The 576,716-nt window shown below is 42.9% G+C and overlaps 7 protein-coding genes across 11 annotated transcripts in view; 2 read left to right on the plus strand and 5 right to left on the minus strand.

Annotated features, from left to right (window-relative positions):
- Positions 1–14,337, minus strand: part of LOC311112936 (myozenin-2-like) — a gene marked incomplete at both ends in the record, with an annotated part of 15,290 nt that extends 953 nt beyond the window's left edge. Inside the window, 3 exons of the mRNA XM_084156076.1 lie at positions 3,403–3,532; positions 12,672–12,838; positions 14,256–14,337. Of these exons, the coding sequence (XP_084012202.1) occupies positions 3,403–3,532; positions 12,672–12,838; positions 14,256–14,337 (379 nt within the window). The remainder of the gene's footprint in view (positions 1–3,402; positions 3,533–12,671; positions 12,839–14,255) is intronic.
- Positions 14,338–43,134: 28,797 nt separating this feature from the next.
- LOC311112837 (synaptopodin-2-like) lies at positions 43,135–72,991 on the minus strand (the record flags this gene model as incomplete). The annotated part of the gene is made up of 6 exons (XM_084155969.1): positions 43,135–44,811; positions 44,956–45,084; positions 45,253–47,108; positions 48,974–49,746; positions 51,311–51,462; positions 72,884–72,991. 6 exons carry the CDS (start codon positions 72,989–72,991, stop codon positions 43,135–43,137), a joined length of 4,695 nt encoding a protein of 1,564 aa, XP_084012095.1.
- Positions 72,992–74,409: 1,418 nt separating this feature from the next.
- Positions 74,410–105,558, plus strand: LOC311113209 (protein transport protein Sec24D-like). The gene is made up of 23 exons (XM_084156405.1): positions 74,410–74,509; positions 76,396–76,597; positions 76,969–77,068; positions 77,515–77,633; positions 77,936–78,253; positions 78,569–78,714; positions 79,186–79,297; positions 82,515–82,642; positions 85,566–85,704; positions 86,074–86,189; positions 88,689–88,813; positions 91,725–91,916; positions 93,127–93,220; positions 94,043–94,159; positions 94,323–94,493; positions 94,914–95,010; positions 95,267–95,412; positions 96,046–96,184; positions 98,045–98,163; positions 98,575–98,754; positions 103,370–103,561; positions 103,731–103,820; positions 104,236–105,558. Exons 2-23 carry the CDS (start codon positions 76,447–76,449, stop codon positions 104,374–104,376), a joined length of 3,132 nt encoding a protein of 1,043 aa, XP_084012531.1. The 5' UTR covers positions 74,410–74,509; positions 76,396–76,446; the 3' UTR covers positions 104,377–105,558.
- Positions 105,559–114,561: 9,003 nt separating this feature from the next.
- LOC311113217 (Kv channel-interacting protein 4-like) lies at positions 114,562–389,857 on the minus strand (the record flags this gene model as incomplete). Of its 5 annotated transcripts, XM_084156417.1 has the most annotated exons (9): positions 114,562–114,848; positions 115,154–115,216; positions 115,476–115,580; positions 115,912–116,019; positions 116,775–116,845; positions 118,608–118,677; positions 139,587–139,707; positions 142,147–142,252; positions 389,791–389,857. In XM_084156417.1, 9 exons carry the CDS (start codon positions 389,855–389,857, stop codon positions 114,801–114,803), a joined length of 759 nt encoding a protein of 252 aa, XP_084012543.1. In that variant the 3' UTR covers positions 114,562–114,800. The 5 variants fall into 5 exon arrangements, with proteins under 5 accessions (XP_084012543.1, XP_084012544.1, XP_084012547.1 ...); XM_084156418.1 differs by lacking the exons at positions 142,147–142,252; positions 389,791–389,857 and adding an exon at positions 357,963–358,101 and having other exon boundaries at positions 139,587–139,711; XM_084156421.1 differs by lacking the exons at positions 142,147–142,252; positions 389,791–389,857 and adding an exon at positions 316,484–316,571 and having other exon boundaries at positions 139,587–139,711.
- A 9,107-nt stretch (positions 389,858–398,964) lies between these two features.
- Positions 398,965–448,356, minus strand: LOC311112602 (adhesion G protein-coupled receptor A3-like). The gene is given in 23 exon segments (XM_084155748.1): positions 398,965–400,839; positions 402,798–402,893; positions 405,504–405,649; positions 406,470–406,593; positions 407,026–407,150; positions 407,517–407,725; positions 408,141–408,348; positions 409,156–409,359; positions 409,613–409,774; positions 412,174–412,193; positions 412,196–412,255; positions 412,258–412,321; positions 412,666–412,667; positions 412,670–412,745; positions 412,747–412,867; positions 413,813–413,977; positions 414,322–414,535; positions 415,442–415,602; positions 415,772–415,843; positions 416,270–416,341; positions 421,063–421,134; positions 427,584–427,655; positions 447,265–448,356. Coding segments are annotated over 23 exon segments (4,167 nt in total). The 5' UTR covers positions 447,489–448,356; the 3' UTR covers positions 398,965–399,341.
- A 10,931-nt stretch (positions 448,357–459,287) lies between these two features.
- On the plus strand, positions 459,288–464,764 carry gba3 (glucosidase, beta, acid 3). The gene is made up of 5 exons (XM_084155970.1): positions 459,288–459,577; positions 461,547–461,774; positions 462,066–462,868; positions 463,749–463,872; positions 464,301–464,764. The coding sequence occupies exons 1-5, from the start codon at positions 459,499–459,501 to the stop codon at positions 464,507–464,509; spliced, it is 1,443 nt and encodes a 480-aa protein (XP_084012096.1). The 5' UTR covers positions 459,288–459,498; the 3' UTR covers positions 464,510–464,764.
- Positions 464,765–552,107: 87,343 nt separating this feature from the next.
- The window catches only part of LOC311112983 (uncharacterized protein), a gene marked incomplete at its 3' end in the record, with an annotated part of 154,558 nt that continues 129,949 nt past the window's right edge, over positions 552,108–576,716 (minus strand). Inside the window, exon 15 of the mRNA XM_084156109.1 lies at positions 552,108–552,197. Within this exon, the coding sequence (XP_084012235.1) occupies positions 552,108–552,197 (90 nt within the window). The remainder of the gene's footprint in view (positions 552,198–576,716) is intronic.

The raw sequence follows: 576,716 nt of genomic DNA on the forward strand, positions 1-576,716 counted from the left end.
AAAGACTGAGAGAGAGAAATAGTGAGAAACTGCATAACAGCGAGATGGTGTAGTAGACTATGAGAAAGGATTTACAATGACCTTTGAGGAATCCATCAGGCCATCAGGTCATATACTACCAACCTGATTTTTCCCAACACAAAGATCAATATAAACCCTGTGCAGCACCACATTGGTCCTCCCTGTGTGCCTCCAGGGAAAAATATGGTCAAGTTTCAGAGTTAACCAACACAAAGGACTTCTCACTGTGTGGTGTAAGGGTGACAGGGAAGGCCTATCCAAAGAACTATCCTTCAAAACGAGTGTGCTTCGCCGGGGGTGGCTTACATAACATGGGGTGTTGCGCTGACATGTCCAACCCTCTTATAACAAACAATCCCTCTTCCTGAATTGATGGTTGCTTGAGGAGGAAATGGGAAAGACCAAACATTGGCCCCTCAGGGGAGTTCTGCTGTTTTTTGAGGAGCTTCCTTCACAAACGCACACCACGAGATTTACACCGGCCACGTACAGGGCTCACGTGCATGGTTGCGATTTTGGCTGCTCCAATGTGTTGTGAGAAATGTACAGTGACTGCCGCACTGCAGGAAACACTGGGGCTTGGGGAGATAAGAGGGGAATTTGTGTATAAGTGACATGGTTGCCCGAGAGCTTGGTTAGATATAGAGAAGGGCAATTCCACAGTAACGGAATTACGCTTTGACTCAGGTTTTTTTTTTTTTTTACTTTAAAATACAGTCAGGTCCATAAATATTTGGACATTGACCAAGTTGCAATTATTTTAGCTGTCTACCACAGCATATTGGAGTTGAAATTAAATAATAGTGCAGTCTTTCAGCTTGAATTTGAGGGTATTTACATCCAAATCGGGTGAATGGTGTAGGAATTACAGCACTTTATATATGTGGTCCCCCCCTTTTATAAGGGACCAAAAGTAATTGGACAATTGGCTGCTCAGCTTTTCCATGGCCAGGTGTATGTTATTCCCTCATTAGTTCATTTACAAGTAAGCAGAGAAAAGGTCTAGAGTTGATTTAAAGTGTGGCATTTGCATTTGGAATCTGTTGCTGTTAACCCTCAATATGAAGTCCAAAGAGCTGTCACTGCCAGTGAAGCAAGCCATCATTAGGCTGAAAAATCTAAACAAACCCATCAGAGAGATAGCATAAACATTAGGTGTGGCCAAATCAACTATTTGAGCTCAGGAACACCAAAAGGCCCGGAAGACCACGGAAAACGACTGTGGTGGATGAATTCTTGGTCAAATCAGTTGGCCAAATCAAGAACACCCTCCAGGAGGTAGGCATATCTGTGTCAAATTCAACAATCAAGAGAAGACTTCACCAGAGTAAATACAGAGGGTTTACCACAAGATGTAAGCCTCAAAAACAAGAAAAACAGAGTTTGCCAAAAAAAACATTTTTAAAAGCCTGTACAGTTCTTGAACAACATCCTATGGACAGATGAGACAAAGATCAACTTGTACCAAAATGATGGGAAGAGAAGGGAAGGAACTGCTCATGGTCCTAAGCATACCACCTCATCTGTGAAGCATGGTGGAGGTAGTGTTATGGCTTGGGCATGTATGGCTGCCAGTGGAACTGGTTCCCTTGTATTTATTGATGATGTGACTGCTGACAAAAGCAGCAGGATGAATTCTGAAGTGTTTAGGGATATATTATCTGCTCAGATTCAGCTAAATGCTTCAAAACTCATTGGACGGCGCTTCACAGTGCAGATGGACAATGACCCGAAGCATACTGTGAAAGCAACCCAATACTTTTTTAAGGCAAAGAAGTGGAATGTTCTGCAATGTCCTAGTCAATCACCTTAACTGAATCCAATTGAGCATGCATTTCACTTGCTGAAGGCAAAACTGAAGGCAAAACGTCCCAAGAACAAGCAGGAACTGAAGACAGCTGCAGTAAAGGCCTGGCAGAGCATCACCAGGGAAGAAACCCAGCATCTGGTGATGTCTATGGGTTCCAGACTTCAGGCAGTCATTTACTGCAAATGATTTGCAACTAAGTATTAAAACTTACAATTTAATGAATGATTGTTAGTTTGTCCAATTACTTTTGAGCCCCTAAAATTGGGGGGCTATGTATAAAAATGGTTGCAATTCCTATGTAATTTTGACAAAACCCTTAAATTAAAGATGAAAGTCTCACTTAAAGCACATCTTGATTGTTTCTTTTCAAATCCATTGTGGTGGCGTACAGAGCCAAAATGATGCAAATTGTGTCACTGTCTAAATACTTATGGACCTGACTGTATATGCCAAACAGGAACAATTGATTTCAAAGTTTAACAAACCATACAACTCCATGCACAAGGACTACTTTTTAAAAAAATTCCACTGAACATTTTACAAAAACTAATTTAGTGGAAGATGCGAACTTTGGTCATGGAATTACGGTAATATCTCCCTCATGTTTTTATGCAACCACGTTTTCCAAAAACTCCAATCCTTTCTGACCCCATTTCCCGGCTCCTGTAATTGCTGTATCCACTGACTTCTCCTCCGATTCTCCCTCAAGGTGGTGGCGTAGTCGTAAGTTCCCGAAATAGCAACGCATACTGTCTCCATGTGCTCATCGGCTAAACTGGTGTCCATATTATATGGACTGTGCTGGATCGGGAGGGCGAGCATGATCTGAGAACCAGTCTCTTCCTGATGGTATCAGGGGACAGCGAGCAGTGGACACAGGAAATACTCTATGCCTTTCCTGTGGGGAATCTGGACTGTTATCAAACTATGCCCATGGCCGGCAGTAAAAAGAGAGAGGGAGAATGAGGGATAGATACAGAAAGTTAGGGGGGGCAGAGCGTGTGGGGGAGAGATCCACTGAAAGAGGGAGAGGAAGACCGAGGAGGAGAAGGAGAAGGAGAAAGACGTCTCCTGCCCTAGAGCCAGAAGATTTCACCCAAGGATAAAACATTTCATTGAGTTGTTATATCCAGCTGGACCATACATACACTGTATACAGCAGCACCATGTGTGAATAAAGGAGAAAATATTCCTAGTAACAAAAGTCCTACCTAGCCTATCAGAGGGCAAGGTGGAGCTATGACCATATTATTTAATACAAGTAAAATCCTGTCCAGGCAGTAAGGGACTAGGGTTAGTTTCTTGACTGGACATAGTCAAAATTAGGCTTGCTAAGACTTATCAGGCCAGGCCAGGCTGCGTTACTTTTAATTTGGCCCAAGGCTTTTTGTTCTGTGCCCGATTCAGGTGCTACAACACAAGTTTTCAACTGACCAAGGCTGACTCCAATGTCACTGGCCCACTATTATAAATCATGCTAATGACTCCACTGAAATCCAGGCTACTGAGTCATAAGGGGTCATGGGGTCATGAGTTTTGAGCAGAGGTTATGTCACAGTAGCAGCACCCACCTGGTGCAATGTTGTCTGGGTTAGGGGCGGTGCTCGGGTCAGGCATGTTCGGGGGCATTTTAGACGACTGCTCCACTCTTAAGCTGTTTTCTTTCGTTTCTTGACTCTCCGTTTGAAGATTTACACCATTCTAAGGGGAGAGGGAGAAATACAGAAATAGAGCAGAGGTCAAAGAGATGGAGAGAAAGAGTGAGGGAGAGAAAGAGGAGAGGTCAGTAAGTGTCTTATGTAGAGCCAGTAATATAAAGACCATTGTTTTCTCATGGTTGAATATCCTGTGCTGTGGTCCACAGTGGGTAACTTTCATCCTCCCAGTGATATTTGGAATGATTTACGCCAGGACTTCCTCAGGAAATGTTGAGAACTTGAAATAACAGTTCCCCTTTGCTCCAAATGGTAAACAAACTGGGGAGAGATATTCTTTAAAAAATAATTTCATCATATTCAGTGTAAATATATTCCAAACAACCTGTTAAACTCTGACGCCCTCTGGTGGCATTTTCTAAGCAACACATAAATTGTAACCGACTTTCATTAGATACATTTAAAAACTATTTTTAAAAATCAAAATGTCCTACAAACACATGCTTAGTACTGTTAGAAACGTAAGAACCGTGGGATTCTGATACAGGTGTATAGTACAATGCTGAAGTTGGAGTGAGTAGTCATGCTGTACTTCGCTCCGCAGGTAATATGACACACATTACATTACAATGGAACGATTTGATTAGTGTAATGTTAGCTAGCTACATAGTTGTCTTTGTATCAAAGATAAAGATGTGGTATAGAGAAACTATCGAGGTTAGCTAGCCAGCTACATTTGTTCACAGCGACTTTTTCAAACAAAGTCAACACCGCAGCCATTGCTCTCTAGCCAACACTACCAGCTAGCAGTACTGTAGCAACTAAATAGAATATCATTTTAGCCAGCTGCATTCGTTCGCAAAGACGCAGTTTTTCAAACAAAGTCAACACCGCAGCCATTGCTAGCTAGCCAACACTACCAGCTAGCAGTACTGGAGCAACTAAATACAATATCATTTTAGTCAATGAGAATTTTGCAACGTAAAGCTTCACTTTCTGAACATTCGAGATGTGTAGTCCACTTGTGTAGCTAGCATGACTGACTTTGTGCGAGCTAGCCAACATTTAATTATTTCTGCGTTATGAAAGGAACTAGACACGGACACAAATGATCTGTTTAGTGTGTAAACACACTATTGGTAGTTTGTTATAACCAATTATTGGTGATAAACCGTGTGTTATTGGATGCTAGCATGCTAGTTAGCTATGGCGTCATAGGATACGGTGCCCTGGGCGGTTTTCACGGGAAGAATACTGTACCAAGTTAGCGAGCTGAATAAACTAAGTTAGAGTCTATTCCTAGAAAACAATTGAACCGCTGTAGTTTACAACAATTATAATTTATAAAGTGGAGGTTGGGTGAGTTATATTTGAGTGTTTCAGTGAAAGGTAAGTGAGGGAGGCCCCGCTCTCTCGCTTCCCCAGATGTTTAGTTAATTTTATTCCAATCTCTTTTGCATTATTGTAGCCTTTTCTGTAGCCTGTCAACTATGTGTCTGTCTATCCCTGTTCTCTCCTCTCTGCACAGGCCATACAAACGCTTCACACCGCATGGCTGCTGCCACTCTAATCTGGTGGTCCCTGTGCACACGAGCCACGTGGAGTTCCAGGTCTCCGGCAGCCTCTGGAACTGCCGTTCTGCGGCCAACAAGGCAGAGTTCAACTCAGCCTATGCTACCCTCCAGTCCCTCGACTTCTTGGCACTGACGGAAACATGGATTACCACAGAAAACACTGCTACTCCTACTGCTCTTTCCTCGTCTGATCATCTATTCTCGCATACCCCGAGAGCATCTGGTCAGCGCGGCGTTGGCACAGGAATCCTCATCTCTCTCAAGTGGACATTCTCTCTTTTCCCCCTGACCCATCTGTCTATCTCCTCATTTGAATTCCATGCTGTCACAGTCACTAGCCCATTCAAGCTTAACATTCTTATCATGTATTGCCCTCCAGGTTCCCTTGGAGAGTTCATCAATGAGCTTGACGCCTTGATAAGTTCCTTTCCTGAGGATGGCTCACCCCTCACAGTTCTGGGTGACTTTAACCTCCCTACGTCTGCCTTTGACTCATTTCTATCTGCCTCCTTTCCACTCCTTTCCTCTTTTGACCTCACCCTCTCACCACCCCACCCCCCCCTACTCACAAGGCAGGCAAAACGCTTGACCTCATCTTTACTAGATGCTGTTCTTCTACTAATCTCACTGCAACTCCCCTCCAAGTCTCCGACCACTACTTTGTATCCTTTTCTCTCTCGCTCTCTTCCAACACTACTCACTCTGCCCCTACTCAGATGGTAATGTGCCGTCGCAACCTTCACTCTCTCTCTCCCGCTACTCTCTCCTCTTCCATCCTATCATCTCTTCCCTCTGCTAAATCCTTCTACCTCCGATCTCCTGATTCTGCCTCCTCAACCCTCCTCTCCTCTCTTTCTGCATCTTTTGACTCTCTATGTCCCCTATCCTCCCGGCCTGCTCGGTCCTCCCCTCCTGCTCTGTGGCTTGACGACTCATTGCGAGCTCACAGAACAGGGTTCCGGGCAGCCGAGCGGAAATGGAGGAAAACTAGACTCCCTGTGGACATGTCATCTTTTCACTCCCTCCTCTCTACATTTTCTTCCTCTGTTTCTGCTACTAAAGCCACTTTCTACCACTCTAAATTTCAAGCTCTTTGCCACCTTCTCCTCCCTGCTGAATCCTCCCCATCCCTCCTCCCCCTCCCTCCTCCCTTTCTGTGGATGACTTCGTCAACCATTTTGAAAAGAAGGTTGACAACATCCAATCCTCATTTATTAAGTCAAATGACACCGCTGGTCCTGCTCACACTGCCCTACCCTATGCTTTGACTTCTTTCTCCCCTCTCTCTCCAGATGAAATCTTGCGACTTGTGACGGCCGGCCGCCCAACAACCTGCCTGCTTGACCCTATCCCCTCCTCTCTTCTCCAGACCATTTCCGAGGAGACCTTCTCCCTTACCTCACCTCGCTCATCAACTCATCCTTGACCGTTGGCTATGTCCCTTCCGTCTTCAAGAGAGCGAGAGTTGCACCCCTCCTCAAAAAACCTACACTCGATCCCTCCGATGTCAACAACTACAGACCAGTATCCCTTTTTTATTTTCTCTCCAAAACTCTTGAGCGTGCCATCTCTAGCCAACTCTCCTGCTATCTCTCTCAGAATGACCTTCTTGATCCAAACCAGTCAGGTTTCAAGACTGGTATTTCAACTGAGACTGCTCTTCTCTGTGTCACGGAGGCTCCCCGCACTGCTAAAGCTAACTCTCTCTCCTCTGCTCTTATTCTTCTAGACCTATCTGCTGCCTTTGATACTGTGAACCATCAGATCCTCCTCTCCACCCTCTCCGAGTTGGGCATCTCCGGCGCTGCTCACTCTTGGATTGCGTCATACCTGACAGGTCACTCCTACCAAGTGGCGTGGCGAGAATCTGTCTCCGCACCACATGCTCTCACCACTGGTGTCCCCCAGGGATCAGTTCTAGGCCCTCTCCTATTCTCTCTATACACCAAGTCACTTGGCTCTGTCATATCCTCACACGGTCTCTCCTATCATTGCTACACAGACGACACACAATTAATTTTCTCCTTTCCCCCTTCTGATAACCAGGTGGCGAATCACATCTCTGCATGTCTGGCGGACATATCAGTGTGGATGTCGGATCACCACCTCAAGCTGAACCTTCCCGGGGAAGGACTGTCCGCTCCATGATCTCGCCATCACAGTTGACAACTCCATTGTGTCCTCCTCCCAGAGTGCAAGGAACCTTGGCATGACTCTGGACAACACCCTGTCATTCTCCGCTAACATCAAAGCGGTGACCCGATCCTGCAGGTTCATGGTCTACAACTTTCGCAGAGTACGACCCTACCTTACCCAGAAAGCGGCACAGGTCCTAATCCAGGCACTTTTCATCTCCCGTCTGGATTACTGCAACTCGCTGTTGGCTGGGCTCCCTGCCTGTGCCATTAAACCCCTACAACTTATCCAGAACGCTGCAGCCCGTCTGGTGTTCAACCTTCCCAAGTTCTCACCCCGCTCCTCCGCACACTCCACTGGCTTCCAGTTGAAGCTCGCATCTGCTACAAAACCTTGGTGCTTGCCTACGGAGCTGTGAGGGGAATGGCACCTCCTTAACTTCAGCCTCTGATCAGACCCTACACCCAAACGAGGGCACTACGTTCATCCACCTCTGGCCTGCTAGCCCCCCTACCTCTACGGAAGGACAGTTCCCGCTCAGCCCAGTCAAAACTATTCGTTGCTCTGGCACCCCAATGGTGGAACAAGCTCACTCACGAGGCCAGGACAGCGGAGTCACTGACCACCTTCCGGAGACACTTGAAACCCGACCTCTTTAAGGAATACCTGGAATAGTATAAAAGTAATCATTCTATCCCCCTCCCCCTCATAAAAAATAAAATAAAATAAAGATGATTTATATTGGGTGGTTGTCCCACTAGCTATCATAAGTTGAATGCACCAATTTGTAAGTCGCTCTGGATAAGAGCGTCTGCTAAATGACTAAAATGTCAATGTAAATGTATAGCAACAATGTGACTATTACAGAGGCAGAGCAACAGCAGGCAAAGAAAAGTAAAATAAAAAATATATTTTTTTATATTTTTTGGGGGAGGTTGGTTCCCAAATTGTCCCCATGTTGGCGAATAAGAGATTTTAAAGTCTAGGTTTGTAGTAAAATATGTCACCAATTACCATTCAGAAAAACATTGTCACATCTTTTACCTGATGGTGGCGCTCTAAACATGAGCAAATTCCAATAGGAACACAGCCATTTAAAAAAACTGTTGAAACCAGATGTGACTGGTTTGATCTGGTTTGGGTAGTACCTCACTGTGCGAAAATGGCTGAATGGATTTTAAAGCCAGACATCTTAAAATTACCCTAGGGATCAAGTTGTTTTTTAAATAACAGACAGACAGGCGAGGAAACGTCAAACTTTTTTCCCCATTCATTTTTGTCATTGGAAACGAGCGCGATGGATCAACGGCGCATATGGAGGATGCATTCGAGGTAATGTCATATTAAATGTGGATGAAAAATAAATGCATTGCATTACGATGACTACCAAGGTGTACCCTTTCCATACATACATTTTTGCACTTTTGGTGACTTGACCTAAATTGCATACTCTATGAATATGACCATAGCTCATGGGGGCATTCTTATGACATCGCCAGCAGTAAGATTTGAGCTTGATTTCCAAAAAGACAAGTGCTGTATCTTTCGAATGATATGTCACTTTCTTAAGCTCCGCAGGCTGGGCCCTACAACGCTCAGAGTTTAACAGGTATGACTGTGTGTGTACATTCCATAGGCTCAAACAACTATCAGAGGAAGTGTACTGTACATTACTGTTATGTATGGTATGACGTGCTGTACGTCGTGCTGTACGTTATTATGGTTTACGACAGTGTTCTGCTTTACGTATGAATGGGTTGTCAGAATGAGTGGCACATGTCATAAAATGTCAGAGTGATGTACAATGTGAAACCGTGCAGATGTGCGTTCTTCTACAACTTAGCTATATATATAATTGGTGACTAAGATGGCTGAATTCAGCTTACCATCGCCAGCACCATTCCTCGACGTGCCTGGTGAACCTCCAGTCCCATGGAATAACTGCCTTGAAAGTTTTAACACTTATCTCGAAGCTATGGACTTTACTACAATCTCCGACAAGCGGAGCAGCACTGCTCCGTCACTGCCTCGGTACAGAGGGACAGAGGATTTTCAGAGCGCTTGGATCGACTCCTACATTCACCACTGCAGTCATCTTCCTATGGAACCACTTTGCCGAGAAAGAGCAAGTGCTCCTCCGACGCTACGGAAAAGACGCCAACGGCGCTAATCTGAGGGATTTGGCTAGCACTTGTAACTACAGGATACTTCAGGACGAGATCATCAGGGATCAGCTGATAGAGGGGACGTTATGTGAAAAGACAAGGGAGAAACTGCTTTTGGAATCGGATCATTTACAACTTGATGGAGCTATTAAAATAGCACTCCAGGTTGAAGCGGCTTTGGAATGCTCTACTATGAAAACAGGCAACTCTGCAGCATACACTCGGCCACCAGCCATTCTCACACAGCAGCTTCAGCCCGAGCAGACGCACTACAGCGATCACGCGCTGTGCACGCCCTCCCACATTGATAGCTGCATGGACACCGGCATGCCCGTGCAGCAGGCACACAGACAAACAAACAGAAGTAGCTCTGGCAACCGTGGGGCTAGCTCTCACAATTCAAGGGCTTCAAACTGCCCAGCCCATGGAAAGATATGCAAGAACTGTTCAAAATACAATCACTTTGCAAAAGTGTGTCGTTCTGCCCCAGCTACTAGATCCACTCAGAACAGACCCTTATTTTCATCTCACTCTCAACATGAACACACTGAAATCCGAACCGTCTCCACCAATCATGTGTCATTCAAGACATGCACTGTGCAGCTGGGCGAGGTGGGTTTGCCTTTGCTAGTGGATACTGGCGCTGTGGTGTCGTTGCTCAACCTTGCCACTTACTACAAGTTTTTCAGTCACCTACCACTCCAACAGCCCTCCACTGCCCTGTGTCGGTTACGGTAGCGCCAAAATAGACATTGCAGGCACCCTCCAGGTCCCAGTGCACTACGGCGCCAGGGATCTAACATCATTCACATTTCACGTTGCAAAGCGGGGTGCCAACCTCCTGGGTCTCAACCTCTTCACAGGCTTGGGGTTCACACTGAGAGATGACAGTGGGTCAGCTATCCACCAGGGTACCTGCACATGGCAAAAGAACTGGCCAGCTCTGTTTGATGGGCTGCCTCACAGCCTTTATTCACAGGCCCCTTGTGAACCCGGACGTGACCCCAGTCATGCAGCCCCTGCGGCGCATTCCCTTTGCACTGTGTGATGACGTCACAAAAGATCTCCAGTCACAGTTGGAGGCAGACATCGTTGAGCCAGTCAACGCTGCCCCCTGGATTTCAAACTTGGTCATTGCAACCAAAAAGTCAGTTGGAATCCGGACCTGTGTGGATCTCCGTGCTGTGAACAAGGCTGTTGTCCCGGGTAAGTACCCCTTGCCTACAGCTGAGGAGCTGACCACACAATTTCATGACTCCAGGGTTCTCACAAAGCTCCACCTGCGTCAGGGTTATCTTCAGGTGCCCCTCCACCCAGCCAGCAGAGACCTCACGGCCTTCGTCACACACGCTGGCGTGTTCAGATACACACGCATGCCTTTTGGACTTAGCTCCGCCCCCAGCTGCTTCCAGAAGGTGATGAGAACCAGACCGTCGACTCCACAGAGTATTCAATGCCCTACTGCGGAACAACCTGACCCTGAACGGCGAAAAGTGCACCTTTGCAGCTCCAGCCGTCGAGTTTGTGGGGTTCCGCCTGTCGGCCAAAGGCATTGCCCCACTCCTGTCGAACATTGAAGCCGTCCACCGCATCCCGGAACCTACCTCAGCCTCTCAGGTGGCCTCATTCTTGGCCATGACAGCCTACTACCTCCGGTTTCTGCCCCACTACTCTCAGACCACAGCGCCCCTTCGCCAGCTCCTCAAGAAGGATGAGCCATGGGCCTGGACTGCGGCCTACTCAGACACGGTCCGCTCACTGAAGAGCCAGCTCACCACAGCCCCAGTCTTGGCTCACTTTGACCCCATCTGCCACACCATTGTCACCTGTGACGCCTCAGCTGGAGCACTAGGAGCTGTCCTCTCACAGCTGCAGAATGGCATTGAGAGGCCCGTCGCCTTTGCCATTTCGACAAGGCACAAGAAGCTGATCATCCAAGTGTCATACTGGGTCCGAGCCTGACCGCCTCAGCGGTGCAACAAAATGGCCTCATTCTGGTCGGACCCCTTGCAGGTCAGTCTACAACTGGGGCCCACCATCTTCATGCTGAGCAATGGATCTCCCTAGCACGCCAGCCGCCTCAGAAAAGTCCCTGCCCCTCAAGGAATACAAATGCCCACAAAACGGACATACAGGCCAATGACACCACCTGATGGACCTCCTATACTACTACCACCCGAGCGCCAGCCTCTGTGGGCTCCCCAAGGGCCAGAGCCACAAGCGGTCGCGGTTGAAGAACGGCCTATGTGGGCACGAACTTGCCTTGCTCATCTGGAGGACTACTTAAACTCCTTTCAGTCTTAGGCTCCGTTAGGTGTCTTAGCCAACCTCCAGGTTAATGGACTGAACTGGCTAGTTTGGAGAGTCGTTGTTTATCTCTTTAGTTTAAGGGTTATTGTTTATTTCTTACAGGTATCACTCTAGGTTCTTGCCCTATGGACATTTTTATATATGGTACCAGTCCCTGGTTTTGGAAAGGGGGGGGGGGGGGGGGCGTGTTATGTATGGTACGTCGTACTGTACATTGTTATGGTTTAAGACAGTGTGCAGCTTTACGTATGAATGGGTTGTCAGAATGAGTAGCACGTCATAAAACGTCAGAGTGATGCACAATGTGAAACCGTGCAGATGTGCGTTCTTCTACAGCTAAACTAGATATAACAATTACTAAATGGAAAGTAACAGATTATTATACCCTTTTGGATGTTCTGTTTTAAAAGCTATATGGGAAATGTCCCTATGTGTCCTAAGTAGCCTAGAAGGTTACTAGGGCCTAAAGTAGACTCTAGGGCCTAAAGTAGACTAGGGCCTAAAGTAGACTAGGGCCTAAAGTAGACTATAGGGCCTAAAGTAGTATATAGGGCCTAAAGTAGACTAGGGCCTAAAGTAGACTCTAGGGCCTAAAGTAGACTCTAGGGCCTAAAGTAGACTCTAGGGCCTAAAGTAGACTAGGGCCTAAAGTAGACTCTAGGGCCTAAAGTAGACTCTAGGGCCTAAAGTAGACTAGGGCCTAAAGTAGACTCTAGGGCCTAAAGTAGACTCGGGCCTAAAGTAGACTAGGGCCTAAAGTAGACTCTAGGGCCTAAAGTAGACTAGGGGGGCCTAAAGCAGACTCTTATTTGCGTCTCTCATCACAGTCACAAAGTACCAAAACAAATGGTAACTGTCATCTCCCTCATCGCTCATTTTCCCTTAAATGTTCTTGTTGAAACAGCAACTTTGTTCCAGTGTTTTGATTGTCCTTGTAGTATACTATTCTAGTTAGTGTTCACATTCAAGCATGCACATGCAAGTGGTTTGTGTTGCTTACATTGATCTGTGTGTTGGATACATTCTGGATGCTCTCGAAGGTGTATTTCTCTGAGCGCCTCTTGCGCTTTTCAAAGAGGAGGGAGCCCCTGTTGGACACCAGAGACAGCTCCTCCAGCATCACATCCTTAGGGACACTCATCTTCTTCCCCAGGTCCATCTCTGCATCTGGAAAAGACACAACAGCTCTGAGAAAGTGGGGTTCTGGTGTGTGTGTGTGTGTGTGTATTGTGTCATATTGTACCTCACCTGTATATGCCCTTATGTGTAGTTGTGGGTTTATCTGCGTTTGGCTGAGCTAGCGTCCCATCCTCCCTTACTTTTAAATTACCCTATTATGCATATTCTGTCAAAGTAGTTTTTAATTATACTGACAATATGCACATTTGGCTAATTACATTCTACTGATTACCTTTCACTGTAAAACACATTTTACACATTCCCAAAACCCTTCTCGCTGACTTAGTATACACTGAGTATACAAAACATTAGGAACACCTGCTCTTTCCATGACATTGACCAGGTAAATCCAGGTAAAAGCTATGATCCCTTATTGATGTCACTTGTTAAATCCACTTCAATCAGTGTAGATGAAGGGGAGGGAACAGGTTAAAGAAGGATTTTTAAGTATTGAGACAATTGAGACATGGATCGTGTATGTGTGCCATTCAGAGGGTGAATGGACAAGACAAAATATTTAAGTGCTTTAGAACGGGATATGGTAGTAGGTGTCAAGAACTGCAACGCTGCTGGGTTTTTCACACTCAACAGTTTCCTGTGTGTATCAAGAATGGTCCTCCACCCTAAGGACATCCAGCCAACTTGACACAACTGTGGGAAGTATTGGAGTCAACATGGGCCAGCATCCCAGTGGAACGCTTTCGACACCTTGTAGAGTCCATACCCCGACGAATTGAGGTGTTCCTAATGTTTGGTATACTCAGTGTATATTGTCAATATGAGTAATGATGAATCATTTTCTCATGTCAGCCAGCCTCTCATGTTGGCCCCCTTGTTTGCGGTTAATACCTAATGCATGCTGATCATGGAGGTGTCATAGGCCTATCAAATCAGCCAAAAGTAAGCTAGCCTGCCAGAATATGCCTCAGCTGTCAGTGACGCTCAGGCCCTCCCTCCCTACCCCGACGAGCCATGCAGTTGTCCCCTCCTAGAAATAGCTCATTCAAAGGACAACGACAAAGGGATTAGTTACTTTGAGCAATGAAACGTCTTATTTATATACAGGGCTGTAGATGGTGGTGAACTGGATGATACCCCGCTACAAAGTGAGAGTGTTAAGTGTGTGTGTCAGAGGAGGCTGGTGGGGGGAGGAGCTATAGGAGGATGGGCTCATTGTAATGGCCGGAATGGAATTAATGGATCGGTAACAAACATGTGGTTTCCATATGTTTGATGTGTTTGATACCATTCCATTTATTATATTCCAGCCTCCTCTGATGTGTGTGTGTGTGTGTGTGTGTAGTATGCGTTTATGTTTGTTCACAGGTACGCACGTGAGTGTATTTATGTCTGTGCAGTATGTACTGTATGACTGCAGTTGCATTTATTCAGAGAGAGAGAGTACCTTCAGGACCCTGTATCTCCCTACAGATGGCTGCTGCTTGCAGTTTCCTCTCGTTGGTTGTCATGGTAGAGAACTGCGACATTGCTGCCCCTGGGGAAACACAATATCACAAGGGACAGCATGTGACTGCACACCTTGTTCAAAGGCAGCTAGCTTAACAACACCCCAAAGGAGGCAACACTGCGCAGCATGCTATTGATCGCTAACATTACACTCCCCCAGCCACGCACAAACACCCGCCGGAGCCGGTTGAATTTATTGGAGGCGCTAAAAGGGCAAAGTTAGCACATCCCTTTAAATAACCTTGGGCAGTTAAACGCTGAGCACATACTCGTCAGACATGGCAGGAGCGAACCACAGTGGAGCAAGAATCCATACGCTTGGAATTACCCATGACTGTCGAAAAAGGACAGGGGTACGGGGCGACAGGGCACATCAAGCAGATGTGACAGTTGAGAAGATGGGGCAAGCTACAGTCCACAGCAAAATACACATTTTGCCCAAGTCAAGCTATAGCATACTGCAATTTCCCAACTCCGGTCCTCGAGTACCCCAAACAGTACATATTTCTGTTTTGGCCTCAGACAAGCACACCTGATTCTACTTGTCAACTAATCATCAAGCCATTGACAAGTTGAATCAGTCGTTTTTCTCTGGGGCTATAACAGAAATTTGTGCTGTTGGAGGTACTGGAGGACCGGAGTTGGGAAACACTGTATGCACCATCTTGTTTTCATTCAAATCTGAATGAATATATGTACTTGTATGTACAGTATTCCATGAATAGGTACTCATAAGTAAAGTAAAACAAAGGTAACACAACAGTGTAACATATAGAGAAATTAAACTGGTCTTGTCCACTAATTTGGCCTCAAAGCCATTCATAGCTATCTGACCATCTGACCATTAGATTAAAGCATGCTCACATGTTCGTTCATAGCTCTAGTGTCAGCTCCAACAAGTTAATCCACTTCCAAATAACTTCTCAATGTTCATTCATACGCTGTTGTAAATGTAAAAATGTTGAGGGAATAGCACCAGCAAACGATGTATGGAGAACTAAGAAATAATGTGAAATTGCTGCACATTGTCATGCATAATGAAATTAATCAACATATAGTAAGTCATTCCAGCCTGGTCTCATAGACTAGACGTAACATAGTAAATGTAAATCCACACCACAAAATTAGTATGATATGACAAGTTTCGTATGGTTACTTAAGACAGAAGGTTACTTAAGGCTAAAATGAAAGGAGGGTGGTTGGTCGGGCGTATAACACAAATGTTGTTCAAATCTCATCACGGACAACATTAATTAGCTACTTTGCAACTACAGTACTTAGGTTAAAGGGTTAGCTAACCCCTTACCTTAACCCCTAGCCTAGCTAATGTTAGCCACCTAGCTAATGTTAGAGTTGGCCACCTAACTAATTGGAATTCATAACATATTATGCAAATTACAATTGGGAACATATCATACGAATTGTAATTTGTAACATATCATATGAAATGGATGATTGACATCCACAAATTAATATATATGTAACATATACTAAATGGTGGGAGACAGATTTACTTTACTATGTTACGTCTACCCCTGAGTCCAGGATGGTCATTCACATAATGCCAAGCTCCATTACATTTTAGGGGGATCAGATGGACCTTACACCAAGTGTCACATATTAACGAGACATTGGGATGCAAAGAACATGTTAGATTTACAATAATGCAGAGGGCAGCTCTGTCGCACCGGACTATTGAGTGTCCCCAACAAGCTTGACTTGAAACATCAATGTCAACCTGTACAATCACACAGCAAAACATATAGGCACAACACCTAGGAAGTGGCCCTATGTTTATGACACCTTACCTGTGTGTATGTCCCTTTGGGGTTGTGTCAAGATATGCCTGTATCCTTACGGAAGCTAGGAAGGCGTAGGGCGAGGAGGTCAGACTGGGTAGTGCGACCTGCACGGGTCCTTTGCGCTCCCCAGCTCTGAAGCTGTTGCGGGGGTAGGTGGGAAGGAGGGGGAGGGGATGGGGATGGGGGGGTCGGTGGCTGGCTGGGATGGGTGAGTGACTGGGTGGGTGTCAGTGTGTGTCTGTTGTCATTGGTATGTGGTTTGGCCAGCGTGGGAGGTGGCTAAATATAGCAGGCCTTGGCTACCACTTCGCTTCCCGCTCTCTCATGGCCCGGTGTCTGTTCAGTAGCTTAGGCGGAGGTCACTACCAGACTAGCTCAGTCTTAGCCACTACTTCCCCCCCACCCCTTTCTGATGCCATACTCCCCCCCCCCCCCCCCCCCCCTCCCTGTCTGACAAGCAAGGACCTGTGGGAATGCGTGTTACGATTGGGTTGTAAATCCCCCTCCCCCCAGTTGAACCAAGTTTCCAAACCCTTATATTACTGATCCTTCTCCCATGTATTTGTAGTGTAGATCTCAATGGTCTACCCAGGGAGCTGAAACGATTTGATATGTATGAGCTCTACCTAAGCCGCTAAAATGAGCTGTTTTGGTTTGGGCCCTAGGTGGCAGGAGAGGTCATTGAGAGGAGTTTTATATATAAAAATAAATACATTAAATTATGCCTTATGAGCTTAGAACCCGAAATATAAGTTTGTTTTACTCCAATGTTTGTAAACATTGTAAATGTAACCAAACACTGTTTAGCCTCAACATGCTTATAACTATTATTTAAATATATTGGATGGTCAGTCCATGCATTCATGGCTCTGTCTTAAATTTCTCCAGAACCATCACTCAGCGTTTTACCAAAACAGAAGTGGGGTTACCGTTTTCCAATTAAATAACCAAGTTGTTACAAATTTGATGATATACTTGTTCAAACGATTAGGAGACATGATGTGGAAGTAAAACTAAAGGGGCAGTTACTTTCACAGGGTATTACAACTGCCCAAAGATTCAGGATGTTGAAACCCTAGACCCACTCCAATTTGCATACCGCCCCAACAGATCCACAGATGATGCAATCTCTATTGCACTCCACACTGCCCTTTCGCACCTGGACAAGAGGAACACCTACGTGAGAATGCTATTCATTGACTACAGCTCAGCATTCAACACCATAGTGCCCTCAAAGCTCATCACTAAGCTAAGGATCCTGTGACTAAACACCTCCCTCTGCAACTGGATCCTGGACTTCCTGATGGGCCGCCCCCAGGTGGTAAGGGTAGGTAACAACACATCTGCCACACTGATCCTCAACACGGGGGCCCCTCAGGGGTGCGTGCTCAGTCCCCTCCTGTACTCCCTGTTCACCCATGACTGCATGGCCAGGCACGTCTCCAACACCATCATTAAGTTTGCCGATGAAACAACAGTGGTAGGCCTGATCACGACAGCGATGAGACAGCCTATAGGGAGGAGGTCAGAGACCTGGCCGTGTGGTGCAAGGATAACAACCTCTCCCTCAACGTGACCAAGACAAAGGAGATGATTGTGGACTACAGGGAAAAAAAGAGGACTGAGCACGCCCCCATTCTCATCGACGGGGCTGTAGTGGAACAGGTTGAGAGCTTCAAGTTCCTTGGTGTCCACATCACCAACAATCTATCATGTTCCAAACACACCAAGACAGTCGTGAAGAGGGCACGACAAAGCCTATTCCCCCTCAGGAGACTGAAAAGATTTGGCATGGGTCCTCAGATCCTAAAAAAATTCTACAGCTGCACCATCGAGAGCACCCTGACTGGTTGCATCACCGCCTGGTATGGCAACTGCTTGGCCTCCGACCGCAAGGCACTACAGAGGGTAGTGCGTACGGCCCAGTACATCACTGGGGCCAAGCTTCCTGCCATCCAGGACCTCTATACCAGGCAATGTCAGGGGAAGGCCCTCAAAATTGTCAAAGACTCCAGCCACCCTAGTCATAGACTGTTCTCTCTGCTACCGCACGGCAAGCGGTACCGGAGTGCCAAGTCTAGGTCCAAAAGACTTCTCAACAGCTTGTACCCCCAAGCCATAAGACTCCTGAACAGCTAATCATGGCTACCCGGACTATTTGCACTGACCCCCCACCCCCACCCCCACCCCATCTTTTTACGCTGCTGCTACTCTGTTAATTGTTTATGCATAGTCACTTTAACTCTACCCACATGTACATATTACTTCAACTACCTCAACTAGCCGGTGCCCCTGCACATTGACTCTGCACCGGTACTCCCCTGTATATATAGCCTCCCTGTTATTTTATTTTACTTCTGCTCTTTTTTTTCTCAACACTTTTTTGTTGTTGTTTTATTTTACTTTTTTATAAAAAATAAATGCACTGTTGGTTAAGGGCTGTAAGTAAGCATTTCACTGTAATGTCTGCACCTGTTGTATTTGGTGCATGTGGCCAATAAAATTTGATTTGATAATTACATTCACATTTACATTTTAGTCATTTAGCAGACGCTCTTATCCAGAGCGACTTACAGTTAGATTAGGGCCTAATGAATTTATTTAATTTACTGATTTCCTTATATGAACAATAACTCAGTAAAATCTTTGAAATTGTTGCATGTTGCGTTTATATTTTTGTTCAGTATAATTGACAGCTTGAAAATTAGGAAGCATGTACAGAATACAAATATTCCAAAACATGCATCCTGTTTGGCACTAAAGTAAACTGCAAAAAATGTGGCAAAGCAATTAACTTTTGGTCCTGAATACGAAGTGTTATGTTTGGGGCAAATACAATACAACACATTACTGAGTACAACTCTCCATATGTTCAAGCATAGTGGTGGTTGCATCATGTTATGGGTATGCTTGTAATCGGTAAGGACTGGTGAGTTTTTCAGGATAAAAAAGAAACGGAATGGAGCTAAGCAAAGGCAAAATCCTAGAGGAAAACATGGTTCAGTCTGCTTTCCACCAGACACTGGGAGATGAATTCACCTTTCAGCAGGACAATAACCTAAAACTCAAGGCCAAATCTACACTGGCGTTGTTTACCAAGAAGACAGTGAATGTTCCTGAGTGGCCGAGTTACAGTTTTGACTTAAATCTGCTTGAAAATCTATGGCAAGACCTGAAAATTGTTGTCTAGCAATGATCAACAACCAATTTGACAGAGCTTGAAGAATTTTGAAAATAATAATGGGCAAATGTTGCATAATCCAGGTGTGGAAAGCTCTTAGAGACTTACCCAGAAAGACTCACAGCTGTAATCACTGCCAAAGGTGCTTTTACAATGTATTGACTCAGGGGTGTGAATACATACAGTATGTAAATGAAATATTTCAATCCAATCAATTTGAGAATTTCTAAAAACATGTTTTCACTTTGTAGTTATGGGGTATTGTGTGTAGATTGAGATTATTATTATTTTTTAAACCATTTTGAATTCAAGCTGTAAAACAACAAAATGTGGAATAAGTCAAGGGGTATGGATACTTTCTGAAGGCACTGTAGCTGCGTTTAGGCATGTCTTCCTTGTTTTGAGTCTGTTAAGTGTGTTTCTCATTCTGCTGGAGTTGACCTAGTATTTTATATTAAACCTACCTTACACATCCAGTTATTTCTCCATTTGTAACTCACTCACCAAAAATCACAATATGCTGTTTTACATTTTGTGTTATTTATGCTGGTCTAATTCCTAAAATGGAAAAGCGGAAGAATCTGTGGGCTCTTGGATAGTAATAATAGTTAATAGGGTGCTCTTCAATATCCCAGGTTTGTGGCATTGATTAATAAAAAATCAAATCTATACTTAAAGTCTGATGTTTATATGTTATGTATGAAAGGCATATGTATGCATTGTTTACTATTTTGATTTCTTTGAAACAATGTAATTGTTGGAGTTCAGGTGTTTGACGTGATTGATGGGTGACTAGGTGCATTCTTGTCAAATAGATATGCTTATTCATTCATGATTATGGATACATTCTGCAATGAGTTAATCTGGCTTTGAATCTGCAACAGAACATGTCAACAATTTAGTTCTGAATTGATTTAATACAGCAGTGCATTCGGACACCATGAATTGAAATAGATGTAATCTTGTTCATATAGTTGGCAGAAATGTTAAGGGATTAAATACCGGCTGAAGGAGAAGAGGAACTGGTCAAATTAGGGTATGTTGCTAATATCATCTAGGTAGATAGCTAGCTTCTTTGCAAAAAAACTTGTACCTAGTATTCATGGCACATTGTAAATATCTGACTGCTACTAGGATAGTATTCGGTACAAGACCCAATGCATAAATAAGCCAACAAATATTAGTTAAATAAAATATGGAACAGTAAATGAAAATGTTCAATATATATTTAGCTTTGGATCAAAGTAGCTAGTAGCTAGCTAGCTGACAGCAAAGGTGTCAGCTAGAGATGACTTGCAGGAGCTTGCACGGATTTGTAGTCGTGCATGTCTACTTTGTTGCTAATTAGTATTTTCGAATCGGAGAGTAAATAGAGCCGAATATATTGATAAAAGTCATCGTGTCCGAGATTTACACGGTTATTAAAACGTCACGCCAGGGAAAGCTTACATGAAACACAGACCTTGTTTGAAGTGGTTCTAAAATCCCCTATGGGAATAATGAAGGGTTATTGGAACCATTTCCGTGTTTGACCGCTAGGTTTTATGGGTATTATGACTCATCCACTGTGGGGCTCTATGGATATAGAGCGTGTGACTTGAAGTGACTAAACATCAAGCACAGAGCTGCACACACGTTAGCAACACATGTTCTACCAGCAGCACAAAAACAACGATGTAGTGAGTACATTCAAATGTTTGATGATATCTAGATTAGAACTGGACTGAATTTAAATAGAGTTGTTTAGAAACCAACGTTGTCTCGGAACATTTTGTATTATACTGTACGTAAATCTCAGACACTCCATTTAGTATGATATGTAACGTTTCGTATGGTATGTATTACTTTGTGGATGTCCATCGTTCATTTTGTGTAAAATGTTATGAATTACAAGTTGTATGATATGTTTACGAATTGCAATTCATACTATATGTTACGAATTGCAATTTGTTCAATATGTTACGAATTTGCAAGGTACAATATATTATGAATCTGCAAACCGTGTGATAGGTTACGCATTCCAATTTTTTTGGCTAATGTTGGCTAGGTGGCTAGCGCTAATGTTAGCTAGATCTAGGGGTTAGGGTTAGGTGAAGGGTTTGCTAATATACAAAGTAGCTAAAAAGTATTAAGTATTTGCTACTAGCTAAAATGCTAATGTTGTCTGTGATGAGATTCAAACAACACAAACTTTGGGTTGCTAGATGTTAGACACCCACCGCATTATACGCCCACCCATCCACTCCAACCAACCAGCCTCCTTTTGTTTTTGCCTTGTTAAGTAACGTTCTATCTCAGTTGTCACCAACCTTTTCTGAGTCAAGATCACTTTAAGTCAAAATGCAAGCAGAGATCTACCACTCAGATTTAAAAAAAAACATGACTTAAAAAACATAAGCCTATGCAACATTAACCAATTAAAAACAGTTCTGTAGCAATGAGGTTTGTGCAGTAGGCTATAGGCCCAATACATTATCACTGCATATTGTCTATGCTTAAATTGCCCTGCCAATGTTGTTCTTCTCATATCATTTTGAAATTATATTTTAAAAATGTAGGTATACAGTGCATTCGGAAAGTATTCAGACCCCTTGACCTTTTCCACATTTTGTTACGTTACAGCCTTATTATAAAATTGATTAAATATTTTTTCCCCCTCATCAATCTACACACAATACCCCATAATGACGAAGTGAAAACAGGTTTTTAGAAATTGTTGCACATTTACTAAAAATAAAAACAGAAATACCTTATTTCCATAAGTATTCAGACCCTTTGCTATGAGACACGAAATTGAGCTCAGGTGTATCCTGTTTCCATTGATCATCCTTGAGATTTTTCTACAACTTGATTGGAGTCCACCTGTGGTAAATTCAATTGATTGGACATGATTTGGAAAGGCACACACCTGTCTATATAAGGTCCCACAGTTGACAGTGCACGTCAGAGCAAAAACCAAGCCATAAGGTTGAAGGAATTGTCCGTAGACCTCCGAGACAGGATGGTGTCGAGGCACATATCTGGGGAATGGTACCAAAAAAAATTCTGCAGCATTGAAGGTCCCCAAGAACACAGTGGCCTCCATCATTCTTAAATGGAAGAAGTTTGGAACCACCAAGACTCTTCCTAAAGCTGGCAGCCCTGCCAAACTGAGCTATCGGGGGAGAAGGGCCTTGGTCAGGGAGGTGACCAAGAAACCGATGGTCACTCTGACAGAGCTCCAGAGTTCCTCTGTGGAGATGGGAAAACCTTACAGAAGGACAACCATCTCTGCAGCACTCCACCAATCAGGCCTTTATGGTAGAGTGGCCAGACGGAAGCCCCTTCTCAGTAAAATGCACATGACAGCCCGCTTGGAGTTTGCCAAAAGGCACCTAAATGACTCACAGACCATGAAAAACAAGATTCTCTGGTCTGATGAAACCAAGATTGAACTCTTTGGCCTGAATGCCAAGCGTCACATCTGGAGGAAACCTGGCACCATCCCTACGGTGAAGCATGGTGGTGGCAGCATCATGCTGTGGGGATGTTTTTCAGCGGCAGAGACTGGGAGACTAGTCAGGATCGAGGGAAAGACCTAACGGAGCAAAGTACAGAGAAACACTTGATGAAATCCTGCTCCAGAGCGCTCAGGACCTCAGACTGGGGCGAAGGTTCACCTTCCAACAGGACCATGACCATAAGCACACAGCCAAGACAACACAGGACTGGCTTCGGGACAAGTCTCTGAATGTCCTTGAGTGGCCCAGCCAGAGCCCGGACTTGAACCCGATCGAACAGCTCCCCATCCAGCCTAACAGAGCTTGAGAGGATCTGCAGAGAAGAATGGGAGAAACTCCCCAAATACAGGTGTGCCAAGCTTGTAGCGTCATTCCCAAGAAGACTCGAGGCTGTAATCGCTGTCAAATGTGCTTCAACAAAGTACTGAGTAAAGGGTCTGAATACTTATGTAACTGTTATATTTCAGTTTATGTATATTTTTTTGCAGAAATGTCTAAAAACCAGTTTTTGCTTTGTCATTATGGGGTATTGTGTGTAGAGTGATGCTGGGAAAAAACAATTAAATCCATTTTAGAATAAGTCTGTAACGTAACAAAATGTGGATAAGGTAGAGAGGTCTGAATACTTTCTGAATGCACTGTATGATCATCGATAATTTGTAGTATTACTTGTGATGCACAGCTGAGTGAGCATAATAATTTGCTTTATTTTATTTTTTACTGGACTGATGGTCTGCATCTGATGGTCAGTTTGAGGGGAGGGAGGGATCAGCAGTGAGGCTGTGCATTCAAGGCTTATTTTTACAGTCTATGACTCAAGGAAACCGTGCAGCTACATTGATCTGAGCTATCTGATTGGCCAGCGGTAGGCCTATAGGTGCACTTGATTTGCTCTCTGGGCCTGCCGGGTAGGCAGAGTTCTATCTTCAGACACATTAAATAGTATTTCCCGGCACTAGGGCTGCTGAATCAAGTGCACCTACCGCCAGTGCGAAACAAAAAAAGAATAATAGGAATGCAAGGGTTTATCGTTGGATTTTTTACAGAAATGTTTGGCGACCGGTTGGTGACCACTGTTCTATCTTATGTAACCATACCAAAAGTAACATATCATACTAATTTGAGTGTGAGCATTTACTCTGGTAAGTCTAGTGTATGAGACCAGTCTGCAGAAACATGCTAGTCCCACAACAACACAATGATACAAATACTTTGTCAGTAGGTCAATGCTTTTTTATTTTCCAAAATGCCTCATACAGCTCAGAATAGTAGCCTACTGAAATCAAATGATGAAATCAAAATCAATGAAAAGTACACTTTGAACTTCGGAATTATACAGTTCAAACAGACATTAGCTAATTGTTTGGACGGAAAGTGTTTGTGTAAAATAAACAAAAAAGAAAAACCACAAAAACATCACTATCACTCCAACATATCATTGCTGATGCCACAAATACACAACTCTGTCTAAAATCACATGATAGAGAGATAGTAGTGTTCAGTCTGAGACAAGAATTTCAAATCTTGCAATAATAAGAGATGATACATGAACATTCAGAATTTGATCCATCGCAATCACACATAAAATAGGTAGGCCTGCTCTGGATTTATGAAAATTCATGAAAGAATTAAGCAAAACAGACAAACACATACTGTATCTCACAAATTCAAATTCATCCCCACCATACATGTCCATGACCCCATAATTAAAATACAATCATTCATTCTCTACTCTATTCTACATTATCTATTTGCTTGAAGCCTATTTCTCACCAGCCATGGACAACAGTAAATCTCAAAGTCCAAGAACATAATTTCCATCCCTCACTCTCTTCTCTCTAATGTACCTGGTGTCAACACTGTTACATGACTGGAGATCATTTTTCCAGGTGCCCACAGTGTAATCACTGGGAAAAATACCTTGCAAGAGAAAGAATGTCCTGTTAGATAAATTAGAAGCTTGATGCTCTCCCCATTCCCTATATAGTGCACTACTTTTGACCAGAGCCCCTTATCTGCCCTGGTCAAATGTAGTGCACTATATAGGGAATAGGGTGCCATTTGGGACACAACACTTGTTCTCTGCCACATATTCATTTAGTTAAAAAAAGGCAGCCAGCTAAAATAATGAATGAATCTCTCTAATTGGAGAGCTTACGTAATAACCTGTCTGCCCAACGTGCTGTGTTATAGATTTATCCATTCCCCAAGTTTTAAGCCTGCATCAGTAGTATTTCTTCTCACTATGCAGTAAGGGTTGAAATCTTGGCCTTAATATGTTTATGTAAAGTCTTCTAAAGGACTTACCTAAATATTTATGATGTATATGGACGTTTGAGATGTGATTAATATCCCAAATCAGTATTCAGCCCTGTGTTCATAGCTCCTTGCTCTGGTTGTAAAACTGTTTACTTGGCTTTAATTGACTCCCTACACATTTCCCAGCATCATATTGACACATTTCCTTTGACAAGACATGCGAGTGCACGAACACCACAAAAAACAGGATGCTAAGTAAATACATCAACAGTGGAACTTTAACATCGTAAAACCATAAAACCATGAAACGTGACCCTTTCATATCTAACGCCACCAACCACTATCATAGCACCTGTGTTATGCTGTGTGTTTCTCACAGCTTTAGTGCCCTATCAACTAATGCTATCGTACTAGGTTTTAGCTTGTCAACAGACATTATTGTACCGCTCTGCAATTTCACACTGACCTTGTGTTGTGGTCATTGGTGAGAGTGGGTGATCTGTATGATGCACAGCAAACATAGCAGTTATACTTCCCACAGTATTCCAGGTCTTTGACACAAATATATACTGAACAAAAATATAAATGGAACATGCAACAATTTCAAAGATTTTACTGAGTTACAGTTCATATTTGGAAATCAGTCAATTGAAATAAATTCATTACGCCCTAATCTATGGATTCCACATGACTGGGAATGCAAATATACATCTGTTGGTCACAGATACAGTACCTTAAAAAAAAGGTTGGGGCGTGGATCAGAAAACCAGTCAGTATCTGGTGTGACCACCATTTGCCTCATGCAGCGCGACACATCTACTTTGCATAAAGTTGATCAGGCTGTTGATTGTGGCCTGTGGAATGTTGTCCCACTCCTCTTCAATGGCTGTGCGAAGTTGTAGGATATTGGCGGGAACTGGAACACGCTGCCGTACACATCGATCCAGAGCATCCCAAACTTGCTCAATGGGTGACATGTCTGGTGAGTATGTAGGCCGTGGAATAACTAACATCTTCAGCTTCCAGGAATTGTGTACAGATCCTTGCGACATGGGGCCGTGCATTATCATGCTGAAACATGAGGTGATGGCGGCTGATGAATGGCACAACAATGGGCCTCAGGATCTCGTCACGGTATCTCTGTGCATTCAAATTGCCATCAATAAAATGCAATTGTGTTCGTTGTCCGTATTTTATGCCTGCCCATAACATAACCCCACCGCCACTATGAGGCACCGTTCATAGCGTTGACATCAGCAAACCACTCGCACACACGATGCCATACACGTGGTCTGCGGTTGTGAGGCCGGTTGGACGTACTGCCAAATTCTCTATAACGATGTTAGACGCAGCTTATGGTAAAGAAATTAACATTTAATTCTCTGTCAACAGCTCTGGTGGACATTCCTGCAGTCAGCATGCCAATTGCACACTACCTCAAAACTAGAGACATCTGTGGCATTGTGTTGTGTGACAAAACTGCACATTTTCGAGTGGCCTTTTATTGTCCGGTGCACAAGGTGCACCTGTGTAATGATCATGCTGTTTAATCATCTTCTTGATATGCCAAGGCTGTCAAGTGGATGGATTATCTTGGCAAAGGAGAAATGCTAACTAAAATTTGAGAGAAATAAGCTTTTTGTGCATATGGAAAATGTCTAGGATATTTTATTCCAGCTCATGAAACTTGGGACCAACACTTTACATGATGCATTTATATTTCTGTTCAGTGTACATGCCCATTCATTACTCAAATCCTTTCATTTTTATACATGACTATTACACATTCTGCCTTACAACATACTTTATGCCCATTGCATCCTCTAAAGAAATACTATTGATTTCACTTACTTTGAATGCCACTATCGCCTCACAGTGTTGGATGAAATGAAAGCCTCTGAAGCAAAAAGAACGGTGGAATTGCACCGTCAATCACTCATTGATTTCTGTCCAATGAAAGCTTAATGAAGTGAAACTCAATAGTGGCCCATTTGCTAAAATAGAACCATCAATGAGTGTCCCCAATACCAAAAAGTTTACTGGCTTAATCTGTCTCGCATTTATGCGTACTTGAATACAATGCAACAGTCTGGTCTCTCTCAACTAAATTCTGGTGTGGGAATGTCATCATCTGTATATTCCTAGCAGTATTCTCAGTGAAACCGAATAAACATATCTAAAACAGACCTCCCTCTTGAAATCTCTCTCCTGTACACATCACAAACTCAATAACTACCCCCTCACTCTCCTCAATCAATGTGTTATCCCATTGTCCCAAGTTTTATTTAATGGTGATACAGTGGGGAGAACAAGTATTTGATACACTGCCGATTTTGCAGGTTTTCCTACTTACAAAGCATGTAGAGGTCTGTAATTTTTATCATAGGTACACTTCAACTGTGAGAGACGGAATCTAAAACAAAAATCCAGAAAATCACATTGTATGATTTTTAAGTAATTAATTTGCATTTTATTGCATGACATAAGTATTTGATACATCAGAAAAGCAGAACTTAATATTTGGTACAGAAACCTTTGTTTGCAATTACAGAGATCATAAGTTTCCTGTAGGTCTTGACCAGGTTTGCACACACTGCAGCAGGGATTTTGTCCTTCTCCAGATCCTTCAGATTTCGGGGCTGTCGCTGGGCAATACGGACTTTCAGCTCCCTCCAAAGATTTTCTATTGGGTTCAGGTCTGGAGACTGGCTAGGCCACTCCAGGACCTTGAGATGCTTCTTACGGAGCCACTCCTTAGTTGCCCTGGCTGTGTGTTTCGGGTCGTTGTCATGCTGGAAGACCCAGCCACGACCCATCTTCAATGCTCTTACTGAGGGAAGGAGGTTGTTGGCCAAGATCTCGCGAGACATGGCCCCATCCATCCTCCCCTCAATACAGTGCAGTCGTCCTGTCCCCTTTGCAGAAAAGCATCCCCAAAGAATGATGTTTCCACCTCCATGCTTCACGGTTGGGATGGTGTTCTTGGGGTTGTACTCATCCTTCTTCTTCCTCCAAACACAGCGAGTGGAGTTTAGACCAAAAAGCTCTATTTTTGTCTCATCAGACCACATGACCTTCTCCCATTCCTCCTCTGGATCATACAGATGGTAATTGGCAAACTTCAGACGGGCCTGGACATGCGCTGGCTTGAGCAGGGGGACCTTGCGTGTGCTGCAGGATTTTAATCCATGACGGCGTAGTGTGTTACTAATGGTTTTCTTTGAGACTGTGGTCCCAGCTCTCTTCAGGTCATTGACCAGGTCCTGCCGTGTAGTTCTGGGCTGATCCCTCACCTTCCTCATGATCATTGATGCCCCACGAGGTGAGATCTTGCATGGAGCCCCAGACCGAGGGTGATTGACCGTCATCTTGAACTTCTTCCATTTTCTAATAATTGCGCCAACAGTTGTTGCCTTCTCACCAAGCTGCTTGCCTATTGTCCTGTAGCCCATCCCAGCCTTGTGCAGGTCTACAATTTTATCCCTGATGTCCTTACACAGCTCTCTGGTCTTGGCCATTGTGGAGAGGTTGGAGTCTGTTTGATTGAGTGTGTGGACAGGTGTCTTTTATACAGGTAACGAGTTCAAACAGGTGCAGTTAATACAGGTAATGAGTGGAGAACAGGAGGGCTTCTTAAAGAAAAACTAACAGGTCTGTGAGAGCCGGAATTCTTACTGGTTGGTAGGTGATCAAATACTTATGTCATGCAATAAAATGCAAATTAATTACTTAAAAATCATACAATGTGATTTTCTGGATTTTTGTTTTAGATTCCGTTTCTCACAGTTGAAGTGTACCTATGATAAAAATTACAGACCTCTACATGCTTTGTAAGTAGGAAAACCTGCAAAATCGGCAGTGTATCAAATACTTGTTCTCCCCACTGTATATATGGACACAATTACCAGCTTCATCTGAATATCCTGGAGTTACTTTTTGGTCTTGTTATGAAGTAACCATCATGTTTGTCTGCCTCTAGCGTCTCCAGCTCCAGTTAGTGTGGTACACAGATCTGTAGCTCGGCTGCTGCTGGCCTCCCAGAGGCCTTCCGTACCCATGACTAGCCCCAGAGGGCCCGATGTTGGTCTCCGTCAGGGACCTCTGTGGCTGCCACTGTCTGGGCAGGGACCTGTAGCCAGTCGGACCGGCGGGGGCTGAAGCTATGCTCTTGGTCGGGGACAGGAACAGAGGCACAACTCTGCTGTAACTCTGACTCTGACCCTGGTTCTGACCCTGACCCTGACTCTGGCTCTGACCCCGGCTCTGATCCTGGTTCTGACCCTGGCTCTGACCCCAGCTCTGACTCCGGCTCTGCCTCTGGTTCCATCTCTGGTTTGGGTTCCATCCCTCAGTCTTCCTGGGAGGATCGTAGGACACCCTAGCCTTCCACTCGGCAGGGGGCTCAGGGAGGAGCTTGCGCTGGGCAGCCGAGCGCACGTTGAAGGCGATGGCATGCTGGGGGTTCTGGAAGGCGAAGGCCTCGTCAACCAGGCCCATGGGGTGGTGGGCTGCGGCCTCCCAGGGGGAAGGAGGCTTGTGACTCCTGTCCAGCCATGACATCTGCCTCTCCGGGGGTGCCTGAGAAGATGAGGCCTGGGCCGGGGGTTTGTATGAGGGGAAGGGGGACCCAGACGATGACCAGAGGCCCAGCGATGGTGCTCTTACAGCGGGTAGGGACAGAGTGTAGCTCCTGCCAAACTCCTGGAAAAGGGACATTCAGACATGTTTACTTCAGACAGGGGCAGATTTAGACATTCTTGTCTGACTACTAACAAATTGCAGAGTGTAACTTGGAAAATGGCTTAGACAAAGTTTGAGAGCTTCCTTTGAGCATTTAAGACCCACATATAGTCCAGTATGCTCTTAAATCTCTTGCAGCACAGTAATGTGTAACTATAAAACTTAATGTTAGGTCATGTTTTAAGTAATATTTTTGATATGGTATATTATTATTAAATAGAGAATCTAACTAAAGCAATTAGATCATTTGTTTTGAACACCCATCTCAAATTAGTTATGTTATAAATCATCAGTTTGTGTTCTCTTGAGTGAATAGAAATAACCCGGCATTAGTCCTAAATCATGTGAGGATTATTTTGGTAATCAGAATCTTTATATGTTAGACGTTAACATTCACGCTGCGATGTTCTAAAGGAAGAAAACTACCACAATCATATGATACAACTTGATAGAGGACACTTACTCAAGTAGGCTACTTCACCATTTTGTATTGTCACAATTCCAACACTTAGCCGGTCTTTTGATTTCTCAGAACAATTGGCTTTTAAGTGTGTGTTTCCAATGTAAGTCACGTTTAGCTTGTTTAAATTGGATCTGACTGGCATTGTGGATTACAGGCTTCACTTTTAAGGTATCTCAATGAGTCTGCAAATCTCCTCAAGGGCTGTTATCTTGTCCTTCTCACTGTATCAAAGACCAGGGTCATTTTAAGTCCCAATTAGAATGCCTGCACAGGCGGAGGAAATGTGTCGAGTGGGCAATGCTGGCAGCATCTCTTGTATAATCAAAACAGTCTTCCTGTAACTTAAATAGCTCAGAAGGGAGTGTGCTGCCATCTGGTGAATAAGTGTAAGAACAGCCAATAAGATCAGCTACTATAGAAACTTGTCACTCATAGGACAGCAAGAGAGTGATGTCAATTGCAGCAAAATAAAATGGAATTGTATGAGTCATTTTAGGGGGAAATTCAATGAATAACTTGTTTAGTGAGTCAAGATATCTGGTAAGCTGTAAGAGGAAAACAAGATCCAGCTGTCTTTGCAATCCAGCTGTCATTATTTGGACTGGGACACATATGAATGGGCTTAAATAGATTAGAAGACAATGTAAGGACTTGTTTTATTCAAGAATTATGTTAAAGAGGATTTGTACATTTGAATTGATATTGCCTTTATTACATTTAGTCTATTTGTTTGTTGGGATATACAGTAGGGTTGTTGCACCTCCAAAAAGCACAAGAAAGAAGATTGACACCCACCGTCTCAGATTGTTCTAATATCGTTTCTGTTGTTAGAAAAAGATAAGATTAGCATTCCTGCAACACTATTTTGTTGAAATATATTTAGATCTTTGAGAAATTAAGTTAATTGATTGCACCCAAATGGGCCATTTTAATGTATATGATTCATATAATATTCAATAAATATAGTACCTAACATTCGATTTGGACCAAACTTTTTTTCTAACAATGAGTTAGACATGAGGAATCCAAGGAAATGGTCAAAAGCCACCCACGGACCTTCCACACTCCACGCCAATCCAACCCCAACAACAAGTATATAGTAACAGTTCTCCATGTTTGACAAGTGGAATGGAGCTGTGGCTCGGAGTGTTGTTTTTTCATCCTATGTAATGTATTCTCAATTAATTTTGGGATGGTTTCCCCCCCTGTTCAGAGAGGTTAGTCATTGAAGTTGTTGGGTTTATGTCTCATCCTGATATCACTGGGTATTGACCACTAGATGGTGCTGTTCCTGCTATTTGGTGATACTTTTTTTAAGAACCCCCCTCCCCCCTATTGTTAAAGGGATAGTTCACAGAAATGACATATTGGTTTTCTTGTAAGCAGTCAATGGACCAGGTATAACAGCAACCCATGCTTTGGTTTTGTTTACCTGGCCACTGTTTAAAATGCTAACCTTTTAGCATTTGTGTCACAAATCCAATGCAAATCAATGGTACCTATATTTTCACACTTCATGTCCAAATCATCCTAAAGTATCAACACGTGTATTGTGTAACTCACTGATGTTACTTAAAGATGATTTGGAAATGAAGTGCGAAAATGCTAATATACAGTACCAGTCAAAAGTTTGGACACACCTACTCATTCCAGGGTTTTTCTTTATTTGTACTATTTTCTACATTGTAGAATAATAATGAAGACATCAAAACTATGAAATAACACATATGGAATCATGTAGTAACCAAACAATTGTTAAACAAATCAAAATATATTTTATATTTGCGATTCTTCAAAGTAGCCACCCTTTGCCTTGATGACAGCTTGGCATTCTCTCAACCAGCTTCATGAGGTAGTCACCTGGAATACATTTCAATTTACAGGTGTGCCTTGTTAAAAGTTAATTTAAGGAATTTCTTTCCTTCTTAATGCGTTTGAGCCAATCAGTTGTGTTGTGACAAGGTATACAGAAGATAGCCCTATTTGGTAAAAGACCAAGTCCATATTATGGCAAGAACAGCTCAAATAAATAAAAAGAAACAACAGTCCATCATTACTTTAAGACATGAAGGTCAGTCAATCCGGAAAATTTAAAGAACTTTTAACGTTTCGTCAAGTGCAGTCACAAAAGCGCTATGATGAAACTGGCTCTCATGAGGACCGCCACAGGAAAATAAGACCTAGAGTTACCTCTGTTGCAGAGGATAAATTCATTAAAGTTTACTGCACCTCAGATTACAGCCTAAATAAATGCTTCACAGAGTTCAAGTAACAGACACATCTCAACATCAACTGTTCAGAGGAGACTGCGTGAATCAGGCCTTCATGGTCGAATTGCTGCAAAGAAACCACTACTAAAGGACACCAATAAGAATAAGAGACTTGTTTGGGCAAAGAAACACGAGCAATGGACATTAGACCGGTGGAAATCTGTCCTTTGGTCTGATGAGTCCAAATTTGAGATTTTTGGTTCCCACCACCGCGTCTTTGTGAGACGCAGAGTAGGTGAATGGATCATCTCTGCATGTGTGGTTCCCAACGTGAAGCATGGAGGAGGAGGTGTGATGGTGTGGGGTGCTTTGCTGGTGACACTGTCTGTGATTTATTTCGAATTCAAGGCACACTTAACGTTCATTTCATCCCGATCTCCTCTGCATTATTGTAGCCATCTGCTGCAGCCTGTCAACTATGCCTCTGCCTATCCCTGTTCTCTCCTCTCCGCACAGGCTACACAAACGCCTCACACCGCGTGGCTGCTGCCTCTCTAACCTGGTGGTCCCTGCACGCACCACACACCTGGAGTTCCAGGTCTCAGGCAGCCTCTGGAACTGCCGTTCTGCCGCCAACAAGGCTGACTTCATCCCAGCCTATGCCACCATCCAGTCCCTCGACTTCCTGGCACTGACGGAAACATGGATTACCACTGAAAACACTGCTACTCCTACTGCTCTCTCCTCGTCTGACCATGTGTTCTCGCATACCCCGAGAGCATCTGGTCAGAGGGGTGGTGGCACAGGAATCCTCATCTCTCCCAAGTGGTCATTCTCAATTTTTCCCCTAACCCATCTGTCTATCTCCTCATTTGAATTCCACGCTGTCACAGTCACTAGCCCATTTAAGCTTAATATCCTTGTCATCTATCGCCCTCCAGGTTCCCTTGGAGAGTTCATCAAGGAGCTTGACGCCTTGATAAGTTCCTTTCCTGAGGATGGCTCACCCTTCACAGTCTTGGGGGATTTCAACCTCCCCACGTCTACATTTGACTCATTTCTCTCTGCCTCCTTCTTTCCACTCCTCTCCTCTTTTGACCTCACCCTCTCACCATCCCCCCCCACTCACAAGGCAGGCAATACGCTTGACTTCATCTTTACTAGATGTTGCTCTTCTACTAATCTCACTGCAACTCCCCTCCATGTCTCCGACCACTACTTTGTATCCTTTTCTCTCTCGCTCTCCTCCAACACTACTCACTCTGCCCCTACACAGATGGTAACGCGCCGCCGCAACCTTCGCTCTCTCTCTCCCACTACTCTCTCCTCTTCCATCCTATCATCTCTTCCCTCTGCTCAATCCTTCTCCCTCCAATCTCCTGATTCTGCCTCCTCAACCCTCCTCTCCTCCCTTTCTGCATCCTTTGACTCCCTGTGTCCCCTATCCTCCCGGCCGGCTCGGTCCTCCCCTCCAGCTCTGTGGCTTGATGACTCATTGCGAGCTCACAGAACAGAGCTCCGGGCAGCTGAGCGGAAATGGAAGAAAACTAAACTCCCTGCCGACCTGGCATCTTTTCACTCCCTCCTCTCTACATTTTCTTCATCTGTTTCTGCTGCTAAGGCCACTTTCTACCACTCTAAATTCCAAGCATCTGCCTCTAACCCTAGGAAGCTCTTTGCCACATTCTCCTCACTGCTGAATCCAGTGCCACTGCTGAAAACCAACACTCGATCCCACTGATGTCAACAACTACAGACCAGTATCCCTTCTTTCTTTTCTTTCCAAAACTATTGAGCGTGCCGTCTTTAGCCAACTCTCTTGCTATCTCTCTCAGAATGACCTTCTTGATCCAAACCAGTCAGGTTTCAGGACTGGTCATTCAACTGAGACTGCTCTTCTCTGTGTCACGGAGGCTCTCCGCACTGCTAAAGCTAACTCTCTCTCCTCTGCTCTTGTCCTTCTAGACCTGTCTGCTGCCTTTGACACAGTGAACCATCAGATCCTCCTCTCCACCCTCTCCGAGCTGGGCATCTCCGGCGCGGCTCACTCCTGGATTGCGTCCTACCTGACCGGTCGCTCCTACCAAGTGGCGTGGCGAGAAGCTGTCTCCGCACCACGTGCTCTCACCACTGGTGTCCCCCAGGGCTCAGTTCTAGGCCCTCTCCTTTTCTCCCTATACATCAAGTCACTTGGCTCTGTCATATCCTCACATGGCCTCTCCTATCATTGCTACGCTGACGATACACAACTAATCTTCTCCTTTCCCCCTTCTGATAACCAGGTGGCGAATCGCATCTCTGCATGTCTGGCCGACATATCAGTATGGATGACGGATCACCACCTCAAGCTGAACCCTGGCAAGACGGAGCTGCTCTTCCTCCCGGGGAAGGACTGCCCGTTCCATGATCTCGCCATCACGGTTGACAATTCCGTTGTGTCCTCCTCCCAGAGTGCGAAGAGCCTTGGCGTGACCCTGGACAACACCCTGTCGTTCTCCGCCAACATCAAGGCGGTGACCCGATCCTGCAGGTTCATGCTCTACAACATTCGGAGAGTACGACCCTGCCTTACACAGGAAGCGGCACAGGTCCTAATCCAGGCACTTGTCATCTCCCGTCTGGATTACTGCAACTCGCTGTTGGTTGGGCTCCCTGCCTGTGCCATTAAACCCCTACAACTCATCCAGAATGCTGCAGCCCGTCTGGTGTTCAACCTTCCCAAGTTCTCTCACGTCACCCCCCTCCTCCGCACACTCCACTGGCTTCCAGTTGAAGCTCGCATCCGTTACAAGACCATGGTGCTTGCCTATGGAGCAGTGAGGGGAACGGCACCTCCGTACCTTCAGGCTCTGATCAGTCCCTACACCCAGGCGAGGGCATTGCGTTCATCCACCTCTGGCCTGCTGGCTCCCCTTCCTCTGCGGAAGCATAGTTCCCGCTCAGCCCAGTCAAAGCTGTTCGCTGCTCTGGCACCCCAATGGTGGAACAAGCTCCCTCACGACGCCAGGACAGCGGAGTCACTCACCACCTTCCGGAGACATTTGAAACCCCACCTCTTTAAGGAACACCTGGGATAGGATAAAGTAATCCTTCTACCCCCCCCCAAAAAAAAAAAAAAAGTATAATTGTAAAGTGGTTATCCCACTGGCTATAGGGTGAATGCACCAATTTGTAGTCGCTCTGGATAAGAGCGTCTGCTAAATGACGTAAATGTGCCCTTGAGCAAGGCACTTAACCCTAATTGCTCCTGTAAGTCGCTCTGGATAAGAGCGTCTGCTAAATGACTAAAATGTAAAAATGTAAAATGTTAACCAGCATGGCTACCACAGCATTCTACAGCGATACATCATCCCATCTGGTTTGCACTTAGTGGGACTATCATTTGTTTTTCAGAGGACAATGACCCAAAACACATCTCCAGGCTGTGTAAGGGCTATTTGACCAAGAGGGAGAGTGATGGAGTGCTGCATCAGATGACCTGTCCTCCACAATCACCCGACCTCAACCCAATTGAGATGGTTTGTGATGAGTTGGACCGCAGAGTGAAGGAAAAGCAGCCAACAAGTGCTAAGCATATGTGGGAACCACTTCAAGACTGTTGGAAAAGCATTCCTCATGAAGCTGGCTGAGAGAATGCCAAGAGTGTGCAAAGCTGTCATCAAGGCAAAGGGGGGCTACTTTGAAGAATCTAAAATCTAAAATATATTTAGATTTGTTTAACACTTTTTTTGGTTACTACATGATTCATATGTGTTATTTCATAGTTTTGATGTCTTCACTATTATTCTACAATGTAGAAAATAGTAAAAAATAAAGAAAAACCCTTGAATGAGTAGATGTGTCCAAACTTTTGACTGGTACTGTAGGTACCATTGACTTGAGTTGGATTTGTGCCACAAATGCTAAAAGGTTAGCATTTTAAACAGTGGCCAGGTAAACAAAACCAAAGCTTGGGTTGCTGTCATACTTTTTCTATCGACTGGTTAACGGGTAACCAATATGTGTTTTGTGATTTGAGTGAACTAACCCTTTAACAATAGGGGGGGGACATAATGATAATCCCCTAATAGCAGGAACAGCACCATCTACTGGTCAGAACCTGGTCAAATCAGGACGTAGGATGGGACATAAACCCAACAACTTCAATGACTAATTTCTCTGAACAGGGAAAAAAAACATAACCAAATTTACTGAGAATACATTACATAGAAACAATATTCAGAGCCGCAGCTCCATACTACTTGTCAAACGTAGAGAACTGATACTATATACTTGTTGTTGGGGTTGGATTGGTGTGGGGATCTGTGGATGGCTTTTGACCACTTCTTTGGATTCCTCATGTCTTACTCAATAGCTAGGTTTCCATCCAATTGGCAACAGTTTTTAATGTGAATATTCTAAAATCCGCATAAAGAAAATATGAGCATTTTCCCCACTGGTGGTGTATTTCCACACAAACGGACTTGTTGTGGATAAAAATCAGTGCTTGATGACGTAGTGCACACAATGAACTTTTTTGCTTAAGTTTTCATGTACCGAATAAAAACCAAAAGTTCAATGTGTTTCCAAAGCATTTTCAACTCTACCAATAGTTTTGTCAGAAAAACTGTTGCGTTAAATAGCAAATGTGCCTACTCTGGACTTGGCACATGCGCTCTAGACAACAGCTCACATATACAGTGTGGGTAGGCTAGTCTACAGGATGAGATTATTATGATTTCTTATTTGTCAAACAGCAGTCAATCATCGATCATCATGTCACCAGAATCAGACCCTCGATATTTATTGGAAAGGAGCATCAAGATCACTGTGCACTTCACCACACTGTGAAGCTCATCATAAGTTATTTCATCTGTAGCCTAATAAACTGCATGGTTTCGTAGTGGGAGGACCACACACCATTTCATCACATGACTCCAAGTTTACTTCGATATGATGGTTATTATACTGAACAAAAATATGAACGCAACATGCAACAATTTCAAAGATTTGACTGAGTTACAGTTCATATGAGGAAAGCAGTCAATTGAAATAAATTCATTAGGCCCGAATCTATGGATTTCACATGACTGGATTACAGATATGCATCTGTTGGTCACAGATACCTTAAATAAATGAGCCTCACAATTGGCCTCCAAACCTTGTCACAGTGTTTTTGTGCATTGAAATTGCCATAGATAAAATGCAATTGTGTTCGTTGTCCATAGCTTATGCCTGCCATACCATAACCCCACCGCAACCATGGGGCACTCTGTTCACAACGTTGACATCAGCAAACCGCTCGCACACACGACGCCATACACATGCCATGGTCTGCGGTTGTGAAGCCGGTTGGATGTGCTGCCAAATTCTCTAAAACGATGTTGGACATGGCTTATGGTAGAGAAATGAACATTCAATTCTCTGGCAACAGCTCTGGTGGACATTCCTCCAGTCAGCATGCCATTTGCACGCTCCCTCAAAACTTGAGACATCTGTGGCATTATGTTGTGTGACACAACTGCACATTTTAGAGTGGCCTTTTATTGTCCCCAGCACAAGGTACACCTGTGTAATGATCATGCTGTTTAATCAGTTTCTTGATATGCCACACCTGTCAGGTGGATGCATTATCTTGTCAAAGGAGAAATGCTCACTAACAGGGATGTAAAGAAATGTGTGCACAAAATTTGAGATAAGAAAATTTCTGGGATTTTTGTATTTTTGTTTAGTGTATATCAATATTTGCTCATAAAGGCGTTTCCACCACCATTTCTCGCATAATTAATTATACCGACACAAAAAGATCCCACCATATCGAACAAACAAATTATCTGTCCGCATTTATAAAATTGTACCAATACATTCTGTTTCCATCACAGCTGTTGTGATTTCTTTTTATACGGTATGAGTTTACTCGCATAGAAACTGTGGATGGAAACGTGGTTATTGTTAGAAATGTAGTTATTGAATATTATATGAATCCTATCAATTAAAATGGCCAATTTGGATGCAATCAGTTAGCTTAATGTCTCAGAGATCAAATTATATTTCAACAAAATAATGTTTCTGGAATGCTTATCTTATCTGTTTTTAACTACAGAAACAATTTCAGAACAATCCGAGATGGTGGGTGTTATGGCTTACTGAAATGACATGGAACGACCCAGTAGGAGATTGAAAGATTTTGAAAATGATTGGAAAAATGGACAAATAAATATCCCACTGTTGTGGTGTATTCTACTTTACTTTCTCTATCTATTTTCCATTGCTAACCCATAGCTCAAGTTTACTTATTCATAATGTATCGAAAATTCAAATGAACAGCTAGACGGTTGTTAAATGTGGGTGGGATATGAATGTTATCTAATGATCCACGTTTTTTCTCAAGTTTGTCATGTATAAAGTCAACCAAAGCTACTCTTTAAACCACCTCAGAACGGTAAAGGAGGGATGTAAAGGAGGGATGAACTAATCGCTGATTCCCAGCCACAGCCAGGGACACTTGGGTGTCTGCCTGGGGTTGGAGGGGGTGACGGTAGGGGATGGAAGGTCAAACTTCGATGGGCACCATTGAGTCTGGCTCTACCACACCAGTTAGTCCAGTTAGCATTGCGTGTCACCGTTAGCCATTTGATGATGTCATGGCAACTGGGGTTGTTCGAGAGAGAGTCTGCTGGGCTGTCGTGATAGTGCTACGAAGGGATTTGATATTTGCTGTGTTTTCCACTTGGCTCCTACATCACTGGTTTATAAGCAAGCGCAATCTATTACTACCTGTTGACTACCTCAGATGAAAAATACTGAGATGAGGGCATTTGTTGGCAAAGAGATAATGTGTGAACAATGTACACATTTTGGGGTCTTGTCTCATTTAATCTACCAGGAAACACGTTGTGCATCAATAAATGCATTTCTATTCATTCTGCAACTCTCCCATTCCTTAGCTATAAGCCAGCCAGTTTTAGTCTTGATTGCGACTTTCCCATAACTCATACAGAGGTCTATACAGTAATTAAAATGGACAACCAAGTAGAACAGATTTTACATTTATATTTTAGTCACTTAGCAGACACTCTTATCCAGAGCAATTTACAGGAGCAGTTGGGGTTAAGTGCTCAAGGGCATATGAAAAGATTGTTCACCTAGTCGTCTCTGGGATTCGAACCAGAAACCTTTCAACCAACGCTCTAAACCACTAGGCTACCTGCCATCCACCTAAATAAGTCTTCATTAGCATGCATAAAAATACATAAATCTATGTGAGATTAAGAAGCAGGTGTAGCCAATAGGCCAGGACTCTTCTAGTCAGGTCATTCAAGTAGGGATACAATTTCCACCCGATATAGCCTGTGCCTGCAGCCTGCTGTGGGCACCGATTGATATTAAGACTCCCTCTCAACAGATGACATCCCCTTGACAACCCCTCTAACATGGCTCCCAAAACGACGTGATGATGCAAGACTGACGGGTAAACATTTAGGTCAGAGATTGCTCATCCTCCAATCTTATCCAATGAGGTCGCACCAAGCTCCAATTCGATGAGGTCGTCAAAGCTCGAAATACCCATGATGCAGAATCAGTGACCATGCGTTCAGGGATGGGAATGTGCCTTTTGAGCACTTTCCTCGATTCTAGAGATCTCTAGAGTTTGGGTGAGGAACATATCTGATTTCTAAGTAGGGGCAGCTGGCTTGTTACAAGGCTTTTATAGAAGGCGAGCAGTGAGCTATTATTGGAAAGTGGTTGGCTATCCATTGGATTTACAATAATAAAACACAGTGGTAACAGTGGTAGTTACCTCCACTCTGACAGTACAAAATCATGTTGGCTATGCCAATAAACATGTCAGTTGTTTAGAAGGTGACATAGAGTACCTGCACAACTTTCTTCTCCTCTATTCTAGTTGACTCTATGTTCTCAAAGTCCCTTTGGCTGTGATTATTGAAAGTATGATTTGTATTTAGCTATAAATGAAAATAGTATAAGATGTGTTGCATTTTTGTAAATCCAAATCTACAATCCATCGGTGTTCATATTTGAGTAAAGAAGTATCAAAACAATGAATGCATATTTTAATTGTGTGGGTGTTGTAATTTTTCTACAGAAAATATGGTGAAGTGGTGACATGGGTGACAAGGTGGGAACAATGTTGTTCCAAGCATAAAGAAGGTATAGAGGAAAAGTAAAGAGTAACAAACAGAATGGGATCTAAAAATGCATGCAGAAGAGACCAACCAAGGAAATGCAAACAGAAGGATAAAATACATTTTAATTGCATCGATGTGAATCTTTCAGAAAGTGCACTATGAAGAAGAAACACACAAAAGAAAATGAAAAAGAAACAACTTCAAGAACGAAAGGAAGCAATTATAACTTAACATTACAGGGTGATTCATCCTAACTCACCTTTTTTCTGTAACTGTGCTTATTTAAATATCCCTTTTAATAATGTTTGTTTTTGGCGTTATGTAAAATCAAAGCAGGTGGACAGAAACATAGAATAAGGATGCAAAACTGAAATCAGAATACAATAATTTGTAGGCCAAAGCTAGAGAGGTAGTGAGTGACTGCCATTCGTGTAGGTGAAAACCTCAAGCCTACTAACCCTCCCAAACCAACAGCTCTCACTACACACAATCATACAATCTGTGACATTGGACAGTTTAAATGTAGAAACCTAACATGACGCAACAGCTGGTAAAAAGTTTAAAATAAAACCTAACCATTCAAGTAGGGTCTTTGGAAGACGCTGAAGGAAATTGTACACGATCTACATCCTACATTCGTCCAAGTACATTCCACCTCTAAGAGATGGGGCCCTAAAAAACATGCACGCACTCACGCACTCACACACACACACACACACACACACACACACACACACACACACACACACACACACACACACACACACACACACACACACACACACACACACACACACACACACACACACACACCTTTAAACCCCCTATGCACCTTTGAGACCCCTCTTTCAAAGTCACTAAGATCTCTTCTAGCCATGGTAGACAAAATAATGGGCAACTGGGCATTTTTATACATGACCTTATGCAAGATGGGATGTTAATTGCTTAATTAACTCAGGAACCACACCTGTGTGGAAGCACCTGCTTTCAATATACTTTGTATCCCTCATTTACTCGTGTTTCCTTTATTTTGGCAGTTACCTATATACTTCCATATATAAAATACAATTCCTTTTTGCGATGCAATTTATGAATATTTTTGGCAAAATGAAGTCGGCAGGTTTCCTATTCATTATAGCATATGAGCATTATATCCACCAAATCTAAATAATTTCACTATACATAGAAAACATACATATCCTCCTGAGACCCAGCAATACATTTTTGTCCTCTCTAATGGACATTAGTTTTTGGTCCGTATCTCTTAGGCCATACATGACACTGTGTTAAGTCCTGCTGTACCGTTGAGAGGACATTCTGGGCTTTTCAATGATAACATGTGTGGGGGTGTCACCTTGATCATTTTTTCTTTCTGGTTCTTTAAAATGCCTACCATCACAATTAGCACATTTCATAGTAAGTGTGTGTAATTGTATAATTATCATTTTTGTGAGTTTGATATTCAAATGGGTTCTAATAGGTACATATCTCAGGAATAGTTTGGTGAGTTTTTAGAGCAGAGCTAAATAATAGCTTGTTAAATGTCCTCTGTAGTGGACATCAGGATGCGCTAACTATGTTTTTTTACCTACTGTCCCCACTTACTGTAATGTTACATTTTTCATATTTCTTCATATTTACTATCAACCGAGTCCTAATGGCCACTACATTGCACATTCTTTGAAATGTTGTTTTTCACCCCAAAAACATAATAATAATTTTAAAAAATAACCTAAAACTGGGTCACAGGAGAATATGTAAAATAAAGCCAGACAGTTCTTAAACCTGTCTCTAAATATATTTAAACTGACCAGTCCTAGTCTCCCTTACCATGTTTTAACCTCTTTAGTCGCTACTAATCACTTAGTCTTATCTCTTTGTCATCAAGGTCAATTTTGACAAACAATTATTGCACATCTTAACAGCTAACAAATACACTGTTGATATTGCAGAAGAGCTTCTCAGAATTAGCACTCGCTCACGAACCGCCTTAGTCCTCAGTAGATCCAACATTTTCTTAAATTACCTTTCAATCTTCTCTCATTTCCATTTTTTACTTTCTCAGCAATAAACACTCACCTGTTCACATTATGTCAATGCCTGCTCACAGGCTCCAATGCCTGCTCACAGGCTCCAATGAATCAACACTGATTCTCATCATAAGTCCATTGAATGCACTTCATTGCTTTCCTGAAAATCTACATTTTATTCTTTTTGGGCTCGGGTAACTAATAAGATATACCAATATCATATACTTCATTTTCAATGTATTTTGCATTGCAATAATGCTAAGAAACAAACTTTGAGAAGCTTTGCTTAGCTGATGGAAAACTACATCCAAACTTTATGATATTTTACATTCTAAAATGTCTCATATTGTGACATCATTTCTAAAAACATATGTTGGCTATAAAATGTTGAGAAAAGGCATCTTAAAAGCCTTCTATGAATATATTGCATTTGTATGAATGTCTATGTTGTAACTAGATCTTATGTTGTTTCAAGCAAATATTAATTAGTCATCCTATCAAAATCACTCTTTCTCTGCAGCTACTGGCTTCCATACCTGGGCTGAACTCTTTTTGGCCATGAACCTGGGCTTTGGAGCGGTGCTGCCCCCAGAGATGGACTCAGGCTTTGCCGCTATGGGAAAGCTGGGGACCACATAGGTACTGGGAGTTAGTGGCTGGTAGGGGGCTTGGGGTACTGCTTGGTAAGGGGGGCTATGGGCTGGCTGATAAGGACCTTGGGGGGTCGGTTGGTAGGAAGGGTTTGGAGCTTGGGGATGGGGCTGGGGTTGATAAGGAGCTGGAGGGGCTTGTTGGTAAGGGGGATAATATGGTTGTTGGTAAGGGCCTGCAGGAGCTTGCTGGTAGGGATTGTTAGGTGGCTGGTAAGCATTAGATGGGACTTGGTGGTAGGGACTATCGTGCATGTGTGGTTGAGGGGGCATCCCATAGGGCTGCTGAGGGGGCTGGGGCAGCTGTGGATAGGGAGCATTCATTGGTCCAGCCGGCTGGACAGGGGAAAGTTGCTCATATCTGATTGGTTGGTTTTGGTTTGGAGGGACTGGGGCAGGAGCGGGGGCAGGCTTTGGTGCAGCGGCCTTGGCAGCCTCGGCAGCCTCCACTGCTGGGCCATACGTAAAGAGGGAGGCATTGAGCTGATACGGCTGATGTTTCATGACATCTATAACAGCAAGGGGTTTGCAGGCAGGTTTGCCTTTCCCTTTCTTGGCTTTGGCTGCAGGGCTAGATGAAGGGGGTTGCTTAATGGCCCCTGGTGGGTAGGACGGGGACTGTATGGGGTTGTAATTTGATGTAGGGGGAGCTCTGCAATTGGGTGAATATTTCCACGAATGAGGTACAGAGGGAGAAGGCGATGTGGGCCTTGCCTTGTTTTCCTGCGCAGTGGCTGCCTGGGCTTGCTGGGCTGCCTGTGCAGTGGCTGCCAACACAGTGTCCGAATCCACAACATACTTCTCCATACGAGACTGCCTCTTGGCGAACAAATCAGCTCCTTTCCCCGTAACAGCTGGCATCGACAAAGCCGAGCCCATGCCTCGCACTGGTACCAAGACGCTGGCCATTGGATTGATGAGGGGTGATGATGACCTTTCTCCAAGCGTGTAAGAATTCATTCGGTGTGGGCGAGGCGGAGGAGTACAACGGGGAGCATTTTGTGGCGCATTCCCAGGTTTCGGAGAAGGTTGACCCACTCTGTCCATCGGGGTCTGAGTATTCACTGGTGCTTGCTGTGGTTGTGGGGCCCAGGTACTTGTGTGTGTCTGAGGCTGTGCCTGAGCCGGGGCCCATGCATTCATTGGTGGCTGTGGGGGTGCCTGCTGTGGAGGTGGCTGTTCCCAGCTTTGCTGGGGTGGGGATTGGGTTGGAGTTGTTTGGGCCCAAGGTGACTGTGGCTGGGCCTGATTCTGATCTGGGGTCCAGGCATTAATGGGTAGCTGTGCTTGCTCTTGAGGTTGCTGGGCCCAGGGAAGCTGGACCTGAGTCTGAGCAGGTGCTTGGGCCCATGTATTCATATGGGGTTGGGGTTGGGGTTGGGCTGGTTGGGCCCAAGGTGGCTGTGGTGGCTGGGCCTGGCTCTGTGGTGGTGTCCATGCATTCATTGGAGGCTGAGGTGATGACACCCAAGGTGGCTGAGGCTGGGCCTGGGTCTGGGCCTGGGGCCAAGCCTGTTGTGGAGGCTGAGGCTGTTGACCCCATGGTGGCTGGGGCTGTTGCTGTACTTGTTCTTGAGGCAGAACCCAAGGTGGCTGGGGCTGTTGCCGAACTTGTTCTTGAGGCTGAGCCCATGGTGGCTGGGGCTGTTGCTGAACTTGTTCTTGAGGTTGAACCCATGGTGGCTGGGCCTGTGCTTGTTCTTGAGGCTGAGTCCATGGTGGCTGGGGCTGTTGCTGAACTTGTTCTTGAGGCTGAGCCCAAGGTGGCTGGGGCTGTTGCTGTGCTTGTTCTTGAGGCTGAACCCATGGTGGCTGGGCCTGTGCTTGTTCTTGAGGCTGAGTCCATGGTGGCTGGAGCTGTTGCTGAACTTGTTCTTGAGGCTGAGCCCAAGGTGGCTGGGGCTGTTGCTGTACTTGTTCTTGAGGCTGAACCCATGGTGGCTGGGCCTGTGCTTGCTCTTGAGGTTGAGCCCATTGGGGTTGTGACTGGGCAGGTGCTGGAGCCCAATAATTCATCGGTGGCTGAGGCTGAGCTTGAGGCTGAGGAGGTGGAGGTTGGGGAGTCACCCAAGGGAGCTGTGATGGGGACTGACTTGGAGCTGGAGCCTGGGGCTTCATTTCAGCAGGTGTCCAAGTACTCACGGGTGGCTGCTGTGGTGGCTGCTGTTGTGCCTGTGTTTGCAGCGGAGCCTTGGAACTCACTTGAGGCTCGGGTTGCGAATGAGGCTGAGGTGGAGAAGGTCCATTTCCTCCCCAGGCTGGTGCTTGCTGGGGCTGCATCTCCACCTGGGACCCTGGGGGACTCCATGTGTGTTTTTCTGGAGAAGGGGTGTTGGCAGGAACTTCCTGGGGTGCAAGAGGGGGGGAGGGTTCTGGGGCAGGTGCAGGGGTTGGCTCCAGTTCTGGAGCAGGGGCGGATTCCGGCTCGGAGGCTGTAGCAGGTGCAGGGACACTATTTTCAGCATGCAGCAGCAACTCCTGGTTGGCCAGCTCAGGCTGAGGGGACCAAGGCGGAGAGTTGGGGTTAATGATGGGCTTTGGAGCGACTGGTGGAGGCGTCTTATGCTTGACCCTTGGTGACTGGAGAAAGTTGCAAGCCTCAGCCCCCAAACTAAGGTAGTCCTCTTCCGTGACTAACTCGAAATCCAACTTCTTGTCACTCCTGTTGAGGAGATTCATAAGCTCTGGGTTGGGTGGCACTTTGGGAGCCTGTTTGAAATTGAACATTGGCTTGCCCTTGAACCTGTTCCTTGTGTCCTGCAAGATCCCAGACTTAATAGCCGGCGTCGAAATGCGCTCGTCGCGCGAGGCAATCTGCTCCCCCTGACCCAGCGCCTCTTGGTTGTTCCCACTCACTGGGGGAGGAAATGGTGCGGGCACCTGGTTTTGTACCGAGAAGGGTTGGGGGGTTCGATTGCTCATGGAACTCTGCATTTCATTGGTTTGGTGGTTGGCCACGCCATTCATGTTAGACGAGTACTGTTGAATTTGCTGCTGCTGTTTGTACTCTTGCTGCTGGTGATACTGCTGCTGTTGTTGATATTGTTGCTGCTGGTATTGCTGCTGCTGGTTGTAATGCTGCGGCTCGTACTGTTGTTGCTGCTGATATTGCTGCTGCTGCTGGTATTGCTGTTGCTGCTGCTGCTGTTGCTGCTCGTAGTACTGCTGCTCTTGGTACTGCTGATACTGTTGCTGCTGCTTCTGGTGCACGTTCACATCCATGTAGGCCTGGCTCTCTGTGGTGGCCTGCATGTACGAGCGCTCCTCCAACTGCTGGTAGGCTGCATGCTTCTCCACCTCCTGCACTCCCTCCACAGGAATCCCCTGGCGCCTCATCTCCTCATGTTCGGTGGCGATCTCGTCCATGCGCTGGCGGCGCTGGGCAAACATCGTGGCTCCCTTGCCCGTGGTGTTGGGCAGTTGCTCCATCTCCTCTCCGGAATTGAGCTTGCGCTCGATCTCAAGTAGTCCCGTGTCCCAGTCGCAGGTTATCACTCTGCCTCCACCCTGGGCATTAGTAATGAAGTCCTCGTCAAGCTCTGACTCGCTGGTGGTGGCTACGAGGGTGAATTCGATCGCCCTGGTGTTTCTTTCGTCGTAGTCTTCCTCCTCCTCGCTGTCGTCGTCCTCGTACTCTGGTTCGCTCTCACCGGTGCCGTAGCTGACGAGTGTATACTTCTTAGCCCTCTGTCGATGCCTCTTGAACATCAACACCCCCTTGTTGTTGGGGTTGGGAGTGCCAGCGTTCAGAAGAATAGCAATACGCTTACATTTAGATTTGGCCTCCTTCACCTGCTTGTCTGACAGGCTCTCACTGCGCCTGAGCCCTGCGAAATAGAGAGAGGGAGAGAGAGAGAGAGAGAGAGAGAGAGAGAGAGAGAGAGAGAGAGAGAGAGAGAGAGAGAGAGAGAGAGAGAGAGAGAGAGAGAGAGAGAGAGAGAAGGGATATTTCAAATGGTTGCTTCTTGTGGCCTATTTAATTTAATTGCATATAATGTGTATTAATAGCTTGGGTAGAATTGAGACCACCACAAATCATTCCATTTGGATGAACATGCATCGGAAAATGTTTGCCACACCAAGTTACACTGTTTTCAGATACCAGTAGGCCACCACATTTTCTAATGTTTTATGATAATCTTGAATACATCTTAACACTGCATGTCCACCCTAATGACATTGTGAAAACATATCTTAATACATTAAAGCAACCACTCACTAATTACTTTCACTGATATTTCACTTTATATAAACAATCACTCTTTAAATGGCAGACATGAAAAATGGCAGAATTTCTGACAAACTGCAAACTCAAATCAGACCATGCTATTAGCTAGTTCATTAAAAGCATAGTTAAATATCATAGCAGACCATTTGATTCACCCCATTATATTGAAAACCTGAATATGTTTTTAAAGCAAAAACTAATTGTTAAAAATACCCCTCAAATGACATAAATGCAAGCAATAACCTACACATTTCCATAAACATACATAAGAGCTAAATCTAATCCATTCATTCACTCATTCATTCAATATTTTCCTGGTCCTGATCTTATACTTGGCTTTCTATAGCCCAACAAAAAGTAATTTAAAGCCAAATACCTCAGTGCCAATACTTATCACAGATTTGATCATTCAATCTACACAATCTCTATTCAATCAACACAAAAAGCAATTACCTAATTCTATGACCAATTGTCTAATATCCTCCTCGTTTGTGCCCCGATAATACACGATAGTAACACAGCTGTGACAGCCTGTTCAACGGGTGGTCCCCATAGTTTCAGCCAATGGCAGAGCATAGAAGAGATAAAATGGATTAAAAATAGTCTGTGGGACGGAAGTGCATTCACCAGCACCCAAGCACCTTTCCCAGTCCTTATCTGTATATCCACTCTCGGATCTGTCACCTAAACCCGAGCCGACGACAGTCATGTCCACCCACTCTTTAACAGCACCAACCCTACACACACATACACAAAGCGGTGATTTATAAAAGAACCCATCTTTACATTTTTATTTCCCTCAGTATGACTAACCTCAAGGTGGAGGAAGACGGTGCGTAGTGAGTGACACTCGCTTTATGGCGCGGGCTAAGACATACGGTGTAAAAAGGATCGGGTAACAGGCTAGTGCAGCACATGCTGGTGTCCGTCAAAGAGCACTTCTGCAGGCATCATCAACGCGCTGACATTTTATTTATGTCCCCCTGCACGGCTCAATGAAATGCCATATTTATCGCCCTGAAAGACACATCCTCATCAAGCCCCTATTCTAAGCTTAAGGAAAACATTTGATAGGACTTTTTTTTTATATATTTTTTTTAAACTGAGAATTCTCTCTCTCTCCCCCCTATTATATTGCCACAATCCTGCCTTCAGTGATCTTGGATACTACAAACTCGAAATTCAGGCTTGAACTGGACCTCTCTGCTTCAATCCAAACAAAACCCCTCCCAAGTAAGAGAGAGCATCTACTATTTTTGGGGCCACATTTTTGTGTGCAACAGGGCACCGGGCTAAGGAATGCACACATGCCTCCCAGAGTTGAGTTGACAAATGCAGTTCACAGCAATGCTACAGTATGCCAGTCTGCTAATAGTTCGGAGTCGGTGCACCCTATAAGACAACACTAAAAACACACACACAAAGCAGGACTAGTAACAGCGGAAACAGGCATAGAGTACTCACTGGCGTGCCTGGCCCGGTGCTTGTTGGGTTTCCCAAGGTCCTTCTCAGAATCCGAGTCTGGCTCCTCTGCCGGCTCCGCCCCCTCTTCGGGAATTCCAAAGGAGACGGTGAAGGAGGTGGGAGCTCCCTGGCTTTGCCCTGCTCCTTCCTTTCTTGGGGCTCCACCAACACTTCCACTGGCCCCACAGGCACCCACCACCTCTACCAGACGTGGAGAGCCCCTCCCGACAGCGGGGTGCTGCAGGGTGATCTCCACCACTCCATGCTGACTCAGGGGCTCCCTAGCTGGGCCACAGACGTAGAGCGAGTGGGTGGTGGTGTGGAGGAGGGCCTTGTTCTGGAGGGCTTCTCTCGCCTGGATCTCCCCCTCTATTCCAAGAGCACTCCCCAGGGAGGTGCAGACGGGATCCTCCAGGGTGTGTTCAGCGAGGGACAACTGGAGCTCCACCATTGCCCCCGGGGAGAAACTCCCTCCCTGGGGTCCCGCTCGACCTCTGTCCCCTCCCCCTCCGAGTAACTGTGACTCCCCAGGCGCGGGCACGCAGAGCTGGGTGCGGACCAGGTGGGTCCCTCTGGGGGCCTCTGTGTCACTCTCCATCTCCCCATAGTAAGCCTCATCCTGGGACTCGGCGATGTAGAGCTCCCTGGGTGATTGGGACCTGCCAAGGGAAAGGATGCGGAGGTTGGTGCTTTCCAAAGCCTCGCCAGAGGACTCCCTTGTGCCAAAGTAGGTCTCCTCTGAATTAAATTCCTGGGGGGCTAGTGCGCAGCATCTGTATGAGCAGAGGGGGGAATGGAGATTGGGGAGCATAACACATCATACAATAGTTCAATGAAAATCATTTTGAAGTTGCAAGTGGTGAGACTGTGCATAATAAGAGTGTGGTTTGGTATGGTCATTTGGTTTGAAATTGGAGATAGATAGATAGATTATATATCTCCGTTTCCTTTTTCCTTGAAGACACAGGCAAAAGGTTATCTGGTGATCTTTTGATCTCATGATTTGATTGCCTGGATTTCCAATATGAAATATCGTTGAATATTGTGCTGTGCACCAGAGCACGTGCCGTTTGTGTTAACTAAAGCCATCTCATCAACCACTGGCCCCTCAAGTGGTCACCATAATCAAGCAAACTCAATCTCCGTCCCTCATGTTAAATGACTGGAGTGAAGCACTGAAGTGGAAAGTAATCACAAACCCACTTCCTTTCCCCTTTCAGCGTCATAGAGGAATGCAGTATGTCGTTGTGTCACTACAATTATTGCATTGGAGTCAATTAGAACCTAGCAACCAAAAGGGAAGGGGATGAGATATGTGACCAAACATATTTCATTAAGTGATAATGCCCTCGAAGCCAGTGTTTGAAGGATATATTGGCACAGGTGTTGTTAGGCCTGAGACATAGTCGAAGTCCCGACACAAATCTACGGTTGCTACCCATATGCCACACCTCCTCGGGCCTTATTGCTTAATTAATTTATATTGGGCACAATATAATCTGAAACACAACCAAAGCAAACAGTAAATGCATCCAACAAGTTTGTACAGTCACAAGCTTAATGTAGTCATTGCATGCTCGTAATATGGGACCAAATACTTCACTTTTTACTACTTTGATACACAAGTGAATTTGTCCCAATACTTTTGGTCCCCTAAAATGGGGGGACTATGTACAAAAAGTGCAGTAGTTTCTAAACGGTTCACCCGATATGGATGGAAATACCCTCAAATTAAAGCTGATAGTCTGCACTTTAACCTCATAGTCATTGTATAATTTCAAATCCAAAGTGCTGGAGTACAAAGCCAAAAATGGTCACTGTCCCAATACTTTTGGAGCTCACTGTAAGTGTTCCCTTAAATATGGGCATCGGCACCAATATCTGTTGGCACACGAGACGTGCACGGTGTGTGAGGCCCGCTGAGTAACTGTTTAAAAGCTGCTTGTTGAGCGGGCACACAAATCTGCAACAGCTGGTTCGTCAGCAGCCAAGACACTCAAAGGTCAACACACTTGCCTATGAACTACTATCTGTCCGTCCGGCCACCATATTCCAGGCCACTCAACCGTGTACATGTAAATAATACACTAGTGCTTGTTGTGTTGTATTGAACCATGCCTTGTAGTACATGACCCAGTTGATCACACCAATGCGGCAGTAAGTTTTGAGAGCATTGACATAAACCTTGATAAACCTGTAGCACCCTGAGGTTGTAATGTTAACGTGGCAGTAATTTTTCCAAAAAGAAAACTAAGCAAAAGGCATTTTTGGGGGTATAATTCTGGTTTGAGAAGCAATGGTGTAGTTAATAATGAAAAATCCAGCCTTTGTGGTTACCTTTTGACCAGTAATTGCAGGCAGTCGACACAGGCGTCAATGAGAGCAATAGCTTCTGAGAGGGAAAGGTCGCCGCTGGGTTCCCCATTCAGCGACACCACCTCATCCCCCTCGCAGACCCCGGCCAGGGACGCATGACCCCCCTCTTCCACCTACGGGATGACAAACAGTGGTGAGTCCCCATGACATGCCTCAAAATAAAAATAAAAATCACCTACACCTATAACTCAGGTTAGTGTATTTACTGTATGTAACCGAGGTGGTTTTGGTCAACCACGGTTGCGTGATGAGTAACATTGCCTGAGATCTAAAGGCTTGTGTTAGCTCGCCGAGTTAATGCCTAGGACTTTGACTATGAGGGCAGTCATTCAAACAGTTTGAGTATGTTTAACCAAGTGGATATCGGGTCCCTGGTCATTGGCAAGACTTAGGATGATGTTAGTGACGCGTTAAGCCTAGGCATTAGCTCTGGGAGCCAACTTGAGATTTTGTGTCACTGGCCTACACACAATACACACCCCATAATGTTTTTAGAAATGTTTGCAAATTCATTAAAAATGAAAAGCTGAAATGTCTTGGGTCAATAAGTATTCAACCCCTTTGTTATGGCAAGCCTAAATACGTTCAGGAGTTTTTGAATGACTGCATCATCTCTGTACCACACACATACAATTATCTTTAAGGTCCTTCAGTTGAGCTGTGAATTTTAAACACAGATTCAACCACAAAGAAGGGCACATATTGGTAGTAAAAATGGAAAAAGCAGACATTGAATATCTCTTTGAGCATGGTGAAGTTATTGATTACACTTTTGGATGGTGTATCAATACACCCAGTCACTACAAAGATACAGGCGTCCTTCCTAACTCAGTTGCCGGAAAGGAAGCAAACCGCTCAGGGATTTCACCATTAGGCCAATGGTGACTTTAAAACAGTTACAGAGTTTAATGGCTGTGATAGGAGAAAACCGAGGATGGATCAACAACATTGTAGTTACTCCACAATACTAACCTAATTGACAGAGTCAAAAGAAGGAAGCCTGTACAGAACATGCATCCTGTTTGCAACAAGGCACTAAAGTAATACTGCAAAAAATGTGGCAAAGCAATTTACTTTTTGTCCTGAATACGAAGTGTTATGTTTTGGGCAAATCCAATACAACACATTACTGAGTACCACTCTCCATATTTTCAAGCATAGTGGTGGCTGCATCATGTTAAGGGTATCCTTGTAATCATTAAGGACTGGGGAGTTTTTCAGGATAAAAAATAAACTTAATAGATCTAAGCACAGGCAAAATCCTAGAGGGAAACCGGGTTCAGTCTGCTTTCCACCAGACACTGGGAGATGAATTCACCTTTCAGCAGGACAACCTAAAACACAAGGCCAAATCTACGCTGGCGTTGCTTACCAAGAAGACAGTGAATGTTCCTGAGTGGCCGAGTTACAGTTTTGGCTTAAATCTGCTTGACAATCTATGGCAAGACTTGATCAACAACCAATTTCACAGAGCTTGAAGAATGTTTAAAAGAATAATGGGCAAATGTTGCACAATCCATGTGTGGAAAGCTCTTAGAGACTTACCCAGAAAGAATCACAGTTGTATTTGCTGCCAAATGTGTTTCTACAAAGTATTGACTCAGGGGTGTGAATACTTAAGTAAATTAGATATTTCTATATTTCATTTTCAATACATTTGCAAAAATGTTCACTTTGTCATTATAGGTTATTGTGTGTAGATGGGTGAGAGAAAAAAAATATATTTATCCATTTTTAACTCAGGCTGTAAAACCACAAAATGTGGAATAAGTCAAGGGGTGTGAATACTTTATGAAGGCACTGTATTGTTATATATGTTTGTCATATTTCTGCTGTTGGGAAGAGAATAGGATGTTATGCAGAACAATATGTTGGAAGGACAAGGCTATGTATGTTTGTTCACATGGAAGTCAGTGATGTATGTTTACTATAGGTTAATGAGGCAATACGAATGTGATGTGACTCAAATGAAAGGCCATTTAGTTGACTAAAACGGCCAACTGTTTTTGTAATTTTGACAATAACTAGACTAAATCATTATTCAAATGACAAAATGTGACCAAAACTAAATTATATTTTAGTCAAACTGTCTAAGACTATACTAAATCTAAAAAAAGAGTGCCAAAATTAACACTGGCCTTAAGTCAAATGTCTTTATTGATACGAGTCCTAATGGAACCTCTATTAAGATATCATTGACTTAGATGACAGCACAACAATACAACTCCACACCACACATTTTCGGTGCAACTGCTGACAGAAAAGTTGGCATAAGAAATCACCACTATATTCACGTTAACCCAGTGCATATGCCAATGCTAGTGTGACCAGCCAGTGTCAGACAAACCCGATGTCACGATCGTCTAGAACAGATGAGGACCAAGGCACAGCGTTGCAGGCAAACATACTCTTTATTAGAGACACGATCAAAAACACCAAAACGAAAACGTGACAGTTCACGGTCTAACACAACAGACTAGAAACAAGATCCCACAAACTCTGTGGGGAAACAGGCTGCTAAAGTATGGTTCTCAATCAGAGACAACAAGCAACAGCTGAATCACGTTGCCTCTGATTGAGAACCACACTGGCCAACATAGAACACCAATACTAGAAAGTGAAACCTAGAACAAAACACATAGACTTTACACACCCTGGCTCAACATATTAGAGTCCCCAGAGCCAGGGCGTGACAGTACCCCCCCCTAAAGGCGCGGACTCCGACCGCGCCCACCAAATACCACAGGGGAGGGACCGGGTGGGCACTCCGCTTAGGCGGCGGATCCGGCTCCGGGCCGGATCCCCGCTCCCTCTCCAACCCCCCAAAGTACCCCTGGTCCGGTCTGGCCCCGCTGGCCGGAGCTGGACTGCACACTGGTGGAGCGGATTGCTCTAGCTCCGGCGTGAAGCATCTGACCGGTGCCGGACCAGCCACCGGTGGAACAGGCACGGGCCGTGCCGGACTGACGACGCACACCACTGGCTTGGTGTGGGGAGCAGGAGCGGGCTGAGCCGGGCTGACGAAACGCACCACTGACTTGGTGCGGGGAGCAGGAGCGGGCCGGACCGGGCTGACGAAGCGCACCACTGACTTGGTGCGGGGAGCAGGAACGGGCCGTGCCGGGCTGACGAAGCGCACCACTGACTTGGTGCGGGGAGCAGGAACGGGCCGAGCTGGGCTGACGAAACGCACCACTGACTTGGTGCGGGGAGCAGGAATGGGCCGGACCGGGCTGACGACGCGCACCACTGACTTGGTGCGGGGAGCAGGAACGGGCCGGACAGGGCTGACGAAACGCACCACTGACTTGGTGCGGGGAGCAGGAACGGGCCGAGCTGGGCTGACGAAACGCACCACTGACTTGGTGCGGGGAGCAGGAATGGGCCGGACCGGGCTGACGACGCGCACCACTGACTTGGTGCGGGGAGCAGGAACGGGCCGGACAGGGCTGACGAAACGCACCACTGACTTGGTGCGGGGAGCAGGAATGGGCCGGACTGGGCTGGCGACGTGCACCACAGACTTGGTGCGGGGAGCAGGAACAGGCCGGGCCGAGCTGGCGACGCGCACCGTAGACTTGGTGCGAGTGGCAGGAACAGGCCGGACCGTACTGGGAACACACACCACTGGCCCTACGTGGGGATCAGGAACAGGCCGGACCGGACTGGCAACACACGCCAGTACCTCTCGCCGTGCCTCTACATCCTCCTTCCCCCTGGTGACCAGTGACTCCCGTAACCTGGCGGCCTCCTGCTGCCCCGTCGTCCACGGCGTTAGCCCCCCCCTAAAAAATGTATGGGCTTCACTCCTACCCGTGGACCAGGTCTCCATGCTTCTCGCCAGCCTTTCGCCCTTCTGCCTCCACGTCAAGCCCCTCTCTTCCTCACATGGCTTGACCCAGTCGAGGAGGCGAAGGAGATCCGCTAGAGATCTCTCAGGCGCTGGCTCCTGGACTTGCTGCTTGGTCCAGTCTTGGTGGGATCTTCTGTCACGATCGTCTAGAACAGATGAGGACCAAGGCGCAGCGTTGCAGGCAAACATACTCTTTATTAGAGACACGATCAAAAACACCAAAACGAAAACGTGACAGTTCACGGTCTAACACAACAGACTAGAAACAAGATCCCACAAACTCTGTGGGGAAACAGGCTGCTAAAGTATGGTTCTCAATCAGAGACAACAAGCAACAGCTGAATCACGTTGCCTCTGATTGAGAACCACACTGGCCAACATAGAACACCAATACTAGAAAGTGAAACCTAGAACAAAACACATAGACTTTACACACCCTGGCTCAACATATTAGAGTCCCCAGAGCCAGGGCGTGACACCCGACAGGTCATTTCTCCACCGTCAGAGTTCTGTGACATCAGAGTGTACAGTGTCCACCAGTAAACATACCACAACAGGTGCTCGTCGTGTGACACAACAATGCAAATTGCTGCTTCGGTCAGACCCGTAACCCAGACGTTAAGAATAGCCAAGGAGCGGGGGGGTGTTCAGGTGCAGGAGTTACCACTGACCTTCTCTGCCACTTTAGATATGGCAGTGGTACTGTATCTACTGCAAGAACACAAGTCAGCTCCGTAATGCGGTCAGCTCCTAACCACGTCAACTCCATAACTCAATCAATATTAGATGCATGGACATACCTAAAGTAATAGGGACAACATAAGGACTCAGCTGACATTGATACTTATTTTATTTAATATAACTGTGTCACTTATAATATTAGGTTACTGTACTAATTGAAATTACACTCACCTCTAGAAATATATGAGAAATACAATGTGTTGGATACAATTAGAACATGTACTGTAGATTAATAGAACATACTACTGCAATAACTCTTCACATTATAAAGCTACAGTAAATGAACTATAAATAGACTGCAGCTAGTTATGGAGCGATACAATTACCACTGTGCTGTGATAAAACAATATAGAATACAAGACACGCAAAGACTATGTATGTGGTTATTAGTGAAATGAGTAGGATTTGGAAGTTATTCTTTAAAAGGTGCAATCTGTGATTGCTACATCAATTTTTAGACTTTTAAATTAATGATATGCGTATATACATGAATTCTTGAAGAATATACCTTATAAATGCCTCATGAGCTTAGTTTAACTGTCGTACCCCATTAGAACCCAAAGTATAAGCTTGTTTTACTAAATTGTTTGTAAAGAATGTAATTATAAACAAACACTGTAAAGATTTAAAACATGGTTAAAACTATAATTTTGCATCCATAGCTGTATCTATGAGAGTGGTTACATTTCTCCAGTCGCATTCCTCAGCAGTTAATCGAAAGAGTGGCGGGGTGAAGCCTTTGTTATTCTTTGAACTACAGATTGCCCCTTTAAACAATATCCAGCACTGGTGGTTTGTATGAATAACTATGCACACCTTTTGGCCTCCATTCCCCTTGAGAACCCTTTTGGGGAGTGGAGGCCAAAAGGTGTGCATAGTTGTTCATACAAACCGTTTATATGCCAGCAAATCATGCAAATGCAAGCATCACTTTGCATCCGTTTGGTAGTAAATCTGCTTTGTTCTCTATTAAACTCTCCATGAAATCTGATACCACTGTGTCAGTAAATTGTATATTGCACAAATGACCAAAAAAAGTGGTTTGAAGCAAAATGACTTAAAGATACTTGAAAATATATACATTCAAATGGATGATAAAGATCTGTAGTCAACTTTCAACAAAAGAGTAATTGAAACATTGCTTATCATTGAAGCAAGTAACAACCTTTTATGGCATCTATATCCAACAAATTAAATCAGTCAATTGAAATAAATGAATTAGGCCCTAATCTATGGATTTCACATGACTGGGATACAGATATGTATCTGTTGGTCACAGACACCTTTAAAAAAAAATGGGCCTCACTATGGGCCTCAGGTTCTCGTCACGGTATTTTTGTGCATTGAAATTGCTATCAATAAAATGCAGTTGTGTTCGTTGTCCATAGCTTATGCCTGCCCATGCCATAACCCCACCGCCACCATGGCGGCACTCTTTTCACAATGTTGACATCTGCAAACCGCTCGCCCACACGACGCCATACATGCGGTCTGCGGTTGTGAGGCCGGTTGGACGTACTGACAAATTCTCTCAAATGAAATGAATATTGAATTCTCTGGCAACAGCTCTGGTGGACATTCCTGCAGTCAGCATGCCAATTGCACGCTCCCTCAAAACTTAAGACATCTGTCGCATTGTGTTGTGTGACAAAACTGCACATTTTCGAGTCCCCAGCACAAGGGGCACCTGTGTAATGATCATGCTATTTAATCAGCTTCTTGATATGCCACACCTGTCAGGTAGGTGGATTATCTTGGCAAAGGACATATGCTCACCAACAGGGATGTAAACAAATGTGTGCACAAAATGTGCGATAAATAAGCTTTTTGTGTATATGGAAAACTTCTGGGATCTTTTATTTCAGCTCATGAAACATGGGAACAACACTTTATATGTTGCGTTTATATTTTTATTCAGTGTAGATTCCATTTTTTTTTTTTATAGATTTTCAAATATCATGTAGCCATTGCAAACTGCACGTGTCTTTGTATGAAATCCATGTATGGCATCACTGACAGTTGTCTTGTGAACAGCTCTGAGTTCTGACAGTTCTCAGTTCTCTCTGACTGCCATAGGTCATATCTTCAATGCCCCCTAGCTGCCGTGATAGTAATCCATTCTGAGAGGTCCATTTGTATCGTAACACCATTTTCCAAAAAAAACTCTTCCATTTGCTATATTTATAGCCTCGTTACCCAGAGTGACCTCTGGCGACTGCTTTCCACAAAAATCATGTTCAGCTCTCCTTCTAAGCATAATATTTAGGCATTTATATACAGGCAATTACCAGGGACGATCCCCAAGGACTCTCTGACTATTTAAACAACATGGCCCACAGCTGTTTGAGGCTAACTGTAAATAACTCTTTCCCATGCCTCGTAGGATTCTCCCAACAGTCAGTCCAATGAACAATAAAAGGACAAATGAAAGTGTGACATTGGATTCAGTGAATTGAGTGTGATGTTAAATGCTTAGGGGACAATACTGCTGAAGGTTCAACCTTTGTCAGTTTTGCTTTGTTGCTATGTCCCCAACTGCCCGAAAATGACACTCTCTTCACTTATTGCTCTCAGATCACATTTTATTTTGTGTACAATCATTGTGTACATATTGTCTGACACACAGCAGTATTAATACTAGGTTTTTACTTGTTATTTGTCATGGGTTGTTAACCACTGACTCATCTCTTGTGGACAGCTTCGCAAGAGTTTTACTTCTGGGTATCCAAGATTAACCACAGACAACAAACACACCAGTCAATCCTGTTTTAGTTCATTGTTCAACTTTGGGTGGGTCACAACTTCTCATCAGTTACTAAGAGTTGAATAACAAAGTTGATGACAATGGAATTTTTAAAAATGTTTTTCTAGGGACACAAATTCGGACAAAAACATGTATTTCCCATATAGGAGTTCTGCACATAGGCTTACTGGACATAGCCTTATCTAGTCAGTCATAACCTCGTCCCCAGGCTATTGCACATTTGGGCAGAAAGTGTCTGGGAATGATATTAAGTCAGTCACAACACTGATGTTTGTTCCTCTACTCTGGCACTAGAGGGCAGTGTACAGCCAATGTTGGGGAGCACAGGTCATAAACTGCATGAACTTCGATTTTTCTCCCAACAGTGACTAAGCTGGGAAACAACCTAATTGTACTAACGTCCACAGTTCTGGACCCGTATTCATAAAGTGTCTCAGAGTAAGAGCACTGATCTAGAATCAGTTTAGCCTTTTAGATAATAATGAATAAGATGACATGGAGTGGAGGGGACGTGATACTGGATCAGCACTCCTACTTTGAGACACTTTATGAATACTGGCCCAGTTTTATTCCATGAAATTGTCTTTCTCTTACAGTGAAAATTCACAAATGCTTTCACAAATATAGTATGAACTGAATGAAAATATACGTTTTTACATTGGCCCATAAGATTATTTCACACCATCTTGTCTCTACTCCCTTTAGTACAGTATTCAGGCCTTCATAAACAAACATAAAATTGGCCATTGATTAAAGGTCCAATGCAGCTGTTTTTATCTCAATATCAAATCATTTCTGGGTAACAATTAAATGCCTTACTGTGATTGTTTTCAATGAAAATGCTCAATTATTTATTTATTTTTTACAAAAAAGCTTCTTAGAAAATAGCAATTTCCCAAGCAAGAATTTTCCTAGGACTGTCTGGGAGCGGTCTGAGTGGGGAGGGGAAAACTAGCTGTTATTGGCAGAGAGGTTTGGAACTCTTTCTTATTGGTCTATTAACAAATTTACTACCTGGTGATGTCACCAGGCAGACCAAAAATCCATCCCACCAAAACAGGCTGAAATTTCAGGGGGTCTTTTCAAACAGCTCTTACACTAAAAGGGCATAATCATTATGTTCATAATTTCACAGAATTATTCCAACCTTAGTGTGGAAATATATTTAAAACACAGGAAAATCATGTTTTTGACTGCACTGGGCCTTTAAACCCCCACCCCAGTAGAAATCCCATTTTTTGGATGGCCAGAGTTTACCCATGATGTTGCACAACGATGTAAGTCAATAAGTCAACGTTTAAGTCAAAGTATGATATATTTGGGCTTGAAGTGACAAATCCGAATGTGTGACTTTGTATGTTTCTGTGAGTCTTACGTGCCTTTTCCTATGAGATGGCGTGCAAATTCTTTTCAGGCTACGTTTCGTTTCAGGGCTGGGTTTTATTTAAATGTTACCACCCACCAGCATGGCAATGTTTAATAATCAGAAACACCTGCTGCAAAATTATTCCTATTCGCGAGTCGTCTGTCATCCAACAGCTTTTCTCTGTAGCCTACACGTGGGTTTCCACTAGATAAAACAGCCACAAAGTCAAAAATGTGCTATATCATACAAATTCATGAAATCAAAAATTAGATTTTTTGTATTAATTTAAGGTTAGGGTTAAGGTGGGAGATAGGTTTTAAGAAGAACCATTTTTGAAATAGACGGAGGTTATGACGTTGTAGCTGCGTTAAATAGTGACGACCCTATCCTTGTCTGCCTTGCCATGGAGCAAATTCAAATAGGGGGTGCAAACGTTTCTGCACCACCCCTTTTTACCAGCTAATTAACATAAGCCATTGGATAATTGGTCAAGTTTCACTTATTTTTGAGCTAGTCTGTATTAAAAAATATGACAATTTAATATAGCTCCCCCCGTCGCCTCAAGATGAATGGTTTTGACCGCTAACGTTTTAGGCAAATTCGTTTAACATGGCCTGGTGCCCCGGGTGTGCAGGGTTTGCTCATTTTCGAACATTCCATTGATCCTAAAGATAATCTCTACACACCCGGGGCACCGGGCCATGCAAAATGAACCCGCCCATTGCTTTAATACACGTTGCAAACCGTTAAATAGTTAAGACTATCCATATTACCGGAGTTTATATTATTACTATTTATATAGTGGATTTGCGGCCACAATTTATACTGAACAAAAATATAAACACAACATGTAACAATGTCAACGATTTTACTGAGTTACAGTTCATATAAGGAAATCAGTCAATTGAAATAGATTCATTAGGTCCTAATCTATTGATTTCACATGACTGTGCAGGGGCGCAGCCATGGGTTGGCATAGGCCCACCCAATTGGGAGCCAGGCCCAGCCAATCAGAATACGTTTTTCCCCACAAAAGGGTTTTATTACAGACAGAAATACTCCTCAGTTTCATCAGCTGTCCGGGTGACTGGTCTCAGATGATCACGCAGGTGAAGAAGCCGGATGTGGTGGTACTGGGCTGGCGTGTTTACATGTGGTCTGCAGTTGTGAGGCCAAATTCTCTAAAACAACGTTCGAGGCAGCTTATGGTAGAGAAATTAACATTAAACTATCTGGCAACAGCTCTGGTGGATATTCCTGTAGTCAGTACGCCAATTGCACGCTCCCTCAAAACTTGAGACATCTGTGGCATTGTGTTGTGTGACAAAACTGCACATGTTAGAGTGGCCTTTTATTGTCCCCAGCACAAGGTGCACCTGTGTAATGGTCATGCTGTTTAATCAGCTTCTTGATATGCCACACCTCTCAGGTGGAGGGATTATCTGGGCAAAGGAGAAATGCTCACTAACCGGGAAGTAAACACATTTCTGCAAAAAATCTGAGAGAAATAAGCTTTTTGTGCATACAGAAAATGTCTGGGATCTTTTATTTCAGTTCATGAAACATGGGACCAACACTTTACATGTTGCATTTATATTTTTGTTCAGTAATAGATAATGCATTGATATACAGTATAGCTGCGCAATTTAGATAATGCATTGATATATACACTGAACAAATGTATAAACCAGACAGGCAACAATTTCAACCACACCTCTCTATTTCCTTTTACATTACTCATGGGAATAGCCCTGGTTGCATCCCAGCTAGCACATAATGTTCTGAGAACCATGTTTCTTAGAGCTTGGTGAGAGTGTGGTTGTCCTATAGTTATTTTTCATACAACCTTCCCCCTACTTTCTCCAAATGGTGCAGGATAGTTGCTTGGCTTTGGAACATTCTCAGCACATTTAAGAAACTTGATAAAAAAACGTTTTTTTCTTGTTATTTCATTACTTTCCTAAAAGTTCAAACATAGTTACATTTAATTTACATTTTGGCAATGTTCTAGGTACGTTCTCCAACTGGTTTGACGTTGGGAATGTTCTCAAATAGTACAAAGAACGTTAAGAAACAACGTCCTTCTCTGGGAATTTCAGTACTTCAGTATTATGTTTCTTATCGGTTTCCTCATGGTTCTATTTAAAGTAATGTTCTCAAATTGTTCCGAAAATGATGCTGTGTCACAATAAAAAAACAAAATGTGTTTGCATGATTAATGCTTAAGGAAATACATTTCCATGTGTCTTATCTGTGCTTGGAGTTCAAAAAAGTTAACCCCAAATAAGCTAGCTGTGTTATTAAGTCTTATTGAAACATTTAGTGAACGTTTTAAGGAAGTTATTCAAAAACCTCAAAATAGCCTATCATTTCCATTCTCAGAGCGTTAATAAAACCTTCCAGGAAAACTTTAAAGGAACCAGAGTAAAACGTTCTCAGAACCTCCCTACAACCTAACAATAAACGTTCCCAGAATAGGCAACATTTTCACTTCTGTTCTCAGAACATTTAAAAAACATCAGGAAATGTATGGCTTTGTTCCCACAACCAATGTGAAACCAAAAACATACATTCCCACAACTTCCAAGGAACCACATTTGCTAGCTGGGCTGTTTCTCCTTGCTGTCACTCACTCTGCTTACAACTGTAGGCCAGAATTTCATGTGCTGCCTTGCCTACATTATTTTGATCCCCATCCTAGCCACCTGCCTCTGTCAGAGTCAAACCAGAGTTCCCACTCTCTCCAACATAGTATCAACATGATTCACATACGTATACCGTACCATAATAGTAATATACTACTGAAAAGGCCACTACCTGACAACCTGTGATAAAAAACAAGACCTTGCTATATATACAGATAAGTTTTATGGGTTTCTTTTATGAGCTGGTAACCGTCTGATAAAACAGTGTGACTCCAGCCTGGGTTTTAGGAGCAGTCTGTGTGCAAACAGGGCCGTATATGGAGGCCTCCTGTGAGCCTGTGTTTGGACTCTCTGTGGGAGGAAAGTCTGTCTGGACCACCACAGCACCACTCCTCCCTCCCTCCTCCAAAAAAGGAGGGGAAACCTTTCATTTCTTTCCCCTCCTGAGCCATAGTGATAGACACAGATGTCAGACAATGTTCTGGACAGGACTGCTTTGCCACTGTTAAATATCAGCCATAGATTGCTTATAAAATGTTCCTCAGGGTACTGTATATGTTCCGCTTAAATTGTTATTGCTTTTTTTCTCTTGGTATGGAAAGATCAACAAAGGAAACACTCAGACGCTTATTAGTGTTCATAAGAGTGTTCATAAGAGGTTTGAATCTGTCATTCAGATTACAGGGCAGCTTTCAACATAATCTTGTGTAGTTACAATGTGGCATTTACCATACATAAAGATTTTAACAGTAAGACATTTTATATTGCCAGCTGTAGGGCTAAAATGAGACTATTTATGCTCACGGCACGCTTGACTGCTCCTTTCCCAATTTTCCAACATAATTTTTAGTGTCTTAAACACAACACAAAACAGGAAATACAAGACTGTGCATTGAACACATAGCTTCAGGCAGTTCCTTCTCCATGCAGCTTTAAGCAATTATGTTTTTAATTCTCAGGCAAACATTTTCCATCTGTCTTACAGGTAACTATGGAACTGGGTTTTGCTGTATAGATTCATTTAATCAATAAGGCAATGTGTACTGTATAAAAAAACTCTACTTGAAATCAAGGTTTGCATTTTTTTCACAGCAAATGACAAGCACTGATTGACCACCACAGTGAACTCCCGCAGTCACCACAAGTGAATGGACAACGCCATTTGTCTCCTGCTATAACTCTACGACTGCAGGGAATGCGTGAGAAAAGGGTATTTGATAGTACAGCATCTTAATCAAGCTCATGTGGTCCACCATTAGGACTAATGCACAAGTAACAAAAGGCCTCTATACTCTCAGGGCTGGTTTCCTGGACACAGATTAGGACTAGTCCTGGACTAATAGGATATTTCAATAGAGATTCTCTACTGAGCATGCTTTTTAGTCTAGAAAACCGGTCAAAAGAAGGGTAAAACAGCTCTGATCCAGGAGCGATATTCCCCAAAAATGGGGAATGACTTTACTTCCCTCTTTTGAAATTACTTCTGTGCTCCTCCTTGTATTAAAGTGGCAATCAGCAGTTGAAACAATAACAAACTGCAGATTGCCCTTTTAACATTGACATTTACTGAATATAAAGACCTTCTGACTCCCTTTAAGAAAATATTTAATCTGGTCTTTGGACAATGGGGTTTACTTGATACGCAGTGACATACTGTATCTCAGTAATTGGAAGCCCTATTTATTCACTTACTGCCATCTGTGTAGACTACATAGGACGTTAACTCGAGGGTGACTGTCAGGCTTTCTGGATTCAGTATGGACACAAAATCAGGGTAACGTACAGTACTTATCTCATAGGATTTAACCATGTTGGAATAGCATCACTGGCGCTTTCAAAAGAGCTATAGCGCAAACTGAATCCCAACTATATTATTTATATTGTCATAGCAATCCATCTAGCCAAGGCCAGAAATTAGCCTTCATGGATGAATTCCCAGGACATTTTTCATCTCATGCATTTTCCCATGTCTAGCTGTCTGGAATGTGACACCATTTCAAGGGGCTGTAGAAATCAAAGGACTCCGTTTGCCACAACCCCCTGCACTGTGGCAGGAAATGCCACCTGACAGTAATTGATTAATCAACAATGTGTTTCAAGCACAGTGAATGCCACTCTTTAGGACTATGACCATGAGAGATAGGGAAACGGAAATCGCAACATCCATGTGGACTGAAAGTGAGTTTGGTATGGTGCAAGTGTTGTAATGTTTCATTGCATGATCAATTCAGTCCACCGAACCTGAAAGTATTAGTTTGGTCTCTTTACGCTGTTATCAGAGGTAGGCCTTTCCTTTGGAGTTAACAGTCCCCTCCATATGTCTTTGGACAGTGAAGCAAAAATGTTCAATGTATCTCTATACTCCAGCATTTTGGATTTGATATCAAGTGTTTCTTATGAGGCGACAAGACAGAATTTCACCTTTCATTTGAGGGTATTTTCATAAATATCTCAGGTGATGAACAAATAAACCGTGAGAGCCACGCACAGACCTGCGTTTTTAAGTCAGTAATAAATCATATGTAGGTGTTTTTGTCTCTTATTTCCAACAGTATAAGGAAGAACACAGCGGTCAAATGGTAGTAAGTTCAAATTAAGTTTATTCAACATGCTGACTTGTAAAGGGACTGTCTTCATGAATCTTTATGTTAGCGACAAGAGGGGAGAACTCCACACTAGGAAGCCTAGAGGCTAGCACTACGATGTCAAAAGTTGATGTCAGTCAACATCGACGTAACATGTTTCACAAATTCGGTGAGGCAGGATTTGGAGAAACCCAAGTGTTCAGTATAATACCATTTCGAGATGCAAAATACTTCGAAAATCAATTCAGTAATGTGGGATTGTGTTTACACTAAATCAGTTAGAGGAAATGACATGAAAATAGACATGCTGGCTACAACATTTTCCATGAATAAAAACAACAAAGAAATATCCCCTACTTATTGAAATGTGGCTGCATTTCAGTCAGGCCAAAGAGTTTCTGCACCTTTAAAAAATGAAGTGCGTTGAGACTTCACCAACTTTGTTGGTAAAAAGTCAGATTAAAAAACAACTTCCCATATATGGAAAACAGCCTCTTGAGTGTAAAGAGACCCCCTCACACTGTGGGCCTACTGCATGTCAGTACATTCAACAGCCACTTTCTTCTTAGAGAGGGAGCCCTGCTCACACGTAATCCAACAGAAGCTTTGAATAACTCCAATTGATCAGATATGAAAGTGCCCTACCTCTGCCAGTGGAATATTTCTCACAATCTTGGTATGTTAGCTTTTAAAGCTTTTACTGACAGCTCTTCTCCCCCACCCCCTGCTCCAACCCTCCTCAAAAAGTCTCAAGACAAGCTTAAAGTTATGTCTTCCAGATGACTTGCTGTTACCACGAGGTCACTCTTCAGATGTCGTCGATTGAGTCGTAGACTCGCAAGAGACGTCATCTATTGCCATTTCACACCGGCACAGGCAAATATTTGACAGCTAAGCTAAAGAAGACATACACACAGGGCTTAAATACAGTGCATTCGGAAAGTATTCAGACCCCTTTTCCACATTTTGTTACGTTACAGCCTTATTCTAAAATTGATTAAATTGTTTTTTTCCTCAATCTACACACAATACCCCATAATGACTAAATGTAACAAAAAACTGAAATATGACATTTACATAAGTATTTAGACCCTTTACTCAGTAATTTGTTGAAGCACCTTTGGCAGCGATTACAGCCTCGAGTCTTCTTGGGTATGATGCTACAAGCTTGGCACACCTGTATTTGGGGAGTTTCTCCCATTCTTCTTTGCAGATCCGCTCAAGCTCAGTCAGGTTGGATGGGGAGCGTCGCTGAACAGCTATTTTCAGGTTTCTCCAGAGATGTTCGATCGGGTTCAAGTCCGGGCTCTGGCTGGGCCACTCAAGGACATTCAGAGACTTGTCCCGAAGCCACTCCTGTGTTGTCTTGGCTGTGTGCTTAGGGTCGTTGTCCTGTTGGAAGGTGAACCTTCGCCCCAGTCTGAGGTCCTGAGCGCTCTGGAGCAGGTTTTCATCAAGGACCTCTCTGTACTTTCTTCTGTTCATCTTTCCCTCGATCCTGACTAGTCTCCCTGCCGCTAAAAAACATCCCCACAGCGTGATGCTGCCACCACCATGCTTCACCGTAGGGATGGTGCCAGGTTTCCTCCAGGCATTTAGGCCAAAGAGTTCAATCTTGGTTTCATCAGACCAGAGAATCTTGTTTCTCATGCTCCTTTAGGTGCCTTTTGGCAAACTGTGCCTTTTACTGAAGAGTGGCTTCCGTCTGGCCACTCTACCGTAAAGGCCTGATTGGTGGAGTGCTGCAGAGATGGTTGTCCTCCCTGACCAAGGCTCTTCTCCCCCGATTGCTCAGTTTGTCTGGTCGGCCAGCTCTAGCAAGAGTCTTGGTGGTTCCAAACTTTTTCCATTTAAGAATGATGGAGGCCACTGTGTTCTTGGGGACCTTCAATGCTGCAGACAGTTTTTGGTACCCTTCCCTAGATCTGTACATCGACACAATCCTGTCTCGGAGCTCTACGGACAATTCCTTCGACCTCATGGCTTGGTTTTTGCTCTGACATGCACTGTCAACTGTGGGACCTTATATAGACAGGTGTGTGCCTTTCCAAATGATGTCCAATCAATTGAATTTACCACAGATGGACTCCAATCAAGTTGTAGAAACATCTCAAGGATGATCAATGGAAACAGGATGCGCTTGAGCTCAATTTCGAGTTTCATAGCAAAGGGTCTGAATACTTATGGAAATAAGGTATTTCCGTTATTTTATTTGTAATACATTTGCAAACATTTCTAAAAACCTGTTTTCGCTTTGTCATTATGGGGTATTGTGTGTTGATGAGGACTTTTTTATTTGATCCATTTTAGAATAAGGCTGTAACGTAACAAAATGTGGAAAAAGTGAAGGGGTCTGAATACTTTCTGAATGCGCTGTAACAATGTGCTCAGACTTTGGAGAGACCATCTTTTGGAACTTAGCACCCTTAACCCTAAAATACTGCAGTTTAATCAAACTTTATTTGTTTGACAAATCCAACAATGAGTTCAATGAGGATGTCATGTGCAAAACCCTTTTCTTGAGGAGTGGTGGGTGTTTTCATTGCACTTCCCTACAAATTTAATTCAACTTTAATTTAATTCAATTTTCCCCTATTCCTTACGCTACATTAGAAAGGCCTCATTCACAGCTGCCTTGCCTAATAAAGGCCCATTGTTACTGTCTGATGTGAAGTAAATAAGCCAAGTTGCTCTACATTAGTGTTTTTTGGAATGTCAACACATTCCCCAATTCTGAAAAAAACAAGGCCTAGAGCGAGACTATTTGTCTAAAAATGGAAATCCAGTTGTTTGGCTTATTTATAGATGAACATTACTGGAGTGGCTGTGGCCGAGTGAGGCTTATCATGGATGATATGATACAGCAGCATTGTAATTCTGTCTGTGTCAATTAAAAGTTATTACTTGCTCTGCCCTAAATAAATTAACTAAATCAATTGAATGTCAACATCAAGTAATAGAATCAAGGATGACTTCAGTTGAAATTGAATGACACAAAAAGCTAACATTTTCTAAATAGCCACGTCAGTGCAACGTTGCATGTCCAGAAATGTATGTATGTTCAGTTTTAATTTCAAATAGAACAGGACCAAAGTACAAAAACTCAAACTCTGAAACACATATACCCAGAGGTTAACATCCCTTTATAAAAGCAATGCAGTTACGGTAACATAGTAACTGAGTGAGTGTTTGTCCAGAAAAACAAAGATATTCCCTTTGATCGTGCTCCATGACACTGAACAAGTGCCAGGCACTTAAATCTCGGTGATAGGCGATTTCTCCCACTCTCTTTGAATTTCAACCTGACTTTTATGAGATTCTTCTGACTTTCGTGTTAAACACTGCAGTGCTGTTTAGTTGAAAGGCCACTGAGCATAATGGGTAAATCAATAATTTATTAGCTTAGGATTGACCTCAATCAGTAGAACAAATTCAGACAAAGTCAAAAGGTTGAATTCAACTATTATAATATATATATTATATATAGAGGTAACTGCCAAAATAAAGGAAATACTTGAGTAAATTAGGCTTCTGGTGGCTCTGTTATGGTGTGGGGTGCATTTTCCTGAAGGGTATCCTACAAAGCAGGTTTGAGGAGTTAGTGAGGTAACTTTGGTCAACTCTAAATTCAACTCGGAATAAACGGTCATACGGAATTGGCTCACCTTTAAGCCAGGTACATTTCTATGGCAACGAATCCTTCAGAACTAACCTGCTCCAGGCCAGGCTAACTCACGGCTAACTCCACTTACCCAGAATGAAATGACTGAGGACCAATGAAATCCGATTCCCTTCCTCTTGCAAAGATTGCATCATCCACAGGCGGCTGGTGGCATCTTAATTGGGGAGGACGGGCTCATAGTAATGGCTGGAACTTAATAAATGGAATTGTTTCCTACACATGAAACACGTGGTTTCCATGTGTTTGATGCCATTCCATTTGCTCCATTCCAGCCATTATTATGAGCCGTCCTCCCCTCAGCAGCCTCCCGTGGCATCATCATCCCCTTCATTTGAGGAAGACTACTGATTTAAATATTTTATTAATCAAATGTTTTTTTTGTCTTAAAAAAGAAAGTTAAAATATATCACATTACACATATAGTAATGACAGAATGCATTTTAAATTTCACGCAATGTAAAGCTTTTGTATGATAGGAGTGGGGGAAAAAATGTGCTTGTGCATCGATAAGCACCCCAAAGCACACCAAAGATGGCATTAAAGATAAGTAATAAAATAAAGATGGCACTTCTAAAAGCCTATTTCACACCATAGCCTGATGAATTTGCAAAATAAAATTTCATTTTTATTTCGGTGCAAATTAAAATGTGGCACTGACTCCCCCCATGGATTGATGTTTCAGCATTGTCTCAATGAAGAGTCCGGCGTTCGACTAGCCATGAGCGACATGCCTGCTAGAGTTAGCGGCAGGCGGACAAGCAATATCCATCCTCGTAGAATGGATGAAGCCTGAGTTGGAATGTGAAGCTAACTGAAGCTGGTTAGCTTTAGAAAACCCTGAGTAGATCTAGGTTGCTTCGTAGGATACCCCTCTGGTATGGTTTAGGTCCACTCAAGGTAAACACAAATAAATACACAGCCTTTCTGAGTGAATCATTTCTATCCTGATAGGAAAATGCCCCCATCCACAGGGCTCGTGGTGGCCCAATGCCTTATTAAGACTCTGTTGGTGTTTCCTTTATTTTGGCAGTTACCTGTATATTATATGTTATAATATATAAATGTCATAGAGTTCGTAAAATGTTTGATTTTCATGTATTGGGGGGATTTTTTGGTACATGCTTTTGATGTCACAGGAATGTATTTGTGTAAAAGAAATGGGTTTACTCTCTCTATATGGTTGACAAGTTGATGACAGATTTCCTTAAACAAGTCCTGGGGAGTGTAACATTCCAACACCTGGAAGAGCACATGCTGAATTATTATATGAGCATTCTAGCTTCAAAGTCTAACAAGGTAATGGCAGTAGCCTTGTGGTTAGAGAGGCAGGTCAGTTAACGCCCACTGGGTACAGACGTCAATTCAACGTCTATTCCACGTTGGTTCAACGTAATTTCATTGCAATGAGGTGGAAAAACATTGATTCAAACATTGTGTGACCAATGGGCGGAGGGAGGGTTGACAGTTCAAGTGAAGCAGTTTTGGCTATTTCGGTCAGGCTTGAGGTAATGCTTTTCACATGGTATCATATGATTTACAAACAGTCTTTGTACATGTTTTTTTTTTGGATAAGTAAATTACTAAATGTTTCACTTGAGGTTAAATAAATCATATTGGTGCTCAAAGGGAGTATTGTGGATCTATGAAGTGGACAGCTCTTTTAAAATTGGAATTATACCATCTATGAAATGCTGTACAGTGTACACTTCTGTAGATAAATGGAGGCGCTTCAGTAAACTATGCTCTCATGATGAGTAAATTTGCCTGAGACCTGAACACTTGTGTTAGCTCCCTGAATAGTTCAGTGGGCTAACAGTCTTGTGGCACTCTTTGGGCCGGTTTCCAGGACACAGACTAAGCTTAGTCCTTGACTAAAAAGCACGTTCAACGAAGATTCTCCATTGAGCATGCTTTTTAGTCCTGGACTAGGCTTAATATGTGACTGGGAAACCACCCCTTAGTGCTTAGTACTTGGTGACATCATCAATCCTGTTTACTGAATTGCAACGTCTGTCAAAAAAGGACCTTTAAAATAGTTTAATTCTTTAAAAATGTGGTTCATATGTTTGGTCCATATGTTACCAACGTCATTCCCTGGAGTTCCACAAAGCAAAACCAGGCTCTCCCTAAAACAAAGGATGTAATGACTTAAATAGTCCTATAACCAGTAAATGGCTACTAGTGAGGTTTGGGTCAGTGTTGTGGGTCCACTTAAAATTTCAATTAGGAGAGTGTACCCCCACAAAGCTTAGTTATTTGGCCATTTCAGAGTTAGTATTTCATGATGAGGTATTAAAATATTTATTGGTTCAGCCTTTTTTATTGGGCTGCCTATTAGAACTTTTAGTGCAGGGGAGAGCATTGCTTGCGAGTTGTTCTACTGGCCAGAACAAATCAATGCCTCACAGTCCTAGACCCCCTCTAAGCTACACCTTGACCCCTTGCTGGGGGGCTGGCTGTGGTCGATGGGGTACCAATCTACACCATCATTCACAAGCATAATCATTTTGACTTCCTTTACAATGCACTTGACATAGCCTAGTCACACTGATCCATCAGCTGTCTTTGGATGGCATTGCTACATAAAGCACCCATGCGCTTTAAGGATCAGTTTATCACTATGCGATGCTTCCCAGGTAGCTCTATGTGTGGCCAATGAAGGAGAGGATTGCCTTTTGGTAACAGTCTCTCTGTCAGCATGGGTTTACTGTCCATTATCTAATACAGTCGTGCACTGTACCTACATAGTAATGTGTAGCCAAGTGGCCACTGTTCCTAAACACGAGGAGAATAAAAGTTGTTGGCCACAAATGCTCACCAAGAAAGTTATGCCATTTGGAAAGGCAGCATTATTTCAGCTGGATACAATTACTAACATGTAGCAAGTAATAGGCTACAAATTAGGACTGCATGGGATAGGCCTTCTGTATGAATCAACAAGTGGTTGGCTTCGCAATTAGGCCTATAGGCTTCAATGATCATCTTCTTCAATTAAACAAGACTTAACAAATCTACCATTTTCGATTGAGACTTATCTAAATAAAAGTTCCCATCCAACAGCTTTCCATCTTTCCCTCTTTGTTTAGGTTATTATCACTCCGTGACCCCTGAAGGAACGCGAGAGCTCAAGCATGTTTAGATTCTTGCTGAAATCTTCATTAGCGATAACTGATAGATCGCTCTGCACTCCACAGTCCTCGAGCACTGACCATATAAGGGTTCCCAGAAATCATAGGCATACAAGAAAAACATATCCGACACACCAGAAAAAGGGGAATTCTGCCTGTCTCAAACAAACGCTCTCTATACTCAAAACATTTGCCCAAATCAAGCCTTTTCAAAACAATTCATTTACCATATGAAATGTAGGCTACAACGTCAACCCTAAAGAGCAACATCATTAGGATCCCTGTCTCAACATCTTCCCAGCAAATAACCTACATTTCAGCTTAGCTAGTTAACTCACTTCCAAGTGGCCACTGTTCCTAAACATGAGGAGAGAAAAAAACTTGTTGGCCACAAATGCTCACCAAGAAATGTATGCTATTGGGAAAAGCACCGTTAGAATTACTAACTTACATTGTCTGGATGCACTAACATAGGCCTACAGCCAAGTTCAGAATGATAAGATAATAGATGACATCCTCTTTTGAAAATGGAGTTTCAAACAAACAATGTTTGACATAAACATGTTCCTAAAGCCACACTGTATGACATGTAAATGCACGTTTTACATGGTTCAACAGAAAGATTCCAGAAATAAAAGCGAGACAAAACAAACCTGCAATGCGACAGAGCATAATCTTGATGAAGTCTCCGTTGGCCTATGTTAAAACATTCCAACTCCAAAAGCATTAACAATTAACAAAAACATATTTCAAACTAATTATGTTTCTACCTGATAAACCTGCAAAGGTCGATAGGCATCCCCCTCTCCTTCGCAGAGACTGAAGCCCCAGGGCGCGCCTCCGCGCACAGTTACACAGATACAATCCCCAGTGCCCATGCCACACGCAACAGGCGCCCACCAAAACCGCTATCATCAAATTGTCCGGAGTTCGACCAACAGGGCTCTAGGAAACCAAGAGCAACACAGTGCAGTATAATTCCCATCATCTGCAAGTTATCCCGAGTCCAGCCCGCTCTGAAACGTCATTGCACATTGCCCCGCCTGCTCATCAAGTGGTGAGCTCTTGGGAATGTTTTATAGCTGCATTTGTATGGGGCCACCGAAACTTAACTTCTTATACAGTGTAGCTACAATAATAATGGGCCTTATTATTATTGTTTATCCCTATAAATGTGTTGATTAATTGCATTGTAAATGTAAAAAGAATATCTGATGACTAGACAAATAATGGACTATTGGAGCCGAACTTTGCTCCTTATAGTCCAAGGACCTTACATGCTCTTGTTTAGAGGCGAATTGGCTCTGGCAGCCAATACTCTATCTACACACAGGTGTTTGGAGACGAAGATATAGCTAATTAGCCAGGTGCTACCTCTGTCTTCAGTCTATTTTCAGTAAACAAGCCCTGTAACATGGAAATGTGGCTTAACCCTATGTGTAGTAATTTAACCTTTTGTTTTTTGAAAAGTATTTATCGCTGAGAGTTGGGGCTCTTAACAACAGGCAGAAGATAGGCCTACTATTGTCAATAGGCGCTAAATGTAGTTCGGGTCTATGAATGGGTTATCTGATGACGTTCTCAGTAAGTGGTGGCCCGCGGTAAATTTTCTCGAGTTTGAGCATGTGAGGTACCCAGGATATTGAGTGTACTGTTTTGCGTTTGGCAATTGCCTACCTATACAATAGAATAAAAGACAATATAATAGCCTATAATAGAGAGATGTTAGTGGCAATAGAAAATAATAGGAACATTGTACTGATAGGGAACTTGTCTTGTGCACAGGCCTACACAAACACTAGTAAGTGTATAAACACAATACAGTCACATGTCACCTACAAATATGCAGAGATGCAAACCATTGAATTCAAGTGGTGATTGTCTATTGAGACACTTCATGTTTTCACATCAGAAATAATCTGCACAAAATCTGGAGTTGGTAGAACTAGCCTGTTGGGACTTTAATTGTTATGAGCTAATTGGCCTGGTCTCAATTACATAGACATTGTTGATAAGCCTTTTTAGATCACGTTTTTAGATCACCTGATAGTGGATCTATTCAAATTGTTACTGCCTATTGAATGGAGAACGAAATTAAGTTTAGATAGGCCTACTGCCTAGTTTACATTATGAGCAGTTGATGGCCTGGCTGACAGATCAGAAATGCACAATTTTCTAAGCCTTGAGAGTGTTTTATGCTATGCAATCGGCGCAATAATATTTGTCTATGCTGACGTGTAGGGTTTCCCACAGGTTGGTTCATGCGCACTTACCACTGTGAGATTTACAGCGCGTAACATAGGGACCGGTGCTGTGTTGGAGTTTGACGTGGCACTCTACTTTGACTATCAGGAATTCATAGAAAAGAGCCTCGGCAGGTACTCCCCAGAATACAGGTAAATAATAAAATTTTACAGAAAAGCCTAATACGTTTTATAAGAGAGTATTTCACTGTCTGATGTAGGCCAATTAAAATGCATTTTATACCCAAATGCTTTCATAGCTAGCTATGTACTGTTAGCTAACGCGTTAGCAATTTCCGTGTATGAACGACACATCGTATTTATTTGTAAATACACCGCGCACACCCGAAACGCAATTGTTGTGTTGGATAGATGGATATTGTTTCGGGTGGCGTAAACAACCTATATATTTTCACGCAGTTGATAAATATTGATGTCTGTCTGGTTGTAACTGAATGGTAGCTAGGCTACCTAGCCTAGGTCCTAGCTAGGTTGGTGAAGCTCAGCTTTTAAACCATTATAACGGTCTTTGACGTGGCAATTCTGGGTAGTGGCTGAACTACTCGTCGTATAGTAGGCTACGTTTTTACCCATGACTGTTTCTTTTGATATTTCTGTCTTCATCTATGGATTTTTTTTCTCTCCAATTTTAAGTACTTTTGCATTTGATATGAGTCGCAATACGAGGCAGCTGTTTGTGGCCTTAATTGAGCAATATTTGACAGCTGTTGTATAGACTTGTGCAAGTCCAGAAAGTCAAGATCAGGTTGTTCTAAAACTGAAAAAAATGCAGCCTTACCGAGAGATTTAAGGACAAAAAATAGCTTACAAGGGAGACCAATAATTCGTTTTTTCATTATTATTATTTGCCTATTTTGCAGAAGGTGACTAACTTATTTAGGCCTATGTATTTATTTATAACCATTGGACTTACTGAGAAGCCTATTGCTCAATAATTATTTCACCAACACTGCACATGAGCTTGTGAAGCTAGGCCTAAATCAGTAATTCAATAATTTGAACCGCAATTAAGAGATACTGTATCTACCTACAATTTCTGCTCCAAAATGTCATTAAGCAACCATTACACAGGCTATCACCAACCAACAGTTGTAAGACATGATATTATATATAGTAATAATATAAGAGTATAATTACATTGTGTTCTCAAATGTTATCGCATATATTAATCTTGAGAGAATAATCATTCTTATTTTAGGACCATTGTTGCAGGAAACTGACTGGCAACAACAGTATAAATTGAGTCACTTGTAGATTAGCCAATGTTATCAAAGATGGAACTCTCTTATCTCCCAATAGTCCAATGTTCTTGGGTCTTGTTACACGTGAGCGTTGACGTTGTCTTGAGGTCAAATATTGCTTGTTGGTGTTGCCTGGTGGAGAATACATTTACATTTACATTTTAGTCATTTAGCAGACGCTCTTATCCAGAGCGACTTACAGTTAGTGTATACATTATTTTTTTTTCATACCCCCTGTGGGAATCGAACCCACAACTCTATCAACTGAGCTACATCCCTGCCGGCCATTCCCTCCCCTACCCTGGACGACGCTGGGCCAATTGCACGCCGCCCCATGGGTCTCCCGGTCGCGGCCGGCTACGACAGAGCCTGGATTCGAACCAGGATCTCTAGTGGCACAGCTAGCACTGCGATGCAGTGCCTTAGACCACTGCGCCACTCGGGAGACCTGTGAGATGATTTACAGCGCGTAACATAGAGACACTTATTTACTTTGTACTGGAGGAAAATACTGATGTTAGGTGTGAGAAAAGTAGTGACGACCACAAAGCATATTAAGTGTGCAGTCTATGAAAAATCTTCCCAGGTGCAAAGTGACAGTTGTAGCTTGGTTTGTGAAATTCTGTGAATTAGAGTTTTTGTAATCTCATTATTAAATTCAAACAACTTTTTGGGCCCCTCAAGACTACTAGAGAATGCTAGAACAATAGACATTTCCTTAAATTATCTGCCTCATCAGAAAGCAAAATTCCTTACTCGGTGCTTCCATCTTTGCAGGTTGTTGGATCTCCTCCATTTTGTAATGAGAAGACCATAACGGCACATAGGATGAGTCAGCAGGGTTATGTTGCCACACCTCCCTACTCCCAGGCCCAGCCTGGGATGGGGGGCTACCCAGCCGGGTTTGGGAGCGCGCCTGCCCAGCCCCTCTATAGACACTATGGGGGACCACCTCAATCATTCCCCGCCCCACCAACAGGTAAAGCCACGTGCCTTTGGTCTTCCATTCCTCCTGTGAAGTCTTCTGTTTAGTTGATCATTTAACAGGTCTGATCTTGTCAGTTGGGAAGTGTCCAGTAGCAATTGTTCATGAACGAGTCAAGCGATGCAGCTTCAATTGAAATTACCACATTTAAGCCTAGGGATATGTTTTTTTTTCTGTACGGCCATGCTATTGTGTCATTATTTAGGTTTGCCCATGTTTATACTGTACTCTGTATGTAATGTGTGACCGTAAGAGGATGCTTTGTGGACGGACATGCTATTGCCATAGCATTTAGATTAGATGTTTTGCTCAGGTGCATGCTTTGTATATAATGTGTTACCATAAGAGAGTGCTTTACCTTCCAGGGATGATGAAGCCTGTGTCGTCCCCCTCCGGCATGCCTCCAACACAGGTCCCCAGCCATTACGGTTCAAACGGCCAGCAGAACGGCGCGCACCCTCAAAGGTAACAGAGCCTCCTCCACCGAGTCCATTTACTACAGTAACATTGTTATGGTCCAATTCTACCCTTCTCCCTGAAGTATGCACTTGATCTGTCCCCCTCATGGAATTTGATTTAATTTAAAGGGAAAGGACTGGTGCAGTACATGTGCTATAAACGCCCTCTAGCCAATGTTAACACCAATTAATTGCTTTCAAACCCATGAGTGGGAGGGAGAAAGTGCACACTTCAGGTAAAAGGGTAAAGAATTGGAAGGCAACCATCTGCATCCCAATACTCTTAGTGCATTCCTCTTCCATTTTCTTCATGACTAATAGGTGAAAGGACTGAGTTGGTTTTCCTCTGTACTTTCAAATCAGTGGTGATTAAGGAAAATAAGCAAGGCAAGGAAGCTAATTGATACTATTGGAACAGACTAAATATTTAGCTCTTTGTTTACTTTCCTCCAGCTACCCTGCCCCTCCATACGGACAGCCGCCTCAGTCCCCCTACCACAGCACGGCCCACCAGGGCCCGCCCCCAGCACAGCAGCTCACCAATCAGATGGGTGCCATGAACCTTGGATATGGTAATTAATCACTGAACTCAAGACTGTTGTTTTAAGGATGGTTAGGGCATCCCATTTAGCTGGTATACAAGATGCAAACCAACTCCCAAACAAGTTAATAAGTAAACTGCCTTGATGCCCAAACAGTAAAATGGAAGCTTTTAGGTAGATCTACTCTTCTTACTAGTGTTAGTCTATATATTTATGGCGTTGTCAACAGAGGCACCACAACTTAGGTACACTAGCATGCAGTATGTTATTGTTAAGGCTTCATTCATGCAGTGTGTTGAAAGTTGTTCACCCTTCCCTTGCTTTTCCTGCAGGTCCAGGCCCCATGCAGAGCCATCAGGCGCCCCCCACCTCCCCCTTAATCCAGCAGCCATTCCAGACCACCCCTCCCCCAGCCATGGGACACCCACCACTGGGCCCCCCACCTACGGGTCCTCACTCGTCTCAGATGGCTCCCCCACAGTCGCCCCTAGCTGGTCCACCTATGGGAGGGCCCCCATCTATGGGTGGCCCCCCACCCATGGGAGGCATGGGTAGGCCCTTCCCTGGCCCACCCCCTCCAGGTGCTGGGGGATTCCAGCAGCCTGGGCCTGGAGCAGCCGGACCACCAGGATACCCTCAGCAACTACAAGGTACAGATAGCACAGTAACCTGGAGCTCAACAGTGGCCATTTCAAAGCTTTATGGATTTGTAGGGCCAGTTTCCTGGAGCCAGATTAAGCCTATTCCTGGAATGAAAATAGGTTTTCAGTTCAGGGATAGGATTAATCTGGGTCCTTGGATATGGTAACTCACTGTGGAACTCAAGCTTATTGTATTGAATGTGGCCAGGAATGTGCACAAATTGCTTTTGGAGGACTGTACCGCTAATTGTGTTCTTGCCAATAGGATTGCACCAGGTGCAGGTCACCAGAGCCTGACACTGTGGAATTGTTTGTGTGTCACAGGTCAATTAGCGGGGCAGATGGCGGGACCTGGGATGGCGGGACCTGGGATGGCGGGACCTGGGATGGCGGGACCCTTCCAAGGTGGGGCAGCCCAAATGGCCGGGCCACCTCAGAAAAAGCTGGATCCTGACTCCATCCCTAGCACAGTGAGTTCATATTTAATTATCCTGTGACTTGATTTGGCTACTTCACATACAGTATATATGACTTACAAATGACGAAGTCAACCCTGTTTATTTATTTATTTCACCTTTATTTAACCAGGTAAGCCAGTTGAGAACAAGTTCTCATTTACAACTGCGACCTGGCCAAGATAAAGTAAAGCAGTGCGATTTAAAAACAACAACAACACAGAGTTACATATGGGATAAACACAACGTACAGTCAATAACACAATAGAAAATCTATATACAGTGTGGATTGTTGTCAGGCAAACGGCAAAAAAGCAACAGCAGCATGTGAATTTATACCATACCAATCTGTGTCCTTTAACACACACAGCCAGCAAAAACAGACAGAGCGGAACTGATTGAAATCTTTCACCCAGCCTGACTGCTTGTCAAGGAAATGGCTCACCACAGTATAAGCTTTACTGACAATGCACCTCTCTGGTTTAGACACAAGTCATCGAAGACGACCAAGCCAAACGAGGGGGACAGGTGTACACTACGAACGTCAGGGGCCAGGTGCCCCCGCTGGTCACCACTGACTATACAGTACAGGACCAAGGTAAGGCACAGGAATACCAGTGTACAGTACTGCAAACACAAACCTGTCAATATCTGTATTTAGCCTTACTTCAACACACTTCAAATCAAATTTTATTGGCCACATGCGCCAAATACAACAGGTGTAGACATTACAGTGAAATGCTTACTTACAGCCCTTAACCAACAATGCATTTATTTTTTAGTAAAAAAGTAATATATAAAACAACAGCAAAAGTGTTGAGGAAAAAAAGTAAAATAAAATAACAGTAGGTGATCGGGCCTACCACTGTTGTGTCGTCGGCAAACTTAATGATGGTGTTGGAGTCGTGCCTGGCCATGCAGTCATGGGTGAACAGGGAGTACAGGATGGGTCTGAGCACGCACCCCTGAGGGGCCCCCGTGTAGAGGATCAGTGTGGCAGATGTTGTTACCTACCTTTACCACCTGGGGGTGGCCCGTCAGGAAGTCCAGGATCCAGTTGCAGAGGAAGGTGTTTAGTCCCAGGATCCTTAGCTTAGTGATGAGCTTTGAGGGCACTATGGTGTTGAATGCTGAGCTGTAGTCAATGAATAGCATTCTCACGTAGGTGTTCCTCTTGTCCAGGTGGGAAAGGGCAGTGTGGAGCGCAATAGTTGATTGCATCATCTGTGGATCTATTGGGGCGGTATGCAAATTGGAGTGGCTCTAGGGTTTCTGGGATAATGGTGTTGATGTGAGCCATGACCAGCCTTTCAAATCACTTCATGGCTACAGACGTGAGTGCTACGGGTCGGTAGTCATTTAGGCAGGTTATCTTAGTGTCTTTGGGCACGGGGACTATGGTGGTCTGCTTGAAACATGTTGGTATTACAGACTCAGGGACATGTTGAAAATATCAGTGAAGACACTTGCCAGTTGGTCAGCACATGCTCTGAGTACACGTCCTGGTAATCCATCTGGCCCTGCGGCCATGTGAATGTTGACCTGCTTAAAAGTCTTACTCACATTGGCTACGGAGAGCGTGATCACATAGTCATCCGGAACAGCTGGTGCTCTCATGCATGCTTCAGTGTTGCTTGCCTTGACACGAGCATAGAAGTGGTTTAGCTCGTCTGGAAGTCTTGTGTCACTGGGCAGCTCGCGGCTGTGCTTCCCTTTGTAGTCTGTAATAGTTTTCAAGCCCTGCCACATCCGACGAGCGTCAGAGCCGGTGTAGTACGATTCAATCTTAGTTCTTTATTGACTCTTTGCCTATTTGATGGTTCGTCGGAGGGCATAGCGGGATTTCTTATAAGCGTCCGGGTTAGAGTCCCGCTCCTTGAAAGCGGCAGCTCTACCCTTTAGCTCAGTGCGGATGTTGCCTGTAATCCATGGCTTCTGGTTGGGGTATGTACGTACGGTCACTGTGGGGACGACGTCATCGATGCACTTATTGATGAAGCCAGTGACTGATGTGGTGTACTCTTCAATGCTATCTGAAGAATCCCGGAACATGTTCCAGTCTGTGCTAGCAAAACAGTCCTGTAGATTAGCATCTGCGTCATTTGACCACTTTTTTTATTAACTGTGTCATCGGTGCTTCCTGCTTTAGTTTTTGCTTATAAGCAGGAATCAGGAGGATAGAGTTATGGTCAGATTTGCCAAATGGAGGGCGAGGGAGAGCTTTGTATGCGTCTCTGTGTGTGGAGTAAAGGTGGTCTAGAGTTTTTTTTTTCCTCTGGTTGCACATTTAACATGCTGGTAGAAATTAGGTAGAACGGATTTAAGCATTAAAGTCCCCGGCCACTAGGAGTGCTGCCTCTGGATGAGCGTTTTCCTGTTCACTTATGGCCTTATACAGCTCATTCAGTGCAAACTTAATGCCAGCATTGGTTTGTGGTGGTAAATAGACAGCTATGAAAAATATAGATGAAAACTCTATTGGTAAATAGTGTGGTCTACAGCTTATCATAAGATACTCTACCTCAGGCGAGCAAAACCTTGAGACTTCCTTAGTATTTGATTTTGTGCACCAGCTGTTGTTTACAAATATACACAGACCGCCACCCCTTGTCTTACCGGAGTCAGCCGTTCTATCCTGCCGATGTAGCATATAGCCCGCTTAGCTGGATGTTGTCCATGTCGTCGTTCAGCCACGACTCGGTGAAACATAAGATATTACAGTTTTTAATGTCCCGTTGGTAGGATAACCGTAATCTTAGGTCATCTAATTTATTCTCAAATGATTGAACATTGGCTAATAGGATTGATGGAAGAGGCAGTTTACTCGCTCGCCGTCTGATCCTTACAAGGCACCCCGACCTACGTCCACGATATCTCTATCTCTTTCTCCTGCGAATGATGGGGATTTGGGCCTTGTCGGGTGTCTGTAGGATATCCTTTGCGTCCGACTTGTTGAAGGAAAAATATTCGTCCAATACGAGGTGAGTAATCGCTGTCCTGATATCCAGAAGCTATTTTTGGTTATAAGAGACGATGGCAGAAACATTATGTACAGACTAAATTACAAATAACGTGGAAAAACACACATAATAGTACAATTGGTTAGAGGGCTGTAAAATGGCAGCCATCTTCTCCGGCGCAATTCACACTGAAATCCATTAACATTGCTTTATTTCCATTCCATCACTAGCACACCTGACTCAACTAATCAAGGGCTTTGTGATTACTTGACTAGTTGAACCAGGTTTGTTTGTGCTGGATTGAACAAAAATGTGCTGTTGTGGGGTTCCCCAAAGAATGGATTAGTAAAACGTGACACAGATGGCTTTGGACAACACCGTAATAGCCTTAGTTCAATCATACACTTTTGAATTATTTTTTTAATGGCAACATGGGGAACATGATAGGGGTGTATTCATTAGTGCACAACTTAGCAAACTATCTAAATGTTTTCGCAACGACAATGAGAGTTTCTTATTGGACAAGTTCAGGTAGGTCCCTCCCCATTTATTGATTTAAGTAGTAACGTTTGATACTGTACTCAAAAGATATGAATAAGAACACTGAACACTATTTCTTTGTAAAAATACTATGTAAAAGACAGTAAGTTATTTACAACCTGATGAATCTTTAAAGATATGAGGGAAGAACTGAACGATATTGTGAGAGGAAGGCTATATGTGTAAACACAAAATGCAAACCTGTTTAAAATCTATTTATATTTTCTTGAATACGAGTACATTCTTTACTCTCTAACCAACCTAATTAACATATATTTTTGAAACTTTCTGTTTCCATTTCTTCTTCCCCTTTAGGAAACGCCAGTCCAAGGTTCATGCGTTGCACCACCTACTCTTTCCCCAGCACGGCTGACCTGGCCAAGCAGTGCCAAGTTCCCCTGGCCACCATAATCAAACCCTTCGCCACAGTGCCAAAGAATGAGGTAGGCCTTGCCCTCTGTATGTTTTCAGAGATTATCCACATTGTTTTATAAAGTCAGACCACTAAGCCGCTTATGAATTCTGAACCCAATATGTTTAAACCCAAACACTACATAAACGTCAGGTACATACTGTAGAAATGTTAGGGGAGGGAGACACTAGCACTTTTCGTTTTCCTCAGAAGCTCAATGACTCGTATACTTTTTTTATTCCTTATAAAAATATACTTTACGTACAAGTGCTGTAAAAGTTATAGTGTCCTGTGGACAACCTCCATTTGGATCCTGTGTGGTCCCAGGAAACCTGACTTAGATATTCTTCCCCTCGCATTGTCATCGGCACCAAAGGGCCTTTTTAGGCAACGTTAATGTAGCTTTCTCTCTGTCTCATAGAGAGAGCTAATCAGCTAATGTCAAGATATGCGGGGACCACAGAAGATGAAAGCGGTTTAAAAAAGCACTCATGTCAAGCACATTGCCATCTCAGGTTAGCACTCAGTGTCCAGACAGTGCTAGCACGATTCCCATAGTAGGAAGTTAACGTATGCTAAAGAGCTGCATGGATTCCATATCAAACGAGCTAGCATTTTATCAGCACGTTAGCATTGTTGTTTGAAATGAATGACCTAACTGCACAAGCACTCGAGTCTTAACGTTAAACTCTTGTATCGCACTTGAACTTATTATAAACAAATGTATAATAACATCACGTCCTCTTTGGATGAACTGTTCTAATACTATAACTACTTGGCTGCATTGACGTCTGTCTGCAGTTTTATGGCCTTGGAGCGCCTATGGAAACCCTTACTGTAGTACTTGTTTATATACTGTTGTATGTAAAAGCCTCCCTTCAAGAAAGAGGAGAAACCAAGGTTCCCTGAACTGGTTCCTTCCCCTGGTTAAAAGTCTAATTGGAGTTTCTCAGGATAGATTTAGATTAGCTTTACGCCTAGTAGTGACCATATTTTAGACAATGTTTTGGTTGTTAGGCTACAATGTTTTGGATAGTATATCACTTCTGTGGTGCTAATATATTGTCTGAACCCATTGAATGAGGCTTGGCTCTAAGATTTTATGCCCTCAAATAAATATTCTAACTAAGGCTATTTGAACTGGGTGCGCACGTGTGTGTGTGTATATAACATGTGCGCACAGTTAGTTTTTGCTAATAAATGTATGAGTATACAGACTTTGTGCACATGAGCATTTTAGAGGCAATTTTTACCATATGTTCCCATGGGTTGGTTTGTGTGTGTTAGTGCTGAGCGATTAGTGTTTTTTGAGGTCGGTTCGATTATTTAAAAATAATCAGATTTCGATTATGTTTTTAGACATTAAATGCACTATGCATTATGTAGGTTGAATGCTGTAACACAGAATAAAACAATTAATAAAAGTCCCATGATGGTAGTGACTACCCATTACTGCTTATCACTTATTAACCATACTTTATTCACATTATTTAAGTTTAAATTACATTTGTTTTAATTAGATTACTTTATTATTTCATTCAACGTGATCTCTATAGAGCTGCTGCCTTTGCTGTCTGGAAAAAAATATTTGTGTTTTAGTCGTTTTTCAAAGTAATTATGCATACTTTTATGACTGCTAAATACCAACTATCTATCACTTAGATCATGTATTTTCTGGTAGAGATACCTCACGAAGCAAGTGCTCGCTATCCCTCTCGATCGCGCATTCTTCTGTCTCTTCTCTCGGTGTCTGCTCCACACTAACTTTCCGTAGCGGGTGTAAAAGAAACACACAGACTGGACAAGTAGGCGCGCAATGGATTATCGTCGTTGTAGTTAATTACCACGTTTTCTGCGCTAAACTATGTAGAATATTGGCCTGTTGGAAATTACAACTCCCTATTTCAACTTTCAAATGGTACCACCGAGATGGTTGGAGGTCCACACATCAGAGAATGTTGACTTGAATGGGAATGTTTTTTTAAATTATACTGTCAATCCTCCATAGGAAACGTTTTGAAAACATAGAAATATAGAAAATAAATGACAATTGTAAGTTGACATTCGATGGTGGGTGGACCTACGGTCATCTTTGTGGTAGTAATTAGAAGTTTACATTTCAATTTCAGTGGTGTACCAGCTAAATTGCAGTGCTCTGAATGGATAGGTCCATTCTATGAATTATATTTATATGATTGAAATGACTGTGTTTAAGAGCATGTTGGGTCTCAACTGATGGCGTGCAAAACACAAAAACATCAGATAATGTGAAATGGGGTCTAAGCTACAACATACGAATATGAAGAAAAAAATCAGAGTTCACGCGTTTTTTATATAATTGACATTAAAGGTTTTAAAAATGACAATTTGTATTAAAGCAGTTTGACCACTGTTTTGTAAGCTTTTAAATGATATCAAACTCAACCGTTTATCTTTTCCAGTGATGAAGAAATGGATGTCTCATGGTATGGTGGGGTATGCAAAATGGGTCAACTTTGAGCACCTTTATCTCTTGAATGTTTTGGCATTCTACAATGGGAAAATATGTATGGAAGGTTTCGTTCAAAGCAAAAGGGGTGCTGTCAAAAAGTGATTGAATTCAAATAGATACCCACTCTGTTGGACAAGGGTTAAGGGTTTGATAAAAGATACATTTTTGACTGAAACCTTGCATCCTGGTCATGTTTACTGATATATGAATTATACAGTCAATGACTGGATGCTTCTGTTGGTGTATAGCCAGCTGGTGCTACTCTATAAACTGGTGAAGATGAGGGCAATGGAATGCATGGTCATCATCATGGTTAACCTGAAGCCTGTATATTTCACACGAACGACCAAATAAGGAATAATCTATCTGTACAGTTGACTATAGCCTACAGTTGACTCTAAAACAAACAGATGTGTGACAGCTGTCTTATGAGACTGACTATCTCCTCTGTTGTGTGGCCCAGACTCCTATGTATGTCGTGAACCATGGTGAGACCGGCCCAATCCGCTGTAACCGCTGCAAGGCCTACATGTGTCCCTACATGCAGTTCATCGACGGCGGCCGCCGTTACCAGTGCGGCTTCTGCAATTGCGTCAACGAAGGTACGTCCACCCATAACAAGGAGCCGATGCGGGGCCTTATTGGGCCATAATGGTCTGTGGCTAAAAATCAGCTAAGGATCTGACCAACCTTTTTGAAGATCAAAGCTAGAATAGGTTGCTTTAATTTGGGTAACCAAAATCTCAATGATAGTTTTTTGGGTTATTCTTAATATTTCTGACATAAGTTCCAACCAGTGCTGTGCTTTGGGTTAATTTGGAACTTTCTTTTATATAGAACCTAATGCACTCAGGTAGGGGACACTGCCTGAGAAAGACAGTAAAGGGGGGTGGTTGCTAAGCAGAGGCAATATTATGTTTGGGTTTGTTATTGTCACTGCTGCTAAAACACGTTATTTTGTTCTTTCACAGTGCCAGCCTTTTATTTCCAACACCTGGACCACATGGGCAGAAGGGTGGACTTCTACGAGAGGCCAGAGCTGTCGCTGGGGTCCTACGAGTTCGCCGCCACCCTGGATTATTGCAAGGTACGCGATTCCCTACTATTGCAGTTTTTCTGCCTTTCTAGTGAACCGTATGTATGATATTGCTTGGTTTCATTTTATACAAATAGACAGAAATAGGACTTGGTAGAAACTAGTTTGAATGACTTTTGTATGGATGAAAAGTTAATTAAATCAATATTCTAAGTAGTTTATACGTCACCAATAGACCCAATAGCTTACAATGTGAATTGACATGGGGGGGGGGGGGGGGGAAGCTGTGACAATGCATGGATAAAACGTTCAATGCTTGGCAAGAGTCTATCTCCTAAAAACTTATATGGACAGAAAGTGAAAGTTATTAGGATCTCCAGTCCCAGTGGTCTTTCTGAGGGGGGTCTATAAATTGTGTGTGTGTAGGGAGGAGGGGCTCACCTCTTGGCAGACACTGCATTCTTCATTCAGGACCAGATGATTAGAAGGAAGCACAGGCAAAAGCATGTTCAGTTCTGTTCCGTCCAGACCACTGCATTAAAGCCAAAAGAGCTCAATAGGTTCTCCATTTTGTTGTGCTCTGTGGGGTTGTCTTTTCTTGTACATTCTGAGTAGAGGTAGGTGGGGGCTAGCAACTTTACGTTTCGCTACTTAAGCCAACGTGTTACTTCAGTCTGTTTATTAATATTTGGAAATGTAGTCCCGGACGGCTTTTATCGAAAGCCTCAGAGGTAAGCTATGTCACAGACTGTTACCGCGGAAACAAAACAATGGCATGCTCATCCACATTCCTAACATGGAGGGCAGTCGGATGTTACATAGTCCCTCCTAACGGCTCCAAGATCCAAGCAAGCTGTACGTTTAAACACAAATAAAGTACTGGGTGTGGTGGAGGTATGAAGAGTCCATTGACCAATGTAGTTTTGATGAGAGTAGCCTACAATTTCAAAGGTTAAGGGATAAGTGGCTTCAGTGTAAACACTTGGCACTATGGCCAATATACCACGGCTAAGGGCTGTTCTTATGTACGACGCAACGCGGAGTGCCTAGATACAGCCCTTAGCTGTGGTATATTTGCAATATACCACAAACCCCCGAGGTGCCTTATTGCTATTATAAGCTGGTTACCAACATAATTAGAGCAGTAAAAATAAATGATGTTCTGTCATTCCCGTGGTATACGCTCTGATATACCATGGCTTTCAGCCAATCAGCATTCAGGGCTCGAACTTGTGATGAATGAGCCGTCTGATTCAATGAATCAGCATCTGTTTACATTTACATTTTAGTCATTTAGCGACGCTCTTATCCAGAGCGACTTACAGTTAGTGCATTCATCTTAAGATCACAATCGTATCAAGTACATTTTCCCTAAAAGTATTTATCATCAAAGTGAGTGCTAGTGGGAAAAGAGAAGTGTCTGTTTTTTTTGGGGGGTGTCGGGGGCACCGTGATTTATTTAAGATAATCTTCAAAGCGGTAGGGTTTCAGATGTTTTCGAAAGATGGGCAGGGACTCCGCTGTCCTACATTTACATTTGACATTTTAGTCATTTCGCAGACGCTCTTATCCAGAGCGACTTAGTTTAGTGAGTGCATACATTTTTTTATTTTTTTTCATACTGGTCCCCCGTGGGAAACGAACCCACAACCCTGCCGTTGTAAACGCCATGCTCTACCAACTGAGCTACACAGGACTACACTTTAGGGGATGCCGGGACAGAGAAGAGATTTGACTGGGCTGAGCGGGAGCTGCCCTCCCGTAGGGTTGGGATGGCCAAGAGACCAAATGTGGCGGAACTGCGTGCTCGGGTTGGGTTGTAGGGTTTGAGCATAGCCTGAAGGTAAGGAGGGGCAGTTCCCCTTGCTGCTCCGTAGGCAAGTACCAGGGTCTTGAAGATGATGCGAGCTTCAACTGGAAGCCAGTGGAGTGTGCAGAGGAGCGGGGTGACATGGGAGAACTTAAAAAGGTTGAACACTAGGCGGGCTGCGGCATTCTGGATAAGTTGCAGGGGTTTAATGGCATAAGCGGGGAGCCCAGCCAACAGAGAGTTGTAGTCTAGACGGGAGATGACAAGTGCCTGGATTAGGACCTGCGCCGCATCCTGTGTGAGGAAAGGTCATACTCTACGGATGTTGTAGAGCTTGAACCTGCAGGAGCGAGTCACTGCTTTGACGTTTGCAGAGAATGACAGGGTGTTGTCCAGGGTCACGCCAAGGTTCTTTGCACTCTGGGAGGGGAACACCCTGGAGTTGTCAACCGTGATGGAGAGGTCTTGGAGCAGACAGGCCTTCCCCAGGAGAAAGAGCCGACATCCAAGCTGAGATGTTTGGCCATTGGAGGCAAGGTCAATTGTGTTGATTTTATGGTATAATTCAACAATAGTTGTGTTGGTGTTTCAGGGTTTTAAAACTGCATTTAGACAGTCAAATATATTTTAAATACAGCAAAATATGAGCAAATAAAAGAAAAGAAATAAGGTGAAGTAACACAGTAGTTGAATTGAATTTGTAATTCAAAATGTTGTCGCTCTTTCTCTCGGTCTGTCAGAACAACAAGCCAGCCAGTCCTCCAGCGTACATCTTCATGATCGACGTGTCCTATGCCAACATCAAGAGTGGACTGGTCAGACTGGTGTGTGAGGAGCTGAAGACCCTGCTAGACAACCTGCCCAGGTACACACACATAAGCATACGCACACACACACACGCAAGCTATCAAACACTGACCTCTCATAATCAAGGAATAGAGCCTTGAACTGCCTGCATTTGAGCACTTTCTAGAAACTGGCCCAACATCGCTCTGCCTACAGCCTAGCTCCAAGGTCTTTTATATAAAATCTGCCAACTTGGAGTGATAGAGGTCTTTTGAGACCCACTACATAGCCTTGGAGGTCACAGTGAAACTACGTAAGCTGTCTCCAATGTCAGAATCCTTCATACAATGCTGTGCCCTCTAAGGTGTTATGAGTAATGAGATACCATGCTAACTGGTGTCTCAAGGCAGAGAGAAACCACATTTAGATTTATGGAAGTGTTGGTTTTCGACACCCCCATCAGCCATAATGTGTAGCTGGGTGGTTTGTTATTTGGGTGGTGGGCTGCGATACACTGCCAAATAAGGAGGTCCCACAAGTCCAAGGCAAAGAAAAAAGCTTTAAGCCAAGTATTCAAGTATCTCATCGGTTGAAAATTATTGCCTGAAGGTTGTTGGGAGTAGGTTGGTGGGAGGGGGGAGATGCTAGGGGGAGGGAAAGAAGGAGGGTGGCCTAAGACGGAAAATGTTATTGTGCAGATTCCAACCTTGAATCCCGTCCAAAACACAAGAAGTCCGCTGCACAGATGGGTCTGATTTTGGCCGTTTTATGTGGGTCGCCGGCGAGGAAAAAAGGTTTTGATTTATCACTGAGAAAACGATTCTATACTTCACCTGGCCTTTCCTAAAATAACTTATTTGGAAACTTGCTCTCGCCCCTAGCCTGCAGCCTTATGGACATATTTGTACAGAACCCTTACGTCACCCCCGAAACAGCTAGTAGTGTTCTCCCTGTTCTCCGTTGTGAAGCTTTGCTCTCTGCTGCATTTAAACTGATGGAAAACATGTTGGACACCCAACACTTATATGGATGAGCAATGCTGCCGAAATAGTCACATCTTTGCCTCTAGCTTGTTAGGGGGGAAACGGGGCTCGGAGAAAGCAAAAACAGGTGTAGACTAAATCCTGTAGTATTTCTCTCTGTCATCTTAATATTTCATCATTGATACTGGGTATGAAAACAAGCAATAACAAGCCTGCATTGCCGGACTGCTTCTCCTATCAGTTCTTATGAATGATGTTGATAGAAGTCCGCTCTATGGGACTTTACATTGAGTTGAGGTACATGTTCCGTATTGCTCTTGCAGTGCTCAGAAAGAAAGGGAGACAAGCCCCTTGTCAGATGGGGAATGATTTTACATGTCGTTTTTAATAGTGAGGGTTTTAGATACAGGCCCCAGTTCAACAGACCTACTAGTCCCACAGGCTCTGGTCTATGTCACACTTGGTTCTCTCTACTACCTTCCCTCTAGCCTCGTCAAAACAAGTTGGTTTTATCTCGACTGCGTTGAATTCTCTCCAGTCCATGAAAATGAAAGCGAGATCTGTAAAAGGGAGGGAAACAGTCATATATTTCATTGACAGTTTCTTATTAATGTAATTGAACTTCTGTTGAGGTTGGAGAGGAGTGTGTGTGTTTGTGAGAGAAAGAGAAGGAAATTGTTGGTGTAGTTTAATGTGCGAGAAAGTGTGTGTGTGTGCTTAATTGAAAGCATACGTGGCCCCTTGTTTCCTTCACCTATCAGCACTTTGCCCTGAAGAAAAACAACTCTACGCCTCTCTCCTCAGCCCCTCTAAGCCTCAATACCCCACTACCCCTCCTAGAGAAAAAGCAATGTCAGGACCTTCTGAAGTCTAACTCTCCAACACACTCGCTCTCTTCCTCCCGCTCTCCTCTGCCAATAAACGATCCCATATTCTGTTATTCCACTCTTCCGTGGATGTTTGTGTAAGTTCATTAGGCGTGCCTGGGTAATGGGCCTTTTAATTAGCTGAGTGGTGGCTGCTGCAAGAGGTGCCCATCCTCGGAATAAGACTCTCTCCCATTTTGTTTTGGTTTGCCCTAAAAAAGCAATTCTGCCCCCAGGAATGTTTTTAGCGCATTGGTTTGCCTACCCTAAAACTTCACTGTGATTTATAGGGCGGGAAGTTGTTTTGGTAGATCAAATAAATATACAAAGGTCCTCAAACCAAGCATGAAATAGGGCCTCAGCTTTGATGTAGTGATCTCGGAGTGGTCCATGGAGAGTTGTGGGAAAGCCATTAGCTCTCTAATTTATCATTACCTCTTGAAGCATCCATAACCAAATCATGGACCAAAAGGATAGGAGCAATTTCATAAGTCAGCTTTGACTTGGCTGTTATCTATGCTGTAGGACTGTATGTATAGTTAGCTGAAGCTAACATACCTGGGTTCAAATACTATTTGAAATCTTTCAAATATGTTGAGCGTTTTGCTTTAGCCTGCCTGGAGTGCCAGATGGGCAGAGTTTACACATTTGGGACTATTCTATTGTTTCCATTACACCATGAAAGTTCATTCAAAGACAGCTGAAGTATTTTAGTGATTTCAAATAGTGTTTGAAACCAGGTCTGATAGCTACCGCTAAGTGCATACAGTGTGTATCCACATTGATTTGTGATCCGTTCATGTCAGGAACAGTCTTTTAAAATATCATGTTTAGAATAACACTTCAGAATAGGGGACTTATTGCTGCTTATTGGCCATTATGTCAAAGTGGATAAACGACTACAACATTTGATTACTTCATATACGCTGTAACATAGTTCCCTCTAAGGACCAGCATGGTTAGAAAAAAAATAAATTCCCATCTGGTCCCAAATCTGTGTGTTTTAGACATGATTATAATTCATGACTCACACCAGGCTACTCTTTCTCTCTCTCTCTCTCTCTCTCTCTCCCCCTCTATTGACACACACACACACACACACATTCATCTCGCACTTTTTTCCTCTCTTCCTCCCCCACAGAGAGGATGGTGCTGAGAGCTCGATGGTGAAGGTGGGCTTCGTCACCTACAACAAGATCCTACACTTCTACAACGTGAACAGTGCCCTGGCCCAGCCCCAGATGATGGTAGTATCCGACACGGCAGAGATGTTCGTCCCGCTGCTCGACGGCTTCCTTGTCAACTTCCAGGAGTCGTGCGCAGTCATCAACAAGTAAGAGAAAGGGCACATCTCTGACATGAGAGTTGATTTGAGTAGTGATCCTTGATGGCATATTTTCTAATATTTAGATATGTTAATTAGTGTGTATGAAAGGCCATAGGTAATGTGAGGAAGCTGAACCTCTTGAAGAAGGCATTGACACTGTTTAGCTTATATAGCCCAATGGAAGCTCTTTGTTTAGAAAAAATAACAAGATAATCTCTGCACACTGCAATCTATGCTCCAAAGTCGGACAACCTGATGAAGACAAAAGGGTGAAAATCTTGTCTGGATGAATCTTACTTTGGAGCGTAGTGTGTTAGTAGTGGTTGTTTTCTTTTTGCTAAACGTATACTTTGTCTTTATATCTCCAGCTCCTTCTCAAAGCCCATGGATGTGCCTCTATTTCTGTCGAAGCTGATTTCTGAGCTACATATTTCATGTGGTAATAACAAATGTTGAATGACAGCATTTGATTATCTTGCCCATCAGAAGGTTTCCAAAGCCTCATTTTCTCTGCATCTCTAGTTTGTGGTTTTCATCATAAACGCCAAGATGGCGTTGAAAAACAGTTACGTCCAGAGAATGCTTAGGAGGTTAAGTGGTCCCTGGAAAGATTTTATATTAAAAATACTTGTGGATTTATATGGGAAAATAGTCTTATCTATGCAGTTGTGTATGGCACCAAAATGATTTATCACCACTTTATATTTTGGTATGTCTATGCAGTCGTACAGAGTACATGGCGGTAGTCCATGTCAAACAGGGACCTTTGGCTAAATCTCTTACTCCCGATATAATTAAACAAATGTGAGTTGAGGCCTTGGTTTAGATCCAAATATGACTTTAGAAGAATTGAGTTGCTGCTAGAAAGGGGTTTTGTCTACTGTATGACCTGTGAAATGGACTCTTCTGAACTGTTCATGTGCATCATAGTCCCCCAATGATCTGTGGAATTGTAAGGACATTGCCTTTCGATCTAACCACTTGCTGTCCCAGTGATCTAAAATAACTTTCTTATTTCTCTTCCTTAGAAACCACAGAAAGGTGAAAGTACTACGGTCAATGTCCATCCAGTTAACTAATTATCCTTATAGATTAGCTGTCATAAAGGAGGCAATGAAACAGAGCTATTTAACACGATTATCTACCAAGTGTTGAAAACCAATGTACCAGAGGTGAACGATTGTGACACTGTCCCTCTCTCTTAACCCCTTTCCAGTCTCCTGGACCAGATCCCTGACATGTTTGCAGACACCAACGAGAGCGAGACAGTCTTTGCCCCTGTCATCCAGGCTGGGGTAGAGGCACTGAAGGTGAGAGGCTGGATGTCAACTCCCACTCACACACAAGGGAAGGGAAGATGGCAAGCCAACAGTTACTTTGTCCAGGTGGTGATGGACACTAAAGTGCTGATTTCACTTAAATTGTTTATTTACATTAGGATAGATACAAAAACACTGACATATTGAAATGAAAAGACAACAGATTAAAAGACAACATACTCACATAATAAGTTGATCCTACTAGATTATTATCAACCAATCTTAAAACTAAAGGAAGTAGAATAGTCCAAACAAATAACAGCTGTAGAGGCCAACTTAACTTTTTGCAGTCACAGCCTCCTTACCGCCAACTCTCCCCCCAAAACAGGGATTGTTTTCTTTTGTCGACACAGACTGTTATGCTGCGCTTTCTCCAACTCAATGACTTTGCAACTTTCCTTTTCGCTTCCTAATAGAACTGTTTATTTAATCGGCTCCAACTGGATATTTCCCAACGACTTGTCTTCAGTTTGATTGAATGTGTGGTAGAGGTCAAATAGATTTGACATGTGAACAGACAGCCTTGCAGAAAATGCTAGTACTGGCATAATGGTGAGTTAGTAACTCATTTGGGTCGGTAAGACTGTTGACTATTGCCTTAGCAATCTGTTGACCTAGAAACTCCAACCATAGAATCCCCTCACTGAAAATGAACACACAGAGACCCGTCCAGGTCAAATCAATGTTGTTCCCTTCATTGAAACAGTCCCACAAGGAAATACATTTATGTGCACACCTTTTTCTTATATTAGCACTCTCCTTTTATCTCTCTTGTCTCTCTCTAGTGTGATTATTTATTTGCGTCCTCTCCAGGCAGCAGAATGCAGCGGCAAGCTGTTCATCTTCCACTCCTCCATCCCCACCGCTGAGGCCCCTGGGAAACTGAAGAACAGGGACGACAAGAAGCTGATAAACACAGAGAAGGAAAAGGTGAAGCAAAATTGGCAGTCTTTTAACATTTGTATTCAAAATGCGGACTTTAAATGCACCATATCATCGGCTATCACATTTTTTTGACTGGGTGAGATATCCATAGCCTGCTGTCTGTGTGTTTGTGTGTCCTGTCTTGTTTGGGTCCCCTGCGGTGTCCTAGACTCTGTTCCAGCCCCAGAAGGCTGTCTATGAGCAGCTGTCCAAGGACTGTGTGTCTCAGGGCTGCAGCGTGGACCTCTTCCTCTTCCCCAGCCAGTACGTGGACATCGCCACTATGGGAGATGTCCCCACACACACAGGAGGCTCCGTCTTCAAGTACAGCAACTTCCAGGTACATACACATTACATCCACAGCCGAGGACAGACGCCACAACCCAACATATAAATATTTTGTAGTCCACAGTCCATAAAGTCAAATAAACCAATAAATAAATAATGTGATAATGAAATTTGTAAGGAGGGAGGGAGCAACATGGTCACAGCCACGGGAAAACCTTGGGAGCCTAAGTCCGAGTTAGGCACCACCACCAAACATGGCATGGTAGAACGGGATAGTTTGTATTTTGTCCAAACTGCCATTTGAGTCCACCAATTGTTCTGTTATTGAACAAATGTGATGAATCACATTACCTTAAATGCATTAGAGCCTAAATTGCATTCAGATCTTGGCCCTGGTACAATAGTCCATGGAGGGTAATTGTGGAAACTCTGCCACCTTGTGGTTGACTGTAGCACTACCTGTGTATTTCAGGTGGACATGGATGGAGAGCATTTCTTGAGTGACCTGAGGAAGGATGTCGAGAAGGCCATCGGGTTTGATGCCATCATGAGAGTCCGCACCAGCACAGGTAATTCAGCCATCTAATGTATTAAGTGTATGAACTCATTTCATTGCCCTTGTATGTACTCAGAAACCCCAAAATATGTACAGTCTCGATTGTAGGAATTTTTATTTTATTACATTTGTTTCCAACAGTTTTACAAGGTCGCCAGATAATTCCATTGCATTGATTAAAATTTGAGGTAAAATTGATTTTAATACTGCTGGACTGTACTGCCACTCCAAGATACTTACTAATAGGTGTCCCTTGTCTCTCCTTCCAGGCTTCAGGGCTACAGACTTCTTTGGTGCCATCCACATGAACAACACCACAGATGTGGAGATGGCTGCCGTGGACTGTGACAAGGCTGTGACGGTGGAGTTCAAACACGACGACACACTTAGCGAGGAGACGGGCGCTCTCATGCAGGTGTGTCTCGCAACCACTCATAAAACTCAAAACGAACAATGTGAATCTAATTTTAGAATGGTTGCCACTAATAGATATTTAGGTTCACTGCAAAGTGGGTATTTGACTGCAACCAAAACAAAAATATGCATCACATTTAATAACCAGTGGTGTAAAGTACTTTGAAGTACTACTTAAGTTGTTTGAGGGTATCTGTACATTACTCTTTAATTTGACAACTTTTTAACTCCACTACATTCCTAAAGAAAATATGTACTTGTTACTCCCTTACATTTTCCTACACCAAAAAGTATGATACATTTCTAATGCTCAGGCAGGACAGCAATATGGTCCAAATCATGCACCTGTGAATATAATGTGTTGTCATCCCCACTGCCTCTCATCTGGCAGACTCACTAAACATTTTATAAATTGTGTTGGCGTGTGCCCCTGGCTATCCGTAAATAAAAAAACAAGAAAATCAGGCTGTCTGGTTTGCTTAATAAAAGGAATTTGATGTATAACATTTACTTTTACTCAAGTATGACAATTAGGGTTCCACAAAGCCTTAAACATCCTATTCTGATATGTTAGATTAAAACCCTGACAGTCTTTTAACCCACTAATGGCTTCTGTGTGTGTTCCGTTTCCCAGTGTGCATTGCTGTACACGACCATCAGCGGCCAGCGGCGTCTGCGGATCCACAACCTCAGTCTGAACTGCAGCGCACAGCTGTCTGAGCTCTACAAGAGCTGTGAGACGGACGCCCTCATCAACTTCTTCACCAAGTCAGGTGACTACACACAGCAGAGTATTACTGTCTTTAGGCCTGTGTCAGTATGGTCCAAATGAGAGAAATATCCTATAAGTGTATCATAAGACATTATAAATCCACTTTAAAGGCATTATGTATGTTTGCCTCATAGAAGTTACCAAAAGGTTTGATTGAAGAAGAGATACCTCCTGAACTTGTCCATTTGGAATGTTCATGTATATTTCCTGTTTGAATATATTCGCTCCCTCCCATCTAGGCATATTGAATGAGATTCGGGTATAAATAATATCAGTTAAATACCACTTAGTAGTGGAACATAGCTGGCTGATGTGTAATTCTGCATTATATACAGCATACTCATACCCTATATGTACAGTGAGCTCAAAGTATTTGGACAGTGACCATTTTTGTTGTTGTTTTGGCTTTGTACTCCAGCACTTTGGATTTGAAATTACAGTACTTTTTGTACATAGTCCCCCCATTTTAGGGGACCAAAAGTATTTGGACAAATTCACTTATGTGTATTAAAGTAGTCAAAAGTATAGAATTTGGCCCCATATTCCTAGTATGCAATGACTACATCAAACTTGTGACTCTGCAAATGCATCCAACTAGTTTGTAATTTGTTTTGATTGTGTTTCAGATTATTTAGTGCCCAATAGAAATTAATGGTAAATGTATTGTGTCATTTTGGAGTCACTTATATTGTAAATAAGAATAGAATATGTTTCTAAACACTTATACATTAATGTGGATGCTACCATGATTATAGATACACATGAATTAATCGTGAATAATGATGAGTGAGAAAGTTACGGAGGCATAAATATCATACCCCCCAAAAAATGCTAACCTCCCCTATTATTCGGTGATGGTGAGAGCATGTCTTGTGGGTATGATCTTTGTGCCTAACCTTTCACTCATCATTATTCACCATTCATTCATGATTATCTGTAATTTTCTAAACACTTCATGCTTCACTTTAGCTACCTTGTATATGTAAATCACCTTAAGAAAACTAAGAGGTGAAGTAACTTTTAAAAGCAGAACCATATGCCTCCCATAAAGTATTAGTGACAAGCAAACCCCTTGGATGAGACCACTTCAAATCAAATGTATTGGTCACATACACATGGTTAGCAGATGTTATTGCGGGTGTAGCGAAATGCTTTTGCTTCTAGTTCCGACAGTGCAGCAATATCTAGCAAGTAATATCTAACAGTTCCACAACAAAACCTAATACACACAAATCTAAGTAAAATAATGGAATAAGAATATATAAATATATGGATGAGCAATGTCATTATCATTATCAGAGTGGCATAGGCTAAGATGCAATAGATAGTATAGAATACAGTATATACATATGAGATGGGTAATGCAAGATATGTAAACATCATTAAAGTGACTAGTGTTCCATTTATTAAAGTGGCCAGTGATTTTTAAGTCTATGTAGGCAGCAGTCTCTCTGTGCTAGTGATGGCTGTTTAACAGTCTGATGGCCTTGATATAGAAGCTGTTTTTCATTCTCTCGGTCCCAGCTTTGATGCACCTGTACTGACCTCGCCTTCTGGATGATAGTGGGGTGAACAGGCAGTGGCTCGGGTGGTAGTTGTCCTTGATTATCTTTTTGGCCTTCCTGTGACATCGGGTGCTGTGGGTGTCCTGGATGGCAGGAAGTTTGCCCCCGGTGATGCGTTGTGCAGACCGCACCACCCTCTGGAGAGTCCTGCGGTTGTGGGCGGTGCAGTTGCCGTACCAGGCGGTGATACAGCCCGACAGCATGCTCTCAATTGTGCAGACAGGTTTAGCGTGGGAACACAGTTACTGACCTTCAAATGCCCTCTACCTCTCCCTTCCTCCCCCTCTCCCTCCCAGCGTACCGTGCCATGCTGAACCAGCCCCTGAAGACGGTGAGGGAGATCCTGGTCAACCAGATGGCCCACATGCTGGCCTGCTACAGGAAAAACTGTGCCAGTCCCTCCGCTGCCAGCCAGGTCAGTGGCATACAACACAGTTAACTTGAATAGAGAACGTTATTCTCCATTTGTGACAAATTGTCTTTGTGTATGTAGGGTAATATGTGAACGCTTTCTACTAATCCAGCACTGTGAGGTGTGTAAGATTGTGGTGTTATTCACTCATAGGTCAGTGTGTGAATGCTAAAAACTGAACATGGCGCAGCATATGGTCTCTAGGGACATGAAGTATACTAACATCCAGAAACGTACAGGTGCAGAGTACAAAAGTAAACTGATAAAAGACAGATTCCGGCACGCTTGATTCCTACTGCAGTTTTATGCTTGCTTTCGTCTTTTCAAGAATTGCAAACAAACAATATTACTGTGGCATCAGGGAGTCCTGTGTTTATTAGGGGTGTTCTCACTAGCTCGTCTCTCCCCGTGTAGCTGATCCTGCCTGATGCCATGAAGGTGTTCCCGGTCTACTTAAACAGCCTGTTGAAGACTGGTCCCCTGGTGGGCAGCGCTGAGCTCTCTACAGACGACAGGGCTCACCAGAGACTCATCACCACAGCCATGGGGGTGGAGGATACCCAGCTGCTTCTCTACCCACGCCTCGTCCCACTGGTGAGACAACACACCAAGTACTCTCTCCTGCCTTATCCCACTGATGAAAGCATACACACACAAACACACCCACCTCCTGCTTTACCCATGTCCCATCCTATTGATGAGAACTCTCTCTCACACACACACACACACACACACACTCACTCTCGTCCTTTTTACCAACTGCAATTCCTTCTTCATTGAGGCTAATGGACCTCACTCTTAGTAGTTTTATATCACTCTTTCCCAATCCCACTGTCCTCATATCATAGTGCTGAGATCTGACTACAAGTGATACAATAAAGAAACAAATATATTCCGTGTGGATCCCAGGCTAGCCAAAGGATTCTGAGGTTAAAGACCCCTGTTCTACAGATGAACAGCATTTCAGTGTGCGTCTCCTATAAGCAACTACAATTGAGTCGATGCATTTACTAGTTCTTTGGTATTGGCATCCCTAAGGTGTGACATCCTCTTATTTGATATGCCAACTAATTCCATAAATATGATGCCACTGTATGAGGCTGTGTATTGCATGCCAGCAATTACCCAGCACTTTAACAAAACCTGCCATTTTGAGGTGGTAAGAAAAGCTCAATAAATTGTGTCCATGAACAACTTCTGAGAAGCGTGTTTGAGGGTAAATGTAACACTAGGCGCTGGAGGGGATGGCTGCCGCTCCTAACCAACTGTGCTATTGTTTTTTTTCCGCATTGTCAGTAAATCACTGGGGCCAAGCTTCCTGCCATCCAGGACCTATATACTAGGCGGTGTCAGAGGAAGGCCCAAAAAATTGTCAGACTCCAATCACACAAGTCATAGACTGTTCTCTCTGCTACCGCACAGCAATTAATCAAATGTCCACCCGGACTAAACTCAGTAAAAAAAGAAAAGTCCTCTCAAACTTAACATGTGTAAATATTTGTATGAACATAACAAGATTCAACAACTGAGACAAACTGAACAAGTTCCACAGACGTGACTAACAGAAATGGAATAATGTGTCACTGAACAAATGGGGGGGTCAAAATCAAAAGTAACAGTCAGTATCTGGTGTGGCCACCAGCTGCATTAAGTACTGCAGTGCATCTCCTCCTCATGGACTGCACCAGATTTGCCAGTTCTTGCTGTGAGATGTTACCCCACTCTTCCACCAAGGCACCTGCAAGTTCCCGGACATTTCTGGGGGGAATGGCCGTAGCCCTCACCCTCCGATCCAACAGGTCCCAGACGTGCTCAATGGGATTGAGATCCGGGCTCTTCGCTGGCCATGGCAGAACACTGACATTCCTGTCTTGCAGGAAATCATGCACAAAACGTGCAGTATGGCTGGTGGCATTGTCAGGCTGGAGGGTCATGTCAGGATGAGCCTGCAGGAAGGGTACCATATGAGGGAGGAGGATGTCTTCCCTGTAACGCACAGCGTTGATTGCCTGCAATGACAACAAGCTCAGTCCGATGATGCTGTGACACACCGCCCCAGTCCACGACGGACCCTCCACCTCCAAATCGATCCCGCTCCAGAGTACAGGCCTTGGTGTAACGCTCATTCCTTCGACGATAAACGCAAATCTGACCATCACCCCTGGTGAGACAAAACCGCGACTCAGTGAAGAGCACTTTTTGCCAGTCCTGTCTGGTCCAGCGACGGTGGGTTTGTGCCCATAGGCGACGTTGTTGCCGGTGATGTCTGTTGAGAACCTGCCTTACAACAGGCCTACAAGCCCTCAGTCCAGCCTCTATCAGCCTATTGCGGACAGTCTGAGCACTGATGGAGGGATTGTGCGTTCCTGGGCAGTTGTTGCCATCCTGTACCTGTCCCGCAGGTGTGATGTTCGGATCCTGTGCAGGTGTTGTTACACGTGGTCTGCCACTGTGAGGACGATCAGCTGTCCGTCCTGTCTCCCTGTAGCGCTGTCTTAGGCGTCTCACAGTACGGACATTGCAATTTATTGCCCTGGTCACATCTGCAGTCCTCATGCCTCCTTGCAGCATGCCTAAGGCACGTTCATGCAGATGAGCAGGGACCCTGGGCATATTTCTTTAGTTTTTCAGAGTCAGTAGAAAGGCGTCTTTAGTGTCCTACGTTTTCATAACTGTGACCTTAATTGCCTACCATCTAAGCTGTTAGTGTCTTAACGACCGTTCCACAGGTGCATGTTCATTAATTGTTTATGGTTCATTGAACAAGCATGGGAAACAGTGTTTAAACCCTTTACAATGAAGATCTGTGAAGTTATTTGGATATTCACTAATTATCTTTGAAAGACAGGGTCCTGAAAAAGGGACGTTTCTTTTTTTGCTAAGTTTAATTACATTGACACCTCCCCCCTCCCTTTGTTTTTACACTGCTGCTACTTGCTGTTTGTCTATGCATAGTCACTTTACCCCTACCTACATGTACAAGTTACCTCGACTAACTTGTACCCCTGCACATTGACTTGGTACTGGTACCCCCTGTATATAGCCTCGTTATTTTTTTAACTATTTCTTGAACTGAATTGTTGATTAAGGGCTTGTAAGTATTTCACGGTAAGGTCTACTAACATTTAATTTGATGTATAAGTTGCCCTTAGTAGAATAATTACATGCTTCATAATTGTGACCAAATATCTGAGACAATGGCAGTTGTTGTTCTCCTTCACTTCAATTGCAGTGTTTGCTTGGAAGGGGCCAGGCACTTGTGATTAATTTTGTTTTAATTTGTGTGACACTGTCACCAAACACTGCAATTGTTTTAAAGCAACACTTTGTAATATTGCAAAATTATGGGTGGAATGGTCCTCCTAATAATATGCTGCAAACTCTGGATTACTGCTCACTCTGACCTGAATGAAAGTGCAAGATGGATTTAACTTGTCAGGCTAACTTGATGGGTAAAAAAAATATATTTGCAATCTCATCCAATACTATTTGGTTGGGGTACATGTCAATACTCTTTTGGGGGGAAAAAAGTATTTAGTCAGCCACCAATTGTGCAAGTTCTCCCACTTAAAAAGATGAGAGAGGCCTGTAATTTTCATCATAGGTACACGTCAACTATAACAGACAAAATGAGGAAAAAAATCCAGAAAATCACATTGTAGGATTTTTAATGAATTTATTTGCAAATTATGGTGGAAAATTAGTATTTGGTCAATAACAAAAGTTTCTCAATACTTTGTTATATACCCTTTGTTGGCAATGACACAGGTCAAACGTTTTCTGTAAGTCTTCACAAGGTTTTCACACACTGTTGCTGGTATTTTGGCCCATTCCTCCATGCAGATCTCCTCTAGAGCAGTGATGTTTTGGGGCTGTCGCTGGGCAACACGGACTTTCAACTCCCTCCAAAGATTTTCTATGGGGTTGAGATCTGGAGACTGGCTAGGCCACTCCAGGACCTTGAAATGCTTCTTACGAAGCCACTCCTTCGTTGCCCGGGCGTTGTGTTTGGGATCATTGTCATGCTGAAAGACCCAGCCACGTTTCATCTTCAATGCCCTTGCTGATGGAAGGAGGTTTTCACTCAAAATCTCACGATACATGGCCCCATTCATTCTTTCCTTTACATGGATCAGTCGTCCTGGTCCCTTTGCAGAAAAACAGCCCCAAAGCATGATGTTTCCACCCCCATGCTTCACAGTAGGTATGGTGTTCTTTGGATGCAACTCAGCATTCTTTGTCCTCCAAACACGACGAGTTGAGTTTTTACCAAAAAGTTCTATTTTGGTTTCATCTGACCATATGACATTCTCCCAATCCTCTTCTGGATCATCCAAATGCACTCTAGCAAACTTCAGACGGGCCTGGACATGTACTGGCTTAAGCAGGGGGACACGTCTGGCACTGCAGGATTTGAGTCCCTGGCGGCGTAGTGTGTTACTGATGGTAGGCTTTGTTACTTTGGTCCCAGCTCTCTGCAGGTCATTCACTAGGTCCCCCCGTGTGGTTCTGGGATTTTTGCTCACCGTTCTTGTGATCATTTTGACCCCACGGGGTGAGATCTTGCGTGGAGCCCCAGATCGAGGGAGATTATCAGTGGTCTTGTATGTCTTCCATTTCCTAATAATTGCTCCCACAGTTGATTTCTTCAAACCAAGCTGCTTACCTATTGCAGATTCAGTCTTCCCAGCCTGGTGCAGGTCTACAATTTTGTTTCTGGTGTCCTTTGACAGCTCTTTGGTCTTGGCCATAGTGGAGTTTGGAGTGTGACTGTTTGAGGTTGTGGACAGGTGTCTTTTATACTGATAACAAATTCAAACAGGTGCCATTAATACAGGTAATGAGTGGAGGACAGAGGAGCCTCTTAAAGAAGAAGTTACAGGTCTGTGAGAGCCAGAAATCTTGCTTGTTTGTAGGTGACCAAATACTTATTTTCCACCATAATTTGCAAATAAATTCATTAAAAATCCTACAATGTGATTTTCTGGATTTTTTTTCTCTCATTTTGTCTGTCATAGTTGACGTGTACCTATGATAAATTACAGGCCTCTCTCATCAAGTGGGAGAACTTGCACAATTGGTGGCTGACTAAATACCCCCACTGTAAATACTATGGTTCTTGTTATAGTGTGGTCTAACATGACATTCATGTGCCAGCCCCCTAATTTGTTCAATAAAGTAAATGTATTCATTAATCCTCCTCTTCCAGCACAACATGGACGTTGCCAGTGACATGGTGCCAGCTCCGGTGCGCTGTTCTGAAGAGCGCCTGACAGATGCTGGCATGTTCCTGCTGGAGAATGGGTGCTCCCTCTTCCTGTGGCTGGGCCAGGCCTGCCCCCCAGAACTGATCCAGAGCATCTTCAACGTGACCTCCTTTGCCCACTTGCCCATTGACCTGGTGAGGACAGTAACTTCCTTACCCCCAAGCTCTACAGGAGATGGGGTGTTTCGAAACACTGAAGTTAGTCATACCATTAGTTCAGATGGTTGCGATATTTGAAAAGTTAATTCCAGACTGTGTAGAAAGCACAGCATATCACTAATATTCATGTGTGTGTGCTTTCCAGAGGTCCCTACCAGAGCTGGATAACCCCCAGTCTAAGAAGCTGCGCTCCATTGTTGACTCCTTGCTTGACCAGAGGCCCAGCTCCATGAAGGTACAGTATTCAATGTTGGTTACTGTGCATACTTTCCCCAAACTAATTTGATATAATGAAAGAATGGTATCCGTTTTTTGAATTGGGAAACAAACATGTAACCAAATTGACCACAAGTGGGCATAACTGTCTTAAGCCCTGGGCACAATAACAGATCACAAATTCAACAGGCTGCTCAAGCTTACCTGGTTTTGCCTGTAAGCAATTGTCAAAATGTAAGGATTAGTGAAATAAATTATTTGAATAGACAGCTAAAATATATCAATTCAGTTCCAGGGAGAAACAAGCAGCAGGACTGTAGTACTCCAGTGCTCTGGATAGGAGCGTCTGCTAAATTATGTAAATGTAAAATGCACAGTTTTGTTCCTCAAGTTCGGTCGTAAGCTGACTATGTCCCCATGTTATCCCAATATAGCTCCTGATTGTGAAGCAGAAGGACCGGTCGGAGATGCTTTTCCGCCAGCACCTGGTAGAGGACAAGGGGCTCCACGGTGGAGCCTCCTACATGGACTTCCTGTGCTACGTCCACCGCGAGATCAGACAAGTCCTCACTTAACACCCACCACTGGATATCACCTAGCTGGGCTGGGCTAGGACCAAAACAACCAGAGGACCACACCACCTCGGACTCCAGAGCTGCCTTTCCAACACCCCTTTACCCCCCCCTCCCCCCAAACCTACGGGACTACCGCTCGCTCTCTGTCAGAGTACCAGGATCTGTGCTCCAGTCTGCATTGTACATTTTCGTGTACTTGTACGAGTCAATCTGACTGCTTTAAGTCTGTTGAATTTATGTACATTAACAATTAACTGATTTCTATGTAAATGGGCCAATGATGGTAAAAGGAATTGGTGGGGTTCAGAACATCAGGACCACAGCGTTGGCTACATTTTGAAACATTAGACTATGTTCACTCTGTTTCACTATTGACCAAACCAAATTTCAAATAATTTTTTTGGGCAATTTCAATGTCTGTTTTAAGTACATGCATTCCTTCCAAAATTGTAGGTTTGTCACAATTTCTCATTATTAGGGAATAGTTGACAATGCCACAGCACCAAATGGTAATTTAGCCACATGGACTGGAATAAACACATCTGGTTGCAATGACTGAACACTGGTGCCGTGGCTATTCAATTAATGTCTCACTCCACCATTTGTGATTTAGACTCCATTATTTTGCCATTCCCCTTAGGAATGGAGAGGATTTGCTAGCTAGTTAATTCATCCAAAGCTGAATCCAGTGACAACTCACTGCTAAGAATAAGGGAGAAATAACCCAAATCAATTATTTATCCGTAAAGATGCGATTAAAAACATTCCACACTTAATTCATTCGTTATAACTATATGCAGTTTTGTTTTTATCAAGTTATTGCCGTCATTCATTTTAATATAAAGTCAAGTATTGTGTCATGTTTTACATGTGCGCTCTGCAAACCAATGGTTGGTTGTTTGTATGCGATGTGGAGGTTTTGGGGAAACTGTTCCTGTGCCAGTTAACCGTCTGCCTTAATTAAATTGTTTTTATGGTAGCAAATACTAGAGGCCATTATTCTATTCCAGTGTGATATAGATAGATTGAAAACATCTCAGGTAATTTGTGTACCTAACACTTGTGGTGCAGAGCTGGAAAACAGTGGCGTTACTGTTTCACTGAAAAGGTGGATGTGTTTGAGTGAAGGGCCTTGGAGTGGCGTGCCTTGTACATTTTGATTAAATTCCTGACTATATCAAGCTTTTGAAAAGTACTGTGCTTGTTTTTTAAACTTTTAATTCCACTGATATTCTCACTAACAATCTTGAGTTGGTTTAGTCTGGTGTAGAAGTTTAGTAACAGACTGTTGAATTACATTTTAAGTAGTATGGTGTAGAATACTTCAGCTTTAACTATATTTTGACATTAAGTCAACCAAAGAACATTTCAGCACAACATAACTACACACACATTAAATATCTGAACACGGGCCTGTGAACATTCGGAGCCGTTAATTGAATCGCTGTGTAATTAGTTGAGCACATTAAATGCCCAGTGAGCTCACTACTCTTGAAGTCCTTTAAATCTTCCTGCTAGGCCTCTACACAAATTAAACCTACACTATCAATGGTAGCAGTTTCCAAGATTTAGCTAATTGCAGTTAGATTGTTGGGGCGTGAAAGAGGAACATAAATAGTTTATATATAATATATACACACCACATATTTCAAAATAGCATTCAAGTAATCAATTACCTACTTTTTACATAACAGGTTTGTTTCTGAACTCAACACGGTTTCTCAAGATTGGAGCAGCAAATGGACCCCCATTATTTTAATGTGTAGAATTTTCACCTTGGCAGTTTATGCATTTCAAACACTTGATTCTCTGTGGTACCTGTGGGAATGATCACCTGAATTGCCAATATTTCAAAGTACATTATTTATATGAATAAAGTGATAGGCTCAGAGTACAACAAGGTGGCGCTATTGTATTATTTTGTCGCTTCTCTAAGGGTTATATGGAGAAAATCATGCCCCTCCCTTCACCAAAATAAATGTTACCTAAAAGTGACCCTCCCCTATACCCAAAATAATAATTAAAACAAAGTGGATAGAGAACATGTCTACCGTTTACCCTCACTTCTTGGGCAGACCAGAGCCTTAGAAACTATTCTTCGTCCTGTAAGCATTACATGGCAACGCAGGAATTTTGGCTGCGGGCCAGGTTGTGGGTTCGCAGACCACTGTGGACAAGAGAAGGGGCTGAAATATCTCCTTTATAGTAAAAGCATTGCCTGAATCTATCATTGTATTTCCAGGTCCAAGAAAAATAGCCTTTTATAAACATTTCATGCAATTCTACGTCATTTTACATATTAGCAGAATCTTTTTTTAATACCACACAAATTACAGGCTAAGAATTGACAGAGTTGGCCTGTGTTCATCTTATCATATTTTTCCAATACCAAATCAGTGTGCATTGTTTGCAACGAAACTATCCCTGTTTGCAAATAATTATATCTGAGACATATTGAGTGGCACAGCGGTCTAAGGCACTGCATCTCAGTGCTTGAGGCGTCACTACAGACCCCCTGGTTCGATTCCAGGCTGTATCACAACCGGCCGTGATTTGGAGTCCCATAGGGTGGTGCATAATTGGCCCACGTCATCCGGGTTTGGCCGGTGTAGGCAGTCATTGTAAATAAGAATTTGTTCTTAACTGACTTGCCTAGTTAAATAAAGGTTTAATAAAATAACAATTCTGAATCTGAGCATGATACTTTCAAAAGTTAGGCCTACCGTTCCACCCCAGACAGAGTAAGCCTATGTGAAAAATGGAAGCTTTAACTGCTGGCTACTTTTCTTCCGTGGCTTAACCATCGATAGAAGGTCACAAGTGTTTCCCTAAAAGCTGTCTGGGTTTAAACATCTATTGTACAGAAAATTAATAGCTTAATCAATTGATAGTGACAGAATTCAATTACTGATAAATACATCATGGGCAAGAAACATTGATTTTAATAAAATCTATTATAGTAGTAGCAAGCTCACTACATGTCCAAAAGTATGTAAACCTGCTTGTCGAACATCTCATTCCAAAATCATGGGCATTAATATGGATTTACAGTGCATTCGGAAAAAATTCAGAGCCCTTCACTTTTTCCACATATTGTTACGTTACAGACTTATTCTAAAATTGATTAAATAGTTTTTTTCCCTCATCAATCTACACGCAATACCGCATAATGACAAAGCAAAAACAGGTTCATAAATTGTTGCACATTTATGAAAAATAAAAAAAGTATATATCACACACTACCGTTCAAAAGTTTGGGGTCACTTAGAAATGTCCTTGTTTTCGAAAGAAAATCAAATTTTTTGTCCATTAAAATAACATCAAATTGATCAGAAATACAGTGTAGACATTGTTAATGTTGTAAATGGCTATTGTAGCTGGAAACATATGATTTTTAATGGAATATCTACATAGGCGTACAGAGGCCCATTATCAGCAACCATCAGTCCTGTGTTCCAATGGCACTTTGTGTTTGCTAATCCAAGTTTATCATTTTAAAAGGCTAATTGATCATTAGAAAACCCTTTTGCAATTATGTTAGCACAGCTGAAAAGTGTTGTGCTGATTAAAGAAGCAATAAAACTGGCCTTCTTGAGACTAGTTGAGTATCTGGAGCATCAGCAATTGTGGGTTCGATTACAGGCTCATAATGGCCAGAAACAAATAACTTTCTTCTGAAATGCATCAGTCTATTCTTGTTCTGAGAAATGAAGGCTATTCCATGCGAGAAATTGCCAAGAAACTGAAGATCTCGTACAACGCTGTGTACTACTCCCTTCATAGAACAGCGCAAACTGTCTCTAACCAGAATAGAAAGAGGAGTGGGAGGCCCCGGTGCACAACTGAGCAAGAGGACAAATACATTACAGTGTCTAGTTTGAGAAACAGACGCCTCACAGGTCCTCAACTGGCAGCTTCATTAAATAGTACCCGCAAAACACCAGTCTCAACGTCAACAGTGAAGAGGCGACTCCGGGATGCTGACCTTCTAGGCAGAGTTGCAAAGAAAAAGCCAACTCAGACTGGCCAATAAAAATAAAAGATTAAGATGGGCAAAAAAACAGACACTGGACAGAGGAAGATTGGAAAAAAAGTGTTATGGACAGACAAATCGAAGTTTGAGGTGCATGGTGGAGGCAATGTGATGGTCTGGGGGTGCTTTGGTGGTGGTAAAGTGGGAGATTTGTACAGGGTAAAATGGATCTTGAAGAAGGAAGGCTATCACTCCATTTTGCAATGCCATGCCATACCCTGTGGACGGCGCTTGATTGGAGCCAATTTCCTCCTACAACAGGACAATGACCCAAAGCACAGCTCCAAACTATGCAATAACTATTTAGGGAAGAAGCAGTCAGCTGGTATTCTGTCTATAATGGAGTGGCCAGCACAGTCACCGGATCTCAACCCTATTGAGCTGTTGTGGGTGCAGCTTGACCGTATGGTACGTGAGAAGTGCCCATCAAGCCAATCCAACTTGTGGGAGGTGCTTCAGGAAGCATGGGGTGACATCTCTTCAGATTACCTCAACAAATTGACAACTAGAATGCCAAAGGTCTGCAAGGCTGTAATTGCTGCAAATGGAGGATTATTTGACGAAAGCAAAGTTTGAAGGACACTATTATTTCAATTAAAAATCATTATTTCTAACCTTGTCAATGACTAAATTTCCTATTCATTTTGCTATATTTCCTATTCAAACTCATTTCATGTATGTTTTCATGGAAGTCCGGGCTCCGGTTCAAGTCCGGGCTCTGGCTGGGCCACTCAAGGACATTCAGAGACTTGTCCCGAAGCCACTCCTGCGTTGTCTTGGCTGTGTGCTTAGGGTCGTTGCCCTGTTGGAAGGTGAACCGTCACCCCAGTCTGAGGTCCTGAGTGCTCTGGAGCAGGTTTTCATCAAGGATCTCTCTGTACTTTGCTCCGTTCATCTTTCCCTCGATCCTGACTAGTCTCCCAGTCCCTGCCGCTGAAAAACATCCCCACAGCCTGATGCTGCCACCACCATACATCACCGTAGGGAGGGTGCCAGGTTTCCTCCAGACGTGACGCTTGCCATTCAGGCCAAAGACTTCAATCTTGGTTTCATCAGACCAGAAAATCTTGTTTCTCATGGGCTGAGTGTCCTTTAGGTGCTTTTTGGCAAACTCCAAGCGGGCTGTCATGTGCCTTTTACTGAGGAGTGGCTTCCATCTGGCCACTCTACCATAAAGGCCTGATTGGTGGAGTGCTGCAGAGATGGTTGTCCTTCTGGAAGGTTCTCCCAACTCTGGAGCTCTGTCAGAGTGACCATCTGGTTCTTGGTCACCTCCCTGACCAAGGCCCTTCTCCCTCGATTGCTCAGTTTGGCCGGGCAGCCAGCTCTAGGAAGAGTCTTGGTGGTTCCAATCTTCTTCCATTTAAGAATGATGGAGGCCACTGTGTTCTTGGGGACCTTCAATGCAGATAAGAAATGTTGGTACCTTTCCCCAGATGTTATGCCTCGACACAATCCTGTCTCGGAGCTCTACGGACAATTCCTTCGACCTCATGTAGGACCTTATATAGACAGGTGTGTGCCTTTCCAAATCACGTCCAATCAATTGAATTGACCACAGGTGGAAACCAATCAACCTGTAGAAACATATCAAGGATGATCAATGGAAACAGGATGCACCTGAGCTCAATTTCGAGTCTCATAGCAAAGGGTCTGAATACTTATAAAAAATAAGGTATGTTTTTTTATTTAAAAATACATTTGCAAAAATTTCTAAAAACCTGTTTTCGCTTAGTCATTATGGGGTATTTCCACAGAAATAGTTTTATTGAATCCATTTTAGAATAAGGCTGTAACGTATCAAAATGTGGAAAAAGTCAAGGGGTCTGAATATTTTCCGAAGGCAGTGTATATACAAAAGTATGCGGACACCCCTTCAAATGAGTGGATTCAGCTATTTCAGCCACACCCGTTGCTGACAGGTGTATAAAATCGAGCACACAACCATGCAATCTCCATAGACAAACATTGGCAGTAGAATGGCCTTACTGAAGAGCTCAGCGACTTTCAATGTGGCACCGTCATAGGATGCCACCTTTCCAACAAGTCAGTTCATCAAATGTCTGCCCTGCTAGAGCTGCCCCGGTCAACTGTAAGTGCTGTTACCGTGAAGTGGAAACGTCTAGGTGCAACAACGGCTCAGCCGCGAAGTGGTAGGCCACAAAAGCTCACAGAACGGAAGTGCTGAAGCGCGTAGCGCGTAAAAATTGCTTGTCCTCGGTTGCAACATTCACTACCGAGTTCCAAACTGCCCCTGGAAGCAACGTCAGCACAATAACTTTTAATCGGAAGCTTCATGAAATGGGTTTCCATGGCCGAGCAGCCGCACACAAGCCTAAGATCACCATGTGCAATGCCAAGCGTTGGTTGGAGTTGCTCATCTTCGCCCTTTCCTTCTCAAACTGAACCAAACAGACTACAGGCTACTCCGAGTGCAAGATATGCATTTTTTGGACTAGGCCTAATCAAAAAATTGTTTCGGAAGAAGCCTTTGACTCTCCTCCTGAACTGCCACCTTAGGCCTACACAGCACAGCAATTGATTAACCAGCACACAAAAAAGTTTTTTATCAGCAAGAGCAGAGCAGGCCGGGGCTCAGGGTTGGAATATCCATTGCAGTGTGTAATGCAGCCTAGTTTTATTTACACCATCCCAGCAGCTCTCTTAGAAATATAACTTTGCCCTGTGCTTTTCCGAGCATGCACTTCGTAGATTAGAATAGCCTATAGGCGCACTTGATATTGCGCGCCCAGCGGAGAATCAGAGATGAGGGGTGGCATCAGACACACATCGATATATAGCATAATAAGCAACTAATTCTAAAACACTGAGAAATATAGACGTTTCATCAATTACAAATTATATGACCCTCCCCTGGACTAGATTTAAAAAAAATACTAAACCCTCCCCTTGACTGAAATTGAAAAAGCATGACTCTCCCCCACTTTCCTCCAGGTACCCATTCTGTAAATGTCGATCCATCCCTAAGTGTCTGTCACAGTGCTAAGGTTAAAAGTATAATTTGTTAGGCACAAGCAAAATAACATTCAGTACAGAAAAGTGTTTAAAAAAAACATGAGAAATAGTAGTTGATTCATTTTAACAGGCTTCGTTTCGATGCATTCACATTTTCCAATATCAGATTTTGAGTGCATAAAATCAGAAATCATAGAACCCAATTATTACCCTCATGCAATAATGATCTATTTAAATACATTAGGACGTAAGGTTGAATAACAGATTGACAGAAGTCACTTTTTTGCAACACTTCTTTATCATTATGGAACTTGTTTTCAGTAGGGATAATTTTTTTTGAGATGTAGTGAAACAGGTACTACCTGAACTTGCCTAAACATCAGACTTACATGGTTACGCCATGGATAATCAGTCTGAAAGAAGTCGCTGTAAAAAAGATGCAATAGTCTCTACAAACCAGGTTACTTTACCGGATATCCGTGCTGTTGGTCCTTTTGCTGGAAGGTAGGGGAGATCAAATGTTTACCCAACTTTTTGCGGCGCCAGTAGGTTCTGTCGCTTGTATTTTCCATCTCCTGACGCATTTCACGTGATGCACAATATGTAAACAATAGCCAAATGTAACCGAACGTTGTCGACATAAGCCTGTTCCCTGCAATCAGCTGGAAGTGCTTGTGAAATTTGCTTGGGTCAACATTCGGTCTGTGCTTCGGTTAAGCTCGGCCATTGTTGACATATTGTGCAAGTCGCATGCGAATTGCGTCAGCATTGAAAATACAAACCGATACAGACCAGCGTACTGAAAGTCGGGTTAATAACACTACTCTGTGGATATTTTGTCTCAGATTACCTCCTACATAAAGGACACAATCAGTGGACAACAGGTAAAGCACGTTCAAATGAAGTTTATTCAACATTTTGACTTGTGATGGGACTGTTCACAAAAAGTGAGCCTACATGTTTGAGACGAGAGAAGAGTCTATACCTGAACTTATTCCAAAAAGAACTTGTTTTCCATTGCAGGCGTTGCTGTGCCCTACTTACCTCAACCCATGTGTTTAGGAGATACTTAGCCAGCTGAACAAAATCATTGGTCAAATAAGATCAAGTTAGGTACACAAAGTTATTGTCCTAGATTATGCTTAATCATATGGACATCAGAACACATTCCCAAGGGGGCACTTACATGGATAAATAAGTAATTGCCAATTAAGGCAAGAGAAGTGAATTGCACAGAATACTGCAGATACTACCTTGCTCGTGTCCACATTGCTTTTACCAACCTTTCAGATAGAAGAGGACGAAATAGTAGGGTTTTTGGAACCTCCTGTAAGTGAGTGAGTGAGATTGGGGAGGGTGGGGGTGGATCCCCATCTGCTACCCAGCATGCTCTGTGCCTGCCCACATTTGGGACCAATCAGGGCTCTAATCAGAGACAGCAGGGGCCAATCAGTCCTCATTATGCAAAGAAACTGGACACATGCCCCAAACAAGAGGAAAGAAAACACAGGCCCCATCCAGAAACAACCTCTATCCAGAAACAACCTCTAGCCCCTTAATACACTTGTAGGTGGTTTGATTCCTGGCCATGCGACTTGGGTTGAATGGTCAAATCTGATTTGCCCTCAAGTGGTTTTTAGACTTATTTGGCATATCTTGTTGCTTGCTAGCTACTCTGTTAACAGTTTGACAAGAACATGTAGTAGGTAACTAGTTTGTTTAAACACATTAGTGAAAGATAAACAGCTACCTAGCTAGGTAGTTGACTGCTTTGGCTAGCCAAAAAGCACTTGTTTTGAAAGTTAGATCATCTTATCCTTAAAAGTGTTCTTACACTATGATTTTCAGCATTCAAAGCAACTGGGAAACATCCTTGTTGTCACCTTAGCTTGCCACATAACTTCTGAGAAGCACGAGCACCACCACCACCACCACCAATCAGCCTACACCACTGCGCACACACCCTTCATTATTATGACAACTAGCAAATGACTGCGGTCCTCTGTAGCTCAGCTGGTAGAGCATGGCGCTTGTAACGCCAAGGTAGTGGGTTCGATCCCCGGGACCACCTATACACCCAAAAAAATAATGTATGCACGCATGACTGTAAGTCGCTTTGGATAAAAGCGTCTGCTAAATGACATATTATATTATTCCAAAACAGATTTTAAAAACAAAACTGATTTGAGCAGTAAGGCCTGCAGTGTGAACAAGGCCTGAGAGGATTGGATAGATATAAAATAAAATAGATCATAGCTCACCTTGCCTTCTGACAGGCCGAGTGGAATTATTGCCATATTGCTTACACCTGTCCAATCCTCTCAGATCTCTGCAATTGTCTAGAAAGTTGGGGCTAGAGGTTGTTTCTGGACAGGGCAACATATTTACAAAAACAAAAAGGTGACAGAGATTAGATTTGCTTGTATAACTTCATCCCAGTGACCCTCTTTATAAGACAGTGATAAATATACATTACATACCCAATAATACCTTAAATTCACCCCAAGAGTTAGCTTCTGCTTAATACTGAACATCTGACTATCCCTTTGTACACTGACTACCATATTATATAAATAAAATCCAACATACTAGTGTAAACTGCAAAATAGTGCTTCGAAACATGAATGGAAACATGTCGACAGGACACATGATCTCTACACGGGGAAATACACACATTTAGGGTCACATAAAATACATTTACAAGCAGCATAATCTTGTGACAAGATAGTCGTTCCTCCTAATCGTAGACTCAAGGTAAGTAACAGCTACCTGTGTGCTTCTAACGATACTTTTCACCATCCCAACTCATCATCAAACTCAATGTGGAGTGCATCGTCTCATTCTAGTTGGTAAGTAAACATGAACAAAGTTGAACATTGCTCAGATTCTTAACTATAGTATAAACATATTTTTTAAAAATGGTACAATGTTAAGTCTATATTTTATCCAGGTCCCAGGAGAGCAAAGGATGGACCATGGTGGGTGAAAAACCTCAGAATTCGGGGCCTACTTTAGCAACGCTTGTTTGTCACTATTCATCACAAACGCTCACCTTTCAAACTCATTGTGTCCATCTGTTCAAAGGCAGTGGCAAAATCTAACACAGCTGGGTTTCCTGTACTGCAGATAAAAGCTGACTGCAGCACAGCTGTTAAGATCGAGGCATCTTTGTACACAGGAGGTTTGAAGAGTTCAATCTACTCAATCAAACCACAAAACTCAAATTGAAAAGGAAAGATTGGAAAGATCATTGCTTTTTTGCAAAGTTATTCAAAAATGTTTCATACCATTACATCTATACTGTATGTTTTGTGTGGTCCATTGCAATGGACAATATGTTTGCCTGAATAGCGTACAGTTGATAGAATAGCGTCTGTTGATAGTCCGGTCCAGAGCTCTCCAGGTCAGCCACAAGTTAAATGACATTATCAAAGAGCTGCATCGATCTCATGATGTTCTCATCCTGGTGGACAAAGATACATTTTAGAGATATGTGCCTACTTCACTGACAACTCTTATGTGAATACCAGAGGTACTAAATATTGCATTATGCAAAACATACATTTTTGTGTATGGGTGGTCCTCTGTAGCTCAGCTGGTAGAGCACGGCGCTTGTAACGCCAAGGTAGTGGGTTCGATCCCCGGGACCACCCATACACAAAAATGTATGCACGCATGACTGTAAGTCGCTTTGGATAAAAGCGTCTGCTAAATGGCATATTATTATTATATGATGCAATTGCAGAAAAGAAGGCAGAATTAACTCACATTTTGGCAGCAGTCAATAAACTCGTCTATGGTTACAACTCCATCCTTATTTTTATCCATCTTCTGTTGGTCAGGAAGGGCAGAGATGTTGGGAAGGCAACGCAAGATAATGTATAATGTAACAGTATAGACAGAAACAAATTGAAAAGATGGTAAATTGTTCATTTCATTCCACATAACAAATGTCACTGTACTTTAGGGTAATTTGTTTCTAAATATGACAAGCATTGGACTATGGGTACATACAATAATTGCTGCTGATGGTGAATATAATATGCACATTTTGGCAACAATGTATCGAATAAAAAAATAAAAAACATACCTGAAAAAATATCTCCACGTGTTGCCGAGGCGTATCGTCTTTGAGTAGGGGATATGTGCATTTCCCCATCATGTCATAGATGGCCTTCATGATATCAAGCATTTCCTTTAAAACGGAGAGTAAAGATAATGGATACGTTGACAAGTACATTATGCAATACCACACTTTCAGGGTATCATACCAAGAAACATTGACAATAAAGTAGGGGATCGTTCTTTTTTACATATCATTAGACTGGTTGTCCAGTATGTAACGACGTCATGCTCTATATCTACATACAGTAGGTCATCACTCATACATGTTACAATTATTAGAAGGTCAGTATAGTTATCCCTTTTATTCGTATTTAAAGAAATCAATATATGATTCACTCTGTTCAGTCATCTACCATATCAACATCATAGAGACAGCAAGTTGTGACATTAATGGTAAGTACCTCTTTAGTAATACATCCATCCTTATTAATATCATACAGATTAAAGGCCCAGTTGAGCTTCTCCTGGACTGAGCCTCGGAGCAAGATAGAGAGGCCCATTACAAAGTCCTGCAGTAGAAACACAACCCATTAGACCTTTGCACTTACACAATGAATATCTCGCTCATAAAGATGCATTTAAAATTGTACCAAGAATATCTCAAACATCAATGAAACCTGAATGGATTGATATGATACTGGTACATCCAACATACACACATGTATATTAATGTAGAAAGAATGAACTTGAATTGAACTTGGTTTGATTACCATATCTAAGTGAACTAAGTATCAGGTCTAAAATACATACTGCATTCATCGGTGTGATTCTTCCAAACAATATTCTTCCCAAAAAGCAACAAATGAACAAAGAGAACATTATATCCTTGAGGTGCTAAATAATACATATTATTTGATTTGTAGAGATTTTTTAGGATCCCTATGAAATAGACGTGAGGGTTATTCAGTACTATGGGACAGAAGGTCCCAGTGTTTATTAACACCAGATAACTAGGGTGTAGAGCAATGACAACATGTCTGTTGTAATAAGTAAGACTATACTCTTCATTACTGTTAATTATATGTATGCTGGGTGGGATTCCCATGCATATATATAGTTCCAGCATTATCTCGTGTCTTGTGGGTAAAGCTCAAGCTATGGAAAGCTCAAGTTTTATCAACTTCTGTCAAATGCTCCTAGGGCAACGGGGTAGATAAACTGGGAGAGGATTGAGAAGACCAACTGAGTATCTCATCAACGTCATTATACTTTAGAGACTGATGTCAGTCAGTGATGAACGGTCAAGGAGGATACACTAGCTTACCTCGAAACTCACAGATCCGTCTTTATCTGTGTCAAATGCGTTGAACAGAAAATGTGCATACGTCGAAGCGTCTGAAACGAGAGACACAGCCTCAGTCAAACACTGTGATGACAACTCACAACCTTCATTTACACGGACAATACATGCCGACAGTGGTTCCAACTAGACATTTTCAACTGTGATGTTTTTGCTCCTTTGTTCAACATAAAAGCAATCATACGTTTGTTTCCCAAAGCAGAGTAACAATAAGAGATATTAGAGTTGTTTTCATTTGATAGTTTTCACAGTAGCAGGCCTTTAAGCAAGATGTGTTATCGCTCCCTTTCAAAGTCACGTCTTCACATGTTTCGGTTGCAACTCTCAGGTAATCCCCAAATATTTTCAAGCAGCATAAACAGAACTAAGCGTCTGTGTGTGCCTGCGTGCGCACTCAAAGCTCTGCCTGTCTGTGACTGACTGACGGCATGTGTGTGTTTGCTGTAAAGATGAAAGATCCGAAAAAAAGTGTGCTGAGTTTCTTTTGTTGAGCTGTGTAGGCTAATGCAGATGACAGTCCATCAAACACAAGGAACCCAGGGGGACTAGCAGAAAAGGCTGCCCCAGTCAGTGTAACAAATAAACGGAGCACAAAAGAACAAGTGATATAACGACATTACAATGTTACATTGCTTCTTAATAGGAAATCCATCATTGTACAGTGGACAATAAGACACATACTGTAGATCTATTACCTACACTACAGTATGAAGACAATTTTGCTTCATGTACTGGTTGAGCAGAATGTATCTGTGTGAGTTTGGCTGCAATCCAGCACTGTCATGTACAAACAGTTTATATAGAAAAGTTACATTTTTTATAGGTTTCTAATGTACTATAGGCTCCTGTACTGTATCATTGTGAAATAAATGAAGATGTGTGTTTTGCTGAGGTAGACAGGTCAAACCATATCCCCGGCGTTTACACAGTTTGGTCTCGCTGTAATGCAACTGACATCTAGAGCCATATATTTTGAGATATATTTAGCTATGGACACATCATATAAAAGTGACTTGGGGGACACATTGTCCGGTGTCCTTCAATAAACAGCAGTAGTTTGTTTTATTTCTTAATTTCTTTTTGGGTGAGATATAGTGCCTTATAAGGGGCTTTAAAAAACATAAAATCGGTGAATTAGAACTTGGGAGTAGAAGAACATTACTTCACCTTTGGGCATTGCGAGCTGAATTAACTGAATATCGATGTGCCATAGAACGTTCAGGTGCTCAGGCGCTTATTTCCAAGAACCCAAACCCCTCTCTTTCCAGTTATACCAATTCCAATGACCCAATTCCACTGGATAATCAAAAGCAAAAGCACACCTTGGCTGTACACATTTTGTCCGTCCAAATGCAAAAACCCATTATAAAAATTGACTAAGCATTATACACTTGCTTTTTCAAGTCAGCATGAAAAGAAAACCTAAAACTGTCTTCATTTCCACTTTGCCTGTAATGTGATATTCCTTCATTCTTTGTCATAACCTTTATTTTACCATTTTGGTCTACCTATGCCTAAACAGAGGCATTGCTCGAGATAACCAATCAACCTAATGAGTTACAGAGAAACAACGACCAGGGTTGTTTTCAGTAGGCATAAAACAAAAAGCGTTTTGAAACAGAAAACTACCATACTTGTTGGATGAGTTTAAGCACTAAATTATCTGTTTCAAAGTATTTTTGTGCCATTTTGTGCATACTGAACACAACCCAGTGTTAAACATTTCAGCCTAAAGCAGTATGGTTCATAGGAGCCATTCGTCAACCAGAACAATTCTCACCAGATGTGTCAACATACCTCCCTGTGGAAAGAACTGGGAGTAGATGTCTTTGAAGGTGTCTTCATTGACCACACCACTAGGGCACTCCTGCAAAGAAAAGGGAATATCATTCCATAATTCATTAAAGGTTTCTCAATTAAAACATGTTTTCGAAAAAGGCTAATTGATTTGATCACAGGGTCTTTGCTTCAGACCCATAAGGTATTCTCAATTTGCCTCCAGAAAACCTCTGACATGGCCAACCCCATGCTGCAAGACGTGAAACAAGCCATCCTTTCTACTGCTTTGAAAAAGACCCCCGTAGCCTTTCAAGTTTTCAAGTTTATTCGCCACATGCACAGGATACAACCGGTGTAAAACAGTACAGTGAAATTCTTACCTTACCTTGTGATAATAGAAATACAATGCAGTGATAATAGAAAATAGAATAAAACATTTAAGTAAGACTAAAAAACAACGATGAGTGTTAAAGAAACATTAAAATGCAAGTATATACAGGTCAGTGCCAGTACCTTATTCAATGTGCAGGGGTACTGGAGTGGTTGAGTTGGGTTTATATATAAAAAGTGACTGCTAGCAGGATATACAGTTGAAGTCAGAAGTTTACATAGACTTAGGTTGGAGTCATTAAAACTTGTTTTTCAACCCCTCCACAAACCCCTCCACAAAATTACTTGTGCATGACACAAGTAATTTTCCAACAATTGTTTACAGACAGATTATTTCACTTATAATTCACTGTATCACAATTCCAGTGGGTCAGAAGTTTACATACACTAAGTTGACTGTGCCTTTAAACAGCTTGGAAAATTCCAGAAAATGATGTCATGGCTTTAGAAGCTTCTGATAGGCTAATTGACATAATTTGAGTCAATTGGAGGTGTACCTGTGGATGTATTTCAAGGCCTACCTTCAAACTCAGTGCCTCTTTGCTTGACATCATGGAAAATTCAAAAGAAATCAGCCAAGACCTCTGTCTGGTTCATCCTTGGGAGCAATTTCCAAACGCCTGAAGGTACCACGTTCATCTGTACAAACAATAGTACGCAAGTATAAACACAATGGGACTACGCAGCCGTCATACCGCTCAGGAAGGAGATGCGCTCTGTTTCCTAGAGATGAACGTACTTTAGTGCGAAAAGTGCAAATCAATCCCAGAACAACAGCAAAGGCTCTTGTGAAGATGCTGGAGGAAACAGGTACAAAAGTATCTATATCCACAGTAAAACGAGTCCTATATCGACATAACCTGAAAGGCCGCTCATCAAGGAAGAAGCCACTGCTCCAAAACCGCCATAAAAAAGCCAGACTACAGTTTGCAACTGCACATGGGGACAAAGATCGTACTTTTTGGAGAAATGTCCTCTGGTCTGATGAAACAAAAATGGAACTATTTGGCCATAATGACCATTGTTATGTTTGGAGGAAAAAGGGGGATGCTTGCAAGCCGAAGAACACCATCCCAACCGTGAAGCACGGGGGTGGCAGCATCATGCTGTGGGGGTGCTTTGCTGCAGGAGGGGCTGGTGCACTTCACAAAATAGATGGCATCATGAGGAAGGAAAATTATGTGGATATATTGAAGCAATATCTCAAGACATCAGTCAGGAATGTAAAGCTTAGTCGCAAATGGGTCTTCCAAATGGACAATGACTCCAAGCATACTTCCAAAGTTGTTGCAAAATGGCTTAAGGACAACAAAGTCAAGGTATTGGAGTGGCCATCATAAAGCCCTGACCTCAATCCTATAGAAAATGTGTGGGCAGAACTGAAAAAGCGTGTGCGAGCAAGGAGGCCTACAAACCTGACTCCGTTACACCAGCTCTGTCAGGAGGAATGGGCCAAAATTCACCCAACTTATTGTGGGAAGCTTGTGGAAGGCTACCCGTAACGTTTGACCCAAGTTAAACAATTTAAAGGCAATGCTACCAAATACTAATTGAGTGTATGTAAACTTCTGACCCACTGGGAATGTGATGAAATAAAGAAAAGCTGAAATAAATCATTCTCTCTACTATTATTCTAACATGAACACATTCTTAAAATACAGTGGTGATCCTAACTGACCTAAGACAGGGAATGTTTACTAGGATTACATGTCAGGAATTGTGAAAAACTGAGTTTAAATGTATTTGGCTAAGGTGTACATAAACTTCCGACTTCAACTGTACATGTAAACAGGGCTGAAACGTGACTGGTAGTAGGAATATATAAATACTTATGGTAGCATACTAATGGTAATATATACATGTAAACAGGAGTATGTGACCAGTAGCAGGATAAATGCTAATGTTCATGGAAATCAATAGTCAATGGACAGCAGCGTAATGGCATAATAAATCTAATCAATGATCATTTTAGCAGCAGTTTTGGATGGTGGTGTTCAGTCCTAGGGTCCAGAGCTTGGTGACAAACTTGGAGGGCACTATGGTGTTGAACACTAAGCTGTAGTCGAACAGCATTCTCACATAGGTATTGCTCTTATCCAGGTGGGAGAGGGCAGTGTGGAATGCAATTGAGATTGCATCGCCTGTAGATCTGTTGGGGTGGTAGGCAAATTGCAGTGGGTCTAGGGTGTCTGGGATGATCGAGGTGATTTGTTCCATGATCAGCCTTTCAAAGCACTTGAAAGTAGTCATTGTTGCAGGTAGCTTTACAGTTCTTAGGAACAGGAATGATGGTGGTCAGCTTGAGACTGAGGTTTACAGACTGGGACAAGGAGAGGTTGAAAATGACCGTGAAGAGCATGCGCAGCTGGTCTGTGCATGCTCTGAGAACGTGCCCTGGAATACCTTCTGGTTCCATGGCCTTGCCAGTGTTGACCAGATTAAAAACCTTACTCACGTCGGCCTCGGACAGCGAGATCACCCAGTCCTCTGGGCCGACAGTGGGGCCCTTGTGCATGGCTCGGTGTTGTTTCGAAGCGTGCATAAAATGCATTGAGTTCGTCTGGGAGATGGCATAGTTGGATAGATCACGACTAGGTCTACCTTTGTAATCTGTAATGGTCTGTAGCCCCTGCCACATGCATCGGAGCCGGTGTAATAGGATTTCACCTTGTTCCTATGTTGTCCTTTTGCCTGTTTGATGGCTCTGTGGAAGTCGTAGCGGGACTTATTGTACTCAGTCGTGTCCTCAGCCGAAGCCTCTAGGTTGGCTGCGAAAGCCCTGTGCACGGTAACTCTGTTCTTTAGCTTAGCGCGTACCTCTGTGTTAATACAGGGCTTTTGGTTGCGGAGGCAGCGAACCTTCACTGTGGGGACAATGTCGGCGGTGCATTTCCTGATGAAGCCAGAGACGGAGGTGGTTAGCTAATCGATGCTATCCGCAGAGTTCAGAAACATATTCCAGTCAGCGCTAGCAAAGCAGTCCTGCAACACACCCTCCGATTCAGAGGACCATTTCTGTACAGAGTGAGTTGCGGGTACTTCCTGGAAACAGGAGTATAGAGACATGATCTGATTTGCCCAAGGGAGGGCCTTGTATGCTTGCTTGTGGGTTGAGTAACAGTGGTCTAGGACTTTATTGCCCCTAGTGGCGAAAGAGACATTACATTTAAATTTTAGTCATTTAGCAGATGCTCTTATCCAGAGCGACTTACAGTTAGTGAGTGCATACATTATTTTTTTATTTTTCATACTGGCCACCCGTGGGAATTGAACCCACAACCCTGGCGTTGCAAACGCCATGCTCTACCAACTGAGCTACAGACATGTTGATAAAAGTTGGGCCTCACGTGTCTTAGTGATGCAGAAATAAAATCACGGCAACAAGAAAAGTACCCATAGCAAAGTGTTGTTAGGGCATAACTTCTGCATCGAGATGTGTGAGCCTTGTTTTCAATATCAGCTTGTTGCCAGCCAGCATTCACACAGGCCAGATATTGACGTTTGGGAGTGCATTTTTACTACTGGGGAAAATCTCTCAACCGAAAGGTATGAGGGAATTGTCTCCCCACATTTTCAAAACAAGAATCGACCCTTAGCCAAGGCAACATGGGGTTGAACGAATTCATATTAGATTACATATCAAGGGAAGGTAAATGGTTATTTAAAAAACTAACATTGGGGTGATATTTTCTTTTAGCACAATGAATGCCTTTGGGAAGTGGATATATTATCCACATCAAAGGGAATCATCTATACTGAACAAAAATATAAACGCAACATGTAAAGTGTTGATCCCATGTTTCATGAGCTGAAATAAAAGATCCCAGAAATGTTCCATACGCACAAAGCTCATTTCTCTTACATTTTGTGCACAAATTTGTATACATCCCTGTTAGTAAGCATTTCTTCTTTGCCAAGATAATCCATCCACCTGACAGGTGTGGCATATCAAGAAGATGCTTAAACAGCATGATCATTACACAGGTGCACCTTGTGTTGGGGATAATGAAAGTCCACTCTAGAATGTGCAGTTTTGTCACACAACACAATGCCACAGATGTCAAGTTTTGAGGGAGCGTGCAATTGGCATGCTGACTGCAGGAATGTCCACCAGAGCTGTTACAAGAGAATTGAATGTTCATTTCTCTACCATAAGCCGCCTCCAATGTTGTTTTAGAGAATTTAGCAGAAAGTCCAACCGACCTCACAACCGCAAACCATGTGTAACCACGCCAGCCAGGACTTCCACATCCGGCTTCTTCACCTGCGGGATCATCTGAGACCAGCCACCCGGACAGCTAATGAAACTGAGGAGTATTTCTGTCTGTAACAAAGCCCTTTTGTGGATAAAAATTAATTCTGATTGGCTGGGCCTGGCTCCCCAGTGGGTGGGCCTATGCTCTCCCAGGCCCACCCATGGCTGTGCCCCTGCCCAGTCATGTGAAATCCATAGTTTAAGGCCTAATACATTTATTTAAATTGACTGATTCCTTTATATGAACTGTAACTTAGTAAAATCATTGAAATTGTTGCACGTTGTGTTTATATATTTATGTTCAGTATACTTGTAGTGTGGTTTTCTTGATTTACTGATCAAAGGACCTGGGATGCTGTTACTGTACCTTATTATAGAAAAAATATATAAAATAAAAAAACTAGAGGGCTAACAGGATTTATTTCCAAAACCTTCCCATGGAACTGTGAAGAGCTTCAACCAGATAACACTTAGCCAGTCAAAACAGTGAGATGGGTACAATTAAACCATAAAACAGTGGAATCATTAGGAAATGTGTTTCAGGCAAATACACTGGCATTCAGTGGGGAGCGGTTTTCACCTAATAGCACAGAACTACAGTATATCAGATGCATTAGGCTGGCCATTATCATCCTTGAGAGAGTGTGGAGAAAAGTGTGTACAGACCACAATCGCAAAAAGGAAATAGGGATATAAAAAGGGCTTTTAAAATGATGAAGTCCTTTTGAGAAGAAAATAGAGTTTCTGGGGCCTCTTATCAAATGTGCAGAGGGCGTCTTCTTCAAGTCCAGAGATATACATGCATCTGCCCTTGTCTGCGCAATGGAAATCTATACAATTATATTATCATAAAAGCCTCTGGAGCTATTGTCAAGGTCATCTAGCTTTTGTTTCTTACAAGCTAGAAGAACCATTGCTCAATTTCTGTTTAGACATCCACCAAGGATACCTTTTTAAAAAGAGATCAATGCTTGACTTGAATAATTGTTACCTTTTGTTCTCGCCTGTAAACAATGAACAGCAGCATACAATTAAACGTTTATCTTGTCTCTGTACAACAAGACAGAACTAGAATATCCATCTTGCAGTGCATGCTTTTATTTACACATACAGTGGGGAGAACAAGTATTTGATACACTGCCGACTTTGCAGGTTTTCCTACTTACAAAGCATGTAGAGGTCTGTTATTTTTATCATAGGTACACTTCAACTGTGAGAGACGGAATCTAAAACAAAAATCCAGAAAATCACATTGTATGATTTTTAAGTAATTAATTTGCATTTTATTGCATGACATAAGTATTTCATCACCTACCAACCAGTAAGAATTCCGGCTCTCACAGACCTGTTAGTTTTTCTTTAAGAAGCCCTCCTGTTCTCCACTTACCTGTATTAACTGCACCTGTTTGAACTCGTTACCTGTATAAAAGACACCTGTCCACACACTCAATCAAACAGACTCCAACCTCTCCACAATGGCCAAGACCAGAGAGCTGTGTAAGGACATCAGGGATAAAATTGTAGACCTGCACAAGACTGGGATGGGCTACAGGACAATAGGCAAGCAGCTTGGTGAGAAGGCAACAACTGTTGGCGCAATTATTAGAAAATGGAAGAAGTTCAAGATGACGGTCAATCACCCTTGGTCTGGGGCTCCATGCAAGATCTCACCTCGTGGGGCATCAATGACCATGAGGAAGGTGAGGGATCAGCCCAGAACTACACGGCAGGACCTGGTCAATGACCTGAAGAGAGCTGGGACCACAGTCTCAAAGAAAACCATTAGTAACACACTACGCCTCAAGCCAGCGCATGTCCAGGCCCGTCTGAAGTTTTCCAATGACCATCTGGATGATCCAGAGGAGGAATGGGAGAAGGAAATGGGTCTGATGAGACACAAATAGAGCTTTTTGGTCTAAACTCCACTCGCCGTGTTTGGAGGAAGAAGAAGGATAAGTACAACCCCAAGAACACCATCCCAACCGTGAAGCATGGAGTTGGAAACATCATTCTTTGGGGATTCTTTTCTGCAAAGGGGACAGGACGACTGCACCATATTGAGGGGAGGATGGATGGGGCCATGTATCGCGAGATCTTGGCCAACAACCTCCTTCCCTCAGTAAGAGCATTGAAGATGGGTCGTGGCTGGGTCTTCCAGCATGACAACGACCCGAAACACACAGCCAGGGCAACTAAGGAGTGGCTCCGTAAGAAGCATCTCAAGGTCCTGGAGTGGCCTAGCCAGTCTCCAGACCTGAACCCAATAGAAAATCTTTGGAGGGAGTTGAAAGTCCGTATTGCCCAGCGACAGCCCCGAAACCTGAAGGATATGGAGAAGGTCTGTATGGAGGAGTGGGCCAAAATCCCTGCTGCAGTGTGTGCAAACCTGGTCAAGACCTACAGGAAACGTATACATTTTACATTTACATTTACGTCATTTAGCAGACGCTCTTATCCAGAGTGACTTACAAATAGGTGCATTCACCTTATAGCCAGTGGGATTATTTTTTTTTGGGGGGGGGGGGGGGGGGGTAGAAGGATTACTTTATCCTATCCCAGGTATTCCTTAAAGAGGTGGGGTTTCAAATGTCTCCGGAAGGTGGTGAGTGACTCCGCTGTCCTGGGGGAGCTTGTTCCACCATTGGGGTGCCAGAGCAGCGAACAGTTTTGACTGGGCTGAGCGGGAACTATGCTTCCACAGAGGTAGGAGAGCCAGCGGGCCAGAGGTGGATTAACGCAATGCCCTCGTTTGGGTGTAGGGACTGATCAGAGCCTGAAGGTACGGAGGTGCCGTTCCCCTCACAGCTCCGTAGGCAAGCACCATGGTCTTGTAGCAGATGCGAGCTTCAACTGGAAGCCAGTGGAGTGTGCGGAGGAGCGGGGTGACGTGAGAGAACTTGGGAAGGTTGAACACCAGACGGCTGCGGCATTCTGGATGAGTTGTAGGGGTTTAATGGCATAGGCAGGGAGCCCAGCCAACAGCGAGTTGCAGTAATCCAGACGGGAGATGACAAGTGCCTGGATTAGGACCTGTGCCGCTTCCTGTGTAAGGCAGGGTCGTACTCTCCGAATGTTGTAGAGCATGAACCTACAGTATGATCTCTGTAATTGCAAACAAAGGTTTCTGTACCAAATATTAAGTTCTGCTTTTCTGATGTATCAAATACTTATGTCATGCAATCAAATGCAAATTAATTACTTTAAAATCATACAATGTGATTTTCTGGATTTTTGTTTTAGATTCCGTCTCTCACAGTTGAAGTGTACCTACGATAAAAATTACAGACCTCTACATGCTTTGTAAGTAGGAAAACCTGCAAAATCGGCAGTGTATCAAATACTTGTTCTCCCCACTGTACATACACAATGTCATTCTGATATGGCCATCAGACTGTTAAACAGCCATCAATAGCACATTAGAGGCTGCTGCCTATAGACATAGACTAGAAATCACTGGCCACTTTAAGAAATTGAATATATAATATATATACTCATTGACAAAAAACCTTTATTTTTTGACAGAATGTTTAAAAAAGGTATAATCTTCGTAAAGGATATCATCGGTAGGACTGGTGGAGTTATGTCGCACATGCAGCTAACAAAAACATAGAAATGTTTGCTCTACCCAAAATTACAACCAAATAATTGCAGCCTTACCGCAAAAGTGGAAGAGGAAAGTGGAAGGGGGAGAAAGTAAGGAACTTGTCTGTCGGCCTTGCATTAAAGAACATAATTGGTTAAGGAAAACTGTGATAAATAAAAAAGTATATCAGTTTCACTTAAGGACCAAAGGATTGACAGCCGTCCCATATAGATTGCAAAATAGTTGGGAAGATATTTTTGACGTACCGATCCCATGGCATAGTGTTTATGAACTGACACGCAAAACGACACCGGATTCAAAAATTAGAATCTTTCTATTTAAATTATTATATAAAATTCTTGCTACCAATATAATGTTATTTATATGGGGGATACAATCTTCACAGCTCTGCAGATTTTGCTGTGAAGAGACAGAATCATTAGATCACTTGTTTTGGTTCTGTCCATTTGTAGCTTGTTTTTGGACACAGGTCCAGGAATGGCTAAAGGATTGCAATATTTACCTGGAGCTAACCTTGCAGATAGCATTACTGGGTGATCTGAAAAGTCATAGTCAATCGATCAATAATATAATAATACTTTTAGCAAAAATGTTTATTTTTAATTCACAATCTGTAGAAGCAATGAGAATAGAAAGGTTCAGAACTTTTGTAAAACATCACAGTACGGTTGAAATATATATGGCAAATAGAAATCCTATATGGATGGTGTTAAGAGATAGATGGGAGGTATTGAATGGAGTTGAAGGATGGGACTAATAACAAATAACAAATAATAACAAGATAACTAATAATGTAAGCATACTGTGTCCATAATAAGTATATAGGTTGTATGTTGGGAGCTTTTGGGAAAGAGCACAGTTAGAAAGATATGGCATATAGAAGCAAACCGGATGGACATCATGAAAATTATCGGAGGTTGAGAGTAGAAGTAGTTCAGGAGCAAAAACAAATAAAATATAATTATTGTAATATTGACTGTGTCCATAAGGTGTAGATAGTAAGTATAGGCTGGAAGTAGAGGCCTGGGCATTGTTGTTCACTAATTTACCCCAAGTAGGGAAAGGATGGCGGGGTTGAAAAGTAATAAAGGGGAGTATATATATATTAAAAAAAAAATAAATGGAACACTAGCCACTTTAATAATGTTTACATATCTGCATTACTCATCTCATATGTATATACTGTATTCTATACTATTCTACTGCATCTTAGTCCATGCCGCTCTACCATCGCTTGTCCATATATGTATATATTCTTAATTCATTCCTTACTTAGATTTGTGTGTATTGGGTATATGTTGTGAAATTGTTGGATATTAATTGTTAGATATTACTGCACTGTCGGAGCTAGAAGCTCAATCATTTCGCTACACCCGCAATAACATCTGCTAAACACATGTATGTGACCAATAGAATTGGATTTGATTTGATTTGAGCTTCTTCCAAAATCAATCATTCGCTTGGTAAAAGCACAGAATCCCCTCCTGGAACAAGAGCCTTGCAGGCTAATATTTGTTTTGTGCGTGCAACAAACTGTGTAGCGTTTTTGAGTTACTTGTATAGTTTAGGTCAGAAACTGTACCAATTGTTTGGAATGCGCTTGTTAGCATTAAGTTAGTGTTCTCTATGAGGATTCCTTAGTACTTGTTAGCATTCTGGTAAGTGATATTTTTTGGGCTTTGAATATTTGTAATTTTTAAATAAATACCTGCAGTCAGTCAACTTGTGCACAAGGTAATAGATAAAGCAGATCGCGTTCATCATTTCGCCCGTTAGATAACTTTTCATTATGAAGCTTACCGGTACTCGCCACCCCTCATTTCCCAAAACAGTGTTTTGAGCCAGTCACGTGTGTTTGTTTACAAAGAAGCACAACAAGCAAAATGGGAGCTTCGTAAGATAAGTTGCTCTGCAGGAGTGACTCAAGTGAGGTGATCAAGTTACACTTGTATGAAATTCATTACCAATTATTAAGTTAACTATCTAAGATGTGCCAAATAAATTATCTCCAGCTGGGTTTTGCTAACTTGCTAATGTTAGCTAAGTTTGCAAGATCAAGCTTCTTAGTAACAGCAGCAGAGACAATCCTCTCCTGGATTAAGACAAATATTCTGCTTTAACAAAATGTTATGCTGTTTTAAAATGAAACACAATACCTTGCTCGTTCAACCTCTTAGAATTGATTTGTTTGGAAATCCACATAAAGTGTTGGTTGTAGTAGCTTTCCAAAGTGTTATCTTATGGTTATGAATACTGAGGTTGCACCGGTCATTGCTATGGTGGCCATGAGGTGCAATACCCCAAAACAATAAGAAGAAATTGGATAGAAACAAAATAACTTGACAAACTAAATGAACATGTCACAAACTGAATGAACTTGACGTGAACACAACTAAGTTGGCACAAACAAAATGTAAATTGGCACAACAGGTCACTTACAACATTTATAGAACTCACCCATGCATGCAAAACTGTATAAAATCTAAGGGAGACAGCGAAGGGTGGTAATTGTGTGGGCCACAGCTGCTGTTTGTGGGTGTGGGCCACAGCTGCTGTTTGTGGGTGAGGGCCAACTACATAAACAAGGCTGGTAGGTGCCACCCTCAGACTTTTTAAAAGCAGGGCTGCCTCGACTCACAACACCAGCAGGCATTCGATCAGCTGTGTGGCACATGAGTTTATGTTTACATCTTTGATTATGGTTCCCATGTATTATGACACCCTTAATAGGCCATGGGATACTCAAAAAAAGGTGTGATAGATTGAAACAAACATGTTTCTATCAAATGCAAAACCAAACCTTCCCACACATTAAATTATTTTGTTACCACACACAGAGATGTTCAAGAGAAAGAGCACTAGAGAGCTGAATCAACTTCAAACCTATTCCCTTTGTACCTAAACAAAAAGGTTTCTGCTGTACAGACAAAGTTCGACGTATACAATATTTATTTGGAGCCTTTGTTGTTCTGCTAATTAAAACAATGTTTTGTGTTCTGTTCCACCCCCCCCACCCCTTGTTCACGCTGCATGAGGCCATTTCAAGTAATTACACTCAGAAGGGTTACAGTATGTTGAGACATTAAACCGCTTCGCTTAGTTCACCTCTATTGTCTGCTAGTCAAAATATGGTTGAGAGCCTTGCGGTGTCTTGCAGAGTGTAAATACAGTTTGTTCACACTATCCTCAAAACCCCAGGGACTGTTAGGAGATTACAGATGTCAACACTAATTGGACATAGTGACTAAATGTGAAGGAAATTAAGAATGGCTGGGTTCCAAACCAAAAAATTTCCTCCCTCTGCCCTTTATACAGTGCAGTAACTCGCACTAGCACATTTGAGGAGACCATATAGGTGAAAGCATATAGGCAATTCAATAACATTGCTTTAATGTATCCAGTCATTCCAACAAGGGCAGGGAGAATGGAGGAAGTTTTCAGTTTGAAATCAAGCCAATTGACCCAAACTTAAGTACTCGAACAATAACATATTTACTTCAGATAGCACAACATACCACACTTTGCTGCATGTGTTGCTTTTCATGGAGAACATACACTACCGTTCAAAAGGTTGGGGTCACTTAGAAATGTCCTTGTTTTCCATGAAAACATACATGAAATGAGTTTGAATAGGAAATATAGCAAAATGCATAGGAAATGTAGTCATTGACAAAGTTAGAAATAATGATTTTTAATAGAAATAATAATTGTGTCCTTCAAAGAATCCTCCATTTGCAGCAATTACAGCCTTGCAGACCTTTGGCATTCTAGTTGTCAATTTGTTGAGGTAATCTGAAGAGATGTCACCCCATGCTTCCTGAAGCACCTCCCACAAGTTGGATTGGCTTGATGGGCACTTCTCACGTACCATACGGTCAAGCTGATCCCACAACAGCTCATTAGGGTTGAGATCCGGTGACTGTGCTGGCCACTCCATTATAGACAGAATACCAGCTGACTGCTTCTTCTGTAGGAGGAAATTGGCTCCAATCAAGCGCCGTCCACAGGGTATGGCATGGCGTTGCAAAATGGAGTGATAGCCTTCCTTCTTCAAGATCCCGTTTACCCTGTACAAATCTCCCACTTTACCACCACCAAAGCACCCCCAGACCATCACATTGCCTCCACCATGCTTGACAGATGGCATCAAGCACTCCTCCAGCATCTTTTCATTTGGTCTGCGTCTCACAAATGTTCTTCGTTGTGATCCGAACACCTCAAACTTCGATTTGTCTGTCCATAACACTTTTTTCCAATCTTCCTCTGTCCAGTGTCTGTGTTATTTTGCCCATCTTTTATTTTTATTGGCCAGTCTGAGTTGGCTTTTTCTTTGCAACTCTGCCTAGAAGGTCAGCATCCCGGAGTCGCCTCTTCACTGTTGATGTTGAGACTGGTGTTTTGCGGGTACTATTTAATGAAGCTGCCAGTTGAGGACCTGTGAGGCGTCTATTTCTCAAACTAGACACTGTAATGTATTTGTCCTCTTGCTCAGTTGTGCACCGGGGCCTCCCACTCCTCTTTCTTTTCTGGTTAGAGCCAGTTTGCGCTGTTCTGTGAAGGGAGTAGTACACAGCTTTGTACGAGATCTTCAGTTTCTTGGCAATTTCTCGCATGGATTAGCTTTCATTTCTCAGAACAAGAATAGACTGATGAGTTTCAGAAGAAAGTTATTTGTTTCTGGCCATTTTGAGCCTGTAATCGAACCCACAATTGCTGATGCTCCAGATACAAATAGTCTCAAGAAGGCCAGTTTTATTGCTTCTTTAATCAGCACAACAGTTTTCAGCTGTGCTAACATAATTGCAAAAGGGTTTTCTAATGATCAATTAGCCTTTTAAAATGATAAACCTGGATTAGCAAACACAACGTGCCATTGGAACACAGGACTGATGGTTGCTGATAGTGGGCCTCTGTACGCCTATGTAGATATTCCATTAAAAATCTGCCCTTTCCAGCTACAATAGCCATTCACAACATTAACAATGTCTACACTGTATTTCTGATCAATTTGATGATATTTTAATGGACAAAAAAATTGCTTTTCTTTCAAAAACAAGGACATTTCTAAGTGACCCCAAAATTTTGAACGGTAGTGTACATCTAAAATTGTTAAGAGATACATTTAGAGAAGAGGGTTTGGTTAAGGGCAGCGAAGACAGGTCACGTGGGCAAGCCTACTGAAAGACAGCTAAAATGTTTCCTATCGATTCCATCAAAAAGCTAGGCTCAAGAACCTGCAAAAAACAGCCAACTTCACTTTAGGCTCTTCTTCCATCTTTAAGTTTGATCTCAAATCTATAAAGAGAAGCGTTTTGCCACGGACGAGGACATTACCTCGTGCACTTCCCTATTACATTTCAGGAGGTGAGGTCTAGTTCATCTCTCTCCTGGGGACATCTCATGGGGACGCTTTTATTTCAGACTGATGATTCTCAGAGGTGCGCTACACTGTGTCCCTTGCTGCTTGTTCTTTGTTATTTAATAAACCCATTTTAATATCCTGCGAGGAGTAGATTAGGTCAAGAAGTCCCTCGCTTTAACTGGAAAGCAGGCGAGGAAACAACATTTGCACTAAGTCTGTCACAGGTTTTTATTTTGGCTGTTTTGTGACCTGATTCGGTTAAAAGTGAAGTGTAAGGGAGCTGTGAAGGGTGTTGTGGGGTTAACCTCTGACCTCTCTGGATTGTCTTACTTTTGATAGAGAGTACTAAGTAAACATCAATTATACTGTCTATGTAAGCTTGATCTATTCCTGGCTTTGAAAGTACTGTGGTGGGAATTCTAGGTCACATTTTGAGGGTGTCACTGTAATAAATACAGCACATTTTACAAATGCATAATCATGGATATTACAGTAATTCTAATGTACCTCAGATATATGGTAATTTGGAAATGCCATTCAATTAAAGTGCAATTTCAATGAGGGTTTAGGGTATTGCATAGTCATGATACTGTGGACACAGCACAGTGATTACAACCATATTTCTATCAAATGCAAAACCAAACCTTCCCACACATTATATCATTTTGTTACCCCACACTTTGAGAGATGTACAACAGAGAGAGTACTAGAGAGCTGAATCAACTTCAAACCTATTCCCTTCATACCTAAACAAATCAAGGTGTCTGCTGTACGGACACAAAGTTCGACAATATTTATTTGAAGCCTTTGTTGTTCCGCAAAGCTACTGCTAATTAAAACGTTTGTGTTCTTGTCAACCCCCCCCCACTTCTTGTTCACGCTGCATGAGGCAATAGAGTAATTACACTCAGAATGGTTACAGTACATTGAGATATCCGCTTCCCTTATTTCACGTTTATTGTCTGCTAGTCAAAATACTGTATGGTTGTGAGTCTTGCAGAGTGGAAATGCAGTCTGTTCACGCTATCCTTGAAACCCCATGGACTGTTGGGAGATAACAGATGTCAACACTAATAGTACATAGCGACTAAATGTGAAAGTAATGAAGAATGGCTGGGTTCCAAACCAAAAAACGTCCTACCTCTAATTTATACAGTGCAAATATGCCCAGTTCCCCATTATTTTGGCTACCACGGCTAGAAGAGATCTCACTGACCTTGAAAGAAGGGTCTCCAAGGAGCACAGGGGGTTTAAAGAGTGCATGTGTGTCTCAGTCACCAGATCTCAACCCAATTGAACACCAACTAAATATCAACACACACCTGGCCCTAGTAGGGAGAATCTGGAGCATGACATTTCTTGTGGAAGAATGGGGTCGCATCTAGAGTTCCAAGGCGCATTGAAACTGTTCTGGCGGGTCATGGTGACCCAACGCCCTATTAAGACACTTTATGTTGGTGTTTTCTTTATTTTGGCAGTTACCTGTACATAGTCAGCAGCATTCCCAGTCACAGTTTGAATGGGTCCGAGGTCACTCAATGTATCTGTATTCATTTGATAAGCTTGTGAAATGAACTCATCCATGAGAACAAAATCATAACTGTAATTTGTGGAATGCAATAACCAGCCGCACGTGAAATTCCTTCCAATGACTCATCCCGGCAAGGTTGGGAAGAAAACGTATGGGGAAAATAAGGTTATTGACAGAGGTTTGAACAGTGGCATCTCCACTGATGGAATTGAAAGTGTCACAATCTGAGATGGCAATCTTGTGCCCCATGCCGAAGCCCTGGCTCTGAATTCCTGAGCAGCGCCGAAGAGTTGGTCAGACGTGAGGACATCTAGGTTGCAATTACCAGGAGACGATATTGTACCACCCGTGGACGCTCACCCAGGAGCCATTTGATTCGCACCCAATTCTGAGACGTCAAAGACACAGAGCCAAAATACTCGTAATGGAGACTGTGCCAGACTACATTTGTCTGGCTAGTTTTAAATGTTGCCTTTATTCTGCCTTTGTCACTGGGTTAGTGTGAACCATTGATCAGGTATTTGATTAGCCCACAGGCCAGCTGATGGCGATATTGAGTCGTTTCATCTTAACGTCCAAAGGGAATATATGCAGCTGGCTAAACATTCCCAGAGGACCTATTCGTACATAAAACATTATCCATTCAGACTGCAAAGCCGTCTATTTCCTCCTTAACTTGATTTAATGCAGTTAAGAAGTTAAAGAGTTATAGCCTTGTCAATGGACAGAAGAAAATAAACGGCTGTGAGTTTTCCAAGTGTGACATTGTCCTTATTGGAAAGGTGCCCAACTACAGTAACTGCCCGACATTAGAGGAGTGATGGGTCTAGCTTCTGCAGAGAGAGGCCACTATCATTGAACAATCTTCCCAGCTCTGCAGACTTTGCAGCGAAGAGACAGGATCATTAGATCATTTGTTTTGGTACTGTCCATTTGTAGCTTGTTTTTGGACACAGGTCCAGGAATGGCTAAAGGATTGCAATATTTATCTGGAGCTAACCCTGCAGATAGCATTACTGGGTGATCTGAAAAGTCAGTCAAATCGATCAATAATATAATAATACTTTTAGCAAAAATGTTTATTTTCAATTTATAATCTGTAGAAACAATGAGAATAGAAAGGTTCAGAACTTTTGTAAAACATCACAGTACAGCTGAAAAATATATGGCAAATAGAAATCCAATATGGATGGTGTTAAGAGATAGATGGGTGGTGTTGAATGGAGCTGAAGGATGGGACTATGTGTGTATGTACAGTGGGGAGAACAAGTATTTGATACACTGCCGATTTTGCAGGTTTTCCTACTTACAAAGCATGTAGAGGTCTGTAATTTTTATCATAGGTACACTTCAACTGTGAGAGACGGAATCTAAAACAAAAATCCCGAAAATCACATTGTATGATTTTTAAGTAATTAATTTGCATTTGATTGCATGACATAAGTATTTGATACATCAGAAAAGCAGAACTTAATATTTGGTACAGAAACCTTTGTTTGCAATTACAGAGATCATACGTTTCCTGTAGGTCTTGACCAGGTTTGCGCACACTGCAGCAGGGATTTTGGCCCACTCCTCCATACAGACCTTCTCCAGATCCTTCAGGTTTCGGGGCTGTTGCTGGGCAATACGGACTTTCAGCTCCCTCCAAAGATTTTCTATTGGGTTCAGGTCTGGAGACTGGCTAGGCCACTCCAGGACCTTGAGATGCTTCTTACAGAGCCACTCCTTAGTTGCCCTGGCTGTGTGTTTTGGGTCGTTGTCATGCTGGAAGATCCAGCCACGACCCATCTTCAATGCTCTTACTGAGGGAAGGAGGTTGTTGGCCAAGATCTCGCGATACATGGCCCCATCCATCATCCCCTCAATACGGTGCAGTCGTCCTGTCCCCTTTACAGAAAAGCATCCCCAAAGAATGATGTTTCCACCTCCATGCTTCATGGTTGGGATGGTGTTCTTGGGGTTGTACTCATCCTTCTTTTTCCTCCAAACACGGCGAGTGGAGTTTAGACCAAAGAGCTCAATTTTTGTCTCATCAGACCACATGACCTTCTCCCATTCCTCCTCTGGATCATCCAGATGGTCATTGGCAAACTTCAGACGGGCCTGGACATGCGCTGGCTTGAGCAGGGGGACCTTGCGTGTGCTGCAGGATTTTAATCCATGACGGCGTAGTGTGATACTAATGGTTTTCTTTGAGACTGTGGTCCCAGCTCTCTTCAGGTCATTGACCAGGTCCTGCCGTGTAGTTCTGGGCTGATCCCTCACCTTCCTCATGGTCATTGATGCCCCATGAGGTGAGATCTTGCATGGAGCCCCAGACCGAGGGTGATTGACCGTCATCTTGAACTTCTTCCATTTTCTAATAATTGCGCCAACAGTTGTTGCCTTCTCACCAAGCTGCTTGCCTATTGTCCTGTAGCCCATCCCAGCCTTGTGCATGTCTACAATTTTATTCCTGATGTCCTTACACAGCTCTCTGGTCTTGGCCATTGTGGAGAGGTTGGAGTCTGTTTGATTGAGTGTGTGGACAGGTGTCTTTTATACAGGTAACGAGTTCAAACAGGTGCAGTTAATACAGGTAATGAGTGGAGAACAGGAGGGCTTCTTAAAGAAAAACTAACAGGTCTGTGAGAGCCGGAATTCTTACTGGTTGGTATATGATCAAATACTTATGTCATGCAATAAAATGCAAATTAATTACTTAAAAATCATACTACGTGATTTTCTGGATTTCTGTTTTAGATTCCGTCTCTCACAGTTGAAGTGTACCTATGATAAAAATTACAGACCTCTACATGCTTTGTAAGTTTGAAAACCTGCAAAATCGGCAGTGTATCAAATACTTGTTCTCCCCACTGTATGTGTGTATATGTATGTGTGTATATATGTATGTATGTATATATATATATGCATATATATATATTTGGAGGGAAAAAAACATATGGGGGATTGGAAGTGATGCAGACAATTACATTGATGGAAGTTACAATCTATCTGCAATATTAAAGCTGATCTACCCCCTTAAAAAATAATAAAAAAAGAAAAAAGAAAAAAAAGAAACATGCAAGACCAAATGCCACCTTAAAGGTAGACTCAGCGAAATGACGTTGACATGAGCAGCACCGCAGATATTGAAATGAGCGAGATGCAAGACTTCACTCTCACACAGTCACACACAGTATCTGCACATGTGCATGGGTTCCCTTCACGCTGTTACAGAGTGATAGTCACGGTACCAAAACAGCGGAGAAGTGTGAGCCTCGCACTTCAACAGCCTTAGTTGTTGCAGAAATTGACGCACTTTGCCATTTATTTTCTGCATCTACGACATATCGCTGAGCCTACCTTTAAAACCCTGGTCTTGGTTAAAGAGGAGAGAAAACAAAAAGCTCTAGAGGTAGGGAAGCGGAAGGGGTGTAAAAGATCCCATTGGGGCAAGGAGTCAGGGAGACTACAGGGTGCCAATTAACAGCTGCCTCACTCATTAGACCACTTATCAACCCCTATTCCCAGTCTCCTGTGGTGAAGGGCTAATGGGTAGAGTTCACCTCCGTGCCTTCCAGGGTCTCGGGTTAGGGGCCATGGGGGCCAGGGCCACTCGGGATGCAGGTATCATAGGCTGTTGGCTCCCCCTTCTACCCTTCTTCCATTTGTCACCATCCAATTTGGGTCAAATTCATTCTGGGTCATCTCATTACGGTTCACAACAGAAGTGAAGATTTCGATTGTATACGTACCTCCCTAAGGATCTTTGTATGACCCGATTGTACATTAGAATATATTCCATTCTAGCTTATGACTAAGTATGACCTAATTGTTCCTTGAGTACTCTAGAATATTCTCGAGTGAGAAATCTTCCAACTGTGATTACACTTGTGCCATTTGACAGAAGGTCACACTTCTACACGCAGGTGATAAAACAATTATATTTGGCCATTAAACCTATTGAATACTTTCAATGCCCCCTACAATTCCTTAGGCAGAGTTGAAATGCCATGAACCCAAGGTTAGGGGACAATTGAAAAGAAGTTTCCCCCTGCACCAACAAGAGCTCAATAAAGCAGTCGGAATGAAGTTCAATAGATCAGGTTTTCTTTTGAAAGTAAAAACAAGTGTAGCAAGTAGACTAAACATCAACACATCTGGCCATAGTAGAAAAAAAAAGAAAGCTGTCTAAGAATGGAGACACGAATTCGACTGGATGTACAGTACCAGTCAAAAGTTTGGACACACCTACTCATTCAAGGGTTTTTCTTTTTTTTTACTTTTTTTTTTTACATTGTAGAATAATAGTGAAGACATCAAAACTATGAAATAACACATATGGAATCATGTAACCAAAAAAGTGTTAAACAAATCAAAATGTATTTGAGATTCTTCAAATAGCCACCCTTTGCCTTGATGACAGCTTTGCACACTCTTGGCATTCTCTCAACCAGCTTCATGAGGTAGTCACCTGGAATGCATCTCAATTAACAGGTGTGCCTTCTTAAAAGTTAATTTGTGGAATTTCTTCCCTTCTTAATGCGTTTGAGCCAATCAGTTGTGTTGTGACAAGGTAGGTGGGGGTATACCGAAGATAGCCCTATTTGGTAAAAGACCAAGTCCATATTATGGCAAGAACAGCTCAAATAAGCAAAGAGAAACGACAGTCCATCATTACTTGAAGGTCAGTCAATGCGGAACATTTCAAGAGCTTTGAAAGTTTCTTCAAGTGCAGTCACAAAAACCATCAAGTGCTATGATGAAACTGGCTCTCATGAGGCCCGCCACAGGAATGGAAGACCCAGAGTTACCTCTGCTGCAGAGGATAAGTTCATTAGAGTTACCAGCCTCACAAATTCACCCCAAATAAATGCTTCACAGAGTTCAAGTAACAGACACATCTCAACATCAACTGTTCAGAGGGGACTGTGTGAATCAGGCCTTCATGGTCGAATTGCTGCAAAGAAACCACTACTAAAGGACACCAATAAGAATTAGAGACCTGCTTGGGCCAAGAAACACGAGCAATGGACATTAGACATGTGGAAATGTGTCCTTTGGGCTGGAGTCCAAATTGGAGATTTTTGGTTCCAACCACTGTGTCTTTGTGAGACGCGGTGTGTGAGAATGGATGATCTCTGCATGTGTATTTCCCACCGTAAAGCATGGAGGTGGTGGTGTTATGGTATGGGGGTGCTTTTCTGGTGACACTGTCTGTGATTTATTTAGAATTCAAGGCACACTTAACCAGCATGGCTGCCACATCATTCTACAGTGATATGCCATCCCATCTGGTTTGGGCTTAGTGGGACTATCATTTGTTTTTCAACAGGACAATGACCCAACACACCTCCAGGCGATGTGAAGGAGAGTGAGTGCTGCATCAGATGACCTGGCCTCCACAATCCCCCGACCTCAACCCAATTGAGATGGTTTGGGATGAGTCGGACCACAGAGTGTAGGAAAAGCAGCCAACAAGTGCTCAGCATATGCGGGAACTCCTTCAAGACTGTTGGAAAAGCATTCCAGGTGAAGCTGGTTGAGAGAATGCCAAGAGTGTGCAAAGCTGTCATCAAGGCAAAGTGTGGCTATTTGAAGAATCTCAAATATAAAATATATTTTGTTTTGTTTAACACTTTTTTGTTTACTACATGATTCCATATGTGTTATTTCATAGTTTTGATGTCTTCCCTATTATTCTACAATGTAAAAAAATGTAAAAATTAAGAAAAACCCTTGAATGAGTAGGTGTGTCCAAACTTTTGACTGGCAGTGTATATTTGGAGGAGGACCTTAGCGGAGAGACAAAAAAGACAGTGCATGTTCTCTCAATGGCTTTGGATGCGCGGTAAAACTGGGCCACTTACGTTCTTGAAGCCTCGGTAGAGGATCTGCAGCTCCTTGCGGTTAAAGCGGGTCAGGGCCTCCAGTTGCTCCAGGCCCTCGGGGCGATGGCGGACGGCCGACAGCTCCAACTCATCCTCCACGCTGTCTGGAGAGGAGGAAGGAGGAGTCAGACTCATTCAGAAGCTTAACACAATTGGCTGCATTTCACCCATAAAAGAAAAGAGTGTCCTGTCCTATTTCAGTCAGTTGTGCAGAGCCACAGGGCGTTCTGGAGCCCACAAAGACCTCACAGCACTGACTCGTCATCTAAGAACAGAGATTAGCAGTGTGTAATTTACACTAGCCACGTTAAACAAAGGATTTATAAGAAACAATAGTGCTCTACCATACACTAGTTTGTATTATAGCAGCAAGGTTAATTGAGTCAATGATATGAATGTCAAACACTTCTTCTAAACATGCTAATTCTGGATCCTTAAGTAAGCACTGCAGCTATTGTGAAACCAGTTACTTCACAGGCTATTGTTATATAATACTGGGGATAGCATACCATTACCATAGCATAGCAGCTTAAATACAGGGTCTATAAAATGACTGCTCAGAATCAACTCTCCACCATAGTGAGCCAAAGGAGTCTATAGCCACTTCGAAATGTTTGATTGTTATAGGAGGAGGAAATAAGGATACACTAGCCCAGAGGGCTGAGATGAATAAGTATTGGAACCAGCTCACCTGTCGCTGTTATCTAATGTGATAAAAAATTATCACCCATGTTGCTAATGTAATCCCATTGAAATGCCATTCACGCATACCCCACTGTAATGTCTTAAAGGCCTACAGCCAGGTGAATCTCAGACACACAGTATCAGTCTCAGGAGGGGTAGAATATAGGCTAGTAGCGTACAGTCATTGTCAGTTTAGCCATACCCACTTGATGATCCCTACAATTTGATGTTATTTGACATTAGGCTTAAGGGTAAACTTCTAGCACACTTCCAAAGCCAACCAATCATGGAAGATCTTTTCACATCCTCACCTGGTCCCTTCATTACAAAATGTTACATGACAAAACTGAGCAAAACCCCCAAACGCTTGGCGGTGTCCTGATCTCTCCTCATGAAATATCACAGCAGAGGTAATTAGCGTTATCTAGACCCAGGAACAACGGCCCTCTGGCAGGGAGCCTCCTCGAGATAAGGGCCGCTGAACTCGGAGAGGCGCTTTAATGGGTCTGTAATGTTGGCAGCCGCCGTCTCGGGTCTGTCAACGCCAGCGGTTGTCCTCAGAGCCGAGCACTTGAATATTCTCTCTTGCACACACTCACCTGAGGTATGCCAGCGTCTCGCCACCCCTCATTAGCCCTGAGAGGAGTCTTGTGGACGGTGGCCAAAATGCCACATCTCTTCTCAGTATTGGATTAACCTGCTGAAGTGTGTGTGTGTGTGTGTGTGTCTACAAGCATCAATAGGATAGGGAAGACACTTTCATAGCTCATATGCTGCCAATTTCAGAGTTTCCCTTTGATGCTGATGAAAACCCTATGCTCCGACTCCAAAAGACTACAATATCTTGTGATCTGGTTTGTTATGCTAATGACAAAGTGCTCGTCGTCCTCAGATTGCTATAATCAAATCCTGCCATCACGCACACTGTCAAGTCAATTAATCACACACAAAGGCCATGGTGAGTCTGTCCAGTCCACTGCGCATGTTGGCACCACACAGTGAGGTAAGAAACTGCGTGAGGGGTGATTCTTCAACAGAGCTATGGAGTCTGCCTCTACAGTGGGCTTGTTGGATGATGAATGGGACACACACAGGCACACACAGACAGTGACAACCCAGATTAATGATTCACCCATTTCTACTGACTCAGTTATGATATAGTCATAGGGTTTCAATAAATGTTTGTGTTATTTAATAGACAATAAAGGACAATAAACAGGTGGGTTGTATCAGACTTCAAACTTTGTTTAACACCTTGGCTTCAGTGTCTAACCCAGTTCATTGACATCTTCCATATTGGCATTTGCATGTCTTTTCCCATGCACCGTTTTTCTCATGACATTAAGGAGCTCACTCTATGAAGTTTGAAATTGATTTGAAAAGGGAGGGATTAGACTTTGGTATTAGGTCCCACATTCTTTGTAGAATCTGAAGTAAGGATTAGGCCTCTAAAAATGTTTCCTTGGCGGCATCTCTGGCCAGTGGCCAGCCACATAAGATGAGGACACCAGAGAACAGACTGGAGAAGCAGTGACTGCTGGCCTGATGTTCCTTTCAAAAACCTCACTGACTGTATGGTCCTCTGTAGCTCAATTGGTAGCGCATGGTGCTTGTAACGCCAGGGTAGTGGGTTCGATCCCCGGGACCACCCATACGTAAAAATGTATGCACACATGACTGTAAGTCACTTTGGATAAAAGCGTCTGCTAAATAGCATATTATTATATTATTACTGTACTACAGTACCACAGAATAAAGGGTGGGAGGTAGGATAACAGTTAGGGGGAAAGAGAGGTAAAGGGGGGAAAGAAAGAAAATGAGTGAGAGAAAAATGTTATGAGAGAGAGAAAGACACTTGCTTTGGCTACTGGCAGACGACTTTTTGGCGGCAGAGCACGGTAAGAGCTTCATTAGCCGAGCTTTGACGCCGCGCCTGTGGCCGTTCTGAGAGTAGACGTAACCTAGGAGATACAGCATAGTGAGTGTCACGGTTACCATCACAACCGACGGCTGCTGTGCATGCTGGGAGACTGAAAGGGAATGAGGATTGCAAGCAGTGGAGATGAGTTACTGTCACAAACGGTTCTCAAGACAACAACACTGGACAGGAGTGCATTTACGTGCCCTGTGTAAACATTCAGAGTCAGCACATATATTCCTCAAAGTGAAATTAAGCATCTCAAATCTGGGCCCAAATTATCAAAGTGCATGCATCTCATGTCAATGTATTTGTGTGCAGATGCAGCCTATAAGACCTTGTCTAAGCAGCTTGGGTTCACGATAATTCAGTGAAGTATTTAAAAATTACTTTCGATTTGCCTTTCGAATGTAAAAGACTAATTTGCAATGCAGTAACTTTGTTATTACTACACTAGTACATCGAAGAATCTATTCACTTCACTATGGCACTATTGTATATCCTCACTGTAAATCACCTCCAGAGTTATGTTTTATGTTTACTGTATTTAGATTGTATAATCTGTGTATTGACTTGTCTGTATTCTGTTTGTACATTGTCAATTGCTGGCAGCAGCGCCTGCAACGCCTGCTCCATGGAAACCAGTCAGTATGTTACATGACTTATTAATATACTGTAGTATTGTGGCACTAAGTCATCACTGTAAGCAGGGCTTTTAATACAATCTGGAGCACATGACACAAACGCCCAGGGGTCCATGTTGTACCTGCCACTGTGAGCTATATTATACATGACTGCCGAATGGATAATGTTCCACGTAACCCACTTTCGCAACAGCAGCGTGTGTCAACACAATTTCTACCACCTCAAGGGGATACAAATGCTAAATCTTTATGATCGCTATAGCGTGTAATAAAAAAAAACTCTACAAACATTATCTACGTAGTGTTCTAATGGTGCCCTGCACTCAACATGAAAGTCTTTAAATAACACGTTTAAGAGTCCTCTCTTACAAGCGCTAAAGTTGTTTCTACCCTCTTGCCAGAGTCAGTGCTGAAAAATGTAGTCCAAGGCTTTAAGGCGAGCGTGGGCATGAGACAAGCTCTCAAATGATGTCGTTCGTCACTCACTTCCAACACTTGTAATTCCAAGACAGCTTTGATGTCAGGTATAAAGAATAACAGCGGTGATAGACTGTGTTGCGTGTTTGTGAGGAACGCACAGTGAGGAGTCAGACACACTGACAGCCTGTAGATGGGAAATCTAGAGTGGCGAAAGAGGCTTCACTTTACTTGGGACTTGTTCAGTGTGAGGCTACATTTAACAGGTTGTAGATAGAAATATACTACGCAGAGTATGTGTGATGGAAGTCAAAATGATAACACACAGTGTATAGTTAAATTCTAGAATATACAGTGAATTCGGAAAGTATTCAGACCCCTTCCCTTTTTCCACAAAAGGAATAGAAATCTCAATCTACACACAATACACCGTTATGACAAAGCAAAAAACTTTTTTTTTTTTTTTTTTTAGCAAATGTATTAAAAATGAAAAACACAAATACCTTATTTACATAAGTATTCAGACCACTTGCTATGAGACTCGAAATTGAGCTAAGGTGCATCCTGTTTCCATTGATCATCCTTGAGATGTTTCTACAACTTGATTGGAGTCCACCTGTGGTAAATTGAATTGATTGCACATGATTTGGAAAGGCACACACCTGTCTTTATAAGGTCCCACAGTTGATATCAGAGCAAAAACCAAGCCATGAGGTCAAAGGCATTGTTCGTAGAGCCCCGAGACATGATTGTGTCGAGGCAGAGATCTGAGGAAGGGTACCAAAAAATGGCTGCAGCATTGAAGGTCCCCAAGAACACAGTGGCCTCCACCATTCTTAAATGGAAGAAGTTTCAAACCACCAATACTCTTCCTGGAGCTGGCCGCCTGGCCAAACTGAGCAATCGGGGGAGAAGGGCCTTGGTCAGGGAGGTGACTAAGGACCCGATGGTCACTCTGACAGAGCTCCAGAGTTCCTCTGTGGAGACGGGAGAACCTTCCAGAAGGACAACCAACTCAGCAGCACTCCACCAATCAGGCCTTTATGGTAGAGCGGCAAGGTGGAATCCACTCCTCAGTAAAAGGCACACGACAGACCTCTTGGAGAACTCTCAGACCATGAGAAACAAGATTCTCTGCTCTGATGAAACCAAGATTGAACTATTTGGCCTGAATGCCAAGCTTCACGTCTGGAGGAAACCTGGCACCATCCCTACGGTGAAGCATGGTGGTGGCAGCATCATGCTGTGGGGATGTTTTTCCGCGGCAGGGACTGGGAGACTAGTCAGGATCGAGGGAAAGATGAACGGCGCAAAGTACAGAGAGATCCTTGAAGAAAACCTGCTCGAAAGCGGTCAGGACCTCGCAGGAGTGGCTTTGGGACAAGTCTCTGAATGTCCTTGAGTGGCCCAGCCAGAGCCCAATCTTGAACCCGATCAAACTCTCGATCTCTGGAGAGACCTGAAAATAGCTGTGCAGCGACGTGCCCCATCCATCCAACCTGACAGAGCTTGAGAGGATCTGCATAGAAGAATGGGAGAAACTCCCCAAATACAGGTGTGCCAAGCTTGTAGCATCATACCCAAGAAGACTCGAGGCTGTAATCGCTGCCAAAGGTGCTTTACAAAGTACTGAGTAAAGGGTCTGAATACTTATGTAAATGTTATCCGTTTTTTATTTTGAATACATTTGCAAAAATTTCTAAAAACCTGTTTTTGCTTTGTCATTATAGCGTATTGTGTGTAGATTGATGAGGGGAAATAACAATTTGATCCATTTTAGAGTAAGGCTGTAACGTAACAAAATGTGGAAAAAGTCAAGGGGTCTGAATACTTTCCGAATGCACTGTATATATTGAAGCTGATTAATGACAATCTACTTCGTTCTTCGAGACAATATCCATCCAGGCCAATAACCTGTGTGAGCTATGTCGCAGACGATCTCGCAGACACAATCTCCTCCTCCTCTAGCATAACAATCTTATTGACCATATGGTCAGATGTCTTGCTGTTGTCAGCCATTCCTGTTACCACACTGACACACACCCTGTTGCTGAGTGGCAAGGAGAAGTCTGTGCGTCCTCGCAAAAGACAAAGCAAGGGTAAGGGGGTGCATTGCTACTAGCGTTAGCGCAATGACATGCTAGCTGTTCTCATAGACTTCCAGTCATTGAGCCAACGACTATCCATTTAAAAGTGCGTCTCGGCAGAAATATATATATACTGTATATACAAAGTTACATCATCTTTTTTGCAGCGGTGGCAACAAACAAAGCAGTGGGCCACCGCTGCTAAATGAATATAGGGGAAACACTGAGTAGCTCCACTAGGAGCTAAAGGGAATAAGTCAAGTAAGTATTGTGACTACTGTAGCCAGTATTGACGATATTCAAAGATAATGTTTGTCTGAAGTGAATGCCCAAATTATACGAATATATAATTGCATGTTTTGTTATTTTCTAGAGCTGTGCAGTAAGGGACTAAGTGCCTGGCTTGAGAAATGGCAGACAACAGTGGAATTAACGTAGGGCCTGAGTGACGCGGCCCTTAATCAAGGAGGAAAAGAGCATGCAGCCAGTGTGTCTGGATGAATAAATGCCCTTTGTTCCTTTATTGACTAAATGGATGTGATATGTAATATGTAGGGGTCAGCTTTGACTATGAGTTGGCAGGCGTCACAGTGACTGCTTCCTTACCACTGCTCTAGTGAATTGTCGTGCCAAGTTTGTAGTGTGACATACAGTATTAATGATAAGCAAAGGTCGAGTGTTGTTGTCCTAACCAAGACATTGTTGTAATATGGACAAACTGATTTGAAATCACAACGCAGCATAAAATCACAACATGCACACTGCTGTCATTTCATACTTTTGCCTTCTGTGAAAAAGGAAACAACCCTGGCACAGTTAGTTACCGAATAGATTGACACAGTGTCACAGGAATGGTAGGTTGTTAAGTGCAAAGCTCATCAAAATGTTGGCGCATTTTACTTTTTGATTCAGTCTCTCGTCAATAAAGTGGTTGCCTTAAATAGTTTGCCCTACAGGCAAAACGAGGAATGAATTCTGATCTCGTCAAGGGTTATAGGAAGGGCAATAAATGCCCCAGTAAAACAATTACCAGGGGATGCTTTTACTTTTGCGGCCTGGCAAACACACAAAGTATACAGTTATGCTCAACAACAAAAAAGGATGCCAGAATAGCGCTATTCCCTACAGACTGACTTCGGACACATCAAATCAAATCCCAACTGCTCAATTTCATAAAAGTATGACATTCACAAGAGTAATTTTTCCTACAGTAGAGCTAATGGTTACGATTACACTCACTGCAATCAATATGATATATGGCCTGAAAAACATGGTTTAAGTATTTGATAGATTAATAGTATGTATACACTCAATTGCCTTTGTTTCAGAAGACAAATAGTTAGACATAGTTGAATACTTATAATCAATTCATAGTTAAACAGCATTTTTCTGCTGAAACAAACAATTTGATGATTTCTGCTGCTGTGCTTGTGTAGGTTATAAGGTGAAGGGTAGGGGTGGGTTACCCTAGTTCTGAGGGGCCACATGGGCTGACGTTATTCAGTACACATACAATCCATTATTTTGCTGACCGAAAGGTCCCTCACATACAGTAGCTTATCTTATAAAGTATCAGCAGTTTATTTTTGCAGTTAATTTCTTACATTTAAACAGACCATGTATTTTCCTTCAGATGACTTACAAGCTGAGATGCAATATACCAAAGGCATGACAGTCCAGATCAGGGAACCATGATGAACCTTTCCACGATGAAGAGTATTCTGGGTGAATGTCCTATTATCAGAACAGACAATGTATCATGAAGAGGAAACATAATTCCCTTACAGCTTTTCAATCTTAACATCCCTTATGTAAAGCTCTGATCTTCTCATGACTTCCATCAAACCTCATAGGTTACCCTCCCCTAACAACATCCCTTGTACAAATATCCCCCAATATTACTGGATCATGGTCTGAAACAGAGCTAAACTTCAGTTAGGCCTTATAGTGCTCTGTTCAGAAAGCTTTTGTTTCTCATGCCTGTCAAGGTCTAACCCTGGCATGAGTTAGCATCAGATCCCAGACATTATGTTCGCTCTGTGGCGTCAGGAAGCCGGGACAAAAAAAACAGGCCACCACTCAGAGGACCTACAACTTATCATCCGGCGACACACCTGCTAGTGTTACAGGCAATCACACTTGTGTGTCATAAGAGCCTTTTCGTAGGTCTGTGGATCTCTTAACCGTGCCTGGTCATTTCATTACGGTAGATGACAGGTTCCCCGTAATTACCATAACCCGTGTTGACCTGAGGATATCCAGGCCTTGTTTGGTGATAATGCGGTCAGGTCGTTAACCAGAGGAAAGGAAAGGAAACCACTTCACTCGGGTGATGAGAAACCCAGTTGAATAATTGAGGAGAGTCATTAAAAGGTGACCATACTATACCATATAGTGTCCACTCCAATGCCCTAAGCTACCCTCTTAAAAGGTAAAATACTATTGCATTTATTAAAGTGGAACTGACAGTGTTTTAACTACTTTGCAGATATGAAACAAACAGACAATCATAATATCAGTAAAAAATATCAAATCCCCAGTTTATGCTACAAAACCAACTTTATAAGAAGTTTTAAAAATAGGTTCTATTTGACTCAAAATTCCATGACGTACAGTAAGGCATTGTTGGCAGAACAGATGGATGCAGCTCAATGCATGATTCATATAATTCACCAATACATTTCTTGGTAGTCCAACAAATATTACTATAAAGGTTGTAAATCACAGCTGGCCTGGTACATTGTTTTGTGCCTCCAGCCATTAAGGATGCACTGTTTCAGTTTTTAATGACTCAATATTTCGGATAAAAATGTATGAATGTAATGAAGGCTGGGAATGTCAATACAATCAAACTAACAAGGGCAATGATCACAAGTCAGTCATAACGTGGCTAATAGTTTAGCTTATCTATTTACAGTTGAAGTCGGAAGTTTACATACACTTAGGTTGGAGTCATTAAAACTCGTTTTTCAACCACTCCACAAATTTCTTGTTAACAAACTATAGTTTTGGCAAGTCGGTTAGGACATCTACTTTGTGCATGACACAAGTCCTTTTTCCAACAATTGTTTACAGACAGATTATTTCACTTATAATTCACTGTATTACAATTCCAGTGGGTCAGAAATTTACATACACTAAGTTGACGGTGCCTTTAAACAGCTTGGAAAATTCCAGAAAATTATGTCATGGCTTTAGAAGCTTTTGATAGGCTAATTGACATCATTTGAGTCAATTGGAGGTGTACCTCTGGATGTATTTCAAGGTCTACCTTCAAACTCAGTGCCTCTTTGCTTGACATCATGGGAAAATCAAAAGAAATCAGCCAAGACCTCAGAAAAATAAATTGTAGACCTCCACAAGTCTGGTTCATCCTTGGGAGCAATTTCCAAACCCCTGAAGGTACCACGTTCATCTGTACAAACAATAGTACGCAAGTATAAACACCATGGGACCACGTAGCCGTCATAGCGCTCAGGAAGGAGACGCGTTCTGTCTCCTAGAGATGAACGTACTTTGGTGCGAAAAGTGCAAATCAATCCCAGAACAACAGCAAAGGACCTTGTGAAGATGCTGGAGGAAACAGGTACAAAAGTATCTATATCCACAGTAAAACAAGTCCTATATCGACATAACCTGAAAGGCCGCTCAGCAAGGAAGAAGCCACTGCTCCAAAACCACCATAAAAAAGCCACACTACGGTTTGCAACTGCACATGGGGACAACGATTGTACTTTTTGGAGAAATGTCCTCTTGTCTGATGAAACAAAAATAGAACTGTTTGCCCATAATGACCATTGTTATGTTTGGAGGAAAAAGGAGGACGCTTGCAAGCCGAAGAACACCATCCCAACCGTGAAGCACGGGGGTGGCAGCATCATGCTGTGGGGGTGCTTTGCTGCAGGAGGGACTGGCGCACTTCACAAAATAGATGGCATCATGAGGAAGGAAAATTATGTGGATATATTGAAGCAACATCTCAAGACATCAGTCAGGAAGTTAAAGCTTGGTCGCAAATGGGTCTTCCAAATGGACAATGACCCCAAACATACTTCCAAAGTTGTGGCAAAATGGCTTAAGGACAACAAAGTCAAAGTATTGGAGTGGCCATCACAAAGCCCTGACCTCAATCCTATAGAACATTTGTGGGCAGAACTGAAAAAGCATGTGCGAGCAAGGAGGCCTACAAACCTGACTCAGTTACACCAGCTCTTGTCAGGAGGAATGGGCCAAAATTCACCCAATTTATTGTGGGAAGCTTGTGGAAGGCTACCCGAAATGTTTGACAATTTAAAGGCAATGCTACCAAATACTAGTTGAGTGTATGTAAACTTCTGACCCACTGGGAATGTGATGAAATAAATAAAAGCTTAAATAAATCATTCTCTCTACTATTATTCTAACATTTCACATTCTTAAAATAAAGTGGTGATCCTAACTGACCTAAGACAGGGAATTTTTACTAGGATTAAATGTCAGGAATTGTGAAAAACTGAGTTTAAATGTATTTGGCTAAGGTGTATGTAAACTTCCGACTTCAACTGTATGCAGCTATTTATTTACCAAGAAAAACACGGAGCCTAACATTAGCTAGCTGCTGCTGGGAGGATGTCATGTCATTGGACGAGTGGGTAAGTGGACAAATTTTTTGGCTACAGCTAGAGATGCAGTTGTCATTTGGTTAGCTAGCAAGAAATCTGAATCACTTTGCTATGTAGCTATGCTGAACTTGAACGACTTATCCACAGTTAGCATATCTCTTAGTTGTCAATCAAATGTATTTGGCATTGATCAAATGGGTGGGCAGGCAGGCAAGTCCCCACTCAGTTGACAAAATGTGGGTTGGGACAAGCATGCATTGGCAGGCAGGCTACTTTTCCAAATTGTTTATCAGTGCAATTTTGACTGCCAACTACACGCTGAAAAGGTTTGAGGGTTTATCTACTGTTCCCTCGTTAGACTTTAGCTCATCTCGCTCTGGCTAACATTAGTTGTTGATTTTGATGTTGTTGATGTGCATAGGCAACTGAGGGAGAGAGCCTACCTTCCATGGTTCTTTGATAAATAGGACTGTAAAGTTCCCAAAGGTAAGAGGACTCCCGTGGTATTTACATATTTGCAGAAATCCATTCAGGTGTATTTTGTGGCTTTTGGTGAATGCTTTCTAATGATCTAAAGTCACGCTGTTGCTACTGCCTGTTAACACACAGTCCAGTTCAAAGAGAATGATGGCAGGCCCGTGTGGCAAATGGTTTATTTGCATATAGGCCTACTGTAGCTCTGATTGGCGCACCGGTCTGTGTCGAGTACAGTTCTGTACAAGACAGATGTTTTTATTAGGAGTTCCCAAACATGTTTAACTCAGGCCCATCTTCCAGCATTGGGGAACATCCCGCACACGCCACGTCTATTTCTATGGGCACTGTTCATGAAACAAACTGTTCACACAGCTCTTGGTTGAGAGAATATTGTGTCATGGGGTGCAGATACATTTGTGCAGTTTTAAAGATCATTTTCTTGCAATTCTATACATTTTGCCATGTCTAATGTGATTAATGTGATATGAGTGACTCAAACATTACCAAAAAAATAATAATCGATAGGCTAACAAAACCTAGCTAAAAAACGTTAGCTGACATGGGGCTAGTTGATCTAGACAAGTTATAAATAGCTCTCTAAGGTATGCAATAACTGACATGACAAGAGGAAAACTGATGATGTACTAGCCAATTTCGAAATTGCACCTTGTGCATTCTCCTATTACAACTTTCAAGTCCTTGCCGATAACAAGCATCTCCACAACATGATGCAGCCACCACCATGCTTGAAAATATGAAGAGTGGTACTCAGTGATGTGTTTGCCCCAAACATAACGCTTTTTATTCAGAACATAAATGTCATTTCGTTGCCACATTTTTTAAAGTTTTATTTTAGTGCCTTATGCAAATAGGATGCATGTTTTGGAATATTTGTATTCTGTACAGGCTTCCTTTTTTTCACTGTCATTTAGGTTAGTATTGTGGAGTAACTACAATGTTGTTGATCCATCCTCAGTTTTCTCCTATCACAGCTATTAAACTCTGAAACTGTTTTAAAGTCACCATTGGTCTCATGGTGAAATCCCTGAGCGGTTTCCTTCCTCTCCGGCAACGGAGTTAGGAAGGATGCCTGTATCTTTGTAGTGAATGGGTGTATTGATACACCATCCAAAGTGTAATTCATAACTTCACCATGCTCAAAGGGATATTCAATGTCTGCTTTTTTAGGTGCCCTTCTTTGCGAGGCATTGGAAAACGTCCCTGGTCTTTGTGGTCCCTTTGTTATTTTCAAAAACAATGTTAAACACTATTATTGCACACAGAGTGAGTCCATGTAACTTATTTTGTGACTTAAGCACATTATTACTCCTGAACTTATTTAAGCTTGCCATAACAAAGTGGTTGAATACTTGACTCAAGACATTTCAGCTTTTCATTTTTAATTAATTTGTAAAAATTTCCAAAAACTGAATTCTACTTTGACATTATGGGGTATTGTGTGTAGGCCAGTGACACAATCTAAATGTAATCTATTTTAAATTCAGGCTGTAACAACAAAATGTGGAAAAAGTCAAGGGGTGTGAATACTTTCTGAAGGCACTGTACATGAAGAGAACAAACAGGCATAGGGATAACATGATTGGTCAGTGTCAGTTATCTCTCCTTCCTGGTTGCTTGTGCACCAAGAGTGAAACGGAAGCCTGGTCAGAACAAACCATGTGTTGTATAGAAAAGTCACTCCACTGTCAGTGGCGCGACATGTGACAAATGACAATGAGTGTGAAAGTGTTCTGTGGGAATTGAACATGTCAGGATGGCCAACGTCACAACAGAGTCTGGGGAAGGTTATTGCCAGAGAGCGTTATTGGACCGGCAGTCGCAAGGTGTTGATGTCTATCTCCCCTCACTATCGTCAGCATTGTGTAAAAGTAGAGATGAAAGTATGGGCAAGAGCCCATGAAAGACACACTGAAGTCAGATGTCATTGGCTGCCCATAACAGTCATCTTGATCGAGGTATTGCTTTGCCTTTTGTGACACCTTACACATTTTTTCAACTGCAGACTGCTGTGGACTCCGGGATGAAATCTGATAAACAGATTGCTGAATTGCTCTAGGAGTGCATTTTACATTTTATTATTTCTGCTTTAGAGGAATAAAAGGGCTATGATCAGTGAATTGGAAAGTTACCACAGAGGACAGTATAGATAATGGTAATGGCTGGAATATGTTATGTGAATGACACTAAATATGTCACACAGTAAAGGCGCTTTAGAAAGCACACAGACGCGATCCCCTCCACTACAGATTATTTCAATCAATCATTTGTCCTCAACACTAGAACCGCTGGGACTTGACGCATACAAAAAGCAGCAAATGACGCCTTTTAAGATTTTACTTTGTCTTATTTTTTTACAATACAAAACATACACTTACAAAATGACAACATACAGACACACACAACCATCCACAACATCACCCCTGCCCAGACCCCCCTGCTCTCACACGCCCCCATCTCCAGCACCCGTATCACTCTCCACCACATGGGCTCAAACTGCACTACTTTGTTTCCCTCTATCGTACACACACTTTTAACATTTACTGTAGATAATAAAGCATTTGATCTTTCCATTGTGTTAACAATGGAGGATTGGTTGATCTCCAGCTTCCAAGCACAAGTCCCTTCAAGATGATTGACGAGAAAAGCATCGTCCAACCCATCGGGCATCTCACTGCAACCCCACTTGCCATGTCCCGAAATATGCAGTCAGACGGACCAAAAGCAAATTTACATTGCATTACCTTTGACAGCCAACATTCCAACTCCGCCCACAACTCCCGAACTTCATTGCACTCCCAGAAGACATGGATCATTGAGTCATTGTTAGCCTTACACCCAAGACATTACTCTGCCGTTGCACTGTAGAACTTGTGAACCATGTCCCCTTTGCAATAAATTCTACACATTAGTCCATACAGGACCAAGTGCAAACCTCGTCAACTCCAATTTCGTTAGTTATGTTCCAACACTCCCTCCATCCCAACATTAGCTCTCTTCAAGTCCCAGTTCCAGTAGCCTACACTTTTTTCCCAAGAGATTATCAGTTGGATGGGCTCTCTGCAAGGTTCCGTACATCCCACCCATGATATGAACATCCCTCTCTGACCCAAATATGGCTACCTCAAGATGACTCCGATGTCCAAACGATTCCAAATCGAAACCTCCTGATACAGTGAGGGAAAAAAAGTATTTGATCCCCTGCTGATTTTGTACGTTTGCCCACTGACAAATAAATGATCAGTCTATAATTTTAATGGTAGGTTTATTTGAACAGTGAGACAGAATAACAACAAAATAATCCAGAAAAATGCATGTCAAAAATTTTATAAATTGATTTGCATTTTTATGAGGGAAATAAGTCTTTGACCCCCTGTCAATCAGAAAGATTTCTGGCTCCCAGGTGTCTTATATGCAGGTAACGAGCTGAGATTAGGAGCACACTCTTAAAGGGAGTGCTCCTAATCTCAGCTTGTTACCTGTATAAAAGACACCTGTCCACAGAAGCAATCAATCAATCAATCAGATTCCAAACTCTCCACCATGGCCAAGACCAAAGAGCTCTCCAAGGATGTCAGGGACAAGATTGTAGACCTAGACAAGGCTGGAATGGGCTACAAGACCATCGCCAAGCAGCTTGGTGAGAAGGTGACAACAGTTGGTGCAATTATTCGCAAATGGAAGAAACACAAAATAACTGTCAATCTCCCTCGGCCTGGGGCTCCATGCAAGATCTCACCTCGTGGAGTTGCAACGATCATGAGAACGGTGAGGAATCAGCCCAGAACTACACGGGAGGATCTTGTCAATGATCTCAAGGCAGCTGGGACCATAGTCACCAAGAAAACAATTGGTAACACACTACGCCGTGAAGGACTGAAATCTTGCAGCGCCCGCAAGGTCCCCCTGCTCAAGAAAGCACATATACATGCCCGTCTGAAGTTTGCCAATGAACATCTGAATGATTCAGAGGAGAACTGGGTGAAAGTGTTGTGGTCAGATGAGACCAAAATCGAGCTCTTTGGCATCAACTCAACTCGCCGTGTTTGGAGGAGGAGGAATGCTGCCTATGACCCCAAGAACACCATCCCCACCATCAAACATGGAGGTGGAAACATAATGCTTTGGGGGCGTTTTTCTGCTAAGGGGACAGGACAACTTCACCGCATCAAAGGGACGATGGACGGGGCCATGTACCGTCAAATCTTGGGTGAGAACCTCCTTCCCTCAGCCAGGGCATTGAAAATGGGTCGTGGATGGGTATTCCAGCATGACAATGACCCAAAACACACGGCCAAGGCAACAAAGGAGTGGCTCAAGAAGAAGCACATTAAGGTCCTGGAGTGGCCTAGCCAGTCTCCAGACCTTAATCCCATAGAACATCTGTGGAGGGAGCTGAAGGGTCGAGTTGCGAAACGTCAGCCTCGAAACCTTTATGACTTGGAGAAGATCTGCAAAGAGGAGTGGGACAAAATCCCTCCTGAGATGTGTGCAAACCTGGTGGCCAACTACAAGAAACGTCTGACCTCTGTGATTGCCAACAAGGGTTTTGCCACCAAGTACTAAGTCATGTTTTGCAGAGGGGTCAAATACTTATTTCCCTCATTAAAATGCAAATCAATTTATAACATTTTTGACATGCGTTTTTCTGGATTTTTTTGTTGTTATTCTGTCTCTCGCTGTTCAAATAAACCTACCATTAAAATTATAGACTGATCATGTCTTTGTCAGTGGGCAAACGTACAAAATCAGCAGGGGATCAAATACTTTTTTCCCTCACTGTATGGAACCCTCAAATTGCATGTCCAAAATTACCCCTCAATTCTGTCATTGAAATACACCCATTTCCCATTACCAAGTCATATTTGGTTTCTATGCCTTTAGTTTTCCATGTGGACCAATTTATCGGTGAATTCTAAAAAGGTATCCAAGGATTGTTCCATAGGGTTGTGTTTTTAGGGAGTGATATTGGTTCTTCATATTGTTAAAGTGTTCTTAACTATGAAGTTGTTAATGTTTTTAGCTTTATCCTTATAAAATAGACACGTAAAAATATTCTTCCCTTAAAAACTTTGGGCATAGGACAGTCTTTCACATTCAGCCCCAAAATAAACATTTGCCTGTAGTCATGAAAATACATGTATTCATCTCTCAAGTCATGACACATGATTCCAATGTTACTGATGACAGGGGCTACTTCTTATGCAGACTCGTTGGTACCCCTTTCGATTGAGATTAACACCCTGTGATAGACTGAAGGTCAACTCATTACAAAAGTAAATTAATTGTGCAAGGGAGATCAATAAATAAAAAATAAATATGTAAAAAAATGTATCTCCATTGCACACACACTACATGACCAAAAGTATGTGGACACCTGCTCGTCGAACATCTCATTCCAAAATCATGGGCATTAATATGGAGTTGGTCTTCCCTTTGCTGCATTAACAGCCTCCACTCTTCTGGAAGGCTTTCCACTAGATGTTGGAACATTGCTTCCATTCAGCCACAAGAGCATTAGTGAGGTCGGGCACTGATGTTGGGCGATTAGGCCTGGCTCGCAGTGGGCGTTCCAATTCATCCCAAAGGTGTTCGATGGGGTTGAGGTCAGGGCTCTGTGCAGGCCAGTCAAATTCTTCCACATCGATCTCGGCAAACCATTTCTGTAATGGATCTCGCTTTGTGCACAGGGGCATTGTCATGCTGAAACAGGAAAAGGCCTTCCCCAAACTGTTGCCACAAAGTTGGAAGCACAGAATCGTCTAGTGTCATTGTATGCTGTAGCGTTAAGATTTCCCTTCACTAGAACTAGGGGGCTAAGCCCGAACCATGAAAAACAGCCCAAGACTATTATTCCTCCTCCACCAAACGTTACAGTTGGCACCATGCATTGGGGCAGGTAGCGTTCTCCTGGCATCCGCCAAACCCAGACTCTTCTGTCGGACTGCCAAATGGTGAAGCGTGATTCATCACTCCAGAGAACTCATTTCCACTGCTCCAGAGTCCAATGGCCGCGAGCTTTACACCACTCCAGCCAACGCTTAGCATTGCGCATGGTGATGTGTAGATCACATGTACCATTCTCCCTTACCTCTTCAATGAAAATCCCATAGGGATCCCCTCTACATTATGGACATGGTATGTGTATGAAAACCATCATCAAAATAGTTTTTTACATTCACATTTACCACAAGAACCAAGGTATGAATACTGTCGTGTGCATGTTTTGTTAATCATCTGTATAATTACAATTTTTTGGATTCACAGACTTCACCCTCCCTACACCTCTGATGAACATAACAGGAAACCTGTTCGATCACCATGCACTGCAAATCTTTCTGGCTATGGATACGAAGAACATCAGCACATTAACATCAACATTCCAACATCAACATGCCAGAGGATATACCCATTGGACTTGGGGCTCTGCTGGGAGTTCACCTCATATTTTTATATTTTTATCCTGCTTTGCCACTAAAATCCTAATAAAATATTGTGTTATTGTTAAGCGTATTACTACTACTACTAATAATAGTCATAATAATAATAATAATAATAATAATAATAATAGGGGAGGGAGGAGTAGTTCAAAAATTAACCCCACAAGGTTCTTCAAAAGGTTATTTGAGGATCCATTAAATGGGGTTCTTGAAGAACCCTTTTAAAGAGTTCTTCGGCAAATTATAAACCTGTCTGTGTGGCTGATAGTTTTCACTGTTTCATACATCAAGTAATGAAAGTGGTACCCTGAGGCAGTGACATCCCCTTAAATGAAGTGACTTTAGACCAGTCAGCACTTTCACAACTAACTAAAATGGCATAAACTCATTGACAACAACATTATGTGCTGACTTTAATTAGCAAAGTATGGGTTAAAGACTTTCAAAGCCAGACAAAATGCATGAGAACACCTACCTCCTCTGCATAATTATGGAAAACACTGTTGCCTGATTTTTTGGAGGTGATTGTTTTTATTTAGCTAGATAATTATAGTTAAAGTGCTGATTGAGAGTATTCCCCCTGTATTGTCTTGATTGAATAATAAATAATGGATGGGTTACTTCAGGCCTCAGGCAGTCAGCTTCAAAGCTCCTCAATCAAAATTGAATAGTTTCAAGACGAAAACTAAAATAAGAAAATATGTTTGCCCACTGACAAAGAAATGATCAGTCTATACTTGTAATGGTAGGTTTATTTGAACAGTGAGAGACCGAATAAAACCAAAAAAATCCAGAAAAACGCATGTCAAAAATGTTATAAATTGATTTGCAATTTAATGAGGGAAATAAGTATTTGACCCCTCTGCAAAACATGACTTAGTACTTGGTGGCAAAACCCTTGTTGGCAATCACAGAGGTCAGACGTTTCTTGTAGTTGGCCACCAGGTTTGCACACATCTCAGGAGGGATTTTGTCCCACTCCTCTTTGCAGATCTTCTCCAAGTCATTAAGGTTTCGAGCGTGACTTTTGGCAACTCGAACCTTCAGCTCCCTCCACAGATTTTCTATAGGATAAAGGTTTGGAGACTGGCTAGGCCACTCCAGGACCTTAATGTGCTTCTTCTTGAGCCACTCCTTTGTTGCTTTGGCCGTGTGTTTTGGGTCATTGTCATGCTGGAATACCCATCCACGACCCATTTTCAATGCCCTGGCTGAGGGAAGGAGGTTCTCACCCCCCCCCCCCCAAAGTCAATACTTTGTAGAGCCACCTTTTGTAGCAATTAGAGCTGCAAGTCTCTTGGGGTATGTCTCTATAAGCTTGGCACATCTGGCCACTGGGATTTTTGCCCATTCTTCAAGGCCCTACTGCTCCAGCTCCTTCAAGTTGGATGGGTTCCGCTGGTGTACAGCAATCTTTAAGTCATACCACAGATTCTCAATTGGATTGAGGTCTGGGCTTTGACTAGGCCATTCCAAGACATTTAAATGTTTCCCCTTAAACCACTCAAGTGTTGCTTTAGCAATATGCTTAGGGTCATTGTCCTGCTGGAAGGTGAACCTCCGTCCCAGTCTCAAATCTCTGGAAGACTGAAACAGGTTTCCCTCAAGAATTTCCCTGTATTTAGCGCCATCCATCATTCCTTCAATTCTGACCAGTTTCCTAATCCCTGCCGATGAAAAACCTCCCCACAGCATGATGCTGCCACCAGGTGTTCTCGGGGTGATGAGAGGTGTTGGGTTTGCGCCAGACATAGCTTTTTCCTTGATGGCCAAAATGCTACATTCTAGTCTCATCTGACCAGAGTACCTTCTTCCATATGTTTGGGGAGTCTCCCACATGCCTTTTGGCAAACAACAAACGTGGTTGCTTATTTTTTTTCTTTAAGCAATGGCTTTTTTCTGGCCACTCTTCCGTAAAGCCCAGCTCTGTGGAGTGTACGGCTTAAAGTGGTCCTATGGACAGATACTCCAATCTCCGCTGTGGAGCTTTGCAGCTCCTTCAGGGTTATCTTTGGTCTCTTTGTTGCCTCTCTGATCAATGCCCTCCTTGCCTGGTCCGTGAGTTTTGGTGGGTGGCACTCTCTTGGCAGGTTTGTTGTGGTGCCATATTCTTTCAATTTTTTTATAATGGATTTAATGTTGCTCCGTGGGATGTTCTAAGTTTCGGATATTTTTTATAACCCAACCCTGATCTGTACTTCTACACAACTTTGTCCCTGACCTGTTTGGAGAGCTCCTTGGTCTTCATGGTGCCGCTTGCTTGTTGGTGCCCCTTGCTTAGTGGTGTTGCAGACTCTGGGGCCTTTCAGAACATATGTATATATACTGAGATCATGTGACACTTAGATTGCACACAGGTGGACTTTATTTAACTAATTATGTGACTTCTTTAGGTAATTGGTTGCACCAGATCTTATTTAGGGGCTTTATAGCAAATACATGCACCACTTATCCATTATTTTTTTTATTTTTTTATTTTTATTTCACTTCACCAATTTGGACTATTTTGTGTATGTCCATTACATGAAATCCTAATAAAAATGCAGTTAAATTACAGGTTGTAATGCAACAAAAAAGGAAAAACACCAAGGGGGTTGAATACTTTTGCAAGGCACTGTATGTCCCCCCCACTTATAAAACCAAAGTTGCGAACCTGGTAATTATCATGCTGTTTAATCAGCTTATTGATATGCCACACCTGTCAGGTGGATGGATTATCTTGGCAAAGGAGAAATGCTCACTAACAGGGATGTGAACAAATTTGTGCCCACATTTTTTGAGAAATAAGCTTTTTCTGGGATCTTTTTTTCCGCTCATGAAATATGGGACCAACACTTTACATGTTGCGTTTATATTTTGTTCAGTATATATTTCACAGTGATTTACAGTTGAAGTCGGAAGTTTACATATACCTTAGCCAAATATATTTAACTCAGTTAGCATCACCACTTTATTTTAAGAATGTAAAATGTCCGAATAATAGTAGAGAGAATGATTTATTTCAGCTTTTAATTCTTTCATCACATTCCCAGTGGGTCAGAAGTTTACATACACTCAATTAGTATTTGGTAGCATTGCCTTTAAATTGTTTAACTTGGGTCAAACGTTTCGGGTAGCCTTCCACAAGCTTCCCACAATAAGTTGGGTGAATTTTGGCCCATTCCTCCTGACAGAGCTGGTGTAACTGAGTCAGGTTTGTAGGCCTCCTTGCTCGCACACGCTTTTTCAGTTCTGCCAACAAATTCTCTATACGATTGAGGTCAGGGTTTTGTGATTGCCACTCCAATACCTTGACTTTGTTGTCCTTAAGTCATTTTGCCACAACTTTGGAAGTATGCTTGGGGTCATTGTCCATTTGGAAGACCCATTTGCGACCAAGCTTTAACTTCCTGACTGATGTCTTGAGATGTTGCTTCAATATATTCACATAATTTTCCTTCCTCATGATGCCATCTATTTTGTGAAGTGCACCAGTCCCTCCTGCAGCAAAGAACCCCCACAGCATGATGCTGTCACCCCCGTGCTTCACGGTTGGGATGGTGTTCTTCGGCTTGCAAGCGTCCCCCTTTTTCCTCCAAACATAAATGGTCATTATGGCCAAGCAGTTCTATTTTTGTTTCATCAGACCAGAGGACATTTCTCCAAAAAGTATGATCTTTGTCCCCATGTGCAGTTGCAAATCGTAGTCTGGCTTTCTTATGGCGGTTTTGGAGCAGTGGCTTCTTCCTTGCTGAGCGGCCTTTCAGGTTATGTCGATATAGGTCTTGTTTTACTGTGGATATAGATACTTTTGTACATGTTTCCTCCAGAATCTTCACAAGGTTCTTTGCTGTTGTTCTGGGATTGATTTGCACTTTTCGCACCAAAGTACGTGCATCTCTAGGAGACAGAACGCATCTCCTTCCTGAGCGGTATGACGGCTGCGTGGTCCCATGGTGTTTATACTTGCGTACTATTGTTTGTACAGATGAATGTGGTACCTTCAGGCATTTGGAAATTGCTCCCAAGGATGAACCAGACTTGTGGAGGTCTACACATTTTTTGGTGGAGTGGTTGAAAAACAAGTTTTAACTGTAGATGGTACAATGATTCCCTACACTATTCAGTGCTTGTTTTCTCACAGAAACCGTAATTAAGCGAACAATGTAGAATTTTAGCAACCAGAAGATAGCCACAAAGTCAGAACATTTTGACAACAGATGCCACTCCGGTGGGAGAAATCAATAGGCGAATACCACAGCCAGGCACGACACTGGCGGTTAAGTAATACTGTGAAACACTATCATTCCACTACTAGCACCACATATATTATGGCCATTTTCTGAAATTACAAAGCAAAAATCTCAAAAATAATAATAATGTGTAGCGCCTTTAAAGCAAATGATAACAGGGACGTTACTCTGACTAACACCTTCAAGAACACCTTTCAGAAGTCACTCTCAACCAAATTCCCACAGAAACGCTACCGTCAAACTCTGGGTGGGCTTACAACAAATCCTCCAACAAGGACACACAGATTAGTCAAAGGGCGTGTGACATGGTTAACTGTTAATACACTCTCCATGGTCTTCCCTGTAATGGATGACACAGGGTTTTAAATTGAAACTGTTCAGCTCCCCATGTAATAGCACTGTGTGTGGTGCCAGGGCCGAGAAATATTTATCTTACCCTGACACACTGATAAGTATGTACCTGTGAGGCCTCGCTCAGCACTATGCACTAATGGGTCTGAGTGTGTGTGTGTGTGTGTGTGTGTGTGTGTGTGTGTGTGTGTGTGTGTGTGTGTGTGTGCTGCACAGATAGTTCTGTTAGCATGACTGAGTCAGGAATCAAGTGTCAGCAGCTCATCAGGCAGTAGGGTTTTCACATTGACTGATTACAGCTCAGGCTTTCAATTAGAGATCCTAAGACAGTATTGATGAAGGGTTAAAAACTGCAGGGTGCCGTCCTATCGCCTCTGACCACAAAACATTGACTGTCATTTCTGCTCATTTCCGATGATCGCCAACGTTCATCGACACCCAGCAGGTGATCTACTGCACACGACCAGCATTTTTTATGACGTGTCTTGTCCTTTAAGACAATATAGTTTAGCCAACCACAAATTAGAATTATAACTACAAATATAAAAGTATCCACAGTGTTTGGTCCGGTGGGGCAGCCAGTGCCTGATGCAATGTTCCAGAACATTATGTGCAATAGGAGAAATTGTCTACTGCCTGGTGTTGCTCAGAAGTGATCTGAGCATGCTAATAGAAAACTCCCTGGGTCAAATTGTACACAAACCCTGCTGGGCAGGAGGGGCATTTTCAGCTCCAATATAGTCAGCTGTGAATGGTACCGGGTCAGAACCCCTTTTCTAGTACCGGGTCGGAACCCCCTTTGCCTCCAGAACAGCCTGAATTCTTCGGGGCATTCTACAAGGTGTCGGAAATGTTCCACAGGGGTTATGGTCCATGGTGACGAGATGGCATCACGCAGTTACTGCAGATTGGACGGCGGTACATTCATGCTGCGAACAGCTCAATTGGGTTGAGGTCTGGGGACTGCGCAGGCCACTCAAGTAAACTGAAAGCTGTCATGTTCCAGGCAATGTTTTTCTACTCCTCAATTGTCCAGTGCAATGTTTTTCTACTCCTCAATTGTCCAGTGTTGGTGAACTCGTGCCCCCACTGGAGCCACTTCTTCTTGTTTTTAGCTGATAGGAGTGGAACCCTGTGTGGTCGTCTGCTGCAATAGCCCATTCTTTAAAAAAAAATTATTATTATTATTATTTTACCGCTTTTTCTCCCCAATTACGTGGTATCCAATTGGTAGTTACAGTCTTGTCCCATCACTGCCACGCCCGTACGGACTCGGGAGAGGCGAAGGTCGAGAGCCGTGCGTCCTCCGAAACACAACCCAGCCGAGCCGCACTGCTTCTTGACACAATGCCCGCATAACCCGGAAGCCAGCTGCACAAATGTGTCGGAGGAAACACTGTACACCTGGCGACCGTGTCAGCGTGTACTGTGCCTGGCCGGCCACAGGAGTCGCTAGTGCACGATGGGATAAGAATATCCCTGCCGGCCAAACCCTCCCCTAACCTGGACGATGCTGGGCCAATTGTGCGCCGCCCCATGGGTTTCCCAGACAGAGCCTGGACTCAGGATCTCTAGTGGCACAGCTAGCACTATGAAGCAGACCACTGCGCCACTCGGGAGGCCCTGCAATAGCCCATTTTTGACAAGGACTGACAAATAGTGCTTTCCGAGATGCCATTCTGCACACCACTGTTGTACTGTGCAGTTATTTGTCTGTTTGTGGCCCGCCTGTTAGCTTGCACGATTCTTGCCATTCTCCTTTGACCTCTCTAATCAATGAGCTGTTTTTGCCCACAGGACTGCCGCTGACTGGATGTTTTTTGTTTGGTCGCACCATTCTCGGTAAACCCTAGACACTGTCGTTTGTGAAAGACCCAGGAAGGTATCCGTTTCTGAGATACTGGATCAGGCGCGCCTGGCACCGACGATCATACCACGCTCAAAGTTGCTTAGGTCACTCGTTTTCCCATTCTAACGTTCAATCGAACAGTAACTGTCCACCTGCTTTCTATAGCAAGCAACGGCGACATGACTCACTGTCAGTAGGAGTGATACATTTTCATAAACTGGCCAGTGAGTGTATGCTAGAAGGTCTTATATGTGGATGGCAGATATAGGCCTACAGTACTATTAATGGACTGTGGCATAACTGATGTTCCTACGGGGCACTGTACTGGACAGCAATGAGAACTTCAGAGCACACTCCCAGTATGATTCCTATGAGAATCAAGTACATGTTCAGTTTGTTTAATCAATTTCAGGCTATGGTTGAGTCTGTGAGGCAAAGGAGAAAGGACAAGAGTGCATCTGTACATTAAGTATGTATCTTTCACCAAGGAGAGAAAGACATATTGTTGACTGAGGTTAGGCAAGTGTTCTTTGTATAACTGTGCCTTGAACAAGAATTATAAAATTAGCAAACGTTCTGGTGATTTTCTAAAATAAAATTCCAATTTCTATCACTTCTACCCCCAAATACCAGACATGTGCAAGACTGCCTAAACACCATTCCACTACATCTTTTGATGAGGCTAGTTGTGCATGATGATCATCATCATCTTCATCATCATCCAATTCCCTCTAAAACATGACTAGATTGGAGATGCAACATGTCAATGTAGTTATTGACCAACTGTCAGGCGGTCTAAAAGCTTAGCCACCAGACATCCTGTCAAGGTGATTATGCTGGGGTGAACTGATTCATGAGATAGTGACCACACCATCTGATTTTCATAGGTTTATACCACACACTGTGAAGGTTGATACAGTATCTTTATCCAACCACCACGGCAACAGATCGATACAATGACTACTGCTGAAAAGTAGGACAATTGTCTTTCAAAATAAAAGACTAAAGATTTACATCCAGTATATCAACCTAATTTAGTGTCCCTTGTGATGTAATTTTTTTAAAAATTAATTATTAGATACACTTGAATTTGCTTGTAGAACTTCTTAGGAACAATACAAGAGAGAAACAGTCCGATACTGAAAGCATGTTTGTATATGACCACAATTGATATTGATTAAGCAATGGCAATTGAGTGTGTATACAGTGGGGAGAACAAGTATTTGATCCACTGCCGATTTTGCAGGTTTTCCTACTTACAAAGCATGTAGAGGTCTGTAATTTTTATCATAGGTACACTTCAACTGTGAGAGACGGAATCTAAAACAAAAATCCAGAAAATCACATTGTATGATTTTTAAGTAATTAATTTGCATTTTATTGCATGACATAAGTATTTGATACATCAGAAAAGCAGAACTTAATATTTGGTACAGAAACCTTTGTTTGCAATTACAGAGATCATACGTTTCCTGTAGGTCTTGACCAGGTTTGCACACACTGCAGCAGGGATTTTGGCCCACTCCTCCACACAGACCTTCTCCAGATCCTTCAGGTTTCGGGGCTGTTGCTGGGCAATACGGACTTTCAGCTCCCTCCAAATATTTTCTATTGGGTTCAGGTCTGGAGACTGGCTAGGCCACTCCAGGACCTTGAGATGCTTCTTACGGAGCCACTCCTTAGTTGCCTTGGCTGTGTGTTTCGGGTCGTTGTCATGCTGGAAGACCCAGCCACGACCCATCTTCAATGCTCTTACTGAGAGAAGGAGGTTGTTGGCCAAGATCTTGCGATACATGGCCACATCCATCCTCCCCTCAACACGCTGCAGTCGTCCTGTCCCCTTTGCAGAAAAGCATCCCCAAAGAATGATGTTTCCACCTCCATGCTTCATGGTTGGGATGGTGTTCTTGGGGTTGTACTCATCCTTCTTCTTCCTCCAAACACGGCGAGTGGAGTTTAGACTAAAAAGCTCTATTTTTGTCTCATCAGACCACATGACCTTCTCCCATTCCTCCTCTGGATCATCCAGATGGTCATTGGCAAACTTCAGACGGGCCTGGACATGTGCTGGCTTGAGCAGGGGGACCTTGCGTGCGCTGCAGGACTTTAATCCATGACGGCGTAATGTGTTACTAATGGTTTTCTTTGAGACTGTGGTCCCAGCTCTCTTCAGGTCATTGACCAGGTCCTGCCGTGTAGTTCTGGGCTGATCCCTCACCTTCCTCATGATCATTGATGCCCCACGAGGTGAGATCTTGCATGGAGCCCCAGACCGAGGATGATTGACTGTCATCTTGAACATCTTCCATGCAAATTAATTACTTAAAAATCATACAATGTGATTTTCTGGATTTTTGTTTTAGATTCCGTCTCTCACAGTTGAAGTGTACCTATGATCAAAATTACAGACCTCTACATGCTTTGTAAGTAGGAAAACCTGCAAAATCGGCAGTGTATCAAATACTTGTTCTCCCCACTGTATATATATATATTTTTTTTAACAATCAGCGGAAACAGCCATAGCTTTTAATGCATATATGACTATTTCCTATGTGAATGAGAATACTACAAGGACTCACCAACATTTGATTAATAGTCTTAACTACGGTTTAAAGTGTGTTTACCAAACCATAGCCTGATGGATGGTCTTTACCTTAACTAAAAGTGCTTACTAAACTTTTCTACTTGACTTAGACAACTGTTCTGCCAAATTAAACAGTTTATTTAGTCATGCCACGTTCTGTGCTCAGTTCAACTGGAGTCTGCCCTTACTTAGTAACATCTAAGTGTTAATGATGTCCCTTGTGTACACCAAACGAGATGTGTACTGAGCTTATAATAGTAATTCACACCTTCTATGATTAGCCAACACACTACAGCACAGAGGAGAAAGGCACTGTCTGGCGTATGTAAGCACACACAGCGCAATACAGCGATGATTACACAGGCACCAAGAAAAATAACCCCTCCCACAAACTTCTTCCTTGAAAATATCAAAAGATTTTAAGAAATCTAAAACACAGAATGACTTAAATTCAAGAGGCACAAATCTCTCTTGACCTGTAGGCCAATATAAACCACAACCGGAGATGTATTACAGTCTGAGTTGACTAAGCCTCCAGCACCCGTATCTTCCTCAGCTAATTCTGTATTTCTTAATGCTCCCTTTATTCAGCCCCCATCTCATCGCTCAGTCAGTTTACTCTACTCCTCCCTAAGGGCCTCTTCACACTACACAACTTTGACTACACATGCTAGTCCCAGGAAATATACTTTTGTTGTGTAAAGAGATGGATCTAGATTAAAATCTCTTTGAGAGATGTCTCCCACACAACCTCCGGAGCAGGGTTTCTGTTAGCCGGTAATCCTAAATAAAATTGTTGCCGGCCAAATTGACCAGAGAACCCACGGTGCTCAGAATGCAGAAATCACATTTAGATTATGGTAATTAATCTTAACAGAACATGCAACTCCTGTAATGAAGCAGCCAATAAAACAATTTTCAAACATTTGCCAAAACGCAATTTGCAGGAAAACTCTATTCTAAACAGCGCACCTGATGAGAGCAGTTCCATACGTGATGGATGAAAATCTCTGTTAGAAACTTAAAAAGAGGGGGAATCTAAAGATGCAACAACTAGGATGGGTTGCTAATATGACTAGGATTGTGCCTTTGGCTTCTGGACAATGAAAGAAAGTTAATATGAAAACCAATACAACAGGAGAGAAATGCATGGTTTCAATGGCATATGAGGAAGTCTTTATAAAAGAATTGCCCTCATGTTTCTATGGTCAGATTTTGCCTAGGCTTCTTTGAAGTAAGGTAAGACATGCCTCATAATATGAAGTAAAACGTTCAGGTTTCAAACAATTAAGTACATCTTTTCAAAATACATACTGCCTCCAGGTCACAATACAAAGTGGTGGGTGATGCGCTGATAGAGTACCGTTGCCTATGCACTCAAATGGCGAATGGGAGGCGCGCTTCAATTACCAGTTGAGAAATAAAAATAGTCGCTCTTTTTAAATCGTGGTCATCAGAACTGTTTAACACGCGATTGCATTTAGAATTGTTGCGCAATTATAAAAGCACATTTCACTCCAGCAGAGCAGAGGAGCTGCAGCAGCGCTAACGCCGTCTGACAAGTGATATTCTGCTAAAAATAGGCTCTGTATGCTGTGATCAATAAAATACATGACGACTAAAGAAAATACACACGCCCCAATTTAATTCCCCCAAATTTTGCTAATTAACCTATAGACCGATAAGCATGACAATCAAATGTATATCCATCAACTGATATTTACATAAATGAATAAAAAGCATTCTGCAATGGGATTGTTTTTTCTCCAAGTCAATTTGGCCGGCAACTATTTTATTTGGGCCAAAATCCGGCAATTACCGGCTAACGGAAACCGTGCTCCAGAGGTAGTGTGGGTGACATCTAAACCACATACTCCTCTTAGTGGTATAGTGTAAAGAAACTACACCTCTCCCACACCACATCCCTGCAAAAATTACCTTCATACCAGAACACAGCATTTTTGCTCTGTTAGCATAATTGAAATTAAAAGCTTTTAAAATATCCACACATTTGTGAATCGTTGTATTAATCAAGTGTCCAACATTATGTGCAATATGGTTTAGATGAGAAGCTCCTGTATAGTTTGAAATTATATCCTTATTTTGTTTGTCTATATACTCTGATATTTACGGTACGCTAATAGCTGGCCACACCACATCCAAGACTAAAGTAAGGATAGTGAAAACAGAAAAGTTGCAAATGATGTTGAACAGGGATAGATCTCACTACACATACATTACTAATGTAAATTCACCCTTACACAGTAGTTGACCACCCCAGTTTCGCAAACTGCTCTCAGACACTCAACTACAAAATCAAAAGAAGCTTCATTGGCAAGAAAGGAGCTCCACAATGTTGCAAAGCAATATAATACAAAACATTTCACATATCAAAATAACATCTGCAAGCAAATTAAAACACAGTATAATTAAGTAAGGAGAGCCACCAATGGACAGATCGCTTATACTACAATTCAAAGCCCCTCGCTCTCTTTGTTTTCCATCGCTCTGTCTCGCTCCTTTCTATCTCTGTATCTCCATCTCTCTCTCTCTTACCCTCGGAGAAGTTGATGAGCCCCAGCAGGTGCAGCAGTTTGAGCGAGGCACAGACCAGCACCACGATGCCCACCGTCTGCAGCCCCTCAGTCTCCCACACAGTGTTCAGCATGCCACCACCATGCCCAGACCCTGCAGCCCCGGCTTCGGACCCCGACCCGGCCTCCTCGCCCTCAGGAGCCCTGGCCACGCCTTCGGCGCTCCAGTTCCCCCGCGCCCACTCCACCTCCGTTGCGCCCACACGCACGGGACGGATGCCGCGAGGCACCCGCCTACCGCCCGCTCACTCCCCAAATCCAGATGGGTGGATGAGGAGTCTACCTTAGAGTCCCAGAAAGTCTGCTAGAAGCATACAGGAAATGTTACAGTTTCGCTAAGAAGTAAGAGAGTAGTGGAAGAGTGACAAAGACAATAACGTGGCTCCTGAAGTCCTTTTAAAGAGTGCCTCTTTCTCTTTGACTCTCTTTCTGTCTATGTATCTCTCTCTCTGTCAAGGGAGAATAGTCTAAGAGCTACGGATGAGGAGAGAATTAACTCCTATGTTCCCTCTGACAGTTAGTAGCACTCTCTCACTGTGGCTCAGATGTAGAGAGGGGAGGGAGGCAGAGGGGAGGGAGGGAGGCAGAGGAGAGGGAGGGAGGGAGGCAGAGGAGAGGGAGGGAGGCAGAGGAGAGAGAGGCAGAGGGAGGGACGGAGTACATGTACGAGAGGGAGGGACGGAGTACATGTACGAGAGAGAGAGCGAGAGAGAGAGAGAGAGAGAGAGAGAGAGAGAGAGAGAGAGAGAGAGAGAGAGAGAGAGAGAGAGAGAGAGAGAGAGAGAGAGAGAGAGAGAGAGAGAGAGAGGGTATAAAAGAGAGAGGTAGAGAGAGGGAGGTAGAGTGGGAATGTATACAAGAGATAGAGAGAGGGAGGTAGAGAGAGGGAGGTAGAGTGGGAATGTATACAAGAGATGAAATGTATGCACTCACTACTGTAAGTCGCTCTGGGTAAGAGTGTCTGCTAAATTGTAAAAAAAATGTAAAATGTAGAAATGTAAATGTAAGATAGAGAGGGGGCGGTAGAGAGAGGTAAACATATGCACATACAATACAGTTCTCTAATATTATGAAGAGAAGTCGGCTAAACCCGGTAAATACTGGTCTAAACTTGGTTAGAGTACAACTATTGGATACTGGGACAGTTGTTTATTTACATAAATACATATTTCTCCATCAGAGCACGAATCGATCACAGCACATGGCAATAATGAGAAACAGTCCATTTGAAGGGACTACGGACAGCACCATAGATTAATAATAATAATAATAATAATAATAATAATAATAATAATGCCATTTAGCAGACGCTTTTATCCAAAGCGACTTACAGTCATGTGCGCATACATTTTTACGCATGTGTGGTCCCGGGGATCGAACCCACTACCCTGGCATTACAAGCGCCATGCTCTACCAATTGAGCTACAGAGGACCATACACTCAGTAACAGCCAATAGTCAATTAGGAAAGTGGAAACTTCAATCTACTAATAGCAGCTTTCATTTCAGTGACTAATTGTAACATATGAATAGTTGTTTAAGCCTCTGTCTAACTGAACTGTAGATTGCGAGGGGACATCATTTGAATCAGGAACCTTTGCCAATAAGAGCAAAAAGCTAATTGATTACTCTAGCTCATTAACTGTGACTGATTACATTTAGGATCCATTTGATTCAACAGAAATATATTGAAGTAGGTAGGAGGTAGCGAGGGGAAAAGCAATATAGCTTTTCATATCCTAACTACTCTCTAGCGCTATGTGTGTGTACTTGCTCCAGGAAAAAAAGCCAGTGATCATACCCCCACCAACTGGGCTGCTATAGAACTGTTCACAATACCACCGACTTTATTATGGTTTATGAATTCTTCCGAGCTGTTCTCCATCTACCCACTGAACCATCCTTTCAACTAACAGTTCAGTCACATGAAGGCAAAAAATAAGTGTATAAGTTGTGACCAACAGCACCTTAATTACATCTAATAAGTAAGTCCCCTATGAAGACAAATATATACCCATTTTCATTTACATTTTGCTCAAATTTACACAGCTCTTATACGGAATGCAAATTCAAGAACAAATGAAAACAATATGTTCATCTTCTCCTCGTATGAATAATTTAGCATATTGCCTTTTTTTTATCCACCAAACATAGGCTACTGTATTTCATGAAAATGGTACTGTGAGTGCTCATTGGTAGTATGTGTGTCTCATTCACAGTGCTAAGATGTCCTCAGCGACAATATTACTCTAAAAGGCACCTGGGAGTAAGGGAACTCAAATGTCAGATTTGTGTTATTGCAGGAAAGGCACTAAGGACATATCAAGAGGAACCTAATAAAATACCCATCATATCTGGCCCTGTGCCCTCTCTGAATCGTGGCATTGAACGCTTTAGCAGGATTCCTTCTCTTCACAACTGACTACGTGATTATTGGAGCTCAATGGGTGTAACTTTTGTTGACAATTTCGATACCTTTTGGAAACAAAACACGTTTTATAAGGAGGATGGGATCCACCCAAATCATTTGGGTTCCTGGATCCTTTGACAGCATTATAAGGCTGCATTGAGACAATGACTTATCAATGACCCAAGCCCAGCTCAGTTAATCCCAACCATTGTGACGCTGAGTTGTCATAATGCTTCAGCAAATGTACATGATACCAGGGGCGTTGGTAGACACAATGTAAGTAACCTAATGTATGTCCCTCCAACTGCCCTGAATGCCTCTGCTGATCCTACAGCAATTGTATGCAGTAATCATGTGCCTATGAACTAGATTTATACTGTTAGCACTGAGGCGGTGTGCCCTAGTAGGAAGTCCACTGTGTGCAGCTCACCCTGCACTAACATAAATAACATGAGAATATCTACTTCTGCTAAGCTTCCCAGTAAAGCAATGAAAACAAGTAAGCATCGCAGAAGAAAAGTATGTAGTTTAAGAAACAAGGTTAATGAAATCAATAATTTGCTAGTAACAGATGACTAAATACATATTCATATTCTGACTATCTCTGAAACTCACTTAGATAATACCTTTGCTGATATTGTGGTAGCAATACAAGGTTCTAACATTTACAGAAAATACATAAATGCCAATGGTGGAGGTGTTGCTGTTTATATTCAGAACCACATTCCTGTAAAGCTTAGAGAGGATCTCATGTTAAATACTGTTGAAGTAATATGGCTACAGGTTAATCTGCCTCACCTAAAGCCCATTCTTGTGGGAAGCTGCTATAGAACACCAAGTGCTAACAGTCAGTATCTGGATAACATGTGTGAAATGCTTGATAATGCATGTGATATTAACAGAGAGGTATATTTCTGGATGATTTAAATATTTACTGGCTTTCATCAAGCTGCTCACTCAAGAAAAAGCTTCAAACTGTAACCAGTGCCTGCAACCTGGTTCAGGTTATCAGTCAACTTACCAGGGTAGTTAAAAAACAGCACAGGAATTAACTCATCAACATGTATTGATCACATCTTTACTAATGCTGCAGAAATTATCTTGAAAGCAGTATCCAGATCCATCGGCTGTAGTGATCACAATATAGTAGCCATATCTAGGAAAACCAAAGTTCCAAAGGCTGGGCCTAATATAGTTTATAAGAGGTCATACAATAATGTTTGTAGTGATTCCTATGTTGTTGATGTAAAGAATATTTGTTGGTCCATGGTGTGTAATGAGGAGCAAACATTTGTGGGCAGAACTGAAAAAGCGTGTGCGAGCAAGGAGGCCTACAAATCTGACTCAGTTACACCAGCTCTGTCAGGAAGAATGGGCCAAAATTCACCCAACGTATTGTGGGAAGCTTGTGGAAGGCTACCCGAAACGTTTGACCCAAGTTAAACAATTTAAAGACAATGCTACCAAATACTAATTGAGTGTATGTAAACTTCTGACCCACTGGGAATGCGATGAAAGAAATAAAAGCTGAAATAAATCATTCTCTCTACTATTATTCTGACATTTCACATTCTTAAAATAAAGTGGTGATCCTAACTGACCTAAGACAGGGCATTTTTACTAGGATTAAATGTCAGGAATTGTGAAAAACTGAGTTTAAATGTATTTGGCAAAGATGTATGTAAACTTCCGACTTCAACATTTGTTGCTGGCATGTCATGCCTAAATTTGCTAATCTTGCCAATGAAAAAAACATTAAAGTAGTTGGCAATATTAGTCGATTTTGTGATGAATGAGCCGTCTGATTCAATGAATCAGCATTTGTTTACATTTACATTTTAGTCATTTAGCAGACGCTCTTATCCAGAGCGACTTACAGGAGCAATTAGGGTTAAGTGCCTTGCTTAAGGGCACATCGACAGATTTTTCACCTAGTCGGCTCGGGGATTAGAACCAGCGACCTTTCGGTTACTGGCACAACGCTCTTAAGCTACCTGCCGCCCCGAGCCGACTAGGTGAAAAATCTGTCGATGTGCCCTCATCGCATTCCCAGTGGGTCAGAAGTTTACATACACTCAATTAGTATTTGGTAGCATTGCCTTTAAATTGTTTAACTTGGGTCAAACGTTTCGGGTAGCCTTCCACAAGCTTCCCACAATACATTAGGTGAATTTTGGCCCATTCCTCCTGACAGAGCTGGTGTAACGGAGTCAGATTTGTAGGCCTCCTTGCTCGCACACGCTTTTTCAGTTCTGCCCACAAATGTTCTATAGGATTGAGGTCAGGGCTTTGTGATGGCCACTCCAATACCTTGCCTTTGTTGTCCTTAAGCCATTTTGCCACAACTTTGGAAGTATGCTTGGGGTCATTGTCCATTTGGAAGACCCATTTGCAACCAAGCTTTAACTTCCTGACTGATGTCTTGAGGTGGTTGCTTCAATATATCCACGTAATTTTCCTTCCTCATGATGCCATCTATTTTGTGAAGTGCGCCAGTCCCTCCTGCAGCAAAGCACCCCCACAGCATGATGCTACCACCCCCGTGCTTCATGGTTGGGATGGTGTTCTTCGGCTTGCAAGCGTTCCCCTTTTTCCCTCCAAACATAACGATGGACATTATGGCCAAATAGTTATATTTTTGTTTCATTAGACCAGAGGACATTTCTCCAAAAAGTACGATCTTTGTCCCCATGTGCAGTTGCAAACCGTAGTCTTTTTTATGGTGGATTTGGAGCAGTGGCCTCTTCCTTGCTGAGCGGCCTTTCAGGTTATGTCGATATAGGACTCGTTTTACTGTAATCGTGATACAGGTGTAAAATACAATACATTGCACAGAGAAATGGCTTGTTATCAAAAGTCAATTCAGCTGGGTTCTCACTGGAGATGGGAATGTATTATTATTGATGTCAAAATTTCAAGCTAACAGTTTCAATGAGAACAGAATGAAGGCAATATTACACCTCGACTGCAATTTAAAAGTAGAGTATAAGCCTACATAAATATGCACATCTTATTTTTTTGTTGTTGTTTTTAACCCTTTTTTGTGATATCCAATTGGTAGTTACAGTTTTGTCTCATCGCTGCAACTCCCCTATGGACTCGGGAGAGGCGAAGGTCGAGAGCCATGCTTCTTCCGAAACACGACCCTGCCAAGCCGCAATGCTGCTTGACACACTGCATTCGGAAAGTATTCAGACCACTTCCCTTTTTCCACATTTTGTTACGTTACAGCCTTAATCTAAAATTGATTGAATTACATTTTCCCTCAATCTACACACAATACCCCATAATGACAAAGCGAACAGGTTTTTAGATATTTTTGCACATTTATAAAAAAACAAAAACAGAAATACCTTATTTACATAAGTATTCAGACCCTTTGCTGTGAGACTTGCTATTGAGCTCAGGTGCATCCTGTTTCCATTGATCATCCTTGAGATGTTTCTACAACTTGATTGGAGTCCACCTGAGGTAAATTCAATTGATTAGACATTATTTGGAAAGGCACACACCTGTCTATATAAGGTCCCACAGTTGACAGTGCATGTCAGAGCAAAAACCAAGCCATGAGTTCGAAGGTATTGTCCATAGAGCTCCTAGACAGGATTGTGTCGAGGCACAGATCTGGGGAAGGATACCAAAAAATTTTTGCAGCATTGAAGGTCCCCAAGAACACAGTGGCCTCCATCATTCTTAAATTGAAAAAGTTTGGAATCACCAAGACTCTGCCTAGATCTGGCCGCCTGACCAAACTGAGCAATCGTGGGAGAAGGGCCTTGGTCAGAGAGCTGACCAAGAAGCCGATGGTCACCCTGACAGAGTTTCAGATGGGAGAACCATCCAGCAGGACAACCATCTATGCAGCACTCCACCAATCAGGCCTTTATGGTAGAGTGGCCAGACGGAAGCCACTCCTCAGTAAAAGGCACATGACAACCAGCTTGGAGTTTGCCAAAAGGCACCTAAAGGACTCTCAGACCATGAAAACAATATTCTCTGGACTGATGAAACCAAGTTTGAACTCTTTGGCCTTAATGCCAAGCATCACATCTGGAGGAAACCAGGCACCGCTCATCCCCTGGCCAATACCATCCCTACGGTGAAGCATGGTGGTGGTAGCATCAGGTTGTGAGGATGTTTTTCAGCGGCAGAGACTAGGAGACTAGTCAGGATCGAGGGAAAGATTAACGGAGCAAAGTACAGAGAGATCCTTGATGAAAACCTGCTCCAGAACGTTCAGGACTTCAGACTGGGGCGAAGGTTCACCTTCCAACAGGACAATGACCCTAAGCACACAGCCAAGACAACGCAGGAATGGCTTCATGACATGTCTCTGAATGTCCTTGAGTGGCCCAGCCAGAGCCCGGACTTGAACTCGATCGAACTCTCAATATCTGGAGAGACCTGAAAATAGCTGTGCAGCAACGTGCCCCATCCATCCAACCTGACAGAGCTTGAGAGGATCTGCAGAGAAGAATGGGAGAAACTCCCCAAATACAGGTGTGCCAAGCTTATAGCGTCATACCCAAGAAGACTCTAGGCTGTAATCGCTGCCAAAGGGGCTTCAACAAAGTACTGAGTAAAGGGTCTGAATACTTATAGAATGTTATTATTATTTGTATTTTGTTTTATTGCAAAAATGTCTGAAAACCAGTTTTTGCTTAGTCATTATGGGGTTTTGTGTGTAGATTGATGAGGGAAAAAAACAATTTAATCCATTTTAGAATAAGGCTGTAACGTAACAAAATGTGGAAAAAGTGAAGGGGTCTGAATACTTTCTGAATGCACCGTATGTACAGTACCAGTCAAAAGTTTGGACACACCTACTCATTCAAGGGTTTTTCTTTATTTTTACGTTGTAGAATAATAGTGAAGACATCAAAATTATGAAATGACACATATGGAATCATGTAGTAACCAAAAATTGTTACACAAATCAAAATATATTTTATATTTGATATTCTTCAAAATAGCCACCCTTTGCCTTGATAACAGCTTTGCACACTCTTGGCATTCTCTCAACCAGCTTCATGAGGTAGTCACCTGGAATGCATTTCAATTAACAGATGTGCCTTCTTAAAAGTTAATTTGTGGAATTTATTTCCTTCTTAATGTGTTTGAGCCAATTGCGGTTGATTAACCTGGTGGTAGCCGACTAGTGACAGTGACTAAGTTCAGGGCAGGGTACTGGGTGGAGGCCGGCTAGTGATGGCTATTTAACAGTCTGATGGCCTTGAGATAGAAGCTGTTTTTCAGTCTCTCGGTCCCAGCTTTGATGCACCTGTACTGACCTCGCCTTCTGGATGGTAGAGGGCAGAATAGGCTGTGGCTCAGGTGGTAGTTGTCCTTCGTGATCTTTTTGGTCTTCCTGTGACATCGGGTGCTGTAGGTGTCCTGGGGGCAGGTATTGTGCCCCCAGTAATGCGTTGGGCAGACCGCACCACCCTCTTCAGAGCCCTGCGGTTGCAGGCTGTGCAGTTGCCTACCAGGCGGTGGGTGATACAGCCCGACAGGATGATCTCAATGGTGCATCAGTAAAAGTTTGTGAGGGTCTTAGGGGGCCAAGAACATTTATTCAGCCACCTGAGGTTGAAAAGGTGCTTTTGCGCCTTCTTCATCTCACTGTCTGTGTGGGTGGACAATTTCATTTTGTCAGTGATGTGTACTCCAATGCGGTCCCGTCGATGTGGATCGGGGCGTGCGCCCTCTGCCGTCTCCTGAAGTCCATGATCAGCTCCTTTGTTTTGTTGACGTTGAGGGAGAGGTTATTTTCCTGGTACTACTCCACCAGGGCCCTCACCTCCTCCCTGTAGGCTGTCTCGTCATTGTTGGTAATCCGGCCTACTACTGTTGTGTCGTCTGCAAACTTGATGATTGAGTTGGAGGCGTGTGTGGCCATGCAGTCATGGGTGAACAGGGAGTACAGGAGGGGGCTGAGCACACAAACTTGTGGGGCCCCTGTTTTGAGGATCACCACCTACGGGCGGCCCGTCAGGAATTCCAGGACCCAGTTACACAGGGCGGGGTTCAGACCCAGGGCCCCGACCTTAATGATGAGCTTGAAGGGTACTATGGTGTTGAAGGCTGAGCAGTAGTCAATGAACAGCATTCTTACATAAGTATTCCTCTTGTCCAGATGGGATAGGGCAGTGGGCAGTGCGATGGCGATTGCATCGTCTGTGGATCCTTTGGGGCGATATGCAAATTGAAATGGGTCTAGGGTGTCAGGTAAGGTAGAGGTGATATGATCCTTAACTAGCCTCTCAAAGCACTTCATGACGTCAGAAGTGAGTGCTACGAGGCGATGGTCATTTGGTTGTTACCTTTGTAATCCGTGATTGTCTGGAGTCACTGCCACATACGTTGTAATTGACCCGTTGAATTGCGACTCCACTTTGTCTCTGTACAGTTTTGCCTGTTTGCATTACGGAGGGCATAACTGCACTGTTTGTATTCAACCACATTCCCAGTCCCCTTGCCGTGGTTAAAGGCGGTGGCACTTTCTGTTTTGCGCGAATGCAGAGATCAATCCACGGTTTTTGGTTTTGGTAGGTTGTAATAGTCATAGTGGGAACAACATCCCCTACACACTTCCTGATGAACTCCATCACCGTGTATACGTCAATGTTATTCTCAGAGGCAACCCGGAACATATCCCAATCTGCGTGATCAAAACAATCTTGAAGCATGGATCCCGATTGGTCAGACCAGCGTTGAATAGAGCTTCTTTTTTGAGTTTCTGCCTATAGGATGGGAGGAGCAGAATGGAGTCGTGATCTTATTTGCCGAAAAGAGGGCGGGGGAGGGCCTAGTAGCCATCCCGGAAGGGAGAGTAACAATGGTCGAGAGTTTTTGAAGCGCGTGTACTACAGACAATGTTTTTATTTTTTTACCTTTATTTAACCAGGTAGGCCAGTTGAGAACAAGTTCTCATTTACAACTGCGACCTGGCCAAGATAAAGCAAAGCAGTGCGATAAAAACAACAACACAGAGTTACACAAAACATACAGTCAATAACACAATAGAACATCTATATAAAGTGTGTGCAAATGTTGTAAGTTATGGAGGTAAGGCAATAAATAGTCCATAGTGCAAAATAATTACAATTTAGTATTAAAACTGGAGTGATAGATGTGCAGAAGTTGTGCAAAAAGAGATACTTGGGTGCAAATGAGCAAAATAAATAACAATATGGGGATGAGGTAGTTGGGTGGGCTAATTACAGATGGGCTGTGTACAGGTGCAGTGATCGGTAAGCTGCTCTGACAACTGATGCTTAAAGTTAGTGAGGGAGATAAGAGTCTCCAGCTTCAGAGATTTTTGCAGTTTGTTCCAGTCATTAGCAGCAGAGAACTGGAAGGAATGGCGGCCAATGGAGGTGTTTGCTTTAGGGATGACCAGAGAGATATACCTGCTGGAGCGCATACTACGGGTGGGTGTTGCTATGGTGACCAATGAGCTAAGATAAGGCAGGGATTTGCCTAGCAGTGATTTATAGATGACCTGGAGCCAGTGGGTTTGGAGACGAATATGTAGTGAGGGCCAGCCAACGACTGAGTACAGGTCACAATGGTGGGTAGTATATGGGGCTTTGGTGACAAAATGGATGGCACTGTCATAGACTACATCCAATTTGCTGAGTAGAGTGTTGGAAGCTATTTTGTAAATGACATCGCTGAAGTCAAGGATCGGTAGGATAGTCAGCTTTACGAGGGCATGTTTGGCAGCATGAGTGAAGGAGGCTTTGTTGCGAAATAGGAAGCCGATTCTAGATTTAACTTTGGATTGGAGATGCTTAATGTGAGTCTGGAAGGAGAGTTTACGGTCTAACCAGACACCTAGGTATTTGTAGTTGTCCACATATTCTAAGTCAGACCCGCCAAGAGCAGTGATTCTAGTCAGGCGGGCGGGTGCAAGCAGCGTTCGATTGAAGAGCATGCATTTAGTTTTACTAACGTTTAAGAGCAGTTGGAGGCTACGGAAGGAGTGATGTGGTTTGTTAACACAGTGTCCAATGAAGGGCCAGATGTATACAGAATGGTGTCGTCTGCGTAGATGTGGATCTGAGAGTCACCAGCAGCAAGAGCGACATCATTGATATACACAGAGAATAGAGTCGGCCAGAGAATTGAACCCTGTGGCACCCCCATAGAGACTGCCAGAGGTCCAGACAACAGGCCCTTCGATTTGACACATTGAACTCTATCTGAGAAGTAGTTGGTGAACCAGGCGAGGCAGTCATTTGAGAAACCAAGGCTATTTAGTCTGCCGATAAGAATTCGGTGATTGACAGAGTCGAAAGCCTTGGCCAGGTCGATGAAGACGGCTGCACAGTACTGTCTTTTATCGATCGCGGTTATAATATCGTTTAGGACCTTGAGCGTGGCTGAGGTGCACCCATGACCAGCTCGGAAACCAGATTGCATAGTGGAGAAGGTACGGTGGGATTCGAAATGGTCGGTGATCTGTTTGTTAACTTGGCTTTCAAATACTTTCGAAAGGCAGGGCAGGATGGATATAGGTCTGTAACAGTTTGGATCTAGAGTGTCACCCCCTTTGAAGAGGGGGATGACCGCGGCAGCTTTCCAATCTCTGGGGATCTCAGACGATACGAAAGAGAGGTTGCACAGGCTAGTAATAGGGGTTGCTACAATTTCGGCGGCTAATTTTAGAAAGATAGGGTCCAGATTGTCTAGCCCAGCTGATTTGTAGGGATCCAGATTTTGCAGCACTTTCAGAACATCAGCTGTCTGAATATGTGTGAAAGAGAAGCGGGGGTGGCATGGGCAAGTTGCAGCGGAGGGTGCAGAGCTGGTGGCCGGGGTAGGGGTAGCCAGGTGGAAAGCATGGCCAGCCATAGCAAAATGCTTATTGAAAATCTCGATTATCGTAGATTTATCGGTGGTGACAGTGTTTCCTAGCCTCAGTGCAGTGGGCAGCTGGGAGGAGGTGCTCTTATTCTCCATGGACTTTACAGTGTCCCAAAACTTTTTGGAGTTAGTGCTACAGGATGCACATTTCTGTTTGAAAAAGCTAGCCTTTGCTTTCCTAACTGATTGTGTATATTGGTTTCTGACTTCCCTGAAAAGTTGCATATCGTGGGATCTGTTTGATGCTAATGCAGTACACCACAGGATGTTTTGTGCTGGTCAAGGGCAGTCAAGTCTGGGGTGAACCAGGGGCTATATCTGTTCTTAGTTCTGCATTTTTTGAATGGGGCATGTTTATTTAAGATGGAGAGGAAAGCACTTTTGAAGAACATCCAGGCATCCTCTACTGACGGAATGAGGTCAATATCCATCCAGGATACCCGGGCCAGGTCAATTAGAAAGGCCTGCTCGCTGAAGTGTTTTAGGGAGCGTTTGACAGTGATGATGGGTGGTCGTTTGACAGCGGACCCATTATGGACGCAGGCAATGAGGGAGTGATCGCTGAGATCCTGGTTGAAGACAGCGGAGGTGTATTTAGAGGGTAAATTAGTCAGGATGATATCTATGAGGGTGCCCATGTTTACGGATTTAGGGTTGTACCTGGTAGGTTCCTTGATAATTTGCGTGAGATTGAGGGCATCTAGTTTAGATTGTAGGACGGCCGGGGTGTTAAGCATATCCCAGTTTAGGTCACCAAGCAGTACGAACTCTGAGGATAGATGGGGGGCAAGCAATTCACATATGGTGTCCAGGGCACAGCTGGGGGCTGAGGGGGGTCTGTAGCAAGTAGCAACAGTGATAGACTTATTTCTGGAAAGGTGGATTTTTACTGTTTGGGCACAGACCTGAATAGTATGATAGAGCTCTGAAGGCTCTCTCTACAGTAGATTGCAACTCCGCCCCCTTTGGCAGTTCTATCTAGACGGAAAATGTTGTAGTTGGGGATGGACATTTCAGAGTTTTTGGTGGCCTTCCTAAGCCAGGATTCAGACACTGCTAGAACGTCAGGGTTGGCCGAGTGTGCTAACGCAGTGAATAACTCAAACTTAGGAAGGAGGCTTCTGATGTTAACATGCAAGAAACCAAGGCTTTTACAGTTACAGAAGTCAGCAAATGATAGCGCCTGGGGAGTAGGAGTGATACTGGGGGCTACAGGGCCTGGGTTAACCTCTACAACACCATAGGAATAGAGGAGGAGTAGAATAATACGGCTAAAGGCTTTAAGAACTGGTCTTCTAGTGCGTTGGGTACAGAGAATAAAAGGACCAGATTTCCGGGCGTTGTAGAATAGATTCAGGGCATTATGTACAGACAAGGATATGGAAGGATATGAGTATAGTGGAGGTAAACCTAAGCATTGGGTAACGATGAAAGACATAGCATCACTGGAGTTTCCGCGTGTATGGGGGGTGGGACAAAGGAGCTATCTGAGGCAGGTTGAGCGGGACTGGGGGCTCTACAATGACATTTTATAATAAGAACTAACCGAAACAGCAATAGGCAAGGCATATTGACATGGGAGAGAGGCATAAAGCAATTGATTGCGTGTGCTAGCGGGCAGGGGCTAGCAGATGGATCTTCGTGGTCGTCGCAATGGCAAGCCTGTTGAAACCACATCAGACGATCACGTCGGCAGACCAGTCGTGATGGATCGGTGGGGCTCCTTGTCGACATCCGGTTGACAGAGAGGTAGATAGCCCTGAGATGGGCTTGGCTTCGGTAGCGTTTTCCTCAGATTTGCTTTGTTAAAGTCCCCATCTACAATAAATAAGGCCTCAGGATATGTGGTTTCCAGTTTGCACAAAGTCTAGTGTAGTTCCTTGAGGGCCTTCGTGGTATCGGCTTGAGGGGGAATATACATGGCTGTGACTATAACCGAAGAGAATTCTCTTGGGAGGTATTAAGGTCAGCATTTGATTGTGAGGTATTCTAGGTGAACAAAAGGACTTGAGTTCCTATACGTTATCACAATCACAACATGAATAGTTAATCATGAAACATACACCTCCGCCTTTCTTCCCGGAGAGTTCTTTATTCCTGTCTGCGTGATGTACTGAGAACCCAGCCGGCTGTATGCACGGGACAGTATATACGGAGAGAGCCATGATTCCTTAAAACTGTATGTTTCAGTCCCTGATGTCTCTCTGGAAGGAGATCCTCGCCCTGAGCTTGTCTACTTTATTGTCCAGAGACTGAACATTAGCGAGTAATATACTCGGAAGCGGTGGATGGTGTGCACGCCTCCTCAGTCGGACTAGAAGTCCACTCCAAATACCTCAGTTGGACTAGAAGTCCACTCCAAATACCTCTTCGCCGCCGGTGGCGTCTTGGAGCAGCCTCTGGGATAAGTTCAATGGCCTTTTTGGGGTACGAACAAAGGATCCAATTTGAGAAAGTTGTATTTCTGGTCAGAATGCTGGTGAGTTACCGCCGCTCTAATATCCAAAAGTTATCCAAAAGCTCAGCCCAGTCAAAACTGTTCGCTGCTCTGGCACCCCAATGGTGGAACAAGCTCCCTCACGATGCCAGGACAGCGGAGTCACTGACCACCTTCCGGAGACACTTGAAACCCTACCTCTTTAAGGAATACCTGGGATAGTATAAAAGTAATCCTTCTACCCCCCCCCCCCCCCCCCACAAAAAAAAAATATATATATATATATACATGTATAAAATAAAATAAAAGTGGTTGTCCCACTGGCTATCATAAGGTGAATGCACCAATTTGTAAGTAGCTCTGGATAAGAGCGTCTGCTAAATGACGTAAATGTAAATGTAATTTCCAGCTGTATATCATCACACAAAAAACATTATGGGCTAATAATGTAAGAAATAACAACAAGAAAATAAAATACTGCAAAGTTGCTTAGGAGCTAGAAACAGAGCTGCCATTCATATCCTACAGTACAATAGAGCAGTGAGTCATTCAGTCACCAACACGCATCTCTAGTTGCCCAATGGTGTCAATTCACGGAGCCATAGCCAAAATGATAAACACTTGGGAGAGACAGATGGTTTCAGACCCAAATAGAGGCTAACAGAGCGTGAGAGAGAAAGAGAGGAAGAGAGAGAGGAAGAGAACGAGAGTGGTCTCCATCCATCAATGTTACAGATTAACCTTCAATTAGATAGCTCGTTACATTTTTGTTCCAATGGAGGACATGGGTCAACTGACATAACAGGTCATTTGTGTGAACCTTGTGAAACTTTTTTTGTTGGAATACAATCAAGTCCCCATATTCCAGCAACATCTGTCTTCCGGTGCGTCCAGAGTAGCCAGTGTCTGAAAATGTCACTCGGCCTCGTCGATGAATAGTGCCTCTCCATTCCGAGACTGATTCCTTATCATGGAGCACATGTGCCACTGAAAAACCTGAGGCCTTTGTTCCTCTGTCTCTGCAGGCGAAGATATTGATTTTGTGGACAGATTACATATTTTCTCTCTCCTGGCTGTCTCTCGCTGCCCTCCAGCCTGCCTCGCCCTGTCATATTCGCATGGGGGGGGGGGGGATCTTATAACCAGGAGTCTGGACTGACCGGGCCCTGCAGGAAGAGGTAAAAGACTGAGTCCTCTACATCGACAGTGTGTGTCTGTCTGGAAGCTAGAGCTGCGTTTGCACAGGTAATGGCAAAGACAGAATGAAATCATGAAATTGCATCACGAATAGCCAACAATCGATGAATAAGCGCCGTACCGCAGTTGGATGGTGTTTGTCAATGGGAAAATTCAGAAGTTTAGAATAACCGAGGTTTTTATGCCTTTTCATCCCAAAACCCATGACTATGATGATTCCAGATTGACAAATCATAAATGGAAATATAAACACCACGTGGGAGAAAGTAATTACATTTGCTATCGTTGAAAAAGTAACTTCATTCCTTGTTTATTAGCACCCCCCATGTATACCTAGCCACTAGTCAAGCTTTAAAAAACAACCCCAAACTAATTTCCATTCAACTTTCGACAGCTGTTATCTTTCCCCAGGCGCCCAGGGTGGAATTTAAGCTGGCGTGAAACTACAGGACCAAGAGGAGACACAGCTGTAATCAATCAAAACGCTGACAATCGTTGGACATGCAAAGAGGCAAAGACTAGATCTTCTGCGCTTTTTCAGATCAGGAGCGTGCTAGCATTGTAATCAGGCGACACTTGAAGCGGTCTGCTCAGGCATGCAGAGCAGCTTTGGTGTTTGGGTTGCTGTTGTATTTTGGGAGCGCGTTGAAATGAGTCCATCATACTTACAGAAGCATCGCCTGTGAAGGGGATGGCAATTAGAAGCTATGATCCAAGGAAACCCGTAGAGGAGCTGCATACACAATGAACGGTGGAGGGACTCTTACAATGCAGAGATATTTATTAAAGGCGCCGCATGGTCAATCCGAGGTCTGCAGTGGCCGTACAGCGTTTACTGCGATGCGGCCTCCGCAGAAGTCAGATCAAACATAATTTTTGCGGTTCGCAGAGCAGAACTGTTGTGAAGGAAGTTGTCAAGGAAGTGAGTCTGTGTTTATACAGGACCTCCCGCCCCCACCTACATTCAACCAATCGTGTCAATGCGGAGCGACACAGAGCCCTCCACATTGTTACAAAATTTGAGAGGTGCACAGTGATGTGGTACGGAGCTTGATTTGGCATCTACACGCATCCGGAGTCTCCGCAATTGCGTCACACCCTCCATACAAAGCATCGGACCACATTTTCGGATCAAGCATAAATTGGCTTTTAGTGGCCTCTTTGGATCTTGCAGACACCCACAAAGGAGAATGTCACACACAAAAGTACACATCTACAGATGCCGCGTGCTTACATCAAAAGCACCAGACCCCTTGGGTCTGACAATAGGCTTATCGCTCACTCCAAGGTGCTACATATGCCTCCTTCATTTTTATACACTTCAAGCCCCAGGGCTCCTTGTGAGAACTGTTAATCTCAAACAGGTGACAAGGGATTTTTTTTCACAACACTCAAGTTGCCAGTGTGCACTGTGGCTGTTTTTGCTGTCAAACGGCTTGCTCCGCACCATCACACACAATAATAAAAAAATCGTCTGACTTCAGGAGACACAGAGGGCCAAAACCCCTCACTCGTATGATATTGATTGATCCATTTAAACAATTGTCTGGAGTCCCTGCCACATACGTGGTGTCTGAGCCGTTGAATTGCGACTCCACTTTGTCTCTGTACTGTGTTGCCTGTTTGCATTACGGAGGGCATAACTGCCCTCCATAATTGGTTTTCAATGCTCATGGCTCTATTGACAGAGAGAGGAGGTCAATGGGTCCAATCAGTTGTACACCAAATTGCTGCCGGCTGGACAGTCACACAAAACCCAGAGGTTTGAACTCAGTGTGCTGCTGCTGATAACATTGACTCGCTGTTCCATCTTAGGTCTTAGCCTGGTCGCTAACATGGTCTAAAAGCCTTACTATGGACGTACTGCATGGAAGACAGAGGGCAAGAAGCCTTTTTGAAGGACTAGCTTTGTACTTCTGATTTACAGTATAGGCTAGGCTACCATCCTTCAGTGACAAGGTACAACAAAAAACAACAGTTGAGTAAAGGTCGCTGAAGAATATGAGGTGGCTGAAAAACTGTGGGGAAAGACATGGGGCGCATACAAAGGAAGTGGACATGGGGCTGGGCAATATGGCCATATAGAATTTTTTCAAACATTTGGTTGATTCACGACACAGTACATCTTGATTTTTTGTATGTTTCCTCCAAATAAGCTTTGTTGTACAATTAAAGGTAAAATACTTCACATTTTAAACAGTCAGCAATAATATAATGAATTCAGGGCTTGTGAAATTATACGTAGGCTAAATATAAGCCTTCCACAACCATAAGACCCACTAATAAGCTTTTTTGCAATAATCACTGATCTGGCTGTCAAGACTGTCTATGAAAATGCTATTTTCATTAGAAATTTAACCAGAACCATGCATAATGCACAATCACTAATAATGACTAACTTCATGTACAGTGGCTTGCGAAAGTATTCACCCCCCTTGGCATTTTTCCTATTTTGTTGCCTTACAACCTGGAATTTAAATTGTTTTTTGGGAGGTTTGTATCATTTGATTTACACAACATGCCTACCACTTTGAAGATGCAAAATATTTTTTGGGGTGATACAAACAAGACATAAAACAAAAAAACTTGAGCGTGCAATAACTATTTACCCCCCCCCCCCCCCCCCCAAAGTCAATAGTTTGTAGAGCCAACTTTTGCAGCAATTACAGCTGCAAGTCTCTATAAGCTTGGCACATCTAGCCACTGGGATTTTTGCCCATTCTTCAAGGCAAAACTGCTCCAGCTCCTTCAAGTTGGATGGGTTCCGCTGGTGTACAGCAATCTTTAAGTCATACCACAGATTCTCAATTGGATTGACGTCTGGGCTTTGACTAGGCCATTCCAAGACATTTAAATGTTTCCCCTTCAGGGTTATCTTTGGTCTCCTTGTTGCCTCTCTGATTAATACCCTCCTTGCCTGGTCCGTGAGTTTTCGTGGGCGGCCCTCTCTTTGCAGGTTTGTTGTGGCGCCATTTTCTATTTAATGGTGCTCCGTGGGATGTTCAACGTTTGGGATATTTTTTATAACCCAACGCTGATCTATACTTGTCCACAACTTTGTCCTTGACCTGTTTGGAGAGCTCCTTGGTCTTCATGGTGCCGCTTGCTTGGTGGTGCCCCTTGCTTAATGGTGTTGCAGACTCTGGAGCCTTTCAGAACAGGTGTATATATACTGAGATCATGTGACTAATCATGTGACACTTAAATAAAGTCCACCTGTGTGCAATCTAACTAATAATGTGGCTTCTGACAGTTATTGGTTTCACCAGATCTTATTTAGGGGCTTCATAGCAAAGGGCGTGAATACATATGCACGCACCACTTTTCCGTTATGTATTTTTTAGAAACAAGTTATTTTTTTCATTTCACTTCACCAATTTGGACTATTTTGTGTATGTCCATTACATGAAATCCAAATAAAAATACATTTAAATTACAGGTTGCAATTCAACAAAATAGGAAAAATGCCAATGGGGATGAATACTTTTGCAAGGCACTGTAGCAGGCATTATAGAACATTAATACAGGTCTCATAAACAATCTCTCAAGCACAAGCCCACGTGCTAGTGAGTAGCCAGCTAATCTTCATATTTAAAGTTTAGGTAACTTGAATCTATTTGCGAGCTAATAAGGTAGAACAATTTAATTGTTATGGACACACTCTTCTGTCAGTCTCCAACTGTTTGAACAGCATGCTTGCGCCCGCAACCGTCTGTCCAAACACGAGATATGGTGAGAAAATCGTGGTTGATGAGAGGAAATCAATTCAGGCAGTTATCTCTTGATGGGATCATGAAAATAGTGGAAGAAATAGGGAAGGTAGAATGTGTGTCATCAGTGTTCAATCTAAGTGTCCTCGGTTCAAGTAAGGAGTCGGTAGCAAAGAAAGGCAGTCAATGTTCATGGCTTGTCCTATTGACAAACTGTCATTGCTGTCTAGTCTCCAAAAACGTCAAAGCCGTATGGCAATTTCCTGATGATGACACAAGTACACTGAACAAAAATATAAACGCAACAATTTCAAAGATTTTACTGAGTTACAGTTCATATAAAGATATCCGTCAATTGAAATAAATTCATTAGGCCCTAATATATGGATTTCACATGACTGGGAATACAGATATGCACCTTTTTTTTTTAAAGTAGGGGAGAGGATCATAAAACCAGTCAGTATATGGTGTGACCACCATTTCCTTAATGCAACACGACACATCTCCTTCGCATAGAGTTGATCAGGCTGTTGATTGTGGCCTGTGGAATGTTGTCCCACTCCTCTTCAATGGCTGTGAGAAGTTGCTGAATATTGGCGGGAACTGGAACACGTTGTCATACATGTCGATTCAGAGCATACCAAACGTTCTCAGTAGGTGACATGTCTGGTGACTATGCAGGTCATGGAAGAACTGACATTTTCAGCTTCCAGGAAGTGTACAGATCCTTGCCACATGGGACTGTGCATTATCATGCTGAAACATGAGGTGATGGCAGCAGATGAATGGCATGACAATGGGCCTCAGGATCTCGTCATGTTCTCTGTGCATTCAAATCGCCATCGATAAAATGAAATTGTGTTCATTGTCCGTAGGTTATGCCTGCCCATACCATATCCCCACCATGGGGCACTCTGTTCACAACGTTAACAGCAAATAGCTCGCCCACACAATGCCATACAGCGTGTCTGCCATCTGCCCGGTACAGTTGAAACCGGGATTAATCCGTGAAGAGCACGCTTCTCCAGTGTGCCAGTGGCCATCGAAGGTGAGCATTTGCCCACTAAAGTCGGTTACGACGCCGAACTGCAGTCCGATCCAGACCCTGGTGAGGACCACGAGCACACAGATGAGCTTCCCTGAGACGGTTTCTGACAGTTTGTGCAGACATTCTTTGGTTGTGCAAACCCACCGTTTCATCAGCTGTCTGGGTGGCTGGTCTCAGACCATCCTGCAGGTGAAGAAGCCGGATGTGGAGGTCCTGGCCTGGCGTGTTTACATGTGGTCTGCGGTTGTGAGGCCTGATGGACGTACTGCCATATTCTCTAAAACGACGTCGGAGGTGGCTTATGGTAGAGAAATGAACATTCAATTCTCTGGCAACAGCCTTGGTGGACATTCCTGCAGTCAGCATGCCAAATTGCACGCTCCCTCAATACTTGAGACATCTGTGGCATTGTGCTGTGTGACAAAACTGCACATTTTAGAGTGGCATTTTGTCCCCAGCATAAGGTGCTCATGTGTAATGATAATGCTGTTTAATCAGCTTCTTGATATTCCACACCTGTCAGGTGGATGGATTATCTTGGAAAAGGAGAAATGCTTACTAACAGGGAGGTAAACACATTTCTGCATAATATTTGAGAGAAATAAGCTTTTTGTGTGTACAGAACATTTCTGGGATATTTTATTTCAGCTCATGAAACCTGGGACCAAGACCTTACATGTTGCGTTTATATTTTTGTTCAGTATAAATAGCCTTTAGAAAAAGTCAACAAAAAAGTGGAGGAGAGCACCACAAGTCAAATTGATCGGTCCAAGCACCACAAACATTTAAGACAAATATGTACGGCTTCCAAAGCTTTTCCTCCAAACACAATGGGTGAGTAACACTGTTTGACTTTGACTCATCACAGTACAACAATCAAAACGGGTCAATGGCTAAATCCACTCATGATTCAAGATTCAAGAAATAGGGAAAGTGGGACCTTTTCCCCCTTTCTTTTTAGTGATTTCATTACAGTGTTATCTGTAGTAATGTATTATGGATCTGTTTGCTGAGAATGTGAACGGAGAAAATGTCCACTGGTTGTGTTGATCACTAGTGGTGGAAAAAGTACCCAATTGTCATACTTGAGTAAAGATACCTTAATAGAAAATGACTCAAGTAAAAGTCACCCAGTAAAATACTACTTGAGTAAAAGTCTAAAAGTATTTGGTTTTAAATATAGTTAAGTATCAAAAGTAAATGTAATTGCTAAAATATACTTAAATATCAAAAGTAAAAGTAGAAAATAATTTCAAATTCATAACATTAAGCAAACCAGACAGCACCATTTAAGTGTTTATTTATTTATTTGCGGCTAGCCAGGGGCACACAACAACACTCAGACATTTACAAACAAAGCATGTGTGTATAGTGAGTCCGCCAGATCAGAGGCTGTAGAGATGACCAGGGATGTTCTCTTAATAAGTGTGTGAATTGGACCATTTTCCTGTCCTGCTATGGATTTAAAATGTAACAAGTACTTCTGGGTGTCAGGGAAAATGTATGGAGTAAAAAGTACATAATTTTCTTTAGGAATGTAGTGATGTAAAAGTAAAAGTTGTCAAAAATATTTATAACTTTTAAATATAAATAGTAAAGTACAGATATCCCAGAAAACGACATAAGTACTATTTTAAAGTATTTTTATTTAAGTACTTTACACCACTGTTGATCACAATAAAACTTTTCAGAGTTATGAGTTTTTCTTGTGGTTTCAAGACCTAAATGGCTAGATGCTTTCGAGAAGGCAGTAACAGTGGTCGGGTGCAAGTGGTTGGGTAACGCTGAATGTGCAGATGTCCAACACTGACAGGATGCACACACCAGTGTTTACAAATGGTTATGACCAGCCCAGGGATGGGCAGCTCATTGATTGCATCATTTCCTAGAACATTTAGGCCCAGAGCCAATATAAAGTGTCCTTACTTTAATTACCGGGGACATTATAATAAATCCCATCAGATTCTTGTATCTAATTGGGATGAGTAGAGAATTCACATCGGAAGTGAACATGAACCTTCATTCTTTTATCAAGTATTCTCCTCCATTTAACCTCCCAAGGGATACAGCCATCCCCAAAGGGAATATCTCTTTGGTTTTAATAATGTTCCACCACTTTATATTTCAGGATATTTTCTTTCTCGTATAATCCCAGTTAATTGTGTGGAGACATCCCTTGTCATAGAGCAGTTGATGCCGGCACAGCATTATCAGGGGCCATCTGTGCAAATTTGCAAAATGGATCAGATATCTTCGGCAGCAGACAGCCCCCCCCCCCGCCCGCCCGCCCGCCCAAAAAACAGAGCATATCGAGTAGCTTGGAAAGTCCCAGAGAGAAATGCAGAGCGACTGCCCGTAGATAAAAAAAATAAAAAAGTTCACCCAGTAATGCTATCTGCAAGGTTAGCTCCAGGTAAATATTGCAATCCTTTAGCCATTCCACGGACCTGTGTCCAAAAACAAGCTACAAATGGACAGTACCAAAACAAATGATCTAATGATTCTGTCTCGTCGCAGCAAAATCTGCAGAGCTGGGAAGATTGTATCCCCCATATAAATAACATTCTATTGGTAGCAAGAATTTTATATAATAATTTAAATTGAAAGATTCTAAGTTTTGAATCCGGTGTCGTTTTGCGTATGAGTTCATAAACACTATGCCATGGGATCGGTACGTCAAAAATCTCTTCCCAACTATTTTGCAATCTATATGGGACGGCTGTAAATCCTTTGGTCCTTACATTAAACTGGTATACTTTTTTATTTATCACAGTTTTCTTTAACGAATTATGTTCTTTAATGCAAGGCCGACAGACAAGTTCCTTACTTTATCCCCCTTCCACTTTCCTCTTCCATTTTTGCGGTAAGGCTGCAATTATTTGGTTGTAATTTTGGGTAGTGCAGACATTTCCATATGTTTTTGTTAGCTGCATGTACGACATAGTGGGGGAGAACAAGTATTTGATACACTGCAGATTTTGCAGGTTTTCCTACTTACAAAGCATGTAGAGGTCTGTAATTTTGATCATAGGTACACTTCAACTGTGAGAGACGGAATCTAAAACAAAAATCCAGAAAATCACATTGTATGATTTTTAAGTAATTAATTTGCATTTTATTGCATGACATAAGTATTTGATCACCTACCAACCAGTAAGAATTCCGGCTCTCACAGACCTGTTAGTTTTTCTTTAAGAAGCCCTCCTGTTCTCCACTCATTACCTGTATTAACTGCACCTGTTTGAACTCGTTACCTGTATAAAAGACACCTGTCCACACACTCAATCAAACAGACTCCAACCTCTCCACAATGGCCAAGACCAGAGAGCTGTGTAAGGACATCAGGGATAAAATTGTAGACCTGCACAAGGCTGGGATGGGCTACAGGACAATAGGCAAGCAGCTTGGTGAGAAGGCAACAACTGTTGGCGCAATTATTAGAAAATGGAAGAAGTTCAAGATGACGGTCAATCACCCTCGTTCTGGGGCTCCATGCAAGATCTCACCTCGTGGGGCATCAATGATCATGAGGTGAGGGATCAGCCCAGAACTACACGGCAGGACCTGGTCAATGACCTGAAGAGAGCTGGGACCACAGTCTCAAAGAAAACCATTAGTAACACACTACCCCCTCATGGATTAAAATCCTGCAGCGCACACAAGGTCCCCCTGCTCAAGCCAGCGCATGTCCAGGCCCATCTGAAGTTTGCCAATGACCATCTGGATGATCCAGAGGAGGAATGGGAGAAGGTCATGTGGTCTGATGAGACAAAAATAGAGCTTTTTGGTCTAAACTCCACTTGCCGTGTTTGGAGGAAGAAGAAGGATGAGTACAACCCCAAGAACACCATCCCAACCGTGAAGCATGGAGGTGGAAACATCATTCTTTGGGGATGCTTTTCTGCAAAGGGGACAGGACAACTGCACCGTATTGAGGGGAGGATGAATGGGGCCATGTATCGCGAGATCTTGGCCAACAACCTCCTTCCCTCAGTAAGAGCATTGAAGATGGGTCGTGACTGGGTCTTCCAGCATGACAACGACCCGAAACACAGCCAGGGCAACTAAGGAGTGGCTCCGTAAGAAGCATCTCAAGGTCCTGGAGTGGCCTAGCCAGTCTCCAGACCTGAACCCAATAGAAAATCTTTGGAGGCAGCTGAAAGTCCGTATTGCCCAGCGACAGCCCCGAAACCTGAAGGATCTGGAGAAGGTCTGTATGGAGGAGTGGGCCAAAATCCCTGCTGCAGTTTGTGCAAACCTGGTCAAGACTTACATGAAACGTATGATCTCTGTAATTGCAAACAAAGGTTTCTGTACCAAATATTAAGTTCTGCTTTTCTGATGTATCAAATACTTATGTCATGCAATAAAATGCAAATTAATTACTTAAAAATCATACAATGTGATTTTCTGAAAAAAAAAATTTGTACCTATGATAAAAATTACAGACCTCTACATGCTTTGTAAGTAGGAAAACCTGCAAAATCGGGAGTGTGTCAAATACTTGTTCTCCCCACTGTAACTCCACCAGTCCTACCGATGATATCATTTACGAAGATTATACCTTTTTTTTTTTTGGGGGTAAAAAAAAATAGTTTTTTTGTCAATTAGTATATTTGAGTTTAACCACAATATTTGTTGCATTATTGTTCTGTCGTTTCTGGAGGATTAAATTGAAATTGCAACCAACTTTCTATGGCTTGTTTTAGAAATAGTGATATTTGGGAGATTATTTCCTTTTCAAATAACTGAAAGTGAGAGGTTGTAATCTGAATAAAGTGAAAAAGGCCATTCTTGAACATTGGGTGAGACAATCTTACTAATTTGCTAGAGAACCAGTTCGGATTTATGTATAACTTTTGTATGACTGAAGCTTTTAGTGATAGGTCTAATGCTTTAATATTTAATAATTTCTGTCCTCAGAATTCATATTCATTATATAAATAGGCCCGTTTAATTTTGTCTGGCTTGCCGTTCCAAATGAAATTGAATATTTGTTTTTCATATAATTTAAAAAACTGTTCGCTAGGCATAGGCAAGACCATAAGCAAATAGGTAAACTGGGATAATACTAAAGAGTTAATCAGGGTGATTTTTCCACAAATTGACAGGTATTTACCTTTCCATGGTAGCAAGATATTATCTATCTTTGCTAACTTTCTATTAAAATTTATTGGAGTGAGATCATTTATTTCCTTTGGGATATGTATTCCGAGTATATCCACATCACCATCAGACCATTTTATTGGTAAACTACATGGTAATGTCATAATTTGGTTGTAATCCAGAGAGGTTAGAAAATGTATCTAGACCCTCTATGAGGCTGTGGAGGGATTCTAGTTGTGGATTTAAAAGAAAACATGAATCATCAGCGTACAATGACACCTTTGTTTTTAAGCCCTGGATTTTTAATCACTTGATATTGTTGGATCTGATTTTAATAGCTAACATATTGATGGCCATAATAAATAGATATGCCGATAGTGGACAACCTTGTTTCACTACTCTTGACAGTTTCAAACTTTCTGAGAAATAGCCATTATTTACTATTTTACACTTAGGGTTACTATACATGATTTTGACCCATTTTATAAGAGATCCTCCAAAATTGAAATGCTCCAGGCATTTATATATAAACCCCAGTCGTACTTTATGAAATGCCTTTTTGAAGTCTGCTATTACATTTACATTTTAGTCATTTAGCAGACGCTCTTATCCAGAGCGACTTACAGTTAGTGCATACATTATTTTTAATACTGGCCCCCCGTGGGAATCGAACCCACAACCCTGGCGTTGCAAACGCCATGCTCTACCAACTGAGCTATATCCCTGCCGGCCATTCCCTCCCCTACCCTGGACAACGCTGGGCCAATTGTGCGCCGCCCCATGGGTCTCCCGGTCGCGGCCGGCTATGACAGAGCCTGGATTCGAACCAGGATCTCTAGTGGCACAGCTAGCACTGCATCGCAGTGCCTTAGACCGCTGCGCCACTCGGGAGACACAATGAATAGCAGGCCTGGTTTCCCAGATTTTCCATAGTGTTCTATTGTTTCCAGTACTTGCCTTATATTATCTCCAATGTATCTTCCATGTAAAAAACCTGTCTGATTAGAATGAATAATGTCCGACAATACCTTTTTATTTCTATGCGCTATACATTTTGCTAGAATTTTTGCTTCACAACACTGAAGTGTAAGGGGCCTCCAATTTTTTTAATGGACTGGATCTTTATATTTCCCACTTTTATCCTGTTTCAGTAATAATGAAATCAGACCTTCTTCTTGAGTGTCTAATAATCTACCATTTACATAGGAGTGGTTAAAACATGCTAATATCGGTCCTCTTAGTATATCAAAAAAGTTTTGGTATACCTCGACTGGTATGCCATCCAACCCTGGAGTTTTCCCGGACTTTAATTGCATCCAGAAGTTCCTCCTATGTAATTTCACCTTCACATGAGTCTTTCTGTATGGCTGTTAATTTTACATTATCAATAGAAAAAAATACTCTAAAAAATGAACTTTAAGGGATAGCTAATACAGAAAGAAGTCAGCATATGGGGTAAACTGATTTCCACTTATGACTCAAGGACTGGAGCGGAGGGAAATCCAAAAAGAACACAAACTGAAAAATTCCTGTCTTATTACAAACAAGATAAAGTCAAGGTAAAGCACATTCATCAATAAAACATTGTTTTATAAAGCTAGGGTATTCTGCTGAAGAGGATGGAACATTTGTGGATACTGTATTTCTTGTGATGGTAGAAATGTTGTAATTACACATTCAAGGCACGTTTTGGAGGGTAAGGGGGTTGAAAACATCAAACCAATTACGATAATACAACAGCCAGAAGTGAAGCACTTAGCTGCATAAAACATCCTGTGCGAGGGATGTTATCTGCTACACACCAGCATACACCACATTTCCAACATTGGGAGAGCCAATGTGTTCATAGTCAATTAATTAAGCCCTTCTGATCATTAATCACCATGGAAACAACAGATCCGTAAATTACTGTATGTTGTTCATGCTTGTGACAAGATACACTGACTTTGCTTGTTGTGTATTAGAATCTCTGACATTTATTTCAACGACCCATAGTTTGCAGGAATGTGAGGAATATACGGGATTAATGATTTTAAAGATGTGAGACAGTAGGAGACAAGATTGGTCTTCGTTCAAGGACGATGGGCCTCTCTCGACGTCTGGTATGACCCATGACCTGCTCTAAAAGAGTTATTTTAAATGCGGAAGCGACTCCGTTTACGGGGCAGTGAACAGATCCAACTAATTGGACTGAACAAAGATATGTAAAATACAGTATCCCCCTTAGCCAAGATTAAAAAAGGACCACTGTCATAAAATCGTTCCTACGCCGGGAGTGTGTCCGGGCCAATACAGACGGGAACAGATTATTAAACAAAGCCATTAAAAGTCAGCTGCAAAATCCTGTTTGACCTGGTGTAAAAATGGATGACTTTGCAGAGACTTACTACCTCCGCAAAACTTACCCCTCTTAAATCGTTTGGTAAGACCAAGAGCAAAGTGCTCAAGGAAAATTAAACAGCTCAACCTACTTTTTGAAATGCAGGAGCTCAAAGTTGAAGTTTCGATCGGTTCTTTTACATTGTCCTTTTTTTTTTTTTTACTTGGTCCTATTCGGGATATAGGTAATTAGCTTTATCATCAGCTGAAGTGTCAATCAAATTGCATTGTCTGGCGCGTAGTTGAATTAAGATGTGGTTCAGAGCTTAATGGTATGTTAAGTTGAGTACAATGTCTATGGATTACAATGTCTATTGTGTCTGCTCTGAAGCAGAATGGTTTTCCGAGTGGGGGGGGGGGGGGGGGCTTTCATCTCATAGAAAAATTTGTTTTCAAAACACTAACATGGAGACTCCCATCTCCTCTATTAAAAAGGTGTATGTAAGCAACATAAAACAAATTACAGGAGAACGCGTATGCGGATGAACAAATCGCATCGACTTAATGTGCACCGTGATGCATGATCCTGTAGAACTACTGCCTGTGGAAAGACTACCTACTTAGGCATAATTCAATGTAGAGCTCCCTTTAGTGACAATATGCCTGCTATTCCACGTCTGATATTCCAAGCCATTAGAATAGATTGTACAGTTTGTACATTTGCCTTCAGTCTGTATTCAGCTATACCCCGTTAATTCATTCAGAAGGTAATAAAGGTGCAGGGGAGAACTTTAATATGAATAAAACTGGCAAATACCTTAACACTAAATCATAAGCAGAATGCAATGCTTATTTTCTTTTAGCAAACCAATGTAGGTTTTGAAAAACAGTTCCTTGAGTTGAATACTCATTAAAAAGCGGTCATTTGTTCTAAAGCCGATTAAACAGCTTGAAAATGGTGTATAGAATAGTCTCCTGTAGCTCAGTTGGTAGAGCGCTTGCAAAGCCAGGGTTGTGGGTTCGATTCCCACGGGGGTCAGTATGAAAAATGTATGCACTCACTAACTGTAAGTCGCTCTGGATAAGTGTCTGCTAAATTACTAAAATGTAATGTACATTTAAGCACACAGAAGTGTGCAAAAAAATATGAAACTCATGAATAAAGCAACAAAACCTCTCACTCACATCTGCTTTTGGATGGTTATTTATTGATAAGCTGATTTATCCACTCTGAATTATTAATTTTTCAACTGTTTTTCGTAATGACTATAAAATAAAAACACTGAGCAGAGGTTGTCTAGTGGTTGCCATTGTGTTTGACTTTCCTCTTCAAAGGCCCAGACTGCAGCTTGCAGTAGTTCATATTCCATCAGCAAAATCTACGACAGGTCCTTCAAGGGGTTAAAAACAGCCTATGGCTCCATCCTGTGGCAGGTTTTAGAACTAGAACTATGCCCATGTGTAGTTTTGTGCATCAATCCACATTATTTCTGCACAACAAGAATGTTTTCACTTTTCATGGAAACCAGGGGTGTATTCACGACAAGAGCACACTGTTTTGCAACGGAAACTAGAGTTACTGTTGGACAAACATTTCATTATTTTTGCTTCCATTTGTTTCCTAGTGAATATACCCCAGGTTATCACATGTTGACTGGGTCCAACATAGAGTGTCTGAGGTTTGTCTTTGTGTCCACATGGGTTCGGCCTTTAGAAACAATCCTGTACAAACACAAGCAATGGAATCGGGCACTCCAGGCAGGCCAAATCTTACGGTTTACGTACAGTGAGGGAAAAAAGTATTTGATCCCCTGCTGATTTTGTACGATTGCCCACTGACAAAGACATGATCAGTCTATAATTTTAACGGTAGGTTTATTTGAACAGTGAGAGACAGAATAACAACAAAAAAATCCCCTCTGCAAAACATGACTTAGTACTTGGTGGCAAAACCCTTGTTGGCAATCACAGAGGTCAGACGTTTCTTGTAGTTGGCCACCAGGTTTGCACACATCTCAGGAGGGATTTTGTCCCACTCCTCTTTGCAGATCTTCTCCAAGTCATTAAGGTTTCGAGGCTGACGTTTGACAACTCGAACCTTCAGCTCCCTCCACAGATTTTATATGGGATTAAGTTCTGGAGACTGACTAGGCCACTCCAGGACCTTAATGTGCTTTTTCTTGAGCCACTCCTTTGTTGCCGTGGCCGTGTGTTTTGGGTCATTGTCATGCTGGAATACCCATCCACGACCCATTTTCAATGCCCTGGTTGAGGGAAGGAGGTTCTCACCCAAGATTTGACGGTACATGGCCCCGTCCATCGTCCCTTTGATGCGGTGAAGTTGTCCTGCCCCCTTAGCAGAAAAACACCCCCAAAGCATAATGTTTCCACCTCCATGTTTGACGGTGGGGATGGTGTTCTTGGGGTCATAGGCAGCATTCCTCCTCCTCCAAACACGGCGAGTTGAGTTAATGCCAAAGAGCTCCATTATGGTCTCATCTGACCACAACACTTTCACCCAGTTCTCCTCTGAATCATTCAGATGTTCATTGGCAAACTTCAGACGGGCCTGTATATGTGCTTTCTTGAGCAGGGGGACCTTGCGGGTGCTGCAGGATTTCAGTCCTTCACGGCGTAGTGTGTTACCAATTGTTTTCTTGGTGACTATGGTCCCAACTGCCTTGAGATCATTGACAAGATCCTCCCGTGTAGTTCTGGGCTGATTCCTCACCGTTCTCATGATCATTGCAACTCCACGAGGTGAGATCTTGCATGGAGCCCCAGGCTGAAGGAGATTGACAGTTATTTTGTGTTTCTTCCATTTGCGAATAATCGCACCAACTGTAGTCACCTTCTCACCAAGCTGCTTGGCGATGGTCTTGTAGCCCATTCCAGCCTTGTGTAGGTCTACAATCTTGTCCCTGACATCCTTGGAGAGCTCTTTGGTCTTGGCCATGGTGGAGAGTTTGGAATCTGATTGATTGATTGCTTCTGTGGACAGGTGTCTTTTATACAGGTAACAAGCTGAGATTAGGAGCACTCCCTTTAAGAGTGTGCTCCTAATCTCAGCTTGTTACCTGTATAAAAGACACCTGGGAGCCAGAAATCTTTCTGATTGAGAGGGGGTCAAATACTTATTTCCCTCATTAAAATGCTAAATCAATTTATAAAATTTTTGACATGCGTTTCTCTGGATTTTGTTGTTGTTATTCTGTCTCTCACTGTTCAAATAAACCTATAATTAAAATTAGACTAATAATTTCTTTGTCAGTGGGTAAACGTACAAAATCAGCAGGCGATCAAATACTTTTTTCCCCTCACTGTATTTGAAAGAAAACAAATACTATAACGATGTCTGCTTTCAAATGATAACGCCAGCTTGCCATTGTGCTACCATGATGACAATGACGTCAGAGAATAGTGAATGGCTGTGAATGGTGCTGCCATGGTGATTAGTGAATCACTGCCGAGTGAAAAGTTTCTCTGGTAACAACTTTCAGTCACAAAACAAGAACATCACACAATGTCACTTGTCGCTATGACTAAGCAAGTGGTCTGCAATTAGAATGCCATTGTAGGTTTAAGCCTAATTGATGGAGTGACAACTTAAAAAACGCACGTCATCTTGGCTGCACCCCTCACATTGTTTACTTGCATTATAAAAAATGTAACAATCAAGTTTGTTGAGCTCAGGATAGATGTTCAGATAGACAGATGGTTTGTTCCAAAACTAAATGGTGAGCTGTAACATTTGCACTTCCTTTAACATATTTTTAGAGTAGGACCCGAATACCTGTTAGACCTACTCTCCCCATATGAACCTCCACGCAGCCTACGTTCAAGCCATGCAAAACTGCTCCATGCCCCTAGGACCAGGCTCCGCACAATAGGGGCCTTTTCCTCCTACGGACCACGCCTATGGAACTCCCTTCCTGATGATCTCAGGGCTGTTCAGACTGTTGTGGCTTTTAAAGCTGGCCTTAAGACTCATCTCTATCGGCTGGCCTACCATTTATTGTTGCTTTCGTGATATATACACTATTTATACAAAAGTATGTGGACACCCCTTCAAATGAGTGGAATCGACTACTTCAGCAACACCCGTTGCTGACAACTGTATAACATCGCACACACACCATCAAACACCTTTGGGATGAATTGGAACGCTGACTGCGAGCCAGGCCTAAACGCCCAACATCAGTGACCGACCTCACTAATGCTCGTGGCTGAATGGAAGCAAGTCCCTGCAGCAATGTTCCAACATCTAGTGGAAAACATTCCCAGAAGAGTGGAGGATGTTATAACAGCAAAGGGGGACCAACTCCATATTAACGCCCATGATTTTGAATGAGATGTTTGACGAGCAGGTGTCCACATACAGTGCCTTCGGAAAGTATTCAGACCCCTTGACTTTTTCCAAATATTGTTACGTTACAGCCTTATTCTAAAATGGATTAAAATATTTTTTTAACTCAGCAATCTACACACAATACCCCATAATGAGAAAGCGATAATCAGCAAACCGCTCGCCCACACGACACCATACATATGGTCTGTGGTTGCGAGGCCGGTTGGACGTACTGCCAAATTCTCTAAAACAACATTGGAGGTGGCTTATGGTAGAGATATGAACATTCAATTCTCTGACAACAGCTCTGGTGGACATTCCTGCAGTCAGCATTCCAATTGCACACTCCATCAAAACTTTAGACATCTATGGCATTGTGCTGTGTGACAACTGCACAATTTAGAGTGGCCTTTTATTGTCCCCAGCACAAGGTGCACCTGTCTAATGATCCCGCTGTTTAATCAGCTTCTTGATATGCCACAACGGTCAGGTGGATGGATTAACTTGGCAAAGGAGAAATGCTCACTAACAGGGACGTAAACAAACTTGTGCACAACATTGGAGAGAAACAAGCGTCTTGTGCATATGGAACATTTCTGGGATCTTTTATTTCAGCTCATGAAACATGGGACCAACTCTTTACATGTTACGTTGATATTTTTGTTAAGTGTGATATATATATACACTACCAGTCAAAAGTTTGGACACACCTACTCATTTAAGGGTTTTTCTTTATTTTTACATTGTAGAATAACAGTGAAGACATCAAAACTATGAAATAACATATATATCATGTAGCAACCAAATAAGTGTTAAAGAAATCAAAATATATTTTATATTTGAGATTCTTCAAATAGCCACCCTTTGCATTGATGACAGCTTTGCACACTCTTGGCATTCTCTCAACCAGCTTCATGAGGTAGTCACCTGGAATTCATTTAAATTAACAGGTGTGGAATTTATTTCCTTCTTAATGCATTTGAGCCAATCAGTTGTGTTGTGACAAGGTAGGGGGGGATATACAGAAGATAGCCCTATTTGGTAAAAGAACAAGTCCATATTATGGCAAGAACAGCTCAAATAAGCAAAGAGAAACAACAGTCCATCATTACTTTAAGACATGAAGGTCAGTCAATATGGAACATTTCGAGAACTTTTAAAGTTTCTTCAAGTGCAGTCAAAAAAAACATCAAGCGCAATGAAACTGGCTCTCATGAGGCCGCCACAGGAATGGAAGACCCAGAGCGCCCTCTGCTGCAGAGGATAAGTTCATTAGAGTTACCATCCTCAGAAATTGCAGCCCAAATAAATGCTTCACAGAGTTCAAGTAACAGACACATCTCACCATCAACTGTGTAAATCAGGCCTTCATGGTCGAATTTCTGCAAAGAAACCACTACTAAAGGACACCAATAAGAAGAAGAGACTTGCTTGGGCCAAGAAACACGAGCAATGGACATTAGTCTGTCTTTTGGTCTGGAGTCCAAATTGGAGATTTTTGGTTCCAACCGCCGTGGCTTTGTGAGACACGGTGTGGGAGAACGGATGATCTCTGCATGTGTATTTCCCACCGTAAACTATGGAGGAGGAGGTGTTATGTTGTGGGGGTGCTTTGCTGGTGACACTGTATGTGATTTATTTATAATTCGAGGCACTCTTAACCAGAATGGCTACCACAGCATTCTGCAGCGATACGCCATCCCATCTGGTTTGGGCTTAGTGGGACTATCATTTGTTTTCAACAGGACGATGACCCAACACACCTCCAGGCTGTGTAAGGGCTATTTAACCAAGAAGGAGAGTGATGGAGTGCTGCATCAGATGACCTGGCCTCCACAATCCCCCGACCTCAACCCAATTGAGATGGTTTGGGATGAGTCGGACGGCAGAGTGAAGGAAGAGCAGCCAACAAGTGCTAAGCATATGTGGGAACTCCTTCAAGACTGTTGGAAAAGCATTCCAGGTGAAGCTGGTTGAGAGAATGCCAAGAGTGTGCAAAGCTGTCATCAAGGCAAAGGGTGGCTACTTTGAAGAATCTCAAATATGAAATATATTTTGATTTGTTTAACACATTTTTGGTTATTACATGATTCTATATGTGTTATTTCAGTGTTGAAGTCTTCACTATTATTCTATAATGTAGAAAATAGTAAATATAAAGAAAAACCCTGGAATGAGTAGGTGTCCAAACTTAACTGGTACTGTACACCATAGGATGCTGCTGAAGGGAGTAATAATGGCTGGAATTGAGTAAATGGAACGGTATCAAACATGGAAACCATGTGTTTGATACCATTCCATTTATTCCATCCATAAATATGAGCCCGTCCTCCCCAATTAAGGTGCCACCAACCTCCTGTGATGTAAACCTACTTCACTATGGCAGTCTGCCTGTGTGATGAAGAAATAGCATATTATCCAGGGCCAATGGTTGGATTTAATGTTCTCACTCCAAAACTCATGCTCTCTGTAAAAGTATTCCAGACTTTAATAAAAAGTAACTTGTTCTTCCCCCTATACTCTGGTGAGTCTGCTGGGCTATGGAACTCTAGAGCAGCACATCAAAAAACCTGCCACCCTGTTGTCAGCTATCCGCAGACCGTTCCCTGAGGAACGATGGATCTATCTAAGCTTTCAATGGCCACATTTTGGAGCTGACCAAATGCATTTAAGTTTAGAATAAACAACTCATTTTCATTTTTATTGTAAGATTACTGATATGACGACTGTTTGATGCAAGATTATTAATGTTTGTAAACTCCTGAGCTGCATGTGGGAGAGAGGACAAGGACACGCCATGAGTTATAGAGGTCACTGGTGTGTGACAGAGCGTCGGGGTGCCAAGATAGATTGGGGGCAACTTGTGATAATCTTAGAAGGTGTACGTGATAGAATGGCCTGGCTAGGGTGCCACATGATACCATGTATGGGGATACTATTGTAGGAGATGAGTGACACTCAATAATGATTGGCAACTGTGGGATAGAAGTAGCTTGGAGAGCATTATATAAACAGAGATTTTCTATGGAAGTCATTCAGATGGCAGGAGGCTACGTCCGTACCGCCTGTCATTGAATCCAGTACTGAATTAAATAATGATGAATCAACTCTTAATCTGTATCCCATATTGTCTTACATCCTGAAGTACTTGATACCAGAGAAACTCGACATAACAATTACAAAACAATAAATTATTCATAGCATGTTTGTCCCATTGGCCTTCACATTGAGATGGCTCCTGCCTTATGAGCCATTCCGGCTTGCACAAGCCAATGATTCGTGCAAGGCCACCTACCTACATAATAAAATAAATAATACAGTGAAAATTACAGTACAAAATAAATACAAATGTCTGTCTTCAGAATGGCTGCAAGACAGAGAGACTGTTCTGTCTTCCCAGGTAAGGCCCTTGCTTCTGGTACCACTGAAGGCCCCATTATTCAGTCAGGCAGCTTGAAGAAGATGTGTCATCATCCAGGCCCTTGTCACAACATGCAGTGTTCTGATAGGGAGATGACAAAAGGTACATGATACATTTATTATCACCAAAGCCATGTTAGCGTTCACTGCACGTTGCTGAACAGTTCAACCCTTTTGTTAGTGTCATATTGATATATGGAAATTCACATACAATATTCAGTTAATAAGCATTGACTAATACCTCCAGGGTCCTGTGGTGAAACGACCACGATGCAAGGTATTGGGCAACAGCTTTCTTCATGGGCCCATATTCACAAAACGTATTCAGAGTAGGAATAGTGATCTCGCACCAGCTCCCCCTTCAATGTAATCATTTTCATTGTGGTCTAAAAAGGCAAAACTGATCCTAAATCAGTACTCCTACTCAGATGCTTTGTGAATATGGGCCCACCACTGCGACAACACCAAAAACATAAGGATTAGCCTAGTCAGTAACTTAGCTAACTAATGAAACACTCATGTAAATGTACACAAGCCTATTCAGCCAAATTATACAAAAAATCTACTTTGTCAGTCACCAATGCATCATTACACAGGCAGGGGAATGAAGTAGCTTGACAAAAAATGTTCAATAGTCAGTAACTAGTCTTTAAAGTATAGTTAGCAAATATACACTGTGTACAAAACGTTAGGAACACCTTTCTAATATTGAGTTGCACCCCCTTTTGCACTCAGAAAAAGCCTCAATTCATCAGGGCATGTACTCTACAAGGTGTCAAAAGTGTTCCAAAGCGATGCTGGCCCATGTTGACTCCAATGCTTCCCACAGTTGTGTCAAGTTGGCTGGACGTCCTTTGGGTGGTGGACCATTCTTGATACACACGGAAACTGTTGAGCTTGGAAAACCCAGCAGCTTTGCAGTTCCTGACACACTCAAACCGGTGTGCCTGGCACCTACTGCCATACCCCGTTCAAAGTCACTTAAATATTTTTTCTTGCCTATTCACCCTCTGAATGGAACACTTACACAATCCATGTCTCAATTGTCTTAAGGCTTAAAAGTCCTTCTTTAAACTGTCTCCTCCCCTTCATCTACACTGTGTATAGTTATTTTCTAGAAACCTGGCTACAGTCCACTTAGCTAGCTAGGGTGAACTCAGACTGATGGTTTGAGTTAGGTAACGTTAGCTAGCTTTCCCCCAGCAGTTTCAATCTAGCTAATGACATTTTTTAATCAACTTTATCAAATCAGATGGATAGCTAGCAAATATATTTGTTCCCCCCCCTCACATCTAAAGCTCACTGATACAGCTTGCCAGTTGCTAGTAAAGTGTGATTTGTAATTCAAAAGCCAGCTAGCAATGTCAAGTTAATGCATTTTACCCAAAGAAATCATGTACACATAAAAGAGACAATTACCTTCAAGCAGATAATGTTGGCTTTATTCTCATACTTCAGGCCGAGAAGTGCTACCTGTTTGTGGAAAATGCTTCTTCTCCAGATGTTGTCCCCAGTCAGCTCCAGTCTTCATCTGAACTGACGTCATAGGCTGTGTCAAGTACTTGAGGGGGTGTTTGTTGCTTACTAGCGCACGTGCTTCACAAATTGTTTCCTCTAGCAGCCCGGGGGGGGGGGTCTGAATACTTACATAAGTATTCAGACCCTTTGCGAAATTGAGATCAGGTGGATCCTGTTTCCATTGATCATCCTTGAGATGTTCCTACAACTTGATTGGAGTCCACCTGTGGTAAATTCAATTAATTGGACATGATTTGGAAAGGCACACACCTTCCAAAATCACAGTTGACAGTGCATGTCAGAGCAAAAACCAAGCCATGAGGTTGAAGGAATTGTCCGTAGAGCACCGAGAAAGGATTGTGTCGAGGCACAGATCTGGGGAATGGTACCAAAACATTTCTGCAACATTGAAGGTCCCAAGAACAAAGTGGCCTACATAATTCTTAAATGGAATACGTTTTGAACCACCAAGACCCTTCCTAGAGCTGGCCGCCCGGCCAAACTGAGCAATCGGGGGAGAAGGGCCTTGGTCAGAGAGGTGACCAAGAACCCGATGGTCACTCTGACAGAGCTCCAGAGCTCCTCTGTGGAGATGGGAGGAACTTCCAGAAGGACAACCTTCTCTGCAGCACTCCACCAATCAGGCCTTTATGGTAGAGTGGCCAGACGGAAGCCACTCCTCAGTAAAGGACTCCCAGACCATGAGAAACAAGATTCTCTGGTCTGATGAAACCAAGATGGAAATCTTTGGCCTGAATGCCAAGCGTCATGTCTGGAGGAAACCTGGCACCATCCCTACGATGAAGCAAGGTGGTGGTAGCATCATGCTGTGGGGATGTTTTTCAGGGGCGGGGACTGGGAGACTAGTCAGGATCAAGGGAAAGATGAACGGAGCCAAGTACAGAGAAATCCTTGATGAAAACCTGCTCCAGAGCGCTCGGGACCTCAGACTGGGGCGAAGGTTCACCTTCCAACAGGACAACGACCCTAAGCACACAGCCAAGACAATGCAGAAGTGGCTTCGGGACAAGTCTCAATGTCCTTGAGCGGCCCAGCCAAATCCCGGACTTGAACCCAATCGAACATCTCCGGAGAGACGTGAAAATCGCTGTGCAGCGATGCTCCCCATCCAACCTGACAGAGCTTGAGAGGATCTGCAGAGAAGATTGGAAGAAACTCCCCAAATACAGGTGTGCCAAGCTTGTAGCGTCATACCCAAGAAGACTAGAGACTGTAATCGCTGCCAAAGGTGCTTCAACAAAGTACTGAGTAAAAGGTCTGAATACTTACGTAAATGTCATATTTCAGCTTATTTACTTATTTTTGCAAAAAGACTTATAACAGTTTTTGCTTTGTCATTATGGGGTGTTGTGTGTAGATTGATGTTGGGAAAAAAGCTATTTAATAAATTTTAGAATAAGGTTGTAACGTAACAAAATGTGGAAAAAGTAAAGGCGTCTGAATACTTTCCGATTGCACTTTATATTTTTTTAAATAACATTGTCTCTGAACATAACTAAAGTTATGGAACATTTTCTTAACACTCTGAACAGTTTGAGAACGTGTCTTCAAACAGAACCATGAGGAAACCTGTAGGAGACATTATACTTAAGTACTGAAATTCCCACAGAAGAAAGTTGGTATCACTTTACACTCGTACCCGTTTACGGGTTGAAAATGGCAGATTTGGGCACTGATAACCATCTAAATTGAAAAGCAGTGGCTGTACAGTAACATGCCGTCAGAGCTCTGGCTCTGCGCTTCACAGCACTGTATGAGTTTTGACTGACAACCATTCTGAACTTGAGCACCTTGCGCGACAACTTGCCCCATCCCTCCCGCTAATTGGGCAACTTTTGCAAATGTTTTGATGTCCGAGCGAGGGAATGCTGTAAATTAATCAATGTTTATGATCACTATGTTTTATGTAGTTACAAGATGACATGGCGTCATACCCTTGGTTGTTCTGAACAGAATGAGCCTATGTTTGTCTATTGTGAAGAAAAAATTATCCGCGGAACACACACTTGAATGCACTAATGACTCCTTTCTATGTGCACAACAATTATGATCACTTTCCTTGAATTGTTTTGTGACGGTCTAACACTAATATCGTATGTTATAACTTAGCTAGTCATGTTGGCAGTAAAACAGGCTTTCAAGTGATTCCCACCTGACCCAGATTGTGATTTATAAAATGACCGGAAACAGTAATTGTAATTGTGAGGGCAGGGATGCAGGGCTGCTTCCAAACATAACAAATACAAGTGTGCTTGCTCGTTCCTCAACGGCACAGCTAGGAGAGCTCAAAAAAGCACCTTATAGGCCTAGTTGAAGACTCTTCTTTGAGTCATAAAGGTGCATTGAAATTACTTCAGAACTGTGCACAATTTGGAGAGGTGTGTGGCCACTTAGAGACATCAGTTAGTACCCCAACTCAAACCCTTGTCATTCTTTTGTCTTATGTTGCACCTACCCCACATTTTCCAGAAATATTCTCATCATGTTACTGAATATAGCCTATCCAGAGTATTTTTAGATTTCATTATCAACAAATGTGGCAAAAAGTACAGTAAATGTAAAATTCACATAAAATCAGTGTAATGTAAAAATTAAAGTAATGAAATACCAAGAACAGTTTTTTTGTCAAGTTCCTTAAAAATGTGCTGAGAATGTTCCAAAGCCAAGCAAATATTCTGCAGCACTCCCAGAAAGTTGTGGGAAGGTTGTGGGAAGGTTGTATGCAAAATAACCACGCTCTCACCAACCTCTAAGACACATATGGTTCTCAGAGCATTATGTGTTAGCTGGGCATTGTTTTGACTCTCTTGCCAATCATCATCTCGGTTCACCTGTCGTTGCGTATTACAACTATCTATTTCTCACCCTCTCACAGTTTGACTACTTTGTACTGGATATGTGAATGACTAGCAAAATAATGAAATCTTAGTGGTCATAGAAAATGAAATAGCTAAGAGAGCACAGTCATGACCAAAGGGCATTTGATCCAGAGGGAACTACAGATTCAAATATGTTAACAGAATCAATGCCTAACCTGTTGACTATTTCTTAGGATGCATAAAAAGTACATAAATAGCTATGAAAACACAATTCTAGTCTGCAACAGGAGCTATACTTAACTTTAACCAAGACATCAATAAGGAACCAGACAAGTCCACAATTAAGTTGAATAGTTTGAGTAGTGACAGAGCTAAATTAAATCAGCTTCTACAAACTGTGCAATCAAATACAACTACGAAGTTACATTCAACAAGGTCGGACAAACCTCTCGTTCAAAAAAGTCCTCAAAGCGACTTTAGGGCTCTGACAAAACAACAAAGAGAGAGTCTTGGTTCTATCTTACCGTCGTTACCAGTCTCTAAAAGTCCAAACTGCTCCAGAACCTTGACAAAGAGGACCACCACCACTAACACCACGATCATCTCCAGCCCCTCCAGGTTCATGGTGATCGAGTCAGTCGGGTCATGGGCTGCGCATGGCCACGGTCACAATCACAGAGCTCACTGCCCGTCTACAGGCCAGTTACCTCCACTTAGAGAGCCAGCATCTCAGACTTGATGAGACACCGTAGAGAGAGAGAGAGAGAGAGAGAGAGAGAGGGTGGGGGGGGTGAGAGGTTAGGGGAGTAAGAGCAATGGGAAGGAAACAGGAGAGAGGGTGAAGAAACTAACAAAAATAGAGGAAGAGGGAGAGCGAGAGAGCAAGGGAAATGGAGCGACACAAAGACAAAGAGCGAGAGAAAAATGAAAGGGGGAGAGAGAGAACAAGTTGCCAGGGGCTGTGGGGATTACCAAACCCCTCGTTATCTTTTCCCCACAGTGGGACACACCAATGCTGCAGAAAGGACAGCAAATCACATCCCAGCATAGGAGGGTCATATAGGAGCCACTCCCCAAACCCCCTGTTCCCCCCTCCTGGGCTATCCCATGACCCCATGGATCAGGGAAAGTCCAAAAGGCAGCTCTCTAGGAATAAGGCACTTCTCAATACAGTACATTCCATAATGGTCCAGCACGAACAGAAGGAAGCATTCTGAATAGCCTGTTGCTATGGTGACAGTAAACATTTACAGAACTATAGAGGTATTTGAGCACCTGTGTACGTTTACCAAAGCACATGGTACAGTAATGGGGAAAAAGTGTTCACGGTGAAACACTGTCCACTTTATCCTTTTCTGTACTCATCTACGTTTAAAAGCTTTACAAGTTGGAAATAATAAAAACACCTGGGACCAATGATCTTATTCTGTATTAAAGGGCATTTCCTTCTAAAACGCATAACTAGGTAACCGCGTAACATTGAAACCATCAAAGTATGGTAAGTTACATAAGAACAGTGATAAACCCGTAATTAAGTATATAGTAAATTATTTCTCAAAATATCCTATTCTGCAATTACTACCCAGAATTCACTACACGGTTTCAAACGATTCAAAGGAATTGGAGGAAACTTTCTTTTTACTGATAGTGTGTGACTGCCCATTGCAGTCACATGGCCACTTAAATGGGTCTCTTTCCTCCTCTTTAACTGTTGTAATAATGACATTATGCATTAGGCTTGATTGCGACGATATAGCCTCTCAGGTTGTTTAGGCAAATGTAATTAACATGTTGGCCTGCGCTGCGCTGCCCTCAAACATTAGCAAGGTAAATGCATTAGCCCAACTTGATTTATGAATCCACTTTGATAAAAAGGGGTCTAAATAAGTATATAAACATGGTTTGTTCTAATGGGAGAGAGTTTAATTGAAAGCACGGTTATTTTTGTACTGGCGTTTCATGGAGATATTAATTGTAATATTTAGAAATATAGTCATTCTATCGTTCTTAAAACATGCACTCTTGACTGGAAGCCTTCGCTCATGAAGTGGAGTATGGGCCTCTTACCTTTTCGATATTGCAAAAGAGGAAAAACTTGGTAACACTTTACTTGATACCCAGTTTCATAACATGTTATGACACGGTCATAACCATGTCACAATGTCATAACAGCTGACATAACATGTCATAACCTGTCATAATATGGTCATAACACGGTCATGACCCATACATTTACACCTGTTGTGACTTACAGTACCAGTCAAAAGTTTGGACACACCTACTCATTCCAGGGTTTTTCTTTATTTTTACTATTTTCTACATTGTATAATAATAGTGAAGACATCAAAACTATGAAATAACACACATGGAATCATGTAGTAATCAAAAAAGTGTTAAACAACTTAAAATATATGTTATAGTTGAGATTCTTCAAAGTAGCCACCCTTTGCCTTGATGACAGCTTTGCACATTCTTGGCATTCTCTCAACCAGCTTCATGAGGTAGTCACCTGGAATTCATTTCAATTAACAGGTGTGCCTTGTTAAAAGTTAATTTGTGGAATTTATTTCCTTCTTAATGCGTTTGAGCCAATCAATTGTGTTGTGACAAGGTAGGGGGGAATACAGAAGATAGCCCTATTTCGTAAAAGACCAAGTCCATATTATGGCAAGAACAGCTCAAATAAGCAAAGAGAAACGACAGTCCATCATTACTTTAAGACATGAAGGTCAGTCAATACGGAAAAATTCAAGAACTTGTCAAGTTTTTTCAAGTGCAGTCGCAAAAACCATCAAGCGCTATGATGAAACAGGCTCTCATGAGGACCGCCACCGGAAAGGAAGACCCAGAGTTACCTCTGCTGCAGAGGATAAGTTCATTAGCGTTAACTGCACCTCAGATTGTAGCCCAAATAAATTATTCACAGAGGTCAAGTAACAGACATCTCAACATCAACTGTTTAGAGGAGATTGTGTGAATCAGGCCTTCATGGTCGAATTGCTGCAAAGAAACCACTACTAAAGGACACCAATAAGAAGAAGAGACTTGCTTGGGCCAAGAAACACGAGCAATAGACATTTGACCGGTGGAAATCTGTCCTTTGGTCTGATGAGTCCAAATTTGAGATTTTTGGTTCCAACCGCTGTCTTTATGAGATGCAGAGCAGGTGAACGGATGATCTCCGCATGTGTTGAACCCACCGTGAAGCATGTAGGAGGTGGTGTGATGCTAAACTAGCTAGACGCGAACTAGCTAAATCGATTCAGTAGCTAGCTTTACACTTAACTAGCTAACAGTAGCTACTAAGGGTAAGTTTATAACCTACATTTATTTTTATTTTACATACTGGTAACCAGAGTCGTTTAAAAGGAATTCACGACATGGGTGACTAGTTAACATTAGCTTGGCTTTCTCTGTGTGTTTCATACCGTGGGAGGAGGGGTTGGTTCGTTGACAGGGAGCGATGGCTAGCTAATATGCTAACTATTCTAGCTAGCTAACTAACTAACTGGCAGAATAAGTTGACGACGTACTCACTCAAACTGTCAAAACGAACCACAAAACTTGACACAAAGTTAGACACGGACACGAATGATCTGTTTAGCGTGTTAACACACTATTGGTAGTTTGTTGTAACCGAGTATTGGCGCTAAACCGTGTGTTATTGGAAGCTAGCATGCTAGTTAGCTATGGCGTCATAGGATACGATGCCCTGGGCGGTTTTCACGGAAGAATACTGTACCAAGTTAGCTAGCTGAAAAAACTAAGTTAGAGTCTATTCCTAGAAAACATGGAACCGCTGTAGTTTACAACAATTATAATTTCTAAAGTGGAATTTGGGAGAGTTATATTTCAGTGCTTCAGTGAAAGGTAAGTGAGGGACGCCCCGCTCTCTCGCTTTCCCAGATGTTTAGTTAATTTCATTCCGATCTTCTTTGCATTATTGTAGCCTTTTCTGTAGCCTGTCAACTATGTGTCTGTCTATCCCTGTTCTCTCCTCTCTGCACAGGCCATACAAACGCTTCACACCGCGTGGCTGCTGCCACTCTAATCTGGTGGACCCTGCGCGCACGACCCACGTGGAGTTCCAGGTCTCCTGCAGCCTCTGGAACTGCCGTTCTGCAGCTAACAAGGCAGAGTTCATCTCAGCCTATGCTACCCTCCAGTCCCTCGACTTCTTAACGGAAACATGGATTACCACAGAAAACACTGCTACTCCTACTGCTCTTTCCTCGTCTGATCATGTGTTCTCGCATACCCCGAGAGCATCTGGTCAGCGCGGCGGTGGCACAGGAATCCTCATCTCTCCCAAGTGGACATTCTCTCTTTTCCCCCTGACCCATCTGTCTATCTCCTCATTTGAATTCCATGCTGTCACAGTCTCTAGCCCATTCAATCTTAACATCCTTATCATTTATCGCCCTCCAGGTTCCCTTGGAGAGTTCATCAATGAGCTTGACGCCTTGATAAGTTCCTTTCCTGAGGATGGCTCACCCCTCACAGTTCTGGGTGACTTTAAACTCCCTACGTCTGTCTTTGACTCATTTCTCTCTGCCTCCTTCTTTCCACTCCTTTCCTCTTTTGACCTCACCCTCTCACCGTCCCCCCCACCCCCTACTCACAAGGCAGGCAATACGCTTGACCTCATCTTTACTAGGTGCTGTTCTTCTACTAAATCTCACTGCAACTCCCTCCAAGTCTCCGACCACTACTTTGTATCCTTTTCTCTCTCGCTCTCCTCCAACACTACTCACTCTGCCCCTACTCAGATTGTAATGTGCCGTCGCAACCTTCGCTCTCTCTTCCCTCTGCTAAATCCTTCTCCCTCCAATCTCCTGATTCTGCCTCCTCAACCCTCCTCTCCTCCCTTTCTGCATCTTTTGACTCTCTATGTCCCCTATCCTCCCGGCCGGCTCGGTCCTCCCCTCCTGCTCCGTAGCTTGACGACTCATTGCGAGCTCACAGAACAGGGCTCCGAGCAGCCGAGCGGAAAAGGAGGAAAACTAGACTCCCTGCGGACCTGTTATCCTTTCACTCCCTCCTCTCTACATTTTCTTCCTCTGTTTCTGCTGCTAAATTCAAGGCACACTTAAACAGCATGGCACCCACAGCATTCTGCAGCGATACGCCATGCCATCTGGTTTGCGATTGTTTATTTTTCAACAGGACGATGAACCAACACACCTCCAGGCTGTGTAAGAGCTATTTGACCAAGAAGGAGAGTGATGGAGTGCTGCATCAGATGACCTGGCCTCCACAATCACCCGACCTCAACCCAATTGAGATGGTTTGGGATGAGTTGGACCGCAGAGTGAAGGAAAAGCAGCCAACAAGTGCTCAGCATATGTGGCAACTCCTTCAAGACTGTTGGAAAAGCATTCCTCATGAAGCTGCTTGAGAGAATGCCAAGACTGTGCAAAGCTGTCATCAAGGCAAAGGGTGGCTACTTTGAAGAATCTCAACTATAACATATATTTGTATTTGTTTAACACTTTTTTGGTTACCACATGATTCCATTTGTTATTTCATAGTTTTGATGTCTTCACTATTATTATACAATGTAGAAACCCTTGAAATAAAAACCCTTGAATTAGAAGGTGTGTCCAAACTTTTGACTGGTACTGTATGTATATATATATATATAAACATACTGTTGACACGTAGGCTATGGTGAAATGGTATGTTTTGCCTTGTGTGGTAGATTTTGTGGGTTTTTACACTATGTAGGTGTCATAACCAGCCATAACGTAGTGCAATATACACTAAATATACAAACGTATGTGGACACCCCTTCAAATTAGTGGATTTGGCTATTTCAGCCACACCCGTTGCTGACAGGTGTATAAAATCAAGCACACAGCCATGCAATCTCCCTAGACAAACATTGGCAGTAGAATGGCCTTACTGAAGAGCTCAGTGGCTTTCAAAGTGGCACCGTGATAGGATGCCACCTTTCCAACAAGTCAGTTCATCAAATTTCTGCCCTGCTAGAGTTGCCCCGGTCAACTGTATGTGCTGTTATTGTGAAGTGGAAATGTCTAGGAGCAACAACGGCTCAGCTGCGAAGCGGTAGGCCACACAAGCTCACAGAACAGGACCGCCAAGTTCTGAAGCACGTAGCGCGTAAAAATCGTCTGTCCTCGGTTGCAACACTCACTACCGAGTTCCAAACAGCCTCTGTAAGCAATGTCAGCACAATAACTGTTCGTGGGGAGCTTCATGAAATGGGTTTCCATGGCCGAGCAGCCTCACACCAGCCTAAGATCACCATGCTCAATGCCAAGCGTTGGCTGGAGTGGTGTAAAGCTCGCCCCAATTGGACTCTGGAGCAGTGGAAATGTGTTTTCTGGAGTGATGAATCACGCTTCACCATTTGGCAATCCGACGGACGATTCTGGGTTTGGCGGCGGATGCCAGGAGAACGCTACCTGCCCCAATGCACAGTGCCAACTGTAAAGTTTGGTGGAGGAAGCGTAATGGTCTGTGGCTGTTTTTCATGGTTCGGGCTAGGTCCCTTAGTTCCAGTGAGGGGAAATCTTAACGTTACAGCATACAATGACATTCTAGACGATTCTGTGCTTCCAACTTTGTGGCAACAGTTTGGGGAAGGCCCTTTCCTGTTTCATCATGACAATGCCCCTGTGCACAAAGAGAGGTCCATACAGAAATGGTTTGTCGAGAAAGGTGTGGAAAGACTTGACTGGCCTGCACAAAACCTCAACCCCATCAAACACCTTTGGGATGAATTGGAATGCCGACTACAAGCCAGGCCTAATCACCCAACATCAGTGCCCGACATCACTAATGCTCGTGGCTGATTGGAAGCAAGTCCTCGCAGCAATGTTCCAACATCTAGTGGAAAGCATAGTTTTGGTCATGTAGTGCATCGGTGACCAACAGATGCAGATCTGTATTCCCAATCATGTGAAATCCATAGATTAGAGCCTAATGAATATATTTCAATTGACTGATTTCCTTATATGAACTGTAACTCAGTAAAATCTTTGCGTTTATATTTTTGTTTAGTGTACATGCAATATTCAAAAGTTAAGTATTTGTGTGTGTTTGTGCATTGTTTTCTGTAGCTAACCAAGTTTTACACATTGGAGACAGGTCATTCTTAGCACATATTTCCCTCATATCTGGGGCCATTTCCCCTTGATTAGATTCTAATCAAATTCTAATAGTGTCTCCAATGAGCCTGGTCAATTTCAGCTCCTGAACTATGAAGCCAGGAAATGAATTTCATCGATTTCTGGTATTGACCCCCAGCCACACAGAGTATGAGTCGTATGGCCTACCTGGCAATGAGAGATTTCATTATGACACATTCACTGCTCCTCAGTGGAATAGACTGTACTGTGGCTCCTGGTGTCTGCAGTATTTGATCTTACTGTATACAGCACTTCCATGGTGGTAGAAGAGTGACTTATGAGTTTATGACGAAGGGCAATGAGGATATCATTTTGGTGATGTGATTAATCTGGATGATGTGAAGTGTATTACTGCACTTCAGTCTTACTTTTTGTTGCAGAAAAAGTGAATAGTGTTGTCTGAAATAACCCTATTAAAAATCTAAAATGGTCTACAATTCAAGCAAATGTTAAAATATATAATTTCCAGGGGTTCCTAAACTCTGGTCAGCCCTCCCTGGGGGTGTCTATTCCCGGAGAGCAGTGATGATGGCAGGGCCTTGGCGGAGGCTGAGAGGTGATGAGCTGACCATGCTTCACCCTGATATGGATGGCACTCCACAGCAGTCACAGAGTGCATTAAAAGAGTAGCCCTGTGGAGCACTGAGAAATGTGAACTCTGTAGCCTCCTCTATGTGTGTGTGTGTGTGTGTAGTGGGTGATGGGGCTGTGTGCATGCGTATGTGTGTTGCAGATGGCCAAGTTAGCATTGCCACTGCCGTCCTGAGACCTGAAGTACTGTCACTTCTGACTGTGGTAGCGTTGTCACGCGTTAGAATCCCAGGTAGGCTGTGGACAACGTTGTGTGTTTGTCTGAAGCTCTGTATAGCAGGAAAAAAACAACCAGCTGTGAAGTAACTGTCCTCAACATGGAGGAACATTTTGACATAACATCCACAACATATAGGTCAAGTTCGCTACATGCTTGACCCATGTCCATTTTATGTCTATCATGTCATTTTTTGTTAAACACGCTCATACATGAATATCAATGAACCATGGCCAGATGTCATAAAAATAAATGTAACAGGCCATTAAGAACCACAGTTCACGGCATTAATATGGATGACTTCTTTGCCCTTCAACACCTATAGACAATGCTTACCATTTAACTTTGCTTCCCGAGGGAGCATTAGACTCGTCTCGACAAAGTGCTAAATGAAATGAAGCACCGGCTGAGCTCAATATTGATATATGCAATGCATAATTCAGGTAGAGTACACATTTCTGCCAGTCAAGTTACTCATGCATGATTTATGATTGCAAACGTGGATACACAACAACCTAGTTGATGTATCCTAGCCCTATACATGTGCCATGTTAGATCAGTTTCTAGGAACATGCCCTATACATACTGTATATCGTACTGTATAAGGTTGTGACTGATTTTTAAGTAGGGCATATGACCAAATGGCATACATTGATAAATAAGTCCCCCAAAAATTGATGCATTAAACTGCTACGATTATAATTACTTTGATGTAGCCTACCCGTTCCAGTTAAAGTAGATGCTTGAGTAATTTATTGTATCAATTTGTCAGCCATTACTAATAAATTACATTATATGGTTGTCTGATTAACTGATTGTTCTATATCTGAAGTGCAGCATATCACCTGGAAGTCTTCCACTTAGTCTTTGTTGATGAAGGTTTTCCAATAGCATTGTGTTGGGTACTAGAAGAATTGTTAGGAAATGTTTATTCAAATTGACAGTCAAACTGATACAATTTCAGCACCATGTCAGTCACATCTGGGGTTGCAGAAGAGGACAATTGAAACAAAGCACAGCATGGTTGGTAACATTTGGCACAACTGAAGATGCAGTCCAAGCCAAAATCATCAAACCTCGAAAGTGATCTAATATTTGACACTACGTCCCACGCCATCTGTTGTGTAGAGCCAACCTGAGGTATACACTGTATATCAAGATGTAGGACCTACACAACAGATGGCATGGAATATTGGCCTAATCGTCCAACATCAGTGCCCAACCTCACTAATGCTTGTGGCTGAATGGAAGGAAGTCCCCACAGCAATGTTCCAACATCTAGTGGAAAGCCTTCCCAGAAGAGTGGAGGCTGTTATAGCAAAAAAGGGGGGACCAACTCCATATTAATGCCCATGAATTTGGAATGAGATGTTCGACGAGCAGCTGTCCACATACTTTTGGTCATGTAGTGTGTCACAACAGGTCTAAATATGTGTCATGACAGTGTTAGGACCATATTATAACAGGTTATGACAAGTTATGTCAGCTGTTATGACATGGTTATGACACGGTGTCAAGTAAAGTGCTACCCAAAACTTCTAGTCAACCTATTTTCTGAAAAACTCATTTAATGTCAAGTTTGATAAGGGTGACTTTCCGATAGTCACCTTTTTCAGTGACGGCAACAAGAGCTTGTCTTCCGCCTTCCATCTTGCTGCAAAATGGCTAGAGACAAAGGGTAACTTAAAGTGGAACTGACAGCATTTTAACACCATTAAATCTTATTCAAATCTGTTCATATAAACACCCAGGAAGAATGACACCTTTTTTGTACATTTCCTGACAAGCCACCACTTAGATATGGTCATTTTCACGTTTTCATAAAATAATAGAATGTTTGGGAATTACGTATAGTAGGGTTGGGCGGTATCCAGATTTCCATACTTTCACACCGTGCCTGTGCCATCCCGGGATATACGGTATTACCGGTACTGCACAAAAGGGGCGCACATTTTTTTTCCAAACGTAGAAAAGGCCCAAATAAATATTGCTTACCAGAATGCTAACAAGTACTAAGGAATTCTCATAGAGGATGCTAAGTAAATGCTAACGCAAGCATGCAAACATTTACTACTAGGACAGACAACCCAGCTCATAAAGTTATTCAAGTATCTCAAAACGCAGTTTGCAGCACACACAAAACAAATCTCAATTCAGGAGGGGATTGTCTATGCTGATGTTACCAAGAAGCTTGATCTTGCAAGCTAACATTAGCCACTTAGCTAACATTAGCAAATTAGCAAAATTATTTGGCCCATCTTAGATCGTTAATTTAATAGTTATAAGATACTTTTAGTAATGTAGTGTATGTGGACACCTGCTCGTCAAACATCTCATTCCAAAATCATGGGCATTAATATGGAGTTATCTCCTGAGTGGCGCAGTGGTCTAAGGCACTGCATCGCAGTGCTAGCTGTGCCACTAGAGATCCTGGTTCGAATCCAGGCTCTGCTGTAGCCGGCCGCAACCGGGAGACCAATGGGGCGGCGCACAATTGGCCCAGCGTCGTCCAGGGTGGGGGAGGGAATGACCGGCAGGGAGGTAGCTCAGTTGGTAGAGTATGGCGTTTGCAACGCCAGGGTTGTGGGTTCGATTCCCACGGGGGGCCAGTATGAAAATAAAAAAAGAATAATGTATGCACTAACTGTAAGTCGCTCTGGATAAGAGCGTCTGCTAAATGACGTAAATGTAAATGTAAATGTCCCCCATTTGGTTCTACAACAGCCTCCAGTCTTCTGAGAAGGCATTCCAGTAGATGTAGGAACATTGCTGCGGGGACATGCATACATTCAGCCACAAGAGCATTAGTAAGTTCGGGCAACGATGTTGGGCAATTAGGACTGGCTCGCAGTTGGCGTTCCAATTCCTCCCAAAGGTGTTCGATGGGTTTGAGGTCAGGGCCCTGTGCAATACAGTCAAGTTCGTCCACACCGATCTCGACAAACCATTTCTGTACGGACCTCGCTTTGTGCACGGGGGCATTGTCATGCTGAAACAGGAAAGGGCCTTCCCCAAACTGTTGCCACAAAGTTGGAAGCACAGAATCGTTTAGAATGTCATTGTATGCTGTAACGTTAAGATCTCCCTTCACTGGAACTAAGGGGCCTAGCACGAACCATGAAAAACAGCCCCGTGACCATTATTCCTCCTCCACCACACTTTACAGTTCGGATTATGCATTGGGGAAGGTAGCGTTCTCCTGGCATCCGCCAAACCCAGAATCGTCCGTCTGACTGCCAGATGGTGAAGCGTGATTCAACACTAAAGAGAACGCGCTTCCACTGCTCCAGAGTTCAATGGAGGCAAGCTTTACACCACTCCAGCCGACGCTTGGCATTGAGCATGGTGATTTTAGGCTGGTGTGCCATTGAAACCCATTTCATGAAGCTCCCGACGAACAGTTCTTGTGCCGAGGCAGATTAGAACTAGGTAGTGTGTTGCAACCGAGGACAGACAATTTTTACAAGCTACGCGCTTCAGCACTCGGCGGTCCTGTTCTGTGAGCTTGTGTGGCCTACCACTTCGCGGCTGAGCCATTGTTGCTCCTAGACATTTCCACTCCACAATAATAGCACGTATAGTTGACCGGGGCAGCTCTAGCAGGGAAAACATTTGATGAACTGACTTGTTGGAAAGGTGGCATCCTATGACGGTGCCACGTTGAAAGCCACTGAGCTCTTCAGTAAGGACATTCTACTGCCAATGTTTGTCTATGGAGATTGCATGGCTGTGTGCTCGATTTTAGAGACCTGTCAGCTACGGGTGTGGCTGAAATAGCCGAATCCACTAATTTGAAGGGGTGTCCACATACTTTTGTACAGTTGAAGTCGGAAGTTTACATACACTTAGGTTGGAGTCATTAAAACTTGTTTTTCAACCACTCCACAAATTTCTTGTTAACAAACTATAGTTTTGGCAAGTTGGTTAAGACATGTACTTTGTGCATGACACAAGTAATTTTTCCAACAATTGTTTACAGACAGATTATTTCACTTATAATTCACTGTATCACAATTCCAGTGGGTCAGAAGCTTACATACACTAAGTTGACTGTGCCTTTAACAGCTTGGAAAATTCCAGAAAATGATGTCATGGCTTTAGAAGCTTCTGATAGGCTAATTGACATCATTTGAGTCAATTGGAGGTGTACCTGTGTATGTATTTCAAGGCCTACCTTCAAACTCAGTGCCTCTTTGCTTGACATCATGGGAAAATCAAAAGAAATCAGCCAAGACCTCAGAAAAGAAAACTGAAGACCTCCACAAGGCCGGTTCATCCTTGGGAGCAATTTCCAAACGCCTGAAGGTACCACATTCACCTGTACAAACAATAGTATGCAAGTATAAACACCATGGGACCACGCAGCCGTCATACCGCTCAGGAAGGAGAAGCGTTCTGTCTCCTAGAGATGAACGTACTTTGGTGCGAAAAGTGCAAATCAATCCCAGAACAACAGCAAAGGACCTCGTGAAGATGCTGGAGAAAACAGGTACAAAAGTATCTATATCCACAGTAAATGAGTCCTATATCGACATAACCTGAAAGGCCACTCAGCAAGGAAGAAGCCACTGCTCCAAAACCGCCATAAAAAAGCCAGACTACGGTTTGCAACTGCACATGGGGACAAAGATCATACTTTTTGGAGAAATGTCCTCTGGTCTGATGAAACAAAAATAGAACTGTTTGGCCATAATGACCATCGTTATATTTGGAGGAAAAGGGGGGACGCTTGCAAGTCGGAGAACACCATCCCAACCGTGAAGCACGGGGGTGGCAGCATCATACTGTGGGGGTGCTTTGCTGCAGGAGGGGCTGGTGCTCTTCACAAAATAGATGGCATCATGAGGAAGGAAATGTATGTGGATATATTGAAGCAACATCTCAAGACATCAGTCAGGAAGTTAAAGCTTGGTCGCAAATGGGTCTTCCAAATGAACAATGACCCCAAGCATCCTTCCAAAGTTGTGGCAAAATGGCTTAAGGACAACAAAGTCAAGGTATTGGAGTGGCCATCACAAAGCCCTGACCTCAAGCCTATAGAACATTTGTGGGCAGAACTGAAAAAGCGTGTGCGAACAAGGAGGCCTACTAACCTGATTCAGTTACACCAGCTCTGTAAGGAGGAATGGGCCACAATTCACCCAACTTATTGTGGGAAGCTTGTGGAAGGCTACCCGAAACATTTGACCCAAGTTAAACAATTTAAAGGCAATGCTACCAAATACTAATTGAGTGTATGTAAACTTCTGACCCACTGGGAATGTGATGAAAGAAATAAAAGCTGAAATAAATCATTCTCTACAATTATTCTGACATTTCACATTCTTAAATTAAAGTGATGATCCTAACTGACCTAAGACAGGGAATGTTTCCTAGGATTAAATGTCAGGAACTGTGAAAAACTGTTTAAATGTATTTGGCTAAGGTGTATGTAAACTTCTGACTTCAACTGTAGGTAAACAATTAACCTAGCTAGGTAAACAACGTGTAAGATCACACACGTAACGTAACATTGCTAACGAGCCAGCCAGCTAACGTTAGCTAGTTAAACAACAATGAACATAGTGCCAAATCATAGTGCCTCACGGTTGCAATGCCACGGTTGCCCTTAGTTTGAAGATGTAATCCGGAGACAGGTGTTTTCGCCATCTCTTTAGGTATCATACTCTAATTCCACTGAGTTCAAAACTCAACCCTCCAGAAAGAGGCATTTCTGCAAAATAAACGTTCAAATGGCTCTCCTGTGAAGTCGTGACTTGTGACATACGCCTAGTATCCTGAAAACGGGTCACATACGGTATACTGCCCAAGCCTAACGCATAGTAAGGTCCCATAGTAATATTTTCCTGAATAGAAATATGGGACCAAATACTAAACTTTTGACTACTTTATTTCTAAGAATCTTTAGGGGTGTCAATAATTTGCACCCCTACCTTTTTGAGAGAAAAAATAATTACTTGTTAAACAAAACCTTTCTCTGAGCAATTGTATTATAAAATGATATGATTTCCTATTTTTTTGCATACAATATAGCTAGCTCAGTGTTTGAATTTATTTTATTCAGTACATTTCGGACCTCACTGTATTTAGAGTTTGGCCAATGTGGTTTCTGCATTATGATGCATTTACTTGACACTTCATGGCAGCCATGTTAGCTCCCCATTAATAAGACATGGGGAATATTGAAACAATGCTATGTAACAATGTCTAGAATTAAAACAATATTCAACATTTTAAAAGTTGGCCTAAATAAATATATGGCTTTGGATATACGTATATGACATACTCAACGAACCAAAGGTGACAATATGGGCTATAATTGCAAAGCGCTACAACAATTAGGATGCCCACAGAGACTGTCATTGATGGTACTCATACCACGTTTCTCTCAATGTTGCTCTAGGGGGGACTCTTAGGAAATATTGGTGATTTACCATGGCAACTACCTCGGCGGCATGAACGCTTTTGACCAGCTCATTTAGGTTACCTTTTGTTTGTGGCAGCTGGGCTCACTAAATATAGCTCTCAGGCCCTGGTGGTAGGTTGTTTAGTGTTGCTAGCTTGTGTGATCTTTGGACATGTCAGGACAGGCTGGACTGAGTGGCTGAGAAAGCACTAACAGTGTATAGGGGCTTAGTGAAAGTGCTGGAGTCCATGGAGCCCTTGAAATTCAACCAAGAGCATGGCTATTCCATAGCGGTCCTGGAGGGATGAAACACACCTGGTTTTCATTCTCTCCTTCTCAAGAGAGACCAATTTGTTCCATATTCTATAAATTCTCAAATCATACAAATTGAAGTTAAAAATAATTATAGTCCCTGTGAAATCTTAATGACAGCAATCAAGAGCTGCGCTGCTGCATGACACACGTCACTCCTGCACACAGTTTGCCACATCCAGCAGATGGGTGATTGGTGAGGATGGCAATTATGGGAGCTACTGTACAGCTGAGTCTTCTCAAATGGCATTCATTAAAGCATGATCAGTGTGGATTGCATTACTATGATATCAGAAACTGCCCTGACCAGCAGCCCCAGAAATCCCTAAAACAGATCTACACAGACATCTCCACAATGGTCCGGCTTCAACAGGGATAACATGGTCATGTTACATGTTTCAATTAGAAATCAAGCTATTCCGAACAGTTCAAACGGCAAGAAGAAAAGGTATAGGTAAAGATTATTCTAATCCCTTAATCTTAATCTCACGAGCTCCACTCGTATATAGCTTTATGCCCATCCAAGGTCTTCCCCAATGAAAGGAAGCCAGATAACTTCGGCAAACTTCATAACATGCTCAAACACAACAACAAAAAACCAGTGGATGCTCAGATGGCGTTTGCCTCATATTCTTGTGCAAACATCCAACAGCACATTCTTCAAGATTTGCTCTCATTACATCAGTTCTTGGCACGTTCTCACCGTAGACAAACAGAAAGGTAGGAGAGGGACCATGGTTTCCTGGAGTGTATTGAAATCGAGTTACCATTGAATTCTTAACTCCTGGAAGCCCCGAGAGGCTAGAAGGCGTTAAAACAAATTGTTTTCCATTTGTTGGTGGAATTAAATTAGACAAGCCCTACTGGCCTGTAGCATTTCAAGCAATGAGCTTAATTGCAAATGTATTTGATTTTGCTCTCAGTAGCTTCCAAGTAATGGATTGGGGTACAACGACAAAAGACAATTTCATCCTGTAAGGCTTTCTTTCATTCACTGATAATATAGCTAGGCCTTGTAAACACACTGACAGGCAATTCATACAAACAAAGCAAATATTGCCTAATCCAACCCATTTGTGTTAGGTTTAAAGGAATACTTTGGGATTTTGACAATGAGCCCCTTTATCTACTTCCCCAGAGTCAGATAAAAATTGTATCCACGAGTACATGTCTGTGTCCAGTATGAAAGAAATTAAAGGTAGTTTTGCGAGCCAATGCAAACTAGTGATCCTTGATGAAAACCTGCTCCAGAGCGCTCAGGACCACAGACTGGGGCGAAGGTTCATCTTCCAACAGGACAACAACCCTAAGCACACAGCCAAGACAACACACGAGTGGCTTCGGGACATGTCTCTGAATGTCCTTGAGTGGCCAAGCCAGAGCCCTGACTTGAACCCGATTGAACATCTCTGGAGAGATCTGAAAATAGCTGAGCAGCAACGCTCCCCATCCAACCTGACAGAGCTTGAGAGGATCTGCAGAGAGGAATGGAAGAAACTCCCCAAATACAGGTGTGGCAAGCTTGTAGCATCATACCCAAGAAGACTCGAGGCTGTAATCGCTACCAAAGGTGCTTCAACAAAGTACTGAGTAAAGGGTCTGAATACTGTAAATGTAAATGTTCCAGTAAAACATTTTTTTTTAAACTAATTTGCCAAAATTTCTAAAAACATGTTTTTGCTTTGTCATTATGGGGTATTGTGTCTAGACTGAAGAGGAGAGAAAAAAAACAACTTAATCCATTTTAGAATAAGGCTGTAACGTAACAAAATGTGGAAAAAGTCAAAGGGTATGAATACTTTCCGAATGCACTGTGTATCTGTTCCAGAGCGATGAGGGAAGGGTTGACCATCTTGACCAACAGAAGCAATTACAATGTTGGACGTGCAGGCTGAAAATGGTGGAAGCATGTGTTTTTGGGGATGCTTAACATTGCCATCATAAATGCGTACTTTGTGTGGGGGCCCCTTCCCAGAAACTGCAGCCGCTGGTCACTGAAGGCATTCAAAAATGCAGCTTGTGCATTCACTTTGTGATATGGCTACAGTGGCAGGAAGAGGGGAGCCAAGAGTGTGGCACCAGGGCGTGTGGACCGAGTTGTAACTCTTTTGAAAGCAGATGAAGTTTGAAGGGCACAAGAGAGGGTGTGTGGTGTACATCCGGAGTGGACGCAGGGCAGAGTGGGAGATGTGTAGAAACCTCTTTGGGTGCTCTACGTGTTCTGTGCCACTTTGCATGATGGGGCCGTGCTTCAAGATGTTCCATGACATGTTTTAGGCTAAATGCAAACACTAAAATGACAGTGTGAAATATGAATTTGTCCTACAAATCTTTTAGAGAAATGGTGTACTTTTAAAAATAGTCTCTGAAGAGTTGTTGTGATTAGTATGTTTGGTTCATTGTCATGCTGGAATACCCATCCACGACCCATTTTAAATGCCCTGGCTGAGGGAAGGAGGTTCTCACCCAAGATTTAACGGTACATGGCCCCGTCCATCGTCCCTTTGATGCGGTGAAGTTGTCCTGTCCCCTTAGCAGAAAAACAGCCCCAAAGCATAATGTTTCCACCTCCATGTTTGACGGTGGGGATGGTGTTCTTGGGGTCATATGCAGCATTCCTCCTCCTCCAAACACGGCGAGTTGAGTTGATGCCAAAGTGCTCGATTTTGGTCTCATCTGACCACAACACTTTCACCCAGTTCTCCTCTGAATCATTCAGATGTTCATTGGCAAACTTCAGACAGGCCTGTATATGTGCTTTCTTGAGCAGGGGGACCTTGCGGGTGCTACAGGATTTCAGTCCTTCACGGCGTAGTGTGTTACCAATTGTTTTCTTGGTGACTATGGTCTCAGCTGCCTTGAGATCATTGACAAGATCCTCCCGTGTAGTTCTGGGCTGATTCCTCACCGTTCTCATGATCATTCCAACTCCACGATGTGAGATCTTGCATGGAGCCCCAGGCCGAGGGAGATTGACAGTTATTTTGTGTTTCTTCCATTTGCGAATAATCGCACCAACTGTTGTCTCCTTTTCACCAAGCTGCTTGGCGATGGTCTTGTAGCCCATTCCAGCCTTGTGTAGGTCTACAATCTTGTCCCTGACATCCTTGGAGAGCTCTTTGGCCTGGGAGTGCATAGGCCCACCCACTGGGGAGCCATGCCCAGCCAATCAGAATGAGTTTTCCCCCACAAAAGGGCTTTATTACAGACAGAAATATTCCTCAGAAAACCCCTCAACCCCCCTCAGACAATCCCACAGGTGAAGAAGCCGGATGTGGAGGTCCTGGGCTGGCGTGGTTACACATGGTCTGCAGTTGTGAGGCCGGTTGTACGTACTGCCAAATTCTAAAACGACGTTTGAGGCAGTTTATGGTAGAGAAATTAACATTAAATTCTCTGGCAACAGCTCTGATGGACATTCCTGCAGTCAGCATGCCAATTGCATGCTCCCTCAAAACTTGAGACCATCTGTGACATTGTATTGTGTGATAAAGCTGCACATTCTAAAGTGGTGTTTTCTTGTCCCCAGCACAATGTGCACCTGTGTAATGATCATGCTGTTTACAGTGGCTTGTGAAAGTATTCACCCTCCTTGGCATTTTTCATATTTTGTTGCCTTACAACCTGGAATTAAAATTGATTTTTTTGGGGAGTTTGAATCATTTGATTTACACAACATGCCTACCACTTTGAATATTTTTTATTGTGAAACAAACAAGAAATAAGACAAAAAAACAGAAAGCTTGAGCGTGCATAACTATTCACCCCCCCAAAGTCAATACTTTGTAGAGCCACCTTTTGCAGCAATTACAGCTGCAAGTCTCTTGGGGTACGTCTCTATAAGCTTGGCACGTATTCAAGGCCCTACTGCTCCAGGTCCTTCAAGTTGGATGGGTTCCGCTGGTGTACAGCAATCTTTAAGTCATACCACAGATTCTCAATTGGATTGAGGTCTGGGCTTTGACTAGGCCATTCCAATACATTTAAATGTTTCCCCTTAAACCACTCAAGTGTTGCTTTAGCAGTATGCTTAGTGTCATTGTCCTGCTGAAAGGTGAACCTCAGTCCCAGTCTCAAATCTCTGGAAGACTGAAACAGGTTTCCCTCAAGAATTTCCCTGTATTTAGCGGCATTCCATCATTCCTTCAATTCTGACCAGTTTCCCAGTCCCTCAATGAAATATCTACGTCTGGCTCTAACCAGAATAGAAAGAGGAGTGGGAGGCCCCGGTGCACAACTGAGCAAGAGGACAAATACATTAGTGTCTAGTTTGAGAAACAGACGCCTCACAGGTCCTCAACTGGCAGCTTCATTAAATAGTACCCACAAAACACCAGTCTCAACATCAACAGTGAAGAGGCGACTACGGGATGCTGACCTTCTAGGCAGAGTTCCAAAGAAAAAGCCATATCTCAGACTGGCCAATAAAACTAAAAGATTAAGATGGGCAAAAGAACACAGACACTGGACTTTTTCTTTGCACCGGGGCCTCCCACTCCTCTTTTTATTCTGGTTAGAGCCAGTTTGCGCTGTTCTGTGAAGGGAGTAGTACACAGCGTTGTCCACAGCTTTGTACGAGATCTTCAGTTTCTTGGCAATTTCTCGCATGGAATAGCCTTCATTTCTCAGAACAAGAATAGACTGACGAGTTTCAGAAGAAAGGTCTTTGTTTCTGGCCATTTTGATCCTGTAATCGAACCCACAATTGCTGATGCTCCAGATACTCAACTAGTCTCAAGGCGGCCAGTTTTATTGCTTCTCTAATCAGCACAACAGTTTTCAGCTGTGCTAACAAAATTGCGAAAGGGTTTTCTAATGATCAATTAGCCTTTTAAAATGATAAACTTAGATTAGCAAACACAACGTGCCATTGGAACACAGGACTGATGGTTGCTGATAATGGGCCTCTTTAAGCCTATGTAGATATTCCTTTTTTTTTTAATCAGCCGTTTCCAGCAACAATAGCCATTTACAACATTAACAATGTCTACACTGTATTTCTGATAAATTTGATGTTATTTTAATGGACAAAAAAATTGCTTTTCTTTCGAAAACAAGGACATTTCTAAGTGACCCCAAACTTTTGAACGGTAGGGTTTACTGAGATCATGTGACAGATCATGTGACACTTAAAGTCCACCTGTGTGCAATCTATTTAACTAATTATGTGACTTCTGAAGGTAATCGGTTGCACCAGATCTTATTTAGGGGCTTCATAGCAAAGGGGGTGAATACATATGCGCGCACCACTTTCCCGTTATTTATTTTATTGAATGTAGTCATTTTTCTCATTTCACTTCACCAATTTGGACTATTTTGTGTATGTCCATTACATGAAATCCAAATAGAAATCCATTTAAATTACAGGTTGTAATGCAACAAAATAGGAAAAACACCAAGGGGGCTGAATACTTTTCCAAGGCACTGTAATCAGCTTCTTGATATGCCACACCGGTCAGGTGGATGGATTATCTTGGCAAAGGTAAAAGGCTGACTAACAGGGATATAAACACATTTGTGCACCAAATTTGGGAGAAATATGCTTTTTGTGCATAGGGAAGATTTCAGGGATTTTTTATTTCAGCTCATGAAACATGGGACCAATACTTTACATCTTCCGTTTATATTATTTTCAGTGTATATTATACTTGGTACATTTTGAGTGAGTAATTTAGTAAAATGTAGCCTACTATTGAAATACTCTAGGGTTTTTTGTCGTGTTGAGTGGTAATAATTTTTTTGCTATTGTCTTCACACAACGGCAGACAAAATGAGTCTTATTCCTATCGACATGAATGTGGTGTCATTAAAGAATAGGTTGTAACTTGTAATTTGTTATTTGTTTTTGAGCTATGTCTGATATGTGTTAGAAAATTAGCTTTATCTTAAATTCTCAGTAATCTACAGCAGCATTCTAGAATTCCATTGGTGTCTAAAAGGTTAATGGAAGGATTTGTATGGAAAGCCAAGCTGAAGCCAACAGATGTTGTCGTCCTCATAATAACCACACATGGTTTTACCGCAACACCCTTTGATTGAAGCGGCAGGAAACAAACGATAGTGGCCACAAACCCCACAAAAATGAAATCAAGGATAATCATAAGGGAGCAGGAGAACTTATAAATCATGTCTGATTTAAGGTAAGCCTATGCCAGTACTTGAATTTCTGAACTCCAAATTCAAGTAGGCTACTTCAAGCCCCTTGTATTGTTTAAAAATGGAAAACAAAATGCATTTGTCATGTTATTTCATTGCCAGATCATATTGTGAATAAGCACACTAGGCTATGTAATTTGTTGTCATTATATCCAGAATAATTAATAGGAAGTGTGTTGGGTGTTGCGCAATAGTCTATCATGCACAATTGCGCACAGTAGACTAGGGTGTCAAATCCGAGACACAAAACATGAACTCATTACCTTGATGCTTTCTCTATTAAATCTAACGAGACCCTGCTGTAAATCAAGCAGACAACAGATGATCAACTTCAATCGCTAGGGATATTTGATCCAACATGGATCCAGGCACAACTGTCTTCACCGGCCAAAATAATTTGACACCAAAATATTCTGGACATTCCTCGTGAACACCTTTTTTTCCAGCACTTGGGCTGTTGTTGCATTGCATGCACTACCATAACAGCTGTTGGTCACTTGACTGTCATACGGAAATGTCCTTCCTGGATCAGATGATGTGTGAAACTATCATGGCATAATTAATCAACTCAACACCAAATGCGCATCCAACAAGTATTATGCATAATTATTGAAGAACCACAATGTCAGTATCGATTTAGGTTTTAAGTATGAAGGTAAGGTGACCCTTTCGGTTAGAAGCATTCGATTTTTCAATCGCATTTATTATTTTAGTTTTGTGTGCCCATGAAAATTTTTTCACCCTGTAACATAAGACAAGATGTCAAGTAGTTACCCTGCATTTCTGAGTTCTCTATACAAAAAAACTCTCCGACAGCTAGATCCAGGATTCTTACAGGGTTCAAGTTCAATGTCTAATTTAACTGATTAATGCTTAATATATGATATAACACCAACTTACACTGCCATAAATGCAAGGACAGAAAAGTAATGTTTTATGTCACACGATTTTGGACAAATCCGTTAAGACACCAACCATGATAAAGGGTTAAACATAGGTATTAAATCAACTCCTGATCTGTATTGAATATAGCTATGATCTCCCCTTATATCTTAATGTAATGACATAAATCATTGATAATAATCTGCTTATCAACAGCTGTAACAAGTGGTCCACTATAGGAAATCCTCACTGGTACCCTAGTTTATAAAAGGACCCAATTACAGTATAAACAGAGTGAAAAGTGCTATCACTGAATGATTTACAGTACATGGTTGCACTGCATGATTTTATTTCATACATCTAACCATTCACAATACTGTACCTACCCATCATGCATTTGGACACAGCTTACAAGTCTATAACAATATGACTTTATAATGAGGCATGTATAGCACAATATTGCCATCGATTGCCTTTCAGCAGTGTAAAACGCAGTGTGCATATCTAAAAAGATGGCCCTTTTCATCTCCACAGGTTGTTGTATTGTTATACAATCAACATACAGTACTGTGTTTGTGACTTTGCTGCCATCAAATGGCCACTGACAAAACAGCAGGGTTAGACAGTTCCCAACTATGAATTAAATCAAATCAAATTTTATTTGCAGTTTTAAGAAGGAATACCCACCTCGAAAAAAATAAAAATATACTATATAAAATAATACAAAATAAATGTAACAAATACAGTTGAAGTCGGAAGTTTGCATACACCTTAGCCAAATACATTTAAACTCAGTTTCACAATTCCTGATATTTAATCCTAGTAAAAAATTCCGTCTTCGGTCAGTTAGGATCAACACTATTTTAAGAATGTGAAATGTCAGAATAATAGTAGAGAGAATTATTTATTTCAGCTTTTATTTCTTTCATCACATTCCCGGTGGGTCATAAGTTTACATACACTCAATTAGTATTTGGTAGCATTCCTTTAAATTGTTTAACTTGGGTCAAACATTTCGGGTATTCTTCCACAAGCTTATTGGGTGAATTTTGGCCCATTCCTCCTGACAAAGCTGGTGTAACGGAGTCAGGTTTGTATGCCTCCTTGCTCGCACATGCTTTTTCAGTTCTGCCCACACATTTTCTATACGATTGAGGTCAGGGCTTTGTGATGGCCACTCCAATACCTTGACTTTGTTGTCCTTAAGCCATTTTGCCACAACTTTGGAAGTATGCTTGGTGTCATTGTCCATTTGGAAGACCCATTTGCGACCAAGCTTTAACTTCCTGACTGATGTCTTGAGATGTTGCTTCAATATATCCACATAATTTTCCTTCCTCATGATGCCATCTATTTTGTGAAGAGCACCAGTCCCTCCTGCAGCAAAGCACCCCCACAGCATGATGCTGCCACCCCCGTGCTTCACGGTTGGGATGGTGTTCTTCGGCTTGCAAGTCCCCCCTTTTTCCTCCAAACATAATGATGGTCATTATGGCTAAACAGTTCTATTTTTGCTTCATCAGACCAGAGGAAATTTCTCCAAAAAGTACGATCTTTGCCCCCATGTGCAGTTGCAAACTGTAGTCTGGCTTTTTTATGCCGGTTTTGGAGCAGTGTCTTATTCCTTGTTAAGCGGCCTTTCAGGTTATGTCGATATAGGACTAGTTTTACTGTGGATATAGATACTTTTGTACCTGTTTCCTCCAGCATCTTCACAAGGTCCTTTGCTGTTGTTCTGGGATGGATTTATATTTTCGCACCAAAGTACGTTCATCTCTAGGAGACAGAACGCGTCTCCTTCCTGAGCAGTATGACGGCTGCGTGGTCCCATGGTGTTTATACTTGTGTACTATTGTTTGTACAGATGGATGTGATACCTTCAGGCATTTGGAAATTGCTCCCAAGGATGAACCAGACTTGTGGAGGTCTACAATATTTTTTCTGAGGTCTTGGCTGATTTCTTTTGATTTTCCCATGATGTCAATCAAAGAGGCACTGAGTTTGAAGGTAGGCCTTGAAAACATACACAAGTACACCTCCAATTGACTCAAATGATGTCAATTAGCCTATCAGAAGCTTCTAAAGCCATGACATCATTTTCTGGAATTTTCCAAGCTGTTTAAAGGCACAGTCAAGCTTCAGACCCACTGGAATTGTGATACAGTGAATTATAAGTGAAATCATCTGTCTGTAAACAATTGTTGGAACAATTACTTGTGTCATGCACAAAGTAGATGTCCTAATCGACTTGCCAAAACTATAGTTTGTAAACAAGAAATTTGTGGAGTGGTTGAAAAACAAGTTTTAATGACTCCAACCTGAGTGTATGAACACTTCCGACTTCAACTGTAATTAAAGAGCAGCAGTAAAAAGAGGCTATATACAGGGGGTACCGGTACAGAGTCAATGTGCGGGGGCACCGGTTAGTCAAGGTAATTGGGGTACCAGTACAGAGTCGATGTGCGGGGGCACCGGTTAGTCAAGGTAATTGAGGGGGGGGCAATGCAAATAGTCTGGGTAGCCATTTGATTAGATGTTCAAGAGTCTTATGGCTTGGGGGTAGAAGCTGTTTAGAAGCCTCTTGGACCCTAGACATGGCGTGCCGGTACCGCTTGCCGTGTGGTAGCAGAGAGAACAGAGCCTTCCTCTGACACCGCTTGGTATAGAGGTCCTGGATGGAAGGAAGCTTGGCCCCAGTGATGTACTGGGCCGTACGCACTACCCTCTGTAGTGCCTTACGGTCGGCGGCTGAGCAGTTGCCATACCAGGTAGTGATGCAACCAGTCAGGATGCTCTCGATGGTGCAGCTGTAGAAAATGTCAGTCAAATCTCGCGCCCTACACTTGTCTGTCCATCGCACATATGAACAAGTATAGCCTAGGTTGCCTAGGCAAAAATAACTATAGCTTGCCCGCTCCATAGCAAGATGCTCTATCTGCACTGATTGGTGAAGTAATTTAATATCGAGCTAAATGTTTAAAATATATTTTTTTTAAAGATTATTTCAGAGGTTTAAAAAGGAACAGAAAGGAACTATATAAACCGTTACTTTTTTGGGGTTCGAACCGGTCAGAACTTAACTTAGCAGGTCGGAACATTGGAACGAAAAAATAATATATATATAAAACTAAACGATTGGAAAATAATTTTGGTTCCAACCCCTGGTGAGTGCATACATTTGTACTTTTTCGTACTGGTCACCCGTGGGATCGGAACCCACAACACTGGTGTTGCAAGCGCCATGCTATACCAACTGAGCCACACATCTTCCAGGCCCCTAAGAGTGATGCTAGTCATTCATCACAGGCCCGCACAGACTGTACGATTTTAGCAGTCTTATGCCAAGATTTTGCCGTCCCAGACAAAATTTCCACGCCGTGGGCAAATTCTTAGGTCGTAAACTATTGTTGGACGTCTTGGCTCATTCAGTGTGACAGGGTCTAGGTCTGCCGATTAAGTACTACTGCGTGCAGCCGTAGGCTCCGACAACATTATGGCAGTGTCAAATGTTGAGCTTTTATCGTGTAGTATGGCTGGTGTAACGAGCCGATCCCGGTGACTGACCAATAGGAACATGGCCGGCACTGAGTATTGTGAATAGTCCGATTATTATTATAGTTTGATTTAAAAGTTTGCATGCAAGAAGAACGATTTCCATAATAATCTTGTTTACATGACATCTGAAATCAGGCTACCTGATTGAGATTTTGATAAATGCACAAAATCTGCAATCAAAATAAACGTTCTACCATGTTATTTTTGGGAAGCCTTTTTGATTCCGAGTTCTGACATACAGTGAGGGAAAAAAGTATTTGATCCCCTGCTGATTTTATATGTTTTCACACTGACAAAGAAATTATCAGTCTATAATTTTAATGGTAGGTTTATTTGAACAGTGAGAGACAGAATAACAACAAAAAAAATCCAGAAAAACGAATGTCAAAAATGTTATAAATTGATTTGCATTTTAAATGAGGGAAATAAGTATTTGACCCCCTCTCAATCAGAAAGATTTCTGGCTCCCAGGTGTCTTTTATACAGGTAATGAGCTGAGATTAGGAGCACACTCTTAAAGGGAGTGCTCCTAATCTCAGTTTGTTACCTGTATAAAAGACACCTGTCCACAGAAGCAATCAATCAATCAGATTCCAAACTCTCCATCATGGCCAAGACCAAAGAGCTCTCCAAGGATGTCAAGGACAAGATTGTAGCACATATACAGGGCCGTCTGAAGTTTGCCAATGAACATCTGAATGATTCAGAGGAGAACTGGGTGAAAGTGTTGTGGTCAGATGAGACCAAAATCGAGCTCTTTGGCATCAACTCAACTCGCCGTGTTTGGAGGAATGCTGCCTATGACCCCAAGAACACCATCCCCACCGTCAAACATGGAGGTGGAAACATTATGCTTTGGGGGTGTTTTTCTGATAAGGGGACAGGACAACTTCACTGCATCAAAGGGACGATGGACGGGGCCATGTACCATCAAATCTTGGGTGAGAACCTCCTTCCCTCAGCCAGGGCATTGAAAATGGGTCATGGATGGGTATTCCAGCATGACAATGACCCAAAACACACGGCCAAGGCAACAAAGGAGTGGCTCAAGAAGAAGCACATTAAGGTCCTGGAGTGGCCTAGCCAGTCTCCAGACCTTAATCCCATAGAAAATCTGTGGAGGGAGCTGAAGGTTCGAGTTGCCAAACGTCAGCCTCGAAACCTTAATGACTTGGAGAAGATCTGCAAAGAGGAGTGGAACAAAATCCCTCCACAGATGTGTGCAAACCTGGTGGCCAACTACAAGAAATGTCTGACCTCTGTGATTGCCAACAAGGGTTTTGCCACCAAGTACTAAGTCATGTTTTGCAGAGGGGTCAAATACTTATTTCCCTCATTAAAATGCAAATTAATTTATAACATTATTGACATGCGTTTTTCTGGATTTTGTTGTTGTTATTCTGTCTCTCACTGTTCAAATAAACCTACCATTAAAATTATAGACTGATCATGTCTTTGTCAGTGGGCAAACGTACAAAATCAGCAGGGGATCAAATACTTTTTTCCCCTCACTGTAAAAAGTTGGTATGTGAAAACAATTTCTAAGATTTTTTTTCAGAACTCTCTCACGCATAAGCATAGACGGAGGCTTGTGCTGCTGGTGCTGGCACATGCTTAGATCAAATACACCACTGCAGTTGATGTAGCCTTCGTTGGCTGACGTAGCCTCGCAAGCCAATGGCAGAATGTGAAGACAAAACTGAAGCCAATCGTAAAATCTGGCCATGTTGATATCAAGATTTTAATTTGGTAAAGATCACACAGTGTGACATGGAATTATTGTAAGACTGAATCTGACGTACAGTGTGGGAAGGCCTTTAGGAAGCCTTCCTAATATTTGTCAGAGTATACCCCAAGGAGACACGTGATTAATTATAGGAAGCAAGTGATCGTGTCAAGGGCCACACAACGTTATGAAGAAGAAAAAAAAACACGTTTATGGCAACAAGTACCCCCTAAAAACCAACCTCTGTGACCCCACCATTTCAATCTGTGTGTCAACACAGCAATGCTTCAAAAGTGACTTTGAAAAATAAGTGAGATCTCATTTGGTTCTTAGGGATGGAAGATGAGGGGTGTTTGGATGAGGTGTTTGGATAGCTATATTGTTAGTATAAATTTTTGACAAAGTATGGATATTTGAGAGACTGTGACGGAGAAGTCCGTCACTGGCCGTGGGCAGCATTTGGTAAGCTAACACACCCACACTCATCTCCCCCTCCCTGTTCTGTGTTCAGCTATGTTAGCAATGTGGGTAGACACACAAGTTAATTTAGCGATCTCAGTTCATACATTACACACATTATTCTTACCTCCCTTCAGGAACAGTTTGGTCTGGTATAAGGAATATACAGACAAGCTTTCATGTTTAATTTAAGTGACATTTATTGTACTTATCAATGTTATGGATGAGTGCACTGTTTGTTTGTTTCTGTTCCTCTCTCTCCGTCTCTGTAGCTTCCGGGTATGCTGGAATAAGGATCCGAGCTACGGCAATCGGGCTGGCTTTGTAGTGCCTGTCCCAAATGGCGCGTTCATGTGAATGGGTGTATTGAAGACACCATGTCAGCAGTGATGGGATTCTGTAAATGTGTTATATTGTGCTATATTGTATTATGAGAAACCGATTGCAAAGGTTCAATGAATATAATTCATGATATGTTTAGCTGAGTGGAAAATGTAGGCTTTGATGTTCGTAATTGCTTAATTCATTAATGAGTTTGGTATGTTCTGATGGGAGGGGCTTCCCCTACAAAAGGAGCCTCTCTTTCAGTTCAAAGGGGGGAACCTTTTTGATGGAGCTGTTGATGGGGCAGCACTGTTTAGCTGTCCCCATAATGTATACTTCTGGTGGCAGTACTGTTTTTCATCCGGAATCACTACGTAAATAAACACCCTTGCACAGAAGTACTTTTGCGGCTCCGCCATTGTTTTATTTGATAGAGGTTTTTCAGTTTAGCCTTCTGGCCTACTCTATGCGACAGAGACTATGAACATTTATTTAATCTCATTTTAATAGACTCCATGGCTTTGAAATAGAAGATCGATCCATTGGTGTTTACAATCCTATGCATCCTTCAAAGGATAAAGAGTTAACTTCGCACTAATGAATGATATTGGTGAGTTGTTGAATCAACCAACATCTCTTGGGCCATTCCTTTTCTCTATTTTTACAAATGATTTGCCACTTATCTTACAAGAACCTAGAATGCCTATATATGCTGATGGTTCCACACTCTACAGCTCAGCACCCACAGTCACCGAGACTTGACCCCAAGAAGAGTAGCCGCTGCATGTGCAGGATACTAATAAACTAAACTAAATCTTGAGAGCCAAGGAACCAGACTAGCTTTATGAGGATCGATGTTAACTTCAACCCGAGGCTCTGCATCGCCAATAGGGCTATACCAGTTACTAACACTACATAAATCAACTGCAGTTTGAGTGACAAGGTGAGAGGACAAGTATTCTCCAGGTAGTAGGGATGTCCAAAAATGGACAATGTGTATTTGTGATCTTTGAGTGACTAGTGTCCTTTAGGAGTGTGTGTGTGTGTGTGTGGGGGGGGGGGGGGGGGGCATCTCTGGTTGGTTAGCAAACCCATACATTCATTAGTTCTATCCAGAGAAGCAGTGTAATGTATGCATACTGATAACCAATGTCACCTCAAAACTTGAACATTGTGAAAATTCTGAGCAACTTCCGGCGCCCGTTTACTGTGAACACTGAGGCTGTACCCACTTTAAGTTACAGTTTTAACAGTGGCCAAGTAGGCTACTGTGGCTATTTGATCATAACGTAGGCCTACCAGAGTGGCCTACCATTAAAAAATTTATCCCATAACATTTTAACATGGAAATAGCCGTTCTATCATTCAGCCTACAGTAGCAGCAAATGTGTGGTGTTCAATGTAGGCCTACATTCCATGAGACTTTAGAAAAAAACATGGAGGACTTGACATGAACCAGTTTATCCACTTGTCCTTCAGACAAGGTGGTGACTGAAAATGTTGTTTAATGCATTATTATTCCCATATCATTATTATAGAGAATCAGACAAATTATGCTACCCTCACAGTCTCAGAATACAACACTGCCCCTTTGAGACATAAAAAAGCTCTTTAACTGACTTTCTTTTCAAAGATGTCTAGAAATGCACACATTACGTGCTCTTCTAAGAAGCAACCACTCCATTGTTCACTAGAAATTAAAATGGGTGTCCTTTCGTAAGAGTAGGGGTGTTAACCCCGGTGTCCCAGATAAATTCCCAATCTGGCCCTCATACCATCATGGCCACCTAATAATCCCCAGCTTCCAATAGGCTCATTGATCCCCACTCCTCTCCCTTGAAACTATTCCCCAGGGCGTTGCTGTAAACTTACCTGGTAAAATAAGGGTTCAATAAAATTCCTGCAATGTTCAGGCCCTACCCTACCCAGGCCACATTGCTTCTGCCAAATTAAAGACCAGCCCAAAATCAGAAACAACTTCCTCTGTTAGTAAATCCATTAGCTGCACCTCGATGTCTGTCACTTGCGCTCTGCTCATGACATCTCTGGGTCTGTGAGTATCCATAGCAACAGCTCTGCTTGCGCTGCTCAATGATGAGACATGAGAGCTGTTAGCGACTTTTTCTCTTTTTACTCTAAACTCCGACAAAACTCAAGGAACATTTTCGGTGAAATAATCTCTCCTGTTTTATATTTGATGAGGTTGAAGCACTTCTGACACCATTTTATGATCTTAGTCAGATATGACTGTACTGCGTAGCAGAGCACGAGCAAATGGCTCAGCTTCACAATGTTAGAGATTAATTTAGTGATACCCGAGCCCTACCCGTACCCTAGTTATTGATGAAAAAAAAACAGGCCCTACCTTAACCGATGTACTGTATAATTTTGGGGCCCATCTGGCTCGGGTCAGGTAGCAGAGCTCTAATCGGCAGTAATATGCTTTTTAAAAAACGTTCAACTAACCAAGTGAGGTCTCTGCTATGGATTTGCTCTGTAAATAAGTGTGTTTTGAAAGCAATAGAGTTGTGCCCTTTTCAAAAGCGAACAACCCTCTTGTGATAAATGCCATGGATCTTTAGTGATCAAAAATAATCAGAACCTTCGTTTTAAAGTCTCATTTTATGGACAGTAGCAATACACAGTGTGGTATAAAGGCATGCTATGAAGCTACTTTATGCACTGTATGTGTTGCTTAGTAGAGTGTCCATGAACTGTGTGATTTAGTAGCACTGAGTGAATGGCAACCATGTAATCAGAATGCGATGACGACTTTTACAACTTTAGGGCTCTGTAACAAAATTCACGCTCAAACAGACACACAACACAACATATAAACACGTAGGGAATGTGAGTAAGTAGCACTTCCACCGTGTGAGCATAGTGGAAAATGGGCTGATCATGGCTGAGCAGTACCCTGGGTTTAGTGGCAGCTGCTCTCCCTGCGGATGTCACAAGTCTCTCGTAGTTCTGTAAACACCAGAAGGCCTATACCAGGGCCCGGCCAGCAACACGACCCACTCGGTACCCCCCCACCGAAACAGAGGGAGATCACAGCAATCAATTAACAAATGTACTGGGATTGCCGGAAAGAAGAAAACACATGTGTGACCAACTGGGTTCAAACCCAGGTTTCTACATGCTACAAGACCATTTTGGTCTCTTGAGCTAAAGCCTATGCATTAGATCAGGAAGCTCATCCAAGTATCAGGCAAGGTCACGCATCACTCGAGTGTGGTACATCATGATATAGTTTAAATTGGCCTTTTCTGCTTGATAAATTACATGATATTAACATGAAACTTAAAAAACTAAATGAGCAGTGCAGAGGAAGTGGTGGAAAACATTTAGTGCTTGCTTATACAACCATTCACCTCCATTTGACAGATTAGAAAAGTACAAAACAGACATCCATTTACCCACTAAGGGGTTGAGTCACTTGATATTTTGCAGTTTCTATCTGAGAGATAATGCATCGAGTGCAGCACTCCTACGCCAACCCCACTCACAAACAAACCCTGAAAAGATCGAGTCACAGCAGATTACGTCGACAACAAGCCCACTACACCTAAACCTACAATCATAATGAAACCACCATAACTACACTGTCACATCATTTCACATTGGAATACTTCAGTAGCTCAAAACCCACTCAGACCAACCCTGAACAAAAGAGTCAGAGCCGGTGATGTCCACAACAAAATGCACAATAGATCTAGACCTACCCATAGAATTACATATATAACTCTATAGAAACTGATTTATATGGTTTTGGTGGACCTACCATCATACTGAACCACCATAACTAGCGTACACTCTCAGATCTCTTCACCTTGAGACACTTCAAAAGAGTGGGTCTGAATGGAGTAGAGTAGAGAGGAGTTGGAGGTTATGGTTGGCTAGGCGCTAACTAAAACAGTAGCTCTTCACATGTAGGTGAGTGCAGCTTTGGTAATTAATGTGAGACACCGAGTGGGTAGTGGAGTGGCACTCAGGGCTTCTGGCCCCATGCATTTACCATGCAAAGAATCAGCCCAATTCATCATCGCTGCCATCCACTGTGATGGTCCCAGGAGCTCAGTCTGGGTTTGAACTCTCTCTCACACACACACACACACACACACACACACACACACACATACGTGTCTTCATGAAGAAATGCTAAATAATATAAACCAGAATAATAAGAGCTCATTACAATGCTGAGCACAGTGAGTGAGTATTCATCCATTTGGAGGTTTGCAAATCTTGATTTCAGCTTAAAAGGGACATTTCTAAAATGTTCAACTTCATATTAATCATCTCCAGCACCACCCCAACATCAACGTGTGAAGATAGCACATTTCTATACTTTTTTGTTGAAAAAAAGATTGAGGAAGATAAGTGTGATTTTAAGCAATTATGAGTACGGTAGTAGGCATTGCCTACTAATTGTCTATTAATTGGTTGATGATGTCATTGGAAACGCTCATCTTCCTTTAACTTTTTTTCCCACAAAACAAAAATGCGCTATTTTCACATATGGTGATGTTGGGGTGGTGCTGGAGATGATGAATATGAAGTTGAACATTTTAGAAATTTACCTTTAAGAGTTTATGGAGGGTAGTTGTGCCTCCCTGGTCCACATGTTCTCCTATCTGGGTTCTGGTGAAATGTGCTTACAGTGCACAGACAGAGCTGTCCAAACTGATCTATTGCCTAAGAGAGTTAACCAGGCTCCCCCATTCATTTATCTTTCAGCTTGTTTCACAATACTTCAATGAAATATGACTTAAGATAAGAGTGATCCATCAGTGATCAGTCTCTCCTACAGCACCAAACGACTAAATATAACTTTTGACAACTTACAACCCCCACCACTACCACCATGACTGACCACCTATTAAATATTTCATTGTCCTTAAATTATGGTCTTAAACTCCGTTTTAAAGCTGCAATATGTAACTTTTTGGGCAACCCGACCAAATGCACATAAAACTGTGAGTTATAGTTCTGTCATTCTCATTGCAAGCAAGTCTAAGAAGCAGTAGATCTGTTCTATGAGCGTTATTTCTATGCTTCCCGTTCTTAAGTTTCGTTTTTTGCATCTTACTTTTGGTTTTGTACACCAGCTTCAAACAGCTGAAAATACAATATTGTTGGTTATGGAAAATATATTACACAGCGGTTTAGATGGTACAATAATTATCTACGCTATACTTGCTTGTTTTGTCACTTAAACTGAAATTAGGCAAACTATTAAAATTTTTGCAACCAGGAAATGGCGGAGCGATTTCTGCATAGCACTCAACAAAGCAGTCACTGCATCACTTTTTTGGTAAATAGCTGAGGGATGGAGCTGGAGTAACCACTCAAATTCATAAAACACTCAAATTCATCCATGGGATGAACATTAGAGTTTTAACCATGTTTTGAAGCTATACAGTGTTTGTTTACAATTACATTGTTTAAAAAAACTAGTTTATATTTTGGGTTCGGATGCCAGTTGAACTAAACTTTTTAGCTTTAAGTTATATTCTTCAAGAATCAATGGCTATATGTCATTCATTTCAAAGTTCAGAAATGTATGTATCAATCCCTGATTACCCATTTAAATTGTGAAAAGATGCATTTGAAAGTTCAAGGGGTAAATAATGTGGAGTCAATTTCATGGTCTGGTGGTCTGGCACATTAATTCATATAGGAGTATAATGAACCCAACAACACATTACTAATGGACAAGTCTGTACGGGATTGAAGAAAACAAACACCCTAAAACATGTTGCAAATACAACATTAGAGAAAACACATATTAGAGAATGAAAAGATAAGGCTCTCTCTTTCAGGTCTTGTCTTTGAAAATAATAAACAATTGAGCACATTACCTCAATGTCTTCAGTAGTTAGGGTAATCTAGTTTAGTGATTACGACCACCATCCTGCATACCAACCCCCCCCCCCCCCCCCCTCCCCCCTCCCCCCCACACACCCTGGCCTACCTGTCCTTTTGCGCCTCTGATCTTTCTGAAGAGAAAAGATGACCATCAAAGCACCCATGTTGCTCCCCTGTCCCGGTCTTGCTCAGTGATCCAGAAGTCCTGCTAGTTTTGACGAGACTACAGCTGTACACTTTGCTGGCTTCTGAGTAGAGCAGAGGAGAGCTGATGAGCTGCAAATATAAGAGTCTCTGGACTGTGCTTCCTAGCTTCTCTTTTATCCATCCAGGCTTGGTGAGCTGGGTGCGCAACGACGGTGTGGGAGTCGAGCGCCGGTGCCACCCTTTTTCAGTTTAGAATTTTGACGCGTTTTTCAGTCTCTGGCCCACCTCCTTTTCTCGCTGAAGTGGGCACTTTGGACCAGAGTGTTGCTGCACTGCCTGGCTACTTTGTACCAGTTGAGCACCTAGATTCATTGAGCTCTCTGAGCAGGAGCCATGAACTTGCTATGGGAAATAGTAGCGCCACTCAACAGATACCCTCCTCACAGTGGGAGGGAACGAGGGAAGAAAGGGAGGGAGCTCAAAGATAAATATTGTTGCTCTTCATGAGTGAATAGGTATTTTTAAACTATAGCCCCCATGCTGTGAGAATGGGGAAACCATGCCATATCTGTGACATTGACTAAAGAACGTAGGCAGCCGGTGTAGATATTTCAATTACAAGCGGGTCAATCACTTGACGACAACAAGGTCCATCTGCACTGTATCAATCCTGAAAAGGTGGAACCAATTTAAAGGCAGATTAATGTGTCAAGAGACATCCCTCATCATGCTGTGTATAACACCTGTTTTTCTGATTCTGCCAGCATATTCTAATTCTCTATGCAACATAGACATGTTTTTCAAAGGATGAGATCCTGGAAATTACTATGGAAGGTCATGCCTTGCTGCAAATTTCCTTCAATACATTAATCAAGGTTTTCATCCCCCCCCCCCCCCCCCTTATATACATTTGATTTAATTCAATCACAGTCGTTGAGTCCTCCAATTACAATCCTGCAATCACAACATTCATAACACAAAGGAACAGCAATGGGACGCATGTAATCAAAAACGCCACAAAAGACAGAAAATGTTTATTGTTTTCCCTCCAAATGCATTGATATGCAGAGTGCATAGACTACTAGTGTATCGAACATCAACAGGTTGTACAGGGAGAGAGTGGTGTTTGAAAAGGAAAACAATTCCAATTCATTGAATGTTTCTGTCAACACATTCAAAGTCTCCCTCTACCACACCAAAGCCTTTTCTTAACCTACCCATACAACCCTCGAAATGTGATTGCGAGTTTTTAAAGGAGACCCTTTGCCTGCCTATTTGTGTTGGACACAAAAGGCTTTTTGGATATTTGCCATGTTATTTTTACTCTTTATTGTTATTCACTGTCACTATTTCTATTATCTTTAACGCTGCATTGTTGGAAAACGACCCATCAGTAAGAAATGTCAAGCATGTGACAAATAAAATGTGGATGGTCAGAGAAGCGGAGGGATCTTGCGATCCCCCAGGTGGACTTCTGAAGGTCTACAGAACGCTGGCCCGTTTTCTACAGACATGGTCTCCTACTTTAAAATGTATCACTGGCACTCGACTTCTCTTTCACACAACAAAATTTTTAAAAACTTCAATGCCCACCGCCACCCCCGCAGAACCCTTAGCCGTCCTTTCAAAGATCATCCACGTCAGCGGTCCAATTTATAACACGACCGCCCGCAATCAAGAACCAATTTTCCCGCTTCCTGCCTCTCCGGTGTGCCCGTCGCCGTTCTGGGGCCTCCTACAGATCAAAGTCTAAGGAAGAAACGAGTATGTGGGGCTGGGGATGATGAAAACAACTTCAGCGTGGCATGAGCAAGGCTTTAGAGTGGGATGATGACGCACTACCTGGCAGTGCGTCATCATCACCATCCTGAAGGTCAAAAGGCCCTTTGGGTCGCCCGCTGCACTGGATCTACATTGTAATTGGGTTTCTCTCAAGGAGTCCGAGTCCAGTCTACAAGGGGAAATCACACCTGCTTGACAACTAAATTACAACCAGAACCACTCTGACCAGTTCGATAAAATACATGGCATTGTTGTGGTAGGATCCGGGAATAGGGCTACTGGTCACTTTTACATTTCTTTTTTTCTGCCTCCAGTGGTGCTTTTCAAAGCATAGGTCACAGCGGGAGAGAAATTGCAAATTGCTGGCCAATATCTTGGTTAATCTCTCGGCTATAAAGATCTACTTCAATCAAATTCTGGAATGTTTGCATTGCAAATGGATTAGGCTTGGTACAACATCTGATGAATGTACAATACATCAGAGAATTTTACTGGGGGAGGTCGGGTAATGTATTTATGTGCACAAAAACAAAACACCACATCCGTAATTTTAGTCCCGTGCGAATCTGCCATGTCAGTAATTTTTACATGGTGAGGCAAATTCCAAGGTCCTCTGATAATATTAATCCCGTCCCCGACATCCCTGTTTCCAAGACTTTAGAGTTTGACAGGTGCTGCTTGCAGTTTGAGCAAGAAAACTGATAAATGGATGCTTAAAACTAAGTGCTGCGCATATCTTTCATCAGAATGGCCTACATTTATCAACTTTCACAGTGAATACTTTTATTTAAAGTGTGTTTTGTGCCAATGAATTTCAACATGGCCAAAACTCAGAATAATGTGCAATAAAAGTATTGTGCCTAGGCCGATTTAATGAAACCCTGGCTGTAAATGTAGGCAATATATCGCAAAGCAGGGCATCCCCAATTCCTCACTGAGCTACATTTGAGAAAGTTAACAATATTTTACATGATCATATTATCTTCAAGCCTAGAATAATAACCTACAGGTTTCCGTCCTAATCAAAGATTTAAAAAAAAATTAAGACAGGATATGAGTACTGTGGAGGTAAACCTAAACATCAGTGTTTCTGCTGCAGTCATTTAGCTGTGGCGCTACACCACAGCAATATTATTGCAGCCACGGCAAAAAAATGTAACATGAAAATATATTTCTGCCGATGCACACATTGAAGACGCTAGAACAGTCCACATTTGCTTTTCCTCTGCAAACAAAACAAGTATTGAATAGAAAGATCTGACAACCCCATAGTAGAATACTTTAGCTATTTACCTAGTCGGCTTGTTTTTGTGTGTTCTATGCAAGATAAATATTCCTTGAGGCACATTCAAGTTATGAGTGCCATGGGGAAACATGCATTCTGACAAGCAGTCAATGCACAACAATTCTTGCAATCGCAGGGAAAAGAGCAGTTAATTGCATTTGTTAAAAAGAGGGTGATCCCAGCTTTCCAATCCTATTTAATTTATTTCTCATCTCCTAAAAATAAAATAACGGTACCATTTTAAATGCAGAGTTTTTAGCAGCAGCATGCTCTGCAATTTGCTGTGAGTGCATAGCGGAGAGTGGGGCTAAATGTAACTCGGGTCAATTGTAGGGTAACCTGGGGTTAAACGCCAACCCTCCTCAAAATCATTATTTGGGAGTGACTTAAATTTTAATGAGACCGATTACATTTTTAGTTGAGCAAGAGTATTGGACAGCCAGGGAAAGTTTTTGGGTAAAAACTGGTGACATTAAGTGTTTTTTGTGAGAAGTACAGGAAGGGGGTGTATTACTCCGGGTGGCAAGTTACCCCAAGTTACTCTAACAGGTAGGCCTGTTAGTTTTTGGGACATTAAATTAATCAATAGGATGCTAACAAGTTAAAAGATGACATTCAGGATCTAGCTAATGATAAACCAATAGAGGAAATGCAGATGGGCTACCCCATGCTTCAGCCTATTTATTCACTGTCACAGGAATCCAAGATGGCGTAGCAGTGCGGTCGTGTTCTTTGTTGTGTGTCCGTGTAAATAGCCTTTTTTTTTGTATTTTTTTGTATTTTTCGTACATATTTCCCTATCACACTTTTCATCCTTCTCCTAAATATACTTTCCTGCAACCCGCCTCACTCAATGTGGAACGGATTCTATTATTTACTCACCTTTATCTAGAATCTCCAGTTGAAACTAGCTAGCCAGCTAACTAGCTACTTGCTATTAGCCACCGTTAGCGGTTTTCACCCAGAACATCAGATTTTCTGCCGGAATAACTGAATCACTGGCCCCTAACACCGGATCGCTAGCCGCAACCGAATGGATGTTGCTGTAGGCTAATCACCACTGCCCCCGAAGCAAGCACCAGTTAGCCTTGAGCCAGGCCCATATCCCGGCTATCTACCCCTTTGTCTACCGGACAGGAGTAGCCAGCTAACTAGCTACTTGCTATTAGCCACCTTTAGCTGTTTTTCACCATTGTCCGTGGCCTGCACTACCAGCCAGCTCTAGCCTGGACTATTATCGGCCAGTCTGCACTGTCTGCACAGCGCATTATCGACCCAGAACATATCGGATTTTCTGCCGGAAATACTAAATCACTGGCCCTTTAACACCTGATCATCGCAACTAGCTAGTTGCAACCAAATGGATGTTGTTGGTGGCTAATCAGCCTTGAGCTAGCCTCGAATTAGGCACATCTCCCGGCTATCTACCTCTCTGTCAACCGGACGGGACCTCCTAGAGTCGACACGGAGCCCCGCCGATCCATCACGACTGGTCTGCCGACGTAATCGTCTGTGGTTTCAATAGGCTTCCCGTTGCGATGACCACGAAGATCGATCTGCTAGCCCTGGCCCGCTAGCACACGCAAACAACAGCCGTGCTTCCTGCTCGCTGTGGTTTAGCACCAATTCGAACTGCTCTCGGACTCACATATTGCTATTCACCTGTGATTGCTTTATGCCTCTCTCCAATGTCAATATGCCTTGCCTATTGCTGTTCCAGTTAGTTGTTAATATACAACTTCAATATAGAACCCCAAGTCATTCTCAAACTGCCTCAAATAGATCCTTTGTTCGACCCCCCATACACGCCGAGACCGGCTCAATCGGTGCCTCCAGTGATGCTCTCTCTTTCATTGTTACCCAACGCTTAGGTTTACCTCCACTGTACTCATATCCTTCCATATCCTTGTCTGTACATAATGCCCTGAATCTATTCTACAACGCCCGGAAATCTGCCCCCTTTATTCTCTGTACCCAACGGCACTAGAAGACCAGTTCTTAAAGCCTTTAGCCGTATCCTTATTCTAGTCCTCTTCTGTTCCTCTGGTGATGTAGAGGCTAACTCAGGCCCTGCAGCCCCCAGTATCACTCCTACTCCCCAGGAGTTATCATTTGTTGACTTCTGTAACCGTAAAAGCCTTGGTTTTCTGCACGTTAACATCAGAAGCCTCCTTCCTAAGTTTGAGTTATTCACTGCGTTAGCACACTCCGCCAACCCTGATGTTCTAGCAGTGTCTGAATCCTGGCTTAGGAAGGCCACCAAAAATTTTGACATTTCCATCCCCAACTACAACATTTTCCGTCTAGATTGAACTGCCAAAGGGGGTTGAGTTGCAATCTACTGTAGAGATAGCCTGCAGAGCTCTATAATACTATCCAGGTCTGTGCCCAAACAGTTTGAGCTCCTACTTCTAAAAATCCACCATTCCAGAAATAAGTCTCTCACTGTTGCCGCTTGCTACAGACCCCCCTCAGCCCCCAGCTGTGCCCTGGACACCATATGTGAATTGATTGCCCCCCATCTATCCTCAGAGTTTGTACTGCTTGGTGACCTAAACTGGGATATGCTTAACACCCCGGCCATCCTACAATCCAAACTAGATGCCCTCAATCTCACAAATTATCAAGGAACCTACCAGGTATAACCCTAAATCCATAAACATGGGCACCCTTATAGATATCATCCTGACTAACTTACCCACTAAATACACCTCCGCTGTCTTCAACCAGGATCTCAGCGATCACTGCCTTATTGCCTGCGTCCGTAACGGGTCCGTGGTCAAACGACCACCCTTCATCACTGTCAAACGCTCCCTAAAACACTTTAGCGAGCAGGCCTTCCTAATTGACCTGGCCCAGGTATCCTGGATGGATATCTATCTCATTCCGTCAGTAGAGGATGCCTGTTGTTCTTTAAAAGTGCTTTCCTCTCAATCTTAAATAAGCATGCCCCATTCATAAAATGCAGCACTAAGAACAGATATAGCCCCTGGTTCTCCTCAGACTTGACTGCCCTTGACCAGCACAAAAGCATCCTGTGGCGTACTGCCTTAGCATCGAATAGCCCCCGCGATATGCAACTTTTCAGGGAAGTTAGGAACCAATATACACAAGCAGTTAGGAAAGCGAAGGCTAGCTTTTTCAAACAGACATTTGCATCCTGTAGCACTAACTCCAAAAAGTTTTGGGACACTGTAAAGTCCATAGAGAATAAGAGCACCTCCTCCCAGCTGCCCACTGCACTGAGGCTAGGAAACACTATCACCACCGATAAATCTACGATAATCGAGAACTTCAATAAGCATTTTTCTACGGCTAGCCATGCTTTCCACCTGGCTACCACTACCCCGGCCACCAGCTCTGCACCCTCCGCTGCAACTTGCCCATGCCCCCCCCCCCCCGCTTCTCTTTCACACAAATTCAGACAGCTGATGTTCTGAAAGAGCTGCAAAATCTGGACCCCTACAAATCAGCTGGGCTAGACAAACTGGACACTCTCTTTCGTAACGTCTGAGATCCCCAGAGATTGGAAAGCTGCCGCGGTCATCCCCCTCTTCAAAGGGGGTGACACTCTAGATCCAAACTGTTACAGACCTATATCCATCCTGCCCTGCCTTTCGAAAGTATTTGAAAGCCAAGTTAACAAACAGATCACCGACCATTTCGAATCCCACCGTACCTTCTCCGCTATGCAATCCGGTTTCCGAGCTGGTCATGGGTGCACCTCAGCCACGCTCAAGGTCCTAAACGATATTATAACCGCGATCGATAATAGACAGTACTGTGCAGCAGTCTTCATTGACCTGGCCAAGGCTTTCGACTCTGTCAACCACCGCATTCTTATTGGCAGACTAAATAGCCTTGGTTTCTCAAATGACTGCCTCGCCTGGTTCACCAACTACTTCTCAGATAGAGTTCAATGTGTCAAATCGGAGGGCCCGTTGTCCGGACCTATGGCAGTCTCTATGGGGGTGCCACAGGGTTCAATTCTTGGGCCGACTCTTTTCTCTGTGTATATCAATGATGTCGCTCTTGCTGCTGGTGACTCTCAGATCCACCTCTACGCAGACGACACCATTTTGAATACATCTGGCCCTTCATTGGACACTGTGTTAACAAACCTCCAAACAAGCTTCAATGCCATACAACACTCCTTCCGTAGCCTCCAACTGCTCTTAAACACTAGTAAAACTAAATGCATGCTCTTTAATCGAACGCTGCTGGCACCCGCCCACCCGACTAGAATCACTACTCTCGACGGGTCTGACCTAGAGTATGTGGACAACTACAAATACCTAGGTGTCTGGTTAGACTGTAAACTCTCCTTCCAGACTCACATTAAGCATCCCCAATCCAAAGTGAAATCTAGAATCGGCTTCCTATTTCGCAACAAAGCCTCCTTCACTCATGCTGCCAAAGATGCCCTCGTAAAACTGACTATCCTACCGATCCTTGACTTCGGCGGTCTCATTTACAAAATAGCCTCCAACACTCTACTCAGCAAATTGGATGTAGTCTATCACAGTGCAATCCGTTTTGTCACCAAAGCACCATATACTACACACCACTGTGACCTGTACGCTCTTGTTGGCTGGTCCTCACTACATATTCGTTGCCAAACCCACTAGCTCCAGGCCATCTATAAATCACTGCTAGGCAAATCTCTGCCTTATCTTAGCTCATTGGTCACCATAGCAACACCCACCCGTAGTATGCGCTCCAGCAGGTATCTCTCACTGGTCATCCCCAAAGCCAACACCTCCTTTGGCCGCCATTCCTTCCAGTTCTCTGCTGCCAATGACTGGAACGAACTGCAAAAATCTCTGAAGCTGGAGACACTTATCTCCCTCACTAACTTTAAGCATCAGTTGTCAGAGCACCTTACCGATCACTGCACCTGTACACAGCCCTTCTGAAATTAGCCCACTCAACTACCTCATCCCCATATTGTTATTTATTTTGCTCATTTGCACCCCAGTATCTCTATTTGCACATCATCTCTTGCACATCTATCATTCCAGTGTTAATACTAATTGTAATTATTTTGCACTTTGGCCTATTTATTGCCTTACCTCCATAACTTGCTACATTTGCACACACTGTATATATTTTTTCTGTGGTATTTTTGACTTTATGTTTTGTTTTACCCCATATGTAACTCTGTTGTTGTTTTTATCGCACTGCTTTGCTTTATCTTGGCCAGGTCGCAGTTGTAAATGAGAACGTGTTCTCAACTGGCTTACCTGGTTAAATAAAGGTTAAATAAAAAAATAAAATAAAAAAATAAAAAATGTATTTATAGCCACTATGCTGCATCAGTTGGGATCAATCATACGCATCCAATAAATTAGTCTGCAACGCACCACTCGTAGTGATTCAGAGCTAATCTCTATAGCAATCCAGCTAATTACAAGCAACTGGCTAAACGAAAATACCTTACCTCTTCTGAGATGTTGGAGTCCATTTCCCGGTGCTTGACACAGGAGCTCAGCCAAGATAGCATAAAGTAAAAAGGCTGCACCATTTTCCCATCTGCATCTCCACCCCGAATCGCCCATTGTCCACATTTAGGCTATTGTTTATATACTGAACAGAAATATAAAACGCAACATGTAAAGTGTTGCTCCCATGTTTCATGAGCTGAAACAAAAGACCCCAGAAATGTTCCATACGCACAGAAAGCTTATTTCTCTCAAATGTTATGCAAAAATGTGTTTACATTCCTGTTAGTGAGCATTTCCCCTTTGCCAAGATAATCAATCCAGCTGACAGGTGTGGCATATCAAGAAGCTGATTAAACAGCATGATCATTACACAGGTGCACCTTGTGCTGGGGACAATGAAAGGCCACTAAGATGTCCAGTTTTTTACAACACAATGCCACAGATGTGTCAAGTTTTGAGGGAGCATGTAATTGGCATGCTGACTGCATGAATGTCCACCAGAGCTGTTGCCAGATAATTGAATGTTTCTCTACCATAAGCCACCTCCATCGGTTTAGAGATTTTGGCGTGTGACTACGCCAGCCCAGGACCACCATATCTGGCTTCTTCACCTGCGGGATCGTCTGAAACCAGCCACCCGGACAGCTGATGAAAATGTGGTTTTGCACAACCCAATAATTTCTGCACAAACTGTCAGAAACCATCTCAGGGAAGCTCATCTGCGTGCTCGTCGTTCTCACCAGGGTCTTGACCTGACTGCAGTTCGGCGTCGTAACAGACTTCAGTGGGCAAATGCTTACCTTCGATGGCCACTGGCACGCTGGAGAAATGTGCTCTTCACGAAATAATCTTGGTTTCAACTGTACCGGGTAGATGGCAGACAACGTGTATGGCGTCATGTGGGCGAGCTGTTTGCTGATGTCAACATTGTGAACAGAGTGCCCCATGGTGGTGGTGTGGTTATGGTATGGGCAGGCATAGGCTATGGACAACGAACACAATTGCATTTTATCGGTGGCAATTTGAATGCGCAGATATACCGTGATGAGATCCTGAGGCCCATTGTTGTGCCATTCATCCGCCGCCATCACCTCATGTTTCATCATGATAATGCACGGGCCCATGTCGCAATGATCTGTACACAATTCCTGGAAGCTGAAAATGTCCCAGTTCTTCCATGGCCTGCATGCTCACCAGACATGTCTCCCATTGAGCATGTTTGGGATGCTCTGGATCGACGTGTATGACAGCGTGTTCCAGTTCCGCCAATATCCAGCCATTGAAGAGTGGGACAATATTCCACAGGCCACAATCAACAGCCTGATCAACTGTATGTGAAGGAGATGTCGCGCTCCAGATACTGACTGGATTTCTGATCCATGCCCCTACTATTTAAAAAAAACGTATCTGTGACTAACAGATGCATATTTATATTCCCAGTCATGTGAAATCTATAGATTAGGGCCTAATGACATTTATTTAAATAGACATATTTCCTTATATGAACTAACTCAGTACAATCTTTTAAATGCATGTTGCATTTAAATTTTTGTTCAGTCCACATCATTGGTTGGGATACAGGTGATAATGCTTATTGCTAACAGCATACCTGATAATATGGACCATGCATAGGCCAATATGTTATTGAGCTCGTTTCGGGAGGTGGAAGTTATATTTTAGATGGTGTCAGCATAATTTTATTTTAATACATTTTGGAGTAGAATGTCCTTTAAAAACGGTCACCAGAACTGCGCACAGCTCCTCACTGCCTCGAACCACAGATGGCTACTAACTGCTCAGAACCACGGACATCTCCTAAATACTGAAATCCATTAATATAAATAACCTCCCTGCGACTAGGCTCACTCTATAATCCCAAACTGCAGGAGATACAATAATCATACAGGCAGGATGAGAGGATTGACAAATCCTCACAGTGCCAGAGAAGTATTGGGCCAAAAAGACTTTAAATGGTATACCCTGTTTCAAAGTCCTTCCCTGTGGCCTGCTGGCACAGATCTGGTTTTAGATTACCTTCCCTAAACCTAATAATCAGGGGGTAAAAACAAAACTGGCCTTAGATCAGCATCTAGGGGTAACCTCATCTAGGGGCAACCTCACCCTACTCCTATCTTGACTGCAGCTACCTCTTTAGCTGCATTAGCTCTGGCAACACTTCAAGCACCCTGCCATCCACTGAGCCTGTGGATTTAAAAAGCTGTGAGACTAGCAGTGTAAAATTGTATATATCCATTGAGTCTGCCCTCAAGCTACAATACCCCAGCAAGGATCAGTCCAAGCGCAAAGTCATTATTTTCACACTTTCATGCCTTCCATCATTAAAAGTGATTAGATGCGTCCCTTATTCTTCTAACCATAATTTCATCTGCAGTAATAATAATATAATAATAATAATAATAATAATAATACGCCATTTAGCAGACGCTTTCATCCAAAGCGACTTACAGTCATGCGTGCATATTTTTTTTTAACGTATGGTGGTCCCGGGGATCGAACCCACTACCCAGGCGTTACAAGCACCATGCTCTACCAATTGAGCTACAGAGGACCACCCAGTAAGACTTCCATCTGTGTGCAGAGATACCATGTAAGAATCATGCCCCGTGTGTTATCACTGGCAAACATCTGAAATGGCATTCTGTCACAAGCTGCTGTCCCTACTTGTAATGCAACCTACATTGCAAGAGCATAACAATTATTGACTGTTTATCACTGTCCTTAGTAAGACAAATTGATTGGTTGTGTGTTTTTTACACAGGCTGGAACTCAATTTAGACATTGTGGGAAAATCACATTCTATTTGCACCTTTCTCCTATAAAGGTTTTTAAGTAGTGTGATTTATCGTCATTTTTCTGAGGACACTAAATCAAACCGAATTCGATATCAAGGAAAGAACATATACAACAAAGTAACAACATGATTTCTGTTTTCATTGATTTTGGTCCTACTGTCAGATAAAAGCAAGGTGGTGAGTTGAAACGGAGTTCACTGCACAGACAACCCAGTCAGTCTGCGCCTCACGTATTTGATTTACAGAGACGTTAGTCAGAAACACCCATTACAATCTATCTCCGCTCTGTCGGTTATCACCGTTTCCAATGTACAAGCAGGGAATGGAAAGCTGGCTCATTTCATCATGCTCAATGAGCTGACTGACTCAATGCGTGGCTTTTCTGTATCTCACAATGTTCATTTTACGGTTGCAGATATTGACCGTGTCCCAAATGGTACCCTATTCCATATATAGTGCACTACTATTGACAAGGGCACATGTGGAACACAGTGTGTCAAAGAAACAAAAATTATTAAATGAAACTCATTCATCTAACCCTTATCAGAAATGGCTCATCTTATGTCAAATTAAACCAGTTTAAGTTGATTGCTTCTTGCTCACAGATAAAACTGAATAAATGAACAATTTACTAAGAGTACTAAGTGTAGCCTGTGTTGCACAGTCAAGCATTGAAAAAATATTTTAGAAGAGAAGAGTCTAGAAGAGCTAGTATACAGTGCCTTGCAAAAGTATTCATCCCCCTTGGCGTTTTTCCTATTTTGTTGCATTACAACCTGTAATTGAAATTGATTTTTATTTGGATTTCATGTAATGGACATACACAAAATAGTCCAAATTGGTGAAGTGAAATTTAAAAAATAAGTTGTTTCAAAAAATTATACAAAATAAATAACGGAAAAGTGGTGCGTGCATATGTATTCACCCCCTATGCTATGAAGACCCTAAATAAGATCTGGTGCAACCAATTACCTTCAGAAGTCACATGATTAGTTGAATAAAGTCACCAGTCTGCAATCTAAGTGTCACATGATCTCAGTATATATACACACTTTCTGAAAGGCCCCAGAGTCTGCAACACCACTAAGCAAGGGGCACCACCAAGCAAGCGGCACCATGAAGACCAAGGAGCTCTCCAAACAGGTCAGTGACAAAGTTGTGGAGAAGTACAGATCAGGGTTGGGTTATAAAAAAATATCCAAAACTTTGAACATCCCAAGGAGCACCATTAAATCCATTATAAAAAAATGGAAAGAATATGGCACCACAACAAACCTGCCAAGAGAGGGCCGCCCACCAAAACTCACAGACCAGGCAAGGAGGGCATTAATCAGAGAGGCAACAAAGAGACCAAAGATAACCCTGAAGTAGCTACAAAGCTCCACAGCGGAGATTGGAGTATCTGTCCATAGGACCACCTTAAGCCGTACACTCCACAGAGCTGGGCTTTATGGAAGAGTGGCCAGAAAAAAGACATTGCTTAAAGAAAGAAATAAGCAAACACGTTTGGTGTTCGCCAAAAGGCATGTGGGAGACTCCCCAAACATATTGAAGAAGGTACACTGAGCTTTTTGGCCATCAAGAAAACGCTATGTCTGGCGCAAACCCAACACCTCTCATCACTCCGAGAACACCATACCCACAGTGAAGCATGGTGGTGGCAGCATCATGCTGTGGGGATGTTTTTCCATCGGCAGGGACTTGGAAACTGGTCAGAATTGAAAGAATGATGGATGGCGCTAAATACAGGGAAACCTGTTTCAGTCTTCCAGAGATTTGAGACTGGGACGGAGGTTCACCTTCCAGCAGGACAATGATCCTAAGCATTTACATTTACGTCATTTAGCAGACGCTCTTATCCAGAGCGACTTAGAAATTGGTGCATTCACCTTATAGCCAGTGGGATAACCACTTTACAATATTATTTTTAATTTTTTGGGGGGGTGAGGTGGAGTAAGGGGGGGTAGAAGGATTACTTTATCCTATCCCAGGTATTCCTTAAAGAGGTGGGGTTTCAAGTGTCTCCGGAAGGTGGTGAGTGACTCCGCTGTCCTGGCGTCGTGAGGGAGCTTGTTCCACCATTGGGGTGCCAGAGCAGCGAACAGTTTTGACTGGGCTGAGCGGGAACTGTGCTTCTGCAGAGGTAGGGGGGCCAGCAGGCCAGAGGTGGATGAACGCAATGCCCTCGTTTGGGTGTAGGGACTGATCAGAGCCTGAAGGTACGGAGGTGCCGTTCCCCTCACAGCTCTGTAGGCAAGCACCATGGTCTTGTAGCAGATGCGAGCTTCAACTGGAAGCCAGTGGAGTGTGCGGATGAGCAGGGTGACGTGAGAGAACTTGGGAAGGTTGAACACCAGACGGGCTGCGGCATTCTGGATGAGTTGTAGGGGTTTAATGGCACAGGCAGGGAGCCCAGCCAACAGCGAGTTGCAGTAATCCAGACGGGAGATGACAAGTGCCTGGATTAGGACCTGAGCCGCTTCCTGTGTAAGGCAGGGTCGTACTCTCCAAATGTTGGAGAGCATGAACCTACAGGATCGGGTCACCACCTTTATGTTAGCGGAGAACGACAGGGTGTTGTCCAGGGTCACGCCAAGGCTCTTCGCACTCTGGGAGGAGGACACAACAGAGTTGTCAACTGTGATGGATACTGTTAAAGCAACACTTGAGTGGTTTAAGGGGAAACATTTAAATGTCTTGCAATGGCCTAGTCAAAGCCCAGACCTCAATCCAATTGAGAATCTGTGGTATGACTTAAAGATTGCTGTACACCAGCGAAACCCATCCAACTTGAAGGAGCTGGAGCAGTTTTGCCTTGAATGGGCAAAAATCCCAGTGGCTAGATGTGCCAAGCTTATAGAGACATACCCCAAGAGACTTACAGCTGTAATTGCTGCAAAAGGTGGCTCAAAAAAAAATTGACTTTGGGGTGGTGAATAGTTATGCACGCTCAAGTTCTGTTTCTTTATCTTATTTCTTGTTTGTTTCACACAAAAAAAGATTTTGCATCTTCAAAGTGGTAGGCATGTTGTGTAAATCAAATGATACAAAAAATCCATTTTAATTACAGGCTGTAAGGCAACAAAATTGGAAAAATGCCAAGGGGGGAGAATACTTTCGCAAGCCACTGTAAATGGCTGCTATAGGACATGACTTAGACCAAAACTTTGTCAATCGCTGTTATAAAGGATTGTGAGAAATCGGTTGTTAGAGGGTTGGTGAGGACATTAGAAGTAAGGAGCGTGGGTGGAATTAAGTCAAAGAATGTGTCAGTGAGCCTTCATGTGTGAGTGTGAAAGAGAGACAGCGACAGAGAGAGAAAGAAAGCGAGAGAGAAAGAGAGCGAAAGCAAAAGAGAGAAAGAGACAGCGAGAGAGAGAGAGAAAGAGTGACAGCGAGAGAGAGAGAGAAAGAGAGCGACAGCGAGAGAGAGAGAGAAAGAGAGCGACAGCGAGAGAGAGAGAAAGAAAGCGAGAGAGAAAGAGAGCGAAAGCAAAAGAGAGAAAGCGACAGCGAGAGAGAGGGAAAGAGAGCGACAGCGAGAAAGAGAGCGACAGCGAGAGAGAGACCGCGCGCGAGCGAGAGAGAGATAGCAAGAGAGAGAGCGAGATAGCAAGAGAGAGAGCGAGATAGCAAGAGAGAGAGAGAGATAGCAAGAGAGAGAGCGAGATAGCAAGAGAGAGAGCGAGATAGCAAGAGAGAGAGCGAGATAGCAAGAGAGAGAGCGAGATAGCAAGAGAGAGAGCGAGATAGCAAGAGAGAGAGCGAGATAGCAAGAGAGAGAGCGAGATAGCAAGAGAGCGAGCGAGATAGCAAGAGAGCGAGCGAGATAGCAAGAGAGCGAGCGAGATAGCAAGAGAGCGAGCGAGATAGCAAGAGAGCGAGCGAGATAGCAAGAGAGCGAGCGAGATAGCAAGAGAGCTAGACAGCAAGAGAGAGCGAGGTGAAGCACGTCTCCAAAATGACCACTACGGGGCAGCAAAACACTGCAGTTAATCAAACCAAACCGTTGCAGTTGCTCAGTGTACATACAGTGAATTCTGAAAGTATTTAGACCCCTTGACTTTTTCCACATTTTGTTATGTTACAGCCTTATTCTAAAATGTTATAAATACATTTTTCCTTATCAATCTACACACAATACCCCATAACGACAAAGTGAAAACAGGTTTAGAAATGTTTGCAAACATTGAAAATAAAAAACTGAAATAACTTATTTACATAAGTATTCAGACCCTTTGCTATGAGACTCGAAACTGAGCTCAGGTGCATCCTATTTCCATTGATCATCCTTGAGATGTTTCTAGAACTTGATTGGAGTACACCTGTGGTAAATTCAATTGATTGGACATGATTTGGAAAGGCACACACCTTTCTAAATAAGGTCCCACAGTTGACAATGCATGTCAGAGCAAAAACCAAGCCATGAGGTCGAAGGAATTGTCCGTAGAGCTCCGAGACAGGATGGTGTCGAGGCACAGATCTGGGGAAGGGTACCAAAACATTTCTGCAGCATTGAAGGTCCCAAAGAACACAGTGGCCTCCATCATTCTTAAATGGAAGAAGTTTGGAACCGCCAAGACTCTTCGTAGAGCTGGCTGCCCAGCCAAACTGAGCAATCCAGAAGGACAACCATCTCTACAGCACTCCACCAATCAGGCCTTTATTGTAGAGTGGCTAGATGGACGCCACTCAGTAAAAGGCACATGACAGCCCGCTTGGTGTTTGCCAAAAGGCACCTAAAGAATTCTCAGACCATGAGAAACAAGATTCTCTGGTCTGATGAAACCAAGATTGAACTCTTTGGCCTGAATGCCAAGTGTCAGGTCTGGAGGAAACCTGGCGCCATCCCTACGGTGAAGCATGGTGGTAGGGATGTTTTTCAGTGGCAGGGACTAAGAGACTAGTCAGGATCGAGGGAAGATTAACAGAGCAAAGTACAGAGAGATTTTTGATGAAAACCTGCTCCAGAGCACTCAGGACCTCAGACTGAGGCGAAGGTTCACCTTCCAACAGAACAACTGGGGGACAAATTAATCAATTTTAGAATAAGGCTGTAACGTAACAACATGTGGAGAAAGTCAAGGGGTCTGAATACATTCCGAATGCACTGTATAAACTAGATGACTTATAGGGGGCGCTGTGTTGAAGCCACCGTGCCTCCATCTTCACCCACCATTGTAAAACATTTTGGAAGCTATAGAAATGCATTGCTCATTGCTCATGAAACTATAGCAGGGCATGCGATGACATTGTTTTAAACTGCCATTAGGAGAGAGTTCTGAGCTGTAACCTGCTGCAATACACAACATGGTCAATGACCTCTCATTAACATATGTGCCTCTATTGAGTGACACCTACAAGTAGGAGTTAAGACACCCAATCAATACCATTGGTGTAGGAGCATGTTCCCAGGGGGTGAGAACGAGTTGATGTCGATTGATGAATAAACTGCCTGTGTGTATGGACTGAGTCAGGATTTGAATAATTTGTGTCACATGTCCTCTCATCTTCCGTACCATATGTGTAGCATATTCCTCAGGACATACAGTGACGGAAAAAAAGTATTTGATCCCCTGCTGATTTTGTACGTTTGCCCACTGACATAGAAATTATCAGTCTATAATTTTAATGGTAGGTTTATTTGAACAGTGAGAGACAGAATAACAACAAAATAATCCAGAAAAACGCAGGTCAAAAATGTTATAAATTGATTTGCATTTTAATAAGGGAAATAAGAATTTGACCCCCTCTCAATCAGAAAGATTTCTGGCTCCCAGGTGTCTTTTATACAGGTAACAAGCTGAGATTAGGAGCACACTCTTAAAGGGAGTGCTCCTAATCTCAGTTTGTTACCTGTATAAAAGACACCTGTCCACAGAAGCAATCAATCAGATTCCAAACTCTCCACCATGGCCAAGACCAAAGAGCTCTCCAAGGATGTCAGGGACAAGACTGTAGACCTACACAATGCTGGAATGGGCTACAAGACCATCGCCAAGCAGCTTGGTGAGAAGGTGACAAAAGTTGGTGCGATTATTCGCAAATGGAAGAAACACAAAATAACTGTCAATCTCCCTCGGCCTGGGGCTCCATACAAGATCTCACCTCGTGGAGTTGCAATGATCATGAGAACGGTGAGGAATCAGCCCAGAACTACACGGGAGGATCTTGTCAATGATCTCAAGGCAGCTGGGCCCATAGTCACCAAGAAAACAATTGGTAACACACTACGCCGTGAAGGACTGAAATCCTGCAGCGCCGCAAGGTCCCCATGCTCAAGAAAGCACATATACAGGCCCGTCTGAAGTTTGCCAATGAACATCTGAATGATTCAGAGGAGAACTGGGTGAAAGTGTTGTGGTCAGATGAGACCAAAATTGAGCTCTTTGGCATCAACTCAACTCGCCGTGTTTGGAGGAGGAGGAATGCTGCCTATGACCCCAAGAACACCATCCCCACCGTCAAACATGGAGGTGGAAATTGAAAGGGCATTGAAAATGGGTCGTGGATGGGTATTCCAGCATGACAATGACCCAAAACACACAGCCAAGGCGACAAAGGAGTGGCTCAAGAAGAAGCACATTAAGGTCCTGGAGTGGCCTAGCCAGTCTCCAGACCTTAATCCCATAGAAAATCTGTGGAGGGAGCTGAAGGTTCGAGTTGCCAAACGTCAGCCTCGAAACCTTAATGACTTGGAGAAGATCTGCAAAGATGAGTGGGACAAAATCCCTCCTGAGATGTGTGCAAACCTGGTGGCCAACTACAAGAAACGTCTGACCTCTGTGATTGCCAACAAGGGTTTTGCCACCAAGTACTAAGTCATGTTTTGCAGAGGGGTCACATACTTATTTCCCTCATTAAAATGCAAATCAATTTATAACATTTTTGACATGCGTTTTTTCTGGATTTCTTTGTTGTTATTCTGTCTCTCACTGTTCAAATAAACCTACCATTAAAATTATAGACTGATCATTTCTTTGTCAGTGGGAAACGTACAAAATCAGCAGGGGATCAAATACTTTTTTCCCTCACTGTATCTGGAAGAAACACTTGCACCCTTTGTTCCCAGTCAACTTTTATGGGGGCACGTCCGGGATCAGGACATTGACATGAATGTGTTTCACATTTTCAGTGCTACAGCTTACTCACGATAGGGTTCTACTCATGTTCAAAGACACAATTCTCAAAACAAACGCATACTGTAATATTACTGAATACTAATGTAGCAAACTACTAGGATTGCTAATGCATCCCAAGTAAAACTACAGTAGTTAAAGATGCTCCGGAACATTGTCGACTACTAAGCTTTGGGCTGGACATCACTGTTGTTTGAAAGCAACAGTTTTTCTGGAAGCTGTGCTATGCCATTTTCCCAAAATGTTCCCCCACGTGGGCCAGCCCTCTAGCAATTCGAGTTCTGGCCAATGAGCTTCAGCCCCTCGCCATTTGAGTGACAGCTAGCAATAAGCACGCACAGCAGAGCGAGAGGGCAATGACGTGGTTCACATATCTGCATGTATGTGACGTAGTCCAGAATAGTCGGGGATCACTTTTGGTTCGTGAACACTACTTTCATAACAACTGGATAAAAAGTATACAAAAGTACCAGATATTCTCTTTGATGTGGAACACAGCCATTAGGTAATCCTCCCCACTTTTGTTGATGTCCAGAGAGGGACCTGCATGATGAGGTACAGTAGCACCAGTGATGTGGCGCTGATGTTTGGACAGCAGAGGGCGCTACAGGCTTCTAGAAGAGAAAGACTACACTGAAACCCTCTCAGCTAAATAACCTGCTCCCCCATTGTCAGTATGGCCTATGGTCTCCGGGTGTACACTCTTAGCGTGTGCACTTCATTCTGCAAGGTTAACTCTTCACTATATTACACCACATGATCATCTTCTTGTGAGAACTGCGTTAGGGAATGTTCATCTATTACATTTTTGTCAAGAGTTCTGACTCATCATCCGAGTCATGAAATACAATTTCTTAGTGTCGTTGAATGAGAATAACTAGAACATAAATGTACCGTATCATCTATCTATGAAAACATTACCACCGTCTAACACCCCCAACATGCCTTTAAAGATTGCTACACTCTCCTCAAAATCAGAGGAAAAAGTTAATTCTCCAAAACAAACTTCGAACAGTGACCGGAGATCGAACCCCCAACTTTCCAATCTTGTGTCCACACTGAGATTGGAAGCTTGGGAGTTCAATATTAAAAAGACTCCGAAAATGGGACCCAATGCCGCTCCGCTTAGCACTCAGCATTATGGAGATTAATTGGGGGTGAGGCCCTGTGACAGACTAGCATCCTGTCCAGGGGGGTGTCCTTGTACATCAAGCTGCCTCACAATACAGAAACAGGAGATGGGCTCCTGCCCTATGGGCTGCTCTGGGTCAGACAAGGGAGGCTTACTTGTCCAAGGTTTACCTACTTGCTTTTACTACACTTAGCTTAGGGCCTAGAAGGATATAAACATAATATAAATAGTGGAGAACAGACAGACTCAGTAAAACGGTTATTTATCATAAGGACAGCAACAGAGCCGTCTCCTCTACAAACTATAGGCCTACAAAGTTTGGATCAAGATAGAACTCCAACCACCTAGTATACAGGTCAGTTACATGGCTAACTCAGCCTTGTACCTTTTTAAATGGTGGTTTTGTGTCTAGGCCATTTGGGGAAACTACTGGCCTCTTTGGATAACAGAGGCAGCACTGTGAATCAGTGATTGAGAGGATAGTAGGGCACCACTGTAGCTGAAAGGATTTTTGCAAACTGCAAGCAGAGGCGTCCCACTGTCAGAGGAAGCCAAGTGGAAGTGCCTCAGGAATACTAATTCAGCGTTTTCAGCAGTATGACAGGGAGGTAAAAAAATAATCGAGGAATAACAAATAGTGGCTTTTTAAAAAAAAATGCAACTTACCAGGAGGGGGGGTAGAGGGAGAACAACAACCCAAGAAATAGGATTGTTCCAAAAAGACTGAACAGACCACATTATGAGTCCCTAACACAAGAATCAGTGGTGCCTTCTTAATAAGTAATGCCACCTCTGCTCCACCTTGCCCAACTCTGTGGTGTGAAGACAAATCCATCAACTGATCCAGAGACAACTTGGCTGTCTTACCCATGTTTGGGAAGTTCAGGACCGGTGTATGGGTTTAAGGAGAACTGATCTAGAATCAGTAGTTGAGAATAACCAGAGCCTCCCAGTAGGCTCAGCGCTTGCATGAGCAGCAGTTGGTGAGAGCACGCAGGCCCCTAGTATGCCATGGCACAGATGCACATTTCCAGACGAGTCTGCGACCTGCTGTTTTTAATTAAGGCCCAATTAAGACAACGGCCTTCTGAGGACACGGGAGGCGCCGGTTGCGGGCACGCGTTAGGGTTGTGTTTGCGTTGTCATGGAAGAGAGCAGACGGCTCAGATTAGAGGGTGCTCATCTCTGTGTGTGAGTGAGAGTGAGTAAGAGAGAGAAGAAAGATTGAAGGTCTGTACTGTATGCTTTGTGTCTGTATGTAACTAGTGTGTGTGTGTGTGTGTGTGTGTGTGTGTGTGTGTGTGGGTGAAGGAGAATTAACATATTACAGAAGGTTGCCAATCCTGTCATGTTCTCCTGTCCTTTTCCCATATTTTTTTTAACAACCACACATTAGTAAAGATGTGACATCACAAGGCAAAAAGGGCACTTTGCCAGATGGTACACTTGCGGAATCCTGGGGCCACACATGGGGCCACACGATGTGACATATGACATCATCAATCACTGACAAACATGACTCAATGCAAACGCTTTGCTCCTTCCAAAGGGCAGTACAGTACAGAGTCATTGGAGTGTGAATTACAACTTAACCACCTATGGGCCTCCAGTAGCTTCAATACCCCACTTGTTGAAATGTAATATAAAAGGTAGAGGCCACTGGATTAGTTAGCACCATCAGGATGGAAGCCTTTATCATTTCCCACTGTTTAAAGGAGGACAGGTCTGTCAGGTCAGGATACAGCTCAGGTCCATGGGTAGTAGGTAGCAGTTGACCTTAACGCACCCGTTTTTTTACTCAATATCAAATAATTTTGGTGTAACAATTAAGGACCTTACTATGATTTTTTTCAATTGAAATGGTCAAAAAGAAACAAAAATAGTTTCTTAGCAAAGAGCAATTTCTCAAGCAAGAACTTTACTATGTCTGGGAGTGGTCTGAGTGGGGAAGGGAAAACTGAAAACTAGCTGTTATTGGCATAGAGGTTTGGAACTCTTTCTTATTGGTCTATGAACTAATTTCCCCCATGGTGATGTCACCATGGAAGGCCAAAACTTCCTCCCACCAAAACAGGCTGAAATATCAGGCGGCCTTTTCAAACAGCTCCTACACTAAAAGTGCATTATCATAATTTTCACAATTTCACAGTATTCAGTGTGGAAATGTCTTCAAAACACAGGAAAATGACGTTTTTGACTGCACTGGGCCTTTAACCACTGGACCAGGGTCAGATATTGTTTAACCCCACTAATATTCAAGGTAATGATTGGGTATAGGGTAACCTGATCCTAGATGTGCAGTGAACGTCCATCTCAAGCAGTTTATTAGACCCAATTTTCCCATCACGGACCAGTGGTTATGTGGGACTGGGTAGCGTGGAAAGGCCAGGCAGCAGGACCGGTTGGGCGCTCGCCCCAGTAGCACCTGCTCCAGTCTATATGTACTGTAGCTGATTAGCACAACCCCACCTGCCGCCATTCTGTCCCCTGGAATCACAGCCTTTGTCAGTTTCTGTTTTCACACCAAGTCAAGCTGCAAAGGGCTGACACAGAGCCAACCAATATGGGCCAGCATGTAACAACACAACAAGCTCTAAAAAGGCACAACTCCAAAAAAATTGATATTCATGACAATACAAACTACTATAATACAGGAAATGCAGAGCTAAAATATGAGTAGGTTTGGCCCAGTCAAAATTCATACTGTCTTGTCCAACGGACCTCAAATCATGGCTAAAAATATAATTTATGATACATGTGCAGGTGATAACTGTGCAGCATACTGAATAATTTGGCTCTAGGTGTAAACTTTGAAAATGAGGACAATAACACTCCACCAGTAAATCCAATCAGTTATTTGGGAACACAAATACAGCTATGCCCAAGTGAACTATCAAAACGCTAGCAGGAAACACAATTTATCGGTATTGTTTGAAGTGCTCAGAGATGTTGAGATTACGTCAGAGTGATACATCTCCACTTCATTTGAGGTGCTCCTGCATACCATTACCTAAGCAGGGTGAATATGAGATTAAGAGCTTTGGGATGAGGATTTATACAAATTAAAATCTCAGCCGACTTTACATTATTGAATTATGGGCATTCATTATTTTATTTCTCAAAACTAGAGAGCTCACCAGTGCCGAGAGAAGCGACGGTATCATCGCTCATGTCACGTTGTCATGGTGATGATTCATCTGGTGCGCTTTTGAGCACATTACTTAAGTCCTTCTGCGGTGTCAGACTCTAAACTGATTTACTGTCTACTCTTGGCTCATTTTTCTTTACAGTATATGCATCTGATATTCTTAGAAGCACTGGTTTGAAATACAGGAGCTGACAGCGGTTTGCAGTGCTTTTAAACTGTCAAGGTGTGGGTTTGCTTTTTGGGTGGTCCTCATCAATGACTGTGTGTAGTGTGTACATTTACATTTACATTTTAGTCATTTAGCAGACGCTCTTATCCAGAGCGACTTACAGTTAGTGAATACATATATATATTTTTTTTATACTGGCCCCCGTGGGAAACGAACCCACAACCCTGGCGTTGCAAACGCCATGCTCTATCAACTGAGCTACATCCCTGCCGGCCATTCCCTCCCTTACCCTGGACGACGCTGGGCCAATTGTGCGCCGCCCATGAGTCTCCCGGTCGCGGCCGGCTGTGACAGAGCCTGGATTCGAACCAGGATCTCTAGTGGCACAGTTAGCACTACGATGCAGTGCCTTAGACCACTGCGCCACTCAGGAGTGTAGTGTGTGTGTGTGTGTGTGTACACAACATGTTCCAGAGTGATTCAATCCCTCCAAGACACCATCTTACAGAGACGTGAGAAAGACTCCCAGAGACACCAACATATTCTTCGAATCGCACCATCCAACTCCCAACACGTATCCCACCTGCAGCATTGTGTGGCTCACACGTCGGCCACCACACCCACATGAAGTGGCTCGCTAATTCCAATTCTTATTAGGCATATCTGCGGGGAACCGTCTGAGAACCAAATAATAAACTGCAATACCTGCTCAGTGCTCACACCACTGAAATAACCATATTAAGTATATTTGGAAGACTGAGAACATATGGCTGTCCCCTCAAATCTTGGTCAACAGAGAGTCGTCTTGTTCTTTCGACCAATCAATTGGTCAACATTTTTAAACGTGTATTTTTACATACAATGCATTCGGAAAGTATTCAGACCCCTTGACTTTTTCCAAATTTTGTTACATTACAGACATATTCTAAAATGGATTAAATAAATAAAAAATCCTCATCAATGGGCAATGGCGCCGAAGGGGATGACTGCAGTTTTACAGGCTCCTAACCAACTGTGCTATTTTGTGTGTTTTTTCGCATTGTTTGTAATTTATTTTGTACATAATGTTGCTGCTATCGTTTCTTATGACCGACAAGAGTTTCTGGATATCAGAACAGCGATTACTCACCTTGACCTGGATGAAGATTTTTGATTTTATGAATCTGACACGAAGGATATACTGTTTCTCCGAGACCAGGCCCAAATCCCCGTGAAGATCAGACGGTGGTACAGGGGACGGAGATCGGGGTGCCTTGTGAGAATTTGTTGACGAGTGGGTAACCCGCCTCTACCATCCGTTCTATTGGCCAACGTGCAATCACTGGAGAATAAACTGGATGAGCTCCGTTCGAGACTATCCTACCAACGGGACATTAAAAACTGTAATATCTTATGTTTCACTGAGTCGTGGCTGAACGACAACACGGATAATATACAGTTAACTGGGTTTTCCATGCATCGGCAGGACAGAACAGTTACGTCCGCCAAGACGAGGGGTGGTGGTGTGTTTATTTGTCAATAACAGCTGGTGAACGATGTCTAATATTAAAGGAAGTCTCAAGGTATTGCTCGCCTGAGGTAGAGTACCTCATGATAAGCTGTAGACCACACTATCTACCAAGATCTATATTTTTCGTAGCCATCTATTTACCACCACAAACCGATGCTGGCACTAAGTCTGCACTCAACAAGCTGTATAAGGCCATAAGCAAACAAGAAAATGCTAATCCAGAAGCGGCGCTCCTAGTGGCAGGGGACTTTAATGCAGGCAAACTTCAATCCGTTTTACCTCATTTCTACCAGCATGTCACATCAGCAACCAGAGGGGAATAAAAAACTCTAGACCCCATTTACTCCACACACAGACGCATACAAAGCTCTCCCTCGCCATCCATTTGGCAAATCTGACCATAATTCTTTCCTCCTGATTCCTGCTTACAAGCAAAAACTAAATCAAATCACATTTTATTTGTCACATACACGTGTTTAGCAGATGTTATTGCGGGTGTAGCGAAATGCTTGTGCTTCTAGCTCCGACAGTGCAGTAATATCTAACAAGTAATAACTAACAATTTCACAACATATACCCTATACACACAAATCTAATAAGGAATGGAATTTAAGAATATATACATATATGTACAAGCAATGACAGAGCGGCATGGACTAAGATACAGTAGAATTTGATAGAATAGAATACAGTATATACATATGAGATGAGTAGTGCAAGATATGTAAACATTATTAAAGTGACTAGTGTTCCATTTCTTAAAGTGGCCAGTGATTTCAATAGGCAGCAGCAGCCTCTAATGTGCTAGTGATGGCTATTTAACAGTCTGATGGCCTTGAGATAGAAGCTGTTTTTCATTCTCTCGGTCCCAGCTTTGATGCACCTGTACTGACCTCGCCTTCTGGATGATAGTGGGGTGAACAGGCAGTGGCTCGGGTGGTTGATGTCCTTGATTATCTTTTTGGCCTTCCTGTGACATCGGGTGCTCTAGGTGTCTTGGAGGGCGGGTAGTTTGCCCCCGGTAATGCGTTCGGCAGACCGCACCACCCTCTGGAGAGCCCTGCGGTTGTGGGCGGTGCAGTTGCCGTACCAGCCGGTGATACAGCCTGACAGGATGCTCTCAATTGTGCATCTGTAAAAGTTGAGGGTTTTAGGTGCCAAGACACATTTCTTCAGCCTCCTGAGGTTGAAGAGGCTCTGTTGCGCCTTCTTCACCACACTGTCTGCGTGGGTGGACCATTTCAGTTTGTCAGTGATGTGTACGCCAAGGAACTTTAAGGTTTCCATCTTCTCCACTGCGGTCCAGTCGATGTGGATAGGGGGGGGTGCACCCTCTGCTGTTTCTTGAAGTCCACAATCATCTTCTTTGTTTTGTTGACGTTGAGTGAGAGGTTATTTTCCTGGCACCACACTCCCAGAGCCCTCACCTCCTCCCTGTAGGTGGTTTCGTCATTGTTGGTAATCAAGCCTACTACTGTTGTGTCATCTGCAAACTTGATGATTGAGTTGGAGGCGTGCTTGGCCACGCAATCATGGGTGAACAGGGAGTACAGGAGGGGTTTGAGCACACACCCTTGTGGGGCCCTAGTATTGAGGATCAGCGATGTGGATATGTTATTTCCTACCTTCATCACCTGGGGCGGACCGTCTGGAAGTCCAGGACCCAGTTGCACAGGGCGGGGTTCAGACCCAGGGCCTCGAGCTTAATGATGAGCTTGGAGGGTACTATGCTGTTGAATGCTGAGCTATAGTCAATGAACAGCATTCTTACATAGGTATTCCTCTTGTCCAGATGGGATAGGGCAGTGTGCAGTGTGATGGTGATTGCAATGTCTGTGGATCTATTGGGGTGGTAAGCAAATTGAAGTGGGTCTAGGGTGACAGGTAAGGTAGAGGTGATATGATCCTTGACTAGTCTCTCAAAGCACTTCATGACAGAGGTGAGTGCTACAGGGCGATAGTCATTTAGTTCAGTTACCTTTGCTTTCTTGGGTACAGGAACAATGGTGGCCATCTTGAAGCATGTGGGAACAGCAGACTGGGAAAGGGAGAGATTGAATATGTCCGTAAACACAACAGTCAGCTGGTCTGCGCATGCTCTGAGGACGCGGCTAGGGATGCCGTCTGGGCCGGCAGGCTAGCAGGGGTTAACATGCTTAAATATCTTACTCACGTCGGCCACGGAGAAGGAGAGGCCACAGTCCTTGGTAGTGGTCCTCGTCGGTGGCACTGTGTTATCCTCAAAGCAGGCGAAGAAGGTGTTTAGCTTGTCTGGAAGCGAGACGTCGGTGTTGGCGACGTGGCTGGTTTTCCTTTTGTAGTCAGTGATTGTCTGTAGACCCTGCCACATACGTCTCGTGTCTGAGCCATTGAATTGCGACTCCACTTTGTCTCTATTCTGATGTTTTGCCAGTTTAATTGCCTTGCGGAGTGAGTAGCTACACTGTTTGTATTCTGCCATATTCCCAGTCACCTTGCCATGGTTAAATGCGGTGGTTCGCGCTTTCAGTTTTGCGCGAATGCTGCCATCTATCCACAGTTTCTGATTAGGGTAGGTTTTAATAGTCACAGTTGGCACATCATCACATATACACTTCCTGATAAACTCAGTCATCGTTTCAGTGTATTCATCAAAATTATTTTCCCAAGCTTCCCGGAACATATCACAGTCCACGTGATCAAAACAATCTTGAAGTGTGGATTCTGATTGGTCAGACCAACGTTGAATAGTCCTTAGCACGGGTACTCCCTGTTTGAGTTTCTGCCTATAGGAAGGGAGGAGCAAAATGGAGTCGTGGTCAGATTTGCCGAAAGGAGGGCTGGGGAGGGCCTTATATTCACATCAATGGGGCTGTAGTGGAGCGGGACGAGAGTTTCAAATTCCTTGGTGTCCACATCACCAAAAAACTATCATGGTCCAAACACACCAAAAAAATCCTTAAGAGTGCACGACAATGCCTTTTTCCCCTGAAAAGACTTGGCATGGGTCCCCAGATTCTCATCGAGAGCATCCTGACTGGTTGCATCACCGCCTGGTATGGCAACGGCTCGGCATCAGACCGTAAGGCGCTACAGAGGGTAGTGCGTACGGCCCAGTATATCACTGGAGCCAAGCTCCCTGCCATCCAGGACCTCTATACTAGGCGGTGTCAGAGGAAGGCCCAGAAAATTGTCAAAGACTCCAGTCACCTAAGTCAGACTATTCTCTCTGCTACTGCACTGCAAGCGGTACTGGAGCGCCAAGTCTAGGTCCAAAAGGCTCCTTAACAGCTTCTACCCCCAAGCCATAAGACTGCTAAACAATTAATGAAATGGCCACCCGGACTATTTACATTGACCCCCCCCCTTTGTTTTTACACTGCTGCTACTCGCTTTGTATAATCTATGCATAGTCACTTTACCCATTCCTACATGTACAAACTACCTCGACTAACCTGTACCCCTGTACATTGACTTGGTACCGGTACCCCCTGTATATAGCCTTGTTATTGCTATTTTATTGTGTTACCTTTGATTGTATTTTTTACTTTAGTTTATTTAATAAATATTTTCTTAACTCTATTTCTTGAACTGCATGGTTGGTTAAGGTCTTGTAAGTAAGCATTTCACGGTAAGGTCTACACCTGTTGTATTCGGCGCATGTGACAAATACAATTTGATGAATCTACACACAATACTCCATAATGACAAAGCAAAAACAGGTTTTTAGAAATGTTTACAAATGTATAAAAAATAAAATATTACATTTACATATGTATTCAGACCCTTTGCTATGAGACTCGAAATCCTGTTTCCATTGATCATCCATGAGATGTTTTTACAACTTGATTGGTCCACCTGTGGTAAATGCAATTGATTGGACATGATTTGGAAAGGCACACACCTGTCTATATAAGGTCCCACAGTTGACAGTGCATGTCAAAGCAAAAACCAAGTCATGAGGTCGAAGGAATTGTCCATAGAGCGCCGAGGCAGGATTGTATTGATGCACAGATCTGGGGAAGGGTACCAAAACATTTCTGCACCATTGAAGGTCCGCAAGAACAGTGGCCTCCATCATTCTTAAATGGAAGAAGTTTGGAACCACCAAGACTCTTCCTAGAGCTGGCCGCCCGGCCAAACTGAGTAATCGGGGGAGAAGGGCCTTGGTCAGGGAGGTGACCAAGAGCCTGATGTTCACTCTGACATAGCTCCAGAGTTACTCTGTGGAGATGGGAGAATCTTCCAGAAAGACAACAATCTCTGCAGCACTCTACCAATCAGGCCTTTATGGTAGAGTGGCCAGACGGAAGCCAATCCTCAGTAAAAGGCATGTGACAGCCCGCTTGGAGTTTGCCAAAAGGCACCTAAAGGACTCTCAGACCATGAGAAACAAGATTCTCTGGTCTGATGAAACCAAATTGAACTCTTTGGCCTGAATGCCAAGCGTCACTTCTGTAGGAAACCTGGCACCGCTCATCACCTGGCCAATACCATCCCTACGGTGAAACACGGTGGTGGCAGCATCATGCTGTGGGGATGTTTTTCAGCAGGAGGGACTGGGAGACTAGTCATGATCGAGGGAAAGATGAACGGAGCAAAGTACAGAGAGATCCTTGATGAAAACCTGCTCCATAGCGCTCAGGACCTCAGACTGGGGCGAAGGTTCACCTTCCAACAGGAAACAACGCAGATGGCCACGCTGTGTAAAAACAAAAGATGACAGCGAGTGCCTGATGACTGGCGCACGTAGTCTCTCTCTCTCCTCCCTGCTGCAGCGAATATGCACCACAGCAAGAGTTTATCGCTCTGTCCGTGCTGATGCTGCAACATTTCGTTTCTGACTTGTTTCTGACAGAAAAGTTCTGTTACCAAAATACCTCATTTGTTTAGGAAAAACATTCCCTATTCCCTCAACCCTTGCTCCCTTTACTTGAAACATTGCATGCACGTGACCAATGGGGCCTGACCTATAGCCTATCATAATCACATCAACTGGTTATAACAAACGCCGAACACCGTAACACGTTAAAGCAAAATGGATGTGGAGGACGTGAAAAAGAAACTTGAAACAGGGGAATGTTTACTGCTTGCTCTGGAGGGAAAGGGAGAGGGGAGGGAAAGGGGAAGTCCGATGTGTAGAAGACACATTTTGACTTAGTTGTGGAAACTACTGGAGATCAAGAAAAAGGGTATAAGAGGTGTGTGAGTATTGTGTGCCAAACAGGTGCTGTTAGATTACAATATTATATTGTTTTCTGACCATTTGGAACAATGGAAACAATAAATATATTTACCAGAGAGTCTGTTTTAACGTGAACCCCCCCCCCCCCCCCCCAATATATAAAGCCTTTATTACAGGACTAAAAATAGTTGCATGCGGTTTATTTATTGGTAAGGCTAATTATCGAAAGCTCCCTGTTATTTCATTTTTAACTAAAATGCTTGATTGCATTTCAAAGCATGAATGACTCGTATGAGGTGTGATCACAAGAACGAATGAATGATTTATAGCTACAGTAACCTATATATTGAAATATAGCCCGAAGTTAGTTACGGTACTAAGACTAAACAGGACGCGCTCTTAGGCTTACAGCTCAATGGTGGATATACAAGGCCAGTGGTGTAAAGTACTAAAGTTGTTTTTTGGGGGATCTGTGCTTTATTATTTATATTTTTCCTAAACAGAATGTACTTTTTACTCCATACATGTTCCCTGACACCCAAAAGTAGTCGTTACATTTTGAATGCATAGCTGTACAGGAAATTGGTCCAATTCTTGCACTTATCAAGAGAACATCCCTGGTCATCCCTACTGCCTCTGATCTAGCGGACCCACTATACACAGTGTGCCCCTGGCTATCCGAATTTTTTTTTTAAAGAAAATGTTGCCGTATGGTTTGCTTAATAAAATGAATTTTAAATGATATATACTTTTACTTTTGATACTTACAGTAAGTATATTTTAGCAATTACATTTGATACTTAAGTATATTTAAAACAATCCTTTTAAACTTTTAATCAAGTAGTCTTTCACTTGAGTATCACAATTGGGTACAAGGCTACTACTACAGTGAGGAAAAAAAGTATTTGATCCCGTGCTGATTTTGTACGTTTGCCCACTGACAAAGACATGATCAGTCTATAATGTTAATGGTAGGTTTATTTGAACAGTGAGAGACAGAATAACAACAAAAAAATCCAGAAAAATGCATGTCAAAAATGTTATAAATTGATTTGCATTTTAATGAGGGAAATAAGTATTTGACCCCCTCTCAATCAGAAATATTTCTGGCTCCCAGGTGTCTTTTATACAGGTAACGAGCTCAATCTTAAAGGGAGTGCTCCTAATCTCAGCTTGTTACCTGTATAAAAGACACCTGTCCACAGAAGCAATCAATCAGATTCCAAACTCTCCACCATGGCCAAGACCAAAGAGCTCTCCAAGGATGTCAGGGACAAGATTGTAGACCTACACAAGGCTGGAATGGGCTACAAGACCATCGCCAAGCAGCTTGGTGAGAAGGTGACAACAGTTGGTGCGATTATTCGCAAATGTAAGAAACACAAAAGACCTGTCAATCTCCCTCGGCCTGGGGCTCCATGCAAGATCTCACCTCGTGGAGTTGCAATGATCATGAGAACGGTGAGGAATCAGCCCAGAACTACACGGGAGGATCTTGTCAATGATCTCAAGGCAGCTGGGACCATAGTCACCAAGAAAACAATTGGTAACACAATATGCCGTGAAGGACTGAAATCCTGCAGCGCCCGCAAGGTCCCCCTGCTCAAGAAAGCACATATACAGGCCCGTCTGAAGTTTGCCAATGAACATCTGAATGATACAGAGGAGAACTGGGTGAAAGTGTTGTGGTCAGATGAGACCAAAATTGAGCTCTTTGGCATCAAATCAAATCAAATTTTATTGGTCACATGCGCCGAATACAACAGGTGCAGACATTACAGTGAAATGCTTACTTACAGCCCTTAACCAACAGTGCATTTATTTTAAACAAAAAAGTAAGAATAAAACAACAACAAAAAAGTGTTGAGAAAAAAAGAGCAGAAGTAAAATAAAGTGACAGTAGGGAGGCTATATATACAATAAAATAAAGTGACAGTAGGGAGGCTATATATACAGGGGGGTACCGTTGCATAGTCAATGTGCGGGGGCACCGGCTAGTTGAGGTAGTTGAGGTAATATGTACATGTGGGTAGAGTTAAAGTGACTATGCATAAATACTTAACAGAGTAGCAGCAGCGTAAAAAGGATGGGGTGGGGGGGCAGTGCAAATAGTCCGGGTAGCCATGATTAGCTGTTCAGGAGTCTTATGGCTTGGGGGTAGAAGCTGTTGAGAAGTCTTTTGGACCTAGACTTGGCACTCCGGTACCGCTTGCCGTGCGGTAGCAGAGAGAACAGTCTATGACTAGGGTGACTGGAGTCTTTGACAATTTTGAGGGCCTTCCTCTGACACCGCCTGGTATAGAGGTCCTGGATGGCAGGGAGCTTTGCCCCAGTGATGTACTGGGCCGTACGCACTACCCTCTGTAGTGCCTTGCGGTCAGAGGCCAAGCAGTTGCCATACCAGGCGGTGATGCAACCAGTCAGGATGCTCTCGATGGTGCAGCTGTAGAATTTTTTGAGGATCTGAGGACCCATGCCAAATCTTTTTAGTCTCCTGAGGGGGAATAGGCTTTGTCGTGCCCTCTTCACGACTGTCTTGGTGTGTTTGGACCATGATAGTTCGTTGGTGATGTGGACACCAAGGAACTTGAAGCTCTCAACCTGTTCCACTACAGCCCCGTCGATGAGAATGGGGGCGTGCTCAGTCCTCTTTTTTTTTTCCTGTAGTACACAATCATCTCCTTTGTCTTGGTCACGTTGAGGGAGAGGTTGTTGTCCTGGCACCACACGGCCAGATTTCTGACCTCCTCCCTATAGGCTGTCTCATCGTTGTCGGTGATCAGGCCTACCACTGTTGTGTCGTCGGCAAACTTAATGATGGTGTTGGAGTCGTGCCTGGCCATGCAGTCATGGGTGAACAGAGAGTACAGGAGGGGACTGAGCACGCACCCCTGAGGGGCCCCCGTGTTGAGGATCAGTGTGGCAGATGTGTTGTTACCTACCCTTACCACCTGGGGGCGGCCCGTCAGGAAGTCCAGGATCCAGTTGCAGAGGGAGGTGTTTAGTCCCAGGATCCTTAGCTTAGTGATGAGCTTTGAGGGCACTATGGTGTTGAATGCTGAGCTGTAGTCAATGAATAGCATTCTCACGTAGGTGTTCCTCTTGTCCAGGTGGGAAAGGGCAGTGTGGAGTGCGATAGAGATTGCATCATCTGTGGATCTGTTGGGGCGGTATGCAAATTGGAGTGGGTCTAGGGTTTCTGGGATTATGCTGTTGATGTGAGCCATGACCAGTCTTTCAAAGCACTTCATGGCTACAGACGTCAGTGCTACGGGTCGGTAGTCATTTAGGCAGGTTATCTTAGAGTTCTTGGGCACGGGGACTATGGTGGTCTGCTTGAAACATGTTGGTATTACAGACTCAGTCAGGGACATGTTGAAAATGTCAGTGAAGACACTTGCCAGTTGGTCAGCACATGCTCGGAGTACACGTCCTGGTAATCCGTCTGGCCCTGCGGCCTTGTGAATGTTGACCTGCTTAAAAGTCTTACTCACATCGGCTACGGAGAGCGTGATCACATAGTCGTCCGGAACAGCTGGTGCTCTCATGCATGCTTCAGTGTTGCTTGCCTCGAAGCGAGCATAGAAGTGGTTTAGCTCGTCTGGTAGGCTTGTGTCACTGGGCAGCTCGCGGCTGTGCTTCCCTTTGTAGTCTGTAATAGTTTTCAAGCCCTGCCACATCCGACGAGCGTCAGAGCCAGTGTAGTATGATTCAATCTTAGACCTGTATTGACTCTTTGCCTGTTTGATGGTTCGTCGGAGGTCATAGCGGGATTTCTTATAAGCGTCCGGGTTAGAGTCCCGTTCCTTGAAAGCGGCAGCTCTACCCTTTAGCTCAGTGCGGATGTTTCCTGTAATCCATGGCTTCTGGTTGGGGTATGTACGTACGGTCACTGTGGGGACGACATCATCGATGCACTTATTGATGAAGCCAGTGACTGATGTGGTGTACTCCTCAATGCTGTCTGAAGAATCCCGGAACATGTTCCAGTCTGTGCTAGCAAAACAGTCCTGTAGCTTAGCATCTGCGTCATCTGACCACTTTTTTATTAGCCGAATCACTGGTGCTTCCTGCTTCAGTTTTTGCTTATAAGCAGGAATCAGGAGGATAGAGTTATGGTCAGATTTGCCAAATGGAGGGCGAGGGAGAGCTTTGTATGCGTCTCTGTGTGTGGAGTAAAGGTGGTCTAGAGTTTTTTCCCCTCTGGTTGCACATTTAACATGCTGGTAGAAATGAGGTAGAACGGATTTAAGTTTCCCTGCATTAAAGTCCCCGGCTACTAGGAGCGCTGCTCAACTCAACTCGCCGTGTTTGTAGGAGGAGGAATGCTGCCTACCCCAAGAACACCATCCCCACCGTCAAACATGGAGGTGGAAACATTATGCTTTGGGGGTGTTTTTCTGCTAAGGGGACAGGACAACTTCACCGCATCTAAGGGACGATGGACGGGGCCATGTACCGTCAAATCTTGGGTGAGAACCTCCTTCCCTCAGCCAGGTCATTGAAAATGGGTCGTGGATGGGTATTCCAGCATGACAATGACCCAAAACACACAGCCAAGGCAACAAAGGAGTGGCTCAAGAAGAAGCACATTAAGGTCCTGGAGTGGCCTAGCCAGTCTCCAGACCTTAATCCCATAGAAAATCTGTGGAGGGAGCTGAAGGTTCGAGTTGCCAAACGTCAGCCTCGAAACCTTAATGACTTGGAGAAGATCTGCAAAGAGGAGTGGGACAAAATCCCTCCTGAGATGTGTGCAAACCTGGTGGCCAACTACAAGAAACATCTGACCTCTGTGATTGCCAACAAGGGTTTTGCCACCAAGTACTAAGTCATGTTTTGCAGAGGGGTCAAATACTTATTTCCCTCACTGTATAAGAAGCCGACTAGTGATAATGACATTACTTGTTATAATAATGATGATAATAATAATAATTGTAATAATGAGATCAAGAAAACGGAGGGTATAGGAGCGAGAGCTGCATGCATATTATGTGTGACAAACAGGTGCTTTTAGATTACAGTATTATTTTTCTGCCCGTTTGGAACAGTGTAAACACAAAATAAATAAGTAATACCAGAGTTTTTACATAAACATACACAGTGTACAAACATTAACAACATCTTGCTAATATTAAGTTGCACCACCCCCCCTTTTGCCCTCAGAACAGCCTCAATTCGTCAGGGCATGGACTCTAAAAGATGTCGAAAGCGTTCCACAGGGATGCTGGCCATTGTTGACCCCAATGCTTCCCACAGTTGTGTCAAGTTGGCTGAATGTCCATTGGGTGGTGGACCTTTCTTGATACACACAGGAAACTGTTGTGTGAAAAACCCAGCAGTGTTGCAGTTCTTGACAAACCGGTGCGCCTGGCATCTACTACCATATCCGGTTCAAAGGCACTTCAATCGTTTGTCTTGCCCATTCACCCTCTTGAATTGCACACATACACAATCCATGGCTCAGTTGTCTCAAGGCTTACAAATCCTTCTTTAACCTGCATCATCCCCTTCATCTACACTGATTGAAGTGGATTGAACAAGTGACATCAATAAGAGATCATAGCTTTCACCTGGTCAGTCTATGTCATGGAAAGAGCAGGTGTTCATAATGTTTTATACACTCAGTGTATAGCCTATCATGAAAAAGGGATAGAATGTCATCTTTGAGTAGTCCTTCAGGCCATGTTCTGTCAGTCACATTGCAAAGCCATTACCACCACTCTGATGACAGAAAGTCAACAACACTAACAGGTGAAATGTTAGCGGTGTCCTCAATATTAACATTAGCGGTAACATTGTGGTACCTGTCAATGTGTAGACTGCTTCCCTATTCATAGTCAGCTGCTACTTGAGTGTGTAAGGGAAAAACCTTTCCCTGAGAGATGGCTTACCTGCTGAAAACAACAGCCCCAAGGACTGTAACAGAGCTAGCAGCTAATGCTAACACAAACATTATCAAATCAAATTTTATTGGCCATATGCGCCGAATACAACAGGTGAACATTACAGTGAAATGCTTACTTACAGCCCTTAACCAACAGTGCATTTATTTTTCATAAAAAAAGTAAAATAAAACAACAACAAAAAAGTGTTCAGAAAGAAAGAGCAGAAGTAAAATAAAATAACAGTAGGGAGGCTATATATACAGGGGGGTACCGGTGCAGAGTCAATGTGCGGGAACACCGGCTAGTTGAGGTAGTTGAAGTAATCTGTACATGTGGGTAGAGTTAAAGTGACTATGCATAAATAATTAACAGAGTAGCAGCAGCGTAAAAAGGATGGGGTGGGGGGGCAGTGCAAATAGTCCGGGTATCCATGATTAGCTGTTCAGGAGTCTTATGGCTTGGGGGTAGAAGCTGTTGAGAGGTCTTTTGGACCTCATGCCCACGGTTTTCCACATGACTGTAGTGTGTTGCATAGTTTGCATTACATCACATTGTTCAATCAGTCACTTGCTGGGCTTAAAGTGGAAGTGGATGGTGTGATTGCCAAGTGATCAACAGTGTCAGTTCCCTTTGACAGTGATTAGTACTGTTTCACCTACAGATGCTAGGCAGGGCACTTAATTACCAAACACTGACTGCCTTTCTTGCTATTTGTCTTTACTCTTTTGTGAGAAACACAATCGGTTTATGAGCTACTCTTAGAGTTAATACAAAGATGGCTCAAGACCATTTCCATTTGACACCACCTTCGCCACCTGCAAGATTCGCTGACGGACAATTGCAATGAAAAAGCTACGTTAAACCAAATTAGTTAAGATGTCCATTCAGAAGGTGACCGGAAATTAAAGTGTTTTTGGCAAAGGTTTGTCAGCAGAGTTGGTACGGTGTTCTTTTTTCCGCTGTCAGCCTAATTCAGTTACAAACACTACAACGTAGACACTCGGGGACAACAGGATAATTAATGGCACTGGTGGCTTCACGACGATGAAACAGCGGCCATGTTTTAGTCGATTGCCCCTGTGAAAACCTGCTATAAATGTCACAAATGGAGAATGTGGGATTGAGCAGTAAACCAGGATGTATCTTTGTCACCAAGTACTGAAGTTGGGTCTGATTGGGTATTCATGATGGTAAATGGGAAAGTTCACGCCAACATACATGTCTGTCATACATTTACAGACATCAGAAGTGGTCGACTAATGTTGATATGAGTCAATGTTCCATGTCATCTGTTGTATACGGCCTACATCTTGATTTACAGTGTATACCTCAGGTTGGCTCTACACAACAGATGGTGTGGGAAGTAGTGTCAAACAGATCACCTTTGAGGTTTGATGATCTTCGCTTGGACTGCATTTTCTGTTGTGCGAAATATTACCAACCATTCTGTGCTCCGTTTCAATTGTCGTCCCCTGCAACCGCAGTTGTGACTGACATGGTGTTGAAATTGTATCAATGGGACTGTCAATTTGAATAAACATTTCCTAACAATTATTCTAGTACCCTACACGTGCACAGACCTAGTGGAGGACTTCTAGGTGATATGCTGCACTTCAGATAATGGAACAATCAGTTAATCAGACAACCATGTAATGTAATTTATTAGTAATGGCTGACAAATTGATACAATAAATTACTCAAGCATCTCCCTGCCTCAAATGGAACGGGTAGGCTACATGAAAGTAATTATGAACGTAGCAGTTTAACAAATCAATTTTTTTTATCAATGTACGCCATTTGGCCATATGCCCTATTTAAAAATCAGTCACAACCGTATACAGTACAATATACAACATGTATAGAGCATGTTCTTAGAAATGGATCAAACATGACACGTATGCATAGGGCTAGGATAGATCAACTAGGTTGTTGTGTATCCGCGTTTGCGATCATAAATCATGCATGAGTAACTTGACTGGCAAAAAAAAGAAGTCCTCCATATTAATGCCGTAAACTGTGGTTCTTAATGGCCTGTTACATGTATTTTTATGACATCTGGCCATGGTTCATTGATATTCATGTACAGTTGAAGTCGGAAGTTTACAAAAACAAGTTTTAATGATTCCAACCTAAGTGTTTCAACCACTCCACAAATTTCTTGTTAACAAACTATAGTTTTGGCAAGTCGGTAGGACATCTACTTTGTGCATGACAGGTAATTTTTCCAACAATTGTTTACAGACAAATTATTTCACTTATAATTCACTGTATCACAATTCCAGTGGGTCAGAAGTTTACATACACTAAGCTGACTGTGCCTTTAAACAGCTTGGAAAATTCCAGAAAATGATGTCATGGCTTTAGAAGCTTCTGATAGGCTAATTGACATCATTTGAGTCAATTGGAGGTGTACCTGTGGATGGATTTCAAGGCCTACCTTCAAACTCAGTGCCTCTTTGCTTGACATCATGGGAAAAATCAAAAGAAATCAGCCAAGACCTCAGAAAAAAAATGGTAGACCAACAAGTCTGGTTCATCCTTGGGAGCAATTTCCAAACACCTGAAGGTACCACGTTCATCTGTACAAACAATAGTACGCAAGTATAAACACCATGGGACCACGCAGCCACCATACCGCTCTCCTAGAGATGAACGTACTTTGGTGCGGAAAGTACAAATCAATCCCAGAACAACAGCAAAGGACCATGTGAAGATGCTGGACATAACCTGAAAGGCCGCTCAGCAAGGAAGAAGCCACTGCTCCAAAACCGCCATAAAAAAGCCAGACTACGGTTTGCAACTGCACATGGGGACAAAGATCGTACATTTTGGAGAAATGTCCTCTGGTCTGATGAAACAAAACTGGAACTGTTTGGCCATAATGACCATCGTTATGTTTGGAGGAAAAATGATGCTTGGCAATCCGAAGTACACCATATTGTCCCTCTAATCACTCTGACATCAATGCAAATGTATTCGAAAATCTAATCAAACACTTCATGAGCGCCCATGAGCGCATGTTTCTATAGGCTATGCAATTGCTGGAGAAAACAGAGTGATGGCAGCTAATAAAAAGAGGAGGATCCCATCAGCTTTCTATAGGCTAGACCTACTATATTTATTACTCAACTTTCCTAATATTAAGCACATTGCTTATATTTACAACAGGAGTATAGCCTACTTGGCTGGCTTGAAAATAATCTACAGGGAAAAAACGTCCACCATTTGCTATTTAAGTGCATAGATGACATGTATTCTTTCCCGCTGCCCCTGTTTTTTCGATACAGGTGCATGATAATGGTCCATTCTAAATCAAAACAAATGTCACATATTATTTAGTATATGTAAAGACAAGATTAAATCAAGAAGCCAGTATGAAAAATGTATGCACTCACTAATTGTAAGTCGCTCTGGATAAGAGCGTCTGCTAAATGACTAAAAGTGTTATTTTTTAAAGAATAGTCTGATGGGTGACAATATTAGCCTATCACTTGTGAATGATATATTATCACTTGTGAATGATGCCCAGCATAAGAAACAATGCCTTTTTTTGGCGACTTGTTCGAATCATAGTTGCACACCTCATGTAGCCTAGCCCATAGGCCTATATGTTTTAATAAGGTTTGTATCACAACTAAAGTGGGCAAATAACTTATTAAAATTAAGCACATTAATCCGCTTTACAAGGGGTGCAGAGCCTAACTGGCATATATAAGCAACACGTGATTTTCAAGATAATTTTCACCATAAAAATGCACCTTTATAATAAAAGCATTACATGCATAATTGCATTTGTGGTCACTTGTGGTTTTCCGCTAATGGAACACTCGCGCTTATAGCCTACTACCATGTGCGCATTGCTGCGCTTATAATGTGAAGAAATAGCCTAATAGTTTATCAACATTTTAAGCTAAACGTTCTGATCTGTTGCGTCAGCCACATTGCATAAACATTTTTTTTTAATGCTAGTGGTTGTATTAATTTGGGATCTATCGCATGTTTGGAATATTTATTTCTCACACAGAATAGGTCGACTTTTGTACTATGGGGGATAGTAGATTGACAGGTGCTAGTGGTTTTGCTGTTCGTTAGGCCTAGTCATCTTGTTGGCTGACGAAAAGTAAATGTGGACAGTTCTTACAATATCTTCAATATGCACCTCGGAATTGGATAAGGACGCGCACAGTTGCGCCCCCGATGTGTCCGTCTTAACTTGTAGCCTATGAGAAAGACCCGATCACGTGACAGAGAACCGTGTGAGTGAGAGATGCTTCAGATTGCGCAGCACACTCAGGGAGAAGGGCACAACGTATCATTCCGGGCCGCAAAAGGCATGGATTTTTTTTATGGTGCATTACGGCCACAAAGGGGATGCCGCCGTGAAATTTGAGGTATTATCAAGTGCTTGTCAAATGTGAATGAGAGACTATTGGAGTGTGTAAAGCCTGCGCAAAAAACAAAGCAGAGCTCATGCCTTTCAAGCAACTTTTGTCAAATAATATAATATACAGTGAGGGGAAAAAAGTATTTGATCCCCTGCTGATTTTGTACAAACTGAGATTAGGAGCACTCCCTTTAAGAGTGTGCTCCTAATCTCAGCTCGTTACCTGTATAAAAGACACCTGGGAGCCAGAAATCTTTCTGATTGAGAGGGGGTCAAATACTTATTTCCCTCATTAAAATGCAAATCAATTGATAACATTTTTGACATGCGTTTTTCTGGATTTTTTTGTTGTTATTCTGTCTCTCACTGTTCAAATAAACCTACCATTAAAATTATAGACTGATCATGTCTTTGTCAGTGGGCAAACGTACAAAATCAGCACGGGATCAAATACTTTTTTTCCCTCACTGTAAATAATAATATGCCATTTAGCAGACGCTTTTATCCAAAGCGACTTACAGTCATGTGTGCATACAGTCATGTGTGCATCATTAGTCTCTCATCATGCAGCCTTACAATGTATTAAACATTAAAACATATAGCCCAACGTTTGTAGAATAACTAAAGTTACATTAATAACTCTAAATTAAGCATATAGGAGTACCTATTTCTTTGTTAACTGCTCAACACAGAATAGCCGCATGTGCGCACTCCCTTAAATCGTTTGGAGAAAATATTTTATTCAGCTTTCTGCAATTGTATTCTTCATATTATAAAATAATATACAATAATGCCACGGAATTATAAGCAGATCTTGTCTGCTAAATCAACTAGTGTAGCCCACAGCCATTTGGCATAGCCACATCAGCACCTAACATAAGGACAACTCCGAGTATGCTACTCTTTTCTTCTGAAATAAACTACATTTTCTTCATATTATGCTTCTTTAGACCTGTCAAAAATAAATAATGGATTTATTGTGAATGTGTAAGCTTTATTACATGGATTTATTAGACTTTTTAAAATGGCTTGTAGGCTATGTGTGGAAGCCAGGAGATGCTAAATGTGTTTATGTTAATTAATGGTCAATTACCGTGAGACCGACAGTTATTTGCTTGACAATCACCGGCTGAGGAAATTGCGTTACCACCACAGCCCTACCCGTTGCCCTTCGTCATAAACTCATAAGTCACTCTCCTACCACCATGGAAGTACTGTATACAGTGAGTTCAAATACTGCAGACACCAGGAGCCACAGTACAGTCTATTCCACTGAGGAGCAGTGAATGTGTCATAATGAAATCTCTCATTGCCATACGACTCATACTCTGTGTGGCTGGGGGTCAATACCAGAAATCGATGGAATTCATTTCCTGGCTTCATAGTTCAGGAGCTGAAATTGATCAGGCTCATTGGAGACACTTTTAGAATTTGATTAGAATCTAATCAAGGGGAAATGGCCCCAGATATGAGGGAAATATGTGCTAAGAATGACCTTTCTCCAATCTGTAAAACATAGTTAGCTACAGAAAATAATGCATACAAATGAGCACGAACAAACACACACAAATACTTATCTTTTGAATATTGCATGTACACTGAACAAAAATATAAACACAACATGCAACAATTTCAAAGGTTTTACTGAGTTACAGTTCATTTAAGGAAATCAGTCAATTGAAATACATTTATTAGGCTCTAATCTACAGATTTCACATGACTGGGAATACAGATCTGCATCTGTTGGTCACAGATACCTTAAAAAAAAGGTAGGGGCGTGGGATCAGAAAACCAGTCAGTATCTGGTATGACCACCATTTGCCTCACACAGCGCGACATCTCTTTCATATAGAGTTCCCCAGGCTGTTGATTGTGACCTGTGGAATGTTGTCCCACTCCTCTTCAATGGCTGTACGAAGTTGCTGGATATTGGCAGGAACTGGAACACGCTGTCGTACACGTCGATCCAGAGCATCCCAAACATGCTCAACGGGTGACATGTCTGGTGAGTATGCAGGCCATGGAAGAACTGGGACATTTTCAGCTTCCAGGAATTGTTTACAGATCCTTGCAAAATCGGGCCGGGCATTATCATGCTGAAAAATGAGGTGATGGTGGCGGATGAATGGCACGACAATGGGCCTCATGATCTCGTTACGGTATCTCTGCATTCAAATTGCCATCGATAAAATGCAATTATGTTCGTTGTCAGTAGCTTATGCCTGCCCATACCATAACCCCACCGCCACCATGGGGCACTCTGTTCACAATGTTGACATCAGCAAACCGCTCAGCCCCACGACGCCTTACACGTGGGTCTGCGGATGTGAGGCCGGTTGGACGTACTGCCAAATTCTCTAAAATGACACTGGAGGTGGCTTATGGTAGAGAAATGAACATTCAATTCTCTGGCAACAGCTCTGGTGGGCATTCCTTGCCAATTGCATGCTCCAAAACTTGAGGCATCTGTGGCATTGTGTTGTGTGGCAAAACACATATTGTCCCCAGCACAAGGTACACCTGTGTAATGATCATGCCGTTTAATCAGCTTCTTGATATGCTACACCTGTCAGGTGCATGGATTATCTTGGCAAAGGAGAAATGCGCACTAACAGGGAAGTGAACAAATTTCTGCACTAAATTTTTAGAGAAATGTTGTTCGTATGGACAATTTCTGGGATCTTATATTTCAGCTCATGAAACATGGGACCAACACATTACATGTTGCGTTTATATTTTTGTTCAGTGTAGTTCACATGAAGTTCAATTATTGCGAGAGATCCATTTTCCATCCTGAATTCCATTATTAGAATTAGGTAGTGCTCCTCAGTTGAAGAAAATGTCATTTATCTCAGTCCCTTCAAAACATGCCCCAGTATGCTTTAACTGTGTAATTAACCTGGGCCCAGAAGGTACAGTAATATTCACATCCTGACATGTACTGAATTAATAATGTGAAAGAAGCGGAGTGCCTTTCAGACATACATTGAAACCCTCCTCGTGTATGTTTACATTACATTGTCCTCAAGTTATATAAAAACACATGTGGAGAAAGAAATAACCATGAGAAGAAAGATGTGAATAAAGTGTTTACAGTAAAGTTGATATGGGTGTTTCTATGTACACATCAAAACGTAGGCCTATCTTGAACTCTGAACAAGACATTAGTTAACAGCACTTCCAATTGGAGAAAGTTGAAAATTCGTACTGAATATGAATATTTAAAATAAGAAAATATCTGAGTAGACATTAGCGCGGTAAGAAATATTCAATATTAAGTGAATAAAATGAAAACTCCGGTGTACTCATTGAAATGTAAAAATATAGATTTATACTGTAGACATTGTTTCCCAAACATGAAGAGTAACTCAGAATATGGCCAGCAGTCTGGCCAACAACTGAAGCAATTCTATCAATTTGTCGTCATGGCAGAAGTTTAAATGATGCATTTCGGCCACAAAGCCTGTCAACACTATTGTCAAGACACCAGTGGCCCTGTCAACATGATACAAATCTACGTACCATCCCTTTTATCACAATGACTGGTATCACAGCACATGGATATTGCAACCAGTGTGACCATCTGCTATGGAAACAACTTCTCAGACTCACACTGCTTCTTGAAGTTAGTATGAAGTGAGCGCACGCACCCTCTGACGTACACGCAGACACAAACACGTGGCTACAAATTATCTGATGCAGCTTCTACCACCAGGTCATCAGACTGTTGAACAACTAACCCTAGCCGTCCACCTGCACCTTAGAGACTATTTGCACCTCAGACTGTCAGCACAGTCTTCACACACAAACCCACACACAGTCAACTCTGCCGTTCTATAATAAGGCCCGAGGGGGTGTGGTATATTGCCAATATACCATGACTAAGGGCTGTTCTTATGCACGATGCAACGTCGAGTGCCTGGATACAGCCCTTAGCCGTGGTATATTGGTCATATACCACAAACATCCGAGGTGCCTTATTGCTATTATAAACTGGTTACCAATGTAATTAGAGCAGTAAAAATAAATGTTTTGTCATACCCGTTGCATATGGTCTGATATACCACAGGTGTCAGCAAATCAGCATTCTGGGCTCGAACCACCCAGTTTATAATATATTATTAATTCAACTGTGCGACTAAAACACTATCCACTTTTTATCTGTAACAGTTAACATGACATAGCACATTCATCTTTTATACTGTATATCCTATTGTGTACATATTTTAATTACTACACATACTACCTCCCTCTAAACATATATTTTTTACTTGATTATTATTGATATTGTGCTGTAAACTGTACATGGCCAATACAATTTCATGCACAAAACAGACACAAAAACACATGGCTACAAAGGTGCTAACCCCCCCCCCCATCTCATGTTTCACTTTGATTGCCTATTATGTCACGCAGATGAAGTTCAGACTTTTAACGCAGAGAACTGCTGCATCACCATGGGTTATTATGCCAATGCAGGGGTCATAAAACTCTTGTGGTAGGCAATTAAACAGGCCAACACATGGGGTGCCTGCATATAGAGCAATCAAGGCCACAAACTTTCGAGTCTCATAGCAAAGGGTCTGAATACTAACGTAAATAAGGTATCTGGTATTTTTGAGGGGAGGTTTATCAAAAATGTCTAAAAACCTGTCTTCGCTTTGTCATTATGGGGTATTCTGTGTAGATTGATGAGGAGAATTTGTTATTTAATCAATTTTAGAATAAGGCTGTAATGTAACAAAATGTGGAAAAGTGAAGGGGTCTGAATACTTTACGAATGCACTGTAAATCTTGTAGTTATCATGGCCAGATTACGTGCCCAGGGGCCTCGTACAGTTTGGGGTCGCAAGGTGGGGTTTGTTACTACGTCGATAAAGACAATATTCATTCGCTCCTTTGCCGCCTAGGAAGTGTGTGTGACCGGACCTTCTCAAATAGCAGTCAAGTACCCCTGGTTTCTAGCCTTCTAAAGCCAGTGTGATGACGGCCTAATATGGACATCATAGGAGTGACTTTCTTTCATAGAGAATAATGCCGTCCTAATATGGACACCGTAGCAGTGTCTTAATAATATGGACACCGTACGATACCTTTTTTGTCTATATCTGAAATTGGTCACATGTAGCCTAGCGGTTAAGAGCATTGGGCCTGTAACTGAAAGATTGCTGGTTCGAATCTCCAAGCTGACTAGGTGAAAAATCTGTCCATGTGCCCTTGAGCAAGGCACTTAATTGCTCCTGTAAGTCGCTCTGGATAAAGCTTCAAATGTAAATAGTCCGGATAGTCCATCTATAGGTGCTCAACAGATAGTTTGTTAATAGTATGACCGACCAACTGTTGATAAGCAACTGCTTGCTAAGGTTAGGGTTAGAATAAGGGCTAGGGTTAAGACAAGGGTTAAGGTTAGGGCTAGGGTTAAGTAGATAGTTGAAATGTTATTGATAGTCTATATAGTTTGTCGAGCATCTACAGATGGACTACCCAAATAAAGTGTTAACCAGAGCTTTGAGCCTTTTTCATTAGGCCCGTTTTGGCTCCACTGTCCTGGGAGTTGGCTGCGAAGGGTTGGCCCCTCTTTGCCAAGCAGATCGATCGCTTTGTTACGGGACGGGTAATTGACAAATAATTCTCAACTTGCCTCTGGGCTGCTTCAAGAGCAATTTGTTCGGGCATCACTCGGCCCAGGGGCTCCAGCACAGAGGGGGGAGACAGAGGGGATGCTGATGGGTAATGTGATCTCCTCGTGACGTGTAGTGAGCTCCGACTGGTCTCTGTCCTTGTCTGTCTGTTTTGGGTGTACTGGGAAAAGCAACACTGACAATCGATTAGGAGCCTGGCGCTCTGGTCGAGGGTAAGTGAGGATGGCAGCTCGAGGTCTTGGGGACGTAGTATTTCCGATCCACTTTCTCTCCCCAGTTTAACATCGGAGAGTTTAGCTTGGTTTTCTGATGCTGACATTCAAGAGGTGCTTGTAGCCATTTCATTTGCTGTCATGAGATGTTTTAGCCTAGTGTTGCATGGTATACCAAAACTTCGGTAAATTTTTTATACTAGAACATGAAAAACTGTTCTGTACTAGAATTGTTGTTACCTTGAGTACTTTATCAAATGTGTCTCACGTCGTCTACTGATTGAGGGAGGATCAAGTCTGTATCAATGCAGCTGACGTCCCCTTCTAGCGTGAGCGCACTGTGCCTGCTCCACTTACGCATTGCTAGCTCTAGCCTGTCCTGGAGCCACTACACTCACTGGGAGTCTGGGCTGCATCATGTTCGCTCCCCACTCATGCTGCACAGAAGCTAACACACTTGAACAATGCAACACAGCATGTAGAAATGGTGCAACTGTAATTACTTTTGGAAAAAATTTCCATTACAGGCTAGAACACTTTGCAATGAAAGAAGATTACGGTTGAGTCCAGCTTTGTAGGCTAACTTTCCTTAGCTTACAGCTGAAGCTAACATCAATTCACTACCCAAGTACTTTGTGATACCATAACGCAAAATATGCTGATTTCTAGGCCGATTGTTACCAAAAAAAAAATCTCTCATTGTGTGTATATGACATTCATACAGTGAGGGGAAAAAGTATTTTATCCCCTGGTTTACCCACTGACAAAGAAATTATCAGTCTATAATTTTAATGGTAGGTTTATTTGAACAGTGAGAGACAGAATAACAACAACAAAATCCAGAAAAACGCATGTCAAAAATGTTATAAATTGATTTGCATTTTAATGAGGGAAATAAGTATTTGACCCCCTCTCAATCAGAAAGATTTCTGGCTCCCAGGTGTCACACTTTTAAAGGGAGTGCTTCTAATCTCAGATTGTTACCTGTATAAAAGACACCTGTCCACAGAAGCAATCAATCAGATTCCAAACTCTCTACCATGGCCAAGACCAAAGAGCTCTCCAATGATGTCAGGGACAAGATTGTAGACCTACACAAGGCTGGAATGGGCTACAAGACCATTACCAAGCAGCTTGGTGAGAAGGTGACAACAGTTGGTGCGATTATTCGCAAATGGAAGAAACACAAAATAACTGTCAATCTCCCTCGGCCTGGGGCTCCATGCAAGATCTCACCTCGTGGAGTTGCAATGAACATGAGAACGGTGAGGAATCAGCCCAGAACTACGCAGGAGGATCTTGTCAATGATCTCAAGGCAGCTGGGACCATAGTCACCAAGAAAACAATTGGTAACACACTACGCCGTGAAGGACTGCAATCCTGCAGCGCCCGCAAGGTCCCCCTGCTCAAGAAAGCACATATACAGGCCCGTCTGAAGTTTGCCAATGAACACCTGAAGTCATCCTGCCAATAACGAGGCCTTCTGTGCAGATATCTTAGCAGTCACATACTATTTATACCCATCACACTCAAAACAAAACGTACACATCGTTAACGTATTCTCTGGTGTTTGTTCGTTACCTGTGGACTGAAAGGTATTCTCGTCCCATAGGAGCGCATATCCAATACTGCATTCAGTCAGATTACCTTAATCGCTAACGTGCGTATTGTCCCTCTTTATGGAGTTTCATTGCGGTGCTGTGGCCTCTAGATTTAGCCACCCATTATCATGCAAGGGACATTTTTCATGTCTAATTGTTCCCTCCATTAAAGAGGAACCTGGAGGAACTGTAATTTAGCATGCTGTCACTAAGCCGAGACCAACAGATGCTTCTGAAGATATATGCTCTTTGTGCTCAGTGTGTCGGTGATAAAAGGTTAAAGATGGGAGAAATATACTTTATCTGAAAGGTTAGATAGGATATAAATAGACTTCAACTGAAATGTTATCCATAAAAAAAAACTCTCATGGCCTCTCAGACCCATTGTTAAAAGATGATTGGGTGGAATTAGGATGTTAATTTAAAGCAGGGATGGGCAACTTTGTTAACTCAGTCGTGGTCTCAACTTACTGTTCAGAGTCAGAATAGTAGAATACACAATGTGCATTTGGTTGTGCATCAGCAGTTTCTCTTATGTCAGTCACTGACAGTCACTCAGTGGAAATTGATCATGTCAGCTAAATATTTTTAGATTGGAAAATTAATCTAGTTATGTAAATTTATAGTAATCATGGGCGAATTACCAACCGGGGGACCCCATTAATTTTGTTAATCACTCACTCAGATAATATTAAAAACTGCAAAGATTTCTCTCCACCCAATGGCAAAATTGGTCGAATTGTAGGAAATGAGTCTTAAAACTGCACATTTTTCTCTCGACCCCATGGCAAAATGACTAGAATTGCATGAAATTTGTTATACAATTGCTCAAGCTCTCCGCCCATGGCAAAATGTGTAGAATTGCAACAAACTTGCTTTAACACGGCAAAATGTGTAGAATTGCAGGAAATTAAATCTAAAACATACATTTTTCTCTCTGCTGTCAAAAGGGGGGCCGCTAAAATGCTTTGCTCGCAAGGTAGGGTGCCCCGCCAACTACATTTAACTCGGCTCTGACTACATGTGTGGGTAAGGATGTGGGTATGCAGACCCGCGAGCCACTTCGGAACCTCATGATGAGTTCAGATTTGTTATGGCCCCCAAAGTTTCCCATCCTCGATTTAAAGTATAGGCCTATGTGTTGGCTAATTTATACTATTGATTATGATATACTGCTTATACACAGTGTTTAAAAAAAACTTGATATTTTCTAGCATTAAAACAGCTTATTGATAAAATTGAGATTTCACTGATCCTGGTCGATATGTCAATCAATCAATCAATCAATCAATACTTTGAAAAGGGTTGACAAGAACAACCGCGTTTTAGGCTTCCCTTTTGGACGATCCATAGGGTCACAGCTTGTCACACAGTGAAGTCAACCAAGCTGATCAGGAAGGAACTTAAAAGGGAGCACCTTCTCACCAAACCAATTAACGTAATGCCATGTCAACTTAAATCATACGACCAAAAAGTAGAGAAGGTCCTAATCTCATAACATGACAATTGGCTCTAGGTCCAACTTCTTGCGACTGAAATAAAATGCATTTCCCCTGGTTTAGATAGATATGCTCTGATGTAGTATATTCTCTTAATTTCATTATTCAACAATGAAGAATAAGCCGTAATTTCAGATTTCAGGTTGTTAATATGAACTATAAATGACAAGCCATTTTATGATAGTTCTGCAGATAGCCAATGCAGTTATCAGGAAATTAAAACATGGAAATATCCATTACTGTACTTGTAAGTCAGAAGCAGTCTGCAAACCATTACCAAAGGAAAGGCATTAAGGTGAAGCAAGGTTATTGTACGCAGTATCTTATCAACACCCTCAGGAATACCATTACAGGTTACAGCGTTTGTACCAAATGTGCTGCAGGAATACACTTTTCCTCCTAGATTGAAACTTCACACCACACTTCCTGTGGAATTGACTACCGCTTTACTATCCTCACATAAAAATACCCTGGGGTTGATAGCACCGTCCTTCAGAGCATTCTTCAATTGCAGTCAGAGAGCTCAGTTTGACGCACTCATTGTCCTGTGGCAATGGAGTCTCAGCTCATCTCCCAGCTAAACTGGAGGAGACTGATTTAAATGGAAACTCCAATAGAAATTCAAAGCGGACGACGCAGAGGCGAAGCGAGTCCATGTCAATGTCACTAACACGTTGCTGAAACGGCTTTGTACATAAACCTGCCACCCCTCATTAAGCTATACCAGAGTTATCATAGCCTATAGTCCATTAAAACGGATCCCATGTAGAGAATGGCCATGAATCAATTAAATACTACCATGCACAATGTACGTTACATAATCCAGTCATGAAGTCTAACTTCGGCCAATATGTTCTTTCAATATGGTACACATATCACACATAAATGAAATGTAACCTCAAGGACAGAGAGCTGTATTGTTGCAATAATTAGCGTACTACAGAAGAACCCCCTCATACTGTGAGAGGGAGGGTAATGAGAAGTGCACCAGTGCTGATAAAAGCATTTAGCATCTACTTAGTTTGAAGTCCCTTGACTGGAGCTACGTTCAAATATATTTTTAATTCCCCTTTAATGGCAGCGCGTTAAGTAGGGGACGCCATGCTGCTCGCTCAGAGAGTTGAAGCTGCAGCAACTCCCTCTCTCTTTGTTACATATACACAGTGTACAAAACATTTAGAACACCTGCTCTTTCCATGACAGACTGACCAGGTGAAAGCTATGATCCCTTATTGATGTCAATTGTTAAATCCACTTCAGTGTAGATGAAGGGGAGGAGACCGGTTAAAGAAGGATTTTTAAGACTTGACACAGACTGTGTATGTGTGCCATTCAGAGGGTGAATTGGCAAGACAAAAGATTTAAATGCCTTTGAACGGGGTATGGTAGTAGGTGCCAGGTGCACCGGTTTGTGTCAACAACTGCAACGCTGATGGGTTTTTCCACAATCAACAGTTTCCCGTGTGTATCAAGAATGGTCCAAAAGACATCCAGCCAACTTGACACAATTGTGGGAAGCATTGGAGTGAACATGGGACCGCGTCCCTGTGGAACGCTTGACACCTTGTAGAGTCTATGCCCCGGCAAATTGAGGCTGTTCTGAGGGCAAAAGGAGGTGCAACTTAATATTAGGAAGGTGTTCTTAATGTTTGGTATACTCAGTGTATACTAACGCGCACACATATACAAATAGATCTGTGCACCTACAAGTGTGTGAGTTGACTGTAGACCACCAAGTGTGCATGAAGTACAGCAGACAGATGTTCCACTATACGTGTGACATTAACCTGGGTAAGGTTTCTCTGGACACAGACAGTGATGAGTCTAGGTGGAGAAACCTGAGTTTGGCGGAAAATAAGATGTGCATATTCCATTGACAAATGCAATAAATCAGGATGAACCAGGATATTAGCAGTCACGCCACACAGAACAAACACCTCCATTTTCCCTATGGACAAACATTTAGGATACAAATATTACATGCAAGCAGTAAGAAAAACAGATGCCAAAGTCACTCAGTTTTGTAAGCTCCAGCGGGTCTGAGGACAAAGCCTGGTTCAAACCGGGTCTGGCTCGCATTCGTCTGTATGTTGCAAGGTGCTTTTCTAACATTTGGGTAAAAAACATTAGCATAGTATGTCTCGATCTCAAACATGCACGCACACAGTTACCTATGAAGCTCTTGGCACCCTCGCCACACCCTGTAGCCTACAAAGTGGGTATCTCCGGTAGTGCTGTCCCACTGATAAGAAAGGAGGGCCTCTGGTGGTGATGAATCACACCCCCAGCAGTAACAACGGACAACCCTGTCAGGTGCCATTAGTCAATAGCCTGAGCATTAGATAACACAAGAAAAAACCACTGCACCATTCTGGATTACAGGCTCTATCCACATTTCATTCATTAGTTCACTGGATGGAGGACAAAGATGATGACAGGGAACACCATCATATGTTCCACGTCGCTGCACATCAAGATGAGGTGTTCTGTGTTGAGCTCTGGTGTAAAAACCCTGCATTTCTACAGGACATAGTTTAATCACATTCAACTAAAGCGAAAAGTGTGGATAGGCAGAATAACAAGATGGAGGGACCTCAGAGTAGATATAAGAGAAGGGGTGATCTCTATCCTTATTACGTACAAATCTAATCTATCAAGTCACAGACTGCACTAAAAAGAAAACGTTTTAGGGGGTATACAGTGTAGCGTAAGATAGATACCTACTCCGGATGGCCCAGCTCATTGATTGCAGAGGTGACCAAACCAACCTTAAACACTTTCTTACTGTGTTGCTTTGCATTTCAATATCATTTTTAGCAGTTGCAATGGTCCGTGGAAAGAGAATAATTTATGTTGTGTTCCCGGTTCCCTGAGGCCAATGTCATACATCTTTCTTCTTATCTGCTCTACAGTGCGTACACACACACAGAAACACCAACTCCGTGGTCCATACCCACCGCACAGAACATGACCGGACAAGTCAATCTATGGCACATCCCTAACACATTCATTAATTCAGTTTCAGACATAACCACCACATGCATGAGTCTGGGGGATCTAGGTGTGATCCTGTTTGCATCTGCCTCGTTGTTGACACACTGAGCCATGAACGTAATGTGCCAGGCCCTCGCTGGCGGTCTGCCTCTTGAATGATGGAGAAGGTGTTCTATTTTCCGCATGGCGATCCATGACAGGATCCACAAGGGAGAGTGGCGGATTGTCTGGATTTAGGGAAGGGGTTTCTGTCTAGGATTACTTGTGTCAGAGCGGTAACTACGCCCCCATTGACCACTAGGCTTAGGTTGCAGTGCCCTTCACATCCTGCTGGTTAAGACAAGGTCACAGCTCGTCTGCTCCCTGCACGCACACATGCTTGCTCACACACACATACACACCCAGACACAAATACTCACGCACACCTCCAAACTTGCAGTCTATACGTGCAGGCATTGCATACAAAAGACAAGTACACCCCAGAAAGACCCACACATAGCATCCCAAAGGAGAGCAGACCACACATGGGCGCTCTTCTCCCAAATTAGTTAAGTAACATCCCAAAACTAGGTTAATTTAAACAGCCCGACTTCTGGAGCAGCTGTGCCACTTGGACAGAAAGCATCTGCTCAGATGCAAGAGGAGAAAATGCACAAAAACGCCAGATTAGTAATATTCCTATGTTTATCTATTGCCTTCTCGGATGGGACTTCATCCTTGACCTGTTGATGTTTATACCCTACCGGCCTTCCTTAATCAAAAACATTCAATCAAATGTTCTACAACATTTGGCAACATACATTTTATCACAATAACAATCTATTGCACTCCCAATCTATTAGTTTAAGGCTATAATAAAAACTGTATGGTGCAGACGTTATGATTGAAATAAGTTGTGGGCATCAGGGCTATCTTCTCTATTAAATCAATATTCGCAATAGCAAAACATAGGAAGGCTAAAAGGTGATAGCAACTGGCAGACTGAACATTCGTTGCCTTGATTTCGCAGAGGGGTTCTCTCAAACACTTACCAAGGCTGGTGGATTTTGTCATGATAAAGTCATTGGATTGTAAAGTCTCAAGGGCGAGGTGACTAAAGGTGTCCGCTTGCTTCCCAGCCTAAATAGTTCGGTAGAGTTTGTGCATATATTATGACATTTTGTGACTTTATTATTCGTGAATTTTTTATTTATTTATTATTATTTTTTTTCGGCTGTTCGGGCACACAACAGTTTTTCTGGAGGCAAGGTGATTGGTTATTATACTAGAGACTAGTCGTTTTCATGCCAAAATGTTTTTTGAAAAATACTGCACCAAACATCTTAGATGTCAAATCTAGTATCTCTTTGGCAAAAACATCAAAATTAATGACAGACTTCTTGAATTATCTTAGATTAATTCTAACTATTTTGAGGAAGTATATCCTGGCAACCGCATCTCAAAATGGACAAACAGTACTATTGCCGCTTTTATCATTTTTCAAGCGCCGGTCTTTTAAAGGAGTATGCCAGCACACTCGTTCGGTTAGGCGCCAACCAAACTGAAGCACGCTGATGCCTTCAGACTAGAGGGGGAATTCTATCTGCACCTAAAGGCAATACTAAGATGTGCACAGCAGGTCTGGCTGGGTGTAGAAAGCTGACATAACTATACTGAATAAAAATATAAACTCAACATGTAAAGTGTTGGTCCCATGTTTTATGAGCTATAAAAAAAGAAAAAGAAAAAAGAAATGTCCATATGCACAAAGTGTATTTCTCTCAAATGTTGTGGACAAATGTGTTTGCATCCCTGTTAGTGAGCATTTCTCCTTTGCCAAGAAAATCCTTCCACCTGACAGTTGTGGCATATCAAGAAGCTGTTTAAACAGCATGATCATTACTCAGGTGCACCTTGTGCTGGGGACAATAAAAGACCACTCTAAAAATGTGCAGTTTTGTCACATAACACAATGCCACAGATGTCTAAAGTTGAGGGAGTACGCAATTGGCATGCTGACTGCAGGAATGTCCACCAGAGCTGTTGCCAGAGAATTTAAATGTTCATTTCCCCACCATAAAGCGCCTCTGGTTTTAGAATTTGGCAGTACGTCAAACCAGCCTCACAACTGCAGACCAAGTATAACCAAGCCAGTCCAAGACCTTCACATCTGGCTCCCGGACAGCTGATAAAACCAAATCAAAGAATTTCTGCACAAACTGTCAGAAATAGTCTCAGGGAAGCTCATCTGCGTGCGTCCTCCTCACCAGGGTCTTGACCTGCCGTCGTAATCAACTTCAGTGGGCAAATGCTCCCTTTCAATGGCTCTTCACGGATGAATCACAGTTTCAACTGTACCAGCAGACAGCGTGCATGGCGTTGTGTGGGCGAGCGGTTTGCTGATGTCAACGTTGTGAACAGAGTGCCCCATGGTGGCGGTGGGGTTATGGTATGGGCAGGCAGGCATAAGCTATGAACAACGAACACAATTGCATTTCATTGATGGCAATTTGAATGCACAGAGATACCGTGACGAGATCCTGAGGTCCATTGTTGTGCCATTCATCCGCCACCATCACCTCATGTTTCAGCATGATAATGCACAGCCCCATGTGGCAAGGATCTGTACACTTCCTGGAAGCTGAAAATGTCCCAGTTCTTCCATGACCTGCATACTGACCAGACATGTCACCCATTGAGCATGTTTGGGATGCTCTGGATCAACGTGTAAGACAGCGTGTTCCAGTTCCCACCAATATCCAGCAACTTCGCACAGCCATTGAAGAGGAGTGGGACAACATTCCACAGGCCACAATCAACAGCCTGATCAACTCTGCGAAGGAGATGTCGCGCTGCATGAGGTAAATGGTGGTCACACCCGATACGGACTGGTTTTCTGATCCACACCCCTACCTTTATTTAAGGTATCTGTGACCAAGATGCATATCTGTATTCCCAGTCATGTGAAATCCATAGGTTACAGACTAATGAATGTATTTCTATTGACAGATTTCTTTATATGAACTGTAACTCATGTTGCATTTATATTTTTGTGTAGATAAGCCTTCAGCCAAGGACTGTAAAAACTGATTTTTTTATTCTCCTCTTTATAAATCTTTGTGTGTGTGTAGACTGCATTTGAAGCCAGCTGGGATGAATCTTGCTCAATGACGCACCAAATGAGAAAAAAATTACATTAAACTGATAGACAATTACAAAGGTAACAGAGGGTGTAATTACAAAACAACAGTTGAAACATTTATGCTTACCCTCATGTTTCCCATAGCACAGTGCACACCATTACAAGGATCACTGAAATTAAAATCCTACAACTACTGAGATTACATAGTCTCTGCATACAATTACTGCTGTGCCATCTCAAACAATGCCTGGCCATGAATGTGAGCGACAATGCATGATTTGAAACGCCATACGATAATTATTCTACATATGTGACTCGTTCCAGTCTGCCGTGAAGCATTCATCCATGTATACGGTTAAGAGTCTAGCTACATTTTCAGATATGTTTCTAATTTTGGCTCACTAGCTAACGTTACGTGTAGTAGAGGGGTTCGTACCAAAAGACTCCACTTCGGCCGGATTTGGGAAAGGGGGATACCTAGTCATTTGTACAACTAAATGCATTCAACTGAAATGTGTCTTTTAACCCAACCCCTCTGAATCAGAGGTGAGGGGGCTGCCTTAATCAACATCCACGTCATCGGCGCCCGGGGAACAGTGGGTTAACTGTCTGGCTCAGAACAACTGATTTTTACCTTGTCAGCTCGGGGATTTGATCCAGCAACCTTTTGGTTACTGGCCCAACGCTACTACCCGCCAGGCTACCTGCCGCCCGTGATTATTACATGACCCATCAAATTAGCCAGGTGTGTCTGGGGGTGATTATGGCAATCTATTGTGTTTCATGAACATGTGCACATGTCTAGACAATAGTGACCCATCCACTTAGCTAGATGTGGCAGGGGGATGGTTATAGCATTTCCTTCACATGACCCATCAATTTAGACAAGTGTGTCGGGTAAGCGTCATCTAATAACTATAAAATATTTTAATCTGGTCACTTTCTGTTTTTGATATCGCTACCATGCAAGTAACCACTTCACTGTACTGTTTACACCTTCTGTATCCTGTGCATGTGACAAATAAACCTAGATTTTACTTGATATAGCTTGTGTTTACACAAGGCCTCACATGTGAATCCTTAAAGAGATGGGTGAGGCTTAAGTGGGTGTGAACGATGCTGAATGGGTGTAGACAAAGAAGATGTCTCCAGTAGGTGTACCAAAACATTCAAGGGCCATTTTCTCAAAAGTGGGTTTACAAGTTTATCAACTTTCAAAGCAGAATTACTTTCCCATTGTTCCTCAACTGCTGTGTATGATACACTATTTTCTAGCTCAGTCTCTACTTTTATCCAATGTAACAAACACCATTAAACGTTTTGCTACATAAGACCGAATCGAGGCGGTCGATCATATATGTTGCCAACCACCTGCCTACAGATGGAAATCAGCCCTTCAGATTAATCTGGCACATTTATAGAGATGTTAATTGATGGGCTTTGTCCCTGTCAAACAAATCTCATTAAATAAAATGGAGAGAAAGTTAGCGCAAATGTTCACATATTAATCCAGAAAGGAGAGAGTGAAGACACATTCTATATTGGCCACAGGCAGCTGTCTGTAAGCACATGACGATTCCACCGCTGTCACCAACTGTGAAGTAAAGCTGACTATCAGAACCCTCCAAGAAATGATGGCACAGGTGCAATAGCACATACGTGCAGTGAAGCTTCCTCATCGTGCTCTCCATGTTACAGTCAAAAGTTCATATGAGAGGAGAATTGAACCCAGTGGTGATGTTAAAGAGTCATGTCTCAGAAAGTTTGAATTCTGTAATGGAACGAGCCTGTCTCAGAAAGGAACATTCAGATGTCATTTAATATGCAACACACATGCTGCCTCCATGGCAGTGTCAGTGGAATTCCACAGGGCATACATTCATTTTACATTTTAGCCATTTAGCAGATGCTCTTATCCAGAGCGATTTACAGTAGTGAGTGCATACATTTTTGTACTGGTCCCCTGTGAGAATCGAACCCACAACCCTGGCGTGGCACTGCAAGCACCATGCTCTACCAACTGAGCCACACGGGACCACACTCAAAGGGCTCTTCCATTCTGTCCATCTTTCCATTGCCCATTTAACATCCTGGACGTCATCATTCATCTTTTATGGATTTAAATGAACAGGCTCGTTCCATTACAGAATTCAATTTAGCGCCAATCTAAAAAGACTAGAAAGCATTTCCAGGAAATGGCTATATTCAATCAGTGAAAAAGGGTGATGCTTTTTGTGTTTCTCAAGCACAGGCCAAACAAATGCAACATTAAAAATAAATCATTAAAATATTACATTACTATACATAAGTGCCTCAAAGCATGCCACGTTCATCTCATATAGACTTTGCATTCCCAGCGTTGCAATGCAATTCCTCAAACTTTCACATTACTGAAACTCCATTCCTACCCAACCCAGCGTATATAAAACTCATGAAAACTCATGATGAAACATTCCATTATCTTAAGGCCTTAATGGTATACGAAGTTCTTCCAGTTTCCAAGGGACATTCGCTCTCCCATCAGGGTGTATTGATTCTCCTTTGTTGCAGGAAGAGCGGAGGCAGGACTTTAGTGCTGGTAATTGGGAGTAAACTGTGCGGGGAGGACATTGTCTCTCCTGTCACAAGCCGTCTTGGGCAAGAGGGTTAACTTCTGGAACACTAACCACGTTTCCATCCACAGATCTCATGCGAGTAAAGTCATCTGTATAAAAAAACTACAGCTGTGATTGAAAAATATAGTTTTGGTACAATTGTATTAATGCTGACAGAATTTGTTCATTCGACATGGTGGGATCCTTGTCTGTCAGTAAAATGTATTATGCGAGAAATGCAGCTGAAAACTCTTTTATGTGCAAATATAGATATAACAACCATAATATCATGCAAGGATATGGTGTGTGGTCCTCCAACTATGACTTGGGATACCATGCAGTTTTAGGCTACAGATGGAGTAAATTATGATGAGCTTTACAGGGTGGTGAAAGTGCAGGCTATGAGCTAGATGCTCCTTTCCAATAAATATCAAGGGTATTATTCTGGTGACATGATAATCGATGCTTGACTGCAGTTTGACAAACACAAATACTCTCATTCTTATCCATAACAATCTCATCCTGTAGACTAGCCTACCCACACTGTATCTGCCAGCTGTTGGCTAGAGCACATGTGCCAAGACCAGAGTAGGCACATTTGCTATTTAACGCAACAGTTTGTGACAAAACTATCGATAGGGTTGAAAATGCGTTGGAAACGCATTGAACTTGAGATTTTTAGTCGGTACATTAAAACTTAAGCGAAACATTACATCACGCACAAATTATTTTAGCAACAAGTCAGTTTGGTGGAAACACCACTGGGTGGAAAATGTGCCCATTTTCTTCATGCAGATTTGAGAACATTCACATGAAAATCTGTCGGCAATTGGATGGAAACCTAGCTACTGACAAGACCAACAGAGAGAAAAGGACAGAGGTGGAACGTAAAGAGCCCAAGAAAGCGTTTTCCACAAGTGCATAGAGTAGCCAGCCAAATGTGACCGACCGCCTCAATTCGGCCTTGTGGCAAAATTTTAAATTGTGTTTTTTACATGGGATAAAAGTCGACACTCAGAGCTAGAAAAATGTATATTATACACTACAGTTGAGGAACAATTGGAAATAATTCTGCTTAGAAAGTTGATAAACTTGTATCCTCACTTTAAAGAAAATGGCCCTTGAATGTTTTAATAAACCTACTGGAGAAGTCTTCTTTGTCTACACCCATTCAGCAACGTTCACACCCTCTAAAGCCTTAGCCCCACCCATCTCTTTAAGGATTCACATGTGAGGCCATGTACTAAACAACCAAAGATTTTAAGACTAAATGCTGGTTTATACTACGTGTGCGTTCGTAAATTCAATCTGGAGTGCCAGAGTGTGCTCTGGGCGTTCGAAAATTCAGAGCGTGGCGCTCTCGGAGCATTCAGAGCGCACACTGGATGCTCTGGCCGAGGAGTAGGGTTGATCCGAGCGTTCTGACCTAACAACAGCTTACTGGCTAGCTACTTCCAGACACAAATGAGAGAACAGCTCACTCTGACCATTTTACTCGCCCTGGCAGAGCTGGTTAGGCTGTTTTCATGTTGGTGACTAACTGTGCTGCTGGCAACAATTTAATTGCGCTTTTTTGCCAACGCTTACTGACACCGGCCATATTCAACAGGTGTTGAGCTTTCGTAAATGTGTCAGTTATTCTGCGCTCTGTCACACTGACGAGAGTGCTCTGAAATAGGAGTAGATAGCCAGAGCGAATTTACCAGCTACGTTTATCGACAGTTGTCGCAGTGACATCATGGAAATTCTATTGAAATGGTTACTTGCATAGTGGAGTCTTTTGTTTAGACATGTAGCTAGCTAGCTAAACAATGAACCATAATCCCAACTCCTAAACTTCCTACCCTGCATGAATCTGCAGGTAACTAACCAACCAGGTTCAATGTTAGCTAGCTAGCTAACATTAGGCTATAACAAGCAATGCAAATGGCTCTGAGGTACGAATAATATTTCTACACAGATCATAAACGTAACGTTAGCTAGCGAGCCAGCCAGCTAACGTTAGCTAGCTAACAGTATGCTTTATCTTGAAATGAAAACGACTTTGACAAATTAGAAATCTGTAATATCTGAAAATGTAGCTAGCTAGACTATCTTACCCGTATACATGGATGGACGCTTCTCCCTCTCTGTCACGGATGCCACGGTTGTCCTTAGTTTGAAGATGTAATCTGGAGACAGGTGTTTTATACAACAGCCTTCTGTGTGTTCTCTTTTCGACTCCCTCCGCATATTTGCAATCAAACAGCAGAATTTTCTCCATCTCCTTAGCTATCATACTCTAATTCCACAGGGCATTCCACTGATTTCAAAACTTGGTCCTCCAGAAAGTGGAGAGCAACACGTTTGCAGTTCTACTATGTGATATCGTTCAAAAAAGCCACGTTAGAAAGGATAACCTACACATACTGACCAGCTCATGTTATAGACATGGCAGACCAATCCAAACTCATCTCTCGGCATGTCCAGCCCAACCATTATCTCAGCCAATCATGGCTAGCGGGAAGGATCCGGTCTTTTCCGTGGCTAAACCAACTAGGCTCATAATTTAACAATTGTATTCATATTTACAGATGGCATACAAGTTTGTTATTAAGGCACATGAAAGTTCATATGTTCGATAAGGCATTTCTGCCAAAAAACAAATTTTTATAAAAAAAAAAAAAAAAAAGTTTGTTCAAATGGCTCTCCTGTGAAGTAGTGACGCGTGACATGCACCTAGTTTCCTGAAACGAGTCACAAATATAAAAAGTAGCCAGCCAGGCTTCCAAGGACCTTTATTTTGGGTGGCCTCTGGTACATTCAAATGCCTCCATTACATCTGAAATATACAGCGAAATGATCACCTCCCAGATTGGAAAAAATTGTTGTGGTATTGTGTGGAAAGACATTACTTATTAAAAATGTATGAATTCAATGTATTGTTAGTTGTTGTCTAGGCCTATATGATCAGGACTACTTTCTAAGTAAGAGAACATTAAACCTTTAACCGGTCTTCGAGATTAAAGTGTTATTTACAGTTTACTGCAAGATATGAATTGCCATGATGATGTTTGTTCTTCAAATTATGTATTATATTAAAACAGAAAAATGAAGCAAATAGCCCAAATGATCTTGACAAATAAATTAAAAGGTTTTGTTTTTCCAGGTTTGTTTTTCCCAGGTTTTTGCTCTCAAAATCAAATGTTTTTAATAGAAAAATAACATTTGGATGTTCTAAGTCCACAACAATGCTTAAACCACATCAGGAGAACACTTGAGGTCCAGGAAACATCTGAGAAAGGTATATGAGGTGTAGTTAACCTTTAATTAAAGTGTGCGCCTAGCAAGAGGCTGTTTAGCTGTGTTTTTGTAGCGCACATGTGATGGTAGAGTTTGCAAAACAAATACCCACTGGATTTGTGAAAATAATCATATCATTCTGCCAGGTAAGGCTACTTTATAGTTAACAATTGAGTTTTTTGGGAAAGCTTTTCCAGAGGACCGTTTTCACTAGCATCATCGCTAAAAGCTACACAAAGTGGTAGACGTGCGTACCACACACACATAGAGACAGGGGCATTCTCGTTGCCTCTTCAGAAAGTTGGCAGGAATGACGAATCACGTCTTCTGATAAACTTAATTCTCAATACATTTACAGTAGTTGATTCATGACTAAGGTCAATACATTTTTGAATTTAGTTGAATTCCGTTTTAATGCCTGGATTCCGTGAGGTCCCTAATTATCATATTTCCACTACCTATTGTTCCTGCAGTGATGATTCACCATCTTCATAGAATGTTTTCATCATTTATCTGTAAATAATCGCCTAAAAGCCTAGTCGTAACAGTAACCTATGCAAATTAGGGAGCCAAATGAACGACTCTCACCGATGCAATTCGGTAGGCTACACTGACGAGAGTCACTCACTTTAGCGTCACTGTCTGGCAAGCCCTAACATCCTAGGAACGGAAACCTAGTAAATCCTTTGGTTTATTTGTCCCGATGCGATATGGACAACCACGTTGCATGATTGGGATATAGGAGATCGACTGTATTCAGTTTGTTACTTTTTATAAACTAGTCAACGCTTGCTGTTCAGTTGTCAATCAAAGCACAGTAAATAGCCTACTATGCGAAATAAAATAAATGGTGTCAGAAAACAATAATTCATCCAAGTCGTGGATTGTGACTCATTGTTACCACTTATATTACATGGGACGTGCAAATTTGACAGCAACCAGAGATCTATAATGACTACATGCTCATGTCTCCACCCTAACAATGGGAGTCGTTGTCCCAAAGGCGGAAAGGAGGGCGACAAGCTTAGGTCCATAATAAGCCCATAGAAACGCATTGGGCTCATTTTGGACAGATTTTGGCAACAGTGAAACCTCTCACTTCGTCTCTTCCTCTGATGCGTTTCCTGGTCATCGCTTGCTTTGTGACTGACAGGCACCTATCCTATCAATAAATCTCTAGAAGATGCATATCGTTCATTCTAGCGGGAGAAGGCTCAACGGACTAGCGAATGTACCCCCCTTTTCTCCCCAATTTCGTGATATTTAATTGCGATCCAATTACGATCTTGTCTCATCGCAGCAACTCCAACGGGCTCGGGAGAGGCGAAGGTCGATTCATGCGTCCCCCGAAATATGACCCGCCAAGCCGCGCATTTTAACACCCGCTCGCCTAACCCGGAAGCCAGCTGCACCAATGTGTCGGAGGAAACACTGTTCAACTGACGACCAAAGTCAGCTTGCAGGCGCCCGGCCCGCCACAAGGAGTCGCTAGGGCGCGATGAGCCAAGTAAAGCCTCCCCGGCCAAACCCTCCCCTAACCTGGACAACGCTGGGCCAATTGTGCGCAGCCTTATGGGACTCCCGGTGAAAAGTAGCCTAGTTAATATGAAGTGGAAAATGTAGCCGGCTGAAAATGATTAGCAGACAGCTGACGCTAATGGAAAACACTGAAGAAAGAGTGGGAGGTAGAGAAAGAAAAATTTACATGAGATTGAGAGAAGGCGGCAGAAGACCAGAACAAGAGGATTGTGAATTGGGGGAGAGAAAGAGCAGTAGAGAGAAAGGAAGGAAGAGTGAGAATAAGCAACAGGGGCACAAGAGGGTTGATAGAGGGGGAGGGAAAGAGAAAGATGGAGAACAACATAGATTGAGTGCGCAAACAAAAGAGCGGGGAGGGGGGGTGGAGAATTTTGTAATCTAAATTTAATCTAAGTTCACAACAGTAATGATGACTTGAGGGAGCACCAAAACACAAAGGGAAGGTGTTTGGGGTATTGGAATGAGTCGCTGAGGTGATAAAACACGAGGAACAAAGAACACAAATCAACACCAAACAAATTAAGATCCCTGGGTTGATCTAAAAGGGCAAAGCCTTCACTGGCTGTTCAATGTCCTTCGGCTCCAGTCCGACGGCCCTGCCTCTTCCTCACATCATTATCTAATAATGAAGCAGGTCCATATCGCTGCAGGTTTTCAATTTGGCTCCAGTCCTGCAGCAGCAGCGCTATCCAGGCATCTGTGGTCCGTGGGTCCCCAGGAGGCATCAAAGTACAGAGGTATCCAATACACAGAGCTTAGCGCTCGACCATGCCCTCCAACGCTGCTGCTAAAAATACCCTGGCCATTCTTTCCAGTGAAAGGGACTCTCATTTACAAACATTAGTGTAAATGGGAAAACTGATTACATTTTCTATAGGGGCTAGATTGGAATGGACTGCAGACTAGGATCACTAGGAGCCGTAGGCCAATGCACATTGCAAAAAAACAATGACTTCTCGGTATCCAGAGGGACTGGTGAATTCTCTGACTGTATTGCAGTCGCCACGGGCACAGACTACTAAAAAACAAACAAGGCAAATGTAAATGTCACCCTGACTTTTGCCGCTTTTCCTTTAATGAAAATATTGTATTTATTCAAGGAAAACACACTGAATCCGGGGTCTTATTCCCAAGGGTGCCCTGATCACAGTAATACAACAATCAAATACAACGTAACAAAACAGCAATCAATACAAAACACACAACTTAAGAAAAAGTGACATTACTCAGCTACTAGGTCCTCAATCAACACCCGTGTTATACGGTCTGATATACCACGGCTGTCAGCCAATCAGCATTCAGGGCTCGAACCATCCATTTTATAAACTGTGGTAGACCAGGAGTGTTGGGGTTGTATAGACAATAACTTCAGCTCTAGTCCCTGGATACAGGGTGCTGTAATCACTTCTCTCAACCCTGAGGGTGACATTAATTTGACAAGCTCATCATTATCTAATTACTCGTTGTACGTCCAAATTAATAACATGCTACTCAACCATGGGGGTTCTAACTCTACAACGACTACTAGAATGCTGAGCCATCCATATTCACTGGTGCGTATGTGAGCTGTGTGTTCACTTCATAACGCACTCGTGAGTTTTTTTTTGGCGAGGTTGGACCCAAACATACCAAAAACAGATTACATAATCAAAGTCAGAATAACAGCTGGTTGCCTTAACTTCTGATTTATAACAGGGTGGAGGATTACTGAAGCCAAGAATCATTACTTTTTTACAAGCATAATTCATTTTTGACTTTGAAACTTGGCGGAAGGCAACCGAGTAGCCAAATGTTAGACGGGACATTCATCATGCCCATCTTCTCCCTCTTTTACATTAGAGTGAGGTGGATTGCTTTACTACATCCATCCCAGCCCGAGGGATGACTTGTTTGGACTGTGGAGTCCGATATCCCTCGCCGTGTGCCCGCCGGCAAGCATAGTGCCACATTGGGTCCAGGAAGCCATGCCAGTCTGACGGCAACAAAGCAGCGGTACCTCTGGTAACAAGGAGCCAGTGAATCAGACCAGAATCAAGACCTGGTAAGAGAGCTGACCTCTTCCAGGTCCATGCCAAAAGGCAGTGAACTTTGGGAAAGAGGTCGTAACAAAAGTTCAATATTCAGTGGACGTGGGCCTACATGCTACTGAGATGGATACCATCTTGAGCCTTTCCCATTTTTGTTCAATTATGTATGGAGTGGAGAACGGCTTGATAAGACGTTACCAATGCCCTTGTCAGACATTCCTTGTCTTAGGTCACCTGGTGTCATGTCACCTAGGTCTGGCTACCTGTCTAAATGAAGGATGAATTAAACAAAATGCCTTTGATCTCTAAGATCAGCTGAAGGGGGTTTGGGGACATTCGTCACAGAGATAGAATAAATAGCTCTCGCCTCTGATAGTAAAGTAGGACAATTTAATTACCACTTTCTTGGCGCCGTCTGCAGCTAGGGGATGTCTGAACATTTTCAGTCTAAATTAAATCTAGTTATGATGCTGATTGTATTGTGTAGCTGCATTGTGATATTCCATGGACAGCAAATTCAAGAAAGCCGATTGCAGAGTCACTGACGAATCATTACGAGACAAACATAAGCATGCTGTTAGCAACAGAATATCCTATGGAGACTTAATGGGCCGGTTCCCCTTAAAGAAAACGACTAGGCTTAATCTGTCGACACTTTAGGGTTTTAGACTGGGTTTCTATAAGCACTATATGCACCAAGTACGTTTTCACTATACAATATGGACCAAGAATTAGATTGAGAACAGTAGCACACAACTCGTATATTGGCAAAAGGATGCGTCTCAGGTTCTCAAGCAGATGTCATATCAGTTCACTGGAGGTGAAAGGCAACATTATGAAACATTTATCAACAATCTGTTATTGTTGTATCTAAATTAAATGTGGAGATGGGCTGCATGGATTGTATACAACAAACACTCATGTAGATCTGTAAGGTGCGTATCGGTTCAATCAATATGGTCATTGCTTCACTTTCCTTCCGATAGGCTGGGTGGAATTTTTGCCATATTGCTTAGATGTATACAATTGTTTCAGATCTACAGTCCCTAGCAGGTAGCGACTAGGGGTTGATTTGGGATTCACCAAGTGCACAGAGTTCAACAGTGAGCCTTCTCTGGTCACAGAGCAGGTAGACAATGTACAGTGAGGGCCAACATGCCAACTCAATCTGCGAATAGGTATTAAATATTCAGTGTTTGGTCCGGGACTATGGGTTTTGAGAGCGCCGTCTCCAGAGGACAGGTGGAACATGACCTGCTAATAGCCGTCAGGAAACCAAAGACAGGGAAACAAAGACAACTGCCCATCACGGGGCAGGGCAGGCCTTCACAAGCTCAGTCACATCCACACAAAAAAATAAACATACTAGGAAATGGACACAGTCCCGTGAATGCACACCTTTGCTCATATGTAAACACACACTGATGCACACTCAAAAACAAACAAATCAAACCCAAACAGACATGAGGAGACGAGTGGGTCTAAGCAATGTCCTAAGATTTGGGCTGGATCCAAACACTGGCAATGTTTATGCAAATCTCTCTACAAGCAACTTCCCATGAACACATCTTCTGCTGAATCGACAGAATTAAGCCACGACGGTATAGATAACATCACTGCTTATGTTCATGAGCAACATGTCTCAACATTTCACTCACTTTTCAATACGGAAGAGCAAGGAGGGGAAATATTAGTGATTTCGTTGACAAGCTAAATTAAATTACTTGAAATCAATGAGGGACCACTGAACCGCTTCCAAGGGAATCCAGAAGCCTGTACACCTCTACTTTGACAGAGAGGGAGAGAAGTTGTTGCAGTCCGTATATGGAAACTTTCCCCAGGTAAGTGATTCAAAAGCAAAACAGGAGGGAAACAGGAAGCAATGTTCCAGAATGAGCACCAGGTATCTGAGCCTGTCCGGCTGAAAATGATGCATTACAGGAGCCGCCGCCGGTGACAGCTGAATGCTAAGGGGACCATCCGACCGGAGAAGGGGAGAAAAAAAAACAGGAAAATATCTGCCTCTGATCTGGAGCAAATGGCATATTTACAGCACACTGTCTGTAGCGCAGGCATGGGCACCAGCTGTATAGAAAAGAAGAGGCAGGCCTAATGTACAGGGGAGACTTGGAACACTTGTGCAGAGTATGTTAGCGCAAAGTCTGGGGGGATATTGACAAGAAAGGATTGACTCTGAAATTAGGCCCGCTTAGGAGTAAACACGTAATACGTGCAGGTTTAAAACATCTTATACACTTGATTAATACTTCGGTGAATAGTCCCTCTTTCTTTCCCCCTCTCTCAATCAGTAAAAATGCATACTTAAAAGGGAAATGTGTTTCCCCTCGGTGCTCAGATAAATCATTGCGGTTTTTAATGTATTGAAGAGTGCTGATAGATGTTTTGTTTTATGGCTTAAAAATGTACAATTTTGATTTGCTTCCCCCCCCCTTTACTCTCGGAGGCAGATCACTGCTGAAAAATTTAAGGATCTGCTCTGCGAAAGCGTTAACATAGAACGTGTGCCATGAATACAAATTCAACCGCAGGCCTGACTGTAGCAATTGTACTCGTCATAACCTTTTGCGCTGGACATAATCATTGTTCCTCATCCACACAAATAAACCAGGGCATCACATTCATATGATAGTGGGCAGTAAAATAACCCAATGTATATACAGTACAACATATTAAGTCACACATACTGCACTGTAGGCCTATGCATAGAGATACAATCTTATTGACTATGTAACAGAAAGAGCATCCATGGACTGTGCTTTGTAAGTAAAGTAATCAATGTCCATGAAGCCTATTCTAGAACAATTAACATCTCAATTAAAATCTTATGGTCCGGTAATTTGCATCATCTATCCTTCTCCTACCAGATCATCACAGTGATGTGGCCATTGCTCTGGTCAAAAATGATTTTAGATTTTAATCACATCAAGTTCTATAAAATAGTTTGCCCATGCAGATTTTTCAGCAATGGGTTCACTGAGGTGGAAATGCTATTCTGGCTCTAATTGTTTAATTATTAATGGTTGATATAATCATGTGGGTTTCATCTACATCACATGTCCATTGGCTGTTGGCAGTTAAACCCCTCAGCATATGTTTTCATACCAAATACAACGAGCAGCAGCATTGCTGGTTTACAATACATTAAGTCACTCTTGAAGAGCATCTTCCCATTCTCCCATAAGAAAAAGGCTAAAATATCTAAATATCTGAAATTGAGTAGGGCTAGATTATGATAAATAACTGATTAGAGACGTGGGACATAAGCCTAGTTTAGTTGCAACCAGTCTACACCAAATGTGCAAATAACTGGCAGAGATGGCCACGTTCCATTATCTGGATTTTATCGTTTCAGATAAAGCACCACAGCAAAGGTGCAACACCTCCATATCAAACCATTAGGCTTCTTACAAATCCATACTAGCATTGATAAAACTTATTAGCACTTTACATACTGCATTTAATTGTGAACACTTTAATGTGTCAGAATTTTAAAAAAAAAGATGCCACCAATGGGGATTGGAGGTTTAGAGAAAGAGACCATGCACTCTTAGAACAGCTGAACTGGCTTTAAATGGTCAATAACTTCTTGGTTTTCCTAATTTAGCAAGCTTACAGCTTGAGCAAACAATAACTATGCTTCAATGAACAAAAGCAGAAATGTGTTCTGATGAAGCAAAGGATAACGACAATTGCTGACGTGTAACCTGCCCACAGGCACCTGTAGGTATTAAAACCAACATCTCATTTGGTGGAGAGATGGTACTCTCCTTGCTCCATACCGCCAATAGTGATCACATCAATCAGTGGTGTAATTGAGTGGAAAATACCCTCCTACAACCTGCCCCATTGGTGGAGCAATCTTGACATCTCACTGCAAGGCTGCCCATTGGTGGAGGACATCCATCATGACATTTCCCCAAGACCAGCAAGGAAGAGCCTGAGGACTTTGATGTTTACCATGTTGACCTTGGCTGCAACCAGATGTTCGTATCCAACAAAATCCAGTCCGGTACTGAAACGCTAACCTCCCCAATGCTGAAATGTCTTCTACAGTATATTCGAAAAGTACTCAGACCCCTTCCCATTTTAACATTTGTTACGTTACCACCTTATTCTAAAATGGATTTAACCAAATGTTTTCCTCATCAATCTACACACAATACCCCATAATGACAAAGCGAAAAGGTTTTGAGAAATGTTTGCAAATGTATTATAAAGAAAAAACAAATACCTTATTTACATAAGTATACAGACCCTTTGCTATAAAATAAAATAAATAATATGCCATTTAGCAGACGCTTTTATCCAAAGCGACTTACAGTCATGCGTGCATACATTTTTGTGTATGGGTGGTCCCGGGGATCGAACCCACTACCTTTGCGTTTCAAGCGCCGTGCTCTACCAGCTGAGCTACAGAGGACCACAGCTATGAGACTCGAAATTGAGCTCAGGTGCATCCTGTTTCCATTGATCATCCTTGGGATGTTTCTACAACTTGATTGGAGTCCACGTGTTAAATTCAATTGATTGGACATGATTTGGAAAGGCACACACCTGTCTATACAGTGTGGGAAAAAAGTATTTGATCCCCTGCTGATTTTGTACGTTTGCCCACTGACAAAGACATGATCAGTCTATAATTTTAATGGTAGGTTTATTTGAACAGTGAGAGACAGAATAACAACAAAAACATCCAGAAAAACGCATGTCAAATGTTATAAATTGATTTGCATTTTAATGAGGGAAATAAGCATTTGACCCCTCTGCAAAACATGACTTAGTACTTGGTGGCAAAACCCTTGTTGGCAATCACAGAGGTCAGACGTTTCTTGTTGTTGGCCACCAGGTTTGCACACATCTCAGGAGGGATTTTGTCCCACTCCTCTTTGCAGATCTTCTCCAAGTCATTAAGGTTTCGAGGCTGACATTTGGCAACTCGAACCTTCAGCTCCCTCCACAGATTTTCTATGGGATTAAGGTCTGGAGACTGGCTAGGCCACTCCAGGACCTTAATGTGCTTCTTCTTGAGCCACTCCTTTGTTGCCTTGGCTGTGTGTTTTGGGTCATTGTCATGCTGGAATACCCATCCACGACCCATTATCAATGCCCTGGCTGAGGGAAGGAGGTTCTCACCCAAGATTTGACGGTACATGGCCCCGTCCATCATCCCTTTGATGCGGTGAATTAGTCCTGTCCCCTTAGCAGAAAAACACCCCCAAAGCACAATGTTTCCACCTCCATGTTTGACGGTGGGGATGGTGTTCTTGGGGTCATAGGCAGCATTCCTCCTCCTACAAACACGGCGAGTTAAGTTGATGCCAAAAAGCTCGATTTTGGTCTCATCTGACCACAACACTTTCACCCAGTTCTCCTCTGAATCGTTCAGATGTTCATTGGCAAACTTCAGACGGGCCTGTATATGTGCTTTCTTGAGCAGGGGGACCTTGTATTTCAGTCCTTCACGGCGTAGTGTGTTACCAATTGTTTTCTTGGTGACTATGGTCCCAGCTGCCTTGAGATCATTGACAAGATCCTCCCGTGTAGTTCTGGGCTGATTCCTCACCGTTCTCATGATCATTGCAACTCCACGAGGTGAGATCTTGCATGGAGCCCCAGGCCGAGGGAGATTGACAGTTATTTTGTGTTTCTTCCATTTGCGAATAATCGCACCAACTGTTGTCACCTTCTCACCAAGCTGCTTGGCGATGGTCTTGTAGCCCATTCCAGCCTTGTGTAGGTCTACAATTTTGTCCCTGACATCCTTGGAGAGCTCTTTGGTCTTGGCCATGGTGGAGAGTTTGGAATCTGATTGATTGATTGCTTCTGAGATTCCCTTTAAGAGTATGCTCCTAATCTCAGCTCGTTACCTGTATAAAAGACACCTGGGAGCCAGAAATCTTTCTAATTGAGAGGGGGTCAAATACTTATTTCCCTCATTAAAATGCAAATCAATTTATAACATTTTTTACATGCGTTTTTCTGGATTATTTTGTTGTTATTCTGTCTCTCACTGTTCAAATAAACCTACCATTAAAATTACAGACTGAGCTGGCCGCCCGGCCAAACTGAGCAATCGGGGGAGAAGGGCCTTGGCCAGGGAGGTGACCAAGAACCCGATGGTCACGCTGACAGAGCTCCAGAGTTCCTCTGTGGAGATGGGAGAACCTTCCAGAAGGACAACAATCTCTGCAGCACTCCACCAACCAGGCCTTTATGGTAGAGTAGCCAGACGGAAGCCACTCCTCAGTAAAAGGCACATGACAGCCCGCTTGGAGTTTGCCAAAAAGGCACCTAAAGGACTCTCAAGACCATGAGAAACAAGATTCTCTGGTTTGATGAAACCAAGATTGAACTCTTTGGCCTGAATGCTAAGCGCCACATCTGGAGGAAACCTGGCACCGCTCATCACTTGGCCAATACCATCCCTACGGTGAAGCATGGTGGTGGCAGTATCATGCTGTGGGAATGTTTTTCAGCAGCAGGGACTGGGAGACTAGTCAGGATTGAGGGAAAGCTGAACGGAGCAAAGTACAGAGAGATCCTTGATGAAAACCTGCTCCAGAGTGCTCAGGACCACAGACTGGGACGAAGGTTCACCTTCCAACAGGACAACAACCCTAAGCCCACAGCCAAGACAACGCAGGAGTGCCTTCGGGACAAGTCTCTGAATGTCCTTGAGAGGCCCAGCCATAGCCCAGACTTGAACCCGATCGAACATCTCTGGAGAGACCTGAAAATAACTCTGCAGCAACGCTCCCCATCCAACCTGACAGAGCTTGAGAGGATCTGCAGAGATGGGAGAAACTCCCCAAATACAGGCGTGCCAAGCTTGTAGCGTCATACCTGAGAAGACTCAAAGCTGTAATCGCTGCCAAAGGTGTTTCAGCAAAGTATTGAGTAAAGGGTCTGAATACTTACGTAAATGTGATATTTCAGTATTTTTTTTTTTTATACATTTGCAAAATAAATTAAAAAATAACTGTTTTTGCTTTGCCATTGTGGGGTATTGTGTGTAGATTGATGAGGGGCAAAAATAATTTAATCACTTTTAGAATAAGGCTGCAACGTAACAAAATGTGGAAAAAGTCAAGGGGTCTGAATACTTTCCGAATGCACTGTACATGTATTACAGGGTTTCCACTAGTTACCACAACGTCAAAATGAGCTATATCGTTAAATTCAAGAAAACAAGTGTTTTTTGGTCTAATTTAAGGTCAGGCATAAGGTTAGCAGTGAGGTTAGGTTCAAGATTTTAAGAAGATAAATGGTAGAAATAGGCAGGGTTTATGACTTTGTGGTTGTGTTAACTAGTAACGACCGTATTATAGGCATATATGAATTTATTATATATATATATATATATATATATATAATAAATTCATGTCCATATGCAATCAGTATGGAGCAGCTGTTCATTGCAGTACATTCAGTCCCACATACCACTTAATTTGCCTCTGCCAGTCATTAGCATATTCATTTAGCATCTCTGAGGCTTAGGGCCACCTCGTACACGTAGGGAGATAATCAACCAGGCCCTTCTACGAGACAGCCACATTAATGTACTAACAAGACAGTGACATTACGTCTACTAGCCTAAGGAGACCTCACAGAGATGACAATGTACTCTGGTGATGACAAAAGCCAGTGTCCTCATAATACATGAAAATCAACTGAATGAGCGAGAAAAATAAAAACAACCGATTGATTAATAATGTCCACTACCGGTCAAAAGTTTTATAACACCTACTCATTCAAGTTTTTTTTATTTTTTGTGACTATTTTCTACATTGTAGAATAATAGTGAAGACATTAAAACTATGAAATAACACATATGGAATCATATATCAACCACAAAAGTGTTAAACAAATCAAAATATATTTTATATTTGAGATTCTTCAAATAGCCAACCTTTGCCTTGATGACAGCTTTGCACACTCGTGGCATTCTCTCAACCAGCTTCACCTGGAATGCTTTTCCAACAGTCTTGAAGGAGTTCCCACATATGCTGAGCACTTGTTGGCTGCTTTTCCTTCACTCATCCCAAACCATCTCAATTTGGTTGAGGTCGGGGGATTGTGGAGGCCAGGTCATCTGATGCAGCACTCCATCACTCTCGGTCTTGGTCAAATAGCCCTTACACAGCCTGGAGGTGTGTTGGGTCATTGTCCTGTTGAAAGACAAATGATAGTCCCACTAAGCCCAAACCAGATGGGATGGCGTATCGCTGAAGAATGCTGTGGTAGCCATGCGGGTTAAGTGTGCCTTGAATTCTAAATAATTCACAGACAGTGTCACCAGCAAAGCACAGCCATGCTTTACGGTGGGAACCACACATGCGGAGACCATCCGTTTACCCACACCGCGTCACACAAAGACACGGCGCTTGGAACCAAAAATCTCAAATTTGGACTCTAGACCAAAGGTCATATTTCCACCAGTCTAATGTCTATTGCTCGTGTTTCTTGGCCCAAGCAAGTGTTCTTCTTATTGGTGTCCTTTAGTAGTGGTTCCTTTGCAGCAATTTGACCATGAAGGCCTGATTCACGCAGTCTCCTCTGAACAGTTGATGTTGAGATGTGTCTGTTACTTGAACTCTGTGAAGCATTTATTTGGGCTGCAATCTGAGGCGCAGTTAACTCTAATGAACTTATCCTCTGCAGCAGAAGTAACTCTGGGTCTTCCATTCCTGTGGCGGTCCTCATGAGAGCCAGTTTCATCATAGCGCTTTATGGTTTTTGCGACTGCACTTGAAGAAACTTGAAAAGTTCTTGACATTTTCCAGATTGACTGACCATGTCTTAAAGTAATGATGGACTGTCGTTTCTCTTTGCTTATTTGAGCTGTTCTTGCCATAATATGGACTTGGTCTTTTACCAAATAGGGCCATCTTCTGTATACCACCCCTACGTTGTCACAACACAACTGATTGGCTCAAACGCATTAAGAACGAAAGAAATTCCACAAATTAACTTTTAAGAACGCACACTTGTTAATTGAAATGCATTCCAGGTGACTACCTCATGAAGCTGGTTGAGAGAATGCCAAGAGTGTGCAAAGCTGTCATCAAGGCAAAGGGTGGCTATTTGAAGAATCTCAAATATAAAATATATTTTGATTTGTTTAACACTTTTTTGGTTACTACATGATTCCATATGTGTTATTTCATAGTTTTGATGTCTTCACTATTATTCTACAATGTAGAAAATAGTAAAAATTAAGAAAAGCCCTTGAATGAGTAGGTGTTTTAAAACTTTTGAACGGTAGTGTATATATGTATGTTATATAAATATAGTATGCATACAGTATCTATAGAACATGTTCTCCCCACATGCTACTATAAGTAACCTTTGTTCTGTAATGAACGTAATCTGGTGTAATCCAATATGTAATCTTGTTCAATCTCATTTGTTCATTATCAGTCCCATCACCAAAGATCAGACGTGGGAGTTAAGGTGGTTCTGAAGTTACAATAAATCTGTTAATATAAGTGTACTTGGGATGACAGTTTTACAATGATACCTAAATCATGCACATAAATCATGCAAACAAGGCAGTTAATATAGGAATTATTTTAGATTTATGCTAATTTTTCTGATGCAGTATGGCTGTATAGTTTACCTGTCAAGAGGTTAGCTGAGGAGCAAGCAACACATTGATCAAGGTAACTTTGCCACTTGATTGATATATTCACGGAATTAAACTTCAGTCATTTTTGATGACCAAGAATACGCTTTATCCATGAATACACTGAAACCAACAGCATTACGAATTCATGAGAGTAAATGTACAGGAAGCTGATTCGTTTATAACCTTAAACATAAAATATACTGCATATAATGTAAAATGCAGTATTCTATAAATCAATTGTGGCCAGGTATGAAAGAATATTGGGTTGTCAGCCATAATGATTCTCAGATTGATCTACAACAAAACCATAAAATCCAACACATAATGGTCTTCTTTGATGAAGCTGTTTAAATGGTTCTCATTTTGGTTCACATCACATTTTGGTTCACATGGTTCACATCACATTTTGTGCAGTGTAGCTCAGGCATGCTGGAAGGGTTGTACACAACTAGCGATCAGTGGCATATATTCAGGCACCTGTCCAAGGAAGAGATCATCTATTTTTCAGTCCCTCCCACTCGCCTCCTTACCCATCTCTCTTTTCTTTTCACTCGCTCTGACACACACACACCCAATGACCTGGCGCATGTAATAAAGCACACTCCAACTCTGGTATTTTTCACTGTCCTCTAACTTGGCCTAGAGTCATGACTGTATAAATGAGCTCGACACCAAAAGGCATGGCAAGCACTAAAGTGTGATAGCTCTGAGTGGCAGTTTTATGCTTCTGTGGAAGCTGTTGCTCTACTTTGCACCGTGAAGCAAAGTGACCATAATTTAACATGTTTAGGAGCAGCTTCCAAGAGTACGACAACTTAACTTCAGAGATTACAACTGTTAGACTACAACCCATCTCAGCAGGACTGAAAGCAAAATAGTTACTGTACACACAAAACACAGTAGAAGACAAGCGATGGCACAAAGCCCCTCAGAAACTTTACCTGCATGAAGCGTGCCCGTGACGAGTCTATACAGGTACTGAGCGAACTTGAACATCTCCCTCTTGCACCTCTTCCTGCAGCTGCTCATGTTGGCGTCGGGGGTCGCGAGGGGAATGGGGAATCTTCTTCAGGGTGTAATCCTTCTTGGTCCTCTCTCCAGGCTCTCCTCTTCTGTCCTCCAGTCCACTGTGTGGCTACGTTCCCCTGGTGTAAGTGTGTAAGTGTGAGAGTGGTGGTGGTGGCGGGAGCGCTTTGTGGAGAGCACCCCGGGGCTGCGCTTAATGTGACGCCTCTCTCAGGGCTTCTCCGGCGCCTAGGCTCCGATCACCAGTGGGACGCTGCGCAGTGAGCGCTCTGTCAGGGCCATTAATATTTCCTCACTGGCAGTTTACCTCTGGGTCCCCACTGGGCTGCTCTGCATCACTTGCACGCCCTCTTTTTCTCTGTACAGTGACCCTCCTTCCTCGATTTCTCTCCCTCTCACTGAAGCTTATTTTACAAGAGGCTATTCTCTCTCCACCCTTCTCTTTTCTTCCCTGTATAGTAGCTTTCCACCTCTTACTTTGTCTGTACAGTGGCTCTCCACCTCTCTCCCTCTTGCTCCCGTACTACGCCGGCTGCTTACTCTACTCAGCACCATCTGTGGATGTTTTGCCCTCGACGGCTGTTACCAAGAGGGAGGGGCCTGTTTGGCCCTAGGGAGGAGGAGCGATAGAGCAAAAGGAGGAGAGAAGGAAAGAAGGGGAAAGTAGTAGGGGGAAAGTGTTTAACTCAATGAATCAGCAATGGCCGCAGATTACGGGCCTGTCACGACATCAATCTGCACTATAACCGTGACTGACAGTGATAATGCAATTTTCTTCCAATGAATTAGGCTCTAGCATTTGAACCATTTTGGCTATACGCTATTATGACCACATTCCTGAAAGTGAAGACTCGAGCATGGATGTGCCTTCTGTTTCCAGCCTATGATGATCACAGGCCGCGTTAGAAGGGAGTGTCACAAAAACCGCTATTTAGCCCCCATAACATTTTTGCCCCGTCATAGCCCTTTTAAGGATAGACTTTCCACTCCCTATGTAATGTTGCTCTTGTGACTGACTGGGTTCGAACTAGGTCTCCTGCATGTCACAAGACTGTTAGCCCACTTATACTGAACAAAAATATAAATCGCAACATGCAACAATTTCAAAGATTTTACTGAGTTACAGTTCAGAATATCATTAGGTCATTTTTTTTTTTTACCTTTATTTAACCAGGTAAGCCAGTTGAGAACAAGTTCTCATTTACAACTGCGACCTGGCCAAGATAAAGCAAAGCAGTGCGATAAAAACAACAGAGTTACATATGGAATAAACAAAACGTACAGTCAATAACACAATAGAAAATCTATATACAGTGTGTGCAAATGTAGTAAGTTATGGAGGTAAAGCAATAAATAGCACATAATACTAAATTGTAATTATTTTGCACTAACACTGAAGTGATAGATGTGCAGAAGATGATGTGAAATTGAGATACTGGGGTGCAAATGAGCAAAATAAATAATGTAAATAACAATATGGGGATGAGGTAGTTGGGTGAGCTAATTACAGATGGGCTGTGTACAGGTGCACTGATCGGTAAGCTGCTCTGACAACTGATGCTTAAAGTTAGTGAGGGAGATAAGTGTCTCCAGCTTCAGAGATTTTTGCAGTTTGTTCCAGTCATTTGCAGCAGAGAACTGGAAGGAATGGCGGCCAAAGGAGGTGTTGGCTTTGGGGATGACCAGTGAGATCTACTTGCTGGAACGCATACTACGGGTGGGTGTTGCTATGGTGATCAATGAGCTAAGATAAGGCGGTGATTTGCCTAGAAGTGATTTATAGATGACCTGGAGCCAGTGGGTTTGGCGACTAATATGTATTGAGGGCCAGCCAACGAGAGCGTACAGGTCACAATGGTGGGTAGTATATGGGGCTTTGGTGACAAAACGGATGGCACTGTGATAGACTACATCCAATTTGCTGAGTAGTGTTGGAAGTCCAGGATCGGTAGGATAGTCAGTTTTACGAGGGTATGCTTAGCAGCATGAGTGAAGGAGGCTTTGTTGCAAAATAGTAAGCCGATTCTAGATTTAACTTTGGATTGGAGATGCTTAATGTGAGTCTGGAAGGAGAGTTTACAGTCTAACCAGACACTTAGGTATTTGTAGTTGTCCACATATTCTAAGTCAGACCCGCCGAGAGTAGTGATTCTAGTCGGGCGGGCGGGTGCTAGCAGCGTTCGATTGAAGAGCATGCATTTAGATTTTACTAGCGCTTAAGAGCAGTTGGAGGCCACGGAAGGAGTGTTGTATGGCATTGAATCTCGTTTGGAGGTTTGTTAACACAGTGTCCAATGAAGGGCCAGATGTATACAAAATGGTGTTGTCTGCGTAGACGTGGATCTGAGAGTCACCAGCAACAAGAGCGACATTGATATACACAGAAAATAGAGTCGGCCTGAGAATTTAACCCTGTGGCACCCCAATAGAGACTGCCAGAGGTCCAGACAACAGGCCCTCCGATTTGACACATTGAACTCTATCTGAGAAGTAGTTGGTGAACCAGGCGAGGCAGTCATTTGAGAAACCAAGGCTATTTAGTCTGCCAATAAGAATGCAGTGATTGACAGAGTCGAAAGCCTTGGCCAGGTCGATAAAGACGGCTGCACAGTACTGTCTTTTATCGATCGCGGTCTTTTATCGATCGACCTTGAGCGTGGCTGAGGTGCACCTATGACCAGCTCGGAAACCAGATTGCATAGTGGATTCGAAATGGTCAGTGATCTGTTTGTTAACTTGGCTTTCAAATACTTTCGAAAGGCAGGGCAGGATGGATATAGGTCTGTAACAGTTTGGATCTAGAGTGTCACCCCCTTTGAAGAGGGGGATGACCGCGGCAGCTTTCCAATCTCTGGGGATCTCAGACGATACGAAAGAGAGGTTGAAGAGGCTAGTAATAGGGGTTGCGACAACTTCGACGGCTAATTTCAGAAAGAAAGGGTCCAGATTGTCTAGCCCAGCTGATTTGTAGGGGTCCAGATTTTGCAGCTCTTTCAGGACATCGGCTATCTGAATTTGGGTGATGGAGAAGTGTGTGTGTGTGTGTGGGGGGGGGGGGGGCATGGGCAAGTTGCAGCGGAGGGTGTCGAGCTGGTGGCCGGGGTAGGGGTAGCCAGGTGGAAAGCATGGCCAGCCGTAGCAAAATGCTTACTGAAATTCTCGATTATCGTAGATTTATCGGTGGTGACAGTGTTTCCTAGCCTCAATGCAGTGGATAGCTGGGAGGAGGTGCTCTTATTCTCCATGGACTTCACAGTGTCCCAAAACCTTTTGGAGTTAGTGTTACAGGATGCACATTTCTGTTTGAAAAAGCTAGCTTTTGCTTTCCTAACTGATTGTGTATATTGATTCCTGACTTCCCTGAAAAGTTGCATATCGCGGGGGCTGTTCGATACTAATGCAGTACGCCACAGGATGTTTTGTGCTGGTCAAGGGCAGTCAAGTCTGGGGTGAACCAGGGGCTATATCTGTTCTTAGTTCTGAATTTTTTGAATGGGGCATGCTTATTTAAGATGGAGAGAGAGGAAAGCACTTTTGAAGAACATCCAGGCATCCTCTACTGACGGAATGAGGTCAATATCCATCCAGGATACCCGGGCCAGGTCAATTAGAAAGGCCTGCTCGCTGAAGTGTTTTAGGGAGCATTTGACAGTGATGAGGGGTGGTCGTTTTACCGCGGACCCATTACGGACGCAGGCAATGAGGCAGTGATCGCTGAGATCCTGGTTGAAGACAGCGGATGTGTATTTAGAGGGTAAATTAGTCAGGATGATATCTATGAGGGTGCCCATGTTTACGGATTTAGGGTTGTACCTGGTAGGTTTCTTGATAATTTGTGTGAGATTGAGGGCATCTAGTTTAGATTGTAGGACAGCCGGGGTGTTAAGCATATCCCAGTTTAGGTCACCAAGCAGTACGAACTCTGAGGATAGATGGGGGGCAAGCAATTCACATATGGTGTCCGGGGCACAACTGGGGGCTGAGGGGGGTCTGTAGCAAGCGGCAACAGTGATAGACTTATTTCTGGAAAGTACGCTCACTGGACCCACTGACACTCCAACACAGACTACATACGCTCACACACAAAACACAGACTCCATACACATGCTGCTGCTACTCTGTTTATTATCTATCCTGATTGCCTAGTCACTTTTACCCCTACCTACATGTAAATATTACCTCAACTACCTTGCAGCCCTGCACATTGACTCGGTACCAGTACTCCTTGTAATTTATATAGTCTCGTTATTGTTATGATATTGTGTTACCATTTCATTTTCAGCAAATGTACTTAACTCAGCATTGTTGGTAAACAGCTCGTAAGTAAGCATTTCACTGTTGTATTCGGCGCATGTGACAAAAAAAAATGATTCAATTTTTCATTTATTTGGTGATCCTTCCATGTGATGAGTAGCCTCGTAATTACCAGACTGATTACAGCATGTAGCGAACCATGCATGTAAGCTCGTGGGGTCAGGCCGCTCGCGACGCTATGTGATGCTCAACCTTGGCAGAGACATGTTAGTTTGACTGATGGGGTTCTAACCCAGGTGTCCTGTGCATCGGACAATGCAACTTTCTCAAGGTACTCATCACACGAGCGTGGTCACCGAAACACCTGTTACACTTCAGCCCCCCTTTAAAGAGACCCATCCATGTCACAGGACCAATGACTAGGCTTTACCTCAACAGGCTAACAGTCTTAACCCAGTCGGTCACGTTATCCTTATAATGACTACTCTTACCGGAGACCAGGGGCGGAATAAGACCAAAAATCAGCGATGGCAATTCTAACACACATTATTTTCCTTGAAGCCCCCACACTGGTCCATTATTTTCCTCCAGGACCTCACACTAGCCCATTCTTTTCCTTGAGGCCCCCATTTGTAGCCAGATGATAATTGTGTGCAAAAAAACCAAGGTAGACAGGCCCACTGGGCTAAAAACGGCAGAAGTCCTGAGTTCGAGTCTCCATATGAGCTGAATCAAGGGGAAACGGTACTCAATAAGCAGGCAGCGTGACATCCTTTGCAATTTTGCTACTGGACTCGGATCGACAGTTGTGCTGGTTCAACCGCTGGGGTCGCTGTGAAGTGAGTTAAGGGGGTTAATGTAGCAGATTGGGATCTATGAATCTCAGTCAAGAGCCTGAAGTATCGCTCCTTGCGCAATTGAAGGCCTTTTTTAATAGCACAATGGGTTGAAATGCTTCAGGAGGGTGGTCACCTGTGTATGCGAGGCAGATTTCCTGAGTTTGAGTCTCGGTATGAGCTGAATCAGGGGGAAACGGTACACGTTAAGCAAGCAGCGTGTCATCCTTTACCTACAATTCCTGAACTTATCCCTATAGGCTTTAGCTAAAGTGGGCTAACAGTCTTGTGACATGCAGGAGACCTGGTTCGAACCCAGTCAGTCACAAGAGCAAGATTAAATAGGGAGTGGAAGGGCTATGACGTGGCATTTCAACTATACTCATATGGGGGCAAATTATTAATTTTTTCAGACATTCCCTTCTGACGCAGCCTGTGATCATCATAGAGGGGAACAGAAGGCACGTCCATGCTCCAGAGTCTCAGCTTTCAGGAATTATATAATAGCTATAGCCAAAGCGGTTCAAACGCTAGAGCCAAATTCATAAGAAAATACATTCAACATGCCACATTGGCATCAGAAACTGCCAGAAGCTTCCTTTCACCACAGAGAGCATTTTTTATTTTTCCACTACCTTTCCTGGCTGGCAAAGTACCAGGATGTTTTCTCTGGTTTTGAATCTGAATGAAGAAAACTGAATTTGATAACTGAATTTGAAAACTGCATCTGAATGCATCTGATAAGTTGAATATATGAAACATTGATTACTTCAAATGGTTTGTAAACTTGATACAATGAATGCATTATCTACCATATTGAAACAACATATAAAATGTTGAATTTGAATATTCAAATAAATATACATTTTATTTTAAAAAGGGAATGCAATATTAATTCAATTCAGTTTCAAATCATGAAATACATGTTCAATTTATGAATTCAATGATTGAATTTGCACATTAAACATTCAAATATATTACATTCAAATTCTATATCCTAATACAAAATCATAAAATTAAAATGCAATCTGCTTGCACTGAAATCGCTTCATACCATGCCACGGTTCCCCTAGTCAAAAGATAGTCGTTAACTCAAACCCCCATCAACTCAGTCTATCATCTCCCATGCCACGCCATCAATTTTAAAAACCATCCCTTTCCAGTGGTATTATTTATAAGATAATAAGGTGGGTGCTAACATTTGTCCTGTCACCACATGTACAAATGAATTTGTGAATTGGAAATTTGATATTTTGCATATTCCCCCCACCCGAGACACCTTCTGAGAGTGGGGTCAGAGCCAGGGATCAGTCATTAGGGTTAAGTGCCTTGCTCAAGGGCACAGACAGGTTTTTCACCTAGTCGGCTCAGAGTTTTGAACCAGCAACCTTACGGTTACTGGCCCAACGTTCCTAAACGCTAGGCTACCTGCTGTCCCATGGATAGTCTAGGTACTGTGAGGCCTAGCATGTGATTGATCATTCATTATTCGTCTGACTAACATGGGGCGGCTGGCGCTTTCAGGTATGAAATGAGATGGCTGAAACCTACTGTGAACTGAGGCTATTGTTCCATAGGTCATTCTGTGCATACGTAGCAGGCAGGCCTATTTTGGGAATGTCTGCAAGTGCCGCTGTCGTCTGAGGATTCTGACCTCTGCTTTCGCAGGCGCGTGACTGAAGTATTGTTTTAGGGTAGAGATGAGAAGCACAGGGACTGTTTCCTACTTAGAAAATTGTTTGAACAAATTGTAGACATCCTTTGTGTCAAAACCTAAAGTTGTGGATTATATTCACACGGTTGGTTAAAGTTAAGAATTAGAGTCTCCAATAAGCACAAAATTAAAGCAAAATGTAAGAAAACAGGCTCGGGGGGTGTGGTATATGGCCAATATACCACAGCTAATGGCTGTTCTTCCTGGACACAGCCCTTATCCGAGGTATATTGGCCATATACCACAAACCCCGAGGTGCCTTATTGCTATTATAAACAGGTTACCAACGTAATTAGAACAGTAAACAAGTATTTTTGCATCATACCGGCTTTCAGCCAAATCAGAATCCAGGAGCCAAACTACCCGGATTATAGTATGCCATAAGGAAGGACAACTTTAGCATGTCTAATATAGTACATTTAGCACCACTAGTGCCATACAAGGCTTCAAATAGTTAGAATAAAATAAGGCTAATCAATGTGCCGTGTCAGCTCATTGTTTACTTTCAGTTTTCTTGTAAAATAAAATAGACAAAACACATTGGAGTCCAGACATGGGGGGGGACACTAACGTCAGCTTGAAACTCAGCAAAAGTCTCAGCAAAAAATAACACCACCCTTTCTCGGTAACTTCTGTTCCACCCGCTCAAGAGTCCACGTCCAACGTACCAGGCTACCAGCCAATACCTGAAGGTATGCAGGCCTATTCAGGCATGTTCAATAGAGGGTCATTTCAATCAGTGTAGAGACATTACGAAGGCAGGTGTGCTGTATTTTACTCTAAGACTGCACCATTTAACCAAGGGAGAATTTGGGTTGATAATCTGTGCAGCTCCGTCACCTCTCACCCAGCCCCTGGATTCCAATTCCAGTCGTGTTTCTGATAAACAACAGGGGCCCTTTAAAAGTCTACAACCAATTCCCTCGCAGTTGTGATTCACTGCAGTTATGCTGGGGTATTTTAAGGACAGTCCATTGTGTCGATGCTTCAAGTGGCATGAGGACAATGGCGTTCTCTGGCCTATATCTGACAATACAGAGTGAAATAGTGGCTCCTTTCACACAAGCCTCAGCCAATTTGAAACACTGGCAAAATAACACCAACTAGTGTACACAACAATATATTTCAACTGTAGCGTTCTAGAAACTGCAATCTCTCATCTTTGACCAGACGCACAAGTAACGTTTTTCATAGATCACTAAATTAGCATCTCCTGTTCCTCAATACAAATGTATACGACACATGACCATCACATTCCAAGCCCATATATGTACCGTCGGCTCCCTCAAGACCAGGCATGTTTGCCTTAATGGAAGTTGCTCCTGTAATGACGATAACTCACATTAGCAAGTGTGGAACATGCCTTCTTGGAAGCCCTGCCGATGTCATGGGATGTTTACAGTGAGGCTAGATTATGGATTAGGCAGCTTCTGTTTTGGTACTAGTATTCCAAATAGGATTATGTCAGAACACAACCTTTGAAAAACATATTTCAGGAATTTTAAGTTTCTGTTAAGCTCCATAATGCTGCAATTGCTGAATGACTTTCTATAAATTAGGCTAATATTGTATTGTCTCTTGCCAAGTTTTGCCATATGCCGAACCTCCTACTCTATGCTAGAAAGCAGGCCCACTCAACAGTTTCAGTCCACCAGCAGCAAACGTTGAGCAGACTGCCTTTTTTCAGACACTCTCTCCTCCCTAACGCCCTTGAACCTATTGGAGGGGATTGGTGTCTGAAGCACGGCCTGGTTTCAACCATCCTCAGTAGAGATAGAACCTAGCGGGCTGTAGACCTGGTGCGGTCTGTTGCTGAAATATGAACGCCCTAACCTAGTAGGCACCTGTAACCTGACAGACTGACCCACAGGTTCTGCCAAGGGAACACTAAACATCACTGCATGCTGAAGAAAATGAGGAAGAGGAGAGAGGTAAAATGTGTGAGGGTGGGTTGAAGAGAAAGGTGTGAAGGATAGAGAACTACTAACAAAGCAAAAGAGAAAAATACTTTTCCAATGCATTGCCTCTGTTCAACCAAAACAAACCTTCAAAAACTTTTGGAAACAGTTTGAATGTGTTTCCTTTCGCAATTCAACTGGATTGAATTGCACTTTCTAGTTTTTCTCAATAAAAGCATCCACTGAATTGACTGTGACATGTTAAATTGCCCAATCCCATGTATAGAAATAAATCCCAGTGGCTCACAGAAACTTTTGTTTGATAGTTTTAGACCGGTGGAACGGGAACTTTGACATTTAGCCTTCTGGCAATGAGGACAATGTGGAGGTGACCTCCATTCTGATATGTTGACAGGTGTATTGATGCTGAAAACAATGGAAGGCAGCGCCTGGGGAGAGATGGTGACTATCGCCACTGAGGCATAGCGTTGATTTCACCCTTTGAAAACTGCTCTAGACCCAAATAGAATGCCTTTTCAATTAAATTAAAAACATTACTACATGATTCCATATGTGTTATTTCATAGTTCTGATGTCTTCACTATTATTCTACAATGTCGAAAATATTAAAAAATAAAGCAAAACTCTTGAATGAGTAGGTGTTTTAAAACTTTTGACCGGTAGTGTAGAACTAGATCATTATGTCAAACTGAGGGTAAATTACAAGTTCAACTCGATACAACAACAAATGTGAATGCATCTGAAAGATCCAGCATAACTGAATTGAAAAGGCTAACATAAGTCGACCTTGACTACAACTCCAATTTCACACTTGCTTTTTACAGGAGCAAATCCACAGAGACATGAGGCTGAACAAATACCGCTTTGCAGTGGATTTGAAAAGTATGAGGAGAAATGACTGGAAATAATAGTGATAGACTCTGGGATGATGTAGTCATTTTCAGATAATACAGTACGCCTGGGCTCTCTGCCCAGACACGCTTACTGAGAGCACAATTTCATCAGCCTCAAACAGTGAAAGGTAATATGATGTATCATCGCCAAATGTGCACAGTGACATTAAAATGGGAAATCCTTGCTGTGGAAAGAGAAACAATCGCAGACAAGTTCCTGAAAAGTGCCTCTGCAGAAATGAGTCGGGCCATGCAAGATTTATTTAAACTTCCCAAAATACTATGAGTCCTTTTAAAAGTTCATTCACAACTGAAAAATCACAGAACACTAATGTAAACATACGGTGAAATTTCACAATTGACTAAACTGAACAAAAATATAAACGCGTAAAGTGTTGGTCCCGAGAGTATCTATCCCACCACTCTGCATCCTACAGAAGTACGCCTCACAAAAAGGACAGCTTGAAATGCAGCAAATTAAGATGAGAATTTTGATAACAATGTGCTCATACTGTAGGCTGTAGTTGCTTTAACGGAATAGCCTGAAATCTTTGTTTCTGCTTAGATTTAGTCAAGAGGCATAGGCCAAGTGTTTTTTTATGTATTCATTCGGGTTCAGTGTGGACCGAACCGAGGTCCCTGTACCGAACGGTTCAGTACGAATACGTGTACCGTTACACCACCATCAGCAAAAAAAAATTGTATTGGTAAGTTAGTCTAGCCTGCTATCTGAAATTGTAGTAATCATGGTTGAATGACCGACCGGGGGCCCCCATTGATTTTGTTAGTCACTCTCACTCAGATACTGTATCATATTAAAAAGTGAAAACTTCTCTCCACCCTATGGCAAAATGTGTAGAATTGAATGAATTTAGCTTTAACTTTTTTTTTTTACTCTGCTACTAAATAGTTTCGCTGGCAAGGTGGGGGGGAAACACAACAACATTTTGCTTAGGGCCCCCAACAATCTAGGACTGGCTCTGACTGCATGTGCGGGTATGATGTGGGTACGCAGACCTGCGAGCCAATGCAGCACCTCATGATGAGTTCAGATTGTGGCTCCCACCCCATCAAAGTTGCCCATCCCTGGTCTAGGCCTACTGATATATAAATTATTTGATATATTTTATAGATATATATTCTGCTGCAGAGCAGATAGAACTGCAGAGAGTATTTCTAATTTCAAGTTGGTCCAAGTCCTCTCTCTCTCTCTCTCTGAGTGAACTCAAAAGCCAGGGCATGGATAAATCACCTGCAGCTTTTTCTCATTCGCTACCATTCAAAGCCCTGGAAAGCTGACAAGTTTCTGAGAAGTGCTGAAAACTGATCAGCAACGACTTTCATACAAACTAGCCAACTCTGGTCACCTCATACAGTATCTTTCATTTGAACCAAAGCGCACTGCTCAGTTGTGTGACTCAGTTGGTAGAATAAGGCGCTTGAAACAGTAATGGAAACTTACATTTTATACAGAAATACAGAAAAAGTAATACATAGTCTAGAAATCAACTATAAACATCAGTGGCTCGAGCCTGAACATCATTACTTCAAAAGACAGCCCAAGGCTATAAAGCCTGCTACGGTAACCTTTGAGGATAAATAGACCATACTGATGTCGTCATCAAGGCAGAGGACAGATCAATATTTGAGTTCATGGAAAAAGACCCAACAACGCCCTTGCCTTAGAGGGACCCTTACTAGCATTGGCTATCGATGATAAATACCCCCAAAAACCATGGTAAGTAATGACGTTTCTGCTCTTAACTTAGTGGAACGAGATCACATTCTCTAAATTAGCGAGGTGATTGAGCTCTGGTCAAAGTAAAGTGGGTTCAACGATCAGGTTTGGCTCAGCTCAATGCTCAAACGATTCAAACCCATTAAGGATAGACGACTTATCAATGTACAGTGATATCACCCACCACCAAGCCATGCATGGGGATGAGAGTGCTTTAAAGGAAACATGGTTTATTTTTTCTGAAAAGTAGAGGGCTGTTTGAAGAACAAAAGAAAAAAAAGTGTAGCCCAAAACTAAAAAGAACATAATTTTCCATCATTGCACTGGTTTATATTCCACTATTATTATCAAATGAAGTGCCAAGTTTCACAATTAAACATTGATGGATCAGAGAGCCAAGCCTTTAAGTTGAATTATTAATGCTGTCAGCAACGGGTGTGGTTGAAATAGCCGAATCCACTAATTTGAAGGGGTGTCCACATTCTTATGTATATACACACACACACACACACACACACACACACACACACACACACACACACACTGAACAAAAATATAAATGCAACATGCAACAATTTCAAAGCGTTTACGGAGTTACAGTTCATAAGGAAATCAGTCCATTTAAATAAATAAATTAGGCCCTAATCTATGGATTTCACATGACTGGGAATACAGATATGCATCTGTTGGTCACAGATACAGTACCTTAAAAAATGGTAGGGGCGCGGATCAGGAAACCAGTCAGTATCTGGTGTGACCACAATTTGCCTCATGCAGTGTGACATCTCCTTCGCATAGTTGATCAGGCTGTTGATTGTGGCCTATGGAATGTTGACCCATTCCTCTTCAATGGCTGTGTAATGTTGCTGGACATTGGCGGGAACTGGAACACGCTTTCATACGCGTCGATCCAAAGCATTCCAAAAATTCTCAATGGGTGACATGGTCTGGTGAGTATGCAGGCCATGGAAGAACTGGGACATTTTCAGCTTCCAGGAATTGTGTACAGATCCTTGCAACATCCGTGCATTATCATGCTGAAACATGAGGTGATGGCGGTGGATGAATGTTACCACAATGGGCCTCAGGATCTCATCATGGTATCTCTGTGCATTCAAATTGGCATCGATAAAATGCAATTGTGTTTGTTGTCTGCAGCTTATGCCTGCCCATACAATAACCCCACCGCCACCATGGGGCACTCTGTTCACAATGTTGACATCAGCAAACCGCATGAGGCAAATGGTGGTCACACCAGATACTGACTGGTTTTCTGATCCACGCCCATAACTTTTTTGTTAAGTTAACTGTGACCAGCAGAGGAATATCTGTATTTTCAGTTATGTGAAATTCATAGATTTGGGCTTAATGAATTTATATCAATTGACCGATTTTCTTATATGAACTGTAACTCAGTAAAATCTTTGAAATTGTTGCGTTTATATTTTTGTTCAGTGTAGCTGTTATCCCTTGTCATAGCAGTTGACAACGTGTAACTTTCACTTGCTTGACACACTGATATACCTTTGTTTGGTTGTAGTGCGTAAGTCTCCAGTTTTGTCATTAGTGTCCCAGTCATATTGTCATTCTTCAGCACGGTTGCAACGGCTGTGCAGGTGCCATATTTTGAACAGAGGGAGGGAGCTCCCATCTCACTTTGTTCATGGTGCCGGCCAGACTTGTTTTCTTTGCTAGGAACTTGTTTGCCAATGACAGTGAAATTGTCCAAGGTGACATTTATTCCCTTGCCAACCTAAGGTTCCACAAGCCTCATCACCACATTCTCCGAAACACATATTGAAAGCCGTTCAGCATGTACAATTACGCACGCTCTCACTGTGTAGCCTATTCCAAGTATGCCAGAGTAGACTGATAAGACTGCTTTGATTCGGTGGACTGATATAGGGATAATTAGAGTGGATCAATAGAATAGCCCACCCTGTTCTTCATTCACAATTGTCGATAACATTAGGCATCGTTCGCTTCCCCTAGCTCATCAACTCACCCATTCTTCCTATCATACTTTACTTATTTTATTTAATCTATTGTGTGTGTGAAATTTGTTTCAGTATAGTTTAGGTTCAGTTTCGAGTCAATTATCTGGGTGATTATCAGCTAGACACTGCTCTGTCAACTGTCAGAAGGAGGAGTGGAGCAGGCCCTACTGTCGGGAGGGGCAACGGGGGAAAACCCTTTTATTTTTAAATAGCATGCCCTCCTAAAACTGGTTATAATTCGAGTTCTGTTTGTGATATTAAGATTCTAACACCAACAATAATGTTGCCTTATTTAGGAAAGGTCAAGGACAGAGCGGGGCATGACTTTAAAACATGGCTGAGTAATAAAAACAAAAACCATGAGCAGTCAAAATGACTGCTTTAGCAGTTCTAGTGTTACTAGACCAATAAGAGAGTTGCAAACCTCTCTGCCAATAACTGCACATTATCAGTTTTCCCCTCCCCAGACAGTCTTAGCTAAATTCTTGCTTGAGAAATTGCCCTTTGCTAAGAAGCTTGTTTATTTTTGACCATTTTAATTTAAAACAAATCACAGTAAGGTACTTAATTGTTACCCAGAAAATATTTGATAGTGAGATAAAAACAACTGTATTGGACCATCAAGTTCCCAACTTGTTGTAATTCACGCCTTATTTGTCCAATTCTAAAACCAAAATAACATTGAAGAGAACATAAACGTTACACTTTTTTAAAGGTGTCCCATCTCTATACTGTAGGTGTTCACAAGGCCATAAAACCCTATGTGACAAACATGCCATTCCAACAATAACGGAGCCCATAAGAGAAAATTACATCAATACATCCATACACTCTGAGCAGATCGTTCACCTTCATGTGACATATCATTCATTATAGTGTGGCTTTAACCCCCTACACTCCACAACCCCTGGGGCGTGCTGCTATGGGTAAGGGGCAAAAACTCAAAATTAAACATTTCCAGAGACCGAAGCGATAAAAAGAAAGAGCCCATCAAACTGTCTTGGGAAGGAGAGCTGTTGGGCCGCGGTGGCTCAGAAGGTAACAAAAGAAACGCTGAGCTCAAGGCAGAACGGTGTTATCAGTGAGTTGGAGTTTAATGCACTGAGCCATTTCAGAAATGAGCCAGGGTTAGTATCCTCCCAGTGCGCTAAACTGCTATGACATCAGTGTGCTAATGTTAGCTCTCCTGCTCCCTTGGGGCATTGAGGAGAAGGCATATGGTGTGCATCCTTGTGTTCATTTGAATTTGGGATGGTTCTGTATCCACTCAAGGATTTGACAGTGTGTCGACCTATAACTAGGCAATACTGAACCATATGGATGATCATCTGAATTAAGTGCCAGAGCAATATGATACTCCAGGTATTATTTTATATGCGTTTGGCATGAAGGGAAGGGTATTTGATTTGAACATATGGCAGCTGACATGATGTATATGGAATATTTCTAATGCTTGTCTGCCGTCAGTGGTCTTTTTGTAGGGATGTGCATCTTTCCCTTTCCAGACGATTCGATATGTATCTAGATACCTGGGCTCTGATTCGATACAGGAACGATATGTTTAAGTTTGAAACAATTCGGTGCAATTCAGTTTGATTAAAGGAACGAATTGAATCTAAATTAAAATCTGCTGCTGATGGATCTCATGAGCTGGGCCTCTGAGCTGGATCTTTCTGAGCCAACAGCCTGGTGCAGGTCTACAATTTTGTTTCTGGTGTCCTTTGACAGCTCTTTGGTCTTGGCCATAGTGGAGTTTGGAGTGTGACTGTTTGAGGTTGTGGACAGGTGTCTTTTATACTGATAACAAGTTCAAACAGGTGCCATTAATACAGGTAACGAGTGGAGTACAGAGGAGCCTCTTAAAGAAGAAGTTACAGGTCTGTGAGAGCCAGAAACCTTGCTTGTTTGTAGGTGACCAAATACTTATTTTCCACCATAATTTGCAAATAAATTCATTAAAAATCCTACAATGAGATTTTCTGGATTTATTTTCCTCAATTTGTCTGTCATAGATGACGTGTACCTATGATGAAAATTACAGGCCTCATCTTTTTAAGTGGGAGAACGTGCACAATTGGTGGCTGACTAAATACTTTTTTTCCCCACTGTAAGCAGCTTGGTTTGAAGAAATCAACTGTGGGAGCAATTATTAGGAAATGGAAGACATACAAGGCCACTGATAATCTCCCTCGATCTGGGGCTCCACACAAGATCTCACCCCGTGGGGTCAAAATGATCACAAGAACGGTGAGCAAAAATCCCAGAACCACACAGGGGGACCTAGTGAATGACCTGCAGAGAGCTGGGACCAAAGTAACAAAGCCTACCATCAGTAACACACTACGCCGCCAGGGACTCAAATCCTGCAGTGCCAGACGTCTCCCCCTGCTTAAGCCAGTACATGTCCAGGCCCGTCTGAAGTTTGCTAGAGTGCATTTGGATGATCCAGAAGAGGATTGGGAGAATGTCATATGGTCAGATGAAACCAAAATAGAACTTTTTGGTAAAAACTAAACTCGTCGTGTTTGGAGGACAAAGAATGCTGAGTTGCATCCAAAGAACACCATACCTACTGTGAAGCATGGGGGTGGAAACATCATGCTTTGGGGCTGTTTTTCTGCAAAGGGACCAGGACGACTGATCTGTGTAAAGGAAATAATTAATGGGGCCATGTATCGTGAGATTTTGAGTGAAAACCTCCTTCCATCAGCAAGGGCATTGAAGATGAAACATGGCTGGGTCTTTCAGCATGACAATGATCCCAAACACACCGCCCGGGCAACGAAGGAGTGGCTTCGTAAGAAGCATTTCAAGGTCTGAAGTGGCCTAGCCAGTCTCCAGATCCCCATAGAAAATATTTGGAGGGAGTTGAAAGTCCGTGTTGCCCAGCGACAGCCCCAAAACATCACTGCTCTAGAGGAGATCTGCATGGAGGAATGGGCCAAAATACCAGCAACAGTGTGTGAAAACCTTGTGAAGACTTACAGAAAACATTTGACCTGTGTCATTGCCAACAAAGGGTATATAACAAAGTATTGAGAAACTTTTGTTATTGACCAAATACTTATTTTCCACCATAATTTGCAAATAAATTCATTAAAAATCTTAATGTGATTTTCTTGATTTTTTTTCTCATTTTGTCTGTCATAGTTGACGTGTACCTACGATGTAAATTACAGGCCTCTCTCATCTTTTAAGTGGGAGAACTTGCACAATTGGTGGCTGACTAAATACTTTTTTCCCCCACTGTATAAACACTGTTTTAAGCAAAACTACCGCTGATGGTGAACCTGAACAATCCAAATCGAATGTAAGCCACGATCAGCAGGTACAGGCTGATGACTCGTCTCCGGAGGTAGCTTAGGCTACTTTTATTCTGGTAAAACACACATTTCAACAGCGCATTTGATAAAAATAACCTAGCAAATTACATTGGTTGTCACTAAACTAATAAAGCCTAATATTGCACAAGCCATTTTACAAACACTTGAATGCTGAAGGTGACGCGCAAATGTGCCAGATCAGGAATAGGCCTACCTCTCCTTGGTCAGCGCGTGAAGCTGCGCACAGTTTGACTAGGCTACTGATATTGCCTGGGGTTGTTCGGCATGCAAAATGACTTGTAGATCAATGACTGTCAACACAATTACATGCTTAGTTCAACACTGAAGGAGAGGATGCAGCGGTATTTTCAGAAGGTAGGAAGTAATTTGAGCAACAACAAAAAAAAATAACATTTGAATTGATTTTCTGACCGATGCATGCCACATTTGGATCGGTTTGGGGTCCCCCAGACAGACCCCAAACCAATGCACTCATATCAAAACATTTGAACCGGTTGACCAGTGAATCGTTATCCTATCTTTTTGCATTTGCTTTCATGTCTCAGAATCTCCTAGCGCCTTTGCAAATGGTTATACCATCACAGAATATTGATACAATCCTCAGTAGTACAAACTCGCTGATGGGGTACTTAAGATTTATAAAGAAACTTGCAGTCAATAAATCTCTTTATCCTTGTGGGAACAGGGTATATCTGTGTAATTTTGCTTCGGAAATCCTGACGTTTTTTTACATGCGTCTGACGTACTGACGATTTTTATCTCTAATGCAGCACCTGCAGGAGCTATTCTGCAAGAAGAAGAGTTATAACAAAACACAGATAAGTGCAGACTCTGCTTTCTTTGTCCATTTGTGAAGCCCAATGCTGCAAAGAGGCTGTAATGAACAACTCTTATCTTTGGAAACCTTTAGCTCCGGAAAAGTTGTCTGACTCAAAACAAGAGCAGAAAGGACATTTCTCGGCATGGCTCCAGCGTCCACTATGGAGATAAATGCTTTTTTGTCCTGCCTCTCCTTTTTAATTGGTTGTTTTGTGTCTGTAAAAGCAGTCTCTGCTTTTCTTTGTGGGGTTGTAGGTCTTTTCGTCTGTTAATGTCCATTGACTCTTCTCTCTGTGTGTGAATCATCGTTGTTTTCCCTGCACTGTCTTTAAAAAAAATGGGGCCCTTCACCTCTGGCAGGGTATCAGAGACTCCACTTTCCCCCTACTCCCATTTTGTCCACTGATTACGGGCAAGGTCGCCTGCTCAGACCAATCAAATAGGAGCCTTATGTTCAAATGTAGAGATCGCACAGAAGGCAGGAAACCATATAATGCACGGCCATATGTGGGTGTGGTAAATCTGTGGGCTTTAATGTAAAGTGTGTGGCGACTGAAGCCTGATAATGGAAACGTAAGGGTGCTTATGTTTCCAATGTGAATCAATGTGTAGATTTACAGGTGGGGTTCTTGTAATGTCAAGGTAATGAACTATACCTTCAGCCATGCCACAATAGAGTATGATTATGATTGTGGACAAAATAAGCACACTAACTGTGCAGTATATTTGCTTAGAGGTGACTCAGGTGAGTAAGCGTTGATATAATCTACAACAACTCATGCCACATGGTTAAGAAGCAAAACTTGCAACTAATGCATTATCATATCAACCTCAGTGGTGAACAATGGTTAGAGGCGCTGGGCCAGTAACCGAAAGGTCGCTTGTTTGAATACCCGAGCTGACAAAGAAAAATTATCTGTCGATATGTCCTAGAGCAAGGCACTTAACCCTAATTTGCACCAGGGGCAGCGTCCTACTATGGCTGAACCTGAAAGGCAACATATTTCACTGGGATTGTAAGGGTGTATGTTACAATGCAACAATTATTTTATTACCATTGTAGACATTATCTGTAACACAAGAGACACTTGTCTGAACCACTGCATTCTTAAGCAGGGAGGAGAGTGCCAGCAAAGCAGATGTCTCAAATGTGCACTACATGCTGAGCTACAGCTGCTTAAGAACATCCCAAAGGCCAAAACCCGCTTTAGTTACTGTCCACCGAGCAGTGAGCCTGCCAAATTACACAGAGGTACAGACAGAGGAGAAGCCAAGTCTAGAGCCAGTCAAAAAGTGTATATGGGACAAAATCAGAAATATTTTGAAGAGACTGATATTTCCTCATATGAACCCATCTCTTCTAGACCTTTTTCTAGTGAAGGAGACAGTCCTCAAAACTGCAAAGGGAAAAACAAAAAACCTGAAAGGTCTCAGAGACAGTCGGAATAATGACATCACTGGTGACGACTGTCTCCTAGTCTGCTGGGGCCGACTGACAAACGAGTTAAGGAGCAGACGGAGCGACCAGCTGTAAGAGACACGGAGGGAGAAAGAAGTGAAGGAGAGAAAGAGAAATGGAGAGCAATGAAGACCTCAGAGACGGGGAAAATAATGACGACCATCCCTCCATCTATCTATCACTCTGATGGAGTGAGAGCTCAACGCTCATTTTGTCCAAAGGCCCCCCCCGTCTCCTTCCCTTACAATCCCTCAGGCCAGCAAAATCTTTAAACATGATGCTCCTCTTCACACAAAGTATCCCATCCATCTCACTCTCTATGGGGAAGGAAGTAAACATTAGCAGTAGAGTAGGACCTTGGTAATGGACGTGCTAAACAAATTATATCCCATGGGCATAGCATACTCTATTCAAAATCGATTACATAAGGAACCAGTTAAACATTGCATTCATCTGTAATGGGCCTAAATCATGTCATTTTCAGCTTTATCTGTTAAACTGAGACTTTTAGAGAGTAAGCCTGAACTGTCTGAACAGACTACAGTCCATGTGTCCGTAGAGTCAGTCTAAAGAGCACTGTCCTAAATCTGGGTCTAAACTAAACTGACCGTCCAGTGGAGGCTATTTAACCAAGGTCACTTCTGGTTTCCTCACAAATAGTGCCACAGAGGCTAACCCTGAGATAGAGGGTAATTATCTTCCAGTGAACTTTCTCTGCACACAGAGGATATATATGGGGGATAAATCAGAGGTAGGAGATTATACTGCAGTTATTTACTGTAGTACAACTTTATTCCATTATGGTGTGTTACAGGATGGTGCGCTACATCGCAAATTACTGAACAGATACCACACCCATGGTGTCCAGGTGGAGACTAAGATGATAATTAAAATGTCAAAAATGAACAAATATGATTGAATACAGGTGGCTAGTTTAGCCAATGTTAAACCTTCCCATCAGTAGCACAATAGAAATGCCCATTGAATATGTAGTATAAATATACCAAAAATAGGAATCTTAGACAGCAATGCTTATCTATATTAGATATTCACAGTTTTTCCCCATGTCTTGTTACAAATTTGCATGAGAGTCATTTTGCAGATGCTCTTATCCAAGTGCATTCAGCTATGGGATGGGTGAAACAACCAAATGGGGCATTCAAGTGAGATGTCACTAAGGGTTCCAATCCACAGTGGTTAATTGAGCAATCAATTTTGAGACAAATGTGGAGTATTCATTTCCATACCCTCGAAGTGCAATGTCATCTCGTAAGATGTGCTTAATTGGAGGTCCTTCATGAGTGGAAATGGCTAATACTGTGGGATATTCAATTAGTACAACTGAAGAGATGGAGAGAGGTCACAAGAGGTGATAGCAATCTAAGAGACCTGTTTTAGTATTCAGAAAATACATTCTACCAATGTTAAAGATGCATTCAGTAATGTCAGAAGATAGCAGATTCATTACTTACCAACAGTTGCAAATTCCAATAAAACGATCCAGTTTTGATGTTCACTTCTCTTGGTTTGTCTTACACTATCATGAATTTAGCAAATAAGTTTTGTGGGTCAGAGCGCAGTATTTATTTATTTAGTTTCATAGCACAAACATTTGTTAGCAATGTTTCTCACACTGGCTTTAGCCACACAGGGGGGTTGCCGAGCAACATGTGCCTCAGAGGGAGTCAACGTCTGCATTACGCAACAAATTCCCATGATTTGTGAATCTGTTCAGACTGAACAGCTAGCGCGACAGCTAAAATGGCTTTGAAAAAATAAGATTTCCACTAATAGGGAGATGTATCTAACAAAATAAATATACTGAACAAAAATCAATGCAACAATTTCTAATATTTTACTGAATTACAGCTCATAAGGAAATCAGTCAATTGAAATATACTAAAGAAAAATATAAACGCAACATGTAAAGTTTTGGTCCCATGTTTCATGAGCTGAAATAAAAGATCCCAGAAAATGTCATTGTACATTATGGCATTTACAAATTAAACTATTTACATATAATACACATCTGTACATGTTTTGACCAAATTCTCACTCAACCTTTAAGTACATTTGGACATGCCAATTGAATTAATTATTTTAATTGTGCAATAAATAAATTCAGAGTAGGTCGCTGCATTTTCAGTAATATATAGTAAATAATTGAGAAATCCGCTCCTCAGAAATTGGCCATATCCGCATGGCTCCAAACTATTCTATATTCAAATCATTGCTGACATTTAATCACTAGGGCAGTTACTGTGGTAGATTTGTCCGGGGAAGCACCATCAGGATTTAGTGATTTATCGAATGCATTGCTAACCAGCTCGAGTCAAGCAGTTACGCAGTCTCGCCAAAATGAACCTGTCAGGGGAGAAGAAGTATTTGATACACTGCCGATTTTGCAGGTTTTCCTACTTACAAAGCATGTAGAGGTCTGTAATTTTTATCATAGGTACACTTCAACTGTGAGAGACGGAATCTAAAACAAAAATCCAGAAAATCACATTGTATGATTTTTAAGTAATTAATTTGCATTTTATTGCATGACATAAGTATTTGATACATCAGAAAAGCAGAACTTAATATTTGGTACAGAAACCTTTGTTTGCAATTACAGAGATCATACGTTTCCTGTAGGTCTTGACCAGGTTTGCACACACTGCAGCAGGGATTTTGGCCCACTCCTCCACACAGACCTTCTCCAGATCCTTCAGGTTTCGGGGCTGTTGCTGGGCAATACGGACTTTCAGCTCCCTCCAAAGATTTTCTATTGGGTTCAGGTCTGGAGACTGGCTAGGCCACTCCAGGACCTTGAGATGCTTCTTACGGAGCCACTCCTTAGTTGCCCTGGCTGTGTGTTTCAGGTCATTGTCATGCTGGAAGACCCAGCAACGACCCATCTTCAATGTTCTTACTGAGGGAAGGAGGTTGTTGGCCAAGATCTCACGATACATGGCCCCATCCATCCTCCCCTCAATACGGTGCAGTCGTCCTGTCCCCTTTGCAGAAAACCATCCCCAAAGAATGATGTTTCCACCTCCATGCTTCACGGTTGGGATGGTGTTCTTGGGGTTGTACTCATCCTTCTTCTTCCTCCAAACACGGCGAGTGGAGTTTAGACCAAAAAGCTCTATTTTTGTCTCATCAGACCACATGACCTTCTCCCATTCCTCCTCTGGATCATCCAGATGGTCATTGGCAAACTTCAGACGGGCCTGGACATGCGCTGGCTTGAGCAGGGGGACCTTGCGTGCGCTGCAGGATTTGAATCCATGACAGCGTAGTGTGTTACTAATGGTTTTCTTTGAGACTGTGCTCCCAGCTCTCTTCAGGTCATTGACCAGGTCCTGCCGTGTAGTTCTGGGCTGATCCCTCACCTTCCTCATGATCATTGATGGCCCACGAGGTGAGATCTTGCATGGAGCCCCAGACCGAGGGTGATTGACCGTCATCTTGAACTTCTTCCATTTTCTAATAATTGCACCAACAGTTGTTGCCTTCTCATCAAGCTGCTTGCCTATTGTCCTGTAGCCCATCCCAGCCTTGTGCAGGTCTACAATTTTATCCCTGATGTCCTTACACAGCTCTCTGGTCTTGGCCATTGTGGAGAGGTTGGAGTCTGTTTGATTGAGTGTGTGGACAGGTGTCTTTTATACAGGTAACGAGTTCAAACAGGTGCAGTTAATACAGGTAATGAGTGGAGAACAGGAGGGCTTCTTAAAGAAAAACTAACAGGTCTGTGAGAGCCGGAATTCTTACTGGTTGGTAGGTGATCAAATACTTATGTCATGCAATAAAATGCTAATTAATTACTTAAAAATCATACAATGTGATCTTCTGGATTTTTTTAGATTCCATCTCTCACAGTTGAAGTGTACCTATGATCAAAATTACAGACCTCTACATGCTTTGTAAGTAGGAAAACCTGCAAAATCGGCAGTGTATCAAATACTTGTTCTCCCCCCTGTAGATGTTATTCACACCTGACAAGTGAGGGAGTCACACTAATTACAATAAGCGGACACGTGCCTCAACCTGCAACCCTCTTCTAGACACGTCGCCTCTGACGTGGTCTGCTTCAAATGTTTTATTGGATGCGATTAGCGTTTTATGACATCTAAGTGCCGATGCGGTGATGCCAAAGTGTCACGAGGGAAACAAAGTAAATTAGCATTTGAAATGAAATGGCTTCTTGCTGATAAACACTCATTTACTTTGCATTTCACACAATAACTTTAGCAGATCATGCCAAACCAGTTTTTATGACCTTAACTTAATTACTATATCGTAGTTGGCTAACTACAGACTAAGAGAGACATGGGCGCACGTACAAAAGCTATTTACCGAATGGCAGAGATATCTTTGTTACAGCCATGGGATAAGACAAATTACTACAAATACAGCGCAATGATCATTAGCAATGCAATTACTGTGAATGTGAACCCATTGTGTTTAAAATTAATCAGTAAAGGTAGATCGCCAGTAAGCATTAAAGCATGGAGGAAATAATCACTTGGGGGATTATGTAGCAACTAATGTCCTCACAGTTTACAAATATGACCAGGGGTTCCTGGAAAGGTCTCTGACCTTCATGTACACAGCCACATTGATCGCATATGTCTGGCATTGTGTTTGGCCAATAGGGCTCTGGTAGTATTCATGATGTTCTGGATGTTATCAAAGGAGACCTCTTTTCATAACAAGGCCCAAGTGTTTTGCTGGTACAATGAACGTTTAACATTTGATTGTTTAGTTTTTTGCTTTGTGCCTCTAAAAATGGTGGTTATCATACATCTACTCATTTCTAAACTAAGGCGTTATCGTTTTGCTGATTCAAGAGGATCAAGTAAACATACTGCGAGCGCTTATGAAGAATATTTTGGCAAAGAAACTGTTAGTGTTCAAATAGAGTGCTGTCATAACAGAGCATATATTGTACCACGCTTAAAAAGGTCTGCAGGCCAGCTGAAGCGTTTCCTTTTTTTTCCATTACCTCATTTGTTTAGTTGAACTCTGAAGGACTGTAGTTCTCCGACCTATATTCTATCCAATTCGCCGGAGTCGCATTGAAGACTGAACCCACACACACAGAAAGCCAGGGGAGAGATGGTACTCCTCAGGGATGCCCGTTTTGTCTTCGAGCATTTCGCAAATGAGATGTCCCATTTCTACTCCACCAAACCGATGCTGACCTTAATGTGTAGTTGGAAACCAAGATAGCGCCGGTGATCCCTTCCCCTAGCTGTGTGGGTGAAGAATTACCAACCCAGTTCTGGGGTGAAGGTGTGAAAACCTAACAGTGCCATTTCAGAGACTGGGTCAATGTACAAAGGGACTAATAAGCATCCATCTCTCTTTTGCAGCCGTCCAAGGGGCCTTCATTATCACACAAATGTTATGTGGTTGGGTTTTTCTTGGAGGCTATGACAACACTGACAGGGAGGGAAAAGGCCCTTTGGCAAGAACTGCATAACCCAGGTCAATTAAAATTCCCTGGCGCATGGTTTGCAATGAATTGAGCAGATGTTCAAAGGCAGATGTTTGAGAATCCAATCATGCTGTGGATTGTCGGGCTCAGTGAGAGCAAGCTACCCTCGGATAAGTTATCACAACTTATTACCCTCTACGCCACCCTCCATCTCTCCCCCAAGCCCGCTACCTCCCCCTCTGCCTACCCTTTGTTGCCCTGTCTCTTACACCTTGACGCTCCACGTCTATCTATCAATCCCTCTCTCATTCTACACCTTTCTCTCCCAGTCTATCAATCTTTCACTCTATCCATCTTTTTATCACGTCTCTCTGCCCCTCTCTCTCCATCATCCCTCCCTTGCTCTTTCTTTTACACATATCTTTTTCCCACCGTCTGTCTCTGTATTCCTCATATCCCCCTTGCTTCTCTATTTCGATCCCTCCTCTTGCACTGTTCTCTCCAGCTCCCATTTGCTTCTCTATTTCTCTCCTCCCTCAATCTCCCACTTCTCCCCATCACCTTCCCGTCTCTTGCTCTACCTCCACTTCACTCTCACAGAAGTCCCTCTCGTTCGTCTGCATTGCTAGTACTGACAGGCCTTCTAACATGGCCTATTATTGTAAGCTTTGGCAAAGCCGGATCCCTATAAATCACTGTCACTATACATGGGTCTTGTTCAGGAGGGTGCAACATTCTGGACATAATATCAATGTAGGAGTAAAATATAAATGTTGAACTTACATGATTAATTGCTCTACATTTCAGATGCATGTCTACACAATACTACAGAATCTGTTCTACACAATACATTTCTATCAACAACCTACAGTGTTGTGCCATGATGAATGTTGCCTATGCACCTCGTAGACCTTCACTCTCATTAATATTACATTTCCATTCAGACTGGGTGAGAACTGCCATCTCTTCCATTAGCCCAAGTGATAATGACGAGGGCCTCGTAATCAAAGTGTAAACAAAGGTGACATCACCTCAATTATTCATGGCGGTGGCACCTGGCACCAAACAAATATAAAGGATTAAATATCAAGCAGCCAGTCATTAAGGGGGGCTACAATCAGAGAGCCGTGTGGAGGACTTGGAGGGCAAAGTTAGAAAGTGTACAGTACTTAAACTGGGACGTTACAAAGACATGATGTGGGTACTGAACAAACTGTCAATAGGAAAGGTGTGAATCTATTTAGAGATGCTTTTTGGGGGGCAAGAAAATCCAATTTGGCTTTTGAAGTTGCATTTAGGCTATAGGTGGTGGAATATAACAGGCTGTAAATGAGTTTCACTGTGCTGCTATGAAAATATAGGCTACTTCATCTCATCTCTTCTTTGATAAAAATAAAAAATGTGCCACTAGCGCCACATGCATCCCTACTCCCATTTGAAAAGGTTACCCGGAAATGCTAGCAAAAAGAATTTACTGAAACTGGTTACAAATGACGGAGTCACCCATGATTCACCAAATGATATTTTGAAGGAGGAAGCAAAGTACTTTAAGCATATGTTTTCGTTTCAGTCGCCTCCATCTCCTCTAACTGAAGCTAATTGTAGAGATTTTTTCTATTGATAATGTAATATTAACAGCCATACAGAAAGACTTGTGTGAAGGTGAAATTACAGAGGAGGAACTTCTGGATGCAATTAAATACCAAGTCCGGGAAAACTCCAGGGTTGGATGGCATACCAGTCGAGGTATACCAAACCTTTTTTGATATACTCAGAGGACCATTATTAGCATGTTTTAACCAGTCCTATGTAAATGGTAGATTATCAGACACTCAAGAAGAAGATATGTTTTCATTATTACTGAAACAGGATACAAGTGGGAAATATAAAGATCCAGTCCATTAAAAAAATTGGAGGCCCTTTACACTGTGTTGTGATGCAAAAATTCTAGCGAAATGTATAGCGCGTAGAATTAAAAAGGTATTGTCGGACATTATTCATTCTAATCAGACAGGTTTTTTACATGGAGGATATATTGGAGATAATATAAGGCAAGTACTGGAAACGATAGAACACTATGAAAAATCTGGGAAACCAGGCCTGCTATTCATAGCAGACTTTGAAAAAGCATTTGATAAAGTACGACTGGGGTTTATATATAAATGCCTTGAGCATTTCAATTTTGGAGAATCTCTTATAAAATGGGTTAAATTTCTCCAAAAGTTTAAAACTGTCAAGCGGAGTGAAACAAGGTTGTCCACTATCGGCATATCTATTTATTATGGCCATCGAAATGTTAGCTATTTAAATCAGATCCAACAATAATCAAGGGATTAGAAATCCAGGGCTTAAAAACAAAAGGTGTCATTGTACGCTGATAATTCATGTTTTCTTTTAAATCCACAACTTGAATCCCTCCACAGCCTCATAGAGGATCTAGATACATTTTCTAACCTCTCTGGATTACAACCAAATTATGATAAATGTACTATATTACATATTGGATCACTAAAAAATACAATTTTTACATTACCATGTAGTTTACCAATAAAATGGTCTGATGGTGATGTGGATATACTCGGAATACATATCCCAAATGAAATAAATGATCTCACTCCAATACATTTTAATATAAAGTTAGCAAAAATAGATAAGATCGATAAGATCTTGCTACCATGTCATTTTGTGGAAAAATCACCCTGATGAACTCTTTAGTATTATCCCCGTTTACCTATTTGCTTATGGTCTTGCCTACGCCTAGTGAACAGTTTTTTTTTTATATGAGAAAATAATATTCCATTTTATTTGGAACGGCAAGCAAAACAAAATTAAACGGGCCCATTTATATAATGAATATGAATTCGGAGGACAGAAATTATTAAATATTAAAGCATTAGACCTACCACTAAAAGCTTCAGTCATACAAAAGCTATCCTTAAATCCGAACTGGTTCTCTAGCAAATTAGTAAGATTGTCGCACCCAATATTCAAGAATGGCCTTTTTCCCCTTTATTCAGATTACAACCTCTCACTTTCAGTTATTTGAAAAGGAAATCATCTCCCAAATATCACCAAATATCACTTTGTAAATTATCAGTGGACTAAAACTCATGATGCCCGTCATGTCATGGCTCCATGCTCCCCCTTGAACTAATGAAAACATTACTGTGGTCGTTCACTTTGGTTGACATTTAAATTCATGGTTATTCGTTAGTCAAACAGTCCTGTCTAGCAGCTGCACTGAACTGACTGCACGACGTGAGCTCCGACACGCATCACCTTAAAACTACATTTCCCATAAACCTCTGCCTCAGACCTGGTGTTTCTTTAGATTAAAATTGGACAATTAGATTGTGATTACGGAGGCAGTCTCCAGCGACCCGGCTAATGTCTGTCTGTAGTAAGTGTTTTGGTGTACGCGAACCATGGTTATTAACCAAAAGCAAATGCCGGAAGAGAATAGGGGTTGCAATATGTTAGCCCACGCGACCGGGGCTTGGCCCTATGTCAAGCTATACAACCCTTGTGATGGGGGGTTGAGTATGCAAGCTAATGTTCAAATGCCAAATGTATTTGCAGAGAGAGGGGGTATCCAGTAAATGTCTCTCCCCTCCCTACTCAATCATTATAAATCAAATGTATTTATAAAGCCCTTTTTACATCAGCAGATATCACAAAGCGCTTATACAGAAACCCAGCCTAAAACCCCAAAGAGCAAGCAGTGCAGATGTAGAGGCACAGTGGCTTGCAAAAACTCCATAGAAAGTCAGGAACCTAGGAAGAAACCTAGAGAGGAACCATGTCCCAATGGGTGGCCGGTCCTCTTCTGGCTGTGCTGGGGTGTAGATTAGTACATGGCAATTAAGGCCAAATCGTTCTTCAAGACGGAGTAAATGTCAGTTGGCTTTTCATAGCCGACCATTCAGAGGTTGAGACAGCATACCGGTAGAGAGGGGGCGAGAGAGACAGTTGAAAAGAGCAGGTCCGGGATAAGGTAGCACGTCCAGTGAACAGGTCAGGGTTCCATTGCCACAGGCAGAACAGCAGAAACTGGATCAGCAGCACAACCAGTTGGGCTGGGAACAGCCAGGAGTCGTCAGTCCAGAGGCATGGTCCTAGGGCTCAGGTCCTCCGGGAGGGGAGAGAGAGATGGGAGAGTTCTAAAGTGAAAAATAAGACAAAAAAGCTTGAAAATAGTAAGTGCATCTGGGACCACATTAGCAATGGAAAGTCAACATGTTTAATTCAGGATCACTGCTTCCATTAGAGATTTGTCATGCTGTCAAATGTCCATTAGGCAACGGTTTCCTTGATTGCAACCTATTAACACAGAGGTTCAACCTCTAGTGGCTTACTTATAAACTGGAAGTCTGTCTACCTCCAGCTACAGGTAATTCCCATTTTAAAAAATATATACAGTACCCGTCAAAAGTTTGGACACACCTACTCATTCAAGGGTTTTTCTTTATTTGTGTTATTTTCTACATTGCAGAATGATAGTGTAGACATCATAACTATGAAATAACACATATGCTCAGCGTTCAACACCATAGTGCCCTCAAAGCTCATCACTAAGCTAAGGATCCTGGGACTAAACACCTCCCTCTGCAACTGGATCCTGGACTTCCTGACGGGCCGCCCCCAGGTGGTAAGGGTAGGTAACAACACATCTGCCACGCTGATCCTCAACACAGGGGACCCTCAGGGGTGCGTGCTCAGTCCCCTCCTGTACTCCCTGTTCACCCAAAACTGCATGGCCGGGCATGACTCCAACACCATCATTAAGTTTGCCGACGACACAACAGTGGTAGGCCTGATAACCGACAACGATGAGACAGCCTATAGGGAGGTGGTCAGAGACCTGGCCGTGTGGTGCCAGGATAACAACCTCTCCCTCAACGTGACCAAGACAAAGGAGATGATTGTGGACTACAGGAAAAAAAAGAGGATTGAGCACGCCCCCATTCTCATCAACGGGGCTGTAGTGGAACAGGTTGAGAGCTTCAAGTTCCTTGGTGTCAACATCACCAACTAACTATCATGGTCCAAACACAACAAGACAGTCGTGAAGAGGGCACGACAAAGCCTCTTCCCCCTCAGGAGACTGAAAAGATTTGGCATGGGTCCTCAAATCCTCAAAAAGTTCTACAGCTGCACCATCGAGAGCATCCTGACTGGTTGCATCACCGCCTGGTATGGCAACTGCTCGACCTCCGACTGCAAGGCACTACAGAGGGTAGAGCGTACGGCCTAGCACATCAGGCGGTGTCAGAGGAAGGCCCTCAAAAATGTCAAAGGCTCCAGCCACCCTTGTCATAGACTGTTCTCTCTGCTACCGCACGGCAACCGGTACGCCAAGTCTAGGTCCAAAAGGCTTCTCAACAGCTTCTACCCCACCCCATCTTTTTACGCTGCTGCTACTCTGTTAATTATTTATGCAGTCACTTTAACTCTACCCACATGTACATATTTCCTCAACTAGCCGGTGCCCCCCGCACATTGAATCTGCACCGGTACCCCCCTGTATATAGCCTCCCTACTGTTATTTTATTTGACTTCTGCTTTTTTTCTCCTCAACACTTTCTTGTTTTATTTTACTTTTTTATTACAAAATAAATGCATTGTTGGTTAAGGGCTGTAAGTAAGCATTTCACGGTAATGTCTACACCTGTTGTATTCGGCGCATGTGGCAAATAAACTTTGATTTGATTTATGGAATCATGTAGTAACCAAAACAAATCAAAATTTATTTTATATTTGAGATTCTTCAAAATAGCCACGCTTTGCCTTGATAGCTTTGCATTCTCTCAACCAGCTTCATGAGGAATGCTTTTCCAACAGTCTTGAAGGAGTTTCCACATATGCTAAGCACTTATTGGCTGCTTTTCCTTCACTCTGCGGTCAAACTCATCCCAAACCATCTCAAATCGGGTTGAGGTCAGGTGATTGTGGAGGCCAGGTAATCTAATGCAGCACTCCATCACTCTCCTTCTTGGTCAAATAGCCTGGCTGTAAGCCACGTTTAGCCACTAATCATGTTTATCATCAGGGCAGCGTTCTGTTGAGACGGGCTCCAGCCAAGTGGGGAAAAGGACTGCCAGTCTCATTATGGATGAAAGAATGGTAACTAATACTCAAGTGTGCATATCGGTTTGGGACGTTTTGCACAACAACTACTCACACCACTGAGTAATATATCATGCTAATTGCATCACCCCATGTCATCATAGGGGCCTTTTGGGCTGCCATTATCAACTTTGCAATTATGTTAATGTTACAGCAGAAATCAACATTGCTAATTGCTAAAACAGACAGTAGCCCCCCTGATCAAGTAAGCGATTGTGTGTGGCCTTTTCATTTAATCGACACAGATGGAAAAAAGTAAAGGGGTCATGACTAATATTCACTGCAAGCCAGGTGAATAATGATGACAAGTAAAATCTATCAAATGTAATAACTGAAATTTGAGTTCAGCCATCAGCATGTTAATGGTACAATTGATTTGAAACGTAAGTCTTTCGGCACGTGGCAAGTGTTTGCCTCTCTAGCAATTTCTAGTGTAACATGTGACAGTATCCGAGGTGAGAGGCGCAAAACCTCTGTGTGCTTCCCAGCTTCGCAAGTTACACACCCTACAAAAGATAAATCAACAAGATGACAAAGGGGCACGCCGGCACTTTTGGGGCAATTACTCTTCCTCCCCTTTCCCCAAACAACTGAGCTGCCGCAAGTTTCACTTTAATCCCTCAAGGCCTCATGGCCGACTTCCACCTTGATTGGCCGTCTTCCATCCCACTCTGGCAAAATGGGATGGAAGACAACAAATCTTTAAACCAATGAACCATGATATATGTACTCAAAGACAGTTACTGATCGGGGAAACGCTGTATTTCATGTAATACATCAGAAACTCTCCTGTTTATCTGTCCTGGGTCTGTCCATTACCATCTCCATTGGCAGTAATAAACTGTGAAATGCTTGCAAGTCTGACAAACATTTTTATTTTATAGTACTTAATTTTTTTAAAGATAACAGCGGGATGACAGGCATTAATCCTCAAGGTGAAGAGGCCATTTTAGCAGCGTCACTCAGCGCTGCGTCAAAACCGCTAGGCCTAGATATAAATAAATATAATAAATAATATGCCATTTAGCAGACGCTTTTATCCAAAGCGACTTACAGTCATGCGTGCATACATTTTTTGTGTATGGGTGGTCCCGGGGATCGAACCCACTACCTTGGCGTTACAAGCGCCGTGCTCTACCAGCTGAGCTACAGAGGACCACATCTGAAGATCTTGTGCTGCACCTGCACTTTTCCTTCAGCAATTCAATTTGCATTATAAACTGGGTGGTTCGAGCCCTGAATGCTGATTGGCTGACAGACATGGTATATCAGACCGTATACCACCGGTACGACAAAATATTTCATTTTTACTGCTCTAATTACGTTGGTAACCAGTTTATAACTCCACTTTGTGTCGTGCCTAAAAACACCCCTTAGCCGTGGTATATTGGCCATATACACCACACCCCCTCGGGCCTTATTGCTTAAATAAACTCAATAACAACAGTGCAAGTCACACCGAATGAGTTCACAAAAGAATAGCGTTAACAAAAATCGAATTGAGAAAATGCTTCCTTTTCATGCTCATGCTACAAGAAACTGTTTCCGTGTGCTTGCCTTGCTACACAGGGGAATTGGACGATATGACCCTGACATGTAATATCATGGTGAGGGACTCTGCATCTGATTGATGGGATAGGCAGAGCCGTGGAAAGCATTGGTGCCCCCTGTGAGGGGAAAAGCCTGCAGTAGAACCTGTAGTGTAGAAGTTGAATTAGAGCAGTGCTTTTCCTGAATTAAAGTGGGAAACCTGGAGTGGTTGTTTTTTCTGTTCTGTGATTCATTAACTGAATTCCTAATTATAAAGCCAATCTAGGCTTTATTTTCAACTTAAATGAAGTGGAATTCTTTGTGTATTTTCATGTGTCATTTAAGGAATTCCGTTCATCTTAGAGCCAACTGAGCATAACAAGTGAGTCAATATCCCAGCATTCACCAAAACTATGACGGTATTCCATTCCATTCTAATGACAACTTTTGTTGAGCGGACGCATTGTTGAGTCTGACAAATTGAACAATTTGCGAGTCCCTAAGCTCACTTGAGTGCCATCTCATCAGATGAATACTAATTAGCTTCATTTCACGACTGGCCGCTAAAACAATGATATGCCACCAATCTATCCATATTTATGCCAGCATCATTTTATTATTCATGTGTGGCCCAACTTCATCAGAAAAAAGACAGTTTATCGGATTAAATGTGTTTGGGAACAAAACAATCAAAAGACTGCACGACAATGAGGATACTTGCCAACTCCAGCAAATATCTACTCAGCCGTGAGTGACTTTAGCAAGTAAGCCAATTGCCTAGATAGCGAAGTGTAGAAAATTGGTAGTATTGCAACATGTAGCATGCTACTGACAACCTATTAGCCAGCTTGGATAGTTGTCTAATCTTATGCAAATCCATACACCGACAAAAGGCCTAAGCTGCTATATTCTAATAATCGTACAATTATCACACATAAAATTGCCAATTTCACCTGAATATTAGAACCCTGCTGCTTACACAGGTAACGTGAGCGAGCGATAGCTTGTGAAAGCAAGTAAATGGTGCTACACATTCAACAGTAGCCCTTGGGGCTACAATGCAGTTAATGGCATGTTATTTTACCTGCACAACCTGTGGTGTCCAATTTCATCTTTGACACATAGGCCTGCAATATGATGCTTTGAAACGTTGTCTGATGATGATCCAATCTAACAGTACTTGTAGAAGTAAAATAAAAAAGACAGGTTGTGGTTAAAGCAGATAATGATATAGTAGAAATCCAACAGGTTTCAACAGCCTAACCCTGCCTTACTATCTAAATTGAGTCTTGAAATATCATATTATAGAGATGACCTATAGGCTACATAATTAAACAATATGTAACAAAGTACAGTATAACCGATACCATTCCCTTGCACTTGTAGGGTACTGCTTATGTTTTGTGGGTTGTTGCCATCTTCTGGTTACAAGCATGAGGCTGCATGTGATTTCTCTAAGATGTACAATACATTAATCATTTTTTCAGGCTAGATCACCAAAATCAAGTTGGCCTATTCTAATGAACAAAATATTTATTCCAACAGATCAAATACATGAGCATCTAGTATAGAGGACCAATAAGCAAACACAGCACAGAACCTCATTAACTCTGAATTCTAAGAGAAATTAAAACAAAAGTAAATATGTTTGCATTAGGCACTATAAAACAGAAGATACCCATATTATTTGTAAGTCGCTCTGGATAAGAGCGTCTGCTAAATGACGTAAATGTAAATGTTATTCATTGGTATTAATTCATTTACAAATAGTATTGCATACAGGACAAAAACACTGGTAATGATACATTTGTTGTGCTCTTGCCCCCTCTATAGTCCAAATGTAATATCAATATTAGGCTTGCTTATGCATAGTTTGGAGTCGTCCTATATTGTGGACAATATCACTGAAGCACACAAGAGGATTCTGAAACAACTGTCAAAATAATACTTTAATAAAATATCAGTCACCTACACATATAAAAACTAGGTAGGCATATATGGACAAGAGGCTTGCCATTCAATTAAGTCCAATAACACAAAAACTCAAAACATTTGACAAATCCAAAGTAGCCTAAATCACAGTATACAACCCATTATGGTGGGCGGCCCTCTCAAAGTGAATAGCCCTATATTGACTAGCCCTCTAGCTCTGACTCAAGGCATGCGTATTTATTTATGCCCCATTTAGCAAGCTTGCTCATTTGCCAGCAACTTCTCCTTGGTCCTGACGGGCCTGTTGGCACCTGGCAGGGCTGTAGTGTGATTATCTAAGTAATGAAGAAGCAGTCTGTTCTGAGACTGGGGTAATACGCTTTGAGACAAAATGGAGGAAGGAAGGGCAGAGAGAACAAACAAATGCGCAGTCTTGGTGGGGCGAGACACCTGACAGAAACACCTGACGCTGGCAAGGCCTCAGCTGGCTGCCGTAGCTCACTGATTACAAGGCAGAGGGCTCCATAACAACTGAAGGCAGAAAAAGACACATTTATATTCAAAGACAGACATTAACAACTCCACTGGCGATGTTACAATGGGATCCTAATGATGGAGTCATCTACAAACTGCACATGCCACACTGAGGCAAACTCCATCTGAAGATTACAAAATGCAAATGAAGAGGACAGTGATATATGGCATGCATACATTTTAATGGCACAAGGACTGCAGGAATATGTTTTTCATTGACATTTTAGTAATTTAGCAGGCACTCTAAATCCAGAGCGACTTACAGTAAGTAGTCAAAGCATACATTTTCATACTGTCCTAGGGACGTTAAGTGAGTGACTTCTGTATGCCTTTGTCCTGACTGAAATATAATTTGAATGCAAAATGTCATTCATGACATCCCTCAAGACAGTCATTGTATAGCCACACAGTCATAAATCATTCACAAGCAAGTGTAATTTTCTCTTAAAGAGTGATATAGCGCGTGTCACTTGCTAAAAGGTTATGCTTTAAGAGGTGACTTGGCAGATGCTGCTGGGCAAATTCACTGTAGAGTGATGCTGAGATTCAGACTTTCATTTTAAAATGTATGTCAGCCTCCCGAGTGGCACAGTGGTCTAAGGATCCACTACAGTCTTGGGTTCGATCCCAGGCTGTCACATGGCTATGCCCTCAGACGAACCATCAAACAGGCAAAGCGTCAACACAGGACTAAGACTGAATCCTACTACACCGGCTCTGACGCTCGTCCGATGACGCGAGCCTACCAAACAGGCTAAATGCCTTTTATGCTCGCTTCTAGGCAAACACTGAAGTACGCATGAGAGCACCAGCTGTTCCGGACGACTGTGTGATCACGCTCTCCGTAGCCGATGTGAGCAAGACCTTTAAAACAGGTCTACATTCACAAGGCTGCACGCGGGGCCAGACCGATTACCAGGACGTGTACTCAGAGCATGCGCGGACCAACTGACAAGTGTCTACACTGACATTTGCAACCTCTCCCTGACCGAATCTGCAATACCTACGTTTCAAGCAGAGCACCATAGTTCCTGTGTCCAAGAAAGCGAAGGTAACCTGCCTAAATGACTACCGCCCAGCAGCACTCACGTCAGTAGCCATGAAGTGCTTTGAAAGGCTGGTCGAGGCTCAAAACACCATCATCCCGGAAACCTTAGACCCACTCCAAATCGCATACCACCCCAACAGATGACGCAATCTCAATCGCACTCCACACTGCCCTTTCCCACCTGGACAAAAAAGGAACACCTATGTGAGAATGCTGTTCATTGACTACAGCTCAGCATTCAACACCATAGTGCCCACAAAGCTCATCACTAAGCTAAGGACCCTGGGACTAAACACCTCCCTCTGCAACTGGATCCTGGACTTCCTGACGGGCCGCCCCCAGGTTTTAAGGATAGGCAACAACACATCTGCCACACTGATCCTCAACACGGGGGAACCTCAGGGGTGCGTGCTTAGTCAGGCCCCTCCTGTACTTCCTGTTCACCCACGACTGCGTGGCCAAGCACAACTCCAACACCATTAAGTCTGCTGACGACAACGGTGGTAGGCCTGACCACCGACAACGATGAGACAGCCTATAGGGAAGAGGTCAGAGACCTGGCAGTGTGGTGCCAGGACAACAACCTCTCCCTCAACGTGAGCAAGACAAAAGGAGATGATCGTGGACTACAGGAAAAGGAGGGCCGAACACGCCCCCATTCACATCGACAGGGCTGTAGTGGAGCAGGTCGAGAGAGTGTCAAGTTCTTTGGTGTCCACATCACCAACGAACTATCATGGTCCAAACACACCAAGAAAGTCGTGAAGAGGGCACGACAACGCCTTTCCCCCTCAGGAGACTGAAAAGACTTGGCATGGGTCCCCAGAACCTCAAAAAGTTATACAGCTGCACCATCGAGAGCATCCTGACCGGTTGCATCACCGCCTGGTATGGCAACTGCTCGGCATACGACCGTAAGGAACTACAGAGTGTAGAGTGTACGGCCCAATACATCACTGGGGCCAAGCTGCTTGCCATGCAGGACCTACAGAACCAGTCAAAAGTTGACAACAACTCATTCAAGTTATTTTTTTCCTTTCCATTTTCTACATTGTAGAATAATCGTGAAGACATCAAAACTATGAAATAACACATATGGAATCATATAGTAACCAAAAAAAGTGTTAAACAAATCAAAACATTTTCTATTTGAGATTCTTCAAAGTAGCCACCCTTTGCCTTGATGACAGCTTTGCACACTCTTGGCATTCGCTCAACCAGCTTCATGAGGTAGTCACCTGGAATGCATTTCAATTAACAGGTGTGCCTTGTTAAAAGTTAATTTGAAGAATTTATATCCTCAATGCATTTAAGCAAATCAGTTGTGTTGTGACAAGGTATGGGTGGTATACAGAAGATAGCCCTATTTGGTAAAAGACCAAGTCCATATTATGGCAAGAACAGCTCAAATAAGCAAAGAGAAACGACAGTCCATCATTACTTTAAGACATGAAGGTCAGTCAATCTGGAAAATGTCAAGAACTTTGAAAGTTTCAAGTGTAGTCGCAAAAACCACCAAGCGCTATGATGAAACTGGCTCTCATGAGGACCGCCACAGGAAAGGAAGACCCAGAGTTACCAGCCTCAGATATTGCAGCCCAAATAAGTGCTAAAAAAGTAACATACAGATCAACATCAACTGTTCAGAGGAGACTGCGTGAAATCAGGCCTTAATAGTCTGCTGCAAAGAAACCACTACTAACGGACACCAATTAGAAGAAGAGACGTGCTTGGGCCAAGAAACACGAGCAATGGACATTAGACTGGTGGAAATCTGTCCTTTCGTCTGATGAGTCCCAATGTGAGATTTTTGGTTCCAACCGCCATGTCTTTGTGAGACACCTAGTAGGTGAACGGATGATTTCCGCATGTGTGGTTCCCACCGTGAAGTATGGAGGAGGTGGTGTGATGGTGTGTGGGTGCTTTGCTGGTGACACTGTCAGTGATTTATTTAGAATTCAAGGCACACTTAACCAGCATGGCTACCACAGCATTCTGCAGCGATCCGTCTGGTTTGGGCTTAGTGGGAGTATCATTTGTTTTCAACAGGACAATTACCACAAACACACCTCCAGGCTGTGTAAGGGCTATTTGACCAAGACCGAGAGTGATGGAGTGCTGCATCAGATGACCTGGCCTCCACAATCACCCGACCTCAACCCAATTGAGATGGTTTGGGATGAGTTTGACCGCAGAGTGAAGGAAAAGCAGCCAACAAGTGCTAAGCATGTGGTAACTCCATCAAGACTGTTGGAAAAGCAGGTTGAGAGAATGCCAGGAGTCTGCAAAGCTGTCATCAAGTCAAAGGGTGGCTACTTTGAAGAAGTTTAAATATAAAATATATTTTGATTTGTTTAACACTTTTTTGGTAACTACATGATTCCAAGTGTGTTATTTCATAGTTTTGATGTCTTCACTATTATTCTACAATGTAGAAAATAGTAAAAATAAAGAAAACCCCTTGAATGAGTAGGTGTCCAAACTTATGACTGGTACTGTAAATACTAGGCGGTGTCAGAGGAAGGGCCAAAAAATTGTCAAAGACTCCATTCACCCAAGTCAGACTGTTCTCTCTGCTACCGCACGGCAAGCGGTGCCGGAGCGCCAAGTCTTGGTCCAAAAGGCTCATTAACTGCTTCTACCCCCAAGCCATAAGACTGCTGAACAATTAATCAAATGGCCACCCGGACTATTTGCATTCACCACCCCCCCCGTTTATTATCTATGCATAGTCACTTTCACCCTACCTACATGTACAAATTATCCTCGACTAACCTGTACCCCCTGTATATACTCATTATTGTTATTGTGTTTCTTTCTTTCTTTTTTAAAACTATTTTCTTAGAACTGCATTTTTGGTTAAGGGCTTGTAAGTAAGCATTTCACGGTAATGTCTACACCTGTTGAATTTGGCGCATGTGACAAATACAATTTCATTTGATTTGATTAACATACATTTTAGAGTAAAGAATCGGAGTCTCAGCATCACTCTTACTGTGGAATTGCCCTGCTGTAATGCATCGATGTGTCATTAGACAAAGAGAATGGCAGGTTCTTCAACAGCAGGGAAGACCGAATCATAATTCTAAATTAGGACTGCTCATGGAAAATGTTCCTCCAGGCCACAGTAGCCCAGTCTCGGATGCCATTTCAATGCAAAACAAAAACATAAAATTGAGTTATATACCAATGTACCTCCAGGCAACAAAAAACCCAGATGCTCTGAACCCATGCCATGCAAATCTAAGAAAAAGGGAAATCTCTTCTGAATAATCCAAACTGAAAGACAAAGCCTTTAGGACAAATTGATCTCAGTTAGCTAGCCAAGACTAATTCACTACTTTTCTTTTTCCCAACGGTTCAATGCTACATTATAATAATACCCACTGGTCCTGTTCATTCTCTTTTGAGGATATTTCCTTGGAAGATTTTTAAGACTAAATATAGCCCTGCCAACTTCAAATTCTATTTGTGCGGATAACATCCAAGTCATATTTCCATAAAAGCCTGTATTGTATATTGACAGAATATATGAATACCAAATGCTTACTTTTAAGGCCAGTTTTCTGGACACACATTAAGCCTGGTCCTGGACTTAAAAGTTATTTCATTGAACATTCTCCATTGAGAACGCTTTTTAGTCCCAGGCTTAATTTGTGTCCGGAATACCGACTCTGAAGGTATATATTTAGACCACAGGAAATGCATATAACTGATTGGCAGTAAAGCAAGTAAATATGATACACAGCCCCTAACCAAAGGCACCTAACGGTTTTCCTCTACCATCTATCAGTTTATGGCCAATGTCTCATGATCCAATTGGAGGGAGCTCTCCTATAGCAAACACTATTCATAATGCCATATGACCATATATAGCCCACTGAGTAATCAATAACACTGCGAATACATTTATCTACCGCTGTCAGCTTCAGCATATGGTGCAATGAGCGTCTATCATTTTTCATTCAGACTGGACCATAAATTGTGCCGTTCCTACAACGTGAGGAAAGGGCTGATCGATATCACATTAATAGTGTTTTAACAGTCTTGGAAGCATGAGATGTTTTTTGCCCCACATACAGCGATACGTTCACGGATTCATTCCGGACCAAAGTAAAGCATATTTCTGTGACTTCTTCTGATTGATTACAAATTAACAGCAGACAGACTGAATCATTAGACAAAGATTTCTGCCAAAAATATCAGGGATGAAATAAAAAACATTTGCCTGGTGCATCTTGATAATTGTAAAAAAAAAATCTCTAATTAGAAACCAGCTCTTTCCTGCACATCAATTTTAAAATGTGGGAAAATGACCGGGCCATCCAAGGGTATCTATCTTCGGCTGTCATCAAACCACGAAGCTCAACGCCATACGCTCATTACACAGCTGAATTCCCTGGAGTACTAGTGATGCTAACACCAAAACAATGAACATCTGAGAAAAGGTAAGCTTTATGTTGACAGGGGTATCAACCTGCTGGTAAGGGTTACTCATGTTCCACAGCGGAGGTGCCATTTATACTGAATAAAAATAAAACACAACATGCAACAATTTCATTGATTTTACTGAGTTACAGTTCATATGAGGAAATCAGGGATTTTAAAATCATTAGGCCCTAATCTATGGATTTCACATGACAGGAAATACAGATATGCATCTGTTGGTCACATATAACTTCAAAAAAGAAACTGGCCTTACAATGGGCCTTAGGATCTCGTCACTGTATTTTTGTTTATTCAAATTGCTATCGATAATATGCAATTGTGTTCGTTGTCCGTAGTTTATGCCTGCCCATACCATAACCCCACCACTCTGTTCACAACGTTGACATCAACAAACCGCTCGCCCACAAGGTGGTCTGCGGTTGTGAGGCCGGTTGGACGTACTGCCAAATTCTCTAAAACGACTGAGGCGGCTTATGGTAGAGAAATGAACATTCAATTCTACGGCAACAGCTCTGGTGGACATTCCTACAGTCAGCATGCCAATTGCACGCTCCCTCAAAACGTGAGACATCTGTGGCATTATGTTAAGTGACAAAACTGCACATTAGTGTGACCTTTTAATGTCCCCAGCACAAGGTGCACCTGTGTAATGCTCTGCTGTTTAACCAGCTTCTTGATATGCCACAGGGATGTAAACACATTTGTGCACATAATTTGAGAGAAATAAGCTTTTGCATATTGAATATTTCTGGGATCTTTCATTTCAGCTCATGAAACATGGGACCACCACGTGTTGCGTTTATATTTTTTGTTCAGTATAATTGGTCCCGACAGAGGAATAAATAGTTTTGTTTCACAATTTTCACATTGCCTGATTTCACAAATAACACAGTCAGAGTACATGTATATATTTAAACAAATACCACTTACAGCACAGTGAAGCTTTCAAGAATATGACAACGATTGAAATGGATTAGTTTATTAACAAGAAAAAGTTAAACATCTGTTCATCAGGTGTGCAGAGGGCGAGAGAAATAAAGCTTTGACGTAAGGTCTCGCACAGGTGTCCTGACAAACCACATGTATCTGACATTGCATCACTTCACCACAATGACATGCAACAGCAGATGCCATGTTCAAGGCACAGTACTAGTGTATACAAATCAACGTCCTGCCCTGATCGGATAACATGTTCTCTGACACTACTACAAAGCTGATCATAGGATCCAATACGCTATTTAGCAAACCACTGATCATTTCAATCCTGAGTCTTCAGGTCTCAGGGCAATGTGACATCACTTTAACAACCATTGTTAGCATAGGTAGCGACTAATCTACATTATCAACCCACTCGAGTGGAGTTCCCTGTACCTTTGGTGCTGGGGGAGGCCCAGGCGATGATGCATCGGACCAGGCAGCAGTTGAGCAGCAACTTCTTGGAGATGCCCTGGTCCCTGCGGAGGTGCTGCAGTTGCTCCCGCCACTGGGTCCTCTTGGTTGGGGCCGACATGCTTGTCACTCACTGCACACTCTTGGCATTCGCTCAACCAGCTTCATGAGGTAGTCACCTGGAATGCGTTTCAATTAACAGGTGTGCCTTGTTAAAAGTTAATTTGTGGAATTTCTTTCCTTCTTAATGCGTTTGAGCCAATCAGTTCTGTTGTGACAAGATAGGGGTGGTATACAGAAGATGGTCTTTTATCAAATAGGGCTATGTCCATATTATGGCAAGAACAGCTCAAATAAGCAAAGAAAAATGACAGTCCATCATTACTTTAAGACATGAAGGTCAGTCAATACGGAACATTTCAAGAACTTTGAACGTTTCTTCAAGTGCAGTCACAAAAACCATCAAGTGCTGTGATGAAACTGGCTCTCATGAGGACCACCACAGGAATGGAAGACCCAGAGTTACATCTGCTGCAGAGGATAAGTTCATTAGTGTTACCAGCCTCAGAAATTGCTGCCCAAATAAATACTTCAAGTCACAGACATCTCAACATCAACTGTTCAGAGGAGACTGCGTGAATCAGGCCTTCATGGTCAAACTGCTGCAAAGAAACCACTACTAAAAGGACACCAATAAGAAGAGACTTGCTTGGGCCAAGAAACATGAGCAATGGACATTAGACCGGTGGAAATGTGTCCTTATGTCTGGAGTCCAAATTGGAGATTTTTGGTTCCAACCGCTGTGTCTTTGTGAGACGCGGTGTGGGTGAACGGATGATCTCCATATGTGTAGTTCCAACCGTAAAGCATGGAGGAAGAGGTGTGATGGTGTGGGGATGCTTTGCTGGTGACACTGTCTGTGATTTATTTAGAATTCAAGGCACACTTAACCAGCATGGCTACCACAGCATTCTGCAGCGATACGCCATCCCATCTGGTTTGGGCTTAGTGGGACTATCATTTGTTTTTCAACAGGACAATGACCCAACACACCTCCAGGCTGTGTAAGGGCTATTTTAACCATGAAGGAGAGTGATTGAGTGCTGCATCAGATGACCTGGCTTCCACAATCCCCCAACCTCAACCCAATTTTTTTATTTTTTTTATTTCACCTTTATTTAACCAGGTAAACCAGTTGAGAACAAGTTCTCATTTACAACTGCGACCTGGCCAAGATAAAGCAAAGCAGTGCGATAAAAACAACACAGAGTTATATATGGGGTAAAACAAAACAAAGTCAAAAATACAACAGAAATACATATAATATACAGTGTGCAAATTTAGCAAGTTATGGAGGTAAGGCAATAAAATAGGCTATAGTGCAAAATAATTACAATTAGTATTAACACTGGAATGATAGATGTGCAAGAGATGATGTGCAAATAGAGATACTGGGGTACAAATGAGCAAAATAAATAACAATATAGGGATGAGGTAGTTGGGCGGGCTAATTTCAGATGGGCTGTGTACAGGTGCAGTGATTGGTAAGGTGCTCTGACAACTGATGCTTAAAGTTAGTGAGGGAGATAAGTGTCTCCAGCTTCAGAGATTTTTGCAATTTGTTCCAGTCATTGGCAGCAGAGAACTGGAAGGAATTGCGGCCAAAGGAGGTGTTGGCTTTGGGGATGACCAGTGAGATATACCCGCTGGAGCGCAGACTACGGGTGGGTGTTGCTATGGTGACCAATGAGCTAAGATAAGGTGGGGATTTGCCTAGCAGTGATTTATAGATGGCCTGGAGCCAGTGGGTTTGGCGACGAATATGTAGTGAGGACCAGCCAACAAGAGCGTACAGGTCACAGTGGTGGGTATTATATGGGGCTTTGGAGACAAAACGGATGGCACTGTGATAGACAACATCCAATTTGCTGAGTAGAGTGTTGGAGGCTATTTTGTAAATGACATCGCCGAAGTCAAGGATCGGTAGGATAGTCAGTTTTACGAGGGCATGTTTGGCAGCATGAGTGAAGGAGGCTTTGTTGCGAAATAGGAAACCGATTCTAGATTTAACTTTGGATTGGAGATTCTTAATGTGAGTCTGGAAGGAGAGTTTACAGTCTAACCAGACACCTAGATATTTGTAGTTGTCCACATACTCTAGGTCAGACCCGTCGAGAGTAGTGATTCTAGTCGGGTGGGCGGGTGCAAGCAGCGTTCGGTTGAAGAGCATGCATTTAGTTTTACTAGTGTTTAAGAGCAGTTGGAGGCTACTGAAGGAGTGTTGTATGGAATTGAAGCTCGTTTGGAGGTTTGTTAACACAGTGTCCAATGAAGGGCCAGATGTATACAAAATGGTGGATCTGAGAGTCACCAGCAGCGACGTCATTGATATACACAGAGAAAAGAGTCGGCCCAAGAATTGAACCCTGTGGCACCCCCATAGAGACTGCCATAGGTCCAGACAACAGGCCCTCCGATTTTTCACATTGAACTCTATCTGAGAAGTAGTTGGTGAACCAGGCGAGGCAGTCATTTGAGAAACCAAGGCTATTTAGTCTGCCAATAAGAATGCGGTGGTTGACAGAGTCGAAAGCCTTGGCCAGGTCAATGAAAACGGCTGCACAGTACTGTCTATTATCGATCGCGGTTATAATATCGTTTAGGACCTTGAGCGTGGCTGAAGTGCACCCATGACCAGCTCGGAAACCGGATTGCATAGCGGAGAAGGTACGGTGGGATTCGAAATGGTCGGTGATCTGTTTGTTGACTTGGCTTTAAAAAACTTTTGAAAGGCAGGGCAGGATGGATATGGGTCTGTAACAGTTTGGATCTAGAGTGTCACCCCCTTTGAAGAGGGGGATGACCGCGGCAGCTTTCCAATCTCTGGGGATCTCAGATGTTACGAAAGAGAGGTTGAACAGGCTAGTAATAGGGGTTGCGACAATTTCGGCGGCTAGTTTTAGAAAGAAAGGGTCCAGATTGTCTAGCCCAGATGATTTGTAGGGGTCCAGATTTTGCAGCTCTTTTAGAACATCAGCTGTCTGGATTTGTGTGAAGGAGAAGCGGGGGGGCATGGGCAAGTTGCAGCGGAGGGTGCAGAGCTGGTGGCCGGGGTAGTGGTAGCCAGGTGGAAAGCATGGCCAGCCGTAGCAAAATGCTTGTTGAAATTCTCGATTATTGTAGATTTATCGGTGGTGATAGTGTTTCCTAGCCTCAGTGCAGTGGGCAGCTGGGAGGAAGTGCTCTTATTTTCCATGGACTTTACAGTGTCCCAAAACTTTTTGGAGTTAGTGCTACAGGATACAAATTTCTGTTTGAAAAAGTTAGCCTTTGCTTTCCTAACTGCTTGTGTATATTGGTTCCTAACTTCCCTGAAAAGTTGCATATCGCGGGGGCTATTTGATGCTAATGCAGTACGCCACAGGATGTTTTTGTGCTGGTCAAGGGCAGTCAAGTCTGAGGAGAACCAGGGGCTATATCTGTTCTTAGTTCTGTATTTTTTGAATGGGGCATGTCTATTTAAGATTGAGAGGAAATTACTTTGAAAGAACAACCAGGCATCCTCTACTGACGGAATGAGATCTATATCCATCCAGGATACCTGGGCCAGGTCAATTAGGAAGGCCTGCTCGCTGAAGTGTTTTTGGGAGCGTTTGACAGTGATGAGGGGTGGTCGTTTGACCGCGGACCCGTTACGGACGCAGGCAATAAGGCAGTGATCGCTGAGATCCTGGTTGAAGACAGCGGAGGTGTATTTAGAGGGTAAGTTAGTCAGGATGATATCTATGAGGGTACCCATGTTTAAGGATTTAGGGTTGTACCTGGTAGGTTCGTTGATAATTTGTGTGAGATTGAGGGCATCTAGTTTAGATTGTAGGATGGCCGGGGTGTTAAGCATATCCCAATTTAGGTCACCAAGCAGTACGAACTCTGAGGATAGATGGGGGGCAATCAATTCACATATGGTGTCCAGGGCACAGCTGGGGGCTGAGGGGGGTCTGTAGCAAGCGGCAACAGTGAGAGATTTATTTCTGGAAAGGTGGATTTTTAGAAGTAGAAGCTCAAACTGTTTGGGCACAGACCTGGATAGTATGATGGAGCTCTGCAGGCTCTCTCTACAGTAGATTGCAACTCCACCCCCTTTGGCAGTTCTATCTAGACGGAAAATGTTATAGTTGGGGATGGAAATTTCAGAATTTTTGGTGGCCTTCCTAAGCCAGGATTCAGACACTGCTAGAACATCAGGGTTGGCGGAGTGTGCTAACGCAGTGAATAACTCAAACTTAGGAAGGAGGCTTCTGATATTTATGTGCAGAAAACCAAGACTTTTACGGTTACAGAAGTCAACAAATGATAGCTCCTGGGGAGTAGGAGTGATACTGGGGGCTGCAGGGCCTGGGTTAGCCTCTACATCACCAGAGGAACAGAGGAGGACTAGAATAAGGATACGACTAAAGGCTTTAAGAACTGGTCTTCTAGTGCGTTGGGTACATAGAATAAAGGGGGCAGTTCTCCAGGCGTTGTAGAAAAGATTCAGGGCATTATGTACAGAAAATGATATGGAAGGATATGAGTACAGTTCAGGTAACCCTAAGCGTTGGGTAACAATGAAAGAGATAGCGTCATTGGAGGCATCGATTGAGCCGGTCTCGGCGTGTATGGGGGGAGGAACAAAGGAACTATATGAGGCAGTTTGAGAGGGACTAGGGGTTCTACATTGAAATTGTATAATAAGAACTAACCCAAACAGCAATAGGCAAGGCATAATTGACATGGGAGAGAGGCATAAAGCAGTCACAGGTGTTATTAGAGAGAGCTAAGACACAACTGGAAATAGCGATAACGTTTGGGCTAAGACTAAACAGAATAAACAGGACAGGGTACCGTGTAAAGGAACAGTCCAGCAGGCATCAGCTGTGCAGCTGAGTGATCATAAGGTCCAGTGAACAGCAATATGTGAGTCCGAGAGCAGTTCAAATTGGTGCTTCAGCACAGCTAGCAGGGAGCACAGTTGTAGTTTGCGTGTGCTAGCGGGCCGGGGCTGGCAGATGGATCTTCGTGGTCATCGCAACGGGAAGCCTGTTGAAACCACATCAGACTATTTCGTCGGCAAACCAGTCGTGTTGGATCGGCGGGGCTCAGTGTCAACACTAGGAGGTCCCGTCCGGTTGACAGAGAGGTAGATAGCCGGGAGATGGGCCTGAGGCTAGCTCAGGGCTAACTGGTGCTTGCTATAGGGCAATGGTAAATCAGCCACAACAGGTTGCAGCTAGCTAGCTGGTTGTGATGATCCGGCGCTAGGGTCCAGTGATTCCGGCAGAAAGTCCAATAAGCTCTGGGTCGATAGCACGCTGGGTCGATAGCACGCTGTGCAGACTGGCCGACGAATTGTCCAGGCTAGAGCTAGAGCTGGCTGGTGGATAGTGTAGGCCACGGACAGTGGTGAAGACGCTAACGGTGACTAATAACAGGTAGCCACTATTTTCAGCTTACGGTTCTTGATGAAAGTTATAAAGAAATAATAGAATCCTTTCCACGTTGGGTGAGGCGGGTTGCAGGGAAGTATATTTAGTTAAAGAATGAAAGTAAAAAATTGAGAAATATATACAAAATAGACAAAAAAAAACAAGAAACGGGATATTTACACAGGACGAAATATAAAAGCGACCGCACTGCTACGCCATCTTGGAACTTGTGAGATTGAGATGGTTTTGGATGAGTCGGTCGGCAGAGTGAAGGAAAAGCAGCCAACAAGTGCTCAGCATTTGTGGGAACTCTTTCAAGACTGTTGGAAAAGCATAACCTCTCCTGATAATCTTACTGGAGTACAATACACAAGATTACATGCTTCTAATTAAAATATGGCATCCCGCTTAGCTATATACTATGGTTTCAGTCCCCTGAGAGTCCCCTTTCAAGAGCTGAAGTTTGAGACAACACATCACACATCTGCCTTATCTATAACCATTTGTGCCCGACCGCCTTCATTCGGTCTTATGTAGCAAAATTTGAATTGGATAAAATGGTATATCATACACTGCATTTAAGGGAACAATAGGAAAGTAATTCTGCTTTGAAAGTTGATCAATTTGTAATCTCACATTTGAGAAAATGGCCTTTGAATGTTTTGGTACCTAGTGTAGAGCTCTTTGTCTACACCCATTCAGCATCATTCACACCCTCTTAAACTTTAGCCCCACCCATTTCGTTTGGCTCTCGGGGGGGGGTTCAGAGCACACACTTGACACTCTGGCCGGTGAGTAGGGTTTATAGGAGCGTTCTGACCTCACAACGGCAGTCAAGCACCCAAGCTAACATCTGCTAGCTTGCTATTTACTTTAAGACACAAAATTGGGATTATGGTTAATTGTTTACCTCTGGATAACATGAAAACAGCCTAACAATTGAATTATGCTTTTTTGCCGACGTTTACTGGCACCGGCCATATTCAACGGGTGTTGTGCGTTCGTAAATGTATCAGTTATTCTGAGCTCTGGCATACTCAGACTGAATTTACGAACGCACCCGAAATGGTTACTTGCATAGTGGAGTCTTTTGTTAAGACATGTAGCTAGCTAGGTAAACAACGTGTAAGATCATACACGTCACGTAACGTTAGCTAGCAAGCCAGACAGCTAGCATTAGCTAGCTAAACAATGTCCCATAATCCCAACTCATGACGTTACTACCCTGCTGGTAGCTATCCAACAAGGTTCAATGTTAGCTAGCTAACATTAGGCTCTAACTAGCCAAGCAAACGACTCAGATACGAATAATATCATACCCCTAACGTTAGCTAACAGTACACTAACTTGAAATTAAACAACTTTACTTTCAAATGGCTCTGAAGTAGTGACATACGCCTAGTTTCCTGAAACTAGTCACATTTGCACTCGCTTTGAAATACATATATTTATAGTATTCATTTGCTATCATTTGTCTTTTCAGGCACTGCCTTACCTTGTAGGCCAAGTCATGATGTGTGATCTCTCCCTCGAGTCAGAGCGATCCTCAGGTTTCACGAGCGCTTTCCCTTCTCTGAGCCGATCAACAGCATGTGAAAGGGGTCGGGAGGAGGTGAAGGAAGGAGCAAGCAGATCTTGTTTGAATGTGATCATGTGTGACTTTCCCTGACCAGGCTTATCAGCCACCTCTGCTTCAGTGCCGAGGGCACAGTGTGTGTGTGTATATATATATATATATATATATATATATATGAGTGGTATGGGTTGTGTGAGTCTTCATATACACAGCACACACAAAGTACAGAGACCCCCCCCCCCCGCTGATTACGCGCTATAATTAGAACTATCCAGACCCGTCAAGAATCTCTCTCCATCATCAAGCCAACAACTGGCAAGATGTGGCCAAACAAGATAGGAACTTAACATATTTGAAGAAACTGGCTACAATAAGTTGAACAGATAACAAACATGTTTTCAGAAATGTGATAAAAGCTGAGGCCAGATGATCAATTAAATGTCACTGATACAGTACAATCTTGCACTTTCTAACAAAGATGTTATCAAATCTGAACAATACTTAATATTACAGACATGAATGTATAATAATCAGTTTGGAATAGGCCTATGTAAAATGTGGCTACTTCCTGTCCTCTTATGCAAGTTATGGTATACTTTATAGGCAGCACAGCACATCAAAGCCCCATAAATGTACCTCAAATATAATTATTTTTTACATCTAAATGCAGTGTTAATTACTGCGCAGCAGTGATAGATGGGTAGCTTGACTGGTGGATGGCGAGACTAGCTTCTAATTACTTCCCATGATATCTATAAAGCAGATAATGTAGCTATAAAGACAGAGGGGGTGTCTGACTAAACAGACCTGGGAATACCTCCACTTCATCCCAGCAGGACAAAGCAAAACACACCATACCGGGAGCAAGTATGAAAAAATGTATGCACTCACTAACTGTAAGTCGCTCTGGATAAGAGCGTCTGCTAAATGACTAAAATGTAAATGTAAATGCAATGATGGGTCTTCAAGCGATGGTATTATATGCAGTCAAAATAAATATTTTCTAAGCTTCCTATATAAGGGAACAGATCCCAGAGTATACCTGAAAGTCCAAAACAAGGTGGCACAGTTTATCCTCTCCAAACTGAATTTAATTGGATTGTATACAGAGCCCTGAGGGATGCCAAATCACCCATGGGGGGTTTATGGTCGTGTGTAATGACACGCTCTGGGTGGAACTGGTGGTTCTGCTATGCTTGATTGAGTAACACTCCCGAGACAGTCAAACTTGAAATGAGGAAGTAAGAAAGTGTGTTCGAGCCAAAGACAAACTGTTTGGCTACTACAGAAAAGGAAATCAAAAGCAAAGCATTGAATTGTCTCAAATATAAATAAACAAATATTCTATACTGAATTATTCAATATGTTTATGATTTAGCCTCATCTTGTTGACTGAAAAACAAAATGCCTCGCCTAATTCCTATACTTTTACAGCTGTGTGGGCGCTAAGCCGGCCGTGTGTTATGTTGGGTGAAATATAGCAGAGTTTGTGGATGGATGGCTTAGAGTTGCAACCTCATTGTTCCTTGATTACATATGCATATTGATCTCTGGTCAGAAGGAAATGCCTTAATGCATTCACAAGATCAATAGGCCTATAGGCTGCGCTTGATTTCACTTTTTTTTCTAGTGTTACAATGGACGACTATGATAGTCTTACGTTTGGGCTGCCAATACTGCCTAAACAAGTAATTGCATTACACACACTGTATATCACAAGATAGTTAACCAAATTCAATGTTCTTCGATGTCATCTTACACATGTAAACAAGACCAAATAACACCAACTACCATTCTAAGCCCTCGAGCAATGGATAAACACTTAACACAGTCTTTGAATAATTCATCACATTGTGTCATTTACATTTTTCTAATGAGCTTTCAGAGGAGCAGCCCAGTCTCATGACCAGAAACAATGAAAAACAGAGCGTGGGCTGACACCATATCCAAACTAAATATTTAAAATATTCAACATATTTATTTGAAATAATATTAATTAGGAAATTCAGCCAAGTCCCCCTTACAAAGAACCCCTTCCCCTGGCTTCACCTGCTGTGAGGGTGCGTTCAGAAGTTAGTGATATGAACATACCACACTCCCACACTTAATGATGATGGAACACACACTTCAAAACAATACGCTCATCTACGCCTCAGCTCTGAATCTCCATAAAGCCATGTGAGGATAATGTTAGAACCCATTAGGGAGGCCATTACTGAGCGCTAAGGAGGTTGCTGTTCTAACAGCATAGGCTTGATGACATTATACCAGGACTTGGCTCAGGTGCTCAAAACTCCATGACACATATCACTTTATATGAACATTTCCTAGGTTTGTGATGCATTTGTGTTAATTGTGTTTTAATACAGGCCATTACATAGCCACAACCTGTTATAGATGCTTACATCCATTTTAAAGCATGATGGTGATAGAATGGAATATATATTATACATTCATAATACACTGTTCATATGCGGTTCATAGAAAGTTTTACCAAAGTTGTTCTCTCCCAGAAGAGGACAGCGGTGTATACTTAGAATTCCCTGACCCTCACCTACTTTCCTAGATAGCTTCTAGTAGTTTGGATTACCATGTGCATCATCTGAAGGTGGAGGTGAACTTCATACATCCTTGACACAATAGCCTACCGAGGAAGAAATTATCATTCTAATCGTTTCACATAAAAATGTGTCTACTTTCTGTCCTAACAAGTATGCACAACGGAACTGATGCTATGTTTTATCAACAAGTGCTTGGCTTAGATAATACTTTTATCTAGAACTGTCTGTACTGTGTGTGTACGTGCCATCTTGCCTGGCACCACAATGTCATTGTGGTCAGAAGCCCTGTGGTTCCATGACAACAGGTCAGTGGGTAGCCACAGCAGGGCCAGACAGCAGAAGAAGCATAGAGCTGAGCACACCGCATTTCACACACACCAGGGCTATAATCTTGTCCTCCATCAAAACACCAGCTAAAAATAGCAGAACAAACGGGGCATAGCAATTGTCTCCTCAATTAAATCCCCTGCGGCATTCAATGTAAAGAGGTTGAGCCCGCCAGGCATTGGATTTAGTACACCAACTGAGATGGCCCTGTCTTAAAACAAAAGTCATTCGTTTTCCAATAAATTAATATATTGTGCCATTTTCAACAGAACACTTCACTGTTAGGCGTGTCATGGATTGTTCAGCTTTTGCTCAGACACGACCACTCACAAGCACAAGATTGATACCATGACCTCGTTGACCATATCAAGTGATATGATATAGATGGGGAAAATCCTAAAACAATACATAGTCCAGAACAAGGAAGCCAATGTCGAGGTCAGGTTAAAAACAATAGCTATGAAACATAAAACTGCTGTGTGTAAATTCATAATGCAGTAGACTGCCTTTAACTTCATAAACATTTTTTTATCCAAAATTATACTCTTACAGAAGCAGAACAAATATGATTCTCCTATCATGTGCATGCGTGTTGAAGTGTGAAGCCCGAAGTAAAACGTGGCCCGATCTTAATTGTTTACATTTTTCTATTTAACCTGGTCTCCATCTGGTTGATGGACATATAAACATGGAATGACGTTTTGCAACCCTGTCCACTCAGCGTTATTATACAGTATAATCTTCCTGTTAATGGACAGTATCAAGAAACATGCCATGATAAGGAAATAAAGATGACCATAAATATAACCAAACACACAATTAACTCGGCACGTTGTTCCATGTTTCCAATAAATCCCTGCACTCACGTGGAGGCATTCATCAATAAGGAAATAGATATGAGCCTGTTATTTTGTACTTTGGTCAATTGCTACAAGAATCACTCGTAAACATACTGTATCAGCAACACTAGTTAACCATTGTTAGAAATTAACTTTGTGGCCATGAAAGCTACCTGTAGCGTATAAAATGTGCTCCTCTTCCTCCAGATGTCCAGAACCCTCTAACAGGAGACTAGTGCAATGGAGAAGTTGACCATCCTCCTACTTGTCAGTGCGGTCTTGGAGCTCAGCAACACAAAGCCCTTACTGGAGGCCCAACTTCTTCCTCTTAAGCCCTTACTGGAGGCAAACCCAGAGCTCCCTACTTTTGAAATCTTACAGAAGACTGACGCCAAACATGTTCCTCCTATGGAGGACATGGGTGCCGAGGGAAACTACTTTGAACAGAACCCACCTCTCGAGGTCTTTGAGGAAACAGACGCTGGACAGGGTCTACCTCTCGAGCCATCAGAGGAGCTTGGTGTAGAGCAGGCCATGTCTCTGGAGGAGCTTTGGGGAATGGAGGAGGAGCAGGTGATAACAGAGAGCAGGAGTGCATGCCCCACGGGCTGGTTCAATCATGGACACCGCTGTTTTACGTACATCCCCACCAAACGGACATGGGCCGAGTCGGAGCGCTACTGCGTCTTTCAGGGAGCCAACCTGGCATCCATCCACAGCACAGAAGAGAACCACTTCATTCAGGAGATGATCCGCAGACAGACGCACGACTTCCCAAACACCTGGCTCGGCGGACAGGACGCTACCCAGGAGCGCCTTTGGCTGTGGAGTGACGGGTCCAGGTTCTACTACCGCGACTGGGACAACGTACAGCCTGATAACAGCAACGGAAATGAGAACTGTATGCATATGAACTATGGAGAAGAAAAACGCTGGAATGATGGTGTCTGCAGTGTGAAGTTACCTTCTGTATGTGCCATGAAACTATAAGCTCTGACGTCGCCTTAAATCGAGATGTCTATTTAGTAACGTTTTCTATTTATTTTCATGATGACTATTAGTGAATCAGTAAGATTAAATAAATTGCTACGTAACATGACTAACAGGAAAAAAAAAAAAAAAAGTGTTATGTGCATCAGTTTCTATTTTTATCTCTGCATTTGTTAGTAACATCCATCTTGTAAAGACCGAAATAAAGGTTTGATAATGTTTGTCAAATGTAAATAAAGGATTAGTTTCTGTATACATTCAAAAGGCTACGCATGTTATTGTAAGGATACACAACCTCTAAACTGGTTTGTAGGGTGACAAGATTCTTAGACTATGTAAAGAATAAAACTTAAAGGAAAGTTATCCCAATCATTGAATATAATTACATGCCAAACAATCACTTTTTCATACTACAGTAATAATTATGCACAGATTGTAATTATTTCCCAAATGAGACTTGAGCGCTTTAAGTGGGAATTGTCAATACTCCAGGGAAGAGCCAACTCTGCATAATTGTAATGAATAGTGAAAGCATGTTTGCTTGGTCTCTCTCTCCCCATAGCAGCCTTTTCACCTGACATTTACGGCCTGAGTAGCAAGCCACTTTATAGACAAACGCCACGCACACACAGGAACCTTAAAACAAATATTCTCAGGAGATGTGCCGTGCTCTGAGTCAATGGGTTGGAATGTCTCCATAAATTATTTAGGCATGCGGTGCCTGCTATATGCAGATAACAAGTGGCTCTTTACCAGTCAGCGTGTTCCAAAGACACTGAAGAGATACACACTGTACAAGCCACCTGGGTTACAGGCCTGTGTCCGTGAAGGGCTGTGTGTCACTGTTGCAAAGGAGCACAATACTAGAGGTCACCATTTTCTCAGCTCACTAGCCGGAGGCTATTTGGGGTCAGACTTCACGTCAACAGCGACAAAATGTACATCAGAAATTAATTAATGCAGCGCGTGACAGAACTGTTTGGCCCCACCATATGCTAGGCTATCTGTTGTAAATCTCAAATCTTAAAAATAAATAGAGCTGGAAGCAATTGTTTGACAGATTTTGCAATCAACAGGGCTGAGCTTTGCTAAAATCCATAAGCATTCTGCCTGAAATACAATACCTATTTGGTAGGAGTGTAACATAGGGCTGGGCAATATGGCAAAAACACCATATTACGGTCTTTTTCTTGACAGTATGACAGTATTTTATGTTTTTGAATAATAAAAGTTCTAAATTTGCTTTAGGAGTAGTGCGTGACCCTAGGGTGGCAACACATACATTGATTTCAATGGGTCTTTCTACATTCTGATTGTTTTTCATCTATTTCTGCTTTTCCTGCACTCATTTAGGAAAATGCCCATACTGCCACGTAGGGCAGCACGATATGAAAAAAAGAAAATCTAGGCCTTATTTTTTACCAAATGTTGCAATTGCGATTTGACTTGCGATGTAGATCAAAACACTTGGGTGAACTGTTGGAATCATGGAAATATAATGATTATTCTAATTCTATAGTTTTAATATACAGTTGAAGTCGGAAGTATATATATATATATATATATATATATATATATATATATATATATATATATATACACATACAAACACATACACACACACACACACCTTAGCCAAATACATTTCAACTCAGTTTCACAATTCCTGACATTTAATCCTAGTAAAAATTCCCTGTCTTAGGTCAGTTAGGATCACCACTTTATTTTATGAATGTGAAATGTCCGAATAATAGTAGTGAGAATGATTTATTTCAGGTTTTATTTCTTTCATCACATTCCCAGTGGGTCAGAGGTTTACATACACGCAGGTTTGTAGGCCTCCTTGCTCGAACACGCTTTTTCAGTTCTGCCCACAAATGTTCTATAGGATTGAGGTCAGGGCTTTGTGATGGCCACTCCAATACCTTGACTGTTGTCCTTAAGCCATTTTGCCACAACTTTGGAAGTATGCTTGGGTTCATTGTCCATTTGGAAGACCCATTTGCGACCAAGCTTTAACTTCCTGACTGATGTCTTGAGATGTTGCTTCAATATGTCCACATAATTGTCCTTCCTCATGATGCCATCTATTTTGTGAAGTGCACCAGTCCCTCCTGTAGCAAAGCACCCCCACAGCATGATGCTGCCACCCCCGTGCTTCACGGTTGGGATGGTGTTCTTCGGCTTGCAAGCATCTCATTTTTCCTCCAAAAATAACGATGGTCATTACGGCCAAACAGTTCTATTTTTGTTTCATCAGACCATAGGATATTTCTCCAAAAAGTACAGTCTTTGTCCCCATGTGCAGTTGCAAACCGTAGTCTGGCTTTTTTATGGCAGTTTTGGAGCAGTGGCTTCTTCCTTGCTGAGCGGCCTTTCAGGTTATGTCGATATAGGACTCGTTTTACTTTGGATATAGATACCTTTGTACCCGTTTCCTCCAGCATTTTCACAAGGTCCTTTGCTGTTGTTCTGGGATAGATGTTTTACTTTTTCGCACCAAAGTACGTTCATCTCTAGGAGACAGAACGCGTCTCCTTCCTGAGCGGTATGATGGCTGCGTGGTCCCATGGTGTTTATACTTTGGAAATTGCTCGCAAGGATGAACCAGACTTGTGGAGGTCTACAATTTTTTTCTGAGGTCTTGGCTGATTTCTTTTGATTTTCACATGATGTCAAGCAAAGAGGCACTGAGTTTGAAGGTAGGCCTTGAAATACATCCACAGGTACACCTCCAATTGACTCAAATGATGTCAATTAGCCTATCAGAAGCTTATAAAGCCATTACATTTTCTGGAATTTTCCAAGCTGTTTAAAAAAGGTACAGTCAACTTTGTGTATGTAAACTTCTGACCCATTGGAATTGTGATACAGAAATAATCTGTCTGTAAACAATTGTTGGAAAAATTACTTGTGTCATGCACAAAGTAGACGTCCTAACCGACTTGCCAAAACTATAGTTTGTTAACAAGAAATTTGTGGAGTGGTTGAAAAATGAGTTTTAAATGACTCCAACCTAAGTGTATGTAAACTTCAGACTCAACTGTAATAGTGGGCACTTTGAATACAGTGTTTGACATGACAATGAATGAAAATGCCAGGGAGGAGTTATTTTGACAGGCTAGGAACCAAAGTGTTGGTCAGTGTTTGTTCTGATCACCACCTCAAGGTGAACCTCGGCAAGACAGAGCTGCTCTTCCTCCCGGGGAAGGACTGCCCGCTCCATGATCTCGCCATCACGGTTGACAACTCCATTGTGTCCTCCTCCCAGAGTGCAAGGAACCTTGGCATGACCCTGGACAACACCCTGTCGTTCTCCGCTAACATCAAAGTGGTGACCCGATCCTGCAGGTTAATGCTCTACAACATTCGCAGAGTACGACCCTACCTTACACAGAAAGCGGCACAGGTCCTAATCCAGGCACTTGTCATCTCCCGTCTGGATTACTGCAACTCGCTGTTGGCTGGGCTCCCTGCCTCTGCCACTAAACCCCTAAAACTTATCCAGAATGCTGCAGCCTGTCTGGTGTTCAACCTTCCCAAGTTCTCTCACGTCACCCCGCTCCTCCGCACACTCCACTGGCTTCCAGTTGAAGCTCGCATTTGCTACAAAACCATGGTGCTTGCCTACGGAGCTGTGAGGGGAACGGCACCTCCTTACCTTCAGGCTCTGATCAGAATCTACACCCAAACGAGGGCACTACATTCATCCACCTCTGGCCTGCTAGCCCCCCTACGGAAGCACAGTTCCCACTCAACCCAGTCAAAACTATTCGCTGCTCTGGCACCCCAATGGTAGAACAAGCTCCCTCACGACGCCAGGACAGCGGAGTCACTGACCACCTTCTGGAGACACTTGAAACCCTACCTCTTTAAGGAATACCTGGAATAGTATAAAAGTAATCCTTCTACCCCCCTCCCCCCGTCTCAAGTCTTCTTGAGTATGATGCTACAAGCTTGGCACACCTGTATTGGAAGAGTTTCTCCCATTCTTCTCTGCAGATCCTCTCAAGCTCTGTCAGGTTGGATGTGGAGCGTCGCTGCACAGCTATTTTTCAGGTCTCTCCAGAGATGTTCGATCGGGTTCAAGTCTGGGCTCTTGCTGGGCCACTCAAGGACATTCAGAGACTTGTCCCGAAGCCACTTCTGCGTTGTCTTGGCTGTGTGCTTAGGGTCGTTGTCCTGTTGGAAGGTGAACCTTCGCCCCGGTCTGGAGCAGGTTTTCATCAAGGCTCTCTCTGTACTTTGCTCCGTTCATCTTTCCCCCAATCCTGACAAGTCTCCCAGTCCCTGCCACTGAAAAACATCCCCACAGCATGATGCTACCACCACCATGCTTGCTCTGACTCAGTACATTTATTAGCTAGCTAGCCAGCTAACTAAGACGGTCAAGTGAATGTCTCAATCTGACACGAGAGCACTGAATGACTTAAAACACTGTGCTCAGGTATATATCTACAATGACATAAAATCGATGTGGTCCTACTCTTTCCAAGTCAAATGAAAACGCTAAGAGTTAGTTAAATTACTCGAGTAATAAGTCGATTGTCATTATTACATTCACCTGCTTTTGTATCACCAGGTTCGTAAATGTGAAAATGGGTTCATCATATTGATCACAACTACCTTGGTTTAGGGCAGTCCAGTTCTTTCTCTAAGCTCAGGTTTCCTTACTAGCTACCTAGCTTACTAGTTAACCAGTTACTCATATCACTACAATGTATTTGTTTTCTTATTTAGTTTATTTTAATTCTCAGGTTATGCGTTTTGAATTCAATGCACTAAATGTTGTAACGCTAAATTTCAGGGGTTTACGAGACATAACTAAAACTATTTTCTAAACACACTAATGATTCTAGTTTTTGGAGATCACAATGGAGAAATACTGTTTATTATAGTCATGGGTCTAACCATTTCAGCTGGTATTATGATATTACATCGTAAATTTAGAGGTGATATTTCAGAGTCTTGTGTGTCCAAAAGATAAGATGGGTTATATTGATCTCCAAACTAGATAATACTTGTTTTATTATATGCAGTGTGTATGGGTACAATTCTCACACTTTATCAGATCTTGCTGATAAGCTTACTGAGCTGCAAAACAAGTAAACAAATGCATGGCTTATAGCTGGAGACTAATAAAACACCTGATTAGGTTTTAGATAGCTTTCCACCTAGAATAGCTCAGAGATCTCAGAATAGTGACGTCACCTCATTTTGCAGTAAACTGACAGTGATCGATACATGGCGTTTCTTAAATACAAACTTAAACAAATACAACTGGTGGAATAGGTCAATAGTCAGAACCAGAATTGATCTGTTTCTCATTTGTACATGTAGTAAGTCATAAACATGCTCCTTTGACTGATCATAAAATGATATTATTGAAGTTAGAAAGTTCTGATAAATCCAGTGTTATCCGAGGATACTGGAAACTTAATTGACTCAAACGATCCAGTCTTTAACAAGAGCATAAAGAGCTTAAATCAGGGACTTGTTTAATTCAAATGATTTAGAACCAAAGCATGGAAGTAACTGGGAAATAATTAAAATTCGAAGTACTGTAAGATCTATCACCATTTCAAACTGTCATTTTGTGAGGCGCAGCCGGGAACTAGTTCTGTATGATGGCGAGGTGTGGAGTCAATAAAGCAGAATTGGAGGATTCTCCATCGTTTATATTTACAGTTTGGGAACATTTGTTTCCCGGTAGATTATAACACCGATGGACAGAGTATGTCACCACTGTTCAGCTCAAAAACATGTTGACATTTACGCTGACATCAACCCAGTATTCCCACCACCGGAGCAAGACTGATACGCAAATAAACGTTGTTTCCCCTTTGCAGCAGATTCTGACCGGGCCAAAGAAATTACAAGAGCGATGGGTATGTTTATAGCCGCGGATATGCGCCCATTATCGGTGGTTGAAAGAATAGGGGGAATAGAGTATTATTGTTGATGAGTAATCATGTGTTTTCATTGAAGAAAATCCAAAGTGTTGCTATTCCTTGCTATGCTCACATCAGGCTTTACATGACTCGTGATCATATATGGAAGCAGGAATACCAACATTATTCTTAAATAAACAAAAACTACAATAACTGTGGGCATTTCATTTTCCACTGTACAGAAACGTGACCCCAAAACCGCAATGCGTACCGAACCGTGAGTTTGGTGAACCGTTACACCCTTACTATTGGCTTTAATCATATTGAATTAGGCTGCTGTTTTCACATTTATTAAACTGATTGAATCACAATGCTGTGAAAATATATAAAGATAGGGGATTTAGACTGAAGCCTCAACTCCAATGGCCATGTACAGTGAGGGAAAAAAGTATTTGATCCCCTGCTGATTTTGTACGTTTGCCCACTGACAAATAAATTAAATCAGTCTATAATATTAAATGGTAGGTTTATTTGAACAGTGAGAGACAGAATAACAACAAAAAAGTCCAGAAAAACGCATGTCAAAAACATTAGAAATTGATTTTAATGAGGGAAATAAGTATTTGACCCCCTCTCAATTAGAAAGATTTCTGGCTCCCATGTGTCTTTTATACAGGTAACAAGCTGAGATTAGGAGCACACTCTTAAAGGGAGTGCTCTTAATCTCAGTTTATTACCTGTATAAAAGACACCTGTCCACAGAAGCAATCAATCAGATTCCAAACTCTCCACCATGGCCAAGACAAAAGAGCTCTCCAAGGATGTCAGGGACAAGATTGTAGACCTACACAAGGCTGGAATGGGCTACAAGACCATCGCCAAGCAGCTTGGTGAGAAGGTGACAACAGTTGGTGCAATTATTCGCAAATGGAAGAAACACAAAATAACTGTCCATCTCCCTCGGCCTGGGGCTCCATGCAAGATCTCACCTCGTGGAGTTGCAATGATCATGAGAACGGTGAGGAATCATCCCAGAACTACACGGGAGGATCTTGTCAATGATCAAGGCAGCTGGGACCGTAGTCATCAAGAAAACAATTGGTAACACACTACGCCGTGAAGGACTGAAATCCTGCAGCGCCACAAGGTCCCCCTGCTCAAGAAAGCACATATACAGGCCCGTCTGAAGTTTGCCAATGAACATCTGAACGATTCAGAGGAGAACTGGGTGAAAGTGTTGTGGTCAGATGAGACCAAAATCGAGCTCTTTGGCATCAACTCAACTCGCCGTGTTTGGAGGAGGAGGAATGCTGCCTATGACCCCAAGAACACCATCCCCACCGTCAAACATGGAGGTGGAAACATTATGCTTTGGGGGTGTTTTTCTGCTAAGGGGACAGGACAACTTCACCGCATCAAAGGGATGATGGACGGGGCCATGTACCGTCAAATCTTGGGTGAGAACCTCCTTCCCTCAGCCAGGGCATTGAAAATGGGTCGTGGATGGGTATTCCAGCATGACAATGACCCAAAACACACGGCCAAGGCAACAAAGGAGTGGCTCAAGAAGAAGCACATTAAGGTCCTGGAGTGGCCTAGCCAGTCTCCAGACCTTAATCCCATAGAAAATCTGTGGAGGGAGCTGAAGGTTCGAGTTGCCAAATGTCAGCCTCGAAACCTTAATGACTTGGAGAAGATCTGCAAAGAGTGGAACAAAATCCCTCCTGAGATGTGTGCAAACCTGGTGGCCAACTACAAGAAACGTCTGACCTCTGTGATTGCCAACAAGGGTTTTGCCACCAAGTACTAAGTCATGTTTTGCAGAGGGGTCAAATACTTATTTCCCTAATTAAAATGCAAATCAATTTATAACATTTTTGACATGCGTTTTTCTGGATTTTTGTTGTTGTTATTCTGTCTCTCACTGTTCAAATAAACCTACCATTAAAATTATAGACTGATCATTTCTTTGTCAGTGGGTAAACGTACAAAATCAGCAGGGGATCAAATACTTTTTTCCCCTCACTGTACCATTTAGTCTAAGAATAGGCACACCGTAATGTATATCTCATTAGGCCAACTGTTTGCATAAGGATGAGAGCATAGCAAACTGTCAGTACATAAGACTGGAGCCGTGTCGCTAGCTTCTTTCCCCGTAAAACCTTTTTCTAATAATCTTTCCTCCGTGACCACTAATGTGACAGGGACTAAAAGATTAAGTCAGCATGGCAGAAACCTATCCAGTCCTTCCATGTGTCCGTGGTGATGGACGAAAGGAGACAAGGGAATGAGTAAATTATGCTAATCAACTAGAACAGGGTTTCCCAAACTCAGTCCTCTGGACCCCATGGGGTGCACGTTTTGGTTTTTGCCCTAGCACTACACAGCTGAATCAACTAATCATCAAGCTTCAATTATTTGAATCAGCTGTGTCGTTTTAGAGCAAAAAACTAAACGTGCGCCCCTTAGGGTCCCGAGAACAGAGTTTGGGAAACGCTGAACTAGAACATGTCATCCTGTGCTTAGTGTCCTGGGATCTCATGTGTTCTTAGTCTGTAGAAATAGTTCAATTTCACTGTACTACCACTGGATGTCACCCTTTCACCCCATTACTGCTGTTGTACCAAATAGTTTTATCCGGGAATGGATATGCCATCCAGCTGTCCATTTCAGATATGTAACAAATAACACAAGAGATTTACCTTCAGAGATACATTAAGGAATGTCAAACAAATGTCTGTTTGATTTCTGAAAGGGGTGAAGGGTCTACAAGAAAGACATCGCCACAGTATAATATGGTTTAGTGCACACATCATAGGTGTGTACACTGTGGGATAGTAGGAGCAGCATGAAGTCTCCTTTTCCCCTCATTTATAACCTGATTTATTTAACAACAAAAAAGGCACATCAATAGGTGGTCCAGGTATGACATGGCACAAGTGGGGAGGTGGGCCTTCTCTCTTTTGTCCTCTATTGTTCCCACAAGTGTGTACATTACTGTATTTATACTTGGGATATTGTTTTCAACACGAAAGTTCAAAAATAGTTGGAGTGTCTCTTTAAGGTTAGGATTTGGTAAGGGTAAGCTGATCCTAACTTCTACCCAAAGCGGGGTTGTTTGGGGTGCAGAAGTGGGCAGGGTTTTGGGCGGATTCTGAGGACGTGGACATGAACAGACCGGCCCCTCCAATGCAAAACAATGCCTGCGCATATCATCCTACTTCAGGGAAAAGTAGTCTTCCAAAAATATCAACGTGACTGGCCTATAGTATAGAGCAACGAAAAATGGAAGGCAAGTGTCACTTAATTTAAGTTGCTTGTGGCACAATGTCGTCAGCCTGGTTTCATGGCTCAACCAGCAATGTCAACATTAACAAAATAAGCCTGATAGATGAAAAGATGTTTGTTACATAACCGTATTCCCATTACATCGGATTTCACAGTGTATTATTCTTGGACGAGCAAGATGAAAGACATTGCGTTTGTCTGCCTACGCATACAAGGAAAACAGTCACTAGTCCAATGTAATACAAAATCTGACTGCAACTACAGACAGACAAGGAACGCAGACAGAGCAATATTGTGAGAATAGAACAATTAGAATGTTTTAGATTCCAGTACATTCTAGTCCAAATTGAAAGAGCAACAATTTTACCACACAATTGGGTGTTATAGAGGAAGCACTATGAGTGTACTATGCACAGGTGGTTAGAAAGCGTTTCTACTTTCCCCTCATTCCGATCGATGTGTCACTTATTCTGAGTAATGAACTTGGAGAAATAAAGACAAAGCTAGAGTTGCCAGGCTGCTTTATTGGGGAGCTTTATTGGACTGTGGGTATAAATCATTTTACTTTTTCTTATTTTTATTGACTGTATATCATTCGTCAACTCATTAACATGCCAAACAGTCTGCTTTGACAGTGTGGCAAAATAGTTATAATGCACTATCATCTGCACTGCACCTAAAAACAATGACAACATTCATTGGTAAAAGGAGTTATATGAAAGCACTTGATCACTTGCACAGTCATGTCAGGACTGAGTCCATTTGCGCAAATCGTTTAATCCTAAGAAGCAGGGGTTGGAACATAAATTATTTTCCAATCGTTTTGTTCTGAACATAAAAATGTTTATTTTGTCCAGAAAACTAAACATTTAGAACTGGTTCAAACCAAAAAAAGTGACGGTTTAGATCATTCCTTTGTTCATTTTTAAACCTCGGGGGGGAAAGAAATGATATTACATTCAGCTCAACAATACATTATTTCACCAATGGATAGAGCAGCTTGCGATGGAGCGGGAAAGTTATGTACATGCATTGGACAGACCAGAGTAGTGTTGGCAGGGTGCAAGATACGACTGAAATTTCACAAGTGAGGAGAGCGCTGGGCATCTTGTTGTTATGACATGCATTATCTGAATTAGGCCCCCAGAATTATACCTACAGAGGAGTGGAACTTTGAGTTGGTTTAACTAACATTGGACCAGAGCTAGCCCCCTTGATCATGACACTCTGTTCCACTACATTACACATAATGCCGCCTAGTTGGGCCACCAGAATTTAAATAAACACATCTAAAACCTTTTTGTAGTTAATACATCTAAATGTGAAACTTGATACTATAGTATCCTTAATTCGCATTGAAAAAGTTCAACCATTCTTCTAATTAAAATTCTCTCCCTAATTGCTTCCGAGGGAGGGGGAGAGGCAGGTAGCCTACACACAGGCAAAGATTTTCAGCTGGCAGGCAGACACTGGAATAAGTTTGAGTGACAAAGTGAGGGCTTTCCATAGGCACTTTGTTGAATTTTTTGTGGGACTGGAAAAAAATGCCATGAACGTAAATAAACGTTATTAACCGGTTACCATGCTTTTAAAATAACGATTCAGTTCCGGAGCAGTATAGATCACTTTCGTTTTCGATTCTGGTTCCTCGTTTGATGGTTTTCTGTTCCCTGCTAAGAAGTTTGACCAAAACATGATTTTTGAGTTAGTTGATTTTAGGGTAGTCAAACTTTTCCACAGTAAAAGTTATTCATATTGTGTTTGGGTAGTAGGGGTGTGCCGACATGGCCATATTCATAATCGTATCTGTAAATTGACAGATGATAGTCGGATCGGATGATACTCATGATCGGAAAAAACTGAAATGTTTTAATATGCCCAAGTAGATGCAGCGTGCCAGAGCAGCTCTTCGACTGTCGGGAGAAATGCTAATCCATATTAATTGCTTCGCTACCATACCCACAACGGAAGCACAATCATGGCCTCGGATTCGCAGGTGGTCATTCGAACAGACCCAGGGACTGTTTCTGTGGTGGCAGAAACTCTAAGGCTCATGGTTAGTGTATATTTTGGTGCTCTTTGAAAGCAGGAAATAACGGTTAAAAACACAACATTTTAACATGGGCACTACATCAACGTACAAATTGTTTTGCAATCTCAGGAGAAAATAAGTCTGTTGCACAGTAGGCATAATATCGCTAACAGATCTCATGGTTTATCTTAGGGATGAGACTTTGTGATTCCTTAGTAAAAGGGAGTTATGGAATCTGAAGACCTGTTACATTAAACCGATCACATTAACTGATTAAAACATTACATTCCGCACTGCACAGGTGTGTGAATCATGAAAACCAATGAGGAAGTCTGCAGTGTTGAGAGGGGTTTCATGAAACCAAGCAAAGCGCTCAACCGTGTCAGCCCGCTTTTAATTTCTATTCAGTTAGACTCGCTTTTGACATCTGAACTATACACGAGTAGCCTACAGCACACTACAGTGAAGGAGCTGAGTGGCACTGTCACTCTGTGGCACCACCTGTTTGGCATACCCATCCAAGGAAGTCAAACGGATTGAAATGTGTGGCGTAAACAAGCCTAGGGGTTGAATATCTTGACCGTCCATTCTCCTTTTGGCATCCAGCAATCATAAACAAACACCTTCTGTTCACTCTTCCCTGCGCTGTTTATTTCTGCCACCACCGCACACCGACTCCACCACTTCCGCTCTTCCACTCCCTCTCCCCATCTGCCTCTATCCATCTCTCCCTCTCCTCTCGCACTCTGGCCTGAGTCCGACGGCTATCCTAGCAGATGCTTCCCACCACGGCATCCCTACAGAAAAAATAAAAGCTGGCTCCAAAGCAAACAGAACCTGGTGGAGAGCACCCGGGAAGTTCTCCTCCGCAATTAATCCTCCATTTTCCAAGGGATGCTTTTTTAGGTGAAATCAACCTAGTAACTAGCTAGTCTTTTTAAGTATTAAGTAAAAGACTGCTGGCATGGCATGGTCTGTCTATTAAAAACCACCTTCACTTTCCCAATTCAATACAGAACAGTGGACTGCTCTTTCTCCAAATCATATAAATCGTTAGCATTACTGATTAAAACACTGTCTGTAGACACACAGACAGATCACTCAGCAATCCATAAACTTGTGTGCCATTTCTGGAATGGCTTTCTGCTTTTTCAGAGATCTGCATTCTGATGATCAAGTAATCTGACAACACCTTTGTTTGAAAATATTTTATTAGGCACATTGCCATTGTTTCATATACACAGCCACCTAATGTATCTTTATAATATGTGCTAGTGTTTGACATTACTGTGTACATAGACTAAAAACATCCTTTGCAGTCTGTAGTCACCAGAAATGTCAGATCATTGATCCGGTGTATAGAAACATTGAAACCGTCCTCTGAAACACAAAGATGTACGTCTCTATTGTCGGAGATTGAGGGCAGCCTGTTCAATCCTTCGAAACACTGCTGTGAGCTCAGGAACATTGGCTGACAAACACAGATGTTTCAAAGATGGCCCTATACGCTCTCATGTGGTCAGCTCTCCTCAATCTAGCTGAACTCAATGCTCCCATCTACTACGAGATGATTAAAGCCAACAGCAGGAATAAAGAGCAGGAACACTGCGACTCCTTGTTATATGACTCTAGGTTTAATAGCTGAGTGCTAAAAAAACAGTCGCATGGTTCTCACAATAAAGGTCCCACAATGGCATCGTATGCTTCTCCAAGTGTTCATTACACATTACAAGAGACATTACACATAAAAGCTAGGTGCAAATGTCAGAGGAAACAAATGGAAGCTCTAGAATTATTATTTTCTCGTCTTTAATTTTTTGTTTTTTTTTAGGTATAGCTATAGAATGTTTATCAGAGATCATTATTTTATCTATAATTTAGTCATGTTATTATGTTTTGTCAAATCAAAATAAGATCTGGGGAAAATATTGCATGGTGAGGTCAGGTGCAGGCTGCATACAAAGACTTAGAGTTCCATACAAATGCAACTCAAATGCAAAGAGTTGCATTCAAATCAGAAAAGCTTTCTTGATCTATTAGGAGTTTACAGTAGTCGTAAAGGTCAATTTATTGTTACAGGCTGGTTCAAGGGTGGCCAAAGCATATAACTTAGTGGCTGAATTAGCAAAAACCAAGGAGATGTGAATCTGAATAATACCAATGCACTTAGGCCTACTTATTGATTAATGCAGGAGAGTTTTTTTGTTTTTTTTGTTTTTTTAAAACATACAATTTACCTGCAGTGAAGCCGCTCAACATTTCCAAGAGTGTTTATCTTAAAGCCAATTTGTAAAGTGATGCATATGTATATTTGTTCTGAGACCAACTGCTAGCAGAGAGAAAGTACTATTATGTAGAGAATGCCACCTGACTCCAAAAGCAAAACTATAATGTTGGACAATGCACCACGCAAACCAGGGCATGGCTAAGTTCATTGTTAGAACCTTCGTAGGAGCATCATTAAATCTCAGAGCAGTTTCCCTAAACCATTGTTATTAACGTTGCACTTGAAAACGCTCGTAATCGAACGCCTGCCTCAGACCACTCGTAGAACAGCTAAGTGCGTCATTAGATGATTTTTTTGTGACATTTCCAATGTCTTCGCAATTGATTCAAACAAGCGACATATAAAAAGGTGATTCAAATGAAAACCGAAATATTGCATAAAAATATAAATACAGTAGGCTAAAGTCCTATTCCAATCATATTGAAATACATTACACGTTCAATCAATTCTGTTCTATTTTGCTACTTGTAGGCTACTTTGTTTCAATATACACTGCTCAAAAAAATAAAGGGAACACTAAAATAACACATCCCAGATCTGAATGAATGAAATAATCTTAAATACTTTTTTCTTTACATAGTTGAATGTGCTGACAACAAAATCACACAAAAATTATCAATGGAAATCAAATTTATCAACCATGGAGGTCTGGATTTGGAGTCACCCTCAAAATTAAAGTGGAAAACCACACTACAGGCTGATCCAACTTTGATGTAATGTCCTTAAAACAAGTCAAAATGAGGCTCAGTAGTGTGTGTGGCCTCCACGTGCCTGTATGACCTCCCTACAATGCCTGGGCATGCTCCTGATGAGGTGGCGGATGGTCTCCTGAGGGATCTCCTCCCAGACCTGGACTAAAGCATCCGCCAACTCCTGGACTGTCTGTGGTGCAACGTGGCGTTGGTGGATGGAGCGAGACATGATGTCCCAGATGTGCTCAATTGGATTCAGGTCTGGGGAACGGGCAGGCCAGTCCATAGCATCAATGCCTTCCTCTTGCAGGAACTGCTGACACACTCCAGCCACATGAGGTCTAGCATTGTCTTGCATTAGGAGGAACCCAGGGCCAACCGCACCAGCATATGGTTTCACAAGGGGTCTGAGGATCTCATCTCGGTACCTAATGGCAGTCAGGCTACCTCTGGCGAGCACATGGAGGTATGCTGAAATAATTAATGTTAAGCTAAGATTTGAATTGCGAAAGCTGATCCGAGAGCTACACTGCCTTTCTTTCGAACCTATCCGTAGCAACATGCTCCAACGACACATTCAGCTATCTTTCTTTCGGTGTGGTGTTTTGGGAAAAGCATGTTACATCTTCAGCCGTTGTAGGAACACACTTGTAAGCCTATGGTCCATCGCTATTGGGAAACCGGGCCAAGGTCCTTAGACTACTGGCGTGTTAGTGCATACTGGTGCCAGCCAAGGTGCTGAAATAGAGTTCCTGCATAAAAAACTACACTACTACATATCTGACAAACCAGACCATACGATCCCATTTCCTTCTGCCTATTGGGACTAGGCATGCGACTGGTCATTTTTACATTTACATTTTAGTCATTTAGCAGACGCTCTTATCCAGAGCGACTTACAGTTAGTGAATACATATTTTTGTATTTTTTTTGTAATACTGGCCCCCCATGGGAATCGAACCCACAACCCTGGCGTTGCAAACGCCATGCTCTATCAACTGAGCTACATCCCTGCGGCGCCTTAGACCACTGCGCCACTCAGGAGATATCATCTGACAGATGGTTGAGGAAAACCCTACCATGGTTTATTGTTGTATTAATATAGCTGCCAAATTACAGAATCGCAAAAGAAAACAGGGAGAAATGGCAGCCGAAGCCTACTGAATGTATCTCCCTCCACTGTCAAAGCTCAGTGGTGTTCTACTAGGAGGATGAATGAGGCAGTGATGCCAGTCATCGTTGCGGGGGGGGGGTGCCACTTGAGTGACATGAAAAGCTTGATTTGCTGTTGCCAACACTGATCAACTACTGAAAGGGTGACTGGCCACCCATCAGTTTGTTGATGCAATATAGTGAAATGGCCAACGCTAGGAAGATATACACTGCTCAAAAAAATAAAGGGAACAATTAAACACAATGTACAGTGGGGAAAAAATGTATTTAGTCAGCCACCAATTGTGCAAGTTCTCCCACTTAAAAAGATGAGGGCTGTAATTTTCATCATAGGTACACGTCAACTATGTCAGACAAATTGACAAAAAATGTTTTCCAGAAAATCACATTGTAGGATTTTTCATGAATTTATTTGCAAATTATGGTGGAAAATACGTATTTGGTCACCTACAAACAAGCAAGGTTTCTGGCTCTCACAGACCTGTAACTTCTTCTTTAAGAGGCTCCTCTGTCCTCCACTCGTTACCTGTATTAATGGCACCTGTTTGAACTTGTTATCAGTATAAAAGCCACCTGTCCACAACCTCAAACAGTCACACTCCAAACTCCACTATGGCCAAGACCAAAGAGCTGTCAAAGGACACCAGAAACAAAATTGTAGACCTACACCAGGCTGGGAAGACTGAATCTGCAATAGGTAAGCAGCTTGGTTTGAAGAAATCAACTGTGGGAGCAATTATTAGGAAATGGAAGACATACAAGACCACTGATAATCTCCCTCGATCTGGGGCTCCACGCAAGATCTCACCCCGTGGGGTCAAAATGATCACAAGAACGGTGAGCAAAAATCCCAGAAACACACGGGGGGACCTAGTGAATGACCTGCAGAGAGCTGGGACCAAAGTAACAAAGCCTACCATCAGTAACACACTACGCCGCCAGGGACTCAAATCCTGCAGTGCCAGACGTGTCCCCCTGCTTAAGCCAGTACATGTCCAGGCCCGTCTGAAGTTTGCTAGAGTGCATTTGGATGATCCAGAAGAGGATTGGGAGAATGTCATATGGTCAGATGAAACCAAAATAGAACTTTTTGGTAAAAACTCAACTCGTCGTGTTTGGAGGACAAAGAATGCTGAGTTGCATACAAAGAACACCATACCTACTGTGAAGCATGGGGGTGTCTGTCAGCGTAGTGTCCAGAGCATGGAGGCGCTACCAGGAGACAGGCCAGTACATCAGGAGATGTGGAGGAGGCCGTAGGAGGGCAACAACCCAGCAGCAGGACTGCTACCTCCGCCTTTGTGCAAGGAGGAGCAGGAGGAGCACTGCCAGAGCCCTGCAAAATGACCTCCAGCAGGCCACAAATGTGCATGTGTCTGCTCAAACGGTTAGAAACAGACTCCATGAGGGTGGTATGAGGGCCCGACGTCCACAGGTGGGGGTTGTGCTTACAGCCCAACACTGTGCAGGACGTTTGGCATTTGACAGAGAACACCAAGATTGGCAAATTCGCCACTGGCGCCCTGTGCTCTTCACAGATGAAAGCAGGTTCACACTGAGCACATGTGACAGACGTGACAGAGTCTGGAGACGCCGTGGAGAACGTTCTGCTGCCTGCAACATCCTCCAGCATGACCGGTTTGGCGGTGGGTCAGTCATGGTGTGGGGTGGCATTTCTTTGGGGGGCCGCACAGCCCTCCATGTGCTCGCCAGAGGTAGCCTGACTGCCATTAGGTACCGAGATGAGATCCTCAGACCCCTTGTGAGACCATATGCTGGTGCGGTTGGCCCTGGGTTTCTCCTAATGCAAGACAATGCTAGACCTCATGTGGCTGGAGTGTGTCAGCAGTTCCTGCAAGAGGAAGGCATTGATGCTATGGACCGCCCATTCCCCAGACCTGAATCCAATTGAGCACATCTGGGACATCATGTCTCGCTCCATCCACCAACGCCACGTTGCACCACAGACAGTCCAGGAGTTGGCAGATGCTTTAGTCCAGGTCTGGGAGGAGATCCCTCAGGAGACCATCCGCCACCTCATCAGGAGCATGCCCAGGTGTTGTAGGGAGGTCATACAGGCACGTGGAGGCCACACACACTACTGAGCCTCATTTTGACTTATTTTAAGGACATTACATAAAAGTTGGATCAGCCTGTAGTGTGGTTTTCCACATTAATTTTGAGGGTGACTCCAAATCCACACCTCCATGGGTTGATACATTTGATTTCCATTGATAATTTTTGTGTGATTTTGTTGTCAGCACATTCAACTATGTAAAGAAAAAAGTATTTAATAAGATTATTCAGATTTCATTCATTCAGATCTAGGATGTTTTATTTTAGTGTTCCCTTTATTTTTTTGAGCAGTGTATATACACACAATAACATGCAGAGTACCCCTGCCTATTTATATAGCACACGGATTGGAGGCAGGATCATTACATTGCATCATGGGTGGCCAACCCTCCTAGAGAGCTACCGGGCTGTTGTCTTTTGTTCCAGCCCTGCTCTAACCACCTAATTAAACTTATCAATGTCCTGATACATAGCAGATTAGAGCAGGGCTGGAGCAAAAAACATGAATGTACAGAGTAGCACCACAGGAGGAGATTTTGCCACCCCTGTATTACAGAATATCTTTCTAACAGTTAGGGTTGATACACTGTCTTTCTATAAGAGACACTGCACAATTGTGTTATGTACAAACACTGGATAGTGTCACTGGTCATGTACAACATATTTAGCCAACATGTTTAAATAGGCAACCACTTACATTATACAGCTCCGAAATCTAAAACTGACCACCCATGGCCCGAATGTAAAGGGAAAACAACCTGAGTGTGAGTCTACATTAAGCACCATGCAAGGTTAAAAAAAATGTTAAAATAAATTACAAAGCAGCTAAATGCATTGAATATGCAAATTAAAGCAATTAAGCTAATCTTGCCAGAGGCTGAGAGCATTTTTTGCAATACCACAAGAACATCAAATGATTGCATGGTTAATCTGCCTTGTCAGTAGAGTTGGTTTAAGGAAGTACAGAATTACCCAGTCAGAATAAATCAGTTTCATATCTCACATCTGAGTACACATAAGGAAAATGTGAAAAGCACTTAAATGACATACACTTTCTTTCTCTGCTGACCACTTTAGAGAAAGTTGTGGTCAGCACACTTGATTCAAACTCCTATGCAGGCATAATAAGGACCCAATCAAGGACGCAAACAGCCCAAAATACATTGACCTGTGTGAGGGATAATTATCTGTTAACTGCTGTTCAACTGCTTTGCGAGAAGCGATGAGCTGCCTGAGGGAAACCCATCAACTATAACAGAGTGATAATCCATCTGGAAGGCAGCCAAGCTCTCTGATTAGAGAAGCAGCCAGGGTAGGAATGCAGGTGTTCTGCAACCTGTGATCAGTTCTAGAACAAACTGTATTGTCCATGACCTCCAATGATCGATCTCCCTTCTTGTCACAATGGACAAATTATGTCGTTACAGGGACTGAGGATCTAAAAGTGCATTTTATATTTTTAAGAGTGCTTGGTACTACAGTGGAAAAATGTACTTACAATGTAACACAATTGACTGTTGTATTAAATTATTTGCTTTCAAGTTGCATAGAAATGAAGTTGAGCAGGTAAGAGCAACAATGTTCATGGAGGAATTGTCAATTATAGGGTTTACATTTTTACATTATGGAAATGGTGATTAAGACATTAGCTAGGCCTAGTAAAACAGTCTACATAGTTTGGTTCTGACTGCAGTATTGCAAATCATGGGTATTTATTAGCCATTATAAACTGGGTGGTTTGAGCCCTGAATGCTGATTGGCCGACAGCCGTGGTATATTTAAGCAATAAGGCACGAGGAGCCGTGGTATATGGCCAATTTATCAATTTATTTAGTACTCCCGAGGAGCCTTATTGCTATTATAAACTGGTTACCGATGTAATTACAGCAGTGAAACAATGTTTTGTCATACCCGTGGTATACGGTCTGATATACCATGGCTTTCAGCCAGTCAGAATTCAGTGCTCAAACCACCCAGTTTATAACAGACCATATACCACAGCGTATGACAAAACATTTGTTTTTACTGCTCTGATTACGTTGGTAAACAGTTTATAATAGCTGAAAGGCACCTCAGGGGTTTGTGACACTGTATATGGCCAATATAACACGGCTAAGGGCTGTGTCCAGGCCCTACTTCACATCATGCATAAGAACAGCCCCCGTGGTATATTGGCCATATACCACATCCCCTCGGGACATATTGCCTTATTATATGGTGTCAGCTACATATTTATTTAATAATCTGACAAACTTGTCCAAGATCCCTACACGAATGCTGAGAACAGTAATGCTAAATAATTGGGCTACAATAGAAAACGATGCGACGCAAAGGACACTGCCTCATGCAGGTGTTGGTAATCAAAAACAGCTGTTCAAATTGACGAGGCAGTGCCAAGTAGTATAATGTACACCAAATAAGGTAGGGCTACATTTCGTTCCTATAATATCGGAGAAGGCAAAAGTACAAACATGACAAAAAAAAAGTAGCATTTTGCAAAAGTCTCCATGCAAACACTTCCGAGGAAAAAAAACATGATTGTTGCGCAAACTGCAGGGCATAATTTGATATATAACAACCCATAGGTCTATAAACATGCAAATACTGTCCTACCCGTTGAAGACCCAGCAGCATCCACTCGGGCAGAAATGCTTTCCACTCTCTTTGTCTTCGAATCCATGGTCATATAAATTGTAGCTTAGTTTGAGTTCCGACGGTGAGTATTTGCAGAGCTGGGTACTTTGTTGTATTTATGCTCCCCTGCCAACTTGTGCAAGAGTCATTGCAGGAATCTCGCGCGCATGACACTCTCCACCCGCGCGCGCAAACAATATGGTGTAATTGCAGACCGCAATTCGGGGCGTTTCTCTAATATCAGGACACGCCCATCAATACCTGCCATTGGGCGGATTCGATTACGCTAGGCCGCGGGGCACCAAAAGCGGTGAGGGTTGAGCACCCTTCAGATCAAACGGTCATCTGCGCTGCTCGGTCATGTTGTCAACAAGGCATCATGGTGCATAGTCCAGAAACATGCATCTCTTTTCCATAAAATACATATGTTTTAATTTTCAACTAGTTTTCATTGGGAAGGCAGATGAAGCGTTTTTTATCAAAAGCAATCACTTTTGCATGTGAAAACAGAATCTTACTCATTACACCTCCTTCTTAATTATGTCACTTTTCTTTTGAGCCAATTTCGCACAGAGCTTTGAACGGGCATCTGTGAGGCACCCAGGTTCCAAAATGAATGCAATCAAGTTTCACCCTGTGTAAAACACGCCTACTGTGGCGCCTGGGCCAAATTAATCGAATCCCCTCATCGGTCCGTTCTGGTGTTATGAGACTAATGGTTTCTTGACAGATGATTTGTTTACATAGCAGGTTAACTAATGTGGCAGGTTAGGAGACTGAGGTTAAAGTTAGGAAAATAGTTAGGGTTAGCTACAACGCTACAGTTGTTCCAAACACGAAAGAAACTGCCACGGACCAATGGCGAACATCAATGGGTATAACTTGATATCAAGAAACGCCTAAATCAGAAAACACCGCTAATTGCGGTCTGCAATTACACCCTTATTTTTATTCCAAAATGTGAATAAAACAGGTAAATGTCTCACTGTGCACCATTTAAATTATGTAGTCTAACAGTACAGGGATATGAAAAAGTGACTCAAGGACATATACCAATTCTTCATATTGACACAATATATTTACAATATAGAATTCTGAAAAGTCATGCAGGAGTATGGTATTGTGGGTAGATACTATTCCAGCTATGCATGCACGTGCGCACATGAACGTGCACGTGCACACACACACTTGTCTTCTTGGTTTTACAATACAGACCATAACTCTTTAAATTCTGAGATCAAAAGACCACCCAGATTAATCCAGATTGCATGTCAGTAAATGTAGACAACAAAAATCTGACGTGTCACAGAAAATGGTTCCTTTCTGCTTTTTACAAACTGTATCGAGTGCCTATCAGTGACAAATCAAAGGAGTTTGCAAATGAGTGTAAAAAAGTTATACTCGGCACCACTGGGAATAGACATTTCATCTCTATTTTCGACACTGTCAGTTATCTAAAGTACAATGGACAGTTTTGGGGTAATCTTTGGTGTGAAACAGGAGGCAATTTACTCAGTTGATCGCAGAATTTGCTGACAATATGTAGAAGGGACGCAATCCATTACAGTCCTGATAACACATTACATTAAGGCCAAGTTATATTCATATCTAGAATACATAACCATAGCACAACGTGTGAGCCAATATTGACACAGTGACTATAGAAAGTCTACACGCCCTTGAACGTTTTTCACATTTTATTGCGTTACAAAGTGGGACTGAAATAGATTTAATTGTAATTGTGTCATTGATCTACACAAAATACTCCATAATATCAAAATGAAAATAACATTTTACACATTTTTACTAATTAACAAAAATTTACTAAAATAGTCCTTACATTACAAATACTTATTTCCCTCATTAAAATGCAAATCAATTTATAACATTTTTGACATGCGTTTTTTTTTTTGTGTGTGTGTTATTCTGTCTCTCACTGTTCAAATAAACCTACCATTAAAATTATAGACTGATCATGTCTTTGTCAGTGGACAAACGTACAAAATCAGCAAGGGATCAAATACTTTTTTCCCTCACTGTATAAACCACCCAGATACATCAAAAGATGCAGTCGTCCTGCTGAACTGTGCTGCAGGACAGGAAGGAAACTGCTTAGGGATGAAACCATGAGGTCATTGGTGATTTTAAAACTACAGAGTTCCATGGCTGTGATGGGAGAAAAATGAGGATGGATCAACATTATTGTTGACTCCACAATAATGACCTACATTACTAAAAATAATAAAGAACAAAAATGTACAGAATACAGATATTCCAAAACATGCATATGTATGCAATAATAACAAAGACTTTGGCCTAAATGCAAAGCCTTATGTTTGGGGCAAATCCAACAACACATCACTGAGTAACTGCTTCATTTTCAAGCATGGTGGTGGCTGCATGGTACGGGTATGCTTGGTACGGCAATGACTGGGGAGTTTTTCAGGAAGAAAAGGAACGGGATGGAGCTAAGCACAGGCAAAATCCTAGAGGAAAACCTGCTTCAGTCTGCTTTACACCAGACACTGGGAGAGGAATTCACCTTTCAGCAGGACAATGACCTACAACAAAGCCAAATCTACACGAGTTGCTTACCAAGAAGACAGTAAATGTCCCTGAGTGGCAAAGTGACAGTTTTGACTTAAATCTGCTTGGAAATCTATAGCAAGACTTGAAAATTGTAATTTAGCCATGATCCCCAACACCTGGACAGAGCTTGAAGAATTTTGAAATGAATAAAAATCGGCAAATAATGCACAATACAGGTGTGCACAGCTCTAATGAGACTTACCCAAGACGTCTCACAGCTGTAATCGCTGGTGTTTCTAACATATATTGACTCGGGAGTGAATACTTATCTAATCAAGGTATATTAGTGTTTTATTTTTTATTAATCTTTAAACAATATAATTTCTCTTCTACTTTGACAGAGTATTGTGTCACTGACAAAAAATGACAATTAAATAAATTTTAATCTCACTTTGTAACAATCAAATGTGAAGAAATCCAAGGGAAAGCATTGGAGTGAATGTCTTCAATTGCAGTTATTCATTATTAATTAATACACAATTGCACAATATATTATGCAAGTGGAAAATATTAAAGATACATGATGCATATTGCTTGGAAGTCCAAATCAATCTATTCTTATCCAGTATCCAATCATACTGTGATTCACGTGAATACATGTTTTGCAGAGAAGCGTCCATTTTGGTGTTCGGCAGGTTTTTTTTCCGTCTGTTTCCGCACACACATTTTATGGACGGGATTGTTCAATGAAGTGTTTGTTGTCATTCAACGAGAGAGGACTACTTTTCATGCACATTTTTTCACTCAAGAAATACTGCACCAAACATATATACTGAACAAAAATATAAAACGCAACATGTAAAGTGTTGGTCCCATGTTTCATGAGCTGAAATAAAAGATCCCATAATCTTTCCATACGCACAAAAAGCTTATTTATCTCAAATTCTGTGCACAAATTTGTTTACATCCCTGTTAGTGAGCATTTCTCCTTTGCCAAGATAATCCTTCCACCTGACAGGTGTGGCATATTAAGAAGCTGATTAAACTGCATGATCATTACACAGCACTTGTGCTGGGGACAATAAAAGGCCACTAAAATGTGCAGTTTTGTCACACAACACAATGCCACAGATGTCTCAAGTTTTGAGGGAGCGTGCAATTGGCATGCTGACTGCAGGAATGTCCACCAGAGCTGTTGCCAGAGAATGTAATGTTCATTTCTCTACCATAAGCCGCCTCCAACGTCGTTTTAGAGAATTTGGCAGTGCGTCCAACCGGCCTCAAAACAACAGACCATGTGTTACGTGTATGGAGTCGTGTGGGAGAGCGGTTTGTGAACAGAGTGCCCCATGGTGGCGATGGGGTTATAGTATGGGCAGGCATAAGCTACAAACAATGAACAAAATTGCATTTTATTGATGGCAATTTGAATGCAGAGATACCGTTACGAGATCCTGAGGCCCATTGTCTTGCCATTCATCCGCCACCATCGCCTCATGTTTCAGCATGATAAAGCCCGGCCCGATTTCGCAAGGATCTGTATACAATTCCTGGAAGCTGAAAATGTCCCAGTTCTTCCATGGCCTGCATATTCACCAGACATGTCACCCATTGAGCATGTTTGGGATGCTCTGGATCGACGTGTATGACAGCGTGTTCCAGTTCCCGCCAATATCCAGCAACTTCGCACAGCCATTGAAGGAGTGGAACAACATTCCACAGGCCACAATTAACAGCCTGATCAACTCTATGCGAAGGAGATGTGTCACGCTGCATGAGGCAAAATGGTGGTCACACCAGCTACTGAATGGTTTTCTGATCCACGCCCCCTACTTAAAAAAGATATTATTATTATTATTATTATTATTAATATTATTATTATAATATGCCATTTAGCAGACACTTTTATCCAAACCGACTTACAGTCATGTGCGCATACATTTTTACGTATGGGTGGTCCCGGGGATCGAACCCACTACCCTGGCGTTACAAGTGCCATGCTCTACCAATTGAGCTACAGAGGACCACAGATGATATGTGACCAACAGATGCATATCTGTATTCCCAGTCATGTGAAATCCATAGATTAGGGACTAATTTATTTATTTTAATTGACTGAATTCCTTATATGAACTATAAGGCTGAAAAAAAACGTTGAAATTGTTGCATTTATATTTTTGTTCAGTATAGTATGTGGGCGCCTTTTAGGGGTGGGTCTCATATGAAATGAAAAATGAATCAGATTCACTCATGAAATATTAACAAATTAGCGCTGACTAATTTCGCCTGCACTCTCAAAGGGAAAGTCGCACTCAATCAACATATTTGAGGAAGTACCACGGTTAGGCTAGTTACAATGTTTAGAAGATTGCAGATAGAAATGTAATGAATAGAGCTTACATGACTCCCTATCCTGATTGAGAGAGAATGTCTGTTCTACACAACACATTTCTATGTGAACTTTCTACTGTGTAACATTGCATTTAGGGTTGCACAATTCCAGTAACTTACCCAAAATTCCCAGTTTTTCTGAATCCTGGTTGAAAAATTCCTTGATGTCAGGATGGAATAAACAAGAAATAAACAAGAAATATTTTTGGGGAAGTTACTGGAATTTTGCAACCCTAATTGCATACAAGCCTCACATAGTAGGGTATACTATAGAAAATGTATCCATTTCTTATATACATTCACTTATCTTGCCTTTAAAAGCCTATGAATATGTGCAAATGCCCTAGAGTTGCATTGTAGTACAAGAAATAAGCTAGTTTACCCAAAAAGCTAGTTGTTCAGTCACGGTAGCTTCCCCTTCAGATGCAACTTTGCGTGATTCTGACAGTAAGCAGTAACCTCCTGAATCCACTTTGCAGTTGACGGGTCGCACTAGAACTGAGTGTGGCCTGGGGGTGATGAGGCTAACAGAGGCTATTATGTGTGATGGGTTTATGTAACTCCAGTCTAAAGTCACCATTTTCTGGGCTATATAGTACACAAAAAGCAGGTCCCAGGATTTGGATATTTTAAACACTTGTGTGTTCTCCATTTAGTGTGGTCAGTCATTGCCTTTGTGTGGATTATCCTAATGCTCTGAGGCATCGTGGGTAGTCACAGCCTAAAATGCATGCCTTCCTATGGAAATGTAAGCCAAAATCATGAACGTGGCAATTAATATAGAAGATTTTAAATGAGTCGAAAGACTTCAGATTACTTTGAAAAAATCAATCAATAATGCAATATTGTGGCTCTCTTGTAAACCTGCAACATTTTGCAACGTTTCAACTAACCAACATATTGACTCCAACCCCTGCAGGTTTAGCGCAGCGGTGTTAGTGCAGGGCTGTAACAAAAATGAGCACTTTGGGAGTCCTCCAGGAATGGAATGAAAAAACAACAAAGAACCTCTCCCTTATCTCTTCCTCAACTTCTACCTTCTCTCTTGCTCTTCCTTCTCCTCAATCTCTCCCTCTCCTCCACCTTCCCCCCATCTCACTTAACCTCAACTTCTACCTTCTCTTTCCTCAATTTCTTCCTCTCCCTTCCCCTCAATCTCGCCCTCAGTCTCGCCCTCAGTCTCTCCCTCAATCTCACCCGCTCCCTCAATCTCTCTCAATCTCAGTCTACTGCCACTCCCCTCTTCTCAATCTCTCCTATCGTCATTCCCGCTACCTTCTCTCCCTTCCCTCAACTCCTACCTTCCCTCTCGCTCTTCCTTCCCTCAGTCTCTCCCTCTACCTTCTTTCCCTTTCCTCAATCTCTTCCTCTCCCTTCCTTCACCCTTGACCTCTCCCTCAAGCTCGCCCTCTACCTTCTCTGCCTCACCCTCAAGCTCACCTGCTCCCTCAATCTGACCCGCTCCCTCAATCTGACCCTCAATCTCAGTCTACCTCCACTCGCCCTCTCCTCAATATCTCCCTTCCCTCTTCAACACTTAGCTGAATCTGGACCTCTGCCCATTGCATAAAAAAATGGCCCCCACACCCAGCCATCTGTATAGTCAAGAATCCCTTGGATGAGCCTGAAAAGACCATGAGATCCTACTTTCCCATACTGACATCCTCAGTGACTATATCTATAGACCTGCAACAGTTGGATTCAGGAAACGCATGCCAAACAATGACTTACTTTGACATCAGCATAGGCCATTGATGAATGTCCTCCATTTCAATCGGTTCAAGGAAAGTTCTTCCACTCGCTCAGTCATCTCCACCTGGTCTTCTCTACCCCAGGTGTGACTGAAAACAATGCGTTCAGATAAAAGCACGACTACTGCATATGCTTACTATGTCTAGGGTCCTTGCTATCTGGGATCCTTGGGACAACCCTACCCCATTTAAGTTTAAATGCAAAATGGTTAAGGTAAGGGTTTAGGGTTGGGACGTCCAAAGGAACCCGGATAGCACCAACCATCTAGAGTCCTAGGCCTAACGCAGACAGCTTACCTTCAGTTTCTGACCTTAGACCGGCAGCGTTGACCATCTAGGCTGGCCATCTCCAGCATTGTTTGGTCGTTCGGTTGTATTTAGTTGAAAATACTAAAAACACAGAATAAAGAAAAGCTCCATCAAAGAGACTGCATGGCCTCCATGTACAGGGGCACAGCAAACGATCAACTCTCACCACCACGTGGATTCCTGAAGTTACCCAAACCAAACAGACTTCAACAGATTGCTTCAGCCTTGAGAGTATATTGACAGCCATCTGGGGGTGTGGAGTGTGATTATGTGGTAGTGCTGTGTAAACTAAATGCACCCCATGGCTGCGTTTAGACAGGCAGCCCAATTCTGATCTCTTTTGCCACTTATTGGTATTTTGACCAATCAGATCACCTCAGAAAAAGATCTGATGTGAAAAGATCTGATGCCATATTATCAATCATTATTAGAAAGTACCAGACTCAATGTATGATTCATATTTTGCTACATGTAATAAGACAATGGCTTGAGACTGCCATAATCATTAGAAACGGTGGTTGCTAATTTATATTTTAATCTATATTTCAGGCCTCTGAAGTTGTAGGTAATTAGGACGCTCCAGGTAATATATTTATTTTCCTCTAGACAGTTCGAGCCAGCTAAATTGTGACTAGCACAGATGGCACGACTTTGCAGAAGGTATCAATCTTAATTCCTGTGGCAAGTTTCCACAACAAAGCCAGATGCTTCTTCCAGGCAAGGTAGGTAGTTATCGGAAAATGTAAAAGATGCATCACTCGTCTGACCTTTACTGTCCTTCGCCGCCCATAAGAAGTAGTGGTTGTTCACGCTCTTAGGCATTCATAGTTGATGACAAAAAACGATATTACTTTATACATCTCATTATAGCGGTCACCATTTGAAGTTTCTCAACTACTTTTTTTACAGTCCTGGAATCATTGGATATCCTTTGCCGAGTTCTAAAACACACATTTGGGGAAGCAATTGACTATTAATATCTGATCTTTAATTTATACATTTTTGTCCGAGGTGTCTGCGTGATTTCAAACCAGATTGAAATCAGCTTGTTGGTTGACTTGATTAGCTCAAGAAAGAAAAACAGAAAAGTGTCAACCTCAAGTTAACTTTCTAACAGATGGGATCGACTCCTTGAAACAGTCATTATTTGAAGCTCACTCTTCTGACTGGAGGGAATCACTGAAGCCAACACTAATCAAGCCATAACTGCTCAATACATTATTCAAAAGGCCATATTACAGTTTGTCACTTCCAAGATGGCTGGGTAATACATCTCTGCCTGCCTGAAGTATGCTTTGTATTGCATCATTAGCATAAACATCTGAGTGATGGCTTTACTTTCTTTGCTGTGTCCTTTGGGACTGGGACATGTAGTCAGTATTTCAGTGTACTTTCTTTTTACACAAAAGTTGAATAAAGGACAGGTTGATACGTAATAGGTGTAGTATGTCAAATAAATGACTGTCAAACGTATAGTAAACATTTAGGGCAGATCCTCCAGCATGGATTGCCCCTAGGCCCTATAGGGGGATTACTAATCAATGGATTAAGACCATAGTTGATATCAATACATTATAACTGACAATGGGATTCACCTAGCAGACTAAAGGATGGGAATCCATCTCTCTCCAACACATTGGAGGTAAAGTACAGCTCAGTCGTCAAATCATTCTCTTCACTCCTCCTCACAGGGATATCCAGCTGTAAAAAGTGCTGATGCTACAGAGAGGAGAGGAAAGGGGGAGAGGTATAGAGGTTTAGATGCACTGCACTAATTATCCTCTCCTCTCATTGCCGACAGTGACATGGACTCTGGCCTGAGAGTCAGCTGTCAATCACTGCAGGCGTTGCCGTGGCAAGCCAGTGGACCCCCAGAAACTTCCAGGACACAGTGTGCTGTATAAAATCCTGGACTGATTTTTATAATTATACTTTTTTTAAATCGATACTAACCAAGACCTCAACCACAATTAAAGCATGACCTCTCAAGGAGTGTAAAAATGACAGGACACAGAGCTCACCAAAAACCCAATTACGAGCTTGTCAAGGAACCACTGACAGCATGGGAACTTTTGAAAACCAAGATGCTTTGACTCACCTTTGCACTCTTGAAATATGCCGGTCAAAGTTAACCGAGAATAGCGGAATGAGAGACTTTCAATTAGGTGAATGGAATTAGAAACGTTTGGTTTATTACGTTGAAACAAACTAGAAAATAAAAAAGAATCCGCCCAATGGATATGCACAGGGTAACGGTACAGACCATGCAGTTTCACGTACAAAACTCGAGAACAGCGTAACCAATCGGGATTAAATTATTTAAAAATAGACCATTTATAAAATGTCTACTACAGAGACAGACGAGTGGCATCCAAAACACAGACTTTCACAAACTCAAAATATTGTGACTATTTTTCAGATACATTTTCTTCCCAATAACATTTATTTTATTATTATACACAATCTAAAAAGCAACTATAGTAGAAAATAAAATTTCACAGTTGAAGGGTAGAGCACGTGATATGCAGTCTTTGGTGCAGAAAACATTCGCTACACGGTAGTTTCGTGTTTCCATAAGCCAGTCTTTATGTTGGCCGAGCTCGAGCTCTCTGTGTTGATTAAGGGCATGTTCTGCCCGTTGTCTTTGAGCGTGCCGTTTTGTGTAGCCAGGTTGAGCCCGTACGACTTGGGCCGGCCCTCCACCAATTCTGTGTTATTGGGCTCCTTTACGCTACTACTGTCTTTACTCGTAACGGAAGCAGCAGTCCCAACCCCCTCACTTTCTCCACCTGACCCTACTATTGTTCCTACACTTCCACTTCCAACTCCTCCGACAGCCCCGTTGCCCAGGGTGCTAGTGCTGCCCCCTCCCTTGTCGGCGTAGCGCGAGGGTCGGGGCAGGGACGTGCTGGCGTCGCTGCTGTCCTGTTGCATCTGGCTCTGGAGGCGCTCCCTGTAGGCCATGTAGGCTGCCCGTCGGCTGCTCCGCGCCTGCTGACTGTCGTGGTGTTCGTGGCGATGCCGCCTGTGGGGGGCGCTCTGCACGCTGCTGTCCACGCTGGTGGGCACGTCATAGGCGTACTCGCGCAGCACCGTAAGTCGGCTGGCCCGGTGGGACCGCGCCCTGTTCTTGTGGTGCCGGCCCGCGTGTCCGTTGGTGGCGGCGGTGGGATTGTTGTTGTTGTTGACGGGCCGGAACTGCACCTCCACGGGCGCCACGTGCATCTTGATCTCGTTGTCCACCGAGTGCTCAGTCAGGCTGTTGTCCAGCAAGGCTGCGCCATTGGCCGGCGCGGGCAGGGGTAGTAGGGGCAGGGACTTGTTCTGTGCCGCCTCTGCATGCAGATTGGTCAGTTTACTTCCCTGGGCGGAGTTTCGCATGCTGGGGGCACTCTTATTGGTGCACGATGACTCAGCACTGCTGTGGGCACACTTGGCCGCATCGCCATTGCCCCTACCAACCGACCCAGTCGCGGATGCCGTGGATGCCCCCGGCAGCGGCAGCAGGGCATCCTCCTGCGCCGAGTAGGCCCGTCTCCCAGGGCAACAAGCCTGGGCCCAGTGGCGCCTCATGTCCTGGCGGTTGACGCAGTGGTGCGCCATTAGAAAGCCACCCAGGGCCAGCGCCGCCACACCAAACAGGCAGGAGAACACCAGGTCGGCCGGCCTCTCCTGGGACACGGCCATGGCGCCAAACACCCACAGCGCTGCGTAGAGCCCCAGAGCCGCCGCCGCGCCCAGGAGCTGCACCGCGAATGTATGCTCGTTCTCCAAGGCCAACAGGGACACGGCGTGAGGAGCCGAAACTGTGGAGGACGAGGTGTCCTGGGGGTGGAGGTGGAGGAGGGTGGCCGGGACGTCTCCGGCCTCGCTGCCCGCTACCGCCAGTCGCTGCTGCTCCTCAGCGGGCTCCTTGAGTTCGTAGCGGCGCTCGGGGTGGCGTCGCAGCTGGAGGAGGATGCTAAGGAAGTACATGCAGTCCACGAAGACGATGAAGCTGACAGGGCCGTAGAAGGCCCCCAGGCTGGGCTCCCACGCCATCCAGCAACTGAGAGACACATAGAGGGGGAAGGCATCAGTACAAACATACAGTAAATATTTATGTAAATGTGGTACACACGCACATGATCATTCACACAAATGTAGTATGCGGTGGTGTTGATATATCAGCAAAAACATATGTTGGCAATAGAGCCATATGACGTGTATGAGGGTCGTGCCACAAAAAGAGTGCATTTGATATTTTAAGTAGAAATTGTGCACCAATACTGAATGTTAAAAGCCTATTATATTAAATGAATTGCCCTTTAATATAGACCACATGGATAATTCAATAAATCAGATGTTTTTATATAAATAAAGACTGGTTACAGTGCCAAAATTCTGCATTTTGACATGTCAAGATTTTAACCTCTTAACCCCCAAATGTCTCCAAGTTTCACCATTATTGTAAAGCTCTACTTATTTTGTTGCTTTGACAAAGTAATTTGTGAGAGAATCATTTATTTATTGTGATTAGTGATTCATTTACGTCTGTCCCTCATTTTAAGGTCAACCCTGTTACGTGAACTGAACTCTTGTTTTAATGGTGAAATCATAAAAAAATTGTATTATTGCAAAAGAAACATTGAACATCTAATAGTCAAATCATAGTGTTAAAGCAGGTGAGCTGGTTCTCTTTTTGGCCATTTTCTGGTGGAAAACTGAGCGGGTTGAGCATAACATGTCAACCCTGTTACCCATAGATAGATAGGCTAGAAATGTTTTAACATTTTCATTTTGGGGGGAAGATTGCATTCAATTGCACACAACAAGCTTCCATTCCCCATGTCACAAGGGGATTTATGGCCGATTTAAGATGAAATCGTCAACCCTGTTACTTTATTTGGCATTTAATAGGCACTCTGGAGGTGGGAAAACATGTTTTTTAAGAAGTTGAACATATGCTCTTTATGACAGAATGTTAAAATGAGGTGAAATCAAAAGGTTACACTTTTCAAAAAGGCACCGAATTGGTGGAACGACCCATGACAAATCTTTGCATAATGAGTCACTGGATGAGTCAAGTGCCACCCATTCAAGTGGTCCAACCTTTAAAAAATATATAATGAGTTTGACTCAACCCCTTATCTCATTAAATCAGGTAAAGACACACATGCACGCATTGAGTCTCTTTGTATTAAACATCCTGCTTTCCTATTCTCAGAGAATCTGTTCCAGAAGATTCCACGGGGCGGGTTCCATTCGTCTCGGTAGCGCAAATTAATTAAACTCCAAAGACTTCCAGGTCCAGATTTCCAAATTACTCAGTGCGCTTATGCAACCCAAACAGCTGCCACCATAAAAGAGAAGAGAGAGAGAGAGAGAGAGAGAGAGAGAGAGAGAGAGAGAGAGAGAGAGAGAGAGAGAGAGAGAGAGAGAGAGAGAGAGAGAGAGAGAGAGAGAGAGAGAGAGAGAGAGAGAGAGAGAGAGAGAGAGAGAGAGAGAGAGAGAGAGAGAGAGAGAGAGAGAACGAGAACGAGAGCACGAGAACAAGGGAGAGAACATGAGAATGAAAGAAAAAGAGGTCGAAAGAGAAGAGAAAGAGAACGATAGATTAGGAAACTGGCAGCAGATTTGAGAGAAAAGAGAGTGAGAGAAGAGAGTGAAAGAGAGAAAGAGACAAAGAGAGAACAGGAGAACGAGAGAAAGATAAGAGAAAGAGAGAAACTGGCAGCAGACGTGAGGTGCCGACACACTATAAATAGCGCTCCTAATCGGGTTCTCAGAACTTCACAGGGACTCAGAACTTTTCCTATCCCCGCTAAATAGTTGTTATTTACATAAATCCCTGCACACACGCATTCTGGCCAGTCGAAAACAAAAAGTGAGTTCCCTTGGGTATAGTTTTCTATATATACACGAAGCCTTCTGGCGAAATCAAATGTAACAGAATTTCCATAAACACACAGTATAGTAGAAGGACTAATTGGTTTCCATACAATGTGACAGACTGGCACTACTTACTATGCCGCGTTGGCCCGACTACCGTAGTTCTTGATGTTGGCGGCTGCAGTTATGCCACAGACTATGATCGGTATCCCTCCGCCTATTAGGTAGAACCTGGTAGGAAAAGGTAGTGGAAAAATCACTTATTAGGGCCTGCTTTCTTGTGAAAGAGATCAAATTGGTGGTGAGTTGGTTGCAGAGGTGGTATGTGTGCTTTAGGCCTCTATACTGACACCATGTGATGGAATTGAAACCAACAACACAAACCAACCTTTCTCCCTCCACAAGTCACAGAGATAAGAGAAACCTTTCAAGAAGATATTTTAATAGTATTAGCAGCTCCTTGTAAAGGGAGCACACACTTTTGTCTGACTCGCTATCTGCCATGAAAGTGGTACTTCCTGGTTCCTCGTTTTGTAGGCTAAGAATTGGCTTCAAATTTGCATCGTCAAATTCATGACAACGCGGTCATATAACATGTACAGTGGGGAAAAAATGTATTTAGTCAGCCACCAATTGTGCAAGTTCTCCCACTTAAAAAGATGAGAGAGGCCTGTCATTTTCATCATAGGTACACGTCAACTATGACAGACAAAATGAGGAAAAAAAATCCAGAAAATCACATTGTAGGATTTTTAATGAATTTATTTGCAAATTATGGTGGAAAATAAGTATTTGGTCACCTACAAACAAGCAAGATTTCTGGCTCTCACAGACCTATAACTTCTTCTTTTACGAGTTTTCTCTGTCCTCCACTCGTTACCTGTATTAATGGCACCTGTTTGAACTTGTTATCAGTATAAAAGACACCTGTCCACAACCTCAAACAGTCACACTCCAAACTCCACTATGGCCAAGACCAAAGAGCTGTCAAAGGACACCAGAAACAAAATTGTAGACCTGCACCAGGCTGGGAAGACTGAATCTGCAATAGGTAAGCAGCTTGGTTTGAAGAAATCAACTGTGGGAGCAATTATTAGGAAATGGAAGACATACAAGACCACTTATAATCTCCCTCGATCTGGGGCTCCACGCAAGATCTCACCCCGTGGGGTCAAAATGATCCCAAGAACGGTGAGCAAAAATCCCAGAACCACACGGGGGGACCTAGTGAATGACCTGCAGAGAGCTGGGACCAAAGTAACAAAGCCTACCATCAGTAACACACTACGCCGCCAGGGACTCAAATCCTGCAGTGCCAGACGTGTCCCCCTGCTTAAGCCAGTACATGTCCAGGCCCGTCTGAAGTTTGCTAGAGTGCATTTGGATGATCCAGAAGAGGATTGGGAGAATGTCATATGTCATATGGTCAGATGAAACCAAAATAGAACTTGTCGTGTTTGGAGGACAAAGAATGCTGAGTTGCATCCAAAGAACACCATACCTACTGTGAAGCATGGGGGTGGAAACATCATGCTTTGGGGCTGTTTTTCTGCAAAGGGACCAGGACGACTGATCCGTGTAAAGGAAAGAATGAATGGGGCCATGTATCATGTGATTTTGAGTGAAAACCTCCTTCCATCAGCAAGGGCATTGAAGATGAAACGTGGCTGGGTCTTTCAGCATGACAATGATCCCAAACACACCGCCCGGGCAACGAAGGAGTGGCTTCGTAAGAAGCATTTCAAGGTCCTGGAATGGCCTAGCCAGTCTCCAGATCTCAACCCCATAGAAAATCTTTGGAGGGAGTTGAAAGTCCGTGCTGCCCAGCGACAGCCCCAAAACATCACTGCTCTAGAGGAGATCTGCATGGAGGAATGGGCCAAAATACCAGCAACAGTGTGTGAAAACCTTGTGAAGACTTACAGAAAACGTTTGACCTGTTTCATTGCCAACAAAGGGTATATAACAAAGTATTAAGAAACTTTTGTTATTGACCAAATACTTATTTTCCACCATAATTTGCAAATAAATTCATAAAAAATCCTACAATGTGATTTTCTGGATTTTCTTTCCTCATTTTGTCTGTCATAGTTGACGTGTACCTATGATGAAAATTACAGGCCTCTCTCATCTTTTTAAGTGGGAGAACTTGCACAATTGGTGGCTGACTAAATACTTTTTTACCCCACTGTATATGTGTTTCCGAGTGAATTTACTTACCATATGCCGGTTTTCAATGTATTTGACGGCCAAGACGAAGCATGAAGCCGAAAAGTAATTTCAACTACACACTTGAACTACAACTCCCACCAGCTGTATATGTCTCACTTTCAACAGCTTGCCGGTCTACAAAGAAAGTATATATATATATATATATATTTTTTTTTAAGTACTGGCTGACAATGTTCAGTAAAAAAGCCACAGTGTAATCTAATATAAAACACATCAAATGGACTGTAACTAAAGGGTTTTTACCGTCCTGTGAGTTCTCAACTCGAGCAAGCACGCTCCAGCTTGCGAACTAGACTTCAGGAGTTGTAGTTCAAATTATACTTTTGTAACTTTCGCCGATGTGACTTACTTATTGAGCGTCAAATATTTTTCAAATATTTTGATAAAAGGCATCAGGTACGAGCAAATCAATGCACAAATATGAATCCAATTTTATATATATATATATATATATCTTATATGACTGCGATTTCATGAATTTCATTAAATAAGCTTGAAGCCCATTCAAAAACCGTACAGGACTGGAATCAGGAAGTAGGCAGGACTTTCATTGGGTATAATGACCAAGCCTTTTCATAACAGTACATTGTGGGAACTGTAGTATTTTACCTCAGCATGGGTCGTGGAGGGGGCGGGGGCTCGTCCAGTTCTTCATAGCGCTTGGCCTTGCGAGTCACCTGCTTGTAGATGTTGCGTGCCGTCACGCCCACCCACAAAGCCGTGGCCAGGGTAGAGTAATGCAGAATAATGCCCACCTAAAAAAAATACAAAAATACATCTCAGTCCCACTTTCAACAAAAAATGTAATTGTGAAAAGGTTCAGTGCCCCAAACTGTACAAGTGTACCAAGTTTCATGCTTTTATGAAAACGTGAAAGATCTTTCCATATATTGCCTGTACTATATGAAGGCTTTATAGAGCATTCATAAATTCTACATAAGCGCTACATAGATGCTTCACAAATAATTTGTGAGCAAAATAATACACATTTACTTCATAAAATGTTATTGTACTAATAGTCAGTTGTTTAAATTCCTTGACAAAGTAGAGACTAGCTGTAGGATATCCTTTATTCCAGGTGGAAAACCGGTATTTTCCCAGATGTTCTCTACCAACCAGGCCCTTTGTGTGAGGGACAATGCATTAATGAAAGAACCCAGTGCAGATCAGCAGGGGATGCTACACTGCCTTCAGCTGAAGTAGAAATCTATACTTGAGAGATAGACTGCGTCCCGATTCTCCACCCTTCTCCCAAAGTGTGCACTTGCACACCTCATCATGGATTTAACAAATGGTGTAAACTCCCTCTAGCCAATCCAATGCATTTCAATCTATGACGGCAAGTGTGCAAGTGCACACTTTGGGAGAAGGGTGGAGAGCCGGGACTCCGCCACAAATCCAGAATCACACTACGTTGCCAAAGGCACATCTTTCTCCACAACATCTTGAGATCCCTACATAATTGTGAGGTGCTTCGGGCACGGGAAGGCAGGTTGGCAGTCTGCCTGGCAGCCTGGTAGGCAGATAGGCTGGCACACCAGGGGGTTATGGTGGGTGGTAAGGGGGAATACTCACGGCTTGGCACATGCTGGTGTAGCGTGTCTGGTTGATGCCACCCACGAAGACGCCGCAGGTGAGGAAGATGTGGAGGCAGAGGTTGACCAGCATGTGCCAGTACTTACGGCTGATCCGGACAGACCTGGACACACAACCATGCAGAATTGACATGGTGAGATTCAGCAAATAAATGCTGAGCTCAGGGAATAAAATATAATAGCTATTTGTCATAGAATATAGTAGCTATTCGTACGTTTGATTAATTCAAAATCTTTGTTGTTATTTTGAACGAGTTTGGAGTGGTAGAGATGCGCTTGTGGAGTGGTGAAAATCTTACTGGAGACTGGACAGTATTGGTTCTCAAACTTCTTTGCATTGTGACCCAACCAATAAGAAACATTCTGGCCTCAAATCTTATGCTGCGACCGAAAAGCGAGTCACAGTCCACCATTTGGTAATAAACACTGTATTAGATACCGTACTACTAGTAAGATGGGTACTTGGTATCTTATACACCTGGTATACACTGTACTAGATTCTACTAGCAGGATGAGTATGCAGGTAGAGCTGTTACCTGTGGTGGTATATGTAGCTGATGATGATAATCAGTAGACAGAGCAGCAGGACGATAGCTGTGGCGTAGATGACTGGGTGGAGAGGCTCAATGCTGGGAGAGAAATACTCCACCCCAGTAAGATCCTGTGGGATACACATAGCATGTTAAAATGTCATCACTTATGACAATGTGCCATACAATAACAAATTAACCCTGATGAAAGAAGCCGATTTTGCCAACACAGGAGTCATGTGGTTGAGCCAAAACTAAACAGGAAGTGTATATAGAAAGTGTGAACCCAAACAGATGGGGGGAAAAGGCTAATGTCTCGAAAAAAGTAAGGCTGTCATGATATTACTATCCTAATACTCAGAAGTATCATGGCAAGAAAATAAAACAAGAAGCTGACTACATTTCCTGAGGAAAATAGCCCTTGTTGGGAACAAACAACCTTATGTTGTCACATTTGTTCATTGAGTTTAAAGGCCAGGAACCCCCTGGCCACTCACCATGAGCAGGGCATAGTTGCTGAGCGAGTCGCAGGAGAGCGTGGTGAAGTTGTCGTGGTGGCCCAGGAGACGGCAGCCCTCGCTCTGCCAACCGCCCTGCCCGCCCAGCAGGCTGAAGTTCCAGCAGGCAGGCACAGCGTCGGTGCCGCGGGCAAACCTCCGCAGCGTGGCGTTCACCGGCATCCGCAGGCCGCGCAGTGGGAAACCATCTGACCAGAGAGAGAGAGAGAGAGAGAGAGAGAGAGAGGCGTTAGTCTTGAATGTCAAAACATGTCCTGGTTCTTATCTTTATGCATCTATCAATCCTTTTTGCGCAACATTTTCTAAAATCTGCTGTAACAAAAAACATATTGCCATTTCGCACGTAATTGATAGAGAATATAATGGCCACACATTTTCACTACATACAACTAAACTTCTTAAGCTTTTTCGTACATTATAAAATGTAAAATTACAGATGGGATCCTAAATCAAGTCTTTGCAAGCTTAAATCAAGATCTATTCCTCCTAATATAATTTATGGTGCCCATACCGTAAAATTCACTATTAAAATAAGTCGCAACAACATCTTGAACAAAACCATCTAATACTTTAGTGGTACAGTAAGGTCCATGTCGGACTCACCTATCTTGGCCAGGAGCACGGGGGTGGCCACGTTCCTCCTCTTTCCCCCGTCGGCCAGAAGGGTGGAGTTGCCCGTGGAGGGGAAGAGCTTGCCGTTGCGGAAGGCCAGCAGGTGGAGCTTGTAGACGTTGTCGCCGGCCTGGCCAGGGACAGAGTACTGGGAGAACAGAGAGGGCGGGAGCTGCAGGGACGCCTCCACTATGGTGTTCTGAGGAGAGAAAGAGAGGTGATTCTATTCTATAATTTCATTTATACTTTATTTATACAGGTGAGTCCCATTGAGATGAAAATGATGATTGAGTGTACAGTATAATTGTGGAATTCTGGGTAACGCTTTATCTTACAGTTCATTGTTTTAATGTGTGTTATGGGTGAACGTCACATGACAATGCACCTCATTAAAGACGTCTGCATGTTTCCCATCTGAAACAGTTTGGGCATATATTATGACAAATTTTGTGACGTTTTGGTCTTCGGTAAGGTTTTTTTTCAGCTGTTCGTGCACACAAAACATTTTCTCAAGGAAAGCCGAAGTTTGGTAGCCAAAGTCTACGCCCCTTTGTCGGTGATTGGTAAACATAGGATTCTTCAATTAAGTGTTTGTTGTCATTCAACGAGAGACGACTAATTTTCATGCAAATTGTTTCACTTGAGAAATAGTGCACCAAACAGATTAGTTAGATGTAAAAATACGCGACTAAGCAAAAACATCAAAATTAATGACAGATTTCTTGTGTTATTTTAGATTAATTCTGACTATTTTGAGGAAGTGTATAATGGCTACGGCGTCTCAAGATGGACAAACAGTACTAGTTTTTCAAGCGAAGGTCTTTTAAGGGAGTTCACTTCGCCTAGCCGAGTTCTGCTAGGAGCAAATCGAACTTAGTATGCAGATGCCTTCATTAGGCCTGTTACAATGAACATGACTGCTGCTGCTTGCTCTTTGCAGTCTAGGCTGTGTTACTTTATAAGCACTTTGTGATTGACTCCCTTATGGACATTCCTGGGTACTGACCTTAAGAGCGAGGCTGGACAGGGTGCTGGTGACATTACACTTGAAGCTGAGCTGGCGGTCAGGGTTGCCATCTAGGTCTATGCGTGGGCCCAGGTCTCGGAGCCCGCCACGTTCAGGCATCAGCTTCTGGAACAGTGTGCAGGTCATGCCGTTGAAGCTGCTCGCCTTGATGGCGTGGGCCTCCAGAGCGATGTTATGGGAATTCTGGGAACAAATAATAGGAAATAGAGAAAAATAATACACGAGGCGAAATGAAGAACAATAAGATAGGACAGGTTTTTAAATTCAAATAGTGTAACACACACACACACACACAGATCTACAGACAGTGGTCCAACTTCATGTGCATCTCCCAATGACATCAACGCATTAATGCCTCAATGCTGTTCAGGATTTGGTCCATAGAGTTGTAATAGGACATTATATACTGTGATCTCATGATTTACTGTGATCTTACGGTGGAGTAGGTCTGGGCTGTGCTAGCTAGGCGGTGTACAGCGATCCTCTGGAGACACTCCACGATGCGGGAGCAGGCCCTGGCCTCGCGCTGAGCCATCCACAGCACCCGCTCATCAGCCAGCATCAGGTTACTGGAGATGTCCACCATCACGTCCCCCAACTGAGACAGAGAGAGAGAGAGAACAGGGTTAACACACACCAAGAAACAACATAACTACACGCTAACAGTTACCTGCACATACATGCAGGGCCACAGACAGGCACATGCATACACCAGCCATATCAATCGAAAACAACAACAATGTTATTATCATCACTGTGGAAATAAAATAATTTTGAGGCTTTGGTGCTGACTGAGGGCACAGGTCTCAACCAGGTGCGCCACTGAAAGCCTTCCCAACGGAAACCCAACAGGCAAAGAAACCTGACCCGGCCTTGCTCTGCCATCCCCCACAGCTCAAATCACCCACAGGAAAAATCCCTCATTCCAGATCCTATCTTATCCGCTCTCATTCTGATTCCTCTGTGGATTTAAACAGGACAGGGTTGCTTTGTCTCAACTATGAGGAACGTAGTTATAACGTCAATGGAAAAAGCCCCAAATATCAGGAGTAAGATTGAAAGGCATACAGTAAGTTGAGGATTCACACTGTCACTTGCACTCAGAAGCAATGTGGGAGCATTCACTTGAACACAGTAAACACACACTGACAAACTATTATCTACAGTAGTTCGACTTAAAGTGACCCAATTTCTTCTCATTACACCTATGCCTGCAGAGTCACCTCATCGTGCATGTGTTACTATCCTCTGTGTGTGTGTACAGTGGCTTGAAAGTATTCACCCCACTTGGCATTTTTCCTATTTTGTTGCCTTACAACCTGGAATTAAAATTGATTTTGGGTGGGTTTGTATCATTTGATTTACACAACATGCCTACCACTTTGAACATGCAAAATATTTGTTATTGTAAAACAAAGACATGAGACAAAAAAACAGAAAACTTGAGCGTGCATAACTATTCACCCCCCTAAAGTCAATACTTTGTAGAGCCACCTTTTGCAGCAATTACGCTGCAAGTCTCTTGGGGTATGTCTCTATAAGCTTGGCACATCTGACCACTGGGATATTTGCCCATTCTTCAAGGCAAAACTGCTCCAACTCCTTCAAGTTGGATGAGTTCCGCTGGTGTACAGCAATCTTTAAGTCATACCACAGATTCTCAATTGGATTGAGGTCTGGGCTTTGACTATGCCATTCCAAGACATTTAAATGTTTCCCCTTAAACCACTCAAGTGTTGCTTTAGCAGTATGCTTAGGGTCATTGTCCTGCTGGAAGGCGAACCTCCGTCCCAGTCTCAAATCCCTGGAAGACTGAAACAGGTTTCCCTCAAGAATTTCCCTGTATTTAGCGCCATCCATCATTCCTTCAATTCTGACCAGTTTCCCAGTCCCTGCCGATGAAAAACATCCCCACAGCATGCTGCTGCCACCACCATGCTTCACTGTGGGGATGGTGTTCTCGGGGTGATGAGAGGTGTTGGGTTTGCGCCAGACATAGCGTTTTCCTTGATGGCCAAAAAGCTCAATTTTTGTCTCATCTGACCAGAGTTCCTTCTTCCATATGTTTGGGGAGTCTCCCACATGCCTTTTGGCGAACACCAAACGTGTTTGCTTATTTTTTTCTTTAAGCAATGGCTTTTTTCTGGCCACTCTTCCATAAAGCCCAGCTCTGTGGAGTGTACGGCTTAAAGTGGTCCTATGGACAGATGCTCCAATCTCCGCTGTGGAGCTTTGCAGCTCCTTCAGGGTTATCTTTGGTCACTTTGTTGCCTCTCTGATTAATACCCTCCTTGCCTGGTCTGTGAGTTTTGGTGGGCGGCCCTCTCTTGGCAGGTTTGTTGTGGTGCCATATTCTCTCAATTTTTTAATAATGGATTTAATGGTGCTCCGTGGGATGTTCAAAGTTTCTCATATTTTTTAATAACCCAACCCTGATCTGTACTTGTCCACAACTTTGTCCCTGACCTGTTTGGAGACCACCTTGGTCTTCATGGTGCAGCTTGCTTGGTGGTGCCCCTTGCTTAATGGTGTTGCAGACTGGGGCCTAACAGGTGTATATATACACTGAGATCAGGTGACAGATCATGTGACACTTAGATTGCACACAGGTGGAATTTATTTAACTAATTATGTGATTTCTGAAGGTAATTGGTTGCACCAGATCTTATTTAAGGGCTTCATAGCAAAGGGGGTGAATACATATGCACGCACCACTTTTCAGTTATTTATTTTTTAGAATTTTTTTAAACAACTTTTTTTTTTTTTTTTCACTTCACCAATTTGGACTATTTTGTGTATGTCCATTACATGAAATCCAAATAAAAATAAATTTAAAATTACAGGTTGTAATGCAACACAATAGGAAAAACGCCAAGGGGGATGAATACTTTTGCAAGCACTGTATGTGTGTGTGTGTGTCTTTATATGCAATGCGTGCGTCTTATTCATCCCTAAATGAGATACAAGGTGAGCCTGTGAGATGGAAGTGGGACTCACCTCCTTGTATTTCTCAGCAACTTGCCAAACTTCTCGATCATCTCAGCCACGAAGATGACGTCCATCTTATCGGAGAAGTTGCGGCCTCCACTGTGTAGACGAGCAGCTGGCGGGCCGTGATCACTGCGTTGGTCATGTTCAGAGGCATCTAGAACACACACACACACACACACAGAGACAGACAGACAGACAGACAGACAGAGACAGAGACAGAGACAGAGAGAGAGAGAGAGAGAGAGAGAGAGAGAAATTTAAAAGGACTGTACACAAGGGTGAAAGCATCAAGAGGAAATGTGAGTGAAAATAATAAAAACACTGGCAGAAGAAAGAGATAAAAAGAACAGACCAAGAGCAAAGACTTGAAAGATGAAAACAAACAAAGATGAGGAAAAATATAATAAGTTGTAGAAAGAAAACAAGAGAATCGAGAAAGACAACACAGACAGACAACGAGAGCAAATCAAACATGGGCAGACAGAGTGCCATGGTCACCTGTTGATGATGTAGAGGACGCGGGTGACGTCCTTCTGGTACTGGCAGCGGGAGTAGTCGTCCTCGGCCCACAGGCCGCCCGCGGTCACAGCGACGCCATGCCCGCCGCTCGTCACCCACCGAGCCCGAGTAGATTCCTGCGCCCGACGCCAGCTTGTTGCAGGGCATGAAGGCTGTGATGCCCGCCAGGGTACGAGGCCATCTGAGTGGAGGGGGAGAGGAAAGAGAGAGAGAGGGGGGGAGAAAGAGAGAGAGAGAGAGAGAGAGAGAGAGAGAGAGAGAGAGAGAGACAGACAGAGGAGAGACAGATGGAGATCAGAGAGAGAGAGGAGAGAGAGAGAGAGACAGGCGGAGGGGAGAGAGAGAGCGAGAGACAGACAGAGAGAATTTGTTCAGCTAGCAAAAGCCAGAATCCCCCTAAGATTGATGAAGTGCTTAATAGATGTGCCAGGTTGACGTTTATTGTCAAGAGTCTTCCTCCCAGCAAACCAGTTATAGAGAGATAGAATTAGTGACAAAAAGAAGGGTGGTTATGCCACAGTGTAGTTAGCATGAGTCACGTGGTATGTTCCACGAACATCATTGTGATTATTTAGCCACAACAGCTGCCACTTACTGGTGCTCTACATCATCATCTAAAACTGTGGAAAGCTTTTATTCCAGCCCTGTGCTACGATTTACTCAATGGATTAGATGCTTTTAGACAACTACAATTTTACAAATTGAAAATATCCAGCAATCAAAACAAGCATTTCTTATTGGACAAGTTCACATTAGTCCTTCCCTGTTTCAGTCAGTTTTCTTCCATTTGGTGCCTAGTGGATACGACCTAGATATAACTACAATTAAAAGTCTGATATTCAGCCACTAGGAGGTGCCACAGAGCCAAGCTTGTTCCACAAACAACTGACACAAATTTAAACAGCCTAAACAAGTCTATTCAAATTACACAAGTCAGTGTATACCTACCTGCTTACATAAAACAATAGATGAGATTAAACCACATGGTGGAGATTAGATCAAACCAATATTAGATTAGATCAAACCAATAGATTAATAAAAGTACAACTTTTACCTAAAATATTTATCTAACAGATACTGACTGATATCAACCTGGTCTGTGACAATGAACATATCCCCCGCTCACCTGAAGTCTCCCTTGTTGTTGGACACCCTGTCGGGTGGGCAGTACTTGGCAGAGCTCTCCAGAACCACAATGTGGACGGTACGCGTGGTGTTCCCGCGGCTGGTCCTCACACGACACTCCCAGTTTCCCGTAGAACCAGGCTGGATGTTGGAGATGGTCAACGCACTGACAGAACATAGAGGGAACAACAGTGACATAAAATATTACTGCCAAACAGTAGCTTTGGCCTTTTACTGTAACATAGGAGTCATACACAGGATTTCCTCAGTGCTGACCACATTCCTTTTTTAGAAATGCATATACCATGGTTTCACACACTACTGTGCTAAGGAGGCCGCTTGAACTTCATGGTATCAATCAATCAAATTTTGTTTACACTGCCCTTTTTTCAACAGCATTTGTCACAAAGTGCAAACAGCTGCACAGTGAGCAAATAGCAGAAGCACAGTGGCAAGAAGAAACTCCCTGGAAGAAAGAAACGGAGAGGAACCAGATGGTATTCATCTTACCTAGCGATGAGGGAGCAGTTCTGTACCATGCTCTTCTCAATGAAGATGCCCTGGGCTGCGTCGGGTTCCACCATGCGGCCGTCCTGGTACCACAGTACCTGCATGTCCTCCGCCACGAACGAGGCCTGGCACTGGAAGGGCAGGCTGTCGCCCTGGAACACGATCTGACGCTGGGATGGCGTCAGTTGGAAGGAGGGCAGCTCCAGGGGTGCGTCTTGGGAGGACAGGGTTACATTTAGGGCATTTGTGTCCCACTTTTATAGTTTGGTGTGTGCGTGTACATGACTATAGGTGAGTATGTGTGTGCATATACTCATATCTAGCGGACAGGATGGGGTTAATTCAATTCAACACAACTTTATTAATCTCCTGTGGGGATCCCCTCAATAGGCAAATGTTGGTCCTATTCATCACTCAGGTCATGTGTCTCTACTTGTGAAAGCTGTGCCACGTATGTCCTAACCCCATGCAGTGAAGAGTGCCAAACTGATAAGACACGGCAAGCACAAACAAACGCTGTACTGCTCCGTACTGCTGGCCCTTTCCTTATCGCCTGTGCCATTGGACAACTCCCATTCCCAATAACACCAGCAACACAAAACAGAGTACAGAACCAAACTCACTACTATGGAGTGGGGATAACGAGGTGTTACGTACATCTATACTGTATATCTGTCCTGTCTGAGAATGCGTCTTGGAGGGCAGCAGGCCAAAGACTGCTTGTGAGAGTGTGTTTCCCGTGAGGTCGAAGTGAGGAGATCAGGTGTGTGAGTGTGGCTGAATGTGACTGAGCAAGAGTTTGAAAATGTATGTGTTTATACATCAAAAGTTAGCCTCTTACTAGGAGCTCTGGTTTGAGCAAGGTGATGTATGGTGTGGGGGAGTAGCGTGTGTGTGTGTGTTTGGGATTGTGTTCTGACAAAACTTAGGTTTGATGAAGGTGAGGTGAGTGTGTGAGTTTGTTTGTGTGTGTGTGTGCACGTGCATTGGTGCGTGCCTGTGTGTAGTGTTCTCTGTGTGTGTTTCTGTATCTGGAGCTTAAGGGCTGATGAGTAAGTGTAGGACCAGGTGTGTGTGTGTGTGTGTGTGTGTGTGTGTCTGAGTGTGTGTGTATCCTTACCACAGGTGAATAGTTCAGGCTTGGTGGAGGTGATGAGCTGGCCCTGCAGGGAGCGGGGGTAGGAGCAGCTGGTGTCCTTCACCCCCACGTTGTTGTCTTTGATCCAGTGCAGCAGCCACAGCAGGTTGCAGTCGCACAGCAGGTACGGCGTCTGGAACTCCCTGAGGTAACATGGAGACAGACACAGAGTTAAAGGGGCAGGTCAACACTCCCGATGATATTGTAGAGAGTCATTTCTACCATTTTTAAATAGCCCAGTAAAAACACTGTAAACTGCTACAGAGACCCATGGGATAGCATTTATTTCCTTAAACCCTAAATCATACTTACAATGTCTTCAACGACACCAAGCTGTCAAACGTCCCTTGGGCTAGCGATGAAAACATGTTTCCTGAAAGGTTTCTGAAAAGACAAGACGAAGGCTATCAATCACCTATAACAAATTCATCAAGTATGCCAACCTGTCACATCACACAATCAGGACCCAAACACAACCTGTCATTGGTTACTCCACCGAGATGTCCAGGAATATCTTAATCCTCACCTTTGCATTGTGGGAAGAGGACATGGAATAATGTGTTGCAGCTGTTGCACTGAGACCTGTGGGGGAACCCTGGGTAATATGCTAATATCTCAACACCTGGCTGCCACCATTTTCTGGTGTTCAGAGCAGGGCAAATACTATTGGGGCGCTGGAGCCAAATATGTAACTTTCACGTGAATGTCCTTATCAAGAACTTATGGCATAATTTTGAAAGTAATTTTTAAAGATGGATAGAGAAAAAAGTGAACGGCTTTCAAAGCAAATCAAAAATAACTATTACTTACAGTCGAACCAGACTTGTGAGGCCCTTGAATATGTCCACGTTGAGGCAGCCAATGCGGTTGTTGGACAGGTCTCTGTAGAAAGCAAAACAAATGGAGATTCTGGTTATATTCTGTCCTGATTTCCTCAAGTCAAACAGCAGCAATATTTTTAGAAACATCATAGGCCATCGCAAATTGTACAAACAACATGATATACATACGACTAGAGTCAATTGACTTCATGTGGTGAATCAGCGAATTCTAATAAATCCACGTTTTAGGTCAACAAATCAAAAATGGGGAACACTGTCAACTAGACTGGTGTTGTCATTCCCTGACAGACAAGTTGGGGCAGAGGCAGGGATAAAAAAAATTAAGGTGTCAGTTTTACAACTTTCAAGGTGATTTGAGATGTCTATGTTCGCCCAGAGGGGGTTTCCACATCAAAGCTTGTGTAACACACTAAACTAGTCAAGATTAATCTCTTATGATGTATGTCATACACATCTAAGTGTCTTTTTCGCCGGGACTCTGGCAAACGTCAGGTAGCATTATCTATGACCTGGAGGTCCTTTGTAAAGAAACCATGTTTGGGCGAAGATTGTTTTTAGACAACATTCCGAAAATATGATTTTGTTCAACTCAAAGATACAAAGTCAAACTAGAAGAAATGAGGTAGGCAGGGAATTCGAAACAGCCATTACAAAAACATGCCCCCGTGAATAAAAGTAACGCGGTGGGTGTATAAAATCAAGGTTGTGGGTGTATATGCAAGCAGTTACAGCGGGATGTGCAAGGAACCTTGGCGTGACCCTGGACAACACCCTGTCGTTCTCCGCTAACGTCAAAGCGGTGACCCGATCCTGCAGGTTCATGCTCTACAACATTCGCAGAGTATGACCCTACCTTACACAGAAAGCGGCACAGGTCCTAATCCAGGCACTTGTCATCTCCTGTAAGGATTACTGCAACTCGCTGTTGGCTGGGCTCCCTGCCTGTGCCATTAAACCCCTACAACTTATCCAGAATGCTGCAGCCCGTCTGGTGTTCAACCTTCCCAAGTTCTCTCATGTCACCCCGCTCCTCCGCACACTCCACTGGCTTCCAGTTGAGGCTCGCATCTACTATATGACCATGGTGCTTGCCTACGGAGCTGTGAGGGGAACGGCACCTCCTTACCTTCAGGCTCTGATCAGACCCTACACCCAAACGAGGGCACTACGTTCATCCACCTCTGGCCTGCTAGCTCCCCTACCTCTACGGAAGCACAGTTCCCGCTCAGCCCAGTCAAAGCTATTCGCTGCTCTGGCACCCCAATGGTGGAACAAGCTCCCCCACGACGCCAGGACAGCGGAGTCACTGACCACCTTCCGGAGACACTTGAAACCCCACCTCTTTAAGGAATACCTGGAATAGTATAAAGTAATCCTTCTTCCCCCACAAAAAAAAATAAAAAATAAAGTGGTTGTCCCACTGGCTATCATAAGTTGAATGCACCAATTTCTAAATCGCTCTGGATAAGAGCGTCTGCTAAATAATGTAAATGTAAATGATAAAATAGCATCTGCTTAATAACTCAAACGTAAACCAATGACTAAAGTGTAACACCAGTACATGTTACGAGCATGATAATGTCGATGACATCATCCGTACGATGGCATCGTCCATATAAGGTTAACGCACATTTACAGTATCAAGGTCTAATGCCAGGGCAGCATCATTGCTACAACCCTAACCCAAGGCCTAATGCCAGGGCAGCATCATTGCTACAACCCTAACCCAAGGCCTAATGCCATGGCAGCAGCATTGCACTAGCAAACATCACAGCACTAGCAACACTTTTTGTCAAAATCTTAGAAAATAAGTGTGGAGCACATCACGTAAACATCCTGGTGTTGGTCTAATTATTGTTGTGGGTCCTAGGGAGGGTGGCAGCTGGGGAATTTACTGTTTGAGGTGGTTAGTTCCGCCTGGCCTGGAAAAACCTTTCGGGGGCTGCCAAGAAGTCGTGCTGGCATCCTGTGTCTGAGGAGGATCACCTAGTGGGGGGGGGGGGGGGTACTTCCTTAGCTAAAGGGATAAACTCCTGTCCTGCCAATGCTGCCATGCCATATCACTAGACATGGTGCTGTGCTCTCGCAGTTGGGAAAATGTAGTGTGATGTCAAAGCAGCCCACATAAGGAGAAAACATCTGCTATGCCTCTCAAAAATGACATTGTTGTTGCTTGTGTCATCATCAGCAATGATCATAGCAACATCATGTCCAATGATTTCCAACAATATTTTAAATGACAATTGAAGACTTTATGTCCTTGCCAATTTTTCCCCCCACTATAACGTCGCTTCAGGGCTGTGTGTCACACTCACAAGGATCTTGGTTTTACAGTACTTCAAATCATAAAACCTGTCCATGAACTTGTAGTCTGTCCACTAAAGTAGCAGCAGAGCTCAACATTACAGCTAGGCAGACCCAGAGCAAGCTGTCTGTTATGATATGAGCAGATGCTAAAATAGCCTGGTGTGTAAGTAACAAGGCAGGGTCAGTGACTGTTCAGCTGTTGGTGGAATGTTGAGGCTGCTGCTGGGTGGTAAGGCCCTGGAGAGGCCAGTAGGGAAGAGGAGGAGTTGTAGGGTGAAGTTTCCCCTAGACGCTGATCTTGGGTCAGTTTCCCCACTAATGGTTCATATCAGGGTTGGGGGAGGGGGAGTTGATCCTACATCTGTACCCGGGGGAAACTTCACCCCGGAGTCACTTGAATGGGTGGCTCTTAACTCATCCAGCACAAACGAGCCTTGTCATGTCATAGGTGTCATTTGACTATATTGCCAACGTATGCAGTTTGCTGATATATCGACACAGCACTGAGTCTACTACTTGCTGTTCACCAGGATCTTGACTAGATGTATCAGGTGTTACAACAGTGTTGGAACTAGCATTCCCTGGGGCTCTCTCCTCCCAGGGTATCTACTCCCCCCCACCCCTAGCCAGCCAGCCCCTAACAGCTGAGACAGGCACCGTCTGACTGACACCGGATCAGATGTTTGTCCCATGAAGAGTCCAGGCGCCAACCTAAAAGCAAAGCTAAGCTACCCTGCAAACATTGCAGTCATGTTGTGTTAGCTCTGATATTTATTTACTAAAGTGGGAGTGTATCAGTTGCATATCTGTTGTGCTGTAAGAGCCCTGGTTTGAAATAGGCTATAACATTTCCTAACAATGTACACTGGAATATAAAGTGGACTTTGACCTAACTAAGTTTTGATTACAAATGATGACAATGAAAGGGGTGAAGTAATACATTGTAGCGTGCATTGAACATGTATGTTTCTTCACGAAAACAATATGGGTAAAAGAGGCAGGCAGCCTCGGTTTGGCCTAGCCGCTAGCGAGTGGCATGTCTTAAAAACAAGCAAACATTTAATTAGGGTCTTGAAGAGATGTATAAGAACAGATGGGAGACATTTAAGATTGGGGCTGTGTGTGTGTGTGAGAGAGAGAGAGACAGCACTGCAAGTCTTTGTCAGGAGCCTTTGCTACCAACTGCATTAGAATAGAAAGGGAGCGTGTCAATTAACTCCATCACCCTTTTCCAGAAGCCCAGTGGAGGGCAGGCAGGAGGGTATGCGGACTGCGTGCCAGAAGTTGCAACGGGGCTTCTGTCTACAGCACAAAGCCCAATACTTTTTACCTCTCCTACTCTTTTTTGCACCTTCGCTAGTTGAGAAATAGGTTGAAGTGTAAGCGATATATTGGAGATGCAGCCAGAGACCAATCAAATGAATGATTTAACAACCTGACAAGCTGTCTGTGCAATATATATCCACTGCCAAACACGTTTAATTTTGTGAAAAGACTGCTGTGTCGTTCTGAACAGAAACACATTATATTGATGAATTTATATCAGTGGATATCCAGTGTTTCTGATCAATTCATTTAATTCCAACCCAACTTTGACATTGTGTTATATAGGCCCATTCAAGATGAAATAGCTGTTGGCTGAATGATATAGGTTAGATAAGGGAAATATAGCTATAGGTTTAGAGAATATAGTTACACTGTTGGTTGTAAAATGGCTGAGGCTTGACAAGGGGAAATGAAGCTCTGTCCAAGCCAAGGAGTTGACAACCTTCCCGTCTCACTCACTGCTCCGCACCAGCAGCCAAACTCTAGTTTATGTTGGCAAGGACCGGCCAGTGTGAGATGATCCCAATACACATGCACTCATACAGGCGCACACTCGCACACACACACACAGAAGCGTGCACAGACACAAACACACTCGTACACTCTCTCTAACACACACACATTACCGAGTACACACCCATCCCCCTTTTCCTTGTATGTGTGAAAGTAGATAGGGCCTCATGCAGTCTCGAGCAGTCCCTGGCAAGGGCCCAAGTGGACTGGAGAACTGAATAGAAAGCTGCTTTACAGCAGTCACTTATAGACTGGATACACTAGACCCAGAGAGTTGGCAATAGCCTCTATACCAGATACAACAGATAGGGCCAACATCGGTCAAAATGTTGCGACGTGGGAACATATACAACCGTGTGTAGGTATTTCTCTTTTCATAATACCCATCTCTTTCTCTTCTCTAACAGTATTGGAAATGGTGCGAATTGGATTCTGTGAAAGAAATCTGACGTTGAGTAAAAGAGCTTGGTTTAGACACAGGTTTGAAACTGTTCAGCCGATGACTCTTGCTGGCTGTCGTCCAAGACCTACACATTATAGCATCTGCCAAGAAATTGACATATTTTACTAAAATTAAAATGATTTAATGCTGATGGGAATACTGATAATGCTCACAGTCTTTTGAGTGCGAGCAGTCCAAGAAAAGCCCCCGGTTCGATACGGCTGATGATGTTGTTCCGCATGTCCCTGTGAAAGACAAAAAGAGGGTTAGCCACAAGAAAATAAAGACAAACTTAACATCAAGTACACAACAATTAATACTTCTAGTCTTGTTCGTGTCATAATGCAATCAGATATTACGAATACTTGCAACCAACTTCATCCAACAATACCACTCCCTAATGAGCAATAAATCATATTCTACGCATCTTATAACAAACATTAGAAAGGGTTGATTCATATTCCCTGATGGACTGATCAAATAAATAGGGCTACTGTTAATATAAGTGCTTTGTACATTCAGAGACCAGTTCTAAGAGACTAAAGGCGTCCGCATGCTTCCCAGCTGAAACAGTTTGTGCATATATTATGATTACATTTTGTGACGGGCACACCATTTTTTTTCGAGAGGCAAGCCGAAGTCTACGCCCCTTCGTCGGTGATTGGTCAACAGTAGGGATTCTTCAATAAAGTCTTTGTTGTCATTCAATGAGAGATTACTCGTTTTCATGCAAATTTTTTCATTGAGAAATACTTCACCAAACATCTTATTTAGAAGAAAAATTGTGCGACTAAGATCTCCTCGACAAAAACGTCAAAATTAAATGACAGATTTCTTGAGTTATTTTAGATTAATGATGACTATTTTGAGGAAGCATATACTGGCTACGGCATTTAAAAATGGACAAACAGTACTATTGGGATCGAACCCAGATTTGTAGTGACGCCTCTAGCACTGCGATGCAGTGCCTTAGACCGCTGCGCCACTCGGGAGGCCATCCAAGAGCCAGCTTTTAGCAAAATTTTTAGGAGAATGCATGACTGAAATCCCACTGCTGCTCACCCCATTAACCCCTGGTTCTATGGTACTTCGTTACAGTAGAACCAAATGGCCAACAATCCTCCCATATCCCGTGGGACTCTCACCCACTCAGACACCTGTGGCTAGCGCACGAGACCCCCCCCCCCCCCCATCAATCAGGCCTCCTCAGCCGTGGGTGCCCACACACAAAAGGACCCCGCCACGCTCCATCCTGGACCAAGTTCAAAGGTCGAACGGTCACAGATCCCTGCTAGCGCCTAGCGCTCACCCGCGCCGCCACTGCAGAGTCACTCATTACAATCCATGTTTCAAAAGACCTTGCGGGTCGCCACCTGAGCCTCCACACAAAGGCCGCTGGGTAACTGTGGCTGGGCTGTTTGATGTTGAGGAGCTGTCATGAGGAAAATGGTGGGGGGATTGGGAGGCAGGGCTACACAGTCTAGCTATTGCTTTTGATGTGAACTGGCAGAATTGGCTTTCCTGTAGAGGGGTGTTGAAAGAAAAATGGAAAAGGGGGAGGGCGAAAAAAGTATTATCTTTGAAATGCAAGGCACAAATAGAGCACAGAGTGCCTTCGACCACCTGCAAGAGGCTAGGAAGGGAGGATCTTTGTACTTGCTTACTGTGCCGAAATGGTACTTTTCCCCTACTAATTTCTCTATAGCCAATTCTGTTCTCCTCTCTAAATACCTTCCAAAAGTTTCACTTTGAAATGCTAGTGTTGCCATCACCAACCCTAGCTGTGGTCTTTACCCAACTGTTTGATGTTGCTGACCATAGTAAATCAACAGAGAGGGGCAAAATATCACAAGTGGTAGAATAGCAGTCCAGACTCTGGGGGAGGGTGTTCAACAAGGCAAAAGGTGGGTTTTACATTTATCCATGCTTAATCAGGCTTAATCATGCCATGGTTGGGCCAGTGCCAGTCAAATGGCCAGTGTCAAAGCACCAAAGCCAATCCCAATCTAATGAGCCTTTCATTTCCTCAAAGAGTAGTGTTGGAATGCTGGCAAAGGGTGAAAGAGTCCAACAATTGTTCTGGACTCGTTTCAAACTCAAGTTCAGAGTTCTCTGTGATTGCATTTCCTAATGTTCGTTCTGTGGTTTTCCAAAAAACGGACAGCTTGGCGTGATCAGTTCTGTGGCTTCTTGGAAGGGGGTAAAGAATGGTCTTTGTTTGGTGGATTACTTGAGGCGAGTCACTGAAAGGTACCGTTTCCGATCTGTGTCAGTTGTTTAAAGATGGAATCCTCATTAGGGGAAACAGCGCCACCGGTCGCCCCACCGCCTTTGTTATTGTTTTTTGTCGAACAAGGTGAGGAGCGTCACACAGTGTGATAAAGAAGATGTGCAATACATATTATTCTGTTCTATCGCGCATCCAGTGTTGGTTGTTGGCAGTAACTTCTTCGTTGGTGTAATATCCCAAACGGACGTGGCCGTTTCACCATTACGGATTCCAGCTTTAAGAAGTTGGTTGATCTATATTTTCTATTAATTGACGCTCCAAGTACAATCTGCTGTACCCCACTGTCAAGTCGTCACTGACATCACTAAGATACAATTTGAGGGGTGGCATCGACGTATTGGAAAGGGAAAATCATACAAATCCAACACTATCACCTTTGCATCTGCACTCTACTGGCAGAAATAGCAGTAACAGTACAGAATATAAAAACCATTTGAAGTTTCCTATTTAGAGAAGCAGAATAACTTGTGGATAACATGAGGGGCGAGTCGGGGTAATGTCGGGGGTAGGCCGTATCCCAACTCCGCCTCAAGTTCTATAAACTCTCTTTGCAAGAACACGCTAGGCCTGCTTGTCATTCTAAAATGGAAATGACTGGATAATGAAGTCTGAATTAATTTACCTTGGGAGTGCTTTAGGTGGTTCCAGAATTATCCTTGTGTTCGGTCTAGTTTAAACTAAAGATTATGTAGAAGCCTCTGCAGCCATTTTGGAAAGGTGTAGAAACTGCCAAATGTGCTGTTCAATATAAGAGCACGGTAGCTACTGATAAACATTATGGCCTTGTCATTCTGAAGGTGGAAAATATAACGTTTCTTCAATTTCCATTTGCCACAAGCAATATTAAAGTCAGATTGTCTATTTGGTAGGTTTCTAACAAGTATACTCTACCAAATCTGTCACAAGGCTGCTTTCAAGATGAACATTTATGTTGATGAAGAGAAATTGCTGATGTTAAACAAGGCTGTCTTCTGAAACAAAATGATGGATGATTCCTTGTTAGCAGATCACAAGAATTGATCAAATAAGGCTTCTCTCAACTTTGAGATTTTTAAGTGAGAAACACAAATGTCTCACCCCATATTATACATTTTGTGTAATTGCTTTGTCATCTTATGCAATGTTGATAACATACAGTTACACAATATTTACAGTTCTCTTACATGCATACAGTCCCAGACTAGCATTCCTCACTGACAGTTATTCCCCATAATGGTTCCTCTTGAAACTCAATACCTCTCCAGTCTTTCCAAATAACAAGAGATTATCCCCGCTTCATTCGTAATAACCCTTCGCTCTGCATTGACTTTGTGGCAGCTTTGGGAGAGAATAACCGTGCGACAGGGGCTAGCTTGGGTTCATATTACTGTGTAGGAGGGTGATAATGGGGATTCAGTGGGCCTCATCTCCATGCCAGGACACCTTTGGCCGTAACAAAACACTGCCGTCGCCACAGTTACCCTGCCATTTCACGGCTGAAGAGGGCTAATCAATTTCCCCCCTGCCTGCCACTCACAATGAGCTCCAATCACAGAGCGCACCACTGCACACAAGCTGAGGAGAATCCCTATTTTGTTGGCTGTGCTCTGAGGAAGGAGGGAAGGAAGGAAGCAGGGGAGGAAGGAGGGAAGGAAGGAAGCAGGGGAGGAAGGAGGGAAGATAGAGCACGTCACTGCATGCAAACAGACCAGGGCACAGAATTCTTAGTTTTTTGTTGTCGACTGTAGTCAGACGAGAGAGGGAGGGAGAAAGAGATGGGAGGAGGGAGTTGGAGGGAAGAAAAGCAGGGGCCGCTTCAGCATGCAACCGGGCTGGCATTGTGTGTGTGTGAATCATTCTGACGACACCTCTGGTCTTAGCTTGGCTTCATTAGAATGACAAAGCAAAGAGCTTCTCTGGATGAGGGAGTGGGATGAAAGGGGGTTGGGGAGGAGGGAAAGCACAATGGGAGCTGCTTTGAGGTAAATGTGCCACTGGCTGCACACTTCTTCCACCCAGAGAATTAACTCGCCAGCCAAAGCGACTGGCCATATACTATGCATTAAGATGAAGCGAAGAGAATTAAAGGCTTCCTCAGCGTGGGAGGATCAATGAAGCTTACACTCACTGTCAGAAAGCACTTCCAGTTATTCTTACGGCCTTCCACTCCGAAAGTCTAAAATCTGACCCACTTATAAAAACCGGGAGGGAAGTTCTCCCCAAATCCATAAACAATCTGGGAGCGGATGTCTTATTAATACGGCAAGGTAGTTGGGGTGAGGTCAGGCATGTGGCTGGTCCAAGCATAACTCATAACAACTACAGAGTATGACATGCATCCATTGCAGTGCAGTGATATTCTAAAGCAAATTAATGCCTAGGTACATCCCTGGCTGTGACTCGACTCTCCAAGGGTGTCTCAGGGGGAGTTGGGATATCCACTTGTACATGCAGTGAAACAGGACAAATATAAGCATGGATACATCAGCATGGATCTGCTAGTCAATAGCATCATAACATATTCAGATGAGGGATAGGTGTGCTTGTGGGTGAAAGACAAACGGAGGGTAAACAAGCTAACAGACTGGAGCTAAACATGTAGCCTCACATGATGAGAGGAACTTCAACAAGTGGGAATGTTTACTGTAGGTACAACTCTTAAACTTCCACTGAGTACGGTTACATGCACACAATGCGATTATTGTGGATAGTCAGGTTAATATAATAGTTTAAAACGTTTACATTTTACATTTTAGTCATTTAGCAGACGCTCTTATCCAGAGCGACTTACAGGAGCAATTAGGGTTAAGTGCCTTGCTTAAGGGCACGTCGACAGATTTTTCACCTAGTCGGCTCGGGGATTAGAACCAGCGACCTTTCGGTTACTGGCACAACGCTCTTACCCACTAAGCTACCATGCTTTGCAAGAAGAACGATTTCCCTAATAATCCAGTTTACATCGACACATCTGAAATCAGGCTACTGATGGCACTTCTAATAAATGCAGAAAATCACCAATCAGAATAAAACATTCTACCACATTGACCACGTTATTCTTGCGAATACTTTTCGATTCTGAGTTCCGACATATAAAGTTTGTATGTGAAAACTATTTAAAAGATGCATACTTCAGTTTTTCCAAACTCACTTCACTCTCGCATAAAAGGGAGGCTTGCGCTACCCAGTGCTGGGACATGCGCAGATCAAATACGCCGTTGGAACACTGATTAAGCTGTTTACATGTCCCAATAATTTGAAAGATTGCTCAGAAATCCAGGTGTTTTAATTGGCATATGCTTACTTCGATTATGACCATACGCCGATTAAGATAAGCAGAGTAAGGTGTTTACATGACTAATGCCATACTCGACCTTCTGTCATAATCAGTTTAATATTGAATTATTAGTGTGCATGTAAACGTACTGTGACCCAACATTAAGTTATACATTTGTTCTACAACCTTCAACCGCCTGTCTATGGTTTCTAAACCAATACCAGATAGCTAACTGCGGCCAAAAAAGGCTCCCATGGACCTTTTAACAAGACCTGGGAAAATATTCCCTTGAAATTCCCCATTGATACAGTCATTGGTTATTGTAGCCTTGGGTAAAAGCTTGGCTATTAATGGTCTGGTTCTTTTATCTGCACGAAGCCATTCCGAAGCAATAAATCACCAGAGGTCCATAACACACGGGCCGAGAGCATTTCCTCTGAGTCTCGGGGGAAACACGGGAGTTATGATTCCAAAACAAGACTCCAACAAATGGATTCCAACAACTATCCGCGCGCTCACTCAATCGTTCCGACGCACATTCAATATTGACAGAGCACACCACCTCAATAAATGTCTTCACTGCCTATTGACACGAAGACAGAGAAAGTACAACAAGCCTACTCTCCTCTCCCCTGTATTGCTCCCCTTTAGCTTTCACTCTTACTCTCTGCCTCATGTATCTTCTTTTTGTTGTTGCATTTTTTATCTCGTTCTCTGGCTCTCTTCCTAACTCATAGCTTATTGCATAATGGTTTACTCCACTTACAATCACTAGATATTGTTCTGACTTCTGAAATGAAACACCAAGAAATGCCTGTTGTGTGAAACAAGCTTGGATTGGATTCTGTCATTACTGCCCCTAGAAAAGGTTTGCAAGCCTGTAATAAATAAAGCACATTTGTGTCTAACATAGCACTTCCCCAAGCTTTACTATGGTATATATAGTATGAGTAATTGGGTTGGTTTAGGACTCATCTCACACATTATACTGAAAGGAAGCTGTGCCTTGTCAAATAGTATGTGGAGAGTGAAACATGATTCTAGATATCGATTGACATGAGATGAAAGGCATAAATTACACTTATTATTAATTATCCCATGGTCAGAGCTTGTAGGAAACATGAGAATATTATGAAAATGTTAAGACTCACAATCTTTCCAAAGTAGACAGCCCAATGAAGGATCCATTCTTCAGTTCCTGAATTTTGTTGTTGCTTAAAATCCTGTGAAGAAAATAAAGAGATGTATATGTCAACTTCAATTAAAGAACAACATTCTACAAATGTACAGCAGCTTTCAGCAGTAAATACTATTTGCAGAATTCGAACTCCACTACATTCCACATACTAAAAAGTGCTCATCACCTAACAAGAATGAGTCTACTTTGGACATTTGAAATTCCTTCAACACTGAAAAAAAGCCCAGCTCTAGTAATCCCATCCTATTGTCCCTCAACCCTCCATTCATGGAATGTTCTATAGTGCCAGGAAGAGGACAGGGGAAAAACAACTATCTTCTTCCCACCATGGTCTTTCATGATGCTAAATTGGTAGCATGTGTCTCTACAGGGTACAATTCATCCAGGTTGGTGAGAGTCGGTGGTTGCATACTTTCCGTCAAACCTCTTCTGCTTTGATGGTTAAAAGGTATGATAATCTGATCCAAAGCGGCGGTGACTCACTTTGAGATTGTTTCCTGAGTGCCACATGAAGTCATTTGATGTAACGCTTGATCGTAGACACCAGCAGTTCAGGTGTCTCGTCTTGACCTTCAATAATGATAGACGCGTTGGCAACCAGGCATTATCGTTTTATAGGGGCTAGATCCACAAGTCACTGGTATTGCTAAATCTATGTTCAGACTAGTTCAAGTCGGGGCAACAACGACTCAATGAAAGTATGCATAATTTGTCTGAGAGAAATCTGATGTCTACATATGGTAAGATGCATCACCTCTATCAACTATCAATCAGATAACAGAGAAAGCATTGTACAAAGGGCTTAAGTATTGTACTTATTGACCCCTTATGAATTTGAGATAAGATGCTATGAGGTAATCAACTTTATGAGTGCCAAATATCTACAGCACCTGGTGTCACAGGAAGGCAAAGAAGATCATCAAGAACCTCAGCCACCCGAGCCACGGCCTGTTCACCCCGCTGCCATCTAGAAGGCGGAGACCGTACAGGTGCGTCAACGCTGGGACCGAGAAACTGAAAAACAGCTTCAATCTCCAGACCATCAGACTGTTAAATAGTCACCACTACACGGCCTCCGCCCAGTACCCTGCCATGAACCTTAGTCACTGTTACTAGCCGGCTGCCACCCGGTACTCTACTCTGCACCTTAAAGACTGTTGCCCTCCGTACATAATCCTTGAACAATGGTCACTTTAATAATGTTTAGATACAGTTTTACCCACTTTATATGTACACAATGTATTCTAGTCAATGCTCCTCCTATAGAACTACCGCTGTACACACCTTTTCTATTCATATACTGTCCATACTGTCTATTTCACACCATTATATACAAACACTAAGTGTAAAAAACATTAGGAACACCTTCCTAATATTGAGTTGCACCCCCTCTTGCCCTCAGAACAGCCTCAATTAATTGGTGTTGAAAGCGTTCCACAGAGATGCTGGCTCATGTTGACCCAATGCTTCCCACAGTTGTGTCAAGTTGGCTGGATGTCTTTTGGGTGGTGGACCATTTTTGATACACACGGGAAACTGTTGAGCGTGAAAAACCCAGCAGCGTTGTAGTTCTTGACACACTCAAACCGGTGCGCCTGGCACCTACCACCATACCCCATTCAAAGGCATATTTTGTCTTGTCCATTCACCCTCAATGGCACACATACACAATCCATGTCTCAATTGTCTCAAGGCTTAAAAATCCTTCTTTAAGCCATCTCCTCCCCTTCATCTACACTGATTGAAGTGGATTTAAAAAGTGACATCAATAACGGATCATCGCTTTCACCTGGATTCACCTGGTCAGTCTATGTCATGGAAAGAGCAGGATTTCCTAGTGTTTTGTACACTCAGTGTACACAGACTAATTCAACATATTTCATTGAATAAGATGACTCATTAATCACAAAACCTTTTGATGTTAACAGTTACAAAGTAGGCAAACTTAGGTATGAAATGCCAACAAAAAACTGTGAACCATCATATCCTGTACATGCATAAAATACCTAATAATGAAAAAAAAAGCATTGTAATTTTGAATTCTGTAAAAGTTAGTGTGGGTGAGGTGGGGAAATTATTATTGTCCATCTATAATGAGAAACCACCTGGCATTGACAACTTAGATGGAAAGCTACTGAGGATGGTAGCAGACTATATTGCCACTCCTATTTGTCATTTTAATCTGCGTCTGGAGAAAAAAAGATTATCCTCAGACCTGGAGGGAAGCCAAAGTCATTCCGATACCCAATAATGGTAAAGCACCCTTTACTGGTTCTAACAGCCGACCAATCAGCTTGCTGCCGACTCTTAGCAACATTTAGGAAAAATTAACAGACTTTCAGCATGATTATAGAGAAGGGCACTCAGCATGCACTGCACTGACACAAATGACTGATGATTGGTTGAAAGAAATGTATAATAAGAAGATTGTGGGAGCTGTACTGTTATTATTGACCTTAACCTGTTGTTGAAAAAACTTGTGTTATGGCTTTTCAAACTCTGCCATATCGTAGATTCAGAGCTATCTATGAAATAGAACAGAGGGTTTTCTTTAATGGAAGCTTCTCTAATGTTAAACATGTAAAGTGTACTGTACCGCAGGGCAGTTCTCTTGGCCCTCTACTCTTTTCTATTTTTACTAATGACCTGCCACTGGCATTAAAACAAAGCCTATGTGTCTATGTATGCTGATGATTCAACCCTATACGCGTCAGCAACCACAGCTAGTGAAATCCCTGCAAACCTAAACAGAGTTGCAGTCGGTTTTAGAATGGGTGGACAGTTATAAACTACTCCTGAACATCTCTAAAACTAAGAGCATTGTATTTGGTTCAAATCATTCCCTAAGTTCTAGACCTCAGCTGAATCTGATAATGAATAATGTTATGTAGCTGTTGAGCAAGTTGAGGAGACTAAATTACTCGGTGTTAGTTTGGATTGTAAACAGTCATGGTCAAAACATATTGATCCAATGGTTGTAAAGATGGGGAGAGGTCTGTCCGTGATAAAGAGATTTGACACCACACTCCACAAAGCAAGTCCTGCAGGCTCTAGATTAATCTTATCTTGATTATTGCCCAGTCATTTGGTCAGGTGATGCAAAGAAGGACCTAGTTAAGCTGCAGCTGGCCCAGAATCGAGTGGCACGTGTTGCTCTTCACTGTAATCAGAGGACTAATACTATGCATGCCAAGCTCTCTTGGCTAAAAGTAAAGGAGACTGACTGCATCACTTATTTTTATAAGAAACATGAATGTGTTGAAAATTCCAAATTGTTTGCCTAATCAATTTACACACAGCTCTGACATACACTTACGCCCCACCAGACATGCAGCCTTGCATCTTTTCAGTCCCCAAATCCAAAACAAAGTCAAGAAAGCGTACAGTATTATATAGAGCCATGATTGCATGGAACTCCCTTCCATCTCATATTGCTCTAGTGAACAGCTAAAAAACAACAACAGATAAAGCAACACATATGTAGGCTATGTGCAGGTGTGAAAGTATAATTACATTTCTTCCCGGTACGGGACCTCCTAAAAATTGTATGGACCTAATCATAGAATTACATTTGGAATCCCTATTAATTCAAATCGGATCTCTGTGGACTTAGTCGTAAAAGATTTGTCATTAAACATTAAAAACCTATTACTTTTTATTGTGGCATAAACACAACCAGTCATGATGTTCTCATCTGATTGTCAAACGATCACTTCAAAGGGCTCCTTTACTAGGCTACCCCCGCACGCTCATCCACTCGCAATATATTTCCAGCCTCCAAACAGTGGTGAATGGAAAGAGACATCTGTTTCTGTCTAGTCTAGGAGACCAGTCTAGCTACACAAAACACCAAAAAGTGTAATGACATTTGGAGATTGTCATTAAGCCAGAATGTATGCATCCACTGCTGTCCACGCGTGTCTTTGAGTCGACCACTCATCTCTGCCTTGGCAAAATGTCAGTGTTCTCATCGAACCACATCGCATTTTGGAGAATAGACTATACCACCCGTTTTCAAGTCCATTCGCTTATTTTCCATGCCTCTGACATGCGGTAATGATCAAAAGTGATATTATGATCAAAAGTGGTGTAATAGCTTACAGTTTTTGACATTTTGTTTTAATTATTGTGATAGGCTCATGTTTTACCGGTACGGTAAAGCTATGTGTGACGTTTTTCTAGCTATGTGTGACGTTTTTATTAAGCTGTTCTTGTCTATTAATGTTCTGCATTATGTAATGTTTCATGTTTTGTGTGGACCCCAGGAAGAGTAGCTGCTGCTTTCGCAACAGCTAATGGGGATCCTAATAAAATACAAAACAATCTATTCACATCAGATTGTGCTCTAAGTGATAAATGCTATGCAAGTCTCTTCTTTCAAGGGTGAAAAACTCAGAGCATTATGCTAAAATGGGAAACCATACAATCGGGGAAATTAGGGTATCAAACTTCAATGACCAAAGTTTATTAAAAACATTTTGATGGTGGCTTCAGCCAAAAGCATCAATTAATAGGGTGTCCAATCAAAAACAATTTTTTTGACCAATGGGAAAAAATAATAGTGTAGATAATCCTCTAAGAAAACCAATGGTCCAAACCACGTCTCTATCATTATCCGTTCAAAAGTTACCCAAGTTTTTACCCTCGCAGGATGGCCGGAATTAGGGTGACTAAATCAACAGAGGCCAGAGAAAAAGAGTGTTCAGAAATCCAACCTGGTCTCAGAGCATTTCATATTATTCTGTACAGTGGGGGAAAAAAGTATTTAGTCAGCCACCAATTGTGCAAGTTCTCCCACTTAAGAAGATGAGAGAGGCCTGTAATTTTCATCATAGGTACACGTCAACTATGACAGACAAATTGAGGAAAAAAATTCCAGAAAATCACATTGTAGGATTTTTTATGAATTTATTTGCAAATTATGGTGGAAAATAAGTATTTGGTCACCTACAAACAAGCAAGATTTCTGGCTCTCACAGACCTGTAACTTCTTCTTTAAGAGGCTCCTCTGTCCTCCACTCGTTACCTGTATTAATGGCACCTGTTTGAACTTGTTATCAGTATAAAAGACACCTGTCCACAACCTCAAACAGTCACACTCCAAACTCCACTATGGCCAAGACCAAAGAGCTATCAAAGGACACCAGAAACAAAATTGTAGACCTGCACCAGGCTGGGAAGACTGAATCTGCAATAGGTAAGCAGCTTGGTTTGAAGAAATCAACTGTGAGAGCAATTATTAGGAAATGGAAGACATACAAGACCACTGATAATCTCCCTTGATCTGGGGCTCCACGCAAGATCTCACCCCGTGGGATCAAAATGATCACAAGAACGGTGAGCAAAAATCCCAGAACCACACGGGGGGACCTAGTGAATGACCTGCAGAGAGCTGGGAACAAAGTAACAAAGCCTACCATCAGTAACACACTACGCCGCCAGGGACTCAAATCCTGCAGTGCCAGACGTGTCCCCCTGCTTAAGCCAGTACAGGTCCAGGCCCGTCTGAAGTTTGCTAGAGTGCATTTGGATGATCCAGAAGAGGATTGGGAGAATGTCATATGGTCAGATGAAACCAAAATATAACTTTTTGGTAAAAACTCAACTCGTCGTGTTTGGAGGACAAAGAATGCTGAGTTGCATCCAAAGAACACCATACCTGCTGTGAAGCATGGGGGTGGAAACATCATGCTTTGGGGCTGTTTTTCTGCAAAGGGACCAGGACGACTGATCCGTGTAAAGGAAAGAATGAATGGGGCCATTTATCGTGAGATTTTGAGTGAAAACCTCCTTCCATCAGCAAGGGCATTGAAGATGAAACGTGGCTGGGTCTTTCAGCATGACAATGATCCCAAACACACCGCCCGGGCAACGAAGGAGTGGCTTCATAAGAAGCATTTCAAGGTCCTGGAGTGGCCTAGCCAGTCTCCAGAACTCAACCCCATAGAAAATCTTTGGAGGGAGTTGAAAGTACGTGTTGCCCAGCGACAGCCCCAAAACAGCACTGCTCTAGAGGAGATCTGCATGGAGGAATGGGCCAAAATACCAGCAACAGTTTGTGAAAACCTTGTGAAGACTTACAGAAAACGTTTGACCTGTGTCATTGCCAACAAAGGGTATATACCAAAGTATTGAGAAACTTTTGTTATTGACCAAATACTTATTTTCCACCATAATTTGCAAATAAATTCATAAAAAATCCTACAATGTGATTTTCTGGATTTTTTTCCCTCATTTTGTCTGTCATAGTTGACGTGTACCTATGATGAAACTTACAGGCCTCTCTCATCTTTTTAAGTGGGAGAACTTGCACAATTGGTGGCTGACTAAATACTTTTTTCCCCCACTGTACATATGATATGTTACGTTTACTATGGTTATAAGACAGATGGTTACTTAACCTCTTAAGGATCACACCCTTTTTTTCAAATTTTGCCTAAAATGACATACCGGAAATCTAACTGCCTGTAGCTCAGGACCTGAAGCAAGGATATGCATATTCTTGATACCATTTGAAAGGAAACAATGTAGGACAATATAACACATTAGATCTGGTAAAAGATAATACAAACAAAAAGCCAGAGACAGCAGGGTTCAAACTGTAGAACCCAGTTTCTACATTTGAATATAAAAATGGATTTTATCAAACAAAACTATGCTACATTTTATCTCTGGGACCATTAGGATGACAAATCAGAGCAAGATTACTGAATGTAAGTACATTATTTACCTTCAGAGGTAAATGTATCAAACCAGTTGCCGTGATACGTTTTTGGTTGTTATGCACTCTCCTCAAACAATAGCATGATATTTTTTTCACTGTAATAGCTACTGTAAATTGGACAGTGCAGTTAGATTGACAAGAATTTAAGCTTTCTGCCCATATAAGACATTTGCTGTTACTTACAACAGTCATGCTAATCACATTAGCGCACGTTAGCTCAACCGTCCCGTATACGGGACACCGATCCTGTAGAGGTTAAGGCAAAAACAAAAGGAAGGTGGTTGGTCGGGGAATCTCATCACAGACAACTTTAGCATTTGAGCAACTTTTCAACTACTTACTACTAAGTAACCCTTCTCCTAACCTTAACCCTTTCACCTAGGTCCTAAACTTATCCCTAAACTTAACCCCTAACCCAAACCCCTAGCCTAGCCACCTAGCTAGAATTTGTAACATATCATAAGTTTAGCAAATTCGTAACATATCATACGTTTCATGCATAATGGGGGATGGACAGCCACAAATTGATACATACCATATGAAACGTAACATACTGTATCATACTAAATGGAGTGTTTCAGATTTTACATACAGAATAGTAAGAAATGCTCTGAGACCAAGTTGGAAAACATCATTGAAAACATCAATAAATAAAATTAAAATCAGGAAAATTGCATAGTGTCAGCTAGGCTGGATTCTGTGCAAGAATTAAGGCTATCTGACAGGCTCACTTTCCCGTTGAACTCGAATCCGCAGGAAATTAAACAATAGAGGTAAGATAGATATCGATTTTGAGACATGACATGTAGCACTTTCATACTTTATTATACGCTTCTCATATCAATTAGAAATTCATGTTCTTTTAGAAGATTTCTCACAAAAACAACCATATCTCTGAAATGTCAACGGAGCACTGAGCGTTTAATTAATAATCACATTTAATTCAGCTCGTGTCATGCTAATTTTGCAACCCGCGGAAACTTTGAAGACAACAACCACAAAATGTAAAATCCTCAAAAAAATCTGCACCGCTATGTCAACAGAGCTCGGTGCTTATTATCGGATGTATAAGGTTAAGATTTCCAACTTTTTTTATAAAATGTTAATGACATTGTTAGAGAAAGACCCCACTGAACGATTCAGAACATGGATAATTATATTTATCATGGTAAAAATGTATTCTTATAGCATAAAGAAGTGAAATTCATCAACAAAGCACGTTTTCATCCACTCTGGGTAGTATGGGTAGATACCCTACAATGAACAGTCATTGGTTTACTCTGAAAAACATTGTCAGAGAAAATGTCCTGTGACAGAAGACCATACACAAGCAGTGTCATACATCTCAGAAGAAAAGAAAAGAGCAGGCTCAGTTTAGGCCCCAAAATACACTTTCTTCCCCTTTCTTCAGATTTGTACTCACGCTAGTCACCTTTCACAGTACAGTATGTTATTCAATAGTATGTTAACATCACTATTCAATTACTAAGCCTTTGGAGGAAGAGGGCGTGAGAAGAGGGGGGGGAGACCCAACTGGCTTGTGGTCGCCCTATTTTTTGGCCTTCTGGAGGGGATGTGGTGGGTCACACACACACACACAACCAGTACCCATAACCCCCGGCCAGATTGGAGTCATTAAAGGGTGTTGAGGGCTAGCTTTATTACAGGGTTGGCCAGTGGAGACTCATTCGATATTTTCTCTTCCCTGCTCCAAACCCCTCAGACAGGGAACACAAACAGTTCCTGTGTTTCATGGCTGGCCCGTGCATACTTTTCTGCGTGCGGAAACTCCAGATGTCGGGGCTTGGTGAGGAACGAGACTGCAAAGTCTATCACAGCTCTCGACACGTACTGATGATATAGGCAGAGCCACAGGGTCCTCACATAAAGTGCTCAGGTCGAGAAAATCAGATTTATATAGCCTATTTGATTGCTTTATTATATGGTTTAGGGAGGGATGGTTTCAAACGCAATTCCATTGTGAATAAATAATAAGTAAAGTACATGAATGGTTTTTGCACTGATGATAATGAGCACTAAGATGAAAGAAAGAAAGTAATGCTTCCAATGAATGACGTTTATATATTAGTGGGGGGGAAAAACTGTGTATACATTGATAACTTCGGATACACAAATTCAATATATTCTCTCTCTCAGGACCTGAGTGACCTGTAGGCACATCCAGCTCCAATTACAGCTTGGTTTATCCACAGATATCCCTGCTATTTTCATAGAAAACAGCATAATTAGGTTTAATTAGATTCAGAATTTAAATCAGCACAGCTATAATTCAAACACACACACTGCGGAATTCTTCAAGTCCGTCTAGATAAATATGCACTTCTAACCTTGTGACTCCCCGACTGTCAAAATAAATCTGTGTAAGAGGGTTCTCCTGAGAGTCATGAGCTCTGTTCTTGCTCTTCTCCTCCCTCCCTCCCTCCCTCATTCTGTCCCTCCCTCTTCATCTCTCCCATGACTGGTGTGTGACCTCCGTGAGGGGAGCTGCTTAGCTTCCAGGGAGAAACTTGCATATAGTTTACCATAAACAACTACCTCTAAACAGTGTGTGTTTATAGTTCTGCCGAGCACTCTTACTATTCACATCTTAATTGGGACAAGGGTCCTGCATTGTAGATACATAGAGGAGCCTACGACGAACAGATAGTCAACCTATGCTGTAGAATCGATTTTGTAAAGTACGCCAAAGTTGGCCTATAGATTGTGCCGTTTCATACGTGAAAGTAGCCGGCTCAATCGCCATTTGATTCTCAATACGTACACTGAACAAAAATATAAATGCAACATGTAAAGTGTTGGTCCCATGTTTCATGAACTGAAATAAAAGATCCCAGAAATGTTCCATATTCCACTAAAATGCTGTGCACAAATGTGTTTACATCCCTGTTAGTGAGCTTGTCCCCTTTGCCAAGATAATCCATCCACCTGACAGGTGTGGCATATGAAGAAGGTGATTAAACAGCATGATCATTACACAGGTGCACCTTGTGCTGGGGACAATAAAAGGCCACTCTACAATGTGCAGTTTTGTCACACAACACAATGCCACAGATGTCTCAAGTTTTGCGGGAGCGTGCAATTGGCATGCTGACTGCAGGAATGTCCACCAGAGCTGTTGCCAGAGAATTGAATGTTCATTTCTCTACCATAAGCCACCTCCAATGACGTTTTAGAGTATTTGGCAGTATGTCAAACCGGCCTCACAACTGCAGACCACATGTAACCACGCCAGCCCAGGACCTCCACATCCGGCTTCTTCACCTGCGGAATTGTCTGAGACAAGCCACCCGGACAGCTGATGAAAATGTGGGTTTGCACAACACAAGAATTTCTGCACAAACTGTCAGAAACCTTCTCAGGGTAGCTTATCTGTGTGCTCGCCGTCCTCACCAGGGTCTTGACCTGACTGCAGTTCGGCGTCGTAACCGACTTCAGTTGGCAAATGCTCACCTTCGATGGCCACTGGCACGCTGGAGAAGTGTGCTCTTCACGGATTAATCCCGGTTTCAACTGTACCGGGCAGATGGCAGACAGCATGTATGGCATTGTGTGAGTGAGCGATTTGCTGATGTCAACGTTATGAACAGAGTGCCCCATGGTGGCGGTGGGCTTATGGCATGGGCAGGCATAAGCTACGGACAATGAACACAATTGCATTTTATCAATGGCGAGATCCTGAGGCCCGTTGTCGTGCCATTCATCCGCTGCCATCACCTCATGGTTCAGCATGATAATGCACAGCCCCATGACGCAAGGATCTGTACACAATTCCTGGAAGCTGAAAATGTCCCAGTACTTCCATGGCCTGCATACTCACCAGACATGTCACCCATTGAGCATGTTTGGGATGCTCTGGATCGATGTGTATGACAACGTGTTCCAGTTCCCACCAATATCCAGCAACTTCGCACAGCCATTGAAGAGGAATGGGACCAACATTCCACAGCCCACAATCAACAGCCTGATCAACTCTATGTGAAGGGGATGTGTCGCGCTGCATGAGGCAAATGGTGGTCACACCAGATACTGACTTGTTTTCTGATCCATAGATTAGGGCCTAATGAATGTCCTTTTATGAACTGTAACTCAGTAAAATCTTTCAAATTGTTGCATGATAAATAATTCACAGAAGAACCATATCCAGAAAATGTAGACAATCTTGTGGCAGTCCAGACACTATAGACCAATTCACAATGCGTTTGATCTGCAGAGGGCAAGTGCACAGAGACAAGTGTCTGCTTCTCAGTGTTCACACCTGCCTCTGGGAGTGTTCACGTCGGGAAGCGTCTATACGTCTGTGAGGGACTAGGCACCTGCACAAGTCCTGGGCATCTGCATCTGCCCTGGCTCTCAGACGGTGATGAACTGCCTGTTGAATTCCTCAGGGCTCAGGGGTGGAGGAGGGGAACCACCCTTACCTTAATACATAGATAGGCTCATAGGGATTGTGACTTTGCATTGGGCCGATTACTGCACCTTGTCATCAATGACCTCAAATACTAATCTGCACTATACTGCATTTGCATGTAAAACCTCCACACAACACTGTATATATTCATCACGGCAGCATCCCTCCCTTATATAGATATATCCCCTCTGTAAATGGTATATTCCCACTGTAATCAGCCTATACTCCAGAGTTTTATGTTTACTGCTCCGATACTGTATATTCTGTATGACGTTTATGTGGACTTGTGTCTGTATTGTTTGTCTATTGCTGGCAGCACCTTCTCACTAAGGCAAATTCTGGATATGTGTAAATGTCCTTGGTGAATAAAGGTAATTCTGATAAGATTGCCTTCAGCAGGAGCCAAGAACAAACGGCAGATAGATTAGGGCCGTCTCCGACCAAAGGTCGAAATGTTAAAAGATCTATTTTTCCATATAGACACACCCTATGTTTTTTTTATAAAATCAACTATATGTAGAGCTTGTCTGATGCCTAAAGCACACTGTTTGATTAAATAATTAAGACATACAAATGACTCAAGTGGGAGCCAGAGAGCAAGATCGCCTAAACAGAAAGAAAAAATATATATATAAATAACTTGTTCCCGACCCTCCTCCTACCGCTGCTGCTGGCCTTCGCAGATTCTGCCGTTATGCTCCTAAAGTTACCGGTAATGGGCTACACCAGGGGTCGTCAACCTTTTCCATTTGAAGTGTCAATTTATCTTACAATTTCTACCGATCTGCGTGCCAGTTATGATTTTCATATTCACATTTGTGGAAAATTTCATTAATAGTAAAGCCTTCGTATCTCAAAATCATTGTCATGTGGTTAATCAAAATGATATCTAAATTAAAATGATACAAATCTAAAAGTAACTTATATTGCCAACTATTTAAAAATAGCCTACATAAAGACAACAAATAAAAACATTACAGCCTGAAGGTAGCAAATATCCTGAATAAAAATAAATATCCTATAAATCACATTGGCTACGCATGGCCTCTCTGCAACAAACTTGAAACATTGTATCAACTGGGTCCAGCCCGAATCTCTAGCAAGCAAACTTGTAACAGAGTTTCCAGCGCCAGTGAGCTCGGGACAGACACAGCTGTAGAGTATTTGTGCAGGTATTTTATGACTTTTCCACTGGATCAGAGCATTACATTTTTCCCTTTCATGTCGAGTAGTTATCAAAAAGGTGAGAGCTGGAAATATATTTCAAATACATTGAGGAACTTTTGTCATTCTCAATGGATTCTAAAAACAGACTTTGTTTACTTGCTGTTTGAGGTGAAGAAAAAATTACTTTGAAAAGCTCCACAGCTCATTAGTGGTGGTGAGTTAAGACAATCAGAAATACTAAAATCAGACATCCCCAAATGGGCACATTTATAGGCCTAAATTTGCACGCAGCCCAGGTAGCCTAGGCCTACCTCTATATGCGTAATCAGGTGTGCGTCTTTACTCAACATTGACAGGAGCGCTCCAAACAAAAGACAATGAAGAAATTGACAAAACTTGTAAATGGAATGAAATAAACCAAAACTTGTTTCACACAAACGTGTCCACTCCAACAATGAGAATGGTAAATGACTGTAATAATAATAATATTATATATATATATATATATATATATATATATATATATATATATATATATATATATATATATATATATATATATATATATATATATATATATATATATATATATATATATATATATATATATATATTTAATGCATTAACAGAAATTAACGTAACCAAATAGGCATTGTAGATTTGAAATGGGAATTAACGGTAAATGTACTTCTGGTGATATATGTAATGGGAAATTGATAGACACTAACAATCAAAGGGCAAACAATTCACACAATGAAGTTATGAAACAATGAATGTGCATGAAATGGCAGGAGAGAGCACATTCTGGAGAGACGTGCCTTGTTCATCACACTCCCCTTCTTCTTGGACCGTTCCAAAAAAGTATCTATTTGCGACTGCTCTACAAAAAAATACAAAAAAAATCTCAGTCGACCAACAGCCTATCGACCAGTGGACTAAATGGGGTCAGCCCTAAGACAGATCCACACAAATCTCACGTAATATGCTCTAATGTAATAGGGACTGTAAATCACAATAATTGTAGCCTCTATCACACAAACTTTGCGTGTTTTCAAACCTAACTGACTTAACTATCTCTTCATTGTTTCACCACCACTCCACCAAATCCATTGTGATAATTCCTCCCCCCCAAAAATTTACCAAACAAAACAGGCAAACTAATGTTCTGTTCTCCCCGTACTCTTCGAGTGAAGTGAAAAACTCAAAGATAAACATACAACCTATTTTACAGTTATTCTTTCCCAGAAGGGGCCTATCAGTCTTGAAGGTAAGGTTGCACTCTTTTCACATCAGAAAATCCAGCCTTTGAATTACATCGTCCACAGGTTATTAGCACAAAGTTAACCAGGGATTGAGTAAAAAAGGTCAGCGACTATACAACCCCCTCAAAGGCAGTAGGCAAAAAAAGCCAACTTGTGCTCGCTCAACACTTTCTTTATGCTCAGAAGGCTTAAACAAAGGACGGCCTGAAGGAGAGCTGTAACCCTTTAGAAACACAGGGGTAACACGTTTCTGACTGCATTTGAACTCATAAAACCCCTGCTAAAGAGACTCTCAGTGTGAGCTTAGTGAATGGTGGAGAGGGGATGGGTTGTGGTGGTGAAAGAAAAGGAGGGCTCAATAGCTGTGGAGTCTTATTTTTAGCTGTTTACCTCTTGCTAGTCAATATTAAAAAGGGGAAACTATGAACATTCATCAAGTATCTGATTGAGATAGGAGGGTAGGTACTTAAGGCTCAAATGTTGCTTAGTACAAACATTACTTAATTACATATGATGAAATAGCGGTTAAAGGTGACCCTGGTACTTTCTCTCCACTTCCTGGAACTGTGGTAACAACCAGAACACTTGGGAGACCATAAGGAAACTCCTCTAAAATGCCCATAGATTATTCTTTAACTAAGTTATGAATTGGCAGCATGTATATTCCACAAAATGAAGGCCTGAATACTGTCTCACATTTGGAAGCCAAATGCCTTGTCTTTCAAATAATTCACTTTTGTTAGGGCAGAGCTGAGAAGGACACTTGTCATACAAGAACAGACAATGCTGTGTCACTCTCCCACAGCTATAAGCCGGACAATATCTCCTTTTAAGTCCAACGAGCTACGGTATAAGAACGTATAGAAAACGGTCACCTTACAGCTCCTTTACTTGCAAGGTAAAATGATACACAGTGCCAACAACCAAATACAGGGCTAACAGACAAATGAATAGAAACCAAGAACTGGGGCCTTTCAGATAGACAAACAAGAAGGCCCACGTCCTTGTACATCAATACAGGTGCACATATGACCAAGCCCAAATGAATAGCCTAGCCTTGAATGAACTTGAGGCCTAAGTATGGTCTGGCAAACCAAATGCTCAACAGGTCAGAGTGTGTAATGAGAGACTGTGAGCTACCTGGCTGTGAACACTCGGCCGCCAATCATTGCCTCGCCTTTGGGATTTGGTTTTCCTCTCCAAACATCACACAACAGCAAAGGAAAACACATGGAGCTTTGTTTTAACCCAAATGCTTGCCTGAAAAGCAAAACAAACCTTTCTAGCCACCGGACATGCATGACAGCATACTCTTGGGTACTAGTTACACAAGCACTTCAAAGGCTGCCGGCCTGCCAACTTCACCTTTTCATGTAGGAGCAGCTAAATGAATCAAACGAACAACAGAATGGATTCTACCTTCAGATGCCACAACAACTAAATTCAGCTCACTTGAAATTGAAACAACGATATCAAATATAGTGGTGAGAGAATGTGTTGTGTGCATCTCTAGGCCTAAAAATCACTCGTCTTTGTCATACATTTAAAATGTTAAATAAATGTAAAATGTACATTTATTTTACAGCAAGTTTCAAGTCAATCTATTCTGGAGTAAGCTACTCCATTCTAAAAACATGGTCTAATGGCATTCACTGCAGGTTAAGTCTTCAGGAAACTGGATGCATACCGGGCCCGTCCCCCATGATTCCCTGCTGCTGTGAAGCGTGCGTTTACGGCTCCTGACTATGTCGTCAAATTACACTTGCTTTTCCTGCAGTGGGGAGGAAATCCCTGCCTCGTGCTGACATCTATCCCACACTCCTCGGTGGACTCCAGGTGTGTGCTGGGCCACATAGTCAAGCCCAGGTGCCTTCTGGGAAGGATCCCAGAAAAGCTGTTCTAATGTAGGGTGAAACATGAACAGGTACAGCCTCACACACACATGCAGTTGTGCATATACAGTTGAAGTCGGAGGTTTACATACACTTAGGATGGAGTCATTAAAACTCATTTTTCAACCACTCCACAAATGTCTTGTTAACAAACTATAGTTTTGGCAAGTCGGTTAGGATATCTACTTTGTGCATGACAAGTAATTTTTCCAACAATTGTTTACAGACAGATTATTTCACTTACAATTCACTGTATCACAATTCCAGTGGGTCAGAAGTTTACATACACTAAGTTGACTGTGCCTTTAAACAGCTTGGAAAATTCCAGAAAATTATGTCATGGCTTTAGAAGCTTCTGATAGGCTAATTGACATAATTTGAGTCAATTGGAGATGTACCTGTGGATGTATTTCAAGGCCTACCTTCAAACTCAGTGCCTCTTTGCTTGACATCATGGGAAAATCAAAAGAAATCAGCCAAGACCTCAGAAAAATAAATTGTAGACCTCCACAAGTCTGGTTCATCCTTGGGAGCAATTTCCAAACGCCTGAAGGTACCACGTTCATCTGTACAAACAATAGTACACAAGTATAAACACCATGGGACCACGCAGCCATCATACCGCTCAGGAAGGAGACGCGTTCTGTCTCCTAGAGATGAACGTACTTTGGTGCGTAAAGTGCAAATCAATCCCTCAACAACAGCAAAGGACCTTGTGAAGATGCAAGAGGAAAAGGTACAAAAGTATCTATATCCACAGTAAAATGTGTCCTATATCGACATAACCTGAAAGGCCACTCAGCAAGGAAGAAGCCACTGCTCCAAAACCACCATACAAAAGTCAGACTACGGTTTGCAACTGCACATGGGGACAAAGATCGTAGTTTTTGCAGAAATGTCCTCTGGTCTGATGAAAAAAAATTCACCCAACTTATTTTGGAAAGTTGTGGAAGGCTACCCAAAACGTTTGACCCAAGTTAAACAATTTAAAGGCAATGCTACCAAATACTAATTGAGTATGTAAACTTTTGACCCACTTAGAATGTGATGAAATAAATAAAAGCTGAAATAAATAATTCTCTCTACTATTATTCTGACATTTCACATTCTTAAAATAAAGTGGTGATCCTAACTGCCCTAAAACAGGGAATTTTTACTAGGATTAAATGTCAGGAATTGTGAAAAACTGACTTTAAATGTATTTGGCTAAGGTGTATGTAAACTTCCGACTTCAACTGTACTCTTCACACGACACACCTGCAATTAGCCCACTGTGTGGAAGAAAGAGGCAAAGGTTATGCTAGCACGAGGCATAATTTTACACAACTCCTTTCTGACAAGAGAACAAGCTGATTGTGTCAACGCATGTCATTTCTCTCAGATTTCTTTGGCATGCAGTATCAGTTGGAGAGTCCAAATGCTGGGAATGCAGCACTCATCCTTTCTCCACAGAGAGACATTCAGCAGCCTGAACTCAGGGAGAGCCACGCTGGATAACTGGATGCATTCCACAACAGGGTCACCAAATACTTTCCCTATGAGCCTAATGAGCTTGACTTTTAAACCTATCCAATTTTCCAGCCATTTTGATTACGAACAATTACCAACTAACATTTTTCTAAATCGTAGTCATTAGTTACACTGACTAAAATGTCAACACATTTAGAACATGTTATGGTGGTTTCGCAGACCCTAGACCAGTGGTTAAGGCTGGATACGATTGTGTGAACTCCGTCCAGAAACATCCATTATCTGCACAAGTCAGAGGTAACTCTCGATAAGCCATTTCCCTGAGATAATGGCGTGGTGATCCAAACTAAACCAGATAGAAAGGTTTATTTACCCACAATGGTGGGTCTGACAAAGGTCATCTTGACATAGCAAATTCACTGGGGAAAAGTTGTAACTTTGCATACCACTGACTTAATTGAAATATGAAATGCCCACAAAACAATCAATTTATGTGGTGTGCTTAACCAGAAATTAATTACTATCTTATTGTCAGTCAATTTATCAAAATAAACCAAATTTCCTTACACTATCAATTTAGTTTCTGGCACTTTCTCTCCTCCCAACTTTAGCTTTTGGGGCCAGAAGGCAGAGTGAACTTGTTGCCCCCACAGAACAAGAGCGAGAGGTAGTAGGGTATGACTGGGACCTATGGTGTCCAGGCAGGGGAAAGTGATTGATTTTCAGGGTCAGGGAAGGTCGGTTGGAGCAGCAGGGAATCTGCCTGGGATCGGGCCAGTCCAGGCCCAGTGTCCAGACCGCTGTTAACCCCTCTGGCAGGACACCGAGAGAGGAAGTAAACCAGCCCCTTGACCACTAGGCATGCTGATTTTACAAGCCATAAATAAACACCCCCCAAATGTAGTGGCCAAAAAGAGAGCGCAGTTTCATGGTCAGTGGTCACTTTCATCTGGACAGAGTTGCAGCAAGTCTAATTGACAGAAACCTTGAAACCCTGAAGACCTACTGCCATTTTTCCCGAAATCTGTTGACAAAAACTTTAAGAGACCCATGGGGAAGTTTAGTGGGAAACCCATAGGAATGCCTGAGAACTTTGCAATGTGTACAGTCTAATTAGCGCTCTTGTTCTGCGGTGACCAACTCTCAGACCTTGAATCATGGAGCTTGGTTCAATGCTCAAGACAGGAATATGTTTCCTCTCCCAATCAATCACTGTCGGGCGGAACAAAATGATGGCCCTCCAAGCAGTTGAGCTCATTGTACCGCATAAAGAAAGATCACATACCATGACAGAGGTAATAATATCTCAATCAGTCACTGACTTAACCAACGTCATGCCTAGTCAAAATAGCAAAATAAACCTCGAGGAACTACAAGCTTCTTTGGAAGAACTTAAAAATGAAGAAGGAAAAGCAACAGTCTACCACCCACTTCAATCAACACCTACATCCTCCGTTTTAAAATTCTAGAGGCCCACGTACAATCACTAAGCCTAATTCCTTGCATTCTTTTCTCCTATTTTTGGAAGAGGGACTGAAAGAGGCCACACAAAGAGAGACAACTGTACCAATGAGGCTTTTATACATGCTTGACATATCCCCTTGAAAAGACATCCCATCACATGGTTTGTTTTTTATTTAGCTCCGAACAAACAAAAGGCACCCAACGCACCAAACACAACATTGATCAAATTAGGCAAAGGCTCAGCCTTTCATCAACCAAGTCACACAAAAAAGGCCTTTTCCATCTCTTGGGCCATTCAAATGAGGTATTAGTGTAGAGTACTAGTGTAAGGAACTGATGTTCTTGGCTGGTGTAGACTCAAAAACACTGCTTCAGTCTTCTCTCCATCGGGGTAACTGCATGTGCAATATGCTGTGGTGGTTTAATGGTACACAGTGTGGTTGCATTACACAAACAGCTGTGTTGTGTTGTGGCAATGAAAATGATGACCAACCACACATTAAATGTGTTCAACAATCTCAGTGTGTGTGTCTGCTTAGCCTATATAAATACCCTTGGGATGCCATACAATTATATACTCCATTTACCATTTTAAAACTGTATTCTGGTCTCTGACATTTCCATCATACAGGACTAGATTATAGTGAGACATGACAATGACATCTGTTAAGTAGGGTTTAAATATGTAAAGGATATTATTATTGTTATGCAGCTGACAAGGGATGGATGTGGAGGTGATACAATAAAGATACAAATAAAATAGGGACCTCTGCATCCTTGACACAAGTCATTTAGTAAGAACCGGGTCACTTTATATGAGCTGTAATGTACAGTATGTGGATGTCAGTAGTTGAAGTCATCAGCAGAACTTAGTGATTAACCTAAACATACCCCAACAAGGTCAGTGTAGAACTAACAAGATATAGCTGGCTATTAGATAATTGAAGAATTCTGCAGTTGGAATTCTGCAGAATCTCAATTGGTCCCCCCCAAGACCCCTCACTTACCAAGTCATAACGTAAAAAAACAACTACCGGTATGTTATGCCAGTTGTGTTGGCCTGAAGGTTGAATAGTAGTTGGCCTCAACAGACAGAATAAAGTGCAGGTAATAAACAAGACAAACATTTGGCGGTTTGGTTCTTTCTGTGTGTCCAAGCTGTTCCAGACAATGGGACAGCATAATTATTTTGTTGATGCCAGATTGACCTATTGATTTATACTTACAAAGTGACTGTTCTGTTGGGAAAGGAGTCCAGGGGTAACACCTGATGGAGTTCCATATTGCTGCAGACCACTTTCCTATCCGCCGTGGCCACCGACGGTGTGCTTTTCCCTGCGCTTTTTGAACGTTCATCATATGATTTACAATCAGATGATAGCGCAGAGCCATCGCCTCTGAATAGCGAAACAAGTAACAATTGCAACAAATCCACCGCGCTTACCCTCATTTTTAAATTATATGTTAAGATAATTAGGCTACTGTAGAGAAAAGTATCTATTAATATCAAGTTGCGCGGAAGCCAGGGGTTTGTGGTCGTACTATAAAATGGCCTGGCACAAATAGGCTACTGTTAAAATTGTAAACCAAAACGTCCTTCAGAATATTCTGACAGTTTCAGTCATGTTGCAAACATCTTGTCCACCATAATGTGGATTTCCCCCTCCATTTCTTGCAAGGGTTTCGATTTGTGTTCGGCGTCAATTAATCCGAGAGAGGGTCTATACATCCTTTGTTTGCCAAAACACAGATGTATAATTCAATTTCTTCATAGGGTTTTTGCCGCATTCCGGAAAAAGAAAAAAACAACCACACACTTGTAATTTTACCGATTTTTCTGGGCTAAACAATTTCACTTCAACGATTGAGAAAATATTTTCTTTGTTGCCAATAGCGCGGATCCAAGTGAGAAGATTGCCTACTCCACCAAGAGACAGCTGCAGTCATCCAAAGATAACACACTAACTTAATTAAATCTGATCACGCCTAAACTTTAAAAACGTTCTCCTCAAGATAATTGATCCCGAGAGACGTAAACTGGCACACATTTAAATAGCTTTACAACTAACTAAAACATCTGTAAACAACTTTTCACTTCAGGCGTCCATCGAGTCCAGTTGTTGGTGCAAAGGGAAATCATGGGACTCCTAAAAAAACGAAAGAAGGAAACATATTCCCACTCGAGTTAGTCAGTAATGTGTAGAAATCCTTCCAAGTTTGAGTAGATATCCATAATTGCTGTCCTCGTCTCTCTCTTTGAAAGTATTCATTGGCTTTATTTCCATTGAGAAATTTCCTCCCACAATCTTGCCCCGGGCTCCATGTTGCCTGCGTTTACACCCACTGACGTCACTCTGCACGCCATACAGACTGCCTCTTTCTCCTATTCTGTCTGTCGCTCAGGTTTACATTTTATGTGCCAGTGAAGAAAATAGAAGAAACACAATAAAAGATAAACAAAGCAAAGTTGTGCACTTCCATAAGTTATACAGAAAACAACCTCTCTTCATGCTATTGATAGGTAATTTCTTTAATTTAATGGAAAATAGAATTGCCTAGCTTTTTTTTCTGTGAAAATTATACAGTATTGGTCCTTGAAATTTTGAGCATTCCTGAGTGACAAATATATATTCTTGAATATTCCTATCAAATAATTAAATGTTGTCAAGATGTAGGCTACATCACAATACAGGGAATGTCAGTTAATAACATGTATTGCCCATCTCTTTGATAGACCGAACAAACTGTAGATTTGGATATGTAGCCTATTTACATTTACATTTACATTTACGTCATTTAGCAGACGCTCTTATCCAGAGCGACTTACAAATAGGTGCATTCACCTTATAGCCAGTGGGATCACCACTTTACAATGTTTTTTTAGTTTTTTTGTTTTTGGGTTGGGGTTTGCGTTGGGGTAAGGGGGGGTAGAAGGATTACTTTATCCTATCCCAGGTATTCCTTAAAGAGGTGGGGTTTCAAATGTCTCCGGAAGGTGGTGAGTGACTCCGCTGTCCTGGCGTCGTGAGGGAGCTTGTTCCACCATTGGGGTGCCAGAGCAGCGAACAGTTTTGACTGGGCTGAGCGGGAACTATGCTTCCGCAGAGGTAGGGGAGCCAGCAGGCCAGAGGTGGATAAACGTAATGCCCACGTTTGGGTGTAGGGACTGATCAGAGCCTGAAGGTACGGAGGTGCCGTTCCCCTCACAGCTCCGTAGGCAAGCACCATGGTCTTGTAGCAGATGCGAGCTTCAACTGGAAGCCAGTGGAGTGTGCGGAGGAGCGGGGTGACGTGAGAGAACTTGGGAAGGTTGAACACCAGACGGGCTGCGGCATTCTGGATGAGTTGTAGGGGTTTAATGGCACAGGCAGGGAGCCCAGCCAACAGCGAGTTGCAGTAATCCAGACGGGAGATGACAAGTGCCTGGATTAGGACCTGTGCCGCTTCCTGTGTAAGGCAGGGTCGTACTCTCCGAATGTTGTAGAGCATGAACCTACAGGATCGGGTCACCGCCTTGATGTTAGCGGAGAACGACAGGGTGTTGTCCAGGGTCACGCCAAGGCTCTTCGCACTCTGGGAGGAGGACACAACGGAGTTGTCAACCGTGATGGCAAGATCATGGAACAGGCAGTCCTTCCCCGGGAGGAAGAGCAGCTCCGTCTTGCCAAGGTTCAGCTTGAGGTGGTGATCCGTCATCCATACTGATATGTCTGCCAGACATGCAGAGATGCGATTCGCCACCTGGTTATCAGAAGGGGGAAAGGAGAAGATTAGTTGTGTGTCGTCAGCGTAGCAATGATAGGAGAGGCCATGTGAGGATATGACAGAGCCAAGTGACTTGGTGTATAGGGAGAATAGGAGAGGGCCTAGAACTGAGCCCTGGGGAACACCAGTGGTGAGAGCACGTGGTGCGGAGACAGCTTCTCGCCACGCCACTTGGTAGGAGCGACCGGTCAGGTAGGACGCAATCCAAGAGTGAGCCGCGCCGGAGATGCCCAGCTCGGAGAGGGTGGAGAGGAGGATCTGATGGTTCACAGTATCAAAGGCAGCAGACAGGACTAGAAGGACAAGAGCAGATGAGAGAGAGTTAGCTTTAGCAGTGCGGAGAGCCTCCGTGACACAGAGAAGAGCAGTCTCAGTTGAATGACCAGTCTTGAAACCTGACTGGTTTGGATCAAGAAGGTCATTCTGAGAGAGATAGCAAGAGAGTTGGCTAAAGACGGCACGCTCAATAGTTCTGGAGAGAAAAGAAAGAAGGGATACTGGTCTGTAGTTGTTGACATCAGAGGGATCGAGTGTTGGTTTTTTGAGAAGGGGTGCAACTCTCGCTCTCTTGAAGACGGAAGGGACATAGCCAGCGGTCAAGGATGAGTTGATCAGCGAGGTGAGGTAAGGGAGAAGGTCACCGGAGATGGTCTGGAGAAGAGAGGAGGGGATAGGGTCAAGCGGGCAGGTTGTTGGGCGGCCTGCCGTCACAAGTCGCAAGATTTTATCTGGAGAGAGAGGGGAGAAAGAAGTCAAAGCATAGGGTAGGGCAGTGTGAGCAGGACCAGCAGTGTCATTTGTCTACCAGATTTGTTGGCAGATAAATCCTTTCACATCCTTGGGTAAATTGAATTTGGTAACACTTTACATACTCTTGGTGCTATATGCGTAGTAATACTGCAATAACTACAGTAACAACATTGTTGTTACATAGCAATTTAATTTGTGCAATTCAAATGCCATTTTTAAACTGGTATGTAACAATACTTAATTGTTGTTACTAGTGTTATAATAGCATGATTACCCATCTACCTACACATGTCTACCTTGATAACAATACAGTTAAGACAATTAAACGATGCTTTCCTTTTCAAATGTAATAAAAGCAGGCCTTTGCGATGCACCCCTTCTCTCTTTTAGTGCATCCAGCATTGTATCTCCTCTCTTTCTGGGTAACTTCACACAAAGCTCTCCTTTCACTTCTCAAACAAGTTAAGACTAGCTTTGCAATGGGCAATAGCCATGGAAAGCCAGAGTCAGTCAGAGAGGAAAACACCATATAAGAATTCACATGTGCTGTACTACAAAACCCTTGTGTAACACTCATGTAGAGCCCATCTGTCTTCCCTCATCTTTGCTATGATGGGGTAAATTGAGCATCTTGGTTTTAGAAGAGTGACAGACAGACAGAGAGATGGAGAGAGAGACAGACAGAGAGACAGAAAGACAGACAGACAAAGTAACACAGTAATCTCAGGAAACCTCATACCCCGGGGCTACGCATCTTTTACTTCCATTAGTCTTGTTTGTTTTTAGGCTCGCACAGGGTTTTGACTTCCACTGAAAGAAGGCTGTCTGCAAACATACGGACGACAGCTATTGTAGTAACGGATTTTCCTGGAGACAAAACAAGGAGTGCTTTAGGATGACACAATGAAATGTATTGATAGGGGCGGTGGACTTCAATATTTACTAACAAGAGACCAAAATAAGGTAATATAACAAGCCAATTATATGAAAACATGTCAAATGAGTAATGTAAAATGACTGTAATTTATTTATTTCTCCAGATGCAGGACTTATTCCTATTATATTACCCATAAACTATGCAAATTGTCACTATGGTCCAAAGAATGTCTGTTATGGATAGTATGCATTGACTGATAATTTGATTACTAGATTGTGCTATCCCTATAGAGGACAGAGGACTAGTCACATTCCTGATCATGAATAATTCAGGAGGTCATCTCATTCTCTGGGTAATTTTTTTAATCAATGGACTCCTGGGACCACTGTTGTGAGGTAGCCTATAACTAATGCATTTATGAAAAAATATATATATTTTTAAATCAAATTCAGCCAGGGTACAGGACAGGTAACAAGTGATTCATGAGCAATGCACGGATTCAAAGATAAATAGAGTGCCTTCAGAAAGTATTCATACCTCTTGACTTATTCCACATGTTGTTGTGTTACAGCCTGAATTCAAAATGAATTACATTGTATTTTTTTCTCACCCATCTACACACTATACCTCATAATGACAAAGTGAAAACATGTTTTTAGACATTTTTGCAAATTGATTGAAAATGAAATATAGAAATATCAAATTTTCATTAGGATTCACACCCCTGAGTCAATACATGTTAGAATCACCTTTGGCAGTGATTACAGCTATGAGTCTTTCTCTGTAAGACTTTAAGAGCTTTGCACACCAGGATTGTACAATATTGACACATTATTCTTTTTCAAATTCTTCAAGCTCTGTCAAGTTGGTTGTTGATCATTGCTAGACAGCAATTTTCAAGTCTTGCCATAGATTTTCATGCCGATTTAAGTCAAAACTGTAACCAGGCCACTCAGGAACATTCAATGTCATCTTGGTAAGAAACTCCAATGTATATTTGGCCTTGTGTTTTAGGCTATTGTCCTGCTGAAAGGTCAATTTGTCTCCCAGTGTCTGTTGTAAAGCAGGCTGAATGTCAGTAGAACCGATGTGGATGTGGTGGAGGAGTCAGGCGCAGGACACAGAGGCTTCGTCCAACAGACTTTACTAGTCAAAAGTGCTAAATTACAATACACGGCCTCGAAAACAAACCGAGGCGAGTGAATACGTAAACCATGCGTAAACACTAAACAAACAAACAGAGCGTCAAAACGCAGCTCCGAAAATACAGGCAGACAACAACACACAATCTAACCAAACCAAACAGGGAACTTATAGGACACGTAATCAGAACACAAACAGACACAGGTGTACAAGACAGACCAAAGCAATCACACCACGAAACATTCAACGGTGGCAGCTAGTACTCCGGGGACGGCGAACGCCGAAGCCTGCCCGAACCAGGAGGAGGAGCAGTCTCGGCCGAAACCGTGACAGTACCCCCCCCTTGACGCGCGGTACCAGCCGTGCGCCGACCCCGGCCTCGGGGACGGCCAGGAGGACGCGGACCCGGGCGCGTGGGATGCCCACGGTGGAACTCAGTCAGGAGGGATGGATCTAGGATGTCCCTCCTAGGCACCCAGCACCGTTCCTCCGGACCGTACCCCTCCCACTCCACGAGATACTGGAGACCACTCATCCGGCGCCTCGAGTCCAAGATGGTCCGGACCCTGTACGCCGGGGCCCCCTCGATGTCCAAAGGGGGCGGAGGGGTCTCTCTTATCTCATCTTCTTGGAGTGGGCCAGCTACCACCGGCCTGAGAAGAGACACATGGAACGATGGGTTAATATTCTTGTACTCAATAGGCAGTTGTAACCTGTAACACACCTCGTTCAATCTTCTCAGGACTTTAAAGGGCCCCACAAACCGCCGACCCAGCTTCCGGCAGGGCAGGCGGAGGGGCAGGTTTCGAGTCGAGAGCCAGACTCGATCTCCCGGTGCGTACACCGGTCCCTCACTGCGGTGGCGATCGGCGCTCGCCTTTTGTTGACGGATGGCCCGCTGCAGATGGACATGGGCAGCGGCCCACGTCTCCTCCGAGCGCCGAATCCACTCGTCCACCGCAGGGGCCTCGATCTGGCTCTCGTGCCACGGTGCCAGGACCGGCTGATACCCTAAAACACACTGGAAAGGTGTTAAGTTGGTGGAGGAGTGGCGGAGAGAGTTCTGGGCCATCTCTGCCCAGGGGATATAACTAGACCACTCCTCCGGCCGGTCCCGGCAATAGGACCTCAGAAACCTACCCACATCCTGGTTGACTCGTTCAACCTGCCCATTGCTCTCTGGGTGGTACCCCGAGGTAAGGCTCACCGAGACCCCCAAGCGTTCCATGAACGCCCCCCAGACTCTAGAGGTGAACTGGGGACCTCGGTCAGACACAATATCCTCGGGGACCCCATAGTGCCGGAACACGTGGGTGAATAGGGCCTCGGCGGTCTGTAGGGCAGTAGGGAGACCCGGCATTGGGAGGAGACGACAGGCCTTGGAGAACCGATCCACAACGACCAAAATGGTGGTATTCCCCTGGGAAGGGGGTAGGTCGGTTACAAAATCCACCGAGAGGTGGGACCATGGTCGTTGTGGAACGGGCAGGGGATGTAACTTACCCCTGGGCAAATGTCTAGGCGCCTTACACTGGGCACACACCGAGCAGGAGGAGACATAAACCCTCACATCCTTAGCTAACGTTGGCCACCAGTATTTCACGCTAAGGCAGTGCACTGTCCGGCCAATACCTGGATGTCCAGAGGAGGGTGATGTATGAGCCCAATAAATAAGACGATCACGAACCTCGAGCGGAACGTACGTCCGCCCCACAGGACACTCGGGGGGAGTAGGGTCGGTACGCAGTGCCCGCTCGATTTCCGCATCGACCTCCCATACCACCGGAGCCACCAGACAAGACTCTGGCAGTATGGAAGTAGGCTCAATGGCCTTCTCCTCTGTGTCATACCGCCGGGACAGGGCGTCTGCCTTACCGTTCTGGGACCCTGGGATGTATGTGATCTTAAAAACAAACCGGGTCAGGAACATGTTCCACCTAGCCTGACGAGGGTTCAATCTCCTAGCTGCCCGGATGTACTCCAGGTTACGGTGATCAGTCAGACTGAGGAAAGGGTGTTGAGCCCCCTCAAGCCAATGCCTCCACACCGTTAGGGCCTGGACTACAGCTAACAACTCCCTGTCCCCAACGTCATAATTGCGCTCCGCCGAGCTGAGCTTCTTGGAGTAGAACGCACAGGGGCGGAGCTTAGGTGGCGTGCCGGACCGTTGTGACAGGACTGCCCCAATACCTTTCTCGGACGCGTTTACCTCTACTTGGAATGGTAAAGAGGGATCCGGATGCGCCAGCACCGGGGCCGAGGTGAACAGGTTCTTCAGTTTGACAAATGCCCTGTCCGCCTCAGCTGACCACTGCAAACGAACCGGACCCCCCTTTAGCAGGGACGTAATGGGAGCTGCAACCTGTCCAAAGCCCCGGATAAACCTCCGGTAGTAATTAGCAAAACCCAAGAACTGCTGCACCTCTTTTACAGTGGTTGGAGTTTGCCAATTACGCACGGCCGACACACGGTCTACCTCTATCTCCACACCAGACGCGGACAACCGATAACCCAAAAAGGAGACGGACTCCTGGAAGAACAGGCATTTCTCTGCCTTGACATACAAGTCATGCTCCAACAGTCTTCTCAACACTCGGCGCACCAGGGCTACATGCTCGGCTCGTGTAGAAGAGTACACTAGGATGTCGTCGATGTACACTACCACACCCTGCCCATGCATGTCCCGGAAAATCTCGTCAACAAAGGATTGGAAGACTGAAGGAGCATTCATTAACCCGTATGGCATGACGAGATACTCGTAATGACCCGAGGTGGTACTAAATGCCGTTTTCCATTCATCCCCCTCCCTAATGCGCACCAGATTGTACGCGCTCCTGAGATCCAACTTTGTGAAGAACTGCGCTCTGCGTAATGACTCCGTCATAGTCGCAATCAGTGGAAGAGGGTAACTGTACTTAACCGTGATCTGATTGAGACTACGGTAATCAATGCACGGGCGCAACCCCCCGTCCTTCTTCTTCACAAAGAAGAAACTCGAGGAAACCGGGGAAGTGGAGGACCGAATGTATCCCTGTGCCAAGGACTCGGCTATGTAAGTCTCCATAGCCGCAGTCTCCTCTTGAGACAGGGGATACACACGGCTCCGCGGAAGTGCCGCTCCTGTTTGGAGATTTATCGCACAGTCCCCCTGTCTATGAGGTGGTAGCCGTGTTGCCCTCGTTTTGCTGACCACAAGTGCTAAGTCCTCATACTCAGGGGGAATGCGCATTGCGGGCACTTGGTTCGGACTCTCTACCGAGGTCGCCCCTAAGGAAACACCTAGACATTTCCCTACACACTGGGCAGACCACTCCATAAGAGCCCTCTGTTGCCACGCAATGGTAGGATCATGGGCGCTTAACCAGGGAAGCCCCAGCACCACGGGGTACGCAGGAGAGTCAATCAGATAAAACTGAATGATCTCCTCATGACCCCCCTGCGTCGTCATCTTAAGTGGTGCTGTGACTTCTCTGATCAGCCCCGACCCCAACGGCCGGCTGTCTAGGGCGTGGACAGGAAAGGGGGCTTCTACCGGCCGAAGGGGAATTCCTAACCTATGACAAAATGCACGATCAATAAAATTCCCAGCTGCGCCTGAATCTACTAGCGCCTTATGCTGGGAATGAGGTGCCACCTGTGGAAATCTCACAGGAATACTCATGTGACCAACAGAGAGCTCTGGGTAAGTGGGGCGCCTACTCACCTGAAATGACTCCCCAGTGCGTGACCTGTTGTCCCCTCTCCCAGGAGACCCTCCCCAGCACCTGGCCGCGGTGTGTCCTCCACGGCCACAGTTGGTGCAGGGGATGGCCCCCCTCGGGTTCTCTCTCCTCCTCTCTCTAGCGCCAGCACCCCCGAGCTCCATGGGAATCGGCTCGGAGGTGCTGGAGGGTGGAAAGGACGACCCCCACTCGGGACGTCCGCGGGTAGCCAGCAGGGTGTCGAGACGGATGGAGATGTCCACCAACTGGTCGAAGGATAGGTTGGTGTCCCTGCAGGCCAGCTCACAACGAACGTCCTCTCATAGGCTACACCGGTAATGGTCGATGAGGGCCCTCTCATTCCACCCCGCATCCGCCGCTAGAGTCCGGAACTCCAGGGCGAACTCCTGTGCGCTCCTCTTCTCCTGTCGGAGGTGGAACAGACGCTCCCCCGCCGCCTTTCCCTCAGGTGGGTGATCGAAGACAGCCCTGAAGCGGCGGGAGAACTCCGCGTAGGTGATGGTAGCGGCGTCTATTCCCCTCCATTCGGCGTTGGCCCACTCCAACGCCTTGCCGAATAGACAGGAGATGAGGGCGGAGACGCTCTCGTATCCCGAGGGCGCTGGGTGTAGGGTAGCCAGGTAAAGTTCCACCTGCAGGAGGAACCCCTGACACCCGGCTGCAGAACCGTCATATGCCCTCGGGAGCGAGAGCCGAATGCCCCTGGGTTCCGGTGCTGAGAGAGGAGGACTGGCCGTTGGTGATGGGATGGTGTAAGAAGACGTGGGCACCTCCCCAGTAACCAACCGGCGCAGAGTGTTGGACACCTCGTCCATGGCGGACCCAAGTTGCCGGATCATGGTGTCCTGATAGCTGATCCGTTCCTCCAGCGACTTGGGTGTCGCAGCTGCTCCTGCTGACTCCATGGTTGGTGTGTTGTTCTGTCAGTAGAACCGATGTGGATGTGGTGGAGGAGTCAGGCGCAGGACACAGAGGCTTCGTCCAACAGACTTTACTAGTCAAAAGTGCTAAATTACAATACACGGCCTCGAAAACAAACCGAGGCGAGTGAATACGTAAACCATGCGTAAACACTAAACAAACAAACAGAGCATCAAAACGCAGCTCCGAAAATACAGGCAGACAACAACACACAATCTAACCAATACCAAACAGGGAACTTATAGGACACGTAATCAGAACACAAACAGACACAGGTGTACAAGACAGACCAAAGCAATCACACCACGAAACATTCAACGGTGGCAGCTAGTACTCCGGGGACGGCGAACGCCGAAGCCTGCCCGAACCAGGAGGAGGAGCAGTCTCGGCCGAAACCGTGACACTGAACCAGGTTTTCCTCTAGTATTTTGCCTTTGCTAAGCTCTATTGTGTTTCTTTTTATCCTAAAAATCTCCCTAGTCCTTGCCAATGACAAGCATACCCATACCATGATGCAGCCACCACCATGCTTGAAAAAATGAAGAGTGGTACTCAGTGATGTGTTGTGTTGGATTTGCCCCAAACATAATGCTTTGTATTCAGGATATAAAGTTCATTTCTGTACAGGCTTTCTTCGTTTCACTCTGTCAAATAGGTTCGTATTGTGGAGTAACTACAATGTCAAATGATAAAACCAAATCAAATGTTATTTCCCACATGCCCTGAATACAACAGGTGTAGACCTTACAGTGAAATGCTTACTTACAAGCCCTTAACCAACAATGCCGTTTTTAAGAAGATAAAAAAGTGTTAAGTAAAAAATAGATAAGTAACAAATATAAAATCAAAAATATTTAAAGAGCAGCAGTAAAATAAAATAATAGTAGGGAGGCTATATACAGGGGGTACCGGTACAGAGTCAATGTGCGGGAGCACCGGTTAGTAAGCCCTAAAAATTGCCAAAGACTCTAGCCACCCTAGTCATAGACTGTTCTCGCTGCTACCACACGGCAAGCAGTACCGGCGTGCCAAGTCTAGGTCCAAAAGGCTTCTTAACAGCTTCTACCCCCAAGCCATAAGACTCCCGAACAGCTAACCAAATGGCTACCCAGACTATTTGCATTAACCCCCCCCCCCACTATTTGCATTAACCCCCCCATTTTTATCCTGCTGCTACTCTCTGTTTACTATCTATTATCCCGCACATTGACTCTATACCGGGAACCCCTGTATATAGCCTCGTTACTGATATTTAATTGTTGCTCTTTAATTATTAGTTATTTTCTTCAAAAAAAAAACTTTTTGTTTGCTTTTTACTTCAGTTTATTTAGTAAATACTTTCTTAACACTTATTTTTCTTAAAACTGCATTGTTGGTTAAGGGCTTGTAAGTAAGCGTTTCACTGTAAGGTCTACACCTGTTGTATTCGGTGCATGTGACAAATACAATTTGATTTGATTTGAGTGCATTGGTAGTAGTCGTAGGAGGGGAGATTCTGGGCTAAACCAACCCGGGAAGGAGCCTCTCATAGTGTTCTAAGGTTGAAGCTCTGGCCTGGACGATCCTGAAGAGTCGCCGGGTTGCAGGGTGAAGGAGCATAGGCACTCGACTTCGGGGATAGCCCACTCTACTGTAAGGCCCTTACTGTTGAGTCTGAGGGACAGACTCATCTTCCAACTATGTTTTTTTTTTACTACATCCTTTTTGTAGCCTACAAACAGAATTTGTGAACGTGCGCAGGGCGAGTTCACAACGACGCTTGCGAACAAGCCCTAGTGGTGTAACGCATAGGAGGAGCGAGGACTCAGAGTGTACGTAACTAAAAGCTAATTTATGCTTGATCTGAAAATATGATCGGAGGCTCTGTATGGAGGGTGTGACGCAATAGCGGAGCCTCCATATGCATGCAGTTGCCAAATTGAGCTCTGTACCGCACCGCGGTTCACCTCCCAAATGTTGGAATAATGCGGAGGACTCCGTATAGCTCCGCATCGTCATTGACCGTACGTAGGTCATGTATAAACACAAACTCACTTCCTTGAAAACTTCCTTCAAATTAGCTCTGCTTAACAGTTCTGCGCTGCTATACGAAGCGCAAGAAGTATGAATGCTCTGACTTCTGCAGAGACTGTATCACGGTTTAAATGCTGCACAGCCAATGCAGAGGACAGATTGACCATGTAACTCCTTTAACTCTAACTAACGCTTGCTTGACCAAGAGAGTTGTTTAGTGTTTTTTTTACATGTAGACAAATAGAACCAACAGCCCTGAATGGAATTGTATGCATACAAACGACGCTGAAACCATGTTCCCGACAAACTTTGCATGGGGCGCGGCTACAGCCGCTTATCAAATCGAGGGTATGTAATAAGAATTTGTCTGGCGCCGGCGGTCAAACTGTACACGTGATTTTTTTTGTGCATTTGTAGATACAGTAATTTGATTAGGAAAGCTAATCCGCGTCCCTGAGACGAGCTTCTCTGGCCAAACGCGAGAAGTAGGCTAGCCTACACAAACACAACTGCTTGCTACCGGTAGGCTACAGTTGGATCTGTAATGCAGAAGGGGGACTAACTCAAGAGTTTATCTCAACCACTGTATCATGTCTTGATAGTAGCCTAATAGTTAATTATTAATGAAGTTATGTATACATTTAACTACAGAATGAGGAACTATAGACTCACAGTAGCCTATATATTTACAGTGCATTCGGAAAGTATTCAGACCCCTTCACTTTTTCCTAATTTTGTTACATTACAGCCTTATTCTAAAATGTATTAAATTGTTTCCCCCCCTCATCAGTCTACACACAATACCCCATAATGACAAATAAAAAACAGGTTTCTATACATTTTTGCAAATGTAAAAAAAAAGAAAAAAAAGATTACATTTACATAAGTATTACAACCCTTTACTCAGAACATTGTTGAAGCACCTTTGGCAGCGATTACAGCCTCAAGTCTTCTTGGGTATGACGCTACAAGCTTGGCACACTTATATTTTGGGAGTTTCTCCCATTCTTCTCTGCAGATCCTCTCAAGCTCTGTCAGGTTGGATGGGGAGCGTCGCTGCACAGCTATTTTCAGGTCTCTCCAGAGATGTTGGATCGGGTTCAAGTCCGGGCTCTGGCTGGGCCACTCAAGGACATTCAGGGACTTGTCCCGAAGCCACTCCTGCGTTGTCTTGGCTGTGTGCTTGGGGTCGTTGTCCTGTTGGAAGGTGAACCTTCACCCCAGTCTGAGGTCCTGAGCGCTCTGCAGCAAATTTTCATCAAGGATCTCTCTGTACTTTGCTCCGTTCATATTTCCTTCGATCCTGACTAGTCTACCAGTCCCTGCCGCTGAAAAACAACCCCACAGCATGATGCTGCCACCACCATGCTGCAACATAGGGATGGTATTGGCCAGGTAATGAGCGGTGCCTTGTTTCCTCCAGACGTGACGCTTGGCATTCAGGTCAAAGAGTTCCATCTTAGTTTCATCAGACCAGAGAATCTTGTTTCTCATGGTCTGAGAGTCCTTTAGGTGCCTTTTGGCAAACTCCAAGTGGGCTGTCATGTGCCTTTTATTGAGTAGTGGCTTCCGTCTGGCCACTCTACCATAAAGGCCTGATTGGTGGAGTGCTGCAGAGATGGTTGTCCTTTTGGAAGTTTCTCCCATCTCCACAGAGGAACTGGAGCTCTGTCAGAGTGACCATCAGGTTCTTGGTCACCTCCCTGACCAAGGCCCTCCTCCCTTGATTGCTCGGTTTGGCCGGCGGCCAGCTCTTGGAAGAGTCTTGGTGGTTCCAAACTTCTTCCATTTAAGAATGATGGAGGGCACTGTGTTCTTGGGGACCTTCAATGCTGTAGAAATGTTTTGGTACCCTTCCCCAGATCTGTGCCTCGACACAATCCTGTCTCGGAGCTCTACGGACAATTCCTTCGACCTCATGGCTTGGTTTTTACTCTGACATGCACTGTCAACTGTGGGACCTTGTATAGACAGGTGTGTGCCTTTCCAAATCATGTCCAATCAATTGATTTGATCACAGGTGGACTCCAATCAAGTTGTAGAACAGCTCAAGGATGATCAATTATTTTATTTTATAAATTTACAAACATTTCTAAAAACCTGTTTTCGCTTTGTCATTATGGGTTATTGTGTGTAGATTGATGAGGAAAACAATTTAATCCAACATTTGGAAAAAGTGAAGGGGTCTGAATACTTTCCAAAGGATACAGTACAATAAGTATTTTTAGGAATTGTAGGCCTTTAATAGACATAAAAATAAAAATAATAAAACAGTGCGTTATGCGTGATCAATACTGCTATGAAATTAACCTTGCAGGAGGCTGGGATGCGGATGACAAGGGACCAAGCATTTGGGACACGTTCTGTCACGAGGGGGGCAGACTAGTGTTGGAGGGCCAGAGTGGAGATGTCACCTGTAACAGCTATGAGCTCTGGGAAGAGGACCTCCGATGTATCCGCCAGCTAGGCCTGACCCACTACCGCCTGTCTCTGTCCTGGTCCCGCCTGCTACCGGAGGGGACAACACGACATGTCAATCAAAAAGGTAGCCGTGTAGTCAGGGGACCCATCTTGAAGACTTACCTTGAGACTATTTAGTGGTTACTTAGGATTAAGATTCCTCCAGTATTTATTTGTGGTGAATGGCTATGACATATGGTATGATATTAAAAATATATATATATCATACGTTATTGTGTTTCGACCAGGCTTTTGTTTATGTAAACAATGCAGTACCACAAACTCTGTCAAGGGCTCTGGACCCTTTTGTCTTGTAAACCTAATTTGGCCTTGATACCCATGATTTACTACTAAGCTACGTGTCTCTGTCCTGCAGGTTTGCGATACTACAACAAAGTGATCAATGATTTGCTGGCTAGTGACGTGTTGCCCATGGTTACCCTGTACCACTTTGACCTGCCACAAGCTCTCCAAGACCAGGGAGGTTGGAAATCACCTGAGATGGCGGCCATCTTTGACAGCTACGCCCGCTTCTGCTTTGAAACGTTCGGGGACCGTGTGAAACTGTGGATCACTTTGAACGAGCCGTACGTGTGCGCTAAACTGGGCCACGAGGATGGCATCTTTGCCCCAGGGGTAAAAGAACCAGGGATTGCTGCCTACCTGGTTGGCCACAACATGCTACGTGGCCATGCCAGGGCCTGGCACAGCTACAACGTACTCTACAGGGCAAAACAGGGTGGCTCGGTGTCCTTAGCGATTAATAGTGACTGGGCTGAACCGTTGGACCCGGCCAGCCCTGATGACACGGCCGCCACTGAACGATACCTGGCCTTTACACTAGGTTGGTTTGCGTGGCCCTTGTTTGTTACTGGAGACTACCCAGAAGTGATGAGGTCTAGTATTGAGGTCAGAAGCAAAGAACTGGGTTACCAAGAAGGTTCTAGACTGCCCAGGTTCTCCAAGGACGAGCCTAGTCTTCTCGGCACGGCTGACTTTTTTGCGTTGAACTACTATACATCTCGAAGGGTGAAGCCGGGTGAAGGCTGTCCAGGGGTGTTGGGGTTGAAGAGTGACCAGGATGCAGAAGGGGTGGTGGACCCGTCCTGGCCGGTATGTGGAGTGTCATGGCTGGCTGTGGTTCCTGACGGCCTGAGGAAACTGCTGATGTACGTTAAGGTAAAGAGGACCAGGGTCCTGTTCCAATACTTACAAAAAATAAAACAACGTTTTAAAAGTTCCACCTCACCACTTCCTCCAATCCACATCATGTCAGATCAGTGATTACTTTAAGGAAAGTACACATTTTTTAAATATCCGAACAGTGCCCAGGTTAATAGGGTAGGCTCGATTCGAAAGCAGTCAATTCAGAGGATTAAATGAAGTTTGAGAATCAATCATTTCCCATGATTTTCCATTTAAGGATTATTCGATTCTTGAATTGAATCACCTGCCTTGAGCCAATCAAATTGAGCCAAACCTTTAGTGAGGAGAAAACATTTAACATTAATAGAGTTGCTTGCTATTGTTTGTTTTTTTGCACAGTAAACAGATGGAGGACCCATTACAGTTGTCACATTGAATTGTGTCACATTGATTGCTTGAAGTGTAAACAGTTTTTTGAGAATGAGAAATATCCTGCTGTCGCGGGTTGTCACAGGGGTAAATCGATTTGAATCCAATTTAGCTAGTACCCCATTTTAAATTGAAATGTTATTGAAATGGTAACTTCTAATACCACAAAGAGGACCGCCAGTCCACCCACCATCGAATGTCAATTTAAATGGTCATGTCTTTTCTATGATCTATATTTGTATGATTTCGATAGGTTTCCTATGGAGTTTAATTTAAAACAACATATTCCCATTCAAGTCAACATTCTCTGATGTGTGGCCCTCCAACCATCTTTGTGCAACGAAACCAACAAAAGCCAGAACACACACACACACACACACACACACACCCCACTGTACTTTAAAGCCTTCCACTGTGTTGTTTGACTGTCATTATTGAACTGCATGTCTTGTTGGACAATGATAGCTACCGCTTTCTTTCACAGGACACATTCAACAACCCTGCGATCTACATCACAGAAAATGGCTTCTCCCAGATGGGGCCAGTGGACATGGAAGACGTCCAGCGCTGTGGGTTTTACCATGACATCATCCAGGAAGTAGCCAGAGGTAATGACCAGAAAGTGGCCGCTATAGAGCTGCCGTATATTATGGAGAATCTATAATTATTTAATGTGAATTTATTCTGAAATTCAATCCAGTCACTACTTGTACTATCTCAACCTCTGAAGGTTTGCTTCGCACATAAAATCATAGTATTTATGCATGATCCACAATCTAAGTTACAGGGGGCTGAGTGACTTGAATCCTTCTTTGATGAACCTGTTCTGTTGAATTAGGTACAGTATGTAGGCTATTTCACGTCAATGGAGAAGGTTGAGCGAGAGACTACAGCAATCATAATACAACGGGATCTTGTCCTTTTGTAATGTGTGAACAAAGTATTTTCACATTACACCTTAATGCGCACTGTCACATGTATGTTTTATAAAAATCCCATGTATGTTATTCACTTGTTGTTTGTCTCTCTGTTCTAGCTCTCAGAGAGGATGGTGTTGACGTTCGAGGCTATTTCGCCTGGTCTCTCCTGGATAACTTTGAATGGGCCGACGGGTTCAGCGTTCGATTCGGCCTGTTCCACGTGGACTTCTCTCGACCGGAGCGACCACGGACCCCGTACCGCTCTGGAAGGGAGTACGCCGGCATCATTTCCAAGTACAGATCTCAGACCAGGGCAAATAACTAAACAGCCAATGGGCACAGTGTGAATCAGCCAATAATAGCTATTTTTTGCTCAATGTTCTGTTCTAATCGATTGCAACCAAGCTTGGTCCATTGCAATGTTCCTACAGGCAATTTTGAATTGAAGCCCATCAGAAACAGATTGTAGTTGTGAAGTCTTTAAGACATTCCTTTTCACCACTTTTCTCTGTCAACCCTGAAAATGTTTTGTAAAACTAAGCTTATTTGGCTTCCTTTGCAATAAAGTGATTTTGTCAGATTTCTTCCCTGACTTTGGCATAGAACTGCAAGGACCCAGCCAAAGAGTGTTACGTTTATTCAAGTAAATGGAAATTAGTATTCTATCCTGCCCAATTCCCAGTCAATCTGTACAAAGGGTTTATATGGCCAGGCCAAGCTGTTGTTGCCAATGCAGGGCTTGGTGGGGTGCACAAGTCTACAGAGGAGTGTGTGTGTGTGTGTGTGTATGTGTGTGTGTGTGTGTTGACGTGTTTAACTATTCTTGTGGGGACCAGAAGAGGGGAGTTTAGGGTTAAGGTTAGAATTAGTGTTAGGGTTAGAATTAGGTTTAGGGTTAGGTTTAGGGTTAGGGTTAAGGTTAGGTTTTTGGGTTAAGGTTAGGTTTAGGGTTAAGGTTAGGGTTAGGGTAAGAGTAGGGGTTAGGGAAAATAGGATTTTGAATGGGACTGAATTGTGTGTCCCCACAAGGTTAGCTGTACAAGACTGTGTGAGTGTGTGACCTAAAATCTCAACCCGCAAGGCCCCTATATGGCTCAGATGATTTTAAAAAAAAGAGTCCTATACAGCCCTCATGTTGAAACAAAATACACAATGCAACTCATTGTGCCCAGTGGAGAGTTGGGGTTGAGTGAGAGCTTGCTGTAACACTAAGAGTAAATCCTACTGGGCCTGGCTCTAGAGTGGCGCCAGGCAGGAGCCCATGCCCAGGTATGAAGGATCACAAAGTCTAAAATGCAGGTTTGTGTTTACAAACAGAATCAGAGATAATGCACAGGGAGGGGTCACATGGAAGTCAGTACATTATGAGGGAAGAGAGTTACGGACGTTCAAATATGCAGGATGAGGACAAACATTTACATGGAAAAACATTTACCAACCAAATGTAAGCAAATGTCAACATTGGCACTGCACTGGTGCTCAAGGTTTGTTGCTCATTGTGCTATTCAATGGCAGGAGAAGTCTAGGTATACACTGAGCCAATTTGTCAGGGCATGGACTCTACAAGGTTTCAAAAGTCCTCTGTAGCTCAATTGGTAGAGCATGGCGCTTGTAACGCCAGGGTAGTGGGTTCGATACCCGGGACCACCCATACGTAAAAATTTATGCACACATGACTGTAAGTCGCTTTGGATAAAAGCGTCTGCTAAATGGCATATTATTTTATTATTAAAAGCATTCCACAGGAATGCTGGCCCATGTTGACTCTAATGCTTCCCACAGTTGTGTCAATTTGGCTGGATGTCCTTTGGGTGGTGGCCCATCTTGACACACGGGAAACTGTTGAGCGTGAAAAATCCAGCAGAGTTGCAGTTCTTGACACAAACCGGTGCGCCTGACAGCTACTACCCTTTCAAAGGCACTTAAATATTGTGTCTTGCCCATTCACCCTCTGAATGGCACACATACACAATCCATGTCTCAATTGTCTCAAGACTTAAAAATCATTCTTTAATCTGTATCCTACCCTTCATCTACACTGATTGAAGTGGATTTAACAAGTGACATCAATAAGGGATCATAGCATTCACCTGGTCAGTCTATGTCTTGGAAAGAGCAGGTATTCTTAATGTTTTGTATACTCAGTGTGTATACAGTAGTGTACATATAAAAGGGAAACTGTCCTTTTCAGCTTCAATGGAGAAAAGCCATCAGTCAGATGTGTTTTTGGTGTAAAGGGTAAAGGGTCTGCCCATTGGGGGCTGAGGTACAGACAACATATTGCTCTCTTAATGGATCCAAACCCCAGGGGCATTATGATACGTCCTGTGTATGAGACCCTAGTCAAATGGAATAGTGCTGTGGCGTAAAGACTCATGGACAGGAGTACTGAGTATTGAGTACTCCAAAACAGCAAATGCATCCAACACATTTATACAGTCACAAGCTTGATGTAGTCATTGTATACTATGAATATGGGACCAAATACTTCACTTTTTACTACTTTAACACACATATAAGTGAATATGTCCCAATACTTTTGGTGTCCTATAATGGGGGGACGATGTACAAAAAGTGTAATTTCTAAACGGTTCACCCGATATGGATGAAAACACCCTCAAATTAAAGCTGACAGTCTGCACTTTAAACTCGCTGTCATTGTTGGATTTTAAATCCAAACTTTTGGAGTACAGAGCCAAAATAAAATAAAAATGCTTCACTGTCCCAATAATTACGGACGGCACTGTATTTACTTGATAGCCTACCCTTGTTGTCCTAACCAAAACATCCTGTTTGTGTTTCCCTCAATCTGAACCCTTTTCATACAAATGTTCCTTTGTGAACAACAGTGTGTACTGTACAACAACCTTAACCTGTAGTTTTGGTAGTGCTTCTGTTTTGTTTTGTATTAAAAAGATACAAATAGATTTATTGCATTATGAGCCTGTCAGCGTGGATAAAACTCATTTCAACAGCCCTGATCAAAATGCCATGCTGAACAACAGATGTCATCATGCCACCAGAAAACCAGGGTGGCATTTGTGTACGTGCTCTGGCGGCCCTGGCAGCTGTACAAACTGAGAAACTACCCAGAAAACAAGGTGAAAATCCTCCCTCAAGTCCTGTGTTTACTCAATGTACATACTGTGGTTAATTCTGGCTTCATTTTACATGGACTGTCGAACAATGGACTGTAAAACCTGCGCAGCTGAGGCTGGTCTTTCTCTGGGCAAGCCATTGCAAAACACCACTGAATGGCATGTCATGCACCCGAACATTTTGAGGGGGGACTTAAGGGAGGGACAAATTGAATTTATTTGAATTAATACAGTATAGAATTAACTACATCTTGTATTTTTTATCTGAGAAATGAATTAAATTGCTTAGTTTCAGTGGGCATTGACGATTGAACAGCCTCGATTGCGGGTGAAATTGTTAAAATAAAATTATACTTATTTTCAGTTAAATAAGTGGATTTATTTGTTAGAGCAATAAAATGTTCATTTTACTCGGATACACGTGAACAACATGTTGGTTCTTTTTGTTGGCTTACACTGCCGCTATGTGGTACTAAATGGAACTACAGCTTTAGTGCAAAATTAAATGATCATTGGCAACGTGGCATCACACAATAAAGTGTTTTGAACCAATAACATGTATCACAAACAATCTTTCCACAAGTCCCTAAACCATATCTGTAGTTATGATATATTTCGTATTAAAATATTAATATTTATGCACCAATAGGAAGGAAAGCATCATTTCATTATGTATTATGTAACTTTGTTGTTTACATTAAAAAGGATATTGTGGCATGATGTATCGTCGGCTATGCAGATTGTTTTCAACAGATGTGAAAAATGCCTCCGTGGCCCTCCTCTATCTAAGTCAAGCAGAATGAATTTATCTTTTGTCTTATGATGAATAACAACCTATTGTGCGGCCATCAATAATGTCTTTGAAGTCGGCAGTGAATATTTCTATGAAGATTTTTTAAATGTATGTGCGATTTAACAACCTTTCACACCACTTCTCTAACCTGTCTTGAAAACCTTTGGACCAGATAATACATGCTTTAAAGTGCTTTCACCAAAGCTTGCCTCTTATTTTACAGAGGGAATAACAACATTAACAGCAGAATATAACTATGGTAAGTTATTAATTAAAGGGGCATTTCATCACTTTTAAACATCATATTTATTCTCTCCATCACCATACCAATGTCTACATATTTGAAAACAGCGTGTTTCTTCCTGCTTATGTCAAAAGTATAAGAAAATAAGGTTCTAAGAAAATTACTCCCTATGATGTCATACAAAAAGGAGAGATAAAGAGTAAAGAAAAGTGTGGAAAACAGTAAATTAACACACTAATAATCATTTTACACAACATATCAATAATCCAATTCAGTTAGAATCATACAAAACTTTGCACCCAATAATTCTACCAGCTACCAAACTATAAAGCTGCATTTGGAACACATGACAAGCCCATATTCAATTAGGTAAACACAATAATTAAGTGTTTCTTTTCAGCATCAAATTGGGGGTAAAATAAGAGATCTTGAGTTATTTCCCTTTGAATTATGATTGTCAAGGTACGTCATTCATCCCTCTAAATTCCAGCCTGGACTGGTTGAGTCATTTCCCAGCCTGTCTATCATTATTGATAGATTCATCTTTCCATGTGACTAGCTAGGGAGCAGCATGTGTGAGAGAACTGCTTCGGAATTGATTGCCTGAAATATGAGGAGAAGTTAGCACTGCTCCTAACGAGCGGCAAGATTGGCCTTTTGTGATAGTTTGGATTGAATAATATGTGCCTATTGCAGGTTGGAATGCTGAAACATTAAGTAACATTTAAATAACTCATTGTTACAGCCTCTTTTAATCAGCCCAACGAATATTCAACTTTAATTCATTACGCAGGGAATTTATTCTGATTAGGCTGTGATGTAGAAAGTCGTTAAGGAAGCCGTTTCCGAACGTGCTTTCTAATTAAGTCACAAATATATAATGTATAAGTTGCTTCTGACAATGAATTAGGACGTTTAATTGTAACATTCAATTTCTGTTGCCGATGGAGACTTGTGCCTATAAACATTCTTATTAATAATACATTATTATTGTCATTATTATTTGTATTTGGACAAACTTAACTTGTTATATTTGACAGGCCCTATAAAATATTCAACGGCTAGGGAAATCATTTTCTTAATATAAATTATCTGAATAATTTAGCTGCAAATTAACTAGTATCTCCAAAATTCCTGAGTCTTAGGTCTTGGCGTATACTGGTACAGTGCATTGCAAAAGTATTCATCCCACTTGGTGTTTTTCCTATTTTGTTGCATTACAACCTGTAATTTAAATGGATTTTTATTTGGATTTCATGTAATGGACATACACAAAATAGTCCAAATTGGTGAAGTGAAATGAAAAAAATAACCTGTTTCAAAAAGTATAAAAAATTAATAATGGAAAAGTGGTGCGTGCATATGTATTCACCCCCTTTGCTATGAAGCCCCTAAATAAGATCTGGTGCAACCAATTACCTTCAGAAGTCACATAATTAGTTAAATAAAGTCCACCTGTGTGCAATCTAAGTGTCACATGATCTGTCACATGATCTCAGTATATATACACCTGTTCTGAAAGGCCCCAGAGTCTGCAACACCACCAAGCAAGGGGCACCACCAAGCAAGCGGCACCATGAAGACCAAGGAGCTCTCCAAATAGGTCAGTTGTGGAGAAGTACAGATCAGGGTTGGGTTATAAAAAAATATCAGAAACTTTGAACATCCCACGGAGCACAATTAAATCCATTATTAAAGAATTGAAAGAATATGGCACCACAACAAACCTGCCAAGAGAGGGCCGCCCACCAAAACTCACGGACCAGGCAAGGATGGCATTAATCAGAGGCAACAAAGAGACCAAAGATAAGGAGCTGCAAAGCTCCACAGCGGAGATTGGAGTATCTGTCCATAGGACCACTTTAAGCCGTACACTCCACAGAGCTGGGCTTTACGGAAGAGTGGCCAGAAAAAAGCCATTGCTTAAAGAAAAAAATAAGCAAACATGTTTGGTGTTCGGCAAAAGGCATGTGGGAGACTCCCCAAACATATGGAAGAAGGTACTCTGGTCAGATGAGACTAAAATTGAGCTTTTTGGCCATCAAGGAAAACGCTATGTCTGGCGCAAACCCAACACCTCTCATCACCCCGAGAACACCATCCCCACAGTCAAGCATGGTGGTGGCAGCAGCATGCTGTGGGGATTTTTAATCGGCAGGGACTGGGAAACTGGTTAGAATTGAAGGAATGATGGATGGCGCTACATACAGGGAAATTCTTGAGGGAAACCTGTTTCAGTCTTCCAGAGATTTGAGACTGGGACGGTGGTTCCCCTTTCAGCAGGACAATGACCCTAAGCATATTGCTAAAGCAACACTTGAGTGGTTTAAGGGGAAACATTTAAATGTCTTGGAATGGCCTAGTCAAAGCCCAGACCTCAATCCAATTGAGAATATGTGGTATGACTTAAAGATTGTTGTACACCAGTGGAATCCATCCAACTTGAAGGAGCTGGAGCAGTTTTGCCTTGAAGAATGGGCAAAAATCCCAGTGGCTATATGTGCCAAGCTTATAGAGACATAACCCAAGAGACTTGCAGCTGTATTTGCTGCAAAAGTTGGCTCTGCAAAGTATTGACTTTGGGGGGGTGAATAGTTATGCACGCTCAAGTTTTCTGTTTTTTTGTCTTATTTCTTGTTTGATTCACAATAAAATATATTTTCCATCTTCAAAGTGGTAGGCATGTTGTGTAAATCAAATGATACAAACCCCCCAAAAATCCATTTAAATTCCAGGTTGTAAGGCAACAAAATAGGAAAAATGCCAAGGGGGGTGAATACTTTCGCAAGCCACTGTACACCTTTTCTTTTTACCCTCAAATGCATATTCTTGGGAGAAATGGTGTATTGAAATTGTTAATTTATTATCACGACAAAGAGTACTGAAATGATAGCTTTCATGTATTTTACCATCATTTCCTCTCTCACATTCCTAGTCTCTCTATCTCGGTCTCTCTCTCAGCCAATCAGAAAGGGACAGAGGAGAGGTCTATACAGATCTCTGTATCTCTTTCCCTCTCTCACCGGCTCTCCTTCTCTCTCATGTCTACAGTATATGCGTGCCTCTGTCTATCTTCCCCATCCCTCTCTCTTTCACCCTCTCTCTCTCTCTCTCTTCTCCCCCTCTCTCATCTCTCTTCCTCTCTATCACCCTCTCTCCTCTCTCTCTCCTCTCTCTTTCTTTACAGAGCTCATCTCCTTCTCTCCTTCTAATCGCATTGCTGCTCAGTCTCCATTGACAAGAGAGGAGAAGAAAAAACAGGCCAAAATGTCTAAATCCCAGTGACCTACTTCGCCAGACATTTCGCTGGGAATTCATATTAATGTGAAACACTGAAGAAGAAATGTAGAAAAGATGTGTTCTCTTCTCTTCATCACAACCTCAATATCCCCCTCTTCTTTGAGCTGGAAGCCATTTCTAGCACATCCCATTCTGAGGGTGGGGTGGGGGGAGGGGGGAGGGGGGAGGGGGGGGGAGGGGGGGGATAAATTCCTTTGCGTGGCATAACTCGCTCTTTCTGAGCTTTTGTCCATCTCGTAAGAAGTGTGACATCAGAGTTAAAAAGCGATTTGGACAGCCTCGACATTGATTCTTGAATCTAGGGATGAGACAAGATTGAGAGATGAATGCTTCGGCCTTGAAGACAGGAACTGACATAGCAGGAGCGATGCAGAGGACTAAAGCACACAGTAATTAAGAAAAAAAGAACAAACTATTCAAAGTTTTTCTTTGTGGTCCCACTGAGAGAGAGGAAATGACCTCACTGACGACTGTTCAAGCCCAACTTCTCCCGCGTACGACGGCTCTCCGTGATGGGAGTTCACATACCCCTTGAAAAATCAAACGCTTGTAGAATATTCAGCTGCTTCTGAGAGCACAGTGGGCGAGGTGTGAGGAGATTGATATTCAGGGTGTGAGTGTGCGGTAGGTAGGCCTAGCGGGGGTGGGAGAGAGACCCCCTGTGTGTGTTGAGGTAACCAATGAGACAAGTTCCGCCGTCTCTCTCTCATGGCAGAAACCGCAGGAGAGAGATAGAGAGTGTTTGTGTGTTTGTGTATCACACCGGGACACCTGCAGCAGCTCGAAATCAGAAGTTAATATATCCTGATGTGATGACACCAGCCCAGGAGCCAAGCAGAGAGAGAAAAATATAATATATAAAATATAGACACTATTGTGACCACTGTGATTATTATTTGACCCTGCTGGTCATCTATGAACGTTTAAACATCTTGAAGAACAATCTGGCCTTAATGGCCATGTACTCTTATAATCTCCACCAACACAGCCAGAAGAGGACTGGCCACACCTCAGAGCCTGGTTCCTTGCAAGGTTTCTTCGTAGGTTCCTGCCTTTCTAGGGAGTTTTTCCTAGCCACCATGCTTCTAAATCTGCATTGCTTGCTGTTTGGGGTTTTAGGCTGGGTTTCCGTATAAGCACTTTGTGACATCTGCTGATGGAAAAAGGGATTTATAAATACATTTGATTTGATTTGATTTGATATTGCTGTGCTAGTATGCAAACCGACTCCCATTGAAAATGTCAACAAAGACCAAGACAAAATCTGAAACACCCTTGAATCTTGTCAAACGTCATTGACACTCACAACACCCCAAAACTACTTCAGTAAAAGTCTAAAACTATTTGGTTTTAAGTATCAAAAGTAGTATCAAAAGTATATGTATTTGCTAAAATATACTTAAGTATCAAAAGTAAAAGTATAAATCATTTAAAATTCCTTAAATTAAGCAAACCAGACAGCACTATTTTCGTGTTTTTAAAATTTACGGATAGCAAGGGGCACACTCCAACAAACAAAGCATTTGTGTTTAGTGAGTCCGCCAGATCAGAGGCAGTAGAGATGACCAGGGATGTTCTCTTGATAAGTGTGTGAATTGGACCATTTTCCTGTCCTGCTAAACATTCAAAATGTAATGAGTATGTAATGTAATGGGTGTCAGGGAAAATGTATGGAGTAAAAAGTTAATTATTTTCTTTAGGAATGTAGTGAAGTAAAAGTTGTCCAAAATATCAATAGTAAAGTACAGATACCCCAAAAAACGATTTAAGTTGTACTTTAAAGTATTTTTACTTAAGTGCTTTACACCACTGTCGCTAACACTAATGAGCTCTAAGTGTTGAACGACATGCTCCCTCTCACCCGCGTTGTCACTCAGAGTTGGAGTGTGGCTATTGAGTGAGTAATCTAGGCCCCGGCCCTGGTAATAATGCATTCAAATGAACACCGCTGACCTGACCTATGGGATGGCTTTTTAATCTCACCACTTAATACCATTCAGACCGCTGGCTCGACGCTCGTTTGCTTAGCTTTTTTTTTTGCCCCGCCTCCGTCCATTATCGTCATTGATCAAATAGGTGTGCTAATTGTGTTTAATTTCTCTGCCTTTTCTCTACACATGGATTGTCAGGTGTTTTGGAGCGAGGGGGGTGGGGGGAAGTGACACACACACTTGAGTCCTGAGACAAAGTGACATGGGTGTGTGTTAGGGGGTGTAAGCCCCTTATCGTGGGTATACAGTCAAGGATTAGGGAGGTTAATAAAGGTCATGAGTTTACAGCGGAATTCCGCGACATGCAAAAGAGCTCTCGCTTTGTTTGGATTAACATAATCATTATCTGCTGGCGCCAAAACCCAACACTGGATTGTTGTGCAAACATTGTTTTCCAACGCAATACAAACATTCCAAAGGGGGGCCGGGGAAATTGTATAAGAATTACCTGGGTGATATTAGTAATTTAAGCATTCACACTTTAGCAAATAAGCTTGACGTTTTTTAATTGGATAAAGGTTGTTGTGATGGAGGGAACGTGTGTCTGTGTCGGTTTCTGCCTCTCAGCCAGACAGCATTGAACCCCAGCAAAATGAGGAATGACCCCCTTCAGGTGTTCGGATGTTGGTGTTTTTGTTTTTCCAAGTGATACCGGTAATAAATAGCGGATCAGGCAGAGTTCAAGGCTGCTCACGAATGGGCTTATGCGTTGGCTGGCTTTTTGGGGGCTTTTATCGTTATAAATCTCTTTGGTGTTTGGGTGTGCGTATGTGTGTCTTTCTGTCTGTGAATGTGTGTGTGTGTGTCTGTCGGGGGGGGGGGGGGGGGGTGCATTAGCAGTGTTTTAACTCGTGAGCAGGGCTATGAGGGTAAATCAAAGCCCCTTGGCCCTCAGACGTCACAGGGAGGAGAGGATGGAGAGAGAAAAAAACAGAAAGAAAAAGGGAAAAAGCAAACTCACACTCTGGAGTGACTTACACAGAAGGCCCTCCACTCCCCAAACTCACACTCTGGAGTGACTTACACAGAAGGCCCTCCACTCCCCAAACTCACACTCTGGAGTGACTTACACAGAAGGCCCTCCACTCCCCAAACTCACACTCTGGAGTGACTTACACAGAAGGCCCTCCACTCCCCAAACTCACACTCTGGAGTGACTTACACAGAAGGCCCTCCACTCCCCAAACTCACACTTTGGAGTGACTTACACAGAAGGCCCTCCACTCCCCAAACTCACACTCTGGAGTGACTTACACAGAAGGCCCTCCACTCCCCAAACTCACACTCTGGAGTGACTTACACAGAAGGCCCTCCACTCCCCAAACTCACACACTGGAGTGATTTACACAGAAGGCCCTCCACTCCCCAAACTCACACTCTGGAGTGACTTACACAGAAGGCCCTCCACTCCCCAAACTCACACTCTGGAGTGACTTACACAGAAGGCCCTCCACTCCCCAAACTCACACTCTGGAGTGACTTACACAGAAGGCCCTCCACTCCCCAAACTCACACTCTGGAGTGACTTACACAGAAGGCCCTCCACTCCCCAAACTCACACACTGGAGTGACTTACACAGAAGGCCCTCCACTCCCCAAACTCACACACTGGAGTGACTTACACAGAAGGCCCTCCACTCCCCAAACTCACACTCTGGAGTGACTTACACAGAAGGCCCTCCACTCCCCAAACTCACACTCTGGAGTGACTTACACAGAAGGCCCTCCACTCCCCAAACTCACACTCTGGAGTGACTTACACAGAAGGCCCTCCACTCCCCAAACTCACTTCTGTATACTGTGTACAATAAATTTGAATCGAACTGAATAGGGTGCAATTAAGAGGGATTTAACAGGATTTTCTAAGAGGGTCACTCCGGGGAGACCAAGGCCTATACCTTGGATAGCCAATTCGCTCTGGAATGTATATTTCCAGTTCAATTTAAAAACGCAACAATGGCCACTCGAAGACAACTGTCATCTTACGGGACTTGCTAAAAGACGCCACCCCGGAACCTCAATAATGACGGGATTAGAAGCATAGCAATTGTTATTCCAGCCCTTTTGTTTAGACAAGAGCCTTTTGTTACTGCATCGCTCTGAAACATACTTCCCCTCCCCTCTGTCACTCTGATGGACGCAAAAAACTCCACCAGCCAGTTGTGTACTGTGCACTGCTCTAGGGTGGATTTGAAACATGTTGGATACTGTGTAAGTGTGATCATTCTTATATAAATATAACTCTTTTAGAATCTGCTTTTCAAGGGAGATTTGGCCCAAGACATGACCATAGAGTACATGCTTAATGCATACATGTGAGGGCAATATGTATACATGCAGTGGTGTAAAGTACTTAAGTAAAAATACTTTAGAGTACTACTTAAGTCGTTTTTTTGGGTATCTGTACTTTACCTTACTATTTATATTTTTGACCACTTTTACTTTTACTCCACTACATTCCTAAACAAAATGATGTACTTTTTACTCTATACATTTTCCCTGACACCCAAAAGTACTTGCTACATTTTGATTGCTTAGCAGTACAGAAAATGTGTGCAATTGAACATCCCAGGTCATCCCTACTGCCTCTGATCTGGCGAACTCACTAAACTAATGCTTTGTTTGTAAATGATGTGTTGGAGTGTGCCCCTGGCCAGACGTACATTTTAAAAACAAGAAAGTCGTGCCATCTGGTTTGCTTAATATAAGGAATTTGAAATTATTTATACATTTACTTTTGATACTTAGGTATATTTAAAACCAAATATCTTTAGACTTTTACTCAAGTAGTATTGTACTGGGTGACTTTCACTTTTACTTGAGTCATTTCTATTAAGGTATCTTTACTTTTACTCAAGTATGACATTTGGGTACTTTTTCCACCAAGGTATTCATGAGGACAGTACTTACACATACAGTGCCTTCAGAAAGTATTCATACCCCTTGACTTATTCCACATTTTGTTGTGTTACAGCCTTAATTCAAAATGGATTAAATATATTTTTTCTCTCTCACCCATCTACACATACTGACAAAGTGAAAACAAGTTTTTAGAAATTTTAGCAAATTTCTTGAAAATGAAATACAGAAATATCTAATTTACATACGTATTCACACCCCTGAGTCAATATTTTGTAGAAGCACCTTGGGCAGCGATTATAGCTGTGAGTCTTTCTGGATAAGTCTCTAAGAGCTTCCGACACCTGGATTGTGCAACATTTGCCCATTATTCTTTTCCAAATTCTTCAAGCTCTGCCAAATACTGGTTGTTGATCATTGCTAGCAACCATTTTCAGGTCTTGCCATAGATCTTCAAGTAGATTTAAGTCAAAAACTGTAACTCTGCCACTCAGTAACATTCACTGTCTTCTTGGTAAGCAACTCCAGTGTAGATTTAGCATTGTGTTTTAGGTTATTGACCTGCTGAATAAATCTCCCAGTGTCTGGTGGAAAGCAGACTGAACCAGGTTTCCTCTAGGGTTTTGCCTGTGCTTAGCTCCATTCCGTTTATTTTTTATCCTGAAAAACTCCCCAGTCCTTAACGATTACAAGCATACCATAACATGATGCAGCCACCACTATGCTTGAAAATATGGAGAGTGGTACTCAGTAATGTGTTGTATTGGATTTGCCCAAAACATAACACTTTGTATTCAGGACAAAAAGTTAATTGCTTTGCCAAATTGTTTGCAGTATTACTTTAGTGCCTTGTTGCAAACAGGATGCATGTTTTGGAATATTTGTATTCAGTACAGGCTTTCTTCGTTTCACTCTGTCAATTAGGTTAGTATTGTGGAGTAACTGCAATGTTGTTGATCCATCCTCAGTTTTCTCCTATCACAGCTATTAAACTCTGTAACTGTTTTGAAGTCACCATTGGCCTCATGGTGAAATCCCTGAGCGGATTCCTTCCTCGCCGGCAACTGAGTTAGGAAGGACGCCTGTATCTTTGTAATGACTGGGTGTATTGATACACCATCCAAAGTGTAATTAATAACTTCACCATGCTCAATGTCTGCTTTTTGTTTTACCTATCTACCAATAGGTATCCTTCTTTGCGAGACATTGAAAAACCTCCCTGGTCTTTGTGGTTGAATCTGTGTTTGAGGGACCTTACAGATAATTGTATGTGTGGGGTACAAAGATCATGTTAAACACTATTATTGCACACAAGTGAGTACATGCAACTTATTATGTGACTTGTTAAGCAAATCTTTACTCAAGGGTTGAATACTTATTGACTCAAGACATTTTAGGTTTTCATTTTTAATTAATTTGTAAACATTTTTTAAAACATAATTCCACTTTGACATTATGGGGTATTGTGTGTAGGCCAGTGACAAATAAATCTCTATTTCATCCATTTTTAATTCAGGTTGTAACACAACAAAATGTGGAAAAATTCAAGGAGTGTGAATACTTTCTGAAGGCATTGTAGTAAACAAGCCTGTCATTGGTTGAAAGGGCATTGTACACTACCCACTGGGCAAAAACTGGTTGAATCACCATTGTTTCAACGTAATTTGTCAACATATTGTGAAGTGGAATCTACGTGGAAAATACATAGGATTATTTCCTTAATGTAAACTGTTGTTTTGAAGGTGAAATTTCAAACACAGGATTATTAGTCATCATGGTAACCACATTTCTACATAGTCCTTTTATTAATTCGATTTCCTCACTTCCTGCATCTTCTCTCCTCCGTCCTCTCTCGCCTCCTTTTGAAAAATGTCAAAGGTAATCGAGAATCAGCGAGGAGAGTGAACGTTGATGGAAATGCGCTTGCTTGAAATGAGATGGTCCTTCTCCACTTGCGCGTCATTAGGCAAACAACGTTTACAGGGTGGAATCACAAAATAAATGTATAAAGTGATCAAAACAAATGTAGCTAGCTTTGCAAGACATTTGTATAGATAAAAGGATAAGTAGAATATTGTTTTTAAATGTTTTCATGCTTTTCTCCTTCGAGAAAACAATAGCTGATTCAAAGGGGGTGTGGCAGATTTCAAAGCTCTTCCGCAAAGGACTCAGGTAGGATACACTTGTGCTTCCATGCCAAAAGGAGGCTATCGAGGAGGGGAGGACTGTCTTCCATTTGCCTAATAACGAATTGACACACTCCTTGACCACTCGACCACTTATAGGTTACCTGGTCATGGAGGAGAGAGGACAGAGGCGACAGGACGGAGGACTGACTTTTGCCAAAACGAGAAAACCCTGTAGACAAACCTTGTATAAAATATGTTGAATTTGTACCTTTAAAACAACATCAGACTTTCAACGTTATATCCACTATCAGAAGAAAAAAAACAATAGGCTGGGCAGCACCTCCTACTGGAGAATTGATCTATAGCTACACTTTGGTCTCCCATCCAAGGTTTTAACCAAGCCCTGCTTCTCTTTGATATTTGTCACTGACTATTACCGATGAGAATGATTGTTGAGAGATCTTTACTTCAAAACGAAATAGATTCACTGTTGTTATCGAAGTCATTCCAAATGGTAGGTTTACCAGAGCAAATCAAATGTGAGCATACTTTATCAATCATAAATTATGCTATTTAGGCCTATATAACATTTGAAACCCAGAAATCAACAAAAAATAGACAAAACAATAGGCTTAGGGTTTCAAGCTCTGGTTGATTTCAAATGTAATCATATTAAGGGATATTGAATTGTCAAATATCAATTTTTGAAGGAGATGTATCTTCTGCTTGGATAGTTCCATCTGTCCCACTGACTTAGTCTGGCTTTAATTCCAGTTTGTCTACAAATTAATAATTGATATGTTGGTTTCACATCTCTACCTCAACCAGAAATCTAAGTTAAAGAATAGGACAAAATCCAATCAAACTTGATTTAAAGTGCATTTTATGTTTGATTTGATTTAATCTTATTCTTTAACATTGGTTTTTGGTTGAGATGGAGATGTGAATCCAACATATAAATTATTAATTTGTAGACAAACTGGAATTAAAGCCAGACTAAGTCAGTGGCAGAGATGGAACTATCCAAGCAGAAGATAATTCTCCTTCAAATGTTGATGTTTGGTCACGTTGACAACCAAACACAATTCAATATCACTTTTGAAATACAATAAATAGCCTATTAACTTGTCGACAAGTTAACAAATGATATGTTGGATTCATGTCTCCAACTCAACCAAAAATAGAAGTTAAAGAATGGGATTAAGCCTCATATACTACCCACCATTGTGACCTGTACGCTCTCGTTGGCTGGCCCTCACTACATATTCGTCGCCAAACCCACTGGCTCCAGGTCATCTATAAATCACTTCTAGGCAAATCCCCGCCTTATCTTAGATCATTGGTCACCATAGCAACACCCACCCGTAGTATGCATTCCAGCAGGTATATCTCACTGGTCATCCCCAAAGCCAACACCTCCTTTGGCCGCCATTCCTTCCAGTTCTCTGCTGCAAATGACTGGAACGAACAAAAACAATTTCTGAAGCTGGAGACACTTATCTCCCTCACTAACTTTAAGCATCAGTTGTCAGAGCAGCTTACCGATCACTGCACCTGTACACAGCCCATCTGTAATTAGCCCACCCAACTACCTCATCCCCATATTGTCATTTATTTTGCTCATTTGCACCCCAGTATCTCGATTTGCACATCATCTTCTGCACATCTATCACTCCAGTGTTAATACTAAATTGTAATTATTTGCACTATGGCCTATTTATTGCCTTACCTCCATAACTTACTACATTTGCACACACTGTATATAGATTTTCTATTGTGTTATTGACTGTACATTTTGTTTATTCCATATGTAACTCTGTGTTGTTGTTGTTTTTATCGCACTGCTTTGCTTTATCTTGGCCAGGTCGCAGTTGTAAATGAGAACTTGTTCTCAACTGGCTTACCTGGTTAAATAAAGGTGAAATAAAAAATTAATTAATTAATTAAGCCAGTGGCTCAGATGGAACTATCCGAGCAGTAGATACATCTCCTTTAAATGATGATATTTGCTTGCGTTGTCAACCAAACACAATTCAATATTACTTTTGTATATAGTAAAAAGACTAAAGGTAAGGCTATCTTACTGTAACTGTACATTTATTCTTATGTAATCATATAAAGTGTGCATGTTCAAGATAGCATGCATAGGTCATCCCAGGTCTGTGAGATCTTCACAATTGCTGTAATAATCTGCGCAGAATCTCGAACAGCATTGATCACTTGCACCATCTACTTTTAATGTAATCTCAACTGCAATCCAGCTCATTTGGTTCTGCTATTAGATGATATCATATTAATCTGTTCTATAAATAAACAAAATCTCTGACATTGTATTCCCATTTGAACTGCTGTGCTTTTAAATGGTTGAAAGCGCAGTGATAGACATTCGGGTGACAACTAAAGCAAAAATCAGACAGTTTTTCCATTGGAATTTGGTTATGCTTTTAGATGGTTGAAAGCATAGTGATAACACAATTGGAAATTCAACTAACTTGTGGCTGTCTTTTTGATTGGGTGAATATAGGTTGTAATCTCATTGATCAACATCTCAACCAAATATTACCCAGTGGGTAGCCTTTTCTTGAAAGCCATGAGAGTGTTCTATATGGCCTATGGGAGGCAGATTCATCTCTCTATCTATTATGGCGAGGCCCATTGTCATCCAGTGCCTCAGGTAAAGAGCCCAATCGTCACTTAATCCCGTGAAGGCCGACGCTATCTACCCTGACGGTGACTGATGACAGGGGTGCCTGAGTGTGTGTGTGTCTGTGTGTCATTTCCGAGGGGGGTCTGGTGGATGGAGGCGGTGTGTATGGGAGAGATGGATGCCACCCTGGCTGGGTGCTCTGTTGGAGGCCGGTGGGCAGTGCCACGCCGTGCAGCTATGCCCATGACAGAGGAGGGGGGCGGACGGACAACCAAGGACGGCCACAGTCGCCAAGATGGATCAGTTGTCAAATGGTCGGTGTGCCCACTGTCCACTGCAGTAGCCTGTGTTGTTTGTTGGTGTGGCTGTATTGGAGTACTGTATTCCTGGTGGGGCCCTCAGAGGGTGCACGTTTTTGTTCTAGCCCAGCACTAACACATCTCATCCAACTAACCAAAGGCTTGGTCATTAATTGATTCGTTGAATCAGGTGTGTTAGTGCTGGGCTAGGACAAAAATGTGCACTCTCTTTTGAGACAGACTCAGTGAGTGGCCAGTATTATCAATCACCAGCCTGGCCGAAGTGCCTGGAGCCGTCTAGTGGACACAGGGGTGTCTAACTCAATGTGACCACGTGTCATTACTGGACCTATAGCAAGGACTCTTCTTTGAGGTGCTGAGGTGTGAGGTGTTCACATCACCACAATGAGCTCTGGGTGCTGAGTGTGTGTGTGTATGTATGTGTGTGGACTGAGGCTGAAGGTGATGTGCATGTGTACGTGTGTGTGTTCTCACACAGCCTTCCCCGAGAAGATCAATGTGACCCCATCGAACATTGTCCTGACTCCAGTGAGTAGAGACTAAGGGGTTGTAGGGGAGGAGGGGGGGGAGAAGAACAGTACACTATGGATGCGATGCAAATGACACCCGAGGACATCACAATCAATTTACCTTATTGAAACAAATGGGGAGAGCAGCTAAGCCGGGCGGGATACATTTTCTTTGGCCGCCCCCATTGTTATTGTAATTAACCCTCCCAACCCAAATCTGTGACATCCCCCTCTTCACTCTCCCCCTGCACCCCACTCCCGGCGACCCCATTGCTGGGTCCTGCCTCAGATCCCTTTTACTTTCATCCAAAAGCCCTGACGTTCTCAGGTAACATGTAGCAATTGTGATTCATAGTCCCGGGTGACATGCTAAAAGGAATATGATATTTTTTACATTTACATAAAAAATACAAAAATGTAGTCATTTAGCAGATGTTCTCTCTCTTATCTAGTGTGCATATATTTCTCTAACTTCTCCTCTGTGGGAATCGAACCCACAATCCTGGCGTTGTAAGCGCCATAATCTACCAACTGAGCCACACTGGACCCCAGCTCTGCTCAGGAAATCATTTAGGAAGAGTATTCCATGTAGGCTGTATCCCCCATTCTCAGCACCCCTCTAAGATGGTTATGGTCATTCCCCGGCTCACTCTCATGTTGATAAACTCAGCCACATTCATGAAATCCCAATATACAAAATGGACCAGCACAATGATTATTTCAGTGATGTGTGTCCTATTGAGGGTTTGCCATTCTTGTTTTTTGTCTTCGGCTGGCCATAGTGATGCCTGTGGTGGCAGTGGCTATTCCTGAGTGTGGCGGGGCAATGTGATGGGGTCACAGTGGTGATCAATGCCTCTGTACAAATGACCTAGAGCCGCCGCATGATTGGCCGCTTGACACCTGAGACGGTCTTTTCACCAAATGTCCTCCATACAGAAATGCCACGACGGCAGGTCTACAGATGAAAAAAAAAAAAAAAAAGAGGCTATATGCAAACTAACTCAGCACCCGACAAACTGCCGCCAGGGTAGCGCCCATAGTTTACCCAGTACTACCTAAACACAAACACATGCACCTGAGAATGTAAATTAGCCTGTGCACAGTGCATGTGACCCCTCTCGCGGCTTGCGCTTAACAGGCAAATTGGGATTCATTTGGGAAATGGCAGGCGTGGAGGTGACAATGTGTCGTTCCGCCCCGAAGAAAGGGGGGTTTTCTGTGGAGAATGAGGAGCGGCAGGCGACATTGATTGTTCCCCCATTACCCGAGTGCCATTTTGCATAAGCGCCACTTGGCTGTGATAAAAACAAGTGGCGGTTGGTTTCAGGTGAGAGGCAGACACACAGATAATTAGTTTGTATTTTGTCTCTTCTTGGCCCTTTCCACCACAGCATAATTCAGGGGAGCCATCTTGTGGAAATATCAGTGTATGATGGGGCCTCAGAGCAGCCAGAGTGACAAAACGTGACGCCTCCCACGCTGCAGGGCCCTGAGACGGGCTAAGCGGAATGAACGCCGCTGCCCACCTGACCTTGCGGCTGGTGATGTATGCGGCCGCATTTGCGTCAGAAAAACAGACAACGGATGCCTCTCTCTTGGGCAATTCCACGCAAGGATAGCCCAAAAATATTTTGGGTATCTCAGATTGTTCTGGCAGTTCTCATATAGAAACTTCAATATTAGGAAGGATGTTTGACACGCTTTTTACTTTTGGATCACATATTATTATTTTTGTATGATTAATGTGGCCACTTTAGGACCTTTTTAGACCTATACACGCCTCCTGTAAGACCCTATGATCCGTGAACTGTACATGGTATCATCATACTCCTTACAATGTACTCTCAAATATGGAGTGAGTCTAGATTCAGGAAAAAAAAATGTTACATCAATTTATTCAACATTACACATATTAATATGAATATCTCAAAAGTGCCCTTTTTGATTGAGCTTATTTTTAGACATATATATTTTTAAACAATACACTCTTGAAACACGTCACATTTCCATAATGGGCTCTCTGGTACTTTTTTATAGGCCTACATAGAAATTGATGGGAACAGCCCTTAGAAGGGAGTTATCACATGATAATCCCCGGGTTCGAGAGCCTTATTTATTTTATAAAACATTTGCTAACATATTTATACAAATATTAACGACAGGAAGATAAGTGTTTCCAATGAGATCATCAACCAATTAGTAGACAATTAGTAGGCAATGCCTACTCATAATTGGTCAAAATCACATGATGCACACAGATGATGTCATTGGAAAAACGTATCTTTCGCTGTCTATTTATCCAGAAAACATAGAAACGTGCCATTTTCACATATGTTGATGTTGGGGTGGTGCTGGAGATGATGAATATGAAGTAGAAACATTTAGAAATGTCCCTTAAGGATGAATGCACTAAGTGTAAGTCACTCTGGATAAGAGCGTCTGCTAAATGACCATAATGTAAATGTAAATGCATGTAGCTAGCTAGCAGAGATTTCATGATGATGAGAGAAAAGATCTTTAATAAATAACGATTTAATAAATATCCAATAGACCTACATAGGCAACAACTATTATGGTTGGCGAGTCCGAGCTAACCAAGCTAGTTGGTGACGTTAATAGTGACGTTTCCGTTGATGGCACACGAGTGGAAGAACTGTCCATTGTCCTGGCGCTGGTTAGTGACAGACAGTGCTTGCCTCTTCTTTGGCGGAGAATGGGACTTCCCACTCACATCGTTACCAGCTAAAATGGCACTCCAGCGCGTTCTGTTCTCCATGTTAGGAGCTGCCGATAACTCTTGAGTGAGCTCTCACACCGATGGCCACTCACTGCCATTATTTCCCTTGCCTCCATGCCCGCATCGGATAACTTTTGCATTCTGAAGTTGCTACCCAAGCGACTGTTTTGACCCAGTCGTTAATTCTAATCATTCTATTCATTCGACGTTGCTATGTTAAACAAATCATTGGCATGTAGCTAACTAGCAGAGAGTTAATGATGATGAGAGACAAGAACTTCAATAAACAATGATTTAATAAAAACCCAATAGGCTTACATAGGACGCACTGCGCTGCTTAATGAATTAATGGAATTCTGAGTGTTTACAGTTTCCATGATGAATGATTAATTTCACTTACATTATTGGGCTAGCTAGCCTACTGGCACGGGAGAGATCACATTTGTAAGAGGTAGGTTTATACAACCCCCAACTGTTGCAAACCAAATAGTGTCATGGAAAAATAATGTTTCTTCTCCAAGGGAGATTAAGTTTATGAATTTCCTGCCTGGGCTGCGGGACAGTAGAATTATGACTTTAACAGGTCATGGTATTTTGCCACAACTCCCGCATATCAACCAATCAGCATCCAGGATCCTAACAACACACAGTTTGTTGATAGTATGATCATCTATATGGGACTATCCAAATAAAGTGTGACCGTATCATGTATCATGTACCGTTCACGGATAATAGGGTCTTACATAAGGTATGTACAGGTCTAAAAAGGGTCTAAAATGGCCACATTCATCACGATTTCCTAAAAAAGAAATTGCGACACAAATGTCAAAGCATGTCAAACTTCCTTCCTCTCAATTAAGTTTATATGTGAGAATTGCCAGAACAATTTGAGATACCCAAAATATTTCCGGATTGTCCTGACTCCTGGCGGGATGAATCTTATCCTGGCGGCAAAGCTAAGCAATTTCCACTAGATGGGCCAGCTGTAATAATGCATGAAAAAAAAAAGGTTAGGGTTAGGCATAATGTTAGAAGTGATTTAATGACTTTGTCAGCTAGTGGCTATGCCGCCTCCAGTACATGAGTTTTCCCAATTTTACATTTAAGTGATTTAGCAGACGCTCTTATGCAGAGCGACTTACAGTAGTGAGTACATACACGTTCATACTTTTTCCCCATGTGAATTGATCCCACAACCCTGGCATTGCAAGAGCCATGCTCTACCAACTGAGCCACACCGGACCAGTAAATTCCAACCTTCATCCTGGCGTGGAATTGCCCTCTTCTTCTTGGTGGAGTTTTGTCGCCGTGAGTGAGAGTGCACCTTGGGTTCATGGAGAGGTGGCGCATCTTTCAAAAAGAGGGTGTTATGTTTTTATTTTCCAGAGGAAACAGATTCTTTCCTCCCATTTTTTTCTGCTCCTGTTTTAAATAGATGTCAATTATCTACCTATCTATCTTTTTTTGTGCCCCTCAATTCTTTACCGTAGCTGTTGGCACATCCGTAAACGTTCCACTGTTCTATCACAACCCGCCCCACCCCCCACTTCCTACCTTGAGAACAATAGCAGAGGTACCATCTCCATTTCTAGGAAACAGATTCTTTCCTCCCATTTTTCTGCTCCTGTTTTAAATAGATGTCAATTATCTACCTATCTATCTTTTTTTGTGCCCCTCAATTCTTTACCGTAGCTGTTGGCACATCCGTAAACGTTCCACTGTTCTATCACAACCCGCCCCACCCCCTACTTCCTACCTTGAGAACAACAGCAGAGGTACCATCTCCATTTCTACCCCCCCTCTCTTCTTTAGAGACCTGATTACAAATGGTCCATTTGAAAATAGAGTCGAAAGTCCCCCAAGGCCGCTTGCTTGTCAAATTGAAAAGGCACAAGGGCAAGTAAGTCGCCCATGTCCTCATCTTGATATTCCGAGGCGAGAGCGATAGAGAGAGGGAGGGAAAGAGAGAAAGAGACAGAGTGATAGAGAGAGAGAGAGAGAGAGAGAGAGAGAGAGAGAGAGAGAGAGAGAGAGAGAGAGAGAGAGAGAGAGAGAGAGAGAGAGAGAGAACATAACAACTTCCCCCTGCTCAGCAGGAGAGGCGATGGTAGGTGATGTTGATGCGAGGAAGAAGCAGAGGCAGAGGCGGCGGGGGGAACAGGGAATCTTGAACATCTAGCCCTCAGCATTTATATCAGAAGTCTCCACAAAGCGGCCATGGATCACTCCAGTCAGCTGGTGTTAGCGGTATCAGGAAACGCCATGGGACTTTCATAATTTACCACAGACAGGCCCTACCCTTTTCTACCTCAGCCTCAGCCTCACTCAAATGCAGACGCAAGCCTTTGAGGATAATATCTTCTCAAATCCCTCTTCACCATGCTGAGAGAGAAGGCTATTTTTATTTCATATATATATATTTATTTCATTCTCTCACTATCTTCCCATCTCCCTCTTGTTTTTTTCCACCATCCCTCCATCTCTCTCTCTGTCTCTCTCTCGCTCTCTATATCCCCCAATCTCGTTCTCTCTTTCTCCCCCGGCCTATGACTTTACTGCTTGTGACTGCTGGAGGAATCGCCCCTAAGTCGTCCGCGGAGTGGTCTTAGCACGGCTCATGTTTTTGCCGTTGTCCACACTGATTCACTTCTTCAAAGTGGAAGTGGTATTTTCTTCTCTTTTGGAGTTGCATATATAATACCAATTTACACAGTCCCCATTCTAGTATATCCACAGTGATAATTTAACAGTAAGTACCACGGGCCGAACATATTAGGCAGCGAAGCCCCAAAAACATTTCATCTGAAATAAACCTGTGAGGGTGATGATCCGCAAAGCCTCGGAAACTATCGAGTTTGTCTGGAAATTAGCTTTGGCACCACTTGCTCTCCTAATAATTTATCACATTAATTTCACCCATCCTCTGCCCATAGAAATGCTAAGGTCGTTGTAATGCTACAAACAAACGCTATGAGAGTTGTCATCTAGGCATCTGCTGTGATTTTTTTGCGTTCACGATGGCCCGCTTTCTGATTAATCATAGCAATGATGGAGAGTGCGCTTTCAAACACTCCAGATGTCGACTGCACCGCAACTCGTCGAAGAGGGCTTGTAATCAGATGGGATACACGCTTTTCCCCCCTCGCTGTTTTTCACCACTCTCCCCGGAATACATTATGGAGGAATATGAGCAACGGAATGGTCTTTGGAATGGTGAGGTGAATTGAAGCGGTCGTGCTTGTGTCGTTCTCAAACAGTTGAATGGTAATAGATAGTAGAAGATAGTTTATTTTATTTTATATGTGAGACCGGATCTCACCAGAATAGCAGCAGGCTGTGTAGGTACACTGCCCTCCACTCTTACAGATAAAAGGGAATATTACCATAAATCACTCTATTGGGCCATTATCATGCGGGTGCTTATCACTGACCCTTCCAAAGCTACAACATCACCCTAAATGTATGTATCCTGTGAACTTTCCCCCCACTTTGCATGACAGGGTCTATGTTTCACATTGAATGCTGAGCTAGCCTTTGATACCCATTGGTCAACACAAAGATAGAAACGAGTGGAAAATGTACAGTATAGCTTTTCCCTTGAGGCTCAATGAAACACACCTGGTTGAATATGGCGATATGCCCGATAGAATATAGGTCTGCTCAGTTTATTCCTTTTGTTTGGCCCTGATGATGTCATTTCCCCAAAAGGTGTTGGTTTTACCAATAAAACACTGGTTTATAAAACAAACTATTGTCCATCCTATTGTCCTACCAAGAGTTGCTGAATATATTTTCATCTAAGGTGAGAAGCCTTATAAACGGACAGGTTCTCCACCAAGCTAATAAGACTATGCTACTTTTATTACCGCAGACACCTATAGGCTACTAGATAAACAGAGCCGCATCAACCTCATTATTTTTACTTTTTCTCCTCTACTCCTCCTGACAGTTGTTTTTTGCACACGGAGGCACATTTGAAGTTGTTGTCTATTATTCTTTATCTAATTCCCTCTAACCACAGTTAAAAAACAACTTTCCTATCTTCCAGTTCTCAACTAAGCCGGGTCTTAGTGCGGCCCTCTGCTTACGGGGTTGGGGAGGGATGGAGGCTAAAAAATGCTTGGGTAAGCAGAGTAAGGATTCCTTATTTTCCAGGTAGTCCCCCCCTTAGCCAATACAAGTTCTATCCCTGACCTGTATTATTATTATTGTTATTATAATAATAATAATAATAATAATAATAAAAATAATAATAATAATAATAATTATTATTATTATCAGCAAACAAGTATTTTTGACGATGATAAGTAATAGCGGAATCCATATGTGTAGGATGCAGATCTCATGTGTCACACCCTGGCTCTGGGGACTCTATATGTTGAGCCAGGGTGTGTAGATTCTATGGGTTTATGTTCTGTGTGGGAGTTCAAGTTGTTGATTTTCTATGTTGGCCAGAGTGGCTCCCAATCAGAGGCAACGAGTGTCAGCTGTTGCTGGTTGTCTCTGATTGGGAGCCATATTTAAACAGTCTGTTTCCCTTAGTGTTTGTGGGATCTTGTTTCCGTTTGGTTTGTTTCCGTGTTAACCGTAGGACTGCACGTTTCGTTTATTGTTTTGTTGTTATATTATCACTATAGATAATAAAGTTAAGTATGTTTGCAACTGACGCTGCGCATTGGTCTACTCTCTTCGACAGAAGATCCCACCATACCAGGACCAAGCAGCGTGTCCAGGAGCAGGCAGCCTGGACGTGGGAGCAAATATTGGACGGGCAGGGGTCCTGGACCTGGGAGGAAATCCAGGCCGGGATGGATCGCCGTCCATGGAGTGAGACGGTAGAGGCGCGACGGAGAGAGGAGCAACGGCGTCAACAGTGTCGTCGTCGGACGGACGAGAGGCAACCCCAAACATTTTTTAGGGGGGGGGGGGCATACGGCATGGGCGACGGGGCAGCAGGAGGCAGCTACAGGGCGTAGTAGGAGGTTAGGTGAGGAGGCCACCAGGTTAAGGGGGCTATTGGCGCAGAGGGAGCAGGAGTTAGTGGTGCAGAGGGTGGAGCTATTGGAGGCGATAAGGGAGAAGGTGAGAATTGAGGCACGGCGAGAGGAACTCGGTAGGCAGCTGAGGGAGCGGAGGGTTATGACGAAACCCAGTCCCGCTCCTCACACCAAGCAAGTGGTGTGCGTCACCAGTCCGGTCCGGCCCGCTCCTAATCCCCGCACTAAGTGGATGGTGCGCGTCGCCAGCCCGGCCCGGCCTGTTCCTGCTCCTCGCACCAAGCCTACGGTGTGCGTCGCCAGCCCGGCCCGGCCTGTTCCTGCCCCTCGCACCAAGCCTACGGTGCGCGTCGCCAGCCCAGCCCGGCCTGTTCCTGCTCCCCGCACCAAGCCTACGGTGTGCGTCGCCAGCCCGGCCCGGCTTGTTCCTGCTCCTCGCACCAAGCCTACGGTGCGCGTCGCCAGCCCGGCCCGGCCTGTTCCTGCCACTCGCACCAAGCCTACGGTGCGCGTCGCCAGCCCGGCCCGGCCTGTTCCTGCCACTCGCACCAAAGCTACGGTGCGCGTCGCCAGCCCAGCCCGGCCTGTTCCTGCTCCCCGCACCAAGCCTACGGTGTGCGTCGCCAGCCCGGCCCGGCTTGTTCCTGCTCCTCGCACCAAGCCTACGGTGCGCGTCGCCAGCCCGGCCCGGCCTGTTCCTGCCACTCGCCCCAAGCCTACGGTGCGCGTCGCCAGCCCGGCCCGGCCTGTTCCTGCCACTCGCACCAAAGCTACGGTGCGCGTCGCCAGCCCGGCCCGGCCTGTTCCTGCCACTCGCACCAAGCCAGGGGTGCGAGTCGTCAGCCCGGTCCAGCCCGTTCCTGCTCCACGCACCAAGTCAGGGGTGCGCATCGTCAGCCCGGTCCGGCCCGTTCCTGCTCCACGCACCAAGCCAGGGGTGCGCATCGTCAGCCCGGTCCGGCCCGTTGCTGCTCCACGCACCAAGCCAGGGGTGCGCATCGTCAGCCCGGTCCGGCCCGTTGCTGCTCCACGCACCAAGCCAGGGGTGCGAGTCGTCAGCCCGGTCTAGCCCGTTCCTGCTCCACGCACTAAGCCAGGGGTGCGCATCGTCAGCCCGGTACGGCCCGTTGCTGCTCCTCGCACCAAGCCTACGGTGCGCGTCGCCAGCCCAGCCCGGCCTGTTCCTGCCACTCGCACCAAGCCTACGGTGCGTGTCGCCAGCCCAGCCCGGCCTGTTCCTGCTCCTCGCACCAAGCCTACGGTGCGCGTCGCCAGCCCAGCCCGGCCTGTTCCTGCCACTCGCACCAAGCCAGGGGTGCGAGTCGCCAGCCCGGTACGGCCCGTTCCTGCTCCACGCACCAAGCCAGGGGTGCGTATCGTCAGCCCGGTCCGGCCCGTTGCTGCTCCACGCACCAAACCAGGGGTGCGCATCGTCAGCCCGGTCCGGTTCGTTCCTGCTCCACGCACCAAGCCAGGGGTGCGTATCGTCAGCCCGGTCCGGCCCGTTCCTGCTCCACGCACCAAGCCAGTGGTGCGCGTCGTCAGTCCGGCACAACCCGTGCCTGGGTCACCGGTGCCTGATCAGGTACCGGTCAGCTGCTCCACAACGGAGCTTAAGCAATCCGCTCCTTCGATGTCCAGTCCAGCTCCAGCCAGCGGGGCCAGACCGGACCAGGGGCGCTACGGGGGGATTATTGAAGGGTGGTGGTCAAGCCCGGAGCCGGAACCGCCTCCAAGGAGGAATGCCCACCCAGCCCTCCCCTGTTTGGGTTTTGTTGAGGCGCGGTCGCAGTCCGCGCCTTTGGGGGGGGGGTACTGTCACACCCTGGCTCTGGGGACTCTATATGTTGAGCCAGGGTGTGTAGATTCTATGGGTTTATGTTCTGTGTGGGAGTTCTAGTTGTTGATTTTCTATGTTGGCCAGAGTGGCTCCCAATCAGAGGCAACGAGTGTCAGCTGTTGCTGGTTGTCTCTGATTGGGAGCCATATTTAAACAGTATGTTTCCCTTAGTGTTTGTGGGATCTTGTTTCCGTTTGGTTTGTTTCCGTGTTAACCGTAGGACTGCACGTTTCGTTTATTGTTTTGTTGTTATATTATCACTATAGATAATAAAGTTAAGTATGTTTGCAACTGACGCTGCGCATTGGTCTACTCTCTACGACGATCGTGATATCATGGGAATAGCATAAGCGCTGTGGACATTTTTATTTTCAGTCCAGTATCTAACGTTCACAATGAAAATGGAGTGTTTGCGGGTGCTTATGATTTGTTGTTTTCGCTATTCTCAATTGGCGGCAATGAAAAAAAAAAGAAAATGAAAAAGGCAAGCTGCTGAAAGTGAGTAGGCCTAATGACATAGACCAGGTGTGGCCACAAAGTGTTTGGTATACTACAACAGCTGTATTAGCTAAGAGTTACACCAATGAAGATAGAGTCAGATTTGTTCAAGGGATGACATGGCACATTATTTAGTCTTGAGTTCCAAATACGCATGCACACACATACACACACACGTGCGCGCACACACACACACACACACACAATGTGGATAATACACCATGATCAATATGTCAAAGTGTACTAGCGAAGGGAAGCTGCAAGCAAAAACGTTGAACTTACAAAAGCAATCTATAAGCTATTTATGGTAGCAGTAGCACAAACGTCAACTCAATGTGAATAATGCATAGAAAAAAGTTTAGTCCCATTTATGTATTAGCATACAATGCTGAATTCTCAGCTGCAACTAAAACCCACAGAAAAGGTCAGAAAGTTTCTCTGCAAACCGTGCATTAGCTAACTAACCCTAACCATAACCCTGGGTATAATCCGCATATTCCTGGTTTGAGACAAAATGATGAGAAAGGAAGGCTTCAAAACCTGAGTGAATCTGGTCTATTCCTCCTGACAGAGGCTTTGCATCTTGCTGAGGATTGGAGGATGGTGAGGAGGATGAAAGAGAGGCGTGGACAGGAGGAAGATATATGCTAATAAAGTGGACACAAATAAACAGTCTCAGGGCCCCTAATCCTAGAGACAGGCTCGGTAGTTCCCTGTCAAACTGCGCGTCGCCAATTTGAATGCACAGCGGGAACTCCCCACTCATCAATTTTGAGGGGATCTTGTTTATTTGCAACCCCTCTCTCTCCACACCACCAACAAACCCAACACCCCTACAAAAAAAAGTATATTATTTGTTTGTGTGCAATTGCTGTTTGACATTGAGGAATAAGAGGAGGATAAGTCGACCAAAGATGAAGGATTTTGATATTTCAGTAATTAGGAAAGTAAAGGTGTTGGCCTTGTGGACAGAACTTTCAGTCTCTTGTTGACTCGTCAGCTATGAAGTCTTGAAGGCCTTCAGGTCCCTTGCCAAGTATGCCACTCACCGGCAGTGGAATTCGAAGCATGTGTCCAGACCAATATATCAACAGGGCTGTGGCCCCGCCAACGGAACGCCACTCTGGGAGGTGAGACTGAGGTTTGGTTGGAGGGTTGTGGGGTTGTGAGGAGGAGAAAGGGTAAAGAGAGTTGCCTCATACATTTGGTCTTTAAACCATACTGTTGTCTGTAGTAAGGACACTTCCTAAATGCGACAGGCCATTAATTTGTGGTTGCAGCCCCCCCAAAAAGAACGAAGGAATGGGGGCAGTCCCACTCCTTCCGTATTTTGTCATGTTTATTGAATAGAGAGAGATAGAGAGGTGAAAGGTAGGGGAGAGTGTGCTGAAAGAGCACTGGGCTGGATTCGAATCTGTGCTGACAGTGGTACATCGTACATGTGCTTCAGAGGTAGCTGCTTTGACCGCTAGACCACCCCAGGCCATAGGATCCAGCATTTAAAAAAAAATAATCCTGTTGTTAGGGCTAACAAATTTGGTAGATTACCATGTCCTGCTAGTCAAATCTGGTTAAGTAATGGCATAGAAGGGTAGAAGGGCCAACAATTTGAATGCAAATTACAGTACGTTTTCTCAGACTTTACACTGAAATTCGGCTGTTGAAACTCTTCAAAACACAAGGGGAGAAAGAACATTCCCCCCCTTGTCCCCCCCTCTCCATCCTCCCCCTCGGTCCCTGTCAGAGTAAATCCCAGCGCCACCTCTGAGCAGCTTGACCTTTGGCTCTGCCTTTTAGAAGCATTGATCCGCCTGCCGCCTGGTCACTTCGAGCCCCTCTGCCCCATCCCGCCCACCCAGTTAACCTGCTCACAGAGAGCAACTGCGTGGGTCCTGCATCGTATGCTCAACGAACACCTCTCCACACTCAAACGTCACCTCAGATTTATTGTTTTTTAAATGCCTTGTCTTTCAAAAAATAAAAAGAGAGAACACTATAAAAACCCAACAATGTTAAAGAACCATCAGGTCAGTATTCGGGTGCAGGGTCGTGGGTTCTAAATGGAGGGGGTGTTCATTGCGACGCCCCTCATCTGTCCTCGTCCTTCTCTACTATGACAGACAAAGGCACTCTTCTCTCTGCCAAGCAGTTCTGGGGCCTGCTGTACCAGTTGTTCCTGCCACCTCCTTGGCAGCACCAGACAGATTTGCACTTCGTTGCGTTTTGCAAGTTGTCATTCATTTCAATGCAGCGCCTCATTGCTCCGTTGCGAAATGGATGACGCATTCTTTTTCCAAACTCTGCGTGGTCTTCAGTCTGGCCAGAGTCCGTCAATAGAACAGAAAGTTACCAAACCACAGAATGAGGTTCTGTAAATGAGTACTATTTGAATAGTAATGTTGAATAACACAACATTGGATGTCAAGCCAATTATATTACTGTCGCCTCCCGTTTTAATTCAGAAAAGTGTATTGTGACTACAATGACATTTGTGTAGCTACAGTATCTTCAACCTAGCCTAGCTTTTAGCTAGCTAGCCTACCTTGGCTGCTCTGTGTAAGCTAGCTTGACTTCCTATAAAGTTAGAGAAACAAGTTGAGGAAGAAGTAACTAAACAAAACATTTTTTATTAACAAAACAGTTTATTAAAATATGTTTCTCCTGTCTTTAATGAAAATGTCATATTTTGCAATCTCCAAAAAATTAATGCGATCTCTGATGAGAGACAGGGTCTCCTCCATCTTGCGGTACAAACATTACACTTGTCCAACCAGTAGTGGAACGAGATTGCATGAAAAGGACGTATGGCCAAAGGGCGGCAGGTAGCCTAGCGGTTTAGAGCGTTGGACCAGTAACTGAAAGGTTGCTGGTTCAAATCCCCGATCTGACTAGGTGAAAAATATGTTGTTGTGCCCTTGAGCAAGGCACTTAACCCTAAATCCTCCTGTATGTTGCTCTGGACAAGAGTGTCTGCTAAATTACTTAAATGGAATTCTGTCCAGTTGTGAATGGGGCATAACACACACACACTAATGCCTGTCGGGTTGTCTGACAAGTAACCACGGTAGTACCACACCTTAATGTTCCTGTCTGGATATGTTGTACATGGCACGGTCTCTCTCCTGTGAGAGTAGCCTACAAAGGGAAGGCGCTTGGAAAGACTATTCCATTAACAGTAATAGGAGTTGTCATTTCCATATATTCCCAGGCTGCACATATACTGTAACTGAGTTACTCCATCATGAATACAAATCAGAAGAGTTACATTGTAGCCAGGCTAACTCATAAACCACGGGCCTGTCTGGTATTAAGGCCATTTTGCCACATTAAGGCCTCAGAGTAGGGGTCATTAAGTTATCCCAGCAAAGGGAATTGTGGGACAGCGCCACACAAAGCAATTCAGCATTCTAACGCCCTGTCACCGCGCCTCTCGCATTTCAAGCGTTTCTTTCTTCATCTTTGTCTTCCTCAAGAGTTCTGGCAAGGTGTTAATTGTGCACCGCTGTAATTAATCCATGTCAGGTCAAAAACAGGCTAAAGTATGATTGCCACATATTGTCTCGCATTGACAGGGAAATGTGGGAGCCCAGAGGAGCTCTCACTGAGTCTTCTTCTTCTACAGTGCTTTCATGTTTCTTATGCCTGCTAAAGCCTCACGTGGCTTTCAGCAAATAGTACACATTCACTGCTATAGGATACAGCTGGGGCTTAGAAGTGACAGTGGACTTATGAGATGGAAATGGAAATGTCCATTCAATGGACACCATGGAGCTAATGTACATGTGGCCTAATCCCGATTTCTGGTCCAATCACCAATTCAAAAGAGCATGTTGATGTAATTGTTATGCAAAATATATTCCCCAAAGAGAATGACTGAAAGTATACCATGGTTCCAGGATAGATCGGGTTAGGAGTAAAATGCCTGTCCTCCCAGCAGGAACCAACTGGGCACAGACATCAGTTCAACATCTAGTTTTGATTTAAATTAGGTTGAGTTGTCAACTAAAGTGAATTCAAAGTGAAATCAACCAAAAATGTCACCCTGTCATTGGATTTATGTTAAAGATTGGGTGAAAATAAAACGAAATTCCCTTATGTTGATGACTTTTTGCAAATTCAATCAGTTTTCCACGTTGATTCAAGGTCATCACGTTTAATTGTTTTGGTTGAAATGACGTGGAAATAACGTTGATTCAACCAGTTTTTGCCCAATGGGGGAAAATCACCAGAGTCCAGCCAACATGCCTGGAAAAGGCATCGGGTGATGATGCACCATATCACCGTAATTTAGCTAGCAGTGTAAAGCTACAGTAGTTACAGTAACTCTACACTGAACCAGAACTCACACTGGTTGTAAAAAAACGAAAACTTCTAAGACATCTACTCTAGCACTCATGGAAGCCCTCGCCACCCTTCCCGACAGGTGCCATGAGGGTTCTGATATTGACTGCTTGGATTAATCATAAATAGTTCAAATCCGATCAATCTGGACGAAAAAAGAGCATGAAAACCCAGTTAGTTTTTAACAAGTACGTCACAGGGGATAGAACAAGAATATAAACATGAGGTCGAAGTACGGGAGGAGGCCTGAGCCACTTTCGTAGTTCACACACATGCGCACACACACACCTCGAACACTGAATACGCCTTGAAATGTCCAAATATATCAAGCGCACTCAGAGGCCATCGAGAAGGTCCCACACGCCCTTGCCCCACATTCTACTCTCTTAACATCTGTGAGTATCCAATTGTTTAGCCACATGGATAATATGGAGCTGTTCTATAGAAACAAAGCTTCAGGTGAAGGGGTGAAAAAGATCCATACCAAATCTGGACCACTGAGCAAAACCTCTTATGAATCTCTTGGCTGAAAGATGAGAGCTAGGGTAGAGTATTCTAAATGGATCTGTTATTTTTTACTTTATTTAAACTTATATATTTTTTTACACAAGTTCATAAGTTTGCTTCATTATCAGGTCTGATTAACATTTATCACATGAAAAGTCAGCGATGAGAGAGAGAGAGAGAGAGAGAAAGGACTTGGGATTTTAGGTGCGATGAGGGAGACGAGGAGACGAAGCATAAAAAACTTTTTTTGAACATATAATGAACAGATAATGCGTTTCTCCCAGGACTCCCTCAAAGGATGAGCGATTTTGGTTTTCACTCCTGCCCCGGCGCTCATTTAGACCCTATTAATCTAATTACTCGGCCAATTGTACATATTTAACATTTGCAGGATTCTCTCCCACTCGACGATATCAAGACATGCCGCGAACCGAGGTGCTTTACAACACCTATAAAATAAATTACTGAAGCTCGCAGATAAAAAAAAAAAACTAAATAGCCGCAATTCATCAGGCAATTACACCAATTATGTTCCCGGATTCGGATGGAACCTCCGGATCACGGACCTCTCCGTCTGCAGTTCCTGGCACCGTATCCCAACACCGGCCCATCCATCTACCATTGAGAATACCGGACCCGACTGTCGGAGTTCCGGCGCATAGATATTAATGTCAGGCTATAATTCCCGACATCTCGCCGCCTGGTCGGTAACACAAGCGGTTTATATATATGTTATTAATAGCCTATAAATATTCACTAGATGTTTAGTAGGACTTTGTGGTGAGAGATTAGCTGAAGCCATTCTCATGGCGTGGAAGAACGGGAGTTTTTTATGTTCTGACGTGACAAAGTGCAATGCTGTGCCTAACCTTGGCGATCAGATGATGGGGGAATAGACCTTGGTTTGAAGCGCCACTTTTATTCTCGCGCTTTTCATGACTAGCCAGGCAGAAAATGAGGGGCTGCATGCTCCAGACGACTCGCTCTCACATCCTTCAATCCCAGACCCACAAAATACAAAATAATCCAGTACACCTGGCAACATGCAAGTGTGACTGTCTGGGATTCAAACCCAGGTCTCCAACGTGACTGTATTAGCCCGCTCAGCTAAAGGTTCGTTTTCAGATCTGAGGGAAGATTACTCATCAAGCCACCTATGTTACATAAGGCAATAAGGAGATGCATTAGCTTGCTCAAATAACACAGCCAATTCAATCCAGTCTTCAATCGACTTCAATTTTCTACAAATAAAATAAAATAAAATGGTATTGGTCACATACACGTGTTTAGCAGATGTTATTGCGGGTGTAGCTCCGACAGTGCAGTAATATCTAACAAGTAATATCTAACAATTTCACAACATATACTCAATACACACAAATCGAAGTAAAGCAATTAAGAATATGTAAAATTATGGACGAGCAATGTCAGAGCGGCATAGACTAAGATACAGTAGAAATGTATATAATACAGTATATACATATGAGATGAGTAATGCAAGATATGTAAACATTATTAAAGTTTACACCCTGATAACTGAGCTGACACCTCTCATTGCATCAGCCGTTTTCTAAACAACACACAAAGCGGAGAGAAAAACACAGAGAAAATGTATGTGTATTGTGATCAAATTTGTCGGTTGACTCCCTCAGAATATTTCCCCACAGGTTTAGAGAACCACAACCACACAAATACCAAATACAACCAGACATCTTCCTGGATCAAGCACACATATTCATACAGACTATTTTGAAGAGAGAGAGAGAGATTGAGAGAGAGAGAGAGAGAGACAGAGACAGAGACAGATAAGAGACAGAGACAGACACATAGAGGCATAGAGAAAGGAAGAGGAGGAGTCTCACTGTCTCTTTCAGTCTGGCTAGGTTTGGTTCATTCTAATTCATGGAGACAGGATAGGGGATAGATTGCTAGCCTTGGGTGTTTAAGGACAGGCCCATTCTCCCAGAGAGATGGATTAGGAGAGGGAGGTGAAATGAATGATCATGGGTTTTAATGGCCTTATGGCTTTCTTATGCTTCACCTTACCATTTCCGGCTGGTGGACTTTTGCGATGATAACATTTTCGCATATAGAGCATCGCCCATTGCAGTTTGACACCACTACAACCACTTCACTATATCATGTGATTGAGAGGTCTCGCAACCAAAATGGGCAAATGGTAACAGATCAAATCAAATCAAAATGTATTTGTCACATGCGCCGAATACTGTGAAATACTTACTTACAAGCCCTTAACCAACAATGCAGTTTTAGGAAAATAGAGTTAAGTAAATAATTACTGAATAAACGAAAGTAAAAAATTAATAAAAAGTATCACAATAAAATAACAATAATGAGGCTATATACAGGGGGTACCGGTACCGAGATCAAGGATAAATAAAGGATTACGACTGAACCACTGCAGGTTGACAAAGTACTTAGGCAGAAAGGGGGTGGCCATTGCGCAGTTTGGGCAGTTGGCCTGTCTAAATTGTTTTGTTTTTTGAACACAATGATTATTATTTACCTAATATTGGGGAAGATATAGGCTGGTGAATTAGAAATGCCCAGGATTTCTGGTCACACTCCGTCCCTGTGCTTCGGTGTTCGCAGCTCTATAGGTTTCTAGAATGGACATATGCATCCAGCAAGGTCTCTTGGCTAACTGAAACGGTGCCACCTCAAAAGGTGCTCCCCATAGCACACATTGTAACCTAACTCAGTATGGGTCAACCATTGCCCCCTGCCCCCTTTTGGCAGGGGTTGGATGGTTAGATCTACTTGGCCTGAATCCAGCTGCCAAGCTCTTTATCTATACAGCACGACTGTCTACGTGAGCAGAAGTGTTAAGAGGAAAGAACACGAGAGCCATAAATATTAGCACGGACAACGCTATCTCAAAATACAGCATATCATCAATCTTTTAATGCACGAGGCACATAGAAGTCTCTAATAGTTGAATAATACACTGTGCCATTACTTTATATGGAAATGTAGCCTTGGGTCCTGGAATAACGAATGGGGCTAGCTCTTAATTTCTGTTATGATAAGTTCTCCTCGTGATTGCCTTCCATAAGGCAAAGATCTATCTTCATAAGGCTCTGTGAGGGTTGTGAGGACTATTAGTGCTGATAATCCATTGGTTAGATTTATTTCTGTTACAATACGCCGGGTTACATCTTTTTCTAAAGATGTGAGCAAGAGAGGGATGGAAGAGATAACCAAAGAGCCGGACAATGAAAAGGAATCTGGGAATGAAATACTTTAAACGTTTGTGCATGTTCGAATGAACTTTTTCTCTGTTCAACTTTCAACTTTTTTTTTATTGACAAAGGAGAAGGCGTGGTAAAATTTTGGAGGTCATCTTTTAGAATTTCTTTGTTTTTTTCTGTACTGCAGTGTCTTTATATCTGTTATTCACCTTGGTTTTGAATCTGATCAATCTTTAATGACTTAAAGGGATACTCTGGGATTTTGGCAATGATGACCTTGATCTTCTTCCCCAGAGTCAGATGAACTCGTGGATATCATTTTAATGTCTCTGTGTCCAGTATGAAGGAAGATAGAGGTAGTTTTGTGAGCCAATGCTAACTAGTGTTAGTGCAATGACTGGTAGTCTATGGGTATCTGCTAGCATGCTACATAAAAATGGTTTCCATGAGTTCATCTGACTCTGCGGAAGTATATACAGGGCCTCATGACCAAAATCCCGAAGTATCCCTTTAATAATAAAATAACAACGAAAAATTGACAAAATAAAACAGAACTGAATATTACAATGCACCAGAGCCCAAATTTTTGAAAGCCAAGTCAACAAACAGATCACCGACCATTTCGAATCCCACCGTACCTTCTCCGCTATGCAATCCGGTTTCCGAGCTGGTCATGGGTGCACTTCAGCCACGCTCAAGGTCCTAAACGATATTATAACCGCGATCGATAATAGACAGTACTGTGCAGCCGTTTTCATTGACCTGGCCAAGGCTTTCGACTCTGTCAACCACCGCATTCTTATTGGCAGACTAAATAGCCTTGGTTTCTCAAATGACTGCCTCGCCTGGTTCACCAACTACTTCTCAGATAGAGTTCAATGTGTCAAATCGGAGGGCCTGTTGTCTGGACCTATGGCAGTCTCTATGGGGGTGCCACAGGGTTCAATTCTTGGGCCGACTCTTTTCTCTGTGTATATCAATGACGTCGCTCTTGCTGCTGGTGACTCTCAGATCCACCTCTACGCAGACGACACCATTTTGTATACATCTGGCCCTTCATTGGACACTGTGTTAACAAACCTCCAAACGAGCTTCAATTCCATACAACACTCCTTCAGTAGCCTCCAACTGCTCTTAAACACTAGTAAAACTAAATGCATGCTCTTCAACCGAACGCTGCTTGCACCTGCCCACCCGACTAGAATCACTACTCTCGACGGGTCTGACCTAGAGTATGTGGACAACTACAAATATCTAGGTGTCTGGTTAGACTGTAAACTCTCCTTCCAGACTCACATTAAGAATCTCCAATCCAAAGTTAAATCTAGAATCGGTTTCCTATTTCGCAACAAAGCCTCCTTCACTCATGCTGCCAAACATGCCCTCGTAAAACTACCGATCCTTGACTTCGGCGATGTCATTTACAAAATAGCCTCCAACACTCTACTCAGCAAATTGGATGTAGTCTATCACAGTGCCATCCGTTTTGTCTCCAAAGCCCCATATAATACCCACCACTGTGACCTGTACGCTCTTGTTGGCTGGTCCTCACTACATATTCGTCGCCAAACCCACTGGCTCCAGGCCATCTATAAATCACTGCTAGGCAAATCCCCGCCTTATCTTAGCTCATTGGTCACCATAGCAACACCCACCCGTAGTCTGCGCTCCAGCGGGTATATCTCACTGGTCATCCCCAAAGCCAACACCTCCTTTGGCCGCAATTCCTTCCAGTTCTCTGCTGCCAATGACTGGAACAAATTGCAAAAATCTCTGAAGCTGGAGACACTTATCTCCCTCACTAACTTTAAGCATCAGTTGTCAGAGCACCTTACCGATCACTGCACCTGTACACAGCCCATCTGAAATTAGCCCGCCCGCCCAACTACCTCATCCCTATATTGTTATTTATTTTGCTCATTTGTACCCCAGTATCTCTATTTGCACATCATCTCTTGCACATCTATCATTCCAGTGTTAATACTAATTGTAATTATTTTGCACTATAGCCTATTTTATTGCCTTACCTCCATAACTTGCTAAATTTGCACACTGTATATTATATGTATTTCTGTTGTATTTTTTACTTTGTTTTGTTTTACCCCATATGTAACTCTGTGTTGTTGTTTTTATCGCACTGCTTTGCTTTATCTTGGCCAGGTCGCAGTTGTAAATGAGAACTTGTTCTCAACTGGTTTACCTGGTTAAATAAAGGTTAAATAAAAAATAAAAATAAATAAAAATAAGAACTTGAATCCCCATTTTATTATACATGCCCATTTGAGGCTGTTGGGATGACCATGGAAGATGAGAAGAGCACAAAGTCAATTCATCTCTCTCTTCTCTCTCTCTCTCTCTCTCTCTCTCTCTCTCTCTCTCTCTCTCTCTCTCTCTCTCTCTCTCTCTCTCTCTCTCTCTCTCTCTCTCTCTCTCTCTCTCTCTCTCTCTCTCTCTCTCTCTCTCTCTCTCTCACCTTTAACCTGGCCAGGGTTGAGGGATTAACAGCCCGGTTTAGGGTAGAGACTGGAATGAGTTTGGGGGGCTTCGGCACTGTCTGTCCAACCCCGGGAATCCGTCACCGTCACACCGACCCTACGGCACTCATTCTAGAATCGGTGGGAAAGGGGGATCGGAAGGGGGAAGGATAAAGATGGATGTGTAAGGGGCTTGTGCTCCTCTATCATCATTTGACAGGTCTGTGACAGCAACACCTCACACTGGGAATCATCATTAACTGTGGTGGAGGACGGAGGGAGAAAGGGATAGAGAGAGGGATGGCGGGAGGAAAAGAGGTTGGAGAGAGTGGGACCAATAGACTGTATATTTCCAAAGTGCAGTCAACCCTGTGTGGTTTGTCACTTACAAAGAACAGTTACACCTATTTGTGGTCAGACATTGAATTGACAGACTGATTGAAATCCAATTTAAACTGATAAGACCATAGATTGTTTATGGGCCACTTGATGAAAAGGTCCATCAAATACTACATTGTTAGAAATTAGATCACTCTTTTCAATTCATCCGATGTGTTTGACATCTCTGTGCATAGTCATGTAGGGAAGGGAACTTAGTTAAGCCATAATGCAGTAGGCATGTAGGCATACAAATGTGTATCCTCACACACACACACACACACACACACACACACACACACACACACACACACACACACACACACACACACACACACACACACACACACACACACACACACACACACACACACACACACACACACACACACACACACACACACACACACACACACACACACACACACACACACACACACACACACATCCCACCCCCAACACAGATTAGCACTGCTGGGACTGAGGAAAATAGGTTTAGGGGACCCAGGGCTTTGTCTGTGGTTCCCCGTCTGGGCTTAGACACAGCCTGTCGATAACTAATCCTGACCTTTCCCCAGCCGCAAAATTGAAAATAAGAATAAGAAAAATAACATAGATGGTGGATGCTATCAAGGGGCGTGCGGCTCCAGCGGAGGATATGGTAGAGCTAATGGATTCAGCACAGGGGTAAGGGGGAAATTGGACAGCCATTCAGTTGGACGGCCCTATCAGTCCAGTCACGTGGCCACACAGTACTGGGAATAATTCCTGCCTCCTTGTTCCGACCCAACAGCACAATCCCATCCAGGAGAGGAGAGGAAGTCACGGAATGGCCGATTGCAGTGGGGATGGAGGGCAGACAGAATGGGAAATGCGTGTCGGTCTTCTGGATAGATAGAGATCTAGAAATTGACACCTGAAATGGCACCTTCAGGTAATTGGTGACCTATACAGATTCTAATATATGTGAAAAGCACTCTTCCGGCTCACGTCCCCCTGGTTCACACTGTGCAGGGAGTAGGGACTATAACTGCGGCCTCACCTTTCCTCACACTTACACACACACACACACACACACACACACACACACACACACACACACACACACACACACACACACACACACACACACACACACACACACACACACACACACACACACACACACACACACACACACACACACTCATGGCAGCATGATCACACTCAGACCCACACACACACACTCACACACCCACACAAATATACAAATACACGGCGATACACACAAACACACACACTCCCATAAACACACTCCTGCTTGCTCTGTCATACCTGTTAGAGCTCTAAATTACCTTCCCCATCGCCATGGCGAGGGTTTCAGTGTAGCTCATACATTTGGTTACATTACCTAGCCACCCATGGAGCTGGGGGAAGTAAGTACTGGGCTAACTCTCCTCAGGATCGAAAAGCAATTAATGCAAAAACATAATTTCATAATCTGCAGATGGTAGCCATGCCATTGTGTGAACACTAGATACATTAACTAAAATAGTGTCAACTATCTGCTTACAGTTTTTCTCAATTGTTTACACACAAATACTGGTACTTGAGACACAATGACCACAACATGTAACTCATGCGCCAACCCCCTGAACCAATTCTGCTAAACTACAAGCACAATTCCTGCTTTACACTCAAATTGCAGTTCTACAACACACTTTTTTCAAAACACTACACACAAATCTTTGCATTTGGCACAATTTTCATGCAGAAAATCTCTTGTTTTCACAATGAACACACTGCCATTCAAATATGCACACTGACTCATCACATGGGCAAACACCCGTCACACAGTTTTACAATTAGCAATCAGAGCTTTAGCATAAAAGGGCAACAGGTGAGCTCTTCTGTTTTGGAGCAATGGATGCCAACATTGGAAACAGAGGCAGAGCCAGAGGAGTGAGAGTAAGAGGAGGAGGACGAGGACGAGGATGAGGACGAGGACGAGGACGAGGACGAGGACGAGGACGAGGACGAGGACGAGGACAAGGAAGGCCAAGGACCGTAATCTCTGATGAGATCCGAGCCACTTTGGTTGATCATGTGGTCAACCATGGTCTTACAATGAGGGAGGCTGGGCAAAGAGTACAGCCAAATTTGAGCAGGTACACTGTAGCATCCATCATCCGGACATTCCGAAATGAGAATAGGTAAGAAATCTACTCTCACTAGAAAATTGCAGTACTGTACAGTAGTACATTATTGCCTGTGGACTGTTCTGTAGGACTGTAACATTTTTCTAGTGTTTCAAGTATTTGGGAAATGTATTTCTACTTTGTATTTACAGCATTTTACTATTTGTTTGGCAGAACTGAAAGATTACCAACACAAGGTGGTCGGGAACGTGTTCTGTCTCCTGAACAGGAAACTGAAATCATGAACATGGTCCTAGAAAATAACGCCATAACATTACGGCAAATACAAAGAAAAATAATAGAAAACAATGAGATATTTCAAAATATTGATAGGGTAAGCTTATCAACACTGGACCGTGTCTTGCGCAGAAATAATCTCAGGATGAAGCAGGTCTACAGGGTGCCATTTGAACGCAATTCAGAAAGAGTCAAAGAATTGCGATATAACTATGTGCAAGTGAGTCCTATGCAATCCCACAATTAATGCATACTCTCAACACTGTATAAACTATACATATTTCAGTATTGTAATCATAATGATTGTGCTTCACAATAGTGACCACTCCATGTCTATTTCTGATATTGTCATGTGTGTTTCAGAGAGTCCTTGAGCTAGAGGTGGCTGCAGTGGAGCACCAGTTCATCTTCATTGATGAAGTTGGATTCAACCTCACAAAAAGACGAAAGAGGGGAAGGAATATCATCGGCCAGCATTCCATTGTTCAAGTCCCTGGCCAGCGCGGATGGAACATCACAATGTGTGCAGCGATTACCCACCACGGCGTCATCCATCACCATGCTACCCTTGGCCCCTACAACACCGCCCATCTGATCACATTCCTGGACACCCTACACAACACACTCATTCCACCAGATCAGGTAGATGGCCCAGAGCGGCTCAGGTACGTTGTCATTTGGGACAACATACGTTTCCACAGGGCTGCTCTGGTTCGTAACTGGTTCACTGCCCACCCATGCTTTTTAGTTGTTTATCTCCCTCAATATTCTCCATTCCTCAATCCTATTGATGCATTTTTTTTTGCCTGGAGATGGAAAGTGTATGACCGAAATCCACAAATGCGTATACCTCTTCTCCAAGCTATGGAAGACGCATGTGGAGATATAGCAGCTGATGCTTTTCATGGCTGGAATCGCCATGCTAGGCGATATTTCCCCCGCTGCTTGGCCAGGGAAAACATTGCTTGTGATGTGGATGAGGTGCTGTGGCCAGACCACAACAGAAGAGAGGATGCAGCATAGTTTCTTTTTTTTATTTCTTTTTTTTTTTACTGTAACTGTATACATTAAATTCTTCTGTTTTGTATGTAGACCACAGTATGTGCAACTTTGTGTTGGTTGGGAATGGGATGTACACTGTGTACATTGTTTTTGTGGGAAAAATGTAATATATTTGTTACCGTGTATTTGTGTGTTCTGAGTATAAAAACAATATTCTCAAATATTTTACAACACACTTATGGTTGTACTGTCTGTAGTAATGGCAACACTGAACCAAAAAAAAGGCCTAAGTCATTATGATGAATGGAGAAGAAGTGTTTTCCATTCATCATAGTGTTTTACATTGAGCACATCAGTGTTCAACTGGTTCTTATAAATGTCTATTCATATGATGGTTTGTGTGTGTCATTTGAAAACAAAATACCATTTTGATATGAAATAACATTGTTTTGAATGTAAAGTTTCATTTTGCTGGAGAATTGAGGGGTTTTGCCCATTGTGTGTGTGTTTTTTGATTTGTGTGTAGCGTTCTGAGAATATGAGGCATGCTTTCAGAAAATGTGTGTAAACAATCGAGAAAAACTGTAATACAAGTCACTCACTCAATGTCACTCATTGTCACTGGATGACAGGTGTGGCTGTGTCGCCTTTCCACACAATAAGACAACTTCTTAATTAGGTTGATCATTTAGCAGGCTGTGAAACCTTTAGCTATTTAACCCAAATTCTAAAGCATGATACATAGGAGAGCTAAAACTATGAGCATCTGCCAGTGATGTTAACGGCTGAGCTGAGCTCTCCCAAACCAGGTGACTAAAAACCTGTAGAAGATCCTTGCCAGCTCTCCTAAACAAAATCCAACATGGCCCAATCTCATTTAAATGTACAAACAGCCCTGTAGTTACAGCCACCCTGTCCAACTGGAACCAGGCTCCTGGGTATACATTCATACCGCGAGCCTTGGCACGGAATGGCCACTTTCACACACAAAGGATAAAGAAACACACACACAGAGCTATACACACAGGGGCATGCACACACGCACGCACAGAAGCATACACAAGCACACAGAGACACAACACACACACACACTAAGCAAAGTGCCAGGCTGATGTACTGCCGGGGGCCACTAAGGGGAGCTATTTCCTCTTTCCTTATCGGACAAGTGCAAAGACAGTCAGTCTGTCCAGTCAGGTCTGTTTAATCTCTTCTGTGCTGCGCTGGTGTTGTGATTTAGCTCTAGCTCATATATAGCCTTCGCTCCAGGTCACCAGAGGGATTTCAGGTCAGTCTGTTTGCAGCTCCTAATTCCCTGCCTGTTGGTAGTTGGGATAATAAGGTGCGAGGATCTTGGCGGGTCATTAGGCAATCCTAATCCGGTTTGAACAAGTCGACTGGACACACAGAGACAGAGAGGAGGAAGAAGAGAGAGCGAGAGAGAGAAAGAGAGAGAGAGAGAGAGACAGAAAGAGAGAGAGAAAGAGAGCAAGAGAGAAAGACAGACAGACAGACGGACAGAGGAGGGGGAGAGAGAGAGAGAGAGAGAGGGAGAGAAAGAGAGAGAGAGAGAGCGAGCGAGAGAGCGAGAGAGAGAGCGAGAGAGACAGAGAGAGAGAGAGAGAGAGAGATAGAGACAGACAGAGGAGGGAGGGAGAGAGAGAGAGCGAGAGAGCGAGAGAGAGAGAAAGAGAGAGAGAAAGAGAGAAAGAGAGAGAGAGAGAGACAGAGAGAGAGAGAGAGAGAGAGAGAGAGAGAGAGAGAGGGAGCGAGAGAGAGAGAGAGAGAGAGAGAGAGAGAGAGAGAGAGGAAAGAAAGAAACAGACACAAACCTGTACACGTACTGTTTACACACACATTCACTCACTAAAATGATTGGTTTCACAGACGTTCGGGCATGTGGCATCGAGAATGAGAATGGTATAATCTTCCTCCCTCCCTCCCTCCCTCCCTCTCTCGTTCGGTTGGCAGATCAACAGGCCATACCTGTAACTGCTTCTTCCTGGGCGCTGGCGCGTCTCCGCTGCTGAAAATGCGCCATGCCTTTTGATGCAAATAATACACATTTGTAAGACTCATTAGTTGCTCAGTGGGTAATGGTGCCAGACAGATGCAGAGGCCCAGCTAGACAAAAGGAGATAGCATTTTAACAGCCGCCCAACACACTATCCTGCCCAGCATTTTCATAGTATTGTTTGTTCCTGGCCAGAGAACCAGAGTGAAAGAACATGGACGTAGCGTAGGGGACAGACCTACAGAGGTGTATTTTTTACTCTTCTGGGTAAATCGAAATACGGTTTCTCTTTTTTAAGTCTTTTTTTTAACTTAAAATGGTAGAAATAGTATCAGTGGATGTGGGTTTATGGACATGTTGAAATACTCCTTTCCTGGCCCCTTCCTTTAAAGTTACCAACAATCTGACATGACTGGAAAGGTGAAAGCTAGGCAGTCAGAAGAACACATCCCTAATGTATGTCTACGTCATTTTATGGCTACGGCAGGTACAGCCCCCTGTAGAGCTACGGCGGGTAGAGCCCCCTGTAGAGCTACGGCGGGTACAGCCCCCTGTAGAGCTACGGCGGGTACAGCCCCCTGTAGAGCTACCGCGGGTAGAGCCCCCTGTAGAGCTACGGCGGGTAGAGCCCCCTGTAGAGCTACGGCGGGTACAGCCCCCTGTAGAGCTACGGCGGGTAGAGCCCCCTGTAGAGCTACGGCGGGTACAGCCCCCTGTAGAGCTACGGCGGGTAGAGTCCCCTGTAGAGCTACGGCGGGTACAGCCCCCTGTAGAGCTACGGCGGGTAGAGCCCCCTGTAGAGCTACGGCGGGTAGAGCCCCCTGTAGAGCTACCGCGGGTAGAGCCCCCTGTAGAGCTACGGCGGGTAGAGCCCCCTGTAGAGCTACGGCGGGTAGAGCCCCCTGTAGAGCTACGGCGGGTAGAGCCCCCTGTAGAGCTACGGCGGGTAGAGCCCCCTGTAGAGCTACGGCGGGTACAGCCACCTGTAGAGCTACGGCGGGTAGAGCCCCCTGTAGAGCTACGGCAGGTACAGCCCCCTGTAGAGCTACCACGGGTAGAGCCCCCTGTAGAGCTACGGCGGGTAGAGCCCCCTGTAGAGCTACGGCAGGTACAGCCCCCTGTAGAGCTACGGCGGGTAGAGCCCCCTGTAGAGCTACGGCGGGTAGAGCCCCCTGTAGAGCTACGGCGGGTAGAGCCCCCTGTAGAGCTACGGCGGGTACATCCCCCTGTAGAGCTACGGCGGGTAGAGCCCCCTGTAGAGCTACGGCGGGTACAGCCCCCTGTAGAGCTACGGCGGGTAGAGCCCCCTGTAGAGCTACGGCGGGTAGAGCCCCCTGTAGAGCTACGGCGGGTAGAGCCCCCTGTAGAGCTACGGCGGGTAGAGCCCCCTGTAGAGCTACCGCGGGTAGAGTCCCCTGTAGAGCTACCGCGGGTAGAGCCCCCTGTAGAGCTACCGCGGGTAGAGCCCCCTGTAGAGCTACGGCGGATAGAGTCCCCTGTAGAGCTACGGCGGGTAGAGCCCCCTGTAGAGCTACCGCGGGTAGAGCCCCCTGTAGAGCTACGGCGGGTAGAGCCCCCTGTAGAGCTACCGCGGGTAGAGCCCCCTGTAGAGCTACGGCGGGTAGAGCCCCCTGTAGAGCTACAGCGGGTAGAGCCCCCTGTAGAGCTACGGCGGGTAGAGCCCCCTGTAGAGCTACCGCGGGTAGAGCCCCCTGTAGAGCTACTGGCAGTGCAGTCTTATTCTCCAGCCCTTCATGAACACACCTGATTCATCCAATCACGGTCCTGAAGAGCAACTAACTTTAATCAGCCGAATCAGGTGTGTTCAAGCAGGGCTGGAACAATATTCTGCATAGCCAGTAGCTCTGATTTAGACTAAGGCTGCATCTATAATGGAACCCTGTTCACTGGTCAAAAGAAGTGCACTATATAGGGAATAGGGTGTCATTTGGGACACCACCTATTCCTCTTTGTCTGTGAAGGTCAATGGAGTGGCTCCCCCTAGTGGAGAGTGTCCTGTTTCTGCATACAGAGTTGTTTTTTTAATGGCGTGTTCGCCTCCAGCTATCCACAGCATGGCTAATTAGCTGGAGTAATTATTTGCTTAGGCAGACAAAGTGAGCGTTTTGTCTGCATTCGGCACTTTTCAAGAGAGGGAACATTGTGTCCGGATGAGGACACAGTCAATAGATGGGAGTAGCCGTGGGTGAGAAACTGACAACAATGGTCACAACACGCCACAGTGAGTTGAGACATGTCCGAGGAAGAGATACGGAGAGTTTGATTTTGAATTGAATAATAACAATTGGGATCAATCACGTTTTGGATCAGATAACTGATCTAATGATCATTTTCATTCAATATTTATAGCTTTGCATGCGTTTGATCCTGTGCGAATGTTTTGAATCATGGCAGTGATAGGTGTATGATGACTGTCTTTATTCAGTTATGAGGAAATTAATTGACATTCAATTCATGACCTTCATAACATCATCTGAAATGGACAATGTCTGTGCAGATATAGGCTGCGTCCCAAATGGCACCCTTTTCCCTATATAGTGCACTACTACCCTATGGGCCCTAGTCAAAAGTAGTGCACTATAAAGGGAATAGGGTGCCATGTGTTGCCTGCGCCATAAATTAACATCAAACCACAGAGTTACTGAGAAAAATGCTAAATTGGGCTTTGGTTGAATATAATACTGTAGCTCTATAAACAGAAGACAGAAAGGAGCCTAATGCGTTGGTGTTGTTTAAGCTGTCACGTCATGGGCAGAGGTCTGTGAGAGACTTACTGTATAGAGGGACTACAGAATGAACCTGTCCCCTGGCTTACACACACACACACACACACACACACACACACACACACACACACACACACACACACACACACACACACACACACACACACACACACACACACACACACACCAAATGCAGAGCGCGTGATAAAACAAAGCACTTAAGAAATCAAAGTGAGAACGGCAGGGGCTGGGAGTGAAGGACACCGATCGGGCTGGGGGGGGTGCACACACACAGACATGCTGCCCAACCCCCTGCTATGCACACACACTTCATGAGGAAGCTGTGGCTTTTGATGCTGTATGCATTCATATGATGCCGTTTTCTGTTCTCTCTGCTACCGCACGGCAAGTGGTACTGATGCACGAAGTCTGGAACAAACAGACCCTGAACAGCTTCTACCCCCAAGCTATAAGACTGCTAAATAGTTAGTTAAATAGCTACCCGGATTATATACATTGACCCTCTTCTGCACCAACTTTCTTGACTCATCACATACGCTGCTGTTACTGTTTATTATCTATCTCGTTGCCTAGTCACTTTATCCCTACCTATATGTACATATCTACTTCAATTACCCCGTGCTCCTGCACATCGACTCGGTACTGGTACCCCTTGTAAATAGCCACGTTATCGTTACTCATCATGTATTTATTCCTCGTGTTATTATTTTTCTATATTTTTTTCTCTGCATTGTTGGGAAGGGCCTGTAAGTAAGCTTTTCAATTGTGATATCATTATATTCAAATGTAAGTGTTTTCTTATGAGTAGAATCACCATGGCAAAGAAATAGAATGGGTTTCAAATCAACACTGTTGCTCTTATCAACCAAACATTCTAAATTCAAACATTCTACCAATGTTGCTTTGCTTGGTTTTGTATTGTTATGTTTGATTTGCCAGCACAATGAAAAAGAGTGAAATTAAGTGCATCACACGCACACACACACACGCACACACACACACACACACACACACACACACACACACACACACACACACACACACACACACACACACACACACACACACACACACACACACACACACACACACACACACACACACACACACACAAACACACACACACACAAACACACTTCCCCTAACATAATAATGGCAGATGGTTTTATCCAAAGTGACTTACAGTCTTCGGTGCATACATTTTACATATGGGAGGTCCCAGGAATCGTACCCACTATCCTGGCGAAGCGCCATGCACTGCCAACTGAGCTACAGAAGACCAGCATGATCACAAACATACATGTTCCCAAATAGATAGTTATAGAAACATTAAAACATGCAGGAACATACTGGTAAACAGCTAAACAGCACATTCACAGACAGGCAAAGCAATCCCACATAAAAAAATCACTAACACCGCAAGACCCCCTTCCCCCTCCACCCCACACCCCCACACCCTCCCATCCCTCTCCTAGGTGTATTGAACAGTCGAGTCCTTCGAGCACCTTAAATCTGTTAATCTGTCAAAGCGTCAGAGTCTATGCATCATCCTGAGTCATCGGAGCAGTGGGGTAACAAACACAAGTTCCGTCCTAAATGGCACCCTATTCCCTAGATAGTGCACTACTTTTGACCAGGGTATATGGGGCTCTGCTCAAAAGTAGTGTACTATGTAGGGAATAGGATGCCATTATCTCTCTGAGAAGCCAGAAGAAGGAGGTTTACCATATTTCAAATAGAACCTGAGCGGTGCAGTTTGCCAAGTAATGAAATCTTACTCCGTCATGGCTAGATCTGTACGAATTAGACGTCATTATAAACTGGTAAATTGTATAATTATGGATTATCCATTTAGCACTACAGTATTGTATTGAGCATCGCATAGGATGCTCATCTCAAGGATCTTATTGCAGAGGCACTAGAGCAATGTACAGCCAAGGCCTTAAGAAGTGAAGCTATTCGTCCTTGAGTAGCATACTTACTACATAACTACTGTACACACATAAGGGCCTCACAAACAAATCATAGTCATACCATTCAGACACACACACACACACACACACACACACACACACACACACACACACACACACACACACACACACACACACACACACACACACACACACACACACACACACACACACACACACACACACACACACACACACACACACACACACACACACACACACACACACACACTCTCAAAGACAATGACACACACCCACAAACAAATTACTTCCATTTGCTCTTTAGGGATCTGCTTACATCAGCATGCTGAACTCACATCCCCTGGAACTAACACAGGGGGCACCTGGGAGGTGCATTTGGGCACTGAGGTGTGTTCAGATACTACATGCTCCAGGGCTTCAATGACCTTTGAGAGAGTGTGTGTGTAGCTGTCTGTGTGTTTGAGTGTTTGAGTGTATGTGTGTGTGTGTGTGTGTGTGTGTGTGTGTGTGTGTGTGTGTGTGCGTACGGCTGCTTGCACTCTTTAGCATTCCTGCCAGGTGCCTCTCCAGGGTGATGTTCGGTGTCATCGCGGACCAGTATACAAGCACCACCTGAGCGCTGCAATCTCTTTAATTGATTGCGGTGTTGTCGCCACGCCGTGCCGTATCCTGACTCAAGAGGCCTCCGTATCTCCCGCTGACATGCCTCACCTTGTTCCCAGCGAACATGGGGTTTCAAGGCGTGCGGTCGCACCATTGTGAGACGTGCGTTTGTCGAATTCAATATGAAGGAGAATATTTTTTGACTCAAGCTTGGATGACATTGAGTCTAAGGTGCGAAGTTGGACAGTAGTATTGGAAAACCGGTCTGTGAACACGACAATTAAAAGTTTGGCCCAAACGCTCTTAGTCACTAGTACTCATATCCCCTCTTCTGCAGACTTTCCTCTGTATTTGTAGCCCTCTCTCTCTACCTACCTTACTCTCTCTTCCTATAGACCCTCACTTAAGGTCACTCTCCCTTTCCCTCTCCCTCTATTTTTCTCTCTCTCTTTCTCTCTCTCTGTACTTTACAGTTTTTCTCTCACCCTCTCCCACCATCTCTCCTGTGAGCAGTGAGATGAGAGTGTGTGTTTGACGCGGTAGGGGAGGAGGGGTGGGGGTTTAATGTCAGGCCGTGCCTTGATCCGCTCTGAGGAGTTGATTTGCTCCGGCTCAGCGCCCAAGAGGTCGATTAGCATTCTGTCGCTATCTCCCACATACTGTACCCGTATGCATGGCACCATACGTCTGCTGCCACCGCCATCCCTTCACCCGCCCCCCATTTACTCCTCCCTTCTTCTTACTCAGTCATTCCCACCACCCACGCTAATAGCGAGGCCTACAACTACACTCTTAGAACCTAAAAGGTTTCTTCGGCTGTCCCCATAGGAGAACCCTTTGAAGAACCCTTTTTGGTTCCAGGTAGAACCCTTTTGGTTCCAGGTAGAACTCTTTTGGGTTTCATGTAGAACACTTTCCACAGAGGGTTCTACATGGAACCTAAAAGGGTTCTATCTGGAACCAAAAAGAGTTATCCTATGGGGACATCCGAATAGCCCTTTTTTCTAAGAGTGTATGACTGTCACATCCATTCCCAGCTATCCTGGAGTTAGTTCTTATAGATTCAGCAAAGTACTTGTGAGTATAGGAGTAATTATCCAAACAGAAATAGCCCAATTTCTTTCCCACCCTGTAGGAGTTTTACCTATTGTGATGATGCTGTAGGTGTTCAGTTCCCTGAAGACTTACACTCAGACAGAGGCCTACGCGTTGAGGCTCTTAAAAGACTTGCCAGTCTCATTGGCATTGAGACACAGTCGTGGCAGGCTGGAGTTTGTGGGCCCGTTCCTTCACACAATACGACAGTGGTAATGAGACTAGTGCCGATGCCGGTGGTGAGACATTGATCGATCTGAAATAACCAGATTACTGGTTGTTGGGTTTGGAACGGCGGATAAGCTCCCCGCTCCCCTTAAAACTGGATGTCCCCTCCAATTGAATGTTAAGATAATTGGATCTGAAAGTTCAGAATGAAATGTATATTGTTTTGATAACCCAAATAAGCAATGTAATAATATTCTATAAGATACAGTGTTGGTAAAGCTGAATAAGAAATTAAAATGTGTGCTGATTCAATAGCTATTGAATAAGTATTGACAAACAAAGTTTATGATCAAACCTTGTGTGGAACTTTGAATAAATATACTTACGGCATTTAATCAGAGAGATTTAATTTAATTTAATCAAAGCCTATTGGATGATGACTTGTTTTTAACTAGGACAGAATCATTTATAACTGACTTTTTCCAACATAACATAGGGACAGCAGATCCCCTTATTGTATGGGACACATTTAAATGTGCCTTTAGAGGCCATGCAATTCAATACTCATCTTTAAAACAAAAGCAATTTAGGTCAAAAGAGTTCATATTAACACAGAATAAGTTAGAGGAAAAACAAAAAGAAATGGAGAAACTTATTCAAGAAAGATCAAGTGTAATATATTATAAAAATAAAGCGAACTGGATGGAATATGGGGAAAAATGCACATAGAAATGCTACCAAAAACAATTTACTGAAACTTATTACAAATTACGGAGTCACCCATGATTCACCAAACAATATTTTGAAAGAGGAAGCAAAGTACTTTAAGCTTATGTTTTTGTTTCGGTCTCCTCCATCTCCACTAACCGAAGTTAATTGTATGGATTTGTTTTCTATTAATAATGTAAAATTAACACCTGTACAGAAAGACTCATGTGGAGGCCAAATTACAGAGGAGGAACTTCTTGATGCAATTAAAGCCTTTAAGTCTGGGAAAAGTCCAGGTTGAGGTATACCAAACCTTTTTTGATGTACTCAGAGGACCGTTATTAGCATGTTTTAACCACCCCTATAAAAATGGTAGATTATCAGATACTCAACAAGAAGGTCTGATTTCCTTATTACTGAAACAGGACCCAAGTGGTAAATATAAAGATCCAGTCCATTAAAAAAAATTGGAGGCCCCTTAAACTTCAGTGTTGTGATGCAAAGATTCTAGCAAAGTGCATAGCGCATAGAATTATAAAGGTATTGTCGGATATTATTCATCCTAATCAGACAGGTATTTTACATGGACGATACATTGGAGATAATAGAAGACAAGTACTGGAAACAATAGAACACTATGAAAAATCTGGGAAACCAGGTAAGTAAGTAATCAGTAAGACTGGTTAGATGCCATCCAACCTATGCATTACATCTCCTAACTTGAGATGTTATTATTTGATTAGGTGCTCAAGGTTTGTTAAATGAGCCATGCATCTGATAGTTCGTATAAAATCCATAGGTGAGGAGTGCAAACTTTATTGAACTAAAGTAAGAATAAACTTCGGATTATTGAACTCACCCCAGGTTCTCAATAAATGTCATGTTCGATTAGGTGTCAGAGCCAAGGTAATGAGCATCAGAGTTTGTATTCCACAACTCCAGCAAAGGAAAACAAGGCTATAACTGTGTAGGAGTGAGGTTACCATAGAGGAAGAGAAAGAGAGAAAAATTGTGGGTATTTCCAAGAATCTTCTAACCAGCCAATTAGTGAGTCCTTCAACATTGCGAACAGCGAGTGATGACTCCGTAAAATAATCATAATAGAAGAATATTAATTTTAAAATGCCAACATCGAAGCAAAGTGCTCGATCATCGGCGTTCGGCGCCATAACCCCTCGTCTGGGCACGACGCGAAGGCTCCTGCGTTTCGTCCTGCCGCTAAATCACAGAGCGCCGTTGCTTTATTCTTTCATACATCAAAATAAGAGAGGAGTATGTATTTTGTCTGCAAGTGTATATTTACAAATGAGCGGTTTTAATTTAAAAGAATGACTCAATTCTTCTCCAGTGTCAAAGACATGATGACTAATGCTTTGCCTGGAGTCGTGCTGCAAGTGATTGGTTTTCTATTGCATCAAAATCTGAGATTCATAGATCATGATAAAGTGGTGCGGCCTGGACAATGCTTCATTAATGACGAGGGGAAGCTGCAGACAAGGACGCTATTTTTTTTTAAACAGAGTTTTCTACGAATACAGCTTGAATACAGCTTGATCGGGCTGGAAACGTATGTTGTTTTCAAACATCGTTCAGAAGTATGACATAGTTACCAGACAAAAAGCAAGGTTGTACAATGTACGTGATGCTGGTGGTGCTCAAACTTTCAGGTAACTACTGTACATTGCAATGATTTTACTGCATGGTGATTGAGTACAGGGGTTTCTGTAAGAACACTACAGTGGCCTGAAAGGGTAAAACCTTTACTGGAAGCATCATTGCGTACTGTGCTGTCATTTTTACAGAGAAGAACCTATGAGGCAGCTCTCAGAAACTTTGCAGTAGAGTGGTTGAAGGAGGGATAGGACAACTTTAGGACAGGTCCTTTTGCTTGGACATTACTGACTTCCATTTTTCCTTCCTTCTCAGTCTTTTGCTTAGCTCGAGTCCTTGAGGTGGCTCCCCTGTTCCCATTCCCCTCCTGGCTGTGTGGATCTTCAATAGAGAGAACCCCCTCCACCACCCCAACCCCTGTTCCCATTCCCCTCCTGGCTGTGTGGGTTTTTAATAGAGAACCCCCTCCACCACCACTTCTCCTGTTCCCAAATCCCCCTCCTGGCTGTGTGGGTTTTTAATAGAGAACCCCCTCCACCACCACTTCCCCTGTTCCCATTCCCCTCCTGGCTGTGTGGGTTTTTAATAGAGAACCCCCTCCACCACCCCAACCCCTGTTCCCATTCCCCTACTGGCTGTGTGGGTTTTTAATAGAGAACCCCCTCCACCAGCACTTCCCCTGTTCCCATTCCCCTCCTGGCTGTGTGGGTTTGTAACAGAGAACCCCCTCCACCACCACTTCCCCTGCCCTACAACTCTATTTACAGTTCCTCCATGGCCCTGCCCAATCAGGAGCCCTCAAATTGGGTAGTTAAGGGCCCGGGAGAGTGAGGAGCGTGTTTTATCACTAGATATGCCGAGAAATCAATGCGCCCTCTCCAATGACTGTCTATTTATGGACAGTCAGGGAAATGCACAGATGAAGGAGCAGGAGGGGGAGGGAGAAGGAAGTGAGTGAAGGCTTTAATTTTCACCCTCCCAAACTTACACACAGGTCATAGCACATTGAGCTCTGTAGCTTATAGCTTCCGTTTTGGAGTCCATTTGAGCGGTCGGGCAGATTATTTGTCTTGATGGCTTTGCATAAACCGACGAAGGAAAGTGTACAGACAAGATGACTCAGCGTAGCAAATCAATTTGACCTCCTGCATACCTGCTACTGTATGAGAGTATGAGAGTACACACACACGTGGGCCAGGCACGACTCCTCAATTCAATCATTAGGTTTGTTGCAAATGCCAAAGTGGAAACTGTGCAACCGATGTAAACGACGGCGACACAATAGCAGCCCTGTCTTTATTTAGAAAGGCTGCTGCTGCTTCCCGGGTCCAGACTCAAGGTCGGTGGTTGCATCACGAATGGACAGCGACTTCCAGCGATGAAGCCTATCAGTCATCAGCCTTAATGAAGAGGGGGTCAGGCAGTCGTTCTGGCATAAAAATAGATGCCAGGGGAGTCAAAGCGTAAGCTTTCAGGGACGAGGCCAGGAATGGGACTTGGCAATGGTGTACCTCTAGATTATCAGTCGCCTGAAGACTCACCCTGAATTTAACAATTCCACCACTTTTCAACCTCATCTTTTATTATATCCAGCACAATACCAGTCCACATATACCATTCATGTCCATAACGGAAATTAAAATGTTATTTAGTACACCTGTTCTCTGAGCATACTGATGGACAAATCTGAAGACATGTTTTAAATCGGCCAAAGCGTTTGTCTACAATGTGAGTTTTTTAAATATTGTACTATATTTAGTCTTTTGAAGCATGGGGTTACCGTTTTTTTACACATTTCATTATTAAGTCCTGTGAATACATGTTCAATGATTATATATATATATATATATATATATATATATATATATATATATATATATATATATATATATATACACACACTACCAGTCAAAAGTTTGGACACACCTACTCATTCAAGGGTTTTTCTTAATTTTAACTTCCTGACTGATGTCTTGAGATGTTGCTTCAATATATCCACAGAATTTTCCTTCCTCATGATGCCATCTATTTTGTGAAGTGCACCAGTCCCTCCTGCAGCAAAGCACCCCCACAGCATGATGCTGCCACCCCCTTGCTTCACGGTTGGGATGGTGTTCTTCGGCTTGCAAGCAACCCCCTTTTTCCGCCAAACATAACGATGGTCATTTTGCCAAACAGTTCTATTTCTGTTTCATCAGACCAGAGGACATTTCTCCAAAAAGTACGATCTTTGTCCCCATGTGCAGTGCAAATCGTAGTCTGGCTTTTAAATGGCGGTTTTGGAGCAGTGGCTTCTTCCTTGCTGAGCGGCCTTTCAGGTTATGTCGATATAGGACTAGTTTTACTGTGGATATAAATACTTTTGTACCTGTTACCTCCAGCATCTTCACAAGGTCATTTGCTGTTGTTCTGGGATTGATTTGCACTTTTTGCACCAAAGTACGTTCATATCTAGGAGACAGAACGCATCTCCTTCCTGAGCGGTATGATGGCTCCGTGGTCCCATGGTGTTTATACTTGCGTACTATTGTTTGTACAGATGAACGTGGTACCTTCAGGTGTTTGGAAATTGCTCTCAAGGATGAACCAGACTTGTGGAGGTCTACAAATATTTTTCTGAGGTCTTGGCTGATTTCTTTTGATTTTCCCATGATGTCAAGCAAAGAGGCACTGAGTTTGAAGGTAGGCCTTGAAATACATCCACAGGTACACCTCCAATTGACTCAAATGATGTTAATTAGCCTATCAGAAGCTTCTAAAGCCATGACATCATTTTCTGGAATTTTCCAAGCTGTTTAAAGGCACAGTCAACTTAGTGTATGTAAACTTCTGACCCACTGGAATTGTGATACAGTGAATTATAAGTGAAATAATCTGTCTGTAAACAATTGTTGGAAATATTACTTGTGTCATGCACAAAGTAGATGTCCTAACCGACTTGCCAAAACTATAGTTTGTTAACAAGAAATTTGTGGAGTGGTTGAAAAACCTTATTAAGATCTGAAATGTTTAAGATCTGAGAAAGAGAGAAAACTTTGTAAAATGTTTCTCTCTCCAGTCTCCATTGACTTGAATTGGATTTGCAAATAATAATGTACTCTAGGGGTATGTGTGTGTGATTGAGAAAGCATGTGTGGATTTCTTTCAATATTGTTTTCATACAGTGCCTTGCAAAAGTATTCAGACCCCTTGAATTTCTTCACATTTTATTGCGTTAAAAGTGGGATTAAAATATAGATATTTTTTTCTCAACAATCTACTCAAAATACTCTATAATTTTTTGAAGATGAAAAAAACTTGATAACTAAAATATTGTCATTGCATAAGTATTCAGCCCCATTTTGTAGGCAAGCCTAAATTAGATCAGACACATACATCAAAGAAACAGTCGTCCTTCTGATTTTAAAACAATTATGGAGTTCAATGGCTGTGATGAGAGAAAACTGAGGAAGGATGAACAGCATTTTAGTGACTCCACAATAATGACTTAAATGACAGTGAAAAGAAGAATAAAAATATACAGAATCAAAATATTCCAAAACATGCATCTTGTATGCAACAAGGCACTAAAGTAATACTGCAACAAATAAAAAACACAGCAAAGGCATACACTTTTTTGGCCTAAATGCAAAGCCTTGTGTTTGGGTCAAATCCAACACATCACTGAGTAAATGCCTCTTTATTTTCAAGCATGGTGGTGGCTGCATCATGGTATGGGTATGCTTGACATCGGCAAATACTAGGAAGTTTTTCAGGATAAAAATAAACGGGATAGAGCTAAGCACAGGCAAAATCCTAAAGGAAAACCTGCTTCAGTCTGCTTTACACCAGACACTGGGAGAGAAATTCACATTTCAGCAGGACAATAACCTACAACACAAGGCCAAGTCTACATTGGAGTTGCTTACCAAGAAGAAAATGAATGTTCCTGAGTGGCCAAGTTACCATTTTGACTTGAATCTGCTTGAAGATCTATGGCAAGACTTGAAAATTGCTGTCTAGCCATGATCCCCAACATCTTGACAGAGCTTGAAGAAATATGAAAAGAATAATGGGCTAATATTGCACAATCCGGGTGTGTAAAGCTCTTAGAGACTTACCCAAGAAGACTCACAGCTGTAATCTCTGCCTGGTGTTTCTAACATGTATTGACTCAGGGAGCTGAATACTTATGCAACGACTATATTTTAGTTATTTCATTCCTATTAGTCTTTAAAAACTGTAAAAATTGGCATTACAGAGTATTTTGTATAGATTGTTGACAAAGAATTCTAATTAAATCCATTTTAATCCCACTTTGTAACACAATAAAATGTGAAGAAATCCAATGGGTATGAATACTTTTGCAAGGCACTGTATTTATATATTGGTCCGGACAATCTATGTACAGAACATTATTAAGATCTGATAATTTGAAAATGTATTCACATAACTTAATTTGTGAAAGTGTAAAAAACAATAACCCCATGTTTCCAAAGACTAAATATGGTACGATACAGAAATGGCTGTAATTCACAAACGACAATGAGTTAAATCATATAATATGCTCTATTGATCGCTACATACACTCAGTCTGAAACTACCATCCTATAAGTCATTTGTGTGACTTCAAAAGGATGGGCGTTTTACAAAACAAATTCATTAGCGATTGGATCGCCTCTAACAAATGTAACCAATCAGAGCATCAAAGTTGATAACATCATTATGCACAGTAGGCCGGCTCTGGCCCAACCCATCGGTTTCTGGGACCAAACAGAACGGTCAAAATGTGCTAAAATTCTAGAAATCGTCGGGGAGGGAGGCAAATCCAGCCTCATCATGGAGAAGAAACGTCAGTTGGCCGGAGCAATGTAGATGGGTAGCCAGGCAAGATTATCTGTCCATCCACAGGGCTGTCCTGTCTCCAACCAAAAGGTCCCCCAACAACACCGTTTAATGACAAGGTGAATAGAAAAGGCATCACTATATATAACTAGGTTAATTATAATGCACTCAGAATTTACTGTTATGCTCCACTGAGTGTTTTTCTCTTTCACCTGGTCTGAAAACCTCATCAAAAGCAGACATTTGGTGCATATAAAACATCACAACTACGCACACACTAGCAGCACATGTATAGCAAAATGTGCTTCCCCAAAATGTTTATATAACACCGGAAAATGCTGTTTCAACACATGGACATGGGGAGTACAAAAGGAAAACACACAGATAATTGCCTCCTGATAGCATTTGGCTTTCTAAAACGTGCATATTTGCATGAGTATGGACCTTTACTATGAAGTGAGTCAGAGGCCAAGCCAATGGTTCATTCTAGTTTGATATGGCCTGGTCCAGCTTGGATGGGTATATTCAGCGAGCGTGCAGAGCGTGCTCTCAGCCTAAAAGAGCCAACCTCTGGGTCCCATGCGCATGCCACTCAAGTCATGCCACTTCCATTTCAACAGCTGACAAGCCCCCAACAGCATTTCTCACTCTCACACACGTGTGTACTGTGTGGCTGGAATCTGTCCCCATTGAAGTCAATTGTCTGGTGAGTATGTGTCTGTGAGTGTGTGTGTGTCACATTATTTGAGAGATGTGTTATTGTGTGTGTTCATTACTTGATTGTGAGTGTGTGTGTGTGAGTGAATGAGAGAGAGAGAGAGAGAGAGAGAGAGAGAGAGAGAGAGAGAGAGAGAGAGAGAGAGAGAGAGAGAGAGAGAGAGAGAGAGAGAATGTAAGTAAGTGTATGTATTTGAGTGTGTGTTTATGCGCACATGCACTGGGGCAAGGGTAAGACGGGGTCAGTGCAGAAAGGGAGTATGCGTCTTAAGAAGCCCTGTCACATGAGAGCAGAAGGAACTTAAAGTACATTAAAGCGCTGTCACTGTTAACGATCAAACAGATGGACAGATTTAGTTTGCAATTAACGCTAACAAAACTATTTTGCCCCAGAGGAAAGACAAACTATAACGGCTCTGTAGTACACTGAAGAAACAAGGGGCTTTTTTCAAAATCAATCCAAAAGTCGAGGGAGAGTGTACCAATCAAGTGTACTGATTGTCTCAATTAGGGAGATGAAGCTAGGGGTAGAATTGACACCAACCTACCCTTAGGTAAAAAAAAAATCTGGTAATCATAGTACTTCAGAACTTTCTTCTCCTCTATTTTGAGAACCAGACAATTTGGGCACATGCTACACTCAAATGTCAACTCCATGGAGGATCGAGATGTGATCTCACTTGAATAGAAATTGGTGGCTGCGATTTAGTTGAAAGACTGAAACTTTTGAAAACTTGGTTTAATCAAACCAAAATATGAGGTTTGGAGAAAGGATGTCTGATGAAGATTATGCTTCAGATTGAAAAGATGAGTTCACAAGGGCTGTGTTTAGACAGGCAACCCAATTCTGGTCTTATTTTCATGAATTGGTCTTTTGACCAATCAGATCAGATCTGGAAAAAAACTGATGTGAAAAGATCTGATGTGATTGGTCAAAAGACCAATTAGTGAGAAATGTATTTTCTTCAGAATTAGGCTGCCTGTCTAAACGCAGCCTAAGACGTGCTCTGAAAACTCAGTGTTGTCTAAATCCACGCAAAATAACGCTTCAAAAGCAATTATCTCCATAGGCTCCCAGTGCTTAAAAAAACCACAGGCTGAAATATTCCTACATTTGACAGCATGCAGCATCAATGCCACTGTCAAAACACACCATTTAATTTCTAGAATATAGAACTACTCATCTACATGGGATGCAACAGATACAAGACTGAAGTGTACATCTCTAAGTACTGTATGTATCACCAATACATTCTGACCTTGCATCAGATGTACCTGCATGAACATGCCAGAACCCAAGGATTTAACATAAATTCCACATATCGGGCATATTATGGTTTCATATGACATTTACTGTATGTCACTCTCCTGCATTGAGCCCAAATGGGACTCCCATGAGGCCCTGAGGTAGCTAGTGACAGATGGCAGACCACCTTACGGAGCGGGTATATGGTTGGCGCTAGCATACCCACCAGCCTGGAGTAACCACACATGTTCCCACAACGTGGTCTCAGGGCAATTCCGTATTATTCTGTACTTAAATCTGTGACACTCCATTTAGTATATGTTACATTACATTAGGTTACATTATGAATGGAATAGCGGTCTTAAAATATCATATGAATTGTATGATATTCAGAATGCTTTTCCAACAGTCTTGAAGGAGTTCCCACATATGCTGAGCACTTGTTGGCTGCTTTTCCTTCACTCTGCATTCCAACTCATCCCAAACCATCTCAATTGGGTTGAGGTTGGGTGATTGTGGAGGCCAGGTCATCTGATGCAGCACTCCATCACTCTCATTCTTGGTCAAATAGCCCTTACACAGCCTGGAGGTGTGTTGGGTAATTGTCCTGTTGAAAAACAAATGATAGTCCCACTAAGCGCAAACCAGATGGGATGGCGTATCGCTGCAGAATGCTGTGGTAGCCATGCTGGTTAAGTGTGCCTTGAAATCTAAATAGATCACTGACAGTGTCACCAGCAAAGCACCCCCACACCATCACACCTCCTCCTCCATGCTTCACGGTGGGAACCACACATGCAGAGATAATCTGTTCACCTACTCTGCGTCTCACAAAGACACAGAGGTTGGAACCAATAATCTCAAATTTGGACTCATCAGACCAAAGGACAGATTTCCACCGGTCTAATGTCCATTGCTCGTGTTTCTTGGCCCAAGAAAGTCTCTTCTTCTTATTGGTGTCCTTTAGTAGTGGTTTCTTTGCAGTAATTCGACCACAAAGGCCTGATTCACACAGTACCCTCTGAACAGCTGATGTTGAGATGTGTCTGTTACTTGAACTCTGTGAAGCAATTATTTGGGCTGCAATTTCTGAGGCTGGTAACTAATGAACTTATCCTCTGCAGCAGAGGTAACTCTGGGTCTTCCTTTCCTGTGGCGGTCCTCATGAGAGCCAGTTTCATCATAGCGCTTGATGTTTTTTGCGACTGCACTTACATTTACATTTTAGTCATTTAGCAGGCGCTCTTATCCAGAGCGACTTACAGTTAATGAGTGCATACATTTTCATTTAGGCCCCCCATGGGAAACGAACCCACAACCCTGGCGTTGCAAGTGCCATGCTCTACCAACTGAGCTACAGGGGACTTGAAGAATCTTTCAAAGTTCCTGACATTTTCCGGATTGACTGACCTTCATGTCTTAAAGTAATGATGGACTGACGTTTCTCTTTGCTTATTTGAGCTGTTCTTGCCATAATATGGACTTGGTCTTTTACCAAATAGGGCTATCTTCTGTATACCCCCCCCCCTACCTTGTCACAACACAACTGATTGGCTCAAACGCATTAAGAAGGAAGGAAATTCCACAAATTAACTTTTAACAAGGCACACCTTTTAATTGAAATGCATTCCAGGTGACTACCTCATGAAGCTGGTTGAGAGAATGCCAAGAGTGTGCAAAGCTGTCATCAAGGCAAAGGGTGGCTACTTTGAAGAATCTCAAATAGAAAATATATGTTTAACACTTTTTGGGTTACTACATGATTCCATGTGTTATTTCATAGTTTTGATGTCTTCACTATTATTCTACAATGTAGAAAATAGTAAAAATTAAGAAAAACCCTTAAATTAGTAGGTGTGTCCAAACTTTTGACTGGTACTGTATGTCTTGGAGGATGTTTAGTATTATAAGTCTATCTTTGAGACCAGATCGCTTGTTGCGTCTTAACAACAAAGGAGAATTACAGGGAGAATTTACGTTGGTGGTCAGGTGAACTAACAACAAAGATTAGGAAAATGTCCATAAAAGGTTAGCAGAACTAAAATAACAAAGGTTAAGTGACTTTACGTAGCAGGTTAGGTGAATTGGGTTAAGTTTAGACAAGGGTTAGCTAAAATGCTACAGTTATCCCCGACGCGACTTGAACACGCAACCTTTGGATTGCTAGACGGTCGCGGATTATGCCCACCCATCCCGACCAACCACCCTACTTTCGTTTCTGTCTAAAGTAACTAGACTATTAGTACATATCATACGTCTTGGAGGTGCTCAGACATTCGTATAGTATGTTTCGTATGGCTCTGAGACCAGTCTAGCTGACCACTCTGAGCCCTGGTACCAGTGGGGTGTTTCCGTCACATTTCCCCATGCAGATGCTAACGCTACCATGTCCAATGTGAAACACGCTTTCCCACACGTCATGCCATGCACATTTGGCCACTCCGTGTAAGGCACGGTTAATAATGCTGACATGTTTAGGAAACATGGCACGCATACCATAACGTCCTGCTGGAGACCTAGATGGGTGTCACCATCTGTATGAAAGGGACAGGACCAACAAAGTTGATGAGATACAGTATATATACAGGTAATTGCCAAAATAAAGGAAACACTTGAGTAAATGAGGGATGTAAAGTATATTGAAAGCAGCTGCTTCCACACAGGTGTGGATCCTGAGTTAATTAAGCAATTAAAACATCCCATCATGCTTACACTTCAGCTCCACTATAAGCGTTGTGTTGCTTTGCCATCAGCGTCGTGTCAATGTGACGTTCTACCTGCTACACAGAGCACGTTGTTTTAAGAGCAGAGAGGAGCAGAGAGGAAGAATGTTTATTCTATTTCCGGGGCTTAAAAACAAAGGTGTCATTCTTTAAAATCCACAATCTAGATGCCTGCACAGCCTCATAGAGGATCTAGATAATTTATCGAACCTCTCTGGATTACAACCTAATTAGGATAAGTGTACCATATTACGTATTGGATCGCTAAAAAATACAACTTTTACATTACTGTGTAGTTTACCAATAAAATGGTCTGACAGTGAAGTGGACATTGTCTGTATTCATTACCCGAATGATCTCAATACAATACATGGAAAGGTAAATACTTGTCTATCACCCTGATTAATTCTTTAGTCATATCCCAGTTTACCTATTTACTGATGGCCCTGCCTACACCAGACAACTTGTTTTTTAAAGTTATATGAGCAAAAGATATTCCACTTTATTTGGAACGGCAAGCCAGACAAAATTAAACAGGCCTATATATATACAGTGAGGGGAAAAAAGTATTTGATCCCCTGCTGATTTTGTACGTTTGCCCACTGACAAAGAAATGATCAGTCTATAATTTTAATGGTAGGTTTATTTGAACAGTGAGAGACAAAATAACAATAAAAAATCCAGAAAAACGCATGTCAAAAATGTTATGAATTGATTTGCATTTTAATGAGAAATAAGTATTTGACCCCCTCTCAATCAGAAAGATTTCTGGCTCCCAGGTGTCTTTTATACAGGTAACGAGCTGAGATTAGGAGCACACTCTTAAAGGGAGTGCTCCTAATCTCAGCTTGTTACCTGTATAAAAGACACCTGTCCACAGAAGCAATAAATCAATCAGATTCCAAACTCTCCACCATGGCCAAGACCAAAGAGCTCTCCAAGGATGTCAGGGACAAGATTGTAGACCTACACAAGGCTGGAATGGGCTACAAGACCATCGCCAAGCAGCTTGGTGAGAAGGTGACAACAGTTGGTGCGATTATTCGCAAATGGAAGAAACACAAAAGCACTGTCAATCTCCTTTGGCCTGGGGCTCCATGCAAGATCTCACCTCGTGGAGTTGCAATGATTATGAGAACGGTGAGGAATCAGCCCAGAACTACACGGGAGGATCTTGTCAATGATCTCAAGGCAGCTGGGACCATAGTCACCAAGAAAACAATTGGTAACACACTACGCTGTGAAGGACTGAAATCCTGCAGCGCCCGCAAGGTACCCCTGCTCAAGAAAGCACATATACAGGGCCGTCTGAAGTTTGCCAATGAACATCTGAATGATTCAGAGGAGAACTTGGTGAAAATGTTGTGGTCAGATGAGACCAAAATTGAGCTCTTTGGCATCAACTCAACTCGCCGTGTTTGGAGGAGGAGGAATGCTGCCTATGACCCCAAGAACACCATCCCCACCGTCAAACATGGAGGTGGAAACATTATGCTTTGGGGGTGTTTTTCTGCTAAGGGGACAGGACAACTTCACCGCATCAAAGGGACGATGGACGGGGCCATGTACCGTCAAATCTTGGGTGAGAACCTCCTTCCCTCAGCCAGGGCATTGAAAATGGGTCGTGGATGGGTATTCCAGCATGACAATGACCCAAAACACACGGCCAAGGCAACAAAGGAGTGGCTCAAGAAGAAGCACATTAAGGTCCTGGAGTGGCCTAACCAGTCTCCAGACCTTAATCCCATAGAAAATCTGTGGAGGGAGCTGAAGGTTTGAGTTGCCAAACGTCAGCCTTGAAACCTTAATGACTTGGAGAAGATCTGCAAAGAGGAGTGGAACAAAATCCCTCCTGAGATGTGTGCAAACCTGGTGGCCAACTACAAGAAACGTCTGACCTCTGTGATTGCCAACAAGGGTTTTGCCACCAAGTACTAAGTCATGTTTTGCAGAGGGGTCAAATACTTATTTTCCTCATTAAAATGCAAATCAATGAATAACATTTTTGACATGCTTTTTTCTGGATTTTTGTTGTTGTTATTCTGTCTCTCACTGTTCAAATAAACCTACCATTAAAATTATAGACTGATCATGTCTTTGTCAGTGGGCAAACGTACAAAATCAGCAGGGGATCAAATACTTTTTTCCCTCACTGTAATTAATATGAATTCGGAGGGCTAACATTATTAAATATTAAAACATTGAACCTCTCACTAAAGTTTTCAGTCATACAAAATGTTATACTTAAATCCGAACCGATTCTCCAGCAGATTAGTAAGAATGGGTCATTTATTCAGATTACAACCTCTCACTTTAGGTTATTTGAAAATGAAATAATCTCCAAAATATCACTATTTTTAAAACAAGCCATAGAAAGCTGGTTGCAATTTCAGTTTAATCCACCAGAAAAGACAGAACAAATATTACAACAAATATTATGGTTTTTTTTTAACGGTGTAAACATTGTTAATGATATCATAAATAGGACTGGGGGAGTTATGTCACACATGCAGCTAACAAAAATATATGGAAATGTCTGCTCTATCCAAAATTACAACCAACTGATTGCATCATTACCGCAAAAATGGAGGCAAGTGGAAGTGGAGAAAGTAAGAAACTTGTCTGTCGCCCCTGCATTAAAGACCAAAATTGGTTTTAAGAAAATGTGATTCATAAAAAAGTACACCAGTTCCTTTTAAGGACGAAAAAATTGACAGCTGTGCAATACAGTTTGCAAAATAGTTGGGAAGAGATTTTTGATGTGCCGATTCTATGGCTGATACACAAAACAACCATGGATTAAAAACTTCTATTTAAATTATTATACAAAATTCTTGCAACCAATATAATGTTATGTAAATGGAGGATACAACCATCCCAGCTCTGCAGATTTTCCTGCGAAGAGAAATAATAATTAGATACCTTGTTTTGGTACTGCCCATATGTAGCTTGTTTTTGGTTGCAGGTTCAGGAATGGCTGAAAAATCACAACATTTACTTAAAGCTATCTTTGCAAATAGCACTGCTGGGTGACTTGAAAAGTCATGGTCAGTCGATCAATAATATAATAGTACTTTTAGTAAAGGTGATAATCTTTCATTTAGAATCTGTGGAAACTATGAGAATAGAAAGGTTCAGAACTTTTGTGAAACATCACAGCACATTAAAAATATTTGGCAAGACTGGATGATTTTTAAAGATAGATGGGAGGGATTGAGAGTAGCTGAATGGTGGTATAAAAAAAAATAAAAAAAAGAGATAACTAATGTAAAATGTACCGTGTCCGTGAACTGTGTCTGTAAAATGTGTATAGTATGTATAAGTAGTGGTGACCCGTCACCCCCACCCCCCACACTGTTTTGCATGTTATTTTCACATTAATACGTGTTACATATCAAATCAAATCAAATCAAATTTGATTGGCCACATGCGCCGAATACAACAGGTGCAGACATTACAGTGAAATGCTTACTTACAGCCCTTAACCAACAGTGCATTTATTTTTAACAAAAAAGTAAAAATAAAACATCAACAAAAAAAGTGTTGAGAAAAAAAGAGCAGAAGTAAAATAAAATAACAGAAGGGAGGCTATATACAGTGGGGAAAAAAAGTATTTAGTCAGCCACCAATTGTGCAAGTTCTCCCACTTAAAAAGATGAGAGAGGCCTGTAATTTTCCTCATGGGTACACGTCAACTATGACAGACAAATTGAGAAAAAAAAATCCAGAAAATCACATTGTAGGATTTTTAATGAATTTATTTGCAAATTATGGTGGAAAATAAGTATTTGGTCAATAACAAAAGTTTCTCAATACTTTGTTATATACCCTTTGTTGGTAATGACACAGGCCAAACGTTTTCTGTAAGTCTTCACAAGGTTTTCACACACTGTTGCTGGTATTTTGGCCCATTCCTCCATGCAGATCTCCTCTAGAGCAGTGATGTTTTGGGGCTGTCGCTGGGCAACACAGACTTTCAACTCCCTCCAAAGATTTTCTATGGGGTTGAGATCTGGAGACTGGCTAGGCCACTCCAGGACCTTGAAATGCTTCTCTCGAAGCCACTCCTTCGTTGCCCGGGCGGTGTGTTTGGGATCATTGTCATGCTGAAAGACCCAGCCACGTTTCATCTTCAATGCCCTTGCTGATGGAAGGAGGTTTTCACTCAAAATCACACGATACATGGCCCCATTCATTCTTTCCTTTACACGGATCAGTCGTCCTGGTCCCTTTGCAGAAAAACAGCCCCAAAGCATGATGTTTCCACCCCCATGCTTCACAGTAGGTATGGTGTTCTTTGGATGCAACTCAGCATTCTTTGTCCTCCAAACACGACGAGTTGAGTTTTTACCAAAAAGTTCTATTTTGGTTTCATCTGACCATATGACATTCTCCCAATCCTCTTCTGGATCATCCAAATGCACTCTAGCAAACTTCAGACGGGCCTGGACATGTACTGGCTTAAGCAGGGGGACACGTCTGCACTGCAGGATTTGAGTCCCTGGCGGCGTAGTGTGTTACTGATGGTAGGCTTTGTTACTTTGGTCCCAGCTCTCTGCAGGTCATTCACTAGGTCCCCCCGTGTGGTTCTGGGATTTTTGCTCACCGTTCTTGTGATCATTTTGACCCCATGGGGTGAGATCTTGCGTGGAGCCCCAGATCGAGGGAGATTACCAGTGGTCTTGTATGTCTTCCATTTCCTAATAATTGCTCCCACAGTTGATTTCTTCAAACCAAGCTGCTTACCTATTGCAGATTCAGTCTTCCCAGCCTGGTGCAGGTCTACAATTTTGTTTCTGGTGTCCTTTGACAGCTCTTTGGTCTTGGCCATAGTGGAGTTTGGAGTGTGACTGTTTGAGGTTGTGGACAGGTGTCTTTTATACTGATAACAAGTTCAAACAGGTGCCATTAATACAGGTAACGAGTGGAGGACAGAGGAGCCTCTTAAAGAAGAAGTTACAGGTCTGTGAGAGCCAGAAATCATGCTTGTTTGTAGGTGACCAAATACTTATTTTCCACCATAATTTGCAAATAAATTCATAAAAAATCCTACAATGTGATTTTCTGGATATGTTTTTCTAAATTTGTCTGTCATAGTTGACGTGTACCTATGATGAAAATTACAGGCCTCTCTCATCTTTTTAAGTGGGAGAACTTGCACAATTGGTGGATGACTAAATACTTTTTTTCCCCACTGTATACAGGGGGGTACCGGTGCAGAGTCAATGTGCGAGGGGCACCGGCTAGTTGAGGTAGTTGAAGTAATATGTACATGTGGGCAGAGTTAAAGTGACTATGTATAAATAATTAACAGAGTAGCAGCAGCGTAAAAGGATGGGGTGGGGGGGCAGTGCAAATAGTCCGGGTAGCCATGATTAGCTGTTCAGGAGTCTTATGGCTTGGGGGTAGAAGCTGTTGAGAAGTCTTTTGGACCTAGACTTGGCACTCCGGTACCGCTTGCCGTGCGGTAGCAGAGAGAACAGTCTATGACTAGGGTGGCTGGAGTCTTTGACAATTTTGAGGGCTTTCCTCTGACACCGCCTATCAGTTTGCTAACAATGTAAAAAAAAGAAAATAATCATTGAGTTAATAAAGCTGCATACAACGATGGTCTCTGTTTTGCTTTCTTGAGGAAGGCAGCTCCAAAATGCAGGTGTTTCAGCCTAGCTCAGTGCTTTATGTGGTGGTGGGGCAGCCAGCTGAAAATACGGAGCGTAGGGGTTGGTAATGTTATCTAGTTGTGCCGTGATTGGGTAATGTTCTCTAGTTGCGCCGTGATTGGCTCAGTGTTCTGTCACTCATGGGGACACTGTCACCGCCAAATCTAAGGGTAGAGCTAAAAAATTCAAGCCCCTTGGGTGCTGCCATAGAGTTACATTAGAAGTGCCCATCCAAGAAGGCTCAAGGTCATTGGCCACGGATAAAATGATGTCAAATCACGTTACATCTACAGTAGCTTTGATTGAACTGATGATGTCAACATCATACTTTCAAAATCTTAGCTAGCAAGCTAGCAGTCATCATCAAGAATCAAGTCGACAATCTACTGGCAAATGCTTTTTAATCCTTGTCATATGAAGAGAAATAATGAAGAGAAATTATAGATAAAACGTATCTGTGCTCATTGGCCATTGGACATAAACATTACACAACAAGTTGGAAATCGCAAATTCAACAATGAGTGGTTTGGATGGAATTAGTGGCTAACTGCAAGCATTGGAAAGCAATCACTAGCCTGCTATTCAGTGGAGTGGCTGTGTGGTCCCAAGTCTGGGTTTAAGGGTCTCTTTTCCAAGCTTAAAATGATAAACATTCAACTTTGGCCATGCTGTCAATCCAGCATGATTTCAGCCGCGCTCAGAACAACTGTTAACTCCGAACTGGGAAATCTGACTTCAGTGAGTTCAAGACAACTGGGAACTCGGGAAAAAACGAGCTCCGATTGGGAACATACATTTTGAACGGTCATCCAACTCGGAATTGTTAGGCGGGAACTCTGGCTTCTTTCTAGAGCTACAACCTGAAGATCAATGACGTCATCATGATTGACCGTGTTTTTTTCCGAGTTCCCAGTTGTCTTGAAAACACCATAAATCCAGAGAATGCCAGACTTTGTTGCCAAAGTTTGATGACAAAATTAGCCCACGAAGGACCGCCACGCTACCTTCCTGTTCAAGTGAGCACAGCACAACAAGGTGAGTCCAAAAATGTCATGTATGCTGCTGCATAAATGATGTAATATGCCAGGGAGATATGTATACTGTAGCTAAGAAAGTAATACTAAGTGTATGTTATGTCGTAAGCTGTTAGTAGCCCATGTGCCTCACCCTAATAATTTGGTCTATTTTCCCCTCTTAATTTCTCCTACTGTTCTGACTTGGTGGTGCACATGCAGCCTATAACCTGTTTTAGAGAAATGTAATCATCGAATATTGTAAGATCTTTCATTGTCTGCTTATATGCCCCCTTTATTTATCCTACGGTTCTGACTTGGTGTACAGGGAGAATACTGTAAGAACGGCCCATGTTCTGAATTCTGTCGCTGTACATTTCAAAAGTGCTGAACAAATAGTTATATTGACTACATCCGTCCTAGCTCACTCATTAATGTCTTAATCGAAATTACGGATTGCCTCTTATCCGCTTGTCGTCCCCTTATGCCATAGTTTGTACATCTCAATTGTTAGTAGAAACCACAGTTGTTTAAGCAAGTCAGCCATTTCAGCTATGTTTTTTAAAAGGCAGTAAATGAGGCTGAATGAACTGTTTCGCTGCCAGTCAAGGCTCTGCTGATAGCCAGGTGTAGTAGTGGTAAGGTGTTGGGACAGCTTTATGTAGGCCCTAACAGTTTGTGGGCACCGTTTGTCACCGTTATAGTGCAATTAATGTGTTGCTTAGTGTTGTGTTGTGGCTTTGCTGGCATGCATCCCCCCAATTATGTTTTGTTTTGCCCCACCAAGATTTACATGCAAAATCGCCACTGTGTATAAGCTGGAAGTAGAAGCCTAAGTATTGTTGTCCATTAGTTTACTCCAGTTAGGGGAGGGGAGGTAGGGTTAGGGGAAAATAACAAAGGAAAATATATATATTAAAATATATGTATATCCATATATGGGGGATTGGAAATGACGCAAACAATTACATTGATAGAACCCACAATCTATCTGCAATATTAAAGATGATCTACCCCCTCAAATATAAATATAAATCAAAATCTTAGTAAATTAACCAGTGGTGTATAGTCGAGGTCCATTTGCGGCCATATGGAGTATACCCACCTATTTTATCTGGGGATATATGGTATGTTCTTAATGCAATAGGCACATTTTTTAAATCGTATCATAATGTGATTTGATCACAACAAACTACACTATGTTGAGAATATGATCTGGTAGCCTACCTGGTACACCATGAACAGTTGACACTGTCTTGAACTCTGAACTGCACTTGATCTAACTAACATACAGTGCATTCGGAAAGTTCACACCCCTTCCCTTTTCCCACATTTTGTTACGTTACAGCCTTATTCTATATACACACAATACTCCATAATGACAAAGCGAAAACAGGTTTTTAGACATTTTTACAAATCTATTACAAATACAAAAACGGAAATACCTTATTTACATAAGTATTCAGACCCTTTGCTATTATCTTTGAGACGTTTCTACAACTTGATTGGAGTCCACCTGTGGTAAATTCAATTGATTGGACATGATTTGGAAAGGCACACACCTGTCTATATAAGGTCCCACAGTTGACAGTGCATGTCAGAGAAGAAACCAAGCAATGAGATCGAAGGAATTGTCCGTAAAGCTCAGAGACAGGATTGTTGCGAGACACAGATCTGGGGAAGGGTACAACAAAAACATCTGCAGCATTGAAGGTCCCCAAGAACACAGTGGCCTCCATCATTATTAAATGGAAGAAGTTTGGAACCACTAAGACTCTTCCTAGAGCTTGCTGCCCGGCCAAACTGAGCAATCGGGGGAGAAGGGCCTTGGTCAGGGAAGTGACCAAGAACCCGATAGTCACTCTGACAGAGCTCCAGAGTTCCTCTTTCCTCTGTGGAGATGTGAGAACCTTCCAGAAGGACAACCATCTCTGCAGCACTCCACCAATCAGGCCTTTATGGTAGAGTGGCCAGATGGAAGCCACTCCTCAGTAAAAGACACATGACAGCCCGCTTGGAGTTTGCCAAAAGGCACCTAAAGGACTCTCAGACCATGAGACACAAGATTCTCTGGTCTGATGAAACCAAGATTGAACTCTTTGGCCTGAATGCCAAGCGTAAAGTCTGGAGGAAACCTGACACTATCCCTACGGTGAAGCATGGTGGTGACAGCATCATGCTGTGGGGATGTTTTTCAGCGGCAGGGACTGGGAGACTAGTCAGGATCGAGGGAAAGATGAATGGAGCAAAGTACAGAGAGATCCTTGATGAAAACCTGCTCCAGAGCGCTCAGGACATCAGACTGGGGCGAAGGTTCACCTTCCAACAGGACAACAACCCTAAGCACACAGCCAAGACAACGCAAGAGTGGCTTTTGGACAAGTGTCTGATAGTCCTTGAGTGTCCAGAGTCCGGACTTGAACCCGATCGAAGATCTCTGGAGAGCCCTGAAAATAGCTGTGCAGCGGCGCTCCCCATCCAACCTGACAGAGCTTGAGAGGATCTGCAGAGAAGAATAGGAGAAACTCCCCAAATACAGGTGTGCCAAGCTTGTAGCGTCATACCCAAGAAGACTCGAGGCAGTAATCGCAGCCAAAGGTACTTCAACAAAGTACTGAGTAAAGGGTCTGAATATTTATGGGAATGTGATATTTCCGTTTTTTTTTTAATATACATTTGCAAACATTTCAAAAAAACTGGTTTTGCTTTGTCATTTTGGGCTATTGTGTGTAGATTGATGAGGGGAAAAATAAACAATGTAATGCATTTTATAATAAGGCTGTAAAGTAACAAGATGGGGGAAAAAGTCAAGGGGTCTGAATACTTTCCGAACGCACTGTATTTATTAGTCATTGATATATAGGCCTATGGGTTGGGTTACTATATGCCCATCTCACTGAAAAACACCAATTACCACTACACCACTGAGCCTATTTATTTTTTCCTCATGTCTGACTGCTGTTTATAACCGCAAGAGAGCACTTGCCCTTCTTTTACTCCTCCGAAGGCTTCGGAGAAGAGAGAGAAGATGGTGGGTTCATCCCTTAAACCAGGGGAGGAGAGAGCAGGGAGCCTTCTATCATCTGGTCAGTGAGCTTCGTCTGGATGAAGAGCGCTACCACCAATACTTCCGGATGAGCCCTGCCCAGATGGACCACCTCCTGTCTATAGTTGGCCCTGCACTGATGTGTATGAACACCAGCTACAGGAAGTGCATTGAGCCAGCGCAACGAGTGGTAGTGGCTTTGAGGTAACAATGGCACATTTTTCTTTTCATTATCAATAGTCTACTTCCAATAGTCTCTATCCATGTTTGAAATCACATACCACTTACAAATAAGGACAACATATTTGTATGTTATTGTCTCTTAAAATAAAACAATGAAAATCAATTTGAACACTTAACCTACATTGTAAATTAACATTGTCACAGAATATGACTCACAGGTAAACTTGCCAGGCCGTCATTGTAAATAAGATTTTGTTCTTTATTGACCTGACTGGTAAAATAAAAGTTAAATAGATAATAAAACTTGTTAACTCTATAGTACAGCTCTTTGGTGATTCTAGTCAACCAACAAAGACGAAAATATGAAGAGTCATAATCATTTACATTTTGCCCCTGAACAATTCTAAAATGAAAAATCATTGTTACGCGCAACATATAGGCACACAGCATTTTAACCTGGCTGGATCAGAATAGGATTGAGATGTTTGTTGCTGAGATGTTGGTTGGTTTTGGAGTGTGTTGTTGGAACTGTGGGCGGTCCTCTGGGTTCTGGATTGTCATCCCTTAATGATGCTGATGAATCACTATCACAGGAAGGGGATATACAACGCTGCCTCGTTTCTGTTGATGTCTCCCCTGTATAGACAAGGCGCATATTCACTGGTCCACTGCTGTGTTCATAATCGGAATCCAAGTTGCCCTTTGACCTACAAATAATAGGAAATAAATAATTTGTTACATAATAAAATATCAGTTAGCGAGCATTGAAGTTGAATGTATCTAACACATATTTGCATTAACAACGAAGTCATTCCAATAATAATGACTTACTTTTGGGTTTGCAGATGAGGCAACACAAATGTTATCATTTGTTCATACTTCCACTCCTTCTCTTTGCTGGCACCCGAGCCACTGGGGAAACGGTTGGTTTTGTTCTTTCTGTGTCTGTTGAACTGGTCCCTCAATGATTTCCATCTTTCTTTGCAATCTTGTCCTGTTGATTGAATTGTAACATAGGTGAGATAATCATTCATTTGTGTACTATAAGAACATGAGTACTAACATCCTCTCTTTGCACACAGGTTCCTGGCAACTGGCAACAGCCTCAAGAGCCTTCAGCGACCGCCTGGGAAGGAAAACAGTGGCAGACAGTGTCTACATGACCTGTAACGCCATAATCCAGCTGAGAGACAGTGTCTACATGACCTGTGACGCCATAATCCAGCTGAGAGACAGTGTCTACATGACCTGTGACGCCATAATCCAGCTGAGAGACAGTGTCTACATGACCTGTGACGCCATAATCCAGCTGAGAGACAGTGTCTACATGACCTGTGACGCCATAATCCAGCTGAGAGACAGTGTCTACATGACCTGTGACACCATAATCCAGCTGAGAGACAGTGTCTACATGACCTGTGACGCCATAATCCAGCTGAGAGACATAGATGCCCGCTCCAACAGAGGACATTTGTAAAGACATAGCTGATCGGTTTTGGAACAAATGGAACTTTCCGAACTGCTTCGGGGCAATTGATGGGAAACATCTTCTCATACAGGCACCTCGAAAGTTGGGAAGCATTTTCTTCAATTATATAAACAACTTTTCCATTGTTTTATTTGAATTAGTGGATGCAGACTATAGGTTCCACGTCGCCCAAGTTGGAGACTACGGCAGAACCAGTGATGGTGGGATTAATGCAGAGTCACCGCTCGGAAAGGGAATGGAAGCTGGAACACAGCCTGCCAGGCTCTAGTGAACTGGGAGAGATGCCTTATGTTATGGTGGGGGAAGCAGACTTTCCCCTCATTACCTACTTTATGAGGCCATATCCAGGCAAAGGTCTGCCCAGAGAGAAGGACATATTATATTATAGATCATCAAGGGAAAGGATGGTAGTAAAATGTAGACAGTGTGGTATTGGCAGCATGCACAACTACCTGTTGACCCCTCAGGATGACAGGGCCCTTCAGAGAGAGGCTGAGGAGTCTGGGTGAGGGCTACAGGCCATGAGACAAATTGGGGCCAACTGAGCAGGAAGGGCAGCCTACAACGTGCAGGACCTATTTTGCACTTTCTTCAATGGGGAAGGAACAGTGTCCTGCCAAAACAGAATTGTCAGCAGGGGAAGATGTGGAGAAGATGGTGGACAGTAAACCTCACTTGAGCCTGACAGATAGCTGTCCTGTTAGTACAGTCAACTTCTCATTTAGCTTCTCATTTATAGTACACAGTTTATGTAATTATTGCTTCCTGACTGGTATCCCTTTGCTCTTTTGTAGTCATTTACGGTGAGAGAGAGAGAGAGTGAGAGAGATAGAGAGAAAGAGAGCGAGAGAGATATTTGTTCAGGTAGTGAAATGCCAGAATCCCCCTAAGATTGATGAAGTGCTTAATAGATATGCCAGGTTGACGTTTATTGTCAAGAGTCTTCCTCCCAGCAAACCGGTTAAAGAACTCAGAAAGGCTTTTCTTTCAACATTCTTGCAACATCAAAGGACTGTTTTGTGCACACTGATAGAAACATTATCTGAATGTCAGCACAACTGGGCAGTTTTTGTGTTTTGGGACCCTATCTCTTGCAATATCCCCACAATGTTCCCACAACCAATGTTCCCACAACCAATGTTCCCACAACCAATGTTCCCACAACCAATGTTCCCACAACCAATGTTCCCACAACCAATGTTCCCTCTAAGCTGCGCACACGCGAGCAGTTGCCCCGAGACTGCTGCCCAGAAGAAATATCAGCCCACGGAGAGAAGCATGACATTGAACTTCACTCAACTTTCTAGAGTTTCCCTGTTAGTTAACACTATCAACGTTTCCCTTTACTGTGGCAATTGTGATCGAATCAACGCAATATTAGCCATTTTCAATACAACATACTGAAACAAAACAGACTATGCAAGACTTAGTATGCAAAACTAACTATGCAAGGGATTTTGTAGTAGGCAGAACACATCGTAGTAGGATTCTATTGGATTGACATGCATGACTCAACCCGTACTCTACACAGACCGGTGCAGCATAACCAATCAGAGCTGCAGTAGGCATATATGCAAATAGACCATTGCCATACATGGATCTGTGCCATTTACTTTGAACTGGACTGTTTACAGCATGAGCCATCGTGAGTAGATGAGCTTGTTTTGAGATCAAAGCGAGAGATGCATGTAGCCAGGTGTGCACATTTAGTTAATATCCTTTGCTAGTTAGTGAGTTATTCGCCCAGTTATAATTTAGATAATTTGTAGTCAGCAATAGGGGAGTGATTGCTTCCTACAAGAGCACAAAACGTGTACATTTCTAGACATCTTTGAAAAGCAAGTTTGAGACATGCATGGTTTTCTTCAAAACTGTCATGGAATGTAGGCTTACATTTTCTCCATTGTTTTTGATGGTAGGCCACTCTGGTAGGCCTACATTATGATCAAATAGCCACAGTAGCCTACTTGACCACTGTCTGGAACTGGAACTCAAAGCGGTTGAAATTTGCTCAGTGCCAAAAAAAATTTGAGGGAACATTGCCCACAACCTAAAGAAACATTCTGGGAACCTTTTAAAGAACAGACTAAATGTGTTCTGGGAATGTTCTTGTAACATCAGGAGAACATCAACTATTTTCGGTTTGTTAATTTAAAAAAAACATTTGTAGAGCAGTGTGGTCTAGGCTTTTTTCATATTTTTTATAGGCTATTTCAAAGAACAACATGACTTTATTGCCAATATCAAGTAGGCCTAACTGTGTACATTATATACCACGCATATGCAGTATATTATAATATTAGCTACATAGCCTGCAGGAGCCCTGACCTAGAGTGCAGGAGCTCAGCTCCTGTGCCCCCCAATTTAACCCCTGGTTATATAGCTGAATAACTCAATACATAGTATTGTGAGCACAAATAAATGTCTAATACGCCTAGTCGAATTAACCTTGTCAGATCAACACAGGACACCTGACTCCAACCCACACACAGCAGAGTAGCCTAGAGCACCATGAAAGCTGCTAGCAAGGCTATAGTCTTGAAATACATTTTGAAAATGCATTTAGCCAGACTTTTGAACCACAGGCATATTACAATATGTCAGTATCTAACGTTAGCTAGCTAGCTAGCTAGCTGCCCTTCCATTGACAATATCATTGTGACATTATTGCAGTACTTTACCTGTAGCTCCAATGATGGACCCAATCTCATCTCATGCTCATTGCTTTACTGTAATGTCCTTGTACAGGGGGTCACTTTGATCGTATACAAACCTGTACTTCTCAACTTCTACAATCAGTCATTTGTCGTCCATCACTTTGCCAATCAACTTTATACCATCAACAAGTAGCTACCTGTAGGTTCACTAGTGGGTGTGTTAGCTGACCTGAAGCATCTAAAAAAAAAAGAGAAAAAAAAGGGAAGAAAAGACCCCTTCATATTTTGTTACATTACAGCCTTATTCTAAAATGGATTACATTTATGTTTTCCCTCATCAATCTATACACAATACCCCATAATGACAAAGCAAAAACAGGTTTTAATACATTTTAACAAATTTATAAAAAATTAAAAAATTGAAATATCACATTTACATAAGTATTCAGACCCTTTACTCAGTACTTTGTTGAAGCACCTTTGGCAGCGTTTACAGCCTTGAGTCTTATTGGGTATGACGCTACAAGCTTGGCACACCTGTATTTGGGGAGTTTCTCCCATCCTTTTCTGCAGATCCTCTCGAGCTCTGTCAGGTTGGATGGGGAGCGTCGCTGCACAGCTATTTTCAGGTCTCTCCAGAGATGTTTGATCGGGTTCAAGTCTTGGCTCTGGCTGGGCCACTCAATGACATTCAGAGACTTGTCCCAAAGCCACTCCTGCGTTGTCTTGGCTGTGTGCTTAGGGTCGTTGTCCTGTTGGAAGGTGAACCTTCGCCCCAGTCTGATGTCCTGAGTCCTCTGGAGCAGGTTTTCATCAAGGATCTCTCTGTACTTTGCTCTGTTCATCTTTCCCTCGATCCTGACTAGTCTCCCAGTCCCTGCCACTGAAAAACATCTACACAGCATGATGCTGCCACCACCATGCTTCACCGTAGAAGGTTTCCTCCAGACGTGACGCTTGGCATTCAGGCCAAAGAGTTCAATCTTGGTTTCATCAGACCAGAGAATCTTGTTTCTCATGGTCTGAGAGTCCTTTAGGTGAATTTTGACAAACTCCAAGCGGGCTGTCATGTGCCTTTTACTGAGGAGTGGCTTTCATCTGGCCACTCTACCATAAAGGCCTGATTGGTGGAGTGCTGCAGAGATGGTTGTCCTTCTGGAAGGTTCTCCCATCTCCACAGAGGAACTCTGGAGCTCTGACAAAGCTACCATCGGGTTCTTGGTCAACTCCCTGACCAAGGCCCTTCTCCCCCAATTGCTCAGTTTGGCTGGGCGGCCAGCCCTAGGAAGTCTTGGTGGTTCCAAATGTCTTCCATTTAAGAATGATGGAGGCCACTGTGTTCTTGGGGACCTTCAATGCTGCAGAAATGTTTTGTTACCCTTCCCCCAGATAGGTGCCTCGACACAATCCTGTCTCGTAGCTCTACGGACAATTCCTTCGATCTCATGGCTTGGTTTTTGCTCTGACATGCACTGTCAACTGTGGGACCTTATATAGACAGGTGTGTACCTTTCCAAATCATGTACAATCAATTGAATTTACCACAGGTGGACTCCAAGTTGTTGAAACATCTCAAGGATGATCAATGGAAACAGGATGCAGCTGAGCTAAATTTGTGTCTCATTGCAAAGTGTCTGAATGCTTATGTAAATAAGGTATTTCAGTTTTTATATTTTATAAATTTGCTAACATTTCTAAAAACTTTTTTCCCCTTTGTCATTATGGGTTATTGTGTGTAGATTGATGAGGAAAAACATAAATGTAATCAATTTTAGAATAAGGCTGTAACGTAACAAAATGTGGAAAAAGGCAAGTGGTCTGAACACTTTCCGAATGCACTGTATACAGTGGGGGAAAAAAGTATTTAGTCAGCCACCAATTGTGCAAGTTCTCCCACTTAAAAAGATGAGAGAGGCCTGTAATTTTCATCATAGGTACACGTCAACTATGACAGACAAAATGAGCATTTTTTTTTCCAGAAAATCACATTGTAGGATTTTTAATGAATTTATTTGCATATTATGGTGGAAAATAAGTATTTGGTCAATAACAAAAGTTTCTCAATACTTTGTTATATACCCTTTGTTGGCAATGACACAGGTCAATCGTTTTCTGTAAGTCTTCACAAGGTTTTCACACACTGTTGCTGGTATTTTGGCCCATTCCTCCATGCAGATCTCCTCTAGAGCAGTGATGTTTTGGGGCTGTCGCTGGGCAACACGGACTTTCAACTCCCTCCAAAGATTTTCTATGGGGTTGAGATCTGGGGACTGGCTAGGCCACTCCAGGACCTTGAAATGCTTCTTACGAAGCCACTCCTTCGTTGCCCGGGCGCTGTGTTTGGGATCATTGTCATGCTGAAAGACCCAGTCACGTTTCATCTTCAATGCCCTTGCTGATGGAAGGAGGTTTTCACTCAAAATCTCACGATACATGGCCCCATTCATTCTTTCCTTTACACGGATCAGTCGTCCTGGTCCCTTTGCAGAAAAACAGCCCCAAAGCATGATGTTTCCACCCCCATGCTTCACAGTAGGTATGGTGTTCTTTGGATGCAACTCAGCATTCTTTGTCCTCCAAACACGACGAGTTGAGTTTTTACCAAAAAGTTCTATTTTGGTTTCATCTGACCATATGACATTCTCCCAATCCTCTTCTGGATCATCCAAATGCACTCTAGCAAACTTCAGACGGGCCTGGACATGTACTAGCTTAAGCAGGGGGACACGTCTGGCACTGCAGGATTTGAGTCCCTGGCGGCGTAGTGTGTTACTGATGGTAGGCTTTGTTACTTTGGTCCCAGCTCTCTGCAGGTCATTCACTAGGTCCCCCTGTGTGGTTCTGGGATTTTTGCTCACCGTTCTTGTGATCATTTTGACCCCACGGGGTGAGATCTTGCGTGGAGCCCCAGATCGAGGGAGATTATCAGTGGTCTTGTATGTCTTCCATTTCCTAATAATTGCTCCCACAGTTGATTTCTTCAAACCAAACTGCTTACCTATTGCAGATTCAGTCTTCCCAGCCTGGTGCAGGTCTACAATTTTGTTTCTGGTGTCCTTTGACAGCTCTTTGGTCTTGGCCATAGTGGAGTTTGGAGTGTGACTGTTTGAGGTTGTGGACAGGTGTTTTTTATACTGATAACAAGTTCAAACAGGTGCCATTAATACAGGTAACGAGTGGAGGACAGAGGAGCCTCTTAAAGAAGAAGTTACAGGTCTGTGAGAGACAGAAATCTTGCTTGTTTGTAGTTGACCAAATACTTATTTTCCACCATAATTTGCAAATAAATTCATTAAAAATCCTACAATGTGATTTTCTGGAAAGAAATTCTCATTTTTTCTGTCATAGTTGACGTGTACCTATGATGAAAATTACAGGCCTCTCTCATCTTTTTAAGTGGGAGAACTTGCACAATTGGTGGCTGACTAAATCCTTTTTCCCCCACTGTATGTAGAACAGCCACAAACTGCCATAGTCGGCTACTGCAATTATCCGTTTTTGTGCTTACATGTTTGTCACTTTGAAAAAGGTGTGGCTTTTTTTTATTGAACAACATAGGCCTATGTGAGTTGTCAACAATTATAGGATTTTTTTAACGTTAGTCAAAACACCAGAAACCAAACAAAATGTATTTATAATTATTTAAATTCACAAGATAGAATGAACATGCGCGTAAGCCATAAAAAATTGCGGCTCAACGATTCTTGCCATTGGACAAGAATCGTCACCAGAAGAAGAGATTTCCGTGACTTTGAAAGAGGGGTCTCAAAGGGGCATAGGGGGTTTTATGGCGCGATTACAGTGCCAACAGAAATTGTATTTGAATTTTATCATTTTGAATTTGTATTATATTGAATTTGAATTTATATTTTTGAATGTTTAATGCACAAATTGAATCATTGAATTCATAAATTGAACTTGTATTTCACAATTTGAAACTGAATTAAATGAAAATTGCATTCAGTTTTAAAATTCAATTTCATTTTACTTTAATATTCAAATTCAATATTTATATATTAAGTTCAGTGGCGACCTATCAATCAGGGCAGATGGGGCAGAGCCTCACCTGTTTTGAGCCCCACCTGTTTAGCATTTTTTTAAATAATTAAATGTTTTTGTTTTGCATGTTATTTTTGCATTAATTCGTGTCACAGTCTGCAAACAATGTAAAAACTAATTATTGAGTGAATAAAGCCGAATACAAACATGGTCTCTTTCTTGCTTTCTTGAGTAAGGCATCTCCAAAATGCAGGTGTTTCAGTCTAGCTCAGTGTTTTCTGTGGTGGAGGGGCAGCCAGCGGAAAATACAGAGCGTAGGCGTTGGTAATCTTCTCTAGTTGCTCCATGATTGGCTCAGTGTTCTGTCACTCAAGGGGACACTACGTCACCACAGAATCTACAGGAAGAGCTAGGCAGTTCAAGCCCCCTTGGGTGCTGCCATCGATTTACATTAGAAGTGCCCATCCAAGAAGGCTCAAGGTCATTGGCCACAGATAAAATGATGTCAAATCACGTTATATCTACCATAGCTTTGATTGGACTGATCATGTCAACATCATACTTTCAAAATCTTAGCTAGCAAGCTACACAGGCAGTCATCATCATGAATCACATCGACCATCTACTGGCAAATCCTTGTCATATGAAGAGAAATTATGGATAAAATGTATCGGTGCTCATCGGCCATTGGACATAAACATTACACAACAAGTCGTAGATCGCAAATTCAACAATGAGTTGTTTGGAAGGAATTAGTGGCTAACTGCAAGCGTCACAAATCAATCACTATTTTGCTTCCCCTGCCTACTATTCGGTGGAGAGGGTGTGTGGTCCAAGTCTGGGTTTAAGGATTTTAAACTTCTGTCTGAAAGGGTCTCTTTTCCAAGCTTCACACGTAACACCATGAACCAGAAAAGGTTGAATACATTGGCCATGCGGTCAATCCAGCATGACTTCTGCCGCGTTCAAAACAACTGGAAATTCAGAACTGGGAAATCACAGACTTCAGTGAGTTCAAGACAACTGGGAACTGGGAAAATACGTTTTGAACGGTCATCCAACTCGGAATTCCAAGTCGGGAACTCGGGCCTCTTTCTAGAGCGCCGACCTGAAGATCACTGACGTCATGATTCCCAGTTGTCTTGAAAACACCCTAAATCCAGAGAATGCCAGACTTTGTTGACAAAGTTTGATGACAAAATTAGCCCACAAGAAGGACCGCTGGGCCACCTTCCTGTTCAAGTGAGCACCGCACAACAAGGTGAGTCCAAAAATGTATTGTATGCTGCTGCATAAATGATGTAATATGCCAGGGAGATATGTATACTGTAGCTAAGAAAGTAATACTAAGTGTATGTTATGTCGTAAGCTATTAGGAGCCCATGTGCCTCACCCTAATAATTTGGTCTATTTTCCCCTCTTAATTTCGCCTACTGTTCTGACTTGGTGGTGTACATGTAGCCTATAACCTGTTTTAGAGAAATGTAATCATCGAATATTGTAAGAGCTTTCATTGTCTGCTTATATGCCCCCTTTATTTATCCTACGGTTCTGACTTGGTGTACAGGGAGAACACTGTAAGAACGGCCCATGTTCTGAATTCTGTTGCTGTACATTTCAAAAGTGCTGAACAAATAGTTATATTGACTACATCCGTCCTAGCTCACTCATTAATGTCTTAATCTAAATTACGGATTGCCTCTTATCCGCTTGTCGTCCCCTTATGCCATAGTTTGTACATCTCAATTGTCAGTAGAAACCACATTTGTTTAAGCAAGTCAGCCATATCAGCTATGTTTTTTTAAAAGGCAGTAAATGAGGCTGAATGAACTGTTTCGCTGCCAGACAAGGCTCCGCTGATAGCCAGGTGTAGCAGTGCTAAGGTGTAGTGGCTTTGTAGGCATGCATCCCCAATTTTTGGGGGGAGCTTGCCCTACCAAGATTGACATGCTAAAATCACCACTGATTCAGTTTCAATGTGGTAGATATGATAGACCTGGTTCGAACCAAGTCAGTCACAAGAGCAACATTAAATAGGTGGTGGAAAGGCTATCCCTAGAAGGGCTATGCCTGGGCTATTCAACTAAATTCTTATGGGGGCCAAATTGCGGTTTTTGTGACACTCCCTTCTAACGCGGCCTGTGGTTCAAATGTTAGAGCCAAATTCATAGGAAGAAAATAAATTAAACATGCCATGTTGGCTTCAGAAACCGCCAAAAGCTTTTGTTTACCACAGAGAGTGTTTGATTCTATCTGTTCTCCTCTACCTTTCCTGGCTGGCAAAATACCAGGATGTGAAGTTGAATATATGAAACTTTGATTACCTTGAAATTATGGTTTGTAAACTTTGATACACAGACAATGAATGCAATATCTACCATATTGAAACTGAATATACAGTATAAACATTGAACTTGAATATTTAATTAAATTGAAATAATTTTTTCACTGAATGCAATATTTATTCAATTCAGTGTTAAATCATTATATACAAGTGTCATTTCTGAATGATTCAATTTGTGCATTACAAATTCAAAAATATTACATTCAATATTCTAATACAAATTCAAAATTATGGATTGCAAATACAATTTCTGTTGGAATCAATCCATAGGGTTTATTAAAGGGTGTGTGTGTGTGTCTCAGTCATCAGATCTCAACCCAATTGATTCTGAAGCGGCACCTGAGACAGCGTTTTCCACCACCATTCAAAACCACAAAATGATGGAATTTGTTATGGAAGAAAGGTGTCACATCCCTCCTTTAGAGTTCCAGACAGTTGTAAAATATATTCCAAGGCTCATTGAAGCTGTTCTGGCAGCTCAACTACACTCAAAATCTTTTGCCATTTCTTTCATTAGTCCACTGTTGATACAGTCCCAACATGTTTTGCAAGTCAGCAGTCAGGTTTTCAAGATATTGGACTTTCAAGAAGAAAAGTGTCACCGGCCACATCATCATGATGATGCAAAATAGAGTTCAAATCGGTGGGGAGGAAAACCTAACGCTCGATTCTACCTCTCCAGCTCTGTGCTCCAAGTCAGAACTCAAGAATTTCCCCACCTTATGATTATGATTACTGAATCATTTGTATATAACTTGCATTCCCGTGTTGTTAATTGTTTTATCTTGTATTATATCTCGTATTTCACAGTTTTTTGACTGTTTTTCTTCTCTATATTATTAGTTTAATCTGCATTATTGGGAAAGAGCTCGCAAGTAACTTAGAAACTCCTGATGTTCTGATGCCACAGCCAGGGAGAAAAGAATAGAAAAAATAGATGCCTGGGAGCTTTTCCTCCAGTCTTGTTATCCCTGATCAAAACTGGTGAAGAGATCGAGACAGACGTAACCTTGCGCTCCCCATTGCCTGTAATAGATTAAGCAAATTCCACGTGTAGTTGTGCGCGGTGGCAAAGAAGCGTGGGTTTAAAAACAAACGACTTGATATATCACAACACAACCTGATTTATTGGCGTCTGGGCAGTCGCCCACGACAAAACCATCATGTGATTCCATCATGTGATTCATTTGAATGTTATGGGTGATTAGGGGTGGAGGGATGTGCATTCATATATTAGCATGCTCAGAATGTGCTCTGTTGTCTCATGCCTTGTGACTTCTGGGTAAATGAGAACGTCTTCGTATGCAGATGCGTCTACATCCAAACGTGAGCTGAACATGGCTGCCAACAGCACACATTCATGAGGCAAAGAATTGGTTAATCCTTCTACGTGGTTGTCTATCTACTGGTATCCATCTACCTATTATAGCTATTTATATTGACATCTATACATCCACCTACATCCACCTACCCATCCACCCCTTCACCCGCCCATCCATCTCAGTCTGTTTTTCTGTCAGTCAATCTGTCTATCTGTCCATCTATCCAATTTGGAGAGAGAGTGAAGCCACTCCATTGTCTGGGCACTAGCCCCCGTTCTCCTCTCTCTGAGTTTTGAGCAGTACAGGAGCTCAAAGAGCATCACAGCTGTCAGTCTCTCTGTAAATTGCTCTGGTTCCCAGGGATCTGTTCGACTAGATGGCCGGGGCCAGGCCGGAGTTAATCTGATCTCCTCATCCAATTACGAAATGAGTGAAAATCCCACACTTACACTGGGGCAAATGGACACACAAATGCGCGCACACACACACACACACACACACACAAACACGTGCGCAAGCACGCTCGCGCACACACACACACACGCACACACACATTGAGGATCTGTCCCATCACTCACACTATTTCTTAATTTAGATCTCAGGAGGGATAACCAATCAAAACACACACAAACACACAGACAGATAAATAGTCTGTCTGTCTCCTCCCACTGCCACACAAGGCACGACACAGAGTCTGCATCACACACACACAAACACACAACAACCACACACACTCACCGGTGGCTCGTGGCAGGAGTGGACAGGCCTTTGTGAGATAACGGGCAAACGCAGGTTGACAGGCTCGGCTGGGCCATTATTGAATTGCAGTGAAGACTATATTACTTTAGAGTGAGATAAAAGACTACATACAAGACTGATGGGCGGGGGACATCAAACAAGACTGTGTCCGGATTGTGCCAGGAGTAATCCAGCTGAAGGCAGCACTGATTTCCCTCAGGCCAGGTGCCATTTCTCCTTGAATAATTCTTATGAGGAATGCGACAGGGCTGCCCGCTTTGGTCTTTCATTCTTTCTTTCTTTCTTTAGCCTCTCTTCTCTTCTTCCCCTTGCTTTATTTATCCCTTTCCTTTTTCCTCTGCCTCTCTCTCCTCCATCTCATCCCACGAATCGCCATAGCACAATAAACTGATGTTATGATTGGAATTCTTCAGAATCGTTTTATTTCACGTTGTGTGCTCTAGGCCGTGGATGCTTGCGTGGTGTATGAAGAAGGGAGGACCTCTGGGGAAATCCGTGTTATAGTGTTTGGCAAGGGGTGGCCTCGAATGCAATATGGTCGGCATAAAGGCATCTGATGCTGGGAAAACATTGTCTGTCTTGTGTTGTGTTTGGGCTGGGCAATTCCATTTTAAAGGGAAAATCTATGTCTCAGCATCTCTCTGTTACCATGGAATTGCCCGGCTGGTTCATAGTCAAAACAAGTGGCTTTCATCTTTTCTTTCTCGCAGAGGAAACATATTTTTCCTCTAGACTGTTCAATTCAAGCACTTCGGGCTGCCAATTGTTGAATTAAAGGCCATGCATATAATGCTATCGATGAAGTTATCATTATTCAATTAATATACAATACAGGGTATTCATTACAAATACTAAACAAACAATGCTGAATTCGCTCTGAGGAAATTGTCAGTAATAACATACTTTATTTTTATCCTTTTCATCCACCACAAGGAAATCATCATATTTTCTGACTTGGCAGTGCTAAACGGCGTTGGACTTGACAGGATTGCTGGCATGTCATTAATCAAACATATTCATGGAACTCATCCCTGAACCTCGACCCAGGTTACGCTCAGGTGCCAGAACAAATAAAATAACTGAGGTGAAATGAAACTTCTCCACACTGGGAATCCAATGGAATTCCCATGGAGGTCTAATAACCGAATGCTCCGTAACATCAATCTGAAATCTGCATTAATAAAACATATAGATGCTCAGCTATACGGGGAAATCAATCTAGTTTCAGACTGGGCCGCCATTTTGTGCCTTGCTGGCAGAGATTTCCTGGGTAACTGGGTGAGTATATTGTTCACAGCCTGAGTCCTGAGGACAGACAGCTTCTGGTCTGTGGAATCAGAGGCACAACCAAGGTCTTATCCCAACAATAGTTTCTCCCTATTGTATTACTGATAAATTGCACCAGTGCCCACAGTTGAGGACGCAATGCCTTTGTCAAGATGTAAATTCATATTTTAAGAAATTACTTCTACAGATCCGCAGCAGCATTCTTTTGGTTGTGCAGCGTCATCCATTGGCTCAAGGCTTAATTGAAATGCGGATGATGCCGTAGCACAATTGAACGCTCAGGAAAGACCTCTTTGCCATTCTGGAAAAAAACATTGACAACAACACAAAAAATCAGTTTGTTGAAATTCTGAACGTACACCCCCAAGAGGAGCAGCTGCGAGTTGCGGCGAACACCCCTCTCTTCTTTAATGAATTGACTTCCCATTTAATCCTCCAGTTTGTTTCATTGATTAAGCGCCCAATGCATTATGACCGCTGCGGCGGGATTCGGTGGGGGAATAAACATTGGTTCCTCCTTAATTAAAAAGCTGTCTGAATTGCCAAATAGAGTGCCGCACACATTTTAAGTTACTCCTGCCGTCAACGCTTTCCGACCGGGGTGGGGGGTTGGTAGGACAAAGGTACCATTGTCTTATTTATCCTCCAATGTGATTCACAACACGATAATAATAATTAAGTGAGGTTATTAATTTTTAATGAGAGCCCTAATGGTGTGCCCCTTGGGCCTATAACCTCTTGGTTTTAATTAATATGTAGTGGGTGCACATTAGGCTTTCAATTAGAGTGGGGGGAATGGCCAGGCAATCACTGAGCGCTTTTAATCCATATGCTCATCAAGGGTCCGAGTCATGGCTTTTTAATCAACCACCCGAAAGGAAGAAGAAGGGGGAAAACGTGCATCTATCAGTCATTTGCTTAAGACTATGCACACCGGCGTTAAAGATGGGTGGGGGGGATTTTGAACTTCAAAAGTGCTCTTTTTAATGAGGTTAGATTAAGACAGTAACATGGCATTAAAGCGAGAAGGAATTCAGAAGAGGAAGGGGGAAAGGTTGAATCCCTCAAGAAAGGAGGGGAGGGGGATTAATGAGATGCAAATTTGTTTAAATGCTGACAACTGAAGTGTCGCATTGACAGAGGCAATGTCAGCCGAACAAGCGCAAGTAAATGCTCACAGTTTTCAACCTAAACAAATGGCTGTGATGTGGCAAGGCGAGACACGTTCTGTGTCGGTTGCCACAGGTGATGCGTTGCGTGTCGCGAAGCAGCCAAGACGCCTGCACCATGTGGGGGTAAGTGCCGGCATGTTGGGCAAAAGACAGAACACAACAGCCCTACTCTTAAAAGAGTGCCCCTTTTACATCCTCCGAACATTCACTCTCCCGCCTCCCCTTTTCCCAGCGAGGTCCCTGCATCAAATGACCCCGGCGAATATTGATTCAGAGTGCATAGCTCTCTTGGGAGGTGGGGTTGGGCACGGCCTGGGTTGTTCCAAGGTTTTTCCTGGGGAAAGAGGTGAGAAAGCACTCCTGTTCCCAGACAAAGGGAGGGAGGGAGAGAGGGAGAGATACAGAGAGCGAGACAGAGAGTGAGCGATACAGTGAGAAGAGAAATAGGGAGAGATAACAGAGACAGAGAGAGAGATACAGAGAGAGATACAGAGAGAGGGAGAGATAACAGACAGAGAGAGAGAGAGAGAGATACAGAGAGAGAGAGAAAGAGATAACAGAGAGAGAGAGAGCTACAGATATATATATATATATATATATATATATATAGAGAGAGAGAGAGAGAGAGAGAGAGAGAGAGAGAGAGAGAGAGAGAGAGAGAGAGAGAGAGAGAGAGAGAGAGAGAGAGAGAGCGAGAGAGAGCGAGAGAGAGAGACATTCACTCTCCCCAGTTTAGCCACACAGACACTTAGCAAGCGCCTCAGCGCAATCTAGCCTGGCCACAGTGCCTTGTGCAAATACAGCACATCAACAAGACACAGTGGCATTCAGCTGGAAGAGACGGAGGCTTTAACCGACAGGCCTATATCTCTTTATGACTTGTCTGGAGAAGTCAAGTGATATTTACAGTGAGGGAAAAAAGTATTTGATCCCCTGCTGATATTGTACGTTTGCCCACTGACAAAGAAATGATCAGTCTATAATTTTAATGGTAGGTGTACTTGAACAGTGAGAGACAGAATAACAACAAAAAAATCCAGAAAAACGCATGTCAAAAATTTTATAAATTGATTTGCATTTTAATGAGGGAAATAAGTATTTGACCCCCTCTCAATCAGAAAGATTTCTGGCTCCCAGGTGTCTTTTATACAGGTAACGAGCTGAGATTAGGAGCACACTCTTAAATGTGTTAAATTAGTGCTCCTAATCTCAGCTTGTTACCTGTATAAAAGACACCTGTCCACAGAAGCAATCAATCAATCAGATTCCAAACTCTCCACCATGGCCAAGACCAAAGAGTTCTCCAAGGATGTCAGGGACAAGATTGTAGACCTACACAAGGCTGGAATGGGCTACAAGACCATCGCCAAGCAGCTTGGTGAGAAGGTGACAACAGTTGGTGTGATTATTCGCAAATGGAAGAAACACAAAATAACTGTCAATCTCCCTCAGCCTGGGGCTCCATGCAAGATCTCACCTCGTGGAGTTGCAATGATCATGAGAACAGTGAGGAATCAGCCCAGAACTACACGGAAGGATCTTGTCAATGATCTCAAGGCAGCTGGGACCATAGTCACCAAGAAAACAATTGGTAACACACTACGCCGTGAAGGACTGAAATCCTGCAGCGCCCGCAAGGTCCCCCTGCTCAAGAAAGCACATATACAGGCCCGTCTGAAGTTTGCCAATGAACATCTGAATGATTCAGAGGAGAACTGGGTGAAAGTGTTGTGGTCAGATGAGACCAAAATCGAGGTCTTTGGCATCAACTCAACTCTCCGTGTTTGGAGGAGGGGGAATGATGTCTATGACCCCAAGAACACCATCCCCACCGTCAAACATGGAGGTGGAAATATTATGCTTTGGAGGTGTTTTTCTGCTAAGGGGACATGACAACTTCACCGCATCAAAGGGACGATGGACAGGGCCATGTACTGTCAAATCTTGGGTGAGAACCTCCTTCCCTCAGCCAGGGCATTGAAAATGGGTCGTGGATGGGTATTCCAGAATGACAATGACCCAAAACACACGGCCAAGGCAACAAATTAGTGGCTCAAGAAGAAGCACATTAAGGTCCTGGAGTGGCCTAGCCAGTCTCCAGACCTTAATCACATAGAAAATCTGTGGAGGGAGCTGAAGGTTCGAGTTGCCAAATGTCAGCCTCGAAACCTTAATGACTTGGAGAAGATCTGCAAAGAGGAGTGGGACAAAATCCCTCCTGAGATGTGTGCAAACCTGGTGGCCAACCTCAAGAAACGTCTGACCTCTGTGATTGCCAACAAGGGTTTTGCCACCAAGTACTAAGTCATGTTTTGCAGAGGGGTCAAATACTTACAGTTGAAGTCGGAAGTTTAAATACACCTTAGCCAAATACATTTAAACTCAGTTTTTCACAATTCCTGACATTTAAATCCTAGTAAAAATTCCCTGTCTTAGGTCAGTTAGGATCACCACTTTATTTTAAGAATGTGAAATGTCAGAATAATAGTAGAGAGAATGATTTATTTCAGCTTTTATTTCTTTCATCACATTCCCAGTGGGTCAGAAGTTTACATACACTCAATTAGTATTTGGTAGCATTGCCTTTAAATTGTTTAGCTTGGGTCAAACGTTTCGGGTAGCCTTCCACAAGCTTCCCACAATACGTTGGGTGAATTTTGGCCCATTCCTCCTGACAGAGCTGGTGTAACGGAGTCAGGTTTGTAGGCCTCCTTGCTCGCACACGCTTTTTCAGTTCTGCCCACACATTTTCTATAGGATTGAGGTCAGGGCTTTGTGATGGCCACTCCAATGCCTTGACTTTGTTGTCCTTAAGCCATTTTGCCACAACTTTGGAAGTATGCTTGGGGTCATTGTCCATTTGGAAGACCCATTTGCGACCAAGCATTAACTTCCTGACTGATGTCTTGAGATGTTGCTTCAATATATCCACAATAATTTTCCTTCCTCATGATGCCATCTACTTTGTGAAGTGCACCCGACCCTCCTGCAGCAAAGCACACACACAGCATGATGCTGCCACCCCCGTGCTTCACGGTTGGGATGGTGTTCTTCGGCTTGCAAGCAACCCCCTTTTTCCTCTAAACATAACGATGGTCATTATGGCCAAACAGTTCTATTTTTGTTTCATCAGACCAGAGGACATTTCTCCAAAAAGTAAGATCTTTGTCCCCATGTGCAGTTGCAAACCGTAATCTGGCTTTTTTATTGCGGTTTTGGAGCAGTGGCTTCTTCCTTGCTGAGCGGCCTTTCAGATTATGTCGATATAGGACTCGTTTTACTGTGAATATAGATACTTTTGTACCTGTTTCCTCCAGCATCTTCACAAGGTCCTGTGCTGTTGTTCTGGGATTGATTTGCACTTTTCGCACCAAAGTACGTTAATCTCTAGGAGACAGAATGCGTCTCCTTCCTGAGCGGTATGACGGCTGCGTGGTCCCATGGTGTTTATACTTGTGTACTATTGTTTGTACAGATGAACGTGGTACCTTCAGGCGTTTGGAAATTGCTCCCAAGTATGAACCAGACTTGTGGAGGTCTACAATTTTTTTCTGACGTCTTGGCTGATTTCTTTTGATCTTCCCATGATGTCAAGCAAAGAGGCACTGTGTTTGAAGGTAGGCCTTGAAATACACCCACAGGTACACCTCCAATTGACTCAAATGATGTCGATTAGCCTATCAGAAGCTTCTAAAGCCATTATCCAAGCTGTTTAAAGGCACAGTCAACTTAGTGTATGTAAACTTCTGACCCACTGGAATTGTGATACAGTGAATTATAAGTGAAATAGTCTCTCTGTAAACAATTGTTGGAAAAATTACTTGTATCATGCACAAGGTAGATGTCCTAACCGAGTTGCCAAAACTATAGTTTGTTAACAAGAAATTTGTGGAGTGGTTGAAAAACAAGTTTTAATGACTCCAACCTAAGTGTATGTAAACCTCCGACGTCAACTGTATTTCCCTTATTAAAATGCAAATCAATTTATAACATTTTTGACATGCGTTTTTCTGGATTTTGTTGTTGTTATTCTGTCTCTCACTGTTCAAATAAACCTACCATTAAAATTATAGACTGATCATGTCTTTGTCAGTTGGCAAACGTACAAAATCAGCAGGGGATCAAATACTTTTTTCCCTCACTGTAGACGCCTCTAATACTCTGAAAAGACCAGGACTATAGGATCAAACCTGCTTTAGTGCTCTTTGAGTAATGGACCATAGGACTGTGTACGTTAAGTGTAGTTTTTCACCCTTTGTTTTGTTCCGCGAGACTCTCTCTTTGTAATACATGGGCATCGTTTTAGTGCTTTGTTGACTGCACATTGCAACACGTGTTGTTAAATTGCAGAGCTTTAGAGCGTAGTATTAATCCATGCAGCAAATGCTCAAGTGAAAAAGGTAAAGGATGCCCTTGCTTAATGTATTCCTTCCTTGTTGTTGTTCAAGAGCGTTTTGTATTCTACTGTCACACATGCGGACAGATGCAAGCACACACACAGATGGAGAGAGAGCTTAGCAAGGTCATTAAGCATTCTGTGAGTCCCTGTGAAATGTATGAGGCTTTTAGATTACTATATTTTCCCAGGCACTGCTGTGGAACCTTAGGTCTCAGCTAATGTAAATATTAAAGCAAAGTAAATCACAAAAGACCTTGGACAAACAACTCTGTTTCAAGAAATTGCAGATCTCCTCACCACTTAATTAACACTTAAGTAATATCAGTGGGTATCTTGTATGGTTAATATAATATATGAAATTTAGCATATATTTTATCCAAAGCAAACAGTGAGTGCATACATTTTCATATGGATGGCCCCAGCGGGAATCAAACCCACAACCTTTGTTTTGCTAACGTCATGCTCTACCAACTGAACCAAACAGGACCACGGTCTGGTTCTCCAGAAGCCATAAATAATAAGCATTTCGCTGCACCTGGTATAACATTTGCTGTCTACACGACCAATAAACTTTTGATTTGATTTCTTAGCTGGGCGCAGTGTATTCTTAGCTCTATATGACGCATTGGAAGGGTTTGAAGTGTCCACAGGGTCCAACAACTTTTCAAACATTACATTGGATGAGAACGCATCGCATCCTCAAGAAAAGGACCACCTTTTCGAAACGTGTCACAGAAGTGGCTCCAAATTAGAAACCCCTCTGTTTTCATTACCCTGGTGAGGAAGAGAGAGCAAGAGGGACTGCGACGGCTAATGTACACCAGCAATTACCGACCATCATAATCACAGCATCCATTGACAACATAATCACAGCACAATCAGGTGATGAATCAGTGGCAATTTGCAAAGTAGCCCTATATCTTGGAGGGAGTGGCTAAATCCTCCATTTGTGCATGGAGGGCTGACAAGGTCTAATAATGTAATGAAGGGGTGTCAGAGAGGCTAGCTCTGCAGGCGTTAGCCTCCGTCGCTAACACCTGGAAACTGCGTTGGCTGGCGGTTCTACAGACTCCATTGCGGTGCCAATACACAACGAGCAGGTGTCAAATTGGGCTTGATTGAGAAGATGAGAAGACAAGAAACGGTAGATGTACAAGTTGTTGTGGCAATATGTCCTGTAATCTTTTGAGTGTGTGTGTTTATGTGTGTGTGTGCACGCGCCCACGTTTAAAGAGTTGTGATAATGAGCTGCATGAATATCTATATTCCCTATGGTGGCTGATTATCCTTGCAAAGGTCTGGCTGCAAGCCAAGATATGTAGATATTGGTTAGCTTGCCTTTTTAGTTGTATAATGTATTCTTGAGGAAATCTGTAAAGAGACAGACAAAAATAACTGCTGAAATTGCTCAAGATATGCCAGCATGTTAACTGGACAAAAAAGAAATACCTTGGGGTTATGTTATTAAACTTAAAAATGAACAACAAGGAAACTGAATTAATCAGCACCAAAAAAGGAGGCAGATATTCACAGTCGAGCAAATTGAATTGGAATGTAAATGTTAAAAACGTGTCACGTACCGGCCTCCAAATTCACAGTCTGTGCTTCTCCCTCCGTTGCTCAAATATGTGGATAACAACAAAATTAATTATGCATATTAATGCTTGCTAACTATTTATTTTTCACTCGCATCTCCTCGAAAACAGCTTTCTTCAAAAGCTGTAAGTCCAGAATTTGAACAAACTAATAATCTCAGTCTGCCTGAAGAGAGAAAACTAGCTCCTTTGAGGGAATAAGTTACATTCTGTAACAGCGTTTACATGTGTGGGTGAGCACAGAGCCTCAGACTTGGCATTTCAATCAAGAGCCATCAGAGGAATGGTTAGCAGAAAACACAGTAATGCTGCAGAAACTACTGTGCTTTAGAAGTACAAATGAACAGAGGCACAGAGGCATACCCCAAACATATACATACAGTGTGATTAATAATTTAGGCCCAAGTGTCCCTTCAAATTATGATTTCACATGTTAGTTACATATGCAGTTACAATGTAATTACATTATAGTTACATTGTATTGACAGCTGTTGTATAAACACACATTAAGGTGTAATGTAGGTATTGTAACAATGTTAGCAAAAAGCAACCCCCCTTGCGTACAGGCATACCTAGGCAAGGTTCACTACAGTATGACAGTACAGCAGGACAATCAACATCAAGTGCAACATATTTTTTTTAACAAATGCATACAAGGCGGGTCAACAAAGTTTAGCTAAGCAAACAGCAAGGTACTTTGCATTAACTCCCTGCGGCTATCATTTATAAAGGTATGTCCTCAGTTCCACTGATGCTGTTTCCTGTGCTCTTCAAAACACCTATGTTATGTCAGATGGGAGCTGGACGCCTCCCAATATCCTTAAGGCTTATTGGTACAATGTATCTACCGAACCCACAGAGGACACCCAAAGATAACAGGGGAAGTTGGAACTCATCCGAAAAGTGAGAAGTGAAGTAACTGGGGGGAAGGTGTGTGTGTACAGTATGTAGTTACATTAGGCTTTCACAACCCCTACAGGTTTATGTCACCCGACATAAAGATTCATAGCGGTGACCATCAAAATTGACTATTACGTGACCCGCTCTTGTAAAAAAAAATCACTTTTGTGAAAATACCCCATCTATTGACGCCTCGCTTTTTAATGACCCGCACGCACGACCTTTGCGAATCGCAACCTTGAGATAGACAAATACATAGGGGGATTTCCCATGCTGCATCGGATAGTGCTCAGAAACAAAATTAACCTGCTGCTCTGCTCCTCATACCGTGGATGTGTCCCAAATGGCACCCTATTTCCTATGTAGTGCACTACTTTTGACCAGAGCCCTATGGGCACTGGTACAAAAATAATACACTACGTAGGGAATAGGGTGCCAATTGGGATGCAAACCCGTAGCTCTATTGCCATTACTATCATGGAGTGACTATTCCTGTTACATCACGAGTGACCTATGCAGTATGCTTGGCAAGATGTGATGAATGAGTTTGTTGGGATGTTGAAGGTGAGAACGAACCGTGTCGGGAGTCCAGATCTCTGGCTCAGCTATTAGACCTCATTAAAAGCTTGCTCGACGCTCACCTCAGCTGAAATACAAAGATGAGCTAAAAGCAGGTCCCGAGTAGAGTACACCAAATCATCCATCGGGGTTACGTCTAGTGCTTCCCCAAAAGGGCACTGCTGGGATGTTACAAATGATCAGTACATACAGTACTGAGTTTATTCAGTGCTTATCGCTTCCATGCATAAGGTTGAAGCATATAACTGGATCTAGACAACCGCTGCTATGGGAGGGAGACTCTTCTTGACACCACACCACTTTTGAGGTCTGAAAACGTCTGGAAAACTCTTGGAGTAAACTATCATTTGAAATCACACTCAGTAAAGTGCTATGTTTGATTAAAAGCGAGATCATCTCAACATACTAACCGGACATCCTTACCACAATTTCCTACATGCGGAATAGCCTAGCCCTCATCACATTTGAAGGGTTGAATCATGTTTAGAAGAAAACCACATAGGCATTTACCCCACAGAATTGACATTAAACAGTTTTCCATATTAGCTGGTACTTTTTCAACAGTCAGAGTAGTAATGTGTGGGTGTGTGTGTTTCTAATTTGTATCAGTTTGAGTCTGATGGTGTGCGTGGGTTCAAATCACAAAAGAGAGTTGAGCTGGCAGGTTAGCATTTTTCGTCATTAATCTTTTTCTGGAGGTGGCTCTGCAGAGTGGTCATTAGCTGCACAAAGTCATAACATCTGATTTTAAACCTAACCTTATCCACACTGCTAACCCTAATGCCTAACCCTGATCTTAAATTAAGAACAAAAAGCTAATTTTAGTTTTCATGAATTTTTACAATAATAGTCAATCTTGACTTTGCAACTGGCCTATCTAAAGGCAAATCACTCAGTACTGCCTCCAGGACAAGCCACCTAATCAAAATTGGTTCTGTGAAAGTTCCCAGAACATTAGTTACTGTAGGTAGCGGCAAATGTTCTCATAACACAAAAACTGTCCAGTTGTGCTGATGATCATAGAATGTTTGTCTAAAACACTTGCCTGATGTTGCAAGAATGTTCCTAGAACACATTTAATCTGTTCTTTAAAGGCTCCCAGAATGTTTCATTAGGTTGTGGGAACAGTCTGGTGGGAACATTGTGGGGACATCACAAAAGATATGTTCCCAAAACACAAAAACTGTCCAGTTGTGCGGATAATTCTACAATGTTTATTTTAGGGTACAAAAAACATTCACCTGATGTTACAAGAACAAGAACTGTTCTTTAAAAGGTTCCCAGAATGTTTCTTTAGGTTGTGGGAACATTGTGGGGATATGGCAAGAGATAGGTTCCCAAAACACTAAAACTGTCCAGTTGTGCTGAAATTCAGATAATGTTTGTATCAGGGTGCACAAAACATTCCTTTGATGTTGCAAGAATGTTGACAGAAAAGCCTTTCTGAGTTCTTTAACCGGTTTGCTGGGAGGAAGACTCATGACAATGAATGTCAACCTGCAACGTCAATTAAGCAGTTCATCAATCTTAGGGGGATTCTGGTATTTTACTACCTGAACAAATCTCTCTCTCTCTCTCTCTCGCTCTCTCTCTCTCTCGTCAGAATATCTAAGCCCTCCCATTCAGAGGACAAACCAAGTTCAGTCCCACCTCCCTTCTCTTCGCGATCACTAAACTGCCACTAGTTTTGTATGCAAAGAATTAACGGGAAGGAGGAGTTAATTGTCCCAGTGGCCAGATAAGACTGTTTATAAATGATTTGGTTATGCTTAATTGATATTAAAAGGAGCTGGGCTTTGTTTACGTAAAACACTGAGTAGTAGTTCCAGTTTTCATGGGAAATGGAAGAGCGAGCCTGTGACGCGACATCCACTTTTGGACGTTAACAACGTGACACTCCATCTTAGCTCCTCCTTCACATTTACTGGATTGGTTGAACAGTGTAGAAGAGAACCTCCTGACAGTTTTTTTTATTCTCATCAAGACCCGAATGTGCGGGATCTAGTTTCAGGCGTTTCTTTTACGTTAGGTTACACACAGAGAGATGTGTGCACACATGCACACACGCACACACACACTCATTTGGGGCTGGAGTTGAGAGAGAGTGAGAATGAGTGAGAGAGAGAGAGAGAGAGAGAGAGAGAGAGAGAGAGAGAGACAGAGACAGAGACAGAGACAGAGAGAGAAAGAGAGTGTTTGTGTGTGTGTGTGTGTGTGTGTGTCACGAGCAAGAGCTTTTGTAAAGACTGACAAGGTCAACCTTGTGGAGAGAGGAAGGGAGGGGAGGGGAGGGGGAGAAAATCATTAAAGCGAAGTATGAACGGGAGTGGGCCAGACCAAAGAGACCTAATCCTTCTCTACTAGCGTTAATGAAAGTCATCAGTCACATATCTGATCACAGCAAAGATACACAGGTACAGGTACACAAATACACTTGCACGCACACGTAAATGTACATACGACATACGCATACAAACGTTGTATCTCAAACAAACAATCTAACTGGCTTACGCCTTCCCTGTTTTAATCACATGACATGCTACTGTATGTGTTTCCACAGATTAACATTTCCGAAATGCCTATCTCCTTGGCAACCAGAGGGGTCATGCACCCCAAAAATTTGAGGGGGCACAAAGTATGTGAGTTGGAGAATTTAGCATTTTTCAAACACCTGAAACAGCTTTTTCCTGCAATCTAGAGCCATAATCATTATGCCTAATTCTATGTAAAAATAATAATATATTTTTCTGCATATTCAAGCATATCTCTTGAGCTGTCTGTAACCTGACTGGTGGTTCTTTTTTTTAAAGAAACTAAATATACTTCTCTGCATCTCTGCTAAACTCTGGGTAAAAGATTGAAAGGAATGTGAGTCTTCTTCAGTACATTTAGTTATTGCTTGCTTTTCTACCAACCTTGCCTGCAGGCATGCCAGCTAAGATAGATAGACAAGCTAGCTACTCTAACTTGATTGACAGCCTGAAATGGCTTCTTGGCAGCTAGTTATGAGGTTGGGATATTGGGAACCTATCTTGGCTAGCTAAAGCCAACTTCATAAAATTGCTAGGTGGCTAGTACTATTAAAGAGAAACAACAACAACAAAATGTATTAGTATTATTATTTTAATATGACAAATGACTATGACTATGACTATGGGCATGACGCAACAGCGACAAGCATGTGAGTTGTCATCCTACACAAAAAAGGCAGTCACCTGGGGATTGGCTTGTCATTGCTATCATTACTCACTATTGAGTTTGAAGCTGACTTTGTGAATTACCTACTTTCTAAATGGCAAATATGTTCCATTGAATTATTGTAATGATAAATGGATGGGATACCAACCCCTGCCTTGAGATGTACCATCTAATTTCTACAGTGAGTGAAATACTATGTATGAAAGGTAGTCTACAGTCCTAATCTTATATATCCAGAGAATTCACTGATAATATCCTTGCAAAACTTACTTTCCCAAAGTAAACACCTAACCTTGTTCTACTTGTACTACTTACTCACATAATCCTCTCCACCGCCTACCGAACCGCCATCAAGATACCGAAGTAAAAACAAAATAAACTGCAGAGCCTGCCTTCGTACTTCAGCCTCCCCCATGCAAACTCAAGCCACTACCTCAGAAGGGAGGGACTGCAGGTGGGGTGAACATTCCGTTCGGTGGCTTTAAACTCCTCTGCAGTCGCAGACTTGCTGTGTCAAATTAAATTTGGTGTGCGTTGCCGCATAACCTTGACAAGAGTTTTGAATCATTTGATTAGTCGGCCACTAAAAATTGCTCTATCAGTTTAATGGGATTACGGTGGCTTTTAAAAAGCACCCGGCGACGCTACTTGAGAGAGAGACCAGATGTGGGAGAAATAGGTGCTAGAGGAATGAGTACACACCATCTGGGAGCAGAGGGCAACGGGATGTCTGCACTGGGCCAAAATATACCTTATTGACGTCGATAACTCACATGATATCCCAGAAATAGTTTAACTTAAACCACGACCAACACCAAACAAACTGACACCAGTCAACCAGAGAGAGTAATAGTAGTAGCCACTAAAATTAATTAAATATCACATTCAAGAGCAGCATCAGTCAACCAATGACCATGAATAGGCCAACTGTACAGAATTGCTTCCTCTTGCACGAGTAAGCAATCAGCACTTTGAACACTTGACTCTATCAAATGTACTTGTATATTGTGAATATCATCTTATGCATGTCATTTGTGTCCACTGACAGTGGTTTGACCTTTTACTAGTCTAGAGTGTTACACAGTATCAGAAATCAGTGTGACTGTGACTCTGTTGAGACCTGGTGTGGCCTGAGATTTACAACCTTCAGGGAGCGTATCTGAGAGCAGAGAGAGAGAGAGAGAAAGAGAGAAAGAGAGAAAGAGAGAAAGAGAGCGAGAGAGGAGTAGTAGAGAGAGATATGTAGAGCGAGAGAGGGAAAGAGAGTGAGACAAAGAGAGAGATGTAGAGTGAGAGGGGAGAGACAGAGAGGGAGAGATACATTGGTAAAGAGAGCAACATACAGTGAGACAGAGACAGAGAGTGATACAGAGAAAGAGATAGAGTAGGAGAAAAATGGGGGAGAGACACATGGAGAGAGAGAGACACTTGCAGAGAAAGACTAAGAGAGAGGAGGGAAGAAAACATTGACCAAGAAAAGCTCCAATAATCATAAACATCAGGTGGCCATTCCCAGAACAGTAAAACCTGGAGCCGGAGTTCATCACCATTCCGGAGGACCCGCCAGATTACTTGGGCCACTCTGGAATTTTCCATATAGAATAAAGATGACGTCAAAACAAAAACAAATCTGAGATGATACAAATTAGGATCGCGATCGGTTTAGTCTGTCAAAGCAGTACATTTCCAGCAGGCAGCGTAAAACTCAGCTCGGGCGCGAGTGGATCAGAAATTAATGAGCTGTCCCTTTGCATTATTTTATTTCCTTGTATCTTCGGCGTTTCGCCCGGATGGTGAATCAATCTGCCTTTATGGTAATGATGACGCTTCAATGCAGGAAATTATTGCATTAAATGGATTGCATTCGTATTGGGTGTAAAAACGGAGACATCATACTTGACGCTCTTAAAGGACCAAAGACTGGAAACATTAACTTCGATGATGCTTATCGGGATATATACACACATTGCATAATGTTTCATAAAGTGTCATGTCGACTTCATCTTATCCACGTGGCCACAACATTTCTGACAGACCACTTCCTTAACCCCCCCACACCTTTCCCCTTGCGCCCTTCCCTATAATGTTTTAAGTGTCCCTCTCCCTCATTTGATTTAATGTGTCTCATTTATCAAATCGCCACATTGCCTAATGCCTCAACCTCTTGTTTATCGGCTCCAACCAGTGATGTCACCAAATTCTCAGTAAGTCCGGTGAGGTAAATCCCTTGCCCAACAGCAGAGAGGGTATTGGGTCTCTCTCTCACCATGGGGACAGTATGGCTGACACACAGATAAGACTGGACCTAACCTCACCTCACTTCATATCCCTCCGCTGACTCACCACTGCTTGCCCTTTCAGATTAGATTATCCCTCCTCTTCGTCATAAAAATAACCCTAACCTCTGTTTATGTTGGTCACATCGCGTTGATACAGGATATAGCAAATATATTTACACTCAAAATAGGGTTAGAAAGAAATGCTGCGGTTGCTGAGGCGGCACTAATACGCTAGATGGAAAATTTAATGCTGGGTTATTTTCCCTCTACCATCTTCAATCTCTCGATCTCTTTCGCTAACTCCCTCGCTTTCCAGCTGTGGTGTGAATGTTAGTCTGACCCCAACCTGCAGCTTCTAGGTCAGATCTCGCGGGACCCTCTGCATATGCTGACTGCTTCAGGGTCTTGGATGGCTGGCTGCATGGTCCACTTGCTCTCGTCAGCACGCCGCGGCCAAGCAAAACTATTTCCCGGGGGGCTCGTGCCACACGACGGTCATACGCCAGGCCTGTGTGTGTCAGGCAATCTCCTTGAGCTTGTAACGGAGGAGAACAATGATTATTGCATTGTGGCGGAGCACGCTAACCTTCTGTTTTCTGGGCCGACCTCTGCGTAGCTTGGTCTTGTTCCACTTAGGCCCGACAAACTGATTATTATGGGGTCAGCTCCGGAACCACTCCGAGACCTAGGTGGAAACATAGAAACGTTCAGCTGACATTGTTAACAGAGGCCTTTGTTCAATTAACAAGAGGGTAATGTAGATGTGACAAACTGAGTTTTCATAAGCTCTTGTAGCTATGAACACATACAGAAGGTCAAGTGACATTGGAGTTTTGCGTCACCTGGTTTGAAGTATAGGACATGTGAACTGTGAACCAATGTTATTCTGTGCGCAGATGGGATTAGATTGGATCAGCTAAACTTTGACCAAGCTTGAATAAGACAAGATGCATGCATTCATACACGTTTACAAATGTTGAGCTGACATCAGTTGTCCCCTTAAATGTTGAGGACGGTGAGGACAGCGAGGTCTCGTGTTGTCACCTTCACATAAATCCCTTACATGGCTGCCTGGAGGTATTTACTGACACAATGCCGTCTGGGGAGAGAAAACTGCTGAGACAAACCCAGTCTGTATATCTCAAACCCAATATAAATATATACATTTGTATTTGCCAATTCGGTATGGAGGCGAAACGCATGGCTGGAGACAGAGGGAGTTGAAATAATCCATCATGTCGGCACCAGCCTAAATAGCAGTCCGCCTCCAGTGAGACCTCCATTTGTGATGTTGCATCGTGATGTGACCAGCGTATTTTTCCCTCTCACTCCCGGCCCTTTGGTGGCTCAAAGGGCCGCTTTACAGTAAGTGAAACCCCAAAATACCCCCCCTGTTCCCAAGCGTGGCAACTCAGGCAGAGGCTCCGATTGCCACTATGTATCCATTATCCATTACCTCCTTCCTCTGGTGCTTACACGTCAATATGGCCGACTAAAAGGGGCGAGGGAGCTCAACCGGCTGCCCGTCCATTGACAAAGCGTGTCTCAGCAGGTCGATAGCATATTAATACGGGACAATGGCGGTCCCAGCGTGTCCCTCGCACCGCTAGGCCCTATCGGAGACCACAGCACGCCCAGTGGCTGTGTGAATGGCCTCTGTCACTCCACTGGGGAATATGGCTGTGTGTGTAGCTGTGACTGTTCTCGCCCCAAGAGGTCCTAATCACTGACCAGCAGACCGGAGAGAGAGAGAGAGAGTCTACAGGGTAATCCGATGACAAAGGCATTGAGCACAGACAGAAATGTGTGCGTACATGCGAGTGCGTTTAGGTTCTAATGGTAAGTGGGATATGATTGGTACTACTGGTGAACTTATGGAGTGTGTGTGCGCGTTTCGATAGGTACAGCAAATGGGACATTCAATGACCTACAATGTCTAGCTAAACAAACCACCAATAACATACCAGACCCAATGTGGTAAACAAAAAACGTCTATGACTGTTTTTCATATTTCCGTATTTATTGGACTGACTTGTATTAATGGTTTCTCAAGCCCTCCCTTTCCAATGCTACCTCTGTGACATATCATAGTAACAACATATATTCATCAACAGGGAACCACCTCACACAAATGGCCATTGTCACAACAATGTGTCACTCGGCTCCCTGGTTAATTTGGTTAAAAGCAAAGGAGTAAATCAATGTTTCATCACACAGATCCATGTATATTCCTGGTGAATGTGCCACAAACATACACAGAGGAGAGGCAGGTCATAGATCACTGTCTCTGAGAAGAGCTGTGCTTTGTTTTCTTATACACACCAGTAGAGGAGGGAGAGAGAGTGAGAAAGGAAGATGCCAGGGACACACACTCACAGGCAATTGCAGAAAGGACTCTCACAGGCACACACATACACACACGTGCGAACACAGACAATAACACACACACGACCCTGCACAGAGGTGTTTTTGATTCATCCCCTCCTGCAGGGTCCCTGTTTACAGGTTTGATTTGAGCCATATGGAGCAGAGTGCCCACGACAGGGCTGCGTCTACACAAGTAAATCACCTCCCTGCCACCCCATTCGCCACTGCCTGGGAGGGCTGGCGTTGTTTGTGTGTGTGTGAGGTGGGGGGAGGGACATTTCAGCTCGCCACGTGGGATCTCGATGGCCTCAGCCCAGCTCCATTAGCATCTACTCCCTCAATCCATGTATTATTCCTGGGGAAATATAGGCCCTCGAAGGCATGGCGGCTTGTTTATTTGCTAAACACCCTTGGTGGCGAGTGGCGTTTTCAGCTTGTGGGGTGGGGGGGGTGGAGAAGGGGGATGGAGGAGATTGACTGTCTGTGGCAAGGGGAGGGTGTGCATTCTTTAACGTCCCCCACAACTACTGACATGCTTTTCCATCACACACGCCACCTCAGCTCACCTCGATAACATCCATTTTCATCTCAATAAATTAACTGCTCCACATGTGAATGATATCTCCCCCCCACTCCCCAATTTCAATGTAGATGAAACCGTGAATATATGTATGCTTCTAAACACGACGGCATTATGGATGCCTGATTGCAGTACGAATGACGAGCGATCGCCTCACTTTTTACAACACCATTTACTGTTGCATTATCATCATAATCATTGTAACCATTTCACACTCCTTTCGCCGTTTCCACAAATACGCTTTACAACCCCTGGTATCTCTTTCGAAGAGAGCATCAGCGATTAACTGAAATGGCGTTCTCCGAATCACTTGGGAACTGGGGCAAATTGATTTAAGGAAGCTAAGGGACATGGCTGACAGTTCATTATCAAAGTTCATGTATTGTATTTACCCGAGCTGCGATTACCTTAACAAGGAGCATATATCACATAATTAATCCCCAAGATTACCATCAGAAATCCATAAACCAGTAACATGTTTCCTCATGCTATCCCATTAATTATGTTTGCTGATAAAAAAAACACTGTCACCTCTGTGAGGGAGAAGAGCCCATACACATAAACATGCCATTTATCTGATGGTTTTCCCTCCAAAACAAAATGGCCGCTCACCATTAGGTTAGTGGTGCCTGTTTGGGTTGTAAATTAGGATATTGCTCTACAAGTTAATATGTTATAGATACACACATGGAAATGTAGGGTAAATATGAGGATGTGTTTGTATTTTTGCCACACAAAATGGAAATGTCAGGACCCATTGACACACACACAGTAGCTATGATCTATTCTAGAATAAATGTGAGAGGACCTTTTTTATATTTTGATACACACAAGTCAAATGATATTATGAAACCTATTCTAGTGAAATATTGAAGGGTTTTAGGAAACATGTCAATATTATTAGCCAGTTTGATGGATATAGACATTGCAGGCAAGGCATTGAATAGGTTTGTCTTCCATTTCATTTGAGAGACTCTCTCTATCCCAAGCCATCCAACTTTAATGCGTTTGTGTCCTTTCATAGTACATTATTTTCTGTGAAATAAAAATGCAAAAACCTTCTCCAGCAGTACCTGCCAGTTGGTGTAACATTGTTGTCATTCGGTAGTAGGGTGCTATATTTTTCCTAGCCTAGCCTATGGTGCTATGCACTGAAAGAGAGGACCCTGTCAACAGGCTATTGCCCTAAGCAGGAACACTGAGACAAGAGAGAATCAAATAGAGGTTTCTTTCAAAATAGAAACACCCCTTGAATGGTTGATGTTTTTGGACTGAGATCTCCAAACCGTTATCAATTTCAATTTGTTTGCAATTCAATATGCTTTCCAATCGTGGGATAGTGCTTTCAAATTGATCTTTGGGTTTTTGTTCAATACACAAACACACACACACTATCTCTCTCTCTCTCTCTCTCTCTCTCTCTCTCTCTCTCTCTCTCTCTCTCTCTCTCTCTCTCTCTCTCTCTCTCTCTCTCTCTCTCTCTCTCTCTCTCTCTCTCTCTCTCTCTCTCTCTCTCTCTCTCGCCTTTGTCAATGTATTTAATGTCAAAGTGGCACCATCTACATTTGGCTTCTTGACATCTTTAGAATCAACCAGGAAGGAAGCGGTTGTCCCATAGGAGCCTATAGGGGAAACCATTATAAACAGAGTGTCACAATGGGAGCTGCATGTCCCTCTCACCCCTTTCACCCAGTCTCACCCCTTTCACACATATAACCCTGTCATGAAAATGCCCTGGGGCTACAGAGTCTCTCACTGTCACATCTGAGAACTGTGTGGGACTGGGTGGCTGTCAGGGCCAAAGATGCCTAGATGCCCCAGTAAGCGCCCATTCAGGTCCCCATAGCCACAGGACAGGTGACAGGGTCAGAAGGGCTCCCTAAGTGGCAGACCTTTGACAATGGACCAGGAGTCACTTCAGTATCTTATGGGACAACAGAATGGTGGTCCTGAGAGGGGGGAAGACTGTACAAGAGGAAGTGGAGAAAGGAGGTGGATAGGAGGAGATGAAAGAAGAGGAGGAGGAGGAGGACAGTGGGGCTTTAAGCGATTGTGATGTCCATTATAAAGCCTGGTCCCTGAGGTCAGACAGGGGTCATGTGAGTGGTGACCAGGAGAGGAAGCAAAGAGGAGGAGGAGAAGGAAGCAGAAGAAGAAGAAGAAAAAGAAGAAGAAGCAGGAGGATGAATTTAACTGTCAGCTTGCCACTCAGAGTCGGCGTTCACGTCAACCATGCACTCACTCGGCCAGTCCCATCCAGAGAGCTCTCTCGACAAACATCTATTAGCGGAGACAGGCCGTTTCCGCAGGACCTCCCGGCCCCAAGGTGCCCTGTCCTCCTCCATCTAGGATCCTACTCAGAGTTGACCACCTCATCCGCATGCCACCTCCCTCCCAGTCTCCAGACAATCTCATTTTGCCCACATCAATCAGGGCTGATGGCTTTGGCTTGGGAGGTTTTTAAATAACTCACTACAATTTTTTGGTTTTCTGTCCTATGGGAAAACACCAACTCTGTGTGACCACTTCAACTGGAGGACTGGAGAGCAGAGGTGTATGTGTCTTAATCTGAGCTAACATTCTGGGCTCTATTTTTGGCTGGCGTTAAGGCGCTGCTAGTGTCAAACGCACGCTCATTGGCAATTTGAACTTGTAAAGCCAGCGCTCTGCTATTTTCCAACCCTGGCAACAGTGTTGGTAATATACCGGTCTTACATCAGCTCACTTGCGCTGAGGTGGGAGGGGTGGAAATATTTGAGGTGTGTCCTTAAAAACGTGCGCCAATGTACCAATTTCAAGCAGCGTTACTGGTCTTAGCAATTGGTTATGGCATCAATTTGCTAGCGGAGATGCACAGTAGCCTAATCAGTATCCTATAAGCAATGTTTTATAGAAATATCAGGAGCAGCAAAACAGTCAACAGACATTCCCATTTCGTTTTATATATTTCTTTATACGTTTTTTCTTTAAACATTATTTTTGTCCATGCAGCAGCTTCTGTGAAAAGTTTAGACTCATTAGGCCTATGTGTGATACGCATTGAATGAAAGGTGTCAGTGACTGTAGGAAGTCTGTTTAGGAACATCCATTTATTACAATAGAATGCTTATTGTTTTTCCTTTGTCATTTTGTAAAAAATTTGCATCTTCCATTTTCACATGTTGGACCTAACTGTCAAATCGCGGAAATTCTGATTGCTGTCCTTGGTGCTGAATCCGCATGTAGCCTAGGCTATTTGCCTATTTGTTTGTTTACCTTTCACGTGGCAAAGTCAATAACAGGCGTTATCAACGGAGATGGTAGGCTAATCTTATTATAATGTTTGTGCAATGTCCTGTCCATGGCTCGAACATGCAGTGCATTTTCGAAATGCGAATGCAAAATGTGTGTAGACTAATATTTCCATGTTTAAGCAAATAAAAAAAACTTAAATTGGCTACATGTTTTTATAACTAGGCCTACTGTAGGCTTAGTGTATACGTTAGCAATAAGGCCCGAGGGGGTGTGGTATATGGACAATATCCATAGCTAAGGGCAGTTCTTAAGCATGACGCAACGCGGATACAGCCTTTAGCCGTGGTATATTGGCCATATACCACATTCCCTTGGGCCTTATTGCTTCAGTATACAGCCAATCAGCATTCAGGGCTTGAACCACCCAGTTTGTAATATTGAATAAACTACAGTGCCCTCCATAAATATTGGGACAGTGAAGCATTTTTTCTTATTTTGGCTCTATACTCCAAAAGTTTGGATTTGAATTCAAACAATGACTATGAGGTTATAGTACAGACTGTCCATTTGAGGGTATTTTCATCCATATTAGGTGAACTGTTTAGAAATGACTGTCACGCCCTGGCTCTGGGGACTCTTAAAGGTTGAGCCAGGGTGTGGATTTTTCTATGTTTAGTTTTTCTATGTTTTCGTTCTAGATCGTTTAGATCTATGTTGGCCAGGGTGGTTCCCAATCAGAGGCAGCTGTAGCTCGTTGTCTCTGATTGGGGACCATACTTAGGCAGCCTGTGTTGCACTAGTATTTGTGGGATCTTGATCCGTATAGGTTTGTGTTGTTGTAACCTCAGGACAGGTCGTTAAGTACGTTAAATAAAGTATGTACGCTTACCACGCTGCGCCTTGGTCCGTGTCTTCAGTCGACGATCGTGACAATGACAGCACGTTTTGTACATAATTCCTCCATTTTAGGGGAGCAAAAGTATTGGGAAAAATGCACACTTATATATACACTACCAGTCAAAAGTAAAACATTTTACATTGTAGAATAATAATGAAGACATCAAAACTATGCAATAACACATATGGAATCATGCAGTAACCAAACAAGTGATGAACAAATCAAAATGTATTTTAGATTTGAGATTCTTCAAATAGCCACCCTTTGCCTTGATGAAAGCTTTGCACACTCTTGGCATTCTCTCAAGCAGTTTCATCTGGAATGCTTTTCCAACAGTCTTGAAGGAGTTCCCACATATGCTGAACACTTGGCTGCTTTTCCTTCACTCTGCGGTCCGTCTCATCCCAAACCATCTCAATTGGGTTGAGGTCAGGGGATTGTGGAGGATAGGTCATTTGATACAGCACTCCATCACTCTCCTTCTTGGTAAAATAGCCCTTACACAGCCTGGAGGTGTGTTGGGTCATTGTCCTGTTGAAAAACAAATGATAGTCCCACTAAACCCAAACCAGATGGGATGGCTTATCGCTGTAGAATGCTGTGGTAGCCCTGCTGGTTAAGTGTGCCTTGAATTTTAAATAAATCACAGACAGTGTCACCAGCAAAGCACCCCCACACCATAACACCTCCTCATCCATGATTTACGGTGGGAAATACACATGCCGAGATCATCCATTCACCCACACCGCGTCTCACAAAGACACAGTGGTTGGAACCAAAAATCTCCAATTTGGACTCCAGACCAAATTACAGATTTCCACCGGTCTAATGTCCATTGCTCGTGTTTCTTGGCCCAAGCAGGTCTCTTCTTCTTATTGGTGTCCTTTAGTAGTGGTTTCTTTGCAGCAATTCGACCATGAAGGTCTGATTCACACAGTCCCCTCTGAACAGTTGATGTTGAGATGTGTCTGTTACTTGAACTCTGTGAAGCATTTATTTGGGCTGCAATTTCTGAGGGTGGTAAATCTAATGAATTTATCCTCTGCTGCAGAGGTACAGTGAGGGGAAAAAGTATTTGATCCCCTGCTGATTTTGTACATTTGCCCACTGACAAAGAAATGATCAGTCTATAATTTTAATGGTAGGTTTATTTGAACAGTGAGAGACAGAATAACAACAACAAAAATCCAGAAAAATGTCAAAAATGTTATAAATTGATTTGCATTTTAATGAGGGAAATAAGTATTTGACCCCCTCTCAATCAGAAAGATTTCTGGCTTCCAGGTGTCTTTTATACAGGTAACGAGCTGAGATTAGGAGCACACTCTTAAAGGGAGTGCTCCTAATCTCAGCTTGTTACCTGTATAAAAGACACCTGTCCACAGAAGCAATCAATCAATCAGATTCCAAACTCTCCACCATGGCCAAGACCAAAGAGCTCTCCAAGGATGTCAGGGACAAGATTGTAGACCTACAAAAGGCTGGAATGGGCTACAAGACCATTGGCAAGCAGCTTGGTGAGAAGTTGAGAACAGTTGGTGCGAATATTCGCAAATGGAAGAAACACAAAATAACTGTCAATCTCCCTCGGCCTGGGGCTCCATGCAAGATCTCACCTCGTAGAGTTACAATGATCATGAGACCATAGTCACCAAGAAAACAATTGGTAACACAGTACGCCGTGAAGGACTGAAATCCTGCAGTGCCCGCAAGGTCCCCCTGCTCAAGAAAGCACATATACAGGCCCGTCTGAAGTTTTTTCCAATGAACATCTGAATGATTCAGAGGAGAACTGGGTGAAAGCGTTGTGGTCAGATGAGACCAAAATTGAGCTCTTTGGCATCAACTCAACTCGCCGTGTTTGGAGGAGGAGGAATGCTGCCTATGACCCCAAGAACACCATCCCCACCATCAAACATGGAGGTGGAAACATTATGCTTTGGCTGTGTTTTTCTGCTAAGGGGACAGGACAACTTCACCGCATCAAAGGGATGATGGACGGGGCCATGTACTGTCAAATCATGGGTGAGAACCTCCTTCCCTCAGCCAGGGCATTGAAAATGGGTCGTGGATGGGTATTCCAGCATGACAATGACCCAAAACACACGGCCAAGGTAACAAAGGAGCGGCTCAAGAAGAAGCACATTAAGGTCCTGGAGTGGTCTAGCCAGTCTCCAGACCTTAATCCCATAGAAAATCTGTGGAGGGAGCTGAAGGTTCGAGTTGCCAAACGTCAGCCTCGAAACCTTAATGACTTGGAGAAGATCTGCAAAGAGGAGTGGAACAAAATCCCTCCTGAGATGTGTGCAAACCTGGTGGCCAACTACAAGAAACGTCTGACCTCTGTGATTGCCAACAAGGGTTTTGCCACCAAGTACTAAGTCATGTTTTGCAGAGGGGTGAAATACTTATTTCCCTCATTAAAATGCAAATCAATGTATAACATTTCTGACATTCGTTTTTCTGGATTTTTTTGTTGTTATTCTGTCTCTCACTGTTCAAATAAACCTACCATTAAATTATAGACTGATCATGTATTTGTCAGTGGGCAAACTTACAAAATCAGCAGGGGATCAAATACTTTTTTCCCTCACTGTAACTCTGGGTCTTCCATTCATGTGGTGGTCCTCATGAGAGCCAGTTTCATCATAGTGCTTGATGGTTTTTGCGACTGCACTTGAAGAAACTTTAAAAGTTCTTGAAATGTTCAGTATTGACTGACCTTAATGTCTTAAAGTAATGATGGACTGTCATTTCTCTTTGCTTATTTGAGCTGTTCTTGCCATAATATGGACTTGGTCTTTTACCAAATAGGGCTATCTTCTGTATACCCACCCTACCTTGTCACAACACAACTGATTGGCTCAAACGCACACCTGTTAATTGAAATGCATTCCAGGTGACTACCTCATGAAGCTGGATGAGAGAATGCCAAGAGTGTGCAAAGCTGTCATCAAGGCAAAGGGTGGCTATTTGAATATTTTGATTTGTTTCACACTTTTTTGGTTACTACATGTCTTCACTCTTATTCTACAATGTAGAAAATAGTAAAAATAAAGAAAAACCCTTGAATGAGTAGGTGTGTCCAAACTTTTGACTGGTACTGTATGTGTATTAAAGTAGTGAAAAGTTAAGTATTTGGTCCCATATTCATAGCACGCAATCACTACTTCAAGCTTGTGACTCTACAAATGTGTTGGATGCATTAACTTTTTGTTGTTGTTGTGTGTTTCATATTATTTTGCGGCCGAAATAGATTAATGATAAATAATGTATTGTGTCATTTTGGAGTCACTTTTATTAAGAATATAATATGTTTCTAAACACTTCTATATTAATGTGGATGCTACCATGATTACGGATAATACATTATGAGTGAGAAAGTTGTAGAAGCATAATATCATACCCCCAAGACATGCTAACCTCTCTGGAGGGGTATGATATTTGTGCGTCTATCTTTTTTACACATCATTATTCATTATTGGTAGCATCCACATTCATGTAGAAGTGTTTAGAAACATATTATATTCCTATCTACAATAACAATGACTCCAAAATGACACAATACATTATTTACTATTCACCAAATAATCTGAAACCCATCCAAAACAAATAGCAAATGCATCCAACAAATTGAGTCACAAGCTTGATGTGGTCATTGCGTGCTATGAATATGGGACCAAATACTTAACTTTTCACTACTTTAATAGACATAAGTGAATTTGTCCCAATATGTTTGCTCCCGGAAAATGGGGGGACTACGTACAAAAAGTGCTGTAATTTCTAAACAGTTCAACCGATATGGATGAAGATACCCTCAAATTAAAGCTGACAGTCTGCACTTTAACCCCATAGTCATTGTTTGATTTCTAATCCACACTTTTTAAGTATAGAGACTAAATAAGAAAAAAATGATTCACTGTCCCAATAATTACGGAGGACAAACAATGTGCACACATTGGCTAATGCTCATGGAACGAGAGATATCATGCGTCTGACCCGATACTATTTAGAAATGTTGATGTTGGTTTGAAAAACAGATTGATTGCTTATCGTTTAATTTGATTAAAAACCAGAAAGATTCACCGTCCATTGGTTTATGGTGAGAACGTACAGTGGGGAGAACAAGTATTTGATACACTGCCGATTTTGCAGGTTTTCCTACTTACAAAGCATGTAGAGGTCTGTAATTTTTATCATAGGTACACTTCAACTGTTAGAGACGGAATCTAAAACAAAAATCCAGAAAATCACATTGTATGATTTTTAAGTAATTAATTTGAATTTTATTGCATGACATAAGTACTTGATACATCAGAAAAGCAGAACTTAATATTTGGTACAGAAACCTTTGTTTGCAATTACAGATATCATACGTTTCCTGTAGGTCTTGACCAGGTTTGCACACACTGCAGCAGGGATTTTGGCCCACTCCTCCATACAGACCTTCTCCAGATCCTTCAGGTTTCGGGGCTGTCGCTGGGCAATACGGACTTTCAGCTCCCTCCAAAGATTTTCTATTGGGTTCAGGTCTGGAGACTGGCTAGGCCACTCCAGGACCTTGAGATGCTTCTTACGGAGCCACTCCTTAGTTGCCCTGGCTGTGTCTTTCGGGTCATTGTCATGTTGGAAGACCCAGCCACGACCCATCTCCAATGCTCTTACTGAGGGAAGGAGGTTGCTGGCCAAGATCTCGCGATACATGGCCCCATCCATCCTCCCCTCAATACGGTTTAGTCGTCCTGTCCCCTTTGCAGAAAAGCATCCCCAAAGAATGATGTTTCCACCTCTATGCTTCACGGTTGGGATGGTGTTCTTGGGGTTGTACTCATCCTTCTTCTTCCTCCAAA

Source organism: Coregonus lavaretus, assembly GCF_964263955.1.
Source record: "Coregonus lavaretus genome assembly, chromosome: 39".
NCBI lineage: Eukaryota > Metazoa > Chordata > Actinopteri > Salmoniformes > Salmonidae > Coregonus > Coregonus lavaretus.

Bases quoted from the DNA above. Each gene is read 5' to 3' on its own strand.
- LOC311113209 (XM_084156405.1), top strand. From the start codon at position 76,447: ATGAGTCAGCAGGGTTATGTTGCCACACCTCCCTACTCCCAGGCCCAG. The intron at 77,069-77,514 runs GTAACAGAGCCT...ACTTTCCTCCAG, and splicing joins AACGGCGCGCACCCTCAAAG to CTACCCTGCCCCTCCATACG. The intron at 86,190-88,688 runs GTACGCGATTCC...TCGGTCTGTCAG, and splicing joins CCACCCTGGATTATTGCAAG to AACAACAAGCCAGCCAGTCC.
- gba3 (XM_084155970.1), top strand. From the start codon at position 459,499: ATGCATACAAACGACGCTGAAACCATGTTCCCGACAAACTTTGCATGG. The intron at 461,775-462,065 runs GTAGCCGTGTAG...TCTGTCCTGCAG, and splicing joins ACGACATGTCAATCAAAAAG to GTTTGCGATACTACAACAAA. The intron at 462,869-463,748 runs GTAAAGAGGACC...TTTCTTTCACAG, and splicing joins AACTGCTGATGTACGTTAAG to GACACATTCAACAACCCTGC.